A 576,716-nucleotide genomic window follows, 5' to 3' on the forward strand; every position below is an offset into this window, starting at 1 on the left:
GTGTGATAGTCAATCCTTTTGTTTCAAGATGTTTATGCTCAGGTTTTAATGAACCATCAACATGCATTTCCTCTAATACACTATCCATCTCTAGGGCTCTAATTTCTTGAATAGAACACTTAAAATGAGTTTGAATGTCATTAATTAATAGTACCTTTGGTGGAATCTGGGATTGAGCTCCACAAGGTCGAGTGCCTCTACAACTACTAGAACTAGTTTGAAGTTTGGTTCTTTCTACTCCACACCCTTAACTAACATTTCTCAACCTCTGTTTTTCTTACTACTACTTGTACTTCCAGATGCCATCACTACTTGGTAAGTTAAAGAATTTTTTTAAACAAATTCTTTGAAATAGCTTGGAATTTCTTTTGTGAACCTTGAAATCTCTTAGCTCTATGAATACTGAAGTTGCAGTGAAAAATGAAGTCAAATTCTACCCTTTTTGATGAAAATTCACCATTAATGCAAGGTACCATACACACATAGTGTGTGATAGACTATCATCCACTCACTAGCTCAATAGAAACTTGTGACTCAATGATCAAATGATCTTTTCATTAATCTTGACCTTTCTTAGCTGAGTCTAATCTCACTTGGTAAGGCTTGATTTCATCTAATCCCTTTGTATCTAAAATATTGATTTGGATCTTTTTCTTTCTTCCATTTGGCACTGCTCAAGATTTGGCTTGATGATATAGTTTTAGTTCCTCCATGAATCTAATTGGAAATGGTGGAGCCACTCACTTCTTGAGTGACATTGCCATCATTTGAACTATTCTACTTGGTAGATTTGGGAATCCACTATTGTCTCATTTGCTTCCTGATGTTGTCAACTTTAGCCTTCTTCTGATCTTCAACTCTTCCTATATTCATGCAATTTTTGGCTATGTAACAAATTTTAGTACATGTATAACATCTTACTATTGAATCTCTCTTTCTCAAGTGATGCCTTGTGCAGTCTATCCCAATGTGTCCATATTCTCCACAATAGTGACATCCACACCAAGTGTTGTAGTCCCAACCAAATATTTCTTTAACAATTTGTTCAGCTTGATTGAATTATTTGGATCTACATTTAGATGCCTTGTAACCTTGTTTCTTGCATTTGTGACATCTGCCTTCAAATTTTGGTTTCTCCTTGCATTCATTAGCTTTGTGGCCATGTTGACTGCAATTGTAGCATTTTCTATTAAATTTTTCCTTTCCATTAATCCAACATTTATTTGATGTATGACATAACTTACCATAGTGATTCCAAGTAGGTCTTTGATTCCTTTGGGCACCTAGTTTGGAAGATTCACCTTCTTCTTTGTATCCAAGTCCTACTTTACCTTTTTGCATATGAAGATTCTCCTCACTTAGTTGATTCAATTGATCCATATGTACTTGAGATTTCATCATCCTTACTTTGAGTTGTTTTTAAAAGATTAGATCAGCTTTCAATATTTCATTGATCTATCTTTTAGTAATTAGATCATTTCTTAAACATTCATTTTTAGATTTTGGACTCATGATTTCCTCATTTGCATTGGAGAGCTAATTGATAAGACTTTCTTGTTGAAGGAATTGATTTTGATTTACATTGTTTCTTGCCTCTAGGCCTTCATTTGCCTTATTCCTTTGTTCCAAGATTACATGTAACGCCCCGCCAAGGGATCCAAAAGAATTAACCTAAAGTTTTACTAAGTTTGCTAAACATTTTTTTTTTAAAAGTAAGAATGTATAACATACACATCAAACACATAGTAGCAAAAGCAATAACATGTAATCATCAACAAACATGCATAATAGGTTACATTCCTTAAGGATCCCAAGACGTTGAGTCACATTTAGATTTAATTAATTCTAAGTCTAACAACTACCACATCCACCTGAAAGAATAATAAAGCCCAATGTCCATAATATATATTTGTTCCGAATGCCCCTTGGCAAATTAATTCAAAATGCTCAATCATCCACTGTACATGTCACAGGGTATGAAAGGCTTAAAAGAATATACATATGTAAAAATAAAGATACATCATCCTCAAATCCATGATACAAAGTACAAAAAAATAAATGAAATCCTCTACCATACATGATACATCCATACATCCATAATGATAAATCATCTATCATAAAATATAACCATCCATCATAATAATTCAAAAACACAGTGAAGGTAAATGCCAACCAAGAAAGCTCTAGCCATGTTGACTATGAATGGATCTCAATGGTAAGAGTAAAAGCACTACCACCTGATTGTGTGGAACCTAAATGGTTCACTCCCACTGCGCTGAGGAGATAGTCTCGAGTCCCAAACAAGATATCAAAACACAAAACACAAGTACTCTCTAAGTTTGGGAAATCCTAAAAGTATACTAACTCAAAGGTTCCAACATAGATAGACATCTAGACCCAAAGGCACACAAAGATCGGTAGAAAACCTACTATGCAAGCAAAAAAGTGTCATGACATGAATCACATTGGAAGTTACTCAAGCAATCCCTCAGGAATCTCAAGTCCCCAGTAATCCTGCAGCCATTAGTACCCTCTTGTACTGACAAGGCATACTATGGAATGCAAGGTCGCAACCAAGCATTCTCTCTACCTCGTCCTAGTCTGTACTAGCACTCAAGGCATGGGAGAGAACATATAGTTATCTTAATAGGTTCATTTAAGTCAGTATTTAGGTGAGATTTTTTCACTTATTAAAATAAACAACTTACAATGAGTCATCCCTAGAGCCACTTCAGGTCTCCCGTCCCTCATTGCAAGCCACTTCTCGACACTACACATAGATAACCTACCCTAGGCTCATGAAATCACAAAACACTAAATCACCTCAATCCTATACGAGCGACTGGAAAGCATTAAAAGATAAACCACAATAGTCACATCAGTTCTAAACGAGAAATTGGAAAGCATCAAATAATAATCATCATGATCACAACAGTTCTCTATCAACAACTGAAGGCATCAATGATAAATCACAATATCCATTGGTTCTTAGCAAGCAACCAAAAAAACTATCCCAAAATAAAACACAATACTGATCGAAGACTCCAAAATGGTCAAGTCAAAACATGTCACAACATGACATCATAAAAAACAATCACTTAAAACACCTCAGCTTCACACAAAGAAACTAGAAGGCAATATCATTCAGTAAAAACATCCATCATAGAGCACTCTAATCACATCATCATGGTTGGGTTTAAAAGATCAAGAAAAAATCATCATAATACCACAATCACATAATCCCCGAGCCTTTGGTAACAACCTAAACTGGTCAACCTAATCAACCCCAAAACCCCAACCATAATAGCATAAAGAAAATAGAATAGTACAATACAGTTCATAGTTGGATACATTTTCAGAAAACACACAAGGGTTTAAGTTAAAGTTCAATTCACGTTTCAATGTAGCCTTATGCTTAAACCCAATTGTTTATTTATAAATATAAGATTACTCTAAAGATTAAAAGTCAATAATAATAATAATAATAATCAATAATGATTTAAATAAAATAACTATTATTTTATTAAAATCCATTATTTAACCTTTAATAATAATAACTTCTATTCTTATTAAACATCATTCTTATTTAAATTACCTAATGTTTTATTTAAATAAAATTACATTTATAATCATTATATAAATATTAATAAAATTTAACATTTAAATCTATCAATAACATTAATATGAAATTAATTGACAAGCATCTGTTAATTTTTAATATTGGAATGTTTAAACTTTCATCACAAAGAATCTACAAGCATGAAGAAAATAGGAAGTAGAAAAATTGCATAATTAATCGGTGATCACAAGACCCTACCTGATCCTGATGCTAATTCGGAAACTCTGAAAAACTTTGAGAGAATTCGCTCCTCTCAATAACTTTCCTCTGAAAAACTTTCTTAGAATTCGCCTTCTAAAATTTGCTTGCAAAAGTTGTCTCCCAAAATTTCTATCTCTCCAAATTTGTGTCCCTCAAAAATGAACCCCCAAAGTTGTGATAAGGAGTTTTCTCCTCAAATCGAGGCACTAATTGTGCGTTCACCCAAGAGGACTCCTTGCTCAACTAAGTTAACTCTAAAATTAACTTGTATTAATTTTTTGCTTTATCATTTAATGCACATTAAATGAATTATTAAATAACTTAATTTAGTTTCCCTCTTGACTTCTATTTTTAATCTTTATTACTTTCAATCCCATGTGCACTTTATGAAATTAAAATAACATTATTATTTCCACTTATTTTATCTTTTAATTCATTTCTTTTATTTTCAACTCAAGCTCACATCATGCGATCTAGAAACTTTAATAATTTAATATCTTTCAACTTTTAATTTATTTTAGAAACTTAATTGATAAAATATTTAATTAATTTAAATAACAGTAATATTTAGCATTTATTTAAAAATGAACTCTAAATGTATTATTATTAAATTAAATAAATATTATCATGTTCTAAATTATCCTTAAAATTTTATCTCCAAATTTTAATTCTTTTATTTATTTAATTTTTTAATTAATTAAATATTTAAAGATATCATATTAATTCTCCATTAAATTAAATCATTAATTAATCTTTTAATTAAACTTAATTAATAGAAAATTACCAAAGACTCATAAAACAACATATGAAACCCCAACATAGAAAAACACATACTAAATCAAACAAAAGGGTTATAATCACGAAATAACATCATTTGATGCATTCAGAGGGTACTCGACTCAGATACTTGTCCTAATTTTCAACTAGGACAAATGGCTTAAAGGTTTAGGATTTGGACTTAAGAATTTATCTCCCCTCTCTTACCATTGAGATAATGCGATAAGGTACGCTCATCCTGGCTATTCAGGGAAGTCGATACCCGGTACCTGCAACCTGCATAAAATCCATGCATGTACAAACACAATATTCTAAGCTAAACAGACAATGGCAAGAAGTGGTGCATCGTGTAGATCCTGACTAGCAGGTGACTACGACTCCCTTCCTTAACCACATCAAAAATGCCATACATAAAGAAAAAAAACACACACAACATACACATGCAAGTATGTGGTAAGTATCCATAAGAAAACACATGTGATAGTAAATCATCATCAATAACTGAAAACACTGTATAAGCATCATGCATATATGAAATATAGAGTACCAAGTAATCTCATTTTTAAAATCAACTGAATGTAAAACAATATCTAATAATCTAACAGTAATGCTACTAAACATCAAGCATAAAACTAGTCTAAAAGAGATCAACAATGATAACAAAAATGCGAACTAGTGGTAGGCACTACATTTCACACATTCTTATTGACTGAACTTTTTGTTCTCTTTTCAATTTTCTTACCTCAATTTTATGACCATGTTGACTACAATTGTAGCATTTTCCATTGAATTTTTTCTATCCATTACTTCAACATTTATTTGATGTATGCCCTAACTTACTATAGTGATTCCAAGTAGGTCTTTGATTCCTTTGGGCACATTGTTTGGAAGATTCACCTTCTTCTTTTTATCCAAGTCCTACTTTACCTTTTTTCCTATGAAGATTCTCCTCACTTAGCTGATTCAATTGATCCATATCTGCTTGAGATTTCATCATTCTTACATTGAATTATTTTTTAGAGATTAGATCAGCTTTTAATCTTTCATTGATCTATCTTTTAATGATTAGATCATTTCTTAAACATTCATTTTTAGATCTCAGACTCATGATTTTCTCATTTGCATTGGAGAGCTAATTGATAAGACTTTCTTGTTGAAGGGATTAATTTTATTTACATTGTTCCTTGCCTCTAGGCCTTTATTTCCCTTATTCCTTTGTTCCAAGATTTCACACATTCTTATTGACTAAACTTCTTGTTCTCTTTTCAATTTCCTTACCTCCTCTTGCAAAGAGCCATTCTTTTCTAGGAGTTCTTTAATTGCTTCATTAGCTTCATCTGAACTGTTTCAGGGGAAAAAGTCTTTAATCTTTTCTTCAACATACTTGTGGTCTTTCATTTGTTTTGCAAGTTCCTTCCTTCTTTTTAGTGATTGAGAAAGATGCTCTTTTTCTTCCTTTAGTTGAGTTATGGCCATTTCCAGACCTAGCTTTTAATTATCAATAGCTTTATCAAGTTTGAATATCTCCATTGTCCCTGATCTTTTCTCAAGATGTCAAACTTTATCCTGACAACCATAGATCTCTGATACAAATTTTTGTAAATAATCAAGACAACACATGAGCATAGTATTTTGGTGACCTAGAAACCTTCCAAATAGAAAGCAAAACTGGGGTGGGGATGATATCCACAAAACTTTACTATTGCAAAATAAAGTTGGCTTGTTAGAACTTACATTGACCACTTCTGATGATCTACCCTGTTAAGAGAAATTTGGACTACTAGATCCACCTTGTTAGAGGTTTTACAAACATATAATGAAGTATGCACTCTGTTAAGAGATTTATGCAAAGACTATAAAGTCTACTTTGTCAAAGGATTTAGAAAATTATTCACCTATTAGGATGAAATAGTATATATGACTTACAAATTTTTTTATGATTAGATCCTTGATGTATAGATCACCTCTTGTGACTAATATGACTTTTTTGCTCCTTGCAGACCTTGATGAATACTTTACTAGGCTGCTGATTTGAATTACATATCATTCTTTTTATGTTTTCATCCATACATTACATATATACCATTCCAATATTTACAATTACAAGGTCATCTAAAACACAAGTAAACAAAACATTACCAAGTCAGCCAAATAGTAGAAAATTTGGGTTCTTCAAGCTAACTTGGTGACCTTCTGATACTCAACATCCACTACATTACTTGAAATCATCATACACCTAGTAGAAGTAGAAGCTCAATCCATACTAATCACATAGTGTAGCTTAGAACTTGGTACCCATCGGAGACTTGGTAGATATAATGTCACTCGATAGATACTGAATCCTTTGTTTACCTTTCTATCACTTAGTAAACACTAGACATCCATCACTCAATAGAAATTGGATTTACATCATACAAACTAATAACTTAGTAGGCACTATGAAACTCGGTAACCACTATCTATTTGGTGAACACTGTAATCTCAGTATAAACTATTGAACTGCACACTCACTTCATAGCTTCAGGAATGCTCAGTGTGAACTACTTAAGTTATGAACTTACTAGGTAACCACTGAGTGCTCGGTATAAATTGTAGATTGATTGATGAGCTTAGTAGCCATTCATAATCCAATAAGTGTTATTACTAATGACAAATACAACATAATTCCAACAAGCTACATGATAATAAACCACAATGAGATTGTTTGACAAACAATGATTAGATTATAACAATGCATCAATTTTAGAAAGGGCCAACTTAGATAGTTAATATCACAAGATGAAAAATCCTAAGAGGGTCAAAGCCAAGAATATAAATATTAAAATGTATATAGTTGAAAAGTGAATGGACAATAATTGTTGAACAAGTCTTCTCATAACCAAAGGATACGACCCTTTTCCTATTAAGGGTATAAAGTGAAGGAGACATTATTTGAATAAGGCAATGAAGAAGAGAAGAGAAGTGTTTAATCAAGAAAAATATTTGCAATCATGAAATTGATAAATTAAAGAGCAGTTTATATTTTGATAAAGAGTTTGGGTATGATGTATAATGAAGTGCATTATGATTTGATTGATTTTTTTTTAATCTTCCATTTATTAAGAAGTAGGCACATATGCAAATAGCATATCATTAATACTATGTGTGTATGTTTAGTCACTTGTAAATTTTCAATATGATGTTTAGATCTATAGTATACTAATGTTTATCTACCTGGCATTAAGGAAAATATATTTTCATTAAACATTGAAAATTGATGAGGGTATAGAATAAGCATACATTGATTATCAATAGCTTTATCAAGTTTTAATATCTCAATTGTCCTTGATCTTTGCTCAAATTTTCAAACTTTATCCTAAGAACCACAGAGGTCTGATACTAATTGTTGTAAGTAATCAAGACTAGCTAGGTTACTGAGAGGGGAGGGGTGAATCAACAACCTCAAAAACTTTAGATCAATTCAACATTTAACCATATAAATCATTCACCATTCATTCATCTAATATATTGTATGCATAAAACAGATAAACATTCATAACACATGAGCACAGTATTTTGGTGACCCAAAAACCTTCCAAATAGAAAGCAAAACTGGGCTAGGGATGATACCCACAAAATGTCACTTATTACAATATAAAGTTGGCTTGTTAGAGATTATATTGACCACTTCTAATGATCTTCCCTATTAAGAGCAATTTGGACTACTAGATCAACCTTGTTAGAGGTTTTACAAACATATAATGAGGTATTCACTGTGTTAAGAGATTTATACAAAGACTATTAAGTCTACCTTGTTAAAGGATTTAGAAAATTGATTCACCTATTAGGATGAAATAGTAGATATGACTTACAACTTCATTTCTAATTAGATCCTTGATGTATAGATCACCTCTTGTGACTGCTATGACTTTTTTGCTCCTTGTAGACCTTGATGAATACTCTACTGTGCTGTTGATTTGCATTACATATCATTCTTTTTATGTTTTCTTCCATACATTGAAAATGATACAATACATTACATATATACCATTCCAATATTTAAAATTACAAGGTCATCTAAAACACAAGTAAAAAAAACATTACCGAGTCAGCCAAATAGTAGAAAATTTGGGTTCTTCAAGCTAACTTGGTGACCTTCTGATACTCAACATCCACTACATTACTTGACATCATCATGCACTCAGTAGAAGTAGAAGCTCAGTCCATACTAATCACACAATGTAGCTTGGAACTTGGTAAACATTGAAGACTTGGTAGATATAATGTCACTCGATAGATACTGAATCCTTTGTTTACCTTTATGTCACTTAGTAAACACTACACATCCATCACTCAATAGAAATTGGCTTTACATCATACAAATTGATAACTCAGTAGGCACTATGAAGCTTGATAACCACTATCTATTTGGTGAACACTATAAGCTCAGTGTAAACTACTGAACTGCACACTCACTTCATACCTTAAAGAATGCTCAGTGTGAACTACTTAAGTGATGAGCTTACTAGGTAACCACTGAGTGCTTAGTATAAACTATAGATTGAGTGATGAGCTCAGTAGCCATTCAAAATCCAATAAGTGTTATCACTAATGACAAATATGACATAATACCAAAAAGCTATGTGATAATAAACCACAATGAGATTTTTTGACAAACAATGATTAGATTATAACAATACATCAATTTTAGAAAGGGCCAACTTAGATAGTTAATATCACAAGATGACAAATCCTAAGAGGGTCAAAGCCAAGAATATAAATATTAAAATGTATATATTTGTAAAGTGAATGGACAATAATTCTTGAACAATTCTTCTCATAACCAAAGGATATGACCCTTTTCCCATTAAGGGTGTAAAGTGAAGGAGACATTATTTGAATAAGGCAATAAAGAAGAGAAGATAAGTGTTTAATCAAGAAAAAGATTTGTGATCATGGAATTGATAAATTAAAGAGCAGTTTATATTTTGATAAAGAATTTGGGTATGATGTATAATGAAGTGCATTATGATTTGACTAATTTTTTTATTATCTTCCATTTATTAAGAAGTAGGCACATATGCAGATAGCATATTGTTACTATTGTGTGTGTATGTTTAGTCACTTGTAAATTTTCAATATGATGTTTAGATCTATAGTATACTAATGTTTATCTACATGGCATTAAGAAAAATATATTTTCATTAAATATTGAAAATTGATGAGGGTATAGAATAAGCATAGATTGTGGACAAATTATATAAATTTCTCACCTTATTATTTTTTTGATTTCGACATTACATAGCCTAGAGAGTTTTCATAACCTTTGACTAAAATAGTCATTAGTAAATCAATGAAGTGACCAACATCTAGATAACTCATATGTACCTATAAGCATAAAAATAGTATAAAGTCATTGTATAGTAATATATACTAGAAATGAAGCACATATATAATGGAGAATATAATTTTTTTTTGGAAAACTTGGCATACTAGTCTAGCAAAGATAAGAAATAATGAGTTTTCAAGCCTATAATCTCTGATGTTTTCATTTTTCATACAAGAGCTACAACAAGGTGTCTATCATGTTGTGCCATGTATGGTGACAAATTCAAAACAAGCTATAAATATAGCTCCCTAAAAAGAGTGATCCAAAACTCTCCATTTTTGGCCTCAAAGTCTACAATCAAAATTTGGTAGCTGGTTTATAATAGTCAAGATTCTCATATATAAAAAATATTTTTTTTCCTAGTTAATTATACAACCTAAAAATCGTAGCTTTAGACCTATAAAGAATATACTCATTTTCTTGATGTTTGTTTATCTTCTCATGGTATATTACTGAAAGATGCTAGTTGAGCTTTTATGTTTCTTCTTCCATGTTTGCATATCTAGATGTAATGAACAGGCTGAGAAGTGAAAATAGGTAAGATGTTACTTCTAAGGGGGCTGACTATGTGAAGTTGGTGTTTCTTATGAGGATTAACCATGTCTTATTTCAAGTTTCAATGCATGGAACAATTATAGCAAGAAGTGTTCATTTATAATGTGTTTTCCAAGGGTGAATTTGTATTCATTTCCCACTATGATTATATAGTATAAAAACTAGTGTGCATTTTAAAGGTGAGAATCATATAGAGTAATAGACAGGGGAAGTAAAGTTTCTTTTGAATTTTTTATGAGTTTCAATTATTTCAAATTTGTGATTAGTCTTATTGTGTGTCCTTGAACTCACTTCATGAGAGAGCGAATTGTCTCAAATATTATAATAATCAAATGAGTAAGGAAGATCATGAACTATTTTTCTTTGGATTTTTCTAACAAGTTTGTGATACCAAGTGGGTCTAGAATTCTAATCTCAGTTGAAGGCTTGTTCCATACAAAATTTGGTAGGACACTTGGGATTCATTTCATTTTCAAGGAGTAATTTTTACTCTTAAGAAGTCTTTTAGTGGTTCTTAAAAAAAAGGTGAAATATGACCTTGTGTCTTGTTGGTGATTTTGAATCCTTGTATCCACCCCATCACTTGACCCTCACAAAGTATATCATTTATAAAAATCTATATCCACCTAGTTTTACTAAGTTAAATAACACACATCTATATTTATTCTTGAGATGTCATACACATTCTCCTTGAAAATATAAAGAGGTAAAAATTTAGAAGAAGAAATCGTGCACAAGATAATGAAGATCAGGAAAAATCATGTTCCAATATCTAATCTAATCCAATCATCATTCCAGTCCCATTGAGTCCATTCAATTTAACATGTCATTTAAAAAAATGATAAGGAAAATTAAAACATGTTGAATAAAATTTTAACTAATAAATAAATTGTGATATTGCTATCAAGATTTAATTGTGTAATTTTGAGTCAAACTCATTGACCCATGTTTCATGAGTAATGATTCAACATTAATATATCTCTCATGAAAATAAATGGAACACATAGAACTCATTGGATCTAGGTGATTCTTATAGGGGTGAAGCACCAGGACTTCCCAAGAGGTCACCCATTTGAGTACTACCCCAGCTTGAGCATGCTTAACTATGGAGTTTCCTCCAAGATTAAACCCAAAGCTTGAAACCCCATTCAAAAAATCTCCTCCAAGTTTTGTGCCTTATGAAAAATTCATTAGAAATATCCTTAAGCTCATCAATTGATAAGTAGGAGATAAAAAGACTTACAAGGATGAGGAATATTCACAACTTTTGCAACAGTATTGGTCCATCTACAAAATTCATTTATTTGAAGCTATGGCATAATTGGTTGCTAACATCTTGAATTTTTTCCCTATCAAAATTACATGATTTCTAGAATAGGCAAGAAATCAACCTTTTGATTCTTGCACTAAACTACAAAAGAATTTTTGAGAATTTTATGAGTAGTATTGTTGAGAATCATATCTTATTAACTCATTGTTAACATAGAAAAGGTAACCATAATTGTGGTTGCTAATTCAACTAGTTTATTCATAGCTAGTGTAGACTAAATCAAGGACTTGAAGAAAATACCAAGATTGACCTCTCCACTCAAATGCTTCACCCTTCATCCTATGCTTGAGAGGGTTCATGACACAATTGCTAAACCTCTTCTCATCCTGGGTTTTAGACTCTAACTCCCACATTATGAAACCCAATTTTCTCTCTCTAATTATGGAGAATCCCTAGTCATATCCCACCTATGAAACATTTTTGATAAAGAAAACTAATTGATTACTTAAAAATAAATTTTGTGGCTTCATTTTCTCAAACTAGGGAAAACAAGTAATCCATATTTTTGTTAAAGTTAGACAAATTTAGATATGGAAAGATAGGATTGGATCATTTTTATTACCAATTTAGTATATATAGAATTTTTTTGTACAGTTACTATTGAGTAGATAATGCACGATCTCACACACATGGTTTTACTAGATTTTATTGACTCTACAACATATAATTCCAAAAACTGTGATGATCACCCAACCAACACAACATCTAGCATGACTCTTACTAATATTTAATCTCCATAATTTTGGTTTTGAGCTAAATTCATTGAGTTTTTTTTAACTAAAAAAGCCCCAAATTTCAATAGCTCTTCATTATTGTCAAGTGTCCAGAGAAAAAACATGAGTGGTGTTAGATCAATGACATAGAAAGTTTTGATCTTAGAAAAAGTTGTAGACAAGATAAAGGTTGAAGTGGGTCACACACTTTATTTCATTCTCCATGGTGAGTTAGTTTAATTCCTTTATTTTTTTTTTGTTACTTTTCTTGTTGCCTACAAGTACTTAGATTTTCACAAGCATATCTCCATGCATTGGTACCCAAGATAATAGATTTCATTCTATAATAGTAACTCACCACTAACACCAGATTATTTAGAATCTACAGAGCACGACTAGCTACAAATGAAAAAATTACTTGATTATAAGAGTTAGAAAAATATGAATCCTTTCATTTTAGAGAAATTACCTTTGAATATACAAACCTAGCTCCAAATAATTACCCAAGGAAAATACCTATGAATTAATGGAATATATGTCTAGAATATATTAAGGAATATTTTAAAGGAAAATAGACCTTACTTATATATAAAAAAATAGTCTTTAATGGGAATTACAAAAACATGGATAAAATACAACCATTTGTCATATATTATCTTGTTGCCTAAATAGTTATCACAAAGAGTCATAATCACATTGCAATTGAAAGTTTTGAACTTCAAGACTACCATTACAAAATAATGTCTTCTTCCAAGATGGGTTCCCTCTTGCCTACAAGTAGATTATATTATTTCATTAGTGATAAAAAATAGATCAAGATTATCTAATCATTAAGAGAGACACTCCTCAACTAGGATAAAGGCTTCTTCTTAACATTATTCCTTGCTTATCTAGGATTGATAAGATAAATTAGAATAAAAATTATATAGCAGTGTAATTGAATACAAACTAAGATGTCTTTGCACTTAATAAAAGTAAAACCCCCTAACTACAACTGTCATTGCCCATGACATTTTGGATACTATTTCTATAAATCAAAGATTTAAAAGCAACTTAAATTTATTGCCAAGAAATAGTAGAGATACTTTTCAAACTCATTATATACTAATTCAGTCTTAGGAACCCTTTAGCACCTCCATACATATCAATAATTAATAAAAATATTACAATAAACTATCACTAACAATGAATACTCACAAGGCAGCTTGCCTAGGGCATCCATTTTTTGTTAATAGAAAAAACATCCAAAAAAAGACTAAAATAATTTAAAAGAGCCTTCAAAATCCTCCCAATTTCTACTATTTCAAAATTTCTAGAGAGTTATTAATAAATCTTCTCTTAGCCCCTTAAATTGGAGGGTTTTATGACAATTTTAAATAAATGGGTCAACATTTCATTATTGATCATGAAAGACGTTTGAATTATTTTCAAAATAGAGTAGAATCATTTTATATGTAGAGGCTAGTAGATCAAAATAAATCTCCATTATGAAACTATCTCTTCCTTAATTTTTTTTATAACAACACTTATTGTCTCCTTTAATTGGATCATCCTAGACCCATACCTATAGTCTCATGATCTCAAGACCTCTTAATGGTCAAGTAATACTATCCTTCCACTAGGCTCCACATCTTATCAATAGATCACCATCCATCCTTGATCTTATATTGATCATTCCTTTACTTTTGTGAGTGTCTTCACAATATAACTTAATCAACTCAACAACATACATAGACTTTACTTACATTCAACACTCTTTAGATCCTAGCCCTTGAAAAAACTCTCTACACGGTTCCCCTAGCATCCCATTGATGAAGAACTTCTTACATACTCCCCACAACCATCAACCAATCACAAATGACATTACCTTGGGCCACCAACTAGATAAGGACCCTCACTATCTTAATGTTGTTAGCATGACAATCCATAATAAACTTTTGGATTCCAACCCCAAATCTTAAATTTTACACACACACTATCAACTTGTGGTCTCTCCCTAGATGAATCAAACACTCTTTTTGGTTTTGATTACAAGTTCAATCCCATTTCTCATAACACCTTGAAACATTGATTCTACACTTGCTCATGATTGTCCACATATGACCCTTTTTAATTCTAATATTACTAGATTCTTTCTTGGATAAACCCTTACACTGACTTTTACTATGACTATTTGAAACTCCTTTTCACCATGGAGGACACTTGTATTCTATCTTGGCTGACTAAGCCATACACAACTCACCTTACTTTTCTTCTTGACCAATACAACCTACTCACTCTTTTAGTGACAATCAACAATAAGACAACCACTTAATACCTCTTAATCCTTGTATAGCCTTATACCCATGCACTTAGAAACTTCCTAAACTCTTCTCTAACTTTTCCCACACCCTTCATGTATATCCAAGTCATCATATACAACTTAATCAAACAATAAAAAAATTTACTTGTGATTTTTCCCTATAATAGTCCCGCTAATTCTCTACAACTCTTTGTATTGATCGACCTCCTTGGGAATTCTTTCCTTAACCAATACATCCACCATCTTAAGTAAATTGTTTCCTTCATCCTTGAATGAATTTCATTTCCAACACACCCTTTAACTATGGACAAAGCCTGTTTATCATCATTATGACTATCTAAATCCTTCCCTATGACTATCTAAACCCTTCCATATGACTGTTATTGTCACTTTCTTGCCATTTAATACATGTTTCCTAGTAGGTTTAGGAAAATAAAATAAAGTGTGTTTACATCCCAATAGATGAGTTAAATGCCTTCTTTCATGTAGATGCTATTGGAAAACTACATTTATTGACTCTAAGGATTGACACTAGAGAACATTAGCTAAAGAGAATCCAAAATATGCCTAGGTTATACATATGATCTTGATAAAGAAAAATCATATTTCCAAGTTGTAATACCACTGACTTGAATAAAACATTCTTTGATACCAAAAGAAATTTGGAACATAGTACCCACTCCCTTTATAGGATGATAGGTTTAATCTTCTTCTCTATATTGTATATTGTTAAGGGGCTTAACATTCTCTATCTTGATAGGTTGTGTCTTCCTATCTTAGTATTTGATGAGCTTGAGGTGATTTATAATGAATGGTTCATAAGGCACAACACTTGGTGAAGGTTTTGTAAATAGAGTTGCAAGAAAAGTGGGTTTAACCATGGAGGAAGCTTCATAGTTAAGCATGCTCAAGATGGAGTAGTACTAGGATGGGTGACCTCCCAGGGCTTCACCTCCATGAACATTACCTAGATCTAATGAGTGTTAGGAACTCCATTTATTCTCATGAGATATGGATTTTTGTGAGTCACTACTCATGAAACATGGATCAATGAGTTTGACTCAAAAAATTACAAAGTTAAATTTTGATAGAAATATCACAATTGTATATTGTATCTTTAACATAGTAGCATGTTTTTGCTATAGTTGTGGAATTTCATTTTGTTTGCAATATCTATATCTATTTTTCCTCTCTTACAAGTTGTAGCAATATTTTTTTTTTGTATGTAGATGGATATTAACCAAATACAATAATGTGAATCTCCAAGCAATAGTGATTAGGAAGAGATATGAGAAAAGCATTGTTTTGATGTAGATTACAATCATTTCCAAGACTTGCATATGTAGTCCAAGAGGCATAACAAGACGTTGACAGAGATGGAGAAATGATAACAAATTACACATGGGAAGTCAATAATAGGATACACTCATTAGAAATGACAAGAATATTCAAGAGGGCATGATTTATAGTGAAGACCCAAACATGGAAGATGTGACAGAGATTAACAGATATTGAATAGTATATAATTGACAAAAGAGAACTGAATAGTGTATACATTTGATGATAGCAATTGGATAAGTATAGTGATAAAAGACTTTGATATGAGAAAAGGGAAGTCACAATTACCTAAATCTTGTGGTCTTACTTAGTTGATATCACAATGATATCAGTGTAAAGTGATAACTGAAGATAATATCAAAGATACCAATTGAAACAATGATGAGCATTATATCTAGTGATTAATTTTAAATAAAAAATCCAATATTAGACATCTGATGAATCTAAGACCAGTTTCTAATGAATGGTCAATTAATTGTTAAAGACCAGAGTGCCATTCAGATCTCACAGAATCTGGTTCATCATCAGCGGACCAAACATAGAGAGGTCCACATGCACTACATCTGGGAGCTCATCCATGGTCATGTCATTGACCTTCACTATTGTTTGACTTCCAAGCAAGTTTCTGATATCTTCACCAAACCCTTCACTGAGAGCAAGTTCCTTCATTTGTGAGATTTGTTGGGGGTGCCAGATGCTTCATCTTTTGGGGGGCCTCTTCCTCTCACTCAGAGTCCTAACTTTTTTTTTGGAGGGTCTCTTTTCTCTCTCTTTTGGGAAATCTTATGTACATGGGTACCTCATTTGGCTTGACTTTCCAGGACCCATTTCTACATCCACCTAAGCTTTGCTTATGGGGGGGTGTTAGTGTAGTTTTTTATTTTTCCTATTTTGCTAGGTTTTTCCTACACTTTAAATAATCTCACTTAGGTTAATAAAGCATTTCTTATAAGGTGAATGGTTGTGAGGTGTCACCTTCCTACATGTGAGCATCCATTAGCTATCTTGGGAAGATACTTTGCTATCTTTAGTCCAATAGATGGTTTCTCCTCATTGGTTGGTGTTTCCACCTCCTCCCTCTTCTTAGACTATATAAACATGCTACCTGGCTTGTATTTGCATCTCTTTTTTTTACATCCTCTTAATTCTATTTTGCTTCTAGCATTTGCATTACTCTCTCAGAGACTAACTCTATGCTGCTATTTGTGAGGCCTCACCCCCGACCCATCATAGCATAGTGATACATTACTCTTATTTTGTTATCCACGACTCGAGATGTCGAGACATTATCTGATGCTTAGAACATATTTTATTATTTCATGTTGTGTGATGTTATTTTTAGATATATTTGATGATTGTCATTTAATGTTCATGTATATGTATGTTGACAAAATCAGTAGATGTAGGATTGAGATGTGATTTAAGATATTTCAAATGGTTAAGAATTATAAAGGATGAAGAAACTTTATTGATGTATGTTTTAAATTATGAAAAAAAATTTGATACATATACGTTTATATACATGTGATTTTACGGGACTACTGATGGGTGCAATGAGTGTGCAGATATTTAGCCGAGGAACCCTACGGAGGAACAAAATTGATCTCCATGTGCTAAAATTTGGAAACCCTATTGTTCGTAATTGTGCTATTTCAGTGTCGCTTGACACTCGTAAAATGTTTATGTGCTTAATTTGCTAGTTAGAGTTGTTAGATGGACCTATTTTATTTCTAGATTTTTATTTTGACTCTAACCTCTTCCCTAAGGCTTTAAAACATGTTTTTTTTTCTAACCTATGGGTGTGGGTATGGGTTAGGGGTCTTTTCCAACCCCTAAGCCCCTAGCTTTGACTTTTGAGGGCACTCAAAAAGTCCCTTTTTGCCTTTGTGCGAAAATTGCAAGTGGTTATCATGAGTTGTCTTACCCCACCTCATTTTTAGGGTTTAACCATGGTGTAGATTGTGTTAGGAGTTTCTAGAGTGGCTAAGTGGTTGGAGATAGTTATTGCTCTTTTTGGGTGGTTGAGTTGGAGGCTTATTAGAGGCCTTCCTTTGTTTAGTGGGGGGATTACCCAATCTCTACTTTGAGAGAGGATTTCTTGAAGCTTGAAGGAAGGAGGGATACTCTACTCAAATTGGTTCATTGCCATTACCTCTTTGTGAAGGTAGGAAACTCCCATTTTCCCTTATTCAGTTTTTATGATTGGTTTCATGTTCTTGTTACCTTGTTATTGTTTTACTGTTGTATGGTTGTGGGTATGTTGGGAAGTTTTGTAAACCTTGTTATTTTGGTTGTTTTCCTTTCTTGTTTATGTTTGAAATTTTGAGTTCCTTGCATGGGTGTTTTGGTATTACTCACCCTAGGAGAGGGCAGAAGTGACCAATTTTGGGAGAGGTCTGTTTAGTTGGACTCTAACCTATGTAGAGTCTCTTCTCAAGATGAGAAGAGGGATAAAGGGTAGGGTGTTATGGCCCCCTACCCATCAGCACAAGCCTGGTATGAGTATGGCAAGTTTAAATGGAAGAACGGAAGTTCTTGGTTATTGGCCCCGATTGGGCATCTGAATTGGTGTTGTGCTTGACTTCTCCAGTTGGAAGAATCCACCTCTCCCTAGTCTTGATTCATGGTGAATTCTATTGTGTAAACCATGTATGATTATGCATGCTTGATGTTCTTTTGGTTCTGCTTAGTTGTCACCCGATCAGATATTGGTTTCCTCCAGGGTACTTGAAATGAGATTCAGTAAACATTACACACTCCTTGTTTATGATCATGAATAAAATGGGATAAAATTGTTGTAATTGGGATTGCTATCCTATGAAATTGTATTTTCAAACCTTATTGTAAATGGCAACAAAGCCGGGTTTTCTTCCTGATTCTTTCCCGGCTGAGCCTTGAATCAGGTTTGCCAATAAAATTGGTGGTTTTGAGCATAATCGTTGGTCATGTGATTAAATTTTGTAACACATTATTTTTGGATGGATGCACATCAAAAATTAAGATGAAATGATGATAGTTTAGTAGGCAAAATTATCCAGTTCTTTTTATGTTCAAAATGAAAATTATGATTGAGGAAAGAAAACAATGGCTATGGTTGATTTATTGCAATTCAAGTTATTTAGGGGATCAAGTTTACCATGCATTATTGTGACCACCACCTTTGTGTAGTATAAGAACATCAAGGAAGAGAAGTCCATTGCCAAAATTTGGTTGTCTCATGGTCTTGGATAGAAACATCTCTCAAGAATTTAGAAGACTTGATGTTTGAGTGATAAACAAAAGTATGTTCCAAACTAAATTTGATATCATAGCAGAGATAGTATTCATAGAAATGATTATCCTTGTTGATTATTATTATCATTTTGATTCTAGTATATAGTAGCTGTGAATGTACATTCAAATTTAAATTTGCATGAGAATATAATGTCAATCTTTGAGAAAGTGTTTTTTTAAAAAAACTTCATAATGCATAGATAAGAACAATTCAGATAGTTTCATATCAAGCCTTATCATGGAATATATATATATATCCATTGTATTAAGTTTAATGTTTGCATTATGTAGCTATTCAATTTTGACCCAATTTGAAAAGGATTAAATCTACTTTTAACACCATTCAAAAAAAAAAATTTCAAAACATCCAGCTACAAGATGCTAGAAATTGTATTGAAGAAATTGTTCATTCTCTTGGTTGAACAGAGAATATTCCTTTAAATATCCTCTTTTAAATTATATGATGAATCTTGTAAAATTAAAATAGAATAATAATGATATTTGAAAGTTTGTATAACAAAATTTAAATCAATATATAAACTAAATATCCTTCCTCACCCATAAAACTTTAATAACTTCAATGCCCTGTCTTCTCCTTTAGCCGTCAGCACATAAGGAAGAATTAAAAATGGCTGAAATTTTGTTTTGTCATCATAGCGATGATGTCACCCTTTCACATCACCCATCTCCTCCATTTCCTCCTTGTAGGCTCCTTCTTCCTTCTCCTTTGTGGAGGACTTGGGCATGAATTGCCTTTCCTTACACCTGCGCTGGACATTACTGACGCAGGTCAGTTCTCTCGTGCAGTGCACAGGTTGAAGCGCTTGGAGAAGCGCGTGCCTTGGGAAATGGGGTTGACGTGTTTGGGGGGGGGGGGGGTTAGGATAAAGGGTAGTGGTTAGGTTGGGGCTAGTTGTAGGTGGTTTCTTATTTAAGTTTTCTTTTAGTGTGTAATTAGTATGTTTAGTTAGTTTATTAATTATGTTAAGATGTGTTTTATTTAAATATTGTTAAATGTGTTAGAGTGTTAAGAGTTGTAGTTAAGTGGTAGTTAGATTAGGTGATAGTGTTAGGTTAGTTTTAAACCTTAAGTTTAGTCTTAGATTAGTTAGTTATTTTATTATTTGATCTTAGTTTCTTTATTAACATTATTATTTCATATATATATATATATATCTAGTTAGTTTAGAATGAAATTTTAAATTGTTAAAGAATAATTAGTTGAATTAATAAAGTTTAAGGTTATCTTATGTTTGATTAAGGGCGTTGTTTGTAATTGATAATATTTCTTTTGTTACTTAGTTATGTTTAAATACTAATTAGCTAGTTTTAATTTAAATGTACTCCAATTGTTGATCATTAAGTAGATTAAATTATTGATTAATTGGCTATTTAAATAAATTCTAAAGTAGTTTTTGATTGTTTTGTTATTGCAAGAAAATTTAGATCCGAATTCATGTACAATGTTATGTAAGTAAATTTGATCGCATATCATTGCAAATTAATGTAAATGTTAAAACCAATAGAGAATGTTGGATTGTTTCCTTTATCTTTTGGTCAAAATTAAGTGTAACTTACATCTCTAATATCTTTTGATATGTTTAATTCTTAAATAGCATAACTTAAGATTGATACCAATCTAGTAACAAAAGTTTCAAAATCTTAACAATATAATCACCTTCATGTTTATAACCTTAAGACATAAAGTAAGGAACTTGTACTAAAACTATTATCAATCTTTTCAAACCTAGGGCATGTTTAATTATTAAGTCAAAAAAAAATTGTGTGTGTGTGTTTTTGCCTTCAAGTTTTGGGCATGACACTATTTTGATTTTGTATCATTCGCATTCATAGTTTAGATATTTATTCTTTGCACTAGTTTTCTGGGTTATTAATATTTTCAGATTCTAACAATACATTCATCATTTATTATCAAATTCAATTATTGTGAGTTTTAAAATTGTGTATCTTAGTGATTTTAAGTTATTCAAGTATAGAAAATTGATATAAAAATTAAGGATATAACATTTAATGTAGACCCATAAAAGTTCTCTACCTAGGGTTCCATTCTTGAATGATTGTAGACATTTGAGGGTTAATTCATTTAATTCTAATCATATTAGCATTTCCATGAATTTTTTATTTTTAACTACTAGATATAAGTGTAATTTCCTATAAGAGAGTGTTAACTTGGTAGGTTGCCTCATATCAAACCTCAACTACTTCTTTTCATTTGGGTTAGGCATTTTATTGGAAGAAAAATAATCTAGTACTTAAGAGTAATGACACTCTTGATGCATTTAGAATGTACTTGTATGGCATTTTCAACATAAATGTGGAAAGGATAAATCAGCTTGTTATGTTCTCATGAAATTTTTTGATGCGTATACATGGAATTGTAGATATTAGTATCCTAAATAGTCTTGAGTTGAAATATTATTTTATGAAAGAATTTTTTCTTGTAAGTTCTTACTTGGAACTCCACAAAATTATTGAAGGATTTAAAATATATATGATTTTACAAGAATATTTTCTTTTACTGAGTATATTTCAGGTCATATTGCATCAATATTTTATAATTGAAGTGATTATGAGAGAGATGAAAGCTTATATATGGATATGCTCAAGTATGATGCCTATCATATTGATAGTATCGATATGTTTACAAACATATAAAATGTAAAAGAATTTTTTGCTTCTCTAAGTCATGTAGCACATAATTTATTTTTTAATGAAATATATAGGCCTAAGTCCTATTTTATAATTTGAAATTATTGTAGTCTCAAAGTTTAGTATGAAAAGGTTTTTTTGGTATTTCACAGGGACTATAAAGATGAAAAAGAAGTACCTGAAGGAAACTTCATAGTTAAGTGCTCTCAAGCTAGAGTAGCACTAGGATTAGTAACCTCCAATGAAGTCTATGTGCTTCACCTCTATGAGCATCACCTAGATCCAATGAGTGCTAAGTGTTCCATTTATTCTCATGAGAGATTGACTTGTATTCAATTACTACTCATGAAATATGGGTCAATGAGTTTGACTCAAAAACTACATAGTTAAATCTTGATAGCAATATCACAATTTGACTTGATGTGAAAATTATCTCCTACTTATCAAAAGAACTACCTTTCAGCATGGGAATGTATGGGGCAAGAATATGTTGAAATAAAAAATACTCTAGTTGTTGATGCTTAATAATGAGTTATTTATTGGGGTTCACCCCGTACCATGATGGTTTGTCATGAGCCTTAGTCATTTGAGGTCTTATTTTCAAAACTTACTACTTATAGTTTCAAATGCTTGTCCCACATGAGAGTTGATACTACCTAGTGTCTTTCATGAGGTCTCCATTAATTAGTTTCTCAATTTTTCTAGCCCTACACCTATCACCACTATTGCCTATTGCTACCCTATTTTTCCATTCATACTACTTTCTCTATTTCACACACATTCATGCATTATTGTGGTGGTTTCTATTATTGTTAGAATTGGGAGATATAAGGTGACAATAGTTATGCAAGGCCCACAATAGTACCCTATTATAGACCTTGATGAAATAAATATGATTATGAGTTAATTAGGTTTTGCTTGACATTTTTGTTACCAATAATGATTTATGAGACCCTAGTAGAGACTAATGCAGATTTTGATTGTTATAAGTCTAATACCCATTCAATAACATTAGGTTGAATAGATAAGATCACAAGAAAATGAAACTCTATATAAGGATCAAGGAATTTATAGAATGAACCACTAACCAAAATTAGGAAAAATAAATTAACATTTTCACTTCTAAGAAATAACAATGGATGTAGCTTATAACATCAACAAAACATAATGGTTGTACTTGTAGATTGGTTTTAAAATATGATGACATAATTTGGAAACATTCAATGACATGAGGAATTAATCCTAGGAGCACACAAACCATGTAACAATATAAAATGGACATTATTAGAAATATTATCTTGGTTAGTTGATTTAAAAGGATACTAGCTAACAAGTCTACACAATAGTGATTTTCACTTATGACATATATACTAAGATCCATTTTACATGTTTTTATGATATGACCTCGGTGTTTCATAGTTATGATAGATAGGGATTTTAATAGTATTTAGAATAGTAATTTTGTTATGATAAGAAAGATAAATGTTGATACCCATATGATTGATATTGCAATGTTTTGATTATGTACTTAGATGAAAGCTAATTAAATATGATGTTGCAATCTTTTGTTGATAGTACTTAGAATAGAAATGATTAGATGAAAGTTAATTGTAAAGGTTAATATGGTGTATGAGATATTGGATTTATTCTACACTTATTTGTATGTATTTTTATATTATTTTATTGGGTTACTGATGTTTAAGTTGATTGTGCAAGAAAGTCGAACAATGGAGATTATTGGGGAAACAAGGGTCAAACCTATGTAAACACGATAAAGCCAAGGTGAATCTTTGGAAGATTCAAACCTCATTGTAATGTGTTTATTTTGCAATGTGATTGTGCATGGGTATTATAGTCAAAGATCATGACTAATTAGAGACATGTTATCATGATATGTAAAGTGTTTTAATGTGTGTGTGTAATTTGACACTTGTGTTGTCTATGTGTAAATGCCATGTCATATAGGATTTTTGGGCATGAAGTCACTTAACCTAGATTTAAGCCCCATTGTGAAATTAAGTTAACCCACCTTGGAGAGTGTTAGGATGAGTCACTTTCATGATGAAATTCAAATTAAAAGTTGATAGGAACTTTAGAGAGACTAAAAGTGGTTTCCTAGTGTTATTTTGGTGAAAATAAGTCACCCACATGGTAGTAGAATAGGTTGGGGGTCTAAATATAACCATAAGTTGGCCTAGGGGACTTGGGAGACCCTGTAAATTTTTTATTTTCAAGTAAATTCTAAAATTAGAGTGACATATGACCTCTTTCCTCATCCCACCACTTGGTTAAGTTCCTATTAGTAGAAAGCTACAAGGGTGTAAGAAGGGTGGGTGGGGATGGAAGTGGAGGTCTTTTTAGGGGGCTTGTGCCGAACTTAGGGGTTGTTCACCCACTCTCTAATTGTGGAGATAGATAGGTTTATGGAAGGGAAGCTTGGAAGCCAAGGAAGGAAAGAGATCTTCATCACCATTTCATAGCCATAGCTTGTAAGGAGTTAGTGCTTCATGCCATATTTTCTCTCATCTCATGAAGTTGAAAGATGGAAATTTTGTAAGAGTATTCTTGTAAGTTTTATGTGTTGCATATGGTGTGAAATTATAAATGTTTGGCATATGAGTTTGTATGATTGAATCTATTTGCATTTGGTCTTAGTTTCTTGGATTGTTTGTTGTAGATTAAATGATGTATTAGGTGTGAAGGCTTCACTCACCCTTGGGAGGGAAGAGAAGCCTTGGATGAATGGGTTAGTTGGGCTTGACATTGTAGTTGAGAAATTCTTCTCTTGGAGAGGGGATAGTTTTCATGGAGTATGGGCTCCATTGAATCCATATGCCTTTTTAATGTTCTATGGGAGGTATAAGTGAGGATGTGTGAAGAGGAGTAATTGTTGAAAGCCTTGTTGAGGCATGTGTTCTTGATAGCTTTTTCTATGGGAGGTATAAGTGAGGATGTATAAATGGAAGAAGTGTTGATAGCCTTGTTGAGGAATGTGTTGCTGATAGCCTTGTTATGGCATGCTTCTTGGGAAGCCTTATTGGATTAATGCAATTGCAAGATTTGTTGTTTCACAAGGATATGGCATTCTCCTCCTTGAAGAGCCCACCTTCACCCAATGTTTATGATTCCATCTATGAATCATTGTGCAAGCCTTGGTTGGGAAATTTTAAATGTGCTATTGAATGTGGTATTCATGTTGGCTCTTATTTCTATGAGGATGTTTGAATGTATCCTAGTTGAGCCTTGTTTCCCCTAGCACGAGGGTGGTCTCCTTGAGGCCTAGGTTGGGAGGTGAGCCTCCATGGTTTGCCATAGTTTTTCTCTTGTACATGTATTCATTTGAAGAGCTTGAAAGGTTGATGTTATGAAGTTTATTCCTTGTATAGGGGGAGACTCATTATTATTGTGTAGAAAAGGGAGAGATAAACTCCACATGTTATGTGAAGCAATTTGTATTGTGAGAGTAAAGTGATTGCCTCCAATTCATATTTTATGTGAAGAAAAATGTATTGTAAGAGTGCAGTGATTGTCTCTTATTCATATGTCCATAGAAAGATAAAGATTTGAGTAATGTATGTTTCATACAGTCCTTCCATTGTGTTTAACTAGTTATGGTCATTCCACCACCCTTGTGCATGCTTGCTATTGTGATCAAAGTAAATTTGAAAGGAACATGCAGAAGAGATTTTTTTGTGATGATGTTGTCATATCTATACTTAAATATTGGAATGTGCTGAAGGAAAGAATCTTGTGTCATGATATACCATTAAGGATGAATTGAATGATTATCTCCTTGATATCATTATCTCCTCTATTACGTGAGAATAATTTAGTTGCTTCAAGTTTAGTGTTGAAATTGAATTAGTTATAAGATATGCAATTGGTAATGATAGATTTGTAGATAGCTTAAATTCATGGAGTTGGATGACATTAAGTATTTGATTATTTGATGCAATAAAATTCTAGAGTTCCATTCTGAAATATGATTTCACTAGCAATATGATGGTTTGATTCATGATAAATTTTTTATTAGATTACAAAATGTAAATGCATATTGCAATTATAGACCAACACCAATTCATTTTTAATAGCTATAGAGATTGCATGGAAGAAGCTAGTGAAAATAGTTAAGTTAAATAAGACATGTAGATGCATATTTGGCATTCATGAAAATGTATGGGTAGACACAAAAAAGAACTCATTCTATTACAATCAAATAAAATAATAAATAACTTGTAAGGATCCCACCTACCAAGTCATCCACCCCTCAACCTACATCCAATAAAGCATTAGTTTAGATAAGTGTCAAAGCCCAAGAAAATCCCACCTAGTCAATATATGCCTTGAAATTGTATGAGCAATTCTAGCAAAGTCCTTGTCAAGGATTTGACAAGTGTCAGGTTCCTCCAACCTACCCTAAGTACTTGAAGTCTTGATGTTTAAGCATGGTACTTAAATATATTTCCTTTAACCATGCAGTACACCTAATAAAATACCCCCTTGTCTGCCAAAATAATGATGTGAGTAGAAAGTTGACTTTTTATGAGAATTGGTGAAGTTAATGAGTTAAGAAAAAAGTACCTATTTGACTTTTTGTAAGGTTACATAGATTTGAAAAGTTTATTAGATGTTTTATTAACTTCTTTTTGCACTTAAACCAAGCATGGAGAAAAATGAATGGTAGAGTGAGCAGTCATGTTGCAACAAGAGGAATGTAAGAAGACTTTAATAAGATTTAAGTCTTGTCACCACCCACATCCTCCTAAGCACCTAGCATGAGCTAGAATATAAAAGGAATATTTTGTAGATCTTTCCACTCATGCCTAGTTTATGGGTATAGGAATTAAGATAGCATTTAGTGGGGTTTAGATTAAAGTTTAGTATAGGATTAATATGGATAGGATATGGTAGTTATAAAAATTGTAATATAAAATGTGTTATTAGGATATAGAAAGTATGGAGTACTTTTGTTTATCTTTTAAATATAAAATGGTTAATGTTTCTTAGGTGTTGCCTTAAGGTGATTAGATTGAATATTACGATAGCATTAGAAGATAACATGTTATTTAGTGTACCATAGTATAGATTATTTATGCATGAGAATAATATGTATATATATACTTGTTTCTTGTATGACTTCATAGCTTTAGTGAATGCTTTAAAGGTATAAATTATGACTTAGTATATGTGCCAAATTTGATATAGAATTTAAGTGATGAATATTTCTTTGGGATATGTTCAACTCACAATAATTAGTCAGTTGGGGTTATATTAGAATATAATTAGTAAAGTTGATATAATTAAGATGGTTAGTTAGGTTTTAGCGTATTTAATGATAGGTATTCATAGACAATAATATATAATTGATTGATAATTGTATATCTACTTAATGTGTTAGAGGTCAAATGGGATGCTCCCATTATTGAAGGTTATTAGATAATTTAGCATTGATAGGTTACTCTTAATTGCACTCTCTATATGTTCTAGAGTATTTTTTTTAAAAAAACATAGCATCACTTAAACTCTTATATTTAAGAATTCAGAATCTAACCACAATAAGGTTAACAAATTTTATTAAGTTATCAATTCATATATAAGTTTTGAATTATTAATCTATGATATTAGTCCATGCCATTAAGAATTAGTGAGTGGTAAGAAAGAGTCTAATTTTAAGTATAGGTATTATGTATTTTGTGATAATCATCCAAATTCGCTCATTTTAATTAGCCATCACTTTGTAATAGTAGAATGAAGACATGTGTTGTAAGGAAGATGATAAGTTTATAAGGGAGGAATAGATATAATTTTATGAAGGTATTATCAAATAATTAATTATACGTTGTAGTAGTTTTAACATATATATATATATATATATATATATATATATATATATATATATATATATATATATATATATATATATATATATATATATATATATATATATATATATATATATATATATAGATATAGATATATATATACATACATACATATATATACATACATACATGCATGCATGCATACATACATACATACATACATACATACATACATACATACATACATACATACATACATACATGCATGCATACATACATACATACATACATACATACATACATACATATATATATATATATATATATATATATATATATATATATATATATATATATATATATATATATATATATATATATATATATATATATATATATATTAGGAATGATAGATATAAGTAATAATATAAACCACCATAAAATAATGATAATAATATTGATATGGAAATAAATGTAATGTTAAGTTGTGACATGTGGAAGATTTATTTAATATGTTATTCGGTGGAACTTAAGTATGTGTTAAAAAATAATTTAAAATAATAATAATAATAATAATAATTTAGGGTTTTCTAAGAGGAACATAATTGATCTTGGTGACATAAGTAATTTACAATAATTTGTAGGGCCTGATCAAGGACATTCAAGTGGTTAAAGTTAGTAAAGATTAATCTTGTTAATAATACTACTATAAAAAAAAAAAATTTTAAAAATTTGGATGTGTTTTGTTCTATGAAATTTTGGGCATGACATTCTGGTATCAAAGCATAGTTATACAATACTGGGCATTAATAAGCCCACATTGAACGTGCAATTGTAAGTTATCATAATATCATAATACCATATCATAAAGGAGATAGGCCTTCCAAGATATCAACTCATAATAAATATTATTACTTATTTGGTAATAGAATTGAACACCCTAAATAGAAAACACTAATCAGCCATGGCAACAATTTAAAAATTACTAAGGATTAAGGTATGATAGGATATTAACTCGACCTTGTGGAAGTTAAAATTTGGAAGAATCCCTATGTAACATCCTCTTGAAAGTTGTGAGACTTAATGACTTCAGATCTCTATGCATGTGAAAATATTTCTTCTTAAACCATACCAACATTTAGGACAAAATGGGTGGTAGTACATCTCAATGAAGTTTAGGTATTGTTAAGAACTTGCAATTTCCTTATGAAATGTAAATCTTGGTCCTTCGAGAGGTAATGATCATAATTAGGGTAAATGAGAATGTGAAGTATGATAGATTATAAGATTTTGACTAGGAAACCCCCCACTGTGTGGTATTGTGATGCAATCATTAATATGCTAAGCCTTGACTATCTTAATATAAACTCTATAGTTAGGTGATAGGAAACGACATGTGAAGTGTTCCAATGGAAGTAATGCCTAATTAAGATATGTCTCCTAATGATCCTACAGGGGGACAATAAGGAACCATATGCAAATAACAGAAGAAAATAACATATCAGAACAAATAGCATCAGGTGTGACATGATACATAGATTTCTTTATGGTATATCCTTTTCTAGCAAAGGGAACCCTCCACCACCTATGACACTATTATATTTGGATGGACAACATGATCGCATACACTTACCCTCAAGGATAATCCATGTAAACATTAAGGTTTTCAATGTTAATCAATGGAACTTACAAGACAAATTTTTCTCAAACATTATTATTACTCAACAACACTTTGAACCTCGGTGATGAACTATCGCACAGGCACTAATTTTCCACTTGGTTTGCACTATAGCTCATAGTAATGGAAACTCAACAAAGACTGAATAGTTCTCATTATATCAATAAATACTTTAAGCAATTCCAGTCTATCATGAGATTGGATGGTATAATCCTTCTTAAAAGTTATCAATACACCTGAATGATGCTTGGAGGAAGGTGTGACAAGAGTACAAGTGATACCCCAATGATCTTTTAGTGACTAATTATATTTGGAGATAAGTGACATGAATAATAATCCTATACTTATCTAAGGGTCACTAATGTAATTTGGGTGGAAACATTGGCCCTAGACTACATCTAAGAATCCTTGACAGTAATGGGCAGGTAGGTAAGGAAGCATAGGCAATTGAAGAATGAATTTCAAAGACTTAATAACCCAGAGCAATAGGGTGTAGAACACTTCCTGGACCTATCCTTAGAAAGGACCAAAAATTCAAGGGGATTATTTTTGCATACCATTGATTTACCATGTAACTCTAAGACAACCCTTCCTCTTCTTCCCATCAAGAAGACCCTAGTATGATCACAATGCCTTTGAGAGTTTGAATTTTTATGAATTTTTATTATTGTTTTCAATCTATTTGTATATTTTTGGCAGTTTTGTGGAATGTTCATTCATGATGATTTCTTGGTATGGTGCCCTTTTTGCCTCGGGACATGACTTGTTTTAGCAAAAAAAAATTTACCATTGTGGCCACACTTATTTTTAATTGGTGGTTTTATTTTTTTTAAAGTTATTTTTCTAGTGAGTGTGTTGCATTATTTTTATAAGTCGGTCATATCAAGGACAATTTTTGAAAGCCATCATGAGGAAATTTACATATCACTTTCCTTGATCACAAGATACAATTGCATTCAACTCTATGAACAGGGAAATACCTTAACCCTCAAATGATTTGACCTTAATTCCACACCATGCTAAGGACCTTAGGTAAAAGTTCTAGAAGTGATAAGACTATCAAGACTAAAAGTTGAATGATACTTAATGTTAATTTAACCTAATATCTAATCAGTATACCAACCAAAAGTTGTAATGGCTAAGCTACTAAATTAAATGCAACCAAAAGGGACACAGTAACTACTTAGCATCTATAATTGAAAACTTGTAATTAGATCTTGATATTAAACTAAAACATATGAAATACTTGGAGTTTTAACAAAAGATATCAACCCTCCATCGATAAGTTAATCTTGGACTATTATTGTAGAATTAGTCAGTGTTGAGATGAAGAATGTTTCAAAACTAATAAGGAGTAATTATGCCAAAACAAGACATAGTATATAAGAACACAAGATAACCACATAGAAAGAAAACCCTAAATTAAGAATAACCAAGCAAGAGGGAGGAAATCAAGTATGTCAACTAAGGTAAAACATAGGAGAAGATAGGTAGATGAGTAATACTGATCAACAAATTGGATATGTCACCAGTTAAACAAGTTGACAAAGATAAGGAGACTACACAATGACAAGGAACTAATTTAATAACCCAAGAGGTGCAATTATTGTGAATAGTTATTGGTTATGGTATTCATGGAAAAAAACCATCTTTATACCATCTAGGGACTAGAAATGCTACAATGAGCCTCATCATCATAGATATCATTGACAAGTACCCTATCTAGGAAGAGTTATGCAATGTTGGGTAACAGTAGGTACACACAAAACTTGAGATGATACCCAACCATTCAATGGTGAGTTGATTTATCTTAAGAAGAACAATCCCTATATGAGCTATGCAAAAATAATTTTATAGTCTATATAAGTTAACTCTTGAATATATTTAGAATGGTAAGGAATGTGAGGTGATCATAATGCAAGGCTCCTCAGTGGAAACACTTATGTCAAATCAAGGTAAATCCTATATATATGGTGTCCTAGATTGTAGGAGACTTCTAGGAGTAAGTCAATAGCTAGGGGGGAGGATGTAAGGCCCACAATATTACCCTGTTATAGATCTTGATGAAATAAATATGATTATGAGTTAATTAGGTTATGCTTGACATTTTTGTTACCAATAATGATTTATGCGACCCTAGTAGAGACTAATGTAGATTTTGATTGTTATAAGTCTAATACCCATTCAATAACATTAGGTTGAATAGATGAGATCACAAGAAAATGAAACTCTATATAAGGATCAAGGAATTTATAGAATGAATCACTAACCAAAATTAGAAAAGATGAGTTAAACATTTTCTCTCCTAAGAAATAACAATGGATGTAGCTTATAACATCAACAAAACATAATGGTTGCACTCGTATATTGGTTTTAAAATATGATGACATAATTTGGAAACATTCAATGGCATGAGGAATTAATCCTAGGAGCACACACACCATGTAATGAGATAAAACAAACATTATTAGATATATTATCTTGGTAAGTTGATTTGAAAGGATACTAGCTAAGAAGTCTGCACAATAGTGATTTTCACTTATGATATATATACTAAGATCCATTTTACATGTTTTTATGATATGACCTTGGTGTTTCATAGTTATGATAGATAGGGATTGTGATAGTATTTAGAACAATAATTTTGTTATGATAAGAAAGATAAATGTTGATACCCATATGATTGATATTGAAATGTTTTGAATATGTACTTAGATGAAAGTTAATTAAATATGATATTGCAATGTTTTGTTGATACTACTTAGAATAGAAATAATTAGATGAAAGTTAATTATATATGTTGTGGAGTGATAAGGGATTGTTGACTGACTACTGGAAATTTTTTAGGTATATTGTGATGTGTTGCATGGTATATGGTATTGTGGTATTGAGTCATTAATGTCTCATTGGATTATAGAAATTTAATGTACTACCAAGGGGATGGGGTCCCCCAGATGTGATCCCACCATTACAATCAATAATGTTACCAGTCAAAAAATAATAATGAGTTATTGATATAAATCTAATGGACTATTATGTGATATGATTTAGGGAAAAAACTATGAAATTTAATCCATGCTCAACTATGCTCTTTATTATCAATAGAAAGAAACTTTTTCAGTCCTGATGATGCTTTCTTTTGGATTGATATTTCTAATTTATATGATAATGAGAAATTGCAAATGCTTGATCAAGCCATGAAGTATTATATTTATGATTTAAGAAAGAAACATCTAGGGTGCTATGATGAAGCTACATTATATCACAAAATGAATCTTGATAGAATAGAAAATGAATAGAATTATTTACCCAAAAAATATTGAAGCACTAATTGTACCTTGCAAATACTTTGAATAAAATAGGAAAAGGTGATTTTCTTTATACCTAGAAATGATTTGAACAGATCCTAATCCAATGTGATTGAATGCAATTTCATCTTTCATATTCTTGTTACTAGGAAGAGGAGCATAACCTATAAAACCCCAAAGAGATTATGAATATTACAATGATAAAGAAATATTTTTGGTGCTAGCACTTTTAAAGAATCAGGTTTTGTGTTTCTTGTACTGAGACATAGAGTTTGTTCTTTACCTTTGATCAAATCCAAATCTAACAATAGCAGGGGTTTATGAAAGAGGTAAGGATGGAAAGAACAATTAGATCAACCAACCACACCTAGTTTGGTGTCTAGCATATTCATTGTGCCAACAAATTTTCTCTCCATGCACGAACAATTTTGGAACCAAATGTCACATTAGATATTGAATTACATTTTATACCACTCAAAATTTCCATGACCAACCTACTATTGAAAATTACTCAATAAATTAAAATTGTTCATTTAATTTTGATTTTTAATTAATTAATTTGTATTCTTTATTATTTGTTTTAATTTTTTTAAATAATTAGAATATAGAAAAATATATAATCTATTTTAAGTGATGTGTACAACTAGTTCTGACATAATTTTGTGTTAAATTCTAATATAAGATAATTAAAATAATTTTAATTTCAAATTTAAGATATTTAAAATAATAAAATATATTTTTAAGAGAATATTAAATTGTTTTAAAATATTTTAAGCTTTTAAATACAGTCTATTACAAATTATACGCATATGCACATTCATAATGCTAATTGAAAAATTTGACATGCTTGAATCCAAACATATACACAATAACAACACTTATTATTTACTTCAAACAATAGCTCTAGGTTTACTAGTCCTGCCAACATTCTTTTGGGTTCAAAACTTCTAAACTTTCTAGTTATATTATTTAAACAACTCTTCATTTATATACCATACATATTCAATTAACTAGACCTATATAAAATGATATAATATACAAAGCAACTAGTACCTTATTTTAACAATCTAGAAAAATCTTATTAACTATTTTAACTATCCTTTTTTTTTACGTCTACAGTTAGCCCTATTCTATAAAGGAAATATTCAAAATGTAATTTGTGACAATAAAATGTAATTGAAATTTTGTTTGAATATATCAACTATTCCTTTTTATTCTTATTATAGTTATATCTCTAAATTAATGGTATAATTTATTAATGAATTTTGATCAAATTGCTGAAAGTCAAATCTTTAGCACGAGACATATGTAGAGCTTCTCACATAATAAGCCTATTGATGAACAATCATGACTTGTGATAGGACTCACAATTTATATATTAGTGTATGATTATATAAACAAATGTTATAATTATAATGGAATGTTGATAATTTATGTGGTAATTTTGGTTTGGGTGATTGGTTATTAGTGACTAACTACTTTGATGGGAACACAACCCAAGAACAGAATGGACACAACAGAAAAGGGAAATTGTATTAACTGAAAAATAAGCTAGTACATTTAGTACAGAGAAAATAAACTTCAAAACATGCCCTAAGGGCTTACAATAGCATAAATGTGGAGATAATTTCTCCTTTCAGTACCTCCTCTCAAACTCCACTCTGAACTGCCTATTACAATGCCAAGAATCTCCTTAAATAGACCCCGAAGGGTTAAGGACTAGGAATACATTCTAGAAGGTGCTAGTAGGCATCCAACAACCAAATAGAAGGCTCCAAAAGCTGCATTAGAAGTCAGCGCAAATCTAGAAGAATCTAGAAACGGTAATCAAACTTTCGGGAGGCATAACTTTTGAACCGTAGCTTCAATTGATGAACCATTTACATTTTTGGAAAGCTCTCAAAGTGCTCTATAGCCCTATGGAAAAGCTTCACTTGTCCCCCATTTTTTGGCCCTATTCAAAGTCATTTAATGCCCCTAACTTGACTTTGAAGCATTCTTAAGAGGTCTCCAAAACTCAAAAAATTGCAATAACTTTCAAACCGTGGGGCCTTTTGACCTGATTCTTTTTCTGGAATGTTCTAAATCACAATTACATTCATCTAGCCAATTCACACCTTCTAGTTTACCAAAATGATGACCCAATTACATGCTCCTATTTTTTCAAGATTTTCTAGCACACTGATAGTGGAACTGTGAGAGTTGGAACCTTTATTTGACCCAAATGGGTGTCCAAAAATGAAAACACATGAAACAGAAACTAAGTCTAAGTACATTTTTTTTGGGTGACACAAGATTGCCCTTATACCTCTAGATGCTCCTGCATCAGACACCTAGGGTAGATTGAAAAGTGACCCTGTCACTTTATGAATGGTAGAGGAAATCCCAAATGGGAAACCTTAGCTGCTGAAATCCAAGTTGAGTCCTTGATCGATCATCCTTTCCATTTGACCAAATACTCTTCATACTGCCTATTTCTGGTACTCCTACCCACATGATGATCTAGAATGTCTTCTTTCTCCTCCTTCTTAGAAGCAGGAATTGGACATGGCTCTAACACTAGCTCCTCCTCTACACCATCATCATGATACTCTATTAAATCTACAATGTTGAAAATGGGAGAAATGTGAATACCATCTGGCAGCTCCACTTCATATGCATTTCCTAAGTCATGTTTCTTCAAAATTTTGCAGGGGCCAAATTTCTTCATTTTCAGCTTGTTGTAAGTACCGGTTGGAAATCTTTCTTTTCGTAAGTGCACCATGACTAGATCCCCTACTTGGAATTCCTTATGTCTTCTCCTTTGATCAGCCCTAGCTTTATACTCTTGATTCATCTTGGTAATGTGTGCTTGAACCTCCTTATGTAGACGCTTGATATGTTCAGCAAATTCTTCCGTTTCAGCACTTGTCCTCTCCCCTTGCTCTATCTTCCTCAATTTTGGTGCAGTCCTTGGGCTATTCCCATATACAATTTGGAATGGTGATTTTCTAGTACTCCTATTTATAGAGTTATTGTAAGAAAACTCTGTTTGTGGTAGAATCAAATCCCATCCCTTGGGCTTATCCCCAACTAAACATCTCAGCAAATTGCCCAGAATTCTATTTGCCACTTCTGTTTGGCCGTCAGTCTATGGATGATGCATGGAACTAAATTTTAGATCTATTCTCAACTTCTTCCACAATGTCCTCCATAAATACACCACAAATTTAGTATCTCTGTCAGAAACTATACTCCTTGGAAGTGCATGTAGTTTTACCACCTCTTTGAAAAACAAGTCTACAATATGGACAACATCATGAGTTTTGTGGCATGGAATGAAATGTGCCATTTTGGAGAATCTATCAACCACCACGAATACTGAGTCATTACCCCTTTGTTTCCTTGGCAATCCAAGAACAAAATCCATACTGATGTCCTCCCATGGCCTTAATGGAATAGGCAATGGCTGATATAGGCCAGTATTGTGACTAAACCCCTTGGAAACTTGACAAACTTGGCAAATCTATAAAAAATTCTTCACATCTGTGAAATTTGAGGCCAAAAATAATGTTCTCTAAGAATGGCAATGGTCTTATCTCGACAAAAATGTCCTGCCATCCCTCTGTTGTGTTCTCCTTAGTCACATTTTCACTCATGGAACTCCTTGGAATGCACAATTGACTACCCTTGAACAACATGCCATCTTGAATCAAATAGTCTAACCACTTGGTTCTATCTACAGCAACAAGTTCTTTACAAGCTTTCCATGCTTTAGCAAAATCAGGATCCTCAGGGTACAAATTCTTGAGTTCATCAAACCCAACTACTTCAACCTGCATTATTGTAAGCAACAACTGTCTCCTACTTAGTGCATCTGCAACGCTATTAGATTTTCCACTTCTATGCTTCAACACAAATGTATAACTCTACAAGAACTCTACCCACTTCATATGCCTCTAATTCAATTTACCTTGGTTATTTAGGTACTGTAATGCCTAATGATCAGTATACAAAACAAATTCCTTTGGAAATAAATAATGCCTCCATTTCTTTAAGGCCTAAACTATTGCATATAACTCTTGATCATAAACATAATACTTCTTCTTTGCATCATTCAATTTTTCACTACAGTATGCAATAGGCTTACCTTCTTGGCTTAATACAACCCCAATAGCACTACCAACTGCATCACAATCCACCTGGAAAACCTTTCTAAAATATGGAACTGCCAACACAAGTTGTTTTGTTACCTTCTTCTTTAGCAATTCAAAACTTCTCGCAACTTCTGCAGTCCATTTGAACTCTTTTCTATCCCCTCTTATTGTATCAGTTAGGGGTGTACATATGCTACTGAAATTCTTAATAAACTTCCTGTAAAAACTAACCAAACCATGAAATGATCTTACCTTAGTAGCAGACCTTGGAGTAGGCCATTCCAAGATGGCTTTTACCTTCTTTGGATCCATTTTGAGACCTTTAGGTGATATAACAAACCCCAAATAGACTAACTCCCTTTTTGCAAAGATACACTTTTTCAGATTAATTAACAATTTCTCTTCCCTTAGCCTTTCAAGGAAACTATGAATATGCAGTAAATTTTCTTCTAAAGTCTTGCTAAAAATTAAAATATCATCCAAATAGACAATAAAAAATTTTCCCAAGAACTTCTTAAGTACCTCATTCATGAGCCGCATGAAGGTTCTTGGGGCATTTGTCAATCCAAAGGGCATGACTAACCACTCATAAAGACCCTCCTTGGTCTTGAAGGCTATTTTCCACTCATCTCCTTCTCAAATCTGTATTTGATGATAGCCACTCTTGAGATCTATCTTTGTGAAGTACTAAGCTCCACTCAAGCAGTCCATAAGAGCATCCATCCTTGGAAAAGGAAACTGGTACTTGATGATTATCCTATTTATAGCTCGAGAATCTATACACATCCTCCACTCTCCATCCTTCTTTGGTGTGAGTACTACAGGTACTGCACATGGACTCAGGCTCTCTCGAAGCAAGCCCTTCCTCAACAACTCTTGAACCTGTCTATTTAGCTCCTCTATTTCAGCAGGAGTCATCCTGTGAGCAGCCTTGTTAGGCAAACTAGCTCCTGGAATCAGATCTATTTGATGACTGATTTGCCTTACTGGTGGCAATCCATCTGAAACATTATTAGAGATAATATCTCCAAATTCCCCTAGTAAATCTAAAACTTCAAGTGGTATTTCACTACTACCTTCTTTATCTTTCCTAGGAATCAAAGCATAGCACATATGTTGATGTTTCATTACATCTAAAAACTTCCTTTCATCAACAAGACAAATCCTAGCACTGCCACATACCTTTTCACCTTCCTTTTTCATGGGCTTCAATTTGTGTCGAACTCCATCCTTTGTCAGAGAGTATGTGTTTGCATGTCCATCATGTACTGCATGTCTATCAAAGTGCCATGATCTACCCAACAATAGATGGCAAACATCCATCAAAATAACATAACAGAGAACTTCATCATGGTAACTCCCAATTTTGAATTTCACTAAACATTGTTCACTTACCAGGACCTTATGATCCTCTTTTACCCAAGCAATCCAATAGGGCTGGGGATGTTTCTCCCTCTTGAGCTTTAGCTTAGAGACCATCTCTTCTAATACCAAGTTATCAGTACTACCACCATCAATGATAATGTCACAACATTTATCCTCACACTTGCATCTGGTACAAAACAAACTCATCCATTGTCCTAGTTCAATCTCACCACTTAGTAGGACTCTTTCATTTACCAAGGTCTCTCCTCTTTCTGCATCCTTTGAATGTGATGATTGTGCATCTTCATCCACATGAGCAACCCTAGCTTGGTCCTCAGCTCTCCTATCTATCCTTCCTTGTCGTTGGGAGCATTCAAAGGTACGATGACCTTCTTCATTGCAATGGAAATAGGTACCATGGAAGCCTCCTCTTCCTTGTCCATGTCCTCTACATCTTCCTCTCTGATTTCCAAAGTCTTGGTCAAGGGAGTGGTTGAAACCCTCATTCCTTTGGTTCTTGCTAGTACCCACATCTTCATTTTTCTTTTGGGTTTCACTGCGGCCTCCAGATGATCTACCACTTCCCCTTCCTCCTTGACCGCACCCTCTTTGTCTTCCTTCAGACCTTTTATTCAACTTCTCTTCAACTCATAGGGAAAACTAGTATGCCCCTTCAACACTAATCATTCTTACCAGACTTAATTCCTCTTGGATGCTAGCTCGCAACCCACTGATATAACGAGCAACCTTCTCCTTATTTGCTTCTGCATGCCCCACTCTAATCAAGAGTCAGTAAAATTGCTCTGTATATTCTTGGACTGATCTTCCTACTTTCTTTAACCCATGCATCTTCTTAAACAAATCAAGCTCATAGTCCACAAGAATGAATTGCTTCTTCAATTTGTCCACCATGCGATCCCATCTTGTGATCTTCTCCTTTCCTCTTCTATTCCTTTCCAATTGGACCTCTTGCCACAAGATTTTAGCATGGCCTTTCAGTTTGGCCTTTGCAAACTTAACCCTATCTGGGTTCTTGATATCCTCATACTCAAAGTATTCTTCCAGTTCATTGATCCAATCGATCAACTCATCTAGTTTCAAATTTCTTGAAAATACACCTACTTCAATTGTAGGTCTTTTCCCAAACTTAGTAATGGCCCTAAAAATCCTTTCCTCTACATGATTCAAAAATTCCCTGTCAAATTCCCCTTTTGGTCCAATTTTATCTTCTTCATTGTCATCTTCACTTTCATCACCTGTGCCCACAGTTGCTCCTCTATGGAGCTCCTCCTGCAATGCTTGTACTTGCCTTTGGAGGGCTCTAACCTCCTTAAGATTAATAGCTCTAGCCCTTCCACCATGCTCTCTTCATGGAGGCATCCTCTTAACTCAAACCCACAACCACACAGTCCTAGTGCAAACTGCCTCACAGTCGGTGCTCTATCTACACACTCAGGAAAACTAGCTTTGATACCACTTGATGGAAACACAACCCAAGAATAGAATGGACACAACAGAAAAGGGAAATTGTATTAACTAAAAAATAAGCTAGTACATTCAGTATAGAGAAAATAAACTTCAAAACATGCCCTAAGGGCTTACAATAGCATAAATGTGGAGATAATTTCTCCTTTCAGTACCTCCTCTCAAACTCCACTCCGAACTGCCTATTACAATGCCAGGAATCTCCTTAAATAGACCCCAAAGGGTTAAGGACTAGGAATAAATTCTAGAAGGTGCTAGCAGGCATCCACCAACCAAATAGAAGGCTCCAGAAGTTGCGTTAGAAGTTGGTGTAAATCTAGAAGAATCCAGAAACAGTAACTGCACTTTCGAGAGGCATAACTTTTGAACCGTAGCTCCAATTGACAAACCGTTTACATTTTTTGAAAGCTCTCAAAGTGCTCTATAGCCCTATGGACTAGCTTTTCTTGTCCACCATTTTTTGGCCCTTTTCAAGGTCATTTAATGCCCCTAACTTGACTTTGAAGCATTCTTAGGAGGTCTCCAAAACCCAAAAAATTGCAATAACTTTCAAACCATGGGGCCTTTTGACCTAATTTTTTTTCTGGAATGTTCTAAATCACAATTACATTCATTTGGCCAATTCACACCTTCTAGTTTACCAAAATGATGACCCAATTACATGCTCCTATTTTTCAAGATTTTCTAGCACACTGATAGTGGAACTGTGAGAGTTGGAACCTTTATTTGACCCAAATGGGTGTCCAAAAATGAAAACACATGAAACAGAAACTAAGTCTAAGTACATTTTCTTTGGGTGACACAGGATTGCCCTTATACCTCTGGATGCTCCTGCATCATACTTAGTCATTTATGTGGTAGTTTATATAGTCATTTTTAATTGGTTAAATTAGTCACTTATTTAGTCACCTAGAGTTGTAAATTGCAAAGAAATGGTATAATGTGATCAATTTTAGTCGCATGACCAAATAATCTAATAGTACAACTAAATTTTCCACTCACATAATCACATATTTGCCAAAATGTACTAGTGTACATTAGATGGCCTAGTTCACATTGTTGCTAAGTTGGCTATAAAAATTAAGTCTTTGGATGTAGCATGTGAAAATTAGGATGAAGATCTTAATATTATACTAGAGGTCCATAAATATTTCTTGGACAAACACACTATCAGTGTATATCCCATTAACATCAGTATCAGAAAGGGGAGAAATAAAGTAGTAAAGAATAATGGGGAGAAAGTAAATATAAAGTTAGCTTAAACAAAAGGAGAGAAAGAGAGCTAAGCTAAGAGAGAGTAGAGCATGGGGGAGCAAGTATGAAGAAATAACAAGTATCAGTTGACACATATCTACTTAGTAGGAGTACAAAATTTTGAGTACAGAATAAATCAAACAACTCAGTACGATTATAAGATTTTGAGGTATAAAATTTTGATATTTTAAAATTTTGTACATAAGCCAAATAGGAGATATGTTATGCTCATATGTAGTGCCTACCCCTAGTTTGCATTTTTCTATTGTGGATGAACTCTTTTAGGATAGTTTTATGTTGATGATTATTAGTGACATTTTTTTGAGATTATCACATATTGTTTCGAATTTAGTTTATTATATGATGAGATCATTTGGTATTCTATATTTCATGTATGGATGATGATTATTGCAATTTTTGCAGTTATTAGTGATGATTAGTTAGTTAATTTATTATCACATGTGTTTTCTTATGGATACTTACCCCATACTTGCATGTGTATGGTGTGCGTGTTTGTTTCCTTTTTGTATGGCATTTTTGATGTGGTTAAGGAAGGGAGTTGTAGTCACTTTCTAGTTAGGATCTACATGATGCACCACTTCCTGCCATTTCTTATTTAGCTTAATATATATATTGTGCTTGTACATGCATAGATTTCATGCAGGTTGCAGGTACTAGGTATTGACTTCCTTGAATTTCCAAGATGAGCGTACTCTATCACATTATCTGAATGGTAAGAGAGGGGAGATAAATTCTCAAGTCCAAATCCCAACCCTTTGAGCCATTTGTCCTAATTGAAAATTAGGACAAGTATCTGAGTTGAGTACTTTTTGAATGTTTCGGATGACATAATTCGTGACATTAACCCTTGGTTTGATTTTGTATGTGTTTTGCTATGATGGGTTTTTGTATTTTAATTTATGAGTTCTTGGTGTATTTTCTATTAATTAAGTCTAATTAAAAGTTTTAATTAATGATGTAATTAAATGGAAAATTAATATGATATTTTATTTAATTAATTGAAAAATTAATTTAAAAAAAATAATTAAATTTGAAGATAAAAGTTATAAGTTTAAATTTGGAACGTGATAATATTATTGAATTTAATAATAATATGTTTAGAGTTCATTTTTAAATAAATGTTAAATAATATTATTATTTAAGTTGGTAAATATTTTATCATTTAAGTTTCAAAAATAAATTTAAAAGTGAAAAAGATATTAAAATTATTAAAAGATTCTAGATCACATGATGCATACATGTGATTAAAATATATTAAGATAAAACAAGTGGATTTAATAAATTGAGTGCATGAGATTTAAAATTAATAAATTAATTTAAAAAGGAGTAAAGTGAATATTGAATAAATTAATGTGCATTATTTTAATATTTATTCACATAGGAGTATGCGAGCTCTTGGTAGTTGTCATCTTGACAACACAAGAGTTTGCACTTTAATTATGCTCATGTTGTCTACACTTAGGAGTTAGAATATTATTTGAGCACATGGTGTCTACAACATTCTAGACACCTCATCATGTTTATCTTCTTATTGTGAAGGTTATGTGCTTAGTTGTCATGCTTATCTCTTAGTTCTTTCTAGACACATTCTAGATGCATCTTAGAGGCCTTTATATAGAGGCTCTCCTAGTGTGTATGGACATCCTCAAATTCTTCTACAAGCACTTCTAGTCATTTGGGGGTTTTGGTTCTTGCAGGAATCAAGAATGTTGGAGAAGGAAAGAATTTTTAGAAAGAAGAAGGTTCTGAGAGGAGGAGCTTCTCTACAGTCTTCTGAGGTATAGCGAATTAGCATCAGTGTCCAAGTAGGCACTTGTGATTATTTCACATATTCTATTATGCTCTTTCTCTTCCTTTCTTCATAGTGTCTATTATGTATGTCTGAATAATTTTCTATGAATGAATGTTCAATTTTGTAATTTGGAATTTGGGCATGCATATTGTTTCATATTGTAAGGAAACTTGACAATAAAGAATATAACCATTTCCACATAACCCATAATAGATCTAAAATAAACACAGAATTAAAATCCACATGCAAGAGAATAGACAACATACCCACAAAATTGTGACACAAGATATACCCTGGGAAACCCTCATTGAGGGAAAAACCCAGCCTCCAAAAGCATCCATCACCATGTATTATTAAAAAAAAATACCATTACCATACAACCATGGAAGCCTTCATGGCCATAGCCACAACCGAGTAAACTATGTGAACAAGCATGAATCCACACATCCAATGCCATGCTTCTAGCCTTCAAAAATGCTCCCTTGGCTAACCTGTCAAGCCTTGTCCCACTCAACTCTTGCCTTTTTCTTCTCCTTGTCACTCTCTACAACAACTACCCTTGTGGCTGCTTATATAGTAGCAAGTCCCACAAAACCACCAAGTGGTATTACATAAACCATGTGCTACTTAACCCACTGACCCCACATTTAATATTGGGCATTTAATTCTTTTCTCCCAATATTAAATAATTACATGAAATATTATCACAATGTTACAATACAACTCATGAAGAATATTCCATTAGAATCTTTACATGTTGCATGTCCATCTAAGCACAACATTACATAATAAAATAAAATAATAAAATATAACAATATTATGCAATGTGTGCAACACCCATTATCTCAACAATCTCCCACTTGTTGTATACATTGCATAGGGTCAATCCGTAGCCACATAAATGAACAAGGGAACAATCCCTCCTAGCACATCCACCATCATGGATCAAAAATACACCAAGTGCTCCATCCTGGTACCCGCAATAAAATCAAAGTATCTAGCATCTCAAACATGAATGATCTCACCTCCTATTATGCCACTCCCACTGGACATACATAGAAGCCATCCAAAGAGAAAACCACCCAACCTGTCGCATTAGAAGATCATAAAATGTTGTACCAACTAAAATTTTAAGCACAAAAAAAAACCTGATCCAAAGGTAATCACATGTATCCGTAGTTGTCAAAATATCCATAGCTGAAATAGCACCCACAACAAGTGCCAAACCCATCGAACTATCCATACCTCAAAGGTATAACAAGTGAATCTCATATCACCGACATATCCAATCTGTAACCTGCAATCACAAGCCTCAAGAGCAATACCTGCCACATATATACCAAGAAGCTCCCACTGCAAAAGATAATGTCAAATCTATAACCAATCCACTCAACACATCTCAAAGAAGTGAATTCATGCAGTATCAAGGACATCCACAATACATAAACTGATATCCTACAAGGAAAAATTCTCATAAAAAGTCTCCAATAGTCTCCCAAATTCTCCACAACCAACAGAGGAAAGAGAAAGAAATAACCATGTCATCTCTCACATGACATGCATGAGCACAAACTAGTGATCACAATCTCCAATCAATCTCAAATCCAATGTAGGCAAAACTGAACATCCAAGAAGATAACCAAGACTAGAGAAACCATGCAAATCATAACCTGTATCATGTCCTCCTACACACACCTCTAGATGTAAACTGTGCAAGTATGATCTCCTCCATAAAACCCCAACAAGAAGCCTCAACAATATCCAAACCATACCATATAACTAATCATGGATGTAAGCCTCTCACAAGAAGATCAAACTCAATAAACCATTCCTAAATCAAGGAATATGCCCAATATAAAACCATCTCCCAAACTCAACCAGAATAACAACATATGCACATGGAGATAACCAATGCTAAACCATCTCTCAAATGAACCCTCCAGAGCTAACTCATGTACCATATCTCAAGATCCATATCCATGAAAGACAAGCATAAATATAATGCAACTGAGAGAAACAATGGGTTATACCTCTCAAGTAGAAAACCGCCGAGTAGACCAAGAGTGGGGAATGAGAATGCTCATCAAGATACCCAAGTCTCCAACCAAGACTCATCTAAGAACAATCTCCTCTCAAGTCCATATCAGGTGACTGCCCCTCAGACTTCCTGTTGAAACCATCAACCATCCCAACAAATACTTCTCTAATCCAAGAGAAATCAGTGTCACCACCATCTCTAAGTATCCATGAGTACCTGTAACCAATCAATCCATGCCAAATCCAAATGAAACATAGCAATATCATGAAGTATCCAGCTTATGATTAGTGTACTTAATACTAAGAAACTAAACCATGATCAATGTCAAAAGTTCCAACCATGGCCTCAGGAACATAAACATGACAACATGATCTTACCATCTCAACTAAAAGAGATAACATGCTCCATATGAACACACCATAACATGTCACAACTCTAAATGTGTATCAAGAGTATACCATGACATAATAATGAAACCATCCTCATACCAAGGATAACATGCCAAATAAAAGCATAAACCACACCTTTAACAAGAACCTTATGAGTCCTCAAGATGCAACCATCTCTACACACCATGAAGAAAACCATCTCCACATACCATGAAGATAACCAAGAACTCCATGAGTCCTCAAGATCTAACCATCTTCACACACCATGAAGATAACAAGTGCACCATGAAAATGTCAAAGACGCTTCTATAGCAACAGGATCTAAGACGAACCTCCAACATCTGCAAACACTCAATAAATATATCAATGCCAACAACTCCCACTCAACCGTGGTACCAAGTCACCTATGGCATCATAAAATCTATCTCCTACTTGAAGATTCAAACCAAACCAGGAACTAATCCTACACTGTCACCCCATCACTGTCACAAGCTCCCACTAAACCATGTATCCAAGCTATCCATGACATAATGATGAACAAACCATCCTCTAACCATGAGAATCAACCAAAGCATCAAACCATCAAAGAACTCAAAGTGCACATCATGAGCCCCTCAAAAGAAATTAAATAAACATGATCCTCAAACAAGAAGATATACCACCATAACTAAATTAGAAATCCAAGCTAATGAATATCAAGGATGTACCTGTATAACCAATCATGTCATGCCAAAATCCATAGCACCATGATCACATCCATGAACCAAGCATCTGGCTCTCAAAGTGTCCAACCTGTCAGCATAAAATAGTCAACCACAATCCTCCACCATGACTGTACCTGGTAACAACATCTCATCCCTTCTACATGAAGAAAATAGTCAGAAAATCATGTGACTTTTGGCATAGACAACCCAAATCCAAGCCACCAATCTAAATATGCATCAATAATGAAAGATTAATGGGCAAAGACAACCCATAACCAAGCTATAAATGCAACCTGTAAGTATAGACCGCTTACAATAGCGCACAACTTGTAGATCCAACAAGTCATCATGCATATCCAAACCAAACACTAATAACCATATTATCATGAGACCAATCTGAAATATGAACTGAGTATACAATAACATTAAATCTTAAATCTCCAATGCCATAAACTCACAATGTTACCATAGTCAAAATATACCATAAACTATTCAGATAAATATATCACAAAATAAATCATGCCAAACTTGCACCAAATCTAAATCAATGTGTAGAGCTCTCCAAGAGCTTTCTGTTGACTACTCGAAGTCCAAAATCTGACTCTGTATGCCCAAGTTATGCCCTAATCTGTGCTTAAAATAAATAACATCTGACTTTAGGGCTCTTAAAACTTAACAAAATCTCAAAATCATAGAACCAAACCTACACCATGTTGTAGTTCTCTGAATTAGCTTTCCAACGCCTATAAGAACTCTGAAATCTAATATTCTAAGAGAAAGTTATGGCCGTTTTACTAAGTCTTTTTACCATTTTCAGTACGTTTTTCATTTTTTATTTTTTTCTGTGATGAAAATTCTGACGGGATTAAATTTGACGGCCATCATGGGCTAAAACAAAAAAACTCTTTCATTTCCTCTGAACATGGCCAAACTAGGGCATATTATATATCAAAATTTATGAAAATGTTGACTCGGATCCAATGGTGATGTTTATTTTTACCCAGGAGGTCATTTTTGCAAGCTACACCCCAAAACCCTCATTTAAATGAAACATCTGAAAAACTCTTTTGTCCAACAATTTCACATGCCCAAATCTTTTAACATTCCATCATAACAGTAAACCCAAAACCCTTAGATCTACAATAAATCATTCATATATCTTGCCCTTTCTTTTATCCCCTCATGCATTCCCATGGATTCAATCTAGGGTTATAATAGTAAAACCATAGCTCTGATACCACTTGTAAGAAAACTTGGCAATAAAGAATATAACCGTTTTCACATAACCCATAATAGATCTAAAATAAACACAGAATTAAAATCTACATGCAAGAGAATAGACAACATACCCACAAAATTGTGACACAAGATATACCTTGGGAAATCCTCGTTGAGGGAAAAACTCAACCTCCAAAAGCATCCATCACCATGTATTATTCAGCAAAAATACCATTGCCATAAAACCATGGAAGCCTTCATGGCCATAGCCACAATCGAGCAAACTATGTGAACAAGCATGAATCCACACATCCCATGCCATGCTTCCAACCTTCACAAATGCTCCCTTGGCTAACCTATCAAGCCTTGTCATGCTCAACTCTTGCCTTTTTCTTCTCCTTGTCACTCTCTACAACAACTACCCTTGTGGCTGCTTATATAGTAGCAAGTCCCACAAAACCACCAAGTGGTATTACATAAACCATGTGCTACCTAACCCACTGACCCCATATTTAATATTAGGCATTTAATTCTTTTCCCCTAATATTAAATAATTACATGAAATATTATCACAATGTTACAATACAACTCATGAAGAATATTTCATGGAAATCTTTACATGTTCCACGTCCATCTAGGCACAACATTACATAATAAAATAAAATAATAAAATATAACAATATTATGCAATGTGTGCAACACCCATTATCTCAACACATCTAGCTATGAGAATTAAAATATTATTGTAATCTTCCCTTAGTAGAATCAAGATTTGGAAATTGATTTGGGTTTGGGTTCGAATTAAAATAGAATCTTATTATTATGCATTAGTTTTATATGATTGATTAACTAATCTAATTAAATTAAATTTAATTAAGATTAGTTAATAGTAGAAGAAGTGCAATTAATTATTAGTCAATTTTAGTAAATGGATTTTTAAATGAGGGAAAATTAAAAGAAAAGAGATATTAATAACTATTTAGTGGAATTAAATAATTGAACTATTAATAAGATTGATTTTACTTAAAATCAATGAAGATTATTTTAAATAAATGATTGTCCTTGAAGTGTTTTAAGGAAATTGTAAACTAATTATTTGGAAGTTGATAAGTATTATTTTTATGATTTGAATAATGGGAGATGCTCTTGGAATTAAGGGAGTTTCATTTAATTATTAGTAACATTGATTTTAGTAAATAATGCAACGATTTTATTAAAAGTTCATGGGAATTAGTTTAATGATTTAAATAAGTAAATAATTATCTTTTGACTATTTTAGAATTTTTTTAAAAATAATGGAAGGATAATTCTATGCTTTATTCAAAGAAATAAATGGGTTGACTTGTACAAGAATCTTATACTCTTGAAATATACTCGAAACAAAATCGAAAACCTCATATTTGGCTTAATCATGTGATTGCAAAAGCAAACCAAAACATGTGCTTGCATCTTGTTTCTCTATGCTATTTGTGTTTTGGGGTTTTGGGGTTTGTCCTAGTTTTGTTCAGTCTTAGGTTGTTACTAGAGGCTCAGGGGTTATATGTTTGTGATGTCATGCTGATGTTGATCTCGATCTTTTTAAAACCCAACCATGGTAATGTGATGGTTTGCTCTATGAGATGTTTGTGTTTATTGTTTTTTGATTCTTTTCAGTCTTCTTGTGTGAAGCTGAGGTGTATGTATTTGAGACATCTAACTTAACCATTTTTGATTCATCGATCAGTTATCCTTGAACTACTTTTCAGTCGCCATGATGGGACTAAAGTGTTGATTTATTCTTGATGTTGTCATGTTGTGACATGTTTTGACTCAACCATTTTGGAGTCTTCGATCAATATTATTTTCTTGATATGCCTTTTGGTTGTTTCTTGAGAACCAATGGATATTGTGATTATCATTGATACCTTGAGTTTCTAATAGAGAACTGTTGTGGTCATGATTATCAATGGATGCTTTTAAGTTGCTCATGGAGATTTTATGTTCTTATTGTGGATTATCTTTTGGTATTTTTCTAGTTGCTTGTATAGGATTGAGGTGATTTTGTGATTTATAATTCCATGAGCCTAGGGTAGGTTATCTACTTGTATTGTTGAGAAGTGCCTTGCAATGGGAGTCGAGGCCCTAAGTGGCTGCCAGGGTAACTCATTGTAAGTTTTATTAATAAGTGAAAATATTAACACTAAATGGGGATTAAATGAACCTAATAAGATAATTGTATGTTCTCACCCATGCCTTGAGTGCTAGTATAGACTAGGATGGGATTAGAGAGAACACTTGGTTGGGACCTTGCATTCCATACTATGCCTCATCTATATGAGAGGATACTAGTGGCTGCATAGGGATCACTAGGGGGCTAGGGTCTATTAAGAGACTACCAGGGTAACTCTAGCATGATCTATGTGATGACACCTTCTCGCTTGCATAGTAGGTTTCCTACATGTCTTTGTTGTGCTTCTAGGATTAGATGTTAGTTTGTGATTGGAACATTTGAGTTAGTAAACTTTTAGGATTCTTGGACTTAGAGAGTATTTTTGCTATGTGATTTGATAATTTTTTTGAGACTTGAGATTATCTCCTCAGCATGGTGGGAGTGGACCATTTAGGTTCCACACAGTCGAGTGGTAGTGCTTTTCCACTCTTATCATTTGAGATCCATTTGAGACATTATAGCTAATGCATTCCTTGTTGGCATCTATCTTCATTCTATTCATGGATCTTATGATGGATGTTATTTACTAGTATGTTTCTTTATATTGATGATTGGCATATGATAGATGACGTTGTTTACTTATCTTATGATTTATTCTTACATGTTAGATTTATTTATGCGAACTTTGTAACTTGTTTTAGGAGTGACATCCCTATTACTATAATAATAATGATGATCTCTTTGGCAACTTGGGATGTTATGCACGAAGGGATGGCTAGGGCCCACAATGGTCTAATGATGCTATTTATAGTTGGGAGGAACCATGCATTTAGATAATTATGTGTAGTGTTTTATGATGGATGTATATCTTTTATAATGGTTGCTATATCATTATTGATGGATAGATGTATCATATATGTTATTGTTTCTGCTACTATGTGTTTGATGTGAATGGTTTATCTTTCACCATTTAAAAAGTAATAATTTTCTACCAAACTTAGTGAAACTTTAGGTTAATTCTTTGGATCCTTTGGTAGGGCATTACATCATAAGAATAAGGTTACTAAAGCATGACCAAGTATTTTTGACACTCATGTAAAAGGGGGAGATTGTTGATCTCATATTGGTTTTGACAAGTGAGTATCTATACACTTAAGTCATTTACTTAGTTCATGTCAAACAAGTAGTACATGTTGAGCACATGTATATAATAGATCATGTTGAGTCCACAATGAGTGTCAAGTCACTCATGTTCTTAGTCACCCAAGTGCCAAGTAGATGATGTATTCCAAGTGATACAACAACCAAGTAATATAGATGTTGAGTCATAGTATAGAAACTAGTATATGTTGAACATTAGAGATTTTAGATGCCAAGTAAGATTGTTTTATTCCAGTTGCTTGTAATGGCACAAACTACTATGTAAACCATTTTATTTAATTATGGTATTTTGGAGATAAGGATGAATCCTAAGTTGGAGTCTATATGAAGAATATGCATCCAATCAGGAAGTCATAGTTCTACAAGGTAAAAGGAGGTGGCATGAGCACAAAGATGCAAAGTAAGGGAGACATTGAATGAGAAGTGGTATGGGGATTATTCCATAATCTTAGCAATAGGTTTTCATTGTTCATCTCTAGGGGAATGATACACATCATAGGAAATAAAATATAGTACTATTGGAAGATTGGTTTGATGATGGTATAGTACATTTCATGACTGAGTTTGTCATTGATTTCAACATAGCATGTTCGATGTCTTCTATGGTATCTAATAGAAGAATAGTAGAAAGATTAAGTTGGTACAAATGACTACTTGAGCATGATAACCACCCAAGGTTATGGGAGATACTTTGTAGTATCTGGTATATGTATTTAACATTGGAAGTAGAAAAGTTAAGTCTAGAAGAAGTTATGCAAGTTTTGGTGATGTCTATTCTAAGATAGGGTTTACAGAGGCATATTTTGGTAAACTTATTATATCTCTTAGTAGATATGATATCTTGAGGATCAAGGTTAAGTACATAAAGAAGATATATTAAGAATGATGTGGCTAAGCTCACTATATAATATTTCATGTATGAAAAGTTATTCAAGTTGCAAGGCATAAGATTTATGTTATCACTAAATGTAATGTATTCTTAATGTGGTCCTATAATAATTAGTTGAGAAGGACTAACAACCAACTTAAGAATTGTTTTATGAACTCAATATAAAGGAAGGATATTTTATTTTATCATGGTATGGATGAATCTGAATGTGAATGTTTGGTAAGAAACAGATAGTGCAGAATGCAAAGTTGAGAAAAGTACTGTGAAAGTAAAGGAAACTTCATTGTTGAGGTTTGTTGACGATTTGAGGTTTGATATTTGGATCTGAGGTTTGTGACTTGGTCTACAAGGTTTGATAGTGATTGGTCTAGTTGATAGGACAAAGGAAAGTATAGAAGAAAGAAGAAGATACCAATAAATTACTTGTTTGAGAAATGAGCTCTTCTTATAGTTGAAATTGCATGTTTGGTTAGTTGGCTCTTCTTGCATACATTGTACCAAAACTCCTAATAGGGTTGGCACAACTCCTAATAGGGTTGGAATCTCATAATAGGGACTCATTATACTAAATTTTGTAATAGACTCCTAATAGGGTCCATCCTCTAACAAGGAATATTTATATTAGTACGTCATCTTGTGGGCATCATTCCCACCAAGGTTTCCCCTCTAACCAAGGGTTTTCCTAGTCAACATATTTGATGTAATTGTCTATGTGCATCTTTTCATGGTTTTTGTTTACTTTGGTTGATTGGTTAAGTTTGTTTGAAGAAGATAAATATTTGAATTGTTGGATAATTGATTCCCCCCCTGTTATCTTGGTCGACTATTATTTCTAACAATTGGTATCAGAGCATTAGGTCCTTGAAGAAAAAATTTAATAGCTTTGGGAGATCCATGGTGAACATGTTTAGGAAAGATAGTCTAAAGTTTGATGGAACAAACTATGATAGCTAGAAGGAAAAGATGAAGAAACATTTGTTGTGTATGGGTCTGGGATATTGGATCTTGAAAAAATCAGCAATTTGGAAAATTATCCAAGCAACAATTTGTATGGTGATGAATGCAAAAAAGAGGAAGTTAAGATGTTAAAATCAACTATATAGTCAAGATCCTCCAAATTAAAGGATGAGATGTTATGACATAGCATAAGATCAAACAATGTGAAAAATTGAGACTTAAGATGTTATGCCAACTCGCTTGTTCATGAGATCGAAGAGCTTCAAAAGGATAGATATGATGATACATCCATTGTATGATCAAAGATAGGAAAGATTGGAGTTATGATCTTACAAAAGTTATAAGATTTGGTATCTCAAATGATGAAGTTAAGAAGGTATAGGAGATTGTAAGATTTGAAAATTTTGAGGATATGTTTGAGATACAGGTCTTGCAGTGAGAAATTTGACCAACAAGAGTACTCCATGTAGTGCTTGAAGAAATTAGGTGAGGCAATAAAATGAAAAATTGAATTAAAAATTTCTCAAAAGTTAAGTGCTCATGTTGAAAATTTTTAGATTTTTAAAATAAAATTGATTATTTATATAGTTAAAACTATATATTTTAGAATTTTTTTAATTTTAAGTAGCTTCTTCATGGTTGAGGGCCAGATTTTTCAAATGCACACCACAAGCACCATTTTTATCTAAAATATGTAATGCATTATACCATTGGAAAGGGGAGAAGATGAGCTTCCTAAATATGCAATCAAAAAATGTGGAAGTATTCAATAGTAGAGTTATAAGAAATTTTGTAAAATCAAGGGCATTCTTAGCATAATGAGTGATTTTCATCATTGAGCATTAGAATTAGTAAGGGAGAAGACATTAGATTTTTTTGGCTTCAAATTTTGGGGAAAATGTTTTGAAAGTATTATTTTGCCTCTAAAATTATTTGGTAGATGTTTTGGCTCTTTTTTTAGTATTAGAATCAACATTTTTTTTAGTTGATGTTCTCCATCATCTTGAAGGTATTTCAAGCATTCTTCAGTAGTAAAGATAAGATCCAATTTTCTACTATAGGAAGAGAGTAGAGAGAATTTTTTCATCAATGGTGGAAGTTCTTCAAGTGAACAAATGGAAGAATTATATCAAATTTGGGATTTCTTCCATTCTTTATAATCTCTTCTCTTTTCTTTCTTTAGGGGGGGTTCCTAAGTTTTTTGAGCAAGCTCTCAGCTGGGTTTCCACCATTCTTCAGCATTTCTCTCTTGTAATGAACAATAGTTAATGAATTAAGAGATAGTTCTAGTCTATTCAATTGTTTCATGAGTTATTTTCATACATCCTATATATTTGTTTCAAGGAATTGAATAAAAATGCAGCAAAAAGTTTATGTTTACTCTGATTTCTTATCTCTTACTTATGATGTTTTTTAATCTTCTATGGTTTGTGGCCAAAGAGTACAAGTCTAGTCACAAACTATTTTAGGTATATTTTGTTATGTTTTTCTTATGATTCAAGGAGTCATGTAAATGCTTAATTTACCATAGTGTGGTCAAAATTTTCATGAAGGGATATGTCAAATATTACATTTAGTCCTGATGCAGATATTTGATTCACAAAGTGATAGGATAGATCAGAGATCTTGATATATGAGATGTATCAATAATTTCCAAGTGTTAACCTCATAATGGTTTTTGACATTTGAGTGCCAACACACTTAAACATATTTCACATTAGATGCTGAGTACATCATGCATGCCAAGTGATCTTCATGTGCTGAGTGAAGATCAGCTGCTGAGTGAAAATTAGATGCCGAGTGAAGATTAGCTGTCGAGTAAAAATTAGATGCCGAGCAAAGATCAGCTATTGAGTAGAAATCAAATACCAAGTGTTAACAAGTGTCGAGTAACATAAGGTGTCAAGTAATACAATTGTGTTAAGGTGTCGAGCTATCCAGGAAATAGTATGTGCCGAGTATTTGCAATACTTCAGGAGCCGAGTAACTCAGTATATCAACATAAGAGTTTGTAATTGCACAAACTATGATGCAAACAGTTTTTACAACTGACATAAGGTAAATCTCAAAGGATTTAATGATAAGATCAAATCTTTTAATTTTCCTATGCAATTTGCATGTAGCCAATAAGAAAAATGCTAAAGGGATGCAGCCAATCAACAAAAGATAAGTATTGAGCGAAAAATGAAGATTGAATGTGGATCGTAGATCCATACCTAATCCTAAATTTCAAATGTCTTTATAAGGAAGATGAAACTTGATTGTAAAATTTAAGAGGTAATAAAATAAAAGGTTTGATAAGACATAAAAGGGTTCGCAAGGAGTTATATTTTTAGAAGTGAGGATTATTATATCGCAAAAAGGATCCAGATTAGAGAAAGCATAACAAGTGTCTGCAATCAGCAATCAAGGATTGTAATCAGTCAGGTTTATTGTACCTAATACTCTCTAGCAATTGTATTAGAATGAAAATCCTATGGTGATAGGTTAGCTTAACAACTATTTCGATAAAACCTTTAACTAGGTGATTAAATCCTTTAACAAGGTGACACTTCATGTTAAGTGTTTGAAATCCTCTAACCAGGTCACTATTGACACAATGTAAAGCCTTTAACAGGGTAGGCCTTTAAAAGGGCAAACCATCAGAAGTGGTTGAACAATATTGCTGCAGTAATTTTTGTGGGTATCATCCCCACCCCAGTTTTACCTTCTTATTCCTGGAGGGTTTCTGGGTTACCAAATTCTTGTGTTATGAGTTATTGATGGATGTGCTTTATTTCATGTTTATTTGATGTATTTACATGCATGCAATTTACTTTTAGTTAAAAGTTTTATTGGCTAAAGTTTGATACTTATGATTCACCCCCCCTCTCATAAGTACTCTTTCCATATTTGAATATTCCAACACCAAGGATATGTGTTAGTGATTTGTGGAGTTTCCTAATAGATAAGGCACTAATTAGCTACATGATCTATATGTTTTTTGTTCATACCATGGTTTTTCTAATATTCAACACATTAATCAAAGTCTTTTCCCTTTTATGGTGAAGAGATGAAAGGATTTACCCGTATTTATCTTGTTAAGTTCATAGGCCATGTTGTTGTTATTTCATGTCTATATTGCTTGCACAAGTAATAGAAGAATTGGGGTTTGAATCTACTTTATCTAGATTTAGATATATGTTTTAGGAATTGGTATCATATGAATGAATCTAAGGTTCACCTACTTGGGTCTTGCAGAGCCTAAAGAAGGAGTATAGCCTTATAGTTGGCCTCAATGTCTAAATATGTATGTTGAGCATGGGAATTAGCTACCCATAGATGTATTTGTTCTTATCATTGGGTTATTTTAAAAATTTTAATTCAAGAGCCAACACTAATAGTGGTAGAGGATCAGGAAAAAGAAACTTATACTTTTCTAGTATGAAGTGTTACAATTATGGTCAATTAGGCCATCTAGCATATAGATGCCTTGAAAATTCCTCTTCTTAAAACCATGAAAAGAGAGTGACATATATTTAGGAGGATAACTCTAGTGGTGAGGAGAATGAGGCTGATCACATAGAGTCTAAAAAAGGTGAGAACCTTATGTTTAGGAGGGTATTGATCAAGCAACTTGCTCCTAATGAATCTAAGAATAGGAGGGCTATGTTTAGGATCAGATGCAAGATCCTTGGAAAGGCTTGTAAGGTGGTGGTGGATAGAGGTTCTATTTATAATATAATATTAGAGAAGGTAGTTGAAAAATTAAACTAACTAAGATTCTTCATGTGAATCCATACAAGGTGACTTAGCTCAATAAGGGTCAAAGTATATTGGTCAATGATCATACTTGGGTTGACTTTTCCATAGCAAGGTACAAGGACAAACTATTTTGTAACATCTTACCCATGGATGTTTTCCATCTACTATTAGGTAGACCTTGGAAATATGGTAGAGAGGTAATATGTGATGGCAAGGAAAACTCCACATCATTTAAGAAAGGAGGAAAAACTTTCAAAATCCAATCTTTGTTGGAAGGAGAAGAACCATAGTCCAAGGTACCTAGTGTATTGTTATGTAGTGGGGAGGAATTTTTAAAAGACCTCAAGAATGAAGAGAGACAAAGTTTTGCAATTGTGTTGAAGTCTAAAGGAGAGGAGAAGACAATAAAAGATTCATTTCCAATAGAGGTACAAGCATTTCTTGAGAAATATAAAGACATTTTAAGTGATGGAATCTTTGCTACCTTACCTCCTAGGAGGCTTATAATCTATCAAATAGACTTTGAACTTGGTGCATCTTTTCCAAACAAAGTAGCATACAAGCTCACTCTAGACCAAAACTTAGAAGTTCCAAGACAAGTGCAAGAACCAATGGACCAAGGTTTGATCAAGAGGAGAATAAGCCCATGTGTATTCCTTATTGTGCTAGCATCAAAGAAGGGAGGAAAATGGAGAGTTTTCATAGACTCAAGGGCCATAAATAGGATCATAATTAGGTATAGGTTTCCCATACCTAGGATTGAGGATCTCATAGATTATCTTGGTGGAGTAATGTACTTAACAAAGTTGGACTTGAAGTGTAGATACCACCAAATTAGAATTAAGGAGGGAGATAAATGGGAGATAGCATTCAAGACAAAAGATGGGCTATATGAATGGCTAGTGATGCCATTTGGTTTCTCAAATTCTCCTAGCACATTCATGAGGCACATGAATGAAGTGCTTGAAGACTTCAGTGGAAGGTTTTTGGTGGTATATCTAGATGATATACTAATCTTCAACAAAACAAGAGAGGAGCACATAAATTAGGTGGAAGTAGTATTATAGAGACTTCATGAGGAGAATATTTCTTTAAACCTTGAGAAGTGTGACTTCTTCAAGAAAGAACTATGTACTTCAGATTTGTGGTGTCAAAGGGGTCCTCTAAAATGGATCAAGAGAAGGTTTTTGCTATCTCAACTAGCCACCCCCACTACATCTATAGAGGTAAGAAGTTTTCATGCTCTAGCTCAATTTTATAGGAAATTCATTAGGAATTTTAGTGGCATATGTGCATTTTTTCTAGATACCATAAAGGATGGGGTCAAGTCTATGTTTAAATGGATCTTAGAAGCTAAGAAATTATTTGAGATGCTAAAGAAAAAAGTAGCTACCCAACCTATTTTTCAATTACCTAGTTCTAATAAACTTTTCACCATGGAGTCTAATGCAAGTGGCCTAGCAGTAGGGGGAGTGTTAAATCAAGAGGGTAGGCCAATAGCCTTCTTTAGTGAAAAACTTAATGATGCCAAAAAGAGGTATTCTTCCTATGATTTAGAACTCTATTCCCTAGTTCAATCTCTTAGGATGTGAAGACACTACCTATTTCTCAAGGAATTTTTTGTGTTTACTAAAAATCAAGCTCTCATCTATATCAACACTCAAGAAAAGTTGAGTAATAGGCACTTGAAATGGATGGAGTACTTGTAACCTTTCACCTTCACAATTAAGCATAATAAAGTGTAGCTGAACAAGGTGGAAAATGCATTAATAAGAAGGTTGTTAAAAATTGAAGAGGTTTAGTTGCATAGCATTGGGATAGAGAGATTCAAGAGTTTCTATAAGGAGGATGAAGAATTTTCAAATTAATATAAGATATATTATGATTTTGAGAACCATTTCCATAGCATGTTCTCTAAATTTACCTTGCAAAATGAATTTCTTTATAAGGGTAATCAATTATGTGTACCAAAGGGATCAATAAGGGAGAAGCTAATTAAGGAGAAGCACACAAGAAGCTTAAGTGGAAACTTTGGTGTGAGTGAAACTCTAGAACTAGTTTAAAGGTTATATTATTGGCCTAAACTAATTAGATATATGTCTAGGTATGTGGAGTAGTGCATAGTATGTATGAAAGATAAGGGTGGAATGAGTAATGTAGGTCTATATGAGCACTTAAAATCCCAAATAGGCCATGGGAGTGTGTGAACATGGACTTCATAGTAGGTCTTCCCAAGACAAAATAGGGTTATGACAATATTTATGTGGTTTTTAACATGTTCATTAAGATGGGGCACTTCATTCCATGTAAGACTAGCAATGATGCTAACTACATTGCACATTCATTCTTTAACAAGGTTGTAAGGATTCATGGAATTCCATCAAGAATTGTTTCAAATAGAGATGTGAAGTTCATGGGCCACTTTTGGAAAAAAATTGTGGAGCAAACTAGGTACAAACTTGTCATTTGGTTCAACATGCCTTCCTCAAATCAATGGCAAGATTTAGGTTGTTAATAAGGTGCTAGGTAATCTCTTGAGATGGCTAACTAGGGAGCATGGGAAAACATGGAATTTCATCATTCCCCTAGCAAAGTATGCTTATAGTAATAGTAAGAATAGAACCGCAGGAAAAAATCCTTTTGAAGTTGTGTATGGGATGCATCCAAGGGGTTTATGTGAGTTGAGGGATCTTAGAGGAATAAAACATAGAAGTGGAAGTGTTAAATATTTTTTCCAAACCATGAAAGAGATCCAAGAGAAATTCAAGAAAGTATCCAAGACAATACCCAAAAATTGAAAGCCAAGGTGGATGAAAGAAAGAAAGACATTTAGTTTGTATTTTAGTGACTATGTTATGGTGCATTTGAACAAGTCTAGATTGCAAAAAGGTATGAAAAATAAGCTACAAATGAAACGATTGAGGCCTTAAAAAATCATAGACAAATATGGATCCAATTCTTATACAATTGATTTACCATTAGATTTGGGTAACTCTCCTATTTCTAATGTATAATATTTGGTTGAATTCAAGGGTACACTACTACAGGATAGTCAAGGGGTCAACATTTATCTAAACCCTGCAATAGTACCTTAATCACACAATTTGGAAGTTGAAGAAGTGTTAGATTATAGAGTTAAAAAGGCTACCAAGAACAAGATGTACATGGAGCACATAATCAAGTGAAAGGGAAAGCCAAATTCATAATCAACTTGGGTTGCTAAGGCAGAATTCAACAAGGCAAGTATCCCCCAGGACCTATTGTCCACAAAAGTGACATAGTTTTCTTTTGTGGGGAAGTTGGGTGTAGGGGAACCTAGGTGGGATCATGGAAGACCTAGGGCTCCTATGTTGTTTTTTCTTGTAGTGGTTCTAGCCACACCACTAGGTGAATGATAGGGCTAAACTAGTCCTAGGTTGAGGTTAGTTAAGGTGAGAAAGTATAAAGAGGTCGTAATTGCTCCTAGTTGCTTAATTAGGTTAATAGAGAATATTTGTGTTTTGAATGGTCAAATAATTTTCTAAGAACCTTTTACATGTCTTCTATCCATTTAAGTCTTTTGGTAAGGTTTGATAATCTTTGGGGCAAGGTTGAGGGTCAAACACTTAAAGATGCAAAAATTGCCCAAAATTTGTCAATGTTGTCATTGACAACATTGACAACCTTTTGTTGCATTTGAGAAAATTTTCATTTGGAATTTGTTAATTGTATAAATTATTTGGGATATGATTTGTAATGTGTTTATAATTTCAACCTTAGCCTTTTTATAGGATTGAAAGTTTGAACAATTTTGGTGTGTACAGACAGAACAACAAGTTTATAGTGACAGTTCTGGTTTTCTAAGTATTTTGGCAATTTTATGGATTATGATTGTATTGGTAGCATGTAGAAGTGTTAGAAGGGTTAATTTTAAGGTTTTTTTTGTCATTAAATTATGGTTTTATAATTTTCTTTTTTCTTGAATAAATTATTATGTTTTCTATTTACTTGTTCTAAATCAAGTGTTTGAGTGAAATGGATTCATAACTCACTCTCCCACCATTGGATCTATAGGGCCTCTTTGGATTTTGGAGATGACTCCTTGTACATATTATATAGTGAATGAGGAGCCCTATGAATAAAGGGAAGGAATTTTATGGTTATTTCCTAGGTGAGCCACTGATGCATGGCTAGGGATCATAGTATGTAGCAGAGGTGGAAGGAGATATTGAATGAATGAAAAGCTTCAGTCAAAGTGTGGATTGTGAAAGGAGAATGTGTGTAGGAATCCAAATGATAGGATTGAGGATTGGTAATAGGTTTTAAGGAGTATAAAACTAATTCTTTCTAAACTAGTTCAATTACCTTGGAAACCCTAATTTTTAGGCACTTAAATATGGGGTACTATACAAGTGACTTAAGAGATGGAGACCTCATGAATCCTCAAGTTCTCTAAAAAATTAATTAGGATAAATGAATAGGTTACCCCCTTATTAAGTAATTTTATATTTTCTTCATTTGGAGGTATAATTCCTTATAGCCTTTTTGCAAGCAACTTTGAGCAATTTTGTGTGTTTCTTGGAACTTGATTAGGGTTTCATTTCCAATGGTGGTAGCAATTATTTGAGAGTGTACTAGTAATCTCTAAGATGCTCATATCTTTATTTAAGTCTTATTTGTGAGGTTGAGATTAAATGTGGAGTCACTGAAGGAGAATCCATAAGACTAAATCAAGCTTAGAGAATGGTGATAGAGAGTGGTTGTTCCTACTTAATGGTGTCCACTAGTTTAGGGCATAGGACCTCATTGTTAGGATCCTAAGGAGAGTAGGGTAGGAAGAAACCCTATCAGGTTAGGAGAAAGACATAAGGAGACCATAGGGGACTCTAGGGTAGGAGAAAGACTAGTTGTCACATCAAACATCAATCAATGATTGATGCAGGAGCATCCAGAGGTATAAGGGCAATCCTGTGTCACCCAAAAATAGTACTTAGAATTAGTTTATGTTTCATGTGCTTTCATTTCTGGATACCCATTTGGGTCAAATAAAGGTTCCAACTCTTAGAGTTCCACTATTAGTGTTCTAGGATAGAGTATTTGAACACCTTGGGATACATGTAAATACCAAAAGAAATAGGAGTATGTAATTGAGCCATCATTCTAGTGAACTAGAAGGTGTAAATTGGCCAAACGAATGCAATTTTAATTTAGAGCATTCCAGAAAAATAATTAGGTCAAAAAGCCGCACGGATTGAAAGTTATTGCAATTTTTTGGGTTTTGGAGACCTCCTAAGAATGCTTCAAAGTCGGGTTAGGGGCATTAAATGAACTCAAAAAGGGCCAAAAAATGGGAGATGAGAAAAGCTAGTCCATAGGGCTATAGAGCACTTTGATAGCTTTCTAGAAACATAAATGATTCATCAATCGGAGCTACGGTTCAAAAGTTATGCCTCCCAAAAGTTCGGTTACCATTTTTGGATTCTTCTAGGTTTGCATTGACTTCTAATGCAACTTCTAGAGCCTTCTATTTGGTTGGTGGATGCCTACTAGCACTTTTTAGAATGTATTCCTAGTCCTTAACTCTTTAGGGTCTATTTAAGGACATTTTTGGCATTGTCAAAGGCAGTTCGAAGTGGAGTTTGAGAGGAGGTACTGAAAGGAGAAATTATCTCCAGATTTATGCTATTGTAAGCCCATAGGGCATGTTTTGAAGTCTATTTTCTCTGTGCTAGATGTATTAGCTTATCTACAAAGTCAATAAAATTTCCCTTTTCCTGTTGTGTCCATTCTGTGCTTGGGTTGTGTCCCCATCAATGATCTTCTCCTTCTTATTCCAATTGGATAGAATTTTATTAAGGTTGCTCTAATTGTAGTGGTGCAAGAGCACCCTAGGATATTGTTTAGATTCTAGTTCATTTTCTCTAGTAGGTGGTTCTAGCCAACCACCAAGGTAATAAGGAAGATTGATAAGGTCATAAGTGAGATGTGATGTGTATTTGTAGATAGGTGTTCTTGGAGTCATGTGTGTACTCTATTTTTATTAAGTCTAATGTTGAGTCCTAGAAAAGTCAACATGGATCAAAGGTTGACCAAGTCTCCAAAATAGAGTGGCAATTATAAATTTGATGTTTTTAAGTTTTTTTATGACCATATGATTTTATTTGGGTCAAATTGTGCATGGGAGGATAGTAGAAATGTAAAATTGTGAAAAGATGTAAAGTTGCTCATGACAACTTTGTAAAGTTATCATGACAATATTTCCTAAAATTTAGGAAATATCTATAAAGGAGTCCTAACCCCAACCTTAGGGTTTGAACATGATGGTTTACATATTTAAGGTTAGAAAAACCCTAATGTAGGAGTTAGTTATCACATTCTACAATTTACATTGGGAAAGACACTAAATTTTGTATGACAGATAGACTTTTACCTTTATCCAAACTTTGAATGGATTGAATGGATTAATGTGATGAATTGAGGTGTTGATATTTTTATGTAGTTAAGTTTTGTGAAGTTAATTTTAAGATCTTTAATTTTTCTTTTTCATTTTACAAAATCTTTGATTTCTTCTAGTTTGTTGTCCTGAATAGTGCCAGATATATAAATATGAGCCCTACTTGAATTCCTATGGTTGAAATTCAATGACCACTTGGAATCAAGTAAGGGACACTAAAAATAGTATAAATATGTGTTTTGAGGTTCTTGTTGTAGGGGAGCTATTTTTTCAATCAAGCCCTAGGTGAATGCAAAGGTATTTTGGCTAGGAGTTTGCATAATACAGTAGTAAGAAAGCTTGCAAGATTGATTGGTTTGTGCTAGTGAATGGTTTGATTAAGTAAGGGAATGTCTCCTTGATAAGTGAGTGAAAGGAGAGGAGTGGAAAAGTTTAATAGAGCATCTAATGGAATCCAAGAACCCAAACTAGTTCACATGATTGAAAAAATCCAAGATAATAGGGGTTTTGTGATAGACCTATGTACATACACCATGGAGATCTAAAAACTAGGAAATATTGAAGCTTAGGAAGTCCTTAGAAAGAATCCCTAAAAAATTTGGGGGTTTTTTTGAAGAAGTTTAGAGTTATTCCAAGAACATTGATTTTAGGAGGTCTAGTTGGGCTAAAAGGGCTACAAGGGGGTAAAAGAATAGATCTGTGTCACCGTTTGTGATATCAAAACCTATTTTGGTCAAAGTTTATTTCTCTATCAAAACTCAATTGTATTCAAAAACTAAAAATACCCTTTTATAGATCTTAGATTCAATATCATCATTATATAAATTTTTGAGTGTTTTGATTAGTTATAATATGTTATAATTTTAAAATATTATAAGTCAATATTTCAACATTTTAGAAGATGCTCACTTAAAAAAGGGAAAAAAATAGTAAATCATACCAAAGAAACCAAAAAATTATATTTATCTCTAGAGGAGAGAGTCCTCTTCATGAATATGTAATTTTTTCTCAAGAAGGTGTAGATTTGATTAGGAAGTTTTGATGAGAGGAAAAAAATATTGGCTTCTGAAAAGGTTGAGCTTGAGTACTTATAACAAAGAAAATATAGATAGAAAATAATTATTTCTTTTTTTGTGCACTAGATATACATGTCATCTATAAGATATTTTCAAAAAAAAAAAAAAAAAAGATGATTTGCAATTTTTTTTTGACGGGAACTACACCCTATATTTTTTATAGTTAAAAAAGGGACTTCAAAATAAAAGGAATGGATAAATTCTTACTCAAAATTATTTTTTTAAATGATAGGCATAAATTTCATCCAATTCTACACATTTCATCAGTTTACATCATTTTCAAATTCTAAACACAAATACCATTTTTTTTGTCATTAATGTTGAACTATCACATTATGATATCATGTTTCTTCATAAAAGGTGACACAGGTTTGTGCTTTTACCCAAGGCCTAAAATTTGAAAAGTAAAAACTCGATGGAAAATCAAAAGAATTCATCCAATTCGATCAAAATGGATTAAAAATAAATAGCGAATAGCTAGGACACCTAATCCTAGTCCCAAGATCATTTTAGGAGCATAATGAAAGTTGGGCCCATGAGTTCATAGTTGGATTAAGGAATATAGTTGAGTGTTTGAAGTTTGTGGTGAGTTTTATAAGGAGAAAGAGGATCCTAGGATTTATCTCTAAGTAGGGTAGAGTAAAATACACTAGTAAGACCAAAGAATAGGTCTTTGGAAGAGAAAGAGTGTTCTTGAGAGTTAGTACTCACCACCACAATATCATTGTTCAAAAACTCAACTCCTTAAACACCAAAAAAATAAGGTTCCTATATATAAACTAGAGTTATCATCAAGTTTGGATGACCATTAGTTGATCTATTGATAGTCATTATCATCTATGACATGGCAAGCTCATCAATACCAATATCCTAATCATTGAAGTTTTGACATTTCCTAGTAATGGTCTGATGCCACCTTGTGACAAAGATTGGGATCATTTTCGATAGGGTTGTTCCTTAATATATAAAAAACCCTAGATTTCATCAAAATTTTGATAAAACTATAGTGATACAGTTTGTTCACCATTTTCCATTAAAATATCAACCAACCCTCATCAAAAAATACATACAAATTTACTAGTGCATTTAACAAGGTTGGCTCCTAACATGGCTCACTTTAGAATAGTGAAACAGTGGTGACATGCTACTGGTGGTTTTCCCAATTTGGCTTTCCATGTTAATCCTAATATCAATATTGTGTTAAATGTTTTATGGTGTTTTATATTTCAAGTATTTTCATTCTCCAAGTCTATTATATTAGGATAGTGAACTCCTAGTTAACATTGCTATTCAAACTATAGTAGAAACCAAGCAACATGATAAGTTGAATAGAAATATTTAAGTGTTTGATTTTTCAATTGGTATAAATGGACCTTGAGTAACCAATTCAACCACCACCCCTTCTTAGTTATTCTAAATTCTATAGCAACCATATAGTCATCATAAGGAGGGGGCATACATATGGTCCTCCTTTTAATATAGTTTACTTTTCATGCTTTTTTATATGTTATATTTACATGACACTCCCTAATAGGTATTAGTGGCACTTCTACATCCCAAGGAAACAAATTTGTACTTTAATTTTTGCATGCCACTCCCTAATGGGTATTAATGATACTTCTACATCTTATGGAAATATAGACATGCATATTTCATCTACAGATAACAAACACTCATCTATCTACATAGAGCACAAACATATTTACACTTTGTGGTAATACCAAGGAATTTATCCATGGGTAGACACATACACATACATGAAAAATCCATCAATGAGCACACAAGATTGTCTACTAGGCATATAAACTAGCTAGACCATTTGATCCTAGTTTTTTCTCTTTTATGTTTGTATTCACAATACAACACACAAACCTTATCGAGAAAGATAATTAAAATCTCTCTCTCTCTCTCTCTCTCTCTCTCTCTCTCTCTCTCTCTCTCTCCTTCCATGCTCATGTGATAGAATCATGAGGAATGTAATCCTTTATGGTGATCTTTCCCTTCTATGTACTTTGTAATAGCCTTCCAAATATGATATTACTAGATGAGACATTTTCTTATCTAAGGTAGTAGTTGATTTTTTTTTAGTATTAAGCCCTTGTGTAAGTCTTTTTTTTTTCATTCTTTTTGGACTTTTTTTGCATTCTCTTATGAGTTGGAATTATGTAAGTATCCTAGGTTTCAAGGCTTATGTTCTTGAGCTTGGTGATATTATATCTCATTGTGACATTTTATCTCTCTTCTACTTTTATTGAGAGTATGACTTTCCTCATAATCCTGCTAAAGTAGGGTTTAAATACACCATCCTAAAATGTGCACACTTTATTTTGAGACATTTTGTCCCCCTTTAGTTTAGTTTTTGTCACTCTCCCTTCTTCCCAACATTATCCACATTTCTAGATCACCTCTCATCTTCCATCATAACCTCTTTAGGTGGTATTTTATTACCCTTTTGGTCATATCTTAAGACAATTTTAGTTTATCTAGTTCTTTCAACACCTTCTCTAAGGCCTCCATGACCCCTTTCTAGGACGTCACTTAAGAATAGGTTTATTTAGATCAACCTATTCTAGGATAGTTTGACCCAAGTTGACCTCTTTCATTAGGATCTTTTTTGGGGCCTGAAGTGCCTTGGATTTGTTGATTATTTTAACATTTCTCCTAGGTCAACACCATTTATTATTATCCCAAAAAATACCATATAAGAAGGATTGGTAATATAATTTTTATCCATCTCACTCTACAAGAAATCAATATCAAGTATAAGTTCATCCATAAGACATTCTTCAAAAATTTCCCTCTTGTATCAATCGTCATCCTTCAAGGTGGTTGTAGGAGTTTATCTTTTCTAAGAAGAAGATATATCATTCCAAATTATTCAAGCTCTTCCATTCTTCATCATGACATGTCACATAAATTTATATACATGATTTTTAAAATTTTTTTTTGGTTTCTTTGAGTCAAGGCTATTAAATTTTCATACTTCATCACATATCAAATTCAATTACATCTACAAAGGTAATTATATCTTTCATTTTATATTTTCCAATTTGAGGGTATGTACAAGATCATGGTGGGCCAAAAAGTGGCAATAAAATTAAAAAAAAAACTTTCCATCCAAATTTGATGAAATGAAAATGGTTTCTTAAGGACATTATCAAATTTCTATTAATATAATTATTGTCAAATTATAAGTTCTGTAAGTAATTTTTACTTATTTTCTAATCGAGTTGCCTATAAAGTGTTGATTCACGTACTAGTTTGAAAAATTTATAATTTTCAAACTATATAACCTTTTCAAAATATGAAAGATGTATCCCATTATATTATTTTCTTACTATGAGGAAAATTAAAAAAATCTTTACTTAATATAGTTCTGAATGTGTTAAGGTGGATAGACACAAGAGTTTTTTTATTCCAAAAAATGTTGTGTTGAAATTTTTTAATTTTATTATTATACTTCGAGTAAAATTACATAAAAATATGCATCACATCCAGGTATGAATCTACTATATGCATCCACTTAAATATATTTAATCATAATTTTAATAAAATCTCTAAATCATAGAGGTAATTCAATACTAATAGGGTCATATTATGTACAATAGAGAGAGGGGCAAAAGAAAATTCTATTATTATTGTGACTTTCTTTCTTATTAGTACTCCTGATATGATTCATTTGCATGAAATGTGCATTGCACAATTTAAGAATGACAAAAATCTTATGAAGAAATTATATCTCCAAATGAATTATGTATCGATTTATAACTATCCAAACATGACAAAAATAAAGTATTTTAATGAAGAGATAATTAGGCTACAATACCAAGAAGTACATGTTATATTTACAATAGAGAGAAAAGATAATTAGGTTACATTACCAAGAAGCACATGCTATATTTACAAGAGAGAGATAAGAAAGATATGGGTAAGGAGATATAGATGTACATAAGTGAGCTAAATTGATATAGAAAGAGGAAGACATGTGTAAAGATAGAGGAGAAGAGATGGAGATAACGATAGTGTCATGCCCAAAATTATAGGGCATAAAACAAACTACATTTTTTTTTTGAAAGATAACTTAGGAATTCTTACAAAGATATATACATTATCAATTTGATTATCACTAATAGAAGTTTAGCATATGCAACAATTATGAAAGTATAAGCTATAGTGACAAATGTTCTATAGTAAGGTAATGGAATATATCATTTGAACACTTGCCTAAAACATTTATAATATCAACCCTAGGTACACTTTATACTCAAATATGAGTTATAAAATACACTCAATAGTCAATGTCTATCTTGCCTATTTTAATTTTGAGCCTACTATCAAGGAGATCTTAAGAAGCATACATTTATGGAATTCATTGAATTCATAGGCTAGGTAGAAATGTGTGTATTTATCTTAAGTTGGACCTATAATTTTAATATTTTTTACATGAGTATATAAAATATTTACATTGTACTACATAAGGTCTAATATATACAAGTTCGATAATAATTGTTACATGTTCTCATTGGGAATCATATAATATGTTTGCGTTCTCCTTATAAACCACTAACAACTTAGTCAGGATAATTCCAAAGGTTATGCAAACCTCTAATGAAACTTCCATATTAACTCGATTATATATATGTTAAGTATCTCATAATGACTATTTATTATTAAATATGTAGAATTAATTTTAAATGAATTATGCATATATTAGATAAATTTACTATAAATTATATAATGGAATTATTATACAAAATAAAAATTATATATATATTTATTAAAATAATATCATGATCCACTACACATCCCTCCTATCGATACCTTGGTGGCATCTTCGCCTAACTATCCAACTATAACCATTTATTGTTAATCACTTTAAGAAACCCACCCTTTATTAGACCTTAATATGTTTCCAACCACTTATGTATGTAATTTATTTATAAAAAGTTATCGCTAACAAGAGGCCATTGTTAATAATCCTTAACCCCTGCTATGGTAATCATACCCAGCTCACAAGTGAACTATATATTCCAACCCATAAAATTATTACTAATCTACAAGATTAAAAATAAAATTTTATTATTATACTAGCTTATTACTACTTGACTAACATTCACCTATTATTAAGTGTAGTTTCCAACATCTACTTACTACTAACTTAACACTTTACAATCAAAATACTCAAATAATACTTACTATACCACTACTAAGCAACATTCTTCACCCATAACTCTATAACCTAAGCACTTGCTAGTTTACCCATTTATCACTATCTAAATTGACTTCCCTCATCCCATCTAAAGCATGACACAATAACTTTTCAAATCTACTATCTACCTACTTCCATTACAATCCCATTCCAAAATCTTACTTTATCCCCAAGTGCTAACACCCCAAAGCTACTCTTACTCCCTAACACCCCTACAACATGTGACTATAAATAACACCACCCTATACAATACTAAATATCCATAAAACATGACATTTTATATGCAAAATGGGAGAGAGGATAGCTGAAATGTGCTTTCCTTCCCATTCCCTCCACACGTGCAACATTTTTACTAAGGTCTCCTTCCTTTTTAAACAAAGTTGACTTCCTCCCTTGGGATACAATTTCTATGCTTGCTTTATGTTGATTGAAAGTACCACTTAGGGGGGCTGAATTTTCTAGGTCCTACATCATGATTTTCTTTTCCTAGGACAAGGTTTCCTACCTACCATTTTTATTCAAAAAAATAAGTTACTTTATGAAACTCTCTTTCTACCAAGGCATTGGTCACCCCATTTCTAGGGAAATTTGATATTTTCTAGTTTTTTATTTTTTATTTTTTTATTTTGGATGTGACCCATTTAAGTCATATGACTCTTGTGAATTGGTCTTCTTTCTTGATTGATATGTTGTTATTATCTAATTTAGTCTACGACTTAACTTTTTTACTCTATTCTATTTATTTAGACCTTTTTTTGAATGGTTCAAAAGAATATTCTCTTAAATAATATATTGATCTATAATAAGGAGGGATTAATTTTCTTCCCACCATACATTTTCTAGAGAGTAAATGTGCACCTATAGCAAGATTTCTCACTTTATGTTATATAGCTTATACTTCCAATTTCTTTTAGAAATCCATCATTATGGAGCATCAATGTTTTGACTTAACCTTTCTATCACTCCTATTTACAAGTTGATATCAATTCTTGCATACATCTAACCTATGAATTTATGGTGCTTAGAATTTAACTCCTTTTCTACATTACACAAAATCAAATCTAAGTGAACTAAGGGATGAGAGGACACATATGATTTACTTTAAAACATATCAAATTATTTTACCATGCATACCTAGAAATCATTAAAAAACTTAATATTATTTATTTCATCAAGATGCATAATAGAGTATCTTTAAATGAAACCTTTCAAACTATATTAATTAACATTACAATATCCTTCTCACATTGAAAATTCCATATGATTTATTTATTGATTGAATCACAAATCAAGACATGGGTAAGGAGTTAAATTTCATACTTCAATATAGTTCCACAATATTAGATCTTTCTTTACATGAAATACTTTTTTGCTTACACAACTATGATAATGAAACAACCTTTCTTTTGAAAATACAGCTATCTAAAAATTCTCAATTTTTACTTTACACATTTACAAGAATTGACAATGGGAAGTAAATGCCCTTTCACAATACATCATTGCAAAAATGGGAACTTAATTTCATATCACATTTTTAGATGGAATGGAAGAGATTGATCTCCTCAAAAAAACTTGGTTCCTCAATCATTGCCCAAGGGTGAAACCATAATCCTCTTCAAAGGTTCTATACTTTCAAAACTTACAATACAACACAAAACTTGGAACCATTGAGGCTCACCTCCCATACTAGGCTTCCATGGAGCCACCCACTAAGTAGGGGAAACAAGATTCAAACCAAGTTTCATTCAAATCTTAAAAATTCATAAACATCACAATTAAAACACTTGAACAATCCCATCCCAAGGGTATTTCACAATGTTTCACCAATGGAACCTTGAGCACAGGGTGAAGGTGTGCTTTCAAAAAGGAGACTTTCCATGTCATACCATATCTGCAATAAACAATTTTCATGCCCTTTTGGGGATTTCACAAATTAACAAATTCCATGCCCTTTCAAGGCTTCCAAATCAACAAAATCCATGCCCTTTTGGGGCTTTCACAAATATCCTTCAAACATACTACCATAAACTATAGCCTCCTTGAAAACCTTTCAATGATTTCACAAATCAACAAATTCCATGGCCTTTCAAGGCTTCCATGAATTGACAAACTCTATGCCTTTTTGGGGCTTTCACAAATATCCTTCAAACATACTACCATCAACTATAGCCTCCTTGAAAACCCATACTCCATAAACTTTCTTTCTACACTATCATTTCCCTTATCACCCCCAAAGCAAGATATGAATGAATATGGCATATAATGGAGCCCATACTTCAAGGTTCTCAACTATGTTTCAAGCCCAACTAAGCCCTTCACCCTAGACTTCTATTTCCTTCCCAAAGGGTGAGTGAAGCCTTCACATCCATTAACACTTGAAATTCAAATAAAAAACAAGGAGATCAAGATAGAAAATCAAGAAATTGCATGAAGAACAATGCACAATCACACCACCACAACACAATACAAAGATTCACAATAACAATACATGATCTCATAACAAAACTCCATGTTTGTAGATTCATTATGCAATTCTTAAAGAAAGAAAATGGGCATGGTTTGAACACCAAGCTTGGTCCAAGCTAAAGGAAATGGTAGTTGTTATAGAGCTCCCTTAGTCTTCCTCCAAAATCCCAACTGTCTCTAAACTTAGAGGGTGGGTGCACACCCATTAGTTTGTCCAAGACTCTCTAAAAAAGGGCTTTCCCACTATCTATTTTGGCAAAAACACCAAGCCACTTCCTCTTACAAACTTGTCTCCTTCTAAGTTTTCTATTTATGACTTAGTGGAAACATGAAAAAGAGCTCATGTGACAACTCCATTTACTAATTGATGGAAGAAGGCATTGGTAAAGGCCCCCCCTAGGCTATCTAGGCAACATCATGGTCAAAATTAGGTCCCAATATGTTATACTATCATATGGGTAGCTTATTTTTGCATGAAAAACAATTTGGGACCACCTAATGACCCTTCAAAATCCTAGCCAAGTCCAATTTCGAATTTCCTTTGATTATGACCCATCCTACCCCTTCTCAAGTGGGTTTTCTTACTTATTAGCAAGGTAATTAGTTTTAGGGTAAAATGCCACCATGACCAAAATCCTAAATGACATGTCATTATACACAAAATCCACAAGTGTCAAGTGACACATAAAAGCACATTCCACATCATCATGGCATGTCCCTAATGCATCTTTATGGTTGAAAATTTCACACACAAGAAAGCTCACATTTACAAAATAAAATACATCACAAAGATGCTTTTGAATAATCCAAATATTTGCCTTAGTATATGTTCACATAGGTTTGGAACTTATTTCCCCCAAAAAATTTCATGGTTCCACTTCCTACACATTAAACTCAAGCATTAGTAGTCCAAGAAGGTCATATATATATATATATATATATATATGTTATAAATGCATATAATTTCAAATTTTATGCAATCCATATTAACATAATTCAATTAAATTTCCTTTCCTAATCATTTCAAATAAACCATTCAAAATGTTAGAAGATCAAAATTTACATATCATAAATCATCATAATCAAATTAACATTTATCTACATATCACATAAAATCATGATCATCATAATCAAATTAAAATTTATCTTCATATCACATTAAATCATAATAGTCGTAATCAAATTAACATTTCACATCACATCATAATCTAATTCTATCCCATCATAAAGTTTCATCCATATGTGTTTGATCATTCCATTCTTAATATCAGGTTCTTAGTACATATCATAGATGAAAAACACTACTGTAATGTCAAAATCAATAGACTAAATAAGCCACTATCCATATAAGTCTCAAATAAGTGTCAAAATATCAAAGTCTTGAATATCAAAATGTAAGTAAGAATGTCTATACTATGACAGGTCAGGTGAGACATCACAGATAGAGTGAAAGAAGAAAAGGGATGTTCTGGTTCCACAATGCATGCCCCATTTCAACTAGGAAGTGGGGACCCCCCTACTTGGCATTCAGATTTGGGCTAGTTCTGGGGCCCTACGTCCAAGTCTCAATGTCAGAAATCAAAAATTTAGAAAAAAGTGTAAAATCAAAAAGGTCATAAAAAGTCAAAAAAATTGAAAAACCAAAAACTCTTAAAATTGTAAAAATCCAAAAAAAATACAAAAGTAAAAATCAAAAGAAAATTAGAAAAGTAAAATTTAAAATAATAATAATAATATTTTTTGTGCACCCATGCACCTACACTAGTGTGTGGTTTTAAAAGTTGTAGCATCCTGTCAATGATGCACAAGATGCACACTCACACATGCATGTAGTTGCGTGCTATGTGCACCATCAATAGTGGGTGGGTTATTTAAACCCCACACTCCCTTCTTTTCCCTCACTTTGTATTTTTTGTCCGAGCACTCCCTACTCCATTGCAATCATGCCTTTGAACTCTCACACTGTAACTTCTTTGTTGTGAGGTTTGTAGCCCTTCCTTCCATTGAGTTTTGCACCATGTGCTTATGCATCTTGCTAGATGTGTACTTCTCCCTCCTTGATGAACCTTTTCATCTCATGAGGTGCACATCCCTCTTAGCCCTTGCTTTAACATCATGCCCTTCAAATGACTCTATGCACCCCCATATGCAATAACTTGCCCCCTCACATACACCATAAAATGCATGAACAAAAAAAGTGTGTGCCTACTGTGTGCATGTCGTGCACACCACCATGCTATGTGGATGCCACACACCTCATGTCACATGCCCCTCCATGCCATATGCACTTTTTGCCATGCACCCTGCACCATGCACTCACTTGCCCACTGCCACATGTCACGCACTCCATAGACCTCCACACTGTGCTCCATGCCACATGCTCACTCAAAACTCTCAAATGCAAAAGTATAAGAGGTGTACTATTGCACACCCACTTTGGTGCACAACTGTGTACCCTAGATATAGACCCCCATCACTTCAAAACAATTATGCATTGCATGTGCACCTTATTTTTAAATTTTTCTTTGATTAGAAAAGGGGAATTGAATGGATTTTACAGTTTTTAAGTTTTTAGGTTTTCTTAATTCCATGCTAATAGACATATCTTCTTCATGTAGATATAATGGCATTTTCATTTGATGAGAAAATGGCACCAAAACTTGTGGTTTTCAAGTTCCAAGGGGTCCCGTCCAAGTCAAGATTTTAGGATGACCATGTAGAAATTAAGGATACTAATTTGGGACACACTGACTTGGGAGAGTTCCTCAGAATCTATAACAAACCCAAAGAGATCAGATTTAGTATCTACTTTGATCTAATCAGGGTTGGTGAGTGTAGCTTCACAACCAACCTTAGTACAATCAATGGAGTTAATCATGACACTGGCATAACACTTTGTTCTTGAGGAAAGAGTAGTGAAGAGTGTGATAGGAGAAATTGTACTAGACCTATGACCTAACAATATTGAAAGAGTCTTTCATCTCTCAAGGGTAAATCAATTCATAAGACTCTCCTATGAAGCATCAGAATGGTGGTATAGGGAACACCTGAAAGAGGCAATTGAGATCATCTAGTCCTCCTATCTTATTGAAAAGACTCCTCTAGGGAGAATAACTAGAAGAGTGGATATGAAAAGTGGGTACATGAAGGATAATATTGGATACTCCATCATTCTTCTAAGAAAAGTCATGGGTCTACCAACAACTGGACATTTGAAATTTTTATGATTAACTTTATTGAGACTATCAAGATAGAAAAGATGCCACTTGAGTTGGCCACTACATTAAGTGAGAGCTTGTGTGACAATTGGCAGCAATCAAGGATAAGAAGAAGTTCTATATGACTTCTTACATGGAGTATTTGCTAGTGGAAAGGGAAAAAACTACCCCAAATTGTACAATAGAGGCAACATGTAGGATCCCAATGCTTGGCCTTACATTGTCTACCCTCAACTGGTGAGGAAGAAGCTCTTAGCACAGAGTAAGAAATATAGGATTGTGAATGATGCATTCATATTTGCAATCATTTGAATCATAGAAGGAGACTATGCAAAGAGGTTATCTGATGAGGCAATAGCACATATAACAACTCTTGGGGCCTACTACATCCAATTTAAGACATTCACATATCTACAAGTAGTTGGTGCCATTGTTAACCCTAAGAAGCTCCCTATATTTCTAAGTGATAGATAGGTTTTGTTGGAGATTGCATGGTAGATTGAATCTACATATGATATGGTTAGGAAGAAATGGACACCATGTTGGACATAGCCCCTAGTCATCAAACCATACCAAGCTAAGAAAAATCAAGATATTCTATCTTTTGAGTGGGACTAAGAACATTATCCTCTTGAGGAATACAACTCTTGTAGGCCCTATTTTGATAATATTGAAAAATTTGAGTCTGGTTGGTAGAGGATTCCACCATGAGGAGGCCATTGAAGACGACTGGATGAACACAACAAATAACTATGATGTATGTATTAGCGACTATTGTAGGATGACTTTGTATTTGGCAAAAAAGGCTCTCAAGATAAGCATTCCTAAGGAAATATTGCAACAAGATTATAGGGAGCTATTGGACCCCTTGTTCAACTCAGACAAAAATAGAGAGAGACCTATCATGAATGTCGAGGTTGACGGGGAGGAGAGTGATGATATTAATCATCAGGTGAGGCATGTAATCATAATGACAAAGGATTAGATTAAGAAACTTTTTCCACTTGATCTAAACCTAATACCATGATATTTCATGCACAAGCCCACCCAAAGAAAGGTAGAGGTAAGAAAGTTACAATTCTTACCTTTGTGGCCTAGTCTCCCATCAGGCCAAAAATAGTATACCAACTTGACTGCCTAGTTGGATACTATCACACTTTAGAGAGGAAAGGAAAGTAGAAAAGAAAGAGGACCTCTCCTCAAAGGGCTAAAATAGAAGAAGCTAAAGTGCAAGCACCTCCCCAATAGTAGGAATAAAATGTATAAGTCTCCAAGTATATTGGAGCTACTCAAGTCTAGGATGACCCTCAATTGCCTCCCTTTGTGCCCAGCCAATCAAAAGAGGGAGAGATTCAGTAGGCTTCTATTCCTCCTCCACAAGTAGAACTGGTATCCCCTTCTGCCTCAATGAAATAGAAAAGGATTAAGATATCAATGAAGAAGAGGCAATGGGTGACTAAAAGAATGGTGCTTTACCCATCTATCTGTGAAACCATTCCAGAGGGAGAAAAAGAGGACAAAGAGGAAGATGAAGAGGAGCAAGTGCCTTTACGAGGAAGAACCTAGCTAGCTAGAGCCATGGAACAAGAAAGAATAAGAAGCCACAATAACACTACCATTTTCCCTAGAGGAACCCTTGGAAGTCTCTTCTTCAAAAGATGAAGTACAATAATAGGTGGATGATCAGACTGAAGAGGGCGATGACACTTTCAAAATGTTAGATTTTGATTTTATGCCTATGGGGATAGAATTGGCTGGGTCTAAGATCAGCGATACCCCTATAGGTGAACCCCAACAAGAAGACTAGATGCAGATGCTACCAAATTCATAAGGTCTTGATCTTACTCCCTCATCTCCACCACAAGTCATGGTGGTAAACAAAGGCTTGGTTACTCCTCTGCCCTAAAGTTTAGAAGATGAATAGGTTCAAAAGGAACCTTCACAAGAGGAGGAACCACAAAAAATGGTGACTGATGAAGTGTCAAAGGAGGGAGAAATGGTAGAATATTCTTGACCACCTTCCGAAGACACTGAGGTGCAAGCTATAGGGTCTACATAGATAGAGACCACACAAGAAGAGCCCTCACAAAAGGAAAGTACTCTGAGGAGGAGCAATAAGGGAAAGGAGGTAGTAGAACATACTCCTTCATCCTCAAGGGGTAGGTCTTTAGCTGAGTGCATCCCAAGATGGCTCTAGAAAGAAATAATGATGAGCACCAAACCTCAATTTTGTGCTAATGACAAAGACATTTTTTAGTTGGCTGAGATTTTGAAAAAACTTGAGTCTCCATTACATGAAGTAAGATCATTAGCATTTACCAACCATACATGGGACTGGGATTTGTTTGCTCAAATGGTAGTCCCTTGTCAAGATACAAATGCAAAAATCCTCGGTCCTCAAGATTATCAAATTAAAGAGGTCATGCTTGAGAGGCCCACAAGGGATATAGCCAGATTGATGGTAACCATAGGGATTAAGAAAGTCTTCAAGAGCATGGAAGAGAAGGAGATTTAAATTCAAATGCTTGGATGGAAAAATGAGATCCTAAGAGGATATTTGTCCAAAGTGGTTGGTCCTCTAGATCTTGAGCACCCCAAGGATACATTAAACACCATACTTAGAGAAGGGGGAACTATATATTTAGATCTATTTTTGAAAGCCTATCAATAGTGGTAGGAAATTTTTTAAGATAAGGGTATTTTGATCATCTAGAGGAACCTAAAGTTATTGCACACTACACAAGAGAATATGAATAAGATGGTAGCAATTTTGAAGCAAGACTTTAGCATTATGGATGAGGTAAGGGCCTAGAGTAAGGACTTACAAATTTTACAAGCAATAAAGGGGTAGAGATACCAGATTTTGGTAGATGATATACAGTGGAGGAATTAGATTTGATTGATGGTTGGATAGAAAAGATTGCTGATAGTAATAAAGTAATGGAAATATTACATGCATAGATCCATAAGCTCAAGGACCAAGCTCGAGAGAAAATTTTGGAAGCAAAGAAGCATTACAATGATGCATGCTTAAGGATTTTTGAAGATGAGGAATGGGAGAAGTTGTTTCCTATGGAGGTAGTAGTAGAGAGTTTTAAGAAGATTTTAGAGGAAGTTGCTAATGATGAAGATATCTAGCAAGCTTTTAGAATAGAAGAAGCCTTGTCAAAATTGGATACCAAACTTGGGGATTTTGTCAACACTAGAATTGAGGTAGAAAATTATAGACAAAAGGTCAAAGGAAAATATGAGGCTCTAGATTTATTGGATATGGCTAAAATTACTAAGATCATAGAGAAATTCAAGGGCAAACATCTACACATAGCTTTGTGATGAAGGGGAAAAAAACCTAGAAGCAAGAATTTCAATTTTGACACTTAGTAAAATTTTGAGATTTTGAATCATTTTGAGGTGCATAGCTCCATAGCTCCATAGCTTTGTAGGTGCATAGGTGTACAGGTCTACTTTTCCAGAGGTGCACCAATAGTTAACTGCCAGTTCTTAAAATAGAGCTTTCCATGTATCAAAAATACATTTTGATGGTAGTTTAACTCTGATAAAGGCCCAGTGAAGGATCAACTTTCATTTTTGGCACTTCCATACACTTTCACTTTGACTCAAACCTTTTTCATTCTTTATTCTCTCATAATTCTTTTTTTTTTAACATGTAAAGGCTCATGCATCCAATTAATGACTAAAAATGGATGGAGTCCTACTTAGCACAAGTTAGCTTGTTAGTTTTTATATAATTAGTTTGTTTTATTAATTAAAAGCATTTTATTGCATGAAGATATTTCTCACTCTCAACACAAATTGAGGAGACAATTTCTTATAATTACTCAATTGTAATATGTAATGGGGACCACCATTATTTTACAATAAAATTATGTTTTTGGTGTTTGCATTTGGAGTGTAGTAATTCTTTCCTAAATGTCTCATATTTTTGTGAATGTATGTTCATGGAATTATGATTGAGCTAAAGGTTTATTTCTTTGTTTCTAGTTCTAGTGTTTGTTATGGTTTTGACAAATTCTGCTAATGTAACTAGCTTGACAAGAAATCATTGAATTGTGCTTGCATAAATTTTTGTCTCACATGAGCGCACTTTCCATGGCCATGAAATTTGATGAAAGGTGAAACATCATACAATCACTAAGTTTCTCATTGATTATTTCATTTGTGAAACTAAGGAAGTGCCACTTCTTCTTTCATTGGTTATCTACTGATTTCTTTGAAAGCTTATCTCATAGATGTGTCATTTTTCATAACTTATGTCCATTAGGATTTCAATTTCACATTATTTACTTTAAAGTTTTGTTATTTCCTTTGCTAACCCCCCTAGTAGAGTAGGAGTTCATACTAGTTTCATTGTTAGATTGCATTCTTAAAAAAATACAAAAATACAAAAACATAGTTCTTTCTTGCTTGTTTTATTTTGAAGTAGTGTGTAGATTCTTCATCTCATCCAAAATCAAAATGAACCAACAAAGGCCTCCTTGTGAACAATTGCATTTATCTTCAATTGAAAAAATTCTAGTAGGTTGCAAGATCAACCTAGAACATTGGAGTTGATTCATGAAATCAGCTTTTCAAGAGAGGAATTTGTAAGAATTCCTATCATTTACCATCATGCATAATGACAACTCAACAAGGGAGAGAAATATATAGAAAGATAGAGAGAGGTAGAGATAGAGAGAGACAAGTTTTACTATATTTCTTATAAAATATTATTATTCAAATGAGGTTGCAAGTAGAGTGGGTTTAACCAAGGAGGGATCTCAGTAGTTAAGCACACTCAAACTAGAGTAGTACTAGGATGGGTGACATCCTAGGAGGTCCCAATGTTTCACCTCTATGAGCATCACATAGATCCAATGAGTGTTGAGTGTTCCATTTATTCTCATGAAAGATCAATTCATGTGCAAATTAGTGCTCATGATACATGGGTCAATGAGTTTGACTAAAAAAACTACACAACTACATCTTGATAGCAATACCACAATTTGACTCGTGGAAAAATATATCCTACTTAACTATTATTATTAAGTTTAAATATTAAACACATGTAATCATAAATCTTATAAGATAAAATATTTATTAAATTATTATTTTAATAGTTCAATTAACAAATTAACTAGCATATATATATATATATATATATAATATTTTTAAAATTAAATTATTATTTCATGTTATTTTATGAATTTACTAATCCTCACTTATAATTGATGAAAAATAATTATAGAGTATTATAGAAAAGGTATTATTTGAATATTTTCCTTTTTAAATAGTAAACCTTGTCTAGCTGAATTGAGATAATGGGGGGAGGCAATGGAGCTTCAATATAGAGAGCATGGGTACCATGATAGAAGTTATTCCCCCCTTTCCCCCACCCCAAAAAAAAAAGTTAAAAAACATATGATAACCAAACTACAATTGCCACATATCACACCTACCTTCTAACCCTTGCACAAGGAAAGGACTCAAGCTCTACCAGAGCTCTTGTATTTTAATTCATGTTCTTAAAATATAAAAATTTTATGATTATGATCGATAAACAAATAAGATGGTTATTCATAAATTAATTTGGTCATATTAAATATTTCAATGTCAGTAATCAATAATGTCATAATATATAATATATAATTATTCATCTATAATGGTACTAAATAATAAATAAATTTAATTGGTCTTAAGATATTTACATATGTATACATAAGTATCCAAATATAGAAATGATTTAATAATTAGATATATTGTACTTGTAATGTATTTAAGATTATAATACTTAACCAACTTAATTCTTTAATCCCTCACTAATATGACTAAGTGGACAAGGAGTTCATGAGAGGAATGGTAAAGTAATTTAGTCATAGTGAGTAGAAGATTTCTAAAATTAGCTTTGTTCATGAGGGAGTTATCTAAAACTATATTTGTGCCTCAATCATGGTAATTCTACCATTTGTCTTAAGGCTAGTAATTAGGAGAAGAAAAAAGACATAAGTATGCATTATAAGTCCATTATTATTTTTATAAATGATGATGATAGAGTTGAAACTCTCTTAGAATTAACTAAACATAATCCAAACACTAATTATAAATTTTGAGAGAAAAATAATTAAGATCTTAGTAGGGGTCATTAGCAAACATACAAAAGAAGTTGTTTCTTTTATAGGATTGATTCAAGTATTCATTGGCCTAGTTAAGGTATAGCATAATCATAGATGCCAACATACTTTTAGGGTTTTAAGATCTATTAATTTGGGAACTAACAACATTTATACCATAAAAGTGTTGTGTTTCCATGATGGTTACACACATTTCAATGTTCAAATAAAGCATATACCATAAACTTTTGACATTTGGCTAGATACACTAGTTCCTTGTAATTAAGAAATACATTATATATTTTTTGAATTTCCTTAGTATTCCTATATTTCAATATCAATAAGTGATTTCCAATGTTTTGAGGCAAAGCATCCTTGGGTCATTGAAAATCTTGTATCACCCATAAATAATTCCTTTTGATTTATTTTATTATAGTTCATTTGGAAAGTTTTCCTATTATTTTAGGTTACAATCAATCTAGTTGGTTCATTTTCTTATGTGATCCTTATGGTATGGTCTAGGAATCTTGGATGTCTTATGGTTATATTCATACATTGTTTTAATGTTTCTAGATAAAATAATCTTAATATTGGATTGGTCTAATATTGAATTTATTGGTCTAATGGTCAAGGTAGTGAGTTGCATCTTGTGATGAATGATTTGTTGGTATCTCTAAGTGTTTTTGTCTATTATTTTCAAACACTTAGTCATTTACAAGGTACATTTAATTGACCATCACTATGACCAAGTTACTCTATATAGGCCAAGTCATATATAAAAGCATGTACTGAGCTCTATGGAATTGAGTAAGTGTATGGTCACCAAGCATTTTCTGTACTAGCTAAGCTCAATAGTGACTAAGCAAGTTTCAAGCATACAAGTGCCAAGTTACATAATATGTTTTAAGAAATATATAAAACAAGCAAGAACAATGTCAAGTTTTAGAAAAGAGTAAAGGGCCAAAAACATAGAGTTTACATAAAAGTCAAGAATGGAACAGATTTTGAGGTAAAATATTTTTCAAGCTGACTTTGAAAGAATATTTAATATATGTAGAGGTTGTTACAAAGTTTTATGTGCCAATGACATGGATCACAAATATTTATGTGTTGTGATGAACGATTCATATGAAGAGGCAAAGTATGGAAGTATCTAGAAAAAACTTTACATAACTCTTTAAATAGAGAAGATCTTAACCTAGATCATGTCCTATGGTATGGCATGAAGAAGAGAAGTTTATGCATGTGAAAAGGAATTACTATGTGAATAGTGAAGTAAATGATTAAGATCGGATTACAAGTTAGTGAAAATGTTCTTTTATCACTTAATAGAGAAAGTGAGCTAATCACATCAATGAAGGGGGAGACAAGGTTTATTAGATTAGAGGAGAGGATCATTTGCAAGAAAAAGACTCAAAATCAACTTATAGAGCATACCAAGAGTCGAGTATTGAATCAATTCTAACCAACTTGAATCAGGGTAAATCTCTTAGTAGAGTGATCTTAATAGATCTTTTTAAATCTCCTAATAGAGTCCTTACTTTGTTTTATGTGTTAAATCCTCTAACAAGGTGAGACCTAACAGTCTCTTAATCTTTTAATAAGGTAGACCCATCATAGAATAGATCATATTTTATGATCAAACATTGTAACCATAATAGATTAATTTTATTACTACATTAGTGAAGATTTGTGCGTTTCATCCCCATCCCCACCCCAGTTTTACCTTCACCTTGGAGGATTTTTGGGTAAAAAATGTTGTGTTATGTGTTTAGTTTCATGCATGTGATAGATCAGATTTACATGATACATCAAGTTCATTGGTTAGCCAATGAATGTGTGAATGAATTGTTGAAAACTAAAAGTGCTAAAGATTTTGATTCACTCCCCACCTCTCATTATTTTGTTATCATATTTATACCTCCATCAATCAAAAAGTAATATCATAGTACTAATTATCTAAGAGAGTCTTAATCACTTAGAGATTAGATCTTGGAGATGGAGGCTTTTAAACTGGAAAAGGTTATTGAAAATTAGGTGATTGATATCCAATTCATACTATAGAAACTTGAGAAAGCAAGGGAAGATCTAAAATATGAAAGGAGAAAGGAAATTGATATCAAAATAAAAAAAATTTCTTATGAAGAAGTTGAGACTAAAGGGTTGTTCAAATCAATCAATCCAAATGATAAATCATTTACATATCTACTAGAAAGAAACAAACTTCTAAATTAATAAATAAGAGGATTGAAAAGAGAACATGAAATCCAATCAATAAAACTATGTGAAGTGATTGAACAAAAGAAAAAAGTTAAAGACATGATTATGGCTGAGGAAGATGAAAGAGTAATGGGTACAAGACTTGAAGAAAGGATATCAAATGTGAAAAATCTCACAAACACTCAACTAGACATGATGAATCAACTTATGATTACAATCAAGAACTAAATTACAAGGATGCAAAAATTTCATAGCTTACATCATAGAGGGACATACTAAAGAATAAATAAAAATTGAGAAAGAATCTATGAAGAGATTCAAAAAACTTAAAGAGGAAATGAAATACTTTAAAGAACTTATGAAGCCAATTAGTTGTTCTAATAGGTTAGGGTATTCATGCACTTAGAAAGGGGAATCATCTAGGAATGGAGAGATGAGGAATACATGTCAAAGGAAAAACCAACATGTTATCATTGTGGAAAACTTGGCCATACTAAAAATATTTGTTGAAGCAAACATGGTATGAAAAATACTAAACCTAAGTTTACTGGTTACTATTTTTACTACAAGAAACAAGGTCATCAATTACATGAGTGTAGGTCAAGAATGAGAATACATTTACTACACCTAGATTTGTATGTTATAAATGTTAGAAGCATGGGTATAGAGAATATGAATGCAAATCATAGATAAAACCCTAATGGAAAAAATAGTGGAATAATTATGTACCTAACAATGCATGCTCCAAATGTCACAAGTTTGGACATCTAAGAAAGAATTGCAAGACTCAAGTACATTCAAAAAATCAATCAAAAGACAAAGGTAAAGACAAAGTAGACACTAAAAAAACTAGGAAGGAAATGAATAAAAAATGGGAAAAGAGAGAAGAAGTTGTAAATAGTGGAATAAATGAAGTTGAGGTCACCCAATCTAATGGAGATGGTGATCATGTCATCTCAAACTAAGTAAGAGAGGTTTGTACGGAACTATAGATTTAATTAATATATCATACATCAATTCCTTACATATAACATGCCAAATTTCATATATTTGCATATATAAAGATCCATAAGAACATATTTATGAAGGGTTGTCAAGCATTAGTGAAAATGTCTATGTTGATCAAACATTGCAACATAGACTGAGTACTTAGGGGTGAAATGATAGAGACTACATAAAATAATAGAGATTGAGTGAAATGGAAGAGACTAAGTTGTAGAGAAATGACCTAGTTAAAAGGCATCAATATCGATCGAGATAGCTAGCTTCCATCTACCTAATTACACAATATTTATGGAGACCCTAAATCAATCAAAAGAAGGTATATATCAAATTTTGAAGAAATTATCACATACCTTGCATATAGCTTTTAAGAGCATAGAGCAAGTTGGTGATTTGAGTGGAAAATAAAAGATCTCAAGAGAATTATAGATGAGAAGCTTGAACAAGTAAAGATCTAGATTGTGTTGAGTAATTTAGAGAAGAAAGGAAGTCAAACCCTAAAAATGATTATTTTAGCTTCATCTACTAGTAAAATGAGCCAAGAGGTTAGTAAAATTCAACTAGTGAAGAGTAACACTTGTCCTCCACCAAAGTTTCATGCTATTCCATAAATTATGATTAAAGGAGATTCAATAAGTACACTATCCTCAATACTGTCCAAATTTGCTATGATCCATGGTATTAGAAATTGTTACATGTGTAAAATTAGAGAAGTAGGAGACTATGAGATCAGAGAAGTATATGAGAAGTTATGTAATGAAGGTATCTTGAAGGATGAATTTAAAGTTGTTGAAAGGAAAGAGTTAACTCATGCCCTAGAATTCCCAAGAAATTTCAAGATTGAATGATTTAAAGTTGTTTTGAGTAGAATCCATGACATAAAGTATTGGTTATAGAATGGACTCATGGAGATCACAATGAAAATGATTCATAGGGTTACAAGCTATCCAACAATAGACAAGAATAAAACCATGCAATGCTCGATTGGAGAGAGAATTAGGAAAACACAAGAGCCGAGTCGAATGGACAAAGTATGTCCATTGCAAACATTTTTGATCTACTAATTGAATTTACAGTGAGGTTTATAGCTCAAAAATTTTACCAATCAAGAATATTAAATAGTGTGTCATGTATGGTAGTGGATTAAGCATAGAATATAGTGATGAAAGATCATGAGTATGATTTTGTCAAGATGCAAAGACTACAACTAGTAGAGAATCTATTATCTATAAGAAAAAAAGGAATCAAATATGTAAGTTTGGATCCGTCATTATATGTATTTTATTTTATATCCAAAAGTATTTTCTTGGTGTTGGTGATGTTTTTTGGAAACAAGACAAACTAGTGGCTAGATAAACTAATGAATACATCATTCAATTAGGAGAAATTTTTTGGAGTGTTATGGATGCTAATTTTGAGGAATTTAAGAAAAAGAATGAAGATGAGGATGAGCGTACCTAGATAGTTGGTCACAAGGTATTACAATGACATATTTTTTTCATGTAGATATAGAAAACACATTTTTGTAGGCAGTAAAGTTGAGGATGGATTGGTTACAAAGTTTTGACTATGAGATTGATAGTGATCTAGTAAATAAAACATTGTTGCGCTATTGAATGAAGAAATTGACACTGAGGCTGAACCTTTTAGTAAATATGAGGAAGATAATGAAAGAATAACTATAGATATCAAGATAGATTCTAAGGAGAAGAAAAGAAAAATAATGATTAAAGACCTAGAAGCAAAATTGGGCACCCTGGGCAAGGGAAAGGAATCACTACAGTTAACATAAGGTCTTGGAGAGGATGAAGAAAAAGCTAGTGGTGATGAGGAAGAGGAAGAAGAAAAAGGAGACAAGGGTAAAACCCAAGTTATTTTTACTCCACCAAGAAAGACGGATCAAGGAACCAAGAAGAAGCTAGTAGTGACACCCCTCTCTCCTCCACCACCAAACAAGCCAAGGACCAAGGAAGCTGCTAGTATCGACTAGACTAAAAAATAGAGACTAGAAGAGACTGTACAACCCAATTCACCTAAGACTAAGATAAGGAGATTGGTTAGAGGAACAACCATAAGGAAAACAAGGTCTATTGAAGAGGTATCTGTAGACCTAAGAAGATCTATAGGATTATCCAATTTTAGGATTATAAAATATGATACATTGGATAATACTAATAGAACCAAATTTGAGGAGGCTATGAGAGATATGATTATAAATCATAAGTTAGCTCCTAGTGGAATTGAGAAGATACCCATAGATTTATTTGAGAGACAAAAAGGAGATGGCAAAAAGCAAAAGAACAAGAGAAATAGATAAAGGCTAACACATTAGTTAGAGTTATGTATGATCTATCCCAAGATCAATAGAACACATTTTTGGAGTAGTAAATGAGAACATTTATTCCTAAGTGTAGAATGTATTTTATCTTACAAAATAAAATGGAAATTGTAGCATAGTAGACTGATTTGGTTTGGAAAAGCATTTTTGTGTTATCCACCAAAGGAGTAGAGAAAGACATTGTAAACATAGAAGATGAATACAGCAATGGAGAAATTTTAGGTATATGAAGTCCACAAGGAAGAATGTTGACACCTCTGATACTCTATAGGCCAAGAAATCAAGGCTCATAGATATAGAGGTCAAAATTGAGGCAAGAGAAAAAGGTGTAGATAGCAAGACCATTTCAATACCTCATATTAAGGAAAACAAAGAAATAAGTAGAGATGAACTAAGTGTGATCATTTTTGTCTTGAGCACTAATGTACAAGAATGACCAAGTCTCAAAGTAGTGTCAAGTAGTAGCACTCCTTCACCAAGAAAAAAGAGAACAATAAAGGATACTTCACCAGATATTGAATTTAGTTTGGATGAAATAATTGAGATGACATAGTTAGACTTGGAAAATCTCACCTTGGAGAAAATAATTTTTCTACAAGAAGTTTTAGCAAAAAAGAAATGACAAGAAGAGGTAAATAAAAAGTAGATACTTTAATATGTAAAAGATATTTTTTTGATGCTTTTGAAATACAAAATTTTGTTGAATAAACTCTAATCATCACCATATTGTAAATATAGTGGAAAAAGTCAATGCTGATAATATGGAATCAAATGAGAAATTGATGGATTGGTCTACAAGAAGATTTGAGAATAAGGTTGTGAACAAAGTTTCCATAACTATTGCAAGTGACCTAATTATAGCCATGAAGGGGAAGACAAGCATTATTAGATTAGGGAAGAGGATTAGTTAGCAAGGAGAAGAGTTGAAATTAGCTTACATATCATAGTGAGAATTAGGTACTGAATGTCATGCCCAAATTTTATGAGTCAAACATAGCTTCTTCTTCTTTTTTTTTTTTTGTCAAGTACTCCTACCATTACATCCTATGTTGATACTATCAGGAATAGCTAATGAAATATTCTTATTTAACAATCTTTTAACAACTTATTGTTCATCACTTAGGTATTATGAGAATATTTTATTATTTATCCCATGCAGCAATACCCTCTATCTTTACATTCGTCCAAGGTTAACATTCTTTTTTTCTTTTAATTTTAGAATTCTTTACCACTTATTTTATTATTCATTATTTTCTCTCCATATGTTACTTTAGGGTGCTGATCAATATAACATACTAAACATAACTATACTAGGTTAGATTCGTATTGAATTTAATAATCTTCTTGTGCATTAATAGAGGGTGGTGGAAAATGCTTACTACATCAAAAGTTACATTCTTCTCTATAAATATTTTCAAAGAACATGGCAAGATTTTTTTAAAGGAGTTGTCGATAACTTATGTAATCTATGAATAATATATACCTATATTATTCTAACTTGATTCTCTTACAAATACTCCCTAAATTCACACCTCTTAAGAATCTCTTTAGAATCAGGTCAAGCACTAACTTATATGGTTGCAGAGTAACGATAAAGTTATAGTTGTTGTTATGATTGCATTAACATTGCTAACTAAGTTCTAGGTACCACAAGGGAACTATGAGTTGTACCAGGATGGTAGATACCCTTTGAGGGTTCGAATTTCCATTTCCAATTGTAATAAACTAGGCCACTCTCTCTGAGAGTGGGTTCCCACATCAATCTAGTTGCAATTTTATAAGGATTGAGAATTGAAATTAATGAATACTATACTATGTACATTTTATTTAATGTACAGATTTAGGTTACAATGTTCAATCCTCAAAGAAATATCTCCTCTAATATGTGTCACCTATTATGAAATATATCATATTATTATTATTATTAGTTTAGACATCATACAAAATTACTATCCTATATTCTCATCTATCCTTGTTAAGCTCTAACATCTTATGTCAATAATGATTATTAGCATTGTATCCTTCAACTAATTGATAATCTATCCTATTAGCTTCATCACATAAAATCCTTAAATACTTGAACCCTCCTCATTACATCTCATAATCCAATAAATTCTACTACTTCATTAGTATGGAACTATCCCCATCTTTCTTTTAATTTACACTTACCGATAACTTAATTTTCTAACTAATATATGTACTCTTTGGATTACCATTATTTATTTATCTCTTTCCTTTAAAAAAAATATAAATACATCTTTTAATAATACTTATATCTACTAGACATTTATTTCTATGTTAGTGATAGACTAGTTTCTATCCCCAATGCTTGGCCTTACATTAATACCCTTACCTTAATCCTATGAACCTTACCTTAAAATATTTTATAAACCTCTACCTAATTTTTTTTTTTCTATTATATACTAACCAAACCTAACTAATTTCATTTATTATATTTATTTAGGTGCTAGCACTAAACATGGCCTAATTCTATTCTAATCATTTCAAACTATGGTCCCCTTGTTTACCTAGGCACCAAGTCACAAGAAAGTAGTATGTCCCTAGTATGATGTGGAGATAGCTAACATAATAAAGGAAATCTGACATGAGTTCACCCCATAAGTACATAAAGTAAGCAATGGTAGTTAAAATGGAATAAGAAACCTTAACATACACTTTTCCCAAATTTTCCAAGGCCAGGCACCCAAGTTGAGGGGCCATGTTTAATGATAGATGTTAATTCCTAAAAACCCAAGCCCTTGCATACTTTGGAAAAAGTGGAGGTGACATTTAAAAAGGATAGGGTATCATTAGTAGAAGTGCCTAACATCAATCATGTCCTCCCATCTTCCCTAGGTGTGGCAAGGACTTTAAGACTTCCCTCTCCCTCCTTTAAACTTTTTGAGTGCCTTGGGAGTTGAGGGCTGACTTTTTGTCAGTGTGCTCCATTATTGCGTCCAAGGTTGCTAGGAATGATGGGTGCTTGGTTCTAGCACAATATATATTTAATATTATTATTATTGTTATATATTTTTTTAAGAGGACAATAGGTGTAATAGGATATGGGGGCTTCTATAGGCAGTGTATTAGATTAGTACTAGGTGTCTAAGGTTAATGTCCTAATGATTTGACATGTCATTGCTACTATGCATGTAAGTCTAATTTATGCAAATTTGGGGTCATGATATTTTAGTCTTTTCTCACAAGAATTTGGAGAGTAGCACACAATAAATCTTTGGTTTATAATTAATACTTATGTATTTATTATTATTATTATTATTATTTGGTATTGTCCTTCAAGCTCATGATTTTAGAAATCTTCCTTTGAATAAATTATTACTCTGTATTCTAGGAGAGAATTTATTTTTCTCCCTATACATTTTCTAGAGAGGAAAATGTGAACCTAAAGCAAGGTTGAACTATGCTCTTACTCTATTCTTATAGAACCTCATTTCATTCCTTCTTAATGATGGTTTTGCACTAATGTTTATACATGTATAAAATGAACTATCAGTTAACAATTTATTCCAAGATATGCAAAGCACAACATATATCTTTCAACTAATATATTTTTGAATCTTAACAATCCTATTCATGATATTTTTTCTACATGTCATCTATGAACTATAAATTCATCAAGGAGAGAAATTACATACATTCTTACTTCACAACACATGGATTTTATCATAAAAGATTTCATTACAAGTAAGATATAAGCATACAACCTCTCAACCTTCCTTCCACAATTATCAAATGGAAATAATGATGCCAAAATATTCTAAATCTCCTAATAACTCTTCCATAACTCATGAAGCTTCAACTGATCATTTCTTGACAAGAAACATGCATATACAACATTTTCAATTATTTTCTCTACATGTACATTAGGTAAAAATGATACAATCTCCTTATCATAATGAGACAACACAAGAGGCCTTCCAAAATCATAAGGAATGTGAACATTGAAAGACATGAACAATGAGTAGCATGAACATTGATCAACATGATCATTGAGGATATGAACAAGCTGGTGAATTCTCCCTCACAAATGAGGGGCACAATGTCAAGTTTTCTCATCCAAACATTAATCTGCAAGAAGATCATTCCAAGCCATTTCCATTGCTCCCTTGGACATAAATTTTCATATGCAACACAACAAAATAACAAGGAACATGGGTGCTTTCCACCCAACCATAGGCCTCCCAAGATACCACCCCCGCACTAGGGAAAACAAGGCTCAAACTGGGATACACATACAATCTTTCAATGCATAAACATTACATTTCAAACTTGAATAATTCCCTCCCAGGGCTATTCCACAATGGCTTCATAGATGGAACCATAAACATAGGGTGAAGTTGTGTTCTAAAATGGAGACTTGCCATACCAAACCATATCTACAATAAACAATTTTCATGCCCTCTCGAGGCTATCATAAATCAAAAAGTTTCATGCCCTCTCAAGGCTATCATAAATCAACAATTTAATGCCCTCTCAGGGCCTCCACGTTTCATCCTCCAAACCCACTACCATTAGTTGTAGCTTCCTTGAAACCCATACTCCACAAACTTCCTCTCTACACCATACTTTCCTTATCACCCTAGCAAGATATGAATGGTTATGGAATACAATGGAGCCCATACTCTAAGGTTATCAATACATTTTTTGAACCCAACTTAAGCCCTTCACCCTAGACTTCTCTTTCCTTCCCAAAGGGTGAGTGAAGTCCCATGCCCATAACAACACTCATGCACAAACATGGAAGATCAAAAACAACAAAATAAAGGGAATCCAAACATCATGCTCAACATCACACAACACAACTAGTTACAAGATGGTCACACACATTTCCTTCACAATGTCATACTCACTACCTACAATCTCATGAATGAAATCTCAAGATTCAACTTCAAAATGAAAGAAAAATAACTACATGGAAGAGCACCATTCAAACATTCACGTGAACACTACATCATAATACATTTCCATGAATTCTACTCACAATATGAACTCACACCCCTACATGCTCATCAATGCAATACCATTATGTAAATTTGAGGAAAAAAACATTACATGGACAAGAAGAAACTAACCTTCAATCTCTTGCAAAATGCTAATGACTATTGTAGGAGAGCTCCTCCTCCTAATATTGCAAGCCCTAATAGTCTCTAAAATTAGAGAGTGGGTAGACAACCCCACTAGTTTGTCCAAGACCCTTTAATAAGGCATTCCCACCAACTTATTTTATCAAAAATACTAAGCCATCCCCCCTTACAAACTTGTGTCCTCTGATTTTTCTATATTTGGTTTAGTGGAAACATGAAAGAGAACACATGTGACAAGTCCATTTTCGAATTGGTGGAAGAATGCATTGATAAAGCGGCCCTCTAGGCTGTCTAGTCACCATCATGGTCAAAATTAGGTCCCTAACATGCTATACTATCACATGGAAAGCTTATTTTCTCATAAAAGATACTTTGGGACCACATAATGACCCCTCAAAATCCTAGCCAAGTCCAAATTCGAATTTACTTTGATTGAGATTCCTCATGGCATTTTTCTATGTGAGGTTAACTTGGGCACTATATTGGGGTTAGGTTTAGGTTAGGTTACTTCTTTCCAAACCCTAAATGACATGGCATCTCCACATGGACAATGCACTACATTAAAAATGACTTGTCAATAATACATGAACTAGGTTACTACACACACATACAATTCATGTATACAATGCAAAACACATTACAATGAGGTTTGAATCTTTTCCACTGATTCAACCTTGGCTATGTCATGTTTATAGTAGTTTGAGCCTTAATTCCTCATTAAACCCATGGTAAAATTCTTGCACACTAAACTTAAGCATCAATAGTCCAAGAAAATCATGTAAACAATAAGTATATAAGTGAAATAATAATTATCTCATTCAACATTAGACTTGCATATATTTCATTATCTCAAATTAACTTTTCCTTTCTTAATCATTTCAAATATAGCATTCAAAATATTAAAATATCAAAACTTTCATATCACATTCAACATTTGGGTTCCATACTTCATTCTTTCCAATTCTCACATAAAATGCTTAGAACACTATAATATCAAACTCTGCTTATTAGCATAGCATTTCAATTTAATATTTTGAATAACTTCATAATATATTTTTATCATTGTGACAAGATGTTGAATCCACAACTATTGAATCCTAGGTATGCAAGTTAAGTCTTAGTGCATAACACAATCTATCCTTTAACTCAAATTTTCACTTAAACATTACATTCTTACATTACAAGCATTTCCACCATTTAATTTTCTATTAAAGTAATGTCAATAATTCATAACATGATATGGAATCATTAAATACATCTGTTAGGTCATAATATGTAGAAGTAGATGCAGATATTAGAATGACATAGCCCTATAGTCTTAAAAGTGTATCAAAACATAGAATTAGAATCATCATAATGCAATTATCTCACCTATACTATGATGGTTCAAGAAAGGGCCTCGCACTGAATTAGTTCTAACTGACTTAAATTAGGAAAAATCTCTTAATAGAGTGGTCTTAATAGAAATTTGTAAATCTCCTAACAAATTCCTTACCTTTTTATAAGTGTTAAATCCTCTAACAAGGTGAAAGCTTAAGTCTCTTGAGATTTTAACAAGGAAAACCCCTCACAAAGTAGATCACATATTATGATCAAACATTACAACCATACTAGGTTAACTTTATTACTATAGTAGTGAAGATTTATAGATATCATCCCTACCCCAATTTTACCTTCACCTTGGAGGGTTTATGGGTAACAAATATTGTGTTATGTGTTTATTCTCATGCATGTGATAGATCAAATTTACATGATACAAAATTTTCATATGTTAATTAGTGAATGTATGAATGAATTGGTGAAAACTAAAAGTGCTTAATATTTTGATTCACCTCCCCCCCACTCAGTATCCTATTATCATGTTTATACCTCCATTATTCAACAAATTCATGGAATTTGGTGCTTAATTTTGCATTGTTCTATGTTGTAATACATTTGATTGACCCTCTTCTATATTTGTATGACATGGTGTATCTATTTGGGGTTCTTCTTATGAATTTGGATCCTAACCTATCTATTTATAAATAATTCTCTTTGCCTTGGAAATTAATGATTAGATAATCTAACTTTTGGATAGTGATCTTGTATATAAGTAGGTTAGTAGTTCTTTTTTGAGTAGTGAAAGGAGTAATATGCAATTAGAAAGTAGAAGGGTAGGAAGATATTTAATAAAAGCAATTGTGATAACTTGGGTATGTTGAAATATCATAATATTCATGGGATGATCAACTATGAATAGATTTAGGAAGAAAGTGATGCAATATAACCTATTACAATTATATATTGATAATAGTGATATAATATCTATATTTTCATTCCAACTTGATGATAATCCAATATTTTTATTCCTTTAATGTTCATTTCTTGTTAGTTTGTTTCGGTATTTATGTTTTGGCATAATCTAGCTATAATTTTAGACATCTCATTTGGAGATTTTTTCTCATTGATTGCATCATATTGGGTCTCAAATCAACAATGGGATACATCCATAAAAAATGTCAAAAGGTACCATCATTTCTTGTTAACTATTACACTTTACTCTTAATTGTATGTTATTGTGTATTCATGAGAAAAACTAAATTTGATTCATCTTACTTTATTTTATTGTTTGGTTAGTATTTTTCTTTCTACCTACTTGTTTCACTTCATTTTTATTAATTATTCTTATTAATCCTAATTTCAATGTCATTTATTATAATGGTAAATTGTATTGCATCTTTTAGGCACTATTAGGCTTCCTCTCTTTTAATAGTGATCAACAATGCAAAAATATAAACAAAAACATATGGAATCAAACTCATTAAAACCATGGCCATCCTTTGTTCCCAAATCAACAATGGTATTCATCCACAATTTCCTACAAACTATAACTTTATTACTTTTCAACTTCCATACTTTAATCTTATTCTAATTGCCTCTTGCACTTTCACACTAGATGCAATAACTATGCTCCATAATATAGCTTTAATTTATTCAATCCAAGCTACTCATTTCTAATATTATTTTGTTATGATAGTTCAAAGGTGTTTATTATGGGCTTATGTTTCTATGGAATTATTAGTTTCTCAGGAATTTTATATTTTTTGGGGATTGTGACACTAAAAACTAGTTGTGGTACTCATCCATTGTAATGATGAATGTTGCATTTTGAAGAAACATATAAATGTGTAATTAGCTACAAAGTAGATAAATTGAATTTGTTGTGGCCCCTACTTTGTTTGGAATTGGGTTGTTAACCCATTTTTGAGCATTTTCAATTCATTTTTTGTATTTTTTATCATCTTTTTTATTCATTATTTGGGGTTTGTAGAAACTTTTTTGTGAGTGACAAAATCCATTGGGAAAAGTCGTGGCTTGGGGTTTCTAGAGTGTTTGGACTGAATTTATTTCTCCCTACTTTATTTGGAGTCTAATTAAAAATCAATTTCTATGTATTCATAATTCATATTTTGTATTTTTTATAAATTTCCTTATACAGTCACTAGAGTTTGTAGAGTATTTTATTTGTGAGTTATAGAGGTTATTAAACAAATTATTGGTGGCTTGCATTAATAGAGGTTTTTCCTTTTATGTGCGTCTCACACAAAAATGCTTTTTCCTTATAGAGGTCATTCAATGAAGGCAAGGTTGTCCAAATTTATATTTCTTATTCATGGCCTTTGCTCATTGATTTTTTCATTTTCATTTGTTGTCTTTGCTATGGTTTACAAATAATATTTTCTTAAAATCAATAAGAAATCCTATTTATTGTATTCAAAAATTAATTTAACCTTTTCACTTTCTTACAACATGGAATAAATATCCTTCATTAACTATATTTTACTTATTTAATTCCTTTTGTTCATTTCCAATGCTCTTTTTTTCTTTACATTATTGTTCTCCCTGAAAAAAGTGACTAAGATTTCCACCTACATGTTAACCTACTTAAAATTTTCAAAAATGCTTTAAGGCTTAGAAATTGATTCCAACATTGTTTTTGTACCTTGACAAGACCATTGTTATCATAGATTTAGATATTAGTTATCATTCAATAAATATATTTTTATCATACAAATATGTTGTCACACTTTTGAAAGACCCCTTGATATTTAATACAAATAATTACTCTCATGAATTTTTTTAGAAAACCTGAATATGTCAAGAGTGTTTCAATCATTATTATGATAAAATAATACATTCCTTGTAAAAAAGAGCAAGAAGACATGGGTGAAAAGAATGTTTCTTTTGCAAAACACACAAATAGAGCATCCAATAAAATAAACAACTTAACTGCATTCCTCTTGATAGACTTTGAAAAAAATACACTATGTTCATGGTTAAAGTTTACAAATCGTTTTCTTCCTTTGGTCATTTCAAGATTGTTAATCCTATATATATTCATTATAAAATAAACCAATCACTATTTTCACAAGGAAACTATATTGTCTACAAACTCTAACTACCACAACAAATAGAAACCCAAAACCCAAAATTTTACAGCTATTTGAACACCAAATATACAATAAATAAATATAATATGTATATGTATATGTATATGATGTGGGGGGAGAATGTGGGTATGCATTTGTGTTTATTTGTATACATATATGTGTATAACTTCTAGTCACCATAATATATGGAAATTAAACACCAAAATGTGTCACAACCATTTCAATCATATTTTCCATATTTTAAATCTTTTGTATTATGAGTATTTTCAACCAAAGGAAACTAAATACCTCCCAAGATTTACATTTTTTATGGTCTCCATAATATATATAGAGAAGATGAAAAAATACAATATTATTTACAAACACTAGCCCTAACAACAAATGAAAACCATCTATCTAATCACTTGTTTCATAGACACAAACAACATTCTTTGTTAAATAAACTAGTTACTATTTCACAAATAAAAAAAATTCTTTGTAAAGACTAGGCACCACAAAAAATAGAATAAAAATACTAATTTATTAGTTGTAGATATGTTTTGTCCCATAAGCATTTGTTTTCCAAATCTCAAATTCTAAAATCTAGTCATTGTCCACATCACTTTCATTCTCTCCAAATACACACAACATTCCAATAATTTAATTTGAATTAGATATATATTAAAACTAAAAAATACCTCTTGAATATTACAAACCTCCAATACATAAAATTCATCTTTCGAGTAACTTACATTGGTTTACATATACATAAATAGATTTTATTTTGTTGCACTTCTGCTTGACTACACATTTAGTTGACATTGTGTAATATGTTGTAACTATAAACAATTATCATTCTATAATTTAGTTTTCCATGTTTATTTGGAAACCTAACCACTAATTAAAAATTGATAGTAACTTAAAAAAAAACCTGACTTAATACTAGTTAAAGGAAAAAAAATCTCATACACAGGAAAACTAAGAACAGATTTTTCAACCATAACCATTTGAAAAAAGATCAACTATCTGCAGTATATATTTAGGGTCTACCCAGGTCACTCAAGTGGTTATTCCATGATAAAGAATTATTTATAGACCACCAATTCCTTCAAATGGTTTCATTTCTATAATAATCAAATTAAAAAGTATAAAAACCATAATTAAATATCAAAATTAGAGCATAGATCCAAGATAACTTGATCCTATGAATACATAGTATGTAGGTAGCTTGAAATCAAAGGAATCCTCTAGTATGTAGGTGTTTTTCATCAAATATTTGGACCTTGAATTGTTGGAATGTCCAAAATGGAAAGAGTACTTTTGAGAGGAGAGGGGTGAATTAGAAGTATCACAGTTTAACCTTTTATAATCCTTTAAATCAAATAACTTAAAAGTAAACTGCATGCATGTAAACATATAAATGAACATAAAGTAAACACATGCAATACCACACATAACACTAGATTTGGTAACCCAAAAACCCTCTAGGAATAAGAAGGTAAAACTCAGGTGGGGATGATACCCACAAAAATTATTACAGTAATAAATGTTTGGCAACTTCTAATGGTCTACCCTATGAAAGACCTACCTTGTTAAAGACTTTACATTACAAACACTTTACATGAAGTGTCACCCTATTAAAAGATTTACAATAGGCTATTAAGCCCACCTAATATAATAGGATTTTCAATCACCTTCTCCAAAGGTTCTTCTACCTAGCTATTAAGCTAACCTATCAATATAGGATTTCCAAATTCTAATATAATGGCAAGAAAGTATTAGAACAATGAACCTGATAGTATGCAATCTTTAATTAATAGATTCAGTTATTTGATCTACTCTCTCTCTAATGTGACTCTTGATTGATCTGATCTTTTTTCTTATCCCTTGTGCCATTCTGATCAACTGGATGTATAATTTCTACTCTATTCCTCTAAGTCTTACTCACTTTACACTGAATTTTGCTATAATCTCTCCATACACTATTCTCATCCATACTTACAATGGGGTTTTTTTACCTCATTTTAAAGATTTTGAAGACTTAGGGTTAGGTATGGATCTATGATCCATATTGAATCTTTAAGTTCTCACTCATTCCTTGCATTTTTCTCATTGGTTGCATGCCTTCTCCATTTTTCTCATTGGCTACATACTGATTGCATAGGAAATGTAAAAGATTTATCCTTATCATTTTTCTCCTTTGAAAACCTTCTATGTCAGCTCCAAAAATGTTTTAAATCTGAGTTTATAAGTGCACAAACTCATATATTGATTTTGTGTTACTCAACACATACTGAACTACTGGTGCTTAGCACATATACTAGCTTAACTTTCTTGACACCTATTACACTCAGTCTCACTCAGCACATATATGATTCTCACTCACTTGGTATATGAAGCATTTTTACTTACTTGACATCAACTGTGACTCAACACCTATATGTCACTTAGCACTTATATATTGCTCAACACCTAAAATCACTCAAGACCTATTGAAATATTGAATCAACACACATTATGGCTTAGCATATATAGTGTACTTGGCATCAATGTAGAAAGTGGGTAAGTGTGTTGACACTCAAATGTTAAAACCATATAAGACCAAAAATCTCCCCCTTTGACACGACTTTCAAAAACACTTAACTAAACATCACTAATCTATCATTATGGGTAATTTATCCACAAATTTTCAAAATTTTTTCAAAATACCTTATAACTCCTCTTGAGCTGATTGTGTCTTGACATTCTTGAAAGAAAAATTATATGTGCCTAATACTCTTTGTCTTTTTTCCTATATCTATAATTTGTACCTATGTGTTGTTTTATTCATATCTCCCCTTTTTTCTATAAATTTTTTAATAGTATTCTCTCCTTAGTTATATCTTCATCAAAATGCTATATCTTCCTTATGTCTCCCCTAAAACATAAATTTATAGTATTCTCCCCCTTTTTGACACTTATGTCAAAGGGTTCTAAGGAGTAATACTAAGCCAAAAAAATACTATTTACCTCCATTATTGTTTTTAGAGCTACATTCCAATTCTCCAAAGCAATGTCAAGTAACTTGTGCTAGGTGGTAGCCTCTATAGCAAGGTGTACAAGTCCATCAAGTGTAGAAAGATTTGGATCTTTATTTAAAACTATTTTAGCATATACTTGCTCCTTGTGGAGGACTTCTAAATGTGGAGTTATGGAGGATTGGATTTTCATCAATTTAGCCTTAATATTGGCTTCCTCTGCTATAAGTATAGCTAACTCCCTTTGAGTTTGAAGCGATTATAAAAAATACTTCTCACTTTGACCTAGATCTTTTGGTAGTTGCATGCTAGAAATTTTCAAATTTATTTACAAGCTCATTATTCTCTAATTTTTTTCTCATGTGAAATTGGAAAAATCGCATAGCTTCCTATAAAATGAGAAAATGTTCTCAAGTACAACTTTGACCTCATCTATTTTCTTGGCCAACTCTACCTATTCAAGTGTTATGCCACTTGATATTTTCTCATTCAATTTTCCTTGAAATTTTCTTTTGACCATTCCATGAGTTTAACATTAGTATCTTGGTCTTCATAGGTCACCTAGTCAACTATAGCTAATAGGTGCTATATTATTAGCTTTGCTTTATCTGATGATTACAAGCTAAAGGCATCTATAAAGATGTCCTTGATCTCATGAAGTGCTTGCTTATGTGTGAACTCTTTCCTAAGTATTTCCTACCTCATCCTTTTATCTAATGCAGTTTTCATTTCGGTCATTTATGCCATTATGATGTTCTTGGAATCATAGGAGGGTTTGACAATATCTTCATGTAATTTAGGGTCTCCATAGTGAAGTACACTTGCCACTCTAGTTGAACTTGAGCTTAGAGTTGAGAATTACAAAGGAATGACTTCAGTGCTCAGCTTCTAAATGATCTTTGTAAGAGTGCTAGTCTTTGGTAGTTCTACCAATGTCTGAATGGTGGCCTGGTCCTTTTCTTTTGAGGTATCCTCTTTTTCATCTAATTTCCCTTCCACTACACTTAGCATCTGAGTAGTATCACTTGTTGCACTTGGTGGAGGTGGTGGTAGAAGCATCAAAATCTTTGTGCAAGTAGTTGTATAAGTGAAAGGTGGTTCTTGTGGTTTCACCTTCTCTCTTTGTGCTATTGCTACTACCTTCTATAACTCATCAACACTCATCAATATAGGGCTTGAACATAACTATGCTTGTAAAATAGATTGGTGAAGGATCTTGGAGAGATCCTCTATAGTAAGGGGATTGATGTTTCGAGCTAAATTTTCAAGAACATCTTTAGTGATTATTGTCTCTATAGTTGTAATGGTTACATGAGGTGGACTAGGAGGTGGCATTTATGTGTCTTCCACACTCTATTCTTCTTCTTGCTACATCATCTATTGCCATAGTTTCTTCCTTCTATGTTTCTTCCTCCTTGCCTTTTTCTTTGTCCTCCTCAACTTTATTATCTTCCTCTTCTTTCTTCTTTTCTTCTTTAGCTCTTATTGTTGCTTCCTTCTCCTCCTCTTGCTTCTCTTCCTCTCCTTTCTTCTCCTCTACTTTACCATAAATTATTTTATAATTTGTTTTCCACAATTGTGTGGACTTATTTACTACATCCTCAATCTTGTTTTGAAGGATGCAAAAGGCTCTATACTTTGGTGCAAACTTTCCACTATGTTTCTTATTTTCCCTTATTATTTGAGCCTTTTTCATGTCAAGCTTTACTTGAGCTAGGGTTGATTCTCTAATCTCCCTTTCCATTTTTAGACAAAAATGCCACTTATTCTCAATTATCTCATACAATTCCTTGGGCATGGTATTGTCAAGTTCTAGAGGTGTGTTTTTCAATTCTTCCATCATGGCATACACAGATTCCTATACTTTATTTTTCTCTTCCCTACTAAGCTTATTGAAATTAAGAGAATTTAAATCATTCAAATCTGCATTTTTAATCTTATCACAAAGTTTATCAATTGCAGTCTTAGGAGGATGGCTTACCATTTTAAATTGGCTAATATCCTCTAATTTTCTTCTCTCTTCATCATCTATATTTGGCTATGCCACATACTTCCTTCTCTTCTTGGGCTCTTTAGTAGGTTGTTCAATGCCTTTCTTCTTCTCTTTTGATGCCTCTTTAGCCTTTTGAGTGGATGCTCTTGTGGTAGCCCTTGTTGTTGGAGCTGGCTTAGCTTGAGCTAGCTCGGTAACCTTCTTAGGCTTGGGCTGAGTTGTAGGCTATGTTTTTACCTTTCTCTTCTTTTGTTTGATAGCTGTAGGTGCTTCCTCAACTTCTTCTCCCTCAACACCTTCTTCATTATCTTCTCTTAAGCCTTGTGTCAACTCTACTAGGCCTTGCCCTTGCTCATCTTCTTCTTCACTATCTCCTTCTACTACTACTTCTTCATCTTCTCCTATTTTACCTTCAATGCTTGCTCCAAATTGCTTCTTTATTGTTTTCACTCTTTTGTCTTTCTTCTTGATAACAAAAGCTATTTTCAATTCAATATCAATTTTGGGCTTGACAAAATCATATGTTCCAAAGTGAGGAGCCTTCTTGTCTATTTCTTCTACTAGCAATGATGTGATTGTTGCTGAGGCTTCATCTACATCAAGCTCATATCTCAAAGGCCTTAGCCATCTTACTCTTGGTATTTTTGCCTAGATGTAGGTGTAGTTAATGTCAACCAAGAAGCATATGTCATTGACATGTTTCTCTACCAATGAAACTGGTATTCTCATTCTCTGCTTCATGGACTTCTTAAAGTCTTCAAAATAACTTGTCATTTGTGCCTCAAAATTGTTACCCATTTGATCAATGAACTCATTAATTTGTGTGATTGCAAACTTGTTGGAATTCCAATTTACCTTCCCAATTTAAGGGAATTCTTCCATCACATAAAAGAATATGTAGACTAATACTAATCCAAATTTGCATTGTTCTCCCTTGGATCATCTTATAGCTCCCAAATTTTCATTTATTTGTTGAAACATTAGCTCTACCAAATCATAGGTATGATCTTTCTTTACCAACTTATAAGCTACATCAATAGCTATGTAGGGCATTTTGTTTAGTCTACTTGATTGGTAGAATTTGTGTGAAATTATTCTCATAGAAAAGTCAAGTAAGGGTTCAATTACAATTTCTATGGTCATTCCCCTATTGTTCCATTTGGCTCCTATGCTCTTCTCAATGACCTCCTTTCTATCACTTCTCAAGGCCTTTGGATGACCTAGAGTTGGGAGTCTTGTAACCCTATGCACTATCATTCTTGTAATCTTTATAGGTCATATCTCCAACCATAGATAGCCATCACAAATTCAACTCAAAACAATGTGAATCCATTCTATCTTAAACATCGTAGGAAAAACTAGGGTTTTTGTGAAACCCTTCTTCTCAACAATCTAGATTTCATCTTTCAACATCCTATTGTCACATAACTTATCATAGACATGGAATATTTCAAGATCACCTATGGCACCAATTTTGTAGTTATAGCATTTTCTTACATCTTGAACAATGGAAACTTTGGGTGGAATGATGGATAATGCAGTAGTTCGGTCATTTCTATAGGCAACTTCGGGAATTGGCATAAACTCAGGCTATTTGACCTCATTGCTAACTAATTGAATCTCATGATCTTCCTTTGCTTTGGGGCTCCTTTAACTAGAGGCCATTTTACTGAACTAGGGCTTAAATGTATTAAAATGTTAACTTCTACGTAGCTCAAAACTTGTTAAATACCTTTGAATCAATGAAATTATATTGAACTATTGTTGAAATTCATGCAAATGGCTATTAGGTTGCTACTTGATCACTTCTTTGTCTTCTCATCTTTTCTCTACATTTGAATGATGTGAAAATGAACAAAAAATGACCTTATACCTATCAAGAACCTAGCATTAAATGCTTCATGCATACAACTATAAACTTGGCACTTGAAGGTTTCACCATGAGTTAGCTCCCATTGTATTTCATTTACTTAGCTTTCACTAGACTTCTATTTTACTTGGCTTCAACTATTAACTTGACATCCATTGGAGCTTTACTCGGCATCTAATGATAGTTCCGTAGTGTTTGCAAAAACTTTAGATTTTGACTAGGCATCTTTGCTCATGTAAATTTCCTCCTTGTAGTACTTATTTGTTTTGGAATTGATGCATGATTTAACTTTGTATATCAGTCTCATACACCTTTCTTTTGCTTAGTTGGATAAGTGTGATCACTTGACCTCTTGGGTGAAGTGATCTCTCCATCTAATGTAATGCACTCATCTTTCTTCCTCTAAGTCTTTTTCATTTGCCCTCTTATTTTTTCAACATCAACCTTTTCTTTTCCTTTGTTGACTTCTGTCTTGGGTGCTTTTGACTTTGTTGGGCAATTCTTGCTGATATGACTAGTTTTCGAGCAACTAAAACATGTAGTTTGGCTTAGCCATCTTTTGTAATTCCCTCTAAAATGTGTTCTTAAGCAATTTTTAAGAATGTGTCCATACTCCTGACAATAGTGATAGCTATACCTGGTGTTGCAATCCCATTTGTAGTGATGACCATGGTTGTTTCCTCTTACAGGCTAATTAGGTGTCCACATAGGATTTAATCTACATTAAAATGCTCCATGTCCATATTTTTTATATTTGTAGTAGTGACCTTCAAATCTTGGTGTCCTCATAGTCTTGGTTCTACACTCATGTGCTTGATGTCCTTTCCTTTTGCACTTGTGACAAAAGCTTGCATTTGTAGGCTTGTCATGTTGATGATTGTTCTTGTTCCTAGATACATTAGAGGTATCTCCCTTTTTACCAAAGAAATGATAAGTAGGTTTAATGTTCTTACCATTGTTTCTCCTTTCTTCTACATTCTTGGATGATTCTCCTTGTTCAGTGCTAGTGTTACCAAGTCCTAAAGTATCATTACTAGCCCTTGGCGATTTTAGTAGTTGTTTAAAGTACTTGATAGCCTCATTGGGTTTGTTGAAGCTTTTTTCTATATCCTCTCTTTTTAATTAATTTTGCAATTGTTCATTATACATTTTCAAAGTGGAAATCTCAATGTCCTTCATCTTTAGCTCATGATGAGCATTCATCATCTGGCTTAAGGTGTCTAGCTGCATGTTGAGATGCTTTCAAACTCAATAGTCTTCTCCTCCAGTCTATTGGTAAGATTTCTCTTGTCATCTTCTATCATGGCCTTGTCTTCAATGGCTTTCTTGTTTAGTTTAGTCAGTTCACAAAGTATTATGGCTTGCAATTCTTGTTCATGCTTGAGTAATCTAATTTCTTTAGCTTGTGCTTTGCTTTTCTCCATTAGTTCTACTATTGCTGCATCAAATTCCTTGGAATCTCCATTGGAAAATACTTGTGAGATATCAATCTCCTTGTAGTGTATGTCATTTTTAGCTATGGCTATCTCCTTCCTTGTTTTTAAGGACTTTCTCAATTCTTTTCTGGCTTCTTCCACTTCATGTAGAGCTAGGTGCACATCAATCACATGATTGTCTATGATCTTCCCATGTTTAAAGACTTCCAACTTCAGACCTTTTCTCAAAAAATTTAGGCTTCTCCTTATGAGAACCTTAGCTCTGATACCAATTGTTGGAATTTCAAAAATGGGAAGAGTACTTTTGAGAGTGGGGGTGAATCAGAAGTATCACATTGTAACCTTTTCTAATCATTTAAATCAAATAACTGAAAAGTAAACTACATGCATGTAAACATATAAATGAACATAAAGTAAATACATGCAATAACACACATAATACTAGATTTGGTAACCCAAAAACCCTCCAGGAATAAGAAGGTAAAACTGGGGTGGGGATGATACCCACAAAAATTACTATAGCAATAAATGTTTAACCACTTTTGATTGTCTACCCTATGAAAGTCATTCCCTATTAAAGGCTTCACACTATATCAATAGTGACCTAGTTAGAGGATTTACAAAAACTTTACATAAAGTGTCATCCTATTAAAGCATTTACAATAGGTTATTAATCCCTCCTAATACAATAGGATTTTTAATCACCTTCTCCAAATGTTCGCCTACCTAGCTATTAAGCTAACCTATCAATACAAGATTTCAAACTTCTAATATAATGGCAAGAGACTATTAGAATAATGAACTTGATAGTATGCAATCTTTAATTGCTGGATTGAGGAACTTGATCTACTCTTTCTTTGATGTGACCCTTGTTTGATCTAATCTCTGTTCTTATCCCTTGTGTTGTTCTATTCCTCTAAGTCTTACTCACTTCACACTGAATTTTTCTATAACCTCCCCATACACTATTCTCATCCATAGTTACAATGGGGTTTTCAACCTCCTTTTAAAGATTGTGAAGACTTAGGGTTAGGTATGGATCTATGATCCATATTGAATCTTTAAGTTCCCGCTCATTCCTTGCATTTTTCTCATTGGTTGCATGCCTTCTCCATTTTTCTAATTGGCTAAATGCTGATTGCATAGGAAATGTAAAAGATTTGTCCTTATCATTTTTCTCCTTCAAAAACCTTCTATGTCAACTCCAAAAATGGTTGACATATAAGTTTGTGAGCACACAAACTCATATGTTGATTATGTGTTACTCGGCATAGACTGCACTACTAGTACTTGGCACATATACTATCTTGGCTTGCTTGGAAACTATTACACTTTGTCTTGCTCAACACATATATTATTTTGACTCACTTTTCATATGAAGCATTTTTACTTGCTCGAGATCAACTGTGACTTGGCACCTATATGTCATTCGGCACTTATATACTACTCGGCACCTAAAGTCACTTAGCACCTATTGAAATACTAACTCAACACACATTGTGGCTCAACATACATAGTGTACTTGATATCAATGTAGAAATTGGTTAAGTGTATTGACACTCAAATGTCAAAACCATCTAATATGAACATGAATAGCATAAACATCAAACTATCTTCAAAAATCTTATGCTGTGAATAACAAACTTATCAAGAACCCACCAGATCATTTTAGTCTATTTTTTTTATGTTGGTTATTTAAAGATGATCATGGATTCAAACACTTATAGCCTCAAATTTTACATCACCCCAATGAACATTCTCAACTATGTATTAACTACACTTTTCTATGACACATTTGTTTTTTTTTTCTTGCTCTTAATTTTGCAAGAAAAGATCGATAATGAGAAGTAGATGGAATAATCTAGACACCAAGAAACACACTTTCCATTGTTCAAGTAAGAAATATATAATAAAATTTTGAAATTCAATGGGATAAAATAGTTCCTCCTTATGATTAAATTTATTACATATTTTTTATTGCCTATGGATTCATATCTGTTAATATGAATCAACAATTACATAAAATACACAACTATTGATGGAGCATACTTATAATGGTCACATCTAATAATATCTCTCTACAGAGATATATAAATTTTAACCTCTTTATGTATATATTAAGTCATTTTAGAGGATTTATAACACTAATTATTAATTGTGGCATGAATATACCTATTTTTTTCATTGCTTGTTATTACTTTTAGTAGTTATCAAAAATTACTCAGATGACTATTTATTGGTAGTATCTCTAACAATAACAATAAAAATTAATGTAAGGTTTATTTTTTTCATAGTTATTCATTGCACTTTTATTTCACATAATTGTGTATTGTGCTTGTCATCAACTTCATAGGGACAAATTGATTATGACAACTACACCAAAGTATCTAGGAGCAAACCAAATAAACTTCAATGTTCATGTAAGGAATATACCTTCAAATGATGAAATGTAATAGTTCATCATAATAGTAAATATTATTTTATTTTAATTTATTTTCCTTATGATTACTATATTTTAATATCAATCAAAAATTATATATAATATATTACTACTAATAGAAACATGTTTATAATAGTCGCGTCCAATGTTCGGTCACAAATCACAATGAAATTCATCCACAAAATCTTCCAATAGGAAATATAATTACTTTTATATTGTCATAGTTTACTCTTGTTTGTATATGCTTGAGTAGTCAAAAGCATACTATTGATTTATCTTACTTTGTTTCCTTCTATTGTTACTATTTCACCCTATATCTACTATGTGCTCCTCATTTCTCCTAATTAGTCTCATTGACTATGATTTCAATGCCTATCCTCCCAATGGTAAAAAATAATTCCATAATATATATAACTACTTGTGTAACCATAATTTTAGTAGTAATGACCAATATTTATTGCAAAATCAATAGCGGCATTCATCCACAAACTCTTGCAAAAGGTAAACTTTTTACTTTTCAACTCTCATACTCTACTCTTATTTATCAATGCTTATATATTTGAAAATATTTATTAAATTTCGATTTCTTATTTCTAATGATCCTTTTTTCTTTAGGTTGTTATTCCCATTAACAAAATCAAAACCATGCAAATCAATCTAACAATTTCCAATATCTCATATTTTTAGTCATCTGCAATCTACATAAATCAAAATTACAATTTTGATTCTTTTTGGATATGTAAAATAGATTATCAATTTTTTTTTTCATGATTAGCCATATTCACTTATCATACTTGGAATGATTTTCACCTTCTAAGATAATTATTACTTTTATAAAGTTATTTTTTAATGCTCTTATTTTTTTTTCCAAGTGACACTATTTTTTTATTATGGTAAAAGAAATCTTTGAAGGGACCCAAAACCATTTTAAGAAAATGAGAGAATTAGGATTTATTGGCATGCACTAGTCAAAGTATAGAGGAAAATCATTCCCTAAAACAAAATGCTACCCTTGGGATAAAAAAGTAAAAGGTAGCCTAAAACCTATTAGGAATGTGTTGGCACTTAGATGAGTCATAAAAATATTGTATTAATGGTATTTTTTTCATTAAAGATAATATATGTTCCCATTTTTATTAAAGACGTCAATTTTGTATAGTGCTTGTCATTTATCAGATCATTAAGGATAGAGGATGACAAAATAAGACATGCAATCTTATATATGTATAATATAATGAGTATTGATCATATCTCTATTCATTATTCTTTATGTAATGATTTGGTTAAATCAAAAATTGTTTACTAAAGACTGGTAGTAGACTTGTATATCAGGAACAATGATATATATATATATATATATATATATATATATATATATATATATATATATATATATATATATATATATATATATATATATATATATATATATATATATATATATATATATATATATATATATATATATATATATATATATATATATATATATATATATATATATATATATATATATATATATATATATATCGTATTAGTGAATGGGAATTAACTCTCGCAAGCATGGAAGGTGGTAGAAGACTTGTTTGTGTGTATTATTAAGATTAAAGGGATGTAAATAAAAATTACATGAAAATATAACCAATATCATAAAATAATAAATCATACACAACAGTATTAAGAAATGTGTCTCAACCTTGCAAGATTTTCTTAGAAACTTCCAAAATATGTTTGTGGTAGTTTTCCACATGTTTATATATTGAAAATAGGTGTGTGAGTTGTTAGAAATGTACCTTGCCCATAGTAGAATATCGGTGACTCATTATATGACTTTCATGGGGTTTTAAACTAGTAGGAAAAATTATGGATGGGATTACTATTTTAATCTAGTTGTTTTTCCATCTTGGAAATGTAAATGTCAAAAATTGGCAACATGTGTCATGGTTAAGCCCATGGCTTTGTAAAACCACAAGTGGTTTCTAGGTTGTAAAATCACTATAAAAGGAGGGCTGTGGGAGGAGTTTGGATTATTGAGTTTTGTTTGTAAGATTGGGTGATATAAAGTGTTTCTTTGAGTTTAATTTTTGGTGATGTGCTCCTATAAGAAATTGTATTGCAAGTGCATTGTAATCATCTTGATTTGTTACAAATTGTGCAGGTTTTAGAGGCTAGGTTTTATTTTCGGAAGGATTTCCCCATAGTAATCATTATATAATGTGTTCATTGTTTTTTTTTTTTTTTCCTTTTTATGCATTTTTAAAAATCTTTGTAATATTTAAGTTAATATTTGCATACTCATCCTCTCAAGATTAGCATAGAAAGTGATTTTTCATACCTTTGCTTCCTTATAAGTGGTATCATAGCCTGGCCAATTTTGGTTCTATTTGTTGTGTACATGGTTTTTTGAGCTAATCAAGGTTTGAGTGAGAGCTTATGTAGATATTATCATTTCTATATTATAGGATTATGAAGATGGAAAGCATTTCGAGGAGGATTGATGTAGAGAACTTTTTTGGCACAAACTTTGAGATGTGGAAGTTGAAGATGGAAGATCTATTGATTGATCAAGATCTATGGGATGTGGCAGATGAGAGAAAAATAAGACCTATAGATTTGACTTTAGCTACATAATATGATGTGATAGATAGAAAAGATAAAGGTCTTATCAAATTATGTCTTTTAGACTCAATTCTGATAAATGTTCATGAAGAACCTACTACAATGAATCAAAGTTAAATCTATCAAGAAAAATCATCTGTGAACAAAATTTTCTTAAGGAAGAGGTTATATTCCTTGAGAATGGAAGAGGGTGGATGGATTTATGAGCATCTAAATTTTTTTAACATGTTGGTAATATATTTGACCTTAGTTGGGGTTTTAATGGATGAAGAAGAAAGGTGCCAAATCTTTCTATTTTTGTTGCCAAACTCATGGCACAACATTGTCAATGCTATAAGGATCATTGTAGTCCTCTACTTTCTAAAGAGATGAGAAGGAAGGTGTCTCTGAATGACAAAGAGGCTTTGAGTATTTGAGGAAGACCAAAGGAAAGAGGAAAGAATGAAAAAAATATGGCCATTCTAAATCCAAGAGTAATGGGAGATCAAAATATCCTAGTAAGTGCAAGGCAATTTGTTGGAATTGCATCACACCTGGACACTTATGAAAGAACTATAAAGAGGAGGAGAAGAATTAGAAGAAGAAGAATAAATATGGAGATTCCTTCATCATAGCCTTGGCCACTCATGTAGGTGACAATGCATGTTATAAGCTCAAGTATATCTTTCCACATGACTCCTAATAGAAATTAGTTTAGAAAGTATGAAATTTTTTATGGTTGTTAGGTGCATTTGGGTGATAAATTGGTTCATTATATTGTTGGTCATGGAAGTATTTTTGTAAAATTTTATGATGGTGGAATTAGAATATTTGATGGTGTCTTGCATATCCCAAGACTAGCAAGGAATTTTTTATCTACTAGCAAACTAATAGATGTAGTTGTGCATGTATAGTTTTCTTAAGAAGGTGTAAAATATTGTGAGGTGCTATGGTAATAGCAAGAGGAAGAAGATTGGGTACACCAAACCAGCTTGATGCATGCATAGTTGACTGCAATAGTACTTCTAATAAGACTGTGAAAAAAGACTACTTTGTTGGAGAAGGAGTGGGCTTCTCTTTCAATAGATGGTCATGGTTTTTGGGTACCCAAGGGTTCTCTATCTCCTAAATCAAAGTTTCCTATGGAGAATACTATACTATGGCACTAGAGACTTGGCCACATAGGTTATAATGGTCTATGAACCTTGAAAAATGAAAATCTTCTTGATGGGTTGAATGACTATAATCTTGAGTTTAATTTTTCTGAGCATTGTATCTATGGTAAAAAAAACTATATTCAATTTTATTCAAGTTCTCATAAGTACTCATGTATTTTGGATCTAATCCATTTGGATGTATTTGATCTAGTTAATTTTCCTTCTATTGGTAGATGAGTTTATTATGTTTCTTTCATTTATAATTTTAGTAGAGGAACATGATTTTATTTCCTTAGGAGTAATGTTGAATTTTTTAGTTGTTTCAAAGAATTTCAAGCAATGGTTAAGTTGTAGACTAGAAAGAGAATAAACTATATTAGAAATGATAATGTTGGTGATTTTTTCTCCAATGATTTTGATAGATTTTTTAAATATTGTGGTATTCAATGAGAGAATACAACTTTGTATTCACCACAATAGAATGGAATTGCAAAAAGAATGAATAGGAACTTGATGGAAAAGGTTAGGATTATCTTGAGCAGAGCTAGACTAGAACAAGATTTCTAGGTTGAAGTTGTAGCCATTGCCTACTATCTAATAAAAAGGTCTCCTAAAACATCTCTTATTGATAAGACACCAATGGAAGCATGGTCAATCCACCAACCTTTGCTTAGACATTTGAGAGTTTTTGGTTGTGGGATATATGCTCAAGTTCCAAAGGAGAAGTGGACAAAATTTGATAATAAAGTTATCAAATGGATATAAGCTTTTCGATCTTGTTGAACAAAAGGTATTTTATTCTAGAAGTGTTATTTTTAGAGAAACTAAATCTTCTTCTATCATAGTGAAACTAGAAAAAACAAAAGAAAAAGATGTGATTCAAATTCTTGATACACCTAAGAAAGTTGAGTTGATGCCCTTAGATAGACAAGACATTGAAGAGAGGTCTACAAGTTCAGAGTCATCAGAGACAAAGGGAGAAATTGAGCACAAACTTGAACTTGAACCAAATCTTGTATAAAGGCCTAGTAGATAGAGAAAAGCACCAAAAAGGTATGGATATTCTCTTGATGATTGGAGGTGTATATTTTCTTTGAATGGTAATATTGATGAATGAAGATCTATAAAAGAGGCTCTAGATATTAATGATTCATAGTCCTAGAAAATAGCTATGGATGAAGAGATGGTGGCCCTTAAGGGGAATGATGCATGGGACCTTGTATCATTTCCTAAAGGATGAAATCAAAGTGGTTGTAAATGGGTGTTCAAAAGGAAGATGGTTCAAATGAAAGCATTGAGAAGTACAAAGCACATTTGTTTCAAAAGGTTACTCCTAGATTGTAGGAGTTGATTATGGTGAAACTTTTATCCTGTAGAAAGAATAACATCCATTAAAATTTTACTTTCTATTACAACAACTTATGATTTGGAAGTTGAGAAGATGGATGTGAAAAAAATTTCCTTCATGCAGATTTGAAGGAAGAAATTTATATGACATGACTAGAGCACTATCTGGTGAAAGGTAAAAATCATTTGGTCTCTAAATTGAAGAAATCCTTGTATGGTTTTAAAAAAAATCCTAGGATGTGGTACCAGAAGTTCAATACATATGTGTTGAGTTTTGGATTTGTGAGATCTAAATTTGATCATTGTATATATTTCAAGTCTGATGGTGATCATTTTCAGGTCAATACCTTATATGTTTATGACATGTTATTTATTGTAGAAGGAAAAGGTTTGATTGTAGAATTAAAATATCATCTCTCCTCAAATTTTGAAATGGAAGATCTTGGTGTAGGAAGGCACATTTTGGGAAGGGAGATTATAAGGGATAGACAAAATAAAAAGCTTTGTCTAGGCTACAGTAACTATGTTGGTACTATTCTAAGAAGAAATAATATTTATAATTGTAGACCATTAAGTGTTCTTATTACAATACGAACAAAGCTTTCTAGCTCATAGTGTCCTATATCCTCATTTGATATGGAAGAGATGAGTAAGTACCATACCAAAGTGTTGCTGGAAGTTTGATGTATGCTATGGCTTGTACATGACTAGAAATTGCCCAAGAAGTGGGAGTATTTTATTGTTACATGTCTAATCTAGAAAGAGCACATTGGAATGCAATAAAAATAGCATTTAGATACTTGTGGGGTACCCTAGAGTACTCTATTTTTTTCATGGAACAAGAAATGAGAATTCCTTGGATATTCAAGTCTACGTAGATTCAAACTAGGTTAGTTATATTGATAAAAGAAGATCCACTAGTAATATGTATTTACATTGTTTGGTGGTGAAATTAGTTGGATGAGAAATTGAAAGACTACGATTTATTTTTCCACTATAGAGGTAGAGTATATGGCAACTACTCATGTCTGTAAGATAGCCATCTAGCAAAAGAGATTATGTTTAGATATAGATTTCAAATAAGGTATAGTGAAAAATTTACAATGATAGTTAAAGTGCAAATTTTCTAGCAAAGAACCCTACTTCTCATTCCAAGACAAATCACATTGATGTATAATATCATTTTGTGAGATATGTGGCCAAGGATGGAAAGGTAAAGCTAGAGAAGATAGAAACTTTGGTGAATCTTATAGATGCATTAAATAAGCATGTGAGCATAGAGAAGCTCATATGGTGTTCAAATTATATTGGCCTCTTGGCTCCTAGAAATTAAGTCCATGATACTTTGGAGCCCTTAAAACTTTCAAGGTGTTTGACAAGTAGGAGAATGTTGAGAAATGTGTCTCAACCTTGCAAACTTATTCTAGAAAATTCAAAAATAAAAAAATTGGTGGTTTTTCACATGTTTATTTATTGGAAATAGGTGTATGAGTTGTTATAAATGTTCCTTTTCCATAGTAGAATATAGAAGGGCCATTTTTAGATAATAAGTAATTCATTATATGACTTTTATGGGGGTCTAAACTAGGAGACAAAATTATTGATGGGATTACTATTTTAACCTAGATGTTTTTCCATCTTGGAAATGTAAATGTGAAAAATGGGAAACATGTGGCATGGTGGTTAATCCCATGGTTTTCTAAAAGCACAAGTGGTTTTATTGAGTTGTAAAATCACTATAAAAGGAGGACTCAGGGAGGAGTTTGGATCATTGAGTTATGTTTGCAAGACTAGATGCTATTAGGTATCTCTCTAAGTTTGTGTTGTGGTGATGCACTCCTATAATAACCAAGTGTATTGCAATCATCTTGATTTGATAATACATTGTGTGGGTTGTTGTAGTTGATGAAATTTAACTCCATAGATCACCAAGATCACCTGAATGCAAATAACCTATCGAAGGGAAACCAAGAAGGAAAATGTGGAGCTTCGAAAAACCCTAAATAGACTTGAGAGAAAACATATTGCAAAACAATGAAAATATATTTACAATGAAAATGGAATTAGAAAATACAATGAGAGAGCCCGAATATAAAGGCCTCATGGAAGCTTGTAGAACAAGCTAGAAAGAGGTAGAAGATAAGGTTGACAACTAAACATACTTCCACAAAAAGGTGGAACATGCTAGAAGGGAACAAACTCTTGTGTTGTCAAAAACTCATCACTACAACAATTAACTACTAAATATGCATTAACCTAAGTAAGCTTAAGTAAATAGAATAAATAATAATTAATTAATTATTAACTCTAACACCCCCCTTTAAGTGCAACTTAGGGGAATGTCTTAAGCTCACAAAACTAAGATGAAATATAGAATGGTTCTCGACAATGAGGCCATGTTAGGTACCCATGTACAATGCAAGGAGATGCAACCTCTGAAAAATGGGGAAAGAGAGAAAACCGTGTGGGAAAAAACCCTCCCCCAAAAAGAGGTAACCTAGTGAAGAATTGAAGAAGCCTCAACAAGGGGAATGTCCCCATAAAATAGGAATAAGGCATGATCATGAAGAGAATCACCAAAGCATGAAGAAGCTACAAAATCTGCCATCAAAAAGAAACTATTAATCTGAAGAACCTCCATGCCTATATGGTAGATGATCCATCTCACCAAAATGCATAGGTATCCTACCACTACAATTGCCTCATATATAGTATCAACCACTAAATACACAAGTTATTTGCATGGAGGTGATCTTAATGTGTTTTTGAGTTGGATTTCATCAACTAATACATGGTATCAGAGCTTGGAAAAACCTTAAATGGACTTGAGAGAGAACATATTGCAAAACAATGAAATTTTTTTTACAATGAAAATGGAATTAGAAAATAAAATGAGAGAGCCCAAATATAAATGCCTCATGGAAGCTTGTAGAACAAGTTGGAAAGAGGTAGAAGATAAGGTTGACAACTAAGCACACTTCTACAAAAAGGTGGAACATGCTAGAAGGGAACAAACTCCCATGTTCTCAACAACTCATCACTACAACAATTAACTACTAAATATGCATTAACCTAAGTAAGCTTAAGTAAATAGAATAAATAATTAATTATTAATTATTTACTCTAACATGGGTTTTGGAGGGTGAGATTTTTCCTTGAAGGATTTCCCCATGATAATCATTTTGTAATGTTATCATTCTTATTTTTTATTTTTTATTGTGAATTTCTTAAAAAATTTGTGATGCTTCAGTTGAAATTTGCATAGTCATCCTCTCAAGATTAGCATAGGAAGTGATTTTCATATCTTTGCTTCCTTATAAAGAGAACAAAAGGAAAAAAAAAATTTAATGTGAGCCTAATATTCTTATTATCTAGTGCTTATAACCTGATTACAATGTGCAATCCCTTGCAACTTAGTATGCCACAAGAAGCTAAAATCTCATCATACATTATGAGATACCTAACTCTAAACCATTGTATACAAGCTTTTTTTCACTTATAAAATTAGGGCTAGAATATTTTGACCAATAGAAAAATATTTGCAAACACCATTTACAATAATAAAGTCATTTGAGCTTTTGGAGGTGCTTCTCCCAAAAAAAAAAACACTAGGGCATTATCCCTTGACCCCGCCATGTACCATGACAAGGAGCACACTTGGGGATCTACCCCATTACCCTATAGGAGGTGTTTCCCACAAACCCATGTAGAATAATCTAGGGAAAAATACCCTAAATGAAGTGGAGAAAAATTAATATCCTAGTCTAATGAGGTTGCACATAACAATATGTATGTGTTAATAAGTGATAAACATTTAGATTCTTCTAGAAAGGTTCCTAGTATGAAATGTGTGGTATATTTTACTAGCATCTAATAATATTATGAAAGCATATGGTTTATAATTAAAAGATGTAATATTATTATTGCAACATGTGGTATTATTATTATTTATTGAATTTAATTATTTTTATGTATTGAGATCGAGTAGACTCAAACCCAAGACCTCTCAAATAAGAGGCTCACAATATACCATTATTTTTTAGGCTCTTTCTTATAGCATGTGTTTTTTATTAAGGAAAAAAATATTTAATAGGGCCTTGAAACCCATATAATAAATAGTTAAAACTAAAAAGGAATGCTTAAAGTAGCAATAGATACTAAAAATAAACAAAAGGAAAAACTCTCCCACAAAAAAGACAAGCACAAGTAAAAAGGCAGGGAGAGAAGACAAAATGCTAGGCCAAACAAGAAAAGTTAGGGCACTCAGGACTCTCTTAGCATTTCTACCGCATTGATTTCTAGCTCTAATAGTCTATATTCTACCTCTTTCATTTCTAAGTGCTCGTGGTTAACTTTCTGGGTATCCCTCTTCCTCATGCTAGATCTTGTGTGCTTCCTTGAGCTATCTTTAGGGGTCTTTTCCTTGGCACTATGGGGGGTTAGGTCATCTTCCTTATTCATTTTTATAAGAATATTGAATTCTCATAGGTATCTTTAAGAATATTGTAGCATTTTTCTACAATGGTTCACATAGAGCTCTCCATAATTTGAACACTATTTTTGACCTCCTCCACTCTTTCATCCTTGCTTTTTTCCTCCTTTGAAATCCTATTCTTCTCTTTCAAGGTTGCACACTTTATACTTGAGATCATAGATTTCATGGAAAAACCATTTGGTAGTGTAGAAACTATCTACAACATTGTCCTTAGCATTGTTGATGACATCCATATCTGGGTGCTCCTTGGTTGTGTCACTGAAGATAACCAAGGTCAGATCAATTAATTCCTCAATTTTAATTTTTCCTTCATCATCCTCTTTGATCTATGTTCTCATTATTTCTTTGTTAATCCCCATCTTGGCTAAGGTAGTGTCAAAGTTTCTCCACACTACCTTATGTCTCTACTCATGATCGAGCACCTGTATTCGCTAGAACCAAATTCCTTGAAGTATTGTTCATGTTCAAATCTCTCTTCTTGGATGGGAACCTCTCTCAAACTATCCACCTCAACCCCCTATTCCTCTATCTCAACCTTAGGATGTTTCCTTTTTTGGCCCCTAGAAATTTTAATAGAGTCCTCTTTACTTCTCAGAATTTTGATAGTAATAGTTTTTTTTTTTTCCTTTTTTACTCTCCATGCCCTCCCTTCCCTATTCTTCTTGTCTCCTTTAGGACTATCCTCACTTATGTCCATGTCTTTAGCTCTTTCATTATATTTCTTGTCAGAGGAGGACTCAAGGTCATGCTTGGGATGAGGGGTAGTATATATTTTATTTTTCTTTCTGATGTATTGCTTCCCAAAGTCTCCCTTTGGAGTGTTATCATTCTTTGAATTAGTGTACATTTCTAGGCTATCTTCAGTGTCTAAAGGCACATAGTTCTCTTCCAAATCTTTAGAGTCCATTCTGCCCTTCTTACCCTCCTTCTTTGCCTTAATTTATTTTTCCATTGTCCTAGCTTTAAAGAACTCATAAATTAAAAGTAATAGCCCCTTGTGGAGCACTAGATTCCTAGTATGCTTCTCCTGATATTCATTGATCTTTTCATTGATAGACGCATAAAGATAAAAGGGGATAGAAATTTTGGCCCCATACCTAAAGTGGTTGAGGATCATGAAATGGTAGGTGCATTTCTGATCAAATTTGGTATCCAAGGTGATGTATTTGGTGATAGCTCATAACACAAACCTCTAAAGTGGCTTGATGGAGCTCAAGAGGTAATGGGTTCCTTTCTTCACAAGTGCTTTTTTCTCCTCTTGAACCTTAGAGAATTCCACCACCACATTCCCCAAGATTTTTTGGTCTTTGCAAAATTTCTTTCCCATTTTGGGAATGCTAGTGACCATAGAGATGAGATCCTTTGTCACTATAAACTCCACCCCATCAATAGATACAATGCCCTTGTTCTATCTTTTAACCATAGACTTGGTAACCAAGGGTTTCTAGCCATGGAGCCTATTAATGAAGGTCATAATTTCCCCAATTTTAGTATATCCCAAACCTTTGATTGCTATCACCGTTTCTTGGCTTCATTGTCTAGTTCCTACCTATGCCTTTCACAACCATGTTTTCCTCACTGCAGCTTGAAAACTAGTGTAAAAAACCTTCAAATACAAAGAAAAAAAGACTTCTTATTTTCTTGATCCAATTTTTTGCCTTTTGCACAATCAATATAAAATCTATCATAGTATTAATTAGATAGATTTGTTTGATGTGGGAAGTATGAGTGATATTGTACTTCCACACCAAATTATTGCACATTCCCCATAAAGCATTAACTAGTGTAATTAAAATACACATCAAATTTTTGACCATCCCCCATATTGATTTAGCAGTCATAATGAATTTTTAATTATACTCAATCTTCCTAGGAGCCTTTCTCATCCAATTATGTCATTAATATCTAATGGTAAATTGTATTCCATCCATTTAGCCAATTCATTATCCTTGGTGGCCCAATTTGTCAAGTTGTCTGCCACTTGATTGGCCTCCTGGTACTCATGTGCCACATAGGTTTCTTCAAAAGTTATGAGAAGAAGAATGCATTCCTCTATAATATTCTCTATAGTCCATGTAGGTTTTTTCTTCTCATTTAGGCAGTCAATAATATTTTTTGAGTCACCTTCTAGCCAAATTTTTATAACACCAATTTCTATAACCAGCTTTATGGTATAGCGGTCTATAACCAGCTTTATGGTATAGTCAACCGCTATAGCCTCTAAATAGTGATTGGTTTGTGTTCCAAGGGGAGTAGCTACCACAACCATTATTTTTCCAAAATGATTTCTAATAATTCCTCCCACTCTAGTCTTTCCTAAATTACCTTTGGCCACCCTATCAAAATTGGCCTTATACCAACCCTCAGGTGGCATTGACCATCTCCACCCATCCCTCTGGATTTTATTCCTTTCATTGGCACCAATAGAGGGGATGTGACCTTTTATATTAGAATAGTTTTCCAAAAAAGCATTGAGAAATTTGTGGAAAACCACCTTAGTTAAAGTTTCCTTATCCTTGAATATTCTATTGTTTTGCTCTATCCAAAACCCTCAGTAGACATGGGGTAAGGTCCATTTCCACAGAACCTTGTTATCATAGCCAATCCTTCCTTGGTTCCACTACTCAAAGAAATCTATAATCTTGGATAGAAAACACCAAGACATGTTAAAAAATATAGAAAAAGTGACCAGATTTTGTTAATGTAAGGACAGTGGATGAAAAGTTGATCCACACTCTCACAATGTAATTTACACAAAATGCATCTATTTGGCATCATATTACCCCTCTTAGTAAGGTTATCTACTGTTAGGATGCAATTTTAGTGCATAATCTAGAAGAAAACATGAACTTTCAAGATTAACCTCGAGAATCAAGCTTTGGCTCACATAGGGGAAGGTTCAAAGTCTTACATATTCTCATAGCCAAAGGCCATAAATAAATACCATCAACCATCTCCTCCCATATAATGGAATCTTTATTGAGAGATAGGGGAATATGTCTAATCAATTCCATGAGCAACTTGAGATCCTAGGACATCTTAGCCAAATAAATCCACTAATTTTGGATCCTATAGTCACTCACCTTAAACCCAAATCTATCAATACAAGCATTAGCCCATCTGTTAAAAGGTGCAAAGTCCCACAAAGGGCCAATACTTAGCCAGTCATCATGCTAGAATTTGATATCTTGACCATTTCCAAGTTTCTATTTTTCTTTGTCAAAATCTAATCTCTTCATCTTTAGAATGCCATTCCAAATAAAAGAGCCCATAGGGTTAGGGCCTCTATTAATGAATTATTTGAGATTGAGGTTTGCCATATAATTTAGCTCTAGAATATCTCTCCATTCCCCTTAGTTTTCAAGATTCTCTAGATTATTTTTCTTAAAGAGTACAATTAACCTATTTTAGCTTTCTAATCCCAAAACCCCCATGATTCTTGGGTCTACAGATGTTCTCCCATGCCACCAAAGGGAACTTTTTATTTTCATTAGTGTCTAACCATAAGATATTCCTCTAAATAGCTTCCAAATGCTTAGAAATCTTGGGAGGAATAAAGAATAGGCTTAGAGAATAAGTAGGGATATTTTGAAGGGTAGACTTCACTAGCAACACTTTGTTAGCTTGGTTGAGAGTAACCCCTATCCAGCCCACCAAATTCCTATTAAACTTGTTAATGAGACTATCTCAAAACCAATCAAGTTGTTTAGTCCCCAGAGGTAGGCCTAAATAAGTGGAGGGAAGAATCCAAATCTCGCATCCCAAAATGTGAGTAATTTTCTTCTGTCTATCTGAAGGGGTGTTGAAGAAAAACACTAAATTCTTATCCTAGTTGACAAGCTGATTAGAGACCTTGGAGTAAGTATTGAGGATGCATTTGACATTCCTAGCTTCTCTAATTGAAGCCTCACCTTCCAAAATAGTATCATCCACAAATTATTGATGAGTAAAAACTAGAGGACTTGAAGAAGAATTTAGGCCCACCAACTCCCCTCTACATCTTTGAAAATTAATAAGCCTACCCAAGCCTTTAGCTAGAATGATAAAGAGAATAGGTGATATGTTGGAATTTTCTTGGAAAGATCACTATTGAAGAACATAAATTATTTTCAAAGAGGGAGATTTTTGATTAAAAAATGTTTTCAATCATTGTTTTATCACCAATGTCAAACATGCTATTTGTTGGAATGATAATTTCTTATAAGATCCAAGTACTATCACTTAGTTGATTGATGAAGAGGATTTAATCAATAAGATGTAGCAAAAGTACCTAAGGGAAGGATTAAGCTTTGGTTTTGTAATGAAGTACAAGAATCAGTTGAGACAATGGTAAAATGATGTATTGATAATATACTTGAAGATATAGAGGTTGGCTACACTTAGAAACTCTAGAAGAATAAGTTGTAACAAAGTTCTCTGCAAAGCTTGACTAAGTTCATTTGTGGGTGCTAAGCAAGCTAGTTCATGCCAAGCAGATTATTAGTTAGTGCCAAGAAAATGCAAAATCTACTATGCACCAAGTGAAATAGAAGGATTCAAGCAACTTCAAGTGCCGAGCAATTCATAGGTGCCAAACATTAGTAAGAACTTAGTTGATGCTGAGTGAATCCATAGTAGGTGTCAAGCATCTATAAAACATAGTTGGTGCCAAGTAACATAGTATGTGCCAAGCATTAGCATTTCAATAGTGTCAAGCTGATGTATTATTTCAAAAGTCAAAGATTCACCAAATCTGAGCCAAAAAGTTTGTGACTTTGAATTTTGTGAATTAGATGGAGTATAAGGATGATGAGATGGTGACACAACATTTTAAGAAAACCATTTTTGGGAAAATTTAGGGAGGATTCTTCATGATGTTTCTAGAAGAAACAAGTTATGGGTAGATTCATTAAATCTTACCTAATCCATTTGAACCAAAATTAAAGGTGGAAGGATTAAGAATAAGAAAAGTATTCTAGACTTCTATCTAAGGAGTTACAGGTCAAGAAGCTAGAGAAGTTGGGTTGCCAAGTTGTTGAAGTGGTTAGTAGGATGTCAAGGTGAAGGCACCAAGAGAGAGGAAGGAATAGAACATAGAGACTCTACTCTGATAGGTGACCAAAAAGGAGATTGCATTGGTACATCAAGCATGAAGACTCAAGGAGACAAAGCTTGAAGGAGGACAAGTTATTAGAGTTACAGTGATTGAAAGCCAAGAAAATTTGAGAATTGAATTAAGATCTAAAATCTAAAAGTTATGTTGTGAGTTGTATCAGATCAAAATCCCTTGTTGTTACTCTCTAACAATTATATCAGTTAGGGTAAAAATCCTATGGACTTAGGTTGGTTTACCAACCACTTGTAAATCGTTTAAGAGGGTGGCATTCCAAGTGAATGTTCTAAAGTCCTCTAACTAGGACCAATTCTAATAGGGTGGTTAAATCCTTTAACTAGGTCACATTTAATAGTGTGTTGTAGCCTTTAATAGGCACGCCTTTCATAGGGCATCACTTTAGAAGAGTGAGAATTGAGCAGCATGTTACTAGTGTGGGTTTTCTCAAATTTGGTTTCTACATAAATCACTTTGTTATGTGTTGATTCTTCATGTGTTATTCTTGCATGTTGATTTTACAGTAACTTGCTAAGTAGGAAAGTTTAAGCTTGGATGCATGATTAGTAAAATGGGCTCAATATATTTAGTGAAAAAGTTTTATTAGGATATTTGGACCTTGAATAAATGATTCACCCCCCCCCTCTCAGTTATTCTAAAGCATTTCTTACAATTGGTATTAGAGCCATCAGTTGATTTGGTTTAAAGGTACTAGAAGTAGGAAGATCAAGATGTCTAAGAGAGAAGTTCCCAAGCTCAACAAAGGTAACTTTGCTGAATGAAAAAGGTTAATGAAGCTACACCTTGGATCAATAAATGACCATGCACAAACCTCAGTTGAAGTAGAACATGTTGATCTAGTTGTACCCACTGCAGAAGATATGAAGAAAAAGAAGGAGCACAATCAAGCAATGCTAGAGATTGCCTCTACCCTTAACTATGCTAAATTTGATGACATCAAGGGATGTGACTCAACATTCAAAATGTGGAAAGACTTGACTGATATTTATGGAGGAGATTAGAATTTTCAAAGAAAAAAAAGAGAAAGCCTCAGAGGAAATTTTGATGACATGAAAATGGAGGAAGGTGAGAACAGTGCTTAATATGCCTCTAGAATGAAAGTAGTAAGTGCAATAAGAAGTTTAGGTGATCATTTAGATGATGACACTGTTAATAAAAAATTCTTAATAACCTTTCTCCCCATCTATGCTATTAGAGTTTTAGCAATACAAGAATTTCAATGTGTGCCACAAAACACGCTAACTCTTGAAGGTATAGTGGGAAGACATACTATATTTGAGTTGTCCAACTTTAATAATTATAGACTTGAGAATCTTGAATCTACTTTCAAGGCCAAGCTATCATTGAAAGACACTGAGGAGGTGTAACCAAAGAAGAAGAAGAAAAGGTAAAATATGCATCTAGTGACAGTAGCATAGATTAAGAAGATGTGGAACAATTGGAAGCATTGATGGCTAGAAGATTCCACAGAGATAAAGGTAAATTCAAACGTAAGCTACCTATCATTTATTTTAACTACAATGAAGTAGGGCATATTGTTGCAAGATACACATAGAGAAAGAACTACAAAGAAGGCAACAAGAAAAAGAATAAAAGAGAAGATGATAATAGAGATTACAAAGATAAAGGAAAAAAGGGCTACATTGTTGAAGAAGAGGATTCTGATGAAAATGATGATGAGGTAGTCTATGTAGCCATGAAGGATGAGTCAGATGAAGATTAGGCAACAACACCAGTAACCTATGCAAACAAGAATAACAAGTGTATCATAGATAGTGGATGCTCACATTGCATGATATGAGACAAAAGTAAGTTTGTTACTTTTACTCAGTATGATGGAAATAGAGTTAGATTTGGAAATGATGATCCATGTCTAATCAAAGGAAAAGGTTCCATTAAAATTATAGGGAAAATTTCATGTGATAATGCATACTATATTGAAGGATTGAATTAAAATCTATTGAGTGTGTCATAGTTAGGTAATATAGGATGCAAAGTAGAATTTGGAAACAAAACTACCAAAATCTATTATACTAATAGAAATCTGATAGGAAAAGGAGAAAAAATTAGGAGTAATCTATTTTACCTAGATATGGAAGATGCATTTTATTTTATTGTTAGATTTGATGATGTTTGGTTATGGTATAAAAGGCTATGTCATGTCAACTTTGATAATCTAATTAGCATCGGCAAAATGAAGAAATTAAGAGGTTTGCCAAAACTAAAGAAGCCTAAAAATACAATGTGAAAACAATGTCAACTAGGAAAGATGACCAAGTCAAGTTTCAAAAGAAAAATCTACACTTCCAAAGAAGTATTAGAGTTATTCCATATATATTTATGTGGCCCAAATATATATAATTTTTTTTGTTGATGACTACTCTAGGATGATGATTGACATGTTCTTAAAGTAGAAATCTAATGCATTTCAAATGTTTAAGTGGTATTTGGCCAGGGTTAAGAAAGAAATAGGAAAGAATCTAAAGTGCCTAAGATCAGATAGAGGAGGAGGGTTCAAATCAAAAGAATTTAAGACATTTTGTAGTGATAAAGGAATCAAGAGACAAACATCAGCACCTAGAACTCTCCCATAGAATGGCATTTCAAAGAGAAGGTCAGTGATAGACTATGCTAGAACATTAATGATGGATAAGAATGTTTCACTAAAGTACTAGAGAGAAGTTATAGGTATAGTTTTCTACACCTTGAATTGAGTACAAGTCAAGAAAGGTACAAATGAAACACCTTTTGAATTATGGTATCGTCAGTCACCCAATGTAAAACATTTCAAAGTATTTGGTTGTAAGTGATATATTCTTAAAGATTCTAAAAATGGTGAGTTTGATGCAAAGAGTGATGACAACATATTCCTTGGATACTCCACTAGAAGCAAAGCATATAAATGCTTGAATACTAACACTAAAAAAATTGTGGAGGGTGAAAATGTAAATTTTGATGAGCATGTAGAAGTTCCAATTGATGAAATTAATAAAATAGAAGAGTGCAAATCCTTTATATATTTCTATGAAGGAATACCTATTGAAGAAGAAGTTGTCAATCAAGTTAGGAATTAGCAAAAAGCTTCAGTATCAGCTGAGCCACAACCAGTGAATGTCAAGGTACATTCAAAAGCCAAGTTGTAGAATGAAGAAAATGCACATTTTGATTCTAAAATCAATACACATGAAAGAGATGAAGAAACTTAAAAGAGATGTGCATAGTGAATCTAAAGCTAAAATACCAAACTTGAAAATAAGGAAAGAACCAAGATTATCCAAGTATGTGAGAAGAAATCACCCTGTAGAAAAAATCATTGGTGACAAGGAAGCTAGACCAATGACAAGGAACAAACCTAGAAATGAATCATGTCTATTGAGCAAAATTGTACCCAAAATAATGAAAGATGCACTGCAAGATGATAATTGGCTTAAAGATATGGAAGAAGAGATAGATTAGATAGAAAAGAACAAAATCTGCCCTTGCTTCCAAGACTAGTTGATAAGAATATGATTGGTACCAAGTGGGTATTTAGGAACAAGCTTGATGAGAATGGTGAGATCAAAAGAAATAAGGCCAGATTAGTCTACAAAAGTTATGCATAAGAAGAAGGATTGGATTGTGAAGAAACATTTTCCCGTATTGCAAGGATGGAAGGAGTAAGAACACTACTTTCTTATGCCACTTTCAAAGGTCTTAAAGTTTACCAAATTGATGTAAAGTCTTCTTTTCTAAATGGTATACTAGAGGAGGTAGTCTACATAGAACAACCAGAGGGATTTGTTGATGACAAACACAAGGATATGGTTTGTAAATTGCACAAAGCACTCTATGGTTTGAAACAAGTGCCTAGAGCATGGTATGAGAGACTGCACAAATATCTTGTGAAGATAAGATTTAAAAGAATAGATGACAACAATAACCTGAATATCAAGGAAGAAAAAGGTAAAGACATTTTGATATCTAAAATCTTTGTTGATGATATAATATTTGGAGGAAAATATGCCCTATAAAAAGATTTTTCTGATAAAATGAAACATGAGTTTGAGATGTCAATGTTTGGAGAAATTAGATTCTTTGTTGGATTGCAAGTACATCAATTGAAACATGGCATATTTGGGACCTAATCAAAATATATCAAGGAGATACTCAAGAATTTTGGCTTAGAAGATTCAAAACTAGTCAGTAAACCAATGGTAACATGACATAAGTTATCGAAGAATGATGAATCAACTAAAGTAAATTAGACCATGTATAGATCTATGATTGGAAAGTTACAGTATGTTGTGCATAGTAGAGAAAACATTGCATTAGTTATTGAAATAGTGGAAAGATTTTCTTCAAACCCAAGAGAAAATAATCTTATGGTAGTAAAAAGAATATTGAGGTACCTAAAAGGAATTGATGACTTTGGATTATACTACAAGAGGACTAAAAAGTTTGAGTTGAAAGCCTACACTGATGCAGATTGGGGAGCCAATATTGATGATAGAAAAACACTAGTAGAGGAGCACTTTTCTTAGGTAAAAGATTAGTTAGCTGGACTAGCAAAAAGAAAAATTGTACCTCATAGTTCATAACAGAAGCTGAGTATGTTTCTACTGCTATCAACTACAGCAATATTGTAGGGACCAAGCACCTATTAAAAGGTATGAAGGAAGAGATGATTGAATCTATGATACTCTATTGTGATAACACAAGTGCCATCAACATATCAAAGAATCCTGTGATGCATATCAAAACAAAGCATATTGCAATTAAGTATCACTATGTAAGAGAATTGGTGGAAGATAAGCAAGTGAAGATGGAATATGTCAACTCAAAGGAACAAACTGCTAACATCTTCACAAAAGCATTACCTAAAGATGCATTTGAGTATCTTAGAGGTAAGTTAGGGGTGATACCCCTATCTAAGGCTACTTGAGTAACAACAAAATTTCCCTACATGAAATGAGTTGATTGTTGAAATGTTATAAATTGATGTAGGGGATACTTACTTTAGGTTTTTCTGTGAAGTAATCATTGTACAAAAATTCCAAACAAATCACAAGCAAGGTGAAAGAGGGAGAAATTGAAGTTTTTGCAAATAATATACTTGCATAACAAGATGCTCAAATAGTATGTATTTGGCATTGTTGTCAAAGAGGGAGAAGTAGCTAAACTGATCAAAAGAAAGAGATGATACCAAAATAGCAGAAATTGATCAATGCATGCAGAGGGAGAAATATTGTGTAGAGGGAGAAGTAGCAAGTTTAAAGGATCAAAATATAAGATAGAGAAGTAGCAGAACAATAGTAGAAAGGAAGGAGAAAGGAAACAATAGCTAAGAGGGACAAGTAGAAGCAAAGGAATTAGTCAAGATAACAAATAAAAGAGAGAGTAGAACAAAAGAAGAGAAGACAATTTATTAGCAAAATTTGAAAGAGAGAGTTACTTACAGAATTTAGAGGGAGTCATAAGCTAATTTATGTTGTTGATAGAATGAACAATCTTGATAAAATTTTCTTTTGGCATTTGATTTACTACTTTAACTTAGTTAACATTTTGATAACTTATTTTATCAATTTGGTTTTCCATCAATGCCAAAGAGGGAGATTGTTGGAATCTAATTGAAAAGATCACTATTGAAGAAGAGATATTATTTGCAAAGAGGGAGATTGTTGATAAAGAATGTTTTTAATCATTGTTTTGTCATTGATGTCAAACCTACTATTTGCTAGAATGACAATTGCTTATAAAATCTAAGTACTATCACTTAGTTGATTGATGAAGAGGATTTAATCAATAAGATGTAACAAAAGTACCTAAGAGAAAGGTTAAGTTATGGTTTTGTAATGAAGTACAAGGATCAGCTAAGACAATGATAAAATGATGTATTGATAATATACTTGAAGATATAGAGGTTGGCTACACATAGAAAATCTAAAAGAATAAGCTGTAACAACATTGTCTAGAAAGCTTGGCTAACTTCATTAGTGAGTGCTGAGCAAGCTAGTTCATGCCGAGTAGATTATTAGTTAGTGTTGAAAAAATGCAAAATCTAGTGTGTTCTTAGTGAAATAGAAGGAGCAAAGAAACTTCAAGTGCCAAGTAAGTCATGGGTGTTGAGCATTAGTAGAAACTTAGTTGATGCCAAGTGAATCCATAGTAGGTGTCGAACATCAATAAAACACAGTTGGTCCTGAGTAACAAAATATGTGCCAAGAATCAAAATTTCAATAGTGCTAAGTTGTTGCATTATTTCAAAAGTCAAAGATTCGCTAGATTTGAGCCAACAAGTTTGTTACCTTTAATTTTTTTTTAAATCAAATGGAGGATAAGGATGATGAGATGGTGGCATAAAATTTTAGGAAAACCATTTTTGGGTAAATTTAGGAGGATTCTTCATGATGTTTCTAGAAGAAACAAGATTATGGGTAGATTCATTGAATCTTACCTAATCAAGTCGAACCAGAATTAAAGGTGAGAGGATTAAGAGTAGGAAAATTATTCCAAACCTCTATTTAAGGAGTTATAGGTTAAGAAGCTAGAGAAGTTGAGTTGCCAAGTTATTGAAGTGGTTGGTAGGATGTCAAGGTGAAGGCATCAAGAGAGAGGAAGGAATAGAGCATAGAGACTCTACTTTGATAGGTGACCATAAAGGAGATTGCACTAGTCCATCAAGCATGAAGACTCAAGGAGACAAAGGAGGACAAGCTATCAGAGCTACAGTGACTGAAAGCCAAGAAAATTTAAGAACTAAATTAAGATCTAAAATTTGCAAGTCATGTTGTGAGTTGTATCAGATCAAAAGCCATTGTTGTGACTCTCTAACAATTGTATCAGTTAGGGTAAAAATCCTATGGACTTAGGTTGGTTTAATAGCTATTTGTAAATCCTTTAATAGGGTGGAATTCCAAGTGAATGTTCTAAAGTCCTCTAATAAGGCCCACTTTTAATAGGGTGGTTAAATCCTTTAAGTAGGTCACATTTAATAGTGTGTTGTAGCCTTTAACAGGGTAGGCCTTTCATAGGGCATCACTTCAGAAGAGTGAGAATTGAGTAGCATGTTATTGGTCATTTTTTCCAAATTAGGTTTCCACATAAATCATTGTGTTATGTGTTTATTCTTCATGTGTTATTATTGCATATTGATTTTATAGTAACTTGAAAAGTAGGAAAGTTTAAGCTTGGATGCATGATTAGTCAAATGGGCTCACTATATTTAGTGAAAAAAATTATTAGGACATTTGGACCTTGAATAACTACTTCACTATTCTAAAGAATTTCTAACATGATAAAGGGCCCCCCTAGTAGATTTCTCTAGAAGAGTTGAAAACTTCATGAACCTTAATGATGGAGTCTAGGATTTGCCTACCAAGAACAAACCTAGACTGTTGAGGTGCTATAATCTCTAGAAGTAAATTAATGAATTTATTAGTTAGGTCATTTGCAAAAATCTTATAGAAGGAGTTGCAAAGACTAATAGGCCTAAAAGAACCAAAATAATCAACCCTAGTGACTTTGGGTATCAAATCCAAAAAAGTAAAATTAATTTCTTTTAGCAAATTCCTTGCACCAAAGAATTCCTGAATAGCTTTGACCAAGTCAAATTAAATAATTTCCTAGTAAATTTGGAAGAAAAAAAGTAGGGAACCCATCAGAGCTAGGGGCCTTTTCAACTGGCAAAGAAAAAACTTCCTTTTTGATATCTTTCAACTTAGGAATAACTAGTAAGGCCCTATTCTAAGCCTAATTGATAACAAAAGGGATGGAATTAATGATAGACTTTTGGTCCTCTTCAACCAAGTTAAGATCTTTGGAAAGGATAGAGAAAAATTACATGATGCCCTCCTCAACAATCTCCCTTTTTAATCACACTGATTCTGTTGGTCATCCTATGTTTCATTTTGCAAAGGTGGAAGAATTTCAAGTTCTTATCCCCTTCCTTGAGCTAGATTGACTTAGACATCTATCTCCAAAACATTTCCTCCTTTCAAAAAATATTGTGTAGATCAACAAGGGTTTCCTTCTCAATATTCATCTTTATATCATCATAACCCCATGTTTGTATCTCTTCCTGAACCTCCACAAGTTGTGCAACAATCCTTTCTTTTTTTTGGAAAATATTATCAAAGTCCCTTTTGTTCCATTTTATGATTTTAGACTTGATAAATCCAAGTTTTTTAGCAACCTTGTGCATAGTTGTGCCTTCAACCTCTATCCCCCACCACCCCTTGATTTTATCAAAGAGACCAACATGTGTCAACCGCATCTTCTCAAATCTAGAAGGGAAAGCCTTATTTCTATTAATTCTATCAATATTAAGAGAGATAGGGGAGTGGTCTTAACCAAGATGAACTAGAGATGAGAGCTTGCACTAAAATTGGCACATCCAATCCATAGTTAAAATGGTTTTATCCAATCTCACCTAGATGTAGTCCTAACCTATTCTCCTATTAGACCATGTGAACTTGCACCCACAAAGTTCCACATCTACAAGGGCTAAATCACTAATCAAATCAACCAAATGTTGTCTGCTATGAACATTAGGTGGAAGACCTCCTAGCTTCTTAGTAACCAAGAGGGGGTTGTTGAAATCTCCAACAAAAATACCCTTAGGTTCCCCAATGTAAGAAACTAAATCCAAAATTGTGTTCCAAAAGATTCTTCTACTACTCCTAGTGTTGGGGGCATAAATTTTCAAAGGAAATCACTTGTTTAGAGAATTAGGGTCAAAAAGGTTCATGAGAAAAATATTATCTTCACCAAAGATGATATTGGTATCCAAGGAGTCCTTCCAAATTGTTAGTAGTCCACCAAAAGCCCCATCTAAGTTAGTGGTTGTGCTCCTCAAACCTTCACCAAAGAAAATCTTTTCAACTTTTTCCTTATTCATTTTAGTTTCTAGAATTGAAAAAAGATCTGGCCTATGATCCCTAATCATATTCCTAAAAATTTCCTATTTGTGGATTTCATTGAGTTCACAAATGTTCTAGGAAATTATCTTCATATTTAAAATTTATGACAAGCTTTTTGGATGGTCTTTTGAGTTCCACCTAGAATATTCCTCCTTGCTTCTTCCTTTTTGATTTGCTTCATGCTCTTCCTACCTGAGGTGCTAGTAGTACCTCTAGTATCATCTTTAGCCTTGCTCCTCATTGCTTCAGGTGATGCTAGCAAGGGATCCCTACTTCTTTTTTCTTCTTATGGGTTACAAGAGACCAAAGGTTCTCATTAGAGTCCATGTAGCTGTCAAAGAGGGCTTCCAACCTAGACATGTGCTCAAGAGAGGTGGTAGAGACCATAGGCTCTACTAACCATTGAAGGGGAGATCCCTTTGTTGGTTTTCTGATAAGGTTGATTAGTCCCCTCTAATGGAAGCCCATTGTAACGGTCTGGATCATAGGATGGTTCAATCTCCATCAATGTGGGTTCCCCAGAGATTTGAACCTCTATAAAATTGGCCACATATTTATCCATACCTTCATTTTCCTCCACAATGACATTAGGCTTTGGTGCTACATCTATTAAATCCTTATTTTTTTTTCCACCAAGGGGAAATTATGTTGTGATTTCTTTATAGATTTACCATTTCCTACCTTTTCATTTCTAGCCAAAATATTATGTACTTGACAGGGGGGCCTTTTCCTCTCCTCCATTGACCTTATCTCAAGAATTTTTCTCCTTCCACACCTTTCTAGGTGCCTCACCTAGGATCTTGTGGTAGTCATTATTTTTCCCCTATTTGAGTTTTTTTCAGGCCTTTTCCTTATCTTTGATAACTAGGAAGACCTTTTCCTTATGGCTAACCTTTTTGTAATGGAAACATGTAAAAGGAATATTATCATAATTAATCTATTGCACTTGTTTACCTAGTTGAGATTGAAACTCAATCACCTAATTCATATCTTTTCCTTCAACCACTCCCACACAAGTCCTAGCATAAGTCTCTTCTTGGCTGTAGTAAAAGGGTCAATGAACAATAATTCCCTAAAAGAGCTAACAATGCCAACAAAAACATCCTCATGCCATTATTTTAAGGGTTGTTTTGGAAGCCTAATCCAAACCAAGGCCTAGGAAAGGAAATCATGATTTAGATCTAGGTTGGAAGTCCACTTTTGAAGGATAAGAGTAGATTTACCCATCATCCAATTTCCCATACAAAAAATCCCGAAGTAGGACTCTCTAGGCATGTAAACTCAAAAGACATGAATCCTTTTTCCATTGCAGTAACTTCAACCTACCATTTTAGCTCCCATTTGTTTCTAGCAAAGATCCTAACTAGATCAATATTAGGCCTGAGGCCAATAAATTTTCAAACCAAGGTAATTGCCATACCCAAAATATTATGGTCAATGATTTGAGAGGGAACTTCTAAGGCAAAAACCCCCTTATTCTTGTTAGATTTATCAATGATCTTAGGAAAAGATGACTTACCTATGGGTTTAACACCAAAAAAAATTTCCCATCTCCCCCAAGCTCTAAGGGCCCCTCCTCTAGATGTCATATGTGCTAGAACATGAGCAAGAATATCTCTTGGGTGCGGCTACACATCACTTGGGTTCCCATTGTCTATAGTCTCACCCTTCATGTCATCCTTATCTTGCTTGATTCTCCTAAACTAGAAGCCCTAATCCACTTTGGAATTTTTCCCACACAAAACACCATTTAAACTTCCCACCCATTCCCACTCTACTCTCCCATTATATCAAGTTGCACAAAGAGGAAAATTTTATATGACCCTTCCTATAGCATGCATTATTGTTAATGTAATGGTTGTATTAATTTTTATAAAGTTGTGTATTCCTCAACCTGGTCCTATATAATTAATTATACATTGGGGAAACTCTAACATATTGACCTAATTTATTATTTGTAAATGGTAGAAAGGAAAGTTATTTTACTTTGTTGGGTATGTATTCATGGTATGAATGGTATATCTTGTTAAATGTAATAAAAGACTTAATGATGGATTCAAAGAAGAGTAATGATAATGTTGATTGGTTGAGTGGGCTTTAAAATAACTATTTTGGCAAGTAAGATGTAGATCAACCAATTCATATTTATTGGATATATTATCCTTAAAGAATTATATTTCACATGTCTTGTAGAATTTAGACAATAGGTATACTTTTTCTTTTTGGTTTTTTAAAGGGTTATAACCTTCTAATAAGGGTTTACATTCTCTAAACAAGGATTTTTCCTTTACTAGGGACTATTGTACTAAATGAGTTGTATTTTACTCCTATTAATATCACATCCTTTGAAAAGGAACTTATATATTTGAACATTATCTTGTGGGTATCATCCCCTCTAGGGTTTTTCTTCTGATCAAGGCTTTCTCTAGTCAAAAAATCATTGTGTTATGGTTTATAGTTTGTTATTATTATTTTAATTATTAGATATCATATTTATAAGTTTGGATTTAATAATATTTGTTCATAGATGATTCACACCCCCAATTGTCTACACACTTTACTTCTTAACAATTGATATCATAGCATTAGGTCCTGTTTGAGAAGGAATATTGACAACTTGATGAGATATATTATGGTTTATAAGAAGTAAAGTCCTAGGTTTGATAACTATAAAATATGGAAGAAAATTATGTAAATACATCTTATCTATATGGAAATTGATTATTATTTGACCACAAGGGATAAAGTTGATGTCAAAACTAAAAGTGAACTATCTTCATATAGTGATGAGAAAAATATGATATTCTAGTATAATATGATTGTAAAAGAAGCATTAATAAGTGCCCTACCTAAATCAAAATTCATTAAAGTAAAGTAACTTATACTAGGATATGTTACTTGGGCTAAATTAGAGAATTTATATGAAGGTGATGAATATAGAAAGAAATTAAAGTTATAGAAATGGAAAACTAGGTTAGAGAATGATAGAATGTAAGAAGATGAAAATATTAGAGCATATGTTGAAAGGATTATTGAAATTACAACAGAGATAAAGAGCATAGGAGGAACTAAAATAGAAGATGAGATTGTTCAAAATAAACTCAGATCCTTAACACTAGCCTATGAGAACAAGGTAAATGTAATTGAAGAAGTTGTCCCTCTCAATAAGAATTTCAATAGAGAAATGTTAATTTATAAGTTAAAAGGTTTTGAAAATGGAAGATTGAGATATTCTATTCCTAGAATTGAGACTACATTTAGGGCTAGTATATACAAGGATAAAAGAGTACTAACCAAGAGTGCAAGAACTTGTAGAAGAAATATTGGAGAATCTACAAGTGAATGGGCATAAATTAAAGAAGAATAAATATGGGTGAAATTGAAGCCTTGATTTTAAAAATAGAGAAAATAGGTAGATTAATATTCAAAGTTTAGTTACCTATACGATGATATAATTGTAACAAGATTGGTCACTTTTATCAAGATGTCCTACAAGAGAGCGTAAAGTTGAACCTAGACCTTAGAAGTTAAAATGTTCTAAAGAATGTATCTATGTTAATGATGAAGATAGTGAGATGAGAGATATTAACTTTGAGAGTAGTGATAGTGAGGATCAAATAGGATTTTGTTCTATTAAAGATGAAGTTCCTATTAAGAAAGGAAAAGTATGTGTTTCACCTGCTGAAAAAAAGAGAATGTATTGTATTATAGATAGTGGATGTGTTGATAACGAGTTTGATTAAGTTTTTTATTGCTAGAAAATAATTTTAAGACACATTGGAGTCACTATCAACAAATATAAGGAATTATCACAATAAAGGACTGGTTATTAGGAAAGTTACCAGAAATAATTTATCAGCTAAAGAAAAAGAAAATATTAAAACTCAAAGATGATATCAAAGATTAAAATGGCCTACGAAAGATTCATCAAGAACCCTCATGGAACCCTAATTAGGTCAAGCACTCAATTAGGGAAAAAAAGCATAAAATGAGAGAATAAGGAAGAAGATAATGATGAAATTAGATGATCAACAATAGAGACGTATAGAATAAAAATAAGTTGAATGAGATATCATTGAAGTTAGGGATCAAGTGGAGAATTAAATAATAGAAGAGAAGAATAAGATCTGACAAGATTTAGGAGAAAGCATCTATAGGTCAAATATTTTGGTGTTCTATTCCTAACAGTCTACCAACAAAGTTGTGAAATCTCTTAACTAGGTAGACTCTAACCAAACTTAGAGGTTCTATTAAAGAACATATTGTAAATCCAATAGGGTGTACACTATAAAAGTGAGGTAAATATGTTAACATAGTAGTCTTTGATAGAACTCTTAATACTCCTAATATGTTATTAACCACTCCTAGTAGGTTGAGTTAGTCAAAAGGTGACACTTTGTAGCCTTAACTAGAAAACTCTTATTTCTATAGTGACAAGTTGTGAGTTTCATCCTTGCCATATTTTTCCCTTTGACCAAGGGTTTTTGTGAAACTAAAATATTGTGTTAGAATTTTTGAATATATGTGTTTGATATTAGTTATTATGTTATTATTTATTATTACAAAAGTTATTAGAAAAAGATAAAAGCATATATCGATATAAGTGAATATGAGTTGAAGTTGGAGGTTGATAAGAAAAATGGTGAGTTATCCTAGATATTTATTTGCCCCTTAACACCCACCCCCCCACCATCCTAACCTAAATCTTCCAATAATTTGTATCTAAGTATTTGGTTATCTAAAAGGAAATCTTAACAACTTGGAGTAGATATGTGGAAAGCTATAGGTATTAGAAGCACTTAGAGGAAGCTCTAGAAGATGGTAATGAATAGATACATGATCTAAAAAATAAGATAAAGATATCATTTCCAAAAATGAAGGAATTAACCAAATGGCTATAGCTAAGCCTTGATGATCTAAACATATTATTGAAAGGAGATATCAATTCTAAGGAAGCTCATGTTATTATCACTAGTCTATTGAAAAACAATAATGAACTACTTGAGGAACTTAATCAGATGAAGAAAAAATATGAAAAATAAGTCTTGAGAATGATAGAAGTGATAGAAATAATGAGGCCTATTGAGAGTGTCAAAGAAGATCTTGAAATAGAGAAGAGATATGTTGAAGAAACAATCACAAAAGAAATTCACTCCTATAAAGACAACATAAAGAGATCCATGTACAAAATTTATTGATAAAAAGACCTAGTGATAGAGTACAAAAATACAAGTGAAAATTAGAAATAAGAGTAAGAAAATAAAGACTTGAAGAGTAACCTAAAGATTGAAAATGAAATCAATTTTTTGACTCCTAATTTGATAGAATTATAACTACCATTTATAATATCAAAAACCTAGGAATTAGCTAGAGACCATATTGGGTATTTTGAAAACAAAATAAAGGACCAACTAATAGGACATTAGAGTCCTCTCCACTTTGAACTCTATAAGATTTAGGTGGGTTTATCTTAGGAATTTTATTTTACTTTCTTTAGAATTATAGTTTACAACAAGAATTCTAGAAACAACATATTATTGAGCCTTCTTTCTTCTAATTAAAATGGTCATAAAGAAATAATAATTTCTATTTTACCCAAACCATAGACACCATGAATTAAGTAAAAGCTGGCATTTTACACTTTGATAATAGAATAATAAAGATTCATTGATTTTAAGTTTTCTACATTGTAAAAAAAATTATTATGAGATCAATTAATAAGGATGAATAGTCCCTTATCAATTGGGCTATAACTCATAGAGATCACACACTTACTTCTAGATCCTATCATAACACTTTGTGTTGAGATTTATTTGTATTCACTTCCATATCTCATACTCATCATATATTTTCTTAAAACTATAATGTTCTTCCAATTCACATTAAGCATTTATACAATCTATTAGATTATTAGAAAAAGATAATTGAAGTATAATTCAGAGAAAATTACAACTAAAACTTTAATAAACTTTTCTACTCAAACTTAGAAAACAATATAGAAACAAGAAAAGAGACAAGATCTAGGATGAAATCAACTCTCTATATTTGTATTAATTTCTTTGAAAATATATAGAATTTAGTGATCATCTTTATTAGAAAATAGCACACATAGACTAGCAACTATAACTTTTATATTCAATTCTGGAACTATTTTACAGTATGCATGGATCAACTCAAAAATTTACATAAACTAATAAAATGAAAGAAATTTGGACCCTCCTCTAGCCTCAGGAACTCACTTATATAGTGTGAGTTTTAAAAAGCTTCAGTCATAGAGAGAAAAAGATAGTTGTCCTTAGAACAAATAGATTTACAAAAGGACAAAATTGTCACAATCAAAATTTGCATGAGAAGAGACAAAACTAGTGAGATTTTATCTTGGTAGTAGAATGGCTTCTTCATTGATCACTTTGTGGTGGGTCCAATTCTATTACAATAATTTATTTCACATCCACTAGACCTGATGATTGATCTTGCTCCTTTTTCTATTCTTTAGGTTATGGGACCATTTTCTCTTCATGTGTTGTTCTTAATTTTGATATCTAGATATTTATTATAACAAGTTTTTCATCTAACAAATCATTAGTTTGGATGGATATATCCATTGTTTTAGTTTTTTTATTTGTCTCTTTATCATCTATTTCAAATGCTTCATCAACCAATTATACTTCCTCTATAGAAACTGCTTTGTCCATGCTTTTCTCTTTTCTTGTCATCTAAAACAATTGTATTGATGGAGAATAGTCTACCATCCACTTATTGAATAGTGTATCTTTTCCCAATTTTTTTAGCTCAACAAAATCCTTCTTGAAAGAATTAGAGAATAATTGGGCCTAAACTATTTCTTCTATTGTTCTTGCAAACTAGATATAGTTCTTTGTGTTTACTACTTCGTTCATCCTAATGTTGCTATTGTGGTGACTAATCATGTAGTGGGGGGTTGATGTTGTGGCATCTTCTCCTATTATAAGTGGCTAAGATGCATAATTCATTGTAATTTTGCTAAACATTTTTGGTGGATAATAGAATAGACGAAGGTTATGTAGGTGGATGTAACCCAAGTTTTGGGTGAACCACATTAAATCTGTTTTTCATCTATGTTAATGTTTTCTTCTATTTTTTATGTATATAATTATTTATTCTTATATTGTTCTTGATCTATCAAACCCTAACACCTAACACATAATAGCTCCTTCAACTCATTACCCCATTCTTCTTTATCTTTTATACAATCAAGGCTTCTTAAAGCATGGGGAAATAAGTCAAAATCTTTGCTATGATACATCAAAAGAAAAAATTGAATTCTTCTCTATAATACATCCGTTTTTATCAAAAATAAAAAGATCACTATCTTGATTAAAAGTTCTCTCTATTTGAATGTCAAAATTGTCAATAATAGAATAACATTGAATAGTGAGAGAATCATCTCTATTAATCCATTTAACCAAAATTATCCCTAAGGTGTCTTCTTTATTATTTAGTTCCTTCCATATTTCCACCAATTTTGATAGCTCCTAGTGAAAAAGGGGCCAATTGATTCTATCCACCAAAAATAGATTTGTATCTCTAATTCTATCTTCATGTTGGACCTTCAACCCTATATGTAGTTTCCATAATTTGGTTGTTTCTTCTTCACTTATTTCCTTTATAGCAATACCTCCTTAAATTTTAGGTGTATCAAGAATCTCAATTATGGGCCTAGTGGGTGGTGGAGGAGCGGGGGAAGATGTAATAAAAAAATTTCTTGATTCTTCTCCTACTTTTCTCTTGCCCTATTTCTTTTGAAAGTTTGAGATGATTTTCTCGATCTAACTTATTTTCCTACCCCTTTCATCATAAGCTTCAAGAACCTTCTCAAATTTCTTGTTGAGTTCAAGGATCTTGTTTTATCCTTAGCAGCAACTACTACACCAAAATTTGCTACTTCCTTGGTCATTTGAGCTACTCTCACTATCAACCTCTTCCACTCTATACACCATAAGGCTCCCAATATGTTTAGAATCTAAAACCTCTCAGACACTGGCCTTATCCCTATTTGGATGGACCAAATAATTAAGGATTTATAGTCATTAATGTATTTTAACCCATTATGGTCTTGTATCACTTCCTCTTCAATCCTAAATTTAGTATATTTCCCCTTCCATACTACATCAAAAACCATTGCATTAGCAATGTACCACTATGGAAATATCAGGACTCTTGAATCTTTCAATATTTGTTTCCCCCCTATAGGGTTTATTTGATTAAACTCTTTCATGAGGTTATCTTTGACCTCTTCTTCAATATTTAATTCTTGTCTATAAGGTTGCTCAGATTTTATTTTCTAGCACCTTACCTCAAAATTTTCAATATTGCTCCTCCACAAAAATTGAGTTCAATCCCTAGAATTAACAAAAAATTCATCATCCAAAAAACAATTTGATGCCTACTCCACCACAAGATCAATTTATTTCCCTCTAAAATCCTCTACAATGAGGGCTAGGAGTGGCATGGGAGGCTTTGCAGGTGCTCCCTCTTCCACCTTTGATGTAGTAATTATAATATCACCCTGACCTCCCATTTGTTCAATTTATGCCTCAAGGAATCTTCATCATTAATGTGAATAGGGATCTATGAGGGAGAGTACTCCTTAGCTCTAGATGAAGAAACTTGCTCAATTTTTTGCCTCTTAGCAATAGCTACTAAAGGAGGAATTTTTTAAAGTTGTCTCTTATACAGAGGGACAAGCTGTATGTTTATTTATTTTTTCCATAACATGCCATTCCTTCTTCTGCAATGTATATAGACCCAAGATTATGATGGCTCTTCTTGACAATCTCTTCTCAATCTCAATGTCCTAGTTTGGGTAGGATTGTATCAAAATTATCTTCTTCTCATTTAGGTTTTACATGAACCCAACAAAATTTTTCATAACTTTATTAATTTTGTCTCCCCAATATTTTATATCATCTAGAGGATCATATTTTTAATCCAATGCATTAACAAATTCAAGAACTCTATTGTAAACTTTCCATTTGTCTTTTATAACTTCCTACTCTTGTAATGAAAACTCATTCCTAATTATATCCTTAGGAAAATAAAAAAATCTTATATGATTTTCCTTTAATTATATCCTTAAAAATATCATAAAAACCCTTAGGATAAATGAAACATAAATGATATTCGGCCATCTCGTATCTATCCAAGAAATTACCTAAATGCCTACATCCTCCCTTAGTGAATAAAAAGTTGTGGATGATAGTGAAATGATGGAAAATTGTACCTCTAGATCTTCCCATAAGCTCCTTCTCTTCTAGTCCTCCTATTTTCCATAAGAATTCTATAATTCCAACTTTTAGTGGCACTTGATATGAAAAGACATGGAGCTTCTCTTAGAAACCATACACACTAAACACTATATATACAGAGTATGGGATGATGTTCTCCTAGTTATGGCTCACTTTTAGCCCCTTGGCATGATCCTCATGTTGGAAAAATAAGCGGGGTGACTAAGAGAGGAGGAGTGAATTAGTTACCATAAAATAATCCCAAATCCCTTGGATGTCAATACAAATCAAAATAAAAACTCTACTAAAAATTTATTATTGTTGTAACTTGGTTAGAAATAAGAATTAATGTCACATGACAAATAGTAAGAATTAGGACCTATAATGTCCCTAATTTAGTAGGTTTCTAAAGTGTAGTTTTGTCAGATCATCATTGCAACCCTCATGAGTTGACATTTGGATATGGGGGTCTTTGTCTAAATATTTCTATTTGTGGATGTACTATTTTTAGTAAGCCATTCTCATATGGTTATTATTTTAGGTGTATAGTTTAGGCAGGGTGATCTTCTTATTTGTTATTTGATCTCTTGATGAAATATTATGGAAGTCATATTTATTTGGAGGATTATGTCTTAATGATTATTTATGATACACTTTATTATCATTGTATTTTAAAATATAAATTTTTATGACTTTATATTATAAAAGTTTCTTTAAAGTTAAAAGTGTGAGCATGAAGCTAAGTGGCTCAACTTTGTATTATAAATATGGTTCTTGGAGGAAAGATAATCTAGAATTATATATTTTCTTTACTCATTTCATCTAGCTGAGCGTTTGAAGAATTTTTGATATTATCTTTGATAATTATGTTGAGGTAAATAATTATCATATTCTCCTATTATGTCTATTGTGGCTTGGAGAATTGTGTTACTAATCAATTTTGGAAATGTGGAGATTTATGATTTCTTGCTGAGAGGTTGAACTTGAGGGTGTAATTGATATTGGGAGTTTATTTATTTACTAAAACTAGTGGCCAAGGTCATACTATAGGAAGATTACACTAAAAAGGGGTAGCCATCAATATCATTGAGGCCCAATATAATTCATAACCCTTGCACTAAGTTAGATGATTGTAAAGATACTATGTAGCCATTATTGAAGTATGTGATAATATCCCAGTAGTCATACTGAGGAATTTAGGGAGTCACACATTAATTCTAGCCCCATGCTTGTTGTTATCTACATAGCTATCTAACACTTGCTGAGTTACCCAAGATAGCTATCATCTACAAAGGCTTGGCATTGAGGATTTACCATAAAAAATAAGGGAGCATGCTATGATTCTTGGCTTGACATAAGAATTTCTAGTTCAAGTGTCATATTCATATTATATGAATTTCTTGTATGTTTTCCAAAGAAACTTGCAAAATAAAGTGTCAAGGAATTTTATGTGGTTATGATCTATTATCATTTCAAATTCCTTATATTCATTGAATTCTAATTTTCATACAACAATAAAATCAAATACGTTATAAAATTGTTCAAATTGCAAAAACAATAAGTTGTGCTCAATTTTCAAGTTGGAAGCTAGTTTGGAACTTTATAATGGTATCAAAGTGGTTTCTTGCCAACTTGTAGGAATTAGGCTCAATTAAATTTTCAAGTAAATTTCATTGATTCTGCATTTCGAGACATGGGTGGTGATTGAATATTTGTGCTAGGCATGCATTATAACCAATAGGAACCTAATTTTCCCCCTAGAGAAGAAGAATCAGAGATTCAATTTGGTATGGTAGGTAGCCTAGGTGGTTTTGGTGGTAGTGGATAATGGATCCTAGATGTTGAGGTTGATAGAGATGCCTTGAAGGCATTTAGGAATATCATATTTAGGAAACAACAAATAACAAGTGTTCTCCTACAGTTTTCTACCACTTTGCAACAGATAGCTTTAGCTCAAGATTGGGTTAGAGAGAGATCTAGATATCTCTTTTGGTTCCCATAGGTTGTGTGTGGATGTAGAGCCCAAAGATAATGATAGGCACAATATCAAGGATCATGTCAAGATGGATGATAGGGTGGATAGTACATGATATATTAGTGTTCAGGACATGCCATAGAGACCTGCTTTCCAATGACCAAAATTAGATTTAGTTAGCACTACTTCTAATTTTGCTCCATTTTTTGATGATGTATTGACTCATTTTCATGAGTGGGATGCTCTTCCTTAGGCATTAAAGGAGAATTTTCATTTTGATAGATATCTAACATAGAAGCATGAGCATTTCGTGTAGGCTTGTTATTGATAGATAATGGCCTAGGCACATTGAGCTTTAATAGGCAGCTGGTAAAATGACATTGGCTCATTTTTATGGGAGTAGTAGAGTGACTACTAGAGCTTGGGTTTACAAGCTTGACACCTACCTCACCTTGTGTCTTATGATTGAAGAGGACATCATCAAGTTTTTTGGGCTACACCTTGATGGAGTTATGCATGATTTGTGGTACCATGGCTTAGTATCTCTCCATCATGATTAGATTACATCATACCAAGAGATTATTGATAAGTCAATAGAGCATTTTATCAAGAAGGATTGTGAGGTTTATTTATGGGAGTTGGCTCAATTACAATAGACAACTAGTTTAGAGGCATTTATGAATAAGTTCTTGAGATTGTTTGTGATGGCATATGACATATCTAAGAGGAGGAGGGTTGTGCTATTTATTGAGGGTCTTACTAAGCCACTCAAAGGTTGGGGGTGAACCCAAAATAGTGGGTTACACTTTTTCAGAGGAATAAATTCCTCCAAACAAGTGCAGATCCAAAAAAATTACCCATATAGTTTCGATAGAAACTCTTTTTCAAAGTTTCGATCGAAACTAGTTACTTTCGATAGAAAGTAACTATCGATCGAAACTAACCACGCCGAATAGTTTCGATCAAAACTTAAGTAAAGTTTCGATCAAAATTTTGAACGCGGGCTTCCCCGCGGTTTAAAAGTTTTGATTGAAACTTTACTTAAGTTTTGATCAAAACTTTACTTAAGTTTCGATCAAAACTATGAAACCCGCTAGCATAAATAGCGGCGCGGTCGGATTCTCTCCTCATTATTTTGATCGAAAGTTGGAGAGAGCCTGGCATCCGCTTTATCGACTATCTGAAAAAGGTATGAAACATTTTTTTTTTCCTTTTTTCTATTGTTTTAGTTAAAATTTATATATTTTTTTGTATATTTTATTGTTTTTTATATATGTTTCTTTGTATATTTTATTTTACTATTCATGCTTAAGCCTCTAATGTTATTATGAATCTCTAAATTAGATCTAAGTATATAATATTGTCTTTTAATTTAAAATTTATTTAAAAATTTATTATTTTAGATGTTTTGAAATGTATTTAATTTATGTATTTATTACAATGTTGAATGATTAGATTAGATGTAAATTTATTGTTTAAGTTACATGTAATTTTACAAATAAATATAATTTTAACTTAGAACCATATAACCTTGACCTAGAACCATATAACCTTGACCTAAAACCATATAACCTCGACCTAAATTCATTATGTAAACTATAATCATGACCTAACCATATAGTTATGTACAATAAAATCCTAAACATATATAAGTAAGTACTTAATCACATAACAACTCGCCAAGGGATCCAAACAAAAAACTTCTAATACTATTTAAAATAATTTTACTTAAATTGTATTGTACTTTGTTTCATCGATCAAAAATGGATGATGTAAACTATTTTATAAATGTATATTCTTTTAGCCTTTCATACCCTGTGACATGTACAGTGGATGATTGTGCATTTCGAATTAATTTGCCAAGTGGCATTTGGAACAAATGTATATAAATTATTTAAATGGATTGAACTGAAGTCTAGTTAATATTATTTCATGTGGATGTGTTATTTATTTTACTTTTAGTACTTATAATTATTTAAAAATGAAATGTAAATGTGCTCATTAAGGAATTTGCAATCTCTTATGTTTTTTATAATTGTAAATTATTGTATGTATGTTATTGTTTGCTTAGTAAAACTTTTGATTAGTTCTTTGGATCCCTTGGCTAGGCCTCATTTAGAATTAACTATAATGTCAGTTTGTAAATTGAATTTAAAAATAATCTAAGTATATAATTAACTATATTATAATTCAATCACATGTCTTAACTTGGGTCCAGATCCTAAATTAAATACATATATAAGAATGTCAGAGATTGATTTGTATCTAGGTAAGAATATAACATACATATACATACATACTTGAAACATATATAACTTAGAATGTGTATGACCTAAAGAATACATGTTACAACCTTTAATTAATAAAAGTTAATTATAAGAACATAACTTGATTAAATAATATACAAGTTACATAAAAAAATGTACATCATATAATCTAATGTTCATGTAAAGATTAAATATATTTAACTTAAATTTTAAGTCTTAAGTTCCTTAATGCTAAACAGTAGCCCTAAATTATACTAAACCTGGTCATAATCCTAACTGCAAAACCCTTTAATCATAAATTATAACCCCTAATCTTAGATGCACACTTGAAACCATAAAACTTTTCTAAATCTCAATTTGAACCGTAGAGGTCTAAATGATAAACCCCAACATTAAATAGTAAATCATATTAATACTTGATCCTAACTTTAATTATATAAATTTATTTAAACTATTTGTTAAAACCATAATCAAAATTTTTATTGCTAATACAAATCCTAACCCTCAGAATCATACTTCTAGTTCAACATGATGTAAACCCATACCCTAACCCTCTAACCATACTTCTAGCAATGATCATGTACAAACCTATAAGCTATAATTGAATAAATGTTAAACCATGACCCTAAATTATACTAAACCCTAGAATCAATATGTATGTGTACACTAAGATCCTAAAATTTGTTAAATTTAAATGCTAAACTCTAATTTTAAAAGCTAGCTAGATATAAACTAATTTAAGTACTAAACCATTATTCTAACCCTAATCATTATAAATTATAATGGTAAGTTCCCTTATACTAGATGATAAGCCCCAACCCTTATCCTAAATTATAAGCCCTAATCATAATCCTAGATCCATAAATTTAAACCCTGATGTACAAACCATAACCCTAAAAATAATACTAATACCAATGTCAGCCCATACCCTAACCCTATAAATAGTACTAATAGAAATGTAAACCCAATGTACCCTAACCCTAACCTCAAGATCTTAAAAATTAATTTCTAAACCCTTATATTATAAATGATAATTTACGGGCTAAATCATAAGATTATATATATAATCCATGCATATCATATCAAAATATCAAAAAATGAGTGATATCATAATTTAGCATTATATCTTAATATTTAACACTAAAATAAACTAACCCCTGGGTCTTGACCTTAAACCAAATTGAATATATCAAACTAGATTGAAAGGTAACCCTGGCCCTTAACTAATTAATATTATACTTATAAACCAAATTGAATTAAACCATGATCATAAACAGGTAATTATATATCCCAAGTTAATAGTAGAAACCTTGAATTTAACCTTAAATCCTTTCCCCAACCATTAACAAAATTGAACTGTTACCCTAAGATTGAATTGAAACGTTAATTCAATTTATTAACTATTTTCCTAATTGAAACCTAAGCATGTAAACCTAATCAAATAGTACAAACCAAATTGAACCCTAATCCTAAAACTAATTAAAAATTGATATCAAGGTCTCAAAATGATACACCAATGTTATATATATGTACACAAATAGATCTATATATGCAAATAGATCTGACAAGTTTATGTGCACACATATGTCTAAAACCTTTGAACATTCAATCTAACTTAGATAGATATATAACTTGCAGACATGTAGTTCTTAAAAGGTCCCTGAGTTACAAAAATTATATATACAACAACATATGTGTTTTAAAATTTAGTTTTATTTTAAGGTATATGTTCATTTAAGTTTTAGGACTATTATATATATGTAGACATGTACGTGCATGTTTAATTTTATTAAAACAATTTAGATACAAGTTTTTTAATTTTGTCAAATTGTACATACATATATGTTAATATAAATTTCAAGTTTATTAAATGTCATACATTTTAATTTTAATTTTCAGGTTTACACATTATACATGCACCTACATACATTGACATGGCTGATCAACAACCTTCTATCCCCCCGAGCAGCTTGTCCCCCTCGAGCAGCCTGTCCCTCTCAAGCAGCCTATACCCAGGCCCGAGTAGCCTATCCTGGGCCTTGAGTAGCAACCTATACCCAGGCCTGAGTAGCCTATCCCAGGCCTTGAGCAGCAACCTGTCCCCTCTGAGCAGCATCATGTCCCCTATGATCAACTACCTATCCCACCTTAGGAGCTCTATGATCGCACTAACCAGGAGATTCATAGACTCCAAGAATCCCTAACTAGTGGCACATGCTCTAGTGTTTATAGTGGTACATGCCAGACTATCTTACACAGCCTGACATTTATTCGAGATGAGATTCATGGCACTGCCCCATATTCTACACATACTATACAGGTTGTCCTTGACAATAAGAGATGAGAGGTCTCCTCTGGTCTTTCACTCCAGGAGGTGCAGGGCTTGGTGCCCAAAGATGTCCTAAAGAGGGAATGTTTCCCTCATCATCTTTCACAAAAGTATGTGAAGGGGTATTCTCCCCTTAAGTGTACAGATCCACAGATGGCTACATTGATATACCTATGCTTCCTTGCTTGCCATGGTCATTATCCAAATAATGACCAAATTCCACTCTATTTTGCCCAACAGCTTTATGTAGAGGTTCGCTTATGCAGGGCGGTGAACTACACAGATTTACCAGGACATTTAGGATAGGGGCGTGGTAGATTGGCTGATAGGCAGCCAGGTCGTCCCCCACTGGCACATAGATCGATTGTCGGAGAGAGGGAACCTGCTATTTCCCCTGTGTTAGGTCCATCAGATGATGAGGCCATGTGTACCACTCAGTTACGTGGGGTCCTTTAGGGAGTTGGAGAGATTGCAGCAGCTATCAGATCTATTTCGAGTGATGAGGTTGGTCAGTATTTGATGTCTCATCGGTGTTCCAGATCATCATCCTATGCTTCATCTTTAGGAGACTTGTACAGTGCAGCAGGCATCCCTTCAGTGGCTAGCTTAGAGGGTCTCACTGGAGTGTTGGCACGAGATACTATGATTGGTTTGGCTAAGGATTTATTAGATACATATAGATTTTTATCAGAGCATCTTGGCATACCCATATCAAATGTTCGAGGTCGTTTCCATGGTAGTACTAGGACACATCCTCGGCCATATTCCTCTCATCGATCAGGTAGTGGTCATGGTGGTAGTGCACATGATGATCCATCTACTAACCACTCTTTTGCTCCACAGAGACATACACATACCATAGACCCTTCAGCCAGTGTTACAGTGCAGGCTCAGAGTTCAGATGTGGGCCTTGATGATGTTGATTTGAGCTTGTCGACCACACGGTGGATGGACTTGTTGACACATGATGATTCTACTTCTATGCCATCTCATGTACATAGTCCACTTGGCTCGTCATTATTAGGACATGTGCCAGTCACCAGCCATGGGGCCTGCGTAGATGCAGAGATCGAGCTTGATGTGACACAACAAAATTTGGATGCATTAGTGGACATGATCGATGCTAGGTAGTCTGAGTATTATCAGATGCCACCATCTACTTAGGTAAAAAAAATTTCAAGTTCATGTTAAAATTTCAATCATTTCAAACTAATTTAATTTAGACATGTGAATGTGTGCACATGTACATGTATATCATGCACGTAGATTCAAATGTAATCATGTAGAGAAACTTTAATTTGATGTGTTGCCCGTGCACATGTACAATGTAGGGGGACGTGCCTATTTTTACTCCAGCTTTGATGCCAGGTCGTGTACGTCGTTGAGACTCATTGGATGATGTCGGTAGTGGACAGGTAATGTTTATTTATGTTTTGATTAAATACATGTACATGTATTTCAATATCACTTTCTCTTGATTAAATGTATGTATGTATTGATATCGCTTTCTCTTGAATTTATATATAGGGGTCAGCACATCCTAGTGAGCACCTTGATACTAGTCAGTCTTCAGAGCACGTTGTGAGGAGGCATGGTGATGATAGTCCTGCACGTGATGATCTATAGTTTTTTTTATCTAGATGATTTGTTGTAGACTTTCATCCAGAGAGACATTCATATATGTTAGATAGACACTTTATATACACACATGATGCATGTTATATTTATATTTGATTTGATATAGATGTACCTAGATTTACATGTCTACATGTGTGCACACTATATTTATATTTGATATTATCTTCTAATAGATCTCTAGATAGATACATGTTTTTGTTATTTGTTCTCGAGATGATTGATACATGTTGCATTATGTTGTGGAATCTAATGTACATACTAGATCTAGATCTAGTATATTATAAATTGTTTCTATCTAAGATATGTAAGTAATTTATTTACATATGTACATGCATGTTTAACATATTGATTAAATTTAGATATATATATATATATATATATATATATATATATATAAATAGTTCATGTAATTTAAATGTTTGGTAATATATTGAACATGTATTAAATGTTAAAGTATCAGGTAATTAGTTGTACATAATTCCTAACTTGAGTAAATCTATAGAACTCATCCCTTTTATTTGTACACATATCCTAGAATTTTATCCCCTTAAGCCCAATGTTGTAAAATTCAAGTCCAACTTAAAACATGTACATGTTCAAAATTTAGTTTAAACAAATTGCAATTTGAACTTGAAAGCTCACATGTCAAGTAATTAGTTAAATCGAAAGCTCACATGTCCTAAAATTGAAAGAACATGTCCTAATTAGTTAAATTGAAAGTGTACATGTGTTCTAAAATTGACAAGTTAAATGAAATAGAAAGTTCAATATAATTTAGAAAGTTAAATGAATTCTTGCATTGAGTTAAAAATGAAAGAGTAAACGTTCAATTTAGAAAATTAGTTATTGGACACCAAATTTCAAATTGTTCAACACAAATTGAAATAGTTTGAACCAAATTTCAAATTTTTCTTGAGTTACATTTCAAATTTTAATCATAGTGAAATTTTAATTCAAGTGCACACATGTATCCTAGGATTTTATCCCCTTAAGCCCAATGTTCTAATTCAAGTCCAACGTAAAACATGTACATGTTCAAAATTTAGTTAAACAAATCGCAATTTGAACTTGAAAGCTCACATGTCCTAAAATTGAAAGCTCACATGTCAGGTAATTAGTTAAATTGAAAGCTCACATGTCCTGAAATTGAAAGCACATGTCCTAATTAGTTAAATTGAAAGCGTACATGTGTCCAAAAATTGACAAGTTAAGTGAAATAGAAAGTTCAATATAATTAATTTTACAAACTCCTAATTTCATCCTCTTAAGACAAGTGGTGTTTGAATTTCTTTCCCTCAAGGTGCACATGTCAGGTAATTAGTGTACACACATGTACATATAAGTTCATAATTTCTATAATTAGTTACTTTAGAAAATTCAAAATGAAAGAGTAAAAGTTCAATTTAGAAAATTAGTTATTCCACAAAATTTCAAATTGATCAAATGATTGTTCAACCAAATTTCAAATAGTTTGAACCAAATTTCAAATTGTTCTTGAGTTACATTTCAAATTAGGAGTTGTTTCTATCTCATATCAAGTGGATCAACTTGTTCTTGGATAACATTTAATATTTTCTCATGATCATCAATATGGATCCTCCACTTATGTATTCTAGGTCCTTTGACTAGATGAAGAGTTAGACCAGTGGCAATAACATGGTTACTATATTGATATACCTTATTGTTAGGTTGATAATCGGTGAAATGAATCCCACTTTTAAGTACTTTTATTTGCTTCAAATATGTTCCTTGTACAACAATAGAACCTGCACATGTACACATTTAAAAAATACATCAATCTTGAATTTAAGTCAAAGAATTTGAATTCATTAAAAATATAGATACTTGACATACATATATACATAATTCAACTATATACTAACTTGTGGGAAAAAAAATTTCATCACTTATTTCAGTCTTTGTTAGCTTCTCTCTTTCCATGGTGCAATGTAATAAATAATAGCTAGGACCTTCTACATTTTTCGATTCTGCTATGACTGCAAAAATATTTCCTACACAAACTTATAGATGTCAAAATTCTGGATACACGTCATTTACATAAGTACATATATATAATAAAAATTAACCAAAATTATGAAAAATGTATACATGTACATGATCCAGGTATATATATAGTTCATACATACCAACTCTAATCAATCCTGAAATATGGTTATAATCACTAGAAATCAATGGAATATCATCATAGTTTTCATCCTCAAACTCATTCGTATTAATAACATCTAGTTGCACCAAAGTCCATTCACCCACATATCCACATTCTTGATTAATGCAACCACCATAGTCTTCATCAATACAATTAGGACAAAAAATGAGTATTCTCTTGTATACAATGACCACACATTACTATTTGTACTCATGACTAAATGCAAAGATCGTGTCTTCTCTACCCTCTTGCATGCATGCATTGATCTTCTATCAACACCTGAATGTGTACACAAGGTCCATAATTTAGTTAGAGAACATCTAAGGTAACATATTAAATATAAATTTAAGATTCAATTTAAAAATATGAACAAATTAATTTATATATACCTGATACCTCCCAAAACACTCTAAATGGTATGACTCGATCCACTTCTGATGATGTGTTATCTATATTTGTTGGCACCGAAAAATGTGTTTTGCACCACTCAACCACATCATGAGAATTATTAATGTGATATCCTTTATAGTCCATTTGATACTTTCTTAAAGCACATTTGATACAAGCTCCTGCACCATCATGCTCACCCTTTCCATGTCCACTCTCAAAAAAACTCCAAATGTGTGGTATATTAAGGTATCGATGATATCTACATAATGCATAAAATGGTCTAGCTAATTTAAATTGTGTTGCACATCCATCTAACCATACCAAATGTTTTTCTATTTTAAAGTTTTTGTTTTTCAAATATTCAAAAAATGTCTTAAAATAATGTTCCACAAAATGTGTGTCATGTTCTTTGTCATCACTAATATAAAAGTGATACTCTTTTTTAATGACTCGTGCTTGATTTGTACTTTCCACACCATCCAGATCAATTTGTGCATGTCGATAAGAAACTTGAACCATAATAGTAACCTACTCTGTATAGTAGTATTCTGCTTGAAGTTGTTTTTGAGATACGAAAGAGTAATTCTCTACAAAGTCAACAACAGATAGAATTGTTCCAAGTGGGAAAGTTTCTCTTAGTGTTTGAAATTGTTCTGCTTGCCACTTAGCAAAAAATGCATGGCGTATATATGGTTGAATCAATTTACAAAAATTTGACATAAATTCTCCAGTCGATATCTCATCCTCTACATATTCTAACCTTGTTGATTCTTTTCCAACTTTTGTTTCTATCTTTATGTACTTATATCTCTTACATTTTACCATCCTTGTCGTATTAGTATCTTCTTCTCTCAAAGGAAATTTAGTCAAGTTACCACATGTTTCACAAGTTCCTCTTATGCAATCTATTTCACGAACACAATCATTTGGTTTGTCACATAAGATTGATGTTATGAATTGACTCGGTCGTTTACGAAAAGTATTTTGAGAAGTTTCACCACTTTCTTCTATCATCTTTCGAAACCCTTCATAGTACAGATCAAATTCAACATGATATAGACAACAACATGTTTCAAAAGATTTATTTATCTTCACAAAATAGGGCTTCAATCTTTCAAACATTGTTTGTCCAATCTTTATGTTAGGATTTAAATTGCAAAATGAGAGATACAATTCATGTTGAGTGACATCCAACCAATGTTTTGCGTGTTGAATATATTCCTTGGGCACAATCCTCTCCTTGATGATATCTCTTCTATTTGGTGAAGGATGAGTATTATCAATCCAAAATTGAATAACTAAGTTCTTAACTATTTCCCCAATCATGTCAGATCGAGGAGCTCTACACATTAGTGCCCAATTGTCTTCTAATGTACTATCATTCAAATTGTTTCTCCTTTTTAGATAATGTAGTACTATCTTCTGACTATACCCGAAATGAGATGATAATGAAGAGATCTATCTATTTTGGGATGTTTTCTTATTTAAAATAGATGTTAGTATCACTCTTCGTACAATGGATTTATCTGCAGATCTAGTTTTTTTCCCAATGGAATGTAACCCTTCCTTAACACTTTCAACAATATCTTTTTCTAGTTTAGAAATCCTCATCTTTTTTATACTTGTATCTATACCCAATAGTCTCAGTGGCTCTTTTAATTCATCTTTGAGAAGTGAAATTGATAATAGTTGAGTTTTCTCCACTGTTGATAGATTCTCAAATTGTGCAATTATGTCTTTAGACTTTTTATTCAATTTCCTCTTCGTAGTATGTGTAGGTTGATTAGCATATTCTCTCAATGTTTCCAAATCCATTTCAATTAAATGATCTATGTTTCTATGATTAATTTTTCTCTTCAATCTTTGAGCTAAATTAACATTCTCATTTGTTGTTTGATCTTGGGCTGCACAAGAAAAAATGAAACAAAGTCTTAAGATACAATCTAGATTTAGGGGACATATATGTATACATATATACATGTTTAACTCAAGAGTGAAATATTATGTACTTGATTAAATTATCTAACCTTCAGATGGTCCTTCTTCAATATCCATTGCTTCATCTTCAATTTCCTCTTGTCCAACATTTTCATCATCTACTAGAATTGCACGTGCACGATATAACAAATAAAATCAAGTAAGTTTATAAGGGGAAATATCGCTCACTAAATTTAAAAATTAAAGATATAAAGTTTGATAGAGACCTAGAATTCTAGCAAGATCTATATTATATACTTGCAAGAGATGCACATGTACCTGTTTGAACTTGGGATGAACCTTCTCCAATGTCGATAGGTTGTCCTAGTTGACTACGTCCTAAATAAATTCATTTATTTAATTTTAATCATAATCTAATAAACCTTAATGGACTATAAATTATTAACATAATTGAATAAACAAGGTAATTCCCATGCTAAATAAATTCATAATTTAAATTTATTCATAATGTAATATTCACCCTAAGGACTAATATGGACATAATTGGATAAACCCTAATAGCCTAAATATGAACATAATTTCAAATAAACTCTTAATATTAAGTTAATCTAGTAATGCTAATTTAAGATAAATATGATATTCCTAATTAGATTTAAACCCTAATCTTAACTAAATAAACTAATTAAATACATTGGAAAAAAGATTGTGCATGTGTACCTAATCTAAGATAGTATCTTGCTAGCATTTTTTGACAATTTTCATCTTCTTGTTCCTTAGTTCTTCTTCATGCATATTTACTTGATCTTTTATCTTTATTGCCCATGTCATAAATTCTTCCTCCAAAATTTGAAAATAGGTTGAAGTTTGTCAAATATTTCTTTCTACCCAATTCAAAAGCCAATAACTTGATTTCACATAAATGCAAATTGTAAAAAATGAAACTCATATTTATATACAATTTTTTTTTTTTTTTAAAACCTCTTTATTAGCTGACTAGACAAAAATCCTAAGGAGCCGACTAGAAAAACACCCCTATGGTCTGCTTCTAAGGGGTTAACCGGCTTTCCTAGTTTTGATCAAAACTAGGTGGATAGTTTCGATCGAAACTAGGAAAGCGGTTTGCTAACCGCATGGTCAAGCTCCCAATAGTTTCGATAGAAACTAAGAAATTTTGTTTCTATTGAAAGTTTGTAAAATAATTTTGATAGAAACTAAGTTTCTATCGAAACTAGCTAGTTAGAAGCCCCCATGAATAGTTTGAAGTTTTTTCAATGATTTCCTTTCTTCGGAGCTGAATTACCAGGTTCAAATGGAGCACTAAAGACATAAAATTGTACATGATTGAAGTACTCTGAACTAGCTTTCTAATGACTATGAATTCGGTGCTTTTCAAAAATTTTAGATATATTTTTTTTAACATGAATTAAATATAGGTTTATTGTAAAAAATAAACTACGATATTCAACGCTCATGGAAAAATAGTAAATATAAAAATAAAAGTTTTGAAAAATAAGTACAGTCTCTGTATTTGAGTCACCTTTCAATTAAATTTTACTTTTTAAAAATTGGGTAAATATATAATAAGTTACATGTGTCAAAAGCCATGTATGTCTAAATTAGTGTTATGCCAACTTTAAACTACAATAAAATATGAAATACTAATGATAAAGATATAAGACCAACTCTACGGTTTAGGTATGGATGTTAACAAACTAAGTTCAAAAGAATCACATTGATATCTATTGTAGAAAAAAAGTTATGTGTGTCAAAAATAGTGTCACTCTTTAAAAATCAGGTTTTCGATATCATACCAATTTTCGTAGGAGAAAAAATAATTCAATAAAATAAAAAAAAATTCAAAAAAAAAAAAAAAGATTTAGAATCTAGACAAAAAATCCTAAAAGAATCTAGTTTACTTCATCTTCAAATTCCTAACCGTTAAACATGAATTTGCATTTGAAAGTGAACATTTTCTTAAAAATTCAAAGTTCAGTGTCAGTTTAGGCAAAAAATTGTAACCCACTATTGTGGGTTCACCCTTGAACAAGGGTTAAGTCATTAGATCCCCCTTCAATAAAGAAGAAAATTAAAAAGGCTCATAACTTAGAGGTCTCAACAACTAGAGGCAAGTTTTCCTCAAAGTCTACTATGTCCTCCTATGATAGGACACTTCCCCAGAGAGAGGAGAAATCTAAGGGTAAGCATCCTACTAGAACACCTTTGGATTGTGAAATAATTAATGATTTAAGGAGGAGGAAGTTGTGTTTCTACTGCAAGGGTCCCTATGATGTTGACTATGATTGTACTATGAAGCTTAAGGGAAAAATAAGATGATAAAGTGGTTTTATTATGTTGATAGTAGTATTGAGTTTCAGAAGCAATTTGGGCATTATGATCAAGATCAGCATAGGAATGATGATATGGATGATGAGGTGGATAATTCCAAACTCAAGGTAGCTTACTTATCTAGTATGAGGAAGTAGGTAGCTTTAAGGATGTGTGGGCTCATAGCTGGACATGGTATTGTTTCTTTATTTGATACTAGAGCTACTCATAATTTTATTGATGCATGTTTGGCTACTAGGATAGATATGTAGACTAAGGATTTTGAGGGTCTATGAATACAAGTAGATGATGGTTATACTTGAAGTATAACAAGATGATTTTAGATCTTCCTATGAAACTTAATACATATGCTTTTACTATATATTTTTATGTGGTAGACATGGGGGAATATATATAGTTCTTGGTATGGCCCAATTAAACACACATAAGGATATCTACTTGAGTATAGAGAGGATGGAGATGAGATTCATTAAGGATAGGAAGCCTAATGTTCTTAAAGAAATCTATAATGATGAGTTGAAGTAGATCTCCCTTGGGCACATGCAACATTTGGTTTGTCATGAGGATATTATTTATTGGATAGTGGAGTGCAAGATTATGCCTACTCAAAAGAATATTGAGGAGGTAGATTATCATCTAGATATCTATTAGTTAAGAATTAAACACTCTAAAATGTTTAAATATTTACCCCTTGGTAGGCCACCAGATCATGGGATTGAGCATATTATTAAGTTCGAGGAGGGCACCAAGCCTATTATGGTCACACCTTATTACCATTGAAAGAAGCTCAAATATGAGATTGAAAAGACCATATAGGAGCTACTTGATCAAGGGCATACTAGGCCAAGAAATTCCCTATTTTATTCTTCACTTGTTTGGTGAAGAAGAAGGATGACACCCTCCAGATGTGAATTGATTATTAGATGTTGAATAAGAATACCATTAAAAATTGGTATCCTATTCCATGGAATAATGAGGTCATTGATGAAGTACATGGGGCAAAGTATTTTTCAAAGATTAATTTGAGGTCCACCTATCATCAAGTCCAAGTTGGAGAATATGATATAGAGAAGACAACATTTAAGTGTCACTATAGTCATTTTGAGTTTTTGGTCATGCCTTTTGGTCTTACCAATGATCCTGCTACTTTTTAGTCTACTATGAACATGGTGTTCCATAGTTAGCTTTTTTTTCTTGTGTTGGTCTTCTTTAAAAACATTCTAATTTATAGAAAGACTTGGGAATTTTGTTCATTTGGATATAGTTTTAGGTATATTGGATCAAGCTTCATTTTATGCCAAAGAGTCCAAGTGTGCTCTTGGTATGATATAGTTACTTTATCTAGGGCACATTATCAATGTTGATGGAGTTTGCATGGACCCAAACAAGATTCATGCTATTATGGTGTGTCATACACCTGAGACCCTAACACAGTTAAGGGGGTATATTGGTCTTTGTTCCTTTTACCATACATTTGTGGCTAGTTTTTCATGACATTTTACTCCCATTATAAACTTGGCATGTAAGGATGCTTTCCAGTGGTTAATTTAGGCATATGAATATTTTGAGAAGTTTAAAACTATCTTGACTTCATGTCTGATGTTGGATTTACCTAATTTTTCTAGGCCCTTTGATTTCCACTATGATGCTTTCAAAGAGGGTATTGGTGTAGTTTAATCCTAGGATTGACATCCCATTGTCTTTGAGAGTAGGAAATTGCGGGATCCTAAAAGATCTTTTAGTGTTTATGATAAATAGATGTTGTCCATCATGCATGCTTTGGTCAAGTTTAGCCAATATTTAGTGGGCATCAAGTTTTACATTAAGACTGATCATAATAGCTTGAGACATTTCCTAGGGTAGGGGGATTTAAATGAGAGGTAGCAAAAGTGGGTCAGCAAGCCATAGTCTTATAATTTTGATATCTCTTATATCAAGGGAACTCAAAATTTTGTTGTAGATGCTCTTTCAAGGAGACCTCATCTTTGTATAGTTTTTGATATCTCAAAGGATTAGAGATATTTAATTATTGTTGTATATGCCAAGAATTAGTGGGCCTCAAGTATTGTGGATGGTAGTATTTAGGATGATAGATATTTTCTTACAGGTGAGTTGATTATCTACAAAGGGAGGATATACTTTATTCTAGAGTCAAATGTGTGTAAGATTATCCTATGAGCATTCCATGATTCTCCTATAGTTGGTCACCCTAATTTTTTCAAGACTTAAAGATACGTTTGGGATAGATTTACATGGAAGGGGTTGAAGTCTAATGTTTATCACTATGTTGAAGAGTGTTTGGTTTGTTAATAGAACAAACATGAACACACATATCCTGCTGGTTTATTACAGCCACTTCCTATTCCTAAAAGGAAGTGAGAGGAATTTCCATAGACTTCATTGTGGGCTTTCCTAAAGCTCAAGGATAGGATTATATATATGTGATGGTAGATAGGCCCATGAAGTATGCTCATTTCTTTCATATTACCATGACTAATTCCATTGTATAGTTAGATAAGTTATTTTTCAAGGATATTTTCATGTTGCATGGTTTACCCAAGACCATCATGAGTGACTACGAAAACAAATTTATGAGTCATTTTTGGTAGGAAATTTTTAGATTGTGTGGGAATGTGTTGACTCCTAGCATTAGCTACCACCTACAAACTAATGGACCAATAAAAATAGCGAACAAATGGGTTGAGGGATATCTAAAAAATTATGTGTCTTCTTAGAAAAAGGCTTAGGTAAAGTGGATTCACTTATGTGAATATTGTTACAATACTACTCATTGCATGACTACATAGATGTCACCTTTCATGGCTTTATATGAGTATGATCCAACTAGATTTTTAGAATTATTATGTGGTGATAGTAGAGTACAAAGTGCAGGAGATTTGTTGTAGGACACTCGTGATGTAGTAAGGTCATTAAGAGATAATATATAGAGAGCATAGAATAAATAAAAGTAGTATTTTGATTAGGGGAGGACAACCCAAAATTTTCAGGTGGATGACATAGTCTACTTGATGTTGCAATTGTATTGGAAATCTTTGATCAAAAAGAGTGGTGTTGAGAAGCTTAAGCCACATTATTATGGTATTTTTTATATCATAAAATGGATTGGAGAGGTGGCTTATGAGTTACATCTATGTAAGGATATAAAGGTTCATAACATATTCCATGTTTCTTGCCTTAAGGGAGCCTTGGGCAATCATGTGATACAATCATCTATATTTCCTTCTTTGGATGATGAAGGGAGATTAGAGTTGATTCTAGAGGTGATACTTGATACTAGAGAGAGATAGTTGTAATGGAGGACCATTTGTGATTTTTTTTTGAAGTGTTAGAACTTACTAGAGGAGGATACTACTTAGGAGTCTAAGGATATTATATAACACCCTAGATTAGAATTGCTTGAGAGCAAGCAATCTTGAGGAGGGAGGACTGTAATGTCCCTAATTTAACAAGTTTCTACAGTGTTGTTTTGTCATCTCATCATTACAACACTCATGAATTTACATTTAGATTTGGGGGTCTTTATCTAGATATTTCTATTTTTGGAATTACTATTTTTAGTAAGACACTCCCAGATAGTTACTATCTTGGGTGTGTAGTTCAAGTAGGGCAATCATTTGGTTTCTTATTTGATCTCTCAATGAAATATTATGGAAGTCATCTTTATTCGGAGGATTTTGGTTTAATTATTATTTATGATACACTTTATTGTCATTTTATTTTATAATGTATCATGTTATGACTTTATATTATAGAAGTTTTTTTAAGTGAAAAGTGTGAGTGTGAAGCTAAGTGGCTCAACTTTGTATTATAAACATGATTTTTGGGAGAAGGAGAGATCATCTTGAATTATATATTTTCATTTCTCATTTAATTTGGTTGAGGGTTTGAAGAATCTAAGATCATCTCTAATAACTATGTTGAGGTAAACAATTATAATATTCTCCTATTGTGTCTACTATAGCTTGGAGAATCATGTTATTGATCAATTCTAGAAGTGGGGAGATTTACAATTTATTGTTGAGAGGTTTTACAAGAGGTTATAATTGATATTGGGATTTTTTTAATCTATTAAAATTGGCAACCAAGATAGAAACATAGGAAGATTACACTAAAAAGGGGTAGCCATCAATATTAGTGAGGCCCAATATCATTCATAGCCCTTGCACTGAGTTGGATGGTTGTCAAGAAAATATGTAGCAATTGTTGAAGCCTATGATATTATCCTAGTAGCCATGATATAGAATTTAGGGAGTCACACCTTGATTCTGGCCCCATGCTTATCATTATCTATATGTCTATTAAACATTTTTCATGAGTTACCCAAGGTGACTATCATTTGAATAGGCTTGGCATTGAGGGGTTATCATAAAAAATAAGTGAGCATGTTTTGATTCTCCACTTGACACAAGAAATTGTAGTCCAAGTGCCATATTCATATTATATGAATTCATTTTATGTTTTCCAAAGAAACTTGCAAAATAAAGTGTCAAAGAATTTTATATGGTTATTATCTAGTGCCATTTCAAATTCTTTGTATTTGTTGAATTTTGATTTTCATACAAAAATAAAATCAAATACATTACAAAATTGTTCGAATTGCAAAAAAAAAAGTTGTGCTCAATTTCTGAGTTGGAAGCTAGTTCAAAAATTTACAAGGTCACTCAACATATACTAAAATATTTACTTCTCCAAATGTTTAGTGTTATTAACCACAATCAACTTAGTTACAAAAAAATAAAGAAAATAACATGAACACATATGACACTAGGATTTAACATGGAAAGCCAATTTGGGAAAATCACCAATTGCAACTAGTTACTAGTTTTTACTCTTCTGAAGTGAGCCCTATTAGGAGCCAACCCTATTAAAGGTTACAAAATGCACTATTAGGTGTGACTCTATTAAAGGATTTAAATTACCCCATTAGGAGTGGCCTTCTTAGAGGTCTTTAGACACATCAATCTAGAAATGCCACCTTGTTAGCAAAAAGTTGTTAAGCTAACTTTGTTAAGAGATTTGATACACTACTATAATTATTACAGATTAACAAGGATACAACCTAATTTTTGATGCAACTATATTACTGATTTTAGATAGTTTTTCTAGCTTGAATGCTTGATACTCCGATCAAATAAAACTTTACAGCTCAGTCAACTCAAAATACTCTGATATCCTTCTAAGTCACTTCCTTGGTTTATCTTTTCAATCCCATGCTTCTCACATTCAATCCCATAACTCGACCTTATATTTATATCTTTTACCTTGTCAAGTTAGCTTGAATATACTTACAAATATTAAATATTCATCCCTTAAGTTAGCCAAAATTAACAAATAAATTCATCAAACTAAATATGTTGACTCAAAAATTTCCTTTTCTAGCTGACCCAGCTCAATCAACACTAACTCAAAAAAAATTCTCTCAAAGATCCTTTAGTAACCAAGTGAGCTAGGTTAAGACTAGTTCCATGCCAACTTCTCTTTGGTACCCAAGTGAACTCAATAGACATTATCTTTCTACAAACTTCCTTTGGTGCCTGAGTAAAATTAGAAAACAATATCTCTCAACATGGTTAACTATATAATGTTTGGAAGACACTAGAATATGTCTTCATTTCCCGAGTAAGCTCAAAACACACTAATTGAAAAAGACTTGACATTTTTTGTATCATCAAAGATAATATATAATTGAACAATTTTTTTTAACAATCTCCCTCTTTGGAATTGATGGTAACACAAGATGTCATAATACAATGAAATTTTAGAGGAAAATAAAAGTAAGTATAATATCCTTAGTTTCATTTTGATTCTCATCCATGAAAACTACCCTTTTTAGTGTGATCTCCTTCTAATATCAACTTTGTAAGAATTTTCCTTAGGGAAAAATTCACCCAAGACCAAGAAGCATAATAACTAGCACAAAAGACCAACATAGTATGATCAAAATAACAATATGATATTCAATTCAATTGTATACTACACTAGAAGTGCCTATATATAAAGGCCTTTATAATGCATCTTGAATGCCTAGGAGTTAGCAACATGATAAGTTTTACAACTAGGTATATGTCTACCAAATGTGGGTTATCCTCCATTAAGCATAGGAATTAGTTTCATGATGAGAGGATAAGCCTACAAAGGTGTAGCACACACAATTATGTTGTAGACACCACATGCTAAAATAATAGTACAAACAACTATGTTGTCTACATGATGACTCAGTTGTTTATGCAAACTCCAATGTTGTAGACACCATGTGCTAAATTAGAGTTTCTTACTCGAGTGTTGTCAACATGACAACTCAAATGAGTAAGCAAAATCCTAAGTAAACATAAGTAAAGTGTAAATAATAATTATTTATACTAACACCCCCCTTAAGTGCAACTTAGGGAAATACACTTAAGCTTAGAAAAGCTATCATGAAATACATAATGGGTCCCAACTACTAGGCCATGTTAGGTACCCAAGTATAATACAATGGTGAAATGCATGAAATCTCTCTAAAAATGGAGAAAGTGGGAAAACCTCATGGGAAACCTACTTCCAAAAAGAGAAATGTGTAGAATATGGAAGAGAAGGATCATGTGACCCCCCTGGTGAAAAATCCCTCACCCCTAAGAGATCTCACAAATGAATATACTTGACCTCCTTGAAGGGCTTGGTGAAGATGCCGACTACTTTTTTCTTAGTAGCTAATGGATTAGCTCTTTGATTTAGTGCATATGAACCTCAATATGTTTAGTGTATTAATGTTGCACTAGATTGAGATTTTAATAGTACCTTGGTTATCACAATGAATGACTATAGGTTAGGATAAATCAAATCCAAACTCCTTCATAATCTATTGTAGGAAAATAACCTTTATCACTGCATTCACAACTCCTCGATACTCAGCCTTAGTCAATGAAAGAGAAATAGTTTTTTCTTTTCACTCTACCAACAAATGGGGCTAGAACCAAGATGAAACACATAACTTGAAGTAGATTGGTGAGAATCAAGGTCCCCTACACAGTCTAAGTCTGTATATCCCACTAACTAAAGATCTATACTAGCTACATAGTATATCCCATGTGTGTATGTACCCTAAATGTAATGTAGGATGCATTTGGCTGCCTTCTAATGAAGTTCATATGGTTCTTGCATGAAGCAAGAAACCATGCCTATTGAAAATGACATGTCAAGGCATGTACATGTCAAGTAGATGACTCTTCCAACCAATTATGTATACAAAGTCGCATCAACAAGTGGAGAGGAACACTTTGTTTCTAACTTAACACCTAAAAGGAATGGGGTACTTGTAGCCTTGCAATCACTATTGTGAAACTAAGCTAGAATATCAAGAGCATACTTGGGCTATAATAGTGTAATTCTTGATGAAGACTAATGTATCTCTATACCAAGGAAATAGTGTAGTAGTCCCTAGTTTCTCATTAAAAACTTGTTTTATAAAGTAGCCTTAACATTGTTCATGAAAAATTTAGTACTTCCTTTAATGATCAAGTCATCCACATAAAGTACAAGGAGAAAATGTGAATCATCACTCTGAAGAATGTAGACATTTGGTGAAACCTTTGGAGAGTAGGAAGGAATCCATCTTGGCATACCAAGCTCTGGGAGCTTGTTTAAGTCCATAGATAGACATATTTGATATGAAAACAAAGGTAGAATCTTGTATGAATCCATGTGGCTAATCCATATATATCTCCTCATATAGATCACCATTCAAAAAGTGTTCTTCACATCCATCTAATGAATAGCCCATCTTTGCGATGCTTCTATAGCTATTGTCAAATGAATGGATTTCATTTTTGCCATTGGTGCAAAGTTCTTAGTGTAGTCAATGCCTGGTACATGAGAAAAACCTTTTGCAACAAGCCAATCTTAATGCTTATCAACACTTCCATCTACTACAAATTTGGTCTAATAGATCCACTTACATTGAACTGATTTTCTTCCCTTAGGAAGAGAGAGTAAGTCTCATGTATCATTTCTTATAAGAGAGTTATACTCTTCCTCCATTGCTCTATCCCATTCTAGAATTCCCAATGCTTCTTTGAAAGATTATGGATCTAAAGAAACTACAATATAAGCATGTAGGAGTGAGTTGTGTTGTGATCTTGTCCTCCTTGTATCAAAAAGATTCCTTACAAATGGTCCTTCTGACTCCAATGTCTACTTAGCTCTAGTGGAAGAAGATATAGGAGTATCCTCAATCTCAACTAGTGGATTACTTTGTGTTGGTTGGGGATGAACATCTTCGAAGTCACCATTTTCACTATCACTCTCTTCAATGAAGGAGGAAGAAGGAGGAGTTGAAGAAGAAAAGCTTGGACAACTTTCTTCAAAATGTACACTCCTCTCATAGAATATATCATGTATATCTAGATCCATTAACTTGTAGGATTTATGTGAGTCAACATATCCAACAAAAATGCAAGGTTTTCTTTGAGCTTCTAATGCCTTGCATTTATATGGATGAATTATTACCCATGTAGGACAACCAAAGACTTTGAAGTGCTTAACTATAGGTTTCCTACTTGTCAATGCTTCAAAAGGAGTTACACCATCTAAAGCTTTGTGAGGACTTCTTTTCTAGATATAGTTAGTACAATTCATTACTTCAGCCCAAAAGACTTGATCAAGAGACTTTTTTAGTAGCATGCAAGTGATCATCTCTTCGAGAGTTCTATTTTTCCTCTTAGCAACACTATTATAATGTGGTGTATATGGTAGTGAATGCTAAAGATCAATACCCTCTTGTGTGAAAAAGTCTATTAGTCTTGTGTTCACATACTGCCCCTCATTATCTATTTGAAGAACTTTGATGAATTTCCTTGATTTCTTTTCCACTTGAGCCTTGAAGCTAAGAAATTTTTCATAAACTTTACTCTTGTGAACCATGAAGAAAACCTAAGTAAAGTTAGACTAGTCATCTATGAAAGTGAGTGCATAGCAAGACTTTCCAAATGATGACACTAGAAATGGTACCACCACATCACTATGAACCAATATAAGAATACATTGTGCTCTCCAAGACTTCCCCTTTTTATACAATTTTTTTGTATGTTTTCCAAGTAAGCAATCTAAAAAAACACCTTCTAAAAACTAAATTTGAGGTAGACCATTGACCATTTTTTTTCTGCTAAGCTACTAAAGATATCTATAGTTGAGATGTCCAAATCTCTCATGCCACAATTCACTTTCTACATTTGAATGTAATAACAAGGCTTGTCCATTTGATTTTAGCACAAAAGAGGAGAAAGTGTAGAGCCTTGAATCATGATTGGCTTCACCAATTGTAATCATTGAGTCATCCTTAGTGCTTTCACTACCATTGAATCTAGAAGAAATTCCACTTTATTAGCACCTCCATAGTAGTCATTTGGTAGACTAAAAGAAGATTATAGGTAAGGTTAGGAATATATAAAACATCTTTTAACATTCCATTGTTCATCTCAACTTTGCCTTTACCTTCAACTTCCACCTTTGTATCATCACCTACAAAGATGTGTGTTACCTCAAAATGTGTCATGGAAGAAAAATCTCACTTTGATGCACCCATACGATGTGTGACACCTGAATCAATGACCCATTCTCCCTAACTAATATTGTTTATTAGTAAAGCATGCCATTTACCCTTAGAATCTAAGGATAAGGATCCTTTCTCCTTATAAGCATTAGGTAGTGGAACATTGTGTTTTTTCATGATGTGCTTCAACTCATCAATCTATTTGTGGTGACACTCATGTTCATCATGACCCAACTTCTTGCAATAAGCACATTTTTTCTTCTCCTTATTAGTTTCCCCTTCTTTTTTATATTCAAGGAAGACTTGCCTTCTTGATTTGATGGTGGTGTTGTCTTTTATGTATCCTCTTGTTTCTTATTCTTCCACTTCTTCTTCTTTCCCTTTCCTTTATTTAAAGTTTGACCAACTAAAATTTGAGAACCCTCATTATTAGCCACCAATGTGTTAGACTTAGATGAATTGAGAATTCCCATTGATTGCAACTTATTTTCTTCATCATACAATAGTTGAGCATAACCATCAAAAGTGACTTTCTGATAGGCAACTGCTAATTTAGTCTTTGTGGTGTTGTAAGAAGAAATAAATGTGGAGTACTCATATGGCAGCTTATTATGAATGAGATGGATCAACCAATCATCTTTAATAGGACTACCACAATCATCAAGCTTTGTTCTTAATTCATTCACCTTAATGATGAAATCCTATATAGAATTAAATGTTTTAGGATCTAGGGAGACAAGCTAATCTTCAATTTTGTAAACATCCTCTTTAGTCACTTTACCATATAGGTTTTTAAGGGCATCCCAAACTTCCTTAGATATCTTATACTTCTAGATCTAATAGAATATTTTGTCTTCAACCCCCAACATAATATCACCTAGGGCTTTCCTATTTGTTGTTTCCCAAGAAGTAATATCACTTTTAGATACTTGATCACTAGTTGGTTTAGGAAGGGTACCATCTATATATTGAGAAACTTCATTATGCATTAATTGACAGTACATTTTAATAGACCATGTAGCATAGTTATGTGGTGTTAATTTTGGAAACTTAAGATTTCCCATGATGTAAGAAATGAAAGATAACAACTAAAAAAAAGGAACACAACACCAATAGATACCCTCCCTTTTGACTCGATCAAGAAACCCGCCAAAAATGAAAGATTTTGGAATTTTATACTTAGTGTGTTTACAATAGGTACTTGCAAATTTTGGCCTTAGTGGACTTTTGATTTACTATTTACAACCTCCTTTTGGAGTCCAAATCTAAAACTACGCAATGTAAAACAATTTTAAAGCAATACAATGCAAAAAAAGGACCTAATTCTGGAAGTAATATTATTATCCACATAAGCCTATAATCTAATTATAGATCTAGAAAGTAGAAAAAAATTACATAGTTTCAAAAAAAATAGAACCTAGTTTGGAGTCCAAATGAGCCCGTATAAAGTGTATGAAGTTACAAAATGCCAAATTAGACAAGTACAGTCACCAAAAATTACAATTTTTGATAAATTTGTGCACCAAAACTAGTAAATAATATCAACACTTAAAATTTTAGGAAATTATAGCCAAAAAAAAAAAAATTACACCTAATTTGGAGCCTAGATGATTGAGATATGGCCTCTCAAAGTCAAACAATCAAATCAAAACTAAATTTGGAGAGGGGTCTGAGCATCATAACATGAGGTTAAATTTGACAATCAAACAACCATCACAAAAATTCAAATTTCCCTTTGGATGATGATCAGATGGTTTTCAAATTTAAACTAGCAAAATGATGATGTTAGCAAAATATGGCCCCCCTAGGTGACGTCACTATTCACCTCAACAATATATAGTTGAGGATGATGTGTTCAACTGATTCAGAATATGGAATGGTCTGACATGTATGCTGATTTAGATGTTGCATCTAATAGAGAGGGGTTCATTGATGTGTCAAATGGTGTGGTTGACAGCCACATGGACTACTAAGGTGTCTCTTGCATGATGTTTTGGTAGTTTGACACGTGTCCCAAAAAAGTGAAAGTCCAGCATTGAAGGGAGTCATTGTGAAATTGCACTAGCAAGAAGAGTTTTATTGGTCAGTAGGAAGGATTATTTGTCCCACATTTCCATAGGGGGGAAATGTTATTATCTTTTAAGAACACTTGGCCAGCAAGTTTAAACAAACACATAAAGTCAATGTGTAAGTTGTGAGTTGTAAATTGGCCAATGGTTTGGATGATGCCACCTATTGCCAAAAATTGTACAAAAATTGCCAGATGCCACTAAGAATATTAAAATTCTACTGATGGAATATCCCAAAATAATAAGGAATATTCCCTGTGGGGGCACAGGTTTCACCACCTAGTTCTTGCAAAAAAAATCTCTATAGACCCTACTAGCCTTAAAAATTTCCTTAAAAATGCCCAAAAAATACAAAATAATTTTGACAAAAAATATAGAATAATTGTAGAGAAAATTGAATATAGATCTAAAATAAATTAAATGCATAGATCTAATAGATCATATTGGATTTACAAATCAAGGCCTTAGAGTGTTGATTTGCAAAAAAAAATGGCCTCAAAATCAACTATATCCCAATATAGTCATATTTATAGTCGATTTTCACCTAATCAACAATCTAGATGCAATGGTGAGGTTCACTTTGGGTTTAGATGCTCCCAATATCTACAGATTCTTTGGATTTGAGTCAAGGTGTCTTTAGAGAGGTGAAGCAAGATTGGTTTCCAATGGCTATGAAATGATGCTCCTATGCCTCTAATACCATGTAAGAATTTTCCTTATGAAAAAATTCACCTAAGACCAAGAAGCACAATAACTAGCACAAAAGACCAATAGAGTATGGTCAGAATAACAATATGATATTCAATACAATAATATAGTACACTAAAGGTGCCTGTATATAAAGGCCTCTATGATGCATCTAGAATGCCTAGGAGTTAGTAACATGATAAGTCTTAGAACTAGGCACATGTCTACTAGGTGTGGGTTATCCTCCACTAAGCATAAGAATTAGTACGATGATGAGAGGATAATCTACAAAGGTGTAGCATGTACAATTATGTTATAGACACCATGTGCTAAAATAATAGTATGAACAACTGTGTTGTCTACATGATGACTCAGTTGTTTTTGTAAACTCCATTGTTGTAGAGACCATGTGTTGAATTAGAGTTGCTTACTCTAGTGCTATCAACATGACAACTCAAATGAGTATGCAAACTCCTAGGTATCTAATATAAGAAATAATAAAATAATGCATCTATTCTAAGTAAACTTAAGTAAATCATAAATAATAACTATTTACACTAAAAAAATTCTCCCTCTAGAGTGTTTCTCTAATTACTCTAATTGTAGTTTCTCACTCTATCAACAAACTCTCCCTTTTTATTCTTCATCTAACTTGACATTAAACTCTTCCTTTTTTAAATCTCATGCTAACAACATAAATAATAATAAAATTTCTTGATATTGATAATAAAATTTCACTCTTTAACATCTTATGCCAAAGACATCATAATCAATGGACTTCATATGCAATCTACCCTTTACAATATTGTATCAACTTGATTGATCTTCAATATGTTTAGTTGATGCATCTCTAAAGTTTGATTAGTGAGCTTTAGATAGGGGAATGATCCCTAGCTTACCTCTTACATGCAAAAATGCATCCTTACATAATGGCTTGGTGAATATGTCTACAATATGTTCCTTTGTATTTACATATTCCAATATTACATCCTTGTCTTGCACCAATTCTCTCAAGAAATGATACTTTATTGCAATGTTCTTGTTTTTGGTATGCATCATAGGATTCTTGGAAATGTTAATTATAGTTGTGTTATCACAAAAAAAAAACTATTGGATCCTTGATTTCTTCCTTCATACCTTTCAATAGTTGTTCCAACCAAACAATTTTTGAACAATTGACTATTGTACCAACATATTTTGCTTTGAATATAGATAGAGAGATGCAATTTTACTTCTTGCCTTTCCAAGACACTAGCCTTTTTCCAAGAAAAAATGCTCCACCACTAGTGCTCTTTCTATCATCAATACTTTCTACCAAATCAACATTATTGAATGCTTTCAATTAAAATTTTCCTCCTTTCTTATACCACAAACCATAATCTTTCATTACCCTTCAAATACCTCATGATTCTAATTGTTTCCATCATATGATTCTCTTTTGGATTAGCAAAAAATCTAGCCACCATTCCAAATGCTAATGCTATATTAGGTCTTGTATGCACCACATACTAAATATTTCCAATCATTGATTTATGTGTAGTCTAATCTACTTCTTTTGAATTATAATCTTTAGAAAGATTATGTCTAGTAGACATAGGTGTTCCAACTAGTCTAGAATCCTCCATTCCAAACTTCTTCAGTATCTCCTTGATGTAATTTTATTGAGTAATATAGATACCATCCTTCTTCTATTGAATCTGCAGGCTAACAAATAATTTGATCTCTCCAAATATTGGCATTTCAAATTCTTTACTCATTTTCTCAGAAAAACAATTACACATATCATCATTTCTAGTGAATAATGCATCATACACAAAGATTTGTGCCAACACAATCTTCTTATCTAGTCCTTCTTTGATGTATAGGCTACTATTACCATTAGTTCTTTGAAAACCAATTTTAATGAGATAATTATGTAACATTTCATACCAAGCTTCGAGGGCTTGTTCTAGACCATATAAAGCTTTGTGTAATCTAAAAACCATGTCCCTTTTGCTAGGATCAATGAAACCTTATGGTTTCTCAATTTAGACTTCTTCTTTTATGATTCCATCCAAGAATTTTTATTTCACATCCATCTGATATAATTTGAATCCTTTCTGTATTGCATATACAAGGAGTTTTCAAACACCTTCTCGTCTAGCAATAGGAGAAAAAGTTTCTCCATAGTCAATATCTTCGTCTTGAGCATATATCTTGCATACTAGTCTTGTCTTATTTCTTGAAACTTCTTCATTCTCATTCAACTTAATTTTGGATACCTATTTTGTGCCAATTACATTCTTATCCTTCAAGTCCTATTCCTTTCAACCTGATCAATCTCTTCATTCATTGCTTCAATCCAAATTTCATTTTCTAATGCATCTTTAATAGTTCTAGGTTCAAATTTAGTAAGAAAACATGTACCTTTCATTTTGTTTCTTTTCATTTTACCTTTTTATTGATATCCAATTCTTTTCTCAAGTACATGATGCCTTCTAACATATCCACCAAGCTTGGGCTCCTCCTTTTTGAATTCACTAGGCTCACCATGATCTTCTAAATCAAGCTTGGGTCCCACTGACTATGACTCAGGTACTTCATATTGTGACTCAATTTCCACTAGCTAAAACTCAAGTCCTTTTGATGTCCTGAGTCCTTCTAATGACTTGAGTTGCACTAGCTATAACTCAAGTTGAACTGGAGATTTTTGGGACTTGGATGGTGAAGACTGTTGATTCCCAATTGCATTAGATAAAGTGTTAGGCTCATAGTAAACAAAGTGTTTTTATTTTTTGGGTTCCTTTCTACTTTTTTCTTTACTCTTTTCTCTAAATCTTTCTTCAAATATACTTGGTTAAAGTTATGAACTACAATAATGAGTATTTCCTTCTGGTATTTGATAAAAATGTTCTTTTCTATCATTGGAGTCCTTGCACAATCTATGATTGTTCTATTCCTTCTTCCAACTATGTCATTTCTCTTAGGTGTACCAAGTGCAAACACTTGCCTTTTGATTCCTTTTTCATTTCAAAATTCATTGAATTCATTAGAGATGAATAAACCTCCTTTGTTTGATCATAAACATTTCAATTTCTCTCATGTGTTCTTTGTCCACTCTAGCTAGATACCATTTGAATTTTTGAAAAGCTTGTAATTTATCCTTTGAATACATAATTTTCATCATTCTAGAATAGTCATCAAAAAATAAACTAAAGTACTTGTCTCCATAGTATCTTTCAATACCAATAGGTCCACAAAGTTCTATATGAACTAGTTTTAGTACTTCTTCAGAATGATAGTTCTTTCTTTTAAAACTTTTCTTTCCCTTCTTACTAATTTGATAATTTTTACACATGCCCATATCAAGTTTCTTGAGGCTTGGAATACCTCTTACTCTTCTATTTTTTCTTATGTTGACTAGGTTATCAAATTTCACATGACACAACCTTTTATGCAATAACCATCTCTCTTCTTCTTGAGTTAGGAAAGATGAACTTTCATTTAGATCTAGGTGGAATAGGTTATCTTTTGTTTTCTTTCCAGCCTAAACTAGATTGCTTTGCATCAAGTAGATTGACCTTTCCATTCATGAATTTTACCTTAAATCCAATGTTATTCAATTGAACCACACTAAGTAGATTATGCTTCAGTCCTTCAACCCGATAAGCATTATCACATCTAAGATTATTTGTTAGTGTAATATAGTTTTTAACTTTCACATAACAGAGTTCATCATTGCCAAATCTAACAATTCTTCCATTATTGTGTACCAATTTCTCAAATTTAGATTTATCACCAATCATGTGATGAGAATAACCACTATCTATGATCCATGTACCACTCTTACTAACATGTGAGTTAAGGGTCATATTATTAGTATCATCATCTAATTCATCCTTAACAACAATATAGACCATTTCATCTTCTTCACTATTATCAAAATCTTTAGCAATGTAACAAGATTTCTTACATTTGTCATTTTTATCCTTGTAGCTTTTGAAATCCTTCCTGCCTTTGTATTTGTCATGTTTCTATTCATATTTTTTTCTCTGTTTGGACACCTTGCAGTAATGTGACCAACTTCTTCACAAGAAAAACAAATCAAAGAAATTTTACCTTTGTACTTTCCTTTGCCCTTGGGAAATCTTCTTGAAAGTAATGCTTCAATGACTTTAAGATCTTCATTAGAACCATCATCAACCTCACTATTAGATTTCCTTTTAGATTTTGCATCTTTCTTCTTGATTGATAGCTTGGCTTCAAATGCAAACTCAAGGTTGCTAGAGATAGGAATAGATTTATCATAGTTATCTAACTCAAATGTTATCAACCTTCCCACTAATGCATACAAAGATAAATCAATTTTAGGATTTCATTTCATGTCTTGAATTGCTGAAACTCTAATAGAATAAATAGGAAAAAATGTTTGGAGCACCTTGCTTACCACTACCTCATCTTCTATCTTTCCTTTTGAAGCTTTGATTGCACACACACTAGCTTTGATCATTTTATTGTATTTTTTAATATTTCCATCTTCTCTCATCTTTATTTGATCAAATTGACTGCTAAGAATTTCTAATTTAGCTATCCCAACATTTCCATCTCCTCCATAGATGGATTTTAGCTTAATCCACATCTTATAAGTAGTACCACAATCTTTAACTTCATCAAATTCAACATAATTAAGTATTGAGGAAATATCAATTATCATAATATTATTATTCTTTTTTAAAAAAAAATCTTCAAGAGTTGTAGTTCCAGTAGGTGCCACATACTTGGTATTTAGGTACTTTAGGCCTGAGTCTCCAATGGTTTCCAAATGCAATCTCATGAGTTTATATCATTCCTTGAAGTTATCTTTGTTCAACTTAGGGATCTCCCTTTTGTAAGACATCTTGATCTTTAGCTTAGGTCCTTGAAACCTTCTCTACTAGCACCAAACTCTCTAATACCAATTGTTGGAAATATAAGAGGAGTAACTAAGAGGGGAGGGGTAAACTAGTTACGACAAAAATTAATCTCTAATCCCTTAGATGTCAATACAAATCAAAATAAAAAATATGTTGAAACTTTACTATTGTTGTAACTTGATCAGCACTAAGAATTACTATCAAACAAAAAATACTAATAATTATTGTCACTTCCCATATAATAAATATTTACTTATCAATATGTTTAGTGTTATTAACCATAATCAAATTAGTTGAAAAAACATAAATAAAACAAAATGAACACATATGACACTAGGATTTAACATGGAAACCCAATTTGGGAAAAACCACCAATTGCAACGAATTACTATTTTCACTCTTTTGAAGTGAGCCCTATTAAGAGCCAACCCTATTGAAGGTTACAAAACACATTGTTGGGTGTGACCCTGTTAAAGGATTTAAATCATCTTGTTAGAAATGACCTTGTTAAAGGTCTTTAGACACTTCAATCTAGAAATGCCACCTTGTTATAGGATTTATCAAATAATTGTTAAGCTAACTCTATTAAGAGATTTGATACACAACTACAATTATTAGAGAGTAACAATGATATGAACTGATTATTGATGCAATTGTATTTTTGATTTTAGATCTTTGTTCTAGCTTAAATACTTGATCCTCCTTGATTAGATAAAACTTTATAACTTGGTCAAATTAGGATACTTTGTTATCCTTTTCTTCCTTGGTTTATCTTTTCAATCTCATGATTCTCACATTCAATCCCACAACTTGACCTTATATTTATATCTTTTGCCTTGTCAAGTTGGCTTGAATATACTTATAAATAGTCAATAGTCATCCCTTAAGTTAGCTAGACTTACTAAATAAATTCATCAAACTAAATATGTTGACTCAAGAAAATCCTTTCTTAGCTGATCTAGCTCGGTCAACAATAACTTAAAAAAATTTCTCTCATACATCCTTTGATAAATAAGTGAGCTCAATTAATACCCCATCCTAAAATAAATTCCTTTTAGTGACCAAGTGATCTTGGTTAACACTAGTTCCATGCCAACTTCTCTTTGGTGCCTGAGTGAACTTGGTAGACATTGTCTTCCTACAAACTCCTATTTGTGCTTGAGTAAACTTGGAAGATATTGTCTCTAAACTTGGTTAACTCTATAATTCTTATTAGACATTAGAAATTTTCTTCATCACCCAAGTAATCTTGTTAGGCACTAATTAGAAAAAATTTTCATTTTTTGTAACATCAAAGAAACTATACAATTGAACAATATTTTTCAACACCTTAGGCTTGATCAATTCTAGCAAGGGTTGTGGTATCATAGGACTATTTTTAGTTAATTTAATCCTCAACTTTGAGGCAAAATATCTATCAAATATTTAAAAAAACTAGCATCAATTACCTCCCATGTCATGTTAACACTCCATGGCTAAATAGGTAGCTTCTCCCAATCCTTCTCCAACTCTAGCTTCATCTCCTTAGAGAAAGAAGAAACCCCTTTTCTCAAACATATGTACATCAACAATAAATACTAGAAAATGGGCTTCTCAACTTTGGCCTTATGAATTCTAGTTAATCCATTATGGATTTCCTGTATGAGATATCCTCCATAATAAAAAATAAACTTGGACCATACTACGGGGTCTGAACAATAATGAAAGCTAGGGATCCTTGGATGTGAACTTTCTCATCCATCCCAAAAATTATATAGAGGGAGAAGTAAAGTACTTGTGCCCTTGGATTGAGATATTCACTACAACATTTGGGGTCAAATTGCAACAAAAATTTGTGATGGCAATCTAATTTGTGGTGATTTTCATTATTTATTTTTTGTAATTTTCCCTAACATCATTGCAATACTGATGTAAGCATTGTAATTGTGATTTCCACTTAAGTATAAACAAAAAAAATGACATAAATCATTCCCTATTTGTTTTGATTGTGGAGAGTTACATGCAAAATAAGGTGGTGACCTTTAAATAAGGGTAGATATCTTTGAACATCATCATTCCCTTCTATTTGGTGCATTTCATTCCTCTCATATATCTCTACATTTCCTTGTCATTCCTTGCTATGTGATTTCATTGATGTGATCTCTCCATTTAATTTTTGTGCCTTTTCTCTATGATTTTTTTTGTGCCCTTGTAATCTCTATTTTTTTTCATGCCATTGCTCTATTATTTGGTTGTTATTCCCTTTTTATCTCTATGTCTCATTGTCATGTCCTTTATCTACAATTTTAGTGTTATGCCCTTTCTCTACAATTTTTTTGTCATGTTGTGCCCTTGCTCTACAATTTTGTTTGTCATGTTGTACCCTTTCTCTGTGATTTCATTTCCATGCCCTAGCTTTGTGATTTTCTTCAAGGGTATGTAAATATTGGTTTCTTGTCCTTCTAAACAAGTATCTCTTTATATATCCTTCTGAACATGTATATTTAGAGATCTTTTTTAAGGTGCCTATTACATCTTAGCTACACAACAAAAAAATTAATCCACTTATATACATATTCTAGAATAAAAATAATAATAAATAAAACTCACTCAACCTATACTAAGTGACTTACCTCAAGATCCTCCACAAAAATAATGCAAACTTGGAAAAATGGGTAGAGTTCATAAGAAATTTCACAAAAACATATCATGGCAAATATTTTTAGAAAGAAACTATACATAACCAATTAAATGGATCTATTTATTGATTAGCTAGGTTGGTTACGAATTCCTATAGAACTATCATCATATTAGGTACAATAACATGAACAATTAGTTATTCCTAGCTAACAAGATCGAATATAATTTTTCAAGGTGATAAAATTGCATATGCAAGAAATTGAAGAATAACTTCAGTGAGGAGTTGAGTGTAAGGAGTTGAAGAAGCATGTTTTTCTTCTATGTAAATACCATAATCATGAGGCTCATTTCCTTGCAAAAGCCTCTTCCATAATGACATTACCTCTAAACCATGCAAAGGATGTTGAAGTGCTCCCCAACCTTGAAACACTCTTATAAGCATTTGGTACTTGGGATCATTGCATTGAGACTATGCCAATGCTTTAAACACTCTTATAAGCATTTGATATTTGAATTATAAATTCTCAAAGACACTTGAAAGTTATTTTGATTTCATAGTACCTACTACAACACTTTCTTGGATTCTATCCAGTGGCTCCCATAATATCCTCTATGTTGTCCAGTTGTTTCTCTTGTGTAGTCTCCTTCTAAAGATGCTCCTCCTTCTCTTTCTAAATTTGATACTTCTTTTCATGCCCTAGAATGTCATGCCTAAATTAACCAAGGTAAAACACAACCAATTTTTCTTTTTTGAAAATTAAACTAAGGTGGCAAGAATAGATCTTTACTTGCTATCAAAGTCCTATCAAAATATGAGGTATTCAGATAATCAAATGCATGTTCTTTAATGGGGTTAAAAAGTTACTACCTTGATCATTGTGTCAGTAGGGGTGGGAGTTAGTTTGGTGTAGAAGAGTTTTTTAAAAATATATGATCTAGACTTCAAGTTCCCAAAAAGGGTCACTTGGTTGTCTATCATTGTTTTAAATGACAAGTTATAACAATGGAGTAAAATGATATTATTATTATAGATCTTTCACCTTCTAGATGCTCTAAAATATTTGTATTAAAATAGTTGTAATGGTTCTAGGTTATTGTGAATACAGAGATGTCTTAAAATTGCCCTAGATATTTTGAGTACAAGTTGCCCTACCTCATACCTTTCCCATTTATCTTCCAATTCCATTGATTTCTTATATATTTCCCTTTAAATGAAACTTCTTACCTCTTGCCTTTTTTATTTCAACCATTTTAATTAGGTGCTACTAACTAGGTCTCAATTATTATTATTATTATTTTTTTTTATTATTATCCCTTTTTAATTTACCAATTAACTCCTACCATTCCATGTCTAAATCTATTAACCTATACTTTCTTTAATAATTTCCCATACGGACTTAATTATTTAAACAAATATTAACACAACACCTTACTCCCCTAAACAATTCCACTAATCTCTTCTTTATAACATTTTTCTTTTAAATATCCTAATTTTTGATAAAAATGCAAAATAAATTTACTCCTCCTCTAACTTGGTTTTCCAAATTTACTAACTAACTAATCCTATGTCTTGACTCTTACCCACTAACTTAAACTACATAACATGAGATAAGTAAAACACATAAAGTAACTTACTTTAATGCATTGCTATCCCTTCTGGACTTCACCAAATATTTCAACCCATATAACATTTCCCATCTACCCAACCCTATAATATATCCACATCTACTATATACTTTTCTCTTAATTCCTAACACTACCCCCATTATCCCCTAAGCCTACTTAATTACCATATTACTTCCCTTTTTTTCTTCCCCAAATCTAGTGCCTAGTTTCCCATTATCCAAAGCCATCTAATTACCTTCCACCCAAATGTGGCCCACCTCCCTCTAGATTCACATGACATGAGTAGGCTTAAGGAATTTACCTTGTTGAAAATGCATTCCCCTATGTACTTTGGGGTTGATGTAAAACAAGGTGAAGATAAGACTTTGTCCTTGTTTCTTTCTAAGCCTTTACTTTGTTTAAAGCTAATTGACAACTTTCTTACCTAGGAGGCTAGTCCTCCCATGTATGAGGATAAGGGGAAGGGTTGGGGTGGCTCCCAAGGTAGTTGGCCTTGGGTTGTCTCCCAAGGTCTTTTATTTTGTTATACTTTGTTTTTTTGAGACCATGATTATTATGAGATGTCAGTTTGAATTTTTTACTTTTTTGAATATTTGAATATGGCATCCTTCCTTAAAAGGTGACACCTAGATATTTAGTGATAAGACTTACATATAGGATTTAACTTAATCATAACTCATGGCCCTCCTTTAAAATAAATTTTAGGTTTTTTTTATTCTCTTATTATATATTGTTTTATTTTATATTAAATTTTAGGTAGGGAAATGTCTCTAGGATTTGACATATTCTATTATGTTTAGTTTTATATATTAGTCTTTTTTATTAGCATGATGGAGACATGAGAGTCACCTAACTCTCTTGTGTCACCATTTGTAATGTTTAAACAATGGTGATTTGATGTTGTAGAGTTTCTTCCTTTTAGGATGAAGGCTATGCTTATAATATTTATTGTACTAGATCCTAGGGTATATTTTGTATATCATTTTAATGCTCTATATTTTGGGGGAGGACTTATTTTGTTCTCCATACATTTTCTAAAGAGGAAAATGGTACCTATAGAAAGTTTTCTCATATATTTGGACTAGGTGGTTTTCTTTTCTCAAACTAAATCTTTTTGTTGTTTATCCCACCATAGAATTTAAGTGAATATATTTGATGATAGGATGGTGTTATCTTCCTAGAAATTTGTTTGACTTGAAATCCAAATAATTTAGTCATCATTCATATACAATGAGTTATCATACATGATGATTTTCTTCTATGTTTTTGATTAAGTAAAAATAGGTTTTAAAGGACCCAAAACCTTTTACTAAGTAACCAAAAGTCTAGAGAAAAAATCATAAAGGTAACATCTAAGTCTAAAAGCATAGTTCACTAAATAACAGGCCTTGAGAAAGAGAAGAAAAATAGGAAAACAAGATGCCAACTAGAAATATAGCTAAAAATATAGAAAAGGAACAACAAAAAACTAGCACCCGAACAGCTACATAGTCTTCAGCAAGTTAGCAACCTAGTCTACCAAGATGTGCATATTTTCCACAGTGGCCTTCACCTCTTCCATCTTGTTCTTCTCCTCATTCTTCTTAGAATGAACCCAAGTGCATTTACTATGTCCTTAGTTCTCAGCAATAGTAGGAAAATCTTATCCTTTATCTTGCTCATGCTTATTTAGGAGATTGCTCATATTATCTAACATAGTCTTTAAAACATTACTATTATTATCAATCATTTTCTTTATCATCTTCTACATATTATTCACCTTGGCCTCTAGGCTTGTCACTGTCTTTAGATTATCACTATTATCATTCTCCAACACCCTAATTTTGGCTTCAATCTGTGGAATTTTTTTCATAAGGTTTTTAACCTCTTCAATATTTCTAATAGCCTTTGAAATCTTGTTAATATGTTGACCTAAACTGCACTCCCCTCTGGCCAATTTTCTTACTTGGTCAACTTCCTTAGTAATAAATTGCATTTGTTGTTTCAAATTTCCAAATTCCTTTAGAATTATCCTAGGGCTTCCTAAGGGTCCTTTAGTAATGTCAACCTCACCCTCATCCTTGTCAAAATCTAATATTTTCTCTTGATCCCCAAATTCCTCTTTTTCCAATGCCAACTTCTTCATATAATTCTCAACTCCCTCCTCCTAAGACCTTATTGATTTTCTTTTCCTTTCCATTCTATGAGAAAGAATTTCATCATCTAATGGGGTTAAAACCCTATCATCCTTGTGACCCTTAATATCCAATCTCTTTCCATTGGTCCCTTCTTCTAGAAGCCTCTCATCTTTTCCCCAAAAAAGTCACTGGCACAGTTAGAGTTGCGCACCTCAACTTTCCTCTTCTTCTTCTAAAAGCTACACTCAATACCCCCTTTCAAACTCCTATTTCTCCCCTCAACTTCATCCTCAGTATCCTTATCATAACCTTTCTCTAAGAGTCTATCCTCCATATCATACTCCACCCCCTAGTTTAGACTACCCTAGGTTTTTCAGCCTTTTTGTGATTTTAAAACATTCATAATAAGAACCATAAGTCCCTCATGACAAACATGTTCCCCATTCAGGGTAATTTTAAATTTCTTTAATAGAGAAACCTAGGGATTACCTCAAATAAAAGGGGAAATTGATACGTATACCATGCCTAAAGTGCTTAGCTAATATAATGTGGTAACCATAAAGCTTTGTAAACTAGCCATCTAGAGTAACGTATTCCATGATAACAAATAGCATGAATCTCCAAGGTCAAGAAAAAAGGTAGGGTTGAAATAAGAGTTACTAATTTTCACTAGTTGATTTTGCTCTTTTGTTGAATCTGCAAATTCATCAATAGCCCTATCACACAAATTCTTGTCCTAATAGAAGTTGATGCCTTCCATATCTAGCCCCATAGCCTCCACAATCACCTCTTTAGTCACATTCATTCTCTGATTTCTAACAAGGATAGAGTCATCCCTCAATGCTTTGATAAATTGTTGTGTTATGATAGGATTATTTCTTTTGAGCATTTCCATGTAACCTATGAAATTCCCACTCATCAATATGTCCCATACCTCCTCTTTCATCTTCCACTCCTTGCATCTTGCGGGTTTTACTCTCTTCCTTTTCCCTCCCATTTTCTTCCCTTCAATGTCACTAGAAAGCTTCTCTAAAAAACCCTATGCAAACTGTTAGTGATATGAATACTACAATCGAAGTACAAAATTGTATTACCAACCTGCAATCCATGTGTAATAAAATTGGGTGTTCTAAGAATCATCACTCACCATATCCCAAGTATAATAAAATCATAATTACAAATCTCTGACATCATCATTATTAAAACATCTTTGCCTACACCTCACTTTATCATAATCAATAACTTGGTGACCATATGTAGGTAAAGGATTATTATAATCCAATATAACTTTATGATCACTGAAATAGGCCACATTGGTAGCCCAATTGATAGCTTGATTTGCTTCCCTAAAGTTATGGGTAACAACACATTTATCAAAATAATTGATAATGTTAATAGCCTAGAAAATAGTATTGCTAATAGTCCATGAAGGCTTAGAAATTTTATTAAGACAATTGCTAATATTAAGAGAGTCTCCTTCCACCCAAACCTTCCTCATATTCAAATTCTTAGCATAGATGAGACCATGAAGGGTGGCACAAGCTTCAATGACATGATTATTTTAACTACGAATAAGGATAGCCATACATCCCACTTTCTCACCATAAGAGTTCTTGATAACTATACCACAGCTAGCAATACATGAGTTCCCTTTAGAGGCCCCATCAAAATTTATCTTGAACCAAATCACTGGTGGGCTATCCCATTGAGCATGTTATTGAATGCATAACATATAAATTTTCAATGCAAACATCTATGTTTTAAATTGACCAACTCTACCCATAATATTCCTCCACATAATATTTATGAAATCTATCTACCAAATAATTTTAAAAAAACATGAGGAGAAGGAGCTAATACATTAATTCTTCATAATACATTAAATCTCTTAATAAATATTTCTTTACAAGTAAAATATACATACAACTTCTCGATCTTTTGCTCCACAATTTTAGATGGTAAACAATGAGACAATTCTCTCTTACATCACAATAAAATAAAAATGGAGACTAAATATTACAAGACTATTGAGATGACATGAAACACTTGTCTCTCTTTACACACTTGGTTTTCTTTAATGTTTTCAAGGGTGAAACCCTAATATCTTCAGGGAAACCATCTTCACAAAACCTACATACACACACAAACTAGGAACCATGGAGGCTCACCTCTCATCCTAGGCTTCTATGAAGACACCCACCAAGCAGTGGAACCAAGATCCAAATGGGTTACATAAATACATCACTTTTCATTGCAGGAGGACATTCAATATAACACACAACACTCCCTCTTGAGGTTTACACATTGATTCACCATTGGAACCGTTATCACATTGGGTGAAGGTGGCTCTTCAAAGAGGAGATGCCATAACCAAACATAAACATCATATTGCAAGTGCATTTTGCCTCTAAAGGCTATCATAGATATCTCCTCCTTCTTCACACAAAACCACTTGTATCTCCAAAAAAAAAAAAAGTATATGGCTTCAATAGATCCCATACTCTATGAGGTAAAGAACCATTCCTCATCATGAGGTAAAATATCTTAACTACAATGTTGATCCCAACTAATCCCTCCATCCAATACTTCTCTTCCTTCCCAAGGGTGAATGAAGCCTTCACACCTATGATCACATTCAATATTCACATCCAAACAAGAAAATCAAGAAAGAAAACCAAGAAATCTTCAAGAACAAATTGTACATTCACATTACCACAACACAATACCAATGTCCAAAATGCAAGATTCACAATAAAATACATACCACATTGACAAATACTCCATACTTGCAAGTTTATTTTTCCATACTAAAAGAAAGAGAATGAAACATGGTTGAGGCACCAAACTTGATCCAACCTAAAGGCAATGATAATTGTAGTAGAGCTCCCTTAATCTCCCTCCAAAACCTAACTATCTCTAAACTTAAAGAGTGGGTGAACAACCCACTAATTTGACCAATACTCCCTAATAAGGCCTTCCCACTAACTATTTTTGTGAAGACACCTAGCCACTTCCTCTTACAAACTTGTCTCCTCTAACTTTTCTATATTTGACTTAGTGGGAACATGGGATAAAACACATGTGACAACTCCAAATTCGAATTGATGGAAGAATGCATGGGTAAAGGGACCTCCTAGACTACCTAGACACTCACATGGTCAAAATTGGGTCCCTAACTTGATATACTATCATATGGGTGGCTTATTTTCAATAAAATGACACTTTAGGGTCACATTTAAGCCCCCTAAACTCCTTGATAAGTTTGAATTTGAAAATCAATATGAGGGTGACCCATCCTAACACTCTCTCCCAAGTGGGTGTACATAAACATTTATTGAAAGAAAAGAAAAAGACTAAGATTAAGTGACCTTATGATCAACACCATAGGTAACATGTCATCCACACATAAACAATTACAAGTGTCAAGTAACACATTAAAATACATTACACTTCACCATGACGTGTCCCTAATGCACTTTTATGATTAAATTTTCATATACAAGTACACTTACATTGAAAAGAAAAATACTTTCACAACGAGGCTTTTGAACCTTCCAAAGATTCACCTTGGTTAAACTATGTTCACAAAGGTTTGGAACTTATTTCCCCCAAGAATTTCCACGGTTCCACTTCCTACACATTAAACTCGAGCATTAGTAGTCCAAGGGGGTCATATATACATATCATAAATGCATATAACATCCATATTAACAAAGTTCAAATTAAATCTCCTTTCCTAGTCATTTCAATTATTTCATTTGAAATATTAAAATATCAAAATCTACATGTCATAAATCATCATAATCAGTTATTATCATAATTACAATAATATTTTCATCGCATTATAATCTAGTACTATCATGTCATAAAACTACATCCATATGTGTTTGATCATTTCATACACAATATCAAGTTCTTAGTGCATATCATAATGTAAAATAGTACTGAAGTATCAAAATCAATAGATAAAACCATCCACTATCCATCTAAGTCTCAAATAGCTGTCAAAATATCAAAGTCTTGAATATCAAAATATGACTAAAACATCTATGCTATGATGGGTCGGGGTGAAGCCTCACACTTCTTCACTCTTGTGCCTTAAATTTTGATTATCAAACTTCTAAATATTTGCCTCTACCTTATGTTAAATTAACTTCACATTGTGTTGTAACTCTAGCATAGGTGTTTGATCATTGATAGCTTTCATTTTAGCATTTAATTTTTCAATATTTTTCAACACCCTCACTTATGGACCTCTCATGTTAAGCACTTTTTGTATTGTTTCAACACCATGTTCTTGCTTCTGAGCTAACAATTCTTTGGGTGCATTTTCTTGTAAAACTTTAATTTTTTTGAACAATTGTAAACTCTTAGAAAGTGCATTATTGTTTTCATGTATGTATGTATATATAATTGAATAGAGGAAGAATCAAAACTATCCCCGATCCAAATTCCTAGAAGAAATTATCAAAATTGATTAACCAAAGGGAAGTGATCAATGCACAAATGGATCAAGCAATGGAGAATGGGGATAAAGGAGGAGATCCTATAATATTTGGTTATGGAAAAGTATGTACTTGAAATATAAAATTAATAGAGGATAAATACTAACCTCAAAATAGGAAAAATCTAGAAAATGTTGATTTTTTTATGTCTATGTACAAATTTGGAGAATTTTGCAACATGTTTTAGACTAGAAATGTCGAGACAGAGAAAACCTAGAAAAAATTTTTCCTTTTGAATGCAGGTCAACCTTGACCTAGATAGAGGGGCATAATCTTACCCCAAGGCACAATTATGCCCCAAAATGTTGACCTTGACCTATACAACTCTGACAAAAATTATGTTCATGGATCTTGCAAGTTTGATGAAAAGAGTATCCAAATCTACACTTTAATACATTGTCTTGTACCTATATCTACAAGAAAAAAGGGTTTTTTTTGTTTAGATGGGGTGTTTAATTTGATCAAACCCTAGTTTGGAATCAACCTTGAAATATAATTCAAATTTCAATATAAATAAAAAAATTAAATGGAACTATTTACCTTTCTCATATTGAAATCCTTGTGGAGTATTTGGATCCTTGAATCCACAAGTACAAATGCTCCCAATGAATGTAGAAATGTATGTAGGATGTTTCAAATCAATGGCATTAGATCTTTAACACCAATCTTGAATGGATCATTGCATAGAAAAAGGCTTGGATAAATGTGGATGGAGAAATCTTCAACAAGATGGCTCCATAGGGATTAAATCCTTCAATATCTAACAATTGACCTCCTTAATGAATTTGATGCTTGAACAATTGAATGCTTGAATGATTGTTGTATAGTATATCATCCCTTCATAGACTAATCATTTGTTCAATATCTCTTGGTGCATAAACTTCATAGTAGGTAGATAGTTCATAAAAGGTGGATGTCAAAATGAGGAAAGAAGGCTTCCTTATATAGAGATCTAGGGCAAAAACTTCTAGAGAAGTCTGACATTGGAGAATTAGATCCTAGTTAATCTTAACCCCTAGAAATGGACTAAGATTAAATTTAATTTAAGAGTGTACCATTCTAAAACCTAAAATAGCCAACCAAAAGAGGGAAAATGAAACTTTCCAAAGCCCAATATCCCAAAACACCCTAAAATTGAAAAATAGAACTGGGGTCAAGGACAAGGTCAAACTTGCTCTAGGTCAAGGTCAAGGTCATCCTTGACCTAAGTCAGGGTCAGGGTCAAGGTTGACCTTGACCTAGAAATTCAAAGTCCTTAGTTTCACAGAGAAAGTTATCTGAAATAGGTTAGAAATAGAGAGAGAGAGAGAGAGAGAGAGAGAGAATAAGAATAGGGGGAAGTAGCTAGATCCATGCAAATACCTATTCAAGGCACTTAACATGACCCCAGACTAGTTACTATGATGGATAAACACTCTTAACATGGAATTTCTTCCATTTTAAGATGATACAATTAGAATGAGTAATAATAATTTGTTCATGTATGTCAAAATAATAACTAACATTACCATTCAATCATATAATAATGAAGTAATCAACCCATTTAATCAACAACTACACCAATTTAACTTATGTTTCCAATGTCATAGTACCTACCACAACACTTCCCTAGATTATATAGTGGCTCCCATAATATTCTTTATGTTGTCTAGGTGTTGTTTCTACCATGCAGTCTCTTTCTAAACCCTCTCCTTCTCATTCTCTTTCTAAAGCCAATCCCTCTCCCTCATTCTTGTGCCTTAAATTTTGATTATCAAACTTCTAAATATCTACGTCTACCTTATCAAAAATCAAATTCACATTTTTGTAACTCTAGCATAGATGTTTTATCATTGATAGCTTTCATTTTAGCATTCAAGTTTTTAAAATTGGTCAACACCCTCAGTTGCAGACCTCTCATGTCAAGCACTTTTTGTACTATTTCAACACCATGTTCTTTCTTCTAAGATAACATTTCTTCAAATGCATTTTCTTGTAAAACATTATTTTTTTAAAACAATTTTAATCTCTTAGAAAGTGCATTTTTATTTTCATGTATGTATGTATATATATATGTATGTATGTATGTATGTATGTATGTAGAGAGATCTTGTGGATTGTAGATTATGGATTATAAACAAAAAAGAAAGGAAAACATGACATTAATCATTCCCCATTTGTTTTTATTGATTGTGGAGAGTTGTGCATGATAGAGAGTGGAAAGCTCTGAATGAGGGTGGGAGCTCTGAATGTTGTTGGAGATCAATGAAGATCTAGGATTTTTTTGTCATTCCCTTGTGATCTTCATGCCCTTTGTCTACAATTTTTTTTAAAGGGAGAAGAGGTACCTATGTAAATTTTCTTTTCTTTTCCTGCTAAACATGTGTCTCTTGTTCATATATAATAGCTTTGGTTAGATTCAAGGATAACTAATTATGATGATTGTATGCATATGTGCATGTATGTATGTAAATAAGTTCACTATGTGAATTGCTTTACATGCATACATACATGTACTTGCATAGTACTTGTGCTAAATTAAATTAATCATTCATATCTTGAATTCAAATAAGAAATTATCCTTGCATTCAATAAAATTTATTCATACCAAACTAAGTATGCATAAATCTATACTTACAGATTATATTATCTCTTGGTGATTGAGTGAAGATCTCATGCATAATATTGTCCAAGTAATGATCAGATGCATTCACATTATGTCATAATAGGATCAAGTAGATGATCCATTTATGTTACTTCATACTTTTTTCATTGAACATTTTGTTTAACATAATCAGTAATACTAGAATTATACAGCCACAACTACTACTCTTTTTTATTTTATTTAATCATATACATTTAGGACTATTATTTTTCTTAAAATTAGACTGTATATTTGTTATCACTAAAACAAAAATATATATCTCTGATACTTATCTTTTTTAATTCCAATATCTTCATATTTAACATGAAGAGTCTCTACTACTAGTCAGTGGAGTAGCCACAATGCAGAGCCACATAGCTCATGGCTTTTTCCACAAAATTATATTTTATTATATTTTTGTCCTTCAAAAATATTATAGGTGAATTTTCTTTTGATTTTTCATATATTTAATAATTTTTCACTTTTTATTTGAGGTAATTTTCTATTATGATATAGAGACATTTGTCATAAGGATGGACATGCCAATTGTGATCATCACAGTTTCAAAGTTGATTCCCTTATCAAATTAATGAAACTAGTTGCAACTAACACCTTGATTTTTTGCAACTTGCCCAATTATTCATTCACACAACCATCTTCCTCCTACCCCACCATAGCACATAACCCTTGTTTGAGGTTTATATCTTAGTCCCACCATTTCAAAAGACCAAGTCTAGTGATTTTTATCTATCAAATTGATGATATAGAAATTCAATATGGAGGAGGATATATTGGCATCACAAATGAATCATACCATATCCATAAACAACATTTAATCTTTTATAAGTCTCTCTCCTCTAAAGACCAAATACATGGAGCCATTATCATCATGAGTAAACTCACTCTCCTTAGACAAATTTAACTGAAAATATTCATATCAAAATAAGTATGAAGAAATTTGTACTTACAAGTTATATTATCTCTTGGTGATTGAGTAAAGATCAAATACAATTTTCCAAGGTGATAAAATTGCATATGCAAATGTATGTATGTATGTATGTATCTGTATACATATATATATACATGTGTATATATGTATATATATGTGTGTGTCTATATATATATATATATATATATATATATATATATATATATATATATATATATAGAGAGAGAGAGAGAGAGAGAGAGAGAGAGAGATCTTTGTATATATATATATATACATACATACATACAAACACATATGTGTGTGTATGTATCACTACATCTTATTGTTATGTCTATGTGATCTTTGTATGTGTATGTTTGCATGTATGTATATACATATCTATACATGAGTATGTATGTATATGTGTGTGTGTGTCTATGTATGTATGTATATAAATAGAAATATCTTTATATATATACATACATAGACACACATATGTTTGTCTATTTATGTATATATACACATACATATACATAAAGAGAAGCTTCTCTAATCACCTAATTGGGGAATATAAAGAGATACATGTTTAGAAGGAAAAGAAAAGAACATTTAAATAGGTACCTCTTCTCCCCTTGAAGAAAATCACAAAGAAAGCACTACTACATTTGGGCCCGAACATCACAAATTATACCATCATCACAAAAGTCTATAGAAATTTGACCCCAAATGTTGTAGTGCAACAAAGGGCATAGAGATCACAAGGGAAAAAATGGTAATGAAATCACAGAGCAAGGGCAAAAAGATCACAAGGGCATGACAACAAAATGAAAAGATCACAAGGGTATGGAAACGAAATCCTAGATCTCCACTAATCTCCACCAAGGGCACAAAAATGGAATCCAGAGATCATAAGGGCATGGAAACAAAATAAAGCAATCACAAGATGGTAATGAAGTCTCCACCACTCATTTAAAGCTCTCCACCCTCATTTGGAGCTCTTCATCCTCTTTCACACCTAGCTCTCCACAATCAACATAAAATGGGGAATGATTTATGTCATATTTTTTTTGTTTATATCTAAAATAAAATTCACATTGTGTTGTAACTTTGCCATAGATGTTTGATTCTCAATAGCTTTCTTTTCAATATTTCAACATTCATGTTTTCAAGTTTCCTCTTTATTATATAGTCCTCTCCACCCTAAAAACCACTTTGTTACTTCATTAAAATAAAAAATTGAATAAAGCCAATGGTAAAACAAAGATCATATTCTAGAATCCAAATAATATAACAATAAAACTCACTCAACCCATGCTAAGTGGATTAGCTCAAGATCCTACAAAAAATAATGTAGACCAAGAAAAATGGGCGAGAAGTTTTAGAAAAACATATCATTGTAGATATATTTGGAAAGAGACAAGCCATAACCTAGTTAAATTGGTCTAGTTGTTGATTAGTTGGGTTGATTATAAATTCATGTAGAACTATCATCAGATTAGGTACAATAAAATGAAGAATCATTGCTCCCACCTAGCAAGATCAAATACAGTTTTTCAAGGTGATAAAATTGCATATGTAGATGTATGTATGCATGTATGTATATGTATGTATGTATAAATGTATGTATATGTATATATGTATATATGTATATATGTATAGAGATCTTGTAGATTATGGAGATAAATGGAGATCTAGGATTTTGTTGTTGTGCCCTTGTGATCGTCGCATTTCATTGTCATGCCCTTGTGATCTCTGCATCTTATTGATGTACCCTTGTGATCTCTATATATGTATGCATGTATGTATATATGCATATGTATATGTATATGTACATATGTGTGTGTGTGTGTAAACACAAAGATTTTGGCACAACAGAAAAATAATAAAACTCACTAAATAGGTAGCATGGCCATGGGTATTGTCACAAGATTTTAAACATAACTATATAAGGAGTGAGTTAGGATGTATAAAGGTTAACCTTACATTAATTGTAAATAATCAAGTAGCTGATCGAAAATTAAATCATTATTTGTTGAGGCATGTGTAAATACCTTATTTCACATGTTATTAAATGTTATGTGTTTATGTGCTACTATTAATGAATGTTAAAGTATGAACTAATGTTAGGTGTTAGCTTTGGACATTATGAGATTATTTTTTGGATGCTCATAATTGTTTTATACTTAATATGATAATGAATGAATGCTATTTTTTTTAATGAATGAATGTAAGGTCTATCTCTTCTTAGGTACTCTTTCTAGGTTGGTGTACTAGTTCTTAAGCCCAAAATAAATAAATCATGATGTGAAATGAAAACTTGCATGCTTAACTTAATGAATGAGTACACCAAGTGAAATACATTGTGTGATGAAGAACTGTATGATTTTATGCATATTTCTCTACATAGTAGTGCATTGCATGTTCATATACATTCTTAACTAGATCCATGCAAAAAAATGTAGAATAAAAAAATTCATGATGAATATTTTCAATGACATGTTTGCCAAGACCATACACAAGTTCCTCAAGGTTACTTCACTTTATTAAACTTTCATGTTTGCCAACACCACTACTCTTCCTATATATCTTGCACAAATAAAAAATGTTCCCTCCAACATTGCAACCATATGATAAATGGGAATAGCACATTCCCAAGCCTTAACCTAGTTAAATTGGTCTAGTTGATGATTAGTTGGATTGATTACAAATTCCTATAGAATTGTCATCAGATTAGGTACAATAAAATAAAAAATTAGCTATTCCTACCTAGCAAGATCAAATATAGTTTTCTAAGGTGATAAAATTATAGATGTAGATGCATCTCTTGAATTGTAGGCATGAAGTGCATTCCATAATTTATAAAAAATGGTTAGATATAAAGGATCCATGTTTTAACCCAACAATGGAAGCCAAATATGTAACCATGCATTTATTGCCACACTCTCCCTATGAGGATCCTAAGGATCCACTACTGTTGGTAATTTGGGCATTACTATATGATCCAAAATGTAATGAAGTACTAAAGCCAATAGTAACTTCTCCCATATCACTAGAAAATGTAGCATAAGTTTAGGGTCTGTTGGATCCCAAGAATTTGTAGCAACTATTCTCACTGCTAGAAGAATAATTTTAGTTAAAAGTTTTTTTTAAGGAGTTGAAGAAACAAGTTCTTCTATATAAATGCCATAATCATGAGGCTTTTTCCCTTGAAAAATTCATAACTTAGTTGAATATATGTTTATATATGATCCATAACCCATTTAAATGGGTATAGTTTCTGATTAGTTGGGTTGATTACAAATTCTTGTAGAAATGTCATCAGATTAGGTACAATAAAAGGAATAATTAGTTGTTCCCAACTAGCAAGATCAAATACACTTTTCCAAGGTGATAAAATTGCATATGCAGATGCATCACTTGAATGCTAGGCATGAAGCATATTCCCCAATTTATAATGAATGGTTTGATATAAAGGCTCCATGCATTGGCCCAACAATAGAAGACAAGGATGTAACCATGCATGTATTAGCATGTTCTCCCTATGAGGATACCAAATATCTACTATTGTTGATTTAATGGAAAAGAAAATGTAGATGCAATACATATTTTACTATAAGCCATATGGAGGACTGCATAAAATAAACAAAAAAGAAAAGAAAACAAAAAATTAATCATTCCCCATTTGTTTTGTGTAAATGCCATAATCTTGAGGCTCATTCCCTTGTAGAAGCCTCTGCAATAATGAAATTACCTCTAGACCATACGAAGGATGTAAATGTATGTATGTAGCTTGATCAAAATTTCCCATTAGATCTACATTATTCTTGTGCGTGATCTTGAGCTAAGTCACTTAGCACATGTTGAGTGAATTTTATTGTTTAATTATTTGAATTCTAGAATATGTATGCAATTGGTTCAATTTTTCTATTGTACTAAGATGTAATAACCACCTTTAAAAAGATCTCTTTGTATACATATATACCTACATACATTTATATGTATGTATGTATGTATTTATGTATGTATGTATGTATCATATAAAGATCTAAGATTTCATTGTCATGCCCTTCTTATCAGTACATTTTGTTGTCATGCCCTTGTGATCTCTTCATCTCACTGTAGTGCCCTTCTAATCTCTACATCTCATTCATGTTATTGTACCTAATATGATAGTAGTTCTATAAGAATCTGTTGTAGTGCCCTTGTGATCTTTTTATCTCAAGTATCTGTTATTGCTAATAATTTGAGCTTCACTATATGATCTAGAATGTTATGAAGTGTGTGCTAAAATATTGGCACACTTCTATGAATCATTATATCCAATATTGCTCAAGAATGAGATCTCAATTAGTGAAGCATAGCTCTCTATTCATTGAGTGCAAGGTTTTATAAGGGAGGCTCTCAATTTGACCTAGTTTGTGCCCAATCAAGTACACCATAAAATGAAAAATTCAAAGATCAAAATATGCATGAAAATGAAGATGCAAGCTAATCTAAATGATAATAGTGCAAAGCACTCCAAGAAAGTAAATCTAATATATGAAAGGAAATACCAATGCAAGATTAATCTATGAAAGAAAATATGACTCTAAGATGATATGAAAATACAAGGATGAAGCATGATGATAGAAGCCATGGATGTACAAGAGAAGAAGACAAGAAGAGAGAAGTTGCAATGAAGCTCCAATGTCCAAACCCTAAGGCTTAAACCTTAATGCTCAAACTCCTCCAAATTTTTTCTTCAAATCTATAACATAACAATACTATAGGAACAAACATCTATCCAAATGAGAAGGAGAGTGCTCCTTATAAAGGAAAGTGTTGAGTTGGGAGGCTTCCCACAAGAGCAATGAGGGATAAATCCTTAAAAGGCAATTAAGGGAAAAAGCCCACCACTTAAAGATATGTGCAAAAAAAAGGAATCTTTATAAGATTTTATTTAATTTATTTCCTTTTTTCATCAAAAAGAGAGCTTTAAGTGGGTATTTATTTATTTAATTAAAATAAAGATTTTATTTTAATTAAATAAGATAAGATTATTTAATTAAAAGAGAGAATTCAATTAAATAAGATAAAATTATTTAATGAAAAGAGAGATTTTATTTTAATTAACTAAGATTATTTTATTTATTTAAAAAGGGTTTTTTTCTTTTAATTAAATAAGATTATTGATGAAATGATCAAACCTTAGGAAATGTTGAAATAATTAAATTAATTGCAATTTGATCAAGGAAAATGATTTGAACTGATTCAATAAGATATTGTGATGTATTGATTCAAGCAATTGATAAATTGATTCAAGAAGTTGATAAATTGAAGAATGGGGGCCCATAGTCAAGGTGACTATTTTAAGATGCATACATTTTCCCCTTTTTGACTAATGTTTGATCATTTTAGGAACACATGTATTCAACAAACACAATTCAAGTGTGAGGTTGATTTGGGATCACAAAATAAAATAGATGTGTTGTCAACTTAGGAACACATCAGGACAAAGAATACAATTTTTTATAGCAATTTTATCTTGATAAAGACAAGGCTATCCCAGGTGGAACAAAGATTGATAAAATTGAATCAAGGATTGAAGTTTCATAGGTATTGCCTCCTTGTGATTGAAATCAAAATGAAATAGAGGAGAAACAACAAATTGATAAATTTGATTAAATCAAACTAAAGATAAGGTTCTTGATTTGAGATGAAAGATATAAGGATCATAGAACTTAGGTAGATCATCAAGCACAAAATATTATGCCCTAGAGTTGAATTAGAAGAAAATAAGTGGGGTGAAAGAAAATGGAAGGTAGAAGTTTGGAAGAGGTGGAAAGAAATGGAAAGAAGAAAGATAATTTGCCTCAAGAAAGAGAACGCCTCAAAATAAATCAACTGTTTAAGATAGAAAATTTTGATTGAGATCATAAAAGAAGATAAGGAAATGAAGATCAAGACATGAAAATAGTTGATTAAAATTTCCCTCTGAAACTTATAATACAAACTAAAAATGAAGTCTAATAATGTAAGCTACATGAAAATACAAAGGTATACTTCCAATAGAGCAACTGTAACATAGGATCTTGTGTTCATCATTCATTAGATAATTTAAAGGAACTTATTTTCATCATTGGGTTATTATTAATAGACATTAGAAAATCACATGATCATCACTAATCACAAGTGCAACTATGAAGATGTAAATGTGATTTATATTAGACTGGAATGTGGAAAGATTTTATAAGCATCAAATACATAAAGGTCAAGATTACTCTAATGTTAGTTTACCCAATTTAATGTAGCAAAAGCATGCTCACATCAAGGCATAGCTGATGGGATGACGATAAAAATGGTTGTGCAAAAATAGTCAAGGATGATGCCTCAAAACTCTCAAGTTTTTCAAGGGGACAACAAGAGACACTCTAGAGTTTCAAGACCACACCCACATGTAGAAAGAATATAAAAAAGCACAGCCCATGTCCCATGTCGTGCCACATTTCTACGAGACAAAACGTAGCTAAATTTTTTTTTCTTTTTTTCTTTTTTTTAAGGAACTACTATCATAACATCAAAACAATTGAAAGTTGAATTAGGAGTCAATACCTTAACAAGAATTGTTAACTTAAATGTGATTGAATTCTAGATGCTCCAATTAAAGAGCTACAAGTTTTACTAACTACATTAATGTTCACCCTAAATGCTAATTGTCTTAATAATTGACTCCAAATCTCTGAAGGGTAATATGATCCTAGACAATGCATGCCTTATCTATACATAGTCCTTACCAAAAATATATATACTATAGTATACTACAGTATAATAATGATACCAATATATATATATATATATATATATATATATATATATATATATATATATATATATATATATATATATATATATATATATATATATATATATATATATATATATATATATATATATATATAAGTCAGCTAATCTGATCAACTAACCTATTGTATTCAACTTTAATTTTCTAAACTATATTCTCATATGCCTCATGGTCACTACTACTCCCCTCCACTAATTCAACCCTTTCTCTATCAGTCATAAGGAACTCTTATTATATAATTGCTTTATTATGTATATATACATTTATCTTATCATTATTGTTATTATTATTCATGTGCCAAATAATTAATATAAACATATATCTTTACTTACATAACATTTAAATAAAGCATAAATTTGTATATATATTAAATACCTATAGTAATTCCATAATGCTTTAATTCAAACACAAACTTTGTCTCTTAATTATATTTTAGCTACTAAACTAATATTTTTCCACACTTAAACCTATACTACCACTTGTCCAAATCTAAACTATATCTCTACCCCTACCTACCTAATCTATCTTTATACCTACACAACTCTACCCAAGAAAATTTCTTACACCCCAAGGATTACAATAAGTGGGTATTTTCCCAAGGTCAAAATTTAGGGGTGCCAAGTAAAAAATATGGAAAAAGAGATGTCTTAACACATAAGCTTCTGACAAGGTGCTAATAAATGGACCTTGACTTTTGCAACATGTAGTTTGGGATACTAACTTGTAATCTGCACTTTCTAAGCCAGTCCATCTTTCATTGCTACCTAAAGATATGATGAGGCTTGGGTGACATATTAAATGCTGTCATATTTTGACTTCCCCCCCTTTTCTTTGCTCTCAAACACATGTGAGTGACCTAGGGAGGAGTGAGTGCATTAAATCTCTGACATGAGGTCAGAGTGGGCAGGGTCTCAAGTTTTTTTTTTTACATGGGTAGGCGTGGATGAGAGAATGGGAAGGTGGGACCCTTCCCTTCCCTCTTCCTTATATCTTATAATAGGTGCCTAAATTATTTAAGACAGCAACTTTATGGATTCCATGTTATGTTTGGTTTTGTCTAATATTTGCCTTGTTCAGTATGCATTGATTTTATGTCTTATCCATCACTTCAATTGACCCCCTTCTTGGAGAGTATCTTATTCAAAATATATATTTTTTCAAAATTGGCTATGTCCTTTTTTTTATGACACCTCTTAGGTTGACACCCATTAACACATAGATAATTAGAGACTTCTATGTAAATATTTTATTATAAGTCTGATTTATATTATTTTAGTGGGGGGAATATTTGATTGGTCTATAATAGACCTAGGATTAATTGTTGCATCTCCATACAAAATCCAGAGAAGAGAATAGGCACCTACAACAATTATTCTCATACTCTTCTACAATCTTTATCATACATTTTCTCTTCTTCCTTTGTGATTTAGGGTTCTCATAGTAAGCTATTGCAATGATACATTATGAGTTTGTAATCTTGTTCTTATAGTTGAAATAATGAACTTGTTAGATCATTGAACAAAAAACTCGAAATAAGATCATATAGAATACCATGCTCGAAATCTTGGATGAACCAAATTGATTAAGTCTAATCTATAACTAATGAAATTGGGTAACTCACTTTCTCAAGAGCTAATATTACTTTCACCTAAAAGAATCCAATTCTAGCATGAATGGACATTAATTTATTTAAGAGAATTGAAATAACATTTTCACTCCTAGACCATTACATGATCTAATGCTTCTAGCTAGTTCTTTTCGTCCATGAGAATTAGAGTCATTCTTGCAATCTAAATAAATTAAAAGAAGCACATGAAAATAACCAAGACTACTTATCTCCTCACACACATACATGTTTCCATCAGTGATTCTTCCAATACATAAAAGGTGGTGAGATTTCTTTAGTCTACTAATACAATGGAAAGGCTACTTCCTAAATTTAGATGTTCTTCCAAACCTTCTTGACAAAGGAAAGCAATAAAGCTACTCTTGCAATGCACACAAGGAAATGGAGTTTTACTCATCATTTCAACTCAAAACACAACGAGAATGTTTTCAGCTCCTATGCACATGAAAGACATTAAGAGCTCCAAGTTTTCAAGAATCATCCAATAAGGACCTACAGATAAAATAATGAACCATGGAGGCTCACCTCCCAACCTAGGCCTCAAGGAGGCCACCCACCAAGCTCGAGGAAAAAAGGTATAAATAGTTTCATGCTTCACATTCACATGCCATATATATGCACAATAAAATTGACAGGATTACACAATATACTCTCAGCACAGCCCATCCCAAGGCCTTGCACAAAGATTCAACAAATGAATCAAGAATCGGGTGAAGGTGGGCTCTCATCATGAGGAGGATTGCATAGCCTTCAAAATTCACATCTTTTCAATATCAAAATGCCCTTTCAAGGAAATCAACATGCTCACAATGCCCTTTTGGGGCAATCAACATCTCACAATGCCCTTTCGGGGAAATCAACATCTTCCCTTCCTCATACCACCTTATACCTCCCAAGATGCAAGTGAGCAAGACAATTTGCATGCCATAACATATTCCACCATCTCCACACAAGGGAGAACTCCTCAACTCCATGTGTGAGCCCAACTAACCCCTTCATCCCAGGCATCTCTTCCCTCCCAAGGGTAAGTGATGCCTCACACCCAATTCACAAGACATGTAACATGAAAAAAAAATTCAAGAGAGACTCACACAACGCCACCCACATGCAACATACAACAAGATCCATTCACAAATACACCACAAGACACCACAAACCCATCATGAAGTAAAAACACCATTTCTAACCTACATGCAAAATGAAGAGACTTCATGGATCATGATACCAACCTTCCTCCAAGCAAGGCAATGAATACTTGCAGTAGATCTCCCTCCCTCTTCTTCAAACCCTATTAGTCTCTAAAGGTAGAGAGTTGCCAAGTAAGTTTTAATGTTTAGACATACCTCTATTTATAACCTTCTTATTTTTGGAGTTAATGAAGAATGTCACTTTGATGGGGTCTCCTCAATCCACTAGACACAATGGAGGTCATTAATAACCCACTAACCTATAGTACTAACATGGGTAATGCTAATGGCTGGATAACCTTATCGACTTTTTTAGTCATTGGAAAAGCATCTGTAAAATCATAGGCCGGTAGTATAATTATGCCTAGTTTTTGCCTCACTTCTACTGGAGCATCTAGAAGGAAAGGAACAACAAAATTTTCAGGGACAGAGAGGAGCCGACAATAATTCTAGGATGGAAGATTTTGAAAAACATAAAAGAAAACCTTCAAGTGATGAAGGAGGGGGAATTTGATATAGGGGACAGGAAGACAGTTAAAGAAAAAGACAGAGATCCCAAAAGATAGGATGCCAGATGGAATCTACCCCCAAAAGGATGGTCAAAAGCCAACTTTGATGGTTCTTCTAAGGGCAACCTTGGCCCCTCTAGAATTAGTGGAATTATCAGAAATAGTTTTAGGGAGGGGATTGCGGCCTTTTCTCTCTCGCTTGGAACCTAGACCAACCATTTGGTCGAAGTTAGAGCTGCATGCAGGGTGGTAAAGCTAGCTTTTGAAGCTGGAGTTTCCAAACTTTAGCTTGAAGGGGACTCCAAAAACATAATTAACAATATTAATGGTATCTCCCCTCCCTTGTGGTCAATTGCAAATATAATTGATGAGACATGTGCCGCCCTCACAAAATTTGAGAAGGTCCACATCACTCATGCATTTAGAGAGGCAAACCCAGTTGCTGACTGGTTCACTAAAAAAGGGGTGAGAGTAGACAAAGAGATGATCTAGCATTCCAAAAAAGATATTTTGATGGAGGCTAAGTCACTAATCAAGCTGGAGAAAATCCATGAAAGTACAGGTCAATCTAACTATAATCATGTTTAATAAAGAAAGAATGAATGTTGATATGAGCAATAATAAGTTTCTTGGTTCTCGTAATCTCAAGGGATTTTCTCCATCTTTTTGAAACATTTGGAGGATCGTTATCATTTTCACCCACTATTGTATCACAGAGGTGAATGATTACGAACCCAATAATAGAAATAGAGCCAAAATCTTGGCTGAATTTTTTTTGTAGAGATTGAGGCTCATGAGAATTGTTGTAGAAAAAATGGATGTCATGACTGGAGAATGGAGAAAAAAGGAGCCGACGGGTGAAGTGGAGAAGTGGAAGAATATGGGAAAAGTCTGGAAAAAACTAGAAAAGTGCAAGGTTGCAATTTTTTTTGAGAAACTTCATGGTTTTGATCCTTAGGTCACCAACAACATGGTGAACTCATGGAACAATGGCAAGGTCAGGTGAATGGGGTTTCTTTCCAAATCACAGAGGAGGTGGTTGCGAAGGTCACCAATATCCCTATGGAGGGTTTCAAATTCTACAGGGACAAGAAAATTTCATCCAATGCAGTCAAGGAGTTCATGAAAAATTCTGAAGAGATGAACAAGCTAGAAAAGAAAGAGTCTTTCTATGTGACGAAGACTATAAATAAGTTCTGGAGGTATGTTTTATTTGCCCTCATTGATTATGTTACCTTGGACCCTAGGTTTGATCGGGGTAGAACTCACCATTTTGTGATTTTAAATCATTTTTGCCATAAGAAAAGAATTTCCATTCCCTTTTACCTTCTCACTTCTATGAACAAGGAAATCTCTAGTTTCATGAAGAAAGCCACTGTTAACCCTACTTTGCATGAGGGATTATTGATCCTCATCCATGAGCATTTCAAAGCCCAGTCTATATGCAAAAAACCCTCCTCAAGTTGAGGATGTTGACAAAAGTAGCTCCAACTTTTCTTCTGACTCTGATGACATTGAGAGCATTAGCTTGGAGGAGGAGAATGTTTCTTCAGGAAAGAAGAAAAATGGTCAAGCTAGGAAACAGTCCACAACTACAACTCCCAGTAGGAAAAGCCCTAAGGATCACGACCAAGCTCAAGCTAAAGAGGGTTATGCTGAGGAGGAGGAGGAAATGGATATAGAAGATTCTGACAAAGTGTCGGAGGAGGAGTTGGAAGAGAAGAAACCTAGGAAAAAATGGAAGAGGGAGGTTGTGAGAGTTGAGGAGACTAGAAATCAAAGGATGGATGCTACTCCTCTTTCCCTCCCCCTTGTCTAGTCACAGCCTCCTTCGGAGGAAAAAGTGAATGTCATCACTGGTGAGAATGAGGGGGAAGTGCAGGTCAAAAATAGGATAAAGGCCTGGAAAAATTTCAATGTGAGGATTGCTACTATGGGGATTTTTAGGGAAGTTATGAACCCTCAGATCCTGGTGGACAACCTAGAGTAGCCTAGGCTCAATGAGCTCATAGACCCTACTATCTTGGCCATCTCAAAAAACACAAGGGAGATTGGAATGAACCTTCTGAATAATGCCTATAGTAGTATGATTGACAACTTCAAATCAATCAAATGGCTCTTCCATGAGTTGGAGGAAGTTAGAGAAAGGGTTTCCCAGATGGAAAGTATTAAGAATAAGATAGGTAATGACAACTAGGAGGACCAAGATAATAGAGAAAGCTTAAATGAAAGGAGATTAAGAAATCTGGAAAATTACAACCATAACTTGGCAAGTAAGATGATTTCTCTACTGAGTTCGATGAATGACAACATCCAATCCCTTGCTGGTAAACTTAAGGACAGGAGCTTAAGGGTGGAGGAGGGAGGATAGAATAGGGATAAGGCCAAGTTGGATGATGACAAGGCCACAAAAAATATGCTCACCAATATGGATTAGGGCATGGAGAAGGTCTAGGATCAAATGGAAAAGGAGCAGCAAAAGATAGTCGAGGCAGCTTAGACTATGTAGGAAATGGAGAAGATAACTAAAGACTAGTTTTCTTGTCTTTTGTCTTTTCCTCTTCCTAGCTTTTGGCTTGTGGATAGGCCTTCTGTAGTTTGTTTTTGTTTTTTTGTTTTCTGGCCTTTCTATGGGCCTTTATTTTGGGTTGGGCCTTTGAGCTTATTTTTCAACTGTTGGACCTCTATTTTGGCTAGGCTTCTTTGGCTTATTATTAGCCTTATTTTTGTAAAAATTATGAGTTTCAGGACCCCTTAAAACCTATTTATCTTATCAAAAACATGGGTAAGGTTAATTTTAATCACACTTGGCCTTAAAGTTACTCTATGACCCTCCTAAAGCTAGGTAATTCAAATTTCAAATTTCTTTTCCAAAGGTGATAACCTTGTCCCCTTCTAACTAAGGTGGTAATCAACTTTCTTAATGGAGGTGTATAACATGGAGCAAGGTGGCCACATGATCCATTGATGAATAACATGTCATTTTCCATAACAAGCACAAGTGTCAAGTGACACACACAAAATGCACTGAAACACCACCCATAACACATTCAAAATCTACACCTGAGAAACATAGCACACACATGCATCACATGTTCACAAATTAAGCACATCACAATGAGGTTTATGAATCTTATAAAGATTCACCTTGGTAGAGTCATTAAACATGTGTCTATACCTTGTTTCCCCGTTAAGTTTCCATGGTTCAACTTTCCTACACACTCAACTTAAACATCAGTAACCCAATAAAATAATATAGGATACATACAAACACATACAACATTGATCCAATACCTCATACTTCTCATTAACATAAACAATTAATTATCATCTAATCATTTCCATTCTAAGTACTATCAAGAAAAAATTGAAATATCATATTCTATTTAACTTCCATCTAAGTGCATATTCAAAAAATTTCATTATCACTTCTCATAAAATATTTAAAACATTGAAATATCGAATATGTGTATCAATAGTAATCCTTCTTACTATAAATCATTTTTAATCAGAGTATCATCACAACTCTTTCTCACATAACAATGAAACTCGAAGTCATCTTTAGTGAATCGTAAAAACAATATAAAATGGATCTTAACATATATGTCCTAAGTGAAAATCACTAATGTGCGGACTAGTTAACTAGTAACTTTAGGTCAAGTTAAACATAGTGATGTTCCTAGCAATATCTCTTTATCACATTATGAGGGGTTTGTGTGGTTTTCCAGGTTTAACTCAATAGACTATCAGCATGTTTCAATCATTATCTCATAATAATTGAGAACCAATTTCAAAAAGATCCATATACTCGATTATCATCATAACCTATGCTCATAGTTGTTCTTAGTAGGTTGAATGCTATTTTATCCTTCCTAACAGCCTAGTAGATCATCTGTAGTGTCTCAGAGTCAGGTTCTTGTCTTGAACATTGCAAATCTTATTTCCATGTGGTCTTATCTTATCGACCTAATGTTATGGGATAGAGTATCAATATATTCATTAGTCTCCTATAGGATCCCTTAAATCATTATTAGTAAGAAAAAAAAATGTAAATCATAACTCAATTAACTCTTAACCATATTTATTTCATCAGGATCTAGAATAGGGTTCTAGTCTGGGCCTTACATCCCAATTCCTCTAGCTATGCATACTAGAGACACTTATTAGACAAGAACACTTAACAAAAGTCAATAATAGTCAGCACACAAAGAAAATATCATGACATAGCTCAAGCATTAAGTGTTTGTGTTTAAAAATCTAAGTGTGTTAATTAATACTAAGTTCTAAGGATAAGGATCAAATTCTAGCAAGTAGGTAAGATCACATGACAAAACTAGATAAGAACAAGGCAATAAGTGTTAAAAAACATCTGATGCCAGTAGGTAAGATCACATGAAAAAATTAGATAAGGAAAAACCAATAAGTGTTGAAAAATAATTGATGCCATGGGTTGTATTGAAAAAAATAGTTGGGGTTGTGTTGAAAAGCATTGTTTACGAGTTGTCCTAAAGACTAACACATCTAAGAGACCAAATTTAACATAGTTATTCCCCCTAGACAAAGACAAATTGCACTTCCAAATCAAGGCAACAAGGACTAGGCATGATGGAGAAAGGCTAAGTGTCAAGGACACACGCTAAGAAATAGGGGTGCAAAGGCCTCAAGTAGTGCCTGTTTCTAGGATTTCACCACTTGGATTTTGTTGCTTTTTTTTTAAATTTTTTAAATATATAATTCTTTTTGGAGATACATCAAAGCTCCTATTGCTAGCTTTTCACTAAGATGGTCATTTTTCAAGACATTTTCTGATTTTTAGAATTTTTAACAATATATCATTTTTTTGGATTTTTGAAATATGTCCTTTTTTTCAAGATCAATAAATATACCCAAATAATTCTTCCAGGCATCAAAATCCCAAGTAAGATGACATCATGTAGTCTCAATATCTAACAAGGTGGAGGACAAGAGGGAATAACAAGATGGTGGAAGAGATGGAAGATGAGAGAATGAAGGAGAATGAAGGAGAATGAAGGGAAGAAATCCTCAAGGGAAAACTCTTCAAGAGTACCCAAGCTAGGGAAAAACTATCATGTAAAGTAAATTTGGACACATAATGAAAGGCCGACATAGGATAAGTCACAAAAGTGTAATGCAAAAGCAAGAAAGGATGTAGTCGAAAGGAGTAGAAATGTCAAGAGACTTCATAGCATCATGTTTTACTCTTTTATTATTAGATCAAGACCAAATGGAAAAAGGATTGTGAAAGACTAGAATTAATGGAGGAAAATAGATATGAAGGCTAAAAATGAAAGGAATGAAAGCAAGATCATTGTAAGATAGCCAGATGTTCATGTACAGGTCAACATTATCAATATCAAAGAGAGACAATAGAATGGATGAAAGATGTAGAATAACTATGCATGATGCCTAAATGCTAGGTTTTCATCATGGTATTTATCCTAGCTACCACAAGGGAGTGGTTTTCACCATAGGAAATTTTTATTTCTCTTTAATTTTACTACCAAGGTTCCTATTTCTAGGTTTTCACCAAGGCACACTTTTATGTTTTTCTTTTTTTCTTTGTTTTGAAAAGGAAATCTTTTTAGATAACATTCCTTGAAAAGTTAAATCATTATATGAAAAGGATTCAAAATGATATGCTCAAAGATTTTGATAGGGAAAGGAAGATGGAAGAGAAAAATGGAGGATAAGGTTTTATGAAAAGTGAGTGAGGTTGGTAGATAGGAGGAATAGGAAAATGAGGAAAAATTATGGAAGGTAGAAGGATAGTGAATGGAAGGATTATGAAAGGGTATATGGAAAAGAAGGTGAGGTAAATGTCAACACACACCTTGAAGGGTGGTGAGAGGATGGAGGAAATGTCAGTGAAGGAATACGTGAAGGAATATGGTGAACAGATAGAAGAGGTTGTGATTTAGGTGCATGGAATAGAAGAATGTTTTTGGAAGAAAATGAAGTGGAAGTATTTGGAAGCTTGAATATCAATTCACTTTTTTCTCAACATTAGACTCTTTCAAGAGAGGCTTTGGAATCTATATAGTCATAGGCTTTTCATTTCTTTTTGATGATTTAGAGAGAATATCTGCAATGATGGATTTTGGAACCCATACTTGTCTTGTAGTTCTCTTATTGGATATATTTTTTTATTTTATGCCCCTATTTCAATTAAAGGAGACATGGTCATCTTCTTTTTTAGATGACCATGTCTTCCAAAAAAGAAGGAGGATATGACTAGTTTAGATGGGTGGGTGGATGAAAAGGATTCAAGGATATGCATCTATGTTGATCTTGAGGAAAGATAGTAGATGAAGGGATGTAAGGACCCATGATGGATGAAAAATTAGGAGAGTTAGGAGGGTCAAATGAAGGGACATAAGGACCCAAGATGGAAGGATGAAGCCCTTGGTATTGGTGGAGGAAGTCCAAGGATGGATATGGAAGATAAGAAAGGATAATCAATAAGTCCATCAACATCTATATGACAACTAAGGACATCAACATCTTTAGATGGAGAAATAGTATTTTCAATAGGATCATGAGAATCTTGAATATAAGCATCTTCTTTGATAGGATTTTTCAGATCTTGAAAATACTTAGGAAGAGTAGAAAGTGGAATCAAACATGGAGTGGTAGAACAAGATGGAATAATTTGATCTTGATAATGATCTTTAGATAGAATAAGCATAGAATATTTCTCTTTATTTTCCATTGGCTCAAAATTGGAAGTAATAACACCATTTTTAATAACCTTAATAGAAGTATCATATTTTGAAAGTGCAAGTATAGTAAGGTTATTTTTATTATCAATAAGCTCAACGGTGTAAGTAGTAGCTTTATTTTTCTTAGGAGAAGACTTAAGACATCGTGGAATGAATGAGAAAGTGTGTGTAGGATCAAAAGAACCATGAAATGAATAAGAGACATCATGAAAAGGATTGTATGACATGGAGGGTTCTTGATCTTGATCTTTCTTGACATTTTTATCTTTAGCCTTTTGAAAATCCTCTTGACATGGAGCCACTTTTAAGAAAAAGGGATAATATGAGGTTTGCATGAGAGTATCTTGAGGAGATAGTGAATGACTAGTTGAAGTGAGCACAGTAGGTATAGAATAACATGAAGTTTGAACATCTTTAGTCTTAGTAGCATGAAAAATGTTTGCAAACAAGTGTAGATTAGCTTCAATTTCTTTAAAGGTAGCCCTTGAGGATACACATAATTAGTGCGAAAAGCATTGGGCTATTTGTTTGATGAAAGAATGTTGGATAGATTTGAAGTTTTGGGAGATGCGTAAGTATTGGAAGAAGTGGAGGTGTCAATGGGAGCATCACTAGAAATAGGTTCATCAACATGATCTTTCTCAAGAGAGGCATATTCATTACATAAGTCATTAGGAATTTCAACATCAATGATTCCATCATCAATAAGATCTTGAGTTTTACATTTCAATGTAGTACAATCTTCAGTTTTATGACCTTTATTTCTATGGTAACCATAATAGTGATCATATCTCCACCATTGAGGTTTTACCTCAAGTTCATAAGATCTAGATTTGTATGGTAAAGTAATTATCTTATTTGCAACTAAAGTCTCAAGCACCATGTCATATGAAAATCCCAAAGGAGTAAAAGTTCTCTCAAAAGTATGTCTAGGATGTAATGGACCTAGATTAATGTGTTTTGTTTTATCAAAAATATTATGTACCAAATTCAAATATTTATTTAATCAATTTTACTTCTATGATAGCACTACTTTAATTTGTTTCAATACAAATAACATACTAGTTGTGATAAATATTAACTTCACATTTTCCAAGTCCCCATATAAACATTCACATTATAAATATAATATATTGACATTTATATTATAAATATACTATTACATATTTAAATTTTAATATATAAGTTTGTTATTACAAATATTATCTATGTTTAATAATTATTATAAACATTCTTTGAAAAGAAAAGAAAACCCTAATCAGCTAAGTGTTATTATTTTGATACTTATATATATAATCACAAAGTGCTTATTACATGAGTATAATAATTCTTAGTGAATAAACATAACACAACATTCAAATATACAAAAGGTAAGTTAAACTATACATAATGACTTTATAGACATGACTCCCAAAGGGTATATAGATACCCATTATTAGGGTTAGGTCAAATACGAAAAAAGGCATTGAAGTAGTGGAAATTGATATATCAACCAAACATTAAAGAAATGAAATGATAATACTGAACCACGTACGTTCTCAGTATAGTATAGGAGTAGCCTCTACGATCACTAGACACTTAGCACAATCTCTCATAGTAACATGGATTTACATATGCAGGTACATCCGTTGAACCTTAGCTAAGAGTTCTATATATATCAGGATTTCTGTAATATTCATGGCATAAGCATCACTAATAATTTTCTTATAGAATTTTCATTTAAGAATACTCTTATAGTGCATTACATGAGTATGATATATTATGCACTTTATAATTCTTAATAAATACAATGCTATGTCATTCACGATTTTAGTTGATTCATGAATGTAATTGAATATACTCAAAAATTGATATATGTGTATAAAACATTTGGAAGTAAAAGTATATATATATACACACACACACAATGTTAAATATTTTAAATTGTGATATTGTGTACAATAATATTGAAATATCATTACATTACACAATATTAAGGATTAACATCAAATGTACTTTCAACTATAATCTAGGAAGCTTACTCTCATCTGAGTTATGAAATCTTTAGATAGGGAGTGGGTGGAGGGAGAGACAAAGTTAATTCGAGCACCTGACAATATCCTCCAGGGAGCCGCTTGTAGCTTGTTTCACGCACACTTTACACCATCAATTTACAATCTCCATATTGTCATAACCAGGAGAGAGAAGTTTGCTTGGCACTATGAAATAGAATTTTATTAAATAAATTAAAATAATTGAATCATAATACTCAACTCCTCGATATGGAATTAATAAGGGTCCAAGGCATGTTTAAATCTAAATGACTTCCTAACTTATACGCAATTTGAACTTTAGGTCAAAGATTTATAAAATGGGTCATTACATAGGACCATTTTTTTCATTCTCACTTTGGTCAAAGATAGGTCCATCATGAAATATTGGCACATGCTTAAAGGAATTATTACTCTCTTTCTCTCTCAAAAGGTCTTTGGATCTAGAAGATGAAGATGATTGATTTCTTGGAGTAGAATATGTAAACCTTAAAGAAGATAGTTCATGTAATGATGTAATCTTCTCCTATAATAATTTTGCAAATTTAGATTGCATTCCCATAATGCACTTAGTGAGATAAAGGTAAGTAGGATAATTTATCTCTTTTATCTCCAACAAGGCTTATCTCTCCAACTCTTGGAGTCTAAATTTCTCTTCCTTTGTAGCTTGTTCATGTAGGAAGGCTCTCTTTTTGTGTTCAATTCTCTTAAGTCTTTCACTCATGTATCTTAAAGGTATTTTGAGTAGTGAACTTGGTCTTGAATGTTTAAACAAGTTATCAGTGTATTTTACATTCACAAAAGTTTCATGAGCTTCATCATCTTGGTCTTCATGTTGTGATTGGTTTTCTCTATAAGCTTGTCTCTCAACACTTTCATCCCTTTGGTACACATCCAAATATCTAGTTGAAATGTAGGGAAAAATTGGCCTATTCTCATGAGAGGGACCACCAAACAAATTGGCATCATTGCTTCTATCCATTGCTTGCTTGTCTTGTTAAATCATCGTATAACTCATATCCATATCTAAACGATAAGGTGCTAAGGGTGTAATCAACTCAATAAGGTCACTATTGGGATCAAACCAAAATTTTGGGGTATTCCTAGGTGATTGATCAAACATAGGTTCTTTTCTCTTATGTCTTTGTTGAGTTCAAACTAAGGGTACTTGGTTAAAAATAACTTGAGGTTGCTTTCCTTGATCTACTTGATATCTTGTTATAACCAACATGAAAGAAAAGATACTAGGTGATAGGACAACCCTAATAAATATTAGTATCAAACTAGGATAGTAAAAGCACTCATTTTTCCAAAAGAGAGATGATAAGATACAAATTTTGCAATAGGCATAAACCAACATTGCCACAAAAGTACCCACTACTTTGGGCCAATACCCTAGCACACATGGATTTGGAGGATGATTTACACAAATTATAATTAATTGAAATTGAAATTGAATGGAATTGAATGTAAAAGAGATTACTAAGACTCTCCAAATGTGTTATCAAAGAATCCAAAGGTTTATCTTCTCAACAAGGACGGTTTCTAACTCACTGACTCTAAGCAAGGTCACTCATAAAATCAAACATTACTAATTTAGGAGGTCAAAACACAACAATCTAAGGTGAAAAAAAGCTTCCAATGGTGGGGTAAGTGACCTAATATAAACTTGGATTAACCAAGGCAGACCTGAAATGATAGAATAACAAATCAAGGAAGGATTCAACTCAAGAAATCAGTTTTCTTGTTCACTTTAATTGACCAACTAGATGCATCAATAGGTTTTTATCATAAATTATGCATGTGAGAAATAATTTGGGAATTTTAATAAAATGTTTATAAGTAATGGGAAGGGGAAAAAGAAACCTTCTACATAAACAAGAATAGTATCTTAGTATGAATCTAATCCCTAGAACCAATACTATGTATGTTCTCAAAATGTTTTTGCCAATCACACACATAGTTCTAGAAAATAAAATTTGGATTGCACTAGGGTTCTTAGTAATGGTCAACTCTACAAATATTTTTATCTCAACTAGGTGATATCCAATCCCAGTGCACTAGGGTTTGACACATTCTAAGAATTCAATCAATCAAAGATGCTGACCAAATCTAACAACCCAATAGAAGACTATGTCTATGGAGATTTCTTCCATAAGTAAATTTATATAGTAGGTGTTGATACTATGGGAAAAGTGGCTACTATCACTAAATATTCTATCTATGTGGTTTACCTAATAAAAGGAGCCTTCACTATGGTTAACCCTCTCTAATCAAGGAAAACTCACAAAATTGGACCACAAGGGGACTTAGTTTGGATTCAAGGGTCTTAAGTTTTTGATGTTCCCAAAAGGGAACAAAGCATACTCCTCTAGCATCTTCACCTCACCCAAATATATCAAATAGATTCATTGACATTCTAATTTGAAATCACTTCATTGAGGTTTGGAATGTCAATAACAATCACCACCAATTTCAAGAGAGAAAGTATCAGCAAATGTTGAAGACAAACCAAGTGAGACAATGAAATAATATCAAATCTTTCCCTACCTACAAAGGGATATATCATCAAGAAGATATTCACATGTAAGACAAGTAAATTAAGCTCACTCTCTCAAGATCACCACAAATTGTGTTCATAGGGCCTAATTACTATTTGAAACATGTATGCAAGAAAGCAAATCTAGGTCCAATTTTAGAGCACCAACCAAAATATGAATTACGAAAGCATACAAAACACTCAATCCAAACACATGAGAGTTTCAATTTTAATTCCAAATTCCAAATATTATAGAGATATATAAGAATACCTCTTATTCAAAGCAATGTGTGCATATCACTCCATTGATCTAATGAACCAAGCAAGTGCTCCAAGAAAATAAAAAGCACACCAATACAAGATAGATATGTCTTATTCAAACCCTAGAGTTGGATCGCAAAATCTAATTGTTGGGAGTAATAATAACTAGGAAACAACCCAAATGAAAACTCACATCATGCATTGAACCATGTGAAAATAGAATGCAAGTCAATCATTAAATGCCTTTTTATTTGATCTAGTCAACAAGATTGGACCTATATGCCATGAATTCAGAACCAAAACCCTAAATATAGAAAAGAGACCCCTATTAAAAAATAGAAACCTTTTCAAAAATGTTAGAGTTTTAAAAAAATATTTTTATTTGTACCCTAGGGACCCATTTTGTCAAAATAGACCAATTTTTGTAATTAAGTATTTGAGACCTCATATGAGCTCTAAACTCAAAACACAAAGAAACAACCCTATTTAGAATCCAAAGACTTTCCAAAAATGTAGAATTTTCTAAAAAATTGCTAATTTTTATTCAAAAACAATTTTTCATGAAAAATAAACAAAAAATTATTAAAAATATAAATTTTTAGCTGAAGATTTTAGGATATTTCTCCAATGTATAAAAACATTTTCAAACCAAAACACTAAATCTTTTTGGATATATGATCATATTTTTAAGATCTAGGATTTTTCATCTCTAAACAAATCCACATAAGGGGATTAGCTCCAAAGATAGCCAAAACCAGCATCTAAATGTGGGTTGCCCCACAAGTGGGTGCCAAAAATGTGTGATAAAATGTTGACACACTTACGTGAGTCATTATATCCAAGTTTACTCAAGAATGAGATCTCAAATGGTGACTCATATCTCTATATTCATAAAGTGTAAGGGTTTGGAAGGGAGGCCCTTAGTTTGACCTAGTTTGTGCCCATCTAAGTACACCATAAAATGAGAGATTCAAACATCAAAATATGCATGCAAATAAAGATGCAAGTTAATCCAAATGATAACAATGCAAAGCAATGCAAGAAAGAAAATCTAATCTATGAAAGGAAATACCAATGTAAGATTAATCTATGAAAGTTAATATGGCTCTATGATGATATGAAAATGCAAGAATGTAGCATGATGATGGAATCCATAGATGCATGAGAGAAGAGAACAAGAAGAGAGAAGTTGCAATGAAGCTCCAATGTGCAAACCCTAGGCTCAAACCCTAATGCTCAAACTCCTCCTAAATTCTCTCCAAACTTGTAACATTACAATACTATAGGAATGAACATCTATCCAAATGAGAAGGAGAGGGATTCTTATAAAAGAAAGTGTGGAGGTGGGAGGCTTCTCATAAGAGAAATGTGGGATAAATCCTTATAAAGGCAAGTAAGAGGAAAAAACCTACCACTTAGAGATATGTGGAAAAAAAAAGGAATATTTATAAGATTTTATTTGATTTTGATTTACTTCCTTTTTTCATCAAAAAGAGAGCTTTAAGTGGGAATTTATTTATTTAATTAAAAGAGGGATTTTCTTTTAATTAACTAAGATTATTTTATTTATTTAAAATGGATATTTTCTTTTAATTAAATAAGAATTTTGATGAAATTATCAAACCTTAGGAAATGTTGAAATTATTAAATTAATTGCAATTTGATTAAGAAAAATGATTTGAATTGATTCAATAAAAGATTAGGATGCATTGATTTATAAAATTAAAGAATGGGGGCCCAGAGTCTAGGCAACCATTTTAGGGTGCATACATGAAGTACTAAAGCTAATAATAATTTCTTCCATATCTCTAGAAAATGTAGCATAGGTTATGGCTTGTTTCTTTTTTAAAATATCTTCTAAGATATGTTTTTCTAAAATTTCTTGCAAACTCTACCCATTTTTCCTAGTCTACATTATTTTTGTGGAGGATCTTGAGGTAAGTCACTTAGCACCTTAAAAAAGATCTCTTTGTATATATAAATACATGTATGTATGTATGTATATATATGTATATATGTATTTATGTATGCATGTGTGTATGTATATATGTATGTATATGTGTTTCCTTATAATCGCCACATTTTGTTGTTTTGTCCTTGTGATCTCTACATCTCATTGTTGTGCCTTGTGATCTTTGTAAATGTATGTATGTATGTATGTATGTATGTATGAATATAAACAAAGAGATCTCTTTGTTTATGTCTACAATCTATTCTTTTGTATTCACATATTCCAATTTCACTTCTTTATCTTGCATCAACTTTCTTAAGAAGTGATATTTTATAGCAATGTGCTTTGTTTTGGTTTGCATCACTGGATTCTTTGATATATTGATTGCACTAGTGTTATCACATTATATGACTATTGGATCCTTGATCTCTATCTTCATTGCTTCCAACAATTGTTTGAACCAAAAAATGTTATAACAATTAACTACTCCTACCACATATTTTGCCTCTATTGTGGATTGAGAGATGTAATTTTGTTTCTTGCTTGTCTAAGACGCTAGTCTTTTACCAAGAAAGAATGCTCCACCACTAGTGATTTTTCTGTCGTCAAGACTTCTTGCCCAATCAGCACCACTAAATACCTTTAAGTCCAAATTGCCTCCAAGTTTATGCCATAATCCATAGTCTTTAATACCTTTTAGATATCTCATGATTCTCTTGATTTTCATCATGTGATTTTCTCAAGGATTTACTGAGAATCTTGCCACCATGCCAAATACTAGTGTAATATCAGGCCTTGTATTTACAACATACTATAATTTTCCAATCATTGATCTATATGTGATCTGATCTGCTTCTTTGGAATCATCATTATTGCAAAGCTTATGTCCAGTAGACATAGGGGTTCTAACTAGTCTTGAATCTTCCATTCCAAACTTCTTCAGTATCTCCTTGATATACTTAGATTGAGTGATGTAGATACCATTTTTGTTATGTTGTATCTACAACCCAACAAAGAATTTTATCTCACCAAACATGGACATCTCAAATTATTTACTCATTTCTTCTAAAATACTTTGCACAAGTCATCATTTCCTATAAATAAGGAATCATCAACAAATATTTATGCCCACACAATTTTCTTGTCTAGTCCTTCTTTGATATACAAACTACTATTATCATTTGTTATTTGAAAGCCAATATGTACCAAGTAATTATGAAGTCTTTCATACCAAGCTCTAGGAGCTTGCTTGAGACCATTTAATGCTTTTTGTAACTTACAAACCATGTCTCTTTTTCTAGGATCTACAAAACCTTCTACTTGTTCAATGTAGACTTCCTCATCAAGAATGTAGATTTCACATCCATTTGATACACTTTAAATATTTTGTGTGTTGTAATGCTAGTAAAGTTATAACACCTTTTAATCTTGCAACAAGAAAAAAAGTCCTGCCATAATCAATGTCTTCTTCTTGAGAATAGCCTTTACATACTAGTCTTTCCTTATTTCTATAAAAATTTTGATCTTCATTTAGCTTATTTCTAAATACCCACTTTTTGCCAATTATATTTTTATCCTTAGGTCTAGGAACTAGATTCCAATTTTTATTCTTTTCTATCTATTCTATCTCTTCATTCATTGCTTCAACCCAACTTTCATTATCCAAAGCATCTTTAACATTTCTAAGATCAAATTCAGCAAGTAAACATGTAACTTTTAATTTGCTTCTTGTCATTATTCAATTAGATTTGTCTTCAATGATCTGATTAGGTACATGATGCCTTCTGACATATCTTGCTAACATAGCTTCATTGGGTTTTGAATGAGTTCCACTATTTTCATCATGAACTTCAGTATCAAGCTTAGGTCCCACTATTTGTGACCCAAGTTCATCAGACTCAATTTGAACTAGCTCTGTAGCTTCTAATTATGACTTGGGTCATTCAGACTATCACTTGGGTCACACTATCTACAACTTGGTAGCTATTGGAGATTTTGGGGACTCTGGAGATGAAGTCTCCTTTCTTTTAGATAGCTTTGGCAGGGTATTAACTTCATAGTAAACAAAATTTTTGTAATCCTCTGGCTCCTTGTTGCTTTATTCTTCACTCTTTTATGAAAACTCATTAATTCTAACATGTGCACTTTCTATTATTTTATGAGTAGACAAATTCAAACATTTTTATGCTTTACTTTTGTAAGAGTATCTTAGAAATATGCCTTCATCACCTTTTACATCAAATTTTCCTTTACCAAACTCTTTCAAGATATAACATTTGTTGCCAAATACTTTCAAGTAACTTACATTAGGTTTTTAGCCATACCATAGTTGATAAGGAGTTCTATTTGAATCTATCTTCTAAGGAGTTTTGTTTGAATCTTTCTTCAATTGTGCTCTGTTCAAGGTATGAACTATAGTGTTGATGGCTTCCTTCTAATATTTGATTGCAACATTCTTTTCAATCATTAGGGTTCTTGTACAATCTATGATGGATCTATTTATTCTTTCAGCTATACCATTTTTTTTTGGTGTACCAAGAGTTGATACTTGTATTTTAATTCCTCTTTCAATGAAAAAAAATTTATTTCATTGGAGATGAATTCACCACCTATATCTGATCTTAAACATTTCAACCATTTTCCAATTTCTTTTTCTACTCTTGCAAGATACAACTTGAACTTTTGAAAGGCTTCTAATTTTTCTTTTTGATACATTATAGTCATCATTCTAGAATAGTCATCAACAAAAAGAATGAAAAAAATTTCTCCACTAGAACTCTCTATTCCAATAGGTTTACATAAGTTTGTATGAATAATTTCTAATACTTCTTCTAGCTGATGGTTTTTTCTTTTGAAACTAGTCTTTCCCATCTTACCAATTTGACAATTCTTGGATAAACCTATATCAAGCTTCTTAAAACTAGAAATACCTCTTACTCTTCTATGTTTTATTATCTTAACTAGATTATCAAAGTTTAATGACATAGTTTTTTGTGCCATAACCAACTTTCTTCTACTTGAGCAATAAAACATGAACAATCACTAAGATCAAGATAAAATATATTACCTTTTGTTTTCTTACCAGATCCAACCAGATTTTCTTTTTCATCTAGTAGTTTGGCCTATCCATTCATGAATTCTACCTTGAATCCAATGTTATTCAACTATGCCACACTTAGTAGATTATGCTTTAGTCCTTCAACCCAATAAGCATTATTATATACAAGTTTTTTGTCAATGAAATACATCCTTTTCCTTTTATGTTACAAGGTTCATTATTTCCAAATCTCACACTACCTCCATCATAATATTCCATGCAATCAAATTTTGTTTTATATTGAGGCATATGATGTGAACATCCATTGTCAATAATCCATATATCATTTTTCTAACATGAGAGATAAGTGTCATCTTATCTCTTTCATCATCAAATTCATCTTTTATAGCAATATATACCATTTCATCTTCATTGTTATCAGAATCTTTAGCTATAAAACAAGATTTCTTACTTTTTTCCTTGCAATTCTTGTAGCTCTTGGAATCCTTCTTATCTTTATGCTTAGTTATTTTCTTTTCATCTTTGATTTCTTTGTTTGGAGACCTTACAACAATGTGACCAACTTCTTCACAAGAAAAATAGATCTGAAGAACTTTACCTTTGTACTTTCCTTTTCCTTCAGAGTATTGTCTTTCAAGTAGGACTTCAATAACTTTGAGTTCATTGTCTAAACTTTCTTTCATTTCTTCTTCTTCACTTCCTAATTGAATAGACTTTTATTTCTTACCTTTTTCTTTGAGTGAGAGTTCAGCTTTAAAAGTAGACTCAATAACCTTTGAACTAGGAACATAGTTATCAAAGTTATCTAACTCAAAAGCTATCAATCTTCCAACTAGAGCATCCAAAGATATTTTTATTATTTGGATCACATCTCATCTCTTTAATAGTAGATACTCTAATTGCATAAATAGGAAGAAGATTTATAAGTACCTTGCTTCTCTTCAATGTCTCCTCTAGATGCTTTGATTGCACTTACAGTTGCTTTGATTCTTTCCACATATTTTGCAATATTCTCATCTTCTCTCATTTTCATCTGATTAAAATAACCTCTAATATTTTTAGCCTTATCTCTTCTTACATTTTCATATCCTCTATATATTTATTTTAGTTTGATCCACATCTCATGAGCTATTTTGCAACCTTTGACTTCATCAAATTTAGCATAACTAAAAGAAAATGAAATATCAATCATGATGATGTTATGGTTCTTCTTTTTAGCAATATCTTCAACAAAATGTTCTAGTAGGAGTCTTGTATTTAGTATCAAGATATTTGCACCCTGAATCACTGATAGCAGCTAAATGCAACCTCATAATTCCTTGCCATGCTACAAAAATTGTCTTTATTCAGCTTGGGAATTTTTCTTCTGTAAGACATCTTTATCTTTAGCTTAGTTCCTTGAAACCTTCTCTGCACGCACCAAAAGATTAGATACCAATTATTGTAAATATAATAGAAGTAACTAAGAGGGGAGGGGTGAATTAGTTACTACTAAAATAAATCCCAAATCCCTTAGATGTCAGTATAACATAAAGTCTAAAAAATTAATACTACTAATGCTCAACAAACATACATACAATATTGTAACTTGGTAAGTACTAATTATACAAATCTTTAATGTTATTTGTGATAACCCTTACTTTAACTTAGTTGCAAACACATAAAGAAAATAGCATGAACACATTTGACACTAGGATTTAATGTGAAAAATCAATTGGGAAAACCACCAATTGCAACTAGTTACTATTTTCACTCTTCTAAAGTGAGCCATGTAAGGAGCCAACCCTATTAAAGGTTACAAAACACAATGTTAGGTGTGACCCTATTAAAATATTTAATCACCTTGTTAGGATGGCCTTGTTAGATGTCTTAAGACAATTCAATTGAACTACCACCTTGTTAGAGGATTTACAAATAGTTGTTAAGACAACTCTATTAACAGATTAAGATCAATACTAAAATGGTTAGAGACTAACAATGAGATGACCTGATTTCAATACAACTAAATTTTTGATTATAGATTTCTATTCTTACTCATACTTGATCCTTGCTAAACAAATATAGCTTTTCTACTCACAAGGATATTTTGCTTATCCTTCAAAATTGCCTCCTCTCTTCATCATTAAATCTTCAATACATTCATCACATCTTCACACTTACACACTTTCAAATTCTCAACTTGACCTTATACTTATATCTTTCATATTGTCAAGTTAGCTCATATGCAACTTAGAATAACTAATATTCATTTTCTCAGTCAGCTAGAACCAATAGATAAATCAATGAAGCTTAATATGCCAAAATAAGAAAATCCTTCATTAACCAACCCAACTTGGTAGACACTAACTCATAAATGATTTTCTATGTTAACCAATAGAAGCTCGATTAACACATAAAACTATCTTGGCTACCTAAGTGAGCTCAACATACAATGACTGATAATGATATGATATTTGTGTAACATCAAAGATAATACACAATTAATCAATTGTATCCAACCCAAATAAGCTTCCACCTTCACATGGTTGGTCCTACTTAGTAGAGAATATTTAAATATTCTTGAAACCAAGTGAAGCTTAACATTAACCTATGATTGTATGACAACTAACTATATGAATCTATTGGTTTTAGGAAATGCAGAAGGATTCCATAGTTCAATATGTAGTCTCAATTCATATGCATACAACATCAGGTAGAGCTAAAATAACCTAACATGTTTGAATTTTAGTTAGAGTTTGCATAGACCTATTAAATAAATGTAAATATGTTGGGTTTTTTAGCTCCTCTTATCCATGCATGTAGAATATAGCTACATGTGCCTTCTCAATTCAGAGTGATAAAATCTTATTTTAGATGCAATGGAAAAATGACATGCACTAGAAAATATAAAAATGGTGTCAATTTTTTAGATCGAGAAACTTTTTTTGTACTTTAAACATTCATCCTTTCATAAAGGTTTTAGAAGTTAATGAGGAATTTAGATGTTTTGCGGGGGGGGGTGTGGGTAAATGAGCATTTACCTTTATGTGCTTAGCCCTGATTAGTAAATAATATAAAACTATTCTCAAAACCAAGTGAAGCCCAATATTAAACTATGATTGCATGACAATATTAACCTCTAAATGCATCATAGCTATTCAACATTTTCTGCTAGTTTATTTTATTAATACAACATGTCGTCGCAATTGCGATGGCTATCCCTCATTCCTGTAGCATTCATGTCACATGAGTGTCTCTATTGCGATGGATATTTTTGATAGCTTGTCATGGAGACCATAAAATTTTTGTCACACAAACATCGTAATTGTGATGTTCAAAATGAATGGTTTACTAGTATGTTAGCTCAATTTATGACACTTGTGGCCATCAAATTATGATGATCACCCTTGTTGTTGTAACTTGTGACCAAAAAGGTTTGACACCCATCTGATGAGAGCTAATTCCTCTTGATGTCAATTGGGCAATGGGTTACCATCATAATTATAATGGCCTACCATCACAATTTGGGACCAAATGTAGTAGTGTTTTCATCAATAATGGCTCTAGGGTATTAACCATTACCAAGGGTAGATGCCCTATCTTTACAAATGTTATTATAGTGGCCCTCTCCTTAGGTAAACCCTCTGAGCATCATATCACACTTCAAGATCATCTAGCTCAATATTTTCATGTAGTATTTGGTTAGAGTTCAACATAAAAACCTCCCTAATTAGCCCAGGTGTAACTACCCTCAACATTGGATCATACCTTTTGGTTATCATTACTAGCAAATCATTGTCAAAGAAAATGCCAAGAACAATCAATTTTCCAATATCAAACTACCATACATTTCTCAAAGGAGTATCATATTTCCTCTTAGAAAACCAATTTTAGAATATCTCCAAACTATTAGAAACAATAGTCGACTAAGATAACTAGGGGGGTGAATTAGTTATCCAATAATTAAAATATTTATCCACCTTAAATAAACTTAATGATTCAACCAAAGTAAACAACAACCATACAAAGATGCACATACATAATTACACTAGATATATTAGAGAAACCCTTGATTAGAGGGAAAACCCTGGTAGGAATGATGTCCACAAGTTGATGTTAGAGGATGGACCTTGTTAGGAGTCTATTACAAAATTTAGTATACATGAGTCCCTATTAGAAGTCTTTGAATCCTTTTTAGAAGATTCCAACCTAGTTAGGAGTTGTGTCAAGTCATAGAAGATAGAAGAACCCACTGTCCAAATAGAGTCTAAGGCAAGATCACTGAACTCACTATCCAAATATTCTCTCAACTATTCCTTGTAGAATAATTGTATGCACTATACTTTAACTTCTTTCCTCTATCCTATCAACTAGACCAATCACTATCAGACCTTATAGACCAAGTCACAAACCTCATATCTAAGTATCAAACTTTAGATCACATAATAAACCTCAAAAATGAAGTTTTTTAACAATCATTCTACTCTATTTATCTTCACATTCTGCTCTTTGTGCTACTTAAAATCATTCATTTTTATCCATAAATGATAAAGGAAAATGTCCTTCCTTTATATCAAATCTAGACAACAAGTCCCTGAGTCAAATATTACACCTTCTTAATTAATTACTATAGGACCTCATTAAGACCATGTTACAGTTAGCGATAACATTAATATTTCATCTTATAATTTGAATAACTTTATATACATGTAATATTATGATGAGCAAGCTTAGCTACATCACATTCTTAGCTCCCTCACTATCATTATGATGATGGATCATTGAGTATGATCTAAAATGTTGATGCTAATAAAAATCTCACACAATCTCACCCAAAAGCTTGAACATGATATCATGGATTATGGAAATCTATTGCAATTAAATGGTGGTATTAATCTCTTTAATATCTTCCATATCACCTTGTTATCTTCTTTAGTTCCTCCTTGAGATATAATACCTACAGTAATTTATGATATCTTGCCTACATATGTTCTTATAGATTCCTCTTCCATCATTTCAGCATCTTGAAATGCACAAATCCATCTTTGTAACTGCAATTTCATAGAATTTTCATCACCTTAAAAACTATTTTCCAAAGCTTCCCAAATAATATGAGAATTAATAAGTAGCTTTACTTGGTTGTACTCAATTTCAGGAAGTATAGATAATAGTGCTTCTCTAGCTCTCATGTTGCACATGAAGAGTTCCCTTTCTTCCTTGATACAAGTTTCCAAATATTTTTCAGCAATGATTGTATTTCCTAATTTTGTCAAAATCCAATATCCTAGACCCATAAATAGTAGATGTTTCTTCATCTTTTATTTACAACTATCATATTTTGTTCCATCAAAATTTGGACTATCCTTTCTAAATATGTTCACCATAGATCTCCCAAATTTGTTAAACTTTATCTTCAAGGACTCAATGCTCTTATACCAATCATTAGAAATAATAGTCCACCAAGATAACTAAGAGGGGGGTGGGAGTGAGTTAGTTATACAATAATTAAAATATTTATTGACCTTGAATAATCTTAACCATTCAACCAAAGTAAACAACAACCATACAAAGATATACATACACAATTACACTAGGTATGTTAAGTAAGGAAACCCTTGATTAGAGGAAAACCCTGGTAGGAATGATGCCCACAAGATGATGTACTAATATAAATATTACTTGTTGGAGGATGGACCCTGTTAGCAGTCTATTACAAAATTTAGTATATATGAATCCCTATTAGGAGACTTTAAATAATTTTTATAAGATACCAACCTTGTTAGGAGTAGTGCCAACCCTGTTAGGAGTCTATTACAAAATTTAGTATATATGAATCCCTATTAGGAGACTTTAAATAATTTTTATTAGATACCAACCTTGTTAGGAGTAGTGCCAACCCTGTTAGTGCCAACCATTGTCCAAATAGCTTATAGGGAAAGATCACTAAACTCACTATCCAATTGATCTCTCAACTATTTCTTGCCAAATAATTATATGCACTATACTTTAACTTCTTTCTTTTATCCTATAAATTGGATCAATCATTATTATACCTTGTAGACTAGGTCACAAACCTCAGATCTAAGTATCAAACTTTCGATCACACAATAAAACATCGACAACAATGTTTCCTTCACCTTTTATTTGATCTAATTATCTTTAGATTTCACTCTTTTTCCTCTTACAACCATTCTCTTTTATCCATAAATGATAAAGGAAAATGTCCTTCATTTATACTAAATCCATACAACAATGCCCTAAGTTTTCTATTACACCTTCTCAATTAATTATTATAGGACCTCATTAAGAACATGTTAAACTTAGAAATAACATTAATCTTTCACCTTGTAACTTGAATAACTTTTCATACATGAAATATTATGATGAGTGATTTTAGCTACGTCATCTCTAGAATGTCTTCTTCACATATTTAACTTTGGCATCTCAAAATAACAAATTTGATAAGAGATATAACAAGTTTACCAAAACATGCCTTTATAAACCCTATCTTAGAATAGTCTTCTCCAAAACTTGCATAACTTCTTCCATACTTAATATCTTATGCTTTTGAGGTTAGCTAAATATACTAGAAACTTATTGGTATCTCTCTTTAACCTCACTTACTAAAAGTACTCAATTGTTTATCTGTACCAACTTGATCTTTTTGTTGTTCTTTTGTCATATACCACAAAAAATTGCTATGTTCACATCAATGAAAAACACAATCATGAATATATAATATCATCATGATAATTGTATAATCATGTTTCTACAATACTCCACTATAGGAATATCATCAACATTCATGCTTCCAATACAAACAACTAGTAGATGTCTCAACATCTCTTAACCAATTTTTTTTTAATCATAAAAACCCCCACTAACCAACAATCTATGGTTCTTGGGGACTAATTCTTTTCCTTTGGTTGTCTCATTAGTGGACAAGGGAAATTGCTCCAAAAAATCATCACACACATTCCTATGCTAGTAATCCACTTTTCCAAAGAAATCTCTTCATGGAGACATTTTATCAATAGAATTCAATTCAAACTACAAATCCTTAGATGACCAGAAGTTCTTTGGTAGTTACCCACAAGTTTCTTCCTTCAACTTAAAAACTTTTTCTCCAACAATTCACTATTTGAGAAGATTGCACTCTAAGCTCTAGTTCTTTTGCACTTGTAATATCTTTAGCTTTATAATTGATTTTTCATTGAATCATAAATTTTATGCAAATTCCCTTCACACGAATTCACTTTGATTCATCATCAATGCTCCAATAGTCAAATTATGAATGTTAAACCAAAACTTTGAAATTTGGTCATCAATCTTGGCATGATCAAATGGTGTTGTTTTAAAATTAATGACTAATTAAATTTTTGGAAAGTTGGATACATGTCAACATGTCTCTTTTTCTCTTAGGATAAAGTTCAACCAACTTCAAAATATGAGAAAGCGACAATTGTTGATCTTCATTTGATCCATGATCATGAAAGATCCTAGTTGTCACTATATTTTTTTTAAAACTTGGGTGCACTAAGACACATTTTAAGTCATCAATTTCTCACTTTTTCTAATCATCAGACATCTTTATAAAGTAGGAAAGTTACATCCTTTAATCCTCATCAAATGGATGATTAAGATCTTTGTGTGCAATTATATATACTATGTGGCCCACATGGACACATCTCAACTCATCACATTCTCACTTTAGATAAACTTTGCACAACTTGATAATGTGAGAATGGGACAACCATCAATCAAACAAGATCTGATAGCTTCTAGAAATGAATATCTTTTGTTATAGGCAACACTTATGATGGGGATCTTCTTCTCTCTAGAGATTACTGTCTCTTCCCAAGCTACTCCTATCCCACTTAGGTTACTACTCCTAACCCTAACCTTTAGTACCCCTTCTCAATCCCCCTTCATTAAGAAACTCACCCAACAATTTAGTTTTCTAGTCTCACCCTCCAGTTCACCAACTATGCAATATATGACCTAGTATGCCAAAACTTCACCAAGTGAAATAAAAGGAAAAAATAAGGTTTAAACCACCATTTTGAGGTTATTAAAACTTTTCCTACCATTTTTCATTATTCTTTCAAGTGTCACATGCATACATCTCCAAATTGCCTAGTTTTGCCTTCTAGCCCTAAAAGCCCCTATTAGCCCTCCTAGAAACAAGGGATGTGCAATAACTCACAAAAAAACTTAACAAGGACACTTGGTGTCTTTAGGAATTTTTTTCCTATTGACCTAGACTTGAATTTTTTTTGTCTTAGGCTCCTGTGATGACCATATAATACAGCTTCAAAAAACCCTCATTTTAAGGGTTTCAAAGGTAATGATCAAGAATCTTTCACTACTATTTTCAAAATAAATTTCTAGTATCCTCTTTTTAGTTTTGAACCCTTTATAATCTACTCCTTCATTTCCTAACCAATATTGGCATGTGCCAATCCACTGTTCTTCTCAAAATTCCAATTCAAGCTTTCATTGCTTATCAAGCTTACATTACTTGCCTAGGGCTCACTTGAAAAAATAGCTTCCTAACTCACACAAACCCCCAAAAAAATATTTACACTACTTAAAAAGGATATTTCTTGATTTCCAAGAGCCATGGTGTTTTAACCAAGGAAACTCAAGCTATAGCCATTTTCATGCTGGCAATGCAAAACTATATAGTAGGAATACCAAAACTAATCAATTTTTTAAACCTTATCAAATAAAAAATTGAAACCAAAAAAAATATTTTCAAATATAAATCATGATTCCAAGACTCTATTCCATCAAAAAAATTTATTTATTCAATCCAATTCCTATATTCAATCTTCCAAAACCATATTCTTGTTCACAAAATTGCTCTATTATAGGTATTGTCTAGACATCCTACTATCCAACCCCTGGAAATGAGTTGAAGAAGGTTTAAATAGACTTCCTCCTCCATTATTGCCTTCAATTCAAACCATAATTACCTAAGTATTTTTTCCTTCCAAAGCTACACAAAAAAATGTTAAGCAATTTTACATAAATTGTAAAGTTGTCAATGCAACTTTTTGGCAACTTTTACAATTTTGTACATTGGGCCTTCAAAATTGGATATTCTATTACCAAACCCATAAAATGACCTTAGTACACATAAGGACAACCCTTACACACATCTTTCCCTCTTCTAATGCATTTTCCCACATTTTACCTCTTAGAGCAATTTTCAAGCAAATTTTCCTATCAGGATCAAGCTAACAAAACCTAACTCACATTCCAAATCCTATCTAATCATACCTCCTAAGAACACCTTGGGACTTTATTCTTAGTCCTTATTTACCCAATTTTTAGTTAAACCATCCACAAACCAAAAACTTCATTAGGTTTCCTTTCTTACCCCTAGGTTCTCCTACACCAATCTCCCCTTGCAAGGAGAAAACCAAGGAAGTATTGGAGACAAGAACACCTTGTTGATGCCATGCTTCTTTAAGTCACTCTAAGAAATCTAAACTGCTTTAGTCTCAGGTAAAGCTAACCATTTCACTAGATTCTCCTTCTACACTTTTTTTCTTGTACTCTTCTTTACCCTAGAATCCAAAATACTCTTTACCTATGGTTGTGACTTCTTAGGTATTGGGAGGTTTGAGATTTCCTTTGTTGAGCTCTTCTTGATACTTTATTTCATCCATCTTGGGAACCTTAATAAGGTACAATTTCTTTAACATTAAATATTGGAGAGATAGTGATGTCCTTTGGTAAGTACACCTTGTAGGCATTGGATCCAAGTACCTTGCATGGCCCAATCCTCTTCACTCTGCAACTTGTTAGGGATTCCCTTTTGTAACTTGGCCTTGTTCAAATAAACCATCACCAAGTCTCCCTCTTGAAACTAAAACTCTTTTCTCCTCTTATCTTTCTTCCCCTTCAGCTTTTTATTTGCCTCCATTAATGTTTGCTTCACTTGATCATGCACCTCCTTCATTAACTGAACAAAGTCATCAATATGCCCACTAATTTTTTCATGTAAAGGTAGGTCTCTGAGCTCCATTATGCCTCTTGGGTTAGTTTCATACACTACTTTATTAGGAATTAACCCTATTTTCCTATTTTTGCTATCATTGTATGCAAATTCAACTTGGGGAATGACTTTCTCCCAACTTTTCCCATACTCCTTGGTAAGACACCTTAATAGGTTTCCTAATACCTTGTTGATAACCTTTTCTTTCCCATCTATTTGGGGATGATAGGTATAACTATGTGCTAGTTTTTTTCCAAGTCTTTTCCAAAGGGTCTTCCAAAAGTGCCCCATAAACTTGACATCTCTTTCAGCTACTACACTCTTTGGTAAGCCATGTATCCTAACCACCTCCCTAAATAATAGATTAGCAATATTACTTGCATCATGGGTTGTCGTAAATGGTATGAAATGGCTCATCTTGCTAAACCCATCTACTACTACAAAAACATTGTCCAACCCTATCCTAGTCCTTGGTAATCCCATTGTAAAGTCCATGTTGATGCATTCCTAAGGCCTATTAGGAATGGGTAGAGGTCGGTAGAGCCTTACATTTGAGGATTTCCCCTTTGACTTCTAACATATGCCACACTGCTCCACATACCTCTTGACATCTCTTTGCATTTTAGGTAGTAATAGAATCTCTCCATAAGGTCTAGAGTCTTATTAAGGCCAAAGTTCTCACTCATGCTCCCATTATTATTCTCTTTTATGATATTTTCTCTCATGGGATGCACAACTATTTTCCTTTGAACAATAATCCATTCTACAAGGTGTATTCAGCAAAGTCACTATGAAAATGATTAGCAAAATTAGTACATACCTTGTAGGCCTTTGCAGAATAAGTGTCTTCCTCATATAGGTGTTTCAATCCATCAAAGTCTATGCTCTACAACTTGACCTCATGTACTGTCAAAAACCTCCTTCTCAAACCATCTAACACCTTAATATTTTTTCCCTTTTTGTGCTTGATATTGAAAGTGTAGGACTCTAAAAAATCCATCCACTTAATGTGCCTCAAAATTAGCTTCTCCTATGAGTTGATAAATTTTGGGGCTTTTTTATCTATGAAGACCACAAACTCCTTAGGAAATAGGTAATGCCTCCACTTCTTAAGCACTTGGACAAGTGCATAGAGATATAGGTCATATGTTGAATACCTTTTCTTAGCTTCATTAAGTCTCTTACTAAAAAATACAACTAGTCTACCCTCTTAGCTTAAAACTACCCCAATTACTATGTTTCTAGCTAGCATCACACTCCACCACAAATAGCTTCTCAAACCTAGGAAAAGAAAATATTGGTTGTGTTTCCACTTATTTTGTAAACATCTCAAACCTTGCACCTATTGCCTTAGTCCATGCAAACTTGGTCTTCATGCCCCATTTTATGGTGTCATTCTTTGGTGCACAAATTTCACTAAATCTCCTCACAATTTTCCTATAGAACTATGTTAGGCCATGAAAACTGTTGACCTTAGTAGAAGATCTAGAAGTGGGCCAACTCAAGGTTACCTCCACCTTATCCTTGTCCATCTTTAGATTCACTTGGGATACTATAAATCCCAAATACACCAGCTCTTCCTTCATGAATTCACTCTTCTCTAGATTCACTATCAACTTTTCCTCCTAGAGTTTCCTCAACACCAATTCTAGGTGTTCATATATTCCTCCTTGGCCTTAGTAAAGATAAGGATGTCATCTATGTATACAACAACAACTATTCCTATGCAGTCTTTCAAGACCTCATTCATGACTCACATGAAGGTACTTGGTTCATTGGTAAGGCCAAATGGAAATACCAACCAATCATAGAGACCCATAGTAGTCTTAAATGGAGACTTCCATTCATCCCCTTCTTTCATGCTTATCTAATAATATCCACTTTTAAGATTAGTTTTGGAAAAGTACCTAGATCCACCTAGACAATCCATTAAATCCTCTATCCTAGGAATAGGAAATCTATACCTAATTATTATTCTATTCATTTTGCTAGAATCAATGCACATTCTCCACTTACCTCTCTTTTTGGGTAGTAGGACAACTGGGATGACACATGTTGGATACACTTGTTCAATTATGTGTTATCTTTGATGTCACACAAATGTCATATCAGTTATCAAACAGTGTCTATCAAACTCAAAAGATCAACAAGGCAATAGACAGTGTCTACCAAGCCCAAAAGGTTAGTAAAATTAGCTTGCAGTGTCTATCGAGTAGATAGCTCATTACTAAGCCTTCAAGGTCATCAAAGAAATTTAGTTCTTACCAAGCTCACTCAGTAATTGAAGAAAATATGACAAAAGAAGTTCTTACCGAGCTCACTCGATAATTGAAGAAAATATGATAGAAATAGTTTTTATCGAGTTCACTTGATCATCAAAGGTAATTTGGTAAAAATAGTTCTTACCGAGTAAACTCAATAGCCAAAGGATTTTAAGATATTGTAATGTTAACTGATTCAAGAAGGTTAACTCTGGAAATTCTTGGAAGTAATATTTATCGAGCAGGGTCGACTAGTAAAGGACATCTATTTGCTTAAAGAATAATATCTATAGCTGACTGTTGAATGGTTTATTAGTAAATGTAACATGTAAATGAGCTGACTTGACAATCTGAATGGTATAAGTAAGAATTCAAGTTGTGAATTCAAAAGAAAAATTATGATGTCGAAATATAAGAAGTTAATGTGATATGAAGACTAATTATTATGGAAGTGAATTTGAAGAATGATCAGAGATCATTAAGGAGCAGCATAGTCATATTTAATCAAGGAGGATCTAATGATGCTGAACAGAGACCTATATCTAGCAAATTTAGTTGCATCTTGTTTAGGTCAATTCATTGTTTCTTTCTAACCATTGTAGCAGTGATTTCAAATCTCTTAACAAAGTTGGTTTAATAGCCATTTTGTAAATCCTCTAACAAGCTGTCAGTTCAGTTGAATTGTTCTAAAGACATCTAGCATGGCCACTCCTAATAGGGTGATTAAAATCCTCTAACAAGGTCACACCTAATAGTGTGTATTATAACCTTTAACAAGGTTGGCTCCTAACAGGGCTCACTTTAGAAGAGTAAAAATTGGTGACTAGTTACTTGCTGGTTTTTCCCATATTGGATTTTCACATTAAATCTAGTGTCTCTTGTGTTCATTTTGTTTTTAGTTACATGTATGAATACTTAAAGATAAATAATAGCTTAATTTACTGAGTTGCAACATTTGTTTACCAAGTATCAGTAGTAACTAGTTTATTAAGACATCTAAGGGATTGGTGGATTAATTTTTGTAAATAACCGATTCACCCCCCCTCTTAGTTACTTTATCTTTAATTCCAACAATTGGTATCAGAGCTTTTGGTGCTTATAGGAAAAGATTTCAAGGATCTAAGCTAAAGAGTAGGATGTCTTATAAGAGGGAAATTCCAAGACTTAATAGAGACAACTTCTCAGCATGGCAAGGGTTGATGAGACTTCAACTAGCTTCTATTGGAGACACAGGACTAAAATAACTTGATGAAAAATATGTAGAACTAGTTGGTACACTATCTATCAATCATATTGCTAAAAAGAAGACCCACAACATTATGATGATAGATATAGCATCTACTCTGAGTTATGAAAAATTTGATGACATCAAGGATTGTAAATCTACCTTTAAAATGTGGGAAAAGCTAAAAGAATTCTATGGATGAGATGTTAATGTAAGAAGAGCCAAATTAGAAAGTCTAAGAGGATAATTTGATCAAATGAGAATGAGAGAAGATGAAAACATTGCAAAATCTGTTGAAAGAGTCAAAGCATGTGTTAGTGCAATTAAAACATCTGGAGGAGATATCAAGGAGGAGACAGTCATAAGTAAAGTTCTTAGAACTCTACTTCGCATTTATGCAATCAAAGTCTATGTAATTCAAGAAAGAAGATGTGTAGCAAATCATAAGATAAATCTAGAAGCCATAGTTGGAAAATTAATTGCATTTGAGCTAGACAATTATGACAACTATGTTCCAGCTGCCGAGAATGTTGAATCAACATTTGAAGCCAAGATTTCACTCAGAGAAAAGAGAAAAAGATGAAGGAACCACAATCAGAAAGTGATGAAGAATCAGAACAAAGTTCAGACAGTAATCTTGAAGTGGTTGAAGCTCTACTAGCAAGAAAATATTGAAGAGGCAAAGGAAAATACAAAGGAAAAGTTCCTCTAATCTATTTATCTTGTGAAGAAATTGGACATATTACTGCTAGGTGCCCAAATAAGTAGAAAAAAGATGAGAAGATAGGTCACAAGTACAATGGCAAGAAAGACTTTTAATCATTCAAAGATAAAGGTAAGAGAACATGCTTTATGGCTAAAAATTCTAATGATTCTGATGATGAAGAAGAAGATGAAATTGTCTACATTATTGTAAGAGATGATAATGATGAGAAAATGGCACTAATTTTTCATATGAGAAAAAATGATACATGGATCATTGATAGCAGTTGTTCTCATCACATGACTGGTGATAAAATTAAGTTTGAATACTTTGAAGACTATGATGGTAGCAATGTAAGATTTGGTAACAATAAACCTTGTTGTATAAGAGGAAAAGGAAGAATCTCTCTAACCAAAGAACTTGTGTGTGATAATGCATATTGGGTAAAAGGACTAAAACACAATTTTTTGAGTGTGGCACAACTACTCAATAATGGATTCAAGGTAGAATTCATGCATCGAAAAGAAAGATTGCTGGATGGCAAAGGAAAGCTGATTGGATCTGGCACTCAAACAAAAGGTAACTTATTTTATCTTGAACTTGGTGAATGTTCATGTTTTATTGCTCAAATTGAAGAAAGTTGGTTATGGCATAGGAGGTTGTGTCATGTAAACTTTGACAACTTAATAAAGATCAAAAAATTCAAAAAAGTAAGAGGTATTCTTAACATAAAGAAACTTTAGGTTGGTCTATGCAAGAATTATCAAATTGGTAAAATGGGAAAGACTTAAAAGCAAGAAATATCAAGTTGAAGAAATTCTAGAAATTGTGCATACTAATTTGTGTGGACTTGTTGGCATTGAAAGTTATACTAGTGAAAAATTCTTCATTCCTTTTTTTGGTGATTATTCAAGAATGACGACTATCATGTACCTAAGAGAGAAATCAAAAGCATTTGAAAAGTTTAAATGGTATTTGGCTAGAGTAGAAAAGGAAATAGGCAAAAGACTAAAATGCTTAAGGTCTGACAAATGTGGTGAATTCATTTCACATGAGTTCAATAACTTTTGCATTGAAAGGGGAATCAAAAGACAGGTTTCAGCACCTAGAACTCCTGAACAAAATGGAATAACAAAAATAAGGAATAGATCCATAATGGATTGTGCAAGAACCTTATTGATTGAGAAAGGTGTTGCTATCAAATACTAGAAGGAAGCTATCAGCACTACAGCTCATACCTTGAATCGAGTATAGCTGAAAAAGGACTCATTCAAAACATCCTATGAATTATGGTATTGCTACAAACCTGATGTAATTTATCTAAAGGTATTTGAAAGAAAATGTTACATTTTAAAAGAATCTAGAAAAGGTAAATTTGATGTAAAAGGTGATGAAGGAATAATTTTGGGATACTCTTGCAAAAGCAAAGCATATAGATGTTTGAACTTATCTACTCACAAAGTCATAGAAACTGCACATGTGAAAGTTGATGAGTTTGCAAAAAGAACAAAAGAAGAAAGCAAGAAGGAACCTGAAGACTACAAAAGATTTGTTTATATTGAACCTGATACAATACCAAGTATACATATCAATCACAAATGTTCAACTCCCAAGTCCTTATTAACTGAGTCACAAGAAGTTCAAATCGAGTCAGCATCTACCGAACTGTAAGAACCCAAGTTGCAAACAGAAGCTACCGAGCCCGAGCAACTAGAACAGAACCAGAAGTTGAGATATAGAAGGATAAAAATGCAAGTCATTCAAAAGGAAAGGAGCCCATGTTAGCCAAGTATGTCAAAAGGCATCATGCACTAGATTAGATCATTGGTGATAAATTAGAAGGAACAATGACAAAAAGTAAGTTGAAAGTCAAGTGTTTACTTGCTGATTTTGAACCTAGAAATGTCAAAGATGCACTAGACAATGAAAGTTGGATTGAAGCTATGAATTAAGAGATAGAACATACAGAAAAAAAACAAAACATGGACTCTTGTACCTAGACCCAAAGACAAGAATGTGATTGGAACAAAGTGGGTATTCATAAATAAACTAAATGAAGATGATAACGTATCAAGGAACAAAGCTAGACTAGTATGCAAAGGATACTATCAAGAAGAAGGTGTAGACTATGGAGAAAATTTTTCTCATGTTGCAAGATTGGAAGGTGTCATAATCTTACTTGCATATGCTGCAAACAAAGGATACAAATTTTATCAAATGGATGTCAAGTCAGCATTTCTCAATGGCCTATTGAAGGAAGAAGTTTACATTGAGTAGCCTGAAGGTTTTGTTGATCTAGACAAGAAAGACATGGTCTACAAATTGCATAAAGAATTATATGGTTTGAAACAAGCCCCTAGAGCATGGTATGAAAAATTCCATAAATATCTTATTCAGATTGGTTTTCAAACAACTAATGACAATAACAGTCTGTACATAAAGGAAGGACAAGATAATAAGATTGTTTTGGCAGAAATATTTGTAGATGATACCTTGTTCATAGGAAATGATGATCTTTGCAAATAATTTTTAGAACAAATGAACAAGGAATTTGAAATTTCAATGTTTGGTGAGATAAAATTCTTTGTTTGTCTTCAAATTCAATAGAATAAGAATGGCATCTACATCACTCAATCTAAATACATCAAGGAGATACTGAAAAAGTTTGGTATGGAAGATTGCAAACTGGTTGGGACTCTTATGTGTACTAGATTAAAACTCACCAAGGATGATGAATCAAAAGAAGTGGATCAGAAATTGTATAGATCTATGATTGAAAAGTTACAATATGTAGTGCACACAAGACTAGACATTGCCCTTGTAGTAGGAATTGTAACAAGATTCTCAGCAAAACCAAAAGAAAATCACAGGATGGCAATCAAAAGGATCATGAGATACTTGAAAGGAACTGAAGAATATGGATTATGGTATAAACTTGGAAGAAAATTGGATTTAAAGGTGTTTACTGATGTAGATTGGGCAGAAAATATTGATGACAGAAAGATCACAAGTGGAGGAGATTTCTTTCTTAGAAAAAGGTTGGTTTCTTGGACAAGCAAAAAGTAGAATTGTACATCTCAATCCATAGCAGAAGCTGAATATGTTGTAGCAGCAGTGAATTGTTCAAACATTGTGTGGTTTAAAAAAATACTAAAAGGCATGAAGCAAGAAATCAAAGAACCAATTCTTATGTTTTGTGATAACACAAGTTCAATTAACATCTCCAAAAATCCATTGATGCATTCTAAAACTAAGCACATTGCCACAAAGTATCACTTTGTTAGAGAATTGGTGCAAGAACAAGAAATAAGATTGGAATATGTGCATACAAAGGAACAAATTGCTGACATATTCACAAAGCCTTTACCTAAGGATGCATTCTTGTATTTAAGAGGTACGTTAGGGGTCATTCCCCTATCTGAAGCTCACTAAAATACAATTTTAGTGATGCATCAATAGGAACAGAATTGAAGATCTATCAGTTGATGCAGTAAACCAATGAAGACATTGCATATGAATCAGTACATTAGGTACAATGCTATTTAGTTTTTTTGTCTTTGGCATGTGTTTTCAAAGAGGGAGAATATATATTAATATATATTGTCATATCTTTCTAAAATTTGCAAATAATAAGAGTTTGTATAAGAGGGAGAGATTATATGTAAGAGGGAGTTTTTTGATTAAAAAGACTTGTTTTCAAATTTAATTTCACTATGACATGTTGTATTGCCATCAATGCCAAAGAAAAAGATTTTTGGATACAATTGTTCAATTGTGTGTTGTCTTTGATGTCACACAAATGTCATATCAGTCATCAGACAGTGTCTACCAAACTCAAAAAATCAGCAAGGCAATAGATAGTGTCTACCGAGCCCAAAAGGTTAGTAAAGATAGCTTGCAATGTCTACTGAGTAGACAGCTGATTATCAAGCCTTCAAGATAATCAAGGAAATTCGATTCTTACTGAGCTCACTCGGTAATTGAAGAAAATATGAAATTAGCAATTCTTATCAAGCTCACTCGGTAATCAAGAAAATATGACAAAAATAGTTCTTACCGAGTTCACTCAGTCATCAAAGGTAATTTGGTAAAAATAGTTCTTACCAAGTAAACTCTGCAGCCAAAGGATTTTAAGATATTCTAATGTTAACCAAGTCAAGAAGGTTAACTCTAGAAATTCCTAGAAGTAATATTTATCAAGTAGGGTTAGCCAGTAAAGGATGTCTATTTGCTTAAAGAATAATATCTACAGCCGATTGTTGAATGGTTTATTGGTAAATGTAACATGTAAATGAGCGACTTGACAATTTTAATGGTATAAGTAAGAAGTCAAGTTGTGAATTCAAAAAAAAAAGTATGATGTGGAGATATGAGAAGTTAATGTGCTATGAAGATTGATTATTGTGGAAGTGAATTTGAAGAATGACCAGAGATCATTAAGGAGCAACAGAGTCATATTTAATCAAGGAGGATCTAATGATATTGAACAGAGACCTGTATCTAGAAAATTTAGTTGTATCTTGTTCAGGTCAATTCATTGTTGCTTTCTAACCATTGTAGCAGTGATTTCAAATCTCTTAACAGAGTTGGTTTAACAGCCATTTTTTAACTACTCTAACAAGGTGATATTTCAGTTGAATTGTTCTAAAGACCTCTAGCAAGGCTCTTGGTATGAAGTCAATTTAATGACTTATGGCTCTCTTAGGAGTTAATGTTGGTGGTGTTTCATCACAAATTATGTCTTTGGATTGATCCATTAAGTTTTGTACCACTGCAAGTATAGGTGTTTGTGAAGATGTCTTCTTCTCCTTGGGCTTCACCATGATGGTGTACCCTACTCCTTCACCTTCCTTCAAACTCTTGAGGATCTCTTTCCTATTCATTAACAAGGTCTTAGTAGTTGCCTTTTCCACCTTATCTTCCTCCACTATGGATTGTATTTTGTATGTGACCCCATCCTTCTTGAAAGAATACTTATTATAATTCTCATGATGTATTTCCTTGTCATACTACCAAGGCCTTCCTAATAGAAGATGGAAAGCATCCATGGGAAGCACATCACATAGGATCTTGTCCTAATATTTTCCAATAATGATATCTTCCCAAACTTGTTCATTCAGTAGGTTGTTTTTCCCTTTGTTCAACCAAGTCACTTTATAAGGACATACATAAGGTATCATTATTAAACCAAGATTTTGTATTGCCTCCTCTTACATGAAATTTCCATTAGACCCTGAGTCTATGATTACTTTGCATACCTTACCTAGTATTTTGTAAGTAGTCCTAAATAATGCTCTTCTCTACTTGGCTTCCTCTTTTACTAGTTCCTTCAATAAAACTCTCCTCAATGTGAGGTTCTCTCCCTTCTCTACATCAAGATCCATACCATCTACTTTTTGGTTATCCTCCTCTTGGATGTATGTCATTTTCTTCTCTCCATAGGATGATAATGCCTTCTTTGGAAATCTATAGGATATGTATCCTAACTTTCCATAATTATAGCACTTTACATTATTGAAGTGTGAGCCTCTTTTTCTACTCCCATATCTACCTCTACCACTATTTTTGGATCCTTTGCCTCTAGTAGAGCCTCCTCTTTGATTGGTATCACTGGTCTACTTATTCCATTTGGAATCCATGTAGCCTTTTTTCTCATTATATCTTACACTAGATCCTCCTCTTTAGCCTCCTTTGAAGTCTTTATCTTTGCCTCTATTCTTGGAACTTGAGTCCCCTTTCTTCCTCAACTTATCCTTCCACTTTTCTATCGATTTAAAAATAGCTTTGCAATATGGTCAGACTAAAAAAACTCATCTCTTCCTAGATAGATCATTTAAGGCCATTTAGATACCTTACCACCTTGAGGATTTTTGCCTCTTGTACCTTTGACATTAGTGCCAACTTTTGGAACTCCTTTGTATAGGTAGCCACATAAAGATCCTTCTACTTGAGATTCTACCTTTGATTATGAATTTGAATCTCATAGTGTTCTATAAAATAGGTTTCTTTTATCTTTTCCATTGTAGCCTTCCAATCCAATTAGCTATAGGATTATTTCCTTCACTCTCTCTTTCCCCTTGCACAAACTTCCATAATGTCAATGCTTGACCTTTCAATTTGGATTTTGTAAATCTCATATTTTTAGCCTTTGTTGTCCCTTCACATTCAAATTAGTTCTCAATGCTCTCTAGCTATTCTAGGACCACCTCTACATCCATCTTTCCATGGAAAAGTGAGATAATTTCTAGGCTATTTCCTTCAAAATCCTTAAGGGCTTTGAGGAATGGTTCTTGTTCACCAAATGGAGGATCTAGTTCATGTATCTCATCCTCTATATTCACCTTCTCTTTATGCTTGCCAAAGTTTTCATTATCCTTATCTTGGGTTGCATCCTCTATCTCCTTTATCTTATATTTCATATCCTCTATGAACTCATCAAGGAGCCTATTTTTCTCTTATATGAGATTCTTTTTCTCATCTACCTCCTTTTCCAACTTTTATTGGTAACCATCTTTGAGGATCCACTTGACTCAGTGAAATACAACATACCGCCACAACCCACAATCTTATGTCTCTAATACCACTTTGATGGGGAGCTTCTTCACTCTAGACATTCCATCCTCTTCCCAAGATACTCCTAGCCCACTTAGGGTTACTAATACTAACCCTAACATAGGGGATCCTTCTCAATCCTATTTCACTAAGAAACTCACCCAATAATTTAGTTTTCCAGTATCTCCCTCCAATTCACCAACTATGCAATATTTGGCCTAGTGTGCCAAAACTTCACCAAGAGAACATAAAATGAAAAAAATATGTTTGAACCACCATTTTGAGGTTCTTGACACTTTTCCTATCATTTTATATCATTCTTTCAAATTTTACACTCATACATCTCCGAATTGCCTAGTTTTCCCTTATAGCACTAAGAACCCCTATTAGCCCTACTAGAAACAAGGGATGTGAAATAACTCACAAAAACACTTAACAAGTCCACCTAGTGTCTTTAGTACATTGTTTCCCATTTACCTAGACTTGAATATTTTTCAAGTCTTAGGCTCCTATGACAATCGTATAGTATGGCTCCAAAAACCCCTCATTTTAAGGGTTTCAAAGGAAATTATCAAGAATCCTTCATCGCTAGCTTCAAACTCCATTCCAACCTCCTCCTTTGAGTTGTGAACCCTTTATACTCTACTCCTTCATTTCCCAACCCATTTTTCTTCTCAAAATTCCAATTCAAGCTTTCATCGCACCTTGCCAAGCTTGCATTGCTTGCCTAGGGCTCACTTGAAAAATTAGCTTCTTAACTTGCACAAAACAAAAAAATAATATGTAAATTATTTAAAAAGGTTTTTTCTCTATTTCTAAGAGCTATGATTTTTTGACCAAGGAAACTCAAGCTATAGCCATTTTCATGTTGACATGCAAAACTAGACAATAGGAATACCAAAACTAATCAATTTTCTAAACCTATCAAATGAAAAATTGAAACCAAATAAAATAAAAAAGATTAAAATAATGATTCAAAGACTGTATTCCATCCAAAACATTTAGTTATTCAATCCAATTCCTCTATTCAATCTTCAAAAACCACACTCTTGTTCACAAAATTGCTCTATTATAGGTATTGTTCCTAAATCTGACTATCCAACCCCTGGAAATGAGTTGAAGAAGGTTTAAATAGAATTATTCCTCCATTTTGTCCTTTATTTTAAACCATAACTACCTAAGTAGTTCATTCTTTCAAAATTGCACAAAAAGTTGTCAAGCAATTTTGCACAAATTGCAAAGTTGTCAATGCAACTTTTTGACAACTTTTGCAATTTTGCACATTAGGCCTTCAAACTTGGCCAGTCTATTACCAAACCTCCTCGAATGAGCTTAGTACAAATAAGGACCATCCTTACACATATATTTTCCCTTTTAAGGAATTTTCCCACATTTTTCCTCTTAAAGAAATTTTCAAGCAAATTTGCCTATTAGGACCAAGCTAACAAAACTTGACTCACATTCCAAATCCTATCTAATCATACCTCCTAAGCACACCTTGGGACTTTAATCTTAGACCTTATTTCCAAAATGGTTCATTATACCATTCATAAACCAAAAAAAAATCATTAGCTTTCATTTCTTACCCCTAGGTGCTCCTACACCAACTTGCAACCAATCAAAACAAGTTATTTGGAAAAGTATTTTGACCACATTCTTGTGCATCTTGCAACTTAGTCTAGTCCCAAAATTTCCTTGTGTCAGCTTGTTGCATTCTCACTTTGGATAAAGCTTGAGTACTTTCAAAATGAGAGAAAGTGACAAGCATTTATCTTCATCTAATCCATGATTGGAAAGATGCTCATTTTTATACTTCTTGAAATGAAAAAGGGGGGCCTATAAGGATGGATGTCAACATGTCATATTTTCTCTTTAGCCAAACTCTATGCATCTTATAAATACAATAATGTGATGATCGTTGATCTTCAACTAATCAATGATAACAAAAGTAACTCACTATTGGAGTTATAAAATAAGGAGAAACATTAAGTGGGCTAACCATGAGATGACCTAAGGTTAAGGCCAAGTTATTTGCTAGGGTAAAATGGAAATTCAAAAAAAAATTAAAAGATTTTAGAAAAACCATACAATAAGAAATTTTTTGAAGGGTTCTAAGGCTTTATTTAAAATCTCTCACACACATTTGGAAAGGTGACCAATATTAACATTTTCTAAAAAGAGCCTAGGGTATAATTAATACTAGGGAAATGTAATTAGGGATTTTCTAGGGCACAATTTAATCAATAGGCACAAAAACCCTAATCATAAAAGGATAAATAGATCTTTTCACAACAAAATTTAAGTGATTTTAACCATGTGAAAAACCAGGCCAATAGTGGCTCTGCTTGGGGAAGATAACTAAAGCATATTCATAAGAGGGCAAGGAATTTCTGATAGAAGTAGACCACAAACTTGACAAAATTGAAAAAAAATTAGAGAGCAACACTCACACTAGGGAACATCACAAATATATATAGAGGGACAAGTACATATATACAAGTATTCACAAAATGTAGAGACCTATACTACTATTCATGGAAAGAAAATATCTTCAACAAAAATATTTCTTCAAGAATTATGCTTAAATTGACAATTCAAGAATATCATCTTATAATTTTCTCAAAATATAAGAATCTTCACCCCATGTAGAATCAATCAAATATGGGCCAAGCCAAATGGGATCAAACTTTCCATGATTTCCTTTATCTTCCATTCTTGCATTCCACATTAAGACCAAATATTCTATTTCAAATTTTCTTGCCAATGTTTTTCTATCATATAAATGCTTTATTTACAACTACAATTTTACATTTCTAGCAGAGGCTTCTTTTCTTGTTTCATTCAATCCTACCAATTCATCCATTCTCTCATACATGTCATCTATGATATCATCATCACACATCTAGATGTAATTGTATAGGCCTATTAAATTGCTTTGAGCTATTCTATCTTGGATTCCATATACTAGGTCAAAAGGTGAGACACACATTGCCTTGTTGATTATTAATTTGTTAGCCCAAACTGCCAAATGCAACCTAGAATCCCATGCCTTTTTATTATCATCCAAAGTCCTCTTAATGAATTTCAACAAACTCTTATTTGTGGATTTAGCTTTTCCAATTCCTTGTTGATGATAAGAGAATGAATTTGATATTGTAATGCCATATTTATCACAAACCTTTGTAAATTCTTCTAATCTAAAACACATGGCATTATCAATCACAATCCTCTTAAAAAAACCAAGTATAGTTATAGTGTTACTCAATAGAAAATTATTTACCACTTTAGTAGTAGCATTTGGGGTAGGACTAGCCTCTACCCACTTTGTGAAGTAATCTATTACAACTAATAATCATGAGTAACCAGTACTAGATTCGATTAAAATCTCACCTATAAAATTCATTCCCCATTGCTAGAGAGGTGCTTGTACTTCCACTAATTTTAAAGGAGTGTTTCTAGAGAATTTCAACTTTCTAGCCAATCTCTAGCAAAAATCACATTTTCTAACCAAAATTTTTGCATCTCTGAATAAACTAGGCCACCAAAAACCTACTCGAAACATACTCTCATTATCTTATGTGTAGTGGTCTTTGCCATGTAATGACATCCATATACTCCTAAATGCATATTATTTAGTACTTTTTATATTTCATTTTGATCAATGCATTCAAAAGCACTCCTTCAAAATTCCTCCACCATATAATTTCATTAACAATAATATATCTAATTAAATGTAATTTTATAGATCTCTTTTCATTATCTATTAGATGGGGTGGAGCTTCCATATGTTGTAAATAGTGTATCACATTTTTATACCAGTCACAGAAATCCTTATCACATGTGTCTAACTTGAGGTCTTCACATATAAGATTTATCTAATTAACATACATATTTGACTAAGCAATTAACTTTGCTAACCCTTGGCCTCTCACAAGTTTTATGATTTGGATCTCTATGTTAAACTCCTAGATCTTGTCTATCCATCTATGCCCTTCTACTAGATGCATCTTGCTAAGAGAAAATATCCTTATTGTACTAGGCAAAAATTCAATAACAATAACACCAACCAAATAACATCTAAAAGCTTTAATATATTTGACAAGAGCATAAGCTTGTTTTTCATTTATCTCATATTTTATTTCTACATGTTGGAGTAATTTTCTAAAAAATGCAATAGGTTACTCATAACCTTCTTCATTATTTTGAAGAAAAAATGTTGATATGGTATGAAAATAAGAAAAAATATATATGTTCCTAGGCATTGCATAATATGGTGTCTTGAGGACTGGTGCATTTTTTATGGCATCTTTAATTTCTTGAAAAGTAGTAGTAGGCTCAAATTCCCAACTGATTGTTGCTCCTTTCTTGAGCATTTTTGAAATAGGCATACTAATCTCAAAAAAATTTGTTACAAACCTCCTCATGAAATTTACTTGGCCAAAGAAGAATTGGATATCTTTAACATTCTTAGGTTTAGGAACTTTATCTATTGTTGCCACTCTTTCAGGGTCAATTTTCACTCCATTTTTAGATACTATATGGCCTAGAAACTTTCCTTATATTAATCCAAATGTACATTTCTTTGGGTTTAATGAAATTTCATACTCCAAGGCTTTCATAAAAATATTTTCTAAATTCTTACAATGGTCCTCAGCCTTCTCTGAGTATCTTGTCAAAACACCTTGATAAAATAACCATAAATTTGTTAATATATTCCTTGAATTCCACATCCATCTCTCTCTAAAATGTAGCTCCTTCATTTATCAAACCAAAAGGCATCCTAACATACACATAGGTTCCCCAAAGTGTTGTAAACTGATGCAGGAGCATCCAGAGGTATAAGGGCAATCCTGTGTCACCCAAAAAAAAATGCACTTAGACTTAGTTTCTGTTTCATGTCTTTACATTTTTGGATACCCATTTGGCTCAAATAAAGGTTCCAACTCTCATAGTTCAACTATCAGTGCATTTGAAAATCTTGAAAAAATAGGAGCATGCAATTTAGCCATCATTTTGGTGACCTAGAAGGCATGACTTGGCCAGATGAATGTAATTGAGATTTAGAGCATTCCAGAAAAAGAATCAGGTCAAAAGGCCCCACGGTTTGAAAGTTATTGCAGTTTTTCGAGTTTTGGAGACCTTCTAAGAATGCTTCAAAGTCAGGTTTGGGGCATTAAATGACCTAGAAAAGGGTCAAAAAATGGGGGACGAGCTAAGCTCGTCCATAGTGCTATAGAGCGCTTTGAGAGCTTTCCGAAAATGTAAACAATTCATCAATCGGAGCTATGGTTCAAAAGTTATGCCTCCCGGAAGTTCGGCTACCGTTTCTGGATTCTTCTAGATTTGCACCGACTTCTAATGCGGCTTCTGGAACCTTCTATTTTGTTGGTGGATGCCTACTAGCACTTTCTAGAATGTACTCCTAGTCCTTAACCCTTCGGGGTCTATTTAAGGAGATTTTTGGCATTGTAAAAGGAGTTCGGATTGGAGCTTGAGAGGAGGTGCTAAAAGGAGAAATATTCTCCAGATTTATGCTATTGTAAGCCTGTAGGGCATATTTTGAAGTTTATTTTCTCTAAACTGTTTGTACCAGCTTATTTTCTCAGTTAATATAATTCCCCCTTTCTATTGTGTCTATTCTATTGTTGGGTTGTGTCCCCATCAAGTGGTATCAGAGCAGGTTTTCCTGAGTGTGTAGACAGAGCGCCGACTGTGAGGCAGTTTGCACCAGGACTGTGTGGTTGTGGGTTCGAGTTAGAAGATGCCTCCATGAAGAGAGCATAGTAGAAGGGCTAGAGCTATTGATCCTAAAGAGGTTAGAGCCCTCCAGAGATAGGTACAAGCATTGCAAGAGGAGCTTCGTAGAGGAGCAAATATTGCCATAGATGACAATAGTGAGGATGACAATGAAGAGGAAGTAATGGAAGTTGACGGGGAAGTTCTGAATCCTATAGAGGAAAGGCTTTTTAGGGCCATTACTAGGTTTGGGAAAAGACCTACAATTGAAGTGGGTATATTTTCGAGAAATTTGAAACCAGATGAGTTGATCGATTGGGTCAATGAACTGGAAGAATACTTTGAGTATGAGGATATAAGGGAACCAGATAGGGTTAATTTTGCAAAGGCCAAATTGAAAGGCCATGCTAAAATTTGGTGGCAAGAGGTTCAACTGGAAAGACTTAGAAGAGGAAAGGAGAAGATCATAAGATGGGATCGCATAGTGGACAAATTGAAGAAGCAGTTCATTCCTATGGACTACGAGCTTGATTTGTTTAAGAAGATGCATGGGTTAAAGAAAGAAGGAAGATCAATCCAAGAATATACAGAGGAGTTTTACTGACTCTGATTAGAGCAGGGCATGCAGAAGCAAATAAGGAGAAGGTTGCTCGTTATATCAGTGGGTTACGACCTAGCATCTAGGAGGAATTAAGTCTAGTAAGAATGACCAGCATTGAAGAAGCATACCAGTTTGCCCTACGAGTTGAAGAGAAGCTGAGTAAAAGGTTTGAAGGAAGACAAAGAGGGCACGGTCAAGGAGGAAGGGGAAGCGGTAGATCATCTGGAGGCCGAAATGAAACTCAAAAGAAAAATGAAGATGAGGGTACTAGCAGGAACCAGAGGAATGAGGGTTTCAACTGCTCCCATGATCAAGACTTTGGAAATCAAAGAGGAAGAGGTAGAGGATGTGGAAAAGGAAGAGGAGGCTTCCGTGGTACCTATTTCCATTGCAATGAAGAAGGTCATCATGCCTTTGGATACCCTCAACGACAAGGAAGGACAGATAGGAGAGCTGAGGGCCAAGCTAGGGTTGCTCATGTGGATGAGGATGCACAATCATCACATTCAGAGGATGCAGAAAGAGGAGAGACTTTGGGAAATGAAAGAGTCCTACTAAGTGGTGAAAATGAACTAGGACAATGGAGGAGTTTGTTCTGTACCAGATGCAAGTGTGAGGATAAATGTTGTGATGTGATCATTGATGGTGGTAGCATTGATAACTTGGTATCAGAAGAGATGGTCTCTAAGCTGAAGCTCAAGAGGGAGAAACATCCCCAGCCCTATCGGATTTCTTGGGTAAAAGATGATCATAAGGTCCTGGTAAGTGAACAATGTTTAGTAAAATTCAAAATTGAGAGTTACGATGATGAAGTTCTCTGTGATGTTATTTCGATGGATGTTTGCCATCTATTGTTGGGTAGACCATGGGAGTTTGATAGACATGCAATACATGATGGACATGCAAACACATACTCTCTGACAAAGGATGGAGTTCACCACAAATTGAAGCCCATGAAAAAGGAAGGTGAAAAGGTATGTAGCAATGCTAGGATTTGTCTTGTTGAAGGAAGGAAGTTTTTAGATGGCATGAAACATCAGCGTATGTGCTATGCTTTGATTCCTAGGAAAGATAAAGAAGGTAGTAGTGAAATACCATTTGAAGTTTTAGATTTACTAGGAGAATTTGGAGATATTATCTCTGATAATGTTCCAGATGGATTGCCACCAGTAAGGCAAATCAGTCATCAAATAGATCTGATTCTAGGAGCTAGTTTGTCTAACAAGGCAGCTCACAGGATGACTCCTACTGAAACAGAGGAGCTAAATAGACAGGTTCAGGAGCTGTTGAGGAAGGGCTTGATTTGAGAGAGCCTGAGTCCATGTGTAGTACTTGCAGTACTTGCACCAAAGAAGGATGGAGAGTGGAGGATGTGTATAGATTCTTGAGCTATAAATAGGATAACCATCAAGTACCGATTTCCTTTACCAAGGATGGATGATCTTATGGACTGCTTGAGTGGAGTTCAGTACTTCAAAAAGATAGATCTGAAGAGTGGCTATCATTAGATATGGATTCAAGAAGGAGATGAGTGGAAAATAGCCTTCAAGACCAAGGAGGGTCTTTATGAGTGGTTAGTCATGCCCTTTGGATTGACGAATGCCCCAAGCACCTTCATGCGGCTCATGAATGAGGTACTTAAGAAGTTCTTGGGAAAATTTGTTATTGTCTATTTGGATGATATTTTAATTTTTAGCAAGACTTTGGAAGAACATTTACTGCATATTCGTAGTGTCCTTGAAAGGCTAAGGGAAGAGAAACTGTTAATTAATCTAAAGAAGTGTGTCTTTGCAAAAAGGGAGTTAGTCTATTTGGGATTTGTTATATCACCTGAAGGTCTCAAAATGGATTCAGAGAAGGTAAAAGCCATCTTGGAATGGCCTACTCCAAGGTCTTCTACTGAGGTAAGATCATTTCATGGTCTGGTTAGTTTTTACAGGAAGTTTATTAAGAATTTTAGTGGCATATGAGCACCTCTAACTGATACAATAAGAGGGGATAGAAAAGAGTTCAAATGGACTGCAACAGCTGCGAGAAGTTTTGAATTACTGAAGAAGAAGGTGACTGAACAGCCTGTGTTGGCACTTCCAAATTTTAGAAAAGTATTCCAGGTGGATTGTGATGCTAGTGGTAGCGCTATTGGGGTTGTATTAAGCCAAGAAGGTAAGCCTATTGCATATTTTAGTGAAAAATTGAATGATGCAAAGAAGAAGTATTCTGTTTATGATCAAGAGTTCTATGCAATAGTTCAGGCCTTAAAGAAATGGAGGCATTATTTATTGCCAAAGGAATTTGTTTTGTATACTAATCATTAGGCATTACAGTACCTAAATAGCCAAGGTAAATTGAATCAGAGGCATATGAAGTGGGTAGAATTCTTGCAGAGTTGTACATTTGTGTTGAAGCATAGAAGTGGAAAATCTAACAGGGTTGCAGATGCATTAAGTAGGAGACAGTTGTTGCTTACAACAATGCAGGTTGAAGTAGTTGGGTTTGATGAACTCAAGGATTTGTACCCCGAGGATCCTGATTTTGTTGAAGCATGGAAAGCTTGTAAAGAACCTGTTGCTATAGATAGAACCAAGTGGTTAGACTATTTGATTCAGGATGGCATGTTGTTCAAAGGTAGTCAATTGTGCATTCCAAGGAGTTCCATGAGGGAAAATCTGATTAAGGAGAAACATAGTGGAGGGATGGTAGGACATTTTGGTCGGGATAAGACCATTGCCATTCTTAGAGAACATTATTTTTGGCCTCAAATTACATAGGATGTGAAGAAGTTTGTACAGAGTTGCCAGGTTTGTCAAGTTGCTAAGGGGTTTAGTCACAATACTGGCCTATATCAGCCATTGCCTGTTCCATCAAGGCCATGGGAGGACATAAGTATGGATTTTGTTCTTGGATTGCCAAGCACACAAAGGGGTAATGACTCAGTATTCGTGGTGGTTGATAGGTTCTCCAAAATGGCACATTTCATTCCATGCCACAAAACTCATGATGCTGTCCATATTGCAGACTTGTTTTTCAAAGAGGTGGTAAGACTACATGGTCTTCCAAGGAGTATAGTTTCTGACCGAGATACTAAATTTGTGGGGTATTTTTGGAGTACATTGTGGAAGAAGTTGAGAACAGACTTGAAATTTAGTTCCACGCATCACCCATAGACTGATGGCCAAACAGAAGTGGTAAATAGAAGTCTGGGCAATTTGCTGAGATGTTTAGTTGGAGATAAGCCCAAGGGATGGGATTTGATTCTACCACAGGAAGAGTTTTCTTATAATAACTCTGTAAATAGGAGTACTAGAAAATCACCATTTCAAATTGTATATGGAAATAGCCCAAGGACTGCACCAGAATTGAGGAAGATAGAACAAGGGGAGAGAACAAGTGCTAAAGCTGAGGAATTTGTTGAACACATCAAGCATCTACATGAGGAGGTTCAAGCACACATTATCAAGATGAATCAAGAGTATAAAGCTAGGGTTGATGCAAGGAGAAGACATAAGGAATTCCAAGTAGGGGATCTAGTCATGGTGCACTTACGAAAAGAAAGATTTCCAGTTGGTACTTACAACAAGCTGAAAATGAAGAAATTTGGACCCTGCAAAATTTTGAAGAAACATAACTCAGGAAATGCATATGAGGTAGAGCTACCAGATGGTATTCACATTTCTCCCATTTTCAACATTGCAGATTTAACAGAGTATCATGATGATGGTGCAAATGAGGAGTTGGTTTTAGAGCCATGTCCAATTCCTGCTTCTAAGAAGGAGGAGATAGAAGACATTCTAGATCATCGTGTGGGTAGGAGTACCAGAAACAGGCAGTATGAAGAGTATTTGGTCAAATGGAAAGGACGACCGATCGAGGACTCAACTTGGATTTCAGCAGCTAAGGTTTCCCATTTGGGATTTCCTCTACCATCCATAAAGTGACAGGTTCACTTTTCAATCTACCCTGGGTGTCTAATGCAAGAGCATCCAGAGGTATAAGGGCAATCCTGTGTCACCCAAAAAAAAATGTACTTAGACTTAGTTTCTGTTTCATGTCGTTACATTTTTGGATACCCATTTGGCTCAAATAAAGGTTCCAAGTCTCATAGTTCAACTATCAGTGCATTTGAAAATCCCAAAAAAATAGGAGCATGCAATTTGGCCATCATTTTGGTGACCTAGAAGGTGTGACTTGGCTAGATGAATGTAATTGAGATTTAGAGCATTCCAGAAAAAGAATCAGGTCAAAAGGCCCCACGGTTTGAAAGTTATTACAGTTTTTCGGGTTTTGGAGACCTCCTAAGAATGCTTCAAAGTCAGGTTTGGGGCATTAAATGACCTAGAAAAGGGTCAAAAAATTGGGATGAGCAAAGCTCGTCCATAGGGCTATAGAGCGCTTCGAGATCTTTCCGAAAATGTAAACGGTTCGTCAATCGGAGCTACGGTTCAAAAGTTATGCCTCTCGAAAGTTCGGCTACCATTTTTGGATTCTTCTAGATTTGCACCGACTTCTAATGCGGCTTTTGGAACCTTCTATTTTGTCGGTGGATGCCTACTAGCACTTTCTAGAATGTACTCCTAGTCCTTAACCCTCTGGGGTCTATTTAAGGAGATTTTTGGCATTGTAAAAGGAGTTCGGATTGGAGCTTGAGAGGAGGTGCTAAAAGGAGAAATATTCTCCAAATTTATGCTATTGTAAGCCCGTAGGGCATATTTTGAAGTTTATTTTCTCTGCACTGTTTGTACCAGCTTATTTTCTCAGTTAATATAATTCCCCCTTTCTATTGTGTCTATTCTGTTGTTGGGTTGTGTCCCCATCATAAACGGTGTCTTAAACTACTCTTTTTCATCAACCATTGCTTGGTTAATTTTTGAGAAACCATCCATCATGGACATCAATTCTAAACCAATTACCTTTTGTAACATGGCCTCCTTATTGGGAAATCCATAATTATCTATTAAAAATGCAATATTTAGGTTCCTAAAATCCACACATATCCTAATGTCACCATTCTTCTTTTAGATAGGTTTGATTATCTCTCCATCCCTTAGTTTCATAAGCTCTTCTTGCATTTTAGGGGCTAGGGTGGGATTAACAAGCCTTTTCTTTGGTTTAAAAGGCTTCAAATTCTCTTTAAGGAGTACTACATGTTGAAAAGATCTTCCTTATAAGGCTTAAGTTCATCATATGAACATTGAAAAAGATACCTAAATTTTCTTAGCAAATCAATCAGTGATTTCCTAATTGTAGGGGACAAAGTCTTACCAATGCATACTCTCTTGAGTGATTTAGATGTGCCAAGGTTGACTTCTACTAGATCCTATGGCTTTTGATTTTTAACATCTAAATGCACTCTATCCTAGTTATCAAAACCACTTTCTAACACCACCAATCCTTTAGGTACTTTGTTAGGTTTTTGTTGGAATATCTCTTGTGTAAGACCCCTTACCCAATATCATATTACATACCCTAAGTAACACAAATATGGTAAAAACTAGGAAGTGTAGGGAGGTGTGATATCATGCCTTTGTCTCTCATGCATAGTATGTGAGTTATAGACTATTACCATAAACCTTAGGATATAATGATGATAAGTAGAGTCCAAGATTTAGGCATTTCATGATTGACATCCTTCTTATTGATATTGGACCTAGGACCTTAACTGACACTAATATACATTATAGTCATTACTATCATAAGTATCATATTCAAGATTTTATCAGGTTAGTAAGCTAAGACCCTATGGAGTAAGGGCTCGAGATGTTATAACTTAGGAACTATACCGATAGATTCATAGTATGTGATGATCTATTAGGATAGTTATTTAGGTGGCCATTTTTAAAAGATGAATTAACACCCACCCTTATGAGCACTAATAATTATTTTAGGTAGAAATTGTTATCAATTTTGATAATGGCCTTCTCAGTAGAGCTCAAAATGTGATAAATATAATAAGTCAATTTTTGTACAAGTAGTATTAGGTGGATAAGCTATAGTGAATGATGATTAAGATGAAGATATAATATATTTACTAATAGATGTAATCGGTTTACCTAACAAATGATTTTGAACCTATGTAGACATGATTATGACAACATCCTAATTTTCAGACATTATTGATTTTAGAGACATATGCATTATAATGTAATATCTCATAATGATAATGAGATAGTGTTAGTAATCAAACTATATGTAATTTAAACAAAGAATACTAGTTGTGATGATCAAATTTTAGTGGTTTTGACCTAAGGTATGTTATCATAACTAAATTTCACATTGGTTGATTTAGCAATATAGATACAAAACTTTTTCATTTTTATAGGACATGGATTAGGATGTCGTTTAGAATATTAGTTGGATCATTTGATTAGAAAATTAATGTTGATATGTAGATTCTAACATTTTAACATTTCAAAAAAAAACTTTATATGAAAATGATTGAGAAATAAAAGTTAATTATGACAATGGAGTATGTTAAAAAAAAATTATAATGATGATCTATGGTTAAATTTGATGTATTTTAACATTCTAAATGTCTTATTTGAAATGATTAAGTAAAGGAATTACATTGAATTATGTTAGTATGGATTATGTAACATTTAAATTCCTATGCATTTATGATGTGTATTTTATATTACCTCCTTGGACTATTGATACTCATGTTTAGTGTGTAGGAAGAGGAACCATGGAAAATCTTTGGGGGAAACAAGTTCTAAACTTATATGAACATAGTATAGCAAAGGTGAATCTTTGGAAGATTCAAAAGCCTTGTTGTGATGTATTTTATTTCATAATTATAAGCTTGCTTGTGTGTGAAAATGTTAATCACAAAAATACATTACAAACATGTCATGATGATGTGTAATGTGCTTTTAGGCATCACTTGACACTTGTGATCATGTGTATGTTAGTTACATGTCATGTAGGGTTTTGGTCATGGTAGCATGTTTCCCTAAAACTAATTACCTAGTTAGTGATTAAATAAACCCAACTTGACAAGGGATAGGATGGGTCATCATCATAAGGAAATTTGAATTTAGACTTGACCAAGGGTTTAAAGGGTCATTAAGTGGCCCCAAAGTGTCTTCTATGTAAAAATGAGCTACCCATATGATAGTATAACATGTTAGGACCTAATTTTGACCATGATAGTGACTATACAACCTAGTGTTGGAATTTACAAGTGGGAAGATTTACTTTTGAGAGGCGAGGGGGAAAATCAAAAGTAACTAACTTTACCCTTTTCAAACCTTTTAGCTGAAATCATTCACATGCATTTAATTCATCTAAAAAACATGAAAACAAAGACATGCATTAAAATAGATAACACAAGATTTTGGTAACCCAAAAACCCTCCAAAATGAGAAGGTAAAATCGGGGTGGGGATGAGACCCACAAAGTATCACTGTAGCAATATGCAACTATTTAAGGTTACAAAGTTTGACCACTTCCAATGGTCTACCATGTGAAAGGCCTAAACTATTAAAGATTTTACACCTTGTTAAAAGTGACCTGATTAAAGGATTTACAAACACTCACTTAGAATCTTACCCTGTTAAAGGATTTTGCACCTTGTTGAAAGGCTTACAAGATGGCTAGCTAGTAAACCAACCTATCATCATATGATTTTCATTCCTTATACAATGGCTAGAGAGTATTAGAAATTCTTAACCTGATGACTTGCAACCTTCAATTGCTGATTCTAGATCCTCATTCTACTTTGTCTATTCTAATCCTTGCTTGATCTAATACGTCTCTTCTCAAAATTTTAATACTATGTTCTTGATAACCTGAATTATGTGATGTTGTTCTACTCTTTCTAAGTCTTTACACCCCTCCACACTTCGCTAGCATTCTCCAATAAACTCTTACTCATGCGCGCACACAATGGGATTTTGTCCTCCTTTTAAAGGCTTTGAAGACTTAGGGTTAGGTATGAATCTAGGATGAATATTCATTCTTCTTTTCTCACTCAATTCATTCACTTTTCCTATTGGTTGCATGATTTCTCTATTTTTTTGATTGCCTACATGTTGATTACATAGGTAATACAAAAAAATTGATCTTATCTTCAAGATCCTTCGAGATTCATCCTGAGTGAGCTCAAAAATGGTTTACATCTAAGTTTTTCACAAACTCATGGGTACGTGCAAGATCATGGTCAACCAAACTATGCTCTTAAGTGGCTATAAAAAATTAGAAAACCAGGGTTATGTCAACTTGACTTGCAATTTTCTACTTGCTATTAACTTTATATCAAAAAGTTGAGAGAAAAGAATCTCTAGAAAATTGAATCTAGTTTCTAAACTACTAGGACTTATCTCAACAAAAAAAATTGATTGGTCAAAATTTTGAAATTTAATGCAATATTAAAAAAAAATAAGAAAAAAAATAAGAAGTAGACATATGTTTGGCCACCTTAATCAAAATCAAATGATAATATTTTTGAATAATATTCTAGATATAAGTAGTAGAGTTATTCCTAGTGGTGACACATATTTTTGGGTATTTTTATTCTAAATAAATAATTAATAAATAATTTTTTACTTTAATATTTTTGGAATAAAAAAAATCTTGCGTTTAACCACCTTAACTAATTCAAAACTCTAAAAATTTCTTTTTTTCTTTTTTTTTCCCTTATAGTAGAAGAAACATAGAATGTGATGCATCTTTTGGAGTTAAAAAAATGTTGTACCATTTGAAAGTTATAGTTATTTTTCAAATAGTGTGTTAGTCAACACTTTATACATAACTCCATTAGAAAATAAGTAATAACTACTTACTAAACTCATTATTTGACAAACCGTACATTTATGGAAAGATAAGAACATTCTTAGGAAACCCTTTTCATTTCATCAAATTTTGGTGAAAAAAAAGTCATCATCTACATGTTTGAAGTAAAAATCACATCAAAATAGGCCAAAAGCACATTTTTAGGATGTTTTTAAAGTTGACCATATAGGTTTGGTATCAAAAGATATAGTAAACCTTATAAAGATATTAATTTTTTTCATTTAGTATTAGGGTGGATGGGAAAAAAGTTGGAATAGATTTTGAAATGGTTTCAAATATTTCAAAACTATAGATTTTCTAAATCGCCACTTTTTGGTACACCATGATCCTGCACATACCCTCATATACTAATTCTTTGTTACTTAGCACTTACTACTTGTTGATGCTCAGTACATAGAGGAATTATGTCTCACTTGGCTCCTATAGTAATTCTATTTTACTTAGCATCAATACTTTTCTTGGCAGCTATAGTGACTCAACATCACTTATCACTTAGCACTTGAACTTCACTCAGCACTTGAAGTTCACTCAGCACTTATTGAATCTTTGGCTCAACACATACTATAGCTTAGCATCTATACTGTACTCGACATCAACTTAATAATTGGTTAAGTGTGTTGACACTCAATTATCACAACTAATTTGAGATCAATAATCTCCCCCTTTAACATGAGTGGAAAAAACACTTAACTAACCATTATGAATCTGATCTCTATGAGTATACTACACATTACATTCTGCATATATACAAAACTTCAAAAGCTTGTTCAAAATTTTGTAGAAGACTATATACTTCAAAAATTTGTAACTCCCCTTGAGCTAATATGCCATTTCTATAACCAAAATTCCATTCTTGATGTGTTTGATACTTTTTTCCTTGTCTACTCTATGTTTGGTCTATATTTTATCTATTTGTACCATCTACTCTGTTTGTACTTCCCCTTTATTTATGCTCCCCCTTTCACATCTTGTAGTTTTTGCATCCTTTTGGCTTTATCTCCTTATTACTTCCTTAAAATTGTGATTATCTCTTCCTTACATGAGTATCTTCCCCTTTGGATATTCTTTATTACTTCCATCAAAAATGTAATGTATTATCTCCATATATTTTCCAAAAATGGAATTTCTCCTCTTTTTTGACACTTATGTCAAAGGGTCCTAAGAATGAATAGAATATTTAGCTAAAAATCTTTTATTTACCTCCATTATCATCTTTAGAGAATCATCCCAATTGTCTAAGGAAATTTCTAGTGCTTTGTGTTGGATGGCTATCTCTACTGAAGATGTACAAGGCCTTCTAATGTAGAAAGATTGGGGTCTTTCTTTAAAACATTTTTTGCATAGGCCATTTCCTTATGTATTACTTCTAGGTGTGGGCTAATAGTAGATTGAATCTATATTAATTTGGCCTTTACATTTATCTCTTCAACTATCAATATAGCTAACTCCTTCTGAGTGTGAAGCATTGTGGCAAAATTCTTCTCACTTTGAGCTAGATCTTTAGTTAGCTATGTGCTAGATATCTTAAGATTTTTTTCCAAGCTTAGTATTCTCTAGTTATTTTCTTGTGTGAAATATGATGAGTCACACAATTTGGAATATAATGAGAATATGTTTTCAAGTATTATTTTCACCTTTTCTACCTTCTTAGCTAGTTCAACTTGTAATAGTGCTATCTCACTAGATGTCTTCTCACTAACTTTCATTTGAAATTTCTTTTAAAGCCATTCTAATAATTTGACATTAGTATCAAGGTCTTCATTTTGTACCTAGTCCACTATGTTGGACAATTTCTTCATGATGGGATTTGTTTCATTAGGTACTAGAAAGCTAAATGCATCAAGGAATATGTCTTTGATTTCTACCAATGCTTGCTTTTTTCTATACTCATTTCTAAGTATCTTATGCTTCTTCTTCCTCTCAAGTGCCTCTTGCAGTTCATTTATCTGTGCCAAGTTTGTTGTTTTGTATTCATAACTAGGTATGACTATTTCTTCATCAAGCACAAGGTCTCCATAGTGAAGTAACCTTGCTACCTTGGTGGAGCTTGAGCCTAGTGCTGAAATTTGTAGTGGCAGTACATCAGTTCTTGGCTGCTTGGTAGGAGTCCCCATAGTAGGCAAATTTAATAGTGTCTATATTGCCTCGTGTTCTCTCTCCTTTGGGATTTTCTCATTTTCTTGGTCTTCTTCTCTTCTACCTTGATCAATGAAAATGATTTGAGGAGGTGTACCTTGGCTTTGTTTTGTAGGAACATCTTGTCCTATCTCCTCCTTTGCTAGCTTCTCAATAGTTTTTGTTGTGGGATCAACCTTAGCAATTGTGTCTTGTGTTGCTTTCTCTTTTGGTTGATCATTTATAGCTATGGGAGGTTGTGAAGGTGGTTCTTGTGTGTTCACCTTCTCCTTAGTAATTTCTTCTATAGCCTTTATAACTCTTCTACACTCACCAAAATAGGATTTGTGCACAACTATGATTTCAATGTTTCTTGGTGAAGGATATTTTTGAGATCCTCTATAGTTAGTGGATTAATGTTTTGACCTAAGGTATTAGTAACATCCTTTGTATTTATAGTTTGTGTAGGTGTTGTATGTGGAGGACTTGGTGGTGTCAATTTGGTGTCTTGGACACTTTGTTTTAGCTACTGCTCCTCAATTGTTGCCTCTTCACCTTGTTGTGTCTTCTCCACTATAGTTACCTCTTCCTTCTCTTTCTCTCATTCCTCCTCTTTTACATTTTCCTCTTCATCTTCATCATTTCTTCCCTCAAAGGGGTCTCTTACCCTTCCTTGATAGTAGTCAATCCATAAATTAATTTCTAGATTTGTTTGGATTTTTTTACAACATTCTCTATTTTATTATGTAAGATACTAAAGGCTCTATATTTGGGTGCAAATTTGCTCCCATGTTTCTTAATAGTCTTACTTATTTGACCTTTTGTAAGGTCTAGCATCACATGAGCCAATTTTGACTCTCTTATTTCTTTTTCCATATTTAGGTAGTAATTCCATTTATTCTCTACAATGGAGCTTAGCTCCTTAGGCATAGAATTGTCTAGTTCAAGTGGTGTGGTCTTGAACTTAGCCATCATAGTGTAATAGACTCTTCCACTATGTTTTTTTCTTCACTTGAAAATTTATTAAAATCATTTCCTTTTAATCAAATCTTCAATGGCCCTAATGTTATCACAAATATTTTCCAAATTAGATTTGGTGGAATGCCTTACCAATTTGAATTGATCATTGTTAGACTTTGTCTTTTCTTCATCTAAATCTGGAGGTGCAACATATTTTCTTCTTCTTTTTTTTTTTTTGTAGGCCCTCCTTTCTCTATGGCTTGTTTCTTCCCCTATTCCTATGCTACTTAGCCCTTGTAGCTAGCTTGGCTAGGCTAGGCTTTGTTTCTTTATTCTTCCCCTTGGGTTGTGCCACTGGTTGTTTTTGTACTTTTCTCTTCTTGGCCTTTAGCTTTGGTGCTTCCTACTCAACACCTTCCTCTTCTTCTACATCCTCACCCATGCCTTGGGTCAATGCAATGTGGGGCCCATTTTCCTATTAGTAAACATGGAACACCACATAATTAACCACCTATGGGTAGGGGAGCACGTCGCATCACCCAAAAATCTCCCCCTCGACGTGCATACCAGGTGCTTACGTAGGTCAGAAAGGTACCAGGGAGATTTGAACCCATGAGCAGGCCAAAACCAGGCTCTGATACCAATTGTAGGGCCCATTTGCCGTTGCACCAAAAGCCATGACTGTTAGTAAACATGGAACACCACATAATTAACCACCTGTGGGCAGGGGAGCGCGTCACATCACCCAACATGCAAGTGTTTCCTATCCTTTTTCTTCTTCATCATCCTCAGCTTCTTCATCTTTATCTTCTTCTTTTGTAGTGCCTTCACCAAATTTGGCTTTAAGTTTCTTCACAAGTTTGTCCTTCTTCTTCAATGTAGAGGTAGTTTTCAACTCCATATCCACCTTTGATCTAACTACATCAAAAGGACCAAAATGTGGTGCACTTTTTTCCACTTTCTTAGCTAATAATGTAGTTATAGCTATAGATGCTTCATTTATGTTTATATCATAGCCAAGAGGTCTTAGCCATCTAACTCTTGGTATGGTAGCTTATATGTAAGTATAATCAATATCTACATGAAACCATACATCATTTACATGCTTTTCTACCAATGAAACTAGTATTCTTAGCCTCTACTTCATGGTCTTCTTGAAGTCTTCAAAATAGCTAGTCATAAGAGTCTCAAAATTAGCTCCCATTCATTTTATATATTCATTAACTTGAGCTATTATAGACCTATTTTATTTCTAGACAACTTTACCAAAATATATAAATTCATTTTGTACATAGAAGAATATACAAATTAAAATTGCACCAAACTTGCACTATGCTCCCTTGGTTATCCTTATTGCTACTAAATTTTCATTGATTTGTTGCAATTGCAGTTCTACAAGATCATAACTATGATCTTTTTTCACTAGTTTGTAACCCACATCCATTGCAATGCATGGTACACTATTAAGTCTGCTAGATTGATAAAATTTGTGTGCAATAACCCTAACAAAAAAGTCAAAAAGAGGGTCTTGGATGGTGTCTATTATCATTCCTCTCTTGTTCCACTTTGCACTAGTGTTCTTGCTTCCTTGGAATCACTTCTAAGGGTCTTTGGTCGATCTAGGGTTGGATACCCTCTCACTCTATGTACAATTCTCTTTGTTATTTTTAATGGACCATCCCCCAATCATAAATTTTCATCATGAATCCTACTAAGTACTATCCTAATCCATTCAATTTTGAAAACTATGGGGAATTCTAGGGCACACATCAAACCCTTCTTCTCAACAATTTGGCATTTCTATTTCAATACTCCATTTTCACACAATCTTTCGTAAGATTCCCTCATCTTCATATCTCCTATGGCTCCAATTTTGTAGTTGTAACATCTTCTAACATATTGGACCATAACTACCTTAGGGGGTATAATAGATAGGGCTTCAGTTGGGTCATTTTCATATGTCACTTTAGGGATTGGCCAAAAAGAAAGTTGTTTAACTTTGTTGGACACTAGTTGAACCTCAAATGGTTCTTTCTCTTATGGTTTCCTAGAACTTGAGGCCATTTACACTAACTAGAGTTTTAACACAAAGAAATTTAAAACTACATAGCTTGGCACAAATGTAAATACCTCAAATTTGATGAAATTATGTTGAATCACTATTGAAATCAACTCAAATTCTAGATTCTCTACTTTGAAGTCATTATGCACTCTTCTTCATCTTTGATCTTCGTTCACAGTGAAGAAAAATGATTTAAGATGCAATAATATACCCTATTTTCATAGCATTTAATGTTTAGTGTGTTTACAGCTATCCACTCAATTTCTTAAGCATTTCTATATTACTCAACTTCCATTTTCTTTCCACCACTCAACATCCACAAAGGTATCCTTCACTCAGCTTAAACCGAAATTTCTCTTTACTTGGCTTCCTCTACCAACTCAACTACAACCAATCATTCAGATTCTACTAATTTTGGCAAACAACTCAGCTCAAACTGGAATTTTACTCAACATCTAAGGGCAATTTGACAACACTTATGAAATCTTGAAATTTTAACTTTGCATCTCTATTCATGTTGATCTCTTCCTTTTAGTACTTGCTTGTTTAAGAACTAATGTATGATAAAGCTGTGTATATTAGTTCCACATTCCTTCTCTTTTCTTAGTTTGATGAAGTGTGACCTCTTGACCTTTTAGCTTAAGTAATCCCTTCATTTGATGTGCTACTCCCATCTTTCTTCTTCCATGTCTTATTCATTTCTCCTTTGATGTGTTCAACATCCACTTTTCCTTTTCCTATGTTGATCTCTAAATTGGGTGCCTTTGACCTTGTTGGGCAATTTCTACTGATATGACTAGTCATCAAACAATTGAAACATGTGGTTTGACTTAACCATCTACTATAGTTTTCACATAAATGTATTTTGATGCAATTTTAAAGGATGTGTCCATATTCCTGATAGTAATGATAGCTATACCTAGTGTTGTAGTCCCAATTGTAATGATATACATGGTTATTTCCACTTGCTAGCTAATTAGGTGTCCACATAGGCTTTGATCTACACTCAAAATCTCTATGTTCATACTTCTTTCAATTGTAGTAGTGACCTTCAAATCTTGTTGTCCTAATAGTCCTAGTCTTGCAGTCATGTGCTTGATGTCCTTGCTTGTTGCACTTATGATCGTGACCCACATTTTTAGGTTTGTCATGTTGATGAGAATTCTTGCTCCTGCATACATTAGAGGTATGTCCTTTTTTACCACAAAAATTACAAGTAGGTTTAGTGTCCTTACCTTTGTTACTCCTTTCTTCTACAGTCTTGGATGACTCTCCTTTTTAGTGCTGGTGTATCCTAGTCCTAAGGTATCATTACTAGCCCTTGGTGATTTTAGTAGCTACTCAAAGTACTTAATGGCCTTTTTTATTTTTTTGAAGCTCTTTGAAATTTCCTTCTCTCTTTTCAAGTTATTTTGTATTTATCATTTTGCATCTTTAGTGTAGAGATCTCGATGTCCTTGATATTCAGTTCATGGCATGCATTCATCATCTAGCTTAGGGTGTCTAGTTGCATGTTTGAAATTCTTGCAAGCTCAATTAATTTTTGTTTCAATCTATTGGCAAGATTTATCTTGTCATCTTATAGCATAGCCTTATCTTCAATGGCTCTTTTCTTTTATCCAGTCACCTCACAAAGCATCATGGCTTGTGATTCTTGTTCAAGCTTGAGTGTTCTGATTTATTTTGCTTGAGCTTTATTCTTCTTTATTAGGTCTACTATTGCTACATCAAACTCTTTAGAATTTCCATTTGCAAATAGTTTTGAGGTGTCAATCTCCTTGTTTTGTGTATCATTCTTAACTATGGAAATCTCTCTTCTTCTCTTTAAGGATTTTCTTAGTTCTTCCCTAGCTTCTTCCAAAGTATGTAGAGAAAGTTGTACATTAATTGCCTGATTCTCTATTATCTTCTCAAGTTTTTAGACTTACATTTCTAGATCTTTTCTCCAAGCTATAAGGCCCCTCCTTATGAGAACTTGTCTCTAATACCAATTGTTGGAATTTACAAGTGGGAAGATTTACTTCTAAGAGGGGGGGTGAATAAGAAGTAACTAACTTTTTCCTTTTTAAAACCTTTTAGCTGAAGTCATTCACATGCATCTAATTCATCTAACAAACATTCAAATATTCACATGCATGAAAATAGATGACACAAGATTTTGGTAACCCAAAAACCCTCCAAAATGAGAAGGTAAAACTAGGGTGGGGATAACACCCACAAAGTATCACTTTAGCAATATGTAACTATTTAAGGTTACAAAGTTTGACCACTTCCAATGGTCTACCCTATGAAATTCCTATCCTATTAAAGACTTTACACCCTATTAAAAATAACCTAGTTAAAGGATTTATAAACACTCACTTGGAATGTTACCCTGTTAAAAGATTTAGCACCTTGTTGAAAGGCTTACAACATGGCTATTAAACTAACCTATCATCATAGGACTTTCATTCCTAATATAATGGCTAGAGAGAATTAGAAAGTCTTGAGCTAATGACTTGCAATCTTCACCTGTTGATTCTAGATCCTCATTCTACTCTATCTATTCTAATCCTTGCTTGATCTGATGTCTCTTCTCAAAATTCTAATACTTTTTTCTTGATCAACTAAATTTTGCAATGTTGTTCTACTCTTTCTAAGTCTTTACACCCATCTTCACTTTTCTAGCATTATCCCATAAACTCTTACTCATGTGCACACACAATGGGATTTCATCCTCCTTTTAAAGGTTTTGAAGACTTAGGGTTATGTGTGAATCTCTATGATCAATATTCATTCTTCTTTTCCTGCTCAATTCATTCACTTTTCCTACTAGTTGCATGCTTTCTCTATTTTTCTTATTAGCTACATGCTAATTACATAGTCAACATAAAAAATTCGATCTTATCTTCAAGATCCTTTGAGATTCATCTTGAGTCAGCTCAAAAATGGTTTATATCTGAGTTTGGGAAGGCATAAACTCATATGTTGATTATGTGTTACTCCACACTTACTAGTTGTTGATGCTCGACACATATAGGAATTTTGTCTCACTCAGCTCTCATAGTAATTCTATTTTGCTCAGCATCAATACTTTTTTTGGCACCTATAGTGACTTGGCATCACTTATCTCTTGGCACTTGAACTTTTCTTAGCACTTATTGAATCTCTGGCTCAACACATATTGTAGCTCAACATTTATAATATACTTGGCATCAACTTAAGAATAGGTTAAGTGTGTTGAAACTCAATTTTCAAAACCAATCTAAGACCAACACCTAGGGGGGGCCTTTATCAATGCCTTCTTCCACCAATTTGAAAATGGAGTTGTTACATGTGTTCTCTCCCATGTTTCCACTAAGTCAAATATAGAAAAATTAGAGGTAGACAAGATTGTAAGAGGAAGTGGCTTGGTGTTCTTGCTGAATAAATAGCGAAAAAGCCCTTTTTAGAGAGTCTTGGAAAAACTAGTGGGTTGTTCACCCACTATCTCAGTTTAGAGATAGTTAGGGTTTTTGAGGGAGGCTAAGGGAGCTCTTCATCAACTAGCATTGCCATTAGCTTGGATAAAGGTAGGTGTTCAACCATGACCATTTTGTTTTAGCTTTACATAATGAATCTGCAAGTATGAAATGTTGATTATGGAATCATGGATTGCTATTGTAATCTTCATGTTATGTTGTGATTGTGTAATGAGTCTCATGCATTTTCTTGGTTTTCTTCCTTGATATCCTTGTTTTTTTTTGAATTTTGAATTTTTTGTGGGTGTGAAGGCTTCACTCACACTTGGGAGGGAAGAGAATCCTTGGGTGAAGGGGTTAGTTGGGCTCAACATTGAAGTTGAGAGATTCTCCTCTTGGAGAGGATTTTTGTTGTTGATCATGGAGTATGGGCTCCATTAAAGCCATATGCCTTGTTTGATAGGCTTGAAGAGGCATTTGTATTAAGGAGGTATAAGTGTATTGATGTGATGAGAAAGGGTGTATTTTTCTTATGGGAAATTGCAAATGTATATGTGTTTATGGGCCCACCTTCACCCATTATTTCATGATTCCAATGGTGAATCATTGTGTTAAACCTTGGAGGGTTTATTAAATGTATTGTGAGATTGAGTTTTGCATGCATTGTGACATGTTTGAGTGTAAACTATTTGAGACTTGTTTCCCCTACTTAGTGGGTCGCTTCATATCTAAAGCCTAGCATGGAAAATGAGCCTCCATGGTTCATAGTTTTGTGTTATTGTGTGTAGGATGTGGATATGGGCATCATGAAGAAGTTAGGGTTTTTCCTCCTTGGCATAGTTATAGGATCATATATTGTGATGTATTCACCATTTTTCATGTCATTTGATATGGGTTAAGTTGGTCAAATCCTCCTTTTTATGTTCTCTGAAATGTAAGACAACAACGAGGAGAAGTAAAATTTGGACTATGTTATGCATGTATATGGCATTGTGAAAGAAATAATATGATATCCTCATCCTTGTGTACAAAAAATAAAGAAATGGCTTATGTAAGAAGTATATATCATTCTTTTGGAAAATCATTTTGCATAAAGCTCATGCATGTAAGTGGATTCAAAGAAAATTAATGCATGGTAAGGTTGGTGGAACTTTTATGTGAAAAAGATTCAAGGTGATTCTTGTTAAATTAGGATGAATGGAATCATTGTAAAGCTTATATTTTTTGGTTAATGTAATGAGAATAAAGGTTCCACTATGCTTTTATTCTTGTGTATGTTGGAAAAGATTCATCTCTTAGGAGAAAACTTAGAACCTAATTTTAACTCATTCCTGAGTATACTTTCAAATATGGATTGTACATCTGAGTGTTAAAAATAAGCCATGTAAGACCAAAGTAAAAATGGACTATAGTAACATTGACTTATCACTTATGAAACTCTCCAATTTCATAGTAGTGGAGAAGAAATCAACTTCATTGTAACTCACACTCTAAAAATCTATAAAGAAAAAACATGCTATAGGTAGACTTCTTAGTCCTTTGGAATTTGTATGAGGATAAGAAATTAAAGACTCCTATTATAGACAAATATAATATTTAGAAAAGAGAATATACTTAAGATCTTCACTATAAATCACTAATAAAATATTCATCACTATCAAAGAAAAAAAACAACTAACTTAATGTAAATAGCTACCTATGAATATGTCCTCTCACATTTGAAATAACATGCACTATTAAGCCATAAGGGTAGGCACATGACCCAAAAATGCTCTTATATGTCACCATGGAACAAAATAAAAGAATATATAAATAAACAAGGCATCCAACCTAAATGCCACAATCTAGGCACCATGATTAGATGGTTAAAGTAATTTAATAAAAAAAATTAATGACCTTAAAAGAAAATTTGAATGTATATTTAGCTAGGTGTACTTACAATTAAACAAGAATAAGATATGACAAGGAAAATGGTCCCCACACATCCAAAGTGTACCCACCCTAACTAAGATTTTTGAAATGCATGAAAAAGTGGGGAAAAAGTTATCTTGACCTGACACAAGTTAGAGCCCCTCTCCCTAGGTGACTTGGAAGGATGCAAAGTATTAGTAAGCCAATGCACAGTCGATTGGGACAACCATAGGATGGGATAGGTTAATAGGAATTAACACCTATTTTTAGGAAAAAGAGAAGTTATATTTCTTAAGGACTTTACTTTGATGTTTGGATTCTAGTTTTATCTTGGGTCATTATCAGGTGAGTAAGCACTTTAGTTAGGATTAGGGAGTAAAGAGGAAAGTTAAATAAGTTGAGTGGGGTAGTAATTAGGTAAGACATTATTATAGGAAGTTGGAATTATTATGTATTTAGAGCATCATTTAAAAATTCTATGTTAGTAAGGAATGTTATTAATTAGTGTAGTGCCTATCCCTAGTTCGTATTTTTTTTATCATTGTCAAACTCTTTTAAGGCTAGTTTTATGTTGATGGTTAGTATCATTGTTTGAGACTTTCAGATATTATGTTATGGATTCAATTAATATGTGATGAGATTTCTTAGACACTACATTTCAAGTATATATGATGATTATTTAAGTGTTTGCAATTATTGATGATGATTAGTTAGATGATTTATTATCATATGTGTTTTCTTATGGATACTTACCCCATACTTACATGTGTATGGTGTGCGTGGTTGTTCTTATGTTTTGCATTTCTGATGTGGTTAAGGGATTTGTAGTCACCTACTAGTCAGGATCTACACGATGCACCACTTCCTACCATTGTCTGTTTAGTTTAGTATATATTGTGCTTGTACATGCATGCTTCTTATGCAGGTTGTAGGTACCAAGTATCGACTTCCCTGAATTGCCAGGATGAGCGTACCCTATCACACCATCTCAATGATAAGAGAGGGGAGATAAATTCTCAAGTCCAAATGCCAACCCTTTAAGCCATTTGTCCTAATTGGAAATTAGGACAAGTCTCTGAGTTGAGTACCCTCTGAATGCGTCGGATGACATAATTCATGATATTAACCCTTGGTTTGATTTTGCATGTATTTTGGCTATGATGGGTTTTCATATTTTTACCTTGTGAGTCTTTGGAGTATTTTCTATTAATTAAGCCTAATTAAAAGATTTAATTAATGGTTTAATTTAATGGAAAATTAATATGATATTTTAATATTTATTTTATTCAATTAATTAGAAAATTAATTAAATAAAATAATTAAATTTGAAAATAAAAGTTATAAGTTTAAAGTTGGAATGTGACAATATTTATTTTAATAATAATATATTTGGAGTTCATTTTTAAATAAATGACTAAATAATATTATTATTAAGCTAATAAATATTTTAGCAATTAAGTTTTGAAAATGAAATTTAAAAGTGGAAAATATATTAAAATTATTAAAAGATTCTAGATTTCATGTGATTAAAATATAAATATATCAAGACAAAATAAGTGGAATTATTAAAGTTAGTGCATGAGATTTAATAAATTAATTAATTAAATCAAAAAGAGTAAAGTAAATATTATATTAATTAGTGTGCATTATTTTAATATTTGCTCACATAGGAGTTTGTAAATTCTCGAGAGTTGTCATGTAGACAACACAGGAGTTTGCACTCTAAGTATGCACATGTTGTCTACACTTAGGAGTTAGCATATTATTTGAGCACATGGTGTCTACAACCTTATGACTCATCTAGAAGGTTGGAGAAAACTCATGCTTAGTTGTCATGCTTATCTTCTAGTTCTTTCTAGACACATTCTAGATGCATCTTAGAGGCCTTTAAATAGAGGCTCTCCTAGTGTGTTTGAACAAGCTTCAAAGCTTACATGCATTTGGAGAGGCTCATATGCTTCTACATGCTCATATGTTTATACATGCTTCTATGCTTCTTCTAGCACTTCTAGTCACTTGGAGGTTTCAGTTGGCTTGGATCTTGGAGGAATTGCGAATGTTGGAGAAGGGATTCTTTATGGACTTCTGAGGCATGGAAAGTTAGCATCAGTGTCCAAGTGCACTCGTGATTTTTTCATAATCTATTTGCACTCTTTCTCCTCCTATCTTCATTGTGTCTGTTATATGTGGCTAAATACTCTCTATGACTAAATCTACAATTTAAATTGGAATCTAGATATGTATGTTAATTTCTATTTGGTTGTGAGGAAAGCATTAGAAAACCCTAGCATTCCATTCATGAAAAGAAATTAGATCTTAATCGGGGTTGGGTTCGAATTTATATTGTGAAATTAGATAGACAAAAATTGGAATTAGAATGGAAACTCTAAAGTTGAAATTTAAATGATTAGATGTAATCTTTTCTATCAAATTATATTTTCAAATGTTTATGGACAAATCTATTAGAATGATCAATTAGGCAAATCTAAAGAATGATCATTATAGAGAGAAATCCTAAATTATAAAACTAGAAGTCCTATTTATTTTAAAACTATACTTATGGTCGCAAATATTATTGTAGATATTTTCTCTTTAAGATATGCATATATGTTTATAAATTTTGGCATACACACACACACACACACACACACACACACACACACACACACACACACACACACACACACACACACACACACACACACACACACACACATTTACATATACATATATATACATATATGTATATTGAAAAAAATGCTATCACAATGGAAAACGTTTAATGGAATTACTTATTTAAATTAAATAAAATAAAAGTCCAAAACGTATTTAGGGGCCAGAAGTTTTTATTTATTAAAAAATGTTTTTTGAAATTTTTATCACGTTTGAAAGAAATGTTTATTGAAAATGTTATAAAAAAATCTTATTTTGAAATCGGGAGGGCAAAGCCCGACCCTGCCTGCATTAAGTGCAGGGTACCCGCATCGCAGGTACTGCGAACCGTAATTGTAGTACTTTTATATATTGTCATGCATTTTGTTTATAATTGATGTGTTGCGAAAATCGAATTTTTACATTTTGATTTTTATAAATGTTATTAAACATTTATAATTATATATATATATATATATATTTATTTATTTATTTATGTATGTATGTATATATATATTTGTATATATGTATATATGTATATATGTAAATATGTATAGATATTATTAATAATTAATAGTTATTATATTCAAGATTTGTATTAAAAGATCTTTTAATAATAAAATTATTGACTTGAATTATGAAGGAAAGATGATAATGATAAGAATTTGGAAATTATTCATGTTAAAATCTATGAGTCTTATTGGATTGTGATAGGGGTCTTCTTCAAGCAACACTTATATGAACAAAATATTATTAGAACAATTAGAAAATGGAGTCTAATGGTTGACTTTTAATATTGATTTTATTTAATGTATATTAATTAATTGTGAGATGATAATTTATATTATGTTGATTTAAATTTAGAGAGTTTAAATGATATCGGATTAAGATTTAATTATTATGTTATTGTTAATACGTTATGTAAATTATTGATACACCTTAATGGTGTTAAGAGTTAGTAAAATATTAACTAATGAGTTATGGAAGGATTCTATAGATCGAGTATTTATAGTTTGATGAGTTCATTATTTATTAATGTTTGTTGGGTCTAACAAACTATTAATAAATAATAGTATAAATGGTTTAAATAGTTATTAATTAACTAGATTGAATTTCTGTAAATGATATTAATCAATTTGAATTGGTTAATAATTTAGAGGATTAATAATTAATTGAATTTTTAAATCAACATACATAGGGGAAAACTATTTGAGGATATTAATGTTGGGGTTTCTATTATAACTTGTTATTATTAAAGTATTAATGGGAACATTGTTGAAGAGTGATGAATTTGGTTATTGTAGAATTATTAATAAGATTTCCAATGTAGCTTGTTATTAAATATTAACAAGTTATTATTATTAAATTATGAATATGAATATTTGTGTATTGGATTGTGGCTGATTTTTAGTTATTAGTCAACTGATATTCATTGGGTTGATGGTATGGTTGTGTAATTATTAATTAAATCAATTAACTAGAGTTAATTAGAATTAATTAATAATTATGTTATGTAATAGAGATTTAATTGATATAATTCTTTTAACAAGATTATAAATTATTTATATCAAAGTTGATAAGCCTTATTCTAATGACTTGAACAAAGACTTTAGGTATTTTAATGGTTGTTAGTGATGATTTAATCAAGAGACTTAAGTTTTAGTAATATTTAATTGAGAACTATTAAAATGTTAAAAGGTCATGGATTGTGTACCTATGTTAATTGATTGATTTAATTGATCATTTTAATAAAGTTATAATCTTCTTATTCAAATATTGATAATTAGCTCTCTTATAATATATTGAATGATGATCCTCTTATTATGTTGAGAAGTTGAAGTAACATTAAAGAAGAGTTAATCAATTAGAATATGGATCTTAGTTAAATAAAGAACAATTTAATTAAAGGTCAATGATGATCAGTTTAATGAGTAAAGTATTTACCCTTAAGTTATTTTTAGAATATTATTTTTAATTAATGGAAGAATAATGCTATTGGGGAACAAACGGGTTGACTTGTAGATCAAATGATTACTCTTAGTTTACTTAAAATGAAAACTAAAAACCTCTACACTTAACTAATCCATGTGATTTTAGTAAACCAAAACATGTGTTTTCTCTATGCTTCTTATTTTGGGTTTTGGGTTGACTAGTTATAAGATGTCTACCAAAGGCTTGGGGGTTATGATTGTGATGTCACGATGATGTCTTAATTTTGATCTTTATAAACCCAACCATGGTTATGTGATAGTATGCTCTATGAGATGTTGTGTTTACTGATTTGTTAATATTTTTCAGTCTTCATGTGTGAAGCTAAGATTCTTATGTATCTGAGACATTGGACTTAACCATTTTTGAGTCATCGATCAGTTATCCTTGGATTACTTTCTAGTTGCCATGATGGGACTGAAATGTTGATTTATGATGTCATGTTGTGATATGTTTTGACTCAACCATTTTGGAGTCTTTGATCAGTATTGCTTTGAGATATTCTTTGGTTGCTTGTTGAGAACCAATGGATATTGTGATTCATATTGGAGATTATATTTATGAGGTTTATTTTGAGGAGTTTTATGTGTTCTTGGATGGGAGAACCATCTTATTATTAGGTTGCCTATTAAAGAATCAAGTTTGATCTTTATGAGTGTTGTGGTATGGGACACAACTGTGGATTTATGTGCTTAGGAGAGGTTTTCTAGGTACATGACTATGGGAGTGGCTTGCATAGGGGTCTAGGGCCCAAAGTGGTCACTACCAGGGTAACCTAATGCAAGTTATGTAATAAGTGATAATCTAGTAATTAAAATTTATGGGGGGAAACACACTAAAAAGATAAGTTAGAGATTTTTGATCCACCCATGCCTTGAGTTCTTGTATAGACTAAGGATGGGATGAGTGCCTTGTCTTCTTGAGAGGGCTTCTTGGTTTTCACATGTGCCACATTGATGGTCCGGGGTTTAGAGTAACCAATCCAGGGTAACTCAATACTTGAGGGTCTGGGGTCTAATGAGATATCAGTCTTGGGTAACTCAAGCATCCATCTGATGACACTCCCTAGTATGTAGCCTAAGTCTCCTCTATAGATTTTGTGTACCTCTAGTGGTGTACTTATTGTTGTGCCTCTGGAATTAGATGTTGATTTGTGATTGGAACTTTTGAGTTAGTATACTTTTAGGATTCCTAGACTTAGAGAGTGTTATGCTATGTGATTTTGATATCCTTTTTGGGACTTGAGATTATCTCCTCAGCACGGTGGGAGTGGACCACTTAGGTTCCACGTAGTCGGGTGGTAGTGTTTTTCAACTCTTATCATTTGAGATCTGTTCGAGACACCGTGGCTAGAGTATTCTTGGTTGGTATTTATCTTCATTATGATAGATGATATACCCTATGATGGATGTGTTTACTAGTATGTTTCTTATATTGATGATTTTCATATGTTAGATAATGATATCTTATGCTTTACTTTGCATGTTAGATTTCTTTCTTCATATGATGTAGTATGATTTAGGTGTGACATTCCTACTATGTTAATATCGATGATCTCTTTGGTGCTTTGGGATGTTATGCATGGAGGGATGACTAGGATCCACGATGGTTTAATGATGCTATTTACAGTTGGGAGGAACTGTGCACTTAGTTATGTTTGTGATATATGGTTATCTTTTATGATGGATGTTTATATCTTTTGTGATGATGTATCATGTATGATTTTATTTATGTTATTGCATCATGGATTAGAGTTAGTATGATGATGTACTTTCTTTACATGAATGTTTATTCTTTTAAGCCTCTCATACCTTGTGACATGTATAGTGGATAATTGAGCTAAACTAAAATGTAAATTTCAAAAAGGACACTTGTATATTGTTTTAGAACTTTGGATGTATCATTGCTAAGGATGTAATGATAGATGAATAGTTAGTTTAGATGTAATTCAATATTAAGGGATCTTAAAAGAATGTAATCTATTATGTATGTTATGTTTACTTGAATCATTGCTATTGCTTCCGCAAATGTTATGAATGGTTTTACTTTCATGTTTAAAAAAAAATTTGTCTCGAAAACTTTAGGTTAATTCTTTGGATCCCTTGGCAGGGCATTACAATTAGTGTTAGAAATATGTCTTAGGAAGAATGGTAAAATTTTATAGGTAGCTAAGATGTTTTTTTTTTTTAAATCTATATTTTCATATGAAAATTTTAATATTAGTTACATATAAAATATATATTTAGATAATTAAGATGTGTTATTTTATCATTGTTGTTTTTAGGACCTTGGAAGGTGGAGGTGTATTTAGTAAAGATAGTATTATAATGTTATAGGAAAATTGTAATGTTGTAATATATAGATGTAATTAGAAAGCACATATGGGTATGAGTTACTTTTGGACTAATTAATTCATAGCTAGTAGTAAGATGAATCAATTTGGGATTAGATATTATGTTACCCATCACCTTATATTATAATTATTCTAAACATTTATTTATTTTAATTATATTTTTTTAATAATATATTTATACATAATTTTAAGAAGCAAGGTGAATTATTGTGTGTGTGTGTTAAGTCATTATACTTAGTCTTTTCCACTAACCATGACCAACAAACATAGTACATGCTAAGGTATAACTATGATTTATTTGTGAAGGTAATGTGTAATATTGTGAAATAATATATTAATTGGGATGTACTTAATATGATATGAATAGTAAATAAATATAAAGGTAAATTTAGGACATGTAATTATCATTCTTTAATTAGTTCGAGGTAACCTTCAATTTGTAGGTTAAGTAGAGGGAATTTGATTTAAAACAAGATTTACATGTGATATAATATAAAGAATCCAAGTAGAGATTTCTTGTTAGCAAGAAAAGGAGGTGAAGCACATGCAAGATTAGTTTTATAATTACTTAATAAGAATCTAGAATCTATATGTAATAATAATCTAGAATTATTCTTCATCAAAAGAAAATGTATCCTGAAGGTTCACCATGTTACTTAGGTATCTTTAGACATAGCTGGAGCATTCCTAAATGGTGTTAAGTATTACCCCTAACTCAAGGATCAAATAAGTAACATCCTAGTGCCCTTGAGGAGGCATGACTAGTAATATTTTAAACACCTCCCCATAGTTCGATGGAACATGCATAAAAATGGCTAGGTCTATATCGACTATCATGTAGATCACCTTTCAAAAAAAAATTTCAATTGTGTTTTGCCTTGTAAAATTTAGAGCATGACATCCTGACCAAAAATAGTTTCCTTTTCATCCACTATCTCAACCAGTGTACTGCAATCCAAATCTTGGCCATTGTATTTATTTTCATTAAGGAGAAAGTTTAGAATATTATGGTCATCCTCAAACACTTTCCAATTCTCTATATTATTATGAATAGAAGGTCTATTCTTCATCTCAATTTTAGACACACCAAAAATTTATATATCATTAGGTTTGATTGTTACATTAGCCAACAAGTCATCCATCTTGTTATTTCACTTATCCATCTAAGAAATACCAAAAGCATCAAATGATTCAATCTAGTCCCAAACAACATTCCTATACTATTTTAGTCTCTTATTCTTGGAAGCATATGTATCCTTAATCTAAGACACAATTAACTTTGAATCACCAATAACATGTAGCTTTCTAATACCATGATTTTCTACCACTTTTAATCTAAGTAAAGGTGCCTCATATTCTATAATCTTATTAGTACATGTAAAATTTGAGGTGAATGAATAACTAAAAGTATTCTTATGTGAAGATATAAAAAATACCCCTACGCCTAACCCCTCTTTAGAATTATACCCATCAAAGTACATAGTCCAAAGGTTTTGAGAATATACATAATTTTTTGCCTCTTGTGCAATTAATGGAATTGGCTTTTCAATTTTTTGAATAGTGAGTTCACCTTTGAAAGCATTGACCTTTGTATCCAAGAAACAAGTGGCATATGTATCAATATTTTCCTCGAGCATATGGGTGACTCTTGGTTCTCTATCACCTTTAATTGCTTTGTCCCCTATGTGAAATTTAGCATAGGATAGATCACTTTTTAGGCTACCTCCCATTGTAGCACTCCATTTTCTTGAGAGAAACATTTCATGCTATGGAGGAATACCAACTACTAGAATAGTCATAGTTAGGCCAACATTAAGGTAGGTAGATAACTTAAAAGGAAAAGCATTGATTATACCTATAGTAAGCACTTCCCTTGCATCCATAGCCCTACATCTACCCTACTTTATATCCACTTTCAAGCCAAGGGCCTCCATAATTATAAAAGTCATGAAAGTATTAGAAGCCCTTGAATCAATCATACAATTTTTTAAGGTTTTCCCATTTATGATGAGACTCAAAAAGAAAGGGTCAATGTTTTCTATGAAGGCTATAGATGTATTATCTAAATACATCTGAGGTATTTTTGAGATGATTTCTTTGTCTTCTTTATCTTTCATTACAAGTGGTACTTGTTGCATTGCTCATGGTTCTTATTCAACAATATTACTACTCCCTATTCCTCCTAACCAAGAGAGGGTCTTATTTTTGTGTTCTTCTATCCTAAACATCTAAATTAGGGGGAATTTAACAATAATTTTTGATAACATGGAAATCATATCAATAGGATCATATGTAATAGGCTTAAAAGGATTTTCTCTAGCTACATGCACTTGAACAATAGGTTCTTCCACTTGTCTAGTGACATCAACACCTAACTTTTTCTCTTCTACATTGACCTTTACCACCTCTATGCTGTGGAACTCCACTTTCTTTTTTGGTTCCCACTTTTTATTCTTACTATCCTTGATCTTAACTGTCACTAAACCTTCCTCCTTTGGAGGATCATTAATTTTATGGGTTGTGACCTTGATGAAAATACTAGAGGATTTTTTAACATTATTATTCATTATTCTATTCTTGATATTGTATATACTATAGATTTGAGCTATCATTTCCTTAGTGATTCAATAAATCTCTTCATTTTATGGCTTTCTCAAGTTCATATTCTTAATTTCTAATATCATATTGCATGTTTCATAATTAGCTTGATCTTCATCATTTGAGAAAAATTGTTGATGATGCAATTGATACATATTCCTTTAATTAGTAATATCAACCTTAGAATCCTCTAGATTAGATTCTTCACCATTGTCACATAATTTATTATATTACATCCCACATCTTCATGTCTCTTTTCTCCTTCATCTTCCTCCTATTGTGTTTCTTGGTTTTCTGAAAAAGATTGAGCAACTACACAATAATCAGGAGAATGAGGAGACTAGAATGCAATACACCAAGGCATCTCTTCAACCATGTTTATAGAATTTATTTGTAATGGATTGGATGTGCCTTTGTCCTTTGTACCTTGAGGTATGATTAAGGATAGTTTTATAATATTTCTATTTGGTTGTGTAGGGATAGTTTTGCATTCTATTTTGCTTGCTGAAGTTGTTGAACTATGACCTATCATCAATATTTGTTTTGTGGGCATTTCCCATTTGAGGGTTCATTTTTTTTAGTATGGTTAACATCTAGTCTACCTTATCATCCTCAAGATTCTTTTTTGCAATAGGCTTATCACCCTCCTTTTTATTTTGAGGATTAAAAATCTTATCCCAAACTTTCTAGATGTTTTTCTATTATTTTCTTTATTAACAACCATCTTACTATCAAAAAAATTAAAATAAGTAGTGAGGCACACATCTTCAACTAGTCTCATCACTTGAAACAACTTATACATCCCTTTCTAAAATCTTACATTAAAATCAAAGGTGGACTCATTTGGGCTCTTCTTTATATTGTTGAACTCATTTAACATGAAACTTGCATTTGTATTATCACCATACTACCCTTTAAAAATCTTTTCTAAATCATTCCATGAGCCAATACTATCATCAGGAAACCTTCTAAACAAATCTCTAGCATCTTCATTAATAAAATGTACAAATAATTTCACAACTACATCCTCATGTTCTACCTCATAATCATTTAACATGACAATGAATTTTTTGAGGTGTTCTTCACTAGTTATAGCATTGTTACTTAAAAATTTGACGGCTTTGTCTCTTAAATCATTAGAAATGGGATAACAAAAACCAAGAATACTTATAAAAGACATTTTCTTATACTTTTTTGGGCTATGTTCACAACCAACAAGTCCAATATTATTATTGTCCAGTGATTACAACCTAATTAAAATTTGTAATCCCTTATAGCTCAATACTAGTGCAAGAAGCAATTTATACATCACACACTATGAAAACCCCTAACCCTAAGTTCTTTTATACAAGTATTTTTATTACTTTGGGGTTATAATTAATTATTAGATGTTGGCCCAAAATCTTGATAAAATAGGGCCCAAATGATTTTTTTAGGGTGATATCCCAAGCCCCAAAGAATTATGAAGTATGTAAAGTACTTACCTATTAGTCACCACAAACTAACAATCTCCCACTTGGGGACTAATCAATCTCCACACTAAACAATAATCTCCCATGTGGAGATTGATCCTTGTCGTGCCCAAAACTTGAAGGCAAAAACACACAAACACAATTTTTTTGAATTAATAATTAAACATGCCCTAGGTTTGAAATGATTGATAATAGTTTTAGTACAGGTTCTTTACTTTACGTCTTAAGGTTATAAACATGAGGGCGATTACATCATTAAGATTTTGAAACTTTTGTTATTAGATTGATATCGATCTTAAGTTATGCTATTTAAGAATTAAACATATCAAAAGATATCAACAATGGAAGTTACACTTAACTCTTGGCTAAATGATAAAGGAAACAATCCAACATTTTCTATTTGCTTAACATATGCTAACGTAATGGAACAAGATAATAGTTTCATAATGAGTTTGCTAAAACCTTAAATGTTTAAAAATTTATACTAAATATATTAAAATAGATAACCTAAAACCAACTCACAATTAAACAACATAGTTATCAACTAACTTAATAATTAAAAGATTTTAAATTAATTTCAATGTAATACTAACTTAAAACTTTATTAAATTAAACTAAGTACACTTTAACAAATTAGAATATCATTATAAAACTAACAATTTAAAATTATTAATAAATAACAATATATAAAAAGAAACTAACTAAACTAACATGCTAAAATAAAATAACTTAAAATTTTAAACTAATTAACTAATTACATTTTGAAAATTATCAACTAAAAAAAACAATTTTAATAGACTTAAATTAATATAAAATCTAATTAACATTTATTAAATAACTAAAATTAACTAAATGCTAAACTAGCTAATCTAATACTTACTAACTAAAACAAACTTATAAATTAATACCATTTACAAAACAAAACAACCTAACTACACCTACACTAACTCTACTTCCCCCTAAGCCCTATTACTAACATCCTATGCTAACCTAAGCTAGCCTAAGCTAGCTCCTACTCCCCACTAACCTAGCCCCCCCCCACGGACCCCCATGCGTCCTCCACACCGCCCAAGGCAGTTCACGGGGAATGAGGGCCTGTGAATTCACAGCCCTAGGATGACCTGGCCCAAGTACGTGGGTCAGCAGGCCAGCCAATAGAGACCTCCCCTCCATTGTGATTGGAGAAAAAGACATGAGGGAGGCAACAACAAAATTTATAAATTGAGGCAAGGTTAAATGCTGCCATCCCATCCCACTTGGGATGTACGCACCCATGCAGAAGGAAATGGTGGTGGGTGACGTCACCCCACAACAAGGCATTGACCCATCAATTTTTTTTTGTTTTTTTTAATAAAACCCATCACATCCCTACCTTGAAGTTTGACGCCCAACAAGAGGAGGAAGATAAGGCATTAATGGGATAAATTTTTATGGGTGAAATAAAAGATATTAGGTTATATTTAAGAACCATAATAAGTTAATTTAGTTAGTCCTAATTTCTTTATTGATTATTCATTAAATTTGAATGAGAGAATCAGGATGGTATATTCTCTGTTTAACAAGAGAATAAGGTATTCCTCCATACATTTTCCAGCATCCTGTAGGTGGATGTTTTGAAATTTTTATTTTTATTTTTATCTCTTTTAAGGATGGTGTGAGAAGTAGATTTAATCTCTTTTTTTTTATCAGAATTTGAAAGGTTAACATATTGCTAATGCTATCCCAAGTATTAATTCTTAACGTTTCTTATGGCTTGCAAAATTAATAGTGCTTCTTTAAATCTATTTGATGATTAAGATAGGATTCAATGCAATTTCTATCACTTCTAAAATGGATTGATTCAAGGGTTAAATACGTTATTAATTTCCTTTATAGACAAATCTATAATGACTTGGTACATCCAGAATCTATCAAGAGTTGAATTATTCGTTCCATTCAATAATGCAATGCTTTATCATGAGGATCTAACAATCATAAAAGAAAAATGAAACTGCATGCATGATCATAGTCTTCGTTCCATCATATATGAAAGCTTGGAAAATTTTCCAAATTTAACATCATTGGTTTCTTCCTATTTGGTTTCCTACTCCAGTAGTCTAAGTTCCTCATGATAAGATATTACAATTGATAATGTGAGTTATTCATTGGACTAAGTTAAGTTTAGGGTGATAATTCATATAACAATCAACATAAAACTTAATGCAGACGAAAACAATCCATAGCAAGGTTAAAGAGAACTAATAGATTTATGCTTTAACATTTAAGGAGATACATAATCTCTTAGTCCAATTGATTCATTCAAAAGGAAATTTAAAAAGGAAGAGATAATTTGAATTCTCCATGTAGGAATCCTGATACATCTAATACTTATACATCAACTTGGAATCCATTCAATCAAATTGTTCTTCTATAACAATTTAAAAACTTGAAATATCATAATTCATAACATTATCCGTTGTTCTTAATTATTTATTTTAAATGTGCAACCATATTAAATTTAATACAAAATTTAAATCACATGATAACCAAATATGCTCAACACCAATTTTATTGGTAAACCTGATTCAAAGGCTCAACCGGGAAAGAATCAGGAAGAAAACCCAGCTTCGTTGCCATTTACAATACGATTTAAAAATACAATTTTCAATAGGATCTCAATCCCAATTACAACAATTTTATCCAATTTTCTTCATGATCATAATCAAGAATTTTGTAATGTTTTCTGAACCTCATTTCAAGAGCCATGGAGGAAACCAATAACTGATCGGGTGACAACCAAGCAGAACCAAAGGAACATCAAGCATGCATAATCATACATGGTTTACACAATAGGATTCACAATGAATCAAGACTAGGGAGAGGTGGATTCTTCCAACTGGAGAAATCAAGCACAACACCAAATTCAAATGCCCAATCAGGGCCAATAACCAAGAACTTCCATTCTTCCATTGAACTTGCCATACTCATACCAGGTTTGTGCTGATGGGTAGGAGCCCATAACACCCTACCCTTTATCCCTCTTTTCATCTTGAGAAGAGACTCTACACAAGTTGGAGTCCAACTAAATAGACCTCTCCCAAAATTGGTCACTTCTACCCTCTCCTAGGGTGAGTAATACCAAAACACCCATGCAAGGAAAACTCAAAATTTCAAACATAACAAGAAAGGAAAACAACCAAAATAACATGGTTTACAAATCTTCCCAACATACCCACAACCATAAACCAGTGAAACAACAACAAAGTAACAAGGACATGAAACAAAACATAAAAACTGAATAAGGGAGATGGGAGTTTCCTACCTTCACAAAGAGGTAATGGCAATGAACCAGTTTGAGTAGAGTATCCCTCCTTCCTTCAAGCTTCAAGAAATCTTCTCTAATTGTAGAGATTGGGCAACCCCCCAACTAGTCCAAGGAAAGCCTCTAAATAAGCCTCCAACTCAACCACCCAAAAGGAGAAATAACTATTTTCACCCACTAGCCACCCTAGAACTCCCAACTCAACCTACACTATGGTTAAACCCTAAAAGGAGGCAGGGTAAGACAACTCATGACAACCACTTGCAATTTTCGCACAAAGGCAAAAAGGGACTTTTTGAGTGCCCTCAAAAGTCAAAGCTAGGGGCTTAGGGGTTGGAAAAGACCCCTAACCCATACCCATACCCTTTGGTTAGAATAAAAACATGTTAAAAGCCTTAGGAAAGAGGTTTTAGAGACAAAATAAAATCTAGGAATAAAATAGGTCCATCTAACAACTCTAACTAGCAAATTAAGCACATAAACATTTTACGAGTGTCAAGCGACACTGAAAGAACATAATTACGAACAATAGGGTTTCCAAATTTTAGCACATGGAGATCAGTTTTGTTCCTTCATAGGGTTTCTCGGCTAAATATCTACACACTCATTGCACACATTAGTAGTCCCATAAAATCACATGTATATAAACGTATATGTATCAGAAATTTTCATAATTTAAAACATACATCAATAAAGTTTCTTCTCCCTTCATAATTCTTAACCATTTGAAATATCTTAAATCAAATCTCAATCCTACATCTACTGATTTTGTCAACATACATATACATGAACATTAAATGACAATCCTCAAATATATCTGAAAATAACATCACACAACATGTAATAATAAAATATGTTCTAAGCATCAGATAATGTCTCAACATCTCGAGTCGCGGATAACAAAAATAAGAGTAATGTATCACTATGCTACGATGGGTCAGGGCAAGGCCTCACATCCTCCCCCACTAGGCATGAACTTCCTCCTGGAGTTCATCAAAAAGGTACGGGTACTGAGATCGCATCTGCGCTACATCCTCCCATGAAGCCATGACCTCATCGTAACAATCCCATTGGACCCTAACCTGGTCCAGCTCTCGGCCTCGAAGTGCTAGGGTCCATTGGGCAATAATGCGGATAGGCTCTAGTGCTAGCTGTCCATCTGACTCCACCTGTAAAGCATCCCAATATATAATATGAGACTCATCATAAATGTATCCTCTAAGTACAGAAATATGAAACACATCGTGGATGCGTGACAGGCTAGGTGGCAAAGCTAAATGGTATGAAATAGGTCCTATCCTCTCAAGGATCTCGAACAGCCCAAAAAACTGGGGTGCCAACTTAGAGCCCTTTCTGAATCAAATCGAACTCTTGTGTGGTCATACCCTCAAGAACACTCTATCACCAACCTGATACTCTCGATCTGTCCTCTTCGCATCTGCATACTTTTTCTGCCTATCCTGTGCTTCTTTCAGGTGTTGTCTAATCAGGGTCACCTGCTGCTCCATCTCCTTTACTAACTAGCGACCAATAGATACTCGGTCCTTGATCCTATCCCAACTCAAGGGTGTCCTGCATGGTCTCCCGTATAAAGCCTCATACGGCGGCATGCCTATGGAAGAATGATGCCCATTGTTATAGGCAAACTTGACAAGATGAAGGTATTCCTCCCATTTGACCTGATGGTCCATTACGTACATACGTAGCATGTCCTCCAAAACCTGATTCACTCGCTCGGTCTGGCCATTGGTCTGAGGATGATACGCTGTACTAAAATTGAGCCTAGTGCCCAAAGCTGACTGCAAATCTCTCCAAAATGAAGAAGTGAACAAAGAGTCTCTATCAGATATGATCTTATGGGGAACACCATGAAGTCTAACAATGTCCCGCAAGAACACCTGAGCTATATCTCGGGTTGTGAATGTAGTACGCATGGGTGAAAAATGGGCAACCTTGGTCAAGGTGTCCACTATCACTAGAATGGCATCATGGCGATGAGATGACATAGGAAGACCAACAATAAAATCCATCATCTAAAACTTTCCAAATGAAATGGTACTACAAATGAATGTGTTTTGTCTTTGAACATAGAGTTGAATTCTTTACAAGATGAATGCCACTCTAACTATCTATAAAAAATAATTATCCTTTTAAGAGTATCCTAATTCTTCTAGGAAGAACTAAATTAATATCATCTCTATGGATGCCTATGTAGCAGCAACATACTCTACCTCTGTAGTGGATAAAACGCTCACCTTCTATAACCTAGAAACCTACTTCACTACTACCCCACCAATAGTAAATGCATAACCTATAGTACTCCACCAAGTATCAATATCCCCTACCAAATATGAGTCAACGTATCCCAATAAATTAGTAGTAGATCCCCCAAAATGTAAAACACTTACTAGATGTTCCTCTCAAATATCTAGGAATCCATTTAACTGCATTCCAATGCTTAAGCCCTAGATGACTTATATACATGCTAATGACTCCCATTGCATGTGCAATATCTAGCCTTTTTACATACCATAGCATACATCAAGCTTCCTATGGCTAAAGAATTAGGTACCTTAAACATCTTCTCCTCCTCTTATTGTGTCTTTGGACACATCCCTTTAGTCAACTTCAAATGACTAGGTAAAGGTGTGTTGATAGCTTTAGCATTCTCCATTGAGAAATGTTGCAACACCTTTACAATATAATCAACCTAAGATAATTTCAATTTCTTGTTCTCCTTATCTCTACAAATCTTCATACCGAGGAATTTTTTTTTTGCCCCCAAAATTTTTAATGCAAATGCATGTGCTAACTAGTGTTTCAGCCCCTTAATATGATCCATGTTAGACCTAGCTACAAGCATATCATCAACATACAAACATAAAATAATGTAGTTTTCATCATCCAACCTCTTAAATTAAATAGAATGATCTAAATAACACCTATTATATCCATGCTCATGCATAGAACTACCAAATTTTAGATACCATTGTCGACATGCTTGCTTCAAGCCATATAAACTTTTCTTCAATTTGCACACTAAGTTCTCCTTACCTTTGACCTCAAATCTTTGTGGTTGAGCCATATATCTCTTCATCCAAATCACCATGAAGGAAGGTTTTTTTAACATCAAGCTACTCTAAATGCAAATCTTTAGTAGCCACAATATTTAAAATAGTGTGAACAAAAGCAATAGGAGACAATATCTCATCAAAATCAATGTTCTTTTTTGTGCAAATCCTTTTACAACTAACTTGGCTTTAAATTTTTTCTTACCTTCATCATCTTATTTCAACCTATAAACCCACTTATTTAGTAAAGTCCTTTCACCTACATGCAACTTGCATAAATCCAAAGTCATATTTTTTAGCAAAGAGTCTATTTTATCTTTCATCGCAAACTTCCATTGAATCTTAGTATCCACCTACATAGCTTCATTATAACATGCTAGTTCACTAGCATCAATAAGTAAAATAGAAGAAGGAGAACATATTTTTGGAGGTCTACTTATCCTTGTTGACCATCTAGCATTCACTAGGGTGTGTGGTATTTATTGTTGCAATTGTTGCACATCATGAGGAATTGTTGGAACATCATCTTTTGGAATATCATCCAACACTACATAATGATCTTCTTTCTTCTCATGTTGCTACAATAAATATTTGTACAACAATTTCTTATTGAATATGACATCCTTGCTTCTTATAATTTTATGATTCTAAAAAAATTCCAAAGCCTATAACAAAATTCATCAATGCCATATCTAATAAATATAAATTTCTTTGACTTAGCTTCCAACTTGGTTCTATTTTTATAATATATGAGATCAAATGCTTCACAACCAAAGGTTTTGAGAAAACAATAACTCACCTTACCAGTCCATGCTTCCATAAAATACCATAGCCCAAAGGAGTAAACAGACCTCTATAAATCAAATATATAGTAGTATTGATAGCCTCTACCCACATGTTTAAGGGAAACCTTGCATGCAACCTCATTCTTCTTGCACACTCCATTATAGTCTTGCTCATGCATTTAGCCACTTCATTTTCCTATGGAGTCCTTGGAATAGTTTTCTATCTACAAATACCATTAGTGGATTAATAATCTTCAAATTCATGACTGCGGTACTCACCACCATTATCATATGTAAGATATTTTAATTTCTTACCAATCTCATTTTCAACCAAGCATTTCCATTTCTTAAAAGTTTGAATTACATCATATTTATGTCTAAGGAAATAAACCCATACTTTTCTAGTTGCATCATCAATAAATGTAACATAATAATAAGAGTCACCAAGTGAAGATACTTGAGCTAGTCCCCATACATTTGTATGCACAAGCTCTAATCTCTCACTTTTCTTTTCCTTCTTAGTCTTTATAAAACTCACTCTCTTTTATTTCCAAACACACAACTTTCACAAAAATCCATATTAATGCATTTTAGACCTGGTAAAAATTTCTTTGAATGAAGTACTTTCACACCTTTCTCACTCATGTGCCCAAGTCTATTGTGTAATAACATTGTACTAGAATCTATAACATTTGTTTGTTCTCCCTGCTTAATGCAGTAACTATTATCGAACCACAAACAAAAATTAGGTTTAAACCAATTACTAGTTTTAAATCATAGACAAAAATAAAAATTATCTACAAATATAAAAAATATTAGAAAATAATAGATTGCACATAAGAGAACACAAGACACCAAGATTTAACATGGTTCACCCAATCCTTAGGCTAGGTCCACCAATAGCAAGTCTAATATTATTATGATCCAATGATTACAACAAGATTACAATCCATATTCCCTTACAGCTCAATACCACTACAAGAAGCAATTTTTTCATCACACAATATTAAAAACCCTAACCCTAAGCTCTTTTATACAAGTATTTTTTACCACTTTAGGGATAAAATTAATTATTACATGTTAGCTCAAAATCTTGATAAAATAGGGCCCAAATAATTTTTTTAGGGAAATACCCCTAGCCCTAGAGAATTATAAAGTATGTGTAGTGCTTCTCTAATCAGTCACCACAAACTAACAGAGGATTCTCTCTCTATGATAGGTTGGTGTTGCGAATGGGTTGGCACACTACATCTAGGATTCCATGTAGCATTAGGATCTACCTTCTTTTTTGGTTGGTTCTTCCTACCTCCATGAAGTAAATATGTGTAAAATGGTACTTTCAAGTTTCCCTTGGTGAATGCTAGTGTACTTTTCCTTTTATCTAACATTTGAATGAATCATTTATAGTATATAGAACTAGGTTACAAAACCTTTTGACTGAGTCACCACCAAATGAAGGGAAAATATTTTTAAATAGCTTGGAGATAGGAAAATATCACGGGAAAAGAAAACTCTTAAATACAGGTCCGACATACAACACCCAATCACAAAGAAACTTTATTAGTGTATACTTTGGGAATTGTAACTCTACTTAGTAGACAAGACACTATTTCAAGCATAAAACCCATGTCACATTCCTCCTATTGATATAGAATTTCTCTTTAAATTCTCAAGGTTTGTCACTAGAAAATAACCAATACAAATACAAGTAAAACACAAGAAACTATAGTGATCTAGAACATGGGTTTCTTCAAAAAACTCCCTAGTAGATTTTCCATTTTGTTGGCTCTTGATTTGATAGAATTTTAACTACCTTTCATGATATCAAAAATCCTAGGAATTAGTTAGAGACCATATTGGATATTTTGAAAATAAAATAAAGGACCAACTAATAGGACAATAGAGTCCTCTTCATTTTGAACTCTATAAGATTCAGGCAAGTTTACCTTAAGAATTCAATTTTATTTTCTTCAAAATTAATGTTTACAATGGAAATTCTATAAATAATAAATTATTGATCCTTCTTTCTTCTAATTTAAATTTTCATAAAGAGATGATAATTAGCTATTTTACCCAAACCCTAGACACCATGAATTAATTATAGGCTGATGTTTCACTCTTTAAGAATAGAATAATAAAGTTTGATTGATTTTAAGTTTTATGCTTTATGTAAAAAAATCTAATTAGATCAATTTATAAGGATGGCTAGTGCCTTATCCATTGAGCTATAACTCATAGAGATCACACACTTACTTCTAGATCGTATCATAACTTTGTGTTGAGATTTATCTGTATTCACCTCCAAATCTCATACTAATCATATATTTTCTTAAAGTTATAATGTTCTTCCAATCACATTAAGAAATTATATAATCAATTATATTATTAGCAAAATTGAATTAAAATATAATTCAAAGTGAATTAAAACTCAAACTTTAATAAACTTTTCTATTAAATCTCAGAAAAAAATATTGAAACAAGAAAAGAGAAAAGATCTGGGATGAAATCAACTTTTTATATTTGTATTAATTTCTTTGAAAATGTATACAATTCAATGATCATCTCTATTAGAAAATAGAACACATAGACCAACAACTATAACTTTTATATTCAATTCAATAACTATTTTATAGTGTGCATGGATTGACTCAAAAATTCATAAAGACACATACAATGAAAGAAATTTGGACCCTTCTCTAGTCTTGAGAACTCACTTATATAGTGTGAGTTGCAACAAGCTTTAGGAATAGAGGGAAAAGGGCAGTTATCCTTATAAAAAAAAAAATTTACAAAAGGACAAAACTATCACAATCAAAACTTGTACAAGAAGAGACAAAAACTAGTGATCTTTCATCTTGGTAACCGAATGACTTGTTCATTTGTCACTTTATGGTGGGGGCAATTCTATTACAAGAGTTTCTTTTACATCCACTACACCCAATGATTGATTTTTCTCTATTTTCTATTCTTTAGGTTGTGGGATCATTTTATCTCCATGTGTTATGCCAAGTTCTAATATATGGATATTCATTGTAACAAGTTGGTCATCTACCAAATCATTAGTTCATGTGGCTATATCCACTGTTACAGTTTGTTGATGTCTATTTATCTTCTATTTGAATTTCTTCATCAACCAATTGTACTTCCTCTATGGAAACTGTTTTGTCCATGCTTTTCTCTTCCACTGCCATCAATAATAATTATTTTGTTGGAGAGTAGTCTACAAAACTCAATATTTCTTTCTCCCTCTTTAAAATATATTTTCCCAATTTCTTTAGCTCAAAAAAATCCTTATTGAAAGAATCAAATAATAATTAGGCCTGAATTATTTCTTATGTGGTTCTTACAAACTAGATATAGTTCTCTTTGTTTACTATTTCATTCATCCTAACACTTAATAGCTCCTTCAACTCATTATCCCACTCTTCTTTATATTTTATATAATCAAGGCTTCTTAAAGAATGTTGGATACAATTGTCTAATTATGTGTTATCTTTGATGTATCAAAAATGTCATATCAGTTGGTATTTAGTATCTACCGAGCTCAGTTGGTCAACAAAGAAATTCTCTATGTCTACTAAGAATTCATGGTAATTACTCTATGGAAACAGTGTCTACCAAGCTCACTCAGGTGTCAAAGGAAAATGTGAAAGAAAGCAATATTAACCAAGCTCACATGGTTAATGAAAGAAAGTTAGTATTTATCAAGTTCACTTGATCTCCAAAGGATTTTGCAAGATTCATTGTATTAACCAAGCTTTTTTTGGTTGACATAGGAAATCTTTTCAGAAATAGTGTTTACCAAGAAGGGTTAGCCAATGAAGGATTTTATTACTATGAGAAATAAAGTTTGATCATTTCAAGTAATGATTGTAGATGACTGAAGTAATTATTATTGGTAATTGTAAATTTTAATTAGGCTTACATGAAAATTTATAAGATATAAATGAAAGATCAAGTTGAAAATTCTAAAGTGTAATGAGAAGCATGCAAGTGTATTGATTGTTTGGAGAGGAAAGTGTGAGCAAACTTTGAAGGATGGTCAAATATCCTTAAGCAACAACAAAATTTTATTTGATCAGGAAGGATTTAGTGAAGTAGAATAGAGATCTATATCAACAATTTAGTTGCATCTCATTTAGGTCATTTTGTTATTACTTTCTCACCATTGTAGCAATGATTCTTAAATCTCTTAATAGAGTTGGTCTAACAGTCATTTGTAAATCCTTTAACAAGGTGACAATTCCATTGAATTTTTCTAAAGACCTCTTGTAAGGCCACTCCTAAAAAGGTGATTAAATCCTCTAACAAGGTCACACCTAAAAATATTTTTTCTAACCTTTAACCAGGTTGGCTCCTAATAGGGCTCACTTCATAAGAGTGAAAATTAGTAGCTAATTACTTGGTGGTTTTTCCCAAATTGGGTTTCCACATCAAATCTAGTGTCTTATGTGTTCATGTTATTTCTTTTATGTTTTCATTTTAATCACTATGAATGTTTAAGATATGTTAAAGTTAATATATACTACATCCACCAAGTTACAACATTTTTCTTTATGTTTACCGAGTGATAGCAATAACTAGTTTTATTAGACATCTAAGTGATCTGTGGATTTATTTTTGTAGTAACTAATTCACCTCCCCTTCTTAGGTAATCCATCTATATTTCTAACAATTGGTATCAGAGCTTTTGGTGCTTGTAGGAAGGGTTTCAAGGACTTAAGCTAAAGATCAAGATGTCTTACAAGAGAGAAATTCCAAGGCTTAATAGTGATAACTTTATAGCATGGCAAAGTCTCATGAGGCTTCATCTAGCTTCCATTAGAGATATGGGATTGAAATATCTTGATGAAGAATATACAATGAATTCTAGTACATTATCTATTAATGACATTGCTAAGAAGAAGACTCATAACACTATGATGATAAATATTGCATCTGCCCTAAGCTATGAAGAATTTGATGATATTGAAGACTACAAAACTACCTTTGAAATGTGGAAAAAGCTAAAGGATATCTATGGAGCTGATGAAAATGTGAGGAGAGCCAAAGCAGAAAGTCTAAGAGGACAATTTGATTAGATGAGAATGAGAGAGGATGAAAACATTGCCAAATATGTTGAGAGGATCAAAGCAAGTGTCAATACAATCAAAGCTTCTCGGGAGACATCAAGGAAGAAATAGTTGTAAGTAAAGTTCTTAGAACATTACCTCCCATTTATGCAATTAGAGTATCTACAATTCAAGAAAGAATATGTGAAGAAAATCATAAGATAAATTTGGATGCCATAATAGGAAGGTTGATTTCATTTGAGCTAGATAACTATGATAATTATGTACCAACTTGCAAGAACATTGAATCAGCATTTGAAGACAAGATTTCACTCAAAGAAAAAGGTAAGAAAGTAAATGAATCTCATTTAGAAAGTGAAAAAGAATTAGAGGAAAGCTCTGACAATAATTTTGAAGTAGTTGAGGCTCTACTTGCAAGGAAATATTCTAGAGGCAAAGGAAAATACAAAGATAAAGTTCCTTTAATTTTTCTCATGTGAGCAAATTGGTCATATTATAGCCAGGTGCCCAAATAAGCAAAGCAAGGATGAGAAGAAAGGTCATAAGTGCAATGACAAGAAAGATTTCAAATCATTCAAGGACAAAGGTAAGAAAGCATGTTTTATGGCTAAGGACTAAGGATTCTGATAATAGTGAAGATGAAATTGTTTACATTATTGTGAAAGATGAATCTAATAATGATGAAGAAGATAAGATGGTACTTATCTCTCATGTGAGTAAAAATGATACATGGATCATAGATAGTGGTTGTTCACATCATATGACTAGTGACAAAACTAAGTTTAAACATTTTGAAGACTATGATGGTGGTGTGTAAGGTTTGGTAATAATGAACCTTCTTGCATAAAAGGAAGAGGCTAAATCTCATTAACCAATGAACTTGTATGTGATAATGCCTATTGAGTTGAAAGACTAAAACATAATCTATTGAGTGGCATAGCTAATCAATATTGGATTCAAGGTAGAATTCATGCATGGAAAGGAAAGACTATTGGATGACAAGGGAAAGTTGATTGGATTAGGCAAACCAAAAAAAGCTAACTTGTTTTATCTTGATCTTGGTGAGTGTTCATATTTTATTGCTCATGTTGAAGAGAGTTGGTTATGGAAAAGAAGGTTATGTCATGTGAATTTTGATAACATGGTAAAGATAAAAAAATTCAGGAAAGTAAGAGGCATTCCTAGTATAAAGAAACTTGATATTGGTCTATGCAAGAATTGTTAGATTGGTAAGATGGGAAAGACTAGTTTTAAAAGAAAAAAGTATTAGTCTGAAGATATTTTATAAATTGTGCATACTGATTTGTGTGGACCTATTGGAATTGAGAGCTATATTGGAGAAAAGTTCTTCATTCTTTTTGTTGATGAATACTCTAGAATGATGATTGTTATGTATGTAAGAGAGAAATTAGAAGCATTTGAGAAGTTCAAATGGTATTTAAATAGAGTAAAGAAGGAAATAGGAAAAATAGTAAAATTCTTGAGATTAGATAGAGGTGGTGAGTTCATTTCCAATGAATTCAATAACTTTTACATTGAAAGAGGAATCAAAAGATAGGTATTAGTGCCTAGAACTCTAGAGCATAATGGAATAGCTGAAAGGAGGAATACATATATCATGGATTGTGAAAGGACTCTAATGATTGAAAAGAACATTGCTATCAAATACTAGAAGGAAGTTGTTAGCACTGCAATTCATACCTTGAATGGAGTACAACTGAAGAAGGACTCGTTCAAAACCCCCTATGAGTTATGGTATGGCTATAAACCCAATGTAAGTTACTTGAAAGTATTTGGAAGTAATTGTTACATTTTGAAAGAATCTAAAAAAGGAAAATTTGATGTGAAAGGTGATGGAGGTATATTTTTGGGATATTCTTGCAAGTGTAAGGGATATAGATGTTTGAATTTGTCTACTTACAAAATCATAAAAAGTGCACATGTGAAAGTTGATGAGTTTGCAAAAAAGATTGAAGAAGAAAGCAAAAAGGAACTAGAAGATTAAAAGAAATTTGTTTTTATTGAACCTGATACATTGCCAAATACATTTGTGAATTAGGAGATTGCTACTCCCAAGTCTTCATCAGTCACTGAGTTGCAAGAAGTTCAAACCAAGTTGTAGGAACCTGAGTCACATTCTGAAGCTACCAAGCCAATGCCTACCAGATTTAAGAAGCTAGAACCTAAAGATGATGTGCAAGAGGATGAGAATGCAATTCATTCAAGAGGAAAGGAACCTATATTGGCCAAGTATTTTAGGAGACATCATGCACCAAGTTAGATTATTGGAGACAAATCAGAAGGTACTATGACAAGAAGTAAGCTAAAAGGTACTTGTTTACTTGCTAATTTTAAACCTAGAAATGTTAAAGATGCATTGGAAAATGAAAGTTGGATTGAGGCTATGAATGAAGAGATAGAGAAAATAGAGAAAAATAGAACCTAGACTTTTGTACCTAGCCTAAAGATAAAAATGTGATTGGAACAAAATTGATATTCAAGAATAAGTTGAATGAGGATGGTAAGGTATCAAGAAACAAAGCTAGATTGGTATGCAAAGGATACTCTCAAGAAAAAGGAATTGATTATGGTGAGACTTTTTCTCATATTGCAAGATTGGAAGATGTCAAGACCTTGCTAGCATATGCAGTATATAAAGGATTTAAGGTATATCAAATGGATGTTAAATCAACATTTCTCAATGGTATTCTAAATGAGGAAGTCTACATTGAGCAACTTGAAGTTTTGTTGATCTAGACAAAAAGGACATGGTTTGCAAATTACACAAAGTATTATATGATCTAAAACAAGCCCCTAGAGCATGGCATGAAAGATTGTATAATCACCTTATTCAAATTGGTTTCTAAAGAACTAATGATAACAGTAGCTTGTACATCAAGGAAGGGCCAGATAACAAGATTATTTTGACAAAGATATTTTTGAATGATACTTTGTTTATAGGGAATGATGATCTATGCAAAGAGTTTTTAGAGAAAATGAACAAAGAATTTGAAATGTCTATGTTTGGTGAGATTAAGTTCTTTGTTGGTCTTTAGATTCAATGGAGTAAGAATGGTATCTACATCACTTAGTCTAAGTATATCAAGGAGATACTTAAGAAGTTTGGTATAGAAGATTCAAAACTAGTTGGAACCCCCATGTGTACTGGACTAAAGATTACCAAAGATGATAATTCAAAAGAGGTAGATTAGACCTATAGATCAATGATTGGAAAATTATAGTATATAGTTCATACAAGGCCTGATATTGCTCTTGCAATTGGTATAATGGCAAGATTTTCAGCAAAACTCAGATAAAATCACATGATGGCAATCAAAAGGATCTTGAGATAATTGAAAGGCACTAAAGATTATGGATTGTGGTATAAATTTGGAGGTAATCTAGATTTAAAAGTGTTTACTAATGTTGATTGGGAAAGAAACATTGATGATAGAAAGAGTACAAGTGGTGGAGCATTCTTTCTTGGCAAAAGGTTGGTATCTTGGACAAGTAAAATATAGAATTGCACATCCTAATCTACAATAGAAGCAGAGTATGTTGTAGTAGTAGTGAATTGTTCTAATATTGTTTGGTTTAAATAGTTGTTGGAAGGCATGAAGGTTAAGATCAAAGAACCAATTATGTTTTGTGATAATACAAGTGCAATTGATATATCAAAGAATCTAGTGATGCATTTCAAAACCAAGCACATTGCAATAAAATGTCACTTTGTTAAAGAATTGGTGCTAGACAAAGTGATATTTGAAGCTCACTAAAATAAAGTTTTAGTGATGCATCAATAGGAACCAAGTTGAAGATCTATTAGTTGATGCAACATTGTCATGGGAACCTTGCATATGAATTAGTACTCAAGGTACATTGTTACTCATTTGGTATGTGTTGTCTTTGGCATGTGTTGTCAAATAGGGAGAGTTTATTGTCATATCTTTCTAAAATTTGAATTTTTTTAAGGGAGAGTTTGTTGTTTGGAGAAGAAGCTATGTAATTTCTTCATAGAGGGAGATTACTGCATTAGAAAAGTTTGAGGCATAAAATTCTAAGAGAGAGAAAATTTTCTATCAAAAAAAATTGTTCTCAAATTTCATTGTGTTATGACATGTTGTGTTTTCATGAATGCCAAAGATGGAGATTTTTGGATACACATGTCTAATTGTGTATTGTCCTTGATGTCACACCAATGTCATATCAGTTGGTAGTCAGTATCTACCAAGCTCAATTGGTCAGCAAAGTGATTCTCTGTGTCTGCCAAGCATTCCTAGTAATTACTCTATAGAAACAATGTCTACAAAGCTCACTCGAGCATCAAAGGAAAATGTGGAAGAAAGAAATGTTAACCAAGCTTGCATGGTTAATGAAGGAAAGTCAATGTTTACCAAGTTCACTTGGTCTCATTATGATTTTTCAAGATTTTCTATGTTAACCGAGCTTCTATTGGTTAACACACAAAATTTTTTCAGGAATAGTTTTTACCGAGTAGGGTCGACCAATGAAGGATTTTGTTACTTTGAGAAATAAATTTTAATTATTTCAAGTAATGATTGTAGCCAACTGAGGTGATGATTATTGGTATTTGTAAATTTTAATTGGGTCAACTTGACAATTTGTAAGGTATAAATGAAAGGTCAAGTTGAGAATTCTAAAGTGTAATGAGGAGCATTCAAGTGTATTGATTGTTTGGAGAGGAAAGTGTGAGCAAACTTTGAAGGATGGTCAAATATCCTTGAGGAGCAGCAAAGTTTTATTTCATCAGGAAGGATCTAGTAAAGCAAAATAGAGATCTATATCAGTAATTTAGTTGCATCTCATTCAGTTCATTTCATTATTACTTTCTCACCATTGTAGTAATGATTCATAAATCTCTTAATAGAGTTGGTCTAACAACCATTTCTAAATCCTCTAACAAGGTGATAGTTCCATTGAATTGTTCTAAAGACCTCTTGTAAGGCCACTCCTAATAGGGTGATTAAATCCTCTAACAAGGTCACACCTAACAGTTTGTTTTTTAACCTTTAACTAGGTTGTCTCTTAATAGGGCTCACTTCAGAAGAGTGAAAATTAGTAGCTAGTTACTTGGTGGTTTTTCTCATATTGGGTTTCCATGTTAAATTTGGTATCTCATGTGTTCATGTTATTTCTTTTATGTTTGCATGCTAATCATTATGAATGTTTAAATTTTTTTTAATTTAACATGAATTACATCCACTAAGTTACAACATTTTTTTGTATGTTTACCAAGTGACAACAGTAACTAGTTTATTAGACATCTATGGGATCTGTGAATTTGTTTTTGTGGTAACTGCTTCAACCCCCCTCTCAGTTACGCCATCTATATTTCCAATACAAATAAGTAAAAATATTTTCCAAGATACCTCAAAAGAAAAAATTTAAGTATTCTATGCAATACATCTCTTTTTTTATCAAAAATTAAAATATCACTAGCTAGATCAAAAAAATTCTCTATTTGGTCGTCAAAATTGTCAATAATAGAACAACACATAGCAGTGAGAGAATTATCTCTGTTAATCCATTTATCCAAAATTGGCCTTAAGGTTGCTTCATTATTATTTAGTTCCTTCCATATTTCTACCAATTTTGATAGCTTTAAGTGAAAAAATGGACCAATTAATTCTATGCACCAAAAATAGAATTGTATCTTTGATTCTATCTTCATGCTAGATCTTCAACTCTATATATAATTCCTATAATTTGGTTGTTTCTTCTTCACCTATAGTTATACCTCTATAGTTATACCTCCTTGATATTAAGCTGTATCAAGAATCTCAATTATGGGTTGAGTGGGTGGTGGAGGAGCTAGGGAAGATGCAATAAAAAGTTGTCTTGATTCTTCTCCTACTTTTCTCTTGCCCTATTGCTTTTGAAAGTTTGAGAGAATTTTCTCCATCCAACTTATTTTTCTACCCCTTTCATCATAAGCTTCAAGAACCTTTTCAAATTTCTCATTTAGTTCAAGGAACTTGATTATATCCTTAATAGAAACTACCACACCAAAATCTACTACTTCCTTGGCCATTTGAGCTACCTGCTCACTGTCAACCTCTTCCACTCTATACACCATAAGTTTCCCAGTATGTTTGAAATTTGAACCTCTTGTAGCCTAGCTTTGTGGTGCAAGAGGACCTTCAATTCCATCTATTTCAAGCACATATAGAGGATCAGAGGAAAAGGGTTAGGGTAGTATTTAGATCTAGAATCTAATGCTATAAATAATTTCTAAGTTGTTAGGCAAGGATACATTAGGTGTGTTATAAACCTAATTGTCTACCTTAGTCATTTTAAGGTAAATTTCTTGGAAGAAATGACAAAAAGTAGTTTAGAAGGTTATATAATGGTTATATTATGATAATAGCCTTCCTAAGTTCCCAGGTAGAGTCTAGGATTAATATTTTGTAGAGTTCAAAGATATTTGACAACTTTTTGAAAAAAGTTGCCAAAGCTGTCAATGTTGCATAATGCAACTTTTATGCAAAAATGTAAGATTTGAATCCCAACATTCAAAACCATCTTTATCAATTGGAAATAATTGGGAATGTGATAAATAAGGTTAAGAAACCTTTCTTAATAGATAAGAGAAGAATACAATGCATTCCATACATTGAAATCACTAAAATTTGTTGTTTTCCTAATAAATTTGTCTAAAAAACTATTTATACATAGTCACATGAAACTTTGAAGGATTGGAAAAGTTGAAGGAATTTCATATGAATTATTTAAAAAAATTTTTAGGTCTTCTAGTTAGACTAGTTAAGATAAATCTATTTTTGTGTGCTTGATGGTTGTATGAAGGCCCTAACTAGGATTTTGAGAGAAAAACTCTCTTTTTCTAGAGATTCCACCATGGGAAAAATCTAAGCCTTGGTGGAAAGAAAGGGAAGAGGATATAATTTAATAATTTTTGGGTCTTAGATTAGGAGTTATGATATATGGGGAGGGTAAAAGCACAAACTTGTGTCACCTTTTATAAAGAAATGGGATATAAGAATGTGACAGTTCAACATTAATGACAAAAAAATGGTATTTGTGTTTAAAATATGAAGATGATGTAAGCTAATGAAATGTGTAGAATTGGATGAATTTTATGCCTATAATTTTTATAATTTTTTGAGTAAGAATTTATTCATTTTATTTTATTTTGAAGTCCCTTTTTCAACTGCAAAAAAATAGGGTGTAGTTCCCGTCAAACAAGTATATGCAAATCACCTTTTTTTGTTCTAATTTGAAAATATCTTATAGATGACATGTATAGCTAGTGAAATTTTTTTAAATTTATTTTTGATGTATATTTTCTTTTTTTAAGTACTCAAGTTCAACCTTATTAGAATCCAACGGTTTTTTCCTCCCATCAAAACTTCCCTATCAAATCTATACCTTCTTGAAAAAAATTACATATTCGTGAAGAGGATTCTCTCCTCTAGAGATAAATATAATTTTTAAATTTTTTTGATATGATTTACTATTTTTTTTCCTTTTTTGAGGGATCATCTTCTAAAATGTTGAAATATCGATTTATAATATTTTGAGATTATAACATATTATAACTAATCAAAACACTCAAAAATTTACATAATGATGATATTAAATTAGAGATCTATAAAAGTGTATTTTTAGCTTTTGAAAAAAATTGAGTTTTGATAGAGAAATGAGATTTGACCAAAATAGGTTTTGGTATCATAAATGGTGACACAAATCTATGCTTTTACCCGAGAGTAAATACTAAATCCTCTAGATAGGAATCTACATATGTTCGTCTAGTTTTAGGTTTTTGATGCACAACATGGCCCATGGGTGGAATAGAAACATAACATCTTGGATCTAGACATTTTGGCATGTCCCTAAAGTATTCCACTAGGTTTGGTTGGAATATGTATTGAATTCCTTGTACATTCTTTACAAAAATGATGTAATTAGCCTTATTAAGCCTAGGAGAGATTTGCAAGCAACTTGAGTTAAAGGATTCATCAAGGGTCTTAACTTTGTGAGCATTATTGATAATAGATTGAAGTTTATAAAGGTTTTAAGAATTTGTGGTGGATTTCCAAGAATGTTTCCTTCATAAATCCTATTTTTCTCCTTGTAGCCCTATTTGGAGTTTTAGGTGAGTAGTTTGATTTTCAAAAGCAAGTATTGTGGAGTTTGTGTTTTAAAACATTTGGGAAGTACATCTTGTATTGAAGAAGGCCATATTTCATCCATGAAACATTTAGTCTAATTTTTTTTCTTATTATGCCTTGAGGAGGTGTTCTAGACTTTGAATTTTGTCTAGTCTAGGTAGTGTTTGTATCGGGAATCATATTGTGGAGCCCTATGTTGTATTATTAGAGAGTGGCTTCATGCACTTTTAAGAGAAACATCTTGATATAATTAAGGACTCTCCTCAAAGTGGTATAAGAGAAACTAAGTATATATTTGGAGAAAGACAAAGTTGCAACCATATCAGATGGTGGAGAAGAAAATGATAATGAACTTCCTAATGGAATGTCAAATGTTGACCTACTGAGAGTGGTGAAGGAGCATGATGTTGAAAGGAAGAAAATGAAGAAAGAGATGGAAAAAATAAAAGAAAAATTCAAGAGAGGATTAAATGGTAACTCTAAGAATGAGAAGGAGGGGAGTGATGAGGAAACCCCTTGGTAGGAGGAAGAGGAAGAAATTACTATAGCGTAGAGGCAACTTTTGTGCAAAAATGCAAATTTTGAATCCAAACATTCATAACCACCTTTATTAGTTGGAACTATTTGAAAATAGAATAAATAAGGTTGAGAAACCTTTCTCAAGATAGAAGAGAAGAATCTAATATAATCTTTGCATCAAATCATTAAAAATCTATTATTTTCTTATCAAAACTGCCTTAGAAACTACTTGTATAGAATTGTGCAGATTCACATGAAACTTTGAAGGATTGGAAAAGTTGAAGAATTTTATTATGAAGGTTTTACAAGTGTTTTGAGATCTTCAAGTCATTCTAGTTAGGAGAAAATGAATTTTGATTACTAGTTGGTTACAGGGAAGCCCTAACTAGGGTTTGAGAGAAAATTTCTCTTTCCTAGAGATTCCACATGGGAAAAAGATAAAGCTTAGTGGAAATAAAAGGAAGAGTATTTAATTTAAGAATATTTGGGTCTCAAGATAGGAGTAAGGAGATGTTAAGAGAAATCACTAAACCCTTTGGACAGGCATCTAAATGTGATTATCCAGTTTTGGGTTTTTGAGGCACAACTTGGCCCATGGGTGGAATAAAACCATAGGAACTTATAATTAGATGTTTTGGAATGTCCTTGAAGTATCTTAATAGGTTTTTTTGGAGGATTTTTTGAATTTTTTATACTTCCTTTTGAAAAGAGACCTAATTTTTTATACTTTCTTTTGCAAACAACTTGAGTTGGGAGATTGGTAAAGGGTCCTAACTTCAAAGGGGTTGTCAAATAATGGATTAAAGAGTCTGAAGATTATTAAGAATTTATTTTTTGGAGCTCTAAGAAGGTTACCTTCAAAAATCCTCATTTTCTCCATGTAGCCCTATTTAGAGTTTTGGGTGTGTAGTTTGATTTCCTAAGAAATTATTGTGGAATTTATGTATGAAAAACATTGGGGAACTTCTTATAAGGTTGAAGGAAGCCCTATTTCATCCCTAAAACCTTTGTCTTAGGTTGATTTCTTATTAGATCTCAAGGAGGTGTTTTAGATTTTGAATTTTATCTAGTCTAGAGAAAGTGGGTATTGGGAATCACATAGTGAAGTACTTGGTTATATTGTTGGTGAATATCTTGTGCACCCACAAGTAACACATCTTGGCTATACATTGGGGGAATCTAATCCATTTCCTTCATAACTCATTGAATTCTCCTTGTATCCCTATTTTGAGGTTTGGGTTTGTAGATTGAACTTCCAAAGCAATTATTGAGGAGTTTGTGTTTCAAACATGTGAGATCTGCTCTTAGTGTTGAAGAAGACCATATTCCATCCTTGAAACATTTTATCTTGAGTTTTTGTCTTGTTATGCCTTAAAAAGGTTTTCTAGACTTTGAATTAGATCTAGTATAGATAGTTTAGGTTTTGGGAACCATTGGTAAAGCCCTAGGTTGTATTGGTGAAGGGTGGCTTTGTATACTTCTAAGTAATAGTTTTTTATTTAATTTGGGTACTCTACTCCAAGTGGTATTAGAGAAACTAGTAGATCTTTGAAGAAATACAAAGTTAAAACCATGTTATATGGTGGATAAGAAAATGATAATGAACTTCCTAATAGAATGAAAAATGTTGAACTACTAAGGCTAGTGAAGTAGCATGATGCAGAAAGGAAGTAGATGAAGATAGAGATGGAAAAAATGAAATAAAAAGTCAAGAAAGGATTTAGTGGTAACTCTGAGAATGAGAAGGAGGGGAGTGATGAAGAAATCCATTGGTAGGAGGAAGAGGAAGAGATTCTTGTAGAATAGAGGCTTTTCCTAAAGACATTCAAATCCATGGAGAGAAAGACCATGGACACCAAACTTGATCTTCCTATCTAACATGGGAAGATAGATCTAGAATAAGTAGCGGATTGGATTCATGCACTCACTAGTTTCTTTGACTATGAGGAGATACCAAAGCATCAAAATGTTAAGATAGAGAAATCCAAGTTGAAGGGGTAAACCTTAACTTGGTGGAATTTCACTCAAGTAGAGAGAGTGAAGATGGAGAAAAATTAGATAAGTACATGGAAGAAGATGGTGACCTTGATAAAGGAAGACTATGTACCTAAGAACTATGGGATTCTACTTCATAGGAAGAGGAATAGTCTAAGACAAAAGCATATGGAAGTCTCTAGTTATACTGAGGAATTCTAAAGACTCACTATGAAGTATAAGCTGCTGGAGCCAAAGTGTGTCAAACATTCTAGGTATATGCAAGGGTTAAGGATGAACATCCAAGATGAACTAAGTCTATGTTCTCCTAACATAGTCTATAAATGCTTTCAATTTGCATTGAAATTGGAGGAAAATATTAAGAGGAAGCAAGATCAAGCTAGAAAAGGAAGAGGCTAGAGATATTTTGGCATTAGAGTAAGGGGATCAAGTAGTGGTAAAGGAAAAATTTATAGAGACTATGGTGAGACCAGTCAAGAGAAATCCTTTGGCGAGAACAGTTCTAGAGGATCTCGTAGAGGGAGAAGAGGAGACTCAAGGGAAAGATTTGAATGGATATCATTATGACCTCCAAGGTTTTATAGATGTAACCAACTAGGGCACTTGGAATCTAAGTGTCCTAAAAAGGAAAAGAATGAGACTGATAGTAGAGAAAACCTAGTCAGGGAAGAAGACAATCAAGAAGAAGAAACATAAGGATATTATGTAGCACCTAAGAAAAAAGAAGCCCTTATGATGAGGATGACACTATTGAATGCCTCAAGCACTCATGAACCACCTTAGAGGAATAATTTGTTCAAAATCACATGCAAGTGTAGAGACAAAGTTTGCAAGATGCTAATTGATAGTGGGTCTACATACAACTTGGTACCTAATGAGGTAGTAAAAAATTTTAAATTAAGGACAATACCAAATCTAAACCCTTATAAGTTTTCTTGGATCATAAATAAATATCAAACTATCATAAATGATCAAGCTTGGGTGGAAATCCTTATTGGAAATTATAAAGATAGAGTCCTCTATGATATTGTCCCAATGGATGCCTATCATTTTCTATTAGGAAGACCTTGGAAATATGATGTGGAGGCATACCATGAGGGTAAGTTGAACACATATACCATCACCCAAAAAGGTGAAAAGGTAACTCTCTTAGCCTTACCAGATTCTGTAGAAGAACAAAAGGATCCTAAGTTTTTATTTTTAGATGGAAAAGAATTTCTAAAAGTTGTGAAGCAAGAAAAGGCTCCATGCTATGCCCTAGTAATTTTACCTAAGGATGATAGACCTAAGAAGGTTGTGAAGGAAATGAATCCCTTGAGACATGTAGGTCCTAAGGAGGTTGTAGACCTATTGGACCAGTATAAAGACATTGTCACCAAATAATTTCCAAGTGAGTTGCCCCCAATAAGAGACATAAGCCATAACATAGATCTAATCCTAAGGGTAACATTGCATGATAAAGTAGCATATAAATTGACTTCAAAGAAGAATTAGGAAATGGAAAGACAAATAAAATAAATCTTAGATAAAGGATTGATTTCAAAGAGCCTCATTCCTTATGTAGTACCTTCCCTTTTGGCCCCAAAGAAGGAAGGCATACAGGGATTGTGCACTAATTCTAAAGAAATAAATAGAATCACTATTAGGTATAGGTTCCCTGTGCCTAGGATAGAAGACCTATTAGATCAACTAAGGGAAGAAAAGTACTATTCCAAGATAGACTTGAAAATTTTCTATAACCAAATAAGGATTAGGGATGATGATGAGTAGAAGACTGTATTTAAAACCAACGAGGGCTTGTATGAATGGAGGGTGATGCCTCTTGGCTTGTTGAATGCTCCAAGCACATTAATGAGATGCATGAATGAAGTTCTCAACCTATTCATTATAAAATTTGACATATTATACCTTGATGACATCCTTACTTTTAGCAAGAGTAAGGAGGAACATATAGAACATCTTAACTTGGTGTTAAAAAGATTGCCTAAAGAAAATATTTTCATAGACTTGGAAAAGTGTGTTTTTATGTAGAGAGAACTTATATTTGGTATTTTTAATCTTATAAGGTAACATGAAAATGGACCTTGAGAAGGTGGAAGCCATCTTGAGTTGGCCTTCTCCTAGGACCATGACTGAAGTTAGAAGATTTCATGGGATTGCTTCCTTCTATAGAAGGTTCCTCAGGGGTTTCAGTCAATCATATGCTCCTATCCTTGAGATCATCAAGGGAGGGTAGATATATAAATTTTTGTGGAATAAGGATGCAAATAAAATGTCCCTTTACTGATTTTATATGATATTTCAAACCTCTAATCAGATCTTTAAGATCAAACAACCAATATTTCAAAGATCTACCAATTTCTCAATAAACCCCAAATTGGGTATGCCGAAAATAGTGCCAAAAACTTCACAGCTTCACATATTATTAATAAATCTGAAAGTGGAATTTTTTATAGAAATTTCAGCAGCATAACAGCCTGCAAAATGAAATTTTCAGATCTATATAACATTTATACAACAGCTCTCAAATGGAGGACAAAAACAATGCTCATGGAGCTCCCGAAAACAACACAAAATAGCCGAAAACACCACAAAAGCACTGATAATCTATCACAGAAGTATAATCATGACCAAATACATATATTCAGCTCTATTTTAACATATAAAAGTCTAAAATACAACAAAAACCCAAACTGATATGAAATACTCAACTGGAAACACCAAACTCTTACAAAAAACACACCCGAAAACCCACAAATCTGCACTGTTCAGCACAAAGGAAAACTCTGCATGAGCATGCACATGGAATGGCTTAAAAATCCCATACTTAGCCTTCCTAAAAACCTAAAAACTCCCATTATTGGGTCTCCTTATCCATAGGTTTGGCAGCCTCTGAAGAACAACAAAGCAATGCGCAAAAATCAAGTTTTGGAATCAGCCCAAAATGCCTCCAAACCCCATAAAAGAGGGCATGACCCTAGCTCACGTCCAATAAGGGTTAATAAAAAATATTTTAATAATAATTTTCATTTATTAGTCCATTAGCTTCCAAATATTATCCCCTTTTTCTGAAACTTCACCTTTTTGGGCCTGCCTGCCTTGGCAAAAATTATTATTTTTAATTATTTGAAAAGGGACATGACAAGTCCTCCCCTCCCAAATATTGCTTGTCCTCAAGAAATGTCTGAAAAATAAATAAATCAATCCACCTAGATCCCAAATGTAGTTATGAACTATACTACTATCAATTAACACAGGCTCTTGCAATATCCTCTGCAGTATAACCAAGAGGAATCCATAATCAAACTGACAATTACAGCTCAACCAAACTCCAAAATCACAACTTCCACAATTAGAAACCCATGAGACACAAACTCTTAGAACATCAAAACCCAAGTAAAGTGGACAAATCAAACTTCCAACATAGTAAATACCATCAACACATCCCACTGGCCTATAAAGAATGTATAATCCAACTCTGCAACAATGGTGAACACTCTCGAATGAAACTATACCAAGTATGGAGAATCCACACACTATACAACTCCTATAGTCAACACAACTCTACAGATCACCAGCCACTGTCTCATAACCATAACTCTCATGCACCCCTCATGGTGAAAAGCCATCACAAGATAAATAGTAAGAAATGGAACCTAAACCAAATTTTCCTGCCATCAACTCCTCAACATAAGGATCAAATGCTAATTGATGTATATACCCTGCAATATAATGTTGATAAAGAAAACCAACCTTAGTCAATAGCTCACCATGAACAATTGATACAACCCACCATGATTGATCACCAACTAAGTCAAGAGATTTCATAGCCAAAGGAGTAGAATCAATAACAACACCCACTAAAGCATCACTCCAAAACTCCTGCTCTAAGTCATGTATTATCAAGCTATCAATTGCAGAACCTATCGCCATGTCGTGCCCATCATGACTCTCATCCTAAGGTGTCAAACTATCCCATAACTAATGATAAGAACTAGGAACCAAAGTACATCTCTGTATCATCATCTCATCAACATGGTCATCAAAGGTAAATTGATGAGCACACCTCACAATGTAATGTCGATAGAATGCGCCAATCTTAGTCAGTGGCTCAGACTGCAATCTAGATGTAACTAACTGCAATCGATCACTAACCAAGTTGGAACTAACTACTACCTTTGAAGAAATCACCAAGGGAGTAGTATTACTAGTAGGAACCATGCCAACTGTCAGCTCACCAACATCACACATGGTCTTTGATACAACATCTCTAGTCTTCGTGCTTTTAGTACTAGAGGCCACCATGTCAGCCATACCACAACAATCTGTTGTAGCACCCAACTCAACTGAACCTAACTCTAGTGGGGATGAACCCAATATGCCAATGTTAGTATCAAGGATGGATGCATCCCCATCTCCACTATCTTTGGCAATCTCGACCATGGACATCCTCGAATCACAAGACACCATAGCTTGTGACTGTATAGAATCTAGTAAAGACTGTAGTTGCTCTAACTCCATGGTCACCTTAGCCAAATGAAATTGTGACTCCTTGAAAGCCAACTATGTACTCTCAAGAATCTCAGAAGTCACCTCAAGCTACTAAGTAAGCTCACTCACCTCATCTTCCTTGGCCAATAATGCATCGCATGTTGTACTACCCCACTCCATAAGATAATCTCTGTCAGCTACCAACTACATATAATCCTATCTTAAAATTCGGATAGCCTCTCATAAAGAGTGGAACTCTGTCAAGGAAAGATAACTGCCTCCTTGCTCATCACTATTAGGAGAACCCCATCCATAAACTGCTAACAATTGACAAGTAGCATCAAAATGTTGGCAAGCAATAGCAATGTCTTGCTCACTAACTCTCAACTGACTAGACACATGATGGCACTAGCTAGACTATATCCTACAAACCTCCTCTGACGCACTGTCTAAAGGAGCATCGTCAAGGTTTCTAGTCTCTAGAGTATTACCATCCATATCATGTGAATCAACTCCAAAGCTAATATCAACATATGGAGTATCAAAAACTATAGCACTACTATCCAACTCCTCTGTACCAAAAGAAACCACCAAGGAAACTAAGTCTTCAAAACTGCCCACTGCATCCTCCTGGATGTCATCAATCCCAATATGATCCTGAGACTCATCTATACACACTGCCAAATATGAAAGATCATAAACACATTCCAGCAAAATTGGTCAACTGGATATATGAACAAAGCCCAACACTAGTGTATAAAAACTAATACCAATATCAGATAAGCTCCAGGCACAAGAAAAGACAACACTGTGCAATCTACTAATCAAATCCATGATAGCACCCAAACAATCATTGCTACCAAAAAGTGTTAAAGATTTCCAGTCAACTGAATCCCAAATGCCAATATAACAATCTCGAGTCCATATTCATATAATATAATCAGTTGGTAACTCAAGCAAATTCCTCACCTGAGTAATATGACCAATACCAACTAACTCCACATACCTGTCTGACATTGTCCCTATATCTTGGATGTGAATGCAAAATGAACTCACAACATTATTAACGACCAAATATGATCTACCATTTGTAGAAAGATGAGTATTAGGAGTACAAGATGAAACTCAACTCAACTCCATGCCATGCTTATCCCCATGTCTCTCCAAGTCTTGTAATGCCAATGGAGTATTCACCAAAGAAGCTCGAGTGTCCTCAAGCTCATGAGAAAGCCTATCAACTTTCTCCTCCTTCCTCCTCAAGGCATCTGAATAATCTCCAACAAGGCTAAGAAGATGGTCATGATCTGATAGAAGATGTAAATAACTCAACTTCATCATTCCCATTCCTTCCCTAATTGCTTGTAAGTCAACACAAGAAGACTTTTCCTGAACTCCCTTATGTCTACACTGTAACTGAATCATCCGAATGTGATCCTCTATCATATCTTGCATCCTGTCAAGATGAGATAATGAAGTCACAATACTATCTTTGTTCACCTTCAGCTACCTAGACAAATCATGTGAAGTACTACTTGCCTCAACCTCATGTGATGAAGCATCTAACTGTGCCTGATACTCTTTCTCAACAAAGTCATGAATGCTTAATGTCTACTCGTCTCTACCAGGTATTTCACCATCATGCACAACAACATCCTCATAATCATCATCTAAACCCACTACCTCCTATGGTAGAGTAGAATCTGAGACCTCTGCCTAGCTATAAGCTAGTTTCTCAAACTCCTCATGCAAATTCTTGGTAATTGTGTCATCTTCCCTGTGAGAAAATTTTCCAAATAGAAATCTAGTCAACTTATCCACCTTAGCTAGGTTGGACAACATGTCATTCATCATATGGTGGTGCTCAACCAACTGTTCAAACATGTCATGGCTTATTTTCCTAAGTTTATCTCAAATGTCTAAATAACCATCCTTCTTACTATTTTGACTTTGGATATCAATTGTCCAAGATCGTGTCCTCTAAGACTCTGTACTATACCTATCCATTCTAGATAATGTAGAGTGTAACTCCAATAGGTTATAACTTCTTCAAACACCAAGAACTAACATGCAAATGATTAGAAGTAGCATGCAGCCATAGATTTTGACATGCAGCTGATTAGAAGGAACATACAACCACCAAATTCACCAAGAACTAACATGAAAATGATTAGAAGTAGCATGAAACCATAAATTTTGACATGCAGCTGATTAGAAGCAACATGCAACCATAAATTATGACATGCAAGATTTGGGTAGTAGTCAAAACTGACGTGCAAACTTCTACAAACCCTCGGGCTGGAAAGATCATAGCTCTAATACCACTGAAATGTCCCTTTACTGATTTTATATGATATTTCAAACTTCTAATTAGATCTTTAAGATCAAACAACCAATATTTCAAAGATCTACCAATTTCTCAATAAACCCCAAATTGGGTATGCCGAAAATAATGCCAAAAACTTCAGAGCTTCACATATTATTAATAAATCTGAAAGTGGACATTGTTATAGAAATTTCAGCAGTATAACAGCCTACAAAATGAAATTTTCAGATCTGTATAACATTTATACAATAGCTCCCAAATGGAGGACAAAAACAATGCCCATCGAGCTCCCGAAAACAACACAAAATAGCCAGAAACACCACAAAAGCACTGATAATCTATCACAGAAGTATAATCACAACCAAATACATATATTTAGATCTATTTTAACATCTAAAAGTCTAAAATATAATAGAAACTCAAACTGATATGAAATACTCAACTGGAAACACCAAACTCTTACAAAAAACACACCCAAAAACCCACAAATCTGCACTGTTCAACACAAAGAAAAACTATGCATGAGCATGCACATGTAATGGCTTCAAAATCCCATCCTTAGCCTTCCTGGAAACCTACAAACCCCCGTTCTTGGGTCTCCTTCTCCACAAATTTGGCAGCCTCTGAAGAACAATAAAGCAATGCGCAAAAATCAAGTTCTAGAATCAGCCCAAAATGGGTCCAAACCCCTTAAAAGAGGGCATAACCCTAACTCACGTCCAAGAGGGGTTAATAAAACATATTTTAATAATAATTTTCAATTATTAGTCAATTAGCTTCCAAAGATTATCCCCTTTTTATGAAACTTCAGCTTTTTGGGCCTACCTGCCTTGGCAAAAATTATTATTTTTAATTATTTGAAAAGGGACATGACAAAAAATGAGGCCTTCCAAATACTAAAGAAGAAGGTAATGGAGAAAACTATCATAGTGCTCCTCAATTTTTAGAAGATTTTTACTATTGAATTGATGCTTCTAACCTAGCTTTAGGGGTTGTCTTGAGTTAGGAAGGCAAGACAATATCCTTTTTTAGTGAGAAATTGAATGAAGCCAAGAGGAAATACTCCTCTTATGACTTGGAATTGTATGCATTAGTCCAGTCATTGAAGAAATGGAGGCACGACTTCCTTCTAAAATAATTTATTATTTTCACAAACAACCAAGCCTTATGTTTCTTGAATAGCCAAAGAACTAAGACAAAACACATGAAATGGGTAGAATCAATTCAATCCTATACCTTTTCAATAAAACACAAGAGAGGAGTGTCATGTCCAAATTTTCTTGAACAAGACACAACACACACCCATACAATAATAACATTCAATTTTTTTACTTGGAAACAATTTCAAGAAATATTTTAAATAGAATATATATTCATAGTATTGAAAAAATAAATTTAATATTACAATCATAAATGGAACCTTAAATCATTTTTTTCAAATTACATGAAGATCTATTTCTAATATTTTACATTACATAACTTTTGCAAAAGTGCATAAATAAATCATCTTCAAATCTTCAACATAAATTAAAAATCTTCCAAGCTTTTCTTCAACACATATCCATTCAGAAAACCTATACAAAATAGCCCTGTAAACCATGGAGAGCTCACCTCCTAGCCCAGGTCTCTAAGAGACCACCCACTGATCTTGGAGAACCAAGACCAGCCAGGCAACAATCAAGCATACACATATAAATCAAAATAATAGGATACAAAATTTAACAACCTTTTTGAGCTTACATAGTAGGTTACTAGAGGAACCAATAGAATGGATGAAGGTGTGCCTAAAACCCCAAGGAGAAGCCAAGTATAAAAAACCAAATTTACTTTCACAAGGCATACAAAATAAATACCAACTCTCACACAACTTTCTCCCCTTATCACCCCCAAAGTGCATAACAAAGTAATGACACATGCAGCCCATATCCCTCTTCCTTCTAGGCAAGAGACTCTGCACTCAGAGATTAGGCCCAACTAACCCCTTCACCTTGAAGGCAACTTCTTCCCTCCCAAGGGTGAGTGATGTCCTTCCACACCCTTAACATCATACTTTAAAAATCATATAAAAATAAGGCAATATAAATTTATCCACACCCGGCAATACAACAGGAACAATGAACAACACACATATGCATCTATAGAAAATTTGCACATTTTATATCCAAAAAATAATACAACATATCATTTCCAAAATATGGAAAAAGCTCCAACCTTTCTCCAAGCTATGGTAAATGACCTGATTTCAAAAGAGCCCCCTATCCTCCCTTGATCCAATCTTCAAACCAAAAATCTCTAAAACTAGAGAGTCGGTCAATGTCCCATCTGTTTTCAAATTTCCCTCTAAAAGAAGAACATTCCTAATTTTTCCCCCATCATGGAAGAGAACGAACACTTCAACTCAACCTAAGTTCCCCTATTTGGTTGGAATTTATCAACTCATTGGAGATAAGGTGGGAATTTGGGTAAGTCTTCTTCCCATTTTTGCAATACTTAAGATATGAGATTTTAAAAGTGTTAGAAAAGAGATTTTAACTCTAGTTAAGCCAAAATTAAAGCCCTAACATATAGTACTAACATGTAGCTAACTTACTTTCACTAAAAGAACACTCTAAGACTCAAACAAAGCCCTCTGAAGTCACCCTAAACTTGGAATCCGAAATTTAATTGAATTAAAAACCTTCATGAGATATTTTATGCAAAGGGATGAAAACTTAAACACTTCTAACTGGTTAGGAATGAGTTTGGGTGTCTTTTTCCAATGACTCAACCTGACTTGCCACTAAATACATAGCAACACAAGTGTTAAGTGACACTATAAATATATATATATAACATTACAAGTGGCAAATCAATTTTCAAAAAAATAAATCTAATCTAAGACATCCATTGACATTATGTTCACAAAATAAAATACTTAACAACAAGGTTAAAATATCTTCATTAGATCTAACCTTGAAAATCTCAATTAATACAAGGGTATAGTCTTGGTTATCAATTTTACCATGGTTATTTCCTGCACACTCAAAACACATATTAGTAGTCCAAGATAAATAAAACAAATGCATGTATAGATCCTAAATCAATTCTATATTCAAAATTGAATCAAAATATAAGGCATTTCTCAATTGAATAACATTTTTCCATTTCTAAACCATTGTGCATATATAATACTACCATTATTGAAACTAAACATGACATAACTCTTTTAAGCATTTCATGATTTTCATATATATATAATTCTATCTAACATTTATATTCAAATATAACTTCCTACTCATTGATAAAATAACCAACCAAGTATATGAATGTAACTAATCATCAAGCATCATAAATTAGTTCCAACATCATAATGATTACCATAAAATAAAGTGTCCCATAGTATCAATAGTCTGAGTAATTGTCCAAAATAGTCCAACATATAACAAGGTCTCAAAATATAAAGTATCTGCAATGCAAAATATATTGTATCTAACATGCAAATAAACTACTATGATATGCTATGATAAAGTATCTAAAATGCAAATAAACTACTATGATGGGCTGGGGTGAGGCCTCAAAAGGAGTTTCCAATAAAGTGGTAGATGTGCTAAGTCAGAGGAACTTAGTTGTGCAAGAAATCCAACTCCAAAGTGTAGGGATCAATGCATTGAAAGATATGTATAAAGAGGATGGTGATTTCAAAGACATCTATAAGGTGTGTTATAAATTCTCTAAAACATATCACATTGAATATGAAAATGAATTGAATCAAAATAGACCATTCTTCAAAGGACATAAACTATGCATTCCACAATGTTCAACGAGGGAGAACATCATTAGAGAGAAGCATGCAGGCAACATGGGAGGACATTTTGGCTTGGATAAGACCTTGGAACAAGTGAGAAGGTTCTATTATTGGCCAAGACTTTAGACTAAAGTAAGGAAGATTGTGGAGACATGTACAATCTATTAGAGGGCCAAGGGTGCATCAACAAATGCAAGACTATACCAACCTTTTCTTATTCCTACAAGGCCTTGGGAGAGTTGTAGCATGGACTTTGTGATTGGATTACCAAGATCATAGAAGGGAAATGATAACATTTATGTTGTAGTGGAAAGATTTAGTAAAATGGCACTAATAATGCATCAGCATTTGAAAGTTTGTTCTTCAAGGATATTATCAAGATACATGGTTTGCATCTAACCATACTGTCAGACTGAGATGTGAAGTTTATTGGTCACTTTTAGAGGGCCTTGTGGAAGAAATTGGGAACTAATATGAGTTTTAGCTCTGCCTACCATCCCCAAATAGATGGGTAGATAGAGGTAGTTAACACGTCTCTTGGTAATCTACTTAGATGCTTGGAAAAGAAGTATGGAGACAAGTGGGAATCAGTTCTTCCACAAGGAGAGTTTTTTTAATGACTCATTCAATAGGAGTATAGGGAAGAGCGCTTTTCAAATAGTGTATGGGAAGAATCTAAGAGGTATATTAGAACTCAGGGAACTACCTTCCAACACTCCAGTCAGTGCTTATAGAGAGAATTTTGTAGAAAGCATGAAGGAAATTCATGATTTAGTGAAGTTGGCACTTGAGAGGAGTGCAAAGAAGTATGAGTAGGAAAAATAAAAATGTAAAAGAGATGTTTATTTGTAGGTTGGAGACTTGGTCAGGGCATACTCGAAAAAGGAGATTACCAAAGGGAAAGCATACCAAATTTCTGATAAAGAAAGTAGGACCTTGTTAGATATTAAGGAAGCATGGAATGAATGCTTATGATTTAGAGTTTCCCTTACACCTTGGTATCTCTCCCATATTTAATATTTGTGATCTAGCCCCATATAAAGGTGATATGAATGTAGGTTCAAAAGTACATCTTGATGCACTTGAAGAAGATGTTGCAAGGATACTAGCCCATGAACCAAGGAGACTTTACAAGATCTTTGATACCAAGGTTATCAAACAAACTAGGAAAAATGCATACAAGAAGTATTTGGTAGAATGGAAGGGATGTATTCTAGAAGAGTCTATATGGATAGATGAACAAGAGATCTAGAAGTGTGATCTATGTTTGCAAGAGCTTATCTCAAGAAGACTTGAGATAAATGTACCCCATGAGTATGGTATAGGAGCACCTTCAATTCCATCCATTGCAAGAAAATCTAGAGGATCAAAGGAAAAGGGTTAGGGTAGTATTTGGATCTAGAATCCAATGCTAGAAATCATGTCCAAGTTGTAAGGAAAGGAAAATTAGGTGTGTTATAAACCTAATTGTCTACCTTAGTCATTTTATGGGCGATTTCTAGGTAGATATGGGAAAAAGTAGTTTAGAAGGTTGAATAATGGTTATATTATGATCATAACCTTCCCAGGTTCCTAGGTAGAGTCTACAATTAAAGTTTGGTAGAGTTTAAAGACATTTGGCAATTTTTTGAAAAAATTTGTCAAAGTTGGCAATGTTGCATAGTGTAACTTTTGTACAAAAATGCAAGATTTGAATCCCAACATTCGTAACCACATTTATTATTTGGAGCTAATTGGGAATGTGATAAATAAGGTTGAGAAACCTTTCTCAATAGAGAAGAGAATAATCTAATGTATTCCTTTAATTGAAATCAATAAAATTTGTTTTTTTTCAACTAAATTTGTCTAAAAAAACTAATTTTACACAATTGTATTGATTCACATGAAACTTTGAATGATAGGAAAATTTGAAGGATTTTCAAGTGGTTTGAGGTCTTTAAGTTAGACTAGTTAAGGGAAATCTATTTTTATGTGCTTGACTATTGCAAGAAGGCCCTAACTAGGATTTCAAGAGAAAATCTCTCTTTCCTAAATCTTTCACCATGGGAAAAATCTGAGCCTCAGAGGAAAGAAAGCAAGGAGGATTTACTTTAAGAATTTTTGGGTCTTAAATCAGGAGGTAGGATATGTGGGGAGTAAATACTAAACCCTTTGGAGAGGTGTCTACATTTGAATGTCCAGTTTTGGTTTCCTAGGCACAACTTGGCCCAAGGGTGGAAGAGAAACATAAGAAACCCAAAATTGGACATTCAAATGTAGATACCTCTCTGGAGGGTTTAGTATTTACTCCCCACATATCCTACCTCCTAGGAATAGAAACATAAGATCTTGGATTTGGATTTTTTGGAATGTCCTCTAAGTATTCCAATAGGTTTGATTGGGAGATTTATTTAATTCCTTGTACTTTCTTTATAAAAGTGACCTAATTAGCCCTATTATTCCTAGGAGAGATTTGCAAGAAACTTGAGTTAATGGATTGGTCAAGGGTCCTAACTTGGTGAGGATTGTTGATTAATGGATTGAAGTGTTTGAAGGTATTTAATACTATCTTTGGTGGAGTTCCAAGAAGGTTTCCTTCATCAATCCTACTTTTCTCCTTGTAGCCTTATTTGGAGTTTCAGGTGAGTAGCTTGGTTTTCCAAAGCAAGTATTGCAGATTTTGTGTTTTAAAACATTTTGTAACTACATATAATCTTTAAGGATTCCATATTTCATCCCTAAAAAATTTGGTCTAATTTTTTTTCTTGTTATGCCTTGAGGAGGTGTTTTAGACATTGAATTTGATCTAGTCCAGGTAGTGTGGGTATTGGGAATCATTTAGGATCCCTAGGTTGTATTGTTGGAGAGAGGCTTGGTGCACTCTTAAGTGACATATCTTTATATAATTAGGGACTCTACTCCACCTTGCCCCATTTTTAGATGGACCACATAACTAGGGCTTTATGTTCATCACTATATTTTACCCATTTATGGGCTTGTATCACTTCCTCTTTAGTCCTAAATTTAGTGTCTTTCTCCTTCCTTACTACATCAAAAACCACTACATTAGAAATGTCCCATGTTGGAAATATAGATGGAGTAACTGGGGGGTGAATTATTTACCACAAAAACAAATCCATAGATCCTTTAGATGTCTTAGAAAACTAGTTACTGTTGTAACTCGATAGCCACACAGGAAAATGTTGTTACTCAGTAGATGTACTATAAGTTAACTTATTACTAATCTTTAAGCATTCATAGAGATTAACATGCATGTATCAAAGAAAATAACATGAACACAAGAGACACAAAATTTAATGCGGAAACCTAATATGGGAAAAACCACCAAGTAACTAGCTACTAATTTTCACTCTTCTAAAGTGAGCCCTATTAGGAGCCAACCCTGTCAAAGGTTACAAAACACACTATTAGGTGTGGTCTTGTTAGAGGATTTAATCACCCTGCTAGTAGTGGCCTTGCTAAAGGACTTTAGATAAATTCAATAGAACTATCCATCTTGTTAGAGGATTTACAAAATGGTTGTTAGACCAACTCTATTAAGAGATTTAGGAATCACTGCTATAATGGTGAGAAAGCAACAATGACTTGACTTGAATGAGATGCAACTAAATTTTTTTGATATAGATCTTTGTTCTACTTAACTAGATCCTCTTTGATCAAATAAACCTTTGCTACTCCTCAAGGATATTTGATCCTTCTTCAAAATTTTCTCACACTTTCTGCTTCACATAATCAACTCACTTGCATGCTTGCTCATTGCAAATAAGAATTCACATCTTGACCTTTTATTCATACCTTGCAAATTGTCAAGTTGGCTCATTTACAAGTTAAAATTACCAATAATCATTACATCAGTCAGCTACAAACATTACATGAAACAATTAAACTTTATTTTCTAAAATAATGAAATCCTTCATTGGCCAACCCTGCTCAGTAGACACTACTCCAAAAATGATTTTCAGTGTTAACCAACTAAAGCTTAGTGAACATTGTGAATTTTTCAAAATCCTTTAGAGACTAAGGAACTTAGTAAACACTAACTTTCCTTCCCTAACCTTGTGAGCTCAGTAGAAATTGACTTTTTCCATAGAAACCTTCAATGCCCAAGTGAGCTTAGTAGAAACTATTTCTACAAAGTATTTTTTAGGAACACTTGATAGACTCTAGAATTTCCTTTGCTAAAAAAGTCACCTTGGTAGACTCTATCTGATAATTGATATAACATTTGTGCAACATCAAAGATAACACACAATTGAACAATTGTATCCAACAATCTCCCTCTTTGGCATTAATGGCAACACAACATGTCATAGCACAATAAAATTTGAGAACACATCTTTTTTGATAGAACATTTCTCCCTCTTGTATTTTATGCTACAAACTTCTCAAATATAGTAATCTCCCTATGTGAAGGAATTACATAGCTTCTTTTCAAATAGAAAACTCTCCATAATCAAATTCAAATTTTAGAAAGATATGATAGTATACTCTCCCTCTTTGACAACACATGCCAAACACAACACAAACCAAATGAGTAACAATGTACCTTGAGTACTGATTCATATGCAATATTTCCATGACTATGCTGCATCAACTAATAGATCTTCAACTTGATTCATGTTGATCCATCACTAAAACTTTATTTTAGTGAGCTTTGGATAGGGGAATGACCCCTAACTTACCTCTTAGATACAAGAACGCATCCTTGGGTAATGGCTTGGTGAATATGTCAGCAATTTTTTCCTTTGTATAGACATATTCTAATATGATCTCCTTATCCTACACCAATTCTTTGATAAAATGATATTTTATTGCAATGTTCTTAGTTTTGGAATGCATTAGTGAATTCTTTGATATGTTAATTGTACTTGTATTGTCACAAAACATAACAATAGGTTCTTTGATCTCCACCTTTATGCCTTCCAATAACTACTTGAACAAAACAATATTAGAATAGTTCACTACTGCAGCAACATACTCTACTTTTGTTGTACATTGGGATGTACAATTTTTCTTTTTACTTGTCCAAGAAACCAACCTCTTTCCAAGAAAGAATTCTTCTTGACTTGTACTTTTCTATCATCAATGTTTCCTACCCAATCTACATTAGTAAACACTTTTGAGTCTAGATTGCCTCCAAATTTGTACCATAGTCCATAATATTCAGTGCCTTTCAAGTATCTCATGATCCTTTTGATTGCCATCATGTGATTTTCTCTTGGTTTTGCTCAAAATCTTGCCACAATACCAACTACAAGAGCAATATCTAGCATTGTATAAACCACATACTATAACTTTCCAATCATTGATCTATATAAGGTTTGATCTACCTCTTATGATTCATCATCCTTGGTAAGCTTTAGTCCAGTGCACATGGGAGTTCCAACTAGCTTACAATCTTCCATACCAAACTTTTTGAGCATCTCCTTGATGTATTTAGATTGAGTAATGTAGATACCATTCTTGCTTTGCTAAATTTGAAGACCAAAAAAGAATTTAATCTTACCAAACATTGACATCTCAAATTCCTTGTTAATGTTTTTTGAAAATTATTTGCATAGATCATCATTCCCTATAAGAAAAGTATCATCCACAAATATTTCTGCCAAAAAAATCTTGTTATTTAGTCCTTCCTTGATATACAAGTTATTGTTATCATTAGTTCTCTGAAAATTAATCTGAATAAGATAGTTATGCAATCTTTCATACCATGCTCTAGGGGCTTATTTCAGACCATACAATCTTTTGTGTAATTTGCAGACCATGTCCTTCTTGTCTGGATCAACAAAACTTTTAGGCTGCTCAATTTAGACTTCTTCATCCAAAATACTATTGAAAAATAAATATTTGACATCCATCTAATATACCTTAAATCTTTTGTATGTAGCATATGCAAGTAGGGTCCTGACACCTTATAGCCTTGCAACAGGAGCAAAAGTTTCTCCATAGTCTATTCCTTCTTCTTGAGAGTAGCCTTTACATACCATTCTAGCTTTGTTTCTTGATACTTTACCATCTTCATTCAACTTAATTCTGAATACCCACTTAGTTCCAATCACATTTTTATCTTTAGGCCTAGGTACAAGAGTCCATGTTTTATTCTTCTTTATTTTCTCTATCTCTTCATTCATGGCCTCAATCCAACTTTCATTTTCTAATGCATCTTTGACATTTCTAGGTTCAAAATTAGCAAGTAAACAAGTACCTTTTAGCTTCTTATCATGGTACCTTTAGATTTGTCTCCAATAATTTGATCTAGTGCATGATGTCTCCTAACATACTTGGCTAATATAAGTTCCTTGCCTTTTGACTGAGTTCCACTATCTTCATTTTGAATTTTAGTTTCTAGCTCTAGTTGATCTAACTATTGCTTAGATCCTTCAAACTTGGTAGGCATTGGCTCAGTAGCATCTAAATGTGACTTCGGTTCCTGCAACTCAGTTTGAACTTCTTGCAACTCGATGACTGAAGACTAGGGAGTGGAAGTTTCTTGATTTATAGATGTATCTAGTACTGTATCAGGTTTAATGAAAACAAATCTTCTATAATCTTCTATTTCTTTTTTGCATTCTTCTTTAGTCCTTTCTACAAACTCATCAACTTTCACATGTGCACTTTCTATGACTTTGTGAGTAGACAAATTCAAACATCTATATGCCTTACTCTTGCAAGAATATCCCAAAAATATGCCTTCATCAACCCCATATATTTCCTTCAACTTGTTCCACATTTCAAAGGTAGATTTATAGTCCTTGATATCATCAAATTCTTCATAGCTTAGGATAGATGCAATGTCTATCATCATGGTGTTGTGAGTCTTTTTCTCAATAATTTCATTGATAGATAGTGTACTAGAAGGAGTTACATATGCTTCATCAAGATGTTTCAATCTTATATCTCCAATGGAGACCTTGCCATGTGAAAAATTATCCCTATTAAGCCTTGGAATTTCCCTCTTGTAAGACATCTTGATCTTTAGTTTAGATCCTTGAAATCCTTCCTGTAAGCACCAAAATCTCCCATACCAATTTTTGTAAATATAGATGGAGTAACTGAGAGGGGGGGTTAATTAGTTACTACAAAAATAAATCCACAAATCCCTTAGATGTTTTTTAAAAACTAGTTACTACTATCACTTGGTAGCCACATAGAAAAATGTTGTAACTCAATAGATGTATTGTAAGTTAACTTATTACTAATCTTTAAGAATTCACAAAGATTAACATGCATACATCAAAGAAAATAACATGAACACAAGAGACACCAAATTTAACATGGAAACCTAATATGGGAAAAACCTCCAAGTAAATAGCTACTAATTTTCACTCTTCTAAAGTGAGCCTTGTTAGGAGCCAACCCTGTTAAAGGTTACAAAACACACTATTAGGTGTGATCTTGTTAGAAGATTTAATCACCATGCTAGGAGTGGCCTTGCTAGAGGACTTTAGAACAATTCAATAGAACTATCCACCTTGTTAGAGGATTTATAAAATGGTTGTTAGACCAAATCTATTAAGAGATATAGGAATCACTATTACAATGGTGAGAAAGCAACAATGAATTGACCTGAATGAGATACAACTAAATTTTGTTGATACAGATCTCTGTTTTGCTTCACTAGATCCTCTCTGATCAAATACACCTTTATTGCTCCTCAAGGATATCTAATCCTTCTTCTAAATTTTCTCACACTTTCCTCTTCACATAACCATCTCACTTGCATGCTTACTCATTGCGAATAAGAATTCACATCTTGACCTTTTATTTATACCTTATAAATTGTCAGGTCAGCTCATTTACAAGTTACAATTACCAATAATCATTACATTAGTTAGCTACAAACATTACATGAAACAATTAAAATTTATTTCCCAAAACAATCAAATCCTTCATTGGCTAACCTTGCTTGGTAGACACTGCTCCAGAAATGATTTCTAGTATTAATCAACTAAAGCTCAGTGAACACTACAAATTTTGCAAAATCCTTTGGAGACTAAGTGAACTCAGTAAATATTAACTTTCTTTTGATGACCTTGTGAGCTCAGTAGAAACTATTTCCAAAAAAATATTTTTCAAGAACACTCAGTAGACTCTAGAATTTTCTTTGCCTACCAACTGAGCTTAGTAGACTCTATCTGATAACTGATATGACATTTGTATAACATCAAAGACAACATATAATTGAACAATTGTATCTAACATCCCACTTCCACAATATCAAAACTCCTAATTCTTTCAATATCTATCTTCCTCTTATAGAGGTTATTTGATTAAACTCCTCCATAAGGTTATCTTTGACATCTTCTTCAATATCTAAGTGCTATCTAGAAGGTTATTCTACTTTTATTTTCTTGCACTTTGCCTCATAATTTTCAATATTATTCCTCCACAAAAATTGACTAAAAGCTCTAGACTTGACAAAACTTTCATTATCCAAAAAAAATTTAATTCCTACTCCACCACAAGGTCAGTTTCTTTTCTTCTAAAATCCTCCATAGCCAAGGCTAGGAGTGGCATGGGAGGCTCTACAAGTGCTCCCTATGATGTAGTAATTATAATATCACACTAACCTTCTATTTGTTTCAATTACTCCCTTAAGGAGTCTTTATCATCAATGTGAATGGGGGTCTGTGAGGGAGAGTACTCCTCAACTCTAGATAAAGAACCCTACTCAATTTTCTACCTATTAGCAGTAGTTTCCAAAGAAGGACCTTCTGAAAGCTATCCTTTATACATAAGGATAGGTTGTATGTTTATATTTTTTTCCATAGTAAACCCTTCCTTTTTTTGTAATATATACTGACTCAAGCTTATGATGGCTTTTCTTGCCAATCTCTTCTCAATCTCAATGGCCTAGTTTTCTTTTTCTTGTATCAAAATTACCTTCTTCTCATTTAGGGTTTGCATGAACTAAGAATTTTTTTTCATAAGTTTATTAATTTTGTCTCCCCAAAATTTTATATCAGCTAGAGGATCATACTTTTTATCTAATGCATTAATAAACTCAAGAACTCTATTGTAAACATTTCATTTCTCTTTGCTAACTTTGTTCTCTTGTAATGAAAACCCATTCCTAATTATATCCTCAGGAAAATTAAAAAAAATTCTCATATTGCTTTTCTTTAATCCTATTCTTAAAAATATCATAAAAACCCTCAAGATCAATGAAATGTGAATGAGATTTGGCCATCTAGTATATACCCAAGAACCTACCTAAATGCCTTCATCCTCCCTTAGTGAATCTAAAATTATGGATGATAGTGAAATGAGGGAAATTGTACCTCTAGATCTTCCCATTGGGTCCTCTTCTAGTCCCCCTATCTGCGATAAGAATTTTCTAATTCCAACTTTTAGTGGCACTTGATATAGAAAGACATAGGTCTTCACTTGGAAAGCATACACTCCAAACATTGTAGATATAGAGTATGGGATGATGTCCTCCCAATTATGGCTCACTTTTAGTACCTTGGCATGATTCTTGGGCCTAATCAATTCTAGCAAGGGCTGGGGTATCCTAGGGTTGTTCCAGTTCATAGAATCCTCAACTTTGAGTCAAAATATTTGTCAAATCTAATAAAACTGGCATTAGTTACGTCCCGTGTCATGTCAGCACTCTATAACTGAATTGGTAGCTTCTCCCCATCCTTATCTAACTCCAACTTCATCTCCTTAGAGAAAGCATAAACCCCTTTGTTTAAACATATGTAAATCAGTAATAAATACCATCAAAAGGGCTTCTCAACTTTGGCCTTACTAGTGTCAATTAATCCATTATGGATTTCCTCTAAGAGGTATGCTTCATAGTAAAAAATGGAAATCATACCATACTCCAAGGTCAAAGCAATAATGAAAACTAGGGATCCTTGGATGTGATCTTTCTCATCCATCCCAAAAATTCTACAGAGGGAGAAGTATAGTGCCTATGCCCTTGGATTGAAATATTTCCTCAATAATGGCTCTAGGGTATTAATTGTTACCAAGGGTAGATTCCCTATCTTTACAAAATGTTCTTGTAGTAGCCCTCTCCTTAGATAAATTCTCTAAGCATCATATCATGCTTGAAGATCATCTAGCTCAATCTTTTCATGTAGTGTGTGGTTAGAGTTCAACATAAAAACCTTCCTAACTACACTAGGTGTAACCCTAAAGAGGTTTTATCCCACATGATTCTATACTACCCTCTACATTGGATCATACCTTTTGGATATCATTATCAGTAAATCATCGTCAAAGAAAATGCCAAGTACAATCAATTTTCCAATGTCAAGCTGCCACACATTGCTCAAAGGAGTATCATGTTTCCTCTTAGAAAACCCTTTTTGAAATAGCTACAAACCACTAGTAGATGTGTAATGACACCAATTTAGTCATTATTTTCTCGCTAATCTTCTATTCCATCTAGTAATATATTTTTCTAGTTCAGTGATTGCCTCTAAATATCAACCCAAAAATTGTGACTTTTAGACATGTCCTTTTGTTAAAAGTATAAGATATATGTTAATTAATATATTTCTTATTTTTTATATTTAAATGAGTAATTATATTAGTATATGTGAGATTTGTATCAGAAAATAATTACTACACTTTAGTCCATCATTTTATATATAAATATTAACTTTTATGTTTATTGATTATACATTGTGATATATTGATCAAGTATTAAATATACTTCTTATTAATATTATATTAATATATCATAATTTCTATTAATGATAATATTATTATTTATATGTTCACCCTCTTATCTATGTCTTAATTATACTATTATTTATTTTATTAATTCTTCTTTATAATATGCCATTATTGTATAATATATTAGTGGTATGTTATTCCATTTTTTTGTTTTCTTTATTTCTTTATATATTTGTTCTATAGTAAGATTTATTATTATGTGTTATTTAATTTATTTAAATGATTAGGATGCAAAAATAAGAGATCTGATAGGGATATCACCATCCTCCCCTCTCAAATTTTCTTGTCCTCATGCAATTGATTTGATCCTCATTAATTCATAGTCTGGATTCATTCTCTTTTCTGTATGTGTTAGATACTTACAAAGTAAACATGTTAGAATATAATAGCATGTACAAGAACATATTAATGAAGATGAAAAGTTGATGCAGGAGCATCCAGAGGTATAAGGGTAATCCTATGTCACCCAAAAAAAAATGTAGTTAGACTTAGTTTCTGTTTAATGTGTTTTCATTTCTAGATACCCATTTGGGTCAAATAAAGGTTCCAAATCTCACAGTTCCACTATCAGTGTTCTAGGATAGAGTATTTGAACACCTTGGGATACATGTAAATGCCAAAAATTTAGGAGTATGTAATTGAGCCATCATTTTGGTGAACTAGGAGGTGTAAATTGGCCAAATGAATGTAATTGTAATTTAGAGCATTCCAGAAAAAGAATCAAGTCAAAAGGCCCCACAATTTGAAAGTTATCACAGTTTTTTGAGTTTTGGAGACCTCTTAAGAATGTTTCAAAGTTAGGTTAGGCATATTGAATGACCTCAAAAAAGGCTGAAAAATGGGGGATGAGTGAAGCTCATCCATAAGGCTATAGATCACTTTGAGAGCTTTCTAAAAATGTAAACGGTTTGTCAATTGGAGCTACAGTTCAAAAGTTATGCCTCCCGAAAGTTTGGTTACTATTTTTGGATTCTTCTAGATTTGCACCAACTTCTAATGCAGCTTCTGGAGCCTTCTACTTGGTCGGTGGATGCCTACTAGCACTTTCTAGAATGTATTCCTAGTCCTTAACCCTCTAGAGCCTATTTAAGGACATTTTTGGCATTGTAAAAGGCAGTTCGAAGTGGAGTTTGAGAGGAGGTACTAAAAGGAGAAATTATCTCTAGATTTATGTTATTGTAAGCCCTTAAGGCATGTTTTGAAGTCTATTTTCTCTTTACTAAATGTAATAGCTTATTTTCATAGTTACTAAAATTTCCCCTTTCCCTATTGTGTCCATTTTGTGCATGGGTTGTGTTACCATCAAGTGGTATCAGAGCTAGTTTTCCTAAGTGTGTAGACAGAGTGCCGATTGTGAGGCAGTTTGCACCAAGACTGTGTGGTTGTGGGTTTGAGTTAAGAAGATGCCTCCATGAAGAGAGCTTGGTGGGAGGGCTGGACCTGTTAATCCTAAGGAGGTTAGAGCCCTCCAAAGGTAGGTACAAGCATTGCAGGAGGAGCTTCATAGAGGAACAAATGTTGCCGCAGGTGAAAATAGTGAGGATGACAATAAAGAAGAAGAAATTGGACCAAAAGGGGAATTTGACAGGGAAGTTCTGAATCAAGAAGAGTAAAGGCTTTTTAGGGCCATTACTAAATTGATGTGGGTGTATTTTCAAGAAATCTAAAACTAGATGAGTTGATCGACTAGATCAATGAACTGGAAGAATACTTTGAGTATGAGAATATCAGGGACCCAGATAGGGTTAAGTTTGCAAAGGCCAAACTGAAAGGCCATGCCAAAATTTGGTGGCAAGAGGTTCAATTGGAAAGAAATAGAAGAGGAAAGAATAAGATCACAAGGTGGGATTGCATGGTGGACAAATCAAAGAAGAAGTTCATTCTTGTGGACTATGAGCTTGATTTTTTTAAGAAGATGCATGGGCTAAAGCAAGCGGGAAGATCAGTCCAAGAATATACAAAGGATTTTTACTGACTTTTGATTAGAGTAGGGCATACAAAAGAAAATAAGGAGAAGGTTTCTCATTATATCAGTGGATTGCGACCTAGCATCCAGGAGGAATTAAGTCTGGTAAGAATGACCAGCGTTGAAGAGGCATACCAATTTGCCCTATGAGTTGAAGAGAAGTTGAATAAGAGGTTTGAAGGGAGATAAAGAGGGCATGGTCAAGGAGGAAGGGGAACTGATAGGTCATATGGAGGTCGAAATGAAACCCAAAATAAAAATGAAGATGTGGGTACTAGCAGGAACCAAAGGAATGAGGGTTTCAACCGCTCCCGTGATCAAGACTTTGGAAATCAGAGAGGAAGAGGTAGAGGATGTGGACAAGGAAGAGGAGGCTTTCATGGTACCTATTTCCATTGCAATGAAGAACTTCATTGTGCCTTTGAATGCCCTCAATGACAAGGAAGGATAGATAGGAGAGCTGAGGGTCAAGCTAGGGTTGCTCATGTGGATGAGGATGCATAGTCATCACATTCAAAGGATGTAGAAAGAGGAGAGACCTTGGTAAATGAAAGGGTCCTATTAAATGGTGAGATTGAACTAGGACAAAGGAGGAGTTTGTTTCGTACCAGGTGCAAATGTGAGGAAAAATGTTGTGATGTGATCATTGATGGTGGTAGCACTGACAACTTGGTGTCAAAAGAGATGGTCTCTAAGCTGAAGCTCAAGAAGGAGAAACATCCCTAGCCCTATCAAATTGCTTGGGTGAAAGATGATCATAAGGTCCTAGTAAGTGAACAATGTCTCATGAAATTTAAAATTGGGAATTACCACGATCAAGTTCTCTGTGATGTTATTCCAATGGATGTTTGCCATCTATTGTTGGGTAGACCATGGCAGTTTGATAGACATGCAATACATGATGGTCATGCAAACACTTACTCTCTAACAAAGGATGGAGTTCACCACAAACTGAAGCCCATGAAAAGGGAAGGTGAAAAGGTATGTAGCAGTGCTAGGATTTGTCTTGTTGATGGAAGAAAGTTTTTAGATGGAATGAAACATTAGCGTATGTGCTATGCTTTGATTCCTAGGAAAGAAAAAGAAGGTAGTAGTGAAATACCACTTGAAGTCTTAGATTTACTAGGTGAGTTTGGAGATATTATCTCTGATAATGTTCCAGAAGGATTGCCACCAATAAGGTAAACCAGTCATCAGATAGATCTAATTCCAGGAGCTAGTTTTCCTAACAAGGCTGCTCATAGGATGACTCCTACTGAAATAGAGGAGCTAAATAGATAGGTTTAGGAGGTATTGAGGAAGGGCTTGATTTGAGAGAGCCTAAGTCCATGTGCAGTACCTGCAGTATTGGCACCAAAGAAGGATGGAGAGTGGAAGATGTGTACAGACTCTTGAGCTATAAATAGGATAACCATCAAATATCAGTTTCCTTTGCCAAGGATGGATAATCTTATGGACTGCTTGAGTGGAGCTCAGTACTTCACAAAGATAGATCTCAAGAGTGGTTATCACCAGATATAGATTTGAGAAGGAGATGAGTGGAAAATGGCCTTCAAGACCAAGGAGGGTCTTTATGAGTGGTTAGTCATGCCCTTTGGATTGACAAACACCCCAAGCACCTTCATGCAGCTTATGAATGAGGTACTTAAGAAGTTCTTGGAAAAAATTTTTATTGTCTATTTGGATGATATTTTAATTTTTAGAAAGACTCTAGAAGAACATTTATTGCATATTCATAGTGTCCTTGTAAAGTTAAGGGAAGAAAAATTGTTAATTAATTTGAAGAAGTGTATCTTTGCAAAAAGGGAGTTAGTCTATTTGGGGTTTGTTATATCACCTGAAGGTCTCAAAATGGATCCAGAGAAGGTAAAAGCCATCTTGGAATGGCCTACTCCAAGGTCTGCTACTGAGGTAAGATCATTTCATGGTTTGGTTAATTTTTACAAGAAGTTTATTAAGAATTTTAGTGGCATATGTGCACCACTAACTAACACAATAAGAGGGGATAGAAAAGAGTTCAAATGGACTGTAGTAGCTGCGAGAAGTTTTGAATTGCTGAAGAAGAAGGTAACAAAACAACCTATGTTGGCACTTCTAGATTTTAGAAAGGTGTACCAGGTGGACTGTGATGCTAGTGGTAGTGCTATTGGGGCTGTATTAAGCCAAGAAGGTAAGCCTATTGCATATTTTAGTGAAAAATTGAATGATGCAAAGAAGAAGTATTCTATTTATGATCAAGAGTTATATGCAATAGTTCAGGCCTTAAAGAAATGGAGGCATTATTTTTTGCCAAAGGAATTTGTTTTGTATACTGATCATCAGGCATTATAGTACCTGAATAGCCAAGGTAAATTGAATTAGAGGCATATGCAGTGGGTAGAGTTCTTGTAGAGTTATACATTTTTGTTGAAACATAGAAGTGGAAAATCTAACAGGGTTACAGATGCACTAAGTAGGAGACAGTTGTTGCTTACATTAATGTAGGTTGAAGTAGTTGGGTTTGATGAACTCAAGAATCTGTATTGTGAAGATCCTAATTTTGCTAAAGCATGGAAAGCTTGTAAAGAGCTTGTTGTTGTAGATAGAACCAAGTGGTTAGACTATTTGGTTCAGGATGGTATGTTATTCAGGGGCAACCAATTGTGCATTCCAAGGAGTTCCATGAGGGAAAATTTGATTAAAGAGAAACATAGTGGAGGGATGGCAGGACATTTTGGTTGAGATAAGACCATTGCCATTCTTAGAGAACATTATTTTTGGCCTTAGATTTCACAAGATGTAAAGAATTTTGTACAGAGTTGCCAAGTTTGTCAAGTTGCCAAAGGATTTAGTCACAATACTGGACTATATCAGCCATTGCATGTTCCATCAAGGCCATGGGAGGACATAAGTATGGATTTTGTTCTTGGATTGCCAAGGACACAAAGGGGTAATGACTCAATATTTGTGGTGGTTGATAGGTTCTCCAAAATGGCACATTTCATTCCATGCCACAAGACTCATGATGTTGTCCATATTGTAGACTTGTTTTTCAGAGAAGTGGTAAGACTACATGGTCTTCCAAGGAGTATAGTTTCTGATAGAGATACTAAATTTGTAGGTTATTTCTAGAGGACATTGTGGAAAAAGTTGAGAATAGACTTGAAATTTAGTTCTACACATCACCCACAGACTGATGGCCAAATAGAAGTGGTAAACAAAAGTTTGAGCAATTTGCTGAGATGTTTAGTTGGGGATAAGCCCAAGGGATGGGATTTGATTCTACCACAAGCAAAGTTTGCTTACAATAACTCTATAAATAGGAGTACTGGAAAATCACCATTCCAAATTGTATATGGAAGTAGCCTAAGGACTGCACCAGAATTGAGGAAGATAGAGCAAGGGGAAAGGACAAGTGCTGAAGCTAAAGAATTTGCTAAACATATCAAGCATCTACATGAGGAGGTTCAAGCACACAGTACCAAGATGAATCAAGAGTATAAGTCTAGGGCTCATCAAAGGAGAAGACATAAGAAATTCCAAGTAGGGGATCTAGTCATGGTGCACTTATGAAAAGAAAGATTTCCAGTCGGTACTTACAACAAGCTAAAAATGAAAAAAATTGGCTCGTGCAAAATTATGAAGAAACATGACTCAGGAAATGCATATGAGGTGAAGTTGCCAGATGGTATACATATTTTTGCTATTTTCAACATTGCAGACTTAACAGTGTATCATGATGATGATGCAGATGAGGAATTGATGTTAGAGCCATGTCCAATTCCTGCTTCTAAGAAGGAGGAGATAGAAGACATTCTAGATCATCGTGTGGGTAGGAGCACCAGAAATAGGTAGTATGAAGAGTATTTGGCCAAGTAGAAAGGATGGCCGATAGAGGACTCAACCTGGATTTCAGCAGCTGAGGTTTCCCATTTGGGATATCCTCTACCATTCATAAAGTGACAGGGTCACTTTTCAATCTACCTTGGGTGTCTAATGTAGGAGCATCCAGAGGTATAAGGGAAATCCTATGTCACCCAAAAAAAAAAGTACTTAGACTTAGTTTCTATTTCATGTATTTTCATTTCTAGATACCCATTTGGGTCAAATAAAGGTTCCAACTCTCACAGTTTCACTATCAGTGTTCTAGGATAGAGTATTTGAACACCTTGGGATATGTGTAAATGCCAAAAAAATAGGAGTATGTAATTGAGACATCATTTTGGTGAACTAGGAGGTGTAAATTGGCTAGATGAATGTAATTGTAATTTAGAGCATTCCAGAAAAAGAATCAAGTCAAAAGGCCCCACAGTTTGAAAGTTATCACAGTTTTTTGAGTTTTAGAGACCTCGTAAGAATGCTTCAAAGTCAGGTTAGGGGTATTGAATGACCTTGAAAAGGGCTGAAAAATGGGGGATGAGCGAAGCTTGTCCATAAGGCTATAGAGTGCTTTGAGAGCTTTCTAAAAATGTAAACAGTTCGTCAATGAGAGCTACAGTTCAAAAGTTATGCCTCCTGGAAGTTTGATTACCATTTTTAGATTCTTTTAGATTTGCACCAACTTCTAACATGGTTTTTGGAGCCTTCTACTTGGTCAGTGGATGCCTACTAGCACTTTCTAGAATGTATTCCTAGTCTTTAACCCTCTGGGGTCTATTTAAGGACATTTCTGGCATTGTAAAAGGCAGTTCGGAGTGGAGTTTGAGAGGAGGTACTGAAAGGTGAAATTATCTCCAAATTTATGTTATTGTAAGCCCTTAGGGCATGTTTTGAAGTCTATTTTCTCTATACTGAATGTACTAGCTTATTTTCACAGTTACTACAATTTCCCCTTTTCCTGTTGTGTCCATTCTATGCATAGGTTGTGTTCCTTGAGTCCATGTGCAGTACCTGTAGTATTGGCACCAAAGAAGGATGGAGAGTAGAGGATGTGTATAGACTCTCGCGCTATAAATAGGATAACCATCAAATATCAATTTTCTTTGTCAAGAATGGATGATCTTATGGACTACTTGAGTGGAGCTCAGTACTTCACAAAGATAGATCTCAAGAGTGGTTATCACCAGATACAGATTCGAGAAGGAGATGAGCGGAAAAAAGCCTTCAAGACCAAGGAGGGTCTTTATGAGTGGTTATTCATGCCCTTTGGATTGACAAATGCCCCAAGCACCTTTATGCGGCTTCTGATAGGGATATCACCATCCTCCCCTCTCAAATTTTCTTGTCCTCATGCAATTGATTTGATTCTCATTAATTCATGGTCTGGATTCATTCTCTTTCTTGCATGTGTTAGATACTTACAAAGTAAACATGTTAGAATATAATAGCATGTACAAGAACATATGAATGAAGATGCAAAGTAGACACATCAATGCATGAAGAAATGATGCAAGCACAAGGTAGACACATAAATGCATGAAGACATGAAAAAAATACAAAGAAAACATATTAATGCAAGAAGACACATAGTATACGTGTTATAATTCTACTTACAATTTGAAATAAGAAAAAGGTAAGGAAATTTTTTACCACTTTGATCATGAATATCATGCTTCTTTCCCCTGTCTCAAAATCAAAAGTTCTTGAGGATACATATTTTAATAACTTTTCTATAGCTAGTACTATAATATGGTGTATAATTCCATAGTAGATGGTAGATTTATTATGGCTCATATTTGGACATGCTTAGCTTGGGGCTCCCTTAGATTTCTATTCATATTGGGATTCTCTTGCTCCAACGTGACCGATTTACTCCTCCCCTTGTGCACACTCCCTACCCACTAGGAACATTTTTAATTTTGATGTGGATGGTAGATTTACTACTTCTCAAGGTTGGATACACTTAGCTTGGGGATCCCTTAGATCTTTATCCATATTGGGATTTTCCCACCCCAACGTTATTGATTTACTCCTCCCCCTATGCACACTCTCTACCCACTAGGAAAATGTTTAATTTTGATGTGGATGATAGGTTTACTACTTCTCAAGTTGGGTAGGCTCAACTTGGGGCTCCCTTATATCTTTATCCATATTGGGATTCTCTTTCCCCAACATGACTAATTTACTCCTCCCCCTATGCACACTCCCTATCTACTATACACTAATACCAAAATTCTTATCACTGACATAAATATGCTTCATATCAAATAAATTTTGAGATAATCTTACATATTTTACTTAATAATATTATTTGTGGTAATGATTGAAAACTAATCTCACTCAAAGTTCAATATTAGAATTTTGAAAAATTAATTATATTCAATCATTGTTTAATGGTAAATATCTAATTTGATAATTATTTGATTATTACATATCAACTAAAAATCAATTTCATTTCATTATAAATATTTGACTAGAATCATTGATAGTGGGTATTAGACTATTTGATATTCATCACAATAACAAAATGTGTCAATAATAAAAAAGACGCTAACAATTACCTCCTAACAAAACATATGAAGAAGATATAAACTTACCTCATTACCATTATGTGTTTGAAGTGGTGATTTAGGATTATGACATAATCTACATATCTACTTTCCACATTAAATTCCCTCGTCTAAAATTGATCAATATAGCACATGGACCAGCTAAGGTGAGAGTGACATTGGTCTTTTAGAACTTCATTTCTTCCCCTTTATTAATTCTTCTTCTTTGAAGACATACATGTGACTCACCTTTTAACATAGGGTTTTCCCTTCTTCTTAAGTTTTTCTTCCTTTGACCTTATTTAGTACTTCTAACTTGCTCACTAGCAGTGGGTCCATGGCATTAGATAGCCTTTACAACAAAGATTTTCCCCATGATACCAATGTACGATGAAAAAAATTCCAATATGGGGGGTGTTCAGAAGGCATTTTATCCTTAATTTTTTGATCTGGTGGATTTTTAACTCTATACCCCTCATACTATTCTTTGCAATAAATTTAATGTCTCATGATGATATTTATGTAATCCACTACTCCACAATTTCTTCTATGTGTCATTTTCCAAATAGAGCTCTTATCGTATTTGTCTTAAGCAACACTCATGTGCTTCATAACTTGTTTAAGGATTAGATATAATCATCCATGAATTGTTCAATTTTGTATTGTAGATTTTTGTTAATGACTTGTTCAATTTTTCATTGCAGATCATTTGTTGATTTAACCAGATAATGGACTATATATTTTTTAGATCATTTATTCTATACAACATGTTCATATTAGAAAAATAAGCTATCACGCATAGGCAGAATAGATAGTGATTAGGATGTATATCCATCATTTGGAATTTTATTACTACCACTTCCTACTTCTTTTCTTTGGCATTAAATAGAGATGTCTAGTCCTTGGGATGAGTCTTTATTGCAACATAAAACCTACTCGATTAAGCTCAGTGACTTTTTGAATGGAACTTGATATGAATTTACACTCTTGCTAGTTAGCATAAGTATAACATTATGTATGCATAATTAGTGGGTCATTGATTTCATATGAACCAAGAGAGATTGTCCAATCACTTACTTGGCATGTTCATGTATTTTGATAGCTCATAATGATCATTTTGTATCTTGATTTTATTATTTCTTTTTTCCTCTGACTCTCTCATAGATCCTTATTTTGTGTCCATTTTTGATGACCTATGTTAGCACATACTCTGGTATATCCTCTTCAATTTAGTTATAAGTGAAGTTTTAATTATCTTTACTTGTCTCGGGTCTGAAATACCCTTAACCAATCATTTGTTTAAAATATTATCTTGTGGGTCTTATGATAAAATTATGAATTCTTATACCCTAATCATTTATGCTTACACCCTAATCTGATACCAGCAAATATTCCTTTCATATAACTAATTGGTGAAGCACAATGCTCCTATAGAAGCATGGTTAGCATTTCTCCAATTTTTGATGCTAACAGCCTTTGATACTACTAATTTATCATCTAATGAATCATTGACATCTCTCACATTTTGCATGAAGTATAGATAATTGATCTCATCATTGCTCTATTATTTGATTTGTTAGATAGAATTGATTTCACTTGATTTATTTAAAACACTTCCATCTATAATCATTTCCATTCATCTCTCTATCTCTATATTGAATAGTAGTGGATTGCAGAATGTTGAATAATTTTATCCGACATACTCAGTGGAGTCTTCCATCTTCTCTTTTTCTTAGTGACATTCAATTTTTGAAAAAGTCTATTTTCCTAATTGTTGGCTGACATCAATGGCTATTTTTATTTTTTAGTTTAGATCAATTTCTTATTATCTTCCATATTTGTCATATTTCATTATATTCAATCCATCTCAATTCTCCTCTTTTATGTAGGCACAATTGTAATTCTTTTACACAATATATTCTTCACAAGATGGTAGGAAAAACTTGATCTAATATCAATTGTAACGACCCTAATTTAGTCATTATTTTCTCCCTATTCTTCTATTCCATATGGCAATATATTTTCCTAGTTCAGTGATTGCCTCTAAATATCAGCCCAAAAATTGTGAGTTTTAGACATGTCTTTTTGTTAGAATTATAAGATATATGTTAATTAATAGATTTCTTATTTGTTATATTTCAAATGAGTAATTATATTAGTATATGTGAGATTTGTATTAGAAAATAATTATTACACTTTAGTCCATCATTTTATACATAAATATTCACTTTTATGTTTATTGAATATAGATTGTGATATATTGATCAAGTATTAAATATACTTCTTATTAATATTATATTAATATATCATAATTTCTATTAGATGATATTATTATTTGTTCACCCTCTTATCTATGTTATAATTATACTATTATTTATTTTATTAGTTCTTCTTTATAATATGTCATTATTGTATAATATATTAGCGATATGTTCTTTTATTTTTTGTTTTCTTTATTTATTTATATATTTGTTCTATAGTAAGATTTAATATTATGTGTTATTTTATTTTTTGAAATGATTAGGATACAAAAATAGGGGATATGACATGGATATCACAAGATGTCTCAACATCTCTTAACCAATTTTATTTATCATAGAATCCCTCACTAACCAACAATCTAGGGTTTTTGATTTAAAGGTATGACTTCCAAAGTTAACATATATTTTTGGATTCTTCTACAGGAAAATTTTTGACAATGGAAAATTTATTGAAGTGAGGGTTCAACATAGTTAATAGATGTTATCTCTATAAGAATGTTGTTGCATCAGTTAACCACTTGACTATTCACTGTTCTTATACTAAAAGGTTATGGGAAGGGGTTTGTGGTTTGTTGAATATTACTTGGGTTTTCTCAGCTAAAATTCAAGATTGTTTTCAATGTTTGGAAGTCACCTTCTACTAACACCTTGGTTATGAGATTGTGGGATTTTATTCTCCCATTCCTTTTTTGGGATGTTTAGGGATGTTGAATCTAATCTAGATTAGGTATTTTGTAAGATTAAGAATATGGTGACTAAGAATATTAGATCATGTGGAAAAGGACACCAACCCTAGAATGATTGGGAAGAATTAGTGATTTACAATTGGAACTTAAATGGTATCAGTTTGGTGCAAATGTGTCCTAACCTTAGGGATCTAACTAGATGGGATTGCCCCTTGATGGACTGGTATAAGATAAATTTTGATGGGGCCTCAAAGGGAAACCCAAGAATTTTTGGTTGTAGTATCATCATTAGGAATACAAATGGTGATAGAGTGGGTGGAATGGCCATTCCTATTGGAGTTCAAACTAACCATGTGGTAGAAGCTAGAGCGGCCCTCTATGGTCTTAACTATGCAAAAAATTTGAATTTGAACAATATATGGCTTGAGGGGACTCCCTTAATATAATTGTCTTAATATTCTTCTTGGACTATTAATAATATTATATTTTTTGATTTGGAAAGTAGGTTTTACAAGGATCTTGAAACCCAAAGTTTTACATCATTAAACAACTTAAAGCATAAAAAGTAAGAAAAAACATAAACAACCTCAAAAGGCCAGAATCAAAAAGGCCCAAAGCCAGGGAAACAAAGGCCAGAAAAAAAGCTTGGCAAGTAGACTAGTGTCCCTTCTTCTCCATTGACTGCAGGATTTCTGCAGCGTCGCTTTCCTTTTGGATGGCCTCCTCCTCTTGGGTCACAGGGGGGAAATGCAACTGATCCCCTTGGCTTTCCTGGATTCTCATCTCTTTCTGAGGGTCCTCCTAGCTAGTTTCATTCTCTGTGCTCTGCTCTACATTCCCCACAAGATCGGTATTGGTCAGATAGTCCCCCAAATTAACAACGTTTTTATTCAATGTGTGGAGGGTATCCACTATCTGTTTAGTCACAACCTGGTGGATGAAGTCCTGCCTTTGGACCTTCTACTCAATCTGAGTGATTCTTTCCTCCTGATTATCACTAGGGTCCTTGCTTCTATCTTTTTCCTGGCTGCCCACCTGGTCTTTACTGCCTCTGGCCTCATGATCCTTGACTTCCCTCCTGTTATTGGTCTGGTTGGAACTATCCTTTAGAGTCTCAATTTCCTGAAAAAGCCACTTGATGGAGCATAAATTGTCAATCAAGCTATTCTTTGCATTGTTAAGGAATTTGAAGCCTATTTCACGGGTATTGTTAGAGAGAACCAAAAGAGTTGGGTCAAGGAGCTTGTCATAGTGGGTGCTACTATCGAGATCCCCCAACACCTGGATTTTAGCAGGTTCTCTAACAATGCCCATACTAACACTATCCATATTGAAATTTTGCCAGGCTCTTATCTTATTTTTCCTAATGGCCTCCCCTCCCTTTTCAACCATAATTTCTATCATCTCTTATGGGGGCAAAATGGGGATCACTAGGGGGGAGATGGGCGCAGTGGGGTTGGGGGAAAAATCAACGTTATCGCTAAGATGATCATGGGTAGAGATTTGGTCCAATTTTCTTTTTTGGGGATTATCCTGGGTTACCAAGGGGGTCACCTCCTTCTTGTCATTATCTTTTTCCTTATCATCTTCCAACTCACTTTCCTTCTCTGCCATCGAATCCGCTTCCTCTTACTCTGTATCTGACTCCTCACTAGACTCCTTAGGAAGAGGGGTATGAGGATTAGGGGGAGGGAACTTGGGGCTCTTCTTGCTAGGGAAGCGGTGAGAGGGTTTGGCTTTTGGGGTTTCAGACTTGACAGATTTCACAAGGCACACTTCCCCTGATTTTGAGCTAGCAGTGCCCTTTGAGGAGCCACCTGAAGCCCCAATGGGCTTGACTCTTGTTTGGGTTTTCAAAAATTCAAAAATGAGGAGCAGAAGACCTTCATGAAGGGTGGGATTCTTGACAGGACATTTTTTATAACTCTCTATATTCTTAGTCATAGAAGTAAAAATATAGAAAGGAAAGGAGATTTTCACTTTATGTCTAAAATGATTAAGCAGAACAAAATGATGGGTTCTGACTCTATCAAACCTAGGCTCCAGAGTGACATACTCTATGCTGATCCTCAGAACAAGCCCCCAAAACTTCTTGATGAACTCTATGTCGTAGAAGGTGTCAATCTTTGCTAGTTTTCTTTTCTCCTTGTCATTCTTGATGAAAGCATTGACAGCATTGGCGGACATCTTCTTATCCCTAAAGAAGCTAATGCCTTCCTGGGAGAAGCATGTCACTTCCACAATGAGACCCTCTATGATTTGGTGGGAGACACCATCAATTATGACCTTTCTGTTGTGCCAGGTTTCAACCATTATCTTGGTAACCCCCACGTCGAAACCATGGAGCCTCTCCATGAAGCTGGTTATGCCGTCGTTTTGGAGTTTTTTCCAAATCTTCCCTTTTCCTTTCTAGCTCTCCATTTCTCCCCATGGCTCTCTTCGAATCCTTTCTCCCACTATAGCAAAATTATGCCACTCTAACCCTAAACCTTGAACGAAATTGTAGAGCTCAAAGATGGACAAATCACTAAGGATGAGAGCATTAATGTGCATGTTTTTGGGTTTAACTCTGGCTTTCTTCTACTCATGTAATCCATACACATTATTATGAAATAGTGGGGGTTCTGCATAACTCCTATTAATTCCCTTTTTAAAACTTGATTTAGCATGTGTCATCATCATAAAAATATTTTGATTTGGTACCTTGAATTTTCTCCTTTCCGATGAGCTCAATAGCTGCCGTCAGAAAATGAGTATTGTTTCCCCCACATCATCACCGAGTTTAATGTGACCGTTGCGTTGGCGAACCAATCAGCAACCACGTTAGCTTCATGGTAGACATGGTTGACGTGGTAATTTTTAAATTTTCTCAAGTCCATTTTTAGGTCCTCAATTATGCTTTCAATGGTCCATGATGGTTTGCTAACTCCTAAAATACAATTAATTATATTTAGGGAGTCACCTTCAAGCCACAGTTGTTCGATCCCTGAGTCTAGGGCTAGCTTAACAACGAGTTTGGCCGCACTGGCTTTAGCCAAATGGTTGGTTTGGTGACCAATAGGGGAGGAGATAGCAGCAATGCCCCCTCCCAAGCTATTTCTTATGATTCCACTACATCCGGCGGGGCCTGGGTTCCCCTTAGCTGCTCCATCAAAATTGGCTTTATGCCAGTTTTTAGGGGGGAAGGACCAAGAAGCCTGTTGTCTTATTTTGATCTTGTCTTCTTTCCTGGTCTTAATTTTCCCTCCATCCTTTATGTTTCCATCTCTAGTTGTGGCATAGTTCTATTTCATGAGGCTATCAATTTTCTCTGCTATTATACTCTCAGGAGCTTCTTTGTCTCTGAATATCCTATTGTTGCGCTCCTTCTAGATTCCCTAGTAGAAGTGTGGGATAATCTAGGAACTCAAAATTTGGGATTCCAGGCCTTTGTGGTTGCTTCTCCATTGAATGAAGAAATTTTGGATGCTGGCTGGCAGGCACCAGTAGGATTTCATATTGGAAGTTAGAAGACTCCACACTCTAGAGGAGAAGGGGTAGTGAATAAAAATGTGATTAACCATTTCTAGGTGATTTTTACAGAGGCAACATCTGTTGGGAATAATTTGGCCTCTTTTGGCTAAATTATCCAGGGTAAGGATCTTGTCTTGCAAGAGGAGCCAAAAGAAAATGTTAATTTTGGGCATTAATCTAGGGGTCTAGGCCTTGGCCCAAATAGGTTTCTCCCCTGTTCCCACAAGGGAAAGATAGCCTGAGGCTATAGTATAATGGCCTCTAGAAGAGTCTCCCCAGACTAAAGCGTCGCCTATCTAGTTGATGTTAATAGCATTCAAAGAGGCCATCAAAGGCTCGAGATCCTATGAAAATTTTGCCAGATTGTGCCAATAATTCCCATTTCTGTAGTTCCTAACCAGCATGCATTATCTGCATATTGCCTAATCAACCCATCTACCAAAAGAAGGATGGTTAATGAGAGGTTCCTAAAAAAGCCAGCCGTCCTGCCAGAAAAGGATTTTGTCTCCCATTCTAGCTTTCCATTTGGCCTTGGATTTGGCAAGGGGAAGGGCCTTTAGAATACCTTTCCAAATGTAAGAACCTAATGATAGCTTGGCCCCCTGGAAAATGGAGGGGAGAGATAGGCCTCCCAGGTATTTCTCAGCCAAAATGTCCCTCCAAACCCTTGTGCCTTGGAAGATGCACCAAGGGAGTTTAGCTAAGAGGGATTGATTGAGGTGAGAAATTTTCTTGATTCCAAGACCTCCCTGGCTTTTGGGCAAGCAAATCTGGTCCCAAGCTACCAGGTGGTATCTCTTGTGGTCATCAGTTCCAGTCCAGAGAAAGTCCCTTTGAATCCTCTCCATTCTGTCCTTGAACTTAGCTAGAATTCCAAAGAGATTGAGGGCATAGGTGGGGAGGTTCTGGAGAATCAAGTTAACTAGGGTGCATTTACCTGCCTGACTGAGGGTGGCCCCTTTCTAGCTAGCAAATTTCTTGTTGAAGTTGTCAATAATGCTAGTCCAACAGGAATCTGGGGGTTTGGAGCCTAGAGGAAGCCCAATCAAGATAAGTCGTCGGTAGGGACCCAATGCCACAACCTAGAATTCGAGCAATTTTCCTTTGCCTCTCTAGAGGAGTGTTGAGGAAGAAGACATAGCTTTTTTCTAAGTTAATAGCTTGGCCAAAACCCCAGTTGTAGGAATTAAGGATGCTTTTGAAGGTTCTCGCCTCCTGGACTAAAGCTTCTCCCCCAAAATAGTGTCATCTACAAATTGTTGATGAGTGAAAGAGGATGGACCCGAAGAAGGCCTCAAACCCACTAAACACCTATCCCTGATCTTCTTCTGAATGAGTCTGCCAAGGCATTCTACCATGATAACAAATAGGACTGGAGAGATGGGGTCTCCTTGCCTTAGACCCCTAGAGGGGGAGAAAAAAGGAGAGGGGTGGCCATTGACCAGAATCGACAAAGAGGGAGAAGACACAAGATGAGAGATGAGTTTGCAAACCTGATCATCGAGGCCAAAGGCATGAAGAACAGCAAAGAGAAACTTCCAGTCAACCCTATCATAAGCTTTTGATAGGTCTAGCTCAAGAAGGAATCCTTCCTTTTTACCTGCCTCAAGAGAGTGGATGACCTCATGAATCGAAACAATTGAATCAAGGATTTGCTTGCCTAGGAAAAAGTCGATTTGCTAAGGAGATATAATCAAAGGGAGAACTTTGAGGAGCCTGGAAGTGAGAACCTTGGCAATGATCTTATTGAAGGAATTGCAGATGCTAATGGGCCTAAATTTATCTAGAGAATCAGCACCCGAGATTTTAGGGATGAGAACCAGAAAGGTAGCATTAAGTTCTTTAAGCAAATTCCTGGCTCCAAAGAACTCCTGAACTATTTTAACCACATCCAATTTCACAACATTCCAAAAGATCTAAAAGAAGAAAGTAGGGAAGCCATCCGAGCCAGGAGCTTTATCCCCCAAGAGAGAGAAGAGGGCCTGATGGATTTCCTCCAAGGAGGGGATAGCCTTCAGCATGGAGTTATGGTAATATTGAAGAATTGGGGGAATGGTCACGAGGATTTCCTCTTTTTTAGACCCAGAGAGGGAAGGATCAATAGAGAGGAGAGATGAGAAGTAGCAGACAACTTCCTTCTCAATTTCATCCTCTTTAGTAATCTGAGCCTGGCCCTTTACAATGTTGGATATTCTATTATTAGCCTAGTGCTTGAGGGTGGTCCGGTGAAAAAATTTGGTATTACGGTCTCCTTCCTTCAACCAACTGACTCTTGATCTCTATTTCTCGAAAAGCTCTTCCTTAGATACAATATTGTGCAGATCTGCAAGGATGGCCTTTTCTTGCTGGCTATTATGTGCATTGTATCCTAAATGTTGGATTTCATCCTGAATAGAAGAGAGTTGATCAGGAACCTCATCTTTCTCCTGGAAAATGTGGCCAAAGTTAGTTCTATTCCATGATTTGATGTTTCTTTTCACATTTTTCAGCTTCTGGGCAACTCTGTACATAGCGGTTCCTTCAACCTCAATGCTCCAACAATGGAAAATATTGTCTTCTAGCTCAAGGTGTGAGAGCCACATTTTATCAAAGTAGAAAGGGAAGGGCTTGTTGCTAGAAAGGGGGGAGGCAGAAAGAGAAATCGAGGAGTGATTAGAGCCCACCCTGGGGAGGAGGGATAATCTATAGGAGTGGGAGAGGAGCCATTCAGGGGAAATGAGGGCTCTATCAAGATGAACCTGGATACTATCACCCCCAATTCTTCTGTTAGACCAAGTGAAGCTTCCACCTTGAAGGTCCAAATCCAGGAAAGCAAGATACTGAATGAAAGAAGCAAGGTCATGTTTGCTATCTTGATCTGGGGCCTAACCCCCCCTTTTGTTTGCATCAGATAGAGGTGAGTTGAAGTCCCCCATTATAATCCCTTTATTCAAGTTATAATTAGATAAGATGCCAAGGAGCTTAGTCCAGAAGCAATTCCTTTCTTTCTTTGTAATGGGGGCATACAGTTTAAGGATTATCCAAGAATCGTTACTTTGGATGTGAAACACATTACAAAGAAGAGCATTAGTTGAGCTATAAAGAGTAGTTAATTTGAAAGCTTTGGTGTTATACAAGGTTAGGACACCACCTAAAGCTCCATCGAAATTAGAAGCTTCACAGCAAAAAGCTTTACTGAAAGATATCCTTCTTACCAAGTCCCTTTTCATCTTAGTTTCCTGTAAAAATAGAAAGTTAGGTCTTTGGTCTCTAATCATATTTCTAATGAGATCTTGTTTGTGAGCCCCATTTAGGCCCCTTATGTTCCATGAGATAACTTTCATTTCTTATTTCCTAAGAAATCCTTGATGGACCTCTAGCTACCATCTACCAGGTTCCTTCTTGTTTCTTCTTGTAGTATCTTATTTAAGTTCTTTCTTCCTGCTCCCTTGGGGGTTGATCCAATATCAGCTTTAACCCTACTTCTAGTTGAAGTAGGTGATACGGGGGGGGGGAATTTTCTTCTGGTTCTTCTTTTTCTTCTTGACCATGCATCATTCATCAAGGCTATCCGTTGCACTGTTATCTAACCTATCTTCCCAAAGGGCAAGCTGAGATGGATCAGTGTTCTTAATGAGGAGATGAAGCTTGGCCTCAATACCTATAGGGGCTGCAAAATCTCCCCCCTTTTTAGAGATGACCCCTAGAGAATCCAGAGTGTTCTCAAGAGGAATTCTAGGCTGAGGATTCCCGTTCTAGGCAATACAACATAGTAGCTCCCAAAAGAGGGACTTCGTTCACTGCAGGAGAAAGTAGCTCCACAACAAGACTCGTGGCTAAGGAGGGGGAGCTAACCCGCACCTTAGGGTCTTTCAATGGGTCAAAAATTGACTTTTCCAATACAAGGCCCTGTTCAAGGGGGGGGAGACGACATTTTCCTTAGGGGGATCCTTCTGAATAGTGTCCTTCACTGCTGCGTCTTTTAGGCTAACAACTTTTCTCCCCTGTGCCACAAAAAGTTTGGGCCTCCATAGCATCTTCATCTTTCCCTTACCAGAAGGGCATGTAGAAATTTTCTTGGTTTGATTAGGGATGACTGGTTTCACGATCTTCTTCTTTGTTTCATTGGGGCACTGGTGGGCCTTATGACCTGCCTTCAGATAAAGGAAGCACGCAAAGGGGATCATTTCATAGATAATTTTTTGGTTGTGCACTACAAGTTTGGAATGAAGTTCAACGAACTCAGGCATGTCAGTTCCATCTCTCACCCCAATGCAAATGCATGCAAAGTTGAGGTGATGCTTGGAAGCAGTGATCAGATCCGTTGAGAGAAGTTACCCAAAAGTCCTAGCTATACCCCCAAAAATGTCTTCATTCCAGTATTCAAGTGGCAATTCTAGCAGTCTTACTCACACTAGAGCTTGGGAAAAAAAAGAATCATTCAAGCTCATGCCAGAGGACCATTTTTGGAGCACAAGGGAAGAATGACCCATGGCCCATTGCCCTTCATTCAGAATGCTAGCAAGGTCTTCCGAGCAAGTGAAATCAAAAGACATAAAGCCTTTCGCCATAGCCGTGACTGAGACCTGGCCCTTGAGAGCCCATTTATGTTTTATGAGCTGCCTAACTTCATCATTGCTTGGTCCAGGCCCTAAAAATTTCCCAACCAAAGTAGAAGCCATAGTCTGAATATTGTGATCCACAATCTCATCCAGGATGGCTATCGCACAAGAACCAATCACCGAATTCTAAATAGTTTTAATAGGTAGGAAAGAGGACTTACCAGAGGGTTTAACCTCGAAGAGTGAGGACCATTTTGTGGGTCCTTGCACATTTGATTTGGAGGCTAGAGGAAACTTGGCTACTTCATTGATTAGGACAGCTGGACCCCCAACTGCACTTTCTAACTTGTCCCCAGTGCTAGGAACAGCCAGACAACCTCCATCTTGATGTTCGTGCTCCAATCCAGGGGCCTAAAATTGATCATCCAAGAAATTCCCACTCTTGCATGAATTAAAATTTTGAAAATACCTGCTCTCTCTGCTCCCATCACTCTAAAAAATCTAGAAGTAGTTGAAAAGTGCAGAGGCTGAATATGTTGTAGCAACAGTAAACTGCTCAAACATTATTAATAATATTATAGTTAAGGCTATAGATCTTATCAATTCCTTTGAAATTTGTGTTGCCACTCACAATTATAGAGAAATGAATCAAGTTTCTAACTAGGTGGTTGATGTGGCATGCAAGAGTGATGAAAGTTAATTTAGAACCACTATGATGTCATACCTATTGAGGGGTATTTACTGATCAAGCATGAAAAAGCTAGAAGTAAGAAAAAGTGTTTCATTAATGATGACTATTATAGGAAAGAGTAATTATTATATGGGTATAATTGGGAAGTGGTGGGATATTATGATACAAATTAATAGGCACACAAACCCTACTAAAAAAGGGATAAATGGATACAAATTCTAAGTGATTTTTACCATGTGAAAAACAAAGCCAATACAATGCAAGACTTACAAGATTTGAACAAAGCATGCAGAAAATCAATGAAAAATTCACAAATTAGAAAGAACCAAGAGACTCAAATAGCTTAGGATATATTAGAAATAACACAATAGAAAGGATAATCATTAAACTCTGGACAACAAATTTATGAAAAATTAAGTGATGCATAAGATAAGAAGCCTTATAAACCTACCTACTACAATTATAAAAAATATGGTCAAACAAAAAGTTGTGTACAAGAAAGAAAGTAAGATCACTTAGAAACACATCTCTCAATGGTTATTTTTATAATTGCAAAAAGTTTGGTAATAAATCCTATGAGTGCAGATATGATGCTACTAACATAACATCTGAGAAAAAATTTTATGGGTATTTCTACAAATTTAATCACTATAGATACAAAGTTGAAGAATACAAAAAAAGAATATTGATGATAAGGAAATTAGTATATTGTTAGAAGAAGGAGGATAAGATCATGCTAATTTTTTTCAATGTGGGAAGTTAGGACATTTGACTACTGAATGCAAAAAAAGAATTAAACATCCTTGGGGATGATTTGAATTTCCATATTATGTTTTCTTAAAGTTTGGGCTTTTATCTATAACTATAGTTATCTTAATGATTAGAATATGAAAGGAAAGGGAGTCATGAATCAATAATAAGTTAAAGAATAAGTACAGAAGATATGAGTAAAGAAAGTAGATGATGCAACATCAATGGAAGAACTGGTGTTAAATGTCATAGGTAAGTCATCTATCAACCAAGCAAGTAAATAAAAGCTTAGGGAAATAGAATTTCATTTGAGTAGTTATACGAGTCCCTATAATCAAGTTTGATTTTAGATATTTAATAATATGAATAGATAAAATGATAATTACAAAAGTAAGAAATTGATGAAGAGTAAAGTTGTGTTATGAGATTCTTATTGGTGAACAAGAAGTTATTATCAGCATAAAAGTTATTTTCAAACTATAATAAATGTTTTGGTACAATAGCCATTAGATTTGCTTCTATATATAATACACTTATCATAAGAAAATCACATTTTAGAAAGTAATCATGAAAATGATGTTGAGAAATTACTATAACATATTGGAATCATACACTCTACAAATGAAACTTAGTCAATTCGATTGAAACAATAAACCCTAGCTACTTGGAACTTCTTTATAAAATTAAATTAGTGGATATAGAAATGGAAGATGAACCTAAATATCAATTGAGTTTACTAAAAGAAATTGAATTAAATGTAATTGAAGCATTATCATGGATTCCAAATTGAGTATTGCTAACAAAAGATGTCATAACCTATATCTAATTCAAGATGATAGAGATTATTAACAATGATATACACACAACCTACAAGGATTTATATAAATATGATGAAATATTGAAGGAATAGTATGGAAATATTGAGATGAAAGTATTGGCACATATTGTACACATACCCAACAACTTTGAAATAGTTTGGATCATGTGTATTAAGCTAAATACATTGAGACTATATCTAGCTAGAAGGAGATAAACAAGTAGAAGTTATGAATGAAATAATTCATTTACTTAATGGACTATCTAATAATGGAAAGAAATGTGTAAACTAATTGAATACTAAAATAGAGATCAAAGGGTTAATAAGGTACAAGAAAGATTAAAAACCTTCATTGTAACCAAAATTGTGGACAAAGAAAAAAAATCATCAATGGTCATAGGATATAAAGTTTATTATGCATATCAAATAGAAAACATAGTAGGTGAAGCACTACATGTTGCATATGAGTTAGTTATTTATGGCAATAGATATGATCCAACTGAGATAATGATAGATCAACTAATGTTGAATTTATAGAAAATTAAGAAACAAGGATTAAGATATGGATAGTTATTAGTTTGCATATTTTTATAAGTACAAAACTATTTTCCTAGCATTGGTAGAGTAAATTGGAAAATATGAGAGCTAGTAGTACATGAAATCAATAAGTTCATTGAGAACTTGGGAAGAAATTATAGTTTTTAATGTGGAATTACTTTACATAATTCCAAGAAAAGATATGTGGAATATATCCAATATCAGATCATATAGTTAAAAAATATAAGGAATTATAATTTATGGTTAGCACTCACTCATGAATAATTAAAGTTGTGGAACCCCCAGCATCATGGTTACAACTATTTGGATATGAAACAAAGGAAGATGAGTTAATGATAATTATTGAGCTACTATTACATCAACCTAAGGACAAAGAAGCTAATTAATTTGGGATTGATGAAGAAGCGTATAAAAGACTCATATTAGAATAAAATAAATCATGGTAGGAAAGAAGTAGAAAAATGAGAAGACATAAATCAATTGTAATACCTAAAACAAATGCTAAGAATAAGAATAAGCAAGAATAACAAAATTAAGCTATGGATAAGGAAGAAGAAGGGGTACCAATAAGGAAAACAAGATCCATAATAGCATAAAAATAAACAACAAGGAAAATAAGAATTTAGTCTACAACAAAAGGAAGAACAAGGATGCAAAGAAAAAAAAATGAGCCCAAACCTAAACTAGAACAATCAAGATTAAGAATTTTGAAAATAGCTATTAAACTAGTAGAAGTTATAAAAGAATATGGAACTATAGGACACATGCATGAAATAAAGTATAGATCATGGTTTGAAGAGGATAATAAAGAAATAGAATGTATTATCACAACACATTTATGTAGGCTTAGAAGATTTCTAGTGAGCGTAGATGCAATATTCCTAAGTAATCACTTGAAAAAATCAAAGTAAAATGGGATGAAGCTATAGACTAGGAGAGACAAAACCCTAATATTTAAAAAGTTAGACATAAGCATTGAATAAATTAATTCACTAATTAACACAAATGAGATTATATTTTTTACAAAGTACAAAATTGTTAAGATTTTAGTTGGACTATTAAAATAAGTGGAAAAGGAAGGTTTAAAGATGTGGAGAATAATTTTTGGTGCAGAGAAACTAGAATCAAATGAATCAATGCAAATTGGTAAGATATACAAGTTAAACGAGAAAATAAAATAAGGTGAGCATATAGAATTAACTAGAGTAGAAAGCCCTATAGTATTTGATAAAGAATAAGAAAGTCATCTTATTGACATACATGATAAATCTGATGAGGATACTGATGATAAGGAAGATAATAAATCTAAAGAAGAAAATATGCTAGAAGCTACAATTAAACATGCTAGAAAAGAACAATAAATGCATGCTACAAATATAGTCTTCTCTATTACTAATACTACATGGACATCAATAATTGAGGTACAAGTATTAGAAATTAAAGGGGATAAGACACAAAATATATATACTAAAGAGTTAAAAAGTGAAAGAAATCTAAAAATTATGGTAGTGAGCATAACAATGCTAATAAAGAGGAAAAGAGATTCAAATTTAGATGAAGAAGAGGAAAATTTAGATGACAAGCCTGAATTTGAAATTCTAGAGAAAACTCCTAAAAAGTTGAGCTATGAGGAATAACTAATCTATTGTGAAAGACTTAAAAAGAAAAAAACTATAGATGGCTAAAGGAGAAACATAAAAGAAAGAGTATAAAGAAAATTGTTGAAACCATTTCAAGTTTACTACCAACAATAACAATTGATGCAATAGAATCAAGTACAAACTAACTACAAATCTTTCTAGATAAAATTAGAGAAGATCAAAATCTGAAAACAATACTTAAAGCAATGATACAATAAAGATTATATGCTAGTAGAGGCATAAATAAGTTAACAAATATTGCAAAGATAGTATTGGAGAACTTGGAAGTAATAAAGAAGTTATTGATTGAAGTAGCAAAAATATCAAAGAATATGTTTGTAAAAGGTAAAACATTTAGTGGGGAATTAATTTGATATCTATTTTTATGGATATGATATAGAAATAGATATAATATACAAAAAAATTGCTAAATTCATCAGGAAAGGACAACAATCAATAAACTAAAGGAAAAATGCACTATAGATATAATAAATATCACATGAAAACATAAGGAATTGGGAGTGAAAGAATACCCTAGAAGACTACAGTCTCGATCGCCTTTGAAATTATTGGAAAAGGGGGAGAATAAGAAAAATGAGAGAAATAAAATGACAAGCAAGAGAGTAGATAAAGAAATAAGAGGGAAAATGTTAAAACAAGAGAGATAGAGGAGAAAAATAAATGGGAAGCAAAAGCTATGAAATTTAAAGAGTGATTAGTATGAAAAAGGTTTTTCCATCAATACCAAGGGGGGAAAATAATCTATATGTTATAAGATGATTTTGATTAAAAATTTTATTGCTGGAAAATAATGTTAAGACAAATTGAAGCCACTATTGGCAAGCATAAGGCATTATCAAGAAAAAGGAAAGATTATCAGGATAAAGGATTAGTTATCAGGAAAGATACCAGAAATGATTTATTAGCTAATGGAAAATAAAATATTAAAACTTAGAGATGACATCAAATGATAAAATTGGCCTATAAAATATTCATGAATAAACCTTATAGAACCCTAATTAGGTGAAGCACACAATTAGGGAAAGAAAGCATAAAAAGAGAGATTAAGTAAGAAGATGATGATGAAATAAGATGATCAACAATAGAGATATATAGAAGGAAAAAATTTAAATGATAGTGAAGTAAAAGATCAAATATAGAATATAATAGAGGAAGATAAAACTAAGATCTAATAGGTTTTAGGAGAAAGCATCTACAAGTTGGATGCAGGAGCATCTTGGGTTTACGAGTTATCCTTCTCATTCGTGTTCATTCTATCAGTTAATTCTAAGTTTTAGCCATTGTCAAGCTTCAGTCATTGCCAATCTATTTAGTATCAACTAAGTTCTAGTCATTGTTGATTTTCTAGTATTATCTGAGCATTCCTTCAAATGTCGAGTGAACCCATTTGTTGTTGATGCTCAATTTCTTCTTTGACCAAGTTTGTATGTGATTAGTTCTTAGTTTGAGCTGACTTATGTAATTAATTTGGATAAAAAATTTAATGTTTCAATCTTTTCTTGGAATGTGTGTAGACCATTTTAAGGTCGACCTTTCTTTTATGCAATGATCTAGAATCTTTTGTAATTCACTTTGGCAAGTATAAATAGGGGTATTTGGTTTAGGTTAAGATATAATTTTTAAAAAGGACTTCCATTGGGTATTCAAAAAATTACCACATACATCAAGATATTGGTGATCTATCCTTTTACTTTGTAAATTAGACATTTATGTTCAAACTGAAATCTCATACTCATCAAATCCTTCCATGAAATTTGCAACACCACCAAGACGTATCAAGCATTTACATGATTCGTTAAACCAAAATAAAAATACACCAAGATAATATAACACAAAATCAAATACAATTGGATCTATAATCTTTTATAATAAACCAAAAAAGATTACAAACAATAGAGATAGGAGATAAGAATCAAAGTGAAACTAGGTTTATTTGTTTCTTTTGTATTCATTTATTTGAAGAAAATACGTTCAAAATGTATGGACATAACTCATAAAAATAGATAGTAGATCAAAACTATACAATAGAATATCATTGTTTGATGTTCATACAAGAGAAAATGCTAACAAAAAATGGTGGAATCACAACTAGAGCCTTGCTCAATAGTTTGGAACCAACAACATCCAATATTGTAGAATGAGAGAAAAGAGAAAGATATAGAAGAATGAAAATATGGTCGTATATGATCTAATATTTCCAAATTTCATCTCAATTATTCATCCAATGATGCTGCAAAGACTCTCTACAACTGAAATATGGATAAACTCTCATCATTGTCCCCAACAAAATCACAAATATCTCTTAACAATAATGAGCAAATATCTTTCTAATAGAATATAAAATATGGTTTTAGTATGTTACCAAGACCTTAATTAAACTAATTTGGAGGCAAAATAACACTGGTAACATGACCTTCTCTGAATTTGGTGCATACCCATTTTACTATTTAGCCACAAGATGAATTTGAACTACCTAACCAGAAAATAGTTGAAAATAAAGCACCTTCAAAAAAATTCTGAAAATACCTTGTAATTATTGATATATTTGCAAAAATTGATGACAAATCTGGAAAGTAGACTTTGAGATCTTTCCAATGATATATAATAGTCCTATATTATCATGAGAGACATGCCCAAGGCATACATTCAAACTTCATATTCAAAACTGATCAGCAGTGCCTTTTATTTTGCAAAAGTTTACCTTACTTTATTTAAAAGGGGTTTGCACATTTAATGAGGGAAAAAAATTGAAAAAATTTAAATTTTGTGAATTTCCCTCTTTTTTGAGTTTGTGTCTAACCTAGGTTGACCATCCATGTGATATGTTTCATATACTAATTAAACATCTATGTCTTGTCATCATACTCTATCAACATCATCCAAGTACCTCTGCCACCTAGGAGCTATGTGGTGCCTCTTGATTTTCTCTTTAATCTGCTACATGTGACTAGGTCCACTACCATGTGGTAGCCTTTGATTAGGTCATTGTGTCACTATCCTTAACTAGCAAGCATCTTCCTATAGAGACTATGCAACAACCATCAATTTGCTTCCATGTGGAAAAATCCAATGCATCCCTCTAAGCTCACCTCATCATCATCCTCCACCATGTGTCATCTTGTCACTATGTTGTATGTTGAGTCACCACCTTTTGATATCATCATAACATTGGGATATGTGTCACATTAGTCTATGTCATTACCTCTATCTGTATGCCATATCACTACTGCCACATGTCATCATGTCACTATTTTGGGTGCTAAGACACCTTCCTATCATGTCATCATGGCATAGTGATGGCCTACCATGTGTCAATCTTGTTACATCAAAAAACTTGAGAACCCCAGGATGTGTTCCATGCGGTGATGTCTCATTCATCCATCTTGCCATCTCATCTATCTTGGAGTATGTGTTAGGTGTTGAGTTTTGGTTCATCACTAGTTTTCCACATCTCCCTCATGCCATGCATGTAATTGGTCAAAATTCTACCTATATACCTATTGAACTACCATGGGCCCCATGCACATGTGCCTTGTATCTCAAAAGGCTCATGCCTTTAAGAAAATTAAGAGTCGTACCTTCACATATGAAAAGACTATAAGTTTCCTTACATGGTAAATGTGGGATGTACCCCAAAGGCCTACTTCACAACTAATGATAAAGTATAAACCCTTTCATGTGTATAAAAATGTGGTCATCACCCTCTAGTCTATATTAACATGACATGTTGAGGAGGGATTCCAAACAAAAGCTCTATTTTTTTAGACATATTGGTCTATAATATACTAATTTACCAATATTTATACATATTCTATTTTTTTCATATGCATCCCTCATAAATTTGGGTTTTCATTTTCCCCTAATGTTGGTCTCTTACAGAATGTATGCAAGTGGATTAGGAGTAAGATTTAACATTTCAATTTGGGTCTCTCCACTTACATCGCTACATATGCCTTCATTTAGGTATCAAAAGTAAAACATTTTGATGCTTTTCTTCTTGAGAAGTAGCATACCTTCTCTTCTTATTATGCATACCACACCCTATAAGATGCAAGTGACAATACGAAAAATGTAATTTCATTTACGTTTCCTAACTATAGTGTCAGTCTACATAAATGCATATTTTTCCTTCATGAAAATTATCATTTATCAACGGGAAAGCAATAGGATTGAAAATAGGCATATTGAAAGGAACATTATATTCAAGTTCAAATGGCTCCCATATCAGTTGCACACAACACAAGACAATCCCCTTGTTCCCTTGTATATTTGTATAAAGATTGGAAAGTTGATTAGATCCTTCCCAATTTGGAGATATCAACTTGTTTTGCCTCATGCAGTGGCTAAATGGCTATTATTTTTAGAGCTCCCACCAATGTACTTTAAGTAACATCTATGGTCAAGTGGATTGACCTATAACCCACATGTATATCCTCCAGACAATATTTCTCACCATATTTGTTATGGTATATGGCTCAATGCATGACTATATTCATAGTCAACACAATCATATATCCCTAATTCTTAAATTAGACTTTGCATAGAACTCATGGGACTTTGAGCATATTATGGTGGAGTGCATTTCATACTTCAAACTTTCCTACATTTCAACATCTTAAAAATTAAAAATTGCATATGGATTTAACCTTGAAAGCTAATCAAATGGCTATTTGGGAAAAAAAAAATTGGAACCTTGGAAAATTTTCATAAGTAAAATATGAATATGTAATTTTGGGTCATAACTAATAACTACGTGTGATTTCCAATTTTTTATAGTTGGCTACTTGGATTTTGCAAAACTAGACACTAATACAACTGAGTTTTCTGTAAACACAATGGGCATGGGAAAGTGTGCAAATAGATTCATAAAAAGTTCAAAAATGGCACAATAAAATAATTTTTAGTCTAGAACACAATGTTTTAATCCATATATCTTCATCTATCATGGTTTTTAAAGTTATAATATCTTGAACAGGGCTACCAATCAATCTACACTTTTAGTTACTAGTAAAATCTTAAAAATTGCATATGGAATCACATTTGAAAACTAGTCAAACAAATTTTTCATAAGATTAAAATTGAAACATAGAGATTCTCTAACCCCAAGAATGAAATGGTGAAATATTTTTTTATTTTTTTCAACTGATTCATAGTTATGACGGGTAAAAGTAGGCTATTGGTAAGTTGCTAGAAAGTGAAACTTGGCAGTTTTAGGTTTTTTCAAATAGAATTATCTTGGAAAACTAATCAAACAAGCTCATCAAGGCTTAAAATTGAAAGTTCAAGATTTAATTTATGATTAAAATGTATTGGTATGACCATTTCTTCAAAATTTTTAATAGGTCATAAAATATTTACTATCAAATAAGGCTTCCCAAAATTTTGAACAATGTGCATCAGCATGACAACAATACCCACCAAACTTTGAGGGATTCAAAACCTTTTCAAGACATATCTAAATGACTCAAAATATGAAACATAGGCTCTCTTATATTCTTAATAGATACTCCCAAAGTGGTGAGTGTTTAAACTTTATCCGGTGCAAGATATTCAATTGTAAACATAACTTCCTAGTCTTTGTTTGACACTTGAGAAAAAATGCAGATTTGATAGATGTTCAAAATGGAACTTCATGAAATAACTCAAAGTGATAAATTATCACCATGAGATGCATGCATGTACTAAATGAAAGGAGTTAAATACTTGAAACACATCATAGGCCTCAAAATGACAACTGGTTACATATGCATGAAAAGCTCTTATAAGGGGTTATTGAGACATGGTTTTCAAATAGGGTACTAAAAATCAGTGCTTTAATTTTGAGTCCCAAAAATTTCTTCTCTCCTTGGTGTTTTTCTTTGTGTATTTTCTTCCATTGTTTTTACTTGACAGGGTGATTAGATAGTTAGGTGCACCTCTCACCCTAGCTATTTCATCCCTCCTTGCATCAGACAAAGAGAAGGAAAAGAGAAGATCAAGACCTAGCTGAAAATCATGAACAAGGTGAAGAAGTTCCATCCTACTAATTACCAAGTTATCTTATTGAGAAAGATGCAAAATTTGAGACAAAAGGGCATGATTATGAAAGAGTATACTGAGGAATTCTATTCATTAGACATCAGATCTGGACATGTAGATGATGACGTTGAGAAAGTTCCAAGGTATCTAAATGGATTGAGATCTAGAATTCAAGATGAGATAATTTTTGTGAAATTGGAAATTATGGAAGAACCATATCAGTATGTCTTGAAAGATTACTATATCTTGACAAAGAAGCATGAACAAAGATAGAGAGGTAGAGGTGGTAGATTCCAAAGTGGCAGGGGTAGATCTTATGGAGAAGGTGGTGAGTCTAACAATTTAATTAAAGATAAGGGAAAATATGAGTGGAAAATGATGACAACGGCAACACCAAATAAAAAGGTGGTAATTCTTACTAAGGAGGTAATAGTTCTTACCAAGGAAGTTGTAATTCTTATTTGAGAGGTGGTTTTCATGTCAATTGTTTCAAATGTGGCAAAGAAGGGCATATATCCTTAGAGTGTAAATATTCTATTAGTAATGAACACGGTAATAAAAATGTTATGATTCAATAATATCTTATGGGCTCACCAAGTGGACCTGAGGTTGGAGAAAATCTGATGGTAAGGATAACTTTGTGTAATAAGGGAATTGATGAGGAACCTATCTAAGGAGAGATAATTTCAAAACCAAATGCAAGATGACTATAAAATGTTGCAAAGTGATTATGGTTAGTAGAAGTTTAGAAAATTTAGCATTAGATGATTTGGTTAAAAATTTGCAATTGCAGAGGTTGAGACATCCTAAACCATATCATGTTTCATAGATCAATGATGAACATAAGTTTTTGGTAAATGAACAATGTGTTGTGAACTTCAAGATTGGAAATTACTTTGATGAAGTTCTGTGTGATATTATGCCTATGCATTGTTCTCATGTTTTATTAGGTAGACCTTAGCAATATGATAGATATGCTATGCATGATGAAAGAAAGTAAGTATTATTGTCTTTCATTGAAATTCTAGGTGAGGTTAATTGTACTATTGTTCAAGTTTGTATGGTCAATGGGAAATAATTTGAAAAGGAGATGAAAAGAACCAAGTCTATTTTTCAATAGTTCCTAGAGGGTTGAGTTGTGATAGTAATGACCAAGTGACAAATAGAGGTCAAACACTGAAAAATAGTAGAGTTCAAGTGACAAAATAAAATGATAGTCTAAGCCAAGTGCTAATCAAAATTGAAAGGTTGTTGAATGAGTACAAGGAGATCATGGCTAAAGTTATACATGATGGTTTACATTTAGAAAGAAGTATCATTGTATGGATTTGATTCTTGGAGCTAGTTTACCAAACAAAGAACCATTTAGATTAACACCTTCATAAAATGAAGAATTTAATAGACAAGTGCAAGAATTATTGCAAAAAGGTTTCATCAAAGAAAATTTGAGTCAGAAATTTTTGTAATTGTTATGCTAACACCTAAGAAGAATGGAGAATGAAGGATGTGTACTAATTCTAGAGCTACTAATAAGATCACTATGTAATATAGGTTTCATATGCTTAGGATGGATGATATAATGGATCGTTTGAGTAGAGAAAAGTATTTTACCAAGATTAATTTCAATAGTGATTATCATCATATTAGAATTAGAGAAGGTGATGAATGGAAGATTTCTTTCAAGACAAAAGATGGTTTTTATGAATGGTTGTTTATGCCCTTTAGTTTGACTAATGCATTTAGTACTTTCATGAGGTTAGTGAATAAAGTTCTCAAGAGACTTTTGGGTAAGTTTTTGATTTTTTATTTGGTTGATATTTTGATATTCAGTCAAACTAAAGAAGAACATCTTGAGTATGTTAGACAAGTATTACAAAGATTGAAAGAGGAGAAGTTTTTGATTAATTTAAAGAAGTGTTCCTTTATGCAAGAGGGGATTGTGTATTTGGGATTTGTAAGTTTAGTTGATGGTTTGAGAATGGATCCTGAGAAGGTTAAAGAAATTTTGGAATGGCCTACACCTAAGAATGTGAGTGAGATAAGATCATTTCATGGTTTGGCTAGTTTCTATAGAAAGTTTATAAAGAATTATAGTTCTATTTGTAATGCGTTGAATGAGATAGTAAGAATAGATAAAAAGGATTTTAAGTGGACACATGGGGATGATAAGAGTTTTGAATCTTTGAAACAACAAGTTGTTGAGTTACCTATATTGGCTTTACCTAATTTCAATAAGGTATTTCAAGTTGAATGTGATACAAGTGATAGTGCAATAGGAGCTATGTTGAGTCAAGAGGGTAAACCTATTGCTTCCTTTAGTGAGAAGTTGAATGATGCTAAAAGGAATTATTATGTGTATAATCAAGAGTTTTATGTTATTGTTCAAGCCTTGAATAAGTCAAGACATGACTTGATTCCTAAGGATTTTTTGTTTTGTATTGATCATAAAGCTTTACAATATTTGGGAAGTTAACATAAGTTGAATCAAAGACATATGAAGTGGGTTGAGTACATGCAAAATTTGCACATTTTTTAATAAGCATAAAAGTGGAGTCACTAATGTTGGTATAAATAAGTATTTACTTATTACACTTTGCTTAAGTTTAATTAGGTCAATGCATTATTTATTATTTATTATTTATTAGTTTGACACCTAGGAGTTTTCATACTCTTATAAGTTGTATTTTTGACAACATAGGAGTAAGCAACTCTAATTCAACACATGGTGCCTATTACATTGGAGTTTGGATAATTAACTAATTCGTCATGTAGATAACATAGTTATTTGCACTCTTAATTAAGTGCATGGTGTCTACAACATAATTTTACATGCTATATCTTTGTAGGCTTATCCTCTCATCATTGCACTTACTTTTGTGCTTAATGGAGCATAATCCATTCCTAGTGAACATTTTCCTTATTGTAAGACTTATTAGTGTGTTGACTCCTAAACATTTTAGAAGCATTCCAAAGGCCTTTATATTTAGGTACTTCTAGTGTGCATGTACATGACATGAAATTACATCAATTCAGTTGATATTATTATTCTAATCATACTTTGGTCTATTATGTGCTTGTGCTTGAGTTCCTTGATCTTGGGCAATTTTTCCCTACGAAAAATTCTTACATGGTATCAAAGCTAAGGGAAATTCTCTTCACATAGCCATTTGATATTGTTCTTGCTTCACCTCTCTGAGGACTTCAACCTAGATCTAGAGTATCATAGTTATTGGGAGCATTTAGAGCCATAGTGGACCTCACCATTGCATCCAAAATGTCAATTCAGTGAAATTTGACTATAAATTTGCCTACCCTAGGCCATAGTTGAATTTGAGGCAAAAAAAATTTACAAACTGGCACTCAAAGGCCTAATTTGTAATTATGGTATGATTCATTAGATCTACAATTAAATTTATTTTAGATCAGTATTTTTAATTTTCTCTATAATCAGTCAAAAATTTTCTGCAAGTTTTCAAAAAAAAAGGGGCCTACTTTGCCTGCAGAGAATTTTTTTTTTGCAGGAATTAGGTGGTGAAACCTCAACTCTCATAGGGAATATTCCCTATAATTATAGGAATATTCCATTAACATCGGAGTATTATTTGGCAGCAAATTAACTGGCACCAAAATACCTTATCCAACATTGTTTTTTGGTTTTTGGCTACTTTTCTAATGAAAGTGCTAGTTTTTGGCCAAGAAAAGCCTTGCCACACATTAGGAGTAAACTAGCCCATGTAGGACCCTGAAAAAAATCTAGAGTACCAATTCAAGCTCTTGTCATGTCTACAGTAGACTAACATGTAAGCGTACAGTCATTGTCACTTGGACACCCTACTAGTGCAATAGTTTGACACATGGACCATACCTTTGCCATGTTAGCACATGTCAGACATTGAATTTTTATGTTGATTCATCTTGACCATACCTTGCCACATCATGTTTGTATTGTATGGCCCTACCACATCACCCCAAGTGGCCCTTTTTTGCTAATGTTAGCCAGTCATGATGCTAAATTTGATGGTTGTTTGACTATTATTTCAATGAAAATTTGAACTATTACAATGGTCATTTGACCATCAAATTTAACCTCACAATTTGTTACCTAGACCCCTCTCTTGATTCAGTTTTGAATTAACATTCCAACTTTGGGAGGCCATAACTCAATCATTTGGACTCCAAATAAGGTGCAATATTTTTTTATTTTGGGTAGAATTTCTTGAAATTTTTAGTGGTGCTATTTTATTCTAGTTTTGGTGCACGGATTTGTCAGAAATTGCATTTTTAGGTGACTGTACCTATCTAATCCTACATTTTGCAACTTTAAATGCCCTGTACAGGCTCATCTAGACACATTTTCAGGTTCTATTTTTTTTTAAAGTGCTTAATTTTTTGTCTACATTCCAGATATACAATCAGATTATAGGCTTGTATGGACAAAAATATCACTTTTAGACTTAGGGCCTATTTTGCATTATATTGCTTTGATTACTTTTTAAAATTGTTGTGCATCTAAGCTACAATGCTTAGTGACAAATTTGACTCTCAAAAGGTAGTTATAACCAAAAAAATTAGAATTCCACTTTGTATATTTTGACAAGTGGCCTATTGTACATGCAATCATACATTGGGGGGGTGGGGGTGGGGGGGGTGGATTGTTTTTTTTTTTCATTTTGGGGGGTGCATTGATTACTACAACATGGACGAGGAAGATTTAATTACATTGAAAACACAAAACTATAAGCAATGGAGTGAATTGGTTCTCACTTATCTTATTGAGCATAATGCATTGCCATATGTCAAAGGAATTTCATACAATGGTGACACTATTTCAATCATTTGTCATGCACTCTTTCTACATATAGATATGGAGGTTACAAATTCACTTGATGACATGAAGTCAACTAATTTTTATGATATTTGGATCTATCTTTGGAGATGTATGGAGATCCACACATTCCTCCATTCCCAAAAGATCTTTCACATCCAGTTGTAGCTACATCCTCTCCAAATGAGATCACACCTCCTAATGCTCCTATTGCTACTACTAATCTAGTTCCAGCCATAGATGCTTCTACTTTAGTACAGTAGGAAACACTATGTCTTCTTACTCCAGCATTAGTGAATGACTTCATGACAGATATTTCAGGTCTATTCATAGAGTCTCACATTGAAGATGTGGGAGACATCATTGATGTTATTCATATTCTCTTTATTGAGGTAAATACTCCATTCATTTTCATAATGATAGGTCCCACACAGTAGGGTACACCTAGTCTTCTAGCTCCAACATTAATGGATGACTTTTTGACAAATATTTTAGGTTTTTTCATGGAATCACACATAGAAAATTTGGGAGACATCTTTGATGATCTACATCTTCTCTTTGATGAAGAAGATCCTTCTTTAGTTGTTGCAATGGCCCACTCTAATGCTCTTGTCTATTCTCTATATGATCAATCTTTAAAGGTTGATATGATTGTGGATCCTTATGCATAGTAGTTGTAGGAGGTCTCTTTATCATTTGAGACACATGATTCTTTGGGATAGGTTTTACATCCATCCTTACTAGATCTGACATTATTCTTTTCAATAGCATTGGAAGGGACAACCATCAACATTGACATAGGGAAAGTTGAGTAGGTTTTAGAGACACCATTCATCATCAAGATTCTTTCTACACATTGGGGAATCATCTCATATGTACCTATGATATTGTTTCTTCAAAAAGACAGGAACATTATTCAGTAGTCATGGATCAACTTCTACAATGGAGCAGCTATCACTAATTAACACTCTACATTAGGGGGGGGGGGGGGGCTACCTTGTCTCCTTTAATGGGGGGGGGGGGGGGGGAATGTTTTTCTCTTATGGGGTTTTGTCCTTCTCATACTTCTCTATTGTATATACTTGATGTATATCATAATGGTGGGGGGGCTTGATTACTCCATTCATCCATGCATCTTGTTTTTTCATCTCTCTTTTAGGGGGAGGGTTTTTTCTAAGAGGTTCTCTCTCTTTCTCCACATTATGAGAGATTTCATTACATTTGTACATGGGTACCTAACACGGCCTAGTAGTTAGGACCCATCATGCATTTTCATCATAGCTTTCATAAGCTTAAGTGCATTCCCCTAAGTTGCACTTAAGGGAGGTGTTGGTGTAAATTAGTATTTACTTATTACATTTTACATAAGTTTACTTAAGTCAATGAATTATTTTATTATTTATTAGTTTGACAACTAGGATTTTGCATACTCTTATGAGTTGTCTTATTGAAAACATAGGACTAAGCAACTCTAATTTAGCACATGGTACCTACAACACTAGAGTTTGCATAATTAACTGAGTTTTCATGTAGACAACATAGTTATTCACACTCTTAATTAAGCACATGGTTTCTACAACATAATCCTACATATTACACCTTTGTAGGCTTATCCTCTCATCATCATACTTACTCCTATTCTTAATGGAGTATAATCCACTCCTAGTGGACATGTGCCTTATTGTAAGACTTATCATTGTGCTAACTCTTAGACATTCTAGAAGCATGTAGAGGCCTTTATATTCAAGTACTCCTAGTGTGTATGTACATGACATGACATGAAATTACATCAATTCAGTTGATACTATTATTTTGATCATACTCTGGTCTATTATGTGCTTGTGCCTAAGTTCCTTGATCTTGGGTGATTTTTCCCTAAAGAAAATTCTTACAACTAATCAAGGTGTTGATGCATTGAGAAAAAGACATTCTTTTCTAACCGCTTTGAAGGTTGAAGTTCCTCATTTTGAGGAAATGAAGGAATTATATGATACTAACCCTAATTTTTATGAGGTGTGGAGAGAGTGCAAAGCACCAAAAGTATCAGACCAAATGAGTATGTATGATTAGTATTTCATTAAAGAAGGTATAATATTTAAAGGAATTTAGTTGTGTATACTAAGAAGTTCTATGAGAGTTAATTTTATTAAGGAAAAATAGTGTGGTGGATTGGTTGGACATTTTGGAATTGATAAGACATAGAGATTTCTAAAAGATAATTATTATTGGCCACATATGTATAAGGATGTTCAAAAGTTTACAATGAGTTACAAAATTGTCAAGTTACAAAAGGAGTAAATCAAAATATTAGATTGCATACAGCTATTTATATTACTGAGAAATCTTGAAGTGACATTAGCATGGATTTTGTTCTTGGATTACCTGAGACAACAAGAGGGTATAATTCCCTATTTGTTGTTTTGGATAGATTTTCTAAAATGTCACATTTCATACCATGTAAGAAGACATAAAATGATATGCATGTTGCTAATATTTTCTTCAAAGAGACTGTTAGATTGCATGGATTACCAAAAAGTATTATTTCTGATAGAAATAGTAAGTTTGTTGGTTACTTTTGGAGGACTTTGTGGAAGAAGGTGGGTAATGAGTTGAAATTTAGTTCTACATTCCATCCACAAATATATGGATAGATAGAGGTTGTGAATAGAAGCTTGGGTATTTTATTGAGATTTTTATTTGGAGATAAGTTAAGTAATTGAGATATGGTATTGGCATAAGTTGAGTTTGCATATAACAGTTTTTTGAATAGGAGTATAGGAAAAACACCTTTTTAGATTGTTACTAGAATGCAACCCAGAGTAGTATTAGAATTAAGGGATGTGGTTTTGGTTTTATGGAGTCTTTGCATGAGGAAGTGAAGTCAAGATTGGAGCAATGTAATATGAAGTATAAGGAGAATGTTCATAAGCCTAGGAGACATCATGTTTTTTGAAGTTGGCAAGGAGGTGATGTTTCATTTGAAGAGGCATATTTCATATTGGAACATAAAGTGAGCTGAAGATGGGGAATTTTGGACCTTGTAAGATCTTGAGGAAGTTTGATGGTGTTAATGCATATGGAGTTGAGTTTTCTAATGACATGGATATATATCCTATATTCAATATTATTGATTTGTATGAGTATCATGAGTTAGATAATGAAGCTTTTGTACTAAATGATTATCCTAAGAAGTAGATTGAAGAAGTTGAATAGATATTGGATAAGAGAGTTTGCAAGAAGGCAAGAGGTAAAGATTGATTGTTTGGTGAAGTGGAACAATAGACCTTTTGAAGATGCTACATGGATTTCTAAATTTAAGTTACTTATATCTCAAGTTGTGACATCTCAATGATTAAGGAGAATCATTTTTTTCAACCTTGATTGTCTAATGTAGGAGCATCTTGGGTTGACATGTTATCCTACTTATATGTGTTCATTTTACCAGTTGTTGTCAAGTTGAAGTCATTGTTGAGTGCAAGTAATTTATGATAGATTTAGTATCAACTGAGTTTCATTCATTGTTGATTTTTCAATATTGGTCAAGCATTTCTTCAAATGTCGAGTGAACCTATTTGTTCTTGATGCTAGATTTCTTTTTTGATTTAGTATGTTATTGGTTCTTTTTTCTTTTCTTTTTAAATCATTAAATGGTCAAAGCCTAGATTAATTATTATTATTTGTTGTAATTAATTATTTTTATGTGTTAAGTGAATTTGAACTCAAGACCTCCCACATGAGAGGCTCACAAGTTATCATTGTGTTGTAGGCTCTTGCATGTCTATGACTAATTCTTATTTTAATCTAACTCATGTAATCAATTTGGATCATGAATTTAATGTGTGGATCCTGTCTTGGAATGTGTAAAAACTATTTTAAGGTCAGCATTTCTTTTATGCAATGATCTAGAATCCTCTGTAAGCCATTTTGGAAAGTTTAAATAGGAGTATTTAGTTTAGGTTAGGATATAACTTTAAAAAAGGATTTAGACATTTGAGATTAGATATTCCTAGGATAGAGAATTGGAAGATGGATCATGGAGTTTAAAGTTGTATTTGTATTTAGTTGTAACTCAAAAGACCTTACATCTAGGTATGTATGTTGTTAACTTGATGAATCAATAAAGTGTTGTTATTTCTTATCTCCTCGGTATTTTTCTCTATGTGTTTTCTTTTGTTGTGTTTACTCAATGAAGTGATTGAATAGTTAGGTGTGCCTTTGACCCTAGCTATTCGATCCCTCCTTACATAAAAGTCAAATTTATTATTGTTATATTCCTAATAGTTAACCAATAAGATTGTGAAGTCCCTTAACTAGGTGGTCTCTAACTAGACTTAGAAGTTTTATTTAAGAACTTAATGAAAATCCTATAATAGGATGAACATTATTCAAGTGTGAAAATATATCTTAACAAAGTAGTACTTGATAGGACTTAAATAGTGATATTGCTATCAGGATTTAACTATGTGATTTTGAGTCAAAATCATTGACCCATGTTTCATGAGTAGTGATTCAACAAGAATCCATCTCCCATGAGAATAAATGAAACACTTAGCACTCATTGGATCTAGGTGATGCTCACAAGGGTGAAGCATTGGGACTTTCTGGGAGCTCACCCAGGGAAGTCTAGGTGCTTCACCCTTGTGAGCATCACCTAGATCTAATGAGTGCTAAATTTTCCATTTATTCTCATGGGAGATGGATTCTTGTTGAATCACTACTCATGAAACATGGGTCAATGAGTTTGACTCAAAATCACACAGTTAAATCTTGATAGCAATATCACAATTTGACTTGTTGTGGAAATTATCTCCTACTTATCAAGACTTAAATAGTCTTAACATGGTATTAACCACTCCTAATAGGTTGAGTCTCACAAAAGGTGAAACTTTGTAGCCTTAACTAGCAAAATCTTATTGTTGAAGTGATGAGTTATGGGTATCATCCCCACCATAGTTTGTCCCTTTGACCAAGGGTTTATGCAAGGTCCAAATAATATGTTAAAGTATTTTAATGTTTATTTGTTGCATACAAGTTATTTTTTAATCAATTTTTTTACAAAACTTATTGGAAAAATGTAAAAGAGATATCAGTATAAGTGAATATTATAGTTTAAGTTGGAGAATGGTAAGAAAAATAGTGCATTGTCCTAGATATTGATTCCCCCTCCCCCTCTCTCATGATCTAACCTAAATATTTCCAAAAGGATATTCACATCACATGACAAGTGACAAGACAAGTTTTTGGAGTTGAATAGCTATGATTGAGGTGTTGTTAGAAATGGTAACAATGTTCCCTACTTCATTAAGGTAAACTATTCTAAATCACTTGATAGAGATACAAAAAATGATTATGTATTATTTAATGATGGACTAAAACATAATTTGCTAAGTTTTGTCCAAATTTTAGATGAGGGTTATCATTTACAATTCACTGATAAGAAATTTTTAAGGATAAGGAAGAAAATTAGATCTGCATATGTATAAGGACCAAAGGTAATGTATTATAGTTGAATCCTTATAAGTTATTTTATTGTAAAAAATGACGATAGTTGGTTATGGTTGCATGTGTGAAAATTGTACATGTGGTTGTGATACAACACCTCAATAGTTCATTAGATTCATGGTTAGTAAAATTAGATAATTAGACAACATAAAAATAAACCATGATAAAGTGACCTATTTCCTTCTAGTCAATAGGAGTATGAAGCTCTTAGATTTTGAAGCTTTGTTAGTGTCTATAGATGCTATTGAAATGAAGGATTTAATATGAATGTAATATAGTCTATTTTTTAGGATTTTTATATGAAATAGTATATATGAATCTAAGTGATTGGAATACTGATGCAACTAATCTATATGAACTTAGTAAAAGCAATGATCTCAATAAAAGTGATGCACAATATCTCTAGAGAAAATTGAATATTATAACTACACTCTTCAATTACCCATAAGAAATGAAGGTTAGGAAGCCTTCTTTTATATAACCCAAGGATGAGTTTGAGTTGAGCACCTCTTGCCAATTAGATACCTTAGGAAGTGGAAGCACAACTTTCTTTCCCTAATTGGGAGTTATAGGAGAGTTGACTAGTCTATCTAAGTTAGATTGTTCAGTTAATTAAATCTCTTTTTATAGAAAAGATGAAATAATTCCCTTGACTTACATTTTTTATTAATGCATGGTCAATTATTCTATTTACTTTTTTAATTTCATATTATAGAATTAAACTCAACTTTTCACTTAAACTCTATTTTTGCATTGTTTTCATCAATTTTAGAATTTGGAGAAGATAATTGAAGATAATTGAAAACTTATCTAATTTAACATGATTTTATCAAACAATGAATATTCAATTCAATAACTAATTTTAGCTGGACCCACTTTGGGATCTGACTGACTACATCAGCTTGATAAGGCATAGTTGGGAGTTGGGATGATTAAAATAGATTTGAATGAATTTGTCTACTATCATCTACTTAATTTTTTACAAAATATGAAGGTTGATATGTGGGAGGTTTATGATTGAGCAGTGGTTACTATCATTAACACAAGATTAAGGAAGATGTTTTCAGATGCTTCTCATTTGGTCAACAAATCTTGCACTCCATTATTTGATATTTTCTCCAATATGTGACAAGTCATGAGAGAACTAATAGATATTTCAACCTCTAATCACTTGGATATGTGTAGGTTTTGACTTTAGAATGAGGGAGAATGATTGTATCAATCTCTCTAATGTGGCATTATATAGATCAAGAAAATGGCATTTGTCTCATCTTAATATCAAAAAGATTATATTTTCTTTAACAAGCATGAATTATATTGGCATATGTATGTGTATTGTTAGGCACATGGATGTGTACTTCATAGGTCAAATATTATTAATAGGGGGACAAAATTATGCTCACCAAGTGCATCTTAATGCCACATCAGATGTGTGAGGAACTTGGAAAGACAAGAATTAGAAGGTTCATGCAAGAAATGCAAGGTTTTCATTTTATATTTTATGCAAAAGATTAAGCTTTCCCAAAGCAAAGGTATAGACACCTTTTCTCTTAAAAAATAAGGTGTGGCATCAAAATCTAATGGATAACTAATGCTAGGAGTCCAAAATGATGTAGGTACCTCCTATCTAGCAAATAGAATTAGAGTTTCCTTGGGTGGCTACCAACCTACAATGATTCCCCAAACTCCTGTGCTTGGTGGAGAAGAAGCAAATGAGGAATCTTCCCATCAAAGTAGTAAGGGTTACCCTTCTTCTTGTGGTTTCCCCATATCTACTAGTTTTATCCTTTTCTCTTCCCATTTTTTAAAACTATATTGGGTTCCTTTTAAGTTGCTACTTGAATCCCCTTTGATGGTGGTTTGGGGCCAAAGATTAAAATTATTAGGGGAAGCATGAGGATTTGAGCACATAAATGGGACAAAACATTCCTCATGGTGGGTATTTAGCTCTAGAGTATGCATTGCATGGACATTTCATGGAGAAAGCTAAAAAAAATCCTTGCGTCAATCAATGTCATAGCAATTTTGTAATAGAATGCAAATGCCCCTCTATGCAATAACGACATGTATGAAGGCTCAGTTCTAAGGAAGCCCCCACCTAATTGTCCCACACATAAGAAGACATTGGAGTAGGGTTATAGGGAGGAGACACCATGAGTTTGACCTATGAGAGCAGTCCACATTAGAAGAGTTGTCAATAGAGGATTCATTGCTATATTAAAAACCCATGCCAAAAGTAGTTTGAAGGAGAATGCATAGATGTGAATGTCATAAGAAAGGGATTTTATCCTACATTGGTAAGCTAAGATAAATTTTACACTTTAAATACAATATTACTCAGCTCTTAAGTATCTCAAAGAAACTTTTGAAGCCTTAACATTGTGCAAGGGGCCCACCTAGCTAACTAGATTGTACCATAGCCAAATTTTGAATAGATACACAAAATGAAGTGATGACATTGCATGATGATGTGGACCCATGAATGAATTTGATAGTGACATATGGCATGGCACTCTATATGTGGCACACAAAATGAGATGATGATGTGGTGAACAATGACATGTAGAGTAAGGTTTCTATGTTACTAGTTACATAGTGGTGCTGAGATGGCATAGAGACATAGCGGAAGGTCACTACTTGGTAGGACTAGTGATGTGGTAGCAGTGACATGGGATGGATGACAAGGTGATGATGTGTACAAAGGTACCATATGTTGTGATGTTACTGTGTCATGATGATGTGGTGACCATTTTGACTAGGATAGCGACATGGTAACCTAGTCAGAGGTGGCCACATAGTAGAGTTCTTGGTCACAAGTGGTAGAATGAGGACCAATTTGATGGTGCCATGTGGTGCTCAAGTAGTGGATGATGGTGTCGATTTGACCAATGGTGTGCTAACATGTGTCAATTCAATCAAACCTAGTTTGACCCAGACCAAAAATGGAGGGAAAATCAAAATTCAAAAAAAAATTATTATTCTTTGATTATGAATGTCTAGTTATTTTTAAATCAAAATGGTATGTAAGCTATAGTCTAAACTTTAGGATAAATTTAAATATTTGTTATAAAGATGCAGACCAAAAAGCCATGTCAACAACCTATTTCTCATTTTGAGAATCTCGTCATTTATGTTAAGTGAATATAGCACTATTATATACCATTGAAATTGGGAAAGAATAGACTTTCCATTTTTTGGAGTTGGTTTCTACACAAGAAATCATTTGTTTAAGTTATGCAAGGTTTTATCTCAGGTATCCATTTTCAACCTTGTTCAGTTAGGGTAGTTTAGATTTGATTTATGATGAAATGGTGAACTAGGTGTATGCAAAAGCCAGTAAGAATGTAGTTAGCGGTAGTTTTTCTCACTTCCAAGTTAGTTTGAGGAAGGTATTATCAGCATTTTAGATGCATTTCAAATATTTTTTCAAAACAAGGGTTTCTTATCATTTAGAGGAGATATTTTCAAGTTTGTTACTAATAATAATGAGAATCATATCAAATTTCAGTTATAGAAAGATGAGAGGTGCTTTGTAACAACACAAAATGAAGATTCAAGTGGACACATGTCACTTCCAAATTAGATATAGGATATCATTCCTTTCCTATATCTTCCTATTTTTTATTCATTATAAAGGTTCTAATCTTGAGATTTTTCTCATTATTGTGAGACCAAGGTTCTATTTTTTGATATGTTTCATTATTGTGATACCATGTTGGTTATAGTTAGTCTATGATTCCACAAGTTTGGATCTAGAACTATATTTCCACATTCTTCAGTCATCTCTCTTGTATGAACATCAATTAATAAAGCTAATATAGATAGTTTAGATCTATGTAGTGGTTTAAGGAGTTACTTACATGCATCTTGAATGTATAGTTTCAAAGAAACAAATAGAATGAGCAAGAATCTTCTTAGTTTCATTCTAATTTTCATCTACTCTCTTTGTAATCTACAATGTTTTATGGTTAACAGACAAAGAACTTAGACCCTTTGGCATCCCCTTAAGATTGCATGTCTGTTATATTTTGTTGTTAGAAAAAAGAGCCATATAAATGCTTGATGTATTTGATAGGGTTATTGGTTATTTGAGAAGGATATTTCATGAGAATGAGATCTCTATGAACATTGATGTCTAATTCACAAAGTGATAAGATAGATTTGATATCTTGAAATATGGAATATGTTAACGGTATCATAGATGTATGTGTGTGATTCATGGAATTGCCTAATAGGTAAGGCACTGATCAACCACAAGATTAACTTATTATTACTACTAAATATTTGGGGATTTGTTGAAATAAAAATTATAATCATCCATTTCCATTTCCATTTAAGAGCTGAAAGGATGCCCTCAATTAGCTTATCAATTTCTTAGGTCATGTTATTAGCTATTTGATGTCTATGTCTTTGCATAAGTATAGAAGATGTAAGGGTTCTAATCTATTTTGTTTTAGATTTAGATGTATTCTTTTTGGAACACTAGTACCATATAAAGAATCTAATAGGTCCACCCACCTAGGTCTTGTAGAGCTTGAAGTAGAAGAAGGGTTTAGCCTTATAGTTGGCCCATTGTCTGAAAGAGTATAGTTGCCCCTAGGTGTATTTTGTTCTCATCAGGGTAATTTGAAACTGTGACATTTCAAAACACCAACAAGGTGATTACAATGGCATAGAATATTTTCCATATAAACTTTGATATTATAGTGAAGGTTAGTAATTTTTATGTGATCGAAGATCGACCTAAGATTGTAAAACATTATAACATTATGTGTAGGGGATGTGAAATGGCAAAGAAAAAAATGAGTATATTTTAGAGAAAAATATTTACTACTTCAAAGAAGTTGGAGATTGTACACACAAATTTATGTGGACCTTTCAAAACAAGAACATTCTATGGTGAGGGATATTTTATTATTTTCATTGATGATCTCACAAGGATGATTTGGGTTTCTTTCTTAAGATTAATTTGAGGCATTTGACAAGTTTAAGATCTTTAAGACAAAATTTGAGAATGAATTAGGATTAAAGATACAATGTTTAATGTTTGGTAGAGGTAGAGAATTTACATCTAATTAGTTCAATGTATATTGAGAGGAAAATGGAATTCAATAGGAAAACTTAAACACCTAAAACACCATAACAAAATAGAGTAACAAAGAGATAAAAAAATAATAGTTTGTGAGGTAGCAAGAGTGATGTTACTTGAAGGTAAAGTGACATATGCACATTGGAGAGAAGTAATAAATACAACAATATACACCATGAATTGATTTCAAACTAGAAAACAAATAGCTAAAACATCTTATAAGCCTTGGTTTGGTTATATGCCTATTGTTATGTATTTCAAAGTATTTGGATGAAAATTTTATATCAAAAGATGTGATTAAATAGTGAAGTTCAATCCTAGAAGTGATGAAGGTATATTTCTTTTATATACTACTAAAAGTAAGGATAATAGATGTTATAACTTAAGGCTAAGAAGATTTTTGAAAGTGAAAATGTAAGAATTGATGAAATATTTAGGTATAAGAAACAAATTTTGAGTATGATTCATATGAAGACATAAAGAAAGCAAGCACAAGTTAAAGATTAGTCCAAAATCAGAATGTAGAATAAGAACTATTCCTTGAGAATGATAATGAAATTCATGTTCAACTTGATGAACTAAGAGAAGAAAAAATAAAATTAAGGTATATTTCTTTAAATCACCTTGATGATCAAATTATTTGTAATACAACTAATAGAGAAATGACAAGGCAAGGAATGAGAAATGAGATTTGTTTGATTTCACAATTTGAACCTAACAATGCTAATTTAGCATGAAAATAGGAATCATGAATTAACGTTATGAAATAAGAGGTTGAACAATTTGAAAAGAATAATAGGTGGGATTTAGTCCCTAGGTATGAAGACAAGAATGTTATTGAAACTTATTATGTCTTCACAACACATGCCCCAATTTCAAGTAAAAAATGGAGAGCCCCTCTTTTCTTAAGTCATATAGACCTAGTCTCAAGAGTAATGCATCTTTTGAGATATCTTAGGGAGCAAGACTACTATAGGTCAAACATAGAATTTTAGTGGGTACACATTGTTTGAGGTTGAGCAAACTAGAATCAAGAAACATGCACTAATGTGAAGTTGTACACATGTGTGGTTCTGCAACCATAAAAAAATCATTATCCTTCATCACACCTTGCTAAGGGGCACACTTGTGCACCTTTCCAAGAGAAACACTTGTGCACCTTGCATAGGTGCACACCGTGACAAGTTATGCAAGGTGTACTAATCCATGAGGCTATGCCAATAAATAGGAGACCCCCCTTAATTGTGATCATTGTAACATTTGAGCTCTTGATTAATGTACCTTCACACCTTAATAGATGCACAAAAAGAAGACCTCCTCTCTCTGCAACAAATAATTCCAAGGTAGAAAATAATCACACATGTGAAATGTGTGCATGTATACCACGTGCACATTCTATTTCAATTTCATCCCCAAAATTTAGTGCACTATTGATGTTACATATTTATGCATTTGTTGCACTTGTATAGCAATATAAGTGTGCTACATGTGCAAACTTGGGTGCCATCTCTCCTTTTGATGTATTAGGCACACCTTATGCACCTGCATAAGTGTGTTAGGTACACTAGTGTACATTTTGTACCTTTTTTTAGTTTGACCTAGTTTGTCAAGTTTTTGCCAGTCAAACCTAGTCATTAAGTATTTTTTTAACCTCCTACTAGTAGTATACTAATATTTTTCTCCTATACAGGTTAGAATGAAATCCTCAACATCTTTAGTAGTTGAGATTACCCAAAATGGGTAACTTTCAAGTTTTAAGGTTTACTAAATAAGTCCAAATTCATAGATCTATCTACATTATTGATGTAGGAGCATCCTGGGGTAGTTGGCTATCCTACATGATTAAGGGATTTTGGTGGAGTTGAGTGGACCTATTTGGCTCTTGGGTAATTAATTTTAATGTATTTAATAAGTATTATAAGCCTTTAAAGGAATTTGGTGATTAATTTTTGTTGAAGGCTGACTTGTGGCTTTTCAAGTATTTCATGTAAGGGATATTTAATTTGTAGCATACTGGGTTGACTTATGGCTTAGTTGAGTATAAATAAGGGATCTTATGGAGTATTTGGCCATTTTCATTCATATAGAGGAAGAGCGATCTAGAGAGTAGCTAAAGAGAAAGTTTTCTAGAGTGTGTGGACAAAGTGCCAAATGTGAGGTAGTTTATACTTAGATCTTGGATAAAGCTTTAGAAGGGCTAGTAGATGAGGTTTAGAAAATAAGGAGATTGCTTGGTGAGCTTGAAAGAACAATTTGAGATCTTCCTTGGAGGTTTCTACTGGATTTTGGCTTTGGACTAGCTGGAGTTCGGATAAGATCTTGAGGATCTTGTAGAGTTACTATTGTAATTTCTTATGTATTTGGTTATAACTCAAAAGGCCTTAGAGTAGGGCATGTTGCATGTAAACCTTATGATTATATTATGAGAATTGGTATTATTTTGGATCTAAATATCTATGTTATCATTTATTATTCTATTGTGTGGTTATTTGCTACGGGTTAGGACATCTCCTTTAGAGATTCTCCTACCTTGCACTACATCAAGTGGTATTAGAGAGAAGGTTGTTCCTAAGTATGTAGACCAAGCACCAAAGTTTGGACCAAAACCTACAAAGAAATTGGAAGTTGTTGTTAAGGATATTTCTAACCTTGTTGATGTTGGGATGGAGTTTTTTTTTTATGATCAGTTGGTTGAGTCTGACATGGAGATTACAAAGCACTTGGTCATAGATGATTTGGTTTATGTTGGTGGTGACTTGTATGTTATAGAGCATCTTGTTGTGAGCAATAAGACCACTAGTACTACGAGTTTGGAATGTATTCATGGAGATCTACATATTTTTTCTTGTATGGAGTTTGTTGTTGCTAGTGTGGATTCACTAGTTGTTGATTTGGATGAGGGTTTTTTGATGAAGCATTATGTTAAATTTGTTCCTTAGAGTGAGCATGTTGATTGGATGGTTGAGTTTCCAGTGTTTGACAAAGTGATGCAAATGTGGATGATTTTATGATTGAGACAAAACCAAAGACTAGAATGAACACAAAGGAAAAGGAAAATATTATTATCAATGAAAAATACCCTATGGGCTTACAATATTATGATTCTAGAGAAAGAAATCCTCTACATAGTACCTTCTCTCTAACTCCACTAAGAATTGTATTTACAATGCCAAAAATGTTCTTAAATAAGCCCCAAATGGTTTAGGGTTAGGAATACATTCTATAATATGCTAGTTGGCATCCACTATCAAAATATAAGGTTCTAGAAGTCATGTCAGAAGTCGGTGTAAAATTAGAAGAATCCAGAAATGGTAGTCCAACTTTCGAGAGGCATAACTTTTGAACTAGGACTCTGATTGACGAATTGTTTACATTTTCAAAAAGTTCTTGAAGCACTCTATAGCCATATGGACAAGCTTTTATTGTCCCCCAATTTTTGGTCCTATATAAGGCCATTTAGTGTCTTAAATCTAACTTTGAAGTGCTCTTAGGAGGTCTCCAGAAAATTTAAAACTACAATAACTTTCTAATTGTAAAGCCTTTTGACTTGATTATTTTTATAGAGTGTTTTAAATTACAAGTATAGTCATCCCTCCAATTTACACCCTCTAACTCATCATAATTTTGGCTCAATTAAAAAATAACTCATTTTCTACATTTCAACATTTCCCAAGGTCCTTAAAACTCTAACCCAAAAAACTAATAGTGGAACTATGAGAGTTGGAACCTTTATTTGACCCAAATGGGTATCCAAAAATGAAAACACATTAAATATAAACTATCTCTAAGCATATTTTTGGGTGATACAGTGAAATGTCCCTTTTCTGATTTTGTATGATATTTCAAGCCTCTAATTAGATCTTCAAGATCAAACAACTAATATCACAAAGATCCACCAAATTTTTCAAGAAACCCCAAATCGAGTATGCCAGAAATTTTGCCAAAAGCTTCACAGCTTCACCTATTATTAATAAATCTGAAATTGGACATTTTTATAGAAATTTTGGTAGCATAACAGACTAAAAAATGACATTTCTAGATCCATATAGCCTTTACACAATAGCTCTCAAATGTAGGACAAAAACTATGCTCATCGGGCTCCTGAAATTAACACAAAAATGCCCAGAAACACTACAAAAACACTAATAATCTATCTCAAAAGTTTAATCATGTCCCAATACATATATTCAGCTCTATTTTAACACCTTAAAGTCTGAAATACAGTAGCAACCCAAACTGATATGAAATACTCAACTGAAAACACCAAACTCATACAAAAAACACAACCGAAAACCCACAAATCTGCACTGTTCAGCACAAAGGAAAACTTTGTATGAGCATGCACATGGAATGGCTTCAAACTCCCATCCTTAGCCTTCTTGGAAACCTGAAAACTCCCATTCTTGGGTCTCCTTCTCCACAGGTTTGGCAGCCTCTGAAGAATAACAAAGAATGAGCAAAATCAAGTTCTGGAATCCCCCCAAAATGCCTCCAAACCTCTTAAAAGAGGGCATAACTGTAACTCACGTCCAAGAGAGGTTAATGAAACATATTTTAATAATAATTTTCATTTATTAGTCCAACGATTTCCAAAGATTAACCCCCTTTTTCTGAAACTTCACTTTCTTGGGCCTGCCTGCCTTAGCAAAGATTATTATTTTTTAATTATTTGAAAAGGGGACATGACATACAGGATTGCCCTTACACTATTGGATGCTCCTACATCAGACACCTAGGGTAGATTGAAAAGTGACTCTGTCACTTTATGGCTGGTAGAGGAAAACCCAAATGCAAAACCTTGTTTTCTGATATCCAAGTTGAGTCTTCTACTAGTCGTCCTTTCCACTTCACCAGGTACTCCTCGTACTACCTATTTTTTGTACTCTTTCCCATGAAACTATCCAAAATCTATTTTATCTCCTCCTTCTTATAAGTAGGAATTGGACATGGCTCTAGCATCAACCCCCCATCTACACCATCATCATGATATTATGTTACGTCTACAATGTTGAAGATAGGAGAAATGTGAATCCCATCTGAAAACTCCACCTCATATGCATTTCTCAAGTCATGTTTCTTCAAAATTTGCAGGGGCCAAATTTCTTCATCTTCATCTTGTTGTAAGTACTCACTAGAAACTATTCCTTTCATAAGTGTACCATAACTAGATCCCCTACTTGGAATTCCTTATGTCTCCTCCTTTGATCTGCCCTAACTTTATACTCTTGATTCATCTTGGTAATGTGTGCATGGACCTCCTCATGTAGGCTCTTGACATGTTCAAAAATTTCTTCTATCTCAACACTTTCCCTCTCCACTTGCTCCATCTTCCTTAATTCTGGTGCAGTCCTTAGGCTACTACCATACACAATTTGGAATGGGGATCTACTAGTACTCCTATTTACAGAATTATTGTAACCAAAATCTTCTTGTGGTAGAATCAAATCCCATCCCTTGGGCTTATCTCACACTAAACACCTCAAATTTTCCAAACTTTTATTTACCACTTTTGTCTATCCGTCATTTTGCAGATGATGTGTAGAACTAAACTTCAATTTTGTCCTCATTTTTTTCCACTAATTCCTTTAGAAATACCCCACAAATTTAGTATCTTTGTTGGAAATAATAATCTTTTGGAGACCATATAGTCTCACCACCTCTCTGAAAAAAAAAATTGATATATGTATAGCATCATGAGTCTTGTGGCATGGAATGAAATGTGCCATCTTGGAGAACCTATCAACCACCACAAATACTAAGTCATTACCCCTTTGTGTACTTGACAATCCAAGAACAAAATCCATACTGATGTCCTCCCATGGCTTTAATGGAATAGGAAATGGATGATAGAGTCTAGTATTATGACTAAATCCTTTGGCTACTTGACATACTTGACAACTCTGCACAAACTTCTTCACATCCTATGACATTTGAGGCCAAAAATAATGTTCTCTAAGAATGGCAATGGTCTTATCTCAACCAAAGTGTCCTACCATCCACCCATTGTGCTTCTCTTTGATCAAGTTTTCCCTCATGGAACTTCTTGGAATTCACAAGTGACTACCCTTGAACAATATACCATCCTAAATCAAACAATCTAGCCACTTGGTTATGTCTATAGTAATAGTTTCTTTACAAGCCTTCCATGCTTTAGCAAAATTAGGATCCTTAGGGTATAGATTTTTGAGTTCAACAAACCAAACCACTTCAACTTGTATTACTACCAACAACAACTATCTCCTAATCAATGCATCTACAACCCTATTAGACCTTTCACTTCTATGTTTCAACACAAATGTATAGCTTTGCATGAACTCTACCCACTTCAAATGTCTCTAGTTCAATTTACCTTGGCTATTTAGGTACTATAATTCCTAGTGATTAGTATACAAGAAAAATTATTTTGGCAATAAATAATGCCTCCATTTCTTTAAGGCCGAAATGATTGCATAGAACTCTTGATCATAATCAAAATATTTCTTCTTTGCATCATTCAATTTTTCACTAAAATATGTAATAGCCTTACCTTCTTGGCTCAATACAACCCCAATAGCATTGCCACTAGCATCACAATCTACCTAGAACACTTTACTAAAATTAGAAAGTGCCAACATAGGTTGTTTTTTCACCTTCTTCTTCAATAATTCAAAACTCCGTGTGGTTGTTGTAGTCTGACTCCACTTGAATTCTTTCCTATCCCCCCTTATTGTTTTAGTTAGGGGTGTACATATGCCACTGAAATTCTTAATGAATTTCCTTTAAAAACTAACCAAACCATGAAATGATCTCACCTCAATAGTAAACCTTGGTGTAGGCCATTCCAAGATGTATTTTACCTTCTTTGGATCCATTTTGAAACCATCAGATGATACAACAAACCCCAAGTAGACTAACTCTTTTTTTTACAAAGCTACACTTCTTCAAATTAATCAACATTTTCTCTTCCCTCAACCTTTCAAGGACTCTATGAATTTACAATAGATGTTCATCCAAAGTCTTGCTAAAAATTAAAATATCATCCAAATAGACAATAACAAATTTTCCCAAGAATTTCTTTAGTGCCTCATTCATAAGTTGCATGAAGGTGCTTGGTGTGTTGGTCAGTCCAAAGGGCATGACTAACCACTCATATAGACCATCCTTGGTCTTGAATGTTGTTGGTCTAATTTTTCACAACATAGAAATTTTGGGAAATTTTTAGTGTAAAATTATTTGAGTCTTTGTGTCTTGCAAATTAGGGTTTTGTTCCTTGTATTTTTCAAACCCTTAGATTGCCCTAGTTCATAGCTTGGTCTTTGTGTCTTTGAAATTCTATTAAATTCTAAAGGTTTTTCTTTAGAGAATTTCTCAAAAACCCTAGTGCCATGTCTTATTTTACCCTAGTTTTGAAAAACCCTCGAAATACATTTTAGAAAATGTTTTTAAAGATATATCATTCTACCCTAACGTCAGGCTTACATGAGCATGGTTTTATTAAAAGCTTGTTTAAAAATCATTGACCACATTCTTTTTTACTTGATTATTTTATTGAAAAATGCCCAATGTGTTGCAAATTTTGTATGACCGTTGATCTCATTCAGATCAGCAGGTACTATGTTCCCACAATATTGAGATGCAAGGCTTTTAAATAAAGTGGGCAAGCACCTTTTCAACATGTAGCCCCTACTGATGTTCAAACCTCAGTGCATCGCAAAAGTTCTTATGTTGTTAGAAGCAATTAGACCTTTTTCAAAGTTGTCAGTGTTCCTTGTGCATGTTTTGAATTTCCTATGATGTCATTGGTTGGTCTTTTAATGATATTAATACTTTGCAGCTCAAATTTTATGATCATTGATTTAGCAAGCATCAAGGGCTAGTGCTTTCTCACAATATGAAAATGCACAAGTTTTAAGCAATGCAGGCAAGCCCCTTCATGACATGTATCATAGAGTGACATCATGGACCCACCTTTCTCATAGGGTAATAACACCTTGTCATATGTGGCAAATTGTTAGGTGAGTTGGAATACAAAGGAAGCACCTAATTGATCTATCCAACTAACTAAGTATATAGTCATAGAATTTTTTTTATCATCGTATATTTAAATAAGATCTAGGGTTAGCGCTTAGCCACAATATGGAATTGCTTGACATTTAAATAATGTAGGCAAGTGGGCATAGTGGGACCAAGACTTAAAAGAAAACTTATTCATGCCATGTTGTATGCCACATGTGCTTAGCTAGAAGTACTTTTGTTATAGGCATGGAAAGTTTTAGAAGTTAATGCAGTAGTTAGATCGATCAAAGCATAAGAGTTTAAAGAAGTCATTTCATTGGCCCATGTAGATGAAGTGATCATAAAGTGCAAATTTTTTTTTACACCATTGATCTTGTCCTGATCAACAAAGGGCACTTGCTTGCATTGAGAACTTGAATGAAGTTTAAGTAAAGTGGGTATGTGCCATGAGGACACTTGTCCATGGTTACATCATTATTCCCAACTCAAAAGGATTAAAGGATATAAGTAGTGTCACCATTGATCTTTTGAAGATCAATAACTCGCACAATCTCACAATATGGAGATGCTCATTCAATAAGGAAAGTGGGAATGTGCCATCTTGACACATGGAAAGAATGATGTCAAGTACTCATTCGCTTAGAAGGTGATATGGGACCCACTTGTGTGGAGGTTTTTAGAAGGCATAGACTCACGTGGAAACTTCCTATTGGTTAGAACAGCTGACTAGGCCTTAGTCAACTGTAAATTTGTGTAGTCATTGATCTTGTCTTAATCAACGATTGGCGCTTACCCACTATTTTAAGATGCAAGAAATTTAAGGAATGTGAGTAAGTGGTAATGTGACACATGGCCCCACTCCTAAGGACATAAAGCTTATTAATTTTTTGAATTAAAGCTATTTGATCCAATAAAATTGATAGATGAGATTTGAAATTCTGATGCAACTTGAGGAAAAATGGCTACTAGAAGTTAATTTGGTTCAGAGCTCATTCATGTGATTTCAATGCTTGAATATAATTCATGATCTCGCCATTTATTAAACCACTAAATTGCAAAAGGCTAGCAAAATACCAAAAAAATTCAGAGCTAGGGCACAAAATTTCACAAAGAAATCTAGTGAATTGCAGCACAGAATTTCATAAAGAAAAGAAAAATTTCACAGGTAAGTACTTTCAAATCTCCTGAGTAGTAACAATTTGGTGAGATAGATTTTTTTATTTTTTTATTTTTTTTAATCTCAAAATGCCTTCATGTAAGGAATTTACTAGACAAACTAATTATCTAAAGCGCTCTATACATGATGACTTTCTAGAACAATTTCCTTTATTTGTACATAAAATAACAAAGGGGAGGGATTCGATTCCTAAACACCTTAGGGTAGCCATAGCAAAGGGTTTCTATGACAAGGTTAACTAGGTATGAGATGCCCAAGTATCCATGGGGGGTCTAGACTTGTTTAGAAAATGGTTCTCAGAGTGAAAATTGGACACTCTTATGAGCAATCCCCATAGTTTTCTTTGATAGTGATTTATTGATGGATTTGCCCAAGAAATATGATCCAATTATGGGGTGGTTAAAGAACCATGCTGGAGTAAACATTTTTAGGGTTTTCCCTAAATTAATTAGAGAGATTTTCAATCTTAACCCTAACCATGCTATGCATGAAACTATTGATATGGATGATTTTCAAGTGAGGTATGATGCGCAAAGGATTTAGCTAAGAACAGGGCCACTGCAAGAGCATGCTGCTAAAATTGGATTTCAACCTTAGAGCTCAAGCATTATATTTTTCTCTTGGCAAGATTTTTGTGATGGATGAAGCTGATCAAATCCCAATCTCTATTGTTCTCATAATGGCTCAAACTCTTCAATTTGGGATGAGCACTATTCTAAATTTTGCTACTTTCCTTGGAAAGGAGATTCACAATGGTTTGGTGGGGATAGCATGGGGAAAAGTGGATAAACCTTTCTATTGGTATTCCTTACTCATGTATGTATGTTTGTATAAGGGATTTATCTTTTTCTCCAAGGAAATGAAATTGGAAATGACTAGAGATGGAGAGAGGAATCCAATATAGTTTTGGAGTGTAGATATGACCTCAAAAGCTACAAATTCTAGTTATGTGAGGTTTGATAGATACTTTGCATCAAAGCTTAGGTTACTCTTGAAAGGAGACAACCCTAGGATTCCACAAGCACTACTAGAATTGGTTAGACCCAAGGACTATGCAAAAAGGCTATTGGTCAGTCATAATTGGGGGGATATAATCCCTTACAATGTTTCAACAATTGTAAGAGTATATGACTTTTTGGGAAAGCCTCGTGTTCCACCTATCCATGTGCCTTTGAAAATAGGGATAGCAGAATTGTTATGGTATATAGGAACTATAAATGAAAGAGATCTACCAAAGAAGGGTACATTCTTTCCAATTTTTACTGTAGTGCATGATTTTGTTTTTGTGAAGAAAGGATGGAAGCATCTAAACTTATTCCTAGATAGATACAACATGGCAAAGTCCCATGCTAGATTTATTGATCCTAAAGGTTTCTATGATCTCTTAAGAGAGAGGACAAAGGTTTCTCGTATGGTACACCAGGTATACTATCCTAAGGATGTTATTAAGAATATTTTTTCTTTACAAGAGTAAGAATTGAGAAAAGAAAAATGGATAGTATTTAGTAAGAATTTAGAATTCATTAATACTTTTGACTCTAGTTATGACCCCTTGAAAGATAAGAAATATTGGAGAGCCAAACTGCAATCATTAATGAATAATTTTGCTATAATAATCCAAACCATGAATGAGAAGAAAGCCACATATGTTGAGGCATATCCAGACAAGCCTGCAGAGGTACAAAGAAAGATAAGCAATAGAAATGTGGTGTCTCATAGCTAGTATACTTTGCAAAGAAGGGTAGGTTATGTGATGGTTCAAAGTGTTCAACAAGCACCCCTTCATCAGAGGCCAAGACCAGAAAATCCATCTGTAGCCAGTGCTCCAAAAAGGAAAATATTGGAGCATGGATCTTCTTCTTCTCAAGTAGAAAAATACTCCCCAAGCTAGCCCCAATCCAGATCAATGATGAAGCATCTATAAGGGAGTAGCTTAGACAAAGGGTGGAGAAGGGGATGTAATTGTTACTTCTATAGACATTGAGATTGGAGAACCACAATAACCTCCTACACCTTCCTTGGATTTAACTGTTGTTAATTACCAAGGTAAGGAAATTGATCTAATAGATGCCCAAGCCTCTAAGAGGTTTATTAATAATGAGAATTTTGTAAAATCTAGGGCTTTTGCTCAATTTTTGTGGAGATTAAACATGGGAAATTTTGAGAAAAGTTGTGAGAAGATAAAGGCAGAACAACCAAACAAACATGATTCAGATATTAAGAGGTGAAGTCTAAATTTTTGAATTATTTTGCTTAATTTACTCCTAAAGCTATGAGGTAGATAGTTAAATAGTCAAGAGTCCTCTTATTACCAGAATGGAATATAGTGAATGCCATAGTTTTTGATTCGGTAAGAAAACAAAAGGATGTCCAATTTAAGACTGAGGAAGAGGTACTATAGGCTCATAGAGGAGTCAAGTTTAGTGGTGACCACCAAGCTCTTGTAATTTAGTCTATTGAGAAAAGGAAAAAAACCAGGATGCAGGAAATTTCTACTACAAAGCATACTAGTGCATTGCTAGTGTTCAAGGCTAGTGAGATAGGTAGTAAACAAATAATTGGGATGACATCAGAGATGCCAAAATTTGGTAGCAAGGTGTCTGGCCAAGAGGAAGATAAATTTTACCAACTCAATGCTAGGTTTCAAGAAGTTTTGAAAGCATATGAGGAGAGGGGTATGCAAATACAATCATTAGAAAATAAATTAACTCAAATGGAGAAGATGCTTGGGAAAAGAAAATTAGGAGAGACCAATAAACCTAGTATTGCATACCCCCCATGGACACCTGCTGAGCCTTTTAAATCAACACTAATTATTGAGATACCTGATACCCCAGAAAGGCCTTAGTTCTATACTACAGAGGATTTTAAGCAAGAAAAGAATAAATTGTATGCATTACACATGGAACTAAATAATCAATTTGAAGAGAAAATAAGGCAGGGTATAATGTATCTAGTAGATAGAATAGAATGGCCCACTTTTCTTGATCAATTAGCAAGGATTTCAGCTATCAGGGATGAATTGAAAAGAAATGAAGCTATATTCAAACCTATTGTATAGTAGTGGATAGAAAGAAATGAAGATATCACTGCTATGTATATATCTATCATCCAACTACCTTGTCATCAAATAGAAAAAATCTTTGACTTGTTGAATAAATTGCAAGGATTTGATGATAAGAAAAATTATTTTCAAAAAAGATTAATTATTTTTTTTACCAAGTGTATTGCAAAAAAGTTTGATTTATTCCCTTATGCATTAAATATTGTTGATAAAGTGAAGGAAAAAGAGGAATGGAAGAGGGAGTTGGATGATATTTTTTGTGAAAGGATAAATAAAGTTATAAATGAAACTAGACACTTGTTATGGGCTATGACAAATGAGGAGTTGGTTAAACTAAAAATATTCTATAACTCCATAAGAAAAGAATTGGTGATATAGAAGCAATTGGAAATTCTCTGATAATAGTACAAAGAGATGTCCTCAATTTTGATTGGCCTAATAATAATGCCTATAATGAGTGGAAAGATAAATTTATGTTAGAAGAGCAGATGCTAGAGGATGATGAAATAGAAGATGATGAGGAGGAAGAAGGTGCCAAAGTAAATGTTACCCTTACAATAAATGATGAATACAAGGAAAATCCTCGGATTAAAGTAAGTATGCAGGTAATCAGAGATGACTCGTCACTTTCAAACTCGATGGCCACTTATTTTGAGGAATTAGAATAATCAAAGATGTAGATGGTAACACTTTTATCTATTGAGGTAGAATAATAGAAAAGGGACCCACAAAGGAATGTTTGATGTATTAGCCTTTCTGTTATTTGCATTTTGTCTTTTTGTTATAGGTGTATGTAAATATCTTTTTGAGGGACACCTATCAATCACATTTTCCCTTTTCTTGTTGCAACTCGTGTCTATATAAATGAGTTTTCAAGGCAATGTGATGGTCCAAAAAACTTGTATAATTTTTGTTTTCTCTCAAGAAAAGTACAGATAGTCAGTCTAATAGTATGTAGTGGTTTTGAGTTTGCTTCCAATTGTACTCTTTGATGACACATTGAAATGATAGAAAAGGCAATCTATTTTGGGCTTTCAATTGATTTCTACTGGTCATTGTATTAGTCATCTGAAAGGATAATACAAAGGGGTATTTACACTATATTTGTGTCATCAATTTCTATCTCCATTTTATGGGCTTGTCTACTTTGAAGTCATTTAAATAAAATATAACTTGACTGAATGCAATCTAGATGGGTTGTATTCTAATATCATTGTTGCTTTTAATTCAAGGAATTATAGAAATGCTTCAATGAATTAGTAGGGTTTATGAGTTTATAGAAAGTATACTTCATAAGAATGGGAATGGGTGATTACAATTGATTAATTCATTTACAAGTTATTTGAATTAGATCTCCCACCAATAGTTAATTTTTTGCTAAATGGATAAGGCACTAGTCACATAAGTCAGAAGTGAGCAAGGGTGAATTATGTTGTTGCATATCAAATCATTTAAAAAAAAAAAAATCAAAACCATTTCATTTCATTTTGTTTAAATTTACAAATTCTGGTTACCACTCATTTGTATATAGTGTTTTGAGTCTTAGATACCACTAATTCTAGGAATACTTGTAAACTATAGGAGATTTATAACTAGATCTTCTTATAGGGGATGCATATAGATTTGAGAAGCTTTTAGAAGAAAATTGATAAACTGTGTATGTTCCTAAGGGTGAAAGATGAGAATCAAAATGAAAATAAGATAATTTCATATCACAGTTTGCATTAGAATCATCCCTAGGTATACCTGCCTTGGTTTAGCAAAGCCTAAATAGTAGAAAACCATTTTTGGTTTTGTTGAAGTTGGGTCAAAGTGGTTTATTCATGTAATTGCTACTAAGAATTGGCTAATCCTTAGATTGTGTGAGTATTTTCACTATGATATTGAGCATTTTTTTGCTCGATAGTTTAAAAAACCAACAAATGTAGTTTTCCACTCATCTCCCTCTCATATCCATATTTGGTGATAACCACTCTTGAGATCTATCTTTATGAATTAGTACGCTCCACTCAAGCACTCCATAAGATCATCCATTCTTGGCAAAGAGAACCAATACTTGATGGTTATTCTATTTATAGCTCGAGAGTCTATGAACGTTCTCCACTCTTTATCCTTCTTTGGTGCCAGTATTGTAGGTACTACACATGGAATTAGGCTCTCTCTCAAATCAAACCCTTCCTCAATAGCTCCTAAACTTGTTTGTTTAGCTCCTTAGTTTTAGTAGGAGTCATCTTATGAGCAGCCTTGTTAGGAAAACTAGCTCCAGGGATTAAATTTATTTGATGACTAATTTTCCTTACTGGTAGCAACCCTTCTAGAACATTATCAGAGATGACATCTCCATACTCACTTAATAGGCCTAAAACTTCAAGTGGAATTTCACTACTACCTTCCTTATCTTTTCTAGGAATTAAAGCATAACACATACATTGATGTTTCATGCCATCCAAAAAAACTCTTCCATCAACAAGACATATCCTAGCACTATTGCATACCTTTTCACCTTCCTTTATCAAGGGCTTTAGTTTGTGGTGAACTCCATCCTTAGTTAGAGAGTATGTATTTGCATAACCATCATGTACATCATGCCTATTAAATTGTCATAGTCTTCCCAATAATAAATGGTAGACATCCATTGAAATAATTTCACAAAGAACTTCATCATCGTAACTCCTAATCTTGAACTTCACCAAACATTGTTCACTAACTACAACCTTATGATCATCCTTCACCCAAGAAATCTGATAGGGTTGGGGGTGTTTCTCCCTCTTGATTTTTAGCTTAGAGACCTTCTCCTTAGACACAAGTTGTTAGTGCTTCCACCATCAACAATGACATCACAACACTTATCCTTGCACTTGCACCTAATATGAAACAAAATCCTCCTTAGTCTAGGTTCAGTTACACTACTTAATAAGACCCTTTCATTTACTAGAACCTCTCCTCTTTTTACATCCTTTGAATGTGATGACTATGCATATTCATCTACATGGGTAACCCTTGCTTGACCATCAGCTCTCCTATCTGTCCTTCCTTGTCATTGAGGGCATTCAAAGGCATGATGACCTTCTTCATTGTAATGAAAATAGGTACCATAGAGGCCTCCTCTTCCTAAATTTTCTCTCCCTCTTCCTCTCTAATCTCATAAATTTTGATCATGGGAGTGGTTGAAACCCTCGTTTCTCTAGTTTTTGCTAGTACCCACATCTTCATTTTTCTTTTGGGTCTCATTTCGACTTCAAAATGACCTACTACCACCCCTTCCTCCTTGAACACACCCTCTTTTTCTTCCTTCAAACCTTTTATTTAGCTTCTCTTCAACTCATAGGAAAAATTGGTATACCTCTTTAATGATAGTCATTCTAACCAGACTTAACTCCTCCTAAATGCTAGGTCATAACCCACTGAGGTAATGGGCAACCTTATCCTTATTTTCTTTTGCATGCCCTACCCTAATAAGAAGTTGATAAAATTCCTATATATATTCCTAGATAGATTTTCTTGCTTGCTTTAATCCTTGCATTTTCTTCAACAAATCAAGCTTGTAATCAATAGGAATGAACTGCTTCTTTAGTTTGTCCACCATGCGATCCCATTTTGTGATTTTCTCCTTTCCTCTTCTCTTTCTTTCTAGCTAAATCTCTTGCCACTATATTTTGGCACAACCTTTCATTTTGGCCTTCACAAACTTAATCCTATCTAGGTCCCTAATATCCTTGTACTCAAAATACTCCTCTAGTTCGTTGATGCAATCGATCAACTCATCTAGGTTTAGATTTCCTAAAAATATATCCACATCAATTTTAAGTCTTTTTCCAATCTTACCAATGGCCCTAAAAATCCTCTCCTCTACCTAGTTTATGACTTCTCTATCACCTTCCCCTTCCTATCCAATATTTTCTTCTTCATTTTCTTCCTCACTTTCGTCACCTGTGGTAACATTCATTCCTTTCTAGATCTCTTCCTACAATGCTTGAACTTGTCTCTAGAGAGCTCTAACCTTAGGAGTAACAACTCTAGCCCTTTCACCACATTCTCTTCATGGAGGCATCTTCTTGTCTTAAACCCACAACCACATAGTCCTGGTGCAAACTGCCTCACAGTCGACACTCTATCTACACACTCAGGAAAACCTTCTCTAATACCACTTGATGGAGACACAACTAAAGACCAAAATGAACACATAGGAAAAGAAAAATATTTTTATCAATGAAAAATGCCCTATGGGCTTACAATAGCATGATTCTAGAGAAATAAATCCTCCACACAATACCTTCTCTCTAACTCCACTAAGAACTATCTTTACAATGCCAAAAGTGTTCTTAAATAAGCCCCAAATGGTTTAGGTTTAGGAATACATTCCATAATATGCCAATTGGCATCCACTACCAAAACAAAATGTTCCAAAAGTCACATTAGAAGTCGATTTAAAATTGGAAGAATCTAAAAATGGTAGTCCAACTTCTGGGAGGCATAACTTCCGAACTGAGACTCCAATTAATGAGCTGTTTACATTTCCAAAAAGCACTTGAAGTGCTCTATTTCCCTAAGGACAATATTTTCTTGTCCCTTATTTATTGGCATTGTATGATGCCATTTAGTGCCTCAAATATAACTTTGAATTTCTCTTAAGAGGTCTCTAGGAAATTTAAAACTGTGATAACTTTCTAATCGTAAAGCCTTTTGACCTGATTCCTTTTTTGGAGCATTTTAAATTACAAGTATAGTCATCCCTCCAACTTAAACCCTCTAACTCATCATAATTTTGGCTCAATTACAAAATAACTCATTTTTTACATTTACACATATCCCAAGGTGCTTAAAACTCTAACCCAGAAAACTAATAGTGGAAATGTGAGAGTTAGAACCTTTATTTGACCCAAATGGGTATCTAGAAATGAAAACACATTAAACATAAACCATCTCTAAGAATATTTTTGGGTGATACAAGATTTCCCTTACATCGCTAGATGCTCTTCGATCATTTTCATGTTGGTTTTATTGTCCTCATTAGAGTGGAAACCTTTGGTGAAGATGAAGACAGTTGTGGATTTTTCTTGGGCATCAAAGTTTGGGATGCACTTTTATTTTCACATCTAAGGATTTTGATTTAGGAGCATCCTAGGGTAGTTGGCTATGTTGCATGATTAAGGGATTTTGGTGGAGTTGAGTGGACCTATTTGGGTCTTGGGTAATTTTGAAGTGTTTAATATGTATTGTACACTTTTAAAGGTATTTGGTATTTAATTTCTATTGGAGGCTGACTTGTGGCTCTCCGAGTATTTAATTTAAGTGATATTGGGCTGACTTGTGGCTTACTTGGGTATAGATAAGGGGTCTTGTGGAATATTTAGTCATTATTCATCCATTTAGAGGAGGAGTAAGTCTAAAGAGTAGCTGAACGGTGATTTTTTCCTGAGTTTTTGGATAGAGAGCCGAATGTAAGGTAGTATAAAGTAGCTAAATTCATCACCTAGCTTGGAGAAGAGCATGGAAGATGGAGTAGCTGAGTGAGAAAACCTTTCTAGAGTGTGTGGATAGAGTGCTAAATGTGAGGCATTTTACACTTGGATCTTGGATAAAGTTTGAGAAGAGCTAGTAATTGAGGCTTGGAAAACAAGGAGATTGCTTGGTGGGGTTGTGAGCACAAGTTAAGATCTTCCTTGGAGGTTTCTACTAGAGCATAGATCTATGCTAGATAGAGTTGGGATTGGATCTTGAGGGATCTTGTAGAATTACTATTGTAACTATTTATGTATTTGGTTGTAACCCCAAAGGCCTTACAGTTAAGCATGTTAGATGTAAATCTTAAGAGAATTGTGAGAATTTGCATTATTTTAGAACTAAATATCTATGTTATTATTTATCCTTCCATTGTTTGGTTATTTTTTGGGGGCTTGGACATCTCCTTTGGGTATTCTCCTAGTTTGCATTGCATCAATTATAAGATTAGATACATGGGGCTTGGCCACATGGAATGAAATGAGTTCTTAGTGTTGTAAATTAAAACTCATGAGAGATCAAAGATGATCTCATAACTTATTCTAAGAGGTATAGTAAATGAAACATCACACCCAATTTTAGTGCAATCCTCAAAGTTGGTAATGGCATTACCTAAACATTACATTCCTAAGGAGAAGGCACTAAAAAGTGTGACTAGATAAATTATCTTGGACATCCACCTATACAATATTGAGAAGGTTTTTCACCTACCTATCACTAACTAGTATCAAAAGATCACATATGACATAGAAGACATATTCTATAGAGACCATGAATGAGGGGCTAAGGACCTGGTTCAAAAGAACTACCTTCTCACTAAGACATTGTTGGTTAAAAGTTTTTTCTCCTATTGTGATTTATATCTTGACTCTTTTACTACCCAATATTTTGGATAGACAAAATGATGTCACCAACAAATGGGTTAGTGTATATGTTTTATCACTACTCTATGAATTACAAGGTACAACTTCCTTAAGACTTTGTAATGATATAAAATGAATATGTCTTTCTTATTTTATAAGTTTATGACAAAATAAGATCTCAACCTAAGAGTAATAAAGGGTTACCAAATTTCTTGTAGGCACAAACAATTTAGGAAAAATGGATTTGGATAACTCACAACATCTTGTAGAACTTCTATCTAGCGTCTAACTACAATCAATTTATATTTATACAATCCTTATTGTTAAGCCTAACAAAGAAAAATAACAAGAGGAAGAGAAGAAATAGAATCAATTATTGAAAGTAAATTGAATTACTTATACTACTAACACCATGATGAAATGGAGTTCAAAAGGAGATAACAGAGCCACATACAATTGTCTTTCAAATCTTTATGCAAAAATTACTTTAAACTAAGTTGGAACAACAAAACCTTAACAAAAAATAGGGTAATTGGAAGTACAGAGCCAATTCACTATCAAGTTTGTCGACCTTTTCATTATCATCAAAAATTACATTTATATTTTTCTATCATTCCTCGGTTCTAGTAGTGTAACAATCACATAATGGAAAGAAAATATGAATAAAAAATGAAAATATCTAATCTACGACATGGTATAGATGCATGACATCTTTCCCACCAATGATTCCAAACTTGTAGCACTTTTGAGGAAACCTAGTGACCATTTATCTTCATGTTGATTCTACAATGGATGTGGCTATCCTCCATTCAAACTTGTTTTGTCATTAGTGTATTTTGGAGGGCGATTATCCTGTCCCTTCTAAAACCTTTTGAGAAGTTTCATTTCCTTTATATTTTGTTGTTAGCACAAAATCCATGTAATTTATATCTCAATAGTCATAGCAAGTTTGAATTCTAGCCATCAATCTTAAATCAATGATTAGATTAAAACCTAAAATCCTCTTTATTTTTCCCTTGTCACTTCTTTGCAACTATCATTCATATGATACCTTTACCCAATGCAATGATGTAATGATTGTCTCTTGCTACTTTTCTATGTTAAATCAAGTTTTCCTTTAACCACCTACAAAGATTTGAATACATATTTTTCTCCTTCATAACCTTAACCTTAGATTACCACTAACCACTTGCGATGATGCAACGGTTAAAAATTTGAATGTCTTCGATTACTTTTCATATTTTTTCCACTAAAAGTCTTTTAATTATATTATTGCATGCAAAATTGTTATTAATTTACACATAACTTGCTAATCACCTTTCAAATTTTTGCAAGTCAAATTCAAATTCAGCTTAAACATCTATGGTAGTCCAATGATTATTTTAATGTTATGAGCTATAGAAGAAACATGACATCAGTACCCTTTGAAATAAAATGGGACAAGTGTCCTTTGGATAATTTTTTATAACCCTGCCCTTACTTTGACAATATTGGGATGCTCCCACTTATTATAGTAAATGAGTTCAAACTAGATGTTACTATTGAAGTTCATTGGTTTAAGTGTGTAGATGACTACTAAATTATCAAGTACTATTGTAGGATAAGCATAACACTTGAAAAAAGCACACTCAACTTGATTATACATCTAAACATATAGAACAAGGATAGCCCCAACATACTAGACCCCCTCTACAATAAAGATAGGATCTTTGAGCATCCCATCATGAACGTTGAGGTGGGTGCATAAGAGATTGATGATATCTAGCATCAGGCTAGACATGTTATTGAAATGAAAAGGTAATGGGTCAAGAAGCCTTTTCACTTGGATAATATTTTCAATGTTCCAACTCTATAGGCTAGAAAAGGGTAAAGGGGCCAAAGTTACTATTGTTACCTACCATGAGAAGTCCCTAGTCAAACCTGAGATCATATACAAATATGCAAGAGATATAGCATACATTCATAAAGATGATAAGGATAAGGGGGAGAAGAAGAGGACTATTTAAAAGGTAGAAGAGGCTCAATCTTAATAACCTCCAATCCAAATGGAGGTTTTTCCATAAGTACCTAAATGTAGCAGAACAAAGTTGGTGGTAGTAGGGGTTAAAAGGAGGAAATTAAAGAAGTAAAGTATTGCTTCATCTCATCTCCCTAAGACCATTCTAGAGGTTGAGGAAGGAGAACAAGAAGAGGATGAGTTTGATAACCCTCCTCTTAATAAGAAAACATGCTTAGTATGGGCCGTTGAAGAAGAGAGAAGGAATACACCACGCTAGGATCTATTGAATGATGACTAGAATATAATAACTCCTCTCACATAAGGAATGGTAAGAATACCTCCTCCACCTCCTAGAAATATAGAAACACCTCCTCTACCTCCACAAATACTTGTAATTATGTTATTCCTCCCTCTCACGCTAGGAGAGAAAAGTGAGAACATTGTAGAGAGAGGTACACATACAATTCATATATAGGAGGCTCTAGTAGAAGCTTAGACAAATGTAATAGAAGATAAGGCTCCTTTGGCATCACAACAATCTTCCTCTATTCATACAGTGATAGTGATTACCTCAATCATGAAATAACCAAGGGTAGAGGAGACCCCAAAGAGAACAAATCAAGGAAGGAGCTTAAAATTATGACACTTATTTCATCCAGTCAGTATGTTTCATTGGTTGGGACAACTCCTACATGGTTGATATGAGTAGTGGAGACCTCAAAAAAAAAAGATGTGTACAAATAGAGAAGGAAGGGATATCATTTTTGAAACAAGGCGTGGGGACTATAGTGTCCCCTTTAGATGAGATGCATTGAATGGCCTTTATTTTGAAGAATGTGCAAAATGATATGGTGATACATATAGCCATTCCTCCACTCCATGTTGACCCAAAGACTATAATGCCTCAAGATTATAATTTTTAATATCTTATATTGGGGAAACCTACCAAGAAAACTACTAAGGCATTGATGACTCTAGATCTCAAGTCAGTGTTCCAATAGATGGATCAAGGAGAAGAAGAAATATAAGTTTTGAGAAGATAGAATAAGGTTTTTGAGGATTTATGAAAGAGGTGGTAGGTCCCATTAAGTGAGATCACCTTGAGATTATTTTAGTAGCTACCCTCAAAAAATGAGCTCTGGACCCAAAATCTAGCGACTCATTTTTGGATGCACCCTCCTTCTAGTGCCACTTGCATTGAGCAGTCATTTTACATGATGACAATGACAAAAATTCTTCTAAATTTATTTCTTAAAAATTTGATCAAATCAACCAACTCCAAGGCTCTAAGTAGTTTTTTTTTAACTCACTAGGTAGCTCAATTGAAGATAAATGTGTTTGTTAAAAAGGATACCTTTGTTGGTATCTATAAATTATGTAAAACTTGAAGAAAATGTAACCAAAAAACTGATATATTTGTTGTATTTTAGATTTTATGAGGAATTAAATTATTAACAATGCAACTATTATAAAATTCTATTCTAACCAAGTGTTCAAATACAATTATTGAGACAAGATAACAAAAAATTAAAGAAAATTTACTAAAAATGAAGGATTCTCAACTCTTGACTTATGTTCTAGGTTGATCACTCTTGACACTTCAGTCATATAAAGAAATGACTAACCAAGTTTCTTTCAACCCAAGTAAATAGTAGCTAGGAATGGTTTGAAATTTGGTTTGAGAAAAGGTTTACCCATGACTATAGCTAGATCACTTGTTTTCATGTAAGTTTCCCAAAGTTTACCAAAAGAGGAACACACAAGACATAAAATTGATAAAAGTTTGAATAGAGAAAACACTACCCCTTGATTGCATAGTCTAATCACAATCAAGGGGTAAGAAAATAAATGAATGATAAAAATAAAGGGACCTTGTAAATAAAAGGAGAGATCAAGATAGGCTAGCATAATTGTTGCCTAACAAAACAAAACAAGATTTGATGAAGAATCAAGTAGAAACATGTGAGCTCTGCAAAGTTCAAAAATAAATTGTTAAAATTAAAAATTAAAAAAATAGTGTCTCACTAAGATACCTTTGACTGGATTCTTGAATCATTCATAAAATGGTTGAAATTTCATTCATGGGGAGATTTAAGAACTCTTTTTGGTCAACGACACATTGTTCTAAAACTATTGAGTACTCATGGTGGGTGGCATTAATGGAAGTCAACATAATTAAGACACTAAGAAACACTGAGTGTAAGGGATGAAGGTCTAAATTTTGAGTTGAAGTCTTCAAATATCCTCCTATGAAATCTAGAACCAAGACTAAGCTTTATGCACATCTGAAGATTTCTGGTTGATAAAGAAAATTCCTTTTTCATTTCTTCCTTTTGTTGGGGTTATTTTTCGTGGCTTCAAAACACTTGGCATATTTTTAACTCAAAAATAGGGACCCTTTCTTTTCTTGAGCCATAGGGACCTTCTCTATAGAGAAACACATCTTCTAAGACAGCTCAAGGAGTAGAAGAATTGTAGGTTAGTTCTAGGAGTCAAATGTATCCACATCATTTAAGGTTAGGCAAATTGAAATAAAGAAATATGCACTAAGGAAAAGTTGTGCACCTATTGCACTTATGCACATGCAAGGGTGTGCAACCATAAAAAAATCATTATCCTTCACCCCACCTTTCCAAAAGGTGCACTTATGCACCTTGTGCAGGTGCATACCTTGACAAGGTGTGTAAGGTGTGTTGATCCATGAGGTACTCTTATGAATAGGGGGATCCCCCTTAACTATGCATATTAAAAATCTAAGCTCTCAATTATCACACCTTTGCACCCTTATAATTGTGCAAAAATAAGACCTCCACTCCTCTACAAAAAAAAGCTCCAAGGTAGAAACTAGGTGCACATGTCTATTTTTTCTAGCATAAGTCCTTTCCCAAACACTAAGTGCACAATTGATGTTGCATAGTTACACACCTACATGGGAGTAAGACTTTGCTACATGCATAGACTTGGACCCCATTTTTTCCTTCATATGTACCTTGTGCAACTATGCTATGTGTGATAGTGTGTACTTTGTACCTTTTTTCAATTTGACCTAGTAGTTCATTATTTTTCTAGCTAGGTCTAGTCATAGAGCATCACTTTTCCCTCCTAGTAGCAATATAATAATGTTTTTTTTTTTTGCAAGTTAGAATGGAATCCTCATCATCTTTAATAGCTAATATTACCACAAAGCTAGTAACCTTCAAGTTTCAAGGTGTACCAAAGAGGTCTAAACTCATTGATTTTCATTTTGAGATCAAAGACATGAAGCTTGACCACAAGGAATATAATATGTTCCTAGTGCTTAGCAATAAAGCACATGAGAAATCATAGATGATCTCATTACTTATTTGATTGGAGTGGTAAATATAACATCACACTTGGTGTCGATGTAGTCATTAGATCTCATAATGAAATTGGCTAAACATTATGTGCTTGAGGAGAAGGTACTCAAAAGTGTGACTATGGAAATTGTCTTGAACATCCACTTAGACAATATTAAGAAGATTTTCAAATGATGTGTTGTCGACTAGTATCAGTAGATCACATATGACACATAGAACATATGGTGTAGAAGGCATGAATGAGAGGAAAAGAACCTAATGCAAGAGAGGTTCCTTCTCATTAGGACCCCTCCAAATAAGATAGTAGGAAAAGTGTTCATGACTCTAGGGTACATGATCCATGAAATAAGATGCTACATCATTCTATTGACAAGAGTAATGGAACCCCTTGGAGAAAGTAATTTGGAAATTTGGATGGTCCACTTCATAGAGACAATTATGAGAAAGTCTCTTAAGGTTGACTGGGGCACCATAATTAGTTGTTCCTTGGATAAGAAACTTACTTCAATTCAGATAGACCCTCATTTCTACATGACCTGATATGTGGTCTAGTTGTTGGTCTCTAGGGAATCAAAAAATCTAGGTCTAGTAAAGAGGGGAAGTTTGGAAGGACCCAACTTATTTCCATACATTTTGTACCCATAGTTGGTACAAAAGAAGCTCCTAGATAAGAGCACATAGTACAAAATAGTCAATGATGGTTTCATCTTTGTTGTGACCTATTATATTGAAGAAGATTACATAAAGAGGCTATCAGTCAAAGTTGAAGCTAGGATAACACAAGTGGGTGAATATTTCATCCAATTCAATAACTACAAAATTTGGAAAGTTGGAAATCTCTTATTCTCCAAGAAATTAAAATGCTACCCATCAAATAGACTCATTATTTTGGAGATTGCTAGACAATTGGATTATTCTTATGAGAGGGTTTAAAAGTTTTATAGTAAGACATGTGTGTGGTCAATTGCCATAGGGTCTTATGAGGTAAAGTAAAAATAGTACATTATTATCTATGAGATATAATGGGAAAATTATCCTTTAGATGACTTTTTGAAACATCTCCCTTACTTTAACAATATTGAGATGATCCAAAAAATTATAGGAAAGATGTTCACACCATATGTTGTTATTAAAGATCATTGGTTAAACTATGTAGATTACTATGAAGTATAGATCAAGAACTATTGTAGGATAAGTCTACCACTTCCAAAGAGGGCACTGAACTTGAGTATACCTTTGAAGATATTGAACAAGGATAGCCCCAATTTAATGGACCCCCATTATAATAAAGATAGGATCTTTGAGTGTCCCATCATGAACACTAAGGTAGGTAGAGAAGAGAATGTTGATACATAGCATTAGACTAGGCATGTCACTAAGATGACAAAGAAATAGTTTAGGAATCCTTTTAACTAGATCAGGTGCCCAATCTTCCAACTCTATAGGCACCTTCAAAGCTAGAAAAGGGTAAAGGGACCAAAGTTACTATTCTTACCTACTAGGAGAAGTCCCTAATCAAACCTGAGACCGTATATAGGTATGTGTTGGTGTAAATAAGTATTTACTATTTACACTTTACTTAAGTTTACTTAGGTTAATGCATTACCATATTAGTTGTCATGTAGACACCTTGGAGTTTTCATATTCATATGAGTTTTCATGTAGAAAACATAGTTGTTTGTACTCTAATTGAGCACATGTTGTCTACTACATCTCTATACAAGATACACCTTTGTATTCTTATCCTCTCATTATTGCACGTACATTCATGCACAATGGAGGACAATCCACTCTTGGTGGACATGTGCTTAGTTGTGATGACTATTTCTTTGCTGACTCCTAGACATATTAGTTGCCTTTATATGAAAGGCACTTATATGATGTATTCATCTAATATCCATTATCAATTTGATCATTATTGAGATTCTCATTTAATCACTATTTGTCTCTCTTGTGCTATCTACTGAGCTTCTTGATCTTGGCATTGAATTGTTGCCTTAGGAAAATTCTTACATGGTATCAAAGCCATAGGAACTTCATTGCATAGCCATTGGAGAGATTCATTTTGCTTCATTTTAGAGGGTCATGATTCATATCCAAATATTTATAGTTATTAGGAGTTTTTTGAGCAAGATCTAACCTCACCATTGCATCCAGGTGGTTGTTTTTATAAATTTTTACTATAAATTTGTCTATATTTGGCAAAAGCCAAATCTAAGGAAAAAAAATTGCAAATCAGACTTGGAAGCCTGATTTTCCCATTTATTATTATAGATTTGAGGTTTTTATCAAAAACACTATTTTTTATTATTTTCAAATCTAAAATTTTGTGGCCATATCATTTTTGACAAGTATTGTGATTCTCAATCTCTACATGTTTTATCAGTTTTACATAGTTATAGATATGGCTTCTAGTGAGACTTTTGGATATGAGTGCAAGGTTATTCATAGTAGTGAGAAACCTACCATGAACTCCTATTGGGACTGGATCCATACACCACCATTCTCATTAGGCAATCTCAACAATTCATTGATCTCCATTCATTTGACTTTGGAGTCATGCATGACTAGTGACATTGAAGCGTGTGACATTGCAATCATATTGATGATACTCTTGAGCATAGACATTGATAGTTGTTTGGGCATCGATCTCATCATTGGATGCTAAATGAGCTTTTATTAGCAATCAAGCTCACACAAAGGTTTAGACCTTCTCACCCTGACTGTGGAGAGTTGAATCAGTTTTCTAAGCATTGGATGAGATTAAATTTGCAATCCAAGATAGTAACACTAGATATACCCATGTGGCTCCAGCGATCTAATCTGTGAACATTTCAAGTAGCCAAGAACATTGTTTTGAGAAACTCCTAAGTAAACATGACAAAAATCTATCTCATTGCTCCGTTAGTGAGCCCCACATCATTTGGTGTTTAGCAATGAGCTCCATGATCTAAACATAGATCCACCTCTATGATAAACAAGGTCTTTTTGTGGAGCAAAAATCACTAAACCTATAGACAATGTCACCTGAGCACACATTAGGATAGTTGAGCATCCAAGCTTTAATATTGATCTTTAGCTCTACGTCATATAGTGACTTTGTGATCCAAATGATGAGCTTCTCATTTCATGAGGGTTTTTTGTTAGCCTCTCGATCAAACTGAGTTGAAACCTTTTTTATTACATCAACCCAAATCACTGTATAATAATGTAGATCTCTATATCACTAATTCACATTGGTCAGATCTTTCATAGAGATGATTATGTGTTCAACTTCTATAGGCCTTGTACAATCTGCCATTGTTAATTCAATAGAACAGGGTATTTGAATTCATTAGAAGATATACATATCCATGCAAAGGCATCTAGTACTTAGAGCATGTCAAAGTAGTAACACCCATCATGAGTGCATTACTAATCCTTTAGTAGATTAGATATGCCCTCCGCATATTGACATTGTGCAAGTCTATACTAGGAAAGGTATCCAGTCATATTTGTTAGTTTTTGTTTGCATTTTTGCCAAATATTCATTAAATAAAATTTGACACCCACTAAATTGTCATTGGTGCATTCTCTTTTTTTCCTTGACGAGACCTAAACTATCAAATTTAGTATTTTAATTTGCTGACATCATCTACTATTGGTAAATGGGACCCCTCTCCATATGCATTTTTTATTTGACAGTCTAACTTCAAAGAGCAATATCTTACTCATTCAGACTCCAAATCAGGCACAATTTTTTTTAATTTTGGGTAGAATCTCCTAAATATTTTTATGGTGCAATTTTTTTCTAGTTTTTGATTAATATTTTTTAGAATTGGCATATCTTTGTGACTATACCTATTCAATCTTGCATTTTGCAACTTTAGAGGCTTCGTTTAGACTCATATAAAGACATTTTCAGGTGTTGTTCTTTTTTAAAGTGCATATTTTGGCTCTACTTTCCAAATTTAGTATCAAAATGGAATAAATATAATTAGATATTTAACTTTCAGCATTTTGTCATTTTTTGACCTATTTTAAGTGCTTGTACTTGTTTAGATCCTTGGGAGAATTGGTGTCTTATGTATTTTAGTCTGCTATAGCTTCATCTTTTCTATTACAATCATCAAAATTAGAAGTCCACTTTTGTCCATTTTGACAAGTGGCCAATTGCGAATGGACTACATATAAAGTGCCACAAGCATCATTTTTGGGGTGGGGGTTATTTGATTGAGTGAAAGGGGGTGGGTGTACCTTGTGTTCTTCTATCTTCTTGATATCGTGCTCTTTCTTTTACATTATAGGTTCTTTTTCTAAGTTAACACCACATAATTATTCCATTTAGAAAGAAAAGATAAAGGAACCATTAGTTTAAAAAAAAGGTTTACTATGTTATGTAATTGGTGCAAGAAAGAAACTGGATGATGATGGTGATGAGTCTCATAAAGAAGACTGGGCATCAAAACAAGAAATGGCCTTAGGAACCTTGCTAAAGAATATCTCAAATCCTATCAAATATCACATCAAGAACATTACCAATCCACTAGAAGTTTGGAATAAACTTGAAGCATTCTATGGGATAGTAGATGAAGATATGGCCTACACCATTGAGGACAATCTTCCCAAATTAGATCCTAGGAATTTTGACACCATAAAAGATTATCTTGCCCAAGTAGACATGTATAGGGCACAACTTAATGATTATGGTGAACGCATTAAGGATGGAAAGTTGATAAAAAATGTGATGACTCAGCTTCCTCCTAAATATGTGGATTTTGTTTCGAGTTATAATACTCATAAGTTAAAAATGGGAAGTGCCTTCACTAAGCCTTCATTTGAATCATTTTTAGGAACATTGGTCTTAGAACATGAAAAGTTAGTGAGTATGGGAATTCTTTAGTCTTCCAAGTCCAAAGCCTTAGTAGCTAGTAAAGGGAATCAAGGTGGTAAAAAATTTAGCCAGAAGAAAAATTAGTGGAAGGCTAAGCTACAAGATGGCATGCAAAAATCTTCCTCTACACATCAATCTAACTCCTTGCATCAATCTTCTTCCATGCAAAAATCTTCCTCATGACAAGGCAAGTATTTTTCCTAGAAAATAAGAAGGGGAACAACTTCAACAAAAGGAAGAAGAAAACTTGTGCCTATTGTAAGAAGAATGGTCATGATGAACATGAGTGTAATGATAAGAAAATTGATAAATTTCTAAACATAATGAGGAAACATAAAAATTGATGTGCCAAATACCTATAAGGATAAGGGATCTTTATCCACTTCAAAAGGTAAGGGACAAGCTTAAGTACAAACAATTTTGAGGAATGGGTTCTTGATTCAAGAGTTACACATCATATGGGTGCTTTGAGGGAGCATTTTTCCTCTTTGAGACCATCACACATACCTTACATCTATGTGGGAAATGAGAAACAAGTGGAACTTGAAGGAAAAGGGAATGTTAAGTTGGACAATGGATTCTTCAAGGATGTTCTTCATGTTCCCAACCTTAGCACCTCTTCCTTCCAATATACCAAATAAATCACTTTGGTTGTGGCAAAAAAGTGGAGTTCCTTCCTAATTTAGTTGGGAAAAACCTAAAGGATGATTCTATGGTGGAAATTGGAAAGGTTAATCATGATACAAGACTTTATTCTTTTTCTCATTTTGTGCCTAAGTCCACTTCCCTTTCCTTGTTGACCCACTCAAATTCACAAAGTAAACTATGGCATTAGAGGTTTGGACATCTCAATTACCACTACCTTCAACAACTTAGCAACAAGCATACGGTCATAGGTCTACCTCAAGTCAAGTATTTAGACAGTGTATGTATAGGTTGTGAAGCAAGAAAGCATCTCAAAGAGAAGTTTGACAAGGGGAAGTCTTGGAGAGCTACCAGTGTTCTTGAATTTGTCCATAGTGATGTAGCTGGTCCATTTCTAGTGTCATCATTTGGAAAGGCTCACTATGTTCTCACCTTCATTGATTAATTTTCATGCTTCACTTGGGTCTTCTTTCTTTCTCATAAGAGTGAATTATTTGATAAATTTATCACCTTCAAAGCTTAAGTTGAGAAGCAATCAAGAAAATCCATCAAGATTCTTCGAACAGATAATGGAAGGGAGTATGTGAACTCAAGGCTTATATACTTTTGTACTCATGAAGGTATTGATATTTAACATTTAGTTTCATACACTCCACAAAAAAATGGTGTTTCTAAAAGGAAGAATAGAACCCTTAAGGAAATGACCACTTGTATGCCACAACATAAGTCTCTAGATCAAGTTTTTTGGGCAGAATGTATTGTGAAAATTAAATCCAAAATAGAAGTCCCCATAAGGCCTTGAATGAAATTACACCTTTTGAGGCTTGATGTGGAATAAAACCAAGTGTAAAAAAATTTAAAGTAATTGGCTTTCCAGCATGGGTAAGGATACCTCCACAAAAAGGAAGGCATTAGAACCTCAAAGTAAACCTTGTATATTTGTTGGATATCCTTACCATCTTAAGGAATACAAACTCATGGATCTAGAGACACGTGAAATTTCCTTTGAGAGGATTGTTCACTTTAAATAAACTTGTCCAAGTTTGGGTCCTTTAACTCCTCCTTCCTCCTTCATGGAAATTGATGATAGTGATGATAGTGACTTGGAAAATGATATTCCTTCAACTTTTACTTACAAGACACCAACTTGGTAGGGTCCACAAATAGTTGAGGATATTCCTCCTTCTTCTTACACTAGACCTCATTGGGTACAACAAACACACGATTTAGCAAGTTCATTGGTGGGGAATCCTTTAGATACTAGGCAGACAAGGGCATAATACAAATCATTTCCACATTCTTATATTTCCATTGCTTCTAATCCATAGTCATTTAAGGAAGTATAAAGGGTTCCTGAATGGGACAAGGCCATGGAGGAAGAATATAACTCTTTAATGAAAAACAACACTTGGGACTTAGTTCCTCTTCCTAAGGGAAGAAATTTTTATCAATGTAAGTGGATCTATCAGACCAAGTTTGGAGCGAATGGAAGTGTGGATAAATATAAGGTTACACTTATTTCCAAAGGTTTCTCATAGGTTCCTATTATTAATTATACTAAGACCTTTGCATCGGTCACTATAATGAACTCCATTTTTTTGATACTAGCTATTGCTATAGCTCATGGTTGGGTTGTACATCAGATGGATGTGAAGAGTTCTTTCATCAATGGGGATCTTCTTGAAGAGATCTATATGGAGAAACCTTAGGAATTCATACAACATTCTACTACAATTTATAGGTTGAGGAAGTCTATCTATGGCGTTAAGTAGGCTCCTAGGGCTTGGTATTCCAAGATGGATTCCTTCCTACTCTCAGTAGGATTCACCAAGTGTCATTCATATTCAAATTTCTATATTCTTTAGAGGGATGAATTATACTTGATAGTCATGCTTTATATAGATGACTTGATCATTATAGGAAGTACTTCATTCATCATTGCAAGTGTCAAGAATTCTTTGCAAGATAGATTTGTTATGATAAATTTAGGTTTACTTCATTATTTCCTTGGTATTGAGATCACACAGTCTTCAATTGGAATCACACTTTCTCAACCCAAGTATGCTCTTGATTTACTTTCTCACTTTCACATGAGCACTCATAAGCTTGCACCTACTCCCTTTCTTTCAAGTGTTAAGTTAGAGGCCAAGTGTTCCACTCCACTTGTTGATACTACATTGTATAGAAAATTGGTTAGGAGTCTCATTTTCTTGAAAAATACATGCCCTAACTTAGCTTTTGCAATTGGTAGTGTTTCTCACTTCATGTAAGAGACATATGAGCTTCATTTAAAGGCTACCAAATGCATCTTGCACTACATATAGGGTACACATACACATGGGATACACTATGTAGTAGGTACTATATTTTAGTTGGTTGGATACATAGACTCAAATTATGTAGGAGATCTTGACTCCCACAAGCCTACTTCAAGTTATATGTTTCATCTTGGTCCTAGCCCCATTTGTTAGTTGTGTAAGAACCAAAATAATATTTCTCTTTCTTTGACTAAGGCTAAGTATATAGACTAAATGGCTACAACATATCCTAAAGGACTTTGGGCTCAACTTTTCATAGTTTATAGTCATTCATTCTGATAACCAATGTGTTATTGAGATCCTAAAACATCTAGTATTAGTGGACCAAACACATTGAGGTTCATGTGCACTACATCAAAGACCTGATACATGAGTAGGTCATTGAGTTGAGGTATTGTCATCTAGTAGAGCAAGTTGTAGACATCTTTGCCAAACACTTCGCTAAGGTTAAGTATATCCATTTGTGAGATCTCATGGGGGTTCATGATATTTCATTGAGGGGAGTCACTTGACTTCTCTCTTCTTTCATATGGGAGGGATCATTTCCTAACATGGGATCTTATTCTCTCTCATTTTCATTTATTTTACTTATCTCTCTTTTTGGAGGAGGGTTTTTCCCACCTATTTATCCCTCTTTCTCTACTTTACAAGAGATTGCATTGCATATTTTTTTCATTTTCAATTTGTACATGGGTTCCTAACATGGCCTAGCAGTTGGGACCCATCATGCATTTTCATCTAGCTTTTGTGAGCTTAAGTGCATTCCTCTAAGTTGCATTAAGGAGGGGTGTTGGTGTAAATAAGTATTCAATATTTACACTTTACTTAACTTTACTTACATTAATGCATTAGCATATTAGTTTTCATGTAGACACCTAGGAGTTTGCATATTCATATGAGTTGTCTTTTAGACAACACAATTTTTTGCACTCCAATTGAACACATGTTGTCTACTACATCTCTTAACAAGATACACCTTTGTATATTTATCCACTCATTTTTGCATGTACATTCATGCACAATGGAGGATAATCCACTCTTGGTGGACATGTGCTTAGTTGTGATGATTATCTCTTTGTTGACTCCTAGAAATATTAATTGCCTTTATATATAAGGAACTTATATGATGTATTCATATGATATCCATTATCAATTTGATCATTATTGAGATTCTCATTTGATCACTATTTTTCTCTCTTATGCTATCTACTAAGATTCTTGATCTTGGCATTGAATTATTGCCTTAGGCAAATTCTTACAATATGCAAGGGATGTAGCATACATTCGAAGAGATGGTAAGGTCAAGGGGAAGAAGAGGAGAAAGACTACTAAGATAGAAGAGGCTTAACCCAGAGAACCTCTAGTTTAAATAGAAGCTTCCTTACAAGTATGTAAACATAGAAAAACAAATATGGTAGTCATAGGGGTTAAAAGGAGGAAATCAAAGAAGAAAAATATTGCTTCACCTTATCTCCCTAACACCATTCCTAAGGTTGAGGAAGGAGAACAAGAAGAGTATGAGTTTGATAACCTCCCTCTTAATAATAGAACACATCAACATAGACCATTAAAGAGGAGAGAAGGAGAAGCACAAAATAGATTCCCTTGACTATTCAATATTAGCCCAACCAAATTGAAGAAGATTCTACCAACCAAGAGCATGAAAGATGGATTGAGTCAATACTAGGAGAAGGTTAAATGTGTTTGATCTCTTAGATTTTGATTGGATGTTTATTGGGGCATGTTAGGAGGAAGAAGAGATAAGGGATTCCATACACTACACTATGTAATGACTAGAATACAACAAATCATCTCCTATAGGGACCAATTAGCATACCTCCTCTACCTCCTAGGAAGCCAAAAATACCTCCTTTGCCTCCATAAAAATAGGAAACTATGCCAATCATCCCTTGATGTAACAAATAGTCTTACTCCTACCCTAGATTCTTCTAGGATCTCCTTAGGTCTTTCTCTTGACCTAATAAGGTTGTTAGTTACCCACTCTCCTTAGGATCCTAATAATGAGGTCTTAGTTTCTTCAACTAGTGCACACCAACTAGGTTGAACAATCATTTCTTTACTACTTCCTAGGCTTGCTTTGGCCTTATTTCCTCTTCATTAACTCCACAATCAGCCCTAACTTCATAAATAACACCCCAAATGAAGGTATTAGCATTTCATCAGACACTAGGATACTCTCTAGTCTTACTACCACAGTTAGAATTAAAACCCTAATCGAGTTTCAAGAAACACATAAAATTGCACAAAACTACTTCTAAAAAGGCTATAGGAAATTAGCCCTCCATTTGATAAAAAAATTGGAACAACTTGTGAAATTCCCTAACAAGGGGATAAACCAATCATGAATCCAGACATCCTTTTTAGAGTACTAAAGGATTCTTGAGGTCTCAGGCTCCCAAGACATTTCTATAGTATAGCCTACTTTAATGCTTAAATATCAGGGTTTGTAAAGGACTTGAACCATTATGGAAAGAATTGAGCTCTACCCTCCATAGACCCTTCATCAATACTTCCCACTTCAACTAGGGCTTCAACACACATTCTTATATTACACTCCAAGCTTTCAATCTCTCCTAACACCTCTATTAAATAAAATGATCCTTAGCCATGCATCACTAGCTTGCCTAAGGCTTCACCACAAAAATACTTCCCTTGCTTTCCAAGGCCCGTCCTTCATAGTACAACATGTACAAGGATTCATCTTATTAATCCCAAGTGTCCATATAGATCCTATAATGGGAAGAGGAGTTATGGTTCCATTTTTCTCAGTTGCCTAATCCAAAATAATAGGCAAGTAAGAAATAAAAAAACATAATTTAACCAACCAAAACCATACAAAATCACAAACTAATGTTATAAAAAATCTTAAATTGAACTCCTTTAATACTTCCAAACATTATAAACCCAATTTCAATCCATGAAAATGTCAAAAACACAAACTATAACTAAATTCTTGGTGATAGTCTGTACACACCAAAATGAGTAAAACTTCCAACTCCTTCAAAAGGTTGAGGATGGCCTTTAATACACATACCAAGTCTCATCCTAACTATTTTAGACAATTACCAAGTCCCAACTACAAAGTTACTTGAATGCAATAAAAAGTTGTCGATTTTTACATCTTTTATAGTTTGGCCCCCAAACTTTCTCCAAAGGTTACCAAACCTCACCAAAAGTCTTAAATTGACTTAATACATGAAAAAAGACCTTATATCACTTATTTGGACACCCTACCCTCCAAAACATAAAAATGCCCTATTTGACCTAATTATGAAACTATGAGCAACTAAGACCTCATAAGGCTTCCCAAACTTAACATACTTTAACATAGGACTAGGATAGCCCTAGTGGTGTGGCTAGAACCACTATAAGACAAAATATCCTAGGATCCCTAGGTTTTCCATGAGCTTGCCTAGGTGCCCCCTACACCATATTCACCCACAAAAGAAAATTATGTCACTCTTGTGGACAATAGGTCTTGGGATATGCTAGATTTTTTGAAGTCTACCTCAATAACCCAAGTTTCTTATGAATTTTTCCTATGTTTCCATTAGATGAGGTGCTCCATGTACACCTTGTGTCTGGTGGCCTTCTTAATACTAGAGTCCAACAATTGTTCAGCTTCCAACTTGCTTGATGAAGGAACCACTGTAGGTTCTAGATCAACATTGACTCCCTGACTATTGTGAGAACTATAGGGTATTTTACCCATGAATTCAACTGAATAATTTACATTGAAAATAGGAGAGATGCCCAAATATGAGGGAAAATCAATCTTATAAGAATTTAATCCATATTTGGCTATGATTTTGCAAGGCCCCACTCTCTTCATTTGTAGCTTAGTTGGCACACCCTTCTACAACCTAGACTTGTTCAAATGCACCGTGACATAATCTCCAATAGAAAACTGAATGTGTTTCCTTCTTTCATCTACCTTGGCTTTAAATTTTTGTGTATTATCTTGGATAGTTTTCTTGACTTGCTCTTGGATTTATCTCATGGTTTGGGAAAAATCTTTAGCATTTCCACTTCTATGTTCCATTCCTCAAAGATCCCTTAACTCAAATACACCCCTTGGATGCATCCCATACACAATTTTGAAAGGGCTTCTACATGCGGTTCTATTCTTATTGTCATTTTAAGCATACTCTTCTTGGGGAATGATGACATCCCATATTTTTCCATACTCCTTAGTAAGGCACCTCAAGAGGTTACCCAACACCTTGTTAACCACCTCATTCTAGCCATTAGTTTGAGGATGGTATGCTAAACCAAATGAAAGGTTTATAACAAGTCTACTCCACAAAGTCTTCCAAAAGTGACTTTTAAACTTACCATCTCTATCTAAAATAATGCTCACTAGATGTCCATGAATCCTTACAACCTTATTAAATAATAAGTTTATAATGTGGCTAGTGTTATTGATAGTCTTGCAAGGAATGAAGTGCCCCAACTAAATATATCAACCACCACATAGATACTATCATAACCTTATTTTTTCTTGGTCAAACCTACTATTAAGTCCATGCTCACACACTCTGATGGCCTATTTGGAATTGGTAAGGGTTGATATAGACCCTCATTACTCATTCCACCCTTGTCTTTCATACACATAATGCATTTCTCAACATACTTAATCACATCCTTATCTAGTTTTGGCTAATAATAGAACCTTTTCACTAATTCTAAAGTTTTTCTCACACCAAAGTGTTGACAGAGGCTCCCACTATGCTTTTCTTGAAATAGTTTATCCATTATTGATCCCCTTGGTATGTATAATTTATTTCCCTTAAATAACAATCTATTTTTCAAGGTAAGTTCAGAGAACTTACTATGGAAATGGTTCTCAAAGTTAAAGCATACCTTATATGCCTCTCCAAAGTCTTCATCCTCTTTATAGAGTTTCTTGAAACTCTCTATCCAAATTCTATGTAACTAAACTTGTACTATTAACAATCTCCTTCTCAATGCATCTACCACCTTATTCATCTACCCTTTCTTATGTATGATTGTGAAGGTGAAAGCTTGTAGGTAATCTATCCATTTCAAGTTCTTATTACTGAACTTTTCTTGAGTACTGATATAGCTAAGAGTTTTATTATCAGTAAACACAAAAAATTCCTTGGGAAATAGGTAATGTCTCTACTTCCTAAGAGACTAAACTAGGGACTAAAAAGTTATAGGTAAAAGGAAGAATACTTCTTTTTGGATTCATTTAGTTTTTCACTAAATAAGGCTACTAGCCTACCTTCTTGACTCAACACTCCCCCTACTACTAGGCCACTTGCATCACACTCTATGGTGATTTTTTTTTAACTAGGAAATTGTAAAATAGGTTGAGTAGCTACTTGTTTCTTTAGCATCTCAAAGGATATCTCTTCTTCTAAATTCCATTTTAACTTAGACTTGACAACACCCTTGATGGTATCTAGAAAAGGTGTGCATATGCCACTAAAATTCCTAATTAATTTTCTATGAAGTTGAGCTAGACAATGAAAAATTCTTACCTCAATAGATGTAGTGGGTGGTGGCTAGTTGAGGATAGTTGCAACCTCCTCTTGATCCATCTTCAAGGACCCTTTTAACACACAAAACCCAATTACACAAGCTATTATTTGAAGAAGTCACACTTTTCAAGGTTTATAGTAAGCTTATCCTCATTGAGTATCTACAATACTACTTCTACATGTTTGATGTGCTCCTCCTTTGTCTTGCTAAATATTAGTATATCATCTAGATATACCACCACAAATCTTTGAGTGAATTCTTTAAGTACTTCATTCATGAGCCTCATGAATGTGCTAAGAGAATTTGAGAGACTAAATGGCATCACAAGCCACTCATATAGCCCATCTCTTGTATTGAATTTTGTCTTCCATTCATTTCCCTCCTTAATCTTGATTTGGTGAGACCCACTCTTCAAGTCCAACTTTGTGAAGTACATTGCCCCCCCAAGATAATCCATGAGATCTTCAATCCTAGGTATGGGAAAATTATACCTAATTATGATCCTATTTATAGCCCTTGAGTCTATGCACAATCTCTATTTTCCTCCCTTCTTGGATGCTAGCACAATAGGGACTACACATGGACTTATTCTCTTCTTGATCAGACCTTGATCCAAAAGTTCATGCACTTGTCTTGCTACTTCTAAGTTTTCATTGGGAGTAAGCTTATATACTACCTTGTTTGGAAAAGATACCCTAGGAACAAAGTATATTTGATGGCTTATCACCCTTCTTAGAGGTAAAGTGGCAAGATTTCTATCACTCATAATATCTTTATAGTTCTCAAGCAATCCTTGTAATTTTGTAGGTAGTGTGTGTTTAACTATCTTGTCTTCTCCTTTGGACTTCAATACAGCTACATAACACTGGCTCTCATCATACTTGAGATTTTTGATGAATTCTTTTGCACTAAATAGCAACACAATAGGTACCTTGGATTTTGATTCCTCTCCTTCCAAAAAAGATTGGATTTTAAAAGTTATGTCTCCTTTCTTGAATGATATGGAGCTTGTCTTCACATCATATACTACCACTCTATCAAACTGCCAGAGCCTACTTAATAGTAGATTGCAAGCATCCATGGTCAAGATGTCACATAATAACCTATCATTGTACCCTACTATGGAGAAGTCAACTCAAGTTTGTGCATTGACTAAAATGTTTTGACCCTTGTTGAACCAAGTCACCTTGTATATATTTACATGGGGTATCTTAGTTTAAGCTTTTCAACTACCTCCTTTGATATTATATTGTTAGTAGAGAATGAATCTAGTACTACCTTGTAGACCTTCCCAAGAATCTTACATCTAATCTTGATCAAATCCCTCCTATGCTTAGGTTCATCAAGAATTATTTGTTTGATTAGTACCCTTCTAAACATAAGGTTCTCACCCTTTTCTAATTCTATGTGGTCCACTTCATTCTCCTTGAATTGCCACTAGAATTACCCTCTTGAGCATATGCAATTCTTTGTTGTGGTATGAAGAAGAGGGTTTTTTAAGGAACATATATGTTGGATGGCCTAGTTTAAAATAGTTATAATACTTCATGCTAGCAAAGATAGAGTTTCTTCTACCTGATCCTTTGCTCGTACTAGAATTTCCTTGGTTACCTCTTCCTCTACTATAACCTCCTCTATGAGTGCTTTCAGTGGCTTTCTTAGTGAGCTTGGTCTCACCTTGGTTCCTCTTCTCATTACCTCTACCTTGATATCCTCCTCTTTTTCCCCTCTAATTTCTCCCCTTGCCTCTGTCCTTGAAGTTAGAATCCCTCTTCTTTCTAGTCTTCTCTTCCACCTTTAGGGCTAGTTAATCACACCTTTGAATAGTATTAGGTGTCCAAAAAATCATCTCCTCTTGAATATTCCACCTTGAACCACCCAAATACCTAGCCACTTTTATTGTCTCTTCTTCTTGTTTCATGAATCTAAGGCATAACCTATAAAACTCCTTTGCATAAGAGGCCACATCCAAATCTCTTTGTTTCAGTCCTTCTCTCCTCTTGTGAAGTTGAATTTCAAAATCCTCTACTTGGATATTCTCCTTTAGTTTTGTTACCATGGAATTCCAATTGGCTATAGACTTCTTGCCCATCCTAACCCTTTCATCTTGGACATATTTCTACCATGTCAATTTTGAATCTTTGAGTCTTGACTTGGCTACTTTGACCTTTTGTTCCTCTAACACCCCTTCACATTCAAAGTGATTCTATGTCCCATCTAACCAATCCATCACTGTTTCTATGTCCATTTTCCTACTAAATAGGAAGATACCTACCAAAGACTTCCATCCTCAGGTTTTTATGGCTTTCAAGATAGGCTCTTCATTCAAAATAGGGTTTGGATCAAGGACAACATCTTCTTCTACTATCTCCTTACCCTTCTTGTTGCTTTCTTCTTCCTTTTTCTTGGTTGCATCCAACTTTAACTTCACCTCTTCTAAGGCTTCTTCAATGATTCTATTTTTCTCCTTTGGCTCAGTAACTTCTTTATCTATCTTTTCATTAATCACCATATTTGATTCACACATTGACTCTCTAGTGGTTTTAGATATACACTAACCTCTCAAGTCTTTAACTTGCTCTGATACAATGCTAATGTAACATCTAGTCTTACTCCTAGCTTTTTCTAGGGTTTCCTTAGGTCTTTCTCTTGACCTAATAGTGTTTTTAGTTACTCCACTCTCCTCAAGATCCTAATAATGATGTCCTATTCTATTCAACTATTGGACACCAACTAGGTAGAACAATCATTCCTTTAATACTTCCTACGCTTGCTCTAGCATTATTATTTCCTCTTTATTAACTCTAAAATCATCCCTAACTTCATAAAAAATAGCCCAAATGAAGGTATGATCATCTTAAAAGACACTAGGATTCTCTCCAAGATTACTACCACAATTGGAATTGAAATCCTAATCAAGTTCAAAGACACATAAAATTGCGCAAAATTGCTTGCAAAAAGGCTACAAGTAATTAGCCTTCCATTTGATGAAAAATTGGAATAACTTTCAAGAGACCTTAATAAGGGGGTAAACCAATCATGAATTCAAACACCCTTTTTAGAGTACTAAAGGATTCTTGAGGTCTTGGGCTCCTAAGACATCCATACAATATAGCCTACTTTCATGCCTAAAAATGAGGGTTTGCAAAGGACTTGAACTAGTCTGGCGAGAATTGAGTTTTACCCTCCATAGACCCTTCACCAATGCTTCCCACTTCAATTGTGGCTTCAATACACACTCTGCTATCACACTGCGAGCTTTGATTGAAGCATTCCAAGATTTCAATCTCTCCTAACACCTCTATTTCATACTATGATCCACAGTCATGCATCATTGGCTCGCCTAGGGCTTCACCACAAAAATACTTCCCTTTCTTTCTAGGGCCCCTCTTTCACTTTAAAATATGTGAAATGAGTCATATTCATAATCCCAAGAGTCCATATAGATCCTACAGTGGGAAAAGGAGCTATGATTCCATTTTTGCTCAATTGCCTCATTTAGAACAATAGGTGGGCAAGAAACAAAAAAATATTTAACCAACTAAAACCATACAAAATAAAAAACTAATGTGATAAAAAATTATTAAATTTAACTCCTTTAATACTTCCAAACACTACAAATCCTATTTCAATCCATGAAAATGTCAAAAACCTCAAAAACCACAAACCATAATTTAATTCTTGTTGATAGTTCGTACACACCAAAATGACTAAAACTTAAAACCCTTTAAAAAGGTCAATGATGGACTTAAATACACATTCCAAGTCACATCCTAAATATTTCATATGGTTACCAAGTCCCAACTACAAAGTTACTCAAATGCAACAAAAATTTGTCATTGTTGTCAATGACAACATTAACATTTTCTTAGCAATGTTTACATCTTTTAGAGTTTGTTCCTCAAACTTGCTCCAAAGGTTACCAAACCTCACCAAAAGTCTCAAATTGACTTAATACATGTAAAAGGGGCCTTATATAACTTATTTGTCCATCCTACCCTCCAAAACACAAAAATTCCCTATTTGACCTAACTATGCAACTATGAGCAACTAATGCCTCATGAGGCTTCCCAAAATTAATATAATTTAATATAGGACTAGGTTATCCCTATTATTATCATAGTGGTGTGGCTAGCACCACTACAAGAAAAAATTTCCTAGGATCCCTAGGTCTTGTAAGAATTTTACTTAGGGTAGAATTCACCGAAGACCAAGGAACTCAAACACAAGCACAAAAGTAGACCAAAGAGAGAGTATGATCAGAATGATGATATACTCATTCAATATGACATATTGAGAGTACACTAGGAGTGCCTATATATAAAGGCCTCTATAGAGCTTCTAGAATTCATAGAAGTTAGCAACATGATAATTCATACAACTAGGCACATGTCCACCAAATATGGGTTATCCTCCATTAAGCATGGAAGTAAGTATGATGATGAGAGGATAAGCCTACAATGGTGTATCATGCAAATCAATGGTGTAGACAACATGTACTAAAATAGGAGTTCAAATAACTATGTTTTCTACATGACAACTCAGTGAATGATGCAAACTCCAGTGTTATAGACACCATGTGCTAAATAAAGTTGCGTACTTCTGCATTGTCAATATGACAACTCATGAGAGTACACAAAATCCTAAGTGTCTCACCTAAATAAATAATAAAATAATACATTAACCTAAGTAAAGTGTAAATAGTAAATAAATATTTACACCAACACCCCCCCTTAAGTACAACTTAGGGGAATGCCCTTAAGCTTATAAAATGTAGGATGCAATGTATGATGGGTCCCGACTACTAGGCCATGTTAGGTACCCATGTACATAATGAAAATGCAATCTCTCATAAAGTGGAGAAAGAGGGAAAACCTCATGGGAAAAACCCTCCCCCAAAATGAGAGATGAAAAACACATATGATGTATGAATGGATGGAGTAATCAAGACCCCCCATTATGAAATACATCTAGTATATACATAAGAGAAAAATGAGAAGAGGAAGAGAGATAGGGTAGGCTCCCCCCCAAAAGAAAATTTCGACCAATGACTACTCTAATGAAGAAGCTGATCCAAGACTACAGAATGGTGTTCCTCCCCTTAGGAAGAAACAATGTCAAAGGTACAAATGAGACACTTCCACTATACATGGAAAGAATCCCATGGGTAAGTGATGTCTTTGAAACCTAGTCAACTAGTTGAAGAACCTATCTCAAAGAACTATCTATCTCCATAGCTAATGAAAAATCCCTTTGCAACTGCTAATCATAAGTATCCACAATCACTTCAACCTATAATGGTCAATCATGTAGAGAATGAATAAGAGGGTTGGATGGAACCCTCATGACAACTAAAGAATAAGCTGCTTCAACAAGAAGAAGAGGCAAATAATTAATATTGTCCCCCAAATCTATCACTAAAGTTGGACCTGGAAGACTGGATGTACCTTGTTGTGTTGGACCTATCACTATGGTGATATATGCATGTGGACTGAACTGATATAGTGACCTCTTACTGCAACTATCGATAGAACCCCATGTGTATGAATTTGTTGGAGCACTATTGCTAGTGTCACTATTAGTTTCCACATGATATGATGTGTGGAGAGGATTAGAGGACAAGCTTGGTGAACTTTCCTCAAAGTGTACATTCTTCTCCATAAGGATCTGATGTGTCTCTAGATCCAATAGTCTATATTCTTTCACATTGTCTTCATATCCAATGAAAGTACAAGGTTGAGGTGACTATGCCTTGGATCCCTTGAAAGATGTGTTTGCCCATGCAGAACAACTAAAGATTCTAAAGTGTGTCACAATAGGTTTTCTGCCACACCATGCCTCAAAAGGAGTCTTTCCATCTAAGGTTGGATGAGGAGATCAATTAAGAATGTGAGTAGCACTACTAATTGCTTTGGATTCTAATGATGGATTTAGAGACTTCACCTATATCATGCAACTTACCATAGACTTCATAGTGTGGATCCTTAATGTTGCAACATCTATCTTATGTGGACTAAATGTTGGTAGATTCTGAAGCTCAATTCCCTCAAGTCTAAAAAAGTATTTCACTCTTCTATTCACATACATACTTCCATTGTCCATTCTTAGAACTTTCATGGCTTTCCTCAATTTTTGTTCTACATGAGTCTTGAAGGCTAGAAATTTGTCCAACACTTCATTCTTATGACAAAGAAAGTAGACCCAAGTGCATCTTGAAATGTCATCAATGAAAGTTAGTATGTAATGACCCTGGCTGAGTACAAAAGGACCTAATAATACCATGTGAACCATCTATAGAATAATTGGTACTCTTGAATACTTCCCTCTCTGTAACTTCCCCTCTAGATGCATATCCACAAAATCCACTAAAAATTCTCTATGGGAAAATTTAGTTTAAGGTAGACTTTTGATCATTCTATTTGTGAAAAGTTGTTGAAGGTAGTAGAAGGCAAGATGACCAAACCACTGATGCCATAATTGAATTGTTGAATTTGATTGAGATAATAAGGCCTGTGAAGGAGACTTGGGCACAAAATGGGAGAAAGATTAAAACCTCTTATCATGATTCACTTTCCCCACTACAACCAATGAGTCATCTTTTAGATTGCACCTATACTGAGTTAGGAAGGAACTCAACTATTTTTCCATCTTCAAAGTGAGTGATTTGGTAGATTGATAGGAGATTTGAACTTAACTTTGGAACATAGAGAACATCTTGAAACTCTCCATTTTTCATTTCCACATTTCCTTTCCCTTCAACTTCCATTTTAGTATCATCTCCCATGAAGATATGCGGTACCTTTGACTACTTCATTGAAGAAAAATCCTCCTTTGAAGGACATATATGCTATGAGGCACCAGAGTCAAGAATCTATTCCTTTGAAGAGTTTTAATTAGCCATGAGTGTTTTCCCTTTGCCCTTTGAATCTAAAGAAAACCCTTTGGCCTTGTAAGCATTAGGTAGTGGAACATTATGTTTCTTCATGATGTTGATCAACTCATTAATCTTCTTAAGATAACACTCATGTTCTTCGTGACCCATTTTCTTGCAATAGGTGTACCTTTTATTCTCCTTGTTGTTGTCTCCCTTCTTGTTTGAATTCAAGGAAGACTTGCCTTGTTGATTGGATTGTGGTGTTACCTTTTCTACATCGCCTGATTTTTTCTTCCACTTCTTATTCTTACCCTTTCTTATATTTGAAGATTTTCAAGCTAAATTTTGAGAACCCTTATTTTTGGCTACCAAAGCTTTAGACTTAGGTGATTTGAGAATCCCCATTGATTTCAACTTCTTTTCTTTTGTATCCAATAGATTGGCATATTCATCAAAAGAGACTTTCTTATAAGCAAACCCTAATGTAGTCTTTGAGGTGTTATAAGAAGAAACAAATGTGGAATACTCTAATGGTAGCTTGTTATATATGATATAGATCAATCTATCATCTTTGATAGAACTTCGACAATCAATAATCTTTGTCCTTAGTTCATTCACCTTAATGATGAAATCCTATATAGAACCAAATGACTTAGGATCTAAGGAGACAAACTCATCTTCAATTTTGAAAACATCCTCTTCAAACACTTCACCATATAGGTTTTCAAGGGTATCCCAAACTTCCTTGGATGTAGAACACTTCTTAATTTGATACATGATCTTTTCATCAACCCCCAAACATATATCACCTAGGGCTTTCCTATCCATTGCTACCCAAGCTGAAATATCACTTGTTGATACATTATCACTTGCTTGTTTAGGAAGAGTACCATATACATATTGAGAAACTCCATAATGCATTAAATGATACCACATTTTGATGGACCATGTAGCATAGTTATGAGGAGTTAATTTAGGAAACTTAAAATTCCCATGATGCAAAAAATAAAAGAAAATTGCAAAAAAGAAGGAACACAACACTAAGAACACCCCCCCTTTTCACTAACTCAAGAAACCCCTCCAAAATAGATGCTTTTGGCACTTTATAAGTAGTGTAATTACAATGGCCACTTTCCAATTTTGGCCTTCGTGGACTTTTGATTTTACTTGTTACAACCTCTTGAAAGATTATAGATCTCGATCTTTACAATGTACAACAATTCTAAAGAAATACAAAGCAAAGAAAGGCCCTATTTCTAAAAGTGACACTTTTGTCCATACAACCCTATAATATGACTATAGATTTGGAAAGTAGATGAAAAATAACAGACTTTCAAAAAAAATAGAACCTATTTTTGAGTCTAGATGTGCCTATATGGAGTGTCTAAAGTTGCAAAATGTAAGATTATGTAGGTACAGTCACCAAAAATGAAAATTCTAAAAAATTCATGCACCAAAACTAGAAAAAAGCTACACCACTAAAAAGTTTAGGAAATTCTACCAAATTTCAAAAAAATTGCACCTAATTTGGAGTTTGAATGATTGAGATATGGCCTCCCAAAGTCAAACTCCAAAATCAAAAATCAATCTAGAGAGGGGATGCATCAACAAAAGATGGGGTTAAATTTGATAGTCATACAATCATTACATCAGTTCAAATTTTCCCTAGAATGATGGTCAAATAGCCATCAAATTTAGGCTCCTAGAATGATGATGTTAGCATACCCTCAACCTTTGATGGCATCAGCATGATGTTAGCCTTATGAATTATGACATCACTTTGTGTAGAATCATACAAAGAAAGTTGACAAGTTGGCTGAGTTGGCATACACATGGACTAGATTGTCTGCATGGCAATGTTGGTTGTTACAGAGGCTGATGTGTGCAACTAATATAATCACATGTTTCTATAGAATGTATTGTCACATGTTTGGGTAGGCAAGAGGACATGGACACCGCTGTGGATAGGAATTTTTTGCATTCCCACAGAGTGCTACATAGCTGGCAGAGGTCTGCCACGTGGCATAAGGAGATCTAGAGTTTGTCCTAATGTGGTTGTAGAGTATTAGATGATGTGGCATATCTAAGATGCATGGTAGATTACATTAATGCCACATGTTAGGGTAAAAGACTTATGAAAATTGGATGTGTGGCTGGAGGAGTTGGTGCATACTATAAGTTTTTATTACAATGATCATTGAAGTTTTACGTGTGGGCTACTATGTAATGAAACTCATGGGCCAGAATGTTTAGGATATATCTAACATTTGTGGGTTTAAAATACTTTGCACTATTTAAAATCACTCATCTACAATTTTAGATGCAAACGTCTGCCAATGTAGAGAAGCCTTCACCAGTGTTGATTTCCACTAGATTATAAGTGGTCAGTCAAATTTGTAAGGGCCACGGCCAATAGAAATATATGGGCTATCCTTTCAAATATTGGTTATAGGACTAGCCTTAAAAATGTAATATACTTGCAAAATAAAGAATATTCTACCAAATTTGTAGGGTCAGGGTGTGACTACCCAGTTTTGCAAATAAAATTCTCTGACAGCCCAACTAAGCAAAATGATTTTCTAAAAATAAAATGTGAAAATATGTAGAGATTAAATAAAATATAAATCTAAAAAAAAATAATCAAATCAATTAAATTACCATACCAAGTTTGCAAATCGGTGCCTTCAGGTGCCAGTTTGCAAAAAAAAATTTCCTCACGATCAACTTTAGCCCAACAGAGACAAATTTATAGTCAATCTTCATCAAATTGATGTTCCAAATGCAATGGTGAGGTTAGATCTAGCTCTAGATGCTCCCAATTTCTATAGATCCTCTAGATTCAAGTCAAGGAGTTGAAGCATGAACGTTCTTGAATGGCTATGTGTAGAGAATCTCCCTAAGCTCTAATACAATGTAAGAGTTTGGCTTAGGGTAGAATTCACCCAAGACCAAGGAACTCAAACACAAGCACAATAGTAGACTAAGGAGAGAGTATGATTAGAATGATGATATATTCATTTAATATGCCATATTGAGAGTACACTAGGAGTGTCTTTTTATAAAGGCCTCTGGAGAGCTTCTAGAATGTATAGAAATCAACTACATGATAAGTCATACAACCAGACAGATGTCCGCTAGATATGGGTTATCCTCTATTAAGCACCAAAGAAAGTACGATGATGAGAGGATAAGCCTAGAATAGTGTATCATGAAAATCAATGGTGTAGACAACATGTGCTAAAATGGGAGTGTAAATAACTATGTTGTTTACATGACAACTCAGTGAATGATGAAAATTTCAATGTTGTAGACACCATGTACTAAAATAGAGTTGCATACTTATGTGTTGTCAATAGGACAACTCATGAGAGTACACAAACTCCTAAGTATCTCACCTAAATAAATAATAAAATAATACAATATAATAAAATAATTTATTAATCTAAGTAAACTTAAGTAAAGTGTAAATAGTAAATACGTATTTACACCAATAGTCTTCCATGAGCCTACCTAGGTGCCCTTGCACCAGTTTGAAAGTTACATAGTCATTAGGGTTTTTGGATGCCCTCAGCCACCACATATCCTCCCTAAATTTTTTCTACAAAGGTTAGTGATTTTTGAATTCTTTTGGCAGCTAATATCAACAAATAGCAAGTATTTAGGCCAAAATGTCAAAAATGGGACATTCTTATGTAGGTTATCTAAGAATAGAGATTTTGAAATAGGTAAAAATGCATTTGAACAAATTGATACTTTTCTTAGAGATTAGAAATTGCATATTGCCCCTACACAAACATATGATCCTAGTAATGTAGTTAGAAATGCTCTAAAACAAATGAAGGGATACAACTTGCATGTGACCAAAATTTTATGGTTAGAGGATGTAATTGTTGATTACTTGGATGAAAATATTTATAGAGATAAAATAATAAAATAGAGGGACATAATGATATTTGAAGAAGAAATGAAGAGAATTGTCCCATCTTTTAAGGGTTTTTATCATGAAGAAGTCTATTGACCAAGGTTTAAGAAGTGTATGGATAACTTTGATGAGATTATAGCCCAAGTTCCAAAGGAGATAAAAAATAGAGGATATGAGAGGTACATAAATACAAAGAGATATTATGAAGAAAATATGAAAAATACATATGTCTTAGAACAAAGAAATCTCCAGCTAGAAAACAAAATAGGAACATTGAAGAACATTGTGAGACTTGTCGCCAAAGTAGAAGATAAAGGTATGCAAACAAAGGATTGTGCACTAGATGCAAGGGATGTAATAAGTTAGTCTATAGCTATTGATGATCAAGAATTAGCATCAACAAAAGAAATAGAAATCAAACTATGAAGAATATTTTGATTCACAAAATAAATTCTTTGAAAAAATCTTCCCAAAATGTACATAGTAGCTACATAGTTGTAAAGGGAGCTAAATATCACTATTTTGAGGAAATTTCCTTATTATCACCCTTACTCATAGCATGGGACCCATACACACATTTTTTTTGAAAACCATGTACCCATGTTGACACAGAAGAAAGATTTACCAAAGGTGGTAATTATCTTTATAAGGAAATTGATTCATGAGGTCAAGGAATTAAATGGTTTTTTTAAAGGGAAATTGTAGTTAGTCTAGAATACAATGAAAACAATAACTAGAGGGACTCCTAATTTGTATCTAGTATTGCTGATGAAAATGGAAATGTAAGAGACTGGTGGGAGTGGTCATCCTCCTTTGATGACAATTTTCAAGCATGTCAAATTTATTGCTTATAGTAATAATGAAGCATATGATATGGTAGTATATGACATGATTGATGTTTTGTATAAATTGGAGTCAAAAATGGGTAAGGTAATTGCAAAGGCCAAAGTCATCACAGATGCTAAATGAAATAAGTGCCTTGAGAAACTGAACATGATCAGAGATGCCACCTAGCTAAATGTTGAAACTAATATTGCAATCTATGAGGTCATAGCTTCCATAAAGCCCTTACCATCCAAGGGTAGTGATTAAATAGTTGAAATAATTACTAAAAGGAAGAAAAGGTAGTGATTGTGATAGGTTGTTAGAGTACACACATGTTCATCTTGGAGATAGCTGAAGAGAAATACAACCTACCATTTTTGGAACTACTTCCCCACTTTTGTCAAAGTAAAAAGATTTTTTGTAAAAAGAAAATATTTTAAATTTCTTTGTATTTTGTTTTTGAATCATATTTTGACAAGTATCCTCTCATCTGAAGCTTGTTTCAATTCTTTTCTATAAAAGGATTCCCAAGATGGGAATTGAAGGTCTGATTTTATTTTCTTTAGTCCTTATGTTATTTTGTAGTTAGTCCAGTTTTTATGTCAATTAACTATTATTTTAATTTTTTACTTTGAGAATATAATGGATATTGAATGAAAATTTTTTCAAATTCTAAGTTATATTTTGATTTTTGTATCAAACATGTATTTTTCACAAGAAGAAGTTTTGAATATCTATGTCTTTAAATTATTTCTCCATTTTTATATATCTATCACTTTGAGATTGAATGAGAAAATTCTTTTCGTTAAATATAGTGTGGATAGGTTGTATGTCAATTCATTTTTGCTTTTAGTTCAAACAATTAAGTAAATGCTTTCATGAATTGATAAGATTTCTAAGTATATGGAAGGGATATCATAAGAATGGTATTTAGGGTTAACCATTGATAAATTTAATTGTAAGTCAATTAAATAGATCAAGATTTACTAATATGACTCAATGTGACAATTGATAAGGTACTAGTCATTAATTGAGATGCAAAATTAAATAGTCATTTGGTTGCATAATATACACTTAAATCAAAATCAGTCATCTAAAGTTTGTAACAAAGAAATACATGTTGGTCATTCACTTATTGTAACAACTTGTTTTGAGTTTATAGTTGGTTGTTATAAATCAATAGTTGATTACAATATTAAGAAAATAATAGACCATTTTATGTTATAAGGGATAAATATTGGATAAGGAAAATTAGTAGATAAGTGATAAAATCCCTATGTGTACCTTCCTTGGCCTTGTATAACCTAAAGTGTAGAAAGCCCTTGTGCTTTGTTGATTTTTTCCAAATATGAATAGTTTATTAGTGAATATATAAAATAGCTAACCCCTAGGCATCTACTTTTATTCTATTTCCTAGTGTTGTTTTAGTCTTGTAGTTTTAAAACACCAACAAAATGGCAATACTATTGGGGAGTTGTCTAAAGAAATCCATTGTTTGAACTACTACAGTCTCTGGTATAAGTTGTATATTTGCAATCATATTCATGGTTGTCTTGGGCCTATGTTTTATGTTGATCTCTTTTAAGTGATAAACCTTGAGAATATAAAATAATTTTGACACTACAAGATTTATATGACATACGATATGTCTACATAGTGCCTTTTTGCCAAATAGAATTTACATTTTCCAAAAAAATGCATTGTATTAAAATATTTTAGCTTGGGCCCTTGTGTTAGATCAATTTCTAGACATGTTTTTCCCTATGATATATCTCCTATCTTATATTCTTTTTCTTTTTTTAAATTCCTTAGTGGACAGAAACTCAATCAAGGGTTTTGTAACTAGTGTTATATATAGTCTAAGTAATCTTTTGAAAATGGTTAATAGAAGAAAAAATATGAGAGCATACATAAGAGAGAACCCAAAATCCATTTATATAGAAAATTTCCAAAAGCTGGTAAGAAAAATTGGCCTAAAAAGAAAGGAGAGTCCAATCATACATGGAAGCATAAGGATAATCCTCAATATCAGCCTATAGTGGAGAAAGAAACCTTGTCCCATAGTTCTAAATGTGAGAGTACTAAGCTTTTGGGTAGTCACTTTGCCACAAATTTTTAGGAAGAAAAACTTTACCAAGATTAAATGATGTTATCCATGAGAGATATTGTCTTTAAATTAGTTGATTTAGGAGGAATGAATTAGCACCTAGGACCTAGAAGTATTCTGTCAACTAGATCTCATCCGAGACATATCCCTTTTATTGAAAGAAATCTCATTGACCTAATTGATCCTAAAAAATCATAAACAACCATTATAGATCCTAATGATCTATTGAGAGAGCTAGAAGTACTTAAGCAAGGGTTACTAAAGAAGATGCCAAATGCATCTATTTGGAAAAGGAGAAAGAGAATATTACTATGAATGCTCTCATTGAAAGAGATAACCTTCTTAGGAGAATGGTTGCTTTGCAGGAACAAAATAAGAAGTTAGAAGATAAGTTTACTTATTTACATTCAAATCTATTTGGGGATATTAGGGAAATGAGATCTTAAGTTCATGAGTATGAGCATCTTGTACAAGAAAAAGAAGATTTGGTTTTTGTATAGATCCATCCATATAAGCCTATTGAAAAGGAGATTGAAGCCAATGTAATAGATCTTACCATTAGTGCTACTGAAAATAGTTAAGAAAAAATTAAATGGTGCTAAGATAAATGAAATAGTTTTTGTATCCAAAAATGTCCCTACCATGTCAAAAATATATCTAGAATTGGAAAAGGCTAAGAAGGAGAGGGAAGATATAGCCAAGGAACTTAAGAAGGTAGAGAATGAAGCCCAAGTAGTAGAAATGGGGAAGAAAATTCTGTTTCTGATATATACTTCTAGTTTGAATACAAACTAGAGTCACTCTTCATTAGGAATGCCTTCTACTATAGCTTGTGGGACCATAATGAGTAATTTCACTGCTTCCCATCCTAGGCTTTCTTCCTCTTTTACCATAGTAGCATAGAAAGCTAGTACCCAACCAAGACAAATAAATATTTAGAACCAACTTGTTGGATCTAGCTTTAATGGTGTTGTGGGTTTTACAAAGAGGCCTATAAATGGAGAGATATAAGAAAATATCCTTCTTAGGTATCCCTAGTCACCCAAAACCTATCCCAAATGATCTAAGGGATAAGGCTACAAATTTTATAGAAATAATTTCATTAGTGATGAAGAACACCTTAGAGAGTCTAAGGATATGTTGAATAACTATAAAGTTGAGCATGAAGATGTGGTCATAAAATTGTTTGTACATTCCTTCACAAAAGATGCTAGGGATTGGTAGAGAGTACCTAATAATAACATTAGCTCTTAGGAAGATCTTGAAAAGTTTTTCAAGGAATATTATGGGGATAATACTAATGCTAGTTTTAATTTGAACAAATTCAACAATATAAAGAAAATTTAGAATGAGTCTACATTTGGTTTCAACGTCAAAATTCAAATAAGAATCTACAAGTTGTTCCAAGTAATGAGGTTGGAGGAAAATATTTTCCTTACAACATATTTCAATGCTTTTGATAGTAAGATGGCTTATATTTTAAATGATAAATATCTTAAAACATTAAGAGATGCCCTTAGAATAGTTGTAAACATTGAAAATAATAGGAGAGCCTCTAGAAAATTAGGAAGTAGAGATGATCCAAAAAAATTCAATCCTCGTAGCAACAAAAAGGAAGGTGATAAACCTATTGTAAATAAGAAGCCAAAGGAGGATAAGGTGGATTAGATGTTGACTATATTGAAGAACATGAATCCTCAAATTGGAAATACCCATAAAGAAAATACTGGTGATAAACTATAGTTCAACAATTTCAGCAAACAAAATAGAATGCAAAATTTTCCTTATACTACTCAATGGAAGGATGGTAAACCATTTATTCCTCCTACCAAAAATTTTGGTGAAAAAATTACCTTTGATCCTTTGCAAAATACATCTGTTAACATAGTTGATGACACCCAATGGTGTATAGTTTCTCAACTACCTCATTCACCAAATTATTGTGTTGTTGCATTATCTTTTTCTACTAATCAAGGTGGGAATGAGGAGCAATCTAATCATAAGAATAATTTTAAAGATATAGGATGTAACAATGATAATGATATTCATTAAAGAAGATATTTTCATAATATAGTACACCACTAGATCTTCTCAGATGAAGATCGAGAGGAAGACACAACTTGTAATATGGTAACATCAAGGGATGAGGTAATTTTAAGGATGTCTACTAAAGAAGAGATTGATGAAATCACAAAAAACATGGTTTCCCAAGTGAAAACTAGGGGTATGTTGTAGAAGACTAAAGAAAATAAGTTCTCTAGTGTTTTTATCAAGAAAATTGACCTAAAGAAGGCAGAAGTAAATAGGCCTGAGATAATTATGATGCCAAAATTAAGACTATAAGTAAAAAGTGGGAACCTAAGAAGGTGGATGTTCCAAAGGATACTAAATCTCAAAATAATGAACTAGAAAGGAAGAAGATATATCATTAGTGGCTACAACTATGAATGACAAGTAGGAGAACTAGAACATTGCAAGTTCATCTGATAAACACAAAGAAGTTAAAGGTATGCCTATAGATAATCCAAATATTTCCCGAATTGATATATTATCTGTATTGTCTCAAATTATAGTAAAAGTTCCTTTGTCAAAAAATTTAAGGATCCTTGTACATAAGAGTAAATCCATAGCATGGGCTAAGGGTGTAGATGATAAGATTAGTCATGATTGTAATTCAAATCAAATCCCTAATGGAAATGAGAAAGAACTAGAAACTGAGGTTTGTGTCTCAAACACCACCCATGTATTTAGATGATTTATTAAATCAGTATTTGTCAGTATTTTACAATTGATTCTGAAGCATCAAATACAGTAATGCCTTTTGAGGTAATGAAAGAATTAAGATTAAAATTACATACTCCTCAAGGTAGGTGTTGTGTTATGGATAAAAGAGAAGTTATTGTCATAGGAACAATAGATGAATTTCCTTACGAGTTATTTTCTTTTACTGATAAAGAAAAAGCAATGAGTGTGTTAGTTGTAGATATCCCACCCCAATATGGCATGTTATTTTTCTAGGAAATGGAGTGCAACAATCGGGGGAAGTCTTCAATGTGATCTATCATATGAAACATTTCAGATTGATGATAAGTTGGTAGGAATAAATAGGAAGCCCAAAAGTGTTTATATGATTGAACAAGAAATTAAAGATGATATGACATGCTTTGTAGATACTGATATGAATGCATTTAGAGCTGAAGTTTTGGTATTTAAAAAAAAATTAAGTCACCCATTGTAGTGGAAGTTGAGTCCTAATTAGAAAAGGGAGATTTACAGATAATGTACTTTGATGAACCTTGTTGCAAAGAAGGATCAAGAGCGGGTATCATTTTGATTTCTCTTGATGGTTATACTTATAAGTTCTCTTTTACTTGAAACTTTCTATGTACAACTAACATTGTAAAGTATGAGGCTTTATTTTTAGGATTAAGATTGGCTCATAAACATGGTATCAAGTTCTTATATGTCATTGGTGATTTTGAGTTAATTATTTCCCAAGTGAGAGAAATATATGTGTCTAAGAATAAAAGATTAAAATAGTATAGAAATGTTGATTGGGATATGATAAACAAAATTATGCCTTTGGTATAACATATAAGGATAGGAGTAATAAAATGATGGCTGGCATGCTAGAAAACATTTCCATAAAGCCTAATGACATAACCTTTGTTGGTTTATGAAAAGTGGAAGTACAAAAAACACCTTTCGTTCTTGATAATATCCAAAATTGTCAAGTTTTCAAAGAAGACAAAGATATTCCAAGGTTTTTAAATTGTGAGGACCAATTTTAGGGATAAGAGATTAATTGTGCAACAGTTTTGGAGACAATAGATGGTAAGGATACCATTTTTGGTGAAGAGTTTGTTTAATTGAAATCAAACAAGATTCCTAAGGGGCTAGTTGTATTAGAAACCATTTTTCATAACCATTATAGATCCAAGAAAAATTAAAATGAGAATGATGCAAAGGATTTAGAGGAGATAAACCTTGGAACCAAAGAAGCACCTAAGAAAGTGTATATAGGGAGGAAGTTATCTCCTAAAGTTTGGAAAACTTTGGTTGATTTACATAGAAAATATAGACATGTATAGGTTGGAATTCTTTAGAATAATTGAGAGGGGTGTGAATCAGTTATTCAAGGTCCAGATGTAGAAATAATTTTTTCCAATTTTTAGTGGACCAATATCCATAAAACTTTATCATGCATGCATCCATTAGATCATTCAATACTTAAACTTTGTAGGCTACTGTCCTAGGTCAAAACAACTTTGCAAAAATGTAAATATGAAAAAGCATAAGAACATTTATATAACTTGATGCAAGGATTTTACATGAAAACCCAATAAGGGAAAAAAAGCACTAGTAACATACTACTAATTCTCACTCTTCTAAAGTGATGCCCTATGAAAGGCCAACCCTATTAAAGGTTACAATACATACTATTAAATGTGACCTAGTTAAAGGATTACAATGACTCTATTAGGAATGAATAGGAGAAAAGAGAACTATAGTATGGGTAGAGGATGAAGAACTAATTAGTAGAGGGGCAGAGGAAAATTTCCAAGGAGGCCAAAGGACAATTAGCAAAATGAGAAAAGAAATGAAGGTGGTAATAGAGGTGAAAACTCACACAAAGGGAATAAAGGATTTAGAGGAAAGAGGAGGTCATTTAATAGAGGTAGAAGATGTGAATGTGGACAAGGAAGGGAACATGGGATAGTGATATTCATGTGGGAAGCCATGGAATACAATGGCTTAGTGTCCACTTAAAAAGACAAATCCTCCTAATCAAAATATAGACGAAAGGAATTAGTTAGCCATCACTGATGAACCTTATTGCAACAATAGTGCCACACAAGTTGGGAGTAAAGCACCAATGTTTTATGGGGAGAACATGATGTTGAGGAGGACTTTGTTGAAGATTTATTTCAAGATAGAGCCACCACAAAGGAAATCCATATTTAGAACTCAAGGTAAGGCATGTGCAAAATTATGTAAAATTATAGTTGACTCTTGGTCCACAAAAAATTTTGTTTCTGTAGAAATGGATGCTTACCATTTGATCCTAGGAAGACAATGGTAGTATCATGTGAAGGCCGAACATAATGGTGAAAAGAAAACCTATTTGATAGAGAAGGATGGTAGATAGTTTAAGATGGATCCTTTACCTAGTCATATGGTGAAAGACCAAGATGATAGTTCAATTAGACTGATTAGAGGTAAGGAGTTTTTGTAGCTAACTAAGGAAGATGACTTTCAAGGGTATGCTTTGATTGCTAAGCCAAAGGAGGAAGTCAGGAATAGAGGACCTCTATTTGTAGAGGTTAGAAAATTACTAAAATAGTACCCATTGCTAGTTGCAAAGGAGAATCCAGAAGTATTACCACCTATTAGGTGCATACATCAAATTGACTTAGTACCTAGTGCAAAATTTCCTAATAAGCTTTCCTACAAGCTCACACCACAGTAGAATGCAGAGGTAAGTAGAAAAGTTGTGGAATTATTTAATAAAAGAATAGTGAGGAAATTTTTGAGCCCATGTGCATGTCCATCAATTTTAACACCCAAGAAGGATGGTAAATGGAGACTTTGTGTTGATTCAAGGGAAATCAATAAGAACACAATTAGGTATAGGTTTCCCATGCCTAAAATTAAAGACCTAATGAATTATCTAGGAGAGTCATGTATTTATTCTAAAGTGGGTTTGAAATTAGGATATCACCAAATTAGGATCAGAGAAGGGGATGTATGGAAAAAAAACTTTTGAGACTAATGAGAGACTATATGAGTGGCTAGTGATGCCATTTGGCTTGAGCAATCCACTTAGCACATTTATGAGATTATTGAATGAGGTTTTGGTACAATTCATTGGAATAATTGTAATAGTCTATTAAGATGGCATTTTGATATTTAGTGGTAATAGAGAAGAACATTTCGAGCATCTTAGCATGGTGATGAAGAAATTGCATGAGTAGAAGCTACACATCAACTTGGAAAAATGTGAGTTCTTTAAGTTTGAATTGGTGTACCTTGGTTTTGTGATTTCAAAAGGATGCCTAAATATGGATTCTAGTAAGGTAGAAGCCATTTTGAATTGGCTTATTCCTAAGAAAGTGAGAAATGTTAGGAAATTTCATGGCTTAGCTACCTCTTATGGGAAAATTTTTTAGGGAACTCAGTGGGATAGTATCTCACATCCTTGATACCGTCAAAGGAGGAATCAAATGTAATTTTAGATGTACTAAAATAGTGGAAAGTATTTTAAAACTTTTGAAGAATAAAGTGGTATAATTACCCACCCTAATGCTACCTAGTTTTGATAAGGTGTTTCTTGTGGATTGTGGTGCTAGAAAGTATGTTATAGGAGTAGTTCTTAGTCAGGAGAATCATCCCATTTCTTTTTTTCTTAGAAAAGTTGAATGAAGCTAAGAAGAAGTATTCCACCTATGACCTTGAACTATACTCCATGGTTCAAGCACTAAAGAAATGGAAACACTGCCTCATGCTAAAAGAGTTCATAGTGTATAATAATAATCATGCCCTTAGTTTCCAAAATAAACAAAAGAAACTCAAGCATAGACATTTTAAATGGATGGAGAAAATTCAAGCATTTACCTTTTCAATAAAACATAAAAATGGAACTACCAACAAGGTGGTTGATTCTTTAAGTAGGAGGATACTTGTAGTCCAAGAAGTCAAGCTACAAAGTGTGGAATTGAAGCAAATCAAGGATCTATATTAGGAAAATTCTAATTTTAGAGAGGCCTATAAAACTTTTTTGGAGTATGCTAACACTTTTCATGGTGAATTTTCTAGCTATGTATTTTAGGATGGATTATTATTCAAAGGTAGTAGGTTATGTATTCCTAAGTCATCAATGAGGGAAATATTATCAAAGAAAAGCACAATTTCTCTTGGAGGTTATTTTCAAGAAGATAAGACACTAGAAAAAGTAACAAGGTTCTATTATTGGCTTGGATTATAGAATAAGATGAGAAGATATATAGAAAGTTGTATGATTTGTCAAAGTGCCAAAGGGACATCATCTAATGCAAGGTTATACCAACCCTTGCCAATACCTACTAAACCTTGGGATAGCATAAGCATGGACTTTGTCCTTGGGTAATAAAAAATTACTAGGGGAGTAGACATTGTTTTTGTAGTAGTTAATAGGTTCACAAAAATGGCTCACTTTATACCTTGTGATGGGACTCAAAATTGCATCCTTGATTTGAGTACCATTTTGATATTTGAGCCCATCATAAGTGCATTTAATACATGTGTACCCAAATATCACTTTGAGGCCTATGAGGTGTTTTATGCTTCTAACACTATACATATAGTATATCCATGCATCCCTTGATGTTAAATTTCAATTTTTAATCATTTTGTGAAGTGTCATTTTGAGCATTGTTCATAGCTGCATTTTTACCCAACTGTCAAACAATGATAGGAGGCCTAGTTTGCATTTGAATATTTTGCACCTAGTTAAGTTTCATGAATCACCTCTTTAGGAGTGTTTATTATGTATATCAAAGAGCCTATGTTTTGGTTTTCAATATTTTTCAATATGTTTTGACTAGGTTTTAAATACTTCAAAGTTGGTTGTTCACTATTGTCATGTTGATGCAAATTGTTCAAAATTCTGGGAAGACCTATTTGAATAGTTGTAACTTTGACCTAGTTGACCATAACTATAAAATTTATGTTTCATTCCTTTCTAGAGGTTAGACATGATATGTTCCATATTTGAGCCTATGATGACTCTATCTGATTAGTTTTCAAACATGATTCCAAATGCAATTTCTAAAATATTACTAGTGTCAAAAAGTGTAGATTGATCAATACCCCTATTTAGGATGTCATTAATTGAAATCAATAATATATGAGACCAAATGGATTTTACCACTATGTTCTAATCTAAAAATTCTTTAAGTGTTCCTATTTTTGAATCTTAATAAATCTATCTGCACACTTTCCTAGGTCCATTCTATTTGCAAAAATTAATGTCTTGTTAATGTTCCTACTTCTACAATTTTGAGCATCCCACTTTGATCACTTTCCAAATGCACCTTATTATTCATCATAAGAAAAAATCATAGATTTATACTCTCCTCATGACACTAAACTAATGCCCCATTTTTTGTGCCCCTAAGTGTTAGTTTGACCTATTTTCAAAGCCAAAACCAAACCCATTTTATAGTTTTATGACATGTTTGTTTGTAGGTAGTTTCAAGTGAGAAAATTTGATGGTAAATATCTTTTTATCTAGATGCCATCATGAGAAAAAATCTAAAAGGGTAGAATAATGTGGAATAGATAGTCTATATGTCAAATTTTAGGGCTTAGTCAGGTGTTCTAGTCAATTATTAAAGCCAGTTTCAGAGCATTCCTGTCAGAAAATTATATTTTGCAAAAGGGTGATAAAAGGAGTTCTAAAATCACAAAGTGGTGAATTTTTTTAAATCCAATTGGTATGATTCTCTCATTAGATCAATCTAATATTTTATTCATTCAAAAATGAAAAAAAAATTAGCCAAACCCACTTTGGGGTTCGACTAATTCCACCAGACTGTCATGATGTCATGGGAATTGATTATTCTATGGAAGTCATATTTTGATGCCATTAATGTATTTTAGTTGGCAATATCATCATTGATTTTCAAATGGACATGTGAAATTATTACATATGGATAACATTAAAAGAGAAAAATGATCAATATTGAAGAAAGGGTAGATGCTTAAAAAATGGTAAGAGTTCAGTTGTTAGATCTACATTTTTTGGAAGCATTATGGGGTGCACTCATAGATGCCCTCTTGAATGTCCATAAGTCATAGATGCCTGGAAATCATGAGCATGATATTGAATATGAGTAGGTAGGTTCTTTTAATGATTACTCAAGGGGATCTTAAGATTGTGACATAGATTAATGATGAATATTTACAAAAGAAAAATAAGCTTGTGGAAGACTTGCATAATACTATTCAAGAAAAGAATAAGCATATAGTGACATCAAATGAGAGACTCTCATAGATGGAATATCTCATTCCAATGATAGAAATGGTACATCAGAAGGTGAAAGATGAAAAACAACAACTTGAGGAAACTCATAGCGAAGAGTTAAGAAAGGTGGAGTAAGGAATGAAATATTAACACAGTGAGAATATTGAAGAATGCTTGAAGCGAATCAAGGATTTATAGAATCAAATAAATGAAATTGAGGAAAAATGTAAAGAATTAGAATAGCGAGCTTCTCAGTATGATTTTTAAAAGGAGCATAGTAGAGGAGAAATAATTTTAAGTCGATTGACATTCTAAAATCAAGTTAGGCACTAGGTTTCTTATAAGGCATCATCTATCATATGAGAAGGAAGTGTGATCTTTCATTTTCCTCATTAAAATATGAACAATTATATATGCATAGTATCCTCTTTTTTTTCATTTTCAAAGTGTTTCCTTTTGAGCACATTTTATTGGATTGAAATGAAGAATTTTGGATGGCTATGGTGGTTTTTGTAGAGATCCTCCATCAGAAGCATTGAGCCAATGAAATTTCATGCAGGGATAGTATGCAATTTTGTGATTATCCATGATGTTTAAATCAAAGAAACATGGCACCTAAGCTCCCAAAAATGTATGTAGAGAAGTGATTGAAGGGAGGGCTCTCAAGTACTTGATGATGGCCTCTCCATTGTGATCTAGTAGTTGAAGATCTAAAGAGTTATTCTCCTAGCTAGAGGCCCAATGGTGTTTCTAAATGTTGTATCAAAGCCATCAACTACATGTAGTATTGGAAATAGTTAAGAGGTAGAGTTATTGAAGAGAGTAGAATTAACATTTTATGTAGAGATCAATCCACTCTACTAAGTTATTTTAGACCCCATGCATGCAATAAGAAGCCATATGGTGTTGTTTCAAGATGTTTGAATCTTGAGGAAGCTCAAGCCAAAAATAGGCCCTCGCCCACCAAATTCACACAGGATTAACCATGTTTTTTAGGGGAAAACAATAAAAATGCATTATCCCACATTTTTTGGGTGGAGGTTTTTTTAACTTTTTAAATACATGAAGACTCTAGTACTAAGTGTCTTGAAGACATGAGGCTTTTAAATCCACTAGCTCATGTGTGAGGACCCACCATGGATGGATGGCTAGCTGGAGGGAATCGTAGGTAAATTTTGATCAATCATGCAGATGAGAGGATAAAGGTGATGACATTATTAGTGTACATGTGGAATTCAATCATGAATTTATAGGGCTAATTGAATGGTTAGGCCCAACCATAGTAGTGGAGTGACATGATTAGTTAATAGTCAGGCAATGTTTCAGAGAAGTAAATATCAAGTTAGCAAAAATGGTTCTAAGGGTGTGAAAAGGTCTATTTCATGTAATCATAAGCTTTAACCCATAGTTAAGAAATGCAGATTTTGCATGGTCACTCAAGTTTAGTTGTGGTTAAGAGTTAAAGTCATGAAGATGCGAGGAGGTGACATGTGGCAGTGTGCCTAGGTGATAGTGGAGATAGCTCCAATGAATTAGGTGATGCCATGTGGAAGAGAATGGGAGGGAACCTAGTAGGTTGATGAGGTGGTGGTGAGTGTGTAGAGGATAGCAAATCAAAAGATGATATGTGGTGCTCATGTGGCAATCAACTAGACATTTGACTAAGGAGGAATAAGGTAAAATTAAAGAATTTCAAATTTTCAAAATATTAAAAATATTAAAAATCTATAGTTTCAACATGCAGGTAGGATTAAAGTAAATGTATAATATAGTATAAAGCATAGACTTTATCAAATTTTAAACTCTTTAAACATTTAAGTGCATGTTCATGGATTGGGGCCTGAATTTTCAAATGTATAATAGAGGGGCCATTCTTATTAGAAATATAGAGTTTAATATATTGTTGGAAATAGGAGAAGATGAGCTTTCCAAATATGTAGTTAGAATATGCACAAGTATTCAATGCTAAAGGTTATATGAATTTTTTTTAATTATGGGGCATTCTCAGACAAATATGTGATTTTTATTATTGAGATATAGAATTGGTTGAGAGAAGACATGGGAGTTTTTTGGCTCTAGATTTGGGGGAAAATGTTTTTGAGAGTTTTGTTTTGCCTTTAAAGTCATTTTGGCAGGTGTTTTAGCATGTGTTTTAGCATCAGATCTAGTATCTTTTGTAATCAGTTGTGTTCTCCATCAGTCTAAAGATATTCCATGCATTCTTCAATAGCAAGGATAAGATCTAATTTTTAGTTATAGGAAGAAGGTAGAGAGATTTTCTTCATCAATAAGTGGAATTTTTTCAAGTGCAAAAATGGTAGCATCAAATTTGATCCAAGAATTATTCCTATCTTTTTATTCTCTTCTCTTTCTCTAGGTTGTTCATGGTTGGTTGTTTCTAGACTATTGAGTAGAGTTCTAGCTGTGATCTCACCATTTATGCCCAAAATTTCTCTTGTAATAAACAATAGTTAATGAAGTTTTTTTAGAGATAGTCCTAGTCTATCTAGTTGTTTTAGATTTTTTTTCATGTAATCCTCATGTATTTGTTTCAAGGAAATGAATAAAATGTAGCAAACAAGTTAATCTTCACCCTGAATTGTCTCTTATTCATGTTGCTTGTAATCATTTGTATTTTGTGAATAAAAAGCACCAAACTTAGTTGCAATTTGTTTCAGGTTGTATGTGTTGACATGTTTTTCTTGTGATTTAAGGAGTCATGTAAATGTTTATTTTATCATGACAAGGTTTTAAATTTCATGAATGAATAGGTTGAGTATGGGACTCAAAAATGATGTATATGTCTGATTCATAAGGTAAATGGATAGATCTAGAAGTCTTGATATACGATATGTTTCAATTAATTCCAAGGATGTGCCTTAGTGATTTATGGAATTGCCCAATAGATAAGGCACTAATCAACTATAGGATCTATGTATTTTTTTATTCATGTCTTAGTGATGTTGAAATCAATTGTATAATCAAAATTCTTTTCCCTTTTTGTTGAAGAGCTAAAAGGATTTTCTATCACTTAGCTTATCAAGTTCATAGGTCATGATTTTGGCTATTTCATGTTTATGATATTTTCATAAGCATAGAAGATTCAGGGTTTATTATCTACTTTATAAGATTCAATTGTATGCTTTGGAACTAGTACCATATGAAAGAAACTAAGGTTCACCTACCTAGGTCTTGCAGAGCCTAAAGAAGAAAGAGTATAACCTTATGTTGGCCTTGATGTCTGAATGGGTATGTTGAACTTCAAAATTAGCTTCCCTTAGATGTATTTGTTCCTTTTTATTGGGTTATTAAAAAACTATTAATTCAGGAGCCAGAAAAATAGCAACTCTACTTGGGATTGTATTGAATTTGTATAATAGACAAACCTTGAGAATTTGAAAAAGGATTCAATACAACTCAAAGAAGTGCATGAAGCAATTTGTAGCAGTAATTTTTTTGATGTAATTTCTAGTTTCTTAATCAATATCATGCATCCCAATGGTTACCTTGTGTAGGACAATAGTAGCTTTGAAATTTGAATGTAAATTGCATTGTTACTAGTGGATTCATCTTCAATCAGTTTAACTAGATAATGTTTCAAAGTGTTGTTGTAAAAGTTTAGAGTCAAGAATAAATAAATGTGTTTATTCTTGTGTTGCATAACATTGTAACCAAGATTATGCAAACCTCAAATTATGATTCAGAACAAATGGAGTGTATGTTCAGTATGCTCTTAGGAACACAACAGTGGACGAATCTCTTGAATGTGTGAATGCAAATGGAAACTGTACCTAGACAAGATGATGTGAGAAATCAAAATGACAAAATGATGATGCAATGATAAGCAATTCTAATGGACCTCTAATGATTCCTAACCCAGCCGGTATCAGGCCATTCTTCTAGTGTGTGTGTATCTCCTCCTGGTGGTGTTTCGTAGTGCCTATATGTCTCCTAGTGTCAAATGCTTGAGACAAGATGTCTATTTAAAGTGGATGGAGGAAGCATCTAGAATGCGCTTAGAAACCACTAGGAGATAAGGATAAGGATAGACAACTAAGCACAGGAGATAAGGATAAGAATCGACAACTAAGCATCTTATCTCACATTCTAGATAGATAGATAAGACTGATGAGATGGCATGTGTGTAGAAGATTCCTATGGTGTAGACAACATGTACTTAAAAGATGTGATGACAACTCATATGAATGCACATACTCTTAGGCGGTTGGAATAAAGATTAAATTTAATTTAATTTAATTTAATCAAGGTCTAGAAGAATTAATGGAAAATGGAGGATTTTAAATAAATAAAATTTATTTAAAAAAGAAATACGTGGAGAATCATGTGTTAATTTAAATTAACACATTAGAGCTAGGAAGTATTTAAATTAAATTTAAATACTTAGACAAAAATGAACTTATTTAATTAAAATAATTTAATTAAATAAGTAGAGGAATGTGACTAGTATTAATTAGATTAATAAAGTCATTTAGGACAATTTTTAGTGTATACATTTTACCCCTCTTTGATGTGATGTCGGCACGACATCATATCAAAGAACATACAGGTAGCCCCAGAGAAGGAAGGAGAATTGAGGATGCCCCCTCACGAAAATTGTGCAAAAAATACAAATTTGGGCAATTTTTGTGAAAAGGTCTTGGGAACGGAAAGAAGGGAAGGAAAGAAGAAGAAATAGGATGATGGAAAATGATAATCTAAATGCAACTTAACTACATGAATGCAAGAGATTCAATTGTGTTCATATGAAGAGAAAACCATATTTTAATATTGCAAGAGGAGTTATGCATCAAATGCTATAGAAGCATACATGACAAGATTCCTTTGCATATATTAGACTCTTAACACAATAGATGTAGGTTTTAGAGTCATGAGGGAACAAATAACATATACACACTGGAGAGGTCTAGGCACACCCAAAGTCTTTTTAAGGAGCTTGGTGAAAAGTGTGCTAACCCGTTGCCCCCAGTGAGCAATGCATTAACATAACTTGAAACTCACATAGATGTATTAAAGAATCATGAAAATAGATCATATTGCAAAATAACATGTGTAATCAGGATAAGCCGTTCAAATGATACCAAGATATGGAAGATCGAGGCACACTTGGGAAGGCTATCACTGACACACAAAGATAAAATTAACAAAAAGACATTATGACTAAGTAGTCATTCAATTCACCATGCTTGCCATAAACCTGAAAAATTTGTTAAATCTGTTAAGCCTATGTAGGAATTATTCATCATGTAAGGCAAAAACTAATTGATTGATTGAATTGAAATGAGATATTTATAATTGGTTGCGGGCAATGACAGTAAAAGGAATGATGTTCTCAAATCATTGAGTCTAAATGTAAATTTGTGTAAGCTTGTTTGCAATCACTATTTGATGAGGTTGGTTTTATGGATGGAAGCTCAGTGTGGTGAGAAAAAGATAAGATAAGATAATTGATGAAGAATGAAGTGATTGGAAGAAGAGAATATGATAAGATTAAGAGGATAAATGAATTGATTGAATAGATTGGAAGAGTTGGATTGAATTTAATATGAATGAATAGATAGAATGGATAGAAATGAATAAATGTGGAATAAAATAGATTGAGACCAATGACAAGGGATAGCCACGGTATGTGTAAATGGATAGGAAGGTTGGGTAGATATATGAATGGAGGAATAATATGGATGAACAACAAATATAGTGTCAGATAATGGGGAACCAAGAACCATATTTCAAAGGAGTGACCAACAATGCCCCATTCCAAGGATATGAAAATGGAAGGAAATAATGGTGGAGAAGGATTGCATGAAAATGGACGGATGGTATGAAAGGTCGCATATGGAGGAAGAAAAGGGATGTGTTCTTCTTAAGCATCTATGAGCATTTTTGTTATGGTATTGATTATGAGTATGGGTATGAAAGTGGAATGAAGGAAGGCATGAAAAAGGGATAATGATATGAAGGATATGAAGGAAATGCGTGATAAGAAGTGGATGAAATGAAAGGAGATAACCAAGATCAAGGGTATATGAAAGAAGGGATAGACATGCGTAGGATTATGGATGGAAAAGATATGAATGAACATGAAAAGAGGATGGGAATATGTATGCATATGAATGGAAAATGAATGCATGAACATGAACGTGACAAGGACTATAGAATAGGGATGACATGTCAAGATCAAACATATGGAAGAATGTAGGAAGTATATAGGATAATGAATGGATAATGAACAGTAAGATGGAAGGATGAAAGGATATGTATAGACAGTTTGTATGGATAAAGCACAAGAGAAAATGGAAAGTGTAAGTCAAGATCAAAGATGGGAATGACAATGGACGATAAAATGGGATATAGAAGATAGGTAAGGAAGAACAATATGGATTGGAACTTGCCCATAGTGTAGAGTGCAAGTGGAAAAAGGGAAGTTAATGGATAGGTAAGTGAAAGTGGAAGACATAGTAGGAAAATGAAGGGAGGACTCAAGCATCTAGGTATAGGGATGTATCCCTTGACATTTATGCTTCTTTAATTTGTTTATTATGTTTTATTTTCAAGGAATTGTTGGTATTTTCTCATAGATGTTGATAGGGTAAGGAAAAGAATGCTAGAGTGAATTGGGGAATAGAAGACAATAACCTATGAAAAAGTTTGGATTAAGGGAGTTGAGTAGGTAGGAGGAAGACATGATTGATGGATACTAGGTTGGAAGACTTGTGAAGGAAGTGGAAAGATATTCATTGGCACACACCTTGAAGGGTGGTGGAAAGGAGTAAATTGTGAAAGATGTGTAGGAGAAAGTGGGAATTTTGGGATATAGGAACCCAAAATGGATGAAGGAGATGATAGAGTTGGGATGATGGATTTGGGTGTATAAGGACCCAAAATGGATTTGGAAAATGGAGATTGGGAGAATTTATGAAGGAGGGAGGCTTTTGGATTAGCAGAATTGGATGTCATTTGGAATCCTTCTTTGAGATTCATTGCTACATTAAGCAGCTTTGGTATCCACATAACTTTTACACTTTTGATTTTTAGCCTTTGTGGCTTTTTGATTGCATTTTGGAACTGATTTTTCTTTTCTTGGACATGTTGCTTAAATGGGACATATTGATCCTTGCGCTCTTGTGGATTCGTGACTTGGTTTTCTTTTTCTTTGGCATCAAAATTACTTCCATTGGCCATGGTATGGGTGCATGAAGGTAAATATGATGGAGAGTTTATGGAAGGTGAACGTTGGAAGGAATTCAAGGATGTGCACCTTTGTTGATCTTTATGAGGGGATAAATTGGAAAACGTGGATAAGGTAGAAGGATGTATATAAGGACCTAATATGGAAGGAAGGGAAGAAGAGTTTGACGGTGGAACATAAGGACCTAGAATGGATGGACTATACGAACCTAGAATTGATGGACTATAAGGTCCTAAAATGGAATTAGAAGATGAAGGCGGAGAAGTTTTAGGTGTGGAAGGAAGAGTTTTGGAATTTGAAAAAGTGGAAGGTGCACCAACATCTTGAGGAATTATTTTTTTAAGGGGATACTTACTATTCTCAATGCAAGATGTGAGTATAGGTGTATAGGATTCATGAGGAGATTGGATAGGTGTGATAGGATCATGTGAAGGAGTAGGATTATGAAATTTGGATGAAGGGGTGCATTGATATTGACTTGGAAGAGGATCATTGAGTGGAATGAGTGGATTGTGAGATGGAATAGGTTCATGAGATGGAATGGAGGGAGTGGAACTATGAGATGGAGTATTTTGATCTTGACATGAAAGAATATCATATAGCTCAAGTAGTGGATAATGAAATGGACTAGCATCATATGAGCACGTGGAAGGAATGAAATCATGTGGTGAAAGAAGATCATATAGCATGGTAAGTGGATCATCATATGTGAGCGTGGAGGAAATGGAATCATGAGATGGAGTAATTGGATCTTGACATGGAGGAGTATTAGTGAATAGAGTGGAAGAAAATTTTTCATGAAGTGGAGGATCTATGGAGGCTAGTGCTGGAGATGGAATGGAATCAGTAATGTGCGTGGTAGGTGTAATTTCTTGATCTTGATTAGGAGGGGAATCAGAGGATGGACTAGGAGGAATGGATGAATGTTGAGGGATAGTGGAATGAAGGGATGGAGAAGTGCTCAGATCTAGAGGAGAAGCATCATGCTTTGAAGGAAGGTCTTGAGATGGAACTGGAGGTGTGACTTTAGGTGATTGGCTCACATTATGCTGAATTTTCAATCTAGCCAAAAGTGATGTAAAATACCCCTGACGAGGTGGAGATGACATTGTTGTAGGCTTAGGAGATGATGTTTTTGGAGTATTAGGGGATGATGTAGTTGGAGGACTAGAGGATAACGTCATTATAGGATTAGGATTTTGTGGAGGTGGAATTATGGATAAAGGATTTGGATTAGGTTTACAACAAGGGGGATTACATGGAGGATTAGGATTGGATGGGACATGAGAACTAATGCCTTTGATATATGAGAGAAAAATTTTCATTTCTTCCATTTTCTTGATAAGGGTTTTTACGTCTGAGGCATTGTGTGGGCCATGAATGGAATTGTATGGAGGGATATGAGAGCTAGAAAATGAAGGACACATAGCAAAGAAAATGAAATTTTCTTGCGGACTTAGTTTGTTCAAGAGCGTGTTCTTTAGTTCCTCAATTTCTATGGTGAGGTCATTTATGATGGAGGAATTGTATTGGCTATGGATGGAATGGTCTACAGATGAAGGATAAGGAGATAGATTTCCCTTGTCAAAGGTAGGAGAATGATGAACATGAGATAGATTAGAATTGAAGTGTTGAGAAGGAATTTGATATGGAGGAAGTAAGAGACCATGTTGTCGTGCAATATTGGCAATCATTGAAATAAGCAGATTTAAATCCATGGATGCAAGATGAAAAGTGATGAAAAGATTCGAAGAGGGAATATGAACTTGGAATTAGGAGCTTTGTGCTGATTGGACTTTGATTTGATTTGATTTGAAATTGATTGCACTTGATATGATTCGATTTGATTGAATTTAAATTGATTTGATATTGATTTGGTTTAGATTTGGATTGGATGAGGGTTCGATTTGATTTGATAAAAACCCTATGATAGTGCAAACAAAGTGAATGTTTGATTTGAATGAAAGTCCAATGATAAGACAATGCTCCTATGTCTGAACTAGAATATGTGATGTCAAATTGGAATAGAAGAAGATGTGAATGAAGTTTTTGAAAGATTGATTATGATTTGGATGACTGAATTTGACAAGGGACTGGATTAAAAGAGTGTTGATTTGAAAGATCAAATTAAGAATGCATGATGAGCTTGACTAGGGAAATTGTATATGAATGATGATGAATCATGACTAGGATGAAGATTAGGAAGGTGATTGAATGACGAGAAATGTAAGAGGGAACGATGTCTTGGATAGAAGAATATGTGATGTGGAATGATTTGGAATGATGATTAAGAAGAGGCATTTTTTGTGTTTTTGAAATGTTTTTTTGATTTTTTTTTTTTTTGGATTTTTGAACTTTTAGGTTTAAAATGCAAAAGCAAACAATGAAATATGTACAATGCAAATGTTTTTCAAACACACCAACACACCAACAGTCCTATAAGGTTTGACTAGGCTGTACAAGGCTCAACTAGGGGGGGTCCTCAATATACAATAGGTACGTGAGGCCAAATTTTGTAGATGAAAGGAAATACTGCCACACAGCCGGGGGGAGACGGTAACCCAAATCTCCTCCTTCACTTCCCAAAGGTATAAAGTTCTTTGGGGCTTAGCCAAGAGTGACAATATTACACTTCCAAGAAAGGTGTCTTTGGATTCACCTCCCAATTTTTATACTCCGCCAGAACGCTGGAGTTGAGGTCATCCCAAGGGGTGATGAAATCCCCAAGCAGGCCTCCTAGAAAAATAAAAACAAGTCCACTTATTTCTTGTGCACCCAAGATCACCCAAAGGCGCGAGGGGAGAGAATACGTAAGTGGACTTAGGTCTAAAAGACACTTGTTTGTTGCCAAAGAAATTTTAAGTTTTCTAATCTAATTGAAGACACACGTGGTTAAAATGTACAATGTTCGTTCAATGTTGCAAAAATTAGGGACACGAAAAGCAAAATTTTTTTTAGTTTTTTGAATATTTCGGCTAAAAAGAAAATAAAAATAAAAATTTTAATGCCTATATGCACAAAATAAATTTGACAAATGTAAAGGCCTATTTGAAAGAAATAAAGAGCAAATTTTTTTTGAATTTTTTTTTTATTTTTTTGTTTTTTTTTTTAAAAAATTAGTTTTTTTTTTTTTTTTAAATAAATGAATTTATCAGAGGATTAGATCAAAAGGTACTTAACACATCAATGCACCACTACAATTAAAACCCACAAAGACATTTGGAATCTGACACAACTAATTACAAACAAAAACAAAAATAGAGCAAATTAATCCTTGGAGCAATCCGTGGCGGCAAATCCAAGCCTCAAATTTCGGCGATCGAACTGCACTTAACGTCCGGCACAGCGTCAATGAAGTAGTTATCGACGGGGGGCCAAAAACTAGCACCGTCGTCGAAGTCAACAGAGAATTCTGGTAGCCGAAGTTTCGAGATCTCGGATGTATTGAAGCAGAGATCGAAGGGATCGAGATGTAACCGCGGGTAACAAACCAGGTGTTCGAAAGCGGCAAGAAGGATGTCGTAACCAGGCTCAAGAATGTAAGAAAGAGTCATCTTGGAATCGACAATGCTACCACGGTTACCGCGGTGGTCAACGAACTAGACGGTTTCCAGGATGGGTACCCGCATGCGATTAACGCTGAGGCCCTGGATGCAGATGTAGCAGAAAGTGTCGACGGCGGCAAGGTTTTTCTAGATGGCAATGTACTGGATGGGAAGGAGAATGCTCTTGTGGTGGTTGCCAGAGGGGTTGAAGGTGTAAAAGGCGGCGGCATGCAGTGGAAGAGGGTTCTCTTTTTATCGCGCAGGGGCAGCTGTTGGAGTAGCAGCAGGAAGCAGGATGAGTCACAGGAGAGGCGGCAGAATTAGAGGGAGGGGGGTTCAAACTGGAGGAAGTGGTGGCAAAGGAGTTGTACCCACCGGCTCACTAGTCGGGGCGTCTCTAAGGCCACACCGGCTGCAAATTCAACAACGGCCAGGGCTCCTACGAGACCGGCGACTGCGGCAACGTCCTGCAGTGTAATGGGGCCGGGGGGAAGCCACAGGATTGAAATTCAAAATTTTTTTTTAATATTTTTATATTTTTATTTTTATTTTTAAATTTTGTTTGTTTTATATTTTGATTAAACACACTCCTTTTTTTTTGTTTTAAACTGTTTTCTTCTCCCCTCCCCATTATCATGCACTAACAAAAGAAAATAAACCCCCCTACAAAGTAAAAGAAAATAACTCCCCTATCACACTTTTTTTTTGTTTTTTTTTTTTTAATAACTTAAATTGCATAAAGAAAATTTGAAAAACCTACTTCAAGCCCCTATACATTTTTTTTTTTTCAAAAGAAGAACAAAATAAAGGGTACTTACCTCATGTGCTTCCAAAGATGGTGACTGACCCCATGGCTTGATTAGACGCTCCCACAAGTTAATCTCCAACCGCAAGCCTCCAACCTTAGCTTGAACAAATTTGAACCCGCAAAGTGGGTCCCATCGGGCGTGCAAAAAATGTGTTGCATAAAATTGTAACCAAGATTATGCAAACCTCAAATTATGATTCAGAAGAAATGGAGTGTATGTTCGGTATGCTCTTAGGAACACAACAATGGATGAATCTCTTGAATGTGTGAATGCAAATGGAAACTGTACCTAGACAAGATTATGTGAGAAATCAAAATGACAAAATGATGATGCAACGATAAGAAATTCTAATGGACCTCTAATGATTCCTAACCCAGTCGGTATCAGGCCATTCTTCTAGTGTGTGTGTATCTCCTCCTGGTGGTGTTTCGTAGTGCCTATATGTCTCCTAGTGTCAAATGCTTGAGACAAGATGTCTATTTAAAGTGGATGGAGGAAGCATCTAGAATGCGCTTAGAAACCACTAGGAGATAAGGATAAGGATAAACAACTAAGCATAGGAGATAAGGATAAGAATCGACAACTAAGCATCTTATCTCACATTCTAGATAGATAGATAAGACTGATGAGATGGCATGTGTGTAGAAGATTCCTATGGTGTAGACAACATGTGCTTAAAAGATGTGATGACAATTCATATGAATGCACGTACTCTTAGGCGGTTGGAATAAAGATTAAATTAAATAAAATTTAATTTAATCAAGGTCTAGAAGAATTAATGGAAAATGGAGGATTTTAAATAAATAAAATTTATTTAAAAAAGAAATACATGGAGAATCATGTGTTAATTTAAATTAACACATTAGAGCTAGGAAGTATTTAAATTAAATTTAAATACTTAGACAAAATGAACTTATTTAATTAAAATAATTTAATTAAATAAGTAGAGGAATGTGACTAGTATTAATTAGATTAATAAAGTCATTTAGGACAATTTTTAGTGTATACAATTCTCTTTTCCAAGTTTGTAAATCCCTAATAGTGGTTTCATGATTTGCATGTTTCCTACAAATTGAAGTCTAGTTTGATTTGTCAAGTGACAAATTATGTTTCATATCTCATGAGTATGAGTGGAAACTCTAAATCTCTATACCAGTATCTAGTTGGTTTCATGTTAAAAAAAATAAAGGACTTTTAGCTTGTATGGGTAGATCTAAAGCTCTTGATAGTAGTTCTTGGAAAAGAAGATATTAGTCTTGATTTAGAGAGTATAAGTGTTGTATGTATCTATTGTTGTAAGAAATTGAAATGTTAAAAAGTGAATCACAATAGTGATTTGATTTATAATCTTCAAATAGGTGGAAGCTCTAGATGATTTTGATAAATGGTGCAAATAAGTAAAGTTTTCACTCATTTCAAATTAGCAAATCATGTTTCAGCATCAGCACTAAAGCATGAGTTTTCGATTAATGAAAACTCAAGTGATAAGAAATGGTTTGCCTCTATTTAGTGATTTTCAGCACTAGGAGAAAGAGGTTGTTAGAAGTTTCTTGTTTCAAAATGGAATCAGATCTCAGATCTAAAGTTAGTTTACCAAGTCATCAAGATGTAATTGAAGTTATTGTAAAGATAAAATAGGAAATCCAGTATCAGATTATCAATTTCATAAGAAATACAATAGAAATTATTCAAGACCTTAAAGATAATCAAGTTTATATGAAGTTCAAATTAGCACTCAATGAGTTGCATTTGTATTTAAGACCAAAGGAATCTTCATGGCCTATTGTTTTCTTAGATACTTTTTTCCCAACTTAGTTAATTGGCTAGCAGATTTTAGAGTACAAAAAAAATTTCATGTTAAAGATATTTTCAAGAAATTTGAGAGTGATTTAAGTAGTAATGAATTCTATACTAAATCCTCTAATAACAAAAGTGAATGTGTTGAAAGTAATAGTGAATGTAGTGAATCCATAGATAATGATAATTTGTCTTTCAATTGTAAAGAGATAGATTCTAGATTTAACAAATCAAATGATTACAGTCAGCATGAGGAAGATGAGTATGTCACTGAAAATGAATCATGTGACTGTATGCATGAGAATGAAGAAAGTTCTAACAACAATATGGATGACTTTTCTTTTGATTAAAATGATAATGAAACACCTAGTGAAGAGGTAATGCACAAAGAAGAGATAATATGTTGTAGTAATGACTCTAATTTTTCACATTGTTATACTAACAGTGTTGCTGCTATAAGTTTTTTAGTTCAGCTGGATTATGATCATATCAAAGGAGAAAAAGCTTGTAATGAAGTTTTGTTAAGTGTTGATGACATTTTAGAACTACTAGCTCATGATCTTAAAAGGTATTCAAACATTTTTCTAGATGCTCATGATGTCCCTTGTTATGTTACTTCTCAAGATGAAGTCCTTTCCCCAAAGTTTGATGTTGAAAGTGATATAAAATCATAACATTCTTTGTCAAATTTTGAAGGCGTATGTGATAATGGTTCAAGTGTCAATACACATAATGACTTGTCTCATGTGGAGAATACTATTAGGGAGAAATGTAATACTATTTTAGATTCCTTTCATGTTGATGATACTAAAGTCAACTAGTTTTGATTGTTCATATGAAAAAGAGGAAGAGGCTAGAAGTTGTAAATTAGATCATGCATTTTCCTTATGTTTTGATGCATCTTGTAATGATGAGTTCAAAGTTCACTCTAATGATTTTTTTTATGAAGATTATGATCAGCATATTTAATGTCAACACTTTCATGAAATTTTTTCAAATTTGGTGATTAATCAATTTTGTTGGTGACTACAAGTGTGTTGGTAAATAGATTTGTTCTTTCTAATTTTAACTCTTCAATGCCCTAATTTGTGAACATCTGATTATGACAGCTAGAAAGTCACTTTTGAGAAGACTTACTTTCCTCTAAATTGTTAGGTACAACTCCATATTGTGAAATTTGCAATGAATTTAATTTATTCCTAATTCTAAATAGGGTATGTTCTTAAGTAGAGAAAAGAGAGGTAAGCCAAGTCAAACCTCTAAGGGATTTAACTCAGGAAAGGAATGATATTTCAAAGGTTAGTTAGGTCTATGAACTCACACATCTTATGAACTCATAGCTGGTATGAACTAAGACTAACTAATCTATCTAGAAACTAAATTTTAGAGAGAGAGAGAGAGAGAGAGAGAGAGAGAGAGAGAGAGAGAGAGTAAATTGAATGAAAACATCTAAAGGATCTCTTTTAAGCTTATAACAACAATAATTATTGTATTCAGCCCATTGTATTAAAATAGGGGAGTAAAAATCTATTTGTTCCTCATTTCAATCCAAAATAAAAAGAAAAACAAGAAATTAACAACTACTCAAAATGGAATAGAAAACAATTGATACAGAAATACCATTCAATAAAATCTACAACATCAAGTACTTCACACCAAAAATGTGTTGACCTTTTATTAATCTTTCATTATCATACATAAACAATTCTGAGATAACTATTACAATGGAAGTTCAATCAGTTCATCTCCTCAAAAATGACAAATGGCAAGGAGCTAGTTCATCTATTACAATGATTACATAAAAAAAATGGAAAGGATGAAATATGAATCACTTTTCCTTCTTTCCCTTTTCTACCTTTTCCCTATAGGCTTTTGCAACAATAATGATTGGAATAAGCTCTTCATGCTTATGGACATGTACATTGGTATATCTTAAGATCCATTTAGAATGCTCTCAAGCTAGATCCTTAACAATGCTCAACTTATCATGTAATTCTTCCATGGCCATGTGCACACATATACCAAGCCTCTGAAGCTTGGAAATTCTATCCTTGTGACTAGAAGTCATTCATATCAGATCATTTATGAAATTGGAGAAATTTTTCTACACAACAATAACTCCAATAATTGCCTTCCCCTTGCCCACTAGACTACAAGTCCATATGCACACCTCTTAGTAGTTCATAATTTATGCCCTGCTCCTTTTTTACTTTGACTTTAGTTTCTTTAAGTCCCTATTCTACCACCATGATCATTTCAAATTTGAACTACATACTTTACAACCACTCAACCAGGGGCTCATCTCCTTTAGGTAAAATCTTTACTTTGATGGCATCCTTTACCTTCATATGGATGATCATCTTCAACAAGGAAATACAATCATCACTCTTGACATTTTCTATAGCCAAGGTGGCTCTATTTGATGATATGTTATCCTTCTCTATTTCCAATCTTAATATTGCATTATCAATATACACTATAATGGAGAGTCCTTTTTCCTTGATCTTCTCACTCCACTCTTTGTCGATTCACCCAAAATGTTTATCTTCTTGGAGCTGGGGGATAAGTGTCTAGACATCTATGGTGGTCAGATCTCTAGTAATGGGCATCTTAGAAATTTTTTCCAATGGGGTGACTAATTTCCTTATGAAACTATTCAATTCCTATATTTCTACTTTCATCTAGACTTTTGACAACTTAAGGCTTTCTAGTTGTCCTTCGATCACCTCATTGTGGACTTCTACAAGATAACTTTCATATCATGTCTAGCTTCCCCAAGATCTACTAGATGCATGGTGAAATCATCTATAGTCATATCCTCAATCCTTCCTTCTTTAGTAGATTTAGGTATCTCCATTATTAAATGCCCTATTTTAAGATATTGTCTTAACCTTAGTCAATGTAGATCTAGAATGAAATGCAAGAGATAAGGTATCCTTGCTAGGATCACCTTGATCTATCCTCTTTCTCTTCCTATCTAGAGTATCTTCCAACCATGAATATATTCCTATTACCTTTGAGGTTGTCCCAAGAGATTATATGCTAAATATTTTCCTTTTGACAAGAGTGATTCCTTTCGCAGTCAAAGAGAAGGGATTCTTTTGGGCTTGAGAGACAAGCTTTGAGGACTCTTAAATTTTCTCTATCTCTACAGTCTTCTTAGCTGCTTCATCTACCTCAATGGACTCACTATCACTACTTCCTCCATCTCCTAAGTCTACTACTTGCACATGAGGGCTGCTTGGGAGGAGAAGTGCAAGGCTTGTAGATAAAACTAGAGTACTAGTAGGTGAGGGAACCAGAGTAGTAGCATTATATTTTGGCTTATCCACCTTCTTCTTAGCTTTTGGCTAGGCACCAATCATTGGAGTGGATCCATCCTGACAAGTATTAGCCAAAGTGATATTTTTGTCTAGAGGTTGGTCACCTCCACCTACTAGTTGAGTTGGTCTTTAAATTATGGACAGGGTTACACTTAATGTGCCACCTTCTGAGGAGGAAGTAGGGGCAGCTACTAGAGAAGCTTGAGTGGGGGTGCTTTTACTTTGACTTCTCCTTGCTATAGTCCACTCCACCCACTTCCTAGTCCTTTTAATAATTTGGGCCATCATGACATCTAGATCATCCCCAATATCTTGATAAGGCTCTAAGCTAATGAGAATATTCCTTAGCTTTGTTAAATATGTATTTCTATACATATTATTCCCATCATATTCTACTCCTTCCACATTGATATCAACCTTATATATTTTCACTTGATCTATTGTATGGAAAAATCACGATCACAGCTCTCAAATTCATCCTTGCAGTTAGTCTAGTGTTCTTCAATAGTGGTGATATATTTGATAACACTTCCAATCTGCAACACCTCTCTTGCATATCCATTTGGATCAAACATAAGCCTCAAAAATTCATACATCTCCAATTTATATTTCATTTCAAACACCTTTAACATGTTCTTTGCATTAGAATAGGACTCATAACTAAAAGTTCCAACCTTCATAGGGAACTCACAACCTTTCTTCTTTAGACTCCCACTCAGCACATTCACTTGAATGGCTTGTCTCATGATCTCAATCAACACGATCATATCACTTGGATATCTCGGTAGCTTCAAGGGTAATCCATCAAAATCTGCAAGACGCAAATATGAAAATGATGAGAATTAGATAAAATAACACCCAAACTAATGAATGGCCACCATAGCTTCTAGGCTAAATCTCCTCTTTGGGCATCCCTAGAGCTCCATGTAAATTCTCATGGTAAATGCATCATTGGCTCTTATATATTCTACATAACTATTTTCCAATTGTAAACATGGGTAGAATGCATAAGACTTCACATCATTAGTGAAATTTTCTACCCTTGGGAGGCCTAGCCATAATTGTAGAGAAGCTAACATGTAAATAAAAAAACATATAGAAGGTGTTATAGAATTTTGTGGCACTGAGAGCATTGGATAGAATCTTACTTACTTCATGAGACCAATTAATATATTGGGTGTCATGATAGATAACTTGTACCAAAAAGAAATATTTCTCAATGAAGTTTAAAGCTTCTACCTCACCTTTCAATCTATCCAAGAGAACTAAGATGTCAACAATCTTAGGCTTGAGATTAGTACTAGAAAGAATCTTAGGGGCCTTACTCTTAGCACTCAATGATTTTTGAATCCATGATTACATAACCTCCTTTATCTAGACCATTTTCTTTGCAAAAAAACTCAAAGACAAATCCACTAATTTTCAAATTTGAAAACCCTTCCTGCTCTGAAGTTTGAAGAATATTTACTAGATTTTGCCTATCAATGGAGATCAATATTGTGTCAGTCGATATTATAATCTATCTAGTGTCTAGGTTATAATGATTTATACATTCATATATCAACTCTAGAGCATGGACTACAACTAGAAAAATTGCTACTTCAACTAGCTTGCATCCTTGAAGCTTCTCAGTAATGGGATGAATAGGCTCTAAACTCACCCTCTTTAGAAATATTGCATGTCATAGAAATGGAAAGAAGTGTTCGTGAAATTCTGTAGTGAAGACTTGATCCCATTCAATCTGTCAAAGCCCACAAATCTAGTTTCCATTCTATTTGAAAATGAACTTTGAATCCAAAAAAAGAAAGGAATAACAAATATGCATTTACTAGCTTTTTAAAAAAGTAATGCAATTTTAATAGAATAACAATTGAAAAAAGAGCAGTAGTTTTGTAACTGTTCAAATTTCCATCTATATAGGGACTTCAATTCACCCATTGATCTTAAAAATTTGTGCCACATGAATGAATTGAAGGAGAGATCTATTGGAATAGTAAATGCATTGTTTTAATAGATATTAAGGTGTCCTTTCACTATTCCATTGGTCTAATGGTAACTTTCTATCTCTCATATTTACTTTCCTATTTTGGACTAAGTTTTGGGAAGTTATAAATAAAGTACTCTGTAACAAAATATCTACTAAAGAAAATTATACTTAATAGGTCTTTCTCACAATGGTTAGATTATTTCTATTATCATCCTGAGAGGTTTCAAAAGAAAAATATGGGTTTAATCTACTCACCAACTTGATTTTCTTTAAAATCTAGAAAATTGTCTTCATGGATTGGGAACCCACCAAGGAGAAGACAATTTTCATTTCTCTGCCCAAGCTTGCCTTTTAATTTTTCATTTTGATTATGGTTTCCTTTGGATTTAGATATATCCAAAAGTAGTGCAAAAATTCATTAGGGACCCACCATTTCTTATTTTCCTTCAAAATGAGCTTCTTTGTGAAACTGACTTCATGGGTTGGAAACCTGTTGAGGAGAAGTCTTTTTCTAGTTTTTTGCCTGGAATGATTCTAAGAGCTATGATGAATCTTGAATGTTTCCTAAGGTAGATAATTGTAAGAGAACATTAATTTGTCATTGGTTACCATGTTATATTCTTAATTTAGCCCATATGCATCATTTGCTACTTTCTAATGAAAATCACCTTCATGGGTTGGAAACCCACCAAGGAGAAGACAAAATCTAGATTTTTGCAAACTTCTATTCTCATAAAGAAAATTATGGATCCCAAGTAGATATAACTCTTGTAAATGATCTTTGCATATTTTTGTGAATCTCCATCAAATTAGGTACTAAGCTACCCACAAAGACACAACACAAAAGGGAAACCACCTAGCTATGAAATTTTGAGACGGGCAAAATGAAAAATTTAATGAAGACTTTTTGCACCTAAGGAACTTGGACTTAAACTTAACACACCTAGGACCTTACTAGAACACAAAATTTACACTTTATAAATTGGTTAGAGAATGAAAAGTAGGACAAAAACTAGCTCTGACTGGGGACTTGGGTAAGCTATACCCAAGCAAGGATTCCAAAATCTCTAGTTTTGCAAAAATAAAAGGTGGCACATGACAAAACTAAGACAAGAAAAAAAAAGAAAAATAAGAAAGCAAGGGAAACCTAACTAGGATAACATAAACAGTAACTACACATAACTATAGTATAGTACAAGGGTTATCTATTTTTAATTTGAAATTTGATAAAGCTTTAGATTTTGACCATTATATGTCAATGATATCACCTCACCGTCTAAATATGCCAATTTAAATGAGTTGTTTTTAAATGACTAATGGATAGTGAATGGGCCTTTCCACAAGGTATCAAATTTCTTATGCATACATTTTGGAGCTCTTTGCTTATCCCACAGTAACACATTGTCTCCTATAATGAATTTTTGTGGCCTTGTCCTTTTATCAAATAGGTTCTTTACATGCATCTAATGTTGTGTGATATGATCTATGATTACTTCCCTTTTCTCCTTGAGTTTTCTCAAGTACAAAATCCTCTTTTCTAAACCATCCCTATAAGTATCATCTTCAATTATTGTTCTCAATTTGTTTGTAGCTAATTCCAAGGGCAATGGGAGATTAGCTTCAATCCCATAGACCAATTCGAAAGGAAATATGCCAATTTCCCTTTTAGGTGTCACCTATTGGAAATATTCAAGAGTATGTTAAGTTATTGAAAGGGGAGAGGTGAATTAGTAACTTCTAAAACTTTAACAATTTCAACTCTTAATCCAACCATTCAATTAGCATTTAATCTATCATATAAATTTTGATCTAGTTGCATGCATAAGAAACTAAAAACATGAAAGCATTCATAACACTGAGACACAAAAATTTGATGACCCAGAAACCTTCCAAATTGAAAGTAAAACTAGGGAGGGGATGATACACACAACTTTAGTGCTGTAGTATAAAGTTAGCTTGTTAAAGCTTACATTGATCACTTCTGATGATCTGCCCTATTAGAAGCAATAAGGACTGCTAGGTCCACCTTGTGAAAGGATTTACAAACATATAATTAAGTATGCACTTAGTAAAGAGATCTACAAAAGACTATTAGGTCTACCTTGTGAAAGGATTTTGACTGATCCACCTATTAGGATGAAATAGTATATGATCTCTAATTTGCAACTTAGCTTGTTGAATGAGATTCTTTTAAGTATTGATAACCTTTCTATGATAGATATGTCTCTACTTCTCCTTATGTTTTTGTAGCCTTTATAATTCACTCCTTCTGCTTTTCTCTGATTAAATTTGCATTCACATCTTCATATTTTCACATGCATGCATCTATTGGATATGATACAATGCATTACATATATATTAATCCAATTATGTTAATTACAAAGTTAGCAAAAATACAAATTACCACAAATGTTACAAAGTTGGCCCACATGAAGACATTTAGGTTTTAAAGACTAACTCAGTGAGGTTTTGATACTCAGTATCCATTGTCATTTCTTGGCATTGTCAGGCACTCGGTAGATGTAGAAGCTTGGTCCATACTGATCACTTCTAAGTAGTCCTAAACTTGGTTTACACTAGTGATTCAATAGAAATTATGAAACTTGTCATATAAATTGAGTCTCTTGATTTACAATGTATGACTCAATAAACATTCTCATCTTGAGCTCAGTATAAACTGAGTCACCTGGTCATCACTAGGAAGCTCAGTTAACACTAGACTGTCATCACATATACTAAAAACTCAGTAAATATTGCATTGCTCAGCAACAACTGATAAACTTGGCATCAACTAAAATACATTATTTACACTATTGGTCTTCGCATTAACTAAATCTGCTTGGTAATCACTAGGGTTTGTCCAAAACACTTAGTAGCAACTAATTACATGGAAAACACTGTGAACTATATAGTGAGCTCGGTAACCATATACAATCTGAATACGTGTGTGTCACTAATAACAAACTTGACTAATATGTCAACAATATCCCCCTTTGGCATTAGTGACAAAAAATCTTATCAGCCAAAATTGAATACCTTATATTCATCACCATGTGATACTAGCTCGGTTTGTTTTTGGTGTTTTTCAAAATTAATTTTGTAAGGTATATATAGTATACTATACATCTTCTTGCTATATACAATGTGTCTTTCTATTTATTTCTTACTTATTGCAAGTCTCCCCCATAGCATATTTCTACTCATACTATGTGTCTCTATGTACATGTCTTATTCCCCCAAAACATAACATATGGCTTTCTCCAATATATCTTTTCTCCCCCTTTTTGACATTAATGCCAAAGAATTATTCTATTTTATTTACATAGAGACATCAAAGTGAGATTAAAATTTAGAATGTAACTTAATAATGATTGCCAATGTTTTATCCCAATTTTCCTATAGGACCTTACATGTATGAAGTGCAATTTGTACCTCTACTAACAATTCTATCATACGGTCCACAATGGAGAAGTTATTTTCATGGATTAGAGATTTTGAATATGTAATATGTTTCTATAGTGCATCCATGATGGGAAGGATCATGTTCTATATGTCAATCAATGTGGATCTAATCCTTGCTTCTTCCCTTAGCAATTATGCTTGCATATCTAACAAAAATATTATTCTCTTGAAGTGCATAGAGCTTGAACTAGGGTCAAGTTGCAGCTACTAAGCACTAGCCTTTAGATCTTTATTTGTTTTAGATAATTTGTCCTTTATTTCTTTTGTAAACTCAAAAACATCACATAGTTTCCCAAAAAGTGATGATACATTTCAACAAGATGTTTCTAAATTACCCAAAATTGTAGAAAAATCTTCTTGATGAATAGTTATCTACTAAGAAATATGCTCTAGCACTTTATTGTCAATCTTCATTTTAGCACTTTATTTTCAATCTTCATTTTAGCCTTCTACACCAACTTATCTCATCTGTTAGTGTCTTCATTAAATGTCTAGATTGCTTCTACTAGCTAATACAAGATAGGTTGAGAAGAATCAATCTCAATTCCTATGGCCTCTATGAAAACATTCTTACCATCTTCAGTTATCTTATACTCTTTATCTATCTCCTCTCTTAGCCTTTGTTGTTTAGCCTTCTTCTGGAGGAGTTCACCAAATGGTTGCATTTGCTCTAGAGCAAGCTTGTAAATATCCCAATTGGGGATTACTATCTCCTCATGTAAATTAATATATTCCTCTATCTACTTTCCTTTCCCCAAAAATTTTGTGTTGGATTGAACCTTGGGCTCAACTATCCTTACACTTATTTATTTTGTATCCAAAATAGAAACAATGGTAGAGAAACTAGGGCTTGTAGTAAAAACTGATATTGTACTAACTAAAGTAAATATTATATAAATACTTGAGGAACCCAAAATTGGTGTGCTCAAAACTAAAGTACTCAGCTCAGTAGATGAAGGAGGAATCCACAGCTCAATAGATGAAGTAGAAGTCACTTTTGTCATGTGTTGAGCTGAATAGGAGTAAAGATTGATTGGACACTTGAGATGTCACTAGTGGTCACAATAAAACTTTTTGATTCTATCTCCACACTTGATGTTGACACTAGCTTGCTTAGAGAGTGAGGAAATGAGGCAATGACTACTGCAACTATCTTGATTGGGTCAGTCTCCTCATCATCTTGCTTTTCTTCCTCAACAACCTCTTATCGTTGATCCTTTTCATCTTCTTTAATGTCAAAGTGAGTTACTTCTTCAACATCCCATTCTTCATATATCTCCTTATCTTCTTCATCATCATCATCCTTTACATTGACTAGAAAATCCCTTGGTTTATGTAAAAAAAAAATATTCTTCCAAGTGTTTGTTCCATTACTAATAACATGCTCAATGTCCTTAATCTAAACTAGACAAGTATTAAATTTTAGAGTCAATTTTTCCTTATTTTTCTTCAATGACTCTTTTACCTCAGCATCTGATATGCTCAGTAATAGCTACCTCAAGGTTTTCCCATATATGTCCTTGATAGTTTGTATAGAAAAATCCCATCTTGGCTTTATATTTTCCAATAACTCACTAGGAACTTGAGAAGCGAGTTGATCTGGTGAGTATTTCCACTTACCAATTTTATTCAACACTAAATCTTCAATCTACTTTTATTCCTCTACTATCCTAATCTCATATTTTAATGTTATGCCTACCTCTATTTCTAGATCTTTTAGTTTGTCTTGGAAGGTGGGTGGAGGTTTTCTAAATACCATGTATCCTTCCTTGTTAGAATTCTTCCTTAAAGATCTTATGAAAACTACAGTGGATGGTTTTGTTGGCTTGGTGATAATCACTTTGCCTTTCTTCTTTAGTGGTGCTTCTTTCTTACATTTTTCCTCATCCTCTACTTCTTCACCTTTCTCATCCTCACCTTTTCCGTTGGTTAACAAAAGGGGTGAACTTGATTTCAATTTTGCAATCCTTCTTTTCCCTTTGTTGACCACTTAAGGGAGCTTTATTTCAAGTTTAATCCTAGTCTTTTCTTCATCGTACATTAAAGTATGCAGCTTTAGGATCAACTAGTTTATTGATAAGAGCTTCAATGATATCCTTTGTTTCATCAATGTTGACCTCACAACCAAGAGGTTTTACCGACACAATTCTAGGATTAGCTACCTAAATATACACCCTATCACTATCCAATATGAAGCATATATCATCTTTATAGTCTTCAACTAGCTTCTTGGGAATTTTGAACCTGTTGTTCATTTTCTCCTTAAATATATCAAAGTAGTTATCCATGATACTATTATAATTTTCACCAATCTCAAAAATATACTCATTGATTTGATAGAGCACAAGCACATCTTTTATCCAAACTATAGTGCCTTTAGAGGGAAAGAATTTCTAAACATAAAAGAATAGGAAAGTCAAAAAGGAATCAAACTTACATGGGTTTTCCTTTGAAGTTCTTATGCTTTCCATGTTCTTGTTGAATTGTCTCAACAATAGGTTAGCAAGGTCATGTGACAGATTATTCTTAACCACCTTGTATGCCAAATCCATAGCTTTAAATGACACATTGTTTAACCTAATAGAGCTATAAATATTTTGTGCAATGATGTGAATTCCAAACTTTAATTCTACATTAGTGACACTATTGATTTTCATTCCTCTATCATCCCATTCAGCTAGGGTTTTCTTCTCTAGTTCTGCCCAACCTAGGGTTTTTTTCATTTTGGCTTTGGCTAGCATTAGGAGGCCAATGATATGATGAATCATCTTCTTAGTTATAAGAAATAGTCATTCTAACCATAGCTACCCATTATGCACCCAGCTAAGGATAAACCTAATCCATTTGATTTGAAATTCATGGGGCATGTGAGGGATGTGTGTCAACCCTTTGGTTTCTAGATGTTGATGCTCAAGTTTTATGACTCCATTCACACATAGCTGACCTAGGGCATTGTTAGTATCCAATATGGATGCAGTTTTAAAACTTGTAATTTATGTTTTCAAACCACTTTGAACTAAAGTTCAAAGTAGTTCAAAGTAGTTTGAAGTAGTTCAAGGTGGTTTAGAATAGTTCAGTAATTCAAATTGGTTCAACTTGTTGGAACAGGTTCAAATGATTTTATACATTTGTTGGTTCAACATGGCATAACAGACATGTTCAAATAATATTTATCAAAGGTGCAAGGTTATGGTTGGAATCTTTAGTGCATTACTTTAATGGTTTAGTCTACATAAGAAGATTCACAGTGGTTCAATGGTTCTAATGATCCATCATGTAGGTTCAACACAAGTAATGTTCAAACTCATGGTTCAAAATGTAGACTCATTAACTTAGAAAGTTTATAATTGATTACCAAATTAAAACTTGAATTCAATCTTGGTTCATAATTTGGGTTTAGTGGTTTATTGTAAAGAGGTTCACATATTCAATTCACTAGCCTGGGTTTGGTGATTCATTTCTAGTTCAGAGATGCATTTTGTCAATTCACAAATTTAAAGGTTTAGTTAAAAAGGTTCAAGGTGGAAAAACTAAAGCAAAGCCTAGATATAAACTTTAATTTTTGGAATGGGAATGTAAATATAGGTCTCACATGAAGAAGTGCTAGATGATCATTTTAGTGGAAATGCTGATTTGGAAACATAGGCAATATATGTGAACTATTTGGCATTATGCTCTAGCTCAATAAGCCTACTAGATTTGATATGATAGAAATCATGAATGATGAATCAAGACCAAATTGAATGCATTATAAATCCACCAAATCAATACAAGAAAAGATGAAAATATAAGACTCTTGCTTTCAACTTTATAATTCTGGTTTTCTAACATTCATATAGACCCTTTAAAAGTGACCTATAACTTTTGACTAAGACATTATTTTCAAAATTTCTTTAGTGAGAATGTAGAAAACTAGGATTGTGAAAACATATCCAAAATTTAGAAAGATCCAATAGTGAAATAATTAGTTATGCCCTCTGTAATTAGACCTATTTTTATTGTCAGAATTATTTCTAATCCACCCAGCATCTTGAATATTTTGTTTAAAACTAGATCACTCAAATGATAGGTGGTTTTAAGTGAAAATTTGGGAGAGGGAAAAAAATATTATAATTTTTAATAACACATTATAATTACCCTTGACACTTCATCATTCCAAAGACAATAAGATGTGTAATTTTATATGAAGGCAGGCAGATAGAGCATCTCCAAGAATTAGTTATGTAATTGAAAAAGCCACAAGAAGATGGAAATTGAACAGCACCAATCCATACCTATTAATTGAAAAATATTAGAATAAGGGGTAGGTTCCATTTTTTTATTTGGCCTTGATGTAGACAAGGGTGCTATAGCAGTGAGATAGCAGATTCTAAGATTGTAGGAGAGCTGATTTTTCTTTTCTTTTCAAAACTTTGTGTTAGGAAGAATAGGGAATTTTTATTTTAAGTTTTATGAAGGGAGATTTTTTTTATTTGAAGATAATGATACTGATGCAATGTTTATTAAAAAAAATTTAATTCTATGCATGTTAGGGGAGGGAGGTTTGAGAGAAAATTGTATACTGAAACTTTGAGTCTGTACAAAGTTCTCTCCACTAATTGTTATTTTGAAATGAATTTCAATTTTCTCGAAACACATTTAGTATCACTATTTCCTAAATATATTTGATTTCAAGAAACCCTTAAAGTTATTATTCTTTTATTTCTTAGAATTTTTCTTCATTATGTAATGTAGCATTTTGGCAAATGAACTTTGTGTAACCTATTGTTCTTTATTGTTCTTTTCTTTTTCAGTTTCTAAGCTTCTTTGTCTACTTTGTGTTTATGGGTAGATGTTTGTAATCCTTTCATACTTTCTAGTTAAAAGAATTCATATTTAATTCTTTTTAAATTATATACAAGGAGTTGTACCCAGATAAATTTAGAGGGTGCTTACACTCTTTCAATAGTAAAGTGACCCAACTGTTAGTGTTGATTAGTCTTCTTATTTGGTTAGTTAGAGTGATTTTGTATATATTTCTTCAGAGGAAAATCTATTCACTAATAGACATCATCTATTTCTAGTTTGCCAATCTCTTGAATAATGCATTTGAAATAAGTGCAAATATCATTGATAAGAAGTACCTTTGGAGGAATTTGGGATTGTGTACCACTTGGATCTAGGATTTTGGCAACTACAGGAGTGAGCTTGAAATCTGGCACCTTCCACTCAACTATACGAACCAACATGTTAGATCCTCCTTCAACCTTGTTGTTTCTGGATGCCATTTTCACTCAGTAGATTGAGAGAATTCAAAAAAATTTCACTGGAAATTCACTCAAATTGCTTTGGTGACACTAAAAATTGCTCTTCATAATAGCACTCAAAATATCATGGTAAGAAACAACTTTGATTCCATGCCTTTTGTTGAAATTTTTCTAGTAATGTAGGGTACAAGAGTAGATATTTTGACAAACTATCATCCACTACTTGGTATTGATCACTTAGTGATGTCTTCATGACTTGGTAACCATGAACATCTTTATCACTCCTAACCTTGCTCAGTAGAGTCTATGACCCAACCTCACTCAGTAGAAAAGGTAACTTGATAATAACTAATACCAATCTCACTTAGTGATCCCTTTATATCCTAAATAAAGATTTGGATCTTTTTCACCTTTCAACTAGCATTGATTTGGATGTCATCTTTGATAGCCTAGTTCCAGTTCTCCCTTGATAACTTAATTAGAAAAGGTAGAGTCACCCGATTCTTGAGTGACTTGATCATCACTGCTTGGACTTGTATCCTCGATAGACTTAGGAAACCATTTTTGTCTCATCTATTTTTTGATGTTATTAGCTTTTTCCTTCTTCTCATCTTTAATTCTACTAGTATTCATGCAGTTCCTGGCAAGATGACCAAGTTCTGTACAAATAAAACATCTTTCGATAGTATCTCTTTTCCTCATATGATGTTTAACACAATTCATACCAATGTGTCCAAATTCTCCATAGTAATGACATCTTCACTAGGTGTTGGAGTCCATCTAGATATTGCTTTCACAATTTTCTCTCCTAGATTCAATGTCTTGGTTTTGCATTATGATGACTTGTGTCCATGTTTCTTGCATTTGTAACATCTGCCTTCAAATCATGGTTTCTCTTTGCATTCATTAGCCTTATGATCATGTTGATTGCAATTATAGTATTTTCCATTGAATTTTTCTTTTCCATTACTCCAACACTTATTTGATGTATGAGCTATCTTACCACAGTGATTGCAAGTAGATCTTTGGTTTTTTTGAGCTCCTTGCTTGGATGATTCTCCTTCTTTTGTATATCCAATTTCAGCTTTTCCTTTTTTCCTATAGAGGTTTTTCTCATTCAATTCATTCATGTCTGCCTAAGATTTCATCATTCTTTCATTAATTTTCTTCTTAGAGTTTAGATAATTCCTCAATCTTTCATTGATTTGTCTTTCAGATTTTATATCATTTCTCATTCTTACATTGATTTTCCTTTTAGAATTTACATCATTCCTCGTTCTTTCATTTTCAAATCTTAGGCTTATGATTTCTTCATTTGCACTAGAGAGCTTATCAATAAGGTCTACTTGCTAAAGGGATTGGTTTTGGATTTCATTGTTCCTTCCATCAATCTCTTCTTTTATCTCATTTCTCTATTCCAAGATTTCACATAACCTCACCAACTAAATTTCTTGTTCTCTTCTTAGATTTCTTACTTCTTCTGGGGAACCATTCTTTTCTAGGATTTTTTTTATTACTTCATTGGCTTCATCTGAACTACTTGAAGGATGGAAGTATTCAATACTTTCTTCAATGTAGAGATGATCATTCACTTGATTTGCAAGTTCCTTTCTTCTTTTTAAGGATTGAGAAAGTTGCTCCTTTCCTTTCTTGAGTTTGGCAATGGTCATTTCTAAATCTAACTTTTCATTGTCAATGGCTTTTTCAAGATTGAATATCTCCACAACCTTAATCTTTACTCAAGCTATTAAAGTTTGTCTTAATAACCACAAATCTCTAATACCAATTGTTGGAAATATTCAAGACTATGGTAAGTTACTAAGAGGGAAAAGGTGAATCGGTAACTTCTAAAAATTTAGCAATTTCAACTCTTAATCCGAAAATTCAATTAGCATTTAATCCATCATATAAATTTTGCTCTGATTACATGCATAAGAAATTGAAAACATGAAAGCATTCATAACATTGAGACACAAAGATTTGATGACCTAGAAACCTTCCAAATTGAAAATAAAACTAGGGTGGGGAAGATACCCACAACTTTAGTACTACAGTATAAAGCTAGCCTATTAAAGCTTGCATTGATCACTTCTAATGATCTATCCTATTAGGAGCAATAAGGACTGCTAGGTCCACCTTGTGAAAGGATTTACAAACATAGAATTAAGTATGCACTTAGTAAAGAGATTTATAAAATACTATTAGGTCTACCTTGTGAAAGGATTTTGACTAATCCACCTATTAGGATGAAACAATAGATGATCTTTGATTTGCAACTTGGCTTGCTACATGAGATTCGTTTAAATATTGATCACCTTTCTATGATAAATATGTCTCTATGACTCCTTATGTTGTTGTAGCCTTTGTAATTCACTCGTACTTTTCTCTAATTAAATTCACATTCACATCTTCATATTTTCACATGCATGCATCTATTGGTTATGATACAATGCATTGCATATATATCAATCCAATTACACTAATTACAAAGTTGACCACAATAAAAGTTACCAAAAAGTTACAAAGTTGGCCCACATGAAGACATTTGGGTTCTGAAGAGTGACTCGGTGAGGTTTTGATACTCAGCATCCACTCTCATTGTTCAACATCTTCATGCACTTGGTAGAGGTAGAAGCTTAGTCCATACTAATCACTTCCAAGAAGTCTCGAGCTTGGTCTACACTAGTGACTTGGTAGACATTTTGAAACTCATCATATAAACTAAGTCTCTTGATTTAGAATGTATGACTTGGTAAACATTCTCACCTTGAGCTTGATATAAACTATCACTAGGAAGCTTGGTTAACACTAGACTCTCCTCACATACACTATGAACTCAATGAACACTGCACTACTTGGTAACCACTAATAAACTTGGCATCAACTAAAATGCATGGTTTACACTGTTGGTCTTCACATTAACTGAATCTACTTGGTAACCACTAGGATTTGTCCAAAGGACTTGGTAGCAACTAAATTACATGGGAAACACTATGAACTATAGAATGAGCTCGATAACCATATACAATTTGAATAAGTGTGTCACTAATAAAAAACTTAATTAATATGTCAAAATCACCCTATCTACCTATAGTGCCTCACGAATTTTCTTGTGCCAATTTTTCTAATTAGCTTATACCAATTTATTTACAATATTCATTAAATTTTTGTTACTAGATTTTTCTTTACCATTTCCTTGTGGGAAATAGTCAGATGAATGGATGACTATGATACCATGCTCAAAACAAAAATTGGTGATCTCAACTAAAGAGAAATATGCCACATTATCTATCACCAATTTGATGGGGACACTGAATATAACTAGTATGTTCTCTTTAATGAATTTTCATACTACTTTGGAGGTAGTTTTCTTAGGTTTTTTGGCCTCCACCCACTTAGTGAAATAATCAATCACAGTTATAACATATTGGTGACCAACACTAGATGTTGGGTTGATAGGTCCAATGAAATTGAAACCCCATTATTGGAAAGGACCTTTAATAATGATAGGTCTGAGAGGCAAAGTGGCTAATTGAGGTCACCCAGTAAACATCTTACATTTATTGCATTTTGTCACCTAGAAGTAGGCATCCTTAAACATTACTGGCCAATAGTAATAATGTCTTAGTATTTTGAAGGCTATAACTAAAGATGATAAATGTCCACCACATGCTTCATCATGAAAGGTTCTCAAAAAATTTTCTTGTTGTTGTTTTTCAATGCATCAGAGAAAGGTACCATCTATACCAAATTATGTACTTAGCTACTTTTAACTTGAGATAACTTCTCTATCTTGTTGTCATGCCTTCTGGACATTCTTAGTATGTTAATAAGTAGGCAATATTCTTGAACCAAGAATCTTGCATGCCTACTACTAATACTAACTGCTTCTCTCCTAGTTCCTCTATTTCTTCAACAATTCTATTTTCTATAATTGCTTTGCACAAGGCATTACCTCCCACTAGCTTGATAGGCTTGGTTTCAATATCATACTCTTGCATTTTTGCTATCCATGTCTGTCTTCCATTACATTGTACATCCCACTGCATCAACACACTTTTTACTACTACATCTACAATGTAGACCATAGAATGAGAGTGAAAGATGTAGAATCTAAAATTATTCAGGGCTTTGACTACTACAAATGCATATTTTTCAATTTATGATTATTTCAACTCATGATTTTTCAAAGATATGCTTATGAAAGCTATAGGGGCTTATATTCCTTTTTTGTTGTCTTGCATCAGGATTGTTGATAAAGTGTGTTCAAGGCATAACAATAAATTATGAAATCTCATTTATAATCCAGATGACATAATACTTGAGTGTTCGCAATGGCAGTCTTTATGTCCTAGAAATTTTATTTTCTAGCCTCATTCCATTAAAATTTTGAATTCCCTTTCATAATATCTATAATATATTTAGTAGTTTCTACAAAATCTAGGACAAATCTTCTAAAGAAATTTACCTATCCAACGAATGACTTAACTCCTATTTTATTTACTGGCAGGCTTAACCTTTGAATGGCCTCCACTTGCTTTGGGTTGTTTTTGATACCTTCTTTGGAAACTATATGACCTAGAAGCTTTCCTTTTGTAACACAAAAATTCAATTTTTTTGGATTTAGGGAGATTCCATGTTCCTGGCATCTTTTTAATACCTTCTTCAAATATTTGATATGATTCTTTATTTTCTTTAAAAACATAGTGAGATCATCCAAGTATATAACAATAATCTGGTCCTTTAAATCAGCAAATTTTTTTCTCATCCATCTTTGAAATGTGGCAATGGCATTAATGAGTCCAATAGGAATTCTATGGTATGCAAACATACCCCATGGAGTAGTGAAAGCCTTCTTTTTGTTGGTCTTTCTCAACTACTTCTATTTAATTGTACCCTAAGAAATTGTCAAGCATGGACATCATTTCAGCCCTAGATATTGTTTGTAATAGGTAATCCATGCTGGGAAGAGAAAACTTGTCTTTAAAAGATGCCTAATTCAAATTCCAAAATTCAACACGGATCATTATTTCTCCATTCTTCATTCAAACTAGCACTATATTGGCTACCCAGGTGGAATAATGAATGGAATAGATAATCCTTGCCCTTAACATCTTGTCTACCTCCCTGAATATACCATCAGCTACTTTGGGATTATAATTCCTCTATTTTTTTTGAAAGGGAGTTATGTCAAGCATATGAGAATTTGATGTTTTTCCTTCCCACTCCTATAAATTTTTAAATCTTTGTAGCTCTAGGCGAATACATTTTGGTATTCTATGAAAAGTTGTCTAGCATCTTCTTTCTCTTCAAGTGAACAACACTTTCCAATGTTAATCATTTTGGGACTATGATTGTCTCCTATATCAATTCCTTCATACTTGCCTATAGTAGGACCTTTTCTCATTCTCTTTCAATTAATGTAAGAATTGTATCTATTAAATAGTCTTTCCAAAGATAAAATTATGGGGGAATAATATTACCTTGCAATTGGACATCATCATCTTGATCTTCCATTTTCTTGGATTGGAGGTCTCTGTGGTTGTCTTCCTTTGATGAGTGTTTGCAAGTAGCTTTCTTATTTTCTAAGAACAATTGCAAACTCTTCTCATCTTCAAAGACTTGCCAAGATTTTATATTTTCTGGAGTAGAGGCTTGATACACAATCTCAATCTGGTATTTCTTATCTTTGAATTTAGGATAAGGTAGCAGTAAGGAAACAAAAATAGCTAAGAATTCAAATTTGGTGTTCATCTCCCTTGTTGCTACTTCAATAGCAAAAGCATCTAGGCCTTCTATTTCATCCCAAACTCTATTTCTATAATTTTTCAACTTGTGGTTCTTCATAGAGTATTGCCCTTTAATTTGTCTCACAATAAGTTCTACATCACCTTGAGCTTTTATGATCTTTACTCCTTTTTCCTTTGCAGCTATTATTCCAAGAAGTAAGGCTTTGTACTCTATAGTTTTATTAGTGTTTTCAAATTCCAATTTGAAAGCAATGGGTTTAGCTTCTCCTTTGGGAGGTATTAACACTACACCTACACTAGATCCTAAAGAGGAACTGCTTCCATCAAATTCTAATGTCCATATAGAGGAAGATTCCTTTTCTTCACCAAGGATTTTTTGTTCCAGATTTTTTATTCCTTTTCCATTTAGGGTGTCTTCAGTAACAACATGTGATTTCCAAACTCTAATTCTTGATAGGGGACCTATGCTTTAGGTTCATTTGACTTTAAGATGATAAATTTTTCCTTTTCCTCAAGTCCCAAGTTGGCTTTATTGCTCCTTATGGGAATCACTACTTGAGACTAGTTGAGTTTTATTTCTCCTCCTTAATCTTAGCAAAAAAATTTTCTTAAGAGAAGACCATAGCCCTCTGGAATATCTACAACCATGATAGTCAATAATAGTTTCTTTTCCAAATGAAAAGCTAAGGCTACTTGAACATCTTTGATTTGTCCAAGAAAGAAAACTTGTTTGGCATCCATAAAGTAATACCTTCCATGAAATTTACTAAGAGTGAGACCCAAGGCTTTAGCTATAGAATAAGGCATCACATTGTCTAATGCACCTAAATCTGTTATGCAATTGCTCATTTTACATGCATTAATATACAATGAAATGTAGAATGGGTTGGGTTTTTTCTCGGGAGAGGTTGCTAGGATAGTAGAATCCTCTTGGTTAAAAAGGTTAGATGTCAAATTTTCATCCCCTTCTTCAATGGTCACATTATGATTCAAATATGAAGCATTCTCTTTATAGTGATCTACCAATCTTTTCAACTCGGAGAGAGATGAGATTTCTAGTAATCTATAGGTGAGATTTGAATCTTGACTCTTTACAAAATTGAATGAAATCAAAAGAGGTTTCATCCTTACTTTTTTAAGGCATTAATGTTCCTTGATCAATTTGAATATTATTGGATGAAGATTTTGGGTTATTTCCTAGAACATGATTGAAGTATGACTTTTTGAGTTTTTGAGACCTTGGGTTAGTACCATGTATGAAGTTCCATCAATAGTTGCATAGCATTCACCCTTTGGCATAGAATTGGATTCCTATTCCAAGAATAAGTTTCCAGAGTCACCATTTGAGTATGAATCTAACTTAGGGTAGGGGGTTGTGGTTCTTAACTCATTAGTGGATAACAACTGCATCATACGAGCAATTTCTAAGAAGCTTTCACTATCATGATTTGTCATCAAATAAAACACACACATGTTTCCTTTCTTTGGTGCTACCTCAATCACCAATATTGGTTGTGACCCTAAAATTTGAAGAAAATTTCCATCATTATTTCTTCCCAGTGAAGTGGTTTGGCTAGAACTTCCCTTGGTTTCAAGTTACCTTTTCCACTTCTTGGAAGAGATCAAGTAATCTTCAAACTTGGTCACTTTCTTTTGTACATCTGCTAAATCTATGGGATGAGACCTTCTCAAATCATAATTGATATCTGGTGACATTGCACTTATAAAGAATGTTTTCAAATTTCTAGTAGTAGGTCTATCATTTTTTGAGATCCTACTAGTGATCTTATTAAAAGTTGTAATGAAGTCCCACATATTCAAGGTGGGTTATTTTTTAATGGATGTCAATTGTGTTAACAAAACATGTTCATCTTTTTCAATATTGAACCTATTTTCAAAGGCCATTCTCATTGTATCCCAAATGGTGATTGATCCATCATTCAAATGATAAAACTAGTCTACTACACTTTCTATCAAGGTCTCTACAAATAATCTTATAGCAACATCTTCATTAACAGCCCCTAAGATATCAATAGCTACAAAGAAGGCTTTAATATGTTCATTTGTGGTAACCTTCCCATCACCTAAAAATCTATGTAAACTCTTCCTTGAACCATCTAGGAGTGGGTGATAGGTTGTTAGTACTAATAGACCTATTTCTATAGCCCAAGGAGTAGCCATAATTGTTCTAGCAAGGTATGGCAAAAAATTGACAACTGGGGGAGAAGTAACTTTGTGCAAGGCCAATACCTGGTAGGTAGTATGTGAAGAGCTTTAATTCTAATAGGTGAAGATGGTCTACTCTAAATTTTTATTTCACCTTTTTTCTTAGGAATATCTATGATGGGAAAACCAAGTTATGTGAGCTTATCAAAAATAGGGTCTTGTCCACCCTGTTCTTTGGTACTTTTGAGGAACCTTGTTTGTTCTAGGGTGCTAGATTAATTTTTTCTTTGAGATTCATGTCTTAACTATCATTTTTCCCTTTAGATGTCTCTCCTCTAAATAGCCATTTCTAATTTTTCTTTTCTAGATTCTTCTTCTTCCAATATTTGGCTAGCGTTCCTCCTATTTCTCCAAATGAATGTGTTAAGGGATGAGATTATGTCTTCTTGGTCATCTTGCAACCCAAGATTAGGTTGAAGTATTAGAAATATTTTTTCATGAGGTAGTTCCATTTTCCCTAATGTTAAAGGATTATTTAATCAAGTGACTATTTGTATCCCCAACAAAGTCACCAAAAATCTATTGGTAAACAGATTTATTCTTTTTGATTTTAACACTTCAACACCCTAATTTGTGAACAACGTCTAATTATGATAATTGGAAAGTTTCTTCTGAGAAGATTTACTTTCCTTTGAATTGTTAGGTACATCTCCCTATTGTGAAATTTTCAATGAATTTTATTTATTCCTAAATCTAAATAGGGTATGTTCTTAACTAGAGAATAGGAGAGGTAAACCAAGTCAAACCTATAATGGATTTAACTCAGGCAAGGAATGATATTTCAAAGGTTAGTTAGGTCTGTGAACTCACACATTTTATAAACTCATACCTAGTATGCACTAGGACTGACTGATCTATCTAGAAACTAAATTACAGAGAGAGAGAGAGAGAGAGAGAGAGAGAGAGAGAGAGAGAGAGAGAGAGAGAGAGAGAGAGAGAGAGAGAGAGAGAGAGAGAGAGAGAGAGATTGAATTGAATGAAAACATCTAAAGGATCTCTTTTGAGCTTACAACAAAAATACTTATTGTATTCAGTTCGTTGTCTTAAAATTGGGGAATAAAACTCTATTCATTCCTCATTTTAATCCAAAATAAAGAGAAAAATAAGCAATTAACAACTACTTAAAATAGAATATAAATACCATTCAATTGACTCTACAACATCAAGTACTTCACACCAAAAAAATTTTGACCTTTTAGTAATTTTTTATTATCATACATATATCATTCTAAGATGACCATTACAACAAAATTTCAATTGGTTCATCTCCTCAAAAATGACAAATGGCAAGGAGCCAATTCATCTATTACAATGATTACATAACAAAAATGGAAATGAAAAAATATGAATCACTTTGCCTTCTTTCCCTTTTCTACCTTTTCCCTATAGGCTTTGGCAGCAATAATGATTGGAATAAGCTCTTCATGCTTATGGATGTGTACATTCGTATATTTTCAAGAGCCATTTAGAATGCTCTTAGGCTAGATCCTTAATGGTGCTCAACTATTCATCTAATTCTTCCATGGCCACATGCACACATCCGCCAAGCCTCTAAAGCTCGAAAATTCTATTATGGCAACTAGAAGTCATTCTTGTTAGATCATCTATGAAATTGGAGAAATTTTTTTGCATCATAGTTACTCCAATAATTTTTTTCCCTTGCCCACTAGATTGTGAGTCTATATGCAAATCTCTTAGTAGTTCATAATTTCTATCCTACTCCTTTTTTACTTTGACTTCAGTTTATTTAAGTCCCTCTTCTACCACCATGATAATTTCAAATTTGAACTGCATACTCTAAAACTACTCAACTAGGGGCTCATCTCCTTTAGGTAAAATCTTTACTTTGACAACATCCTTTACCTTCATATGGATGATCATCTTCAACAAAAAAACACAATCATCACTCTTGAATTTTTCTATAGCCATGGTGGCTCTATTTAATGATATATTATCCTCCTCTATTTCCAATATTAATATGGCATTACCAGTCTTCTCTATAATGGAGAGTCCTTCGGCCTCAATCTTCTCACTCCACTCTCTATTGATTCACCCAAAATGTTTATCTTCTTGGAGCTGGGAGATAAGTGCTTGGATGTCTGCGGTAGTGGGATCTCTAGTGATGGGCATCCTAAAAATGCTCACCAAAAGGGTGACTAATTGCCTTATGAAACTATTCAATTCCTATATTTTTTCTTCCATCCAAACCTTTTACAACTTAAGGCTTTCTATTTTTCCTTTAATCACATCATTTGTGGACTTCCACAAGATGACTTTAATATCATGTCTAGTTTCCTCAAGATCTACTAAATGCATGGTGAAATCATCTATAGTCATATCCTCAATCCTTCCTTATTTAGTAGGTTTGGTTATCTTCATTGTTAAATGCCCTGTTTCAAGATCTTACCCAATGATAAACAAGGTATTTTGTTTCTTAACTTTAGTTAATGTAGATCTAGAACAAAAAGCAAGGGATAAGGTATCCTTGCTAGGAGGACCTTCATCTTTCCTCTTTCTCTTCCTTTCTAGAGTATCTTCCAACCATGAATCTATTCTTATTACCCTTGAGGTCATCCTAAGAGATTCTATGCTAAACATTATCCTTTTGATTGGAGTGATTACTTTCATGGTCAAAGAGAAGGGATTCTTTTGGGCTTGAGAAACAAGCTTTGAGGATTCTTGGCCTTTCTCTATCTCTACAGTCTTCTTGGCTACTTCATCTAACTTAGTGGACTCTCTATCACTACTTCCTCCATCTCCTAAGTTTTCCACTTGCACATGAGGGTTACTTCAAAGGAGTAGTGTAGGGCTTGTAGATGGAACTAGACTAATAGTAGGTGGGGGAACTAGAGTAGCAGCACTATCTTTTAGCTCATCCACCTTCTTCTCAGCTTTTGGTTGGGCACCAATCACTAGGGTGGATCCATCCTAATAAGTCTTAGCCAAAGGGATATTTTTGTCTACAAGTTGGTCAACTCCACCTACTAGTTGAGCTAGTCCTTGAGTTATGGCCAAGATTACACCTAATGTGCCACCTTGTGAGGAAGAAGTAGGGGTAGCTACTAGAGAAGCTTGAGTGGGGGTGCTTTGACTTTGACTTCTCCTTGTTGTAGTCCACTTGATCTACTTACCAATCCTTTTAATAATTCAGGCCATCATGACATCTAGATCATCCCCAGTATCTTGCTAAGGCTCTGAGCTAATGGGAATATTTCTTAGCATTGTTAAATATGTATTGCTATACAAATTCTACCTAGCATCTTCTACTCCCTCTGCATTGATATCAACCTTATACATTTTCACTTGATCTACTATGATTCTAGTGAAAGCATGATCACAACTCTCAAATTCATCCTTACAATCAGCCCAATAGTCTTCAATAGTGGTGATATGTTTGATAACACTTCCAATCTATAACACCTCTCTTGCATATCCATTTGGATCAAACATAGGCCTCAAAACTTCATACATATCCAATTTATATTTCATCTCAAACACCTTTAACATGTTATTTGTCTCACTCACAACTGAAAGCTCCCACCTTCATAGGGAATTCATAACCTTTCTTCTTTAGACTCTCACTCAGCACATTCACTTGAATGGCTTGTTTCATGATCTCAATCAGCAAGATCATATAGCTTGGATATCTCTATAGCTTCAAGGGGAATCCATCAAAAGTTGCAAGATGCAAAGATAAAAATTATTAGAAGTGGATAATATTACTCCCAAACTAAATAATGAAAACCATAGTTTCAAGCTAGATCTCCTCTTTGGGCATCCCTAGAGCTCCCTACAAATTCTTATGGTAAATGCATCATTGACTCTTATATATTATGCATAACTATTTCCTAATTATAAACATGAGTAGAACTCATAAGACTTCACATCATTAGGGAAATCTTCTACCCTTGGGAGGCTTAGCCATAATTGTAGAGAAGCTAACATGTAAATTAGAAAAGAGGACATATAGAAGGTGTTATAGAATTTTACAACACTGAGAGTGTTGGACAAAATCTTGCTTACCTTGTGAGCCCAATCAACATATTGGGTGTCAAAGAAGATAAATTATACCAAAAAGAAATATTTCTCAATGAAGTTTAAAGCTTCTACCTCACATTTCAAATCTATGCAAGAGAACCAAGATGTTAACAATATCAAGCTTGAGATTATTACCAAAAAGAGCCTTAGGGACCTTACTCTTGGCACTTCATGGTTTTTGCAACCATGATTGCATAATCTCCTTTCTCCAAACCATTTTCTTCATAGAAAAATCATAGACAACTCCACCAATTGTCAAATCTAAAAACTCTTCCCACTCTAAAACTCAAAGACAATTTACCATAGTTTGCCTATCAATGGAGATCAATACTATGTCATCTAGCAATACAATTTTTTTAGTGTCTAGGTTATAATGATTTATACATTCATAATCAACTCCAAAGCTTAGACTTCAACTAGAAAACCCACCTAGCCCACATCTTTAAAGCTTCTCAGTAATGAGATGAATAGGCTCTAATCACCCTCTTCAAGAAATCTTGCATGTCATTAAAATGGAGATAAGTGTCAATGAAATTCTGTAATGAAGACTTGATCCCATTAAATCCATCAAAGCCCACAAATCTAGTTTCCATTCTATTTGAAAATGAACTTTGAATCCAAAAAATGAAAGTAATAAGAAATATGTGTTTACTAGCTTTTTGAAAAAGTAATACAATTTTAACAGAATACTAGTTCAAGAAAGAGAGATAGTTTTGTAACTATTCACATTTCTATCTATATAGGGACTTCAATTCACCTATTGATCTTTAGAATTCATGCCAACCAAATAAATTGAAGGAGAGATCTATTGCAATAGTAAATGCATAGTTTTAATAAATATTAAGGTGTCCTTTCAATGTTCTGTTGGTCCAACAATAACTTTCTATCTCTCATATTTACTTTTGCATTTTCCACTAAGTTTCAGGAAGTTATAAATAGAGTACTCTGTAAAAAAAATCCATTGAAGAAAATTTTGTTTAATAGGTCTTTCCCAAAATGGTTATATTATTTCCATTATCACCTTGAGAGGTTTCACATGAAAAATATGGGTTTAATCTACTCACTAACTTGATTTTCTTTAAAATTTGAAAAATTGTCCTCGTGGGCTGTGAACCTATCAAGGAGAAGATAATTTTCATTTCTTCACCTAGGCTTGCATTTTAACTTTACATTTTTATTATAGTTTCCTTTTGGTTTGGACATATCCAAAATTAGTGTGAAAATTCATTAAGGACCCACCTTTACTTATTTTCCTTCAGAATTAGCTTCTTTAGGAAACTGACTTCATGGTTTGGAAATTTGCTAAGGAGAAGTCTTTTTCTAGTTTTCTACCTGGAATAATTTTGAAATTTGTGAAAAATCTTGAATATTTACTAAGATAGATAATTCTAAGAGGAACATTAATTTTTGATATGGTACCATGTTATCTTCTTATTTTGGCCTGTATGCATCATTTGTTGCTTTCTGTAGAAAATTGCCTTCATGCGTTGGAAACTCACCAAGGAGAAGAAAAAGTTCATATTTTTGCAAACTTATATTCTCATAGAAAAAAAATATATCCCAAGCATATTTGACTCTTGTAAATGATCTTTGCATGTTTTCATGAATCTCCATCATATTAGGTACTAAGCTATGTGCAAAGATTCACAACATGAAAGAGAAATCACCTGGCTATGAAATGTAGAGGAGAAAATGAAAAATCTAATGAAGACTTTTTCTACCTAAGTGGACTTGGACATAAACTTGGACACACCTAGGACCATACTAAAACACAAAATTTCCACTTTACAAATTGGTTAGAGAATAAAAAGTGGGTTGTAAGTTTTTGACAGATAAAACCCTTTGATTGAAGTAGAATATGAAGCCTTCATGTTTCCAATTGATAGAATGCATTAGTCATATGTAGATGATGGTTTTTAGTTTGATGTTAGTTTATATGAGCATGTTGATTCATTCTTTCATAGTGAGCATAATGTTGAAGTAAATTCTGATTGGTATATGTACTATGGAAGTGATAAGACTAGTTTTGTTTTCCCAAGAGAATTAATATAGAATGTTAAATTTTTTGGTGAAACTAATGAGAAATATTTTTTCACCTTACCTCATAAAAAATGAAATTAAAATTAGGTATATGAAAGAGCTAAAAAAAATGAGTTTTGATGGCACGGGGCCATTGTTTGTACAGTTTAGGAGTAGTTTTTCTTATTTTCAATAAAGTTGTTCAAGAGAAAATTTTTGAGTGGTCTACTTCTTCCAGAGATCTAAATCCTCTCCATTCTCACTAGAGACATGCACCCCTAGATAGAGTCATTGATAGGACTCAAAATTGCATCCCCAATTTGAGTACCATTTTAAAATTTGAGCCCCTATAAGTGCATTTAATGCATGTGTACTTGACTATCATTTTGAGGCCTATGAGGTTTTTTATGTTTCTAACACCTTGCATTCAATATATCCATACGTCCCCTAATTTGAAATTTCCATTTCAAATCATTTTGTGAAGCATCATTTTGAGCATTGTCCATATCTGCATTTTTGCCTAAGTTCTAAACACCAACAAGAGGCCTAGTTTGCATTTAAATATTTTGCACCATGTTAAGTTTCATGACTCACCACTTTGGGAGTATTTATTATGAATTTCAAAGAACCTATGTTTCATTTTTCAATTCATTTCAAAAAAAATTGACTAGGTTTTGAATCCCTCAAAGTTGGTTGTTCACTGTTCTCATGCTGATGCAAATTGTTCAAAATTTTAGGTGTTGGAAATATAGATGGAGTAACTAAGAGGGGGATGAATTAGTTACCACAAAAACAAATCCATAGATCCCTTAGATGTCTGATAAAACTAGTTACTATTTTCACTCGGTAACCATACAAAAAAATGTTGTAACTCGGTAGATGAAGTGTATGTTAACTTTAATAGATTTTAAACATTCACAGTGATTAACATGCAACCATAAAAAAAAAAAAAAAAAAAAAAAATGAGCACATGAGACACTAGATTTAATGTGGAAACCCAACATGGGAAAAACCACCAAGTAATTAGCTACTAATTTTCACACTCTGAAGTGATCCGTATTAGGAGCCAACCTAGTTAAAGGTTACAAAACATACTGTTAGGTGTGACCTTGTTAGAGGATTTAAGCACCCTGTTAGGAGTGGCCTTACAAAATTTCTTTAAAAAAATTAAATAGAACTATCACCTTGTTAGAGGATTTACAAATGGCTATTAAACCAACTTTGTTAAGAGATTTAGAAATCACTACTACAATGGTGAGAAAGTAATAGTGAATTGACTTGAATGAGATGCAACTGAATTGCTGATATAGATCTCTATTCTACTTCACTAGATCCTCTCTGATCGAATAAATCTTTGTTGTTCCTCAAGGATATATGACCATACTTCAAAGTTTGTTCACACTTTCCTCTTCAAACAATCAATACACTTGCATGCTCACTCATTACACTTTAGAATTCTCAACTTGACCTTTCATATATACCTTACAAATTGTCAAGTCAACTCATTTACAACTTACAATTACCAATAATCATTACCTCAGTTGGCTACAATCATTACATAAAATAATTAAATTCTATTTCTCAAATTAACAAAATCCTTCATTTGTCAACCCTACTTAGTAAACATTGATCCTGAACTGATTTTCATTAACCAACAGAGACTCAGTTAACATTGCAAATCCTGCAAAATCCTTTGGAGACTGAGTGAACTTGGTAAACACTAACTTTCCTTTGTTAACCTTGTGAGCTTAGTTAACATTGACTTCTACCACAAAATCATTTGATGCTCGAGTGAGCTTGATAGACACTCTTTCCATAGAGTAATTTCTAGCAATGCTCGATAGACTCTAAAATTTTCTTTGCTGACCAACTAAGCTTAGTAAGCATTGTCTACCAACTAATATGACATTTGTGTAACATCAAAGATAACACACAATTAAACAATTGTATCCAACAATCTCCCTCTTTGGTATTGATGGCAACACAACATGTCATAGCACAATAAAATTTGAAAACAAGTCTTTTTCTAACAAAACTTTCTCCATCTTAAATGTTATGCCACAAACTTCTCTAATGCAGTAATCTTCCTCTATAAAGGAATTACATAGCTTCTTTTCAAATAGAAAAATCTTCCTCAAAAAATTCAAATTTTAGAAAGATATGATAGTAAACTCTCCCTCTTAACACATGCCAAAGATAACACATACCAAATGAGTAACAATGTACCTTGAGTACTAATTCATATATAATATTCCCATGACTATGTTGCGTCAACTGATAGATTTTTAACTCAGTTCCTATTAATAAATCACTAAAACTTTATTTTAGTGAGGTTCAGATAGGGGAATGACCCCTAACTTACTTCTTAGATACAAGAATGCATCCTTAGGTAATGGCTTGGTGAATATGTTAGAAATCTATTCTTTTATATGGACATATTCCAAACTAATTTCCTTATCCTACACCAATTCTCTGACAAAGTGATACTTTATAGAATGATACTTTATAGAAATGTTCTTGGTTTTGGAATGCATCACTAGATTCTTTGATATGTTAATTGCACTTGTATTATCACAAAACATAACAACTAGTTTTTTAATCTCAACCTTGATGCCTTCCAACAACTATTTAAACCAAACAATATTAGAAAAGTTCACTACTACTGAAACATATTCTGCTTCAGCTGTAGATTGGGATGTGCAATTTTTCTTTTTACTTGTCCAAGACACCAATGTCTTACCAAGAAAGAATGCTCCACCACTTCTAATCTTTTTGTCATCAATGTTTATTGCCTAATCAGCATTAGTAGACACTTTCAAGTCCAAATTATCTCCAAATTTATACCACAATCCATAGTCTTCAATGCCTTTCAAGTATCTCAAGATCCTTTACATTGTCATCATGTGATTTTCTCTAGGTTTTTCTGAAAATTTTGCCACTATACCAACTACAAGAGCAATATCAGGCCTTGTATGAACCACATATTGTAGTTTTCCAATCATTGATCTATATAAGGTGTGATCTACTTCTTTTGATTCATCATATTTGGTAAGCTTTAGTCTAGTACACATGAGAGTTTCAACTAATTGTGAATCTTCCATAACAAACTTCTTGAGTATCTCCATGATGTATTTAGACCAAGTGATGTAGATACCATTCGTGCTCTGCTAAATCTGAAGATCAACAAAGAATTTAATTTCACCAAACATAGACATCTGAAATCCTTGTTCAATTATTCTAAAAATTCTTTGCATAGATCATCATTCCCTATAAACAAAGTATCATCCAAAAATATTTCTGCCAAAATAATCTTTTTATCTGGTCCTTCCTTGATATACAAGATACTATTATCATTAGTTCTCTAAAAACCAATCTGGATAAGATAGTTATGCAATCTCTCATACCATTCTTTAGGGGCTTGTTTCAGACCATACAATGCTTTGTGTAATTTGCAGACCATGTCCATTTTGTTTTGATTAACAAAATCTTTAGGTTGCTCAATGTAGACTTCTTCATCCTTTATACCATTGAGAAATGTAGATTTGACATCCATCTGATATACCTTAAATCCTTTGTATACAACTAAGGTCTTGACACCTTCCAATCTTGCAATAGGAGCAAAAGTCTCTCCATTATCTATTCCTTCTTCATGAGAACATCCTTTACATACCAATCTAACTTTTTTTCTTGACACCTTACCATTTCATTTTATTCTTGAATACCCATTTAGTTCCAATCACATTTTTTTCTTTACGCCTAGGTAAAAGAGTCTGTATTTTGTTCTTCTTTATTTTATCTATCTCTTCATTCATAGCCTCAATCCAACTCTCATTTTTCAATGCATCTTTGACATTTTTAGGTTCAAAATTAACAAGTAAACAAGTACCTTTTAGGTTATGTCTTGTCATAGTACCTTTAGATTTGTCTCCAATAATCTAATCTGGTGCATGATGCCTCCTAACATACTTGGCCAATATAGGTTCCTTTCCTTTTGAATGAATTTCATTTTCATCCTCTTGCACTTCAACTTCAAGTTTTGGCTACTCAAACTCGATAGGCATTGGCTTGGTAGCATCTTAATTTGACTCAGGTTCTTGCAACTTGGTTTGAACTTCTTGCAACTTAGTGAGTAGAAGTCTCCTAATTGATAGATATATCTCGCACTATATTAGGTTCAATGAAAAATAAACTCCTATAATCTTTTGGTTCCTTTTTGCTTTCTTCTTCAATCCTTTCTAAAAACTCATCAACTTTCACATGTTCACTTTCTATAATTTTGTGAGTAGACAAATTCAAACATGTATATGCCTTACTTTTGCAAGAATATCCCAAAAATATGCCTTCATCACCTTTCACATCAAATTTTCCTTTTCTAGATTCTTTCAAGATATAACATTTACTTCCAAATACTTTTAAGTAACTTACATTGGGTTTGTAGCCATACCATAACTCATAGGGGGTTTTGAATGAGTCCTTTTTCAACTGTACTTGGTTCAAAGTATGAACTGTAGTGTTGATAACTTCCTTCTATTATTTCATAGCAATGTTTTTTTTAATCATTAGAATTCTTGCATAATCCATGATAGATCTATTCCTCCTTTTAGCTATTCCATTATGCTTAGGAGTTCTAGGGGTTGAAACCTATCTTTTGATTCCTCTTTCAATGCAAAAGTTATTTAATTCATGGGAAATGAATTCACCATCTCTATCTAATCTTAAACATTTTAGTCTTTTCCCTATTTCCTTCTCTACTCTGGCCAAATACCATTTGAATTTCTCAAATGCTTCTAACTTCTCTCTCAGGTACATGATAGTCATCATTCTAGAGTAGTCATCAACAAAAAGAATCAAGAACTTTTCTCTAGTATAGCTATCAATTTCAATAGGTCCACACAAATCAGTATGCACAATTTTTAAAATATCTTTAGACTAATAGTTCTAACTTTTAAAGCTAGTCTTTCCCATCTTACCAATCTGACAATTCTTGCATAAACCAACATCAGGTTTCTTTATACTAGGAATCCCTCTTGCATTCTTAAATTTTCTTATCTTTACCATGTTATCAAAATTTGCATGACATAACCTTCTGTGCCATAACCAACTTTCTTCAACTTGAGCAATAAGCATGAGCATTCACCAAGTTCAAGATAAAACAAGCTACCTTTTGTCTATATGCCTGATCCAATCAGCTTTCCTTTGTCATCCAGTAGTCTTTCCTTTCCATGCATGAATTCCACCTTGAATCCAATATTGATTAGTTGTGCCACACTTAATATATTTTGTTTTAGTCCTTCAACCCAATAGGAACAATCACATACAGTGAGATTCTTCCTCTTCCTTTTATGTAACAAGGTCCATTATTAACAAATCTCACACTAACACCATCATAGTCTTCAAAATATTCAAACTTTGTTTTGTCACCAGTCATATCATGAGAACAACCACTGTCTATGATCCATGTATCATTTTTTCTTACAAGAGAGATAACTACCATCTTATCTTCCTCATCATTATCAAATTCATCTTTCACAACAATGTAAACAATTTCATCCTCACTATTATCAAAATCCTTAGAGTCCTTATCCATAAAACATGTCTTCTTACCTTTGTCCTTGAATGATTTGAAGTCTTTCTTACCATTGCACTTATGACCTTTCTTCCCATCCTTTTTTTGCTTGTTTGGGCACTTAGCAGCAATATGACCAATCTCCTCACATGAAAAATAGATTAGAGGAACTTTACCTTTCTCTAGTATAGCTATCAATTTCAATAGGTCCACACAAATCAGTATGCACAATTTTTAAAATATCTTTAGACTAATAGTTCTAACTTTTAAAGCTAGTCTTTCCCATCTTACCAATCTGACAATTCTTGCATAAACCAACATCAGGTTTCTTTATACTAGGAATCCCTCTTGCATTCTTAAATTTTCTTATCTTTACCATGTTATCAAAATTTGCATGACATAACCTTCTGTGCCATAACCAACTTTCTTCAACTTGAGCAATAAGCATGAGCATTCACCAAGTTCAAGATAAAACAAGCTACCTTTTGTCTATATGCCTGATCCAATCAGCTTTCCTTTGTCATCCAGTAGTCTTTCCTTTCCATGCATGAATTCCACCTTGAATCCAATATTGATTAGTTGTACCACACTTAATATATTTTGTTTTAGTCCTTCAACCCAATAGGAACAATCACATACAGTGAGATTCTTCCTCTTCCTTTTATGTAACAAGGTCCATTATTAACAAATCTCACACTAACACCATCATAGTCTTCAAAATATTCAAACTTTGTTTTGTCACTAGTCATATCATGAGAACAACCACTGTCTATGATCCATGTATCATTTTTTCTTACAAGAGAGATAACTACCATCTTATCTTCCTCGTCATTATCAAATTCATCTTTCACAACAATGTAAACAATTTCATCCTCACTATTATCAAAATCCTTAGAGTCCTTATCCATAAAACATGTCTTCTTACCTTTGTCCTTGAATGATTTGAAGTCTTTCTTACCATTGCACTTATGACCTTTCTTCCCATCCTTTTTTTGCTTGTTTGGGCACTTAGCAGCAATATGACCAATCTCCTCACATGAAAAATAGATTAGAGGAACTTTACCTTTCTCTAGTAGAGCTATCAATTTCAATAGGTCCACACAAATCAGTATGCACAATTTTTAAAATATCTTTAGACTAATAGTTCTAACTTTTAAAGCTAGTCTTTCCCATCTTACCAATCTGACAATTCTTGCATAAACCAACATCAGGCTTCTTTATACTAGGAATCCCTCTTGCATTCTTAAATTTTCTTATCTTTACCATGTTATCAAAATTTGCATGACATAACCTTCTGTGCCATAACCAACTTTCTTCAACTTGAGCAATAAGCATGAGCATTCACCAAGTTCAAGATAAAACAAGCTACCTTTTGTCTATATGCCTGATCCAATCAGCTTTCCTTTGTCATCCAGTAGTCTTTCCTTTCCATGCATGAATTCCACCTTGAATCCAATATTGATTAGTTGTGCCACACTTAATATATTTTGTTTTAGTCCTTCAACCCAATAGGAACAATCACATACAAGCTCTATGGTTAGTGAGATTCTTCCTCTTCCTTTTATGTAACAAGGTCCATTATTAACAAATCTCACACTAACACCATCATAGTCTTCAAAATATTCAAACTTTGTTTTGTCACCAGTCATATCATGAGAACAACCACTGTCTATGATCCATGTATCATTTTTTCTTACAAGAGAGATAACTACCATCTTATCTTCCTCGTCATTATCAAATTCATCTTTCACAACAATGTAAACAATTTCATCCTCACTATTATCAAAATCCTTAGAGTCCTTATCCATAAAACATGTCTTCTTACCTTTGTCCTTGAATGATTTGAAGTCTTTCTTACCATTGCACTTATGACCTTTCTTCCCATCCTTTTTTTGCTTGTTTGGGCACTTAGTAGAAATATGACCAATCTCCTCACATGAAAAATAGATTAGAGGAACTTTACCTTTGTATATTCCTTTGCCTCTAGAATATTTTCTTTCAAGTAGAGCTTCAACCACTTCAAGATCACTGTAAGAACTTTCTTCTGATTCTTCTTCACTTTCTAATTGAGTGTCCTTTATCTTCTTTCCCTTTTCATTGAGTGAAAGCTTAGCTTCAAATGTTGATTCAATGTTCTTGGAAGCTAGAACATAATTCTCATAGTTATCTAGCTCAAATGCAGTCAATCTTCCTACTATGGCATCCAAATTTATCTTCTGATTTGCTTTGCATCTTCTTTCTTGAATTGTAGATACTCTAATTGCATAAATGGGAAGTAGAGTTCTAAGAACATTACTTACAATGTTTTCCTCCTTGATATCTCCTCTAGAACCCTTGAATGCACTGATGTTTGCTTTGACCCATTCAACATATTTGGTAATGTTTTCATCCTCTCTTATCCTCATCTGATCAAATTGTCCCCTTACACTTTTTGCTTTGTCTCTTCTCACATTTTCATCACCTTCATTAATTTCTTTCAGCTTATTCCACATTTCTAAAGCATTTTTGTAGTCCTTGATATCATCAAATTCTTCATAGCTTAGGGTAGATGCAATGTCTATCATCATGGTGTTATGAGTCTTCTTCTTAGCAATGTCATTGATAGATAATGTACCAATAGGAGGTGTATATTCTTCATCAAGATATTTCAATCTTGTATCTCCAATGGAAGCCAAATGAAGTCTCATAAGACCTTGCCATGATGAAAAGTTATCCCTATTAAGCCTTGAAATTTCCCTCTTGTAAGAAATCCTGATCTTTAGCTTAGCTCTTTGAAATCCTTCCTGCAAGCAACAAAATCTCTAATACCAATTGTCAAAAATATAGATATAGTAATTGAGGGGGGGATGAATCAGTTACCACAAAAAAAATTCAACAGATCCCTTTGATGTTTGATAAAACTAGTTACTGCTATCACTCATTAACCATATAGAAAAATGTTGTAACTCGGTAGATGCAGTGTACGTTAATTTTAATAGATTTTAAACATTCACAATGATTAACATGTAACCATAAAAGAAATAACATGAACACATGAGACACTAGAATTAACATGAAAACCCATTATGGGAAAAACCACCAAGTAATTAGCTACTAATTTTCACTCTTCTAAAGTGAGCCCTATTAGGAGCTAACCTAGTTAAAGGTTACAAAACACATTGTTAGGTGTGACCTTGTTAGAGGATTTAAGCATCTTATTAGGAGTGGCCTTGCAAAAGGTCTTTAGAAAAATTCAATAGAATTTTCACCTTATTAGAGGATTTACAAATGGCTATTAAACCAACTCTATTAAGAGATTTAGGAATCACTGCTATAATGGTGAGAAAGTAACAATGAATTAACCTGAATGAGATGCAACCAAATTGCTGATACAAATAATTTTTTTTCTTCACTAGATCCTCTCTAATTGAATAAATCTTTGCTACTCCTCAAGGATATTTGACCATCCTTCAAAGTTCGCTCACACTTTCCTCTTCAAACAATCAATACACTTGCATGCTTTCTCATTACACTTTAGAATTCTCAAATTGACCTTTCATATATACCTTACAAATTGTCAAGTTAGCTCATTTACAACTTAAAATTACCAATAATCATTACCTTAGTTAGCTAAAATCATTACATAAAATAATTAAACTTTATTTCTCAAATTAACAAAATCCTTCATTGGTTGACCCTACTTGGTAAACACTAATCTTGAACTAATTTCCTATGTTAACCAACAGAGACTTGATTAACACTAAAAATCTTGCAAAATCCTTTGGAGACTGAGTGAACTTGGTAAACACTAACTTTCCTTTGTTAACCTTGTGAGCTCGGTTAACACTGACTTCTGCCACAAAATCCTTTGATGCTAGAGTGAGCTTGGTAGACACTATTTCCATAAAGTAATTTTAAAGAATGCTCAGTAGACTCTAAAATTTTATTTACTGACCATTTGAGCTCAGTAAGCACTATTTGCCAACTAATATGACATTTGTGTAACATCAAAGACAACACACAATTAAACAATTGTATTCAACATTGAGAACCCATGTTTGAAAAGTTGTAACTTTGACCCAACTAAACATAATGAGAAAATTCTCATTTCATTTCATTCTAGAGGTTAGACACATGATATGTTATGGATTCAATCCTATGATGAATATGTTTGATCAGTTCTCAAATGTGATTCCAAATGCAATTTGTAAAGTGTAGATTGATTAGCACCCATGTTTGGGATGTCATAACTTTAAATCTGTGATAGATGAGTCCAAATGGATTGTACCACTATGTTCTACACTTTAAATAACTTAAGTGTGCCATTTTTTCAATCTTGAACAATCTACCTGCATACTTTTCCATGTCTATTCCATTTGCAAAAATCAATGTCCTCACAGTGTTATAAATTCTAGAATTTTGAGCATCCCACTTTGACCACTTTCCATATGCACCATGTTATTTTTTATGAGGCCAAATCATATATTTATACTCTCCTCATGATAGTCAACTAATGCCCCAGTTTTTGTGCCACTAAGTGTCAATTTGACCTATATTCAAAGCCAAAATCGAACACATTTTATGGTTTTCTGACATGTTTGTTTGCAAATAGTTTCAAGTGAGCAACTTTGATGGTCAATATCTTTTGACCCAAATTTCATCATGAGATTAAATCTAAAAAGGTACAAGAATTTGGAACAAAGAATTACTATGTCAAATTTCAAGGCTTAGTAAGGTGTTCTAGTTAGTTTTTAAAGCTAGTTTCAGAGCATTCCTATCAGAAAATTACAGTTTGCAAAAGGGTGAAAAAATGAGTTTTAAAATCACAAAGAGATGATTATTTTGAAATCTATTTAGTATGATTCACCCATTGGATCAATCTAGAAGTTTAGTCATTTGAAAATAAAAAATTTTTTGTCAGACCCACTTTGGGGTTTGACTATTTCCATCAGGCTATCAGGATGTCATGGGAATCAATTATGTCTATGGAAGTCACATTTTGTTGCCATTAAATAATTTTGGTTGGCACATATCATCATTTATTGTCAAATGGATGTGTGAATTATTACATATGGATAATATTAAAAGAGGAAAATGATAGATATTGAAGAAAGTGTAGATGTTCAAAAAATAGGAAGAGTTTAGCTATTAGATCTAAGTTTTTTGGAAGCATCATGGGGTGCACTGATAGATGCCCTCTTGAATGTCCTCAAGTCAAAGATTTTTGGAGAACATGATATTGCATATGAGGAGGCAAGCCATTGTGATGATTACCAAAGGGGATATTAAGACTATGAAACTGATCAACTATGAAGATTTGTGAAAGAAGAATAAGCTTGTGGAAGACTTACATAATACTTTACAAGAAAAGAATAAGCACATAGTGACATCAAATGAGAGACTCTCATAGATGAAATAAATTATTACAATGATAGAAATGGCACATAAAAAGGTAGAAGATGAGAAATAACAACTTGAGGAAACTCATAGAGAAGAGTTGAAATATGTGCAGCAAGAAATGCAAAATCAATGCAGCAAGAAAATTGAAGAACGCTTGAAGTGTACCAAGGATTTGGAGTGACAAATAAATGAAATTGAGGAAAAATGTAAATAATTAGAACAATGACCTGCTCAAAATTATTTTAAAAAGGAACACACAAAAGGATCAAAAAATTTAAATGGATTGACATTCTAAAATTGAGTTGGGCATTAGGTTTCTTATAAGTTGTCCTGTATCATATGGGAAGGATGTGTGATCTTTCATTTGCATCATTAAAAACTGAGCAACTATATATGCATAGCATCCTTTCCTTTCCATTTTCAAAGTGTTTCCTTCTAAGAACATTTTATTGGATTAAAATGAGGAAGTTTGGATGGATAGGGTAGGTTGCATATGGGTCCTCCATCGGAAGCCTTGAGCCAAGGAAATCTCATGTAGGGACAATTTGCAATTACATGATTATCCATGTTGTTTAAATCAAAGAGATGTGGCACCTAAGCTCCCAGAAATGTATGTAGAGAAGTGATTGAAGGGAGGTCTATTGAATCCTTGAAGGTGGCCTCTCCATTGTGATCTAGCATTTGAAGATCTAAAATGTTATTCTCCTAGCTAGAGGCACAATGGTGTTGCTAAATCTTATCTGGAGACCATCAACTACAGGCAACATTGGAATTAGTTACAAGGTAGATTGATTGACAAGAGTGGATTTAATATTTCATGCAAAGATCAATCCATTATACTAAGTCATGTCAAACCCAATGCATGTAGAAAGGAGCCATGTGGTTTTGTTTCAAGATGTTCAAAGCTTGAGGAAGTTCAAGCCAAAAATAGGCCTATGCCCACTAGATTCACACAGGATTAACAATGGTTTTTTGGGAAAAAAATGAAAACACATTATCCCACATTTTTTGGGTGAAGGAATTTTTATTTTGAAATACATGAAGACTCAATTATTAAGTGTCTTGAAGACACGTGACTTTTGAAGCCACTAGCTCATACATAACGGTCCACCATAGATATACGACCAGCTAGAGGGAACCATACAAAAAATTTGATCGACCACATAGATGAGAGGATAAAGTTGATGACATCATCAATGGACATGTGGTGTTCAATCATGCATTTATAAGGATAATCATGTGGTTATGCCTAACCACAATGATCGAATGACATGGTTAATTAACTGCCAAGTGATGTTTCAGAGTAGTAAATGTTAGGTTAGGAAAATGATTCTAAAGGTACAAAAAGGTCTATTTAGCACAATGATAAGTTTTAACCTATGGTTAATAAATAGAGTCATGAAGTTTTGAAAGGCTTTTTTCACATGGTCACTTGATTTAAGCCATGGTTAAGGGTTAAAGTCAAGAAGGTGCAAGGAAGTGACATGTGGTAGTGGGCTCGAGTGACAGTGGTGACAACTCAAAAAAATCAATCGATGCCATGTTGTAGTGACATGGTAGAGTGCCTAGAAAGCTAATGAGGTGGTAGTGACTATGTAGAGGATGGCCAATCAAAAGATGATAGGTGGCACTCATGTGGCAATCAACTAGAGGCTTGATTGAGGAGAAATAAGGTAAAATTGAAGAATATGAAATTTTCAAAATATTAAAAATATTAAAAATATCTAGTTTCAATTTGTAGTTTGAGATTTGGGGATTAAAATAATTGTGAAATATAGGATAAAGTGTAGAATTTATCATATTTTAAATTTTTCAAACATTTAAGTGATTGTTCATGGGTTGGGGCCTAAATTTTCAAATGCATACCAGAGGGGCCATTTTTATAAGAAATATAGAGTATAATATACCATTGGAAATGAGAGAAGATGAGCTTTCCAAATATGCAATCAAAATATGCACAATTATTCAATGATAAAGGTGATAGGTACTTTTTCAAATTTGAGGGCATTCTTAGTAGAAGGAGTGATTTTTATTATTGAGATTCAAAATTGGTTAGAGAGAAGACATGGGAGTTTGTTGGCTCCATATTTGTGGGAAAAAATTTCTAAGAGTTTGATTTTTCCTCTAATGTTTTTTTTTTTTGCGTGTTTTAGCATTAGAACTACTATCTTTTGCAATCAGTTGTGTTCTCCATCATTCTAAAGATACTTCATGCATTCTTTAGTAGCAAGGATAAGATCTGATTTTTAGCTATAGGAAGAAGGTAGAGAGAATTTCTTCATCAACAAGTGGACAAATGGTAGCATCAAATTTGATTTGAGAATTCTTCCTATCTTTATATTCTCTTCTCTCCTCTTTCTCTAGGGTTGTTAATGGTTGGTTTTTTCCAGCTTATTGAGCAGAGCTTTTGCTGTAATCCCACCATTCATGCCTAGCATTTCTCTTGTAATGAAAAGTAGTTAATGAAGTTTTTTAGAGTGGTCCTAATCCATTTGGTTGTTTCAAAAGTTTTTTTCATGCAATCCTCATGCATAAAATGTAGCAAAAAATTTTATCTTTAATCTAAATCTTGTTTCTTATTCATGTTGTTTGTAATCTTTTGTGTTTTATAAACAAAGAGCATATAACTGAATTGCAATTTGTTCTAGGTTGTATGTGTTGATATGTTTTCTTGTGATTTATGATTTGTGTAAATACTTAGTTTATCATCATAGGGTTGTAGATTTCATGAAGGGATGGGTCAAGTATGAGACTCAGAAATGATGTAGATGTGTGATTCACAAGGTCAATGGATAGATCTAGAAGTATTGATATATGAGATGTATCAATAATTTCCAAGGATTTGTGTTAGTAATTCATGGAATTTACCAATAGATAAGGCACCTATTAGCTATAGGATATATGTGGTTTTTTTTTTCGCATCTTGGTGATGTTGAAATCAATTGTATAATCAAAATACTTTTCCCTTTTTATTGAAGAGCTGAAAGAATTTGCACACACTTAGTTTATCAATTTCATAGGTCATGATTTTGGTTATTTCATGTCTATTTTTTTTGCATAAGAATAGAAGATTTAGGGGTTATTATCCAATTTATAAGATTTTTTTGTATGCTTTAAACCTAGTACCATATGAAAGAATCTAAGGTTCACCCGCCTAGGTCCATCAGAGCTTGAAGGAGTATAGCCTTATAGTTGATCCAGATATCTGAATGGCCATATTAAACATGGGAATTATCTACCCCTAGATATATTTGTTCCTATCATTGCATTATTAAAAAACTATTAATTTAGGAGCCAAACCTTATAGGAGAAACCATGATGCATCTCAAATTACAAAACTTTTCTTCAAAGTAGTGAGAATTCATGGACTCCCTATGAAAATAGTGACTAATAGAGACACCAAATTCAATTGGAAATTTTTAGAGAACCTTGTGGAATAAACTTGGTACACATTTGGCTTGTTCATCATCTTATCACCCTTAACTAATGGCTAGACTAAGGTGATGAATAGGTCCTTGGGAAATCTTCTTAGGTTCTTAACAAAACAACATGGTCTAGTTTGGAATTAGGTAATCAGTCAAGATAAATATGCATATAATGGCTCTATTACTTGGTCAACAGGGAGGATACCTTTTGAGCTAGTATATGGGTTTCATCGAAGGGGACCCATAGAATTAGGAGATTTACAAGATATGAAATCAAGAAGTTCTATAGGGGAGACACTTGTAGAATTGATGAAGACAAACCATGAGCAAGTAAAAGATCACTTGGAGCCGTTAGTAACAAAGTACAAAGATAGGGAACATCAGAGGAAGAAAGAGATTCATTTCAAAGTTGGTGAGCTAGTGATGGCATTCCTCAACAAAGATAGGTCACCTAAAGGACCAAGCAAAAAACTATAGATGAAAAAGATTGGTCCTTGTGAAAAAATTCATAAATATGGAAACAATGCATATGAAATAGAACTACCACAGGGGATAGGTATATCACCTATTTTTAGTGTATCAAACCTCACATTATATAAAGGGGATAATAGGAAAAGGGAATATTTTGAAGTGGAATGGGTGAAGGACCTACCACCCAATAAACCATTGAAATTAGAGTGCATACTAGACAAAAAAATAGTCAAGAAGATAAGAAACAAAACATATAAGTGGTATCTAGTAAAGTGGCAAGTCTTACCTAAGGAAAAAGTGATCTGGATGAGATAGGAAGATATCATAAATGGTGTAGGAGAACACCTAGGCTAACCTTTCCACATCTAGTATTTTGGATTCTTTTTTATTCTAGCCAAGTCAAGAAGTTTATTTTAGGTTGGTTTGAGACCTTAGAAGGTCATTTTCTATCTGGGCTAAGTGAGTTAGTCATTAGGACTAAGGTCACATAGATAGCCAATTTTAGCTACTAATTAATTTTGATAGTGTTGGATTAGAGTCTTAAATGTTTTCTAGACACATATAAGTGGTGAGAAATATACTTAGTGGCCATAAATGATGTTGGTTCCTTTGAATATAGAGGCTAGAGGTCTTGAAAAGTAGGATGAAGGCATAATGGCAAAGATGCCAAATGTTGTCAAGAAGTTGACATGACAACATTTGCAATTATCATAAATGTTGCATGCAACTTAGTTACTTTGATTTCCTTAAAGATAAGAAGTGGGAAATAAATAAAAATGCCTAGAATGGTGGAGATGGCATCTAAAAAGGAGGAAAGACTTGAATCTAAAGAGGATGTATGCATTGTAATAGTTGTGTATGTGAAATATAACCCTACAATAGTTTTTTTAGAAACTTATTGAGTTTTAGTGTTGAAAGTGTCTTGAAATGGATTAAAAGGTTCAAAATAATGATTTTATAGTGTTCTTAGATTAGTTTGGAGAGTTTTTCATTTGATAAGAGAATTGATTAGAGTAGGTTTTGAGGGTTGAATAAATTGTTTAAGGTCTAAACATCTCATTAGTTTTCTACTAACTAGTCTATATAGATATGGTTCCCCCATGAAATATAACCATGGAAAATACCCAAGGGTAGATGGAAATGTTAGGGGAATTATTTTTGTACATAGGTTTAGGATTAGAGCCATGGAAGGATGGGCAACTATTTTTACCACTAAGCCCTAGGTGAGCAGACAATGTCTAGATATAGGCTTAGGATAGGAGAAAGTGAAGATTTATTATAGGATAAAGAAGCACAGTACAAAAAAAGTACAATTTTAGGTGGGATGTGAACATATCTTTTTATTTTAGAAGGATATATGGTTTTATTGATCTATGTGAATGAGTTTTGAACAAGTTTTCCATAAGAATACAGTTAGTCCTAAAACTAGGCCTATTAGACCTATTTACCCTAGTTCATAGGAAACTAGTGTATGGAAGTTATCATACCCTAAAACCTATAGAATCCTTTAGAGAATCCAAATGGGTATCTAAGTTTGGGATTGCAAGTTGTTTGGAATTTTTTTGCAAGAAAGAGGAACTAGTCATTTTCAAGGGCTAATTGGAACTAGGCCTAATTAGGCTTCCTAGAGACCAAATCTTCAAATTGATAGGGAAATGACCTAAAGATATTTCCAAATGGATCAAAAAGGGAGAAAATGGAATTTTCTCAAGTTGAATGATAGACCTATAATGAAGAATGGATTTTGTGAGCAATTTGCACTTAGAGCTTTCTAAGTGAAGGTGAAGGATTATATTATGTAAAGGTGTTATTCATTCATGGTTAAGTACAAGGGTTGAGAACTCTTTGAGAAGAGTCAGAATTAGACTTATTTAATCACCTAATACAATTAAGAACTAGAGGAGAGTAGGTTCCTAGAAGAGACAAGCTAGGTCTCTTAGTAGTAGTGCAAAAAAGCCTTGGAACACTTACACCATATTGTTATCAGAGCTTGAGTTGATTAGACCTGTGGTAGATGTTGTAGCCTACATAATCATTGGGAGAAAATACACCAAGTGGAGTATTAGAAGAAACAACCATGGTGACTAACATTGAGTTAGCCAAGAAGGTTGAGGAACAAGAAGAAGATAACAAGTCACTAAGAGTGAGCTTAGCTCAAATGGAGCAACTCTTGGGAGAAGTGCAAGACAAAGATGATAAGGTCATAGAGAAGATTCACCTAAAGGAAGAAAAATAAGCAAAGGAGAAGGAATTAGAGTTGGAGGAAGCACCTACCCCTGATCATGTTCTTCTTGAAGAGTCATTCTTAAAGGCATTAAAATCATTGAGTGGAAAATCTTTTAAATGAGTATCACTATTTAGTGCACTAATGGATCTAGATTTAGTTTTGGATTGGATTGATAACATTGAGAACCATTTTGAATTTGATGGTATCTCTGAGGCATAAAACATTATGGTGGCCAAGTCTAGATTAAGAGGTTCAGCTCTTACTTGTTGGAAGTTTCTATAAACTAAAAGAGAAAAGGATGGAAAAGGTCCTATTGTTACATGGAAGGGCATGGTAACCAAGGTGAAGTAGACCTATAACCTTCATGATGACTATGAATTTTAGCTTCGTAGGAGGAGACAAAATCTTAGACAAAAATATTTAGATGTCCAAACATATACCGAGAAGTTTCAAAAAAAATGTGTTTGAGATCCAAGGTAGTTTAAGAGGAAAGCATCAAGCTTGCAAGGTACTTGAATGGACTCAAATGGTCTATTCAAGAAGAAATGAGCTTACTAAACATAAAAACCATTGGCCAATGCTATCAAATGGCCTTGAAGATACAAGAAGATAGAAAGAGGAAATAAGAAACCTTTAAAGGTAAAGCCCAAAGCAAGGATAGTAGAGGTCAAAGAGGTGGATATGGTGGAAAAAGTTCAAGTTCAAGGGCTCAAGGTGAGATAAAATTTAGTGAACAGCAAGAAGGAAGCTCAAGTAGAGGTGGTAGAGGAAGAAACTCTAATCCTAGAGGAAGAAGTGGTGGACAAGGAGGAAGGGGAAATTACTTTGTCAATATTAAGTGCTACCATTGCAATCAAATGGGGCATCCTACCTATATATGTCCATAGAAAGGTAGTTCACTACAAGGAGTGACAAGAGAACTAACCTAGTCTAAGATGAGTCTAATATAGCATTGAAGAATGTTGGGGTACCATTGAATTTAGAAGATGGAAAGAACCTCATGGTGAGGAGAACTTTGATAAAAGAGCTAGTAAGAGAGGAGCCAAGTCAAAGGATTTCCTTGTTTATAATAAAGTGCAAGATAATGAGTAAAGTGTATAGAGTCATCATTGACTTAGAGTCTACTGACAATATTGTGTTAGAGGAAGCAATCAACAATTTAAACATGCCAAGGATACCCCACACTAGTCCTTAAAAATCACAAAGCTCAACAAAGGCCAACATGTTTAGGTAAATCAGCAGGCTTGGGTGAAGCTCTTAATTAGAAGGTATAATGGTAATGTATTATGTGATGTGTTACCTATGGATGCATGTCACTTTCTCCTAGGTATACCTTGTAAACTTTATCACCAAGCTATGCATAATGGGGTGAAAATTTCCTATACTTTCAAGAAGGATAATGTGGCATTCAAAATTCAATCACAATTGGAGGATGTAGAGGTGAAGACAGCAGGTTCTAATGTGCACATGGTTGGTGAAAAGGAATTCCTATGAATTATGGAAGAAAGTGAAGGTGTAAGCTTTGCATTGGTGTTAAGACCAAAAGATGGAGATAAAGGTAAGGAGATTAAGAAGGTAGAGTTACCTAATGAGATTCAAGATATGATGCAAACTTATGAAGGCATAGTGAGTGATGGACAACCATCAACCTTACCCCCTAAAAGAGATATAAGTCATAGGATAGACCTCATACCTGAAGCTACCCTTCCCAAAAAAGTAGCCTATAAGATGACCCCTCAAAAAAATGAGTAAATAGCAAGACAAATACAAGAACTCCTAAACCAAGACCTAATTAGGAAACATATCATCTCGTATGTAGTAACTACTATAGTAGTACCTAAGAAAGGAGGAACTCGTAGGCTTTGTATATATTCAAGAGCCATAAATAGGATAATCATTACATATATATTACATATCCCTAGGATTGAAGGCCTAATGGATTTTCCAAGTGAAGCCAAGTACTATAGAAACATAGACTTAAAGAGTGACTATCACCAAATAAGGATACATGAAGGAGATGAGTGGAAAATAGCCTTCAAGACCAATGAAGGGTTATATGAATGGTTTGTCATGCCATTTGGATTATCCAATTCCCCCTCCACATTCATGAGACTCATGAATGAAGTTCTCAAAGACTACATAGGCAAGTTTGTGGTTGTATATCTAAATGATATACTAATCTATAGCTAGACAAGGAGTGAGCACCTAGAATATCTTGACATTGCTTTCAAGAAGCTCCATGATGAGAAGTTGATGATCAACTTAGAGAAGTGTGAGTTCATCAAAATAGAGCTAGTGTACCTTGGTTTTTCTTATCACATGGAAAACTAAAAATAGATGAAATAAAAGTAGAGGCTATCATAAATTGGCCTACTCCAAGGTCAACAACAAAGGTAAGGAGCTTTCATGGTCTTGAAAAATACTATAGAAAATTCATAAGGTAGTTTAGTGTAATCTATGCTCCTATGTTAGATACTATCAAGGGGGAATTAAAACTAAGTTTTTATAGAATGAGCATGCTAACAAGAGATTTGAGTTAATAAAGGAGAAGATAGCTAGACAACTAATTTTAGTGTTTCCAAGCTTTGAAAATATTTTCACTATTGAGTGTGATGCTAGCAATGTAGCAATTGGGTTTGTTCTAAGCCAAGAGAGAAAACTAGTAGCTTTTCATTCAAAAAATTTAAGTGAAGCCAAGAAGAAGTATTCTTCATATGACCTTGAAATTTATGCCTTGGTGCAAGCTCTAAGGAATGGAGGCATTATTTTCTCCCAAAGGAATTCATTGTGTATTTAAACAATCAAGCACTTAGATCCTTGAATTCATAAGAGAAGTTGAGTCACAAACACATGATGTGGTTTGAATACCTACAAGCTTATACTTTTAATATCAAGAAAAAAAAAGGTGTCCTCAATAAAGTGGTAAATGTATTGTCTAGAAGAGCTCTCACAATTCAAGAAATTCAATTGAAGAGCATTAGGATAGATCATTTCAAGGATTTATATAATGATGATGAGGATTTTGCAAACATTTACAAGGTATGTGTTGTGTTGGAATTCTTTTAGCACCCACATTTAAAACTTCAAAGTTCCACATAAGAAGATTCTCTGGTGATTTTTATTGCTAATGATGTTGTTGTAAATTTTGATTTGTGAAGAAATTAGTGTTTTGAAGTTGTGTTGAACTTGAACTTTGCACCTCAAAGTCCAAAGTTTCAAGTTCAAAGTTCAAGATTTGTCAGTTTAGAGGTTCAAAATTTAAATTTTGAAATGTCAGTCTTGGTGTGGGGGTAATATCTCCAAATTCAACTGTTAGATTTCTCTCCATTTTGGATATGTTGTTAAGAGAAAAATTTACCACATTCTCACTAGAGTGATTGGAAAAATTTTATCAAATGTAAAAGATATTGATGTTTTAGTATGAGCTATTAAAACAAATAGACAAATTTAAGTTCATGTTTCAAGTGAACCTTGAATAGCCAAGTTCAAGTGCAATGTTTGATGTTCAAAATGTGGTGGTTCAAAGTTCAGTTTGTGAGGAGAAACTATTTTATATGGTAAAACTAGTTCAAGTTTTTAGATTGTTGAGAATCATCTTGGTTCAAAAGTTTAGGTTGGAAACTTCTCATGTTAAACTTGAACCTTGAACAAACAACTTCAAGTTCACAGGTTCAAATTGTCCAGTTTTTAATGGTAGCAACCTGTAACTACAAATTTTTTGACAAGAAAAAAGGGGTCTTAGTGTAAGCATCATAACTATTAATCCAACTATTGGATTGATCTAATTTTTGAATATGATTATTAAAACATACTTCTATAAATCCTCTTCAAAATTTTGTTCCTATTATTACTAGATCAAAAGATATATGTGTTTGACTACAGTACTGCCAAAATTACCTTTGACAATTACATGATGCTGATAGAAATACCCGCCACTAGATCAACCTAATTTTTGGATATGTTTGAAGAAAACTAATTTTCTAAATTCCCTCCAAATATTTTTATTAGATTCTTAACAGATCAAAAATTGCACCTATCTAAGTGTAGTGCTATCAAGATTATCTACAACTGTTACAAAATAATGACAGAAATATGTGTCATGTTTTGAGGGGCATATATTTCGATATAACTTTTGGATTGAGCTGATTTTTGGATATGTTTACTAAATAATAGTTTTTTAAATTCTACCAAAATGGTATTGTCATATTAGTTATAGATTAAAATTTATGAGTATTGGTGTGAACTATCAAAATTGTCAATGACAATTATGAAATCATGACAGCATCTCATCACCAAATTGCATATTTTGACAAATGTATTTTATAAAGTATAAAAAGGAGAGGAATTTGAAAAGAGGAGGGAAGAAAAATGAGATATTTTCCAAGAATCATTTATGGTAACTAAGAAGTCACTTGAAAGCTAAGCGATAAATATGCAGCAAAACATCAAAACAAGGGCTCTTCTTTTTTCAAAACTCATGTGGCTATAGGGAAGAAGACATTTTCTATTTGTAAAGGGGGAAGGAATTTTTTTTTTATACTTTTTATTTCTTTTATAGTTGTAGGGGTAGGTCAATTTTATGGTTACTCATTATGTATTCTTAATAAAAACAATTTATTTTTATTAGATCATGTGGTCAAGAAATGTGATTATGGGATTATTTCTGATTGTATGGTCATGGTGTTCATATTTTGTATTTAGTCCTTTAATTATTCATAATGTTTTCTCCATTTCTCTATTGTGTTGAGAAGATTAAATGATTGGTCCTATGACTATTTCCCACTCTTTCTCTTTTCATTCTATTTGTAAAACTTGTAATCACATTCATTGCAAGTTGATGGATGAATGTTAGAAAACCTTCATGTCTTCAGGTAAAAGGAATAACCAATCATTTAATTCATTGAAAATATTTATAAGAGGGAGTTGTACCTGTCAATTTGGAAGATATTCATCAACCAATGATAACTCATCAAAATGTTAATGTCTATTTGCTCTTTTGTTTGGGCATGTTGAGTCATATATTGTATTTCTTTCTAAAGGACAAATCTATTTACTAACTTGTTGAATACAAGAATAATTTTCATAGTAAATATGTTGAATATACTTTGAAAAATGATATTTTATTTAAAGGGAATTATTTATGTGTCCCTGGAGGCTCCATTAGAGAGAATTTGATACAGGAAAACCATAATGGTGCTTTGAGTGGTCATTTTGGAATCACTAAGACCCAAGAACTTGTTTCAAGGTTCTATTATTAGCCAAGGATAAATCTTGATGTTAGGATGTATGTGGAAAGTTGTTTTATTTGTCAAAAAACTAAGGGCACTTCTTCTAATGTAGACCTCTATCTACCACTATCTATTCCTACTAGGCCATGGGAATGTTTAAGTATGGATATTAAAGTTGGGTTACTCAAGACAAGACAAGACAAGGTATGGATAGTATTTATGTTGTAGACAGATTCAACAAGATGGATCACTTTTTGTCATGCAAGACAACTAATGATGCTAGTCAAATAGCCTCTCTTTTCTTCAAATAAATAGTGAGAATCCATGGATTACCTATCAGCATTGTGTCAGAAAGAGACACTAAGTTTATGATTCATTTTTTGAAGACTCTTTGGAAAAGATTAGGCATCAACTTATCTTTTGGATCAACCTACCATCCTCAAACTAATGGTTAGACTGAGGTTGTAAATAAAAGCCTTTAGAATCTTCTAAGATTCTTAACTAAAGAGTATGGTCAACAAAGGGATTAGTTGATTGTTCAAGATGAATATGCCTATAATGACACTATCAATAGATCAACAAGGAAAGGTCCTTTTGAGATAGTTTATGGACTGCATCCTAGAGGTGTCTATGTTGATTACTTTGCATATGCTATACAAGAGATACATGAAATAGTGAGGAAGACTGATGGGGACACAACCCAGGTATAGAATGGACACAAAAGGAAAGGGAAATTTTATTAACTTTATAAATAAGCTAATACATTTAGTACAGAGAAAATAGACTTCAAAACATGCCCTATGGGCTTATAATAGCATAAATCTAGAGAAAATTTCTCCTTTCAGTACCTCCTCTCAAACTCCACTTTGAACTGCCTTTTACAATGCTAGAAATATTCTTACATAGACCCCAGAGGGTTAAGGATTAGGAATACATTATAGAAAGTTCTAGTTGCAATCCACTGACCAAATAGAAGGTTCTAGAAGTCAAATTAGAAGTCGGCACAAAATTAGAAGAATCTAGAAATGGTAATCGAACTTTCAGGAGGCATAACTTTTGAACCGTAGCTCTAGTTGATGAACCGTTTACATTTTTGAAAAGCTCTTGAAGTGATTTATAGCCCTATGGAAAAGATTCACTCATCCCCCATTTTTTGGCCCTATTCAAGTTCATTTAGTTCCCCTAACCTAACTTTGAAGCATTCTTAGAAGGTCTCCAAAAATCAAAAAACTGTGATAACTTTCAAATCGTGGGGCCTTTTGACCTGATTTTTTTTTCTAGAATGCTCTAAATTACAATTACATTCATCTGGCCAATTTACACCTTCTAGTTCACAAAAATGATGGCTCAATTACATACTCTTATTTTTTTGGCACTTACACGTATCCTAAGGTGTTCAAATACTCTATCCGAGATTACTAATAGTGGAACTATGAGAGTTGGAACCTTTATTTGACCCAAATGGGTATCCTGAAATGAAAACACATGAAACAGAAACTAAGTCTAAGTACATTTTTTGGTTGACACAGGATTGCCCTTATACCTATGGATGCTCCTGCATCAAAGACATTGATAGAGAACACCATGAAACACAAAGCAAAGGTGGATGAGAGTAGAAAGATAATTGAGTTCAATGTTGGTGACTTGGTTATGATGCATCTTAACAATTCAAGACTTCAAAATGGAGTCCCTCACAAGTTTTAGATGAGGAGGATAGGACCCTATCCTATTTTGGCTAAGTATGGTGATAATGCATTTAAGGTTAAGCTACCATAAGATAGAGGATTGTCTCATATTTTTAACATTACAAACTTAGTCCATTAGAAGGGACCACAGCAAGATATGGATCAAAATCTTCATGAAGTGATCAAAGATGTAGATGATCTCCAATTACCTATTGCTACAACTATAAGACCAGAAAACATAGGAACACTTGATAAAGAAGCATGGAAAGATAGATGATAATGTAGCATGGATAAAGGAATTAGAGTTCAAGAAGATGGGGATTGATCTAAACATCCTCAATTGACCTTTTCATTTTGGGGAGAATGGTGCAGGAGCACACCTAGGCTAACCTCTTCATGTCTAGTATTTTGGCTTGTTTTTTACTCTATCCAAGTCAAGAAGTTTAGTTTAGGTTGGTTTGAGTCCTTAGAAGTTCATTTTCTATATGGGCTAAGTGAGTTAGTCATTAGGACTAAGGTCACACAAATAGCCAATGTAAGTTGCTAATTAATTTTCTTGGTGTTAGATGCTTAGTGTTGGATTAGAGTCTTAAATATGTTCTAAACACATATAAGTGGTGAGAAAGATTCTTAGTGGCCATAAATGATGTTGTTTCCTCAAAATATAGAGGTTAGAAGTCCTAAAAAGTAGGATGAAGGCATAATGGTAAAGATGCCAAATATTGTCAAGAAGTTGTCATGACAACATTTGTGATTATTAGGAATTAGGAAATCTCAAGCATCTCTAGAATGACACAAGACAATTAGGAAATCTCAAGCATCCCTAGAATGCATCTAGATAAATTTTGTGCATGTTATAATAAGGCATATAGGCAAGTCAAATGTTAGTCAACATTGGTCAAAACTATGAGTTGACCAAAAATCTTCATTTTTCATTTTTTTAGTATTTTTGCATGATTTTTTAAGGTTTGATAGGAATTTGAAGTCATTTGTTTGAAAATATTGTAAATTTGCAAAATTTGCAAAAAAAAGTTGTCATGCAACTTTTCTTGCAACTATTCTTACAAAATTGGAATGTCAATAGTCAAATTGTTGTTTGGATCAATCATGAAAGGATCAATTTGTAATTTCAAGAGGATTGGATTATAAAATGAATATATTCAACCTAGTAAATGGTTTGAATGTGTTGTATGGAATTTGAATCAAATAAACAAATGTTTTGGTGGGTAACCATGTACATATAGTGAGCACAAACGTAAGATCTTCTTGCAGGGTGATAGTAAGTAAATGTTGTGATTATGGAAAGTTCTATTTTGGGTTACTTATACTTGTCTTAATTTTATTTGGTTGTATACAATAAGGTTGTATTTATTTTAGTTTTATTTGAGTCTATTAGTTGACCTGGTCTATAGTTAGGGTTTTACTTGAAATGGTTTCTCCCTCCTAATTCCCATAGTAGAAAACCCTAGTTCTTGGTGTACAAATGGGTATTAGGATGGATATGAATATTTTAGTTTCTATTTTTCCAACAAACACCTACTTGGAGGACTCTAACAATATTTGAGCTAAGCATTTGATGTGCTTAGCATACTGACAGTCAAGAATAATGTTGCAGAAGGTAGAAGGAAGATCATGGGTGCTTGAGATTTTGTAGATGGTAGTGTGGGAGGATTATCTAATTGTTTTTGGATCTATTTTAGGTTTGGGTTTTTGTATTGGAGGTATGTTAACACAAACAATGTTATTAAGCCTAACTAGCCTTAAACTAGGGCTCATGAGTTAAGGGATCAAGAGAGTCGACCTAGAATCCATCTTGTGGACTTTTTTATGCCTTCTTATACCATTAGAAATTATGTAAGTATTTGGGTGAGTTTATTGATAGTTTTTGGAGTTTTTTGATTGTTTTGGTTGGATAGGGCTACTAGGAAAGAGCCCATATTAGGCATCCTAGAGAAACTTTTTGTTTTGGCTTAGAGGGAAGCTGAGGGTTATGAAACTTGGTAAAAATGGTGGAAAAGAGTATAAAGATGTGTCTTGAACTCTAAGATTCTAGATGGTGCAAGGGAGTGAGATGTGGGAAATTTTTGGTTTCCTTTCTGAAGGCTTGAGGCTACTTGGAAGATAGGAATGGCAATGTGAGGTGAAGTTGGTGTATTGAGGAAGCCAATCACCACCACCCTAGTCTTGAGTAGGTCTTAAGGAGGGATATTAGGATATCCTATTAGAACATTCATATTACTTCCATCATTCTCCCTCTATCTATTTAGTATGTGTCCTTCCTCTCTATAGGGTAATGTGAACTTTGTTAATCTTCCTCAATGTATCTCTTATATCTCCCTCTAAGAAAATATTCTTCTTCTTTTGTTTACTTCTCCCTCTTTCTTATATTCAAATATCTATCTCCATATACTCTTCTCTTATAGGTTATTTCTCTCTAAATTCTTACATCTCTCTTTACTTTTTAGGTTTTATCTCCCTCTTTGACAATAGTGCCAAATACTTGTCATCTATGTATGCAAATATGATAGATTTAGGTTCTCCCTCTTTCACCTTGCATGTAACCATAAATCTTCAAATTCAACTCATTCATTACTTTAGGTAGCTCCTAAAGTAAGATCAACTTCATCAAGTTGTAAGATACAACATTTAGCTTAGTTGATGTAGGGCACTACTAATGCCTCTTAAGTAGCTTTGGATAGGAATATCCTCCCTATTTTACCTCTAAGATATTCATGTGCATCCTTAGGTAAAGCTTTTATGAATATATCTTCTATCTAGGATTTTTTATTCACATATTTCATCCTCACTTCTTTATCTTGAACCAACTCTCTCAAGTAATGATACTTGATTACAATGTGCTTAGTCTTAGTGCGCATCACAAGATTCTATGATATGTTTATAGAAATTGTATTAGCATAATAAAGTACCACAAGTTTAGCAATTTCCTTCTTCATACCTTTGAGTAATTTTTTGATCCATACCACATTTGTACAATTTACTATAGCAGCCACATATTTAGCTTCGGTAGTAGATTGAGATATGCAATTTTGTTTCTTACTAGTCCAGGTGACCAATCTCTTTCCTAAACAAAATTATCCACCACTTGTACTCTTTTTGTCATCAATATTTCCAACACAATCAGCATGTGTATAGGCTTTTAGCTCAAATTTTTCATTTTTCTTGTAGTATAGACCAAAGTATTTTGTCTTTTTTAGATATCTCATAATTCTTTTCATAGCCATCAAGTGATTATCCTCAAGATTTGCAAAAAATATATCAACAATCCTAATAGCTAAAGCAATGCCAAGTTTTCTTTGTACCACATATTTCAATTTGTTAATCATAGACCTGTACAATGTTTAATTCACTTTAGTAGAATCATCCCTCTTTGAAATTTTATTTCTTATCACCATAGGTGTGCTGACAGGTTTTGAATCTTCCAATCCAAAAGTTTTCAATATTTCCTTCATTTATTTAGACTATGTGATGTATATACCATATTTCATCTAATATACTTGCAAGAAAACAAATAACTTGATCTCTCCAAACATATCAAATTCTTGCTTCATTTTATTAGCAAATGTCGTAAAAAGTTCATCTTAGCCTTCAAATATGATGTCACCAACAAAAATTTCAGCTAGTAATATGTCTTCACCTTATTTTGTCTTCAAGTATAGATTGTTGTTATCATCAATCCTCTCAAAACCAATCTTCACAAGATAATTGTGAATCCTCTCATACCATGCTCTTGGGGCTTTCTTTAAACCATATAAAGCTTTGTGCAATCTACATACCATATTTTTATTGTTTGATCAACAAATCCTTTGAGCTACTCTATATGAACCTATTCTTCTAATATACCATTCAAAAATGTTGACTTCATATCCATCAAGTAAACTTTGAAGCCTTTGTATGCAGAGTAAGCAAGCAGAGTTCTCAATGCTTCAAATCTTGCAATAGGGGCAAATATTTCTCCATAATCAATTCCCTCTTATTGTGCATACCCCTTGCAAACTAATCTTAATTTATTCCTTGTGACTTCTCCATTCTCATCTAACTTGTTTCTTTACACCCACTTGGTTCTAATCACATTCGTGTTCTTTCATCTGGGAACTAGAGTCCCATGTTTTGTTCTTCTCAATCTTATCTATCTCTTCTTTCATTGGATTACTCCAGTCATCACTCTCTAATGCATCTTTTACTAATTTAAGCTCATGCATACTTATCAAATATGTATCACTTCTTAACTTGCTTCTTGTCATTTTTTTGGCTTCTTTGTCTCCAATGATTTGTACAATAGGGTGATGTCAACTAACATACTTTAGCAATCTTAGTTATACTCTATGTTCTTCATTTGGTCTTTTAACTTCAAATTCACTATGTGCATCTCTATTAGGTAATTCAAAATCTCTTTCATGTACACTTATCTTAGAATTAGAATGTACCTTAGCTTCTATCTGCAACTCATCTCCTAATTGTAACTCAGTTCTTGAATGTAGCTCAGCATTTGTTGTCTATGACTTGGAAATCACTAATACTTGCTATTGATTTACAACTTGATTTCCAATAACTTCATTAGTAGGCATGACATCATAGAAGTATACAAAATATTTTTATTCTTTAGGTTCCTTCATAGGTTCAACTTTATGTACCTCTATATATTTTTCAAACTTCACATTTGCACTTTCCACAACTTTTTTTACTATTAGTATTTAACCCCTATAAGCTTTACTTCTTGTGGAATAGCCTAGGAATATACCTTCTTCACTTTTAACATCAAATTTTTCACTTCTATTATCTTTATGAATATACCACTTGCTTCCAAATACCTTAAAATATTTTACACTAGGTGAGTGTCTATACCATAGTTCAAAAGGTGTGGAATTTGTACCTTTCTTGACTTGTATACAGTTCAAGTATAGATAGTTGTACTGATAGCTTCTCTCCAATATTTAAAAGCAAAATTCTTCTCCATCATGAGTGTTCTAGTATAGTCCATTAAAGATATATTTCTTCTTTCAGCAATTCTATTTTTTGAGGGGTCCTAGGTGAAGAAATTTGTCTCTTGATTCTTCTATCATTGCAGAATATCTCAAACTCTTTTGATATAAATTCTCCACCTCTATCAAATCTCAAATATTTCAAGCTTTTTCTAGTCTCTTTCTCAACTCTAGCTCTAGTTTTATCAGCTTTCCCAATTAGTTTCTCATCAATACCATAGATATTTTCTATCTTGTTCTCAAACTCAGCTCTACAACTTTTTTCTCTAGTCATATGATGTGAGCATCCACTATCAATAATTTATCTATCATTCTTGTTCACACAAGATACTAGTGCAATTGCCTCATCTTCATTAGAATCATCCTTCATTGCAACATACACCACCTCATCATCATGGTCATCAAATTCATCTTTGATTTCCTCTTTAGCAATGTGCTGGGACTTTTTTCCTTTGTCTTTTCAATATTTTTTGTCCTCATCTCTTTTTCCTTTGTACCTATCTCCACTCCTATTGTTCTTCTTCTCTAGACATTTAGTAGTAATATGACTAATATTATTACAATTAAAACATGTAATGGGTAACTTACCTTTGAATTTTCCTTTGCCTCTATGAAATCTCCTTGCTAGTAGTGCTTCAAGTTGGTCAACATCCTCCTCATTTGTATCACTATCATTAGAAACCTATTGGGCTTTTTTCTTCTTCTCTTTAGGTTATTTTAATAACAATTTAACTTTGAAAGTAGATTAAACATTCTCAGATTTAAAATTATCAAAATTAGAGAGTTCAAAGGTAGTAAACCTACCTATCAATCCTTCAAGGGTTGGATCATTATCAAGTGTACATCTTATTTCTTGTATGGTAGAGACTATAATAGCATAGGTAGGCAGTAGGGTTCTTAGTCCTTTGTTGATCATAGTCTCATCTTCAATCTTACTAGTTGTTCCTCTAATATCATTAACAACTTCTTTTACTCTAGCACAATATTCAACTATATTCTCTTCTTCTTGCATTCTCATATCATCAAACTTGCCTCTTAGATTTTTGACTTCGACTCTCAGCACATTTTCTCTCCTTCATAGATCTTTTATATAGAATCCCACATCTTCTTAGCAATATCACAACCCTTGATGTCATCAAACTCAATGTAGCTTATGGAAAATGCAATCTCCAACATTGTCTGATTATGTTGTTTCTTTTTTTTAAAATCATTGGTAGTTAGGACTCTAGTAGAGTCAACATATTCAATAGAAATGATAGATTGTGCATGATCTCCAAGACCTTCTAGATGTAGCTTCATCAAACTTTTTGATGCAATAAATTTCTCCTTGTTAAGCTTGGGTACCTCTCTTTTAGACATCTTGATCTTTTCTCCTTAGTACCTTCATATTAATCCTCAAAGTATTGCTCTCTCATACCAATTGTTGGAATTTGTTAGAATAACTAAGAAGGAGGTGAATTAGTTATCCATGGTCCAAATGTACAAAATAAAACTTTTTAATTCTTAATGGACCCATATCCATAAAAATTTATCATGCATGCATCCATTAGATCATTCAATACTTAAACTATGTAGATTACTGTCCTAGGTCAAAATAACTTTGCAAAAATGTAAATATGAAACACCATAAGAATATTCACAAAACTTGACATAAGGATTTTATGTAGAAACCCAATTTTGGAAAAAACACCAGTAACATGCTACTAATTCTCACTCTTCTAAAGTGATTCCCTATGAAAGGCCAACCCTATTAAAGGTTATAAAACACATTATTAAATGTGACCTATTTAAAGGATTTCAATCATCCTATTAGGAGTGAGTTTTGTTAGATGACTTTAGACCATTCTATTAGAATGTCACCCCATTAAAGAATTTACCCTAGACTAATACAATGATTAGAAAGTAATAGTAAGGCTTGATCTGATAACAAATTACAACTCAGTTGTAGATTATAGATATTTGTTTTAGTCCTCCATTCTATTAGGAATTCATACACTTTAACTTTGATAGCTTGTTCACCCTTCAACCATTCATACCCATCAGCCTTCTTGCTATGTATGCCTACAGTAGTCTCTTTTGTTTAGCCAATTAATGAAGCAATACCCTAGACACCTTGTCTTCCTTAGATTCTCAAACATGAAACCCTTTTCTTCTGACCAATTATCTTTATAAATAGAGAATTTAGATCTTTGTTGCTTAACCATAATCATCCATTTTAGGGTTAGGTCAAATTAGGTAGGATTAAATGAATCTACCCACTTTATTATTTAGTTCCTCTAGAAACTTCTTTTAAAATCTTCTTTGAATTTGACTCTAAATGGTTTACCTTGAATTTTGTGCCACCAACTCATCATAGCTATTTCCCTTACACTTCACATAATTCAAGAAATTGAAATAGTCGGCCCATATTTATCAAATCTTTGATTTAACACACTTATTGTCACTTGGCATCAATATGTTGTCACTCACAACCACTAAAATTTACTAATGCTTGGCACAAACTAAACTTTACTTGACACATACTAACAGTCACTCAGTTTCTATTAATTTTCATCTTTTCTTGGCACCTCTTGAGTTGCACTCGGCTTCTATTATTTCTTCTCAGCTTGCACTAACTGCTTGGCAAGACTTCGTAGGCAAATTTCATACTTACTCTTCTTCCAATCTTATCTTAAGTAATATTTCAGTTCAAACTTTAAGTAGATAAAAAATACACTATAGAATCAATGTCTTACTTGGTCTTAGTACTTCTTTTACATACCAAATAACTCAACTTTTCTTTAGGTGATCTTGTTATCTCCTATTTTTAAATCCTCTTCACCAATCAACTAAATGATAGCTTTTAGACCAAAAAGAAAATTGTCTCACCAGAAAGTAGCAAGTTTAACATCATTTACTAAATAATGATTGCTCCATTACAAGTTCTTCTCTTCAAAATAATCTTATATCAATAGTATTTTCTTGGTATTTGAAGGCCTATAGAGAGAATTTCTTTTAGAATGAAGTCCCATTGCAAGAGGGAGCTAAACCTTTAAGACTAAAATGGAGGCCTATCAATCCAACTCTAGTACCAAAGATGCAAGAAGATTTGATAAAGTTGAGAGATGCAGGAATCATCAAACCAATTAGGAATTATTCTTAGGTATCAAAATTGGTTCCTATTAGGAAGGAAAAAGGTGATATAAGATTATGTGTTGACTTCAGGAATCTAAAAATTTCTTCATTTATAGTCTACCTAATATGGAAGCCATGTTGCAATGAGTCACAAGATTAGAGTTGATGTCTATGATGGATGGTTTCTCTGGGTACAATCAGGTGGTTGTGAAAGAATTAGAATAGTATAAGACAACATTCACAACACCTTGGGGAACATATATTTATAGTAGAATGTTTTTTGGTTTAACTAATGTTTGTGCTACTTTCTAAAGATCCATGGATGTGGTCTTTGAAGACATAATTGATAAGTTTATAGTTGTGTATCAAGATAATTTAATAGCATATTCAAAGGATAAAAATGATCATTTTATACATCTTGACAAGATGTTTATCAAAGCTCTTAAATATGGCATTTCCTTTAACCCTAGGAAGTGTACCTTTGCTATCACTAATGGTAAATTGTTGGGTCATTTAGTTGGAAAAGGGGGAGTTAGGATAGACTTGGAGAGGGTGGAAGCTATAGATAAAATTAAAAATCCTAAGAATGTGAAAGGTATTCAATCTTTCTTTGGAAAAATTAATTTCCTTAGGAGATTTGTCACCAATTCTGTAGAAATAAGTAGATCAATTTTCAAAATGTTGAAGAAAGGTTATGAAATAAGATATGGTGATGAACCAAGTTTGGCTTTTCAAAAGATTAAAAAAGCAATAAAGGAGGCTCTTATCTTGAGAGCTCCTAATTATTCCAAGCCAATGCACATATTTTCATTTCCCTCATTTCATACTATTACAGTAGTTTTATTACAAAAGAATAAGGATGGATATGAACAGCCAATAGCACTTTCCAGTATGTCCTTGCAAGTCATAGAATTAAATAATGATATTAATGAAAAATAGGCCTATGCATTGGTCAAGGTTGTGAAGGTGATTAGATTCTATCTAATGGGAGCTATAATAATTGCATTTGTGCCCAGTGCAGCAGTCAAAGATATATTCTCATAGTAGGAGGTCTCTATGTCATGCCCTAAATTTATGAGTCAAAACACTACAATTTATTATTATTATTAATTCATTTTGTAATTATTTTTTTTTTATCTCCTCTATGAATTTAACCATTGATTATTCCCTTCCTCAACACTGTGGAATGATTCTTTCAAATGTCATTATCAACTCTTTCATTTTAATGTATATATAAAAAAGGGACATTCTAATTTTTTTGTTAATTTTCCCACCATTTTATTTATTTATTTAATTATTTATTTATTTTTTATCTATTTTTAAATAATTATTAGCCTTCTCATTAATTTATTTCCATTAACCTTATCTATAATCTTACCCATTAACATGTGACATTAATTATAACCCATTTTATGAAAGAACCTATTCACATAACATTAATCAAACACTAAATTGAACTAGACTCACTCAATACTTCTAACATTTGAAATCAATTACATCACATTTCTAACAATGATGGATGCACACCATACCCAAATTTCTTATTGCTGCTATATCAATACCAATCAATTTCCACATTTATCTTCTACCCTTACACATATCTTACCTCTATGTAATTTAGTTTCCTTATGGCTTCTAAATTTTTCCTATAACCCTAGTTGATTCACTATCACATAGTTACTTGATAAATTAATTAATAAATCCTAATAATCCAAATAAATATAATACACTTCCCTTAATTCTATGTAAGTGACATACCTATGATTATTAATTCTATTTAGTTCTTAAACATAATTTAAATCTTTAAAATCATTGCTTACAAATAATTATAATCTAATTATATTACACAAGCCCGCCCAATAACTAATTATAAAATTAGTATATAGTTCTTTAAATTTCTTGCACCCCATACCCCACACCCCCCCCCCCCCTCCCCCCCCCCACCAACATTCCACTACATTCTATACACACAAAAGAACCAAATTCCTATGCTGACTTATCCCCAAATTTTCAACTCCAAAATGGGCACCTGATACTCTTTTCTTAAAACTCCTCTCCACTTTCCATTCCCAACGTTGCCTACCTCCTTCCTAGTTCCATGTGACATGGGGGAGGGCTAGAGGGTACTTTTTTCTACCATACATTTCCCTAGGTTCATGTGCTAGGGAAAGAAAATTTAATAAGTCTTTGCATTTTTTTCTTTTGAAACATAACTCAAATAACCACCAGCTTCTCTCTCCTCTGCAAAAGCATGTACTCCTACAAAGGTGAGATTTTATTGGGGAAAGTGTTATTACAAATTCTGCATACAAATACTTTGCTAGGCATGAGGGTAAATTTAAGGAAAGAGTCTTAGTCCTATCAAAAAACATAATTTCTTGTCCCCTCTTACATATGACTAGACACTCACCAAGTGGTGTTCTCTTTTTTATTTTTGTATTTGGTTTTTTTTTTAATATAAAATGTTGTGTCCACTACATGGCTGCTAGGCTACATATCCATCAATATTCTTTTTTATTTTTCTCTTAAAAAAAAAGATAACAGGTGAAATAGGATATGGGGGCTTCCCTAGGGAGTATATTAGACTAGTATTAGGTGTCTAAGCTAATGTTCTAATGATTTGACATGTCGTTGTTACTATGCATGTAAGTATAATTTTATTTAGATTTGGGGTCACAGTATTTTAGTCTTTTCTCCCAAGAATTTTGAAGAGTAATAGACTATAATCCTTTCGTCTTCAATTAGTACACATATTATTTTTATTAATCCATAAAGCCCATGATTCTAGGAATCTTCATTTGATTAAAATATTACACTGTATTCTAGGAGAGGATTTTATTTTCCTCTCCATACATTTTCCAAAGAGGAAAATGTGGACCTACACTTCCTCTACTCATATATAACTTCATTTCATATCCTCCTAATTTTCCTTTCTTTTTTTAAAGTGAACATATTTTTTGGTAGTCTGGTCTTGTCTTCTTAGCAAATTAATAAAACTTAAGAAGAAAATTCATAAATGTTTATACATGTTAAATGAATTATGAACTTAACAATTTTATTCCAAGTTATGAAATACACAAGATATATCTTTTCAATGCAACTGATATGTTTTGAATCTTATCAACCCTATTCATAGCATTCTTCTACATGTCATTTATGAAATACATATCTACAATTACATCAAAGAGAAGAATCACATTCAATCTTACTTCATAACACATGAAATTTAACATAGAAGATTTCATTACAAGTATAAATATAAGCATACAACCTTTCAAACCTTCCTTCTGCAATTTCAAATGGTAAAAATGATACCAATATATTCTACAACTCATACTAATTCTTTCATAACACATAAAACTTCAAATGATCATTTATTTACAAGTAAACATCTATGTACAACTTCTCAGTTTCTTCCCTCTACATATTTAGAGGGTAACAATGGCACAATCTCTTTACATCATAATGAGACAATACAAGAGTCTTTCAAAATCATATCCACTTAAGAAAACATGAACATTGAGCTTTCTATACACACTTGGATCTTCTCCACCTAAACAAGGGTGAAACCCTAATACTTCATGGCATGCATATTTAGAAAACCTACACATAACACACAAAATAGGAACCATGGAGGCTCACTTCCCAACCTAGGCTTCTATGAAGCCACCCACCAAGTAGGGGAAACAAGAACCAAATGGATTACACATACATACTCCACTTTCCATTGTATGAACATTACACAAAACACAAACAATTCCCTCCCATGGCTTGCACAATGACTCACCATTGGAAACATCTCACATTGGGTGAAGGTGGGCTCTTCAAAGAGGAGATTCCATAACCAACATAAATAACATTTTGCCATTACATTTTTCCTCTCAAACCTTTCAAAATAAACATCTCTTCCTTAATCACACAAAACCCCTTGTATCTCCCAAATCAACAAGGTATATGGCTTCAATGGAGCCCATACTCCATGAAAATAACATGAATCCTCATCATGAGGTAACTCTCTCAACTATAATGATGTTCCCAACTATTCCATTCACTCAAGGCTTCTCTTCCCTTCCAAGGGTGAGTGAAGCCTTCACACCCATAAACATATTCACACTCACATTCAAAGAAAGAAAATAATAAAGAAGGCAACAAAACCTAAAAGAAAAATCTTCAAGAAACACATAACACATTAACATCTCCAAAATATAATTGCCAAAGTCCATAACACAAGATCTACAATGCAATGCATACTCCATTGATAATCCTTCACACTTTCAGATTTACTTATCCATGCTAAAAGAAAGAATGAAAAAGAAATATATTTTGAGATAGCAACCTTGGTCCAAGCTAGGGTAAAGATAGTTGTAGTAGATCTCCCTTAATCTCCCTCTAAACCTAACTGTCTCTAAAATTAGAGAGTGGGTGAACAACCCACTAATTGGTCACCCCTCCACTAAAAAGACTCTCCACTACCCTTTTTTTAGTAGGAACATCAAGCCTCCCCTTTCTTACATTGTTGTTCCTCCAAAATAAGAAATTTGACCAAGTGGGATTGTGAGGTTACTCTCATGGGAAAACTCAAAATTTTGAATTCGTTCAAGATGGCTTTATTTAAGGGATCCCCTAAGTTAGGTAATCACTAAAATAGTTGAATTTAGGCACCTAACATGTTACACTACCACTTGGGTGGATTTTTATCAAAAAAATAACTCTTTAGGATCCCATTTAGGCCCCCTAAAATCCCTACCAAGTTTGAATTCGGAAATCAACATGATGGTAACCCATCATAACACTCTCTCTCAAGTGGGTGTACTTAAACATTAATTGGAAGAAAAGGAAAAGACCAAGATTAAGTGACCTTGTGACCAACACTCTAGGTGACATGTCATCAACACATAGATAAATACAAGTGTCAAATGACACATAAAATACATTACACTTCACCTTGACATGTCCTTAATGCATCTAAGTTATGATTAAACATATTCAAAAGAAAGCAACCATACCATTAAGAAGAAAAATACTTTTACAATGAGGCTTTTGAATATTCCAAAGATTTTCCTTGGTTAAACTATGTTCACAAGGTTTGGAACTTGTTTCCCCCAAGAATTTCCATGTTTCCTCTTCCTGCACATTAAACTCAAGCATCAATAGTCCAAGGGGATCAAATAAACATATACAACATAAATGCATATAATAATATATCCATATTAACATAATTTGAATTAGATTTCCTTTCCTAGTCTTTTTAATCATTCCATTCGAAATGTTAAGATATCAAAATTTGCATGTCATAAGTCATCATTATCAAATTAACATCTATCTGCATATCATAACAATTTATCTCCATGTAATAAAGCATCATAATCCAATTAACATTTGTCTCTAAATCAAAAATCATCATAATTAAATTAACATTTTGCATTGCATCATAATTTGATAATATCATGTCATAAAGCTACATCCATATGTGTTTGAACATTTCTTACACAATAATAGACTCTTAGCACATATAACAATGTAAAACACTACTAAAGTATCAAAATCAATAGCTAAAGCAATCCACTATCCATCTAAATCTTGAATAATTGTCAAAATATCAAGCTCTCGAATATCAAAATGTAAATAAATATCCATGCTATGATGGGTTGGGGCAAGGCCTCACATCCTCCCTCCCTAGGCATGAACTTCCTCCTAGAGTTCATCAAAAAGATATGGGTACTATGCCTTCATTTGAGCTGCATCCTCCCATCAATCTATGACCTCATCATAACAATCCCACTAGACCCTAACCTGGTCTAGCTCTCTACCTTGAAGTCTGAGGGTCTGTCGGGCTAAAATGTGAATTGGCTCCAATGCTATCTATCTATCTGACTCCACCTTCAAGGCATCCCAATCTATGATGTGAGACTCATCATATATATAGTTTCTTAATATAGATACATGAAATACATCATGAATGCATGACAGGCTAGGTGCTAGGGCTAAATTATAAGAAATTGGTCCTATCCGCTCCAAAATCTCAAAGGACCCACAAAGTCAGGTGCTAACTTAGAGCCTTTTCCAAAATGGATTGGGCTCTTATGTGGCCACACCCTCAGAAATACTTTCTCACCAACCATGTACTCTTTATCCACCCTCTTTGCAATTGCATATTTCTTTTGTCTATCTTGGGCTTCTCTAAGGTGTTGTCTGATCAATACTACCTATTTTTCCATGTATTTGACTAATTGTGGCCCTATATATATATATCATGTCTTTAATCCTATCCCAACTTAGGGGTATCCTACAAGGCCTACTAGACAAAGCTTGATAGGGTGGCATGCCTATAGACATGTGATGCCCATTATTATAGGCAAATTCTGCATGATGGAGGTACTCTTCCCACTTGGATTGGTAGTCCATCATGTACATTCCTAACATATCCTCTAGGATTTGGTTAACTATCTCTATTTTCCCATTCATTTGAGGATGATAGGCTATGCTAAAATTGAGCTTGGTACCCAGTGATGTCTATAATTCCCTCTAGAATGAGGAGGTGAATAAGGAGTCTCTATCTGATAGGATGCCATGGAGTCTAACAATGTCTCACAAGAATACCTATTCCACTGTGGGTGCTATGAAAGTGGTATGGATAGGTGAAAAGTGAGCATCTTTAGTCAATGTAATAACCCTTTTCTACTAGGTTGAAAATTAAATAGTCCTTAAACATAAATAAATATTTTAATTAATGTTAGAGAGAGATTTTATCTTGAATTTGATTATTCTTAAGAGAAAATACTTAATGTTATTGTTATGTGTAGATTTTAATGACTTGTTGCCCTTGTAATAGGTCTCTTAATGAATGGAAGATTTATTGTGGCTCTGAGTTTGGACATGCTCAACTTGGGCCTTCCTCAGACCTTAGTCCATATTGGGATTCATTTTCCCCAACATGACCAATTTACTCTTCCGCCTATGCACACTCCCTATCCATCATGTGACCACTACAAGAGATATATGATTTAGATTTATAATTTTAAATTTATTTTATTTTAATTTTAATATTAAAATCTTATTTATTTATATTTATTATTATTATTCCATGGGTGGAATAAATTAAAATTCTATATAGATATGCCAAAAGATAATATTTCATTAATACTTGGTAAAAAGAAATAATCTCATATATGTTAAGAGCTTTACCTTGGATGTTTTCCACCGCACTATTTTTTTTTTTGTTCAACCGTATGTATGTTGTACGGCTCACATCTGGATGTCCTATATTTGGGACTGATGCTATTGAAATTAATGTCTACACTTTATCATGCACCAATACAATGCAAGGTTATTACCTTATATATATAATGTTTCTTAAACATACTTCTTCCAAATACTTTTCAAATTGTCTTAAAATTTCCTTGCTATCCTCCCTATTTTCTAATGAACCTTAATTTATATTGCCATGAATGACACGATGCATCCTTTCTACCTTCTTCGATTAGACATGATTGATAATTGATAATGCGAGTGGGTTATTATGCCAATTTGTTAATAGTTAATATCAACTTATAGTTGATGATATGTGAATTGGTTAATAAGTAGTATCAATTAATAGTTAATGAAATGTGAGAGTTGATAATCAATAATCAATTAATAATTAATTTAATGAATAATTAATCAATGTAATTAATAATTAATTAATTTTAAATGATGAAGATTTGAAATTAGTAACTAATATCAATTATTTCATCACATTGAGTTTTAATAATTAAATGTCAAATAATTGATTTAATAATAAGATTTTTGAGATTAATAATTTATCAAATATACATTGTTATATACATAATTTGAGGGTTCATGATAGTTAAAGTGTCAACCATCACCATGATGGCATCATGACAATGAGAAGACATCGAAAGACCAACAATGAAATCCATAGAGATAGTGTCCCACTTCCATTTACGTATCTCATGTGGCTACAAAAGTCCACCTAGATGTTTGTGTTTTTCCTTAACCCTCTAACACTCTAGGCATTTCACTATGATGTTGGAAGTTTGCATTATCATTCCTAGTCAATGATATAACTGTCTCAAATTTGCATGAAGCTTCTTGACACCTAGATGTGTTACATAGGGTGCTCTATAAGCCTCCAAAATGATGAACTCTCATAAGTCACCCAAGGATGGTACATAAATGTGCCCTTTATGGCATAGTAATCCATCTGGTCCCAATGAATAATTAGAAAACCTTCCCTCTAAGGATCTCTTAGAATGGACTAGCTAACAAACTTCTGCATAAAATGCATCTTTGGGAAGGTGGTGCAGTACAATATCTCGTAATGTCTCCTACTCAAGGCATCTATGACTACATTCTCCTTTCCTTTAATGTAATGTACATCAAAATCATACTCACATAAAAACTCCATCCATCTCCTCTATTTAGCATTTAGATTTGGTTTAGTGAAAATATATTGCAGACTTTGGTGATCTGAATGAAGCTCAAAGTGATGTCCTAGAAGAAAGTGGCGACGTCTTTCCAAGGCATGAACTATGGCTACAAGCTGCAAGCCATAGGTGGGATAATTGAGCTTGTAAGTCTTAAGTTTCCTAAACTCATATGCTATGACACAACCATTTGGCATGAGAATGGCTCCAATACCATCCATTGAAGCATTTGTGCATACTACAAAATCTATTGAAGGGTCTAGTACTAGTAGGATTAGTGCACTAGTGAGTGCCTTCCTGAGTTCTTGGAAGGCCCTCCCACTCTTGTCCATCCATTCAAACTTCTTTCTTTTTCTCTGAAGAGAGGTAATAGGGTGAGCTACCCTAGAGAAACCTACCACAAATAGCCTATAGTATCCTACCAATCCCATAAAACTTCTAACCTTGGTGACATTGGTAGGTGTTGGCTAATCCATGATAGCTCAAATCTTGAATGTGTCCACTAAGATCCCATCCCCTAATATCACATGACCCAAATAATGCACTTCCTATCTATAAAGGAACATTTTGACAAAATATCATAAAGCTGATTCTCTCTTAACCATTGTAATACTTTTCATAGGTGCTCTTTGTGTTCCTTCTCATCACGAGAATAGACCAATATATCATCTAGGAACACTACTACAAACATGTCTAGGAATGTGTAGAATACTCCATTCATGAGGCTCATAAATACTGTTGGGGCATTTGTGAGACCAAAAGGTACCACCATGAACTCATAGTGACCATATCTTGTGCAAAATGCAGTATTGTGGATGTCACTTTCCACGATGCGCAATTGATGGTACCCTGACTTTAAATCTATTTTGGAGAAAAATTGAGGACCTAGTAACTAATCAAATAGATCATCAATCCTAGGTAGTGGGTATTAGTTCTTGATAGTTACCTTATTCAACTGTCGATAATCAATGCACAATCTGAGTGATCCATCCTTTTTAACAAAGATCATTAGTGCTCCCAAGGTGACACATTAGGTCAGATATGTCCCTTCTCCAAAATTTCCTCTAGCTAAATCTTAATCTCATTGACCTCATGTGTAGTCATCCTATAGGGTTCTCTAGATACTATTTTAGCTCCTGGCATGAGATTAATATGAAAATCCACTACCCTATGTGGTCATATACCAAGAAGCTCTGATGGGAACAAATCCACAAACTCCTATAATATTGGGTGGTCATTGAGAGAAGGTTCCTCCCCTACATCCTCCTCTCTATCACTGATGGTGATAGAAAATAACTAACATCCATTTCTCATCCACTGCTTAAGCTTCATGGTAGAAATCATATGAAGGGATACTAGCCTCTGAACCCTTGAAATCACCCTAGGTGTACCATGATCATCTACACACTCAATCCTCTTTTGTCAGCAATCCATCTTGGTGTTGTGGATGCTAAGCCAATCCATAACAAGGACTACATCATAGGATCCCAAGAGAGTAATGCACAAGTCTAATGTGGTGGACATGTCTCGAATCTAGATGGGACACTCATGGATCAAGGAATCAACTAATGCCCTAGCCCCCAAAGCTTACTTAACCTCTCAGTCAACATCTTGTCTAGCTGCCACTAGCCTTCATCGCTCCACTAAAAATGGGGATATAAAAGTCTGTAGCTCCTAAATCAAATAATATAGTAACCTCATATCCTCTAATCATACCTATAGCCTCAATCAATGTGGCTTGGTACTCAGCCTAGTAGTTATCAACCACTACAAACACCCTATGAGATCTACCCATATCACCTACTATAGGCTCAGAGGTGGCTCCTCACTGACTATCTATTGTGGGACCCTATGGACACTCCCTTGCAATATGACACTTGCAACCACAAGCATAGCATGGCCCATGGGTCTAAATCTATACTCCATGTGGTTTTTTTTGCTACTGACCCCTAGTCCTACTAGATCCAATATAACCTCCCCTAAAGGACCGTTGAGTCTTGGTTGGCTATGTATACTAGTTTAGTGGCCTTTGATCATGTCTAGGGCCCTGTGTTTGCCATTGTTTGGGATTAAAGCCCTGGTGACCCTGAGATGACCTCTATCTAGTGTCTTTTTGAAAATTCTATTGAGTCTATGAGGCCTTTGAGGACCCTATTGAATGACTCTACTTAGCCTTCCAAGAGGGTTTCTACTATGGTGGCTGTTGGGAAGGATTTTGGTTATGGGACCTATCCCAAGATTCTAGTCTAGTATGAATATCTTCAGCAAATAATTTCATCTCAACTGCCTCTCTAAAGGTGGTAGGAAATGTCAATCATACTAATGCCTAAAGAGACAAGTTAAGGCCCTTATTTAATTGATGGATTTGTAGCATCTCATCTCTCATGTACTCTACATAAGGTAGTAGCTCTAAAAATCTACTCTCATACTAGGCCACCATAAGACCCCTCTACTGAAGATCATGGAACTCATTAACCTGACTCTATCTAAAGTGTTCCAACAAATATCTATCCTTGAAATAGTCCACAAAGGACTTCCATGTGAGTTTCTCAATGTCTACTCTCCCTACAGTCTCCTCCTACTACCACCAATTGGAGGCATCCTCTTGTAATAGGTGTATAGCCAGTCATGCCTTCAAATTACTCTAGTGGGATGTAATCCAAAGCACCTCTATAAACTTTGTAGCCATGCCTCTACACATGTTCCATCTATGGTACTAGTGAACATGGGTGGCTTGAGTTGAAGTAGGTCACTAATCCCATCCCAAATTTCTTGGGGTGCTCTCACTGGTGCTCGCTTTAATGTAGTGGGTGGCTCAACCTGGTGTACTAATGCTTCCCCATATTACTCTACAAGTTTTAATGGGGGACTCCTACTCCTTTCCCTGATATTGGCCCCATGCCCCTCTACATCCTATTGTCTTGACTATGGAATGGTAGGTGGTAACCTATGTTGTACTAACCCAATAAAATTATTGATAGCATTCAAGACTTGATCAATGTTTGGAGGTTTCCCTGGTGGGGGTCCTCTCATATTTTTCCCTGAGTCCTCTTGGCCTACTTGGTTTGGCCTAAGACCCCTGGCCCTCTAGTAACCACTGTGGGTGATTGCGAGCATCCTATACAAGGTTGCAGTTCATAAGTTAGATGTAATGGGTTAGGCTCTTTTGGGCGTTCATTTTGTATGAGGTCAATGGCAGGAATACATAGTGTAATTCCTCTCTTGAAAAGCAAATCCTTTTAAGGATCCACTCCAAGGTTTAGTGTTTGTCTTGTGATGTACCAAAATCTGCTCAGTAGAAAATAAATGTGAATGTTCACGAGGAGGCCTTTGCTGGTTCCAAAAACTCTTTTACCTTGGAATCAAGTAAGATCTATTCATTGTCTCAAAATATCACACCAAAAGAATAATATTTATTGTATTTTTTATTTTTTCAATGAATGCAACTCTAACAATGTAGCTACTACGAAGTCCTATTCTAATAGGGGGGTTAGCAAAGAAAATAATGAAACTGAAAGCAAATAACATGAAATCAAATAACTTGAAATTGAAATTCCTAAATAGACATAAGCTATAGAACAAAACATGTTGCAAGTTAAACCTTCGAAGAAATTGGTAGAAAACCAATAAAAATAGGAGCAGCGCTTCCTAGAATCCACTGATGCAATTGTCGATGAGAATCTCTAACAAATTGAATGATGTTTCACTCTTCATCAAATCGCAAGGCCATAAAAAGTGCACTCATGTGAGACAAAAAGCTATGTAGACACAATCGGGTGATTTCTTTTCAAGCTCATTACGTCAACAAAATTCATATATCTATAGCAAACACCAAAATTAAAAGATCACACAACCAGAAACAATGCAATAAACCTTTGGCTCAATCACAATCTCATGAATAAAATCCACAAAATAATGACACTTTTAGGCAAGAATAACTACACTCCAAATGTTAGCACCAAAAGCATAACTTTATTTCATAATAACAATGACCCCTTTTACATTTACAATGGGGTATTTATAAGAAATTGTCTCCTCAATTTGTGTTGAGAGTGAGAGATATCTTAATGCAATAAAAAAAAAAATTAAAAATTAAAAAAAACTAAATATATACAAACTGGTAATCTAACTGGTGCTTAGAGGGACTCCATCCATATTTTATTCATTAATTGGATGCATGAGCCCTTTACATGTCAAAAACAATGAAAGCATGAGAGAGAAAGTAGGAGCAAGCGATCAATCAAAGTAGAAGTGCATGGAGACACCAAAAATAGATGTTGGCCCTTAACTTGATATGTGTCAAAGTTAACTTGCCATCAAAATGTGTTTCCAATGCATGGAAAGTGCTATTTTTGGAACTAGCAGTCAACTATTGGTGCACCTCTAAATTATGAAGCTACGGACTTGCAGAGCTCAACTGGGTCAAAAACCTCAAAAAAATTCTAAGTGTCAGAAATGATGGCATCTAGATTTTGCTCATCTTCATCCTAAAGATATGTTTGGATGTTTGCCCTTGAATTTTTCTGTAATCTCAGTAATCTTAGTAGCATTAGGAAGATCCAAAGCCTCATACTTATCTTTGACCTTTTGTCTATAGTTGTCCACCTCAATTTGAGTTTTTGCAAAATCTCCAAGTTTGGTATCCATCTCTAACAATGCTTCTTCTGTCCTGAAGGCTTGTCTAATGTCTTCATCATTGGATGCTTCCTCTAAAGTCTTTCTAAATTTTTCCACAACTACCTCAACTAGTAAAAGCTTCTCTCATTCTTCATCTTCAAAAATATCCAAACATGCATCACTATATAACTTTTTAGCTTCCAAAATTCACTCTCAAGCTTGGTTCTTGAGCCTATGTATCTCATCATGCAATGTTTCCATCACTTTATTTCCCTCTGCAATTGTATCTATCCAATCATCTATTATGTCTAGCTCTTCTCCTTTATATACATCAATCAGAATGCAGTACCTTTGTCCTTTTATGGCCTATAGAATTTGCAAATCCTTGCTCCAAACTCATACCTCATCCATAATACTAAAGTCCTATCTCAAAATTGCCACGATCTTATCAACATTTTCTTGTGTAGCATGTAATAATTTTAGACTTCCTGTGATTATAGTGACACCCCTATCCTCAAGGCTCTCTCACCAATCCTGACAAGCTCTCAAAAATGGACTGAGCCATACACCTTCCCCTTCTTTAATAATTGTAGTCAAAGTCTCCTAAGGGTGTTCAAAATCAAGAGGACCAATAACTTCAGATAGATATCCTTTCAAGATCTCAACTTGCCTTCAAAGTGTTTTGATTTCAATCTCATCACATTCCATATGGTTAAGAACCTCTTTGACTCCCATAGTCATCATCTATCAAGAAGTATCCCATGTAGGCTTTCCTAACATGACATCCTTCACTTCATAGTCCTGAAGGCTGATAGCTTGTTCATCTATACCTTTCAGAGAGTCCTAGTTCTGAGTAGTGGTAATGAATGCAAATGGTGTTGCATCCTATAATGGAGATTCAAGCTTGTTCAAAATCTCTACAATGTCACAAATATCATCCTTTGAAGCAAGGAATCAATGCTTAGCACTTCTCATTATTTCTTTTTGAAACCATCTCGGGATATGTCTTTCTGTAACCTTGGCTCTAGATGATGAAGGGATGTGTTCAACTACCTCCTTTCCTCTGTCACTCTTTCTTGGAGTCCCCTATTGTGAGGGTTCTTCTTCTATAGTCTTAGTTTTTGTAGATCCCATAGTTTGATCCTCAACTTCCTGGGAAGGCTGTTGTATACATTACATTACTTGTGCCTATTTTGAGGGCTCATCAATAACCCTTGGTTCTAGTTCTCTTTGTAATGATGATTCCTTCTGAACATGTTCCTCTAAACTTGGAGGTGGAGATGTCACTGAAACCTTATCTACCATCATAGCCTAAGGTGAAGATGAGGGAGTTGGATGAGGACCTTGTGTCTCAAGTGGCATCTGTGTCCAATCTTGTTGTTGAAATTCACCTATAGGAGTATCTCTAATCTTATCTCCAACTAATTCTGTACCTACTGGCATGAAATCAAAATTTGGAATGGAGAGGATATCATCACCTAGCTCCCTTTTCTCATTCACCCATCATTGTACTTCATCTTCTGAAGAAGAGAGCTCTACCATTTCAGCTTGGGTGGTTGGTGGAGTATTTTTGACATTCTTCTTTCTTTCCAATTCTATGCCTTTGGCTAGTCGAGTTCTCCCTTGTAGAGGAACTTGCTCTTCCTCCCCATTTGACTCTATTTCATCCTCATCTAATTCTTCCTCAAGAATGGTTTTAGGAATAGATGGATTAGGCTCTAATCTTTTATGAACTCTCTACCTCTTGTTCATTCTAACCTTGACCCTCCTTTGCTTCAGTGGAACTATAGGAGAAGTGGGCTCTTCATGCATTGGATGAATGGATGTCTTTGGAATCTCTCCCTCTCCTTGATGGCTTGAAAAAATAGGAGGTAATGGAAATAAACCTAGATATGAGAAATTCTTGAGTCTTGGGGGTCCTGGGGAGTAGATTCATGTTGTTGTAAAGGGGCCTATTCTTCAACATGCTCTATTTTGATCCTCTAAGGAGAGGCTCTCTTCCTCTTTTCTTTCTCCTTCTCTAAAGGATGATAGTATCCCACTAGGTGATCAAGTTGGTAGACTATTTCTAGCCTAATAGGAGACTGGACTGCAAAGATAGGGATTGTGACTTTCCTCCCCTTTACCCTTTCTAGGTGAGCATGTGCATGGAATATCACTATATCCGAAATTGGATCAAGTAGAAAGGGTCTCTTGATCCAACTCTTTGTCATTCTGATGACATGTCTTACTTAATGATTAATATCATCTCCTTCCTCCCTATTAACTTCTGCATTTAGAATGTGCCTCTCACCAACTTTATATGTATTGAATAAGGGATCCAATAGCTCCTGCAAATCTTGTAGCCTTATCTCATCTAGGATGGTCAAATGGAGAGCCTTCTCTGCTAAATACAAAGTCATTCTACAATAGTCCCTGATATAGACATCATAGTCATTTGTGGCATTCATCCAATGATCTTCAATGGTGTCCTCATGGTAGAACTCTTTTCCTACCATATTTTCCACTTTACCAACATTTTCAAAGAATGGTCGAGGAGAGTTATATTCTTTGAGAGGATAGTTCTCCCATTCCCACTTGAAATTCAAGATATCCTACTTTCTCTTTACCTAGTATGCTCCTATTACAAAAGGCCAATCCCAACAAGGCCTTTGTTGTTTCTTGATCCTCTCATAAGTTGACTCAATCTGCTGAGAAATTTTCATTAGAACCAACTTGTCACTTGGGTACCTTGGGAGCTTCTTTGGATGGATAGATGCACCACCAACCGAAATGTATGTGAATGTCTAGAACTAGATAAAATATGCATCGAGAGCTATGATCTATGCCTTGGCCTCATCAGACAATCTCTTTCCATAATCGCCTTCAATGAATCGAATGATGGCAAAGATAAAGGCATCATTCACAATCTTGTACTCTTTGCTTTGTAGTGAGAGCTTCTTCTTAACTAGTTGAGGATAAACTATATACAGCCATATGTTAGGGTCCTGCATATTGCCCTTTTTGTACAACCCAAGATAGTCAGTGGCTCTTTCTACAAGTAGATATACCACATAAGAAGTCATATAGAACTTCTTCTTTTCCTTTACTATCTGCAATTGATCACACAAGTTCTCACTAAGTGTGGTGGCCCAATCCAATGGCATCTTTGCATGTTTGATGGTTTCAATGAAGTTAACCATGAATGGAGCAAGATGACCCATTGCAGGCAATCCCATAACTCTGCCCAAGAGAATGATTGAATATACAATGTCATCCTTCATGTATCCTCAAGCCATATCTACTTTACTGATTGTCTTTCCCTGAGATGGCTTTTCAATGAAGTATGAGGAATATATGATGTCGATGGCCTCTTGGTGATGATCCTTATGCCACCTCTTAGCTGCTTCATATGAAAGCCTGATAAACTGATCAGCTCTTGGTAAGTGAAAAACTCTCTCGATATTATCAGATCATAGATCTAAAACCACTTCCCCAGTGATTCTCTTTACCACCATTTCCTCAAGAACAAAATGTCAAGATAAGTTCATAATCAATTCAGCTAACTAAACAGTCCCAGGATGTGATGCTGCATTTACCAATCTAGACCGGATTAAGGTGTATCTCAAAGAAGATCTTTCAGTTGGGTTGTTACAAACCCTCAAAAAATCTCCCAAGTCTGTGTGTCCAAGTTTTGTGTCTTTGATCTCAGAGTGTTCATTGTGCAATCGTGACTTTGGGGTTATTCCTTAGAATTTGTACACAACTAGCTTTGATGTTGATTCAGATGTGGACACCATTTGATTATATTACCTGCACGTCACAAAGAAAAAGAATGATTAATTACCAGATACATTAAAAAAAAAAATTCTTATTATTATTATTTTTTTATCTTTTTTTTTTTTGGGTTTTTTGAATCTTATATAAAATAAAAAAAATTGAATTAATTTTTTTTTTTTAAATGAGGGAAAAAAAATGCAACTGGTGGCCCAAAGGATGCGATGATCGCACAGGCACATGCTCAAAAGAGTGCAGTGGCGGCCGCATGTGGCCTAGGAGCCGCATGCAGCACCACACCACCATGCATCCAAAAGGACATGGCGATAGCGGCCATTGTGTAGCCCAGAAGGCATGCACAGTGGCGACCGTGCACGACCCAGGAGGTGCGCGCAACACTGCACCACCACGCGTCCAAAAGGATGTGATGAAAATGGCCACCATGCACCCTAGAAAGGTGCTGCAATAGTACAGCATGTGCATAGCCCAGAAGGGTGCCACGGTGATGTAGTGCATACGTCCAAAAGGGCGCACGCAGTGTCGCACCGCACGCTTCCTCTTCTAGTTGCGTGTGCGCTAGGGCTACATAAAAGGTGGAGGGGGGAAGGTTTCCATACCTTTCCCTCCTCAGCTCTACTTTCAACATCAAAAAAATAAAAAAGAAGGGGGGAAGGGGGTTTTTATAACTTCCCTTCCTCCTTTCTTTGCATGCGCGCATGCCTCGATATGCGCATGCACACAAGATTTTTTTTTAATTTTTGTAACTTATTTACCGAGACTTCTTCTTTCGACTCCCAAACTATGAGTCCAGAAGTTGAAAAAAGTAGGGGGTCCCCATTCCTAGTGAGGAATGGGGCGTGTGTCATGGATACCACAATAGGCTCCTAGTGTTGTAACCAAATGCTCTGATACTAGAATGTCATGCCTCAATTTATGGCCAAACACTACAATTTTATTATTAATATTATTAATTCATTTTATAATTTTTTTTTAATCTTCTCTATAAATTTAACCATTGATTATTCCCTTCAACCATTGATTATTCCCTTCCTCAATACTGTGGAATGATTCTTTCAAATGTCATTATCAACTCTTTCATCAATTTGTTTTTGTTAACCTTAACTATAATCTTACCCATTAACATGTGACATTAATCATAAGCCATTTGACGAAAGAACTTATTCGCATAACATTTCAAACACTAAATTGAACTAGACTCACTTAATACTCCTAACATTTGAAATCAAATACATCACATTTCTAACAATGATGGATTGCCACCATACCCAAATTTCTTATTGCCACTATATCAATACCAATCAATTTCCATGTTTATCTTCTACCCTTACATATATCTTACCTCTATGTAATTTAGTTTCCTTATGACTTTTGAATTTTTCCTATAACCCCAACTCAATTCACTATCACATAGTTACTTAATAAATAAATTAATTAATTCTCATAATCCAAATTACTATAGTACATTTCCCTTAATTCTATGTAAGTGACATACCTATGATTATTAATTCTATTTAGTTCCTAAACATAATTTAAATCTTTAAAATTATTACTAACAAATGATTATGATCTAATTGTATTACACAAGCCCACCCAATAACTAATTCTAAAATTAGTACATAGTTCTTTAAATTTCTTGTGCTCTCCCCCTCCCCCCCCCCCCCCCACCAACACTTTCCACTACATTCTATACACACAAAAAGACCAAATTCCTATGCTAACTTATCCTCAAATTTTCAACTCCAAAATGGGCACCTAATCTTCTTTTCTTAAAACTCTCATCCACTTTCCATTCCCAACATGGCCTACCTCCTTCCTAGGTCCACGTGACATGGGGGAGGGCTAAAGGATACACTTTTTCTGCCATGCATTTCCCTAGGTTCATGTGTTGGGGAAAGGAAATTTAATAAGATAAGTCTTTGCATTTTTTTTATTTTTTGAAACATAACTCAAATAACCACCAACTCCTCCCTCCTCCCCAAACACATGTACTCCTACCAAGGCAAGATTTTATTGGGGAAAGTGTTATTACAAAATCTGCATACAAATACTTTGTTAGGTGCCAGGGTATGTTTAAGGGAAGATTCTTAGTCCTGTCAAAAACCATAATTTCTTGTCCCCTCTTACATATGACTAGACACTTGCCAAGTGGTGTTCTCTTTTTTATTTTTGTATTTATTTTTTATTTTTTAATATAAAATGTTGGGTCCACTATATGGTCTCTAGGCTACATATCCATGAATAGTCTTTTTTATTATTATTTTTTTTAAAAGATAATAGGTGAAATTAGATTAGTGTTAGTTGTCTAAGCTAATGTTCCAATTATTTTACATGGCCTTGTTATTATACATGTAAGTATACTTTTATGCAGATTTGGGGTCACGAGATTTTAGTCTTTTCTCCCAAGAATTTTGAAGAGTAACAGACTATAATCATTTGGTCTACAATTAGTGCATTTTTTTTTTTTAATTAATTCTTTAAGCCCATGATTTTAGGAATCTTCCTTTGATTAAAATATTACTTTGTATTCTAGGAGAGGATTTTATTTTCCTCTTCATATATTTTCCAGAGAGGAAAATGTGGACCTACACTTCCTCTACTCATATAAAACTTCATTTCATATCCTCATGACTTTCCTTTCTTCTTTTTTTAAGTGAACATATTTTTTGGTAGTATGGTCTTGTCTTCTTATCAAATTAATAAAACTTAAGAGCCAAATGCATAAATGTTTATACATGTAAAATGAATTATCAACTTAATAATTTTATTCCAAGTTATGAAATGCACAACATATATCTTTTCAATGCAACTAATATGTTTTGAATCTTATCAACTCTATTCATAGCATTCTTCTACATGTCATTTATGAAATACATATCTACAATTACATCAAAGAGAAGAATCACATACAATCTTACTTCATAACACATGAAATTTAACATAGAAGATTTCATTACAAGTATAAATATAAGCATACAACCTTTCAAACCTTCCTTCCACAATTTCAAATGGTAAAAATGATACCAATATATTCTACAACCCATACTAATTCTTTCATAACACATAAAACTTAAAATGATCATTTATTTACAAGTAAACATATATGTACAACTTCTCAATTTCTTCCCTCTATATATTTAGAGGGTAACAATGGCACAATCTCTTTACATCACAATGATACAATACAAGAGTCTTTCAAAATCATATCCACTTAAGAAAACATGAACATTGAGCTTCCTATACACACTTGGATCTTCTCCACCTAAACAAGGCTGAAACCCTAATACTTCATGGCATGCATATTCACAAAACCTGCACATAACACACAAAATAGGAACCATGGAGGCTCACCTCCCAACCTAGGCTTCTATGAAGCCACCCACCGAGTAGGGGAAACAAGAACCAAATTGATTACACATACATAATCCACTTTCCATTTTATGAACATTACACAAAACACAAACAACTCCCTCCCATTGGAATCATCTCACATTGGGTGAAGGTGGGCTCTTCAAAGAGGAGATGCCATAACCAACATAAATATCATATTACCATTGCATTTTGCCTTTCAAGGTTTTCAAAATAAACATCTCCTCCTTAATCATAGAAAACCATTTGTATCTCCCAAAACAACAAGGTATATAGCTTCAATGGAGCCCATACTCCATGAAAATAACATGAATCCTCATCATGAAGTAACTCTCTCAACTGCAATGATAAGCCCAACTATGCCCTTCACCCAGGGCTTCTCTTCCCTCCCAAGGGTGAGTGAAGCCTTCACACTCATAAACATATTCACACTCACATTCAAAGCAAGAAAAAAATCAAGAAGGCAACAAAACCCAAAAGGAAAATCTTCAAGAAACACATAACACATTTACATTTCCACAATACAATTGCCAAATTACATAACACAAGATCTACAATGCAATGCATACTCCATTGATAATCCTTCACACTTGCATATTTACTTAGCCATGTTAAAAGAAAGAATGAAAAAGAAGCATATTTTGAGACACCAACCTTGGTCCAAGCTAGGGTAAAGATAGTGGTAGTAGATCTCCCTTAATCTCCCTCCAAACCTAACTATCTCTAAAATTAGAGAGTGGGTGAACAACCCACTAATTGGTCACCCCTCCACTAAAAAGACTCTCCACTACCCTTTTTTTAGTAGGAACATCAAGCCTCCCTTTCTTACATTTTTGTTCCTCCAAAATAAGAAAGTTGACCAAGTGGGATTGTGAGGGTACTCTCATGGGAAAACTCAAAATTTTGAATTGGTTCAAGATGATTTTGTTTAAGGGATCCCCTAAGTTAGGTAATCACTAAAATAGTTGAATTTATGCCCCTAACATGTTATACTACCACTTGGGTGGCTTTTTATCAATAAAATAACTCTTTAGGATCCCATTTAGGTCCCCTAAAATTCCTAACAAGTTTTAATTCGAAAATCAACATGATGGTGACCCATCATAACACTCTCTTCCAAGTGGGTGTACTTAAACATTAATTGGGAGAAAAGGAAAAGACTAAGATTAAGTGACCTATGACCAATACTCTAGGTGAAATGTCATCAACAGATAGACAAATACAAGTGTCAAGTGACACATAAAAATACATTAAACTTCACCTTGACATGTCCTTAATGCATCTAAATTATGATTAAACATATTCAGAAGCAAGAAACTATACAATTACGAAGAAAAACACTTTCACAATGAGGCTTTTGAATATTCCAAAGATTCACCTTAGTTAAACTATATTCACAAGGTTTGGAACTTGTTTCCCCCAAGAATTTCCATGGTTCCTCTTCCTGCACATTAAACTCAAGCATCGGTAGTCCAAGGGGGTAAAATAAACATATACAACATAAATGCATATAATAATATATCCACCTTAACATAATTTGAATTATATTTCCTTTCCTAGTATTTTCAATCATTCTATTTGAAATGTTAAGATATCAAAATCTGCATGTCATAAGTCACCATTACCAAATTAACATCTATCTACATATCATAACCATTTATCTTCATGTCATAAAGCATCATAATCAAATTAACATTTATCTATAAATCAAAAATCATCAGAATCAAATTAACATTTTGCATTGCATCATAATCTAATAATATCATGCCATAAAGCTAAATCCATATGTGCTTGAACATTTCTTACACAATAACAGGTTCTTAGTGCATATAACAATGTAAAACACTACTATAGTATCAAAATAAATACTAAAGCAATCCACTATCCATCTAAATCTCAAATAACTGTCAAAATATCAAGGTCTCAAATATCAAAATGTAAATAAATATCCATTCTATGATGGGTCAGGGTGAAGCCTCACACTCTAGAAAAAGATGCAGATGGATCAATAGGATCCAAGAATTCAACATAGATATCTAGATTACCAAGTTGGTAATGGGACAGGGACTTTCTAAGCTAATGTTAGAGGCTAATCTTGAAGAAAATTAAATAAACCAACTTGATGGTGATTGCAGAAATGAATTATATGATATCGATGTCTATGATTGGTACAAAGGAGTAATATTTTATTTGCAATATATGAAGGCTCCACTAGGGCTAAATGATAATCAGAGAAGATCCCTAAAACTACAAGCTACTAGATATCTCATTGCAAGTAGGCATCTATGGTGGATGATTTTTGGAGTGCTTCTTAAATGTATTGATGAGAAAAATTTGGAAAAAATCTTAAATGAGAGGCATAGTGGAATATGTGGAGGCCATTACATGGCTAAGACAACAGTTCACAAGGTGATCAGAGTAAGATTTTGATGGCCCACTCTTTTTAAGAATGCATATGCAATTTTCAAAAACTGTGATGCTTGTCAAAGATTCACCAATAAGTTAAAGTTTTCTAGAAATCTTCCATTGATACCAGTAGAAGTGAAATCACCATTCCAACAATCAAGAATTGATTTTCTAGGTGAAATTACAAATAAGTCAAGTGGTTGTAGCTACTGACTATTTTTAAAAATGGGTAGAGGGAATCTCTACTAGAAAATATACTAGCAAAGTAGTGATGGACTTTATTTTGAATAACATCATTGTTAGGTTTGGATGCCTAAAAAAATAGTCATAGGCAATGTAATGTGTTTCTGATCTAAAGAATATAAGATTTTCTATGAAAAGTATGGTATTATTAGGTCTACTTCATCAACATACCATCCAAAAGAAAAATGGATAGGAAAAATCAAGTAATAAGAGTCTAATAAAGATCATTAAGAGGGTCTTAGATAAAAAAAAGGAAGAAGGCTTGGGATTAAAAACTTCCATTAGCACTATGGGCTAATAGAGTAATAGTAAAAAAGGTGATAAGATGTGCACCATTTAATTTAGCGTATGGAATACAAGCCAGATTACCACAACAAAATTAAGGGAGATGTATAATTTTGTCCAACAATATGATGAAGATTTAATTGATGACATACTTATCAGAATGGATGATATTCTGCATCAAGATGAGATGGGGAGAGATGCTTCTGTGTCATGTCCCCTTTTCAAATAATTAAAAATAATAATCTTTGCTAAGGCAGGCAGGCCCAAAAAGGTGAAGTTTTGGAAAAAGGGGATAATCTTTGGAAGCTAATGGACTAATAAATGAATATTATTATTAAAATATGTTTTATTAACCCCTCTTGGACATGAGTTAGGGTTATGCCCTCTTTTAAGGGGTTTGGAGGCATTTTGGGCTCATTCTAGAACTTGATTTTTGCTCATTTCTTTGTTATTCTTCAGAGGTTGCCAAACTTGTGGAGAAGGAGACCCAAGAATGGGAATTTTCAGGTTTCTAGGAAGGCTAAGGATGGGATTTTGAAGCCATTCCATGTTCATGCTCATGCAGAGTTTGCCTTTGTGCTGAACAGTGCAGATTTGTAGTTTTTCGGGTGTGTTTTTTGTAAGAGTTTGGTGTTTCCGGTTGAGTATTTCATATCAGTTTTTGTTTCTACAGTATATAAAACTTTTAAATATTAAAATAGATCTGAATATATTTATTTTGTCATGATTATACTTTTTTGATAGATTATTAGTGTTTTTGTGGTGTTTCCGGGCTATTCTATGTTATTTTTGGGAGCCTGATGAGCATTCTTTTTATCCTTCGTTTGGGAGCTGTTGTGTAAATGTTATACAAATCTGAAAATGTAATTTTTTAGGCTTTTATGCTGCTGAAATTTCTATAAAAAAATTTCCACTTTTAGATTTACTAATAATATGTGAAGCTGTGAAATTTTTGGCACTATTTCTGGCATACCCGATTTGGGGTTTATTGAGAAATTGGTGGATCTTTGAAAGATTGGTTGTTTGATCTTAAAGATCTTATTAGAGGCTTTAAATATCATATAAAATCAAAAAAGGGACATTTTAGTGGTATCAGAGCTATGATCTTGCCAGCCTAAGGGTTTGTAGAAGTTTGCATGTCAGTTTTGACAACTACCCAAATCTTGCATGTCAAAATTTATGGTTGCATGCTACTTCTAATCATTTTCATGTTAGTCCTTGGTGAATTTTGTGGTTTCATGTTGCTTCTAATCAGCTTCATGTCAAAATCTATGGTTGCATGCTACTTCTAATCATTGGCATGTTAGTTCTTGGTGAATTTGGTGGTTGCATGTTGCTTCTAATCAGCTGCATGTCAAAATATATGGTTGCATGCTACTTCTAATCAATTGCATGTTAGTTCTTGGTGTTTGAAGAAGTTATAACCTATTGGGGTTACACTCTACTTTATCCAAAATGGATAGGTATAGTACAGAGTCTCAGAGGACACAATCTTGGACAATTGATATCTAGAGTCAGAACAGTAGAAAGGATGGTTATTTAGACATTCGAGATAAACTTATGAAAATAAGCCATGACATGTCTGAATAGTTGGTTGAGAACCACCATATGATTAATGACATGTTGTTTGACCCAGCTAAGGTGGATAAGTTGACTGGATTTCTATTTGGTAGATTTTCTCACAAGGCAGATGAAACAATTACCAAGAATTTAAATGAGGAGTTTGAGAAACTAGCTTATAGCCAGGCAGAGGTCTTAGATTCTATTCTGCCATAGGAGGTAGTGGGTTTAGATGATGATTATGAGGAGTTTTTTGTGCATGATGGTGAGATACCTGGTAGAGATGAGTAGATATTGAGCATTCATGACTTTGTTGAGAAAGAGTACCAAGCACAGTTAGATGCTTCATCACAGGAGGTTGAGGCAGGTAGTACTTCACATGATTTGTCCAACCAGTTGAAGGTGAACAAATAAAGTATTGTGACTTCATTATCTCATCATGATAGGATGTGGGATATGATAGAGGATCACATTCAGATGATTTAGTTATAGGGTAGACATAAGGGAGTTCAGGCAATGTCTCCTTGTGTTGACTTACAAGCGATTAGGGAAGGAATGGGAACAATGAAGTTGAGTTATTTACATCTTCTATCATATCATGACCATCTTCTTAGCCTTGTTGGAGACTATTCAGATGCCTTGAGGAGGAAGGAGAAGGAATTTGACAGGCTTTCTCACGAGATTGAGGACACTCGAGCTTCTTTGATGAATACTCCATTGGCATTACAAGACTGGGAGAGACATGGGGATAAGCATGGCATGGAATTGAGTTTAGTTTCATCTTGTACTCCTAATAATCAGCTTTCTATGAATGGTAGATCATATGTTGACATTGATAATGTTGCGAGTTCATCTTGCATTCACATCCAGGATATAGGGACAATGTTAGACAGGTATGTGGAATTAGTTGGTATTGGTCATATTACTCAGATGAGGAGTTTTCTTGAGTTACCAGCTGATTATATTTTATGGATATGGACTCGAGATTGTTATATTGGCATTTTGGATTCAGTTGACTAGAGATCTTTAACACTTTTTGGTAGCAGTGTTTGTTTGGGTGCTATCATGGATTTGATTAGCAGATTGCACGGTGTTGTCTTTTCTTGTGCTAGCAGCTTGTCTGATGTTGGTATTAGTTTTTATACACCAGTGTTGGGCTTTGTTCATATATCCAATTGACCATACTTGTTGGAATGTGTTGATGATCTTTCATATTTGGAAATATGTATAGATGAGTCCTAGGATCATATTGGCATTGATGACATCCAGGAGGATGTAGTGGGTAGTTTTGAAGACTTGGTTTCCTTGGGTACAAAGGAGTTGGATAGCAGTGCTACAATTTTTGATACTCCATTTGTTGATATGAGCTTTAGAGTTGATTCACAGGCTATGGTGGTAATAATCTAGAGACTAGTAACTTTGAGGATACTCCTTTAGACAGTGCATCAGAGAAGGTTTGTAGGAGACAGTCAAGCTAGTGCCATCATGTGTCTAATCAGTTGAGAGTTAGTGAGCAAGACATTGCTATCACTTGCCAACATTTTGATGTTGCTTGTCAATTGTTAGCAGTTTATGGATGGGGTTCTCCTAATAGTGATGAGCAGGGAGGTAGTTATCTTTCTTTGATAGAGTTCCACTCTTTATGGGAGGCTATCCAGATTCTGAGACAGGATTATATGTAGTTGGTAGCTGACAGAGATTATCTTATGGAGTGGGGCAGTACAACATATGATGCATTGTTGGCCAAGGAAGATGAGGTGAGTGAGCTTACTGAGTAGCTTGAGGTGACTTCTGAGATTCTTGAGAGTACATAGTTGGCTTTCAAGGAGTCACAATTTCATTTGGCTAAGGTGGCCATGGAGTTAGAGCAACTACAATCTTTACTAGATTCTATACAGTCACAAGCTGTGGTGTCTGATGATTTGAGGATGTCCATGGTCGAGCTTGTCAAAGATAGTGGAGATGGGGATGCATCCATCCTTGATACTAACATTGGCATATCGGGTTCATCCCCACTAAATTCAGGTTCAGTTGAGTTGGGTGCTGCAGTAGATTATTGTGGTATGCCTAACATGGTGGTGACCTCTAGCACTAATGGCATGAAGACTAGAGATGTTGTATCAAAGATCATGTGTGATGTTGGTGAGCCAATAGTTGGCATGGTTCCTACTAGTAATACTACTCCCTTGGTGATGTCTTTAGAGGTAGTAGTTAGTTCCAACTTGGTTAGTGATCGATTGTAGTTAGTTACATTTGGATTGTAGTCTGAGCCATTGACTGAGATTGGTGCATTCTATTAGCATTACATTGTGAGGTATGCTCATCAATTTACCTTTGATGACCATGTTGATGAGATGATGATACAAAGATGTACTTTGGTTTCTAGTGCTTATCATTAGTTATGGGATAGTTTAATGCCTCAGGATGAGAGTTGTGATGGGCACGACATGGCGATAGGTTCTACAATTGACAGCTTGATAATACATGACTTAGAGCAGGAGTTTCAGAGTGATGCTTCAGTGGGTGTTGTTATTGATTCTACTCCTTTGGCTATGACATCTCCTAACTTAGGTGGTGATTATTCATAGTGGGTTGTATCACTTGTTCATGGTGAGTTGTTGACTAAGGTTGGTTTTTTTTATCAACATTATATTGCAAGGTATGTACATCAATTAGCATTTGATCCTTGTGTTGAGGAGTTGATGGCAGGAAAATTTGGTTTGGGTTCCAATTCTTGCTATTTATCTTGTGATGGCTTTTCACCATCAAGGGTGCATGGGAGTTATGGTTATGAGATAGTGGTTGATGATCTACAGAGTTGTGTTGACTGTAGGAGTTGTATAGTGCGTGGATTCTCCATACTTGTTACAGTTTCATTCGAGAGCATTCACCATTGTTGCAGAGTTGGATTGTACATTTCGTATAGGCCAGTGGAATGTGTTGATGGTATTTACTATGTTGGTAGTTTGATTTGTCCACTTTACTTGGGTTTTGATGTTCTAAGAGTTTTTGTCTCATGGGTTTTTGACTATGGCAGTGGTGATTTTGGAGTTTTGTTGAGCTGTAATTGTCAGTTTGATTATGGATTCCTCTTGGTCATATTGCAAAGGATATTGTAGGAGCCTATGTTAATTGGCAGTAGTATAGTTCATGACTACATTTGGGATCTAGGTGGATTGATTGATTTATTATTTAGCCATTTCTTGAGGACAAGCAATATTTGGGAGGGGAGGACTTGTCATGTCCCCTTTTCAAATAATTAAAAATAATAATCTTTGCTAAGGCAAGCAGGCCCAAAAAGGTGAAGTTTTGAAAAAAGGGGATAATCTTTGGAAGCTAATGGACTAATAAATAAATATTATTATTAAAATATGTTTTATTAACCCCTCTTGGATGTGAGTTAGGGTTATGCCCTCTTTTAAGGGGTTTGGAGGCATTTTGGGCTCATTCCAGAACTTGATTTTTGCTCATTTCTTTGTTATTCTTCAGAGGCTGCCAAACCTGTGGAGAAGGAGACCCAAGAATAGGAGTTTTCAGGTTTCTCTGAAGGCTAAGGATAGGATTTTGAAGCCCTTCCATGTGCATGCTCATGCAGAGTTTGCCTTTGTGCTAAACAGTGCAGATTTGTGGTTTTTCGGGTGTGTTTTTTGTAAGAGTTTGGTGTTTTCGGTTGAGTATTTAATATCAGTTTGGGTTTCTGTAGTATATCAGTCTTTTAAATATTAAAATAGAGCTTAATATATGTATTTGGTTGTTATTATACTTCTGTGATAGATTATTAGTGTTTTTGTGGTGTTTTCGGGCTATTCTATGTTATTTTCGGGAGCTCGATGAGCATTGTTTTTATCCTTCGTTTGGGAGTTGTTGTGTAAATGTTATACAGATCTGGAAATTTCATTTTGTAGGCTGTTATGCTGCTGAAATTTCTATAAAAAATGTCCACTTTCAGATTTACTAATAATATGTGAAGCTGTGAAGTTTTTGGTACTATTTTCGGCATACCCGATTTGGGGTTTATTGAGAAATTGGTGGATCTTTGAAAGATTGGTTGTTTGATCTTAAAGATCTGATTAGAGGCTTGAAATATCATATAAAATCAGAAAAGGGACATTTCATTCTGCCATAAATGCAAAGTTGTAGACCCACATTAAGAACTTATATGATAAGAAGACAATAGCAAGAAAGTTTCAACTAGAGGATATGGTTTGCTATGGAATGCTAGGTTAGAATAAAAGACCAAACATGGAAATTTTGATCCTATTTTGTTAGGCCCATACTTGATTCATAAAAATTGGGGAGAAAACTCTTATTTTATAAAAGAATTATTAGGAGATATTCTAGAATTTTCAATTCATGGACAATTTATGAAGAGGCATTTCTATTGAAATGTTTTTTATTCCATGAGCATTAGTTTAGGGTTTGTATATTATGTAAATTCTTGTGCAGTCATGTTTCCTACTTTGTTTTGTGTGTACCCTTGCTTTGCTAGGCACTTCTCTCTAACAGTCATCAAGCATGCGATCTACTTATCCCATAGATTATGAATTCTTGTATGGATAAAAGTTATACATCATCCCTGGATAGAGCCACTGATGGTCTAATTTCTCACTAAGCCTAAAATAATTGATTTCTTGTTCAAAATTAGGAAGAAAATGTGTTTATTTAGTGTTTCTTAAAATGTTGTCATTCTCCAAGAAAAACCCTAAATATTGCTCACACCTTATGGTTTTCAAGGTCATTCATGATTTGTATGATAGTAATAAATAGGGATACAATATAACTTTGGTTATACATATGAATTTCCATATCCCTAAGTTTTCTACTTTATTTCATATGTTATAAAGTTGTGGTCCTAAGTGTTTTAAGTTGCAAAGTCATGAAATCATTTTGATCACTTCATCTCTCCATTTTGTTCTCTAACTATTCTGAGAGTGGTGATTTTGTGAATCATTTAGTTACAAGGTTAATGCTACATCATGAGAAATATGGCTAGCATCAAAGTTAAGGTTGCGAACTAGAGATAAGCTTAGATTTACAGGGTCACGACTTGTGGTTTCCTTAGTGACTTTTAAGTTGTGAAGATGCAAATTATAACCATGATGGTCAAGATTTAAGTTATCACTACATGTCATGTGATTAAAGATAACATGATTTTAGGGTGGAGATAATTGGTGATCATAGCATTGCAAGGTTAAATCATGAGTTAAGTTTTATGGAGGTGAACATGCAAAAAGGGTAATAGTTAGATCTAAAGCAGTGTTCACAGCATCATGAGGTTAAAAGATGTCATGTTGTTGACTAATGCAAAGTTGTGGAAAGGTTAAAGATAAATTTTTAATAGCATCGTGAGTATGGAAAATGTTAAGTCATAAACTGTAAAGATTTAGCAATGGGGCCAAAAGATAAGTTTTGTCACTTTGCAAGGTTAAAAGTTATGTTAAGGAAATAAATTTTGATGAGGAGATAAGAATTCTCATGCCTTCCTAGATGTCAAGGCATGGTAAGATTTTAAGGTAGAGATGTTACAATAAAGGATTGAGTAATCACATGATATGAATCGTTGGGCCACTATAGTTAATAAGATGGATGACTTAACTATTGTGACTATGCAAAATGGGTAGTAAATTTTGCTACTTCATGGGCCAGTTACAAGCACTTTGATTTCAATTTGTGATGAAGCAATGATGTTTTTTTGACTTTCAATGCTACATCTCCATGCTATTGAATGATAAGCCCTTAATTGTTGCAATGTTGTGAAGAAAGTTAAATAAAGGTTTTGTTGCTTCATAGATCTATGTGTGAAAAAGAAATCATCATGATGAAGTAGAGATTAGTGTATGATTCAAAATCATGGGATAGAATTGGTAGTTAAAAAGTTAAGTGGTGAAGCTACAAAATGGTTACAATGACCATTTTTTTGTAGTCATGGCCAAAAGTAAAAACATTCATGAAGCCACCAAGAAGTGGAGAAAAGAAGTTGATCACTACATCACTACTTTCAGTCTTAAAGGAAAAAAACACATATTAAAGTACATGTCCAAGCTAGAAATGGATGATGAGTTGGAAGTACAAATAGTGTAAAGTTTGAAGACAAGGTAGCTTTTGAAGTACTAAAAAGATTTTTGTGCAGGTCATTTTAATTCCATTAATGCTAGGCTTTAATTTGTAGAAGAGGATAAAAGGTAAAAAGAGCCAAAAATTTGTTACCAATTATAGTGTTTAAAATTTTAGAGCTAAATTTAAGTTGCAAAGGAAATCTTAGCCGACAGAGTTTAGTAATATTGTGATAAGTTGAACCAATAGCACAGTAGGAGGGAGAGTTAATTGCACACACTATAATTGAAGAACTCCATCCAGTTCTTCAAAAGGGAAAAGCCCTAGCCCTTTTGCTAAAGAGTGGCTACATTTCTTACCAAGTTTGTCAAACCTTCAATCTAAAAAATGACCATGCTTTTAGGGACCCATATAGTTTCTATAGAGATGCAAAGATGCCAGATAGAAGAGGGAATAAATTATTTTGGTACTTCTATAAGAATAGGTTGGGAAAGGTCCCTATATCTAACCCTTGCAATAGAAATTTGGGTAAATTTATCATGCTCGAGATATTTTTTGATGTTGAACTAATGAGCATTGAATAAAGCATACAATTCTATCAGTAAAGCATTCGATGAGAAAGACAGAAGAATATTATGTGTGCTGGATAAGGAGACTTTTATTGAAGCTTTCAACTTAGGGGGGCCAATGCCATTGCCAATTGACTTGGAGAAAATCAATTGGAATTTCAGCAACCATAAGAACTTCTACACTGGTAGGACCGTTGAGACATTCCAAAATCTAGAAAGAAATAGGAAGATATACCAAAGAAACTGAGAAATTTTATGCCTCTAGGGAAATTCCAAAGATATCTATAGAGTACATGATTTGGACTGAATAATGTCTTAGGTTTATATGGAACTATGGATGCTTCTGGTGGGATCTACATCATGGCACACAATATTCAAGACCCACACACCAATTTTGGGTATGACCTTGTCACCTATATAGCCAATTGAATTCATGATGAGATTATTGTAGCTTAGGAAGGAAGACTAGAGAATTTTAAATTTCATCAATATTCTTTGTTGATGTATTTGATTCTATAAAATAATGTTGGATACATTAATCAAAACTTCATTGAAAGAACAGAAGAATTCAGAGAAAAATTGTCTGTGTAGTGATGGACAAGGGTATGGAAAAGATTCTACCCTTATTCAAATACTATGTTATTTTATAATGATTTTGTCAACCCTAATTCAAATATGTTGGGAGCTATAGTAGAAAGAGTTCCTAGAAATATTAGGAAATTGATAAAGCCCTCTAGATGCTTTGATGAAGGAAAATATTTATGACATGATTGGGGAAGCATTTTTGTGTTTGAAAATTACATAGTCATTAGGGTTTATGGATGCCCTCGGCCACCACATATCCTCCCTAAATTTGTTCCAAAAAGGTTAGGGATTGTTGAATTCTTATGGTAGCTGATATTAACAAATAAAGATTATTCCAGCCAAAATATGCGAAAGGGGATATTCTTGTGTAGGTGTTCTAAGATTGGGGATTTTGAAATAGGTAAAATACATTTGAATAAACTTATACTTTTCTTAGAGATTAAAAATTTCCTACTTCCCATACATGAGCATATGATCTTGGTGTAGTTAGATATGCTCTAAAACAAATGAGGGGATACAATTTGCCTGTGACCAAAATTTTATGGGAAGAGGATATTATTTTAGATTACTTGGATGATAATATATGTAGAGATAGAACAATAAAATGAAGAGGCATAATGAGCTTTGAAGAAGAAATGAAGAGAATTGAGCCATCTTCTAAGGGTTTGTATCATGAAGAAGGCTATTGGTCAAGGTTTAATAAGTGTACTAAGAATTTTGATGAGATTATAGCCCAGGTGCTAGAGGAAATAAAAAATAGAGCCAATCCTAAATCTCCTAAACCTAATATTCTAGAAGAAGTGAGTGATGATGAAGAATAACCCAAAAGCTTAGCTAGGGCTCGATGAAGTAGGAAGAAACAAAAATTGGTAGAAACTCCCCAAAAGGAAAGAGATAAATCTTTACAAATTATGCCTAGCAGTAGCCAATATTTTGATGATGCAAGGGAAGTTTTCTGATGGCTTAAGCTAATGAAGATGAGCAAAGGAAAAAGAAATTGGAGCTTCAAGATAGAATGGTAGATGACAAAAAGGCCAGAGAATTTATGAAAGATGAAACTTTCATAAAAATAATTGTCCTTGCAACTAAAACTAGGTGACTCCAATGAAAAAGTAGTAGAGATGGTCAAGAGGCTATAGGAGTATGAACCTAAGAGTGAGAAATTAATTTTTAATGAAGCAAGAGAACTAATATAAATAAGTGGTATGCTTGTCTTCCTAGGATGGGAAATTATTTCCTCTTTCCTGTTGGATCAAATGAAGAGACAAGAAAAATCTTTTTCTTTTGAAGATGTTAATCAACAGGGGGAATTAAGAGGGTTTGGTAATATTATTGATACTCAAACCATGGAAATATGGAGCTTGGATCTAGAAAATTAAAAACCAACTCTAATGGAAATCAAAGAGTCTCGTAGTGGGAATGTGATCTTTTGGAATGTTCATTCCACATTGAGCAGCCAAATTTATGGATTGACGACTTCAACATCTTTGCTAGGAAAGAATAGAATTGATATGTTGAAAGAACAATTAAATGGATCCTATGAGAGGTATGTGAATAAGAGGATACATTATGAAGAAGAGATGAAAAATACATATGTCTTAGAATAGAGGAATCTCCAATTGGAAAATGAAATAGGAGCATTGAAGAACACTGTTAGGCCTACAACTAAAGTGGAAGATAAAGGTATGCAAACAAAGGACTATGCACTAGATAAAAGGGATGTGATAGGTCAGTCTTTAGCTGCTAATGAGGAAGAATTAGAATCAAGCAAAGAATTAGAAATTAGAACTATGAAGAATTTGTTGATTCAAAAGATAAATTCTTTGAAAAAATCTTCACAAAATGTACACAATAGCTACATTGTCCTACAAGGAGCTAAATATCAGTGTTCTGAGGCAATTTCTTTATTATCTCCCTTATTCATAGCATGGGGCCCATACACAATTTTTTGTAAATTGTGTAACCATGTTGACATAGAAGAAAGATTTCCCAAAGGGGGTAATTATCTCTGTAAGGAAATTGATTCATGGGGTTAAGGAATTAAATGTTTTTTTCCTAGGAAAATTAGAGTTAATCTAGAATAAAATGAAAGCAATAACCATAGGGAATCCTAATTTGTACTCAATATTTCCGATGAAAATGAAAATGTAAGAGATTGGAAAGAGTGGTCATCTTCCTTTGATGACATTTTGAAGCATGTCAGATTCATTGCTTGCTATAATAATGAACTAGATGTTATGGTAGAATATGACATGATTGATGTTTTGTATAAATTAGAGTCAGAAATGGGTAAAGTAATTGCAAAGGTCAAAGCTATCATAGATGCCAAATGGAATAATTGCCTCAAGAAATTGAATATGATCATAGATGCCACTTGGCTAGATTTTGAAATAGATATTACAATCTAAGAGGTCATAACTAGCATAAAGGCCTTAGCATCTGAGGATAGTGATTAAGAAGTTAAAATCATAACTAAAAGGTACAAAAGGAAAAAACAGAGAAAAGGTAGTGATTGTGATAGTTAAAGTGCACACATGTTTATCTTGGAGACACCTAAAGAGAAGCTACCACCTGCCAGTTTTGGAACTGCTTCCCCACTTTTGTTCAAGTACAAAGAATGTTTGTAAAAAGGAAATATCTGAAATATTTTTTTATTTTGTTTTTGAATAAAATTTTGACAAGTTTCCTCCCATCTAAAGCTTGTTGCAATCCTTGTCTATAAAAGGATTCCCAAGATGAAAGTTGAAGTTCTGAGTTCTATTTTCTTTAGTGCTTATGTTACTTTGCAGTCAGTCTAGTTTTTATGTCAATTAAGTGTTGTTTTAGTTTTATACTCTAAGAATATAATAGATATTAAATGAAAAATTTGTCAAATTCAAAGTTATATTTTGAGTTTTGTATTAGACATGTATTTTTCTCAAGAAGATTAATACAAGAGGAAGTTCTAAATATCTATATCTTTAAATTTTGTCTCCATTTTCATATATTTGTCACTTTGAGATTGAATGAGAAATGTTCTTTCAATTTAATGTAGCTTGGATAGGTTGTATGCCAATTCATTCTTGCTTTTAATTCAAGTAATTAAGTAAATGCTTCCATGAATTGACAGGGTTTATAAGTATATGGGAGGATATCATAAGAATGGAATTTAGGGTTAATAGCTTATAAATTTAATTGCAAGTCAATTAAATAGATCAAGATTTACTGATATGACTCTATGTAACAATGGATAAGGCATTGATCATTATTTAAGATGCAAACTAAAATAGTCATTTGGTTACATAATATACACTTAAATCAAAATCAATAAATCATCTAAAGTTTATAACAAAAAAATCCATATTGGTCATTCACTTATTGTAACAACTTGTTTTGAATTTATAGTTGGTTTTTGTAAATCAACAATTGATTACAATTTTAAGACAATAAGGGAGAAATGTTGGATAAGGAAGATTAGTAGATAATTGATAAATCATTTGGCGAGATGTTAAGGGTGACTTAGTCAAATCAAGGGTGGACCCTGATGCACTATGTGTGAAGTTGATTTTGATTTTGTAATTACAAGAAAAGATGAAAAGGGTACTTAGAGTCGTAACCTATTCATTAATCTAAGATCCACAAAATGCGGAAAAAAAAAAAAAAAATGTTATTGTTGGGGCGTTTTCCTTCATCAAACCCCAGTTTTAGAATTAACCTTGAATTGAACTATAAAGTAAATGTACTAACCTTACAATAGTGGGATCTCTCAAATTAAATGTAGTGTGCTCACTTCATTGATTAATTTAGATCAAGAAGATAAAGATGAATGGATGTAAAAGATGAATGGATGTAGAAGATGCAACAAAGCATCTTGAATGGATTGAAAGAGATCTTGAAGGTAGCTCCCACAATTTCTTGAATGCCTAAATATGTGATCTTCAATAGAAGATTCTTGGAGAAATCTTGAAGACTTGAAGACTTAAATGCTTGAGTACTAGAGTACTAGATCTTGTGAATGAATGATAAGTTGATTTCTTATTAAAAAAATGAAGCCCCCAAGTGTCCTCTTATACTATTTTTTATGGTGGTGAAATAGTTAAAGGCCCACTTAAGATTGATTGTTAAATGGAGAGTTAATTGTTGGCCAATTGTTAAGTGGAGAGTTAATTGTAGGGTAGTTGTTAAGAGAAAAGTTAATTGTTGGTCAACTTTTAAGTAGAGAGTTAACTGCAAGCTAATTGAGGAGATAAAATATTATCTAAGATAGGACCAATTTTAAATATTTTTTAAATTAATTAATAAATAAAGACACAATATTTAAGAGAAATAAAGGTCTAGCCTATTTATATTAATGTTAAATTAATAAAAGGTCAAATAAGATTAAATAAATTATTTAAATGGAGGAAAAACAGAGGATAAATGTAAATAAATGATAGGATTGGATTAAATGGGTGATAAACCTTCATTAAATTGGAGTGCTTCCAATTTAAGACAATATAGGAATACTAGGTCAATACTTGACATCAATGATAACATAATAATTGATCATCATGTAACCAAATCTATAGCATGACAACTCCAATAATTTCCTACCATCACCACATCAATTATTACAATAATATCCCCATTTGGAATTGATAGAAACACCTCTATTTGACTAGACTTTTGTTTCTCAATTCTTTTTTTTTAGAACAATACATGTACTCTATCAACTATGGGAGAGTCCTCTATTTACTAATTTTCTATCTTCAAGCCATGGAAAGACCATTAGAATGTCCCCCATAGATACCCTCATGGATGTCAACTAACACTTGATTAGATTCATCCTTTTCTAAGCATCTAAGAAGTGTTCCATCTAGACCCTTCCTATACAAATCACCAAAGATAAGGGAATGATGAGAGGCATTTCGAATAAGGTTTCTATGTTCAGATCGATTGAAGGTTTTAGGTATAATTCCATCACAAATGTATGAGTAAATGGCACCATAATGAGATGACTCATGACCAACAAGGGTACAAATAACATGAGTTTCTTTGGAATCATATATAGGGTGATGTAGCTCTTCCACTAGGAATTCAAATCTTGATTCATGTTGCTCTAATTGAAGAAGTAAATCAAGTGTATCCATAGCATCAGTTGCCTTATTTTTTGTTCGAGGGGTCTTGTTGAAATGAGATGAATGTGAAGTAGTGTCTCAAGGAATCAATCATTTTCTTGTAAGGTACCAATTTATCATTTTTTGTTAGACAATCATCATTGACTTGGTTGATTATCAGCTATGAATCTCCATAGATGTGTAACTCTGTAATTCTCCATTCTATGGTCATTTTAAGTCCATTTGTTAAAGCTTCATATTCAGCAATATTGTTTGTACATGGAAATAATAGCTTGTAAGATTTAGGAATTGTGTACCCATGAGGAGAAACAAACAACACACCAGCTCCTGAACCACTTTGCATAAAGGACCCATCAAAGAACATCTTCCATGTTCTTTCAGTCATATACATGAGGTGCTCATCCAGGAAATCAACTTGAATAGGTGCATCATCTTTTAGTGGGAAATCAACCAATTGATCTGCTATGGCTTTTCCTTTGATTGCTTTACGCTCAATGTACTCTATGTCAAACTCTAAAAGGATCATCATCCACTTAGAAAGTCTACCTATGAGGGCAGCCTTACATAGTAAGTACTTGAGTGGATCTATTTTTTCTATGAGGTGTATAGTGTGTGCAAGCATATAATGTTGTAACTTTTGGGAAGAAAACACAACTGTGAGGCAAGCTTTCTCAATAATGGTGTAATTAACCTCATATGAAACAAGAGTACGGCTAATGTAATATATTGCTCTTTCTTTCCCATGTTCATCAAGTTGAGCTAACAATGCCCCCAAGGCAAATTTTTTTGCTGAAATGTATAGGATAAGTGGTTTCCCTAGGATAGGAGGCATTAAAATAGGAGGATTTGCCAAGTATTTCTTGATCTGGTCCATACTCTATTAACATTCATCATTCCATATACATTTGACTTCTTTATGTAAGTTTTTGTTGAAAGGTTGAGCTCTATTTGCCAACTGTGAAATAAACCTCCTTATAGATTGAAGATGTCCTTGAAGACTCCTCATTTGACTAATTTTTTTAGGAGGTGGCATATCCACAATTGCTTGAACCTTTTCAGGATCCACCTCTATCCCTTTTGCTGAAATAATGAATCCTAGTAATTTTCCAGAGGTGACTCCAAATGCACACTTTTAGGATTTAACCTTAGTTGAAATTGTTCCATACAATCTAGAATGACTTCTAAATCATCTAAGTGTGTATCTCTTTTCTTAGACTTGGCCAAGGTGTCATCTGCATAATCTTCCATGTTTTTATGCATCATATCATGAAAAATAGTTGTCATAGCTCATTGATAGGTAGCTCCTACATTTTTTAATCCAAAAGGCATAACATTCCAACAATAGGTACCCCATGCACAAGTAAATGTAGTCTTTTCCTGGTCTTCAGGAGCTATTTTAATTTGATTATATCCAAAAAAACCATCCATTAAGGAATAAATCTCATAACCTGCGGTCATATCCACTATCATGTCTATATTAGGAAGTGGAAAATCATCCTTTGGGCATGCTTTATTAACATCTCTAAAATCTGTACAAACTCGAATGGTTTTGTCATGTTTTGAAACTGGTATAATGTTTGATATCCATTCAGCATAGGCAATAGCTCTTATGAATTTTGCACCAAGAAGTTTCTATAATTCTGCCTTGACTAAGAGAGCTATGTGAGGATGCATTTTTCTCAATTTTTGCTTAACTGGTTTAACACCTAGAGTTATGGATAAGTGATGCATAATAAGATTAGTGTCCAACCCTGGCATATCTGAATAAGTCTATTCAAAATTAATCTTCTTTTATTGTAGGAATTTAGTATAGGCTTCTTTTTCTTGTGATGACAAAGACTAAGCCAAATGTACCATTTGTGGAGCTTCATCTGTACCCAAATTGATTTCTTTTGTTGGTTCAATAAGTATTGAAGATCTATCTTTAAAATAACTAGGAAGAGAATCAAGTACCTCATCCTTAGGTGCCTCAGAGAGGTTTTCACCCTTGGATACATCCTTTCTTTTTACTTGTTTTGGTTCTGACACCGCCACATAGTGGTTTTTGCCATCAAAACTCCTTTTCTTTTTCTTTTCTTTTCTCTTTATTTTGTAACTAAGGTACTTGATATCTGGCTCTGTCATACTAGCAGCTGGTTCACTGGTGGAAGAGACTATAGGTTCAATGGTATTCAAATAATAGGCTATTTCATAGTCATTTTGAAATGTTAAGATTTTAGGTTCTTGGTTGCACTGGGACCAATCAATTAGGTCAGGATGAACAAGGGATAAATCAATGATAGGTTCAAGATTGTGAATATGGATGATATCTCTAGTGATTGAAGATTCAAGGTCTGTCAAGTAACTTCCTAAACTACCCAAATCAAGATTCATCCTCAAAAGTGAAGAATCATCCACTAAAGAAACATGTGAGTTCAAATCCTCTAGTCCTACACATGACTCATTAAATAACTCGGGTTGAGAATGATATGTATGAACAACATCAACATCCATATCAATTATGGAAGTTTCTGAGAAAGAATCCCATTCATACTCGTTGGAATCTATTTCAAAATCTTGACTAGGATTCTTACACCATGAATGCTTGGGATGTCTGGATGTGGAAGCTTCAATACTATCAAGAGTCACACTTTCTTGTTCTAAATTGGCAACTGTCTCATGAGATACTAGATTATCTAAATCTCCTCAAAGGAGATTAGTAGAAGGGACCCAATCTTCACACATATCTTGTTGGTTTTTTGAATTAGGTATGTATTCTTGTTCTTCTTCACTATCTAACTTATCAAGGATAGAAGCAACATTCTTACTGTGATCCACATACCCTAGGCCAACTAACTTCTTAGACTTGCATCCAAAAAGTTGATGATCAAGGGGTTCAACTCTAGCATCCAATCTATTACTAAGAGGACCATGTCCAAGATAACCAATTTCCTTAACAAAAGAATACCCTCTTCCATAAGAATTAGGTGAAGGAGTGAAATCTTCATTGTGCATATAGTTCTCTTCTCTATAAATCCAATCTTTAACAACCAAATCTTCTTTCTCATCTTGAATAGGCACTAACGACTGTACAAATGTGTCAAATAATGTCATGGCTGAAGAGGAAGGTTTCATCTCTTGTGAAGGTTTACCATAAGACCTAGGTGAAACTGGTAATGCAATGAGGGAGTTAAGCTGATATCCCCCCATGCCAAGGTCTATGGACTTAAACTTGTTCTTGGAATCAGCTAAAACTGCATTAAAGTCATCTGCTTATCTATTAAGGGGAACATGAGCACTTGCTAAAATTGAGTTGATAGACAAAGTGTTATACCCAGGAATCATGCCCAAAATTTATAGGCAAAATGCACACAAAAAAATTTGAAAAGAATTAATTAAGATAATAAAGTCGACAAAGGTTCAAATGGTTAACTATAATGGAACTACTTGTTCAAGTAGTAAAATAAAAATTCAGATGACCATAGGTACTTGGAAGCTAGATGTAAGTTCTAAATGATATAAAAAGGTTACAACTTGGTTTGAACATTTCGTTGAAGGGATGACCATAGATTTCCACAATGACTTATTCAATACATCAATATGACCTGCTATCCAAAATGACATCTATCTCTTAATTACATAACTTATTTAGCATCAATTTGATTACAAGTAATATACCACGAACCCTAAAATGATCTACTTAGCTAATCTATTGTTTACCAATAAATTTGATGAACTAGAATAAATTCAAAAAAATCTATAATTTAATCTAAACTTTATTTGAATCTAACATAAATTTAAGTCCATATTAAAACCAATCTACAAAGCTCACAATAGTATAAAACTAATTAATAAAACATTAGCATTATTTTAATTAAAATATTCTAATTTCAATTAAAACCTTTCAGATTAAAACCAATTTAATGTTCTAACATCTAAAACACCATTTAATATTAACATCCTTACTAACATAAAAAGAATTATATTTCTTCCTAATATCATTAATCAACTACTATTCTAATTAAAGATTTTAATGTAATTCTTAATTTAAAATATAACAATCTAAAACTAACAAAAAAAACTAAACTATCCTAATACTACATACTAATTAAAATTTTACAACTTCTACTAACATTCAAAATAAAAAAAGAAACATAACATTACTACTAAACTATGCATACTAACTAATACTAACAAATTACACTACAAGATAAAAATATTAATAAAAAAACTACACTACACAATTAATCATATTATTAAACAACTACACTACACAAAAAAATAATTTAACATCAATAAATATTATCCCTACTAACCTAGGCTACAACTACTCAACACCCCTAAACAATCCTACCAACCTACCTAGCTACCAGGGGCTCTTTATAGCCTGTCCATGCTGCCCAAGGGTACTAACATGTGATCCAAACTATGACATGGTTGTAGATCAAGGACGAAGGGAAGGACTTGGAGTTGGAGTATACATTTGAAAATTTATTAAATGGAAATTCCCCCCCTTATTCTCAACTAACCCACACTCAACGCCCACCTAGGCCAAGTGGGCCTATACTTTCCAAAGGATAGAGCACTACCAAGGTCTGCACACTACAAACCTATCCCCTTGCCTTGCCTTGCATGTGTGGTGAGCACATATGGGAGAAGATATGGGGGAAGGTGATATTGTTAGCAAAACCTAGGTTTTTTTTTTTTTTAAACTTACCTTACTCCCCCTTGATGACATGACATGTCATAAGTGTGATGTGTGCTCCTGCTAGGAGGTGGTTGGGATATCCATGCCTAGCCATGAGAAGGTAAAACAAGCAAGGAAAAAGGGAGGGGTCATTAACTTTAACAAGTTTATTAGGTAGATTTTGGGTAGGATATGTTAGCATGAATAGCTATTGCCACTAAAATTTAATTTTATAATGTATATTTGTATCAACAAATTTGGTAACATATTTTATTTTATTATTATTTTTATTTTGAAGGGCATCAAGCAAGAATATGTTCTGTTGCCTTTGGGTCAAAATTTTGCAACTCTAATACAAACTCCAGAGAGCAAATTTGCTCCTGGAGGTGTTTTTTTTTTCTAAGTAAGAATTTCCTCATTAAGCTATAATGTAATGTTGTTATGAAATTAATGGTCTCTATCCTTGTGATAACATTGATTTCTACTTTAACAAGCATATTAATACAAGGGGATGTGTAAGGTTATGATCCTTTTTATCTTTCCTCCTATAATTTATGTTTTATAAATCATCACATAGAAAGATATATGTTCCTTTATATTCAGAATTCAAGGTGATGCATAATTCTTAATCAAATTTTATTGTGTCAATAATGAAATTTAACAATGAGAGAGTTAACTTTGTGATCACAATGTAGGATTTTTATCTCTTTTTAATACTTAAGCATCGAATTGGAAACTTCAACATATCAAATTGCTTCCCATTAACGTAATTGAAAACTTGAAATTAATAATTCAATAACATTATCCATTAATCTATTTTCTCACATACATATGCATAGTTTGAAAACACATAAGATTAATGCAATGAAGTTTTCACAATCTTTTCCTTTCTCTATTATTTAACCTAGTTTAAGGAGCCATCGAGAAAGAACCAGCAAGAAAACTCGATGTCTTTGCCAATACATCAAAGTTTAAAATACAATTTTTCAAATATTACAATTCAATTAAATTCTCTTCAAGGGCTTCCACAAGATATCTTTACCAAAGTCTTCAATGCATCAAGGAAACCATGGAGGAGACAAGAACCAACATGGAGGTAAAACAACACAATAAGATGAAAAATTCAAGCATGCATTCCCAACCCATTTTTGCACAATAGGTTCAACAATGAACCAAAATAGGGGGGAGGTGGATTTTCTCAATAGGAGATGTCAATCACCATACCATAACATAGCCTTTTTGGGGCTAAAATTCAAGAACTTTCATTCTTCTACAATTGCCCTTTCGGGGCCAATATAACAAGGGTGTTCATTCTTTCTCTTTTTCAAGAATTTAATCTTTCATACAAGGTATGGGATGACAAGTAGGGGCCCATAAACCCTACCCTATTGCCCTCCTCTCACCATGAGAGGAGACTCTACACTATTGAGGTCCAACTAAGGCTCTTCCCCCATACATGGCCACTTCTTCCCTATCCAAGGGTGAGTGATGCCAAAACAATCCCCATGAAATCCCCCACAAAACACAAGACATCAAAGCAAGCATGAGAATAATATCAAAAGAAAAAAAAATTAAGATCCCTCCAAATTAACCCCCACACACACAAGAAAGCAATTCAAAAACAACACAATGCCTTATGCATGATTCATGAAAGATTCAAACATGAACAAATGAAGAAAACAATTCAAGGAAGTGAAGAACTCCTACCTTCACCAAAAGAGTTATGGAAAAAATGGTGGTTTGAGAAGAGATTTTCCTTTTCTTCCTTCAATCTTCCAACTTTCTCCAAAACTAGAGATTGGGTGACCAAAACCAAAACTACTCCAAAATCCCTCTAATTATGATCCTTAACTCAAATAGACTTCAAGTAACCTCAAGATGAAGTTTTGGGTCACCAACTCAAGTAAAGAGACAATCCATTTTTTCAATCAACCAAAAGTAGAGTTTTTGAGTGATCCTAAAAGTCAACCAAGGAGGCTAAATGGGTGAAAAGTACTCCCCACCCATACCCTTACCCCTAGGGTACTTAAATTTAGTGTTTTTAGGCCTTAAAGACTTAATAGGAACAATTAAAAGCTAGGAGAATAGTAAGAAAAAATAACAACCTTCAAAGAAAGACAATGCAAAGATAGCACAAAATTAACAAGTGGTTTAGTTTTGTCCTTCCATTGGGTTTTCCCAGCTAAATTTTTTGCACACTCATTCCACACATCAATAGATCAAGAAATCAAATGCATTATGTAAATTACGTATCAAAAAAATCATACAAATTAAAGCATCCATTTTTCTAATAATAAATTTTTTATCTAATTCTACTTATATTCTAACCATTAAAATGCATAATCAAGGTGATAATTTGCATTCATTTACTTCATCATCACACATGTTCATAAAGCATTAAATGATGAAATCAAATAACTAAAGTAAAGCATCACACAATGTAAAATAGCATAATAATGTTCAATGCATCAAATAATATTCTGACATATTAAGTCATGAGTATCAAAATAATAATGTATCATCCATGCTAGGATGGGTCGGGGTGACGCCTCACATCCTCCCCCACTAGGCATGGACTTCCTCTTGGAGTTCATCAAAAAGATATGGGTACTGAGATCGCATATGTTTCGCATCCTCCCATGAAGTTGTAACCTCATCATAGCAATCCCACTGGACTCTAACCTGGTCCAGCTCTCAACCTCGAAGTGCTAGGGTCTGTCGGACAATAATATGGATAGGCTCCAATGCTAACTAGCCATCTAACTCCACCTACAAAGCATCCCAATATATAATATGAGACTCACCATAAATGTATCCTCTAAGTACTAAAATGTGAAACACATCGTGAATGTGTGATAGGCTAGGTGGCAAGGCTAAAGGGTAGGCAATTGGCCCTATCCTCTCTAGGATCTCAAATGGTCCAACAAATTGGGGTGCCAACTTAGAGCCCTTTCCAAATTGAATCAGACTCTTGTGCAGTCGCACCCTCAAGAACACTCTATCACCGACCTAATACTCTCAATCTATCCTCTTCACATCAGCATACTTCTTCTGTCGATCATGTGCCTCTCTCAAGCACTGTCTAATCAGAGTCACCTACTGCTCGATCTCCTTAACTAACTGAGGGCCAATAGATACTTGATCCTTGATCCTCTCCCAACTCAAAGGTGTCCTGCAAGGTCTTCCATACAAGACCTCATAAGGTGGCATACCTATGGAGGAATGGTGCCCATTGTTATAGGAAAACTCGACAAGGTGTAGGTATTCCTGCCACTTGACATGATGGTCTATCACGTACATACACAACATGTCCTCATTCACTCACTTGATCTTCCCATCAGTCTAAGGATGGTATGTTGTACTAAAATTGAGCCTAGTTCCCAATGCTATCTGCAACTCTCTCCAAAATGATGAGGTGAATAGTGAGTCCCTATCAAAGATGATCTTATGGGGAATGCCATGAAGTCTAAAAATGTCTCGCAAAAACACCTAAGTTATGTTTTTTGTTGTTTATGTAGTATACATGGGAGAGAAGTGGGAAACCTTGGTCAACGTGTCAACTGTCACAAAAATAGCATCATGGTGATGAGATGACAAGGGGAGACCAACAATGAAGTCCATAGATATAACATCCCACTTCCACTCTGCAATGTCATGAGGCTAAAGGAGCCCACTAGAATGACAATGCTCTACCTTCACCCTTTGACACTCGAGACATCTCATAACTATTTTAGCAATCTATACTCTCATGCTTGGCCAATGATATAACTACCTCAAATCTGCATGTAACTTCTTAACACTGGGGTGCACTGCATAAGGTGCTCTATGAGCCTCAAGTATAATGAGCTTGCGCAAACCCCCAATGGAAGGTACATACATATGTCCTCTATGATGCAAGAGTCCATCAGACTCCAAAGAATACTCTAAATACTTCCCTTCCAAGGGTCTTTGAGCATGCACCACCTGACTAACCTCTAAATAAAGCTCATCTACTAGCAAGTGTTGAAGAATCCGCTCTCTCAAATCGGTACTAGTAGTCATAGATGATAACTCATGACACCTTCTACTTAAGGCATCTACAACTACATTCTCCTTCCCCTTGATTTAATGAACATCAAAATCATACTCACAAAGGAACTCCATCCACCTTCTCTTCCTAGCATTAAGGTTTGGCTGTGTGAATATGTACTACAAGCTCTAGTGATCAGAATGAAGCTTAAATCTATGACCTAGTAGGAAGTGTCACCACCTCACTAAAGCATGAATCACTGCGGCAAGCTCTAAATCATGAGTAGGGTAATTGAGTTCATGAGTCTTCAACTTCCTAAACTCAAAGGAAATAGGTTGGCCATCTTGCATAAGCACTACCCCAATACCGTCCAAAGATGCATCGGTACACACCACGAAATCTACAGATGGATTTGGTACTACAAGAATCGGTGCACTCGTGAGGGCTCTCTTGAGCTCTTGAAAAGATTTATCACACTTTTTTATCCACTCATACTTCTTTCCCTTCCTCTAAAGAGATGTGATGGGGTGTGCCAATCTAGAGAATCCTGCAATGAAGTGTCGATAATAGCCTGCTAGTCCCATAAAGCTTCTCACCTTCATGACACTGGTGGGTGGTGGCCAATCCATGATGGCCCTAATTTTTTATGGGTCTATAGAGACACCATCACCTGATATAACATGACCCAAATAACATATCTCAGGTCTAAAGAATGTACACTTCGACAAGCTACCAAACAATTAATTCTCCCTCAACTTTTGCAATACCTAACTCAAGTGCTCTTTGTGCTCCTTCTCATCATGAGAATATATCAAGATTTCATCCATGAAAACAACCACAAACTTATCCAAAAAGGTATGAAATACTTCATTCATGAGGCTTATGAATATAGTGGGAGCATTCGTGAGGAAATGGTAGCATGGTGAACTCGTAGTGACCATACCTAGTACAAAATGCAATCTTAGGGATGTCACTATCCACAATCCTCAACTGATGATAACCCGACTTGAGATCAATCTTTGAAAATATTCAAGCACCCTACAACTAATCAAAGAGGTCATCAATCCTAGGAAGAGGGTATCGATTCTTGATGGTTACTTTGTTCAATTATCAATAATCAATACACAACCTAAGTGATCTATCCTTCTTTATGAAGATCACCAGTGCACCCCAAGGTGACACACTAGGTTGAATATGCCCCTTCTCTAAGAGTTCCTCCAACTGAATCTTTAGTTCACTAAGCTCATGAGTAGTCATCATGTACGGTGCTCTTGATACTAGCTCCAATCCTGGCACAAGATCAATATGAAAATCCACTGCTCTAGGTTTAGGTCTTCCAGGAAGCTCTGAAGAAAAAATATCTGCAAACTCCTACAATATAGGAAAGTCATCGAGGGATGGCTCCCCCTCTGAATCTTCCTCCCTGTCGTTGATGGTGATAGTGAACAACTAACATCCATTTCTCATGCACCACCTAAGTTGCATAGTAGAAATCATACAAAGGGATATGGGTCTCTTAACCCTAAGGATCACTCTAGAGATACCATCCACATCCACATATTCCACCCTCTTCTATCGATAATCCATCTTGGCATTGTGGGCATAAAGCCAATCCATACCAAGAACAACATCATAAGACCCTAGAGGGGTAATGCATAGATATGACATCGTGGACATGTCTCCAATCTAATTGGGAAATTATGCACCATGGAACTAACTGACACTCTAGCTCCTGAGGCTAACTCTACCTCCCAACTGACATCCTGACTAACTACCACTAGCCCACAATGCTCCACAACAAAAGGAGACATAAATGAATTAGTAGCGCCTTATACAAGATGACATGTAGTCCTAGTTCTCCAATGGGATAAGTGTGTCTTAAATATCTATTATCTTGATTAATGTGTGAATCCCAACCCCCAATATCCCATTCATTTAATTAATATTTACACTTTATTAAAAACTCACATACAGAGCCAACCTACTTAGGGTTTTGGTCTCTGCTACATAGGATCCTTGAATGACCACTTGTGGGTCCCAATACCTATGATGAGTCACTCACCTGGGACACCTAATCCTACTCCACAATATTATACAAAGAAGGTTAAAATGAGAACCTATTACATTAAGAAATTCTTAGGCTCACCTTAGAATCTTAACCATTTCTATCTAGGGTATTCAAGATGTATTTAGGAGACAAAATCTCATTACAAAACTTCATGATTTAGAATACATCAAAATATGGTAAAGATATCATATGCAATCCCACACTTTATCATTTTCCTCAACTAGTAGTACATATGGATACATATAAAAATGACATATTATAGCACTTCAACTAATCAAATTGAATCTAAGAGCCTTTGGTAACCAATGGGGAGTCCTAGGTCTTGCAAGGATACTAGTCATCAAGACCACTATGAACAATACTCAAAATAAGGAAAATCCAACAACAAATCCACTTACTTATCAAGAGGTTTCATGAACATAGTAAACAATAACCATTAAAATTTATTACATATTTAGTGGACATTTTACTCAATATAAAGTATTCCTTAATGCTCAATGTGGTACAAAACACAAGTAAACTTCCCTTCATTAATTAATAATCTTTAATAAATTTTAATCAATAAATAATATGCATTATATATTTTAATTTATAAAAATAAACACAATAATTAATTTTACTTATTAATTAAATAGATATATTATACATTATATATTATTATATATATAAATTTGAGACATATGAACCACTAACTCTTATATAAATATAACTAAGTGAGCTAACACGCACAAGTAATTTATTTACTTTAATGATAATTTGGGGCTTCCTTATAATGGAAAGATCCTAATTTCTAATTCTCATTCTAACATGATAAAGAAAGTGAGAGTAGTGGAGCAAAAGGTGGGAGTAGTTTTAGGAATAGATTTTATTTAATTTAATAATTATTGATTATAAATTAATTCCCAAGTCATAAAATATAAATAATTTACTTTTTTTTTACCCCCTTTTCTTTAAAACATAAATGTGATTTTAATTAAGGAAATATTTATCTTAATTAATGATATTAACTTTTTAATAATAGATTTTAACTTATAACCTTATTTATTTTTTAATCTAAAAACTATTTAATTTTACTCACTTTAATTTTTTTCATTTAAACTTTCTTTTTCAATCCAACTAAACTTTACCTCTTCACACTATCCTCATAAATTACTTCATTTAAAATCTTTCTTTTTAAACTTCTCATAATTTTGTTTTATTAGGTTTCTATATTTTAATAAATAAAATACTTTTAATAAAATAATAAATATTTACTTTTAACTTGAAAATAATTAATAATTAGTTTTAGATAAGTAATTATAACTTTTATTCTCTTAGTATTAGTAAAACCTTCTAGTTTCATCATATTAAATTTGTCTTATCATTTATTTATTTATTTTTAACTAGTGTATTACTTGTAGTAGTAAGTTTGGAATTGAATTTACTTATTATTTCTTGTGGCTTTAACTATGTGGTTTTTAATTTTTGTTTTGTTTTATTTCATTTTAAATTATAAAAAAAAATATAAATAAATTTTCTACATATTGATTTACCTTTGTTTCATGCACAAATACTACATCTGGGCTAATTATTATTATTAAGGCCTCATCAACCAAAGGAATTTATTTATAAACAACCAAATGATTTTCCTCCATTAACATTTGATTTAATAAATTGTTATATTTATTAGATCAAACTAATTTCTTATTATTAATTTTGTTTTCAATTAATAATATTTACTATTCATCAAGACATCAGACTTTTATCTTAAGGAATACATATAGCCCAATGGTGAACAAACCCTTTTCCCTACCAATATGTTAACAGTTTGAATCTTTGGATTTATTATTTATTCTTTTTCTCTTACTAATTATCCTTTTATACCTCCTCTACATTAATTATTCCTTTATAAACTTGTTGAGTACTAATGGTAAGATGGTAGGTTAATGGTTTGGAAAAGGAGAGATCAAGAATTCAAGTCAACTAATTATTTTATTTAATATTTTTATTTAGTTATTTCCTATTTATTTTAATCTATTATTTTAACTATTAAGAATACACATAAATCTTTAATATAAGTTTAGAATAAATTATTTTATTTAACTATAGAAATGAGATCATGTATATTTGTTTGGGCATATATGTGCACCCATATATACTCAGATAAATTTATCTAGTCAACCAAGTAAGAAATCACTTATCAGAGTCACAAGATCATGTACACATAAAAAATAACTATCACAATAAAAAATAGAAGGATGAAATCCTAAACCCAAATAAAGTGACTAACTTCCTAACTAGATCCTAGGCATGGGGTGCTTATATGGATCATGGAATCATATCTAAATTGAAAATATGTTTGAGGATTTGTAATACATATTACTTGCACACACTTGCATTATCAACCACAAAAATATAATACACATATAAATATACATATGTACAAGTAGTGAAACAAAAGGAACATACACCAAATAACACACAGACACACACATAGTAGGTTAGTAGGGTTAGCCAAAGTCATAATCCAATTAAATCATATCAATGCAAGGATCAAAAGTAAATCATATCGATGTAAGTACATTAATTAAACCATATTATCATAACATAATATGAAATATGATCTATAACATGATGTTGAATAGATATCTGAACACCTAAATGAAAACAATAACTTATATAATAATATTTCTAGGGAGGGCATCACACTTCCATCAATGAGCTTTGAAGACTTTTTACGCTTCTATTTTTCTCATCAATTTTTCTTAGTGATGATATTAATTGACCTTGATCATCATCATCATCACTATCTCTAGACAATGTGGCTAGAACATATTCTAATGTAAAGTTAGAGGAGCTAGGTGTCTCTATAATCCTTGTGAGAATGAACAATAAATTATCATCCTCATGTTGAAAAACAACTTTGTTAACCTCAATTTCAATCTGTGTCAGTTGGGGTACATTGAAAGATGTTTCATGGGTAATTACCTTCCACTTTCCTTGCAAATTATGATCTATTTTCTAAAGTTCATTGGCTAAAGTAGCCAAATCTTCATTATTTTCCTCCTCTTCCTTAGTTTTTTCTACTTCTTCATCTTTCTTCTTCCTTTATTTTTCTTCTCTAATGTTCTTTTCTTCCTTCACATTTTCTTCTTCTTTCTTTCTTCTTTCTTTCTTCTTATTGATCTTTTCTACTTCTTCTTCTTTTTTCTTCTTCTTTCTTTTCTTCTTCTCTTTTCTTCCTTTATTCTATCATCTTCTTCTTTTATGCTTCTTTCTTATTATTTTCTTCTTCTCTCTTCCTTATTTCTTCTTCTTCATCTTTTGATGTAGGGAGAGATGAAATAATCATGGCCAATGGTACACCTAGCTATCAAACCACTTATGAGAGTTAACACAATGGAAAAAAAGACCAAAATATAGTGAACTTGGGGAATAGAGGAACAAATTCTTTCATATATTCATCAAGTTATCAAATGCACGAATAGTTGTAAGGCCTTCTGGGTTTCAGCCACATTACAATTCAAATTCAACATTTAATGATCAAACTTTTCATCTAAGCTTTCTTGTGCTCCTACTACCTTCTTCTACTCAAAAGTTCTCTCCCCAAGACTCTACCAATGGCCTCTTTAAATACATGCATGGCCACAAGTCAACCTATTGCAAATACAACCAAAATAAACTCTCATATTAAATGATAGAATAAGCTACAAGTTAGCTCATGGTAGATACCTATCACTAAATTAAATACAAAGATTGGCTCCAAAAGAAACTACACACAGACAACTTGGCAAATAAAGACCAAGCAAAATGCTACAACTTAGTGAACTCAGTAATGATCGACAACCAAAGGAACTCGACATCCAAACAAGATTGAAAACCAAACAAACTTGGCACCCAAAAAATCTCAAAAACTAAAATATAACTTGACAACTAAGTAGAGCTTGGTATCCAAATAATGCTCATCAATCATAGGATGACTTGGCAACCACAAAACACTTGGTGACCAAAGGAAAATCGATGTAACTGTGAACATGGTAACCATTACAAACTTGATACCAACTAAGAAACTTGGAAATGCAAGACACTGCAAATCAAAAATAATAAGAAAGAAGGGAAATATGTAGGATAGCATTACAACCAAAGATGCTCCTACATCAAACAACTAGGGTTGAAATAAATGAATCTCCCAAATCATTGATATGTTAAAACCTAAGTGAAATCTAACTCAAATTGGGAAATTCATTTAGCATCTTCAATAAGTTTGTTCTTCTATTTTATCAAATACTCATAGTATTTTTTTTCCTCTTGGGCTCTTACCAACTCTTTGACCCAATTTCTATGCAATCTCTTCAATCTACTTCTTGGGATAGTGCTTTGACATACGAACTTTGTCATCTAACTCATGATACTTGTACAAATCAGCAACATTGAATATAGGACATATATCCATGTCATCAGGAAACTCAACTTCATAAGCATTTCAACATCAAACTTCTTCAAGATTTTACATGGTCTAAACTTCTTCATCTTCAAGCTACTATATGTTCAAACAATAAATTTTCCTTTCTTCAAATGAATCATCACTTCATCGCCAATTTCAAAAACATGATGTCTTCTAGATTTATTAGCACTCTACTTATACTTCGAATTACTTTATTCCAACTTTAGCTTCACTTCCTTATGCAAAGACTCCATAGAATTGGAAATCTCTTCTCCTACATCACTTCTCTTCTCTTCACCAGCAATATTCCTTAAATATGATACTCCTCTAAGTTGCATTCCAGTAACAATCTCGAAAGGTGTCTTTCCTATACTCCTATTCATAGAATTATTATATGCAAACTCATCTTGTGCTAGTACCATTTCCCAATTATTTGATTCATTTCCAATTAAGTTTCTCAAAAAATTACCCAAGCTTATATTCACAACCTTTGTATGTCCATATGTTTGTGGATGGAAAGTAGAACTATGCTTCAACCTAGTACCCATATTCTTCCAAAAAGCTTTCCAAAAATAACTAACAATTTTATTGTCTCTATGTGAAATAATACTTTTTGGTAATCCATGCAATCTCACAATGTCCTTAAAGAAAATCTTAGTAGCATGCTCAACATCTAATGTCTTCGTACAAGGTATGAAATGAGAAATCTTTGAAAATCTATCCACAACATCAAATATAGAATCATATCCCTTCATTGTTTTAGGCAATCCAAGAACAAAATCCATACTGATGTCAATCCAAGGTTTCCTAGGAATAGTAATAGTGTATAAAAACTAGTATTTTGACTTACTCCTTTTGAAATTTGACAAATTCTATAGCTCTTTACAAACTTCTAAACATTTTTATACATTTGAGGCCAATAATACTTATCCTTCAACAAACTCAATGTCTTATCAATTCCAAAATTTCTAGACAAACCACCACTATAATTTTCCTTAATTAGATTCAATCTTATAGAACTCTTAGGAATACACAACTAAATTCCCTTAAACAACATACCTTCTTGAATAAAATACTCACAAACTTACTTGGTTGTTTTGTTAAACTTGGTACTCTGCACCCTCTCCGCATCTCAAAAAAATTAGGATCAGTATCAAATAACTCCTTCATCTCATCAAACCCAAGAACTTCAACCTTCATCTCTATTAGCAAAGATTATCTTCTTCTACTCAATGCATTAGCAATTTAGTTAATGACTCCACTCTTATGCTTAATCACAAATTTAAAACTCTACAAATACTTAACCCACTTCATATGTTTTTGATTCAACCTATGTTGACTTCCCAAGTACTATACAACTTTATGATTAGTATACAACACAAACTCCTTAGGAATCAAATAATATCTCCATTTCTTCAACACTTTAACAATATCATAAAAATCTTGATCATACACAAAATACTTCCTTTTAGCATCATTTAACTTCTCACTAAAGAAAGGAATAGGTTTACCTTCTTGACTCAATACAACTCCTATTGCACTACCCCTTGCATCACATTCAACTTGAAATACCTTATTGAAATCAAGCAAATCCAACACAATTAACTTAACAACCTTTTGTTTCAAAGTCTCAAAACTATTATTAGCTCCATGTGTCCACTTGAGTTCCTTTTTATCTTTTGTCATTGTCTTAGTCACAGCATTACAAATAGAGCTAAAATTCCTTATAAACTTCTTGTAAAAACTAGCCAAACCATGAAATGATCTTACCTCACCCACATTCTCTGGTGTAGGCCACTCCAAAATTTCTTTAACCTTCTTAGGACCCATCTTCAAACCATCAACTGAAATTACAAATCCTAAATACACAATCTTCTCTTGCATAAAAGAACACTTCTTTAGATTAATCATAAACTTCTCTTCTTTCAATCTCTACAATATTTTTTTAACATGCTCAATATTTGCCTCCTTAGTTTTACTTAATATCAAAATATCATCCAAATAAACAATCACAAACTTACCCAAAAATATTCTTAGAACTTCATTCATCAACCTCATGAAAGTAGTAGGTACATTAGCCAAGTCAAAAGGCATTACCAACCATTCATACAAACCATATTTTGTCTTAAAAGAAGTCTTCCATTCATCACCTTCTTTGATTTTAATCTAATGATAGCCACTCTTCAAATCAATCTTGGTAAAATAATTTGCTCCACTCAAATAATTCATTATACCATCCATCCTTGGCATAGGAAACCTATATTTCATTGTGATCTTGTAAATAGCTTTAGTATTAGTACATGTACTCCATTCTCCATTCTTCTTAGGTGAAAATACACTAGGTATAGCACATGGACTCAAACTTCCTCTAATCAAACCTTTCTGCAACAACTCATGCACTTGTCTATTAAGTTTTTCATTCTTAGTAGGTGTCAATCTATATGGTGCTTTATTCAAAAAAATAGATCTAGGATCTAGATCCATTCAATGACTTATACTTTTAAATCATGGTAAACTATCAGATATATCCTCTACAACAATTTATTTATATTCATTTAGCAATTCTGGAATTTCAACTAGCACTCAATCAACAATACCAGTTTCTATTTTTGTTCTATTACCATTGATTAGCACTTGGTTAGCATTATTTTTTGATACTCAGCTACTACTAGCATAACTTGGTCTCCTAGGGATTGTGGAAAAACATATTTTATTCTTCTTTATTTCCTTTTCAAATTTTTTTCTATTAACCATGCAAATTCTTATAGTAGTACACTTAACCTCATTTGGACTTTCAGTCAAAGGTAGAAATATTTTTTTCTTCCTATTCATCCAAAGAGTATATTGATTCAATCTTCCATCATGTATAACATATCTATCATTTTTCCAAGGTCTACCCAAAATAATATGATAACAATCCATAGGCATAATATCACACAAAACTTCATCAAAGTAATGTCCAATCTTGAACTTCACAATACATTGTTCACTCACCAATATCTTATGCTCATCTTATGTTCATCTTTTCTCCTCATCACTTCCCTTATTACACAAGGTTCTTCTCACCACAAAATTTTCTCTAGCCTTAGGCCCACTAGGTGAACCCTTGGTGTCTCCTTGAACCACAATATTTCTATTACCTTGCCCATATTCAAAAGATCTACACTTGAAGGATCTATGTCCTTCTTTACCACATCTAAAACAATCACCACAAAAACCACCTCTAAAATAAGAATGCCTCTTCCTTAGTAAGAACCAATACCTCCTTGGTAGGAATCACCACCTTTCGACTCATTCTTTCCTTTATCATCATTCTTCCATTCAATTTTTTTTTAATCTTGCACAAAACTATCAAATATACCACCTTCTCTATAAGATCAACCTCTGCCTATTTGGAATCTACTAACTCTACCTCTTTGTATTTGTTCATGCTTCTTTTTCAAGATCTCCTTATATTTCAAGGCATATTGATATGCTTCCTCCACACTTTCAATTTCACACAATTTATCTCATCCTAAATTCCAGATCTCAATCCATTTATGTACCTTGTAATTTTCTCAACATCATCATCCACATGTCCCAATCTAATGTCTAATCTATAGAATTCCTTAATATACTCCTTCACAGTAATGTCTCTTTATCTCAAATTTTGCATCTTTTGTAACAAACTAACTTGGTAATCAGCAAGAACTTATTTTTTACCTTCTTCACCATCATTGACCAAGTTTTGATCTTCTCCTTTGCCTATTAGTTTGCAAATGCTCCCACCATAATGAGGCATGTCCTTTCAACCTTATAACTACAATCTTCACAATCCTATTATCAAGAGTGTTTTCATACGCAAAGAACTCCATTTTAGAGATCCAATCTAACACAACATTGGTATCCAATGTTTCATCATAAGGAACAAATTCAACAATGGGATTTGAATTTCCCTAGACAATACTCTCAACAACCTTGCCTCATTCTAATTTCTTCAAGTTCTAGATTAGGGTTAGGTTTTGCTACTTCATCACCACTCACATCATGAAGATGCACTCCTCTTATTTGGGCTATCTCTATAGCATCTAATATGGTTGCAATTTTTCTTAGTGTATCCAACTATCATGCCCAATTTTTGAACAAGACACACACACACAAATACTACTCAATAATAATAATAAAATTAAAATTTGAAACACTTTAAGAAACCATATCAAATCATTTGTAGATTATTGCTACAAATTTTCAAATACATCTAATAATATTCCAAGAAATATTTAAAGTGAAATGCATTCACAACCTTGACATGTCTCTTCCAATATTACAATCACATTTGGATCTTACAACAAAATAAGATTTACACATATGAAGATCTACATGTGATCTTTTACAATATAGAAATTTTACAAATATTCATAATAAATCATCTTGAAATCTCCAATAGAAAATAAAATAGTCCAAGATTTTCTTCAACACAAATCCATATGAAACCTATAGAAACAACACTGAAAACTATGCAAAGCTCACCTCCCAATCTAGGTATATATGAAACCACCCACAAATCTTGAAGAACTAAGACCAATTAGGTAACAATCAAGAACAACCATATTAAAAAATAATTACATTATACAACATTTAACACCTTTTTTGAGCTTATACAACAGGTTACAATAGAAACCAATATAATGGGTGAAGGTGTGCCTAAAACCCTAAGGAGAAACCAAATACATTAAAAAAAATTCTACCTTCACAAGGCATACAAAATAATTACCAACTCTCACAAAATTTCTTCCCTTATCACCCCCAAAGTGCATTACAATGTACTTGCACATGCAACCCATACTACCTCTTCCTTCTAGGGAAGATACTCTGTACTCAAGGGAAAGGCCCAACTAACCTCTTCACCTGAAGGTCACTTCTTCCCTCCCAAGGGTGAGTGATGTCCTTCCACAACCATCACATCATACTCTCAAAATAAAAGAGAAGTAAAATAAACAATAAAAATTCATTCACACCAACAATACAACATGGACAATGAATAATACACATATGCATCTATAGCCAAATTTACATAACTTTTATTTCAAAAAATAATACAATACATAGTTCCTAAAACATGGAAAAAGCTCCAACCTTTCTGCAAGCTATGGTAAATGAATTGCTTTGAGAAGAGTCCTCTATCCTTCCTTGATCAAATCTTCAAAAATAAAAAATCTCTAAAACTAGAGTGGGTGACTAAAAAATTTATTTTCAAAATTCCCTTTGACAAGAAACTAAACTCCTTTTTCTCAATCATGTAAGAGAAAAATCAATTTAACTCCACCTAAGTCTCTCTATTTGATTAGAACTCCTACTCATTGAAGATAAGGTGAGAATTTGGGTAAGATTTATTTCCATTTTCATAATACTTGAACAATAATATCTTAAAAAGGTTTAAAAAGTGATTTAAACTAAATTCAAAATTAAAGCCCTAACATATAGTAATAACATGTAGGTAACTTAATTTTACCACAAGAACACCCTAGGACTCTAATAAAGCCCTCTTAGGTCACCTTAAATTTAAAATCTGAATTTAATCTAATAATTGCCTTCATATGACAATTTTATGGATATAACTTAAGCATTTCTAATTGGTTAGAAATAAGGTCGGATCTCTATTTCCAATATCTAAAACTGACTTGCCACTTATACACATAACAATACAAGTCCCAAGTGACACTATAAAATATACACTTAATATTACAAGTGGAAAATATAATCTAAAAAACTCATTCATATTACATTCACAAAGTAAAATACTAAACAACAAGGCTAATATGTCTTCATTAGATGTGGCCTTAGCATTCTCAATAAATACAAAGGTATAGTCTTGGTTCTCCATTTTACCATGGTTATATTTCCTACACATTGAAACCTCATATCATTAGTCCAAGATATATAAATCATATGCACGTATAAATCCTAAATCAATTTTATATTCAAAATTAAATTAAAACATAAAATATATCTCAATTGAATTTCAAATAACATTTTTCCATTTATATAAATCTAGCAAAATCAACTAAGTGTGATATGACCATTTGCAAAATTTCATGATTTTCAAACATGTGATCCATCTAATCTTTATATTCAAACATAGTTTCATACTCCTTAATAAAATAACCAATAAAGTACATGAATGTAAGAAAACATCAAGTATCATCAATAAGTTGTAGCATCATAAATAATCATTGTAAAAATAAAGCATCCCATAATATCAAATAGTTTGAAAAATAATCCAAAATAGGTCCAACATATAAGGTCTCAAAATATAAAGTATCTAAAACATAAATAAACTACTATGATGGGCTACGTTGAGGCCTCTCATCCTACCTAGGCATGAAGCTCCTCCTAAAGTTCATTGAAAAGATAAGGGTACTATTGTTGACATATTAGTCAAGTTTGTTATTAGTGACAACAATTATTCAAATTTTGTATGGCCACCAAGCTCATTGAACAATCTATAGTGTTTGCCATGTAATTTTGTAGACACCAAATTCTATAGTTACTATTGAGTATTCTAGACTAATATTAGTGGCCACAGAGCATTCCAATGATTACCAAGGGAATTTAGTTACTGTGAAGTGAAATAGTTTGAAGCGAGTAGAATGAGGCAGTGTGAAGTCTAGCAGTTCAACCCAAGCACTCTAATGGTTACTGAGCTTTACAGTTTCTACCTAGTAAGTAGTTCATGTGATATGAAGCTAGTGTTAAATGAGCCATATGTGAAATTAGTGTTTACTAAGTGAAGTCATGGTAAACTTGTAATTCAGTTTATGCCAAGTGACACAGTATTTACTGAGTCACTAGTGCATACCAAGTTTGAGACTACTTTGAGGTGATTAGTATGGACTAAGACTCTACTTCTACCAAGTGCATGATGATGTTGAGTAATGATAGTGGACATTGAGTATTAGAACTTCACCAAGTCAGTCTTCAAAACTTGAGTGTCTTCATTTAGGTCAACTTTGTAATATTGGTGTTAACCTATATGATGGCCAACTTTATTACTTGGTAAATTGGATTGGTATATATGTGATATATTATATCATATCCAATGTGTTTGAAAATCAAATTCATGAACATAAGTGTGTAAGAATGCAAATTTAATCAAGTAGCAAATAAAGTATTTATTGAGGTCCATATTAGAAAAGGAGCAGAAGAGACATATCCATCACAAAAGGTGATCAGTACTTTAAAGAATCTCTGTCAGAAATTCAATTGTAAGTCAAACATCTACTATTTCATTCTAATAGGTAAATCAGTCTAAATCCTTTAACAAAGTAGACTTAATAGTCTTTCTCAAAACCTCTTTATCGAGTGCATACGTTATTGTGTATTTGTAAATCCATTAACAAGGTGGGCCTAGAAATCCTAATTGATCCTAACATGGTAGATCATTAGAAGTGATCAATGTAAGCCTTAACAAGCCAACTTTATGCTACATTATTGAAGTTTTATGGGTATCATCCCCACCTTAGTTTACTTTCTATTTGGAAGGTTTTTGAGTCATCAAATCATTATGTTCAAGTGTTGTGAATGCTTTATATTTATAGTTTTGCATGCATGCAATTAGATCTAATGTGATAAATTAATTGTCAAATGGTTTATTGGATTAATAAATTATAATTCATATACTACTATAAAGTATTGAATTTGATAAAGTTTTAGAGGTTACTGATTCACCCCTCCCCTCTCATTAACCTAGCATAGTCTTGAATATTTCCAAAAATTGATATCAGAGCTCTGTGGTTCTTAGGAGAAAGTTTAACAACTTGAGCAAAGACCAAGAATATGGAGATAATCAAACTTTATAATGCAATTGGCAATGAAAATTTGGATCTAGAAATGGCCATTGCACAACTCAAGAAAATTAAGAAGCAACTTTCCCAATCCCTAAAAATAAGGAAGGAACTTGCAAATCAAATGAATGATCATCAATACATTGAAGAAAGAATTGAAGACTTTCTCCCTTCAAGTAGTTCAAATGAAGAAAATGGTGCAATCAATGAACTCCTAGAGAAGAATGGTTCTTGCAAGAAGAAGTAAGAAAACTCAAATGAGAACAAGAAATTTAGTCAATAAGGCTATGTGAAATCTTGGAATAGAGGAAAAAAATGAAAGAAGAAATGGATGGAAGAAACAATGAAATCTAAAACCAATCCCTTCAACATGCAGATCTTATGGATCAAATCTCCAATGCAAATGAAGAAATCATGAGCCAATGATAGATCAATGAAATATTAAGAAATGACCTAAATTTTGAAAGACAAATCAATGAAAGAATAAGAAATGAGCTGAGATCTATAAAAAAATCAATGAAAGATTTAAAATTAACCTAAACATTGAAAAGAAAATCAATGAAAGAATGATGAAATCTCAAGCAGACATGGTTCAACTGAATGAGCATAGTCTCTATAGACAAAAGGGTGAAGCAAGAATTGGATACAAAGAACAAGGTGAATCATCTAAACAACGTGCTTAAAGAAATCAAAGACCTACTTGTAATCACTATGGTAAGTTAGGTCATACATCAAACAAATGTTGGAGTAATGGTAAAGAAAATTTAATGAAAAATGCTACAATTGCAATAAACATGGTCATAGGGCTAATAAATGCAAAGAGAAACCAAAATTTGAAGGCAGGTGTCACAAATGCAAGAAACAAGGTCACAAGACATCAAGTTGCAAAACTAAGACATTCAATCCAACAGAGAAAATTGTGAAAGCAATATTCAGATGGGACTACAACACTTGGTGTAGATGTCATTACTATGGATAATTTGGACATGTTGGCATGGATTCTGTTAAACATCACACAAGGAAAAGAGATACCACCATAAGATGTTTCTCTTGTAACCAACTTGGTCATCTAGCCAAAAATTGCATGAATACAAGTAACATTGAAGATGAAAAGAAGACAAAAGTAATAAAATTTGAAAGAAGATGAGGAAACAATGGATTCCTAAATCTACCAAGGATTCTAGTTCAAGTAATGATGGTCATGTCACTCAAGAAGTGGGTGACTCCACCATTTTCAACTAGGTTTCCAAAGGAGAATTGGAACTGCACTATCAAGATCACATTCAAATAGTTCCAATTGAAAGGTGAAAAAAATCCAAATCAATATTCAAGATATAAAAGGATCACTAAAAAAGGTCAATATTAGTTATCACCAAGTTACCTTCTCTATAGAGTAAGGTCAAGTCATAGACTCTACCAAGCAAGGTCGAGAGTAACAAGACACTCATGGTTACTGAGTCATGAAACCTTCACCGAGTAATAAATAAAATAGTGGATGATAGGAAATCAAGCATGATATCAACTAAGCTACCTTCATACCAAGCATTAATGGAAAATTTGTAAAAATCAAATTCATTTTCATAGTGAAATCTACAGTGCTATTGTGAAGAAGTGAATTCTAGTGTGATCAAGTGACTTTGAGAAAATTTGTAATAGATTATCAAGGTTTTCATAGTTTATCAAGTACAATGGCATCAAGAAATAGAAAAAAAGCAAAGAAAGGGTATAAGATGTTGGTCCAAGGATTCAAGTGGAAAGTGCCAGACTTCAAACTTATGCCCACGATTGCAGAAACCCTTGACCCAACTAGAGCTCAATCACAAATCCTACATAAGGTACTCCATATTAATAATATTTGAACTTATTTCAAATGTTATATTCAAGAAATTGGAACCCTAGAAATGGATGATGCCCTAGGTGAATTGTGTGTTAATAGAGTTCTTAAACCTGACCATAAACATTTGGAAGATAGAGGTTTAACCCACATTCCTCACATGCCTCGAGGTTTTCAAATCAAGTGGATTAGATACATTCTAAGCTGAGTGCATAGTGGTTAGATATGGCTTGAGCAACCAATTTTAATCATAAATAAAATGATTCATCACATTAAAGGTCTCTCTGTGCTCACTAAAGTCAAAACCACCAAAACGCTAGCTTGAGCTGAGCTAGAAAAGAAAACCCTAGCTGAGTGGGATGGTAGAGGGATGAAAATCAATAGTGTAACTGATGAAAAACTAAAATTTGAGATACATGCGATAGCTCACAAGATATATAGTTCAAGCTACCTCAATAGTGTATCATGTGATGTTGTGGACTTAGCTTACAAAGTTGTGAAGAACATTTTTTCTTATGACTTGGCAAATCTATTGTTGAAGCAATTCAAAAAGAACATGGAAAGGATTCAGACTTACAAGAATAACCCCTATAAATTTGGCTCTTCATTGACTTTTTTGCTCTTCTATGTTCAAAAGTCCTTCCCTTCTAAAGGCACAATAGTATAGAGAAAAGATGTGCTTGTATTATATCAAATAAATGAATGCATTACAAAAATGGGAGAGAACTTTGTTAGCATTATCGACAACTACTTTGAAGCATTGAAAAATAAAATGAATAACATATTTAGAATACTTAAGAAGCTAGTAGAATATTACAAAGATGATGTTTGTTTCATGGTAGATAGTGACACAATCTACATTTGGGCAGTAAAACCTAGAATTGTATAGGTAAAACCTCCTCTATGAGTTAAACATTGATGAAAAAAAGGACATTATTGAAGATCTAATTAATGAACCTTTTGATCCAAAGGCACCATACTTTGGAACATATGATGAGGCAAAGGCAAGGATAGAGCTAGAGAGAAAGCTCCCACAAGTGGTTAACAAAGGTAAGAGGAGGATAGAAAAACTAAAATCAAGCACACCTCTTATGTTAAACAAGGGAAAAGGAGAAGATATAGATGAAGAGGTATAGGATGAAGAGGAATCAAACAAAAAAGAAGAACATGTGAAGAAGGCAAGGTGATCATCACCAAGCCACCTAAACCATCCACTATAGTCTTTACAAGGATGTTTAGGAAGAAAGGTAGTGAAATTGTCCTTAGAAAACCTCCTCCCACCTTATAGGAAAAGTTAAAACAAATAGAAGAAGGTGCAAGCATAACAAACTTCAAATCCTTGAAGTATGAAACCAGGATAGAGGTAGAGAAGAAATTGGTGAAAGAATTGATGTTGACCAAAATGGTAAAATGGACGTATTCACTAGATCAAATAGCCTCTCAAATCTATAATGAATTATTAGAGAAAATAAAGCTAAGATGGGACTTTGCAGTGCAAATAGAAAAAGACATTTATGCATAAACCCTGAGGCAATTACTACTGAGCATGATAGATGTTGAGGTAAAAGAGTCCTTGAAGAAAAATGAAAATAAAATGAATCTTAGATTTAATATGTGTTTAATTTTGATCAAGGATATAGAGCATGTGGTTAAGAATTCCATAAGCATGTGGAAGAATATTTATCATTTGCATAAACCAGGTGACTTCCCAATAGATGTTAAGGATAATGATGATGATAGTGATGATAAGGAAGAAGAAACTTACACTGAGCCCACACATTTTGACATTGAGGAAGTTGAAGAAGATAAAGAGGAGTAAGCTACTGAGGAAGATAAACAATATGATGAGGAGACTAGCCCTATAAAGATAGTAGCTATAGTTATTGCCTCACTTCCTCACTCTCCAAGAAAACAAGTAGCTATATCAAGCTAAGAGATAGCTTCAACAAGTTTTATTGTGACAAATATAGGTACTTCAAATGTCCAATCACTCTTCACCCCCATACAGCTTAGCATATCATTGATAGAAGAGACTACCACTACATCTATAAAGCTACAACCTCCCTCTTCTTCAGTTCTCAAGTTGTAGACATTAGTAATGAATATAGTGGCTTCTACAATTTTGAGCTCTTCAGCAATAAATACATAAATTTTGGATTCTACAATTTTGTCTACTTCAGTAATGGATACTTTAGTTATAACTTTTTTTTTTGGTATTCAACAAGCATTACTATTAGTATTCCATTAGTTAGTACTATATCAATTTTTACAACAAGTCCTAGTATATCTACAATTGTTTCTATCCTGAATATAAAGGCACTAAGTACAAGAATAGTTGAACCTAAGGCTCGAGTGAGTACAAGATTTTTGAGTAGAAGTAAGGAGATAGAAGAGGACATAGACCTAGATGAGGAAATAGAAATTCCCAAATGGGACTTTTATAATCTTACTACAGATCAAATGCATATAGCTAGTGAATTCCTCCAAAAGAAGGCAAAGCAGAAAAAATTGAGAGAAGAAAGAGATAGAGAGTATAAGATTATTGATGATGCTAAAAACATTTTGTCTGAGGTAATAGGTATTGAGGTAGATTCTTCTCAACCTATTTTATTGCAATTAGCTAAGGCAGTCCAAAAGTTTAATGAGGACACTAGTGGTCAAGATAAGTTAATTGAGAATGTAGAAAAGAAATTTGACAATAAAGTTCTTGAGCACATTGTTTAGCAAACTGTTATCCATCAAGTTGAGCTTTCTTCAATTTTGACCAATCTTGAAACTTCTTGCACTAATGTGATATCACTTTTGGAAATTTGTGTGATTTTATTGAGTTCAAAAAGAAGATAAAGAGAAAACTAAAAAATATTGATGAGGATCTAAAAGCCAATGCACAATAATTGCAACTTGATTGTAGTTCAAGCTTTGCACATCATATGAAGATCATATTTTTTTCAAACATGGAGGTAGAGTTGTTGAGAGAAGAAGAAAGGATCCAATCTATATTGGTAAATATTTAGAATATGATCCTTCCTATCATGGATACAATTCAAAAACATATTGTTTATTCAAAAACGTTGGTCCATGACAACTTCTCTATTGTAGATCACATGATAGAACTTTCTATAGAAGTACAAATTGCTCTACATACATGTAAGATTTTGTAAGAAAATTGGGATAAAACCTTGGCACTTATTCATAAGGTACATTCTAACTTTCTATCTCATTTTGGTGTCTCCATGTAAAATAATTTTGAATAAATCTTTGGCATTATTGTCAAAAAGGAGGAGAGACTATGTATAGTGAGACACTATGTATATTGTATGAGGGAGAATCATCGAAAGGGAGAAAATGTATATAGTAGAGGAGAATTTTTCATATATGTTGTATAGTATACTATATATACTTACAAAGACAAATTTTGAGAAATCTCAAAATAGTATACCCTACCGAGCCAGTATCACATGGTGATGTATATAAGTTTTGACTAATAAGTGTTTTTGTCACTAATGCCAAAGGGGGAGATTGTTGACATATCAGTCAAGTTTTTTATTAGTGACAACACTTATTCAGATTTTGTATGGCTACCAAGATCATTAAACAATCTACAGTGGTTGCCATGTAATTTTGTAGCCACCAAATTCTATAGTTGCTACCAAGTCTTCTAGACTAATTCTAGTGGCCACCAAGCATTCCAGTGATTACCAAGGGAATTTAGTTAGTTTGAAGTGCAACAGTTCAAATTGAGCAGAATCAGGTAGTGTGAAGTCTAGCAGTTCAACTCAAGCATTCCAGTGGTTATCGAGCTTTGTAGTTTCTACCTAGCTAAAAATTCATGTGATTCAAAGCTAGTGTTAATTGAGCCATCTGTGAAGTTAGTGTTTATCGAGTGAATTCTTGGTAAACTTGTAATTTAGTTTATGCCAAGTGACATAGTATTTATTTAGTCACCAGTGCAGACCAAGTTTGAGACTAAGGTGATTAGCATGGAACAATCCTCTACTTCTACTGAGTGCATGATGATACCAAGTAATAATAGTGGATGTGAAGTATCAAAACTTGAGTGCCTTCATTTGGGTCAACTTTGTAATATTGGTGTTAACCTATATTATTAGTAAATAGTATTTTCCTTCAAATAGAAATGCAAACAATGAATCAATATGCTTCAAAAGAAGAAAAAATTGAACTAATAAATGGATGGATTATCATTCTATTGATAATATTCCTTTTAATTGAGAGGAACAACTCCCTTACAAAGATATTCAATGAATGTGATATCTGATTATGTCTTTAACCTAAAGACACAAAGGGTTTTCTAACATTCATCCATCAATATGGAATAAATGTGATTATCAGATTGCTAAGTAGATTATGAGAGAAAGACTAGAAGATAGCCATAGGACTATTCACAAAGTCTTCCACATTACAAAAGAGAGAGAAGGAAAGCTATAAATATCTTTATGCAAGAAACGTGAATACATAACCACAAAACTATGTATATCAAATCCAATGGATTAATAAAGGACTACATCCAAAATAGAAATAAAAGGACTTAGAATCCTTCCAAATCAAAAATAAAGATGTATATGACCTCAAGATCAAAAACACATATATCCCTCTTTATTTCAAAAACATGATAAAACAACAATAGTATTGCTCTATTCCCCTATTACAATCAATCTACATAAGACATAAGCTCCTTCCCCTATCACAAAATAGAACTATCTTCTCCCCTATTGTAATAGCTATAGAACTTGTAGATCCAAAATGAAGAACCCTATTACAATAGAACTTCCTCTTTTTAAAGATTTCAACCCCCATTGCTAACTGTCCTAACTTCCTTTTGTTTTGAAACTACTCCCCAATAGTTTCTTCCCATACAAATTTTTCACAAATGTTTTAGGTTACAATAATAATTAATTCTTTAAAAGAATTAATTATTTCAAATTCTTCCACATTTATCTTATCCCCTTCATCTTTCTTATTCACTTGTTTGGTTTTTTTTAATATTAAGTGCATTAATCATTTAGCACTTTACAACGAATTAATCTTGTCTTTTGTATTTTCTCATTTTCACCCTCACATCATAAAAATAATTAATTCTTTTTTAGAATTAAGTATGTGAGAGATTAATGTTGGTTTGAATTAAATAGATTTTTTAATTATTTTGTATTTGATCGTGAAAATATTTAATTCTTAAAAGAATTAAATAATATCCAAAGCAAAATAATTTTTAAATAATTTTTTTTTTTAAACTTACCTTGTTTTTACTTCTCACATAGTTGAATGAAGAGGAGAAATCCTTAGGGTTTCAAAACCCTAGGTAACATTGGCTCTTTTTTGGGGCTAAATTTTGTGCTAGGATGTAGAGAACTCTAGAATCTCTATCTGTTGTTGTCCAGTGTTGTCCATTGGGTGTAGAGTCATCATTCAACTATCACTCAAACCAAAAAAACAATGTATTCTTTCTCATCCTTCAATTATACCACCTTGGAGAAGATCTTGTCTCATTGTTGTGTAGATGGCCACATATTTTCTAAAAGATAACTTCTTGCTATTTTCTTCTTTGAACCTATCAATGTTTTTGCAACTTCCTTCCACCTGCTCAAAATATTTCAATTCATAGATTCCCTGACTCTGCCATCCTCTAGAATTACATTTCTACTTTAACATAATATTTGCTCATAGATTGTTAAAATGCACCAACAATGATGTGATTCATGGCATTATAGATTTGTAATTACACCTATCAATGGTCTCAATAACTTTGGTAAGTGTAGCAAGGTTAGATAGCTTCCTTCTCTTCAAAAGATAAGCATAACACTAGTAAGAAATCATAAGCTCATGCTCCAATATATATTCTAAATTGGAGAATGGTCCAAGGAATACAGAAAATGTCTCTTTAGTTGAAAGAAGAAGATGTTTACAAGGAAAATTATCTTTTAGGAACTCATAACTAAACCTATTTACAAAAGCTCGAATATATAGTGAGACTTTTGGTGACTGAACATTTAGTTTTCCTATCTTACTAAGTTCACAAATAGCATGAATTTTATATGTGGAAATACCATTCTCTAATAAATTAATATATGTTTTGTGTGATTCTTTGAAACAACCATTTAACATGACATCATTGCACTCTCCACCATTGTCTTCCATCAACAGATCATAATGCTCCATCCCAAGGTAACAATCATCAGAATCATGAGCTTGCTCCATTAATGAATTAATCTGCCCCACCATGTAATCACTAAGTTGCCATCAAGATGGATGGACATCCATTGAATACATTAAACATGTTATTTCCAATTTATTCTCTTTATAAATCTCACGTGTTTCAAGCACCTTAGGCACAACATTATTTACAAAAATTTGAATAAATCTCCATTATTTAGTAGAAACATGTTGTAGACCACTCCTTGAATGAATTTTGTTCTACCCCATCACTCAATAACTGTGTGCAACATCATCTTTTTTTAGACTACTCTATGGTTATGAAGTTGCAAACAATATGTTGCCTTAAATATGCAATTTTTAGATAATGTTTCTAATATACCATTACCATATGATAAGAGCTTCTTCATATACACTTCAAATCACATGCCTGTCACATCACCACCCTATTTAAGGTTAGTGCATTTTAATTACAAGACTTCATGATTTGTAAATATGCTATGGATTGGGCTCTTCCTTGTCTTGCACTTCTTTCTCCTTCTTTGAGTGAAGAAGAAATGTCACACTTTACAAATTAGAATTACATTACCTTCAAGCAACCTCCAAGGCCCATGAATCACCATTATATTTTTGTCAAATATTGCACTCTAATTTGTTTGATATGGTTGTATATGATCCAACCCACTTGATATGACAAGTGGTTGTGTTTTTATGGTCATTTAATTGATTTACACAAGTAAATATATGGTCAAGGTTGGTATTTGCATTGGGGTGGTCCACCCACTCTTCCATGGCAACACAAGTATCTATAATAGCATTGTTAAGTGCAATAAAAACACCACTATGAAAAAAATTACCAGTCATAAGAAACCATCCAATAATGACCTGCCCACATATAATATGCTTGAAGCCAAGAATAGTCAATAAGAAACCAAGTATGGTTGCTAGAAGCATCACACCAGCTACTACAATCAAACCATCCCAAAGAGTGTCAAGAGCCTTCTATATTTTCTCTTTGTTGACTATTTTTTTCTCTTCAAGTTCATCTGCTACAATATCCAAGTTTTCATTCAACTACCCTATCTAATTTTGTTCAGATTTTGGGATGACAAAATGAGCTACACTTATATTCTTCATTTCTATGAGGTATACTATGACATTCCTAAGGTTCTCAACTATGTAATCTAATTATTTAACTACAAAATTTAGAGTCTGAGAAATATCATAATGGAACTTATCTTGACCCATTGTAAGCAATATGCATCCTACTACTATAGTGAATGTGAAAAGAATTAACAATAGTAGAACCAAAATGAATCTCCCCATATACACCTGATAGATTAGGTACACTTGGTAAAGGAAACATATCATCCCAAATTTTTACTTTGACCCACTATTATACACTATCAAATGAAATGGCTCAATAATAACTAACTATAGGTAAAATGTGACTCACAATTTAATGCATAATGCTTCCAAGTCTCCAACCAATAGATATACTCCTTTTTCCAAAGAAGTTCTCTTTTTTAAACTATAGTCTAGCATCAAATATTTTTCCATGCATTTCATTGATGAAAAATCCAATCCATTAATGAAAAGAGCCATTAGGGAAATAGAGTTGTAGGGTAGGGAAAAAGAGAGTTTCTTATAGAGAGGAAAAGAATAGGGGAACACCAAAAACACTCAAACTACTAGCACCAAAAAAGTAAACAAAGCAAACCACACCTAGCCACAATAAAAACTTTATGTACAAAGAGTAGAGAAAGCAACCCATACTTAGAAGAATGTACTTGGTTGTTCATTGAAAACCATTAACTAGTTGAGAAAAGTATGCACTGGTGCAAAAAAATGGTTGGCTCCCAAGTGAGTCCATTTCTGAAAACTAGAGTACAACCATTGAAAATAAAAACTTGATAGCCACAAGGTTTTCAATAGTAGACTAAAACCAAGGGGCCAACCAAAATTATAGCTCATCAATCATGATACATTAATGCTCCCTTGTGGAGGTCGGTTATTTCTAGCACACTTGATGTCTTCCATAAGATAATCAAAAAATGAAATGGGGCTTTTATGGTGAAAGCTTTTCTTAGAATTGTCGGAATGATTCCTTACATAACTCTCAGTTAAGTCTGCATCTTCCTCCTCCAAAGATTCATATTCTAAGAACCTATCTACAAAATATGAATCAAAATAAAAATATTCCAATGTAGGGCCAAAATCCATTGGCTTGTTTTCACAATCAAACCTGAACACTTCTAATTCAAGTTGTGTGCATGGAATTGGTCTAGGAGTAAAAGAATTTCCCTTGACTTCCATCTCATCTTTTTCAATATCTTTGAATGCCTTGGGCTGAAAATATTCTTCATTCATTTCAATGTGATCAAACAAAAGAAATTCATAATCAACTTCAATCTTTTCTTATGAATGTTGATCTTTCATACCTTCCTGAATAACATCATTTGATGAAATATCAATAGCAGTCCCAAATATAAAAGAATCAAATTCTACATTTGAAACATCCTCTAATAGGTTTTCATTTGATCTTCCACCTTGCAGCCCTTGTTCATTAGGGGGTACATCAAGGTAAATCATTGATTTGGATGATTGTGAGACGTATTCATCCTTATACTCAACATGTAGATGGTAGGCTCCAGCTATACTACAAGGAGTACTTTCCCTCACATGAGGGATTAAGTGATCTTCGTCATTGAAAATTGTTAGATTTTGATAAATTGGAGGTCTTGGTTTAATTGCTTTGAGAATGAGCCTTTTTTGTTTAGGCTTTTCCTTCTGATAATTATGTTGTTCACAAATATAAATTCCTACCTGTGTAATTTCTTTACACTTTATTCCACTTAGAAACATGTCATCATCTAAACTAATAGCCTCCCTTTGTGCATCTTGCAATGTTTGCACTTTTAAATGAAGAAGCAAGAATTTAATTTCTATTTGCATGGCAGCAATGAAAACACACAACTGATTGTTTTTAGTTGGTTGACTGGTTAGGAATATCTTACTAATAATTCTATTGAATCTATCAATAAAATCTCTCATGACTTCCCCTTCTTTGATCTTGATTTGAAAGAAATGTAATAACATCTTAGCAACATCAACCAAAGGCATAAACCTTTGTATAAATTTTGCCTCAAGATCATTCCAGAAAGTGATGCAACTATTAGGTAAATTCTAGAACCAATCTACTGCACTTCCAATGAGGCTTCCAACAAATAATCTCACAAAGACATTCTCCTCCTGCACACCAAGAATTGCGTAGGAATTGTAATTGCTTTAATGTGATCATCAAGGTCTTGATTTGCATCACCAAAAAAATTTGAGAGATATTCTAATGAATTCTTAGGTAAGGCTAAGTATTGAGATAAAGAAAATGGCCCAATCTGAGCCCCCCATGGCTAGGCTGAAACCAAAGCCATAACACCAAAATTCTTTCACCATAATCAATTAGAGTCAAAAACCTCCATCCTTAGGGAGGTAACTTTCAAATTTCCAAGAAAAGAAAAGCACTAGAACTTGCTTTCTTTCCCCATCAGAGTCACCAAAAACTATTAGTAAATAGTTTTATCCTTGAGATAGAAATGAAAACAATGACTCAATATGCTTCAAAAGAAGAATAAAGCAAACTAACAAATGGATGGATTATCATTCTATTGATGATCTTCCTCTAAATTAAGAGGTACAGCTCCCTTGTAAAGATATTAAACAAATTTGATATCTACTTATTAGATTGCTAAGTAGATTATGAGAGAAAAACTAGCAAATAGCCATAGTACTATTTACCAAGTCTTTCACATTACAAAAGAGAGAGAAGGAAAGCTATAAATATCTTTATGCAAGAAATGTGAATACATTACTCAAAACTACATATATCACATTCAATGGAGTAATAAAGAACTATATCCAAAATAGAAATAAAAGGAATTAGAATCCTTCCAAATTAGAAATACAAATGTACATGACCTCAAGATCAAACACACATATAACCCTCTTTATTTTAGAAACATGATAAAAACAAAAGTAGTATTTCTCTATCCCCCTATTACAATCAATCTACATAAGACAAAAGCTCCTTCCCCTGTCACGAAATAGAATTGTCTTCTCCCCTATTGTAATAGTTATAGAACTTGTAGATCTGAAAAGAAGAACCCTATTACAATAGAACTTCCTCTTTTTAAAGATTTCAACCCCCTGTTGCTAATTTCCCTAACTTCCTTTCATTTTGAAACTACTCCCCAATATCCTCTTCCCATACAATTTTGTGACAAATGCCTTAAGTTACAATAATAATTAATTCTTTAAAAGAATTAATTATTTCAAATTCTTCCATAGCTATCTTACCCCCTTCATCTTACTGATTCACTTGTTTTCTTTTTTTTTAATATTAGTTGCAATAATCATTTAGCACTTTACAATGAATTAATCTTGTCTTTTGTATTTTCTTATTTTCACCCTCACATCATAAAAATAATTAATTCTTTTTTAGAATTAACTATGTGAGAGATTAACGTTGGTTTAAATTAAATAGATTATTTAATTATTTTTCATTTGATCGTGATAATATTTAATTCTTAAAAGAATTAAATAATATCCAATGCAAAATATATTTTTTCAAACTTACCTTGTTTTTACTTCTCACATAGTTCAATGAAAAGGGGAAATACTTAGGGTTTCAAAACCCTTGGTAACATATATGATGGCTGGCTTTGTTATTATGTAAATTGGATTGGTATATATGTAATATATTGTATCATATCCAATGTGTCTAAATATGTAATTCATGAACATAAGTGTGTAAGAATGTGAATGTAATCAAGCAGCAAATAAAGTATATATTAAAGGTCATATTAGAAAAGGAACAACAGAGACATATCCATCACAAAAGGTGATTAGTACTTTAAGGAATCTCCATCATCAATTCTGTTGTAAGTCAAATATCTACTATTTCATTCTAACAGGTGAATCAATCTAATCCTTTAACAAGAGAGACTTAACAGTCTTTCTCAAAATCTCTTTACTGAGTGCATGCTTTATTGTGTGTTTGTAAATCTTTTAACAAGGTGGACCTAGTAGTCCTAATTGCTCCTAACAGGGTAGATCATCAGAAGTGATCAATGAAAGCCTTAACAAGCCAACTTTATGCTATATTATTGAATTTTTGTGGGTATTATCCCCACCCCAGTCTTACTTTCTATTTGGAAGCTTTCTAGGTCACCAAATCATTGTGTTCAAGTATTATGGATGCTTTTAAATTTATAGTTTCACATGCATGCAATTAGATCTAATGTGATAAATTAATTGTCAAGTGGTTTATTGGATTCAATAAATGATAATTGGTATATTACTATAAAGTGTTGAATTTGATCAAGTTTTAGAGGTTACTAATTCACCCCACCCCTCTCAGTAACCTAGCATAGTCTTGAATATTTCCAATAACTATGATCTCATTGTTCTCTCATGAATTTGTTGATCTATTTGCTTGACACTCCATGCCTTAATGAGTTTGGTTCTATAAATTGTCTTCATGGCTAGAGTCCATCTCATTCTTTCTCTCCTAATTTAGAGCAGACATTAGGTTAATGTCTCATCATCTTTGGGTGTAGAATAGAGAGATTAGTTTTGTTTTGACATTTTTTTAATCATATAAAAGAATACAGGTGGCAAGGTTTCTTTTGAGAAGTACTTCAAAATAATTATCTTGTTTTCTATTAACATTACCTTTTATGGCTAAAGCTTGATATAAACATTTACGTACTAAAATCAACTTAACCTTAATTCAAGTTTCAACATCAAAATTATCACCTGAATAAATAACATCAAAAATAAAATAAAATAAATAAGAAATATTTTCCTAACATCATCAAATGATCACTTGAATTGATAATTATTAACACATGTGCAAAAGGTCATTGTCTCATTCTAATACTCCAGTTTTATCGATTATAGTATATACATATATATAGATACAGTGTATACAAAGGTGCTTGAATCATAAAGCATCTAATACTATCTTATATAGAAAATTATAATAGAAAAACATATTTAAATAAGTACTAATGAGGAGGGGTCCTACATCCTCCCCATCTTGCCTTTGACCTCCTCCTAGGAGTCACCAAAAAAAAAGGCTTACTCCTCATGCTAAACCCATTATCACTTTACAAAAGTCCTCTATCTATAATGTACTAGGTTAACCTATAATCCTACACTAATATTATATGGTAATTTGACTCTTACTTGCAAATAGTCAAAGGAGGCTAGCTATTCCTACTAAAATATAGGAAAGCATGAGCACATATAGCTCCACTAAAATTAACACCCTAATGCTCTACTTCCCACCTAATTCATTAAGAATCCCTTTCTGGTCTAACCATTTACAAGTTACTCTATCAAGATAGTTTGCAAGAAAATGCCTCATAATGAAATTAAAACTGAAGAAAAATAAACAAATTAGAAGTATAAAACAAAAGAAAAATCAAGAGTGGCCACACTCAAAAAAATTAAATCAAGAAAATAATGCATGTCCTAGAGTCAAGATAGGACCATAATTAAGAAATTTGGCTAAATAGCCCAATTATATATTTTACATTGCTGACACCAAAGAAGGAGAAACAAAATACAAAAATTTACAACATGAAAGAAAAATACAATAAATCACACTAATTACATAATTTGCATCAGGATCACAATGTGGTCATATTGGGGTCATGAAAGGGAAGAAGGACTCCTTTTGAACTCGGTTGGGGGGTTCTATTGACCATTTGAATAACATTGTCATTGGTCTACATCATGTACATTTCATATAGTAATAATTGAGTTACCATTGACTAGTTATAATATATGCCATGACTATACCATATAATCTTCCGTCATCATCATCTTGCTTGAATTTACATATTAATACACCTATCCCATAATTCTATATTTTACCCTAAAGACCAATATGCACCATAATATACAAGAAAAAATTGAAGGTTACTAAATCCATTAGGTTTGGCATTCTTACTCACACATATTCCTAAACATAAATCCTCCACCTAGATTAAAGTTTTTTTTTTCATAAGTTTAAACACAAAGAGTTCTATTAGGTTAATTGTTCATGTTAACTAGGTTGAATTATAACTACATTGTTAACTAAAAAAATAAATTGATTCATATGTTTGCATTGAAAATAATGATTATTCAAGTTATTAGTCACTAGTGTAACTAGGTTCGATACCAATATTAGAATTTCCAAAGCTTCAAAAGTATAGTTGAATAATTGATTTTACTTTACCTTTACGATTTCACTAACATCTATGTTCATGCCCACATCTTAAATTCACTAGGCTTATTTATGATAATAGATGTTTCAATCTATGTTTCAATCACATTACAGTAGGAAATTTTGAAAATGCCAGTACTTCTTGATTATTTTCTTTGGTATAACTATTATATATTATATTATATAACTATATATAATAATAATAATAAATTAAATTTATTGTAAGCTTTACATGATTTTTAAAAAATAATAAATAATAGCATAAATAATATTAAACATATAATAAAACAATCTACAATAACTAAATTATATCAAACAAAATACATTTTAATCACAATAAATGACATAAAAATTAAATAAACATACTAAAGTCAACCAAATATTCATTTAACTTACATTTTTATTTTAAGCCACTCTTTCTTTCCTTTAAATGAGGAGAGAAAAGTAGAGCATGTTCTCCTTTTTTAGAAGATGCAATTAATAAGACTTGTGTGTGTGTGTGTGTGTGCGCGCGCGCGCACATACGCATGTGTGTGCATGTGTGTGTGAGTGTGTGTGTGCATGTGTGCACACGCGCGCACATACGCATGTGTGTGCATGTGCATGTGCATGTGTGTGTGAGTGTGTGTGTGCATGTGTGCATGTGTGTGTGTTTTTTTTTCATTGATTCTCAAAAACTATTAGGAAAACATTCAAATAATTTTATTTAAAATAAATGTTCTTAAAATACTTCTCTTTTTTTAAAATTAACAGTTTTATTTCCCAAACTATAGAACTCTTTTTTTTCTAATAATTAATTTCATGACAACCAAATATTATATAATATTTATCTATCAAATACTATTTTTTATTTTTTATTATTATTATTTTTCAATACAAAATATCCTTAATATTATATACTCAATTTAATAACTTATCAAAATAATTACTTAACCACACCAGAGAAGGTAAATTGGTACTTTTCTTTATTTCATTCACTTCATCCTCACTCATCTCATGTTTTGTGTCACAATTTTAGGGGTAACTAAAATATGAGCCTTGGTTTATTTAGAGTTAAGTATGTGAGTACTTTTTATTTCAAAAGTGTGTGTGTGTGTGTGTGTGTGTGTATATATATATTCCATGCTCCTTTATAGCCTTAAATTATGGGATGTGTTTTATTGTTTTAGTTCACATAAAGAAAACTACACTTGTCCCCTTTCTAAATTTTACATTCTTATGTATACTTTTTAATTTATATTTATATTATATATATGATCTTTTTGTCATAATTTTTTTGTATATATTAAATGTTTCTAAATTAACTTCTTATTATTTATTTTTTAATCTATTTTATTTAAATAATTATTTTCTCTTTAATTAAACAAATAAATAAATATATGTGGATCTTATAATTTAATATCTATATAAAATAATAAAATTTATTTTATGACAACTTTTTGTATCACGAATGATTTAGGAAGTGTTTGATGTTTCTAAAGGACTATTTAATTGTTTATTTATTTTAGATTTATACATGTGTACACTTTATTTTTATTTTTTTAAATTAAAAATAAATAAATAAAAATTTTCTCTCATTATTTTAATTAATTCCTATCATCTTGCATATATTTAACTAGTTGATCTTCCCTTATAATAGAACAAGCCCATGAGTTTAATTTAGGAAGGAGTTTTTTTTTCAATCACTCTATAAAAAAGAAATCAAAATAGATTTATTTTGTCAACCCCATACAAAAGACAAAATTCTTTGGGGAATCTACAAGTTTTAAAATGTTTGGTAAAAATTCTGAAGTATTAAAAATTGTAGACCAAAATGGACAAATCCAACAAATCTAAGAAATCTAGATAAAATCAGATTTGGCGACTATGTTGTAAACAATCTTTTTTTTTCGCAAGGGAGAGTATCAGGTGTGTGGAAAGGACAATGGAGAATATGCTCTTCCTAAAGATTTTTTTTTTTTTAATCAAAATGTGTGGAACTCAATCTTGAAGATGACATGTATGAGACAAAAAATTGTTTTACATACCTTGTCCTCTCAAGGATTGCTCTACATCTGTATAAATGGTAAAATTCTTGGATCGACATCATTGGAGTATTATATTCCAAAAGTGTTGTGATATTCCTCCTAAATTTTCTAAATTGCATTAATAATGGCCTGAGATACCTATTAGTATTTAAGGTTGGTCGTGTTCAAGGCCAAGAGTTGAGTATCATATTTGTTGTGTGCTAACCATTCACTTTCTATTTGGACATTCTCACTGGAAACGACATTATTTCAAAAATAATTCAATCAAACATGCACACTACTTTTGCATGGGTTGTTAAAATAACACTTTGGTATCGCCTTTGAATTTGGTGTTCATCCTTTCTAATCAATTGAGGCCAGTGCTTCAAAGATTTGAAAGCAAGATTCACAAAAGAACTAATATAGATTTCCAACTAGCTTGGAAAATGGTTTTATTTGGTGGTATAACCATTGTACTTTTCATTTTTCCTATAGTTTACCTCTTGAGAGTTACCACACACACACTCACACACATATGTTTCATATGGATATAGAATCTAAGTTTCTAACCTATATGGAATACTATTTACATACTTGATTTGAAGGTGATGTAAAATATAATTTTTTTTTTTCAACTTGAAAATAAGCATACATAAATAAGATAAATATTATCTTTTCTACACTAAACATAGACCCATTTTCCCAATTTTTTTTAAACTAGGCTTTGATACCAAAATGTCATGCCCAATTTTTGAACAAGACATACACACACATACAAAATTATAACAAAATTAGAATTTGAAATGAATTAAGAAGCTATGTCAAATCATTTACAAATTATTGCTACAAAATTTTAAATACATCTAATCATATTCCAAGAAATATTTAAAGTGAAATGTATTCACAACCTTGACATGTCTCTTTCAATATTACAATTGCATTTGGATCTCACAACAAAACAAGATTTACATATATGAAGATCTACATGTGATCTTTTACAATATAGAAATTTTAAAAATATTCATAATAAATCATCTTGAAATCTCCAATATAAAATGAAGTCTTCCAAGCTTTCTTCAACACAAATCCACATGAAACCTATAGAAAATAACACTGAAAACCATGTAGAGCTCACCTTCCAACCTAGGTCTCTATGAGACCACCCACCGAGCTTGGAGAACCAAGACCAACCGAGAAACAATAAAGCACAACCATATAAAAAAAATTACATAGTACAACATTTAACACCCTTTTCGAGCTTATACAATAGGTTATTGTAGCAACCAATATAATGAGTGATGGTGTGCCTAAAACCTCAAGGAGAAGACAAATACATAAAACCAAATCTACCTTCACAAGGCATATAAAATAATTACCAACTTTCACAAAATTTCTCCCCTTATCACCCCCAAAGTACATAATAATGTACTGGCACATACAACCTATACTACATGTGTATCCCTCTCCCTTCTATGAAAGAGACTCTGCACTCAAGGGAAACGCCCAACTAACCCCTTCACCCAAAGGCCACTTCTTCCCTCCCAAGGGTGAGTCCAAGATAAATAAATCATATTAGTAGTTCAAGATATATAAATCATATGCACATATAAATCCTAAATCAATTTTATATTTATAATTGAATCAAAACATAAAATATATCTCAATTGAATTTCAAATAATATTTTTCCATTTCTATAATACTAGCAAAATCAACTAAACATGATATGACCACTTGCAACATTTCATGATTTTCAAACATGTCATCCATCTAATCTTTGTATTCAAACATAATTTCATACTCCTCAATAATATAACCAACCAAGTACATGAATGTAAACAATCATCAAGCATCATCAATAAGTTCTAACATCATAAATAATCATCATAAAAATAATGCATCCCATAATATCAAATAGTCTGAAAAAGAATCCAAAATAGGTCCAATATATAACAAGGTGTCAAAATATAAAGTATTTGAAATATAACTAAACTACTATGATGTTATAGATTGAGACCTCTGATGAGGCTAATTATTGCCTCTATTTCATGATAGTTTTAAAACACTTTGTTAATACTCTGTTTCATTTTCATCAAGACATTTGTGAACTTATGTTTATCTAAACCAATGATTAAACTATGGGTAGATAGTATGTCATCTTTTACCAATATCATATATATAATGCAATATTTCATATAATTATCAAATGTATGTTCTTATATTTGAATTTAATTTTAAAATGCTTATTTGCAATTATCTCTACATTATAACTAACATGTTAGCAATGAAGATGAAGATGATTGGAAGAATCCAAAGATGAACGTTGAAGATAGCCAATAGCATTCAAGAAGAAAAGAATGTTGAGGTTTAGCCATGGTGGAGAAAAGTCATAATGGTACCAAAGGACACAATTGCAAGTATGGAGGAGATATGAAGACTTATTGCATTCTCTACATTTATTATTATGGCAAGCAGTTGTTTAGATGTTATTACTCCTACCTTAAGTCGTTATCTCTTCTTCCTGCCTTGAGCTATTATTTTCCTTCTTTCTCTCCTATAGATTTATAGCTAGGTTGTTTACTTTTCTATTTTAGAATAAACATCAATCTTCTATATATAGGGATCAAGCCAAGTGTGTTAGTTTAGTTAAAAAAGAAAAATTTTATGAAAACCAACTATTAACTTTTGCAATGTGTTGTTTTACAGTTCTACGTATTATTCCCATGTAATAAATTTTTGAAATGTAATGAAATAGTTTTTGATTTCTATCCTATGTTAGTAGTTTAGTTGAAGCCAACCAAGGGGACCCACTTGGGAGGTGAATTAGATTAGGACGTATAGATTTATTTCCAAGCATTTTTAGTATTGAAAGTAGAAGTTGTAAGTTCATTCCTATAGCATCATACTTTGTGAATGTTCCTATAGCATCTATGAGAACAGTTAAAGTAGATGAACTGAGTTGGAATATCTATTAGTCTTTCATTGTATTTCCAATATTCATAAAGAGTTAGGTGTGTTAGTTTCCAATAGCAATAGTGTAATTTATTTTCCTTGCATTTTACTTTCCTATAGTATAAGCATAGTGACTCATTAAGAGACCTAGTGCACATACTATGCCAACCATTTCAAGTATATGTCACTGGGTTGACAAGGTTAAATGCACCTCATATTGGCAAAAATAATCTTTAGATTGAATACATTATTCCTAAGCATGGCCTAGAGAAAGATTATTATATACCTATTTTGAGGTGGACCATTTTTGGCACTATTGCTGAGGATGATGTCAAGCTAGGAGCATTCTTGAGTCATAGTTCTTAGATGAAGTTTTTTTAAAATTTCTAGTTTTAAAGCTTCCTTCACCAATTTTAAGAGTTCAATTGCATGCATCAAAGAGGATTCAAATGATGAGATGAATATGGTAGATTTCTTCCATGGGAGTCTGTTAATTTCAATGAAGAAATTGAAGAAGAAGAAGTTGAGTTGCTTTTTGAAGATGCAAGCCCTATTTTTCCTATAGCATCGTCTTCAAGAGTAGAACCAATAGGTACAAGTGGTCTTCAACCTTTTAATAAAGTTTTTTGCCAGTTTCCTTAATAATACTATTTTAAATTCACTAGTTGTTAATCATCTAGTACCCATGTTCCTTTTTAATAGCAACCTCATAATCTAATACCTTCAATAATGACACAACCTACTTTTCCATTTCCTCTCCCAAGTCCCATAAATACTGATAATCTCAAGAATATACTTATAGCTACTCATCTAAAGTTCTATGGCATTGCAACCGAAGACCCTAATACTTTCTTGTTTGAATTTGACATACTTTGTCATAGTTTTGACTACAACATTGATGCCCATAAGCTCAAATTGTTATAAGCAACATTGAAAGAATCAGCTCTATGATGGTTCATGGGCTTAGAAGCCAATGTAGAAGGAACTTGGCATGAAATGCGAACTCTATTTCTCGATAAGTATAAAGAGTATTACAAAGCATTTGGTTCATGAGGAGATGATATCTTCAGGATATCATAGAAGGAGGAAGAAATATTGGAAGACTATGTTTCACATTTCTTATATACACTATAGAAGAACCCTCAGCATGTGTTGTCTAAGGATTCACAAAAGCTAGTCCTTCTAAGAGCTGTGAATGATAATTGTCTAGAAGCACTAGACCTAATGGCTGGTGGTGATGTATATCAAGCTTCCTAGGATGACCTCAAGAAGATCTGTTAGAACTATTCAAGGTCAACCATGAAGAAAGGTCGAGGACCTCATTCCATAGTCACTAGGAATTAGCCAAGGTATTTCAAAGCCCAAGATATCTAATCTATTATCAGATTTCAAATAGGACATCATCAATAATGTTGCTACACATCTTGAGACAATGACTGCAAAGAAGAAGTATGCAGAAGTTGAGCTACAACTAGCTAAATACTACCCTCATTGTTGGAAGCAAAAGAAGGATTGCCAATGTAAACTAGTTGCAAGCATGGAGAGTTAGCATCTTCCAATTGAATACCTCAAGATAGATGGAGATGATGAGCAAGTATTTTTTATTGCTCAATGCTAGCCATGGGCCCAATGTCAAGGTATGCCTTATGACCCTTTGAAAAATTCAAATTCATATGGTAATCAATGACAAAATCATAATCCCCAAGGTCCTCCACAATATCAACCTAATTGAAATAATGCTATGCAAAACAATCTACAACAACCCCAATGGCCTCATAATTCCCAACCATCCTAGCCCAACCAATAAAATAACCAATGGTAGAATCAACAAAGCTATTGGAAAAACTAGTAGAACCAATGGTAACCACCCTAAGGGAATTGACAGTCCACAAACCAATGGAGGGGATCTCAATAGTGGCCTAACCAAAATAAGAGTACTCCATAATTACCACCTCTAGTTCAACAACCTACTCTAATGCCACTACCTGCAAATCATAAACCTCAAAAGCAAACATAGTTACCTACACAACCTTAGCCAAATCCAAATAGCCAATAGCCACAACAACCCACACCTATACAAGTAGAGGAACAACCTTTTGATATTGTTGATTAGTTGAAGCACATACATGTCCAAATACCCTTGTTCCAATCCATTAAAGATGTTCCAATCTATGGAAAATCCATTAGAGATGTCTACTTGAAAAATCCTGGAAGGAAGGAAAAGGACCCCACCACAATTCATGTTGTGAGACAATTGGCTAACATTATGTTAGGAAAATTGATCACACCAAAATATTTTGATCTAGGTAGTCTAGTAGTCAATGTTAGTATAAATTGTCAATCTGTTAAAAATGCTTAAATAGATCTTGGTGTTGCTATAAATGTCATGACCAAGGACACTATGAAGAATTTTAAAATAGAACGATAAAGGATACTCTAGCAATTTTACAACTTGCAGATAGTTCTGTTGTTACCTCTGATGGGATGATAGAAACTATAGTTGTAACTTTAGATTCTCTAAAGTATCCTCCAGACTGCATGATTCTGTCCCCCAAAGTTAATCTATCTAGTTACCCTGTCATCCTAGGTCAACCATAGTTAGCCATAGCTGATACAAATATAAGTTGTAGATCAGAGAATATGGCCATATCCAATGGCCAAGCAACAAAGAAATTTGATTTATATCCTCTAGCACAACCATTACCATATTTGAGCACATCTATTTGGCCAAATTTAGGGGATGAAGAAGAAGATTTAAATTATATAGTACAACTCATGATGTTATATAGAAAATCCTTTATAAAGCTACAAGAGGAAGATTCAATACTTCAAAGTATCCTTACTAATAGTTGAATGGTAGAAACAAATGTATCTAAAAGATTTGTGTTGGAGTTAATCACATATGAGGAATGTGATGAGAGTTGTACTCTGCCCAAAGAACCTAACATTCTTCATCCACTCTTACTATGTGAATTAGAAGCAAGTCCAATCTTTGAAGCTCCTATGATAGAGTCTACCACTACTATTGAACTTTATAAAGATCATAATTTCCATGTTAATCCCAAATTAACACCCACACAAATGGAACAGTTGACAGAATTACTTCAAAGGCATGAAAAGGCTTTTGCATGGGACTATGGTGATATGAAAGGGTTGAGCCCTACATTGTGCACCCATAGGATATACATCAATGAAGGGTGTCCACCACTTTGTCAACCCTAGAGAAGGATAA

The sequence above is a fragment of the Cupressus sempervirens genome, chromosome 2 (genome assembly GCF_028749045.1).
Source record: "Cupressus sempervirens isolate cs-2001-9-10 chromosome 2, ASM2874904v1, whole genome shotgun sequence".
NCBI classification, from domain to species: Eukaryota; Viridiplantae; Streptophyta; class Pinopsida; order Cupressales; family Cupressaceae; genus Cupressus; species Cupressus sempervirens.